This window comes from Pipra filicauda, unplaced genomic scaffold, assembly GCF_003945595.2.
Source record: "Pipra filicauda isolate LSUMZ 115617 unplaced genomic scaffold, ASM394559v2 scaffold5_size6683894_pilon, whole genome shotgun sequence".
NCBI classification, from domain to species: domain Eukaryota; kingdom Metazoa; phylum Chordata; class Aves; order Passeriformes; family Pipridae; genus Pipra; species Pipra filicauda.
In genome coordinates this window covers 6102181-6678896 of record NW_024104754.1, presented here as the reverse complement: position 1 = coordinate 6678896, position 576716 = coordinate 6102181, and the positions used below count along the sequence as shown (strand labels likewise).

The following is a 576716-nucleotide window of genomic DNA, read 5'->3' as shown; positions in this document are numbered from 1 at the left end:
AAATGGACACTGCAGACAAAATCAAACGTCACAGCTTGATTCTGAGAATCTTTTTTAAATTCAGAGAGGGCTGAGAGATAATTTGACCCAACCACATAATTGTAGCCTCAGCATTTCAGCTTCTATCTTTGTTTATCCTTAACATTTACACTCAGCAGCTTGAAAATGGACAAGGGAAATTTCTGCTGCAGGCAAAGGTGGGACTGCAGTACCCCAAAAGCTGTAGTCTAGCTAACTTGGCTGCCACCAACAGTATGCAAAGCTCAGCATGGCCTGAAAAAACCTGCCCAAGAAGATGAATAAATACAGAGAAGGCGTGCTGATCAGTCTGCCAACACAGTTCCACTGCTACCACCCCCCTGCTAAGTAGTTTTAGGCTGTTCTGTAAATAGCTGTGCAAACTCCAGTCACATTTTTCACTGCAGCACAGTTATGCCTAATGTCTACTTATCAGTAAACTGAAGTGAGGGGAGAAGTAAACTTACCTGGGATGTACAAACAGATTTCTTTCAGGCGGCAATCTATATAAGGAGGGGGGAAGAATACCTCCAGACAGTAGATATAAATGTCCATATGCTTTCTTTCCAGATTTTTAAGAATGAAAGTGGTGCTGGTATTTGAATTCTTTGTCTCACAGTAGGTGACATTACTCTTGGGGAAAACATTCTCTTCATTCAAATGGAGTGTACAGATTTCCTTCTTTTCTTTCCCTTTGAAGAGGGTCATGCTGAACTCGCTCACATTTTGGGGGTTGGGAAATGTGAAGTTGAAGTTTCCATTTTCAAATTCTACCATCACCTGGGGGTCAAGGTTGTAGAGCTGATCTGAAGACATAAAAACAATAAGTATAGTCAGTCACAGAACAATGAAAAGAATCCCTAAAGTGTTAAGAAACTCCTTTAAACAAAGCAAGTAAACCAAGTGATTGAAAATTAAGGCATGTAGGTACTCAGAAAGGCCTGGCTGTGGAAAGTAGCCCTCACAATGAGATACCATTGCATCATTCTGGTCATGTCAGACATTACTGACCAAAAAAATGAGACCTGGCTTGTTATCTACTATAAGGCTGGAGAGGTCACTGTTGGCATTAGATCAGCAACCTTGATAATATTTCTCGTTACTAAAGTTGCTAAATGATAAAGTTACTAAGGTTACTTAAAATATCAGTTACTAGATACTGTTTAAAGTCTCTCCTGGACCAAACACTATATAGACATACAATCCCTGCCTCAGACTGTCAGATTGTCCTATAGGTAAAACAAGGTGGGACAAAGATGACGATAATTATCTCTATTTTTGTTCATAATCTGTACCCCAGTGATCGTGGGATTATAGAATTTTGTGTGTTGGAAAAGACCCTTAAGATCATTGAGTCCAACCATTAATCCAGCACTGCCAAGTCCACCACTAAACCATGTTCCTGAGTGCCACATGTACGTGTCTTTTAATACCTCCAAGGATGGTGATTCCACAACTTTCCTGGGCAGCCTATTCCAACATTTGTCTGCTCTTTCAGTGAAGAAATTTTTCCTAATACCCAAGCTAAAACTCTCCTGGTGCAACTTGAGGCCTCTTCCTCTTGTCCTGACACTTTTTACTCGGGAGAAGAGATTGAATCCTACCTTGCCACAACCTCCTTTTACGTAGGTGTAGAAAGTGTTAAGCTCTCCCCTGAGCCTCCTTTTCTTCAGGATAAACAACACCAGCCACTCATTTCACCAGCTCCATTGCCATTCTCTGGATATACCACAGCACCTCAACAGCTTTCTTGCAGTGAGGGGCCTGGAACTGGACACAGCACTCGAGGTGTGGCATCCTCAGTGCTGAGGGCAGGGGGGCAATCACTGCCCTGGTCCTGCTGGCCACACTATTCCTCACACAGTCCAGGGTGCCATTGGTCTTCTCGGCCACCTGGGCACACTGCTGGCTCATGGTCAGCTGCTGTTGACCAGCACCCCCAGGTCCTTTTCCACTAGGCAGCTTTCCAGACACTCTGCCCCAGCCTGTAGCTCCACACGGGATTGTTGTGACTGAAGTGCAGGACCCTGCACTTGGCCTCATCGAACCTCATACACCTGGCCTCAGCAGTCTGTCCAGATCCCACTGCAGAGCTTTCCTACCCTCCCACCTAACACTTCCACCTAACGGGATGTTTTCTGCAAACTTATTGAGGGTGCACTTGATCCCCTTGTCTGGGTCATTGATAAAGATACTAAACAGAACTGCCCCCAAAAATGAGCGCTGGGGAACACCACTTGTGACTGGCTGCCAGTCACTACCACTCTCTGGGCTCAGCCATCTGGACAGTTTGATGATATAGCTGAACATTTAAAATGGGATGTGAACCCAAAACTCCTACGTAACTTCCTTAACCACAAGACCCAACTTTGTTGAGTAGATAGTGATTTGAAGCACATCATAAAGTTTCAACCTAATTACTTAGGTGGCTATAGCACCTTTATCACTAACATAATGGAAAAAGTAGAAGACAGAGGTCACTGTGTGCATGCACCCGCATGCAATCCAGAAATCACACCTGACCTTCCTAAGACCTGCCTGAAAATCTCTCAGATGTTGTGCAACTCTCACTGGGCAAATTTCTTGGAGAAGCAAAAGAAAGTAAACTGACCAAGAACCTCACAGTTTGACTCTGTAAAGTCATCAACCAATAGCATGGGAAACTCCTTCGAATAAAAATATGTTAAAGTGTGCTGTAAAAAAATGACAGTTTTTTTCTTCAAGGACAGTATTTTTTGATCTAAAAAGGCATTTAAAACCATAAACCAAATTAGGCAAATGTGTCTTACCTATATTTTTGCATGGGTTTGATGAGCAGCTCTCAACTCCTGAAAAATACAAAATTGTTTCCTGTTTAAAATTCAAGAAGGGAGATGCAAGAACAAGGGCTGAGCCATGCAACGTTAAGATGCTGAAGCAAGTTTTTAATTTGTATCATTAGCCTGTCTGATCCTTTCTGTGCTACACTATAAACTTATATGATGTGATAAAACAATGAAATATAAAAAGCAAAGTAGAAAGAAAATGCTTAAGGCAAGAATTTATATTTATCATACATATAGCATTTACAGATTCTGTTTTAAGAATCTGCAAAGTAGTAGGTGTACTTCATAAACAGAAACTGAGACAGAAGTAAAATTTTTTTGCAAAATACCGAGGAAATCTGGCCCACGTAATATAGCATCCTTTTGATTTCTCATGAATCTGAGTCTGCAATGAACCACTATTACACTTTGTTTCCAGACCAAAGTGCTCATTTCCATCAGTGTTTATTCTGTTTCCCCCACTGCTCAGCTCTGCATCAAAGTATCTTATGGCACATCCAGAATGAATATGTAGTTGATGTTCCAACATGTACAGCAAGAAAACCTTCAAGCAATGCATATGGTTTTATTCCTTTCTCAATAGCAACTTTTTTCTTCATTGTTCATAGATATCCTTCATTACAGGACGCAGCCACATTTTTAATGTGTTCTGGATTGGTTCTTCAAGCTGCAGCCTCCATCACCACCCACTATGGCAATACTATGAAATGGTTTGTATGTCAGTACTGGCAACAATAGCCCAGTCTGATAGTGATTCATTTGGAATTTTTCTTTTTGCAGTGTCCTAAAATTAAACGTAAAGCCAGGTATACAGACAAATAGAAAAACTGTGCTTTTCCTGTTGTCTGGGAGCCTGTGTAAGTTCTTCAGAGGCTGCTTAGATAGAAATACACTCTACATCAGCATTTTATGATGCTAAGGAATTATGGGGCAAATACTTAAAGACTTTGATAATATTCTTCTTGTTACTGCTCCAGGGTAGTCTAGATCCACACAGAGCAGGTCCCCAGCTGGTGCCAGGCAGTGCACTGATTACAAAGTATGAATAATCATTTTCCCAAGGCACCTGTTATCTTGGTCATCTGGCCTGTATATGCACAGGAACAGAGGATTATTCTCTTTTGGGTACCTTTCTATGATCTCAACTCTTTCTGGAAAGAGGCAATCTTTTAGTGTCCATGCTTTTTCCTTCTTTGAATCCTTGCCCCGCAATTACTGCCACTGACAAGGGTATTTCCATGAGTGGTACTAGTCTGAAAAATTTTTAGTGTGACACATAAGCTAATGGACTTCTGGAAGACACTTTGCAATGCTCAGTTGGAAAGCTATAGAAACTTTATCCCTTTGTGATTGATTTACCATCTTCCTGGCTACCACATCCTTCTTGGTTTACTGTGCACAATCAGCGCCCTTATCTAATTCAGCGACAGTTCTAATATCTGTACTCTGCTCAGGACTGTTACTTAGGGGTATGATAACAGACAAGGTATTTGGCATCTTGGACCACTGGTGTGAAGATAGGCAGCCAAAACACACAACTCGCCAACCCACAGTGAAACAGAGCTCTAGAACCACTGAATGCACAGACAAAGTGAAAGCCCTTAAAATGTTACATAGTGTGAAAGGCTGAAAGCAAAGGTCAAATAAAGAAACAGTTCCTGATGACTCTCACGTTGCATGATGAAAAAAACCCTTGCTGCTATGAGAAGAGTATTTGAAATAAAGGTCTTTAAAAATGCTCTGTAGTTTGGTAACATATACCTTTCAAATTTGGCCAAAGAGCAGAGAAATTATTTAGGGAGGGGAAATAAAGAACAAGTGTGTTGGTACAGCAGAATTAGGGAACATGATGAATGCTTAAGCTACTCTGATACTTCTGAGAAGCACTCGCCTGTAGCTGAGACCTTTACATTTGTCCCTGGCCATCTGAGAGGAGAGGCAGATGCTGACTCTGTCGGGGCAGCCACAGAGCCAAGTGGTGCCATATTCCCTCTGCGTCCCAGAGGAGCACAGCACTACCCTACTCTGAGCACTAAAGCAACAAATTTGAATTTGTCTTCTCTGTTTGTCTCTGAGAATAGTTCAATTAGGCTGTTAGCTAATGAAATTGCCCTTTCATATGGGGTAGTTTAAAATGTTTGTCAGAGATCATGGTTTTAATCCTTGTTTTAAATGGAAAAGGGCAGAGAGAGGTCATTAAGCATTTAGTTCATGTGACCTCGTGTCAAGCTGAAAGATTGTTTTGTATCCTCTCAGACCCAGAAGCCTAAACTGCCTATTTTCAAGAAAGACTCAGTAATGTATTTCTCTGAATGAGCATTTTGATAAATGTGATGCAATTAATATTCCTTTGAAACAAGTGCCCAAAGAGAAGAGTGTGCTTAGCATAGGACAAAGGCAGCACATTTTGAAATTAGATTAACAGTGCCTAAGCTTAAAACACAAAATTGGCTACATGGATGACCACAACTGGTGAGATCTGACATAAATTTTCAACTCACTGCATCAGCTCCCAGTGTGAATGCACTCACTGGATACTAAAAGGTGGCTCCTTCCCCCTCCCTGTGCCTGATTGCTGTTGTCCTGTGCCCAGTTGTGCCAGTTCATTCCTAGGTAATCCTATGGACCTGTAACATTCTGTGCTTAATGGCCAGACACACTTGGGTTGTCATTTGCCAAGCTCCAGTCAGAATGAATGTACTTTTGGTAGGCTTTGAAATAGGAAACTTATGTTTAAACATCCAATAATATTGAGAGATTCACTGACTAAACCTCCCTAATACCAGCTCATAAATATGTGAATAAAAGACTACACCATGGTATTGCTGGAAACGAACAGAAGACTCTCACTGGTTCAATATGCTTAAAATCTAAACCTGCCTAGATTTGGCCATAAGGTTCCTCTTCATTATTTGTCATAGAAGAGACAATTCAATTGCCTATGAAGGTTTTGAGACAAGAGGAAACAAATTGTTCATTTGTTTCCTGGCAGTGTTACACTGTGGAGTGGCATGGAGTTGTTCCTGGCTTACCTGATGTGAAGCAGAGTCAAGACAAATATTATGGTTCAGATGTAAATCCAAGAGATGAACATGTGTATGGAAGTAACATCTTGCTATACTAAACTATGGAAAAGGATGTGCATTTGTGTATATATTTATTTACAATTATGTCCATTTCCATCTCAATTTCATCTTTACTGCAGCAGGAAATCCCTCTGCCAGAGGTTTGGGAATTTCTATGGTAGTGTGCTTGGATACTGAGGCCAATGGAAGGTGCATTCTTTTCATTTTAATGGGATTGCAATTTTGAGCTTTCTAGTTGCTCTTTGGCAGACCCAGTGCTATTTGAAAGCATCACCAATCTGTTACACATTTTGGTCCTAACAGAGGTTTAAAAACCACTTTCAGTCACTTTTCAAGGCTGAGGTTTAGAGTAGGAGCTTGGTTTTCTTGCTGTTTGTATTATTTGCCATGACTCTCAGAAAGCTAACTAGCTGACAAAAAGAAGCATAATTTCACTTGTGTATTTTTGCCTCTGAAGATGAACAAGGAGATTGCAGACCCTGCCTCTAAAACAAACCCATTTGTTTTGTTAATACTAAATGCATAATGAAACCATACAGTTTTTTAAGTTGCTATAGCTTTTACCTTTCAAGGCACTCTGAAAGATGACACTGTCAATTCAGTGTCATTAGTCATATGCCTAAAACTAACATGTTCCTATCATTCAAGAATCAAGGATAAAGAGAGGAAAGAGTGCTTCTGGGCAAAGCAAGAAATGACCAGAATTATCCTAGGAAGCCATCTATAACCTGAATTATTTTTATGATATAATTTGTGTTGAGAAACACCAAAACTCTTATCAAATGTACCACTAAACAACAGCCATTGTTGATAATATTTCAGAAACCCTTCTAAGAAATGACCATGTCGACGTGCAAAAGCTCGTGTGCAGTGTTTCAGAGTAAGGGCCTCAAGTGCTATGGAATCCCACTTACAGCTCTGTACTCCCAAATCCCATGGCTTATGTTTCTCTACAGTCACCAGAGAGGCTCCATGCTCTTACAAACTATTTCTTTATCACAGTTGGGTTATCAAATTATAATACTCACATGTGCACATATATGTCCCCTTCTGTGACCTATTTACATTGAAAAAAACCCTATCCTTGCTTGTAGGGGTTTAGGTTTGCTAAGTAGGGCTCGCAAATTGCCAAGTTAAAAAACAAACAAACAAAAAGAAACAAACCAACCAAACAAAAAACCAAACAAAACACACCAAAATCTCAGTAGTTACTCTGCTTTTACTCCCAAAAATTTGCCACAATGCTGGGCAGCACTCTCTGGAGACCTAGCTTGTTCTCTAAGTAAGAGTATCATGCTGATGTGTCTTCCATCAGGTTGAACTTTTCTTTTAACAGGAATAGTAATAACTAGTACTTTTTATGCTAAGTACAGCGTAAGATAAAAAAACTTGAGAGATACCATTTCTAATTACAGGCAGACTCTTTATCCTGTCATCTTCTCTCCCCAGTCCCCTTCCCAAATCTACTCTCCATATTTGAAGGAAGGGAGAAGGAAAGGAAAAATGTGGGTATCAGATAGAACAATTATTTGCACCCTGAAAATTACAGCCTGTTTTTGCCCACAAGGAATGGCCTTTTAGGTACCTTCGGCCATGTGTAAAAGCATGCTGGACAAGTAAACCTGCTAAATGGGCTAGGTGAGAAATATGTAACCTAATTGAAAGGACTTTTTGTTAGTAGATTTAAGAATAACTTTCAAAGGAGAAAAAGGGCAGCTCATGTCCCTTTAGTGATACTAATTACAATCCTTTCCTGTGATTTCACCCATCTTTCCATTCTATCTGAAAACTCAGTATGCTGTCCACGTATTAGTTAGCCTTAGTATCTGTATTGCCAGAGCTGAAAACTGGTTTTTATTTATATGAAAGTTTAAGTTTTGTATGAAACCTCAGAAGTACTTAAATTCTAGAGGGGGGCTTGAAACCTATCCTTTATCACTAGAATTTCAGAAGCAAGCATATTAATAGCCCTTGACATGACCTTCAAAAGAGCATATTTAGATCATGCTTAATAACTGCACACACTAAATCTCAGGTCTTCCTTATATTGCATTATACTAAATCCTTGGACAGTATATATATAAAAAATAGATTCTTCCTAATCAGGTATCATCTGTATTTCCATTCTGACCCATCAATATGTGGGTTTCAGAGATAAATGTGAGCTGTGGTATTTTACTTTGCGTAGCTGGGATAAAACACTGAAGCCTGCTAAACACTACATCCATGTTTATGGCTGGACCAGGATCAGTGCTGTCACTGTGCAGCTTCTCAAACACAGCACAGGAATGCTACGGTTCCTTTTCAGTCTGTCTGTGTTTCAAGCCTGCATCAAACCAATCTCGTCCACTCTTCCATGCCATATACATTTTTCATGCATAAAAATTCCCCGTCCAAACAACAGCAGGTTTAATATTAATAACCTGGCTTCTCTTTATTAAGCCATTCACCATCGTGCTGCTGTAAGATCTTATGCCCAGCAAGGGAAGCTGGCTGAAGCACTACAGTCCAAACAGCTAAAGGGTAATGCTGAGCAGATGAGCTAAAGAACATCAACAGTTAAAACTGGTACTTTTTAGTTTCAGAGCAAGTGCCCTGTGATGGCAGGAATTATCTTCCCACCAACTCTAGTTGAGAGCTATCTTTTTGTAGCTGTTTCCCTTGATTACCTTTATCCTCCAACCCCTTGCTATCATGCCTCATTTACTGTCTCCCATCATTGGCTTCTTTCTATTCTGTAGAGATACCTACTGCAAGGAGAATAATGCAAAATTATACTCACTGTACAGGGCTTCAAAATGAAAGCAGAGGACACAGAAAGTTACAGCAACTGACTTCATGCCTGCCTGACACAGAGGCACCATCCTTCTGTCTGCTGTGAAGATGAGGAAGAACACATGGGTAGAAAAGGAAGTGGTTTGTGGGTACTGGGGGAAATTGTAAGATAATCAGAAGGACTTTGTAATTTAACCCCTGACTACATTATAGCTATGTCAGCATTAGCTATTGCATGCACCTGTGGAGTTTAATGCTTTTTTTTTCCTATCTCATGGCTTGCTGTCACGGACAGGAAGATGAAAGATTTTCTGACATTAGTTTTGATGTTCACTTCTGCAAAGACTTATTTCTGGTTAAGTCTGTCACAACAGGGGCTACAGTCATCTACAGTACACATCTACAGATGGCCATGGTCAGCAGCCTCTTTAAATTAGCTTACAATACAACTGCCCTTACATAACTAATGGTCTTGCTCTATGTGGAAACCATTCATTAGTAGGGTAGGAGTCTCTTGTGTATCTGGTCCTGAAATTCATTGGAAGAACATGGCCAAATCGCAGAAAGATCCCTTCAGCCCTGTGACTTCCTAAAGGTTCACTCCAATGTGACTTCCAGCCTGGAGGTCAGGCTTGCTTTGCCTGAAGTGTCATGAGAAACTTCTTGCAGCTCTGTGAGAGGAGGAAACTAGACCCAGTGCCCTGGGGCCTTAGGTCAAAAGTTTCTGTCCTTCCCTCTCCCTTGCTTTTTTGCAGCACACTCTATTCCAGCCTGTTATCCATCTGTATTCCAGGAGTGTTTCAGGACCCTTTGTGACAACATGTTCTACAGTCATTTAGTCCTGGCTATTTATTCTATGTCTATAATACTAAATTTAGTGCAGATAACATGCAAGAAAGCAGCTTATAAATCACGTTTAATATATTTGATGCAGTTAGCACTTTTGATTGCACAAAATGAAAACACAAAGGACTAATAATGGTGCCTTACAGACATTCCCAGAGTTGAGTTCTTGTAATGGTCATGCAGTGGTACCAAATAACTGGTGAATAACAGGATTATGTTACAGATTCACTCCTATTTTATACTGTGTGAATAAATATTTAAATGTTGGTTTACTTCTCCTCAAGAAGTGATTTAATTTCTTTCACTGTTACTGCTGTACTAGTGTTTACATGGACACTGGTAACAAGTTTTACTTTCTTCAAATCTTTTCAAAGTCCTGCAAACCTTTGCCTTTTTTAAAATTAAAATCAGAGCTAAGCCTGAGTCAAGTCAGGATTTGATCCAAATTTTCAGCTCAGGTTTCTGGAGCCAAGCATAATTAACTTTAACTAGAGAAAGTTTCTGTGGTATGGTTTTAATTCTGAAGCTGAAAAGTAATATATGGAGGTCCAAACAATGATAAAGCTGCAAAAGATACATCTGACTCTGGAACTTTGCCTATGAAAGTGTGACCCACATTGGGATCTACTGAGGTTCCAGGTAGGATCATCTTTTCCATTCCCCACAAAACTCATGGGGAATGCTGAAAGATCAGAGCAGCCCTCTCCTTTATTGTCCCTCAAGTAAGCATAGGACATGCTGCCAGAAAGACTTGTAGTAAAAAGAGCTGCTGCTGCTGCTACAAAATTGAAGGTGGAAGAGAATCATGTGCCAAGTACCCCTATCCATATCTCTGGGAGAGCATGCTGACAACACACCAAGAACTGAGTCCCTACAAAGCCTACCACAGGCTGGGAAGGCCAATAAAGATGGAGGGGAATGTATTCCTTTGAGAAAAGCTTTAGCTAACTTTTTACGAAAACAAGCTTCAAAACAAATCAGTATTGTTGTTAGGGTTCAAAATTTTGATGTCCTTCTTAAAAATTGAAACATTTTGTTAGGAAACTAATCTTGATAGAGAAGCTTTTTTTTTTTTTAACCAATATACTTATTTTGGAGCAACTTACTCCTTCCCTCTCTCTCTGTGACTGTTTCAGTTATACCAATGCAGAGATGATTAATACACATCTATTTCACTTCTGGGGTAAGAATAGCTACTAGCATAGCTTGGTTGGCATAGGTCTTACTAGAACAATCAAAGCCAGTAAACAGTTTGTATATGTTATGTACTCTCTTTCCTATAATTATAGCCTGAAGTCTGGAATTACACCTTCTCTTTTTCTGCTTCCTGGCACTTGGGATTGCTAGAACACACTGATCCCTTTGTTTCAAAAGGGTCGAGCCTGGAGTACACTTTGGGGTACATTTGGCAGCACTCTGAAGTTTGATCTGAACAGTGATTTCAAGTGTATTTGATGATGAGCCAGCAGAGCCTGGGGCTCTCACAGTGTATATTCACAAGCGAAGAGACACAAAGTCTGCTCAGGGCCCAGCACAAGGGATGCTCACCTTCTAGTCCCCACCAACAGACTCCTCCACCGCCTTTCAGTTCTTTTGTCTTTGCCTCCCTCCTCTGTCAGCACTCACCTACTTCACAAAGACATCGTTACTGCAATTTGGAAATGTTTCCTGTAAATACTACGGTTGGTTACAGTTAACCACCTGGGACAAGCAGTCTGTTTCCACAACACGTTTCCTACAACTGCAACTGTTTTTGCTCACAAACACGTGTTTCCTTTTTCCATCTTCATTCATTTCTCTGCGTCTTGATTTTTACTCTCCCATCCACACACGCCTCTCGGAGCTGGCTTCTTTCCTCCTCTAACCTGATTGTCCCCCAGTCCCTGACTACCCTTCTCCTCAAGCAGAGGCTGCCCTTCACCACATGCAGTAAATCCTGTCTGAAATGTAGCTTTCCCTTCTCCTCAAGCCCTATTCTTTCTTCATGTCCTACCCACAACACTACTCCATAGTGATAATCTCCTTTTTTTCCTATCATCTCACTTCTGACTATTTACAACCTGGAAAAGCCTTCTGTGAATTTTTATGCCTTTAAAAATGCATTCAGTGATACACTGAGTTCCAAAGAGAAATGGGCTTGCTCACCCCTTAGTCCATACACCACAAATCTTCAGTGCTTCTGCCTTCTAGCTCCAAGTAACTTAGAAAACAACACTTCTGCAGTTTCCCTAAGGACACAGAAAAGATTTTCACTGTGTGTATGATGTATATTTTTCTTTGCTCTCTTTAATCACATAATTTTTATTTATACTTACTGTTACCACTCTAAACAATGTACATGTTAGCAGAATGATACTGCAAGGTCTGCTGTGAAACCAAGGTGCACTGAAGTGCCTTATTCCATCTCGCCAACAGTTTTCCACTTCTGCTTGCGGATGGTGAGCAGTTGCCCACAGCACTATAAAATATTCTGTCAATAGAATGTTTTGTGATTCTTTCTGCAGAGGCTTCTACAGTCTATCCACACAATTTATATTCTGTTGTCTCCTACTGCTTCTCATTCTTTGCTTCAATATCTGGCCTATATTCTCATGACTCTGGGTCATTCCCTCGGGGCTGGAGCAGAAAGCCTCTCCACTCATGTGTTTTCATTTCCTGTCCTCCTAGTTGAGGAGGGGAACAATGACTTTCACTGTGCTATTTTTAAGGTCCTGTGATGGTTTTAAATCCCACTTCCCATCTGCACCACTCCCCATTAGGTGTGTAAACAAGCTGCAGTCATTCAGTATGTAGAGATTTCAGCCTGAAATGCAGCTCATGTGCTCCCTCATTTGTTCTGATGCCTCTTTTGCTGATATATTGGTCTAATCTCTCCTGTAGGCCTGTGGGGCATGCTGTAATATTCTCTCCATCAATGTGACAGTGGAGGCTACTGGCGCTCAGCTCAGCAGCAGGGCACCTCCCTGCAGAGTAGATCTAATGAGATGGTTCCCTTTGGGGTTGCAGTGTGTGTGGCTTTGCTTCTTGGTACAAGCTCAGGTACCCTATGAATATTTATTTTTTTTTTTTATGACGCTTGAGAATATTTCATTGTCATTGACTTCCCTAAAAGATGAAAAAAATGAGGTATGTTAAGGAGTTTAGCCCAGCTCTAAGGCTTGCAAGGGTATTGACCTATAAATTCAGTCAACAGGCGCTAAGTGGCAATTCAGCCAAGTCTAAACAAGTTGCCCAGAGAGGCAGTGGAAGCCCCATCCCTGGGAACAACTGAAGAAGTTGAAGATGTCCCTAAGCATTGCAGGGGGGTTGGACTAGGTGGTGTTTAAGGGTCCCTTCCAACACAGACTGTTCTATGATTCTAAATGCCACTTCAGATCCTGGGACTAATGTCTTGGACTGGCCGACTCAAGGCAACTGAGAGCCACCTAGGAAAAAACTGTCTCCACCCGATGTCAGGAGCTGCTACACCTCTGTGCATCCAGCCCCTGTGCATCCTTCAACACAGTTACCTAACAGAGGTACTGAACCACTTCTCCAGGATATGGAGTGTAGATAAAAAAGGGCCCGATGTGCAGGAGGCCCTGAGTGTGAAGGAGGTATTTAGGAGAATGCAAGGGTTGTAGGTGGCCTGGGTTTATGGGCAGTGCTCCAGAAGGAAGAGCGTGCTTTCTGGAGCCATTGCAGTTCCCTGTGGCCAACAGGCTGCTGTGTGGGACTCTGTTACAGGGTCGCTTATATCTAGGTTTGGAAGGGAGGTCTTCCAGAATGGATAGTGAACATGTAAAACCCCAATGAAGTGCAAACCTAGGGACCCATACAGGTATTGTCTGGCACATGGCAGCAGTGCATGTGAGATACATGCTGATGAGCTGGGTGACCATGGAAGTTATTTGGCTTCTGAATGTAAATTTAACCGTCTTTTAGGTGTGACAGTGATGAATTATACACATTTGTAAAATTTTCACACCCCAACTCTTTCAAAGCTTGTAGTAGGGTGGGAACTCCTGTTATGTGGTTATCTGGTCAGCTGCCTTGAAGGAGTTAGGATAGAAAGAGCCACATTCTGCAGTGCTACTTGGGGTTTGTGGTGTGATTTTTATCTCAGCATTGTTGTGATTACTTTTTAAAGGTAAATTCTTACTACCACTGTGTTGACAAAGAGGATCTTTCTCCAGCAGAAACAGTCCCCAAAGTTATGATGCATTCTTGTAGATAAATCAAAAGTTATGCTGAAAATTGCAAGGACAGGTGAAGCAGCACAACCCTGGTTTGGACTTCCAGAAACACTGAAGTGGCTGAGGACACACACATGCTACTGTCTGTTCCCAGGTGACTTAAAGCGCTTTTAAAACTTCTGTTTCTCAAGTGTTTTCAGGCCAGGCTTCACTGTTGTTAGTGGTTAACTGAAGCAAGGCTTAGACAGCTGAGGCCTTGGTGGATTTGAAGGAGTGAAAACAATGAAATCACAAATATGTAGCTAAGTCTCCTCTGTTTTGTGTCTGTCATTCAGAATCTCACTGCCTTGGGAACAAAGGCAGTACCGAAGGCAGTGCTCCCACCTGCAAAGGTGAGATCACTCGATCGTCCCGCTCCAGGCTTGGTCCTGCCGCCCTCCTCTGATGGGTGCCAGAGCCGAGACAGCCACAGATGTGTCACCCCCGGGCTCCTGCGGCAAGGGACTGCTGAAGGGTTTGCTTCCCCTTCTGCAGGAGACGCTGCCAGGAGCTGCCCTTCACGCTGGGCGCTGTGGAACGGGGGGAGCAGCATTCCTGGGCAGTGCAGCCGCTGCCCGCAGCGCCAGCCCCGCGGCGGAAAACCCTGCGGGTCCCCGTGCCCCGCGCGAGCCCCCGACACCAGGCGGGCGCGTCTCCCGTGACCGCACGGGGGCGCTGCCGGCCCGGCTCCGGCACGGCCGGGCCCTGCGGGGAGCGCTGAGGGCGGGGGGCGTGAGCGCGGGCACACCCAGCGCGGGCAGCCCTGAGCACGGGCATACCCAGCACAGGGAGCCCTGAGCACGGGCATACCCAACACAGGGCAGCCCTGAGCACGGGCATACCCAGCGCGGGCAGCCCTGAGCACGGGCATACCCAGCACAGGGAGCCCTGAGCACGGGCATACCCAACACAGGGCAGCCCTGAGCACGGGCATACCCAGCGCGGGCAGCCCTGAGCACGGGCATACCCAGCGCGGGCAGCCCTGAGCACGGGCATACCCAGCGCAGGGAGCCCTGAGCACGGGCATACCCAGCGCGGGCAGCCCTGAGCACGGGCATACCCAGCGCAGGGAGCCCTGAGCACGGGCATACCCAGCGCAGGGCAGCCCTGAGCACGGGCATACCCAGCGCAGGGCAGCCCTGAGGGCGGGGGCCGTGAGCTCGGCCATACCCAGCGCGGGGCAGCCTTGAGCGCAGGCCGGGGAGGCCGCGCCGCGGGGCTGTGTGAGCTTCAGGAGGTGTTTCTAATGCCACACTGGGGGCTCTCGCTCGCCCTGACCCCGGCCCAGCGTAGTTCCCGGCTCGTGGTGCAGCCCTTCAGGGTGACCCCGCACGGCCCGGCGCCTGCCCTCGCGAAGGTGTGGCTGCTCCCTGCGGTTTCCTGGAATCCCACACGAGTCTCTGCAGGTGCACGTGGCTTTATGTTTAAAAGGGTGGTTCTTTTTCATCAGAAAGAAACGTAGAGAGCAGAGCAATGTTTGTGTCTCCGATGCCTGCGCTTGGAGGGACAGAGCAGGTTTCTTAGGGCTCAGGGGGTTTTGAAAGACCGTAGCCAAGAGGGAGGTTTGGTCTTCTGTGTAGGTATTTAACACTGTTCATCTGTTCTTGGTAATTTGATGAGAAAGAACAAGCTGTAAAAACAATCCTTCCAGCAGGCCAGGAAAGAGCAAGAGGTAATGGCATTTGAATAGAAGTCACGTCTCTGTGTCACTGTGTTTCGTTCTGGCTGTAGCACCCCCTCCTCAGGAGAGCGGGTGAGGATTGCTGATCCCAGACAAAGCCTGGGTTAGCTTGTTAGTAAAATTGTGATTACACATATCCAGAGCAGAGAGGCTTCAGGTTGGAAGGTATCCCTTACTGTACAATCAGTAAAAATTTTTAGTTTAATTGCACTGGGTTGAAATAGGAGCAGTTCATAGATAAGGTTAAATATATGTTTATAATCAGCACAGCTTGTGTGGCCATACAGGGTCTGGAAACATCTATCATGCAAAACGTGTTAAAGAAAGTATGTGGCACTGGCCTGCGTGTGTTAAATTGGAAAAGAGGACAAATTTCTCACTTGAAGACACACATCACATCTTCAAGAGAATAGGAGACTGGATTGTGCTTACACCTTTTTCTGGTGTTGATACCAAGTCCAGGATACAAAAGAAATGGAGAGCAAAATGAATTCTGTCGCAGCAATGGCCCTGTAAGGGAGGGGTCTTGGCACACTTCTTGCAACCAGCTTGGACGCTGTCACCACATGAAAAAGAATTTTCAGTAATAATTAGAGTGACAATGAGCAAAAAATAGAAATCAGATATCTATATTCTAGAGAGCATGTGATTGAAATGACTACTCTAAATCATTACTTTAACCACATTGATCACATTACAGATCACTATAGGATATTCTGGTGAATTGGCCTTTGTCATGTAAAGACTTCAGATTTCCTCACTGAAGTTCCCAGCCTCCATCCATGCACCTTTGTGCTCCTGGGAAACATGGCACTCAGAGCAAAAAGAACGAGCTCTGCAGCTGCCCAGCTGCAGTCTCGATTAGCTGTCCCGTGTCTCTAGTGCACTCTCAATACAGTTCAGGGTGAACGTATCCAAATCAGCTCTTACCTAGATCACAGTGTCAGCCTGAATGCAGGAAGTATCCAGTTACCTTCGGGCAAGCTCCACAGTAGCTCATACACCCCTGTGTTCAGAATAAAACCTCAGTAAGCTCTGCTCAGTCTAAACTGTTCCCAGCTACTATTAAGTTGGTCCAGGCAGATGTATATGCATTGTAAAGGAATCTGCAGTTCCCTGCTTGCCCATGACTGACTGAAAAAGAACATGCTTGGTCTCTTTGATCTCAGCTCTGTGGTTTCTGGTCATTAAAAGTGAATGTTGCTCAGGGGGCTTTTCTTGTCCTAGCCACACTGCTGCTTTGGTTTGGGTCTGTAGCCTCATGTGATCCTGACTGAACCACAGCAAAGCACACCCATACCCAGAGGAGAAGTCAGACAGCCTGCTGGAGCCTGCTGCAGCACAGTGAAGCTGGGGAAATAGAGGTGTCCATATTGTTTGTATTATATTTGTATTATAGATACTACAGAATCCTGAATTTTCTGTCTCGTCATCAGAGTCAGCTGAGTTACGAAGACAAGTCCTCAACCTGCAAATTTCTGTAGGTTATGAGAGTCTTTCAGGATAGCATCGCCCTATGTTTTTCCTCTTGTTGCATTCCTCACTAAGCACCCGCTGTTGGGTAGTTATCTGTGAGGCAAGACACTTGACCTATGATTATTTTTTTTGTTCTCATCTGGTACAGCTCTTACATTTACACTCTCATGAACTTCGATGACTGTCAGAAAAGGTGAAAGTTGCTGTTCCTCTGTTCTCCCTGTGTTGGTACTGCTGCTAAACATTAATGTTGCATTAGCATCTGGGGCTAATGATAGCACTGTTCCCGAGCCTAATTTCAGAATTGCTCAGGAATCCCCCTCTGGCTGGAAGCTGCCTTGGTTTGCTGCCAGGCCAGGAATGGAACTATGTCTCATCAGATAGCCCTGGAAAATATGGTGTGGTAAATCTCAGTTTTCTCTCAGTAGATCTGTTTACAGGTCAACTGCTTATTCTGCTGTTTCAGGTGACCACTGAAAAATCACATGCACATGTCCTATCTCTTTTTAAATCTTCTTGTTGCTTGCCCTGTTGGTTGCTCGAATTCTTTATCCTTTGTCTGCCTGCTGTACTCAGCAGAAGAGGCAAGGCATGGCCCTTGTGAAGCCATCAGCACTGAAGTTGTGCTCAGTGCATACCATAGAGGTCAGCATCACAGCTGATGCTTGTTTTTGTTAGCTGAGCTAGCCTCCCTTAGACAAAAGTGGTCCTCAGGTGCTGCTATGTAACTCTTCAGAGGTGCTGCTGGATGTGATTATTGGTTATATATATATAACTATTGGTTATCCCAGATGTTTTTTAAGACTTAGCTCTGTGCCTGATGTTAGGGGGTGTGTCTTGTGACCCAGGCATTTGTCAGCACTGTTTGTTTCGTTGGTGTTCACAGTATTGTGGTGAGGGTACATGTGCTCCTTACGCTGGCTGTCTTGCTGCACATGCAGTCAACAATATAGGGTTCTGGAGTTAGATCATTGATTCATGTTATATAGATTTAAGCATGTACCTCTGCAGGCCATTGGGGGTTTTTCCTTCCGTGCTAGGTAAGAAAAAAGGTGTAAAAATAAAATAAAAAAAAAAGTAAGCCAGTCATGCCAAGCTATTTCTCATTGGGTTGCTGTGGTTACACTGTGTTCTTAGTGACATCAGTGAAAGCTCAGTAGTGTTTGCATGATGGACTGTTTTGGTGCTTCTTTTGCTTGAAGAAAAAAAATAGTTGAAGGGGGAAAAATTAATTTGGCCATTTGCATCTTTCCTTCTAGTTACATTTTTGTAACTAGGTCATTTACACTGGTGGTTTACAGAGGAGCAAGTGGTGATTTTATTATTAGCTTTATATCGTACAGCTACATATTGTTCTAGTTGACATGGAAACATAACTAGTTTTCCGCTATGAAAAGAAACATTTAATTGTTTCCAAACTTTGAAAACTACCCCAGATATCCCCTTTGGTCTGTCTAGGCTTTTCCACTGTTTTCAAGGCTATTTGTGTTGTTTCAAGTTCTTCCATTTCTTCTGTAATACAGAACAGCTGATCATCCTTGTTTATCTGAAGTCCACAGGGTTTAAAAAAAGTGACAGGAAAAATCCATGGAAGAGAAATCTCTTGAGGTTGTGGAATAGAAAGACACCACTCTCTGAAGCTCCTGAAGTTTCATAGCATACTTTCCTTGATTTTTACGCTCTTCCCTGACATCTGCTCTTGCTCATTCTTGGTAAGTGGACAGGTGCTGCTGTGTCTTTTAGCATCATTCCTACCTTTTTTTTTCTGTCTGGTCTTGAATGATCCCTGCAGACACTGCAAAGCAGGTACTATTTTATTAGTACTCATTTCTGTTGTACTCTTTCTGATCACTGTGAATAATAATATTACCACGTGTAACATAAAGAGTTACTGCTGCTGTGTTGTTCTGTTGCAGAACCGGGTGTCTTTGGGTGTTCCCACAGCCAGCGAGGTAACAGTGAGTGCAGCAGGGCTCAGAGCCAAGGACTATGTAGTTCACCAGTTTCAAAAAGACGAGCTATGATATCTGATGCTTAAATAGCTAAACACAGTACAAAAAAGAGGCATGACTGCAGTATGTGTGTGACTTGGAAAAGGAAAAGAAAAATTAAACACAGTATTACCAGCACAATTCAAACTCCAGCTGGAGATGGATTCAAAAGGCTAATCCTTGGTAGGGGGCAGCACCTAAATTATTGATAAGAGTTACAGATGAGTTTTTCATATTGGAGATCTTTCTTGCATATGAAAGAATGATACTTATTGTTTTTGAACCTTATACAACCTGTTCCTTCTGTCATAAAAATCTACTGGGTAAAGGATGTTTAAGTATCTGAAAATTGTTGAAAGCAGTGATTCCTAGTTCTGTTGCAAGACATGGACTCATAGACTCATTACTAAATCTGCTGCTGATCCATGCTGTAGCAGGACAGTGTTGGTAATAGCATATCCTCTTCTGCAATCTCCAAGACCTTTAATGCAACAAACAAATAAATCAGTACAATGTTTGGTATTAGACTTGTAAAGTTTCAAGATAAGAATTTCTCAGTCTTTATCAGTGCAAAATTGCCACCTCTCACAGATTTTTGAGTAGGAATCAGGAAGGCCTGCCAGCCTTCAAAGTTTCCACTGAAAGTGCAGAGGGTTAGGATAGTCAGTGATCTAGGCAAGCTCCTGCCTGGTGTGGGGTTGAGCTGCAGCCATCTGTTGTCTCTCTTCCCAGCTGAGTACCACAGCCTTCAGGCAAGTGGCTCTGCCAACGAATACAAAATGCTACTTTGACCCAAAGAATGTTTTGTCAAACATGGTTTAATTGCTGCATTCATGCATGTGCACACATGTACAGAGGCTTTTTAAATAAATGAGTGTTCTCTGTAGGAACTTTCTGGACAATTCTGGTTAAGTGAAGGTGACTAATTGGATCAATTCACCCACCACTGGAAAGTGTGAGCCTTGTACTTGTACTTACCCGAGTGAACAAATTAGTCCAGGAACTAAATGAACTCTGCATACCTTGTAAAATCTCTTGATTTGAGATTTTGCTGGGGTATTCTTTTTAACCACTTTATTACAAAAGTGACGTGGTATCTCTGGTGATCACATATCATCAGTGCATCAGTTTCATGCTGAAAGAACTGAAAACAGCACTTCAGCAAAAAATGGAAATATTTTCTAGCAACAAGACAGAAACTGGCAACACTTCAATTTTCTGATAATTTATAGGTTTTATCTCAGAACAAAGTCAGGACAACATATTACTAAGTGACAGGTTTTGTTAAGAGTTTTTTATTATAATAAAGAGTGGGTTTAGGTACCATGGAAAGCCTTCAGGCATGCTCAATATAGAGCAATGCATATTTCATATGCATGTTTTTATATTACTATATTTCCTTGTATATATTTAACAGATTTAAATCCCAAGTCTACTTTCCCACACTACCTGTTTCACATGCAACAAGCTGTTTCCAGCTTCTTCTCCTCCAGTTCTGTTGCTGGGACAGCTTTCTGCAACCCCTAAACATACCACTAAACTTCATGCTGTTGTTACCATTACATGATGAGTATGTTTTTGTGACTTAAAATCATATGGCTTAAAGCCACATGAACAAGCTCTTTGTGCGAGTCTGATTAGTTAGCTACAGGTGTCAGTGCTTTTGTTCTGTATATACTGGCCTCCATTACAATTAAATTAATAAAGTAAGGAAGGGATTAAGTTAAAAGGAAGTTGGAAGGACCCAGATAGGTGCAACTGACAGTTCTGTTTGTCATAATAATTAACTTAACTTGAATCACGTAGTGGGAACTACCTATAGCATAACCAGAAAACCAAAAAGGCTGACTAGTTATTGAAAAATAATTGGATCTTCATTAGCCTCTGAAATGTCACAAATAACACAGAACACTTCTGGTTTTATTTTAAGGTGAGAAAGGAAGATCAAAAGAATAGTTTTCGCTACATTTGGCCTCAGCTGGATTTTGTGATATTAAAGGTTCGTTATCTTTTTTTCTTTGCGGGTTTGACACTCACATCCATTACTTCTGTTCTTTTGCAAAGATTATATTTATGAGAATAAATAGTTTTAAATTCACTCCTAAACTGAAAATTTGAAATTTTAACAAACTAGGAAGTTGAGACAAAAATAATTTTATGTTTGACAAAAAGGACGTTTTTGTTATAAATTTGATAAAGTTAAATTTTTAGGTTAAACACTGTTCCAAAGCAGTCCAAGTATTTAATTTAAAAATACCAACAGATTTCATTTTTTCAGAATCTTTCTATACACAACAATTTGCCAAAGTAGACATATTTACTGTGAGTGGAGGAGGATATTAAATTCAAGTCCTTCATCTATCTAGAGCAGACCTAGGCACTGAGTGTTTCATGTTCTGCATGTTGAAAAGTAAGCCAAAACCAGCCATGTTGCCACATCTAAACCGACTTTTTAGGGAAAACCATTTCCCAAGGTGCCTGAATTAGAGCTGACATTCGCGCTGTGTGCAGCCAGGCTGACTTCCTCTCACCTGCTCCAGACTCCTCCCTTTGCCACCTGACTTCCATCCAGGCGCTGTGCAGGTTGTTACCCTCCCCTGCGTGTCATCCACCAACTGAACAAGACATAGCCTGTATTGCCTTCAAACTGTTTCCCATATTTGTTGGATGAGACACGAGCAGTCAGGTCCTTAGGAGCACCCAGCACTGACAAACACATGTGCACAGTCAGCATCGCGCCTGCCCTCCTTCCAGGAACCGGAAAGCAAACTCAGAAGGTGTATTTCCAACCGAGGCATCTGAAACGGGAGAGTGAAGTGTCTTTGTCCACTCCCATGAAAGAACAACACCTTCCTTGTGATCAGTGATAGTAGAGCAATTGCTGTATTTAATGCAATATATGAAAGTCATAAAATAGGAAGTAAAAACATGAGAAACAATAATGGAAGTTAATCTGAAAATTACAGTATAAATGATTACATTAATATGAGGAATTTTTACATCAGATGTGTGCCTGTGGCTTACATATGGGAGGAGGAATAACATAAGTCTGGAACCTATTGGAGAAAATATTTTAATGATATTATATTATTGCAGAGAGATGACGAGAAAAAAGAACTTGAGATGTTTCATCTTAGTGAGAGAGTACTATAAAAAGAAGACTAGACCAATAGTCTAGTCATATAATAAAGTATGATGTAATGAATTAGTTTGGCATTGTAAGAGAAAGGAAAATATTATTAATTTGTGAAGCAGATATTCATCTTTGCTGCAGAATTAAAAGTGAGAAAGCTTTTATAAATACTACCCACACGATATAACACCTCAACAAAGCTCAGCTATGAAACCAACTTATTCTGCTGATTATTGCTGTTCTAGCCATCTTTCCTGCATGTAAAACATGAAGTCAGCCAGTTATGAAGCTGTTGAATGTTTCCAGAGTGTCACTTACCAGAAGGATTTGATAACTTACAAAGAAATGAACTGTTTTGCTTTCTGGTCTAGATTAAGCACTGCTAAGGCACCACGCTTTGTGACAGTTTCAAATGTGCATTATTTTTGGTTCTTGTTTCCCCCTCCAAGTATTTTTACAATTTTCATCCAGCTCATTTCATCTACGTTTTTAATCTGCATGATGCAAATCAATTAGACTGTAATACTGCCTAACACTTTTTGTAGCACAGGAGAAGAGAAGGCCTGTTTTTAATCACTGATTTGTTGTGTTTGTTTGGGTTCAAACAAAGTAGAAAGATGACAATTGCAAGAACTAGCAGCTCTGTCTAGCAGGTAAAAAGGCCAACTCTGAAAGCATACAAGACGAAAAGAAGTCTTATCAGAGTTTCTACAGAACTTCAAACACCTCAGCTTTCCTCACATACCAGCACATGGAGAGAGGTCTCTGGAGATCAGCTGAAGGACAGCAGGGTCCAACTTCCAAAAAGAATTTTCACAGGGAGGAAGGAGGTTGAGACATTTCTTACAGTTGATGATGCTGCAAGTGCCCAGCACTAAGTGCTGTGGAAGGTAGGACATACCAATCCCTCACACCTTCTGGTTTGTGGAGGGAAGACTTTCTAGTTTGCACAAAAGTAAGCAGTGCTTCTACTGGTCCCTTTCATCACTATTTCAAGGAAGCTACAAATCCCCAAGGAGAAACTCTAAAAGGAGGACTAAGGTGTAGTAAATTAACAACAACACATTTAATGTAGAGCAAGATTCATTTATTGCCTGTCTATACTGAACTCTAGGAGTCTTTGGGGTCTGGTTACTCAGTTTCTAGTTTGAAAGAAACACGGAATATTTGCTCAGTGTAGGTGTTTTTATTCTTATAAAACCAGTGATCCTACATTTTTCATGTCAATGGCAATCTTGGTCCAAACATTAACGTTCATTTCCTGTGGAAAACCCACATCCCAGGCACTGATCCTGTCTAGGAAGAACAGAGCACCCTGGTGCTTGTTCCAGCTTTCAACACAAGTTGCTGCATCACAGGGAAGAGCATGAATCTGGATAAATCCCACCCAGAACATAGCATAGTCCAGCCAAATGTTACCTAGTGTTTCATGTTTCCTGATTGTGTCACATTTCCCTTTACAGGAGGTGGTCATCTAAAAGTACCACCTAATGGAATCATATAATTGTGTGAAATATTCCATTTGCCTTAAAAACAAGGTCTTGCATTTTGTTTAATGAAGCAGTTCAAACAGAAGTCAGAAAAGAATGAAGAAGAAAAACCAGCAATGAAGAAACAGAGAACTTTTTGTTCAACTGTAACTTCATAACCGCTAAAAAATGTTCATTAAAATATAGAAACATGATTGTGGTTAAGACAGCTCACTATGGAAATAGAAGAAAAGCTACATTTGAAAAATTGAAAAAGAATAGTGAAATTTCAACTAGTTAATAATCTCTTACGTCATGGAGGCATCTGCCACGTCACCTCAGCTGCAGTTACTAATGATTCCCAATGAAGTTTTGTCCCTTGAACTCTTCCTTGCTCTGTCCCTCTAGTAAACAACAAAAACTTTTGAAATGGCTTCAGTGACAATTTTTACAGTGCTCCCCACCCCACCCCTGGTTTCTAAGATCTTTTATCAGTAACTGTTATTTGCTCAAACATACCACAGTTCCTCACCATTCCTTTTTTTCTATAGAATAGAAAAGTGCCCTCAAGTAAGACTGTTCTCTTATCAGTCACAAAAACATTCACAGAAAATGATAACAAAGTCATGTAAGTGCTGACTGTCTGTGTGTAGAAGTGCCCAAGTGATGCTCAGGAATCTGCAGGATCAGCAGAGTGTGGTGCTGTGTATTTCTGATTATTTTCTCATTCCCTGCAGCTCAAAAATTTCCTGAATTTCACCTCTACCCCACACCTCCCTCCCAGCCATAAACCTGCATTCAAAATATACATTAACCTTCCTGGCAGTGCAGAGGCCTCACAGCCTAGCTGTGATAGAAGTTATCTCAAAGTATCTTTCACATGATCAAGCAAACATACAGTTTGCAAATGACAACAGTAGATTGGTTTTTGTAATGCATAAATCCATCTGCTGTACACTGGCCTGCTTTGGTTTGGATTTTGTGTTACAACTCTTGGATACGTCATCTGATCCCTGTTTGTGCCTCTCCTAATGGCAAAGCTATTTAGTCATGGTCCAGATTCTTCCCACCCCAGGGAAAATTGGTGCATTTTCTGGTTCATTTTTCAGAACTCACTCCCCATCACATCCCCAGCTTTTGTCTAGTGAAAGGAAGAAGCCCGTCGTGTCTTACCTTCCAATGTACTTTGCCTCCAAATCCCCTCAGCCCCTCACACACATTCCTACACTTTAATGCAGACAAGTGCACCTGTGAATGCCCACTCGTGCAGCCAGAAACTCACCATCTCTGTTTCACAAACAGGCTGCCAGATCTCCTGACTGGGTGAAGAGAACATCAGAAGAGACTCTTCCTGAACCTCACAAGCAGTGTGGCCTCATAATTTGGCTGTCCAGGTAACATACTCAGTTATGTTTTTAAACTCTCCATTCTAATGAGCAGAGTTCTGAAACCAAATCCTTTTGCCTTTGCTTTTTCCATTCTTCCCAGAAAGTGGCACAATTTCCTCTTTATTGCATTTTCTGGGTTGTACAGTGACTTAGAGTTTGCATCTTTCTTTTTGGTACTGCTGTGATCTGACAGAACACTATAGTTGACTTGTATGGGTAAAATTTTTTGGAGTGCTGATCATGTAAAGGCGCTCTCCCAGTATCAGGGAAAAGCACAGACCTCAAGGTTCTGGAGGGCAGCACAGGACAATGGAAATTCCCTGAGGTCTGGGCTCTGCACTCATCAGAACTAGCTGCTGTATGGACCATATGGAGATAGGTATAAATGCCATCTCTGCAGGCATTTAGTCTCCACTCCTCTCTGTAGTGCCAGATATAAATTATGAGAATATCATTGTCAGTAAAATCTGAACTGAAATCTCACTTTGGTCTTCACTGTATCACTATATCTGCTGATTTGAGTGCACCTATTACCCTGCCAGAAAATTCAAAAGGGGAATCTGGCTTAGAACAAAAAATGAAAAAGCATATTTATGTAACATTTAGCTCAGGAAAGGCTGCTACCTTGTTAAGGAAAGCCAGAGAAAATGAAGCACTGCACAAGTAAAAGAAGGTATGAAAAAGTAACTACTGAGAATTAAGAGAAGTTCATAACAGCCAGATAGTTTGGGCAAAATAATTTCTAATGGGATAATTAATAAACATCATACCAAGAATTACTTAAGTGTGGGAGCAAACACAAAATATTGCTATTTCCATACGTGAGATGATCGTTTCTGCTCTGCTCTCCCATAACCTTCACTACTCAGCTATTTTAGCAACTTGATACTAATTTATGGCAGAATTCTGCTCTGGTCATTACAGGCTGAATGTCTCAAGTAAAGGCTCGTGTGCTAAGAGGAAATAGTCCAGGTAGATGCAGAAGGCCTAATTATGGTCAACCTAACTGCCAGAAATGGAGGTGAGTTGGAATGTCCACAGTGCAATGTTCTATGGTGACACAGATTCACAGCCAGCTGTGGCCAGAGGTTGTGGATGCAGGTCTAAAGCATCTCTTCACCAGGAGGGATAAACTTGAGGAATAATTTACTTGAGCTGCTTTTAGATTGCTTAAGAAAAGTGAGTTCTTGGTCCCAGTATATAGGAATTGTCAAGGAAAGGAAAAAGAAGAAACAATTGATTCCTGATTAGGAGTCAGACACATGATTCACAGGATATCTGAACTACTACTTACTAGGGTGGAAAAAATTGCCCTGTGTGGTTATTCACGCTTTGTACAGCTTGTACAAGTGGATGTGTGGATCAAATCTATTTTTCATCATGGAATCATGGAACATATTTCTCTGATCAGGCTGCACTTGATGGGCAGAAATTTGGTCATTTTGCAGTGACACCAGATGTGATCTTTGACCATTTTTTATCCCCAAAACACCAAGTAGTGAAAAATTAGGGGAAAAATCCCAGACAGATGTCTGAATACCAAAAACACCTTCAGAAAAAGGATATGTCATCAGATGCTACTTTTACTTAATGCAGTACAATTTTATATCAACAAAGAACAGTTAGAACCTGCAAACATTAGCAAACTGAGAATGGGAATATTTCTTTGCACCAGGAAGAATGGGCAAGAGGGCAAAAGGTAACTAAAAGAGCTATGAGATTTGGTGTACTGGGAGCTGCTGCCACTGCAGGAACATGGATTAAAGGGCTGTGGGGTTTGACTTCACATCTGTGTAGCCCAGAAGACGGATTCACAGCTGTGAACCAGAGACACATGCTGCCAGGTGTTTGAGTTGCAAAGCGAAATTTTGATAGCAAAGAGTCAAAGTAGTAGGTAGTAGCTGAGAATGCTGAAATAGCTTTAATCTCCAGCAGCTTTGTGTGTTGACTAGCATTTAGTGAGTGAGAGTGTCGAAGTGGTGCAAAGAAAACAGGATTTGAAACTAGGACGAGTTTTTTTGTTTAAACATGTACAGGAGATGCTGTCAAAGTCGTTACAGCTACCTTCTGCAAGTAAGTAACTTTGCTGGAAGTGAAAAAGTGATTGGCAGTGTCTCTGAGCGGCATCACAGCAGCTCTAACTAGACAAACAGAAGAACTGTCAGACTGTAATGGTGGCCAGTGAGGAGGGGAGCTGAGAACGTAAGTGTTGGCGTGAGCACACAGGCTGTTTCTCAAGGGCAAAACACAGGGTCAGAGGGGAAGGGTTCATGTTGTCTTCACTGCTTTCTAACATGTAGCCACTTCCTGTTTCTTCTGAGAACAGTGAATAAGAAATGAATTTGGGCAAAGCTTCAAGGTTTTTATTGACTGGTACATAACTAATAAACAAGATTATACACTGTCAATATTTTCATGGAAAATAGAGTCAGTTAAACACAGCAACATACATCTGCCTTTTGGATAGATGCTAATTTAGCATTTGTAAAACACAAGGCCCCAGCAGAGCTGGAACATCCTCCCAGCACAGCGTAAGAGGGTTCCTGCTGGAGCCTCTTTTCCAACCAAACTGTCAGCACTGGCTTAGATATCATCAATGTCAGCTCCAGCACGGCACTGCTGGGACACAATGCCAGTGAAGGGAGCTAAGATCAGGCTTTTAGAGCAGCAGTGTCATCAGTGCCAGCCTGTGGTGACGTCTCTGTGGAGTGCAGAGCACTAACGCCAGAAGTGGAACCAATAAATATCAATGCAGGGAAACAAGTCAACATTCCTTTGTACATTAGTGTGCTCTTCTGCCTCTGCCCCCCAGACCTGTGGGATCAGCCTTGCAATGACACACAAGCCTCTGTCATAATAGTGTTTGGATTTCAGTTGATCAGTAGGCATGGTGAAATGTGACAGTAAGATGCTCAACTGGAACAGCAATAGCTCTTAATGCTATATATATATATGTATATACATATATATATGTATATATACTACATATTGGTACAATACATCTCAAAGATTCAATGGCCTAATGTAGCCATTTTTATGTGACAGGGTTAATCTTCGAATACTAGTGCATACAATAATTATTCTCCTCCAAACCATTGACATTACAGGGAATATTCTCTCTCCTTCCCGTACACCTTTGTAATAAGACAATTAATTTTATTTCTTTAACTTAAGTGAATTAGCAGGCTCTCCATCCCAGCTAGGAAATGGTTTCTCTCCTTCCTTGTTACAGTTACCAGTGATGTGGAATGGAATCACTTTTTTCTCTAGCTTTTCAGAAGGCATTTTCACATAGACTCCAGTAGTAAGACATCGTCTTCTCTTTATCTGTAAAATATGGGAAGACAATAAAATAAACAAATGATAACGGCACAATCATTGACCAGCACATTTTAGAGAAAACTGAAGGATGTTCTGCCTTTACTGAGTAGAAGGTATTCTACACACCTTTCCCTGACGTGCCTCTTTATAGGAGATCTGTTGAGACCATTTGAGGGAGGATCAGGAGGTACAGAGGCTATTTAGATATACATATATATATATATTAAAGAGTTCTGCCATTCATTTAGCCCTCTGAAGGTACTCCTGCTTCAGTGTTGCTGCAAAACTAGGAGTGTTCACACCAAACAGCTTAATTTAGTCTCTAGGGATAAGGGCTAATTGAAAAATATGGGACAGAGGTACTGTTTGGTTTTAAGCTTTGCCATCAGGTTCATTTCTGTGAGTACTGCAGACTCCCATGGAAAGAGGCAACACAGGCTTACATTTTGCATGCCTTTGTGTAGAGATTTCTAGTTGTGAAGTTAAAAATTCTTTCAGTTACAATTCCCCACTATCCAAGGAGAAGCCTCTTTAAATTTGCTTTGCACGGAGGTGAATGGTGAGAAAAGGAAAAAATCAAATCCTGTGATTTTGTGTGAATCCATTAAGAAATCAACAGATCTCCTGTTGCCTTTGGTCCCCGAAGTGTCCAGGACTCTGACCCATTTTAAGCATCCAAATGTAAGCCAGGCTCAGTCCAGCTGATGAAAGCTGACTGCTTCCTAGTACTCTGGCAACACAAATGAGCTATAAACAAATATAAGTGGCAGCTCCAGGAAGTTCTCTTATCTTACAGTACTGTAATAGCGTTGCACTAGTAAAATGGAACATCCCAGTGCGTTTGTTCCTGGTGTTCTCCTTTCTTTCTCCTTGTCCTCATCACACAAAGGGCATTATTAGCAGAATGAGGCTGAATTGATGGCACTTACCGCTTTGCCCACAAGAACAGCTGAGATGATGATACTGTAAAGAAAAAATCCTGAGGCAGTAGCTCCTAATACCCAGAGATATATGGCAGTGTCTGGACAAGGTTCTGGATCTAAAACATAGGATATCACACAAGTCATGTCACACATGAGCCTCCTAAGGATGGCCCTATAGTCAGTAAATCAGCCTCCACTCTGTTTTTCTCTAGCATGTGCTATTCCAGGATACTACCAGGACTGACCTCTGAGTCCCTGCCCACTCAACCTCCAGTGAAAATAGGCTTTGTCTGTAGAAGAACATACATCTTACTCTGCTATTTCTGTACTTCTGTATCTAACTGTCCAGACATACATGGTGTTGTTTATGCTATCAAACATCCCTAAGTTGCTAAATAGATTGCATGACTCTGACTATGCTTGTTTTAGGTGTGTGGAGGGAGGCATGAAAGGAATAAGAGCTAATTATGATTTTCAGAGCTCAAACCAGTATTCGCCCTCACTTCTTACAAACAGAACTCTAAAGACCTTTGAGACATAATAGCAACTCCCTTAACTTGGAAGTATCACAGTACTGTAAAGCTGTGACTTACCAATGACATAGAGATGTGTCCCATTTCCCACGTTCATGAAATAGGGAGGGGGGTACATCCGCTCCATCTTGCAGACGTACAGGCCGGTGTCATTGGCCTGCAGGCCAGCGAGGGTGAGGGTCACGTTGTTTCGGCCGGGGCTGACGCGGCACTGAATGACCGCTTCCACACGGAACGTTTGGAACTCCGAGGTGTAGGTTGAAGCGCAAATTTCAGTGAACCCGTCCCCCGTCCGTTTGAGCAGCGTCACTCGAATTTCCTTTGCGTTCCCGATGTGCTTGTATTTACACACCAAGCTGGCAACTCCTTGCCTGTTGGCCAACACCATTGCTGGCTGAGTCACTTCCATTACTGTAAGGAAGTAAAGAGCATGATGGTAAGTGAGCTGTCAAGAAATGATCTGCAGTCATTTACTTGAAACCTGCACTGTAGGAAGGGAGTCCTACCACCTCCTATTATCCATGGGTACTTCCTAGAAATGCTGCTTTCAAAAAAAGGACTCCAAGGCCACAATTCACATTAGCATTGCACTTAATATTCTATCTTCTTTAAAAAGCTCAAGAAATACTTTGATTACTAAAAATTATATTATGAATCTCAGCAATTACTTGCTACTTAAATAATAGGTTGTTTGGCCCACTTACTGGAGCAATGAATGACCTGCATGCTTTGGTTTCCCTCAACAGAAATTTTTTAATATATATAAGAAAACGGAAAAAAAATAGACTTCAGATGGTAAGACTGAAAATTGAATTTTAAAATCGGGCATTTAAACCACAATTTCTGCATAGTAGAAGTAAGCATGTTCACATTTAGAAACAACCTGTATGGAACATGGAACAGAACCATTAGGGTTACAGTAAAACGGAATGGAAAACCTGTTTGCAAATTTTTGTTTCTGAACTTTTTTCTCCTTATTTTTAACCAGCTATTCCCAAGCCACAATATAGCAGCACACAGCAAAGCCTGATAAACATACTGTAAAAAAAATTATAAATCTTAAGGGGAAATTAGTGTATCGTGTACATCCCCACTGACAGTTTTCTACAACTTGTATGCTCTATCCTGCTACACAATGAGAAGGCTCTGACTTTTGCTCTAATAAGCTGTGAAGACTCAGTGTTATTTGTTCAATCTTGTTTTGTATCAGTCCATAATGGGGCAGGGCTTATCTTCTTCAATTCTGCAGTGCAAGAATTTGAGATGAAGAAGAGTAGAATTTTTCCATCCATTCAAACATCTATACCCATGTTATCAGCTGCCATAACTTCACTTGCAGGGCATGGTTTGTCAAAATCTGTCTTCCTTCTTGAGGCACTCTGAATCCTGCCCAGCGTCCCCGCAGATGGTACTGCTCTAAAGTCTGTGTGTGGTTTTCCAGATACCTTGCAGTGCCCCAAGACCTTGCTCCCATCCGGTCCTGCGTCACCTCCCTCTCCCTGTTGTACCAAATCCATCACCTGCAAAGATATGAAACTGAAAAGAGGCAGACTCCCCCAGATACCTTGCCTCCTTCATCTACCCACCTTCAGCACTGGCAGTGGCTGTGCAGAGAAAGCCCATGGTGACCAATATTGAGAGCATTCCTGTGCTGGGACAGATGCTGGAGGGGCTGAAGGTATCTGATGCCTTGAGACGTTAAGACAAACTGGAACTCTCAGGACTGGAAAAGAGATGACACCTTTCAGGATACTGAATCTTCGAAATGTTTGAACCCACACAGAGCCAGTGTGTATATATAGCTTTGATCCAAGATGCTGTACCTGAAAGTAATATGAAGCTTTGTTTTGGTTTTACGAGAAAGGAAGTAGTGGGTTTGATTAGTACGTGCACAGTTAACCTCAAACAGCACGAACAAAAACAACTATTCAGCAGATGGAAAATATATATTCAATCTGAAACTGCCATCCATTCTGCTTGAAGAATTGTGGGAGGAAAGGTAATCATCCATTAGAGCAATTCAGCCCTTTGGTGCTGCCAGCTTGCAGAATCATAGCACTTAATATTTTAGAAATAATCAGGTATTTCCTTCTAGGACAACACACAGAGAACTATACTTCTGCCTAATGTGGCACAGTGAATCACTGCAAGCTGGTTTTTTTGTGAAGGACTTTCCTCCACCCCCAATATCTTTGCTTGCTTTAATGTTAGTGCTTTTGATGTTAAAAAATTGCTGCCCCCTCCAAAATACTGACTACACTTGCAATTACTTAATTTTTTTCATATCAGCAATGTGACTTGAATCATAAGGGTTAAACCTCTTTAAGCTTTCCTGTTTCCAAGAAAAAATTATCTAGGTTTATAGCTAATGACTTCCACATCTGTACAGAATTTTCCCTACCGACAGACTTTACTGTCTAACTACCTTGACATCAACAGATGAAAAACGCTGCAGGAGCTTTGATTATTGCAATCTCTGCTTAGAGCACCTGTGTCATTTCAAATCTCAGTGAAACAGTTTTCACCCATGGGCCTTTTAGAAGTCATGTAAGGTCTGAAAATCATTTTGCTTTTTTGTATGTTAGGCTGTCATATCCATGAATCATTGCCTAAAGAATTCCATAAAAATGGTTCACTTCAGTTATACTGAAGGTCAGCACTCTTTTTTGTACACAGACTTTGAGAAGTTCTTTTAGAAGGTGCTTCATCACTTATATATGTAGATATAGTAAATTGCAAAGACCTGCTTTTGGACTGTGACCTAGAAAAACTAACAGCATTAGCTCTTGAACAGTAGCCTGCCCAATCCGAAGATCCAGGATAAGTATCTGATCTTGAAATCACATAAATACCTAATGATATAAATAAGTTTACTGCTTCCGTACTTAAGCGATGCAACAATTGTTTGTAATTACAGATTCACAGTCAGTTTAATCTCAACTAGCATTCAAAACAGAACTGATAATAAATAAAAATACAGCTATGGGAAAATGAAATGCACCCTAATAATGAGTCAGGCACATATTGTATTACTGGTTAGACAAGCTTAAATCAATTTTAATATTAAATGTAATCTTAAATAAATGCTATTGCAACATCACGTACCAGAATATCTGTGAGATTTATGACATGAAATTACCAGGTTATGACTGGCATTTTCATATCCGGAGTAGTAACTAAATTATCTGTCCTTTGTATCTTTTGGGCTTGGGTTTGGTATGCAGTTAAACAAATCATAGAATCATAGAATCGATTGGGTTGGAAAAGACCTCCGAGATCATCGAGTCCAACCCTTGGTCCAAATCCAGTCCATTTACTAGATCGTGGCACTCAGTGCCATGTCCAATCTGCGTTTAAAAATCTCCAGGGATGGTGAATCCACCACCTCTCTGGGCAGCCCATTCCAATGCCTGATTACTCTCTCAAATGATGCATTTGACCCTCGTCAACTATAATGTCACCTGATAATTGATTGAGACTCCAAATTGATGGTGTAATTAGCCATGAAACACTGGCAAAGGATTGCCAGGCAAAACTCCATGCTCGTGCCCCACATATTCACAGCATCTTATACACCAAGAGCGAGAGTGCTCTGGCACTCCTCTCTCTGGTGTTTGAGACTGCTTTGGCAAGCATTGTTTCCAGTGGCACTCATTTCGTTTCCTGGATATTTTTTCTCAGTGTGCCTTTTCAGCTCCACAAGTTTTTAATTCTTTCCTTTGTTCCTCCTTAAAAGTCCCATGTTATGATAATTGCTCTTTTAGGTAAAGCACAGTGTGTTTTCCTCTGGAGTCTGGAAGTCATGTCTGTCTTCACAGCCAGGGCAGCCTGAGGTGAGCCCAGGCTGCCCTGGGTTATCCCTTCTAATTATTAGAGATCACCTTGCTATGGTGCCCTCTATCCTTGCTAATCAGGCTTTGGATCTTGAGTTAATGTATGCAAATAGCAGATGGATGATGCAGTAAAAGCGATCTTGTTCCAAATAAGATCTCACCTTCCGTGTTCCCATCCTTCCTAGCTGTTGTAGCATGGAACAAGGTATTGGTAACTGAACGAGTTTTCCCCTAAAATAAAATCCATAAGAGTTTCTGGGGACACCTTTTCTCTCTGCTGTGCCCCTTCTCTAACTACTCTTCAGCTGATCAAGAATCTCTGGACTTCTGCTTGATCCACCTTCCCTGTGTATCACAGCCATCCTGTGTGGGCTACAGCCATAGGATCTATCTTACCTACTTACTGCACCTTCTTGTCTGTATAGTCTGGTATCTTCCTGCCCTGACTATCTTGAGAACTCTTTTTCTTTTACCTTTTTCCGTAAATGGAACTTTACACGTGGCCTAGGGCCAGAGCAAGGTAATGGGTGAAAGAAGAGCCCTACTTTTGAGATTCAGGTTATTCCTCAGGCTGTTTGAAACACCCTGTGCTTTGTGCTTGCTGTGTCCAAAAGCTCAGTGCACATACTTACACTATAGTACTCTCTGTCCTAAGGGGTGATATTAATTCCCAGATCACAGGAAACCTTTATCCTCTACATATGCTACCATAGCAAAGGGTCAGAGCACGGGAGAGGACTGAGGGCCTCGCAGAGCTAAACTGCAGAGCCTTGAAGAGAGGGATCAGCTTAGGAGTGGTTTGGGTCTCACGGCCTCTTTGAACTTAGCTGAGGGAGGGACATGCGATTTCCCCTGAACGCTGGCCGGCACTCCAGTGATTAGTCACCTTGTTAGGAGGTTAAATAACCAGGTTTCTCATGTAAGTTTCTTGCTCAATTGGGGTTAGTCTCTTGCAATCTAGTGATTTGCTTTTCTTCATTGAATGCTTGTTAGGGCAAAACTTCCTCCTGACACCCTGTCAGAATTCCCATTGTAAAATGTTATTATTCACAAAATTATTTTCAGACTTTAAAGCCTGTCTCGTGCTGCCCGTGTTTTTTTCTTCTGTGACAGGAACTTACTTGGTGAATTACTTGAGATGTAATGGAGAGAAGAGATTCTTATAATTTGCATAAGTATCTAGTTTCAGGATATTTTGTTAAACTCAAAATGTGAGATCATGTCTTATTATGTTAAACAGTTCACGTTTTTACCATGTTAGTTTGCCACAAACCTATTGGGGTTTTGAAATGCATTGTCATTTGAAAAAAATCCAGACCTCTAAGTGTCTGAAAAAATCTTTTCTACAAAACAATAGGTAAAGAGAAAAGGAAATAACACAGTGACTGGAAAAATATTGTTTCATTACCATGAAAGGACTAAAACCTGATTAGTGTAAGTAAAGGCCTAGATATGACCAAGTTTGGTGGATCAGTCTTAGTCTCTAAAGGGACCTCAATTCATATCACAAAAACACTGATTTTTAAGTCTCTCAGAAATGTTGCCTTTTTGTCAGCTTCTAACCTGGTTTTGTAGATGCTGCTCTCCAGTCCTAAGGCTGTGCCCTCAGTTCAGCCTCAGCAGAAGTGAGGACAGCAGTAGCTGAGGAATTCTCCTTTCACTGCTTCTCAGAGCACATTTCTTGTGCAGTTTTGCTGACCAGCAGATTGTCCAGAAGGATTTGAGGTGTGGGTGGATGTGTGAGCTTTTCTTTGTGCTACAATTGTTGGCATTTCTTTTTAGAATGTAGGCTTTGTTTGCCCTACTGTAAAGCTAATTATATCTAACAAACTTTCCTGATATTCAGGGCATCTATAGTTATCCAATACAGAGGGCAAATTGCCTCTCAACTGCTCATGCTACCAGTTCTAAATTAGCCTGGTAGATCTGCACTGTAGCCCTTACCCAGCTGGGTTTGCTATATGTTCTTTGTCACAGTCCATAAGTGCCCCAGCAGCAACCAGGCCCCCTGCCCATGTGACTGTATTGCCCCCACCCTGTGCCCCATCAGCTTGCAGTCAAAATGTAAGACCTGAGCTGTATGGAAAGAGATACGGAAATAAAGAGACAGGGCTGAAAAGGTCTATACACACAGACTTCCTTGCTCTTCTTCAGTTTCATGTAGAGGGTTGTGGCAAGGGAGAGATTTTAGAAGGAATTTGAATAGAGTACATTGGCAGATGTTTAAGGACCTTCCTTTACTGGAAGGAGCTTTCCAAAGCAGGGCTCCACATATCTGTTGTTCCTAACCAATCACTTGTGAGTGGACACAGAGTAAAGCAGACATGTTCACCCCGGAGTGAACACTGAAAACTGGTCTGTTTTCATGAATAAGCAAAGAACCAAAGGAACCCCCCCAAATTTAAGATGAAACAGTTAAGTAGACCCTGTGACTGGAGAAATAGTGGAGAAATGTTTTACTTCCACTTTCTTTTATTTCTTAAAGCATTGCAAAAGAAAAAAACAACAAAAGGTAGCTGTATTCTTAGAGTCCCTGGCTCTGACAGTACAGCAGTTTGCATTTCATGAGGGACACAGGAATAAATCATAAAGCTTTGCTGCAAACATGTGAGGAGTGACGTTCTAATAAAAAATGAGATGTGTAAGAAATATTTTTAAAGGGTACAGATGGAGAGCATAATTAAGAGCCTACTTCCAGTTTGCACAGAGCTAATTTAGTTTCTGATTAAAAAAAATAAAAATTATGGCATTTCAAATTTCAGATCAAAGCAGGACTCATGGAAAACCTAGAATTAATCCTTTAAAAAGCAGAAGATTCAATGAAGTTTACATAAAGGAGACAGTGCTCCAGCTCAGTAGATATACAGAGAATGCAAATATTTGAAGGACAGGAGACCTGACAAGGAAAGGCATTTTCCTAAGCTCACAGTGGGAAGTTCATCCAAGGAAAGGCACAGAGCACATTCTAAAGTACCTCTTTGAGTAATGAAGATCAGCTTTGTTTGCCAAAGTCTGGAGGCCATTTCTGAAGAGTGAATTTGAGCTGATAGAATGGGAAGGGCTGGGAAATGAAGTGAAATTAAATTAAATGAAGGAAGGAAACAGTAATATAGCAGAAGGGGGAAATCACCAGACATGCACAAAAAGAATGACAAGGGGTTCAAACTGATGGATTCACACAAACATTTTGAATGCAGAGCAGTGAGCCAACCTTTGTCAAGACCAGCAAAGAGAATGTTTCAGCAGTTGAGGTGAGTAGCGATCATGGGCTAAGGCTTCTGAAGGTATTTTGTCACATTCAACCACATCCACATTTTGTCTGATTTGCCTTTGCAGGGACTAGATCTCAGAAGCACAGCACAGGTGTGCTGTGCTTCTCTTCCCAGGGGCACACCGAGTTTGGGAACACAAGCCACAAGCCTTGGACATCTTGGGGAAACAGTTTCTGTGTGAAAATCTCAGAGGGCTTGTCATGAGATGGAGAATGAGATGAAATGAGAATACCAAAAGTGGAAAGGATGTTTGGATGACTGGGAAGAAATATGAGTGGCTGCATCAGTGATGGTTATATGTAGCTTTTCAGTGCTTTCAGATGTCACTGTTAGGCTGTGAGTGAAATATATTCCCAGACAAAACCTGCCCAGAAGCCTCTTGTGAATGAAAAAAAACATTTTATTGAAGACCAGATAATGCACCACCTGCATCCCTGTCAGTAATACTCTTTAAATTTTGCATGACAGAGCAAGGTGGTATGGAAACACAGCACTGAGGGATGGGGATCACTTCAGAATCCCTCCTTGATATAACCTCACCTCACTTTTCTGCTTCCCACACCTTCTCCTTGCCTCTTTCCCTGCAGTTTTACTTACAGAAAGCATAGAATGCACAGTGGCTATATCATAGATTGTTCATTCAGGGCTTGTCAGAGAATCTGTTCCTGGGAGTTATGTCTAAGATCTGTTGGGTTTATGCCCTGATGTAAGGAAGTTATATGCTCGATCTGTTTGCCTTTGGTCCGTGCCACCACGGGTTACTAAAAGTTTACAGTGATGTATGCAAGGATTATGAGTTTCCATTAGAATATGTATTAAATCATAGGCCAGAGGCTCTGGAAAACAATGATAAGGAATTTCTAGCAGAGGATTATAGAATAAATCCCAGACTTTGCAGGAATCTTTCTGGTTTTGAAGTGTAGCAGTTGCAAAAAAAATAGTTACCCCATAAAGCAGACCTCTCTGCAAATGGGATACTATAGCCAAGCGCTGGGTTTGTGGCTGGCATCAGGTGAGTCAGCAAAATAAAAGCAGGGCCTATACCTTCCAAAATGTCTCAGCTGCAGGATTTGTTGTTCAACCCACTCTTCACCACAGAACCTGATCTCATGTACAAAGCCTTACCCTTGCATTAGTGATAACTCAAACTTCCTTTGTCTTCCCTAGTTTACAAAGTATTTGAAACCACATTTCTAGGACTCAGCTATTCCCCTTTCCCACAGTGCCTATCAGGGCTAAGTATGAAAACAGAACCCTGAAATGTCAGAAAGGCCAATGTGCAAGGAGGGGATGAAGTTTTTCATTAGTCAAACTGACAGCTTGAAAAAGCTGACAAGGCTCTACCTCTGCTTGGAAGCTCTTACTTACTATACTTGTTTGCTGACAGATGTTAACGCTCCCTACAAGCCTTATCTTTCTCATATTCTTAAACAGTCACATCTATAGCAACTCTAAGAATATTAACTTGAATGTGTGAGTGTGACCAGTTTGCTCTCCTGGTTATTTAAGCTGAGCACTGATTAATGCCTGCTTTAAAGCCTCTGACTGCAGTGAGCATCCAACTTAAGTGCTTCTTCACAGCTCCAGCTGGCTCTTGCCACTATCATCACCTGAAAACCCAGCTAGGAAATCCTGCATTTTAAAATTCAGCTCCATCCTCCAAAAGAATTCCTAATGTTTTGGCCACAGGGATAACAGATACTAAAAAGTATGGCAGTGAGCAGTTTGGTTGGCCTACTAGGGATGAAGAGGAGAATCAAGGTTTGTAAATGTGTTTCTAGAGGGGAAAGAGATTATGAAATAAGGCTGCAAAATCAGTAAGAGGGGTTATAAAAAGAAGGACAGGCTTGTGGGTAACACATCACTTGGGGAATTTTTTCTTTTACAGATCAGTGAGATTACATCTGGTACATACAAAGAAAACAAATGTGTTGGATGGGGTCCAATAAAAAATCAAGCTCTATGCAAAATGGGAGGAAATGTTTTGAATTTTACAATTTTGATGAAATGTTGAAGGAAAAGGGGAAATTTTTCAGAAAATGCATGTACATATTTTCCTGAAACTTTTTTCAAGTTCCCAACAACAATTTTCATTTTTAAATCATTAGCTCTTTTGCAAAGAAGACCCAAGGGTGTCTTACACACTTCCAACATACAATTTTGTCTTTTTTTCTATCTATAAGCAATAATGGGTGAAATGAGAAAAATGTGAAGGGAACCTTTTACAGCAAGAGCAAGTGCTGTTACGCAAAACTTTCTTGAGAAAGTTTCACTTCCTAAGGTTTTTTGCTATGTTTGCTCATTTAAATGGCCATTGTATTAACCCACTTCTTATGATTTTCAAATGTCAGCGACTAACTTATGTCTTTTAAAAGAAGTAGTATAAAGCAGACTGCCTGGTTCTCAGTACTCTAAAGACCTAACTTCATCAACAAATTTTGCTGCCACGGCCTTGTAAGCGGTATTGCTGCAGTACTACCTGCCTGATATGTCAGCCTGTGTTGAGTTATTGCCAGGAGTCAAGATTCAGTGAAAATACATGGTATCTCTGTATCAAGGTCTTTGGGCTAGAGGTCCTGGGCAGGATTTGGTCTCTCGTCATTGCCATTCCTCCATTCCTTCAACAGCTACCAAACTACAGCACCACCCATTCCTAACTTGAAGGGACTTAATTACGAATGCTCTATAAGAGCGCTTTTGTTGTTGCTCTTTTAATACTGCATCCAGAAACAGAGTAATTTAATTTCCAAGCTATGTCATGGTAGACTGTGTGTTATGTCATAACACACTGAGCTGGCAAATGCAGGCTCTGTAGAGAGTGCAGCTATAATTTCTCTCTGTGACTTTGCAGTTACTGGTTAACTTTTAGTTAGAGTCCCTAGGCCCCTGGGGAGCTGGAGACACATGGACCTGCAGGCTCTGGAGTCTTGAGGAATCTAGATTTGCGTGATAAACTGTCGAACCTTGGAATGGGGCTTTTGTTTTTGAAATTAACTTCTGCAGCCAAAAGTTCAGGACAGGAGATAATACGTTTCAAGAGCTCGACCAGTACAATCATATGCTTTGATATCAAGAAAAAAAACCCTCAGAATTTCCAATGCAATTGTTCTCAATGTTTTTTTCAAATTAAAGTATTTGGTTTTTCTTTCAAAGCATCTTTTTTTTTCTTTTCAAAAATTTCTGTATTTTGAAATATTCAAACAATATTTAAATAGCCACTGTCAAAATCAAGCATTGAAATTTTTAGGAACAAATATCTGATTCAAAGGCTCCAAATTATTATTTGTTTTACTTCTCAGCTCACAAAAAAAAAAAATCATTTTTTTCCCTTTCGGTCTGACTGAAATGAGTCCTCTTGACTTTCCAAATTTGCCAATGAAACACAAAAAAATAATTATTCATTGAGTTCCAATGAATACCCTTCATAAAACTTCCAAATTATGCAAACTAATCACCTTCTGGGAAATAGTTAGAGATCGTTTTATAGTACAAGCTTGCAATGTGACTCAAATGCCTCTTCACTTGCACACTATAACCTTCCTCTCTCATCTGACTATTCAGACTTTTGCCTTGTCTATGGTTTTGAGCTCATTCCCCCCCACACCCCCAGTACCACCATGAATCTTCTCTAGTTTTTCCTTTGCTTACAACAAAATATTCTTTATCTTTTGAGATATCAAATGCTGCCATCCTGTAAGGCAAATGCAGCTGGGAGGACAGAAATGGTTACATGACTTGGCTCTTGAAGTTGTAAAGCTTGTTGCTACTCTGATGGTGTCAGCAGAAAGGGCGAGGAGCAACCACCTGCCCCCGTCCCAGATACAGGGACAGCAGGGATGGCAGGGATAGCAGGGATAGCAGGGATAGCAAGCCTGGCCTGCCAGCTGCTGTGGCTCAGGATCTCTAGCAGAGCAGGAGTTCTTTTTTGGCACAGTGTGGAAGGGATTCTCTTCACAGAGGTCTGCCCCTGCAGGTGAACCTCTAGGGAAAACAAACACCAAGAAACACAACAGAAATAAGACACAGAAGTTCAAACTGAGGGTCCAGAAGCAGAGGAGGGAAAGGAAGAAGCTTTGATCTCCCCCTCTACTTGCAGCCACCCCTATCTCTTCATTTCCCCCTTCTCTGTGCCCTGTGACTGCAGGCACTGCACCAGTGAGTGTGGTGGGAAGCAAAGGCTACCAGCCTCCTCCTCACCATCAACCAACGCTCTCCTGAAGTGAATCACAGTCAGTTCCTCCCCAACAGCCTCTCTGAAGCAGGACCCTGGCCTCATTCACCCACATACTACCAGACTTTTCAGCTGGTTAAAGAGGAACACACCTGCCTCTTGGTTTTAGTATTATTGCTTGCAATTTTTGCACAAGAAATGTTCTCTTTCCTGCACTTTTCACTCATGCATGGGGCCAGCGGGGCCCTAGGGTGGTGCTGTGGGTGCCCCAGGTGAGCACTGGTACTTCTCTTTGTGCTGAAATGAACAGCAGAACCGTGCATACCATGTGCATGGTAATCCATTTGCTCTGCATTTTCAGGGATTACCTACATTTTTATTTAACTTGCATTTGCTGATATGGAGATCCACTTGATTAAGTGCCGAGGGTTTCTTCAAGGCTTTTGCTCGATTCCCTGGTTTAATAGCAAATGTCATAAAGGCCACAGTTAGCTTGTACACTCCAAACTGTGTAAATGCCTAACACAGTTGTCTGCATAATTTTGGGACATTTTTTCCCCTTGATAGCTGAAAGCTTTCTACAAGAGTGTGTGTTTACAGCAACCATCATTCATTTAGCAGGAAAGGGAAGGCAGATGCCAGGGTATTTTGTGATCAAAGACGGGTCGGTTCTTTAATCCCAGTGCCACCAAGAGCTCCAGTCCTTGAAGACTGGGCAAGAGCAGTGCTTAGCTGATGGCACCTTATCTTTTAAGCTGCTTGTGTTCATTTCAAGGACATTGTGAAGCCCAGACAATCAACACGTTTTAGTGGCAAATCGTGTTTCATGTGTCTTGACTTCTGGTGAAGACATGACGAAAAGTTTATCCTTGTGCTCTTAAAGCTCCAGGCTGCAGGCACCTCTACTTTGCATTGGCAATCATCAACCTTCAAGAGGAAATTCTCCTCAGGGAGCAACACTGTTTACCAACAAACTGGGCCATCTTTGCTGTTACACTGTGGGCACTGTTGTGCTGCTTTTGAGGTGCCAAAACATTCTTCTTGTAACAGCAACCTTACACAAGGCAGCACTAAACCTTTCCCACCAAAAGAGGATTGGCTTGCAGTTAGTTCGTGCTACTGCCAAGTATCAGCTCTTATCTCTTAAGCTAAAGTAGCTGTCAACCTCCCACCTCAGCATTTCTCTCTGGTAGGCCAAAACTGCCATCTTTTAATGATTAAACTGGTGGGGTTTTACTGTATAAATTACTGTGATCCGAGTGAGAAGACATTGCACAATGTCTGAATTGTCTCATCACATAGAGAAGAACGAAGGGCCCCTGTCCTGCAAGTGTGTTTTCACTGACAGCCTGACCTCATCTAAGAGGAATTTCTACCAAAATGGGCAGGATCATTCCCTGCCCCCTATATCCCTATCCCCAGCCCCATGTCTCTCTCTTCCTTGTAGCAGCACTAGCCCTTGTGCAACTGTGCAACCTAAATCCTATCTTTGTTCCAGTTCATCCCATAGCCAAAATCATCTCAGTGCCACCACAACAGGGTGGGGTGGTGCAGCTGGAGGCCAAAGGGGCATTTTGGATGGCGATGTCTTTTCTCGATGATGCTGACTGAGATCAGGTAAAACGGATCATGAAAACATGTCCTAAAATACTAACTAGCCCAAAACACTCCCAATAGTCAAGACAGGGCTGGAGAATTCCTCAAGGCTTTTTCCTCAACCACATACATTTTGGTTTTGTTTAAATCTTTCTGAGTCTTGACCCTCCAGTAGACCATATATGGTACCTCTAACATATAGTGAAGATAACTAAATCCTAATACAGTTGAGCAGTGTCAGATCGGAGGGTAAATCGGTGAAATGAAATTTATTTGAAATTTATTTCTGCACAGTTCCTGGTGAGGCATTTGAGGTTTTCTCACCTTTGACCTCAAAGGCCTCCTAAGCAATGACTGCAGTAGCAAAATCCATGAAAATGGCACATTTGCTCTGATAGGAAAGGCTGAAGGAGGGCCTGATTTGAATGATGGCTGTGAGAAATACAACAGACATTTAATTTGGGCAGGCGACTATCTTCCAGAAACACACAGTTCACTCCAGAGTCTAACAGACACGGCAAGTGAATGTTAAGGGCTTAAAGCAGGGCTGCGCTCTCCCTCCAAAGGATAAGGCGAATCTGGGCATATTAGGAACCTCAAGAGGGAGCTCAGGGAATAGGAGTTCTGGGTGCCCAGAATTTTACTGCAGTTTTCTGTATTTATAAGGTAAATCCTGTTGGATCAGCCACAGCCATAGGAATGATGCAGATGTGAGGAACCCTGCACGTATCTGTGTGAACGGCAGATGCTGCTCTGGGTGTTTGCCATAAGGTACTTTCTTCTGGAATCAATAGCTCTGGCCTTCAGGAATACTCTGGCTGCTGCCACACTGTTCTCCAGCAGCTGTGCCTGAGTGTTGTAAGGTATTTAAACTCAAAGACCAAGTGTTAGTTACCAGCTCATGGTGTTGGCAAGAGAACAGCCAGCCCTTACCCCGGGGCAGCCAGCAGGTGCTGTCGCTGAAGGGCCCCACACATGGGGAGTGGGGATGTTCCAGTACCAGCTCCAGATAAGCAGTTTGGGTACAGTCACTCAGCTTTGCAGGGAGAGAGGTTTCCCCAGTAATTGTCACTGATTTACTAATAGACACAAGTCATACAGTCCAAAGCAAGATTTAGCTGCAGGAAAATGGTGCAAAGGGAACATTTTTGCAAGCTTTCTGAGCCAAAGTTCCTGTAACTCTGGAGGCTGGCACCCTGAGGCTTTATAAGTAACTCACAACGTTCCCCCTTCTAGGAAGAACCTAACTTTTACATTAAAGAGTGGGCCTCAAATCTTAAAAACATTGTTAGTTTTACCCCTCCTCTGCCCTAAAATACGCCCACACCTTCAAGGAGCATTTGGACAACATTCTCAGGCACATGGTATGATGCTTGCAGTTGTCCTGTGCAGGGCCAGAAGTTGGACTTCGTTGATCCTTGTGGGTCCCTTCCAACTCAGGATATTCTGTGATTCTGTGATATACATGTTTAACATTTATGGTGGGGTCATCCTCACCTTAGAGTCAGGTTTTGTAATTTTGTATCTAGTCCTTGCAAATAGGGGTGTGATTGTCATTTTAACAAGACATGACAGCTGCTGACTGCTGTAACTTGCCAGCCCCCCAAAAAAGAGGAAGAGAAAAAAGATGGGGAATCTCAGTTTAATTTTTCTATAATTCAGCATCCCTCCAAAGTACTCAAGCATAGACAACTAGGTAAAGACTCTGGTGTAAACAGATAATGAAAAAAATAACTTAAAAGGAAGTAAAAAATGAGCTGAGTATGCATTAATGTTCTTATCAGACCTCCTTGATAGATGGGCAGGGCAATATATATCCTTTGGCCTTTCCCCTTTGGCAAGTGTTGTGTGTTATCATGCAGTATATTCTTAGAAAAGCATCTGCCATACCTTTCAGAGGAATTCATTTCTCGCAAACCCTCCCCCTTTTCATTTTGAGAGCTGTGGGTTGGTACGAAGTGTCATTGTAAAATAGGTCTACCACAGCCAAATGTCACTTGACATGCTGTGTTCTCAGAACCAGCAATACTGTGCCCTCGGCACGAATGACGAAATACCGAGGGTAACTATGAAACGCATGTGAGCCAGCAGGTCTTTCCTTTTGCGTCCTCCTCAGCACCGCTGGTCTTTGCTTTCATGCTGAATGGCTGTCTAGCTGGGCCCCCCTCTCAGATGTCCTCAAGAAGGGAATGTGCTCCCTGCTTTTTCTGCTCGGCGTTGCTCACAGTCGTGCTGGGTAGACCGCAGCTGAGAGCTCGGTGCCCTTCTGCAGGTGACAGACCATTCGTACTGAGGTCCAGCCACAGAGATTCACATGGCCCCAGACAAGGCCCACAAGGCACATTGTGGCAGGTGCTGCATGAGATAGGGAAAAGGCACTATCAGTATCACGGGGGTACAGCCCAAAGCTTGAACAAATCCAGTCCTTCAAGTTCATTTTTCACTGCACAGTCACTATGCCATTCCCCAGTCAGCAGGTGAAGCATTGCAGGTATAGCATCCTGGCAGTTGTTCTGGTGGGAACCACCACACAGGAAAAAAACAGTGAAAGTCCTTTAGCCAAGTTTGTACAGAGCCCAAATCTCCTACCGGGAAATGTTTCATCATCACCACACATTGCTCAGTGCTGCTGTCTTCTTAATTTACAAGGCTATAGGAATATTACTGCATGAGAATATCAGGCAAGAAGCCCAAAGTTTATCAGTAGTTTGGGAGCTCATGAGAAATGTAGGGAATATTTCCTGCTGCTCTGGGATGGAGTCATGCTTTGTCTTGCACATGTTTAAACTAGGAAGCACAAGCTTAAACCTGGAATAGTTGACTAGATCAAGTAAAGCTTATTCCTGGGGTTTGTATTATGAGGCTTTGTTTACCAAGTGAGACAAGTGAGCACTATGAAGTGAACAGAGTAGTGAGAGCTGTGGTGAGCCTTCTGGAGCCTCCAGTTCCCTCATTTTGCTTTTCATTTGCTGAAATAATCAGCAAGCAGACCCCTGACCTCTTTCTTCCCTCCCCACATCCTCTCATGTGGGAATTGTCCAAGCCTGTCCTGGGAGACCTCTAGTACTCAGCACTGAATGTCACCACTTTCAAGAACATTCATTACTTTCGGAAATGCGTCAAATTCCTCTGGACCCTGGGGAGAGGCTGAATGGAATCTCAGCAGAAGAGGCACCTCCAAGCTCCTTTTCCCACATGCAGTTTTCCTTGGCCCAGCTCACAAACAGCCCGTGTTGAACAGAGGACTGTGGCCCCTTGCGTGCAGCAGCCCATTGCAGTAGGTAGTTTCCTAGAAGAAACACGCAGCTTTCCCACCAGTTACCTAACTTAGCCTCTTCTGCTTGCAGCAGTGCAGTCAGATGCATGCAAAGCTGAGGTGAAGCACATCCCAAAATCTGTGGGATGCTGATAGTTAGCTCCCTGTAGGCCTTTAAAGGCAGAAGGAGAATTTTGGTCTGGATGGATCAGCAGGTAGAGAAACACTGCTTCTTGAGATACCAGGAACTGCCCCCTTTCCTCTCTGCCCTCCCGTTCCCAAGTGCGTGTGGCAGAAGGGCTGTGGGTCAGCACGGGGAATGACCGGCGGGGAGGAGGGTGCGCCTGTGTGCGGGAGAGGAGGAATGCGCGGGGCTTGGCGAGTATGAGCTTCAGGGTAGCGCGTGTCTCAGCCTGCTGTCACTGAGTGAGACCACAGCACGGGAACAGGAGATGACAGCGTGAATGCAGCTTTCTGGAAATTGTGGATGCTGCTGAAGCCCAGTGCTTTTCCATCAGCACACCCACAAGTAGACCTACAGCAAACAGGAGCAATGCTGAACCCACTTGCTGGAGATCTCAGAGAAGTAAAATATGATCTCAACCACATATGAGCTTTTCTTATTTAATATCCATGACTCAGAGGCTCCTGTGCAAGAATGAAGCCTTTTTTCTTTTTTTTCAGTCCAGGGACAGCATTGATGTGCTGTACAAATACTACAGGTTTAAAGGCAGGGAAATAGTTTGCAGAATTTTTTAATATCATTTAAGTAGTTTAAAATCATTCTGCCTTGCACACTTGTATCACTTACAGTTAGTAAAGCAGCTGACTTTCCAAGTGTTGGGCACACACAATGATCTATTTAATATTATGATTGTTGCAATTTTATTCCGAAAGTAATAAAGCATAGGTGAGCGTTAAATGTCAGGATCATATTCTGTATTTCCTCATTTCCTCTTTTAATGTTAGATGCCCTTTTTAATTCTTGATTCATTTATTTCCTTCTCTTTTATTTATTTATCTCCTTCTAGCTCAAAGGCTGCCCATGTGTTCAAGGGGAAAAGCTGAATTTCTTTGCAACCAAGTAAAAATTGAAAGAGCAAATAGAGCTGTTGCTCGTGCCTTTCCCGCTGTGAGACATGATTACTTCAGGCAGCACCTCAGGCCCATTTGAGTATTGTAGCTCTTAGAAGGTGGCTGGGCTTAGATGAGCAGTGTACTCCCATCCCCCAAATCACCATGTAAGAGTTACTGTACCACTAACATGGTTTGCTGAGCAGTCATGGTACAGAGTTTTGTGAGGTCACTTGAGCTAAGTAGCTCTTTGGCAGCTGTCTGCTTCTGTGAAGCTCTGGACATTACAGAGCCTTTTAATTCTTTTCCTCCTAGCAAGCACACAAGCCTACAGGGTTTTTCTTCTTAAATTCCCTTAACTGTGTCAAAGAATAAAAAAATCTGTACATGAAGGATTTTTCTTCTAATCTGAATTTTCTGCACCAGCTTGAGCAGTCTTGTTTGGAGGACTAGCAAGCAGTTTTCTACCCACCTGTGAGGGAACACCTGAGCTTCTGCAGGGGAATTCCAGCGGTGATATCTTTCTACTCCCTGCCCAGATCACTTTTTCTTTCCAACTGATGTTTGTGGACTAGGCCAATGATATTATTCTCTTAGGATTTCTGGCAGAGTACCCAGCTCAAACAGAAGATGAACCAAACAGAAGGTAGAGTGAAGTGCAAGAGGTGGGAAATTTTTTTTCCTGGGAACTACCTAAGGCAGGCTGCTAGCCAATGCAGGTGTCTGCACCTAAGGTAGTTCTCCAGAGCCCCTTCAGTCATCTTTTTACTGATGTCAGATGAGATGAACTCTGTTTCTTTAGGCTCTGTCATTGGCCATGAATGGACTCACTGTAGTGTCAAGTATGGACCTACATAAAATGATCAAAATGACTGCAATACAGGTTATTTTAACCATGTGGTCTGCCAACTTGTAGCCATGCCATTTTTGTGAATAAACAGCTAGGAAAATGGGGAAATGGGTCTCTGCATAGTCCTGATAAGAAACAAAATCAACCTGATAGGAATAAAAGAACTGAGTTCAGAGAAGATTACAGAATCATAAAGTAGTTTGGGTTGGAAGGTACTCTAAAGGTCTCTCTAAAAGTCCCTGCAATGAGAAGGGACATCTTCAACAACAACAGGTTGCCCAGACCCTCTCCAACCTGACCTTGGATGTTTCCAGGGATGAGGCATCCTCTCTGGACAGCTCGTTCCAGTGTTTCACCACTCTTATTGTAAATAATTTCTTCGTTATATCTAGTCTAAATCTATTTAGTTTAAAACCATTGCCCCTTGTCCTATTGCATCAGGCCCTGCTAAAAAGTCTGTCCCCAGCTTTCTTATAGGCCCCCTTTAAGTACTGAGAGGGTGCAATACGGTTTCCCTGGAGCCTCCTCTTCTCCAGGCTGAACAACCTCAACTTTCTCAGCCTTTCCTCATAAGGAGAAATGTTTATCCTTCTGATCATTTTTGTGGCCCTCCTCTGGACCCTCTCCAACAGGTGCATGTCTTTCCTGTGCTGAGGATGCAGTACTCCAGGTGGAGTCCCATGTGAACAAAGTAGAGGGGCGGAATCCCCTCCCTTGACCCACTGCCCAGGCTGCTTTGGATGTAGCCCAGGACATGTTTGGCTTTCTGAGCTGTGAGTGCACTTTGCCAGCTCATGTCCAGGCTCTCATCCACCAGCATACCCAAGTCCCTCTCCCCAGGCTGCTTGCTGTCTCTTCATCCCCCAGTCTATGTTGGTAACAAGGGTTGCCCTGACCCAGGTGCAGCACCTTGTGCTTGGTCTTAAACCACATGAGATTCCCATGGACCCACTTCCCAAGCTTGTCCAGGTCCCTCTGGATGGCATCCCATCCCTCAGTGTGCCAACTGCATCGCTCAGCTTGTTGGCTTCTGCAAACTTGCTGAGGGTGCACTCAATTCCACTGTCTGTGTAACCAGTGAAGATATGTACAGGTCCCAGCACAGACCTCTGAGGGACACCATTTCTCACTGCAGTCCACCCGCTTGAGAGGTGTAGGAAAAGTAGTTTACACTGAAGACTGAGGCAATAAAAGTTGCTGAGTACCTCAGCCTTCTCCTCATCCATTGTTACTAGTTTGACAGCCCTGATTATTGGAAGCAGGTGGGCCGGGGGACAGTGTGCATTTTTTTGACCTTCATGGAGATTTGGCAACAAATCAGGGCAGAACTATTTTTAGGGCAAACTATTCGTGAATGCAAAGTTCCCATGCTATTATACTATATGACAATAGTATAATGAAATTGAGAAAAAAAGTAAATACATTATCTCCCATGAGTTTTATTAAGTGTTTGAGCTCCTTTACTGAGGACTCTTTCCCCATTTTCTTTTTTTTTTCCACATCAAATCTCTCAAATCTTCCACTAGGGTGTTACTTTATTCTGCACCAGAGGAGGGAGATACATATCCACAAACCTTCTGAGAAACACATTTACAGGAAATAAAAACCAACCAAGCAAGTCTTTCTGCCCCATTCTCTATGTGAAGAGACAGTTCACTCTCACACCTGCTAAATAGCTTAGTTCAGGATTAAATTAGAGCTAAGTACTGAAAATGCAGTGGGCTACACAGTGATCATCACATGGTCTTCAGGTGCTGGAATGCATGAGTATTATCTGAGGGAATCGTAGCCCACTGAGTGTCACACACAAATGACAATCACTGTTGTTCTAAGAAGTCCATCTTTCTAATTGCTTTGCTGGCAGATGGATCCTGCAGAGGATCTCATTTTCTCACTGCATGCTGCCTTTGTTTTTTCTCACTTTCTAATCAGATAATTCAATATGGTTTTGCAGACACATTACACATGGGTTTTTTTCTACAGCACTGGAGTTGCTCCATACCAGTGATTTAACCCTTCAGAACCTGAAAAATCTCGATAGAAAAGGAAATAGAATTTACACAGGTAAGGATTGCCATTTTAGTTTTGAGATAATGGAGCAATTTCTACTTTCTCTCCATCCTTCTTGCCATGCAAAATAAATAAAAGGTTGACAGTCAGGCCCTCCATTTAGATTCAAGCTTCAAGCTGTCTCTTGAAATACTTTTTCAGTAGGAGCATCCACAAAGTTTTTGAAAAATTGTTTGCTTTATTCACCAAGGAAAAGATAAAATAATCTGACATTTTGACTCATTCCTAGCATAAAAAGAACTCTAAGGCTTTTTAAAAAATCCATGTCCTAAAAACTTAATGGATTACTTAGGTGGCATACATAGTTCAGCCTTGTAGTGCCTGAAATGGTTTCTGTACATCTGGTGGCTCAGTAGTTCCTGATTTATTTAAACTACTTTCAGGTACTTGTCCTTGGGGAATAGAGATCTCATATGGATTTGTGATTTTGTTCCTTCAGAGTATCTGATTCCTTGAAGAAGAGCTTCTCTTTGTCCTTCTTTTCCTAGTAACAACAGAAGGTTGTTCTGAATGTGCAGCTGTTCTTTGTCTCACTCTTCACAGCGAGACTTCACCTTCTCACGATCCAGGCTGTTGCCCAGTGAGTGGATGGCTGAATTTCTTCTGAGGTTTTGAAGGAATGCTTCTTCACATTGCTGTGCTCTCTGTGCACAGGACTCTCCAAGTCACATCAAGAGGGCTCTGCTTCAGTAGAGGGCAAAAGAACCATTAGATAGCCTCTGTGTGTTCTTGTATTAGTTCTTCAAACCAGCTTATGTGCTACCATACTATTTCCCTAGGGTACAAGATTTCTGCTCTACTGTAGACTTGCCTGTTCCTACAGTTGATGTCATCAGTGAGATTCAGTATTTGCTAAAGAAATACCAGCACGTGCTGACACTGCAAAGAGGGCAACAGTGCTTTTGCTTTCATTCGGCATCATTGTAACCAATTTTCCTATCCTGTCGGTTAATATTTGCAAGTGCAGCTGGAACCTGGAGGCCAATGGGCTGTATATGACAAATTGGTTTTGATGCAAGGAAGGAACAGTTCTTTTGAAATCAAAGTCATTGGTGTTGAAATTTAAATTAACATGACCCAATTGCCAAAGCTTCCTTGATGCAGAAGGAGGTTAATTAAGCAGCAATCTCTTCTCCTGAGCAGTGTCTGCTTTGAGAGAATGAATAACAACATGAGCTGGAGTCTACACTACATAATACCATTAGGTTTATTACTCCACTTTTACAGCTTGCAGTAAAGAGGACTGTAGCAATTAATGAATGAAGTGGATATAATGCTGCAGCCAAGGTCAGGGTGAGGCATAAAATACAGAGCCCAGTTCTGCCAAAGTCACATGATGGCAGGAGTAAGCACCGTAGTTTGTCAGGATAAAGGGATCAGCTCGCCCTTTCAGTGCAAAGAAATCTCTCCCTCACGTATATTTGACAGCATCCTACGAAAACTCTCCATGAGAGCAGAGAGGAAGTTAATGAAGGTCTCAGAGCACAAAAAGAGATGATTCAACCAGTTAGCCAGAAACTGGAGACACTACCCTGCAGATAGCTGGCTGTGGCAGGCAGGTTATGTGGGTGGTTATGAAGAAAAAAGTGGCTCCAGTTCCAAATTCACACTCTTACACCAGTGTAAATCCCAAACAGTCACCCCTGACAGTTCAGTGTTGTGTAGCACAGAGATGTAGATTGCGTTCCTCTTCTCAAGCATGAGAACTGGTGCTTGAGTAAAAACAAAGCCAGCTAAGCCTGAAAGGCAGTAACAATATATATTCCTCTCTTTTCATTCCTTATACACCCAGTTTAAAAGCAAACAGCCACACATGCCAATCACACTATAATTCCTTACATTTTCTTGTATTCTATTTCCCAGGCAATGAGCTCTCACCTATTTTGCCTTTACCCTCTAAACTCTTCAGGGCACAGAATATCACTTTTCAGCTTGTACAGTATGAAAAAAATAAGTCTTTGATTATTACTGTAATATAACTGCATATCTGTGATCACAATTATTGCAATTGCATAAAATGGGAATCATAAAGATTGTTTCTCAAAGCTCCTGTTAAAGGCCATGAGATGATTGCTAGCTAATGATAGAAACACATTTCTTTTAGGGCAAGCTAGGCTATCACAAAGGCTTAATATCTTCCACTGGTGCAGCTATTTTGCTGGAAACAGGACACCATTGCCAGATGGAACATAGGTCTGTGTTTATGTTCTGATGCAAGAAGCCTCATGACTTCTGGGTCCCCCAGGATGAGGGAAGAGGGTTAGTATAATATAGTTTGCAAAAGGACCAACTGATGCATTCAAATAGCAAGTTTCTTCAGGAATTTTTTTTCATTAGAAAGGGCCACACTTCGCCAACCAGAGAACAGGGCAAGCAGCAGTCACCGAACAGCGTGGACTGTTGGTGCAAGGAGACCTTACATTGACCAGAGCTGGGGAAATAGTAACCTATGCTGGCATAACTGTAAAAGAAATGTTATATTCTCATAGAACTGAATATATGTGTAAACGTTTACCCCCTCTCAACCACATACACATGTTCCATGTGGAATAAAGCATTTTCAACATGTTCTAATGGGGAAGAGGGGGTAGGAGAGAGGGGGCAAAGGGGATGTGAGGTGGGTATAGAGCTTCCTTCTACCCTTTGAAAAACATTCATTTGTCTTCTGGCTCGTGTACGTGCGCTTGAAATGCACTCTCTTCTTCCTCCTTGTGTGCCCCTAGTACTGTGATGTTGCAAATTTGTTGCAAGTCAAGCATCAGCAATTCTCTCCCTCCGTGGAACTGCTTCAGAGCAGTGCTATGCTTGAATTCAGTGTGAGGGGATCACCTGTGGTTTCTGGGTTGTGAAATGAGAGATAACACTTAAAGAACTCTCTGTTGATATTGTTTTCTTGGCTTCCCTTTGATGTTGATGTGTAGCCACATAAATAAGTGATAAAGTGAAAAATAAGCTCTGGAAAGACCACAGCTCTGATGGCCAGATGTGTTCCAACTATATAAGAGAGGTGCCAGAAAGGAAGTGAAATGTGTGGGAGGAAGAAAAAGAAAGAACATTTTTGTGTTTCTGTCCCAGCCCCTGGGACTTTGCAGGTTTGTTTTTATAGTACTTTCTCCTCCATGGTTTTTAGTGATGACATTTGCTGTAGAAGGGATGAGGATCTGATATAACACCTTGTAAAGTTATCACTGTCATTTGTACAACAATATGAAGACCTTGACCAAGGCTTGGAGTCCCAGGTACTGTACAAAAATGTAGTCACTAGTAAAAATAGCCCAAAGAGCTTGCAGTCTCAGTAAGGAATACGCATAGGAAGTGCCAGTGAAAGCTCAGAGGCAGTGCTGACAGTGAAGCTTATCTGTGTGCTTCTCTGGGTCAGTCTAATGTAATCTCTACAGTATTCTGCTTCTGCCAAGTCTTTCTGATGAGCTTTCAGCCCAGTTGATCTTGGCCACCAAATTGTTGAGCTGTAGGGACAGCAGCTACCCGGAGCTTGAGGGCATCTGTAGGAATAGATGCAGGAATAGGTTTCAGTCTTTATTCTTGTACATGAATATGCTCGCAATCTGCTCAAGAATAAATTGCAGACTAACTTATCCTTGGTGTGCAAAGCAAGTTCCACAGTTTGCAGAGAGAATGTATGCTGTGGATGCCTTGTCAATACCCTGGCAATCTTCTTGAGGAATAGAAAATGTGAGTTAGTCTGAACCTCCTGCTCCCATCAGACTCCTCGCCTTCACTTGCCGTCTTGCTGTGTAATGAGGTATATTCCTGATCTTTCCTGAAGAGCAGTGGATCAGATGACCTTCCCAAGGCTCCAGCCTGGTGGCACAGACAAATTCTGACACAGAGCTTTGACTTTCTGCTGTCTTCAATTTGCTGTACTCCATTACTGCAGTGTACTGCCATGCCACTTTACCCCTTTACTCCCACAGCAGCCGATAGGCTGCCTCCTTTCTAAATGGACCTAAATGTTCCCCAACCCTGTCTTCTGGTAACCAAGGGTTGTCATCCTCTGTCCGTAAGTAATAGGGGACAGGTTGGGTTATGGAAAGCCTGTGAGAGGTGGGCAACTCTGTGACTACAGGAAAATAGGTGATCCCACAGCTTACAAATGATCAGCCACTAGCTCCTCTAGTTCCTGTGGAGCAGAGTCTCCCACAAGATACACATGCACACTTGGTGTGTGCAGTGGGTAGAGTTTACAAGTGGTGTGAAGAATGTCCTGGTTGTGCTTTCTGCCCTCATAACTGCTGAGCTTTGTACTTGTGCATGAGCACCCTACCTCTGCTTCTCCCTTCACTTCCTTTTTTCATTTTTCATCTCCTCAAGCAGGGACTGGCACATCACTTCCGTGTGTGTCACATGTATATTCTGTATATCTCACAAGTACCATGTCTAGCCCATCATTGTGCCAGCCCAAGTACTTTCCAGATGATACCCTAGCAGAGAAGAAACACAGAGCAGCCAGGCAGAATGAGCCAGCTGGCTTCAGCTGGGGGAGGAGGGACATTTGAGTTCAAGGCAGCATCACAATGATGATGAGTCACCCAGGTATGCACAGTACTACAGTGGTGGCTCTTCCAACACCCGCAACATCCTTCGCACTGTCTCTTGGTTTCCTGTTCCCAGCACAAAAACATTTTGCCTTTAGCAAGTAAAATCTTTTGTTTCTCTGTATTTTCCCCTATCTGGGATCCTTTAGGTTTTTGCTGTCTCTTTGCAACCTATATGTGTATATGAGATGCTAAAATTGGAGAGATTACAGTGTGAACTCAGTCCTAACCGATCCGAGAGTGCTACTCAGCTGCTAGTGCTCATGCCATTCAACAAGAGGCAGCACTGCATTGATCAGTCCCTTAGATTTCACATTTTTACTTCTGATATTTTTCTTGTTCTCTTCGATAGTCAAAACTGTGAAACATTAGTTTGCTGACCCAGATTGCAGCCCAGCATTTACATGAGGGAAGAAGACACTCCCACAGTGAGTTGCACAGATATGCAACTTCCTCACACAGCTAATGATACATCAAATGGATTCTTCCCCTCAGTAAATGGACACAAGAACTTGTTGTTTGCAAGAACAAGGAATTAATCTTTATTCACCAAACATTCATTATGGCAGCTATCAAGAAAAAGTGAGTTTAATTTTTGTGAAGAGGTCTGTTTAGTGGGTAAGGTGAATGTCATATTCTGCACCTGGGCAAGAAGGGTTAGTCAGGTCCTTGGTTTTCCTGGACTGTAGCTGGGGCATTGGAAGAGTGCAACAAGCACTCTTGATGATTAGAACAGCTAAAGCAGAGCCATAGGGAATCCACTCTCTGATCTGCAGTCAAAAAGGAATGGTCATCAGTGTTCTCACTGGGCTTAAGGATAAAAGTCTTATGAATATATCTCGAGTCCAGGGCTACAGCAAATTACAGCAAATTTGGAGATGTAGGAAAGTCTTACTTTTAAATACAGACAGTCTGAATTTAAAATTTTTCTGATACTTCTTATATTTCAGGGGCTGGTAGGCTGACCCAGACAAGTCAGCACACAGCCACATCAAACATCATTAGTCTAAAGATACCTCAGACGCAATGAGCGTACTGTGCTTGATGTGCACTCTGAGACATATGTTCACTGGGTTTTTATTTTATTTTATTTTTATATATTTACATAATGATGGGGAGAAAAGACCAAAGGTGGCATCCGTGTTTGTACGGTTGTTTGCATGTCCATACATACAGTATCCCTCAGTAGTTCCAATGTATGAGATGCCTTTGCTTTAAATCTCTTTTTTAAATAGTGATTTCTATGCAATGTATGCAGCAAGCAATGTTTAACTGTGTGCAGAGATTCATTCTGTCACAGACACAAATGTGCAAGGACAGAAGAACCACATTTTCTACATCCACATAGACACTAACACTTGTGAGTTGGTTGGCGACCCAGGACTTCCAGTTTCTGTCAGCTTCCCTCAATAGCAGCCCAAACAAACTGTTCTTCTGTAAATTGATTGCACAGCAGATAGCTTTTCATGTTGCAAATCTCCATAGTTCAGCAGATGGGAGGAAGGGGGAGGGAAATCAAACTCCTTGCCTGGGAGCCAGGCTATCTTAGTGATTTACAAATGACCTCGGTGATTGCAGTCATTCTGGGCACTTAATATTGCTCAAGTCTCTCTGTCTCCCTCTCTCTTGCATTCTCTCCCAGCATAATAAAGCTGAGGAAATCCAGGAGACTAAATTCAGTGCTGCAGATTAGTGACAGGAAGGAAACTGGATATGCATGAATTAAACAAGACCATTTGCCTTTTCTGATCTGCAGATGTTTTTCTCGAAGAAATGCAGCTTCTTTTTTTTTTTTTTTTTGCAGGTGACACCCACATGTCTCCTTCACTTACTGGCGATGATAAAAAAGGAGATAAACAACTGGAGTTCGTGCAGTTAGGCTTAATCTTTGTATGTCATCATCGCCGAGCAAAGCCACAGCAGTAGGAAAACAGAGCTGGTTTCTGCTGCTCGTTTCTAACTGACATTTTTTCACCAGGTTGCTCATGTAACCTGTGGACTCTTTGAACTTCCCTTTGTACCTACTGTCTTTCACAGTGCGTGGGTACTGCCATGCAGTACTGAGCTGCAGTACATATGTTCTTTGCCTATACCCCAGTCCTCATTTTGCCTCTCTCCCTCGGCAGTTTGAAACAGATTTCAAAACTATAACATTAATACAAAATATAAAAATTGAAAATTAAAAAAAAAAGAGTAACAACAAAGGAATGCTGATTTTAAAAACCTTTTAAAAACCTTTTTACTGTACAATTTGTAACTAATCCTATAGTACAGAAAGGAGAAAAGGAAGAAATAAGGGTATTTTTAAATCTTTTTTGTATATGTATGGTTATTTGTGCTTAAATCTCATGAAATAACCACAGAACCTTCATCCTTCCAAAAGCTACTTTTATTGAAGGAAATTCATCAGAGCTGCAGTTCAAACCAATGCATCTCTAGCTGCTGGAAAAAAACTCTGGAGTTGCTTAACTCCACTTTTTCTGCAGTCAGCCATTCAGCCATCCTTCCTTTCCAGCCAGTTTGCTTGTCCACTGCCCTTTGAATGTAATTTGTGCTTTATCCCAAGGGAGTTGACAGTGCACCCAAGTCCACACACAGGACCTAACCTGACTTTCACCATCAATGCAGTTTATTTCTCAATGATGCAGAGCAGCCTAAGCAGTAAAAAGTACTTCTTGAGGCAAGAAGGGCTAGGATGTTTTTAATAGTTGTTTCTGATAGTGGGCTAGGGAGAGGCAGAAGTCTGGGTTGTGTAGTGAATCCTGCAGCTGGTTTCTCCATTTCCATTCCCTGAGGGACTGTTCCAGAGCTTCACTGAAGTGGTTTCAGAGTGGTTTCTCATTTAACCCCTTTTGCTTCTCTCGTCCTTACTTGTGGATTGCTCCATCACAGAGCTGAACTTGAAAGAAGTGTCAACAGTGTGTGTCTGCAGCAGGGAGAGAGTTTATTCCCCTGCTGTCCAATTCTGTATCTTCATAGTCTTACATTTTTTTGTTGTTGTTAAGAAAAACATTGTCATTACTTCAACATTCTTCTGAGAGAAAGAGGTACAAGGGATAATGCTCCCAAAGGTGACATTCCACTCTGGATTTCAGCCTCTGTCCCTGAATATTAGGACCTAATGAGCTATGAAAAGACAGAAACAATTTCCTTTCTGCAGCCAGTTTTGATTTGTCTAGGGAAGCTTGAGAAGCTCAGGAAGAAATGTGAGGAACCTACTTCATCGTTTTCATGAGAAAAAAATAAATCAGCTCTTGACCACTGGTGTTTGAAGATTAAAGTAGCCCAAGGGCTGTCACAGGCAGCGAGCATAGCAGGAAAATTAGTTCGTTCTGACTCACGACAGAGTGATCTAATTTAATGGGGCACTGACAAGGCTATCGGGCATTAATTTAGCTGTTATCTAAGCCAGCCTGATTGCTGGTCGTGTCCTGCCGCAGCTCTCCACACGGGGGGCTCGAGCTGTCACTCGCAATCTGTAGCTGCAGCGTGGCCGGCTGAGCGCCTGCTCCGGCCGTGCCCGGAGCCTTCCTGAGCGGCGGGAGAGCGGGGCCGGGCCCGCTCAGCGTGTGCTCGGATTGAAGGGGAAAATGCAGCTGTAATTAAAGAGCCACTCTGGTCACACAAGGGGGCAGAAGGGAGGCTGGATAGGAAAGCTTCCTTCTGGCATTTCCTGCCTTTGATTTCTTAATTTTGCAACCTGATCTCTTGTCTTCTAAGGTATTTCAGTATGTAATTTCTTAAGCTTCTTTATTTTAGAGCAAAAGGATATTGTAAAAAGGCCATTTGATCCTCCTCCCAGATTGAAACCACTACGTTAATTTCCACGGAGCTGTATTGTTACTAATTGCTTGTTTGCGCCTTTGATTTTGCTGTTTAGGTAGTAATCTTTCCTGTCTGAAAAACTAGAGTTGTTCCAACCCATGAGAACATTTCAACCTAATCCAGAATAGTTCCCTTGAAGGAATAAAAAGTCAGTGAGGAAAAGGAATGATGTGGCCACATAGTAATGGCTAGGAAAATTGTGACATTTTAAAATTCCTCGTAATTTCAATGGTCAGCTGAATGGTCAGCTCCCCAAAACTGAAGAGCTCCTGATAAGTTTATGGGACCTGAAAATAAAGTTGCATTTAATTTTTATTTTTAAAAAGGGCCAAGGGTGGGAGGGTGGTGCAGAGGGGGGTGAAATTAGATCGTGGAGATCCAGTGAGGAAAAAAAAAAGGCAAACAAACAAACAAACAAACACCATGAATTTGAGACCATTCAACTTTCTGTTTCTTTGCAAATGGGTTTATATGAAATTGGCAGCCTCCTAATACTTTGTCAGCCAAATTGGCCACATCAGACTATCTGCATGCCCTTGAGGCTGGAATAGTAACGTACTGTAATGTGATGCTCTAACAAAAGCACCTAATTGTGAAGAACAATCCATTTGCATCAAGATAAGCAGCTAGTTTCCCTCTCATAGCCACTTAAAGACACTGACTTGGGCTACAAATTACTGCCTATTGCTGTTTTCAGCATTTCCCCATCTTTACTGGACCTTAAAAAAGCTGATGCTGTACTCATCACCCCAACCTGTTTTCTGGTTAGTATGACTGACTAACAAAATTATGTCTTGGTCTGTGATTCATCTTGAATAACATATTTTCCAGTCACCCAGCAAAAGCCTTGCTGAAAGTGGAAAGGTTTGATCTTTAGCACTGAAGCCTTTGCCTGTGTGCTCCTAAAACTCAAGCCTTTTGTACCATGTTTTTATTAGTCAAACATACCATCAGTAGCCAAAGTTGCTTCTGCTGTCAGGGCATGTCTGCAGGCATAATGACTTGGCAATAGTCGAAAGCCTGCTATGCACAGGAAATGAAATGTACGGAAATTAAATGCACTGTTGGAAGCACGTGGTGTGTGGGATTCCCACGTGGCTGTTTGGCCCAACTGGAAATCTGAAGATGATGGGAAAAATCAAAGGGATGAAAGACCTCAAATCCTTCAAACAGAAAACAAGTACCTATCCAATCACCACATGGCTTCAATCTCCTGTGGCAACTCCTTACCCCAAACTAAGAAGGAATGTGGCATACAAGACAGTCTTTGTGAAGCAAATAACTAGGCAGGCAAGGGCACATATGGAAGGCTGCACAGTGGTGTTAGAGATTAGCAAACAGGATGGGTTTCTGAACTGCTGAATCTGGCATAGAAACGAAAGGAAAAAGACGAGCAAAAAAGCAGAGAAAGAAGATGGGATATTGTTTGGCAGAGATGCAGGGTTCACGTTTAGAGCTGCAGAAGAAATAAGAGGCATTTTGAAAAAAATGTAATAGGGGAGAAGGATATTCAAACTAGAAGGAACATCTAAGACTTTTGGCTTTAGTAAACCTGACAACCCCAAGGGGGTCAAGACACTGCAAAGATAACACAGGCTACCTCCTCAGCATTTGTCTTCTAGGGGCTTAGTTCCTGGAAGCATAGAAGAGCCAGGCTGTTGTTTCGTGCTGTGCTGGAGACGTGCAGAACAGGAATCAGCATACAGGGGGCTGGAGCTGCACAACCCTTGGTTGACCCCTTGCAACATATGTTGATTGCTGTTCAGATATGATGACTGTAGATCAGATGTTCACTTGACACTGAGATCCAAAAGTGGGGGAAAGGACAATGAGAAATTAAATCACTCTTCAGCAGGATTTTATTTGCATTTGAATTAAAACCTGTGCGTAAGACAGAAAACCCTATTGATCTACTGCTGCCCTCCATGAGGGCCAGTTTCCAAGTTCAGAGCAGCAGCAGAGGGAGGTTCCTCTTTACATCATCCCATAAACAGCATATAGACCTCAAAGGCAGGGCCAGGAAGGGCCAGGGCTGTCCTGGCATGTTGCATTGCCTAAAACTAGATGGAATAAATTAGAATTGCTGTTTGTCGAATATGCTAATCCACATACCAAGAGCCAGACTCCAGCCTTAACTGGGTTGTTTCTCTGCAAACATTTTATTTTAGTCCCTTACAGTGGTGGATAAAAGGTACTTACTGGTATCCCATCTCCAACAGTCTGTAATTCATGTCCCTACAGAGCTTTAATATGACAGCAATGTCCATTTTAACCCATGGCTGTGGCTTCTCCTGTCCTGATTGTCCTCATTTTTTCATTTTGTGTTTAGGATGCTTCCCTGTATCTCCCTTTTTGGTCAGTCAAATGAATTAATACTTGTTCCAGATGCTCCAGGACTTACGTTCCAGTATCATGTCCTGGGAGCTATCAGTATGTTTTAAACACGGAAAGTAGAAAAATGTTAGGGGAAGGAAAGCAAATTATACCAACATTTGCTTTAGAAAGTAATACTTTCCTCTGACTATCCTCAGGCCTAGTACATTTATTCAGGATTTAATTAACCGTATCTATTTAATAATTTTAAAAGGAGATTGCAAAAAGTATGATAAAACTCTAAGGAATATAGGTATAATGAAATAGATACATCTGTATCTAAAAATATATGTATGCAGTTTACACAAGGAATGTTTATCCTGTTTTGTGCTTTTGATACACTTTTGCCATCTCACCTTATATTTGCACTGTGAATTTTCACAGCGCGTTGTAATTGGAGCACTCGTTAATGTTGCGTCACACAATGACAACACTGGAGCACGGCAAGGCAGTGCCCCACCCTGACAGGGGACTGTGCTCAGCCTGCTGCTCTCCGGTGGGAGCGGCTGGATGCCCCTGCACAGGATCATTCATATCTCCCTCCAAGTGAGGAGGGAGGTGACAAGGCATTAGCGTCCCCCAGTCAGTGCCAGCAAGGAGGACCAGGCTGGGACTGTGCAGGGACTGCCATGTGTCCACCTGGCTCCCTCCCCTCTGCCCCCTGCACGAGTTCCTCGCTGCCTCAGCTGCAGTACAAAGGTGCAGTGAGGGGCTTTTCAGGAAGAGAGTAAAATCTGTATGTGGAAAAATGTCGGCCTTTGGGTGTTTGTGCATGTGATGAGGGGAAAGGAGAAGAAATAAATAATACTTTGTTTTAAATTTCTTCAGCCCAATCATAAGCCTTTGGGTTTGCTGAACTGAGCCAGAGCAAGGCTTTCAAGGCCTGCTGGGTCCATGACTGCACTCCCATGCCAAACTCACAGCACTGCCTCGTGGATCTCTTGGGCCCCCCTTACCATTGCCATCGGGGGCTCTGCGCCCGGAGCTGGGGCCCCACCTGTCCCTGGCCGGGGGGACAGCAGGCACCTCACCACTGCTCAGAGGTGGCACAGCACCCTCCAGGAACATGGTTCATGACGATATGACTCAGAATGAAAGGTTTGGGGCCCGGTCAGCAAGCTCAAATAAAACTTGCAATTTGGAAGAGCCAAAATTTTTTCTTTGATTAAGACATCAAAGCAGATTGTTGCCATACTTCCACATCTCTACTTTTATTCTGTCCCCTCAAAGAGAGAAAGAATCTTCTTGTCCCAATTTGGAGGAAATTAAATGTTGTACAATCCCAATTTTATTTCAATGTGGGAATATGGACTTTTTTCTTTTAATTTTTTATTCAGTAGTCTCTACAAAATAAACCTTGTCTCCTCAGTATGAAAAGGGATTTTATGCCAAGATAACCCTAATTACAACTTTGGATGTCCTGTTATTGTAAATGTGCTAAATTGAAAGAATTAATCAGGTGTTGCTGAAGACTTTGTCCTACTCCAGCATGGAGCAGTCCTGAAAAACATCTTTAGATAGAAATGTAACCTCCAGTTAACACAAAGTGTACAGAGCACACCCTGGGCACTTGCAGGTCCAATTCACAATACTGGGAATGAAGAACCCTCTCACATCCCAAAAATTGGGTGCTTATGGGAAAAAAAATTCAAATGATCTTTAGTTTCTCATAAGCAGACCCAGAGTTTTGAAAGAGCTTTGGTACAACCTGGGTGCCAGCAGATGTGCATAAATTTTCAGGAGCACTCAGCAGAACACCTTTTGGATAGAAACAAAAATTCAAAAATGAAAGTAAAAATCTTCTCAAAATCTGACCTCTGTGTCTTCTAATGCTTCATGTATGACTTTCTGTTCTTTTACTGTAGGCAAACAAAACCGAATTGGAGTTCTTCATGTCAAAGACAGATCGTTCTTCCTCTCCTGCTTGTCTTGATTTTGTGTTCAGGTTGATTGCTTTCTCACTCTGTGAAGTTGGTTGGTCATGACTGCAGATGGCCTTATGAACGTTTACAAAGCGTCCAACCTAAGGACTCGCATGTCGGAGGTTTACTAGTTTTGTGTCAGCTTGATTTGTCCTGGTGGATCATTTGTGCCGTAGTCTAATAGCTTGGATGCCTTCTGACTGACCTTTCCCTCTTTCTTTTAAGCATGTGTTTTGAACTTCGAATTATGTTCTGGTCTTGTAGAGAAGAAAATATTTTTTTTTATATTTTGCTGGGTTTAACAGCAACAAGGGTTTCTGAGGATTAGACACACAGGAAAGGAGATTTAGGGTTACATCTAAGGCAGCAGTTATGGGAAAAGAACAGAAGTTCTGCTTCTCCCAACAGCTGAGCAAGACCACGGGTGTCAGGAAGAGACCAGCTCTGAGGTCTGATGCCATCATCTTACCCACTGACAACCTTCAACACAAGTTGGGCCTCATTTTCAGCCATCATGGAGAACGATTCTTTTTTTACTTCCCCCCGCCCCACTTTTTATGTTTGTTTGTTGGATTGTTTTTTTCTTTTAGTATATTATATCAAAGTTTAGCCAATATTTGCTATTGTGTAGGTGTCCATGATCAATAGCAACAAACATAATGAGAAAATGAGAGGCTATCCTTCCATGTCCAAGAGCAGGTGACTGCCTAGAAGCGCACAAGGCTACTGTGGGTCAGCTGGTGGGTCTTACGGCTGCCAGGACCGATAGGCAGTGTAGTCTCGTGTTGGGGCATAGGATGGGTAACCCTTGTTCTTCTGGTATGGTGGGTGCCGGGGAGTCATGTTCATGTAGTCACTCTGATGGTACATATTCCTTCTGGATTTTTGCTGTAGGAGAAGGGTGAAGAGAATCATGAAAACTCTCATTTTAACTGCTGATGGTTCTGGCCTTAGGCCCTCCTTCAAGGAAGCAGGCATATTTATAAGGCAGCTTCAGGTTTAAATATATTTACGAAAGAATTAGAATATGTGTTCTCATAAAAGAATCTGTGGAATTTGCCCAACCTGAATGTAAGTCTCCATCTTATCTGCTGAGAGATTTACAGTGTAGTTCTCCAGGTAAAGGAATGCTACAAACCAAGGATACAAACTGATGCCTCTAACCATCACTTCTCATCTGTGGAATGATTCAGCAGAAATAATACAATCTGAGCTGTGAAGGCTGTCCTCATTTATTAGGAGGAAAAAAGAAATTAGCTTAACTCAAACATAATAAGAGCAGGAAAAATCAGCTCAGACTATGTGTACCATGGTTTGCCTACCATTTACACCAGTAACACACAATGCATATGTTGTTCCGAACTTTCCTTCAAAGGGCAAGAGAATCAGAGCTGATGTCAATCATTTATGTCTCCCTATCTGGGCCTCAAAAATCTCATTTCCACCATTGAATTCCTGCTTATAATGCCCCCGTGAGACATGGGAAGCATCAGCTCTTTGAGAAATAAGAGTACCAGAAAACAGGTGAAATAATTTGCTTAAAATCACAGAGGATGTTTGTGGCTACAGCAGCACTTCAGCCTCTGACTGCTGCAGGCTGTGCACAAGGCTGGTGTTTTTTACATAGCTTATGGCTTTATTGATCAGGGGTAGGTAAAGTGCTTGCATGCTTTTTCCTTAATACTGATCATACCTTCTTTTGCAATCTCCTTGTTACTGAAATTTCCTTCCAATGTACAGAAATAGTTGCATATGCTGCGGTATACATGTGATACTGTGGAATTGGAGGAGGTTTGCATTAGAAAATCTGATGGCTGAGTTATGTTGTACTTGCAGAGTGGGGCAGTTACTATGAAATATGGTAAGCTTTTTATATTAATGTTATATATATGCAAAGTGTTGAATGTAAGTTACATACTGCTTAAGCCATGTAATGCAGCCAATGCATATAAAGCATTAGATAGAAAAGCTTTATCTATGTGTGTTCATCTCCACAATACACATTACCTCACCTAAGAGGTAATTTTGCTTAGGAGAAAGGCATTTTGCTAGTATGAGTGAATGTTGGCCTGTTACAGGACCAAGGACTGCTACTCTTGGAGAAAGCGGTTTTCCTTCAGGGAAGGCAGAACTGTACAAAAACAGACAAATCTTTAGCTGCTTTCAGGAGCTCAAGTGATCAGGCTTAACATGTCTGTCGATTATCACATTTAGGACCTGTTTTTTTCACAATTCATAATGTCTTTTAGGCAGCTGTGTTTACATTCAGCAACACTCTAAATACATCCACAATCAGAGTATATGTTATCCAAAGAATACGACCAGCAGTAATAACAGCAAGTAAAAACTGATGCAGCAAACAACACACATGGCAATGCAGCCTTGTCACTCTTGCTGGGGGCAGACATGTTCGTAGCTAAGTGTGTAGCCATTAGGTACCAGCACAGAGAAAATGGTTCAGATGGAAATGATGGATTTGAAGCTATACTATCTCATCAGGCACAGCCACAGTAGCACAGCACTGTAACACCAGCAGCTGTTCACTCTAATCCTCTCTGCTCTCCTTGGAATCAGCCTCTACAATAGGGCACAAAGAAGGACCACTTAACCTGCCTTTGCGTTTTCCTACGGCAATGCCCCCTTTGATTGTTTTCCGTTAGAAATAGCCATAGATTGAGAACATGTATTTTTGTGAAGCACTTAACAGATCTCAAGCTTCAGCTAGCAATGACAGTGGCTTTCTGTATATGTGCAACATTCAACCGGTGAGGGACTCTGTACCCTTTATACAGGCTACCTCATAATGTTTGAAAATCGCTATTCAACAAAATAGAGGGGCAAGTCAGAGTGCAAGGAATAGAGTTCTCTACGTTCAAGTCTTTCTCACATGGAGTACTCCGTTGGCTCTGGAGATCACAGTCCTAAGGCTTGTCAAGGAAGATGTCCTGCTGCTGCCTCTGCACCATGCGTCACTCTCTCTTTACTCCAGCAGGCAGAACTGGACGTGACTTGGGCCAGCCAAGTCTCCAGAGAGATTAGAAAGCAAAAATAATGAGCCATAAGGCTGTCTCAGCTTTCTTAGCAATAATGTACGGACAAGGGTACTGAGATCCAGGTGCTCCTATTCCCTTATGCTCAAGCTGCCAGAAATACTGGTTACTCAAGAGAATTTCTGGATAGGCACAAGTCACCAGTGCAGATGGTCTTGGGTCAACTGAGAGCTGTTTCATTGTGGGTGAGCTCCTGTCACTGTAGTCTCAAAGGATTTTGCCAGAAATGCTTGTAGTTCTACACTTCCCTGACAGGGACAACTGGCAGAGGGTAGCGACAATGTCCCAGTATTTCTGGTGTGCAGGGCACTGCCAACACTATGGCATTACTGTTTGCTTTAGGACTCAATGGCAGAGGCCTGACTGCCCCCCTGGAGTGCAGCTGGTGTTTCAGCTCTTTGGGGGTACATGTGGTAGTGTGGGTGTATATACATAGCTGGAGTGAAGAAACACTGTCATCCTGAACTGAAGGGCTATCAGTGAGTTCGGGGTAAACCTGGCAAGTGTAGCCTGAGAAATGAACTAGGGACAAAGAGCATATATAGAGCAAAGGGAAACAGAGTTTCTTACCCAGTAGTTAATAAAAACTGCAGTTATTAGCATGCTGTAGAAAGCAAGAACTCCAGTCACTGTTGCCATAATCCACAAAGGAATTGCAGACAGAGGCTCTTGTGTTCGGATGGGTGTCTCTTTAAGGAGGAAAGAGCAAAGGACACTTTAGGTACATGAAAACAAAACCATCAATCTCTTCTTATTTACTCATTGTTCCAATGTGTCATTTTTATTAATTATCATTTTAAGATGTCTTCTTCGGGACATCAGGAGCAGGAATGTAACTTTACTAGGCAATCCAACTTTTTTTTTTAAGGGAACATACTGCCTCAAGCCATTATATAGGGAGTGTGTCTAGGGAGGATACTGGCCTTCAGAGCTTACCTTGCACATGAATGACGGTCCCATTGCTCTTCTCATTGTAGACATATGGGGGTGGATACATGACCTCAATTTTGCAGAAGTAGATGTCAGTTTGGCTGGCACTCATATTCCAAAGATTGAAGATGACTTTGTCTTTATCATGAGCCCCCTGGCAGTTGAATTGTTTATTTGAAGTACTGCTACTTTTGCTTGTGTTCCATGAAATAAAGCAAACTTCAATTGCACTGTCCGTTCCTTTGTGCAGTGAAGCTCGAAATTCCTTCCCTGTTCCATTGTATGTGTAGTTGCAAATTAGAGTTGCAGTCTTGTTATCTACCTTGAGCAAAGGACTCTGAGCCACTAAAATCTTGTTTTCTGGAAGGGAGGGGAGAAAAGTGAGAAAAGCACTTGTTTATGAAATACAGCATGAGACTTCAGAACCACACATCCTCCCGAGCAACTCTTCTCCATACCTCCTCTCCCCTGCTGACACTCCCTACTAGGGAGTACGTAACCAACAATCTGCAGAAGAAGCTTCTCACAGGAGCTGTTGTTGCAGCAATCCACCTCTATACAAATAATTACATAGTCACTAGGGGAGACTGTGCGGTCAAGAGTGTTTTTCTGCAGTCAGAACACTAGCACAGGGAGTGGCCCATGCGATTAAGATTTAACATCAGGGCTCAGAAGGCTGGTCTGCATCTGTGTGCATGTGTGTATATAGAAGGCCACCTAAGTCTAGCCTTTACTTAGCAAGCGGTTTCCCAGGGTACATTATGGAGTGAAAATACTATGAATTGAATGCTTAGTTTAGCAGTCAGATAAGAGATTATTTATACATTTGCTTTTTAATTCAAGGTCTCCTGAAGAGTTTGGAGGGAGATTTGTAGAACCATTTCAAGGGTTTGGACCTTGAGCAATAAACACTAAAAGCATGAACTGCTATCATTTTAATGTAAAGTAAGTAATTTCTCTAGCTGGCAGCTGTAGTAGATTCTTAATTTCTCTAAGGACTCAGGAGCTGACTGATTTGACACTGCATTGGCACTTAGCACTTGAATGGCCTGCAAAAAAACATGTCACATGAAAGTATAATTCAATTTGAATTGACCAGACTGATACATAAACAGGAAATGTTTTCTGACATGTAGACCTCTGTGCTACCATCTGCCAAACAATGAAACACTGCAAGGACTATGCAGGAAGAAAACTTCTTCCAAGAAAAGTCATCTCATACAAATGACGCCCTACTTTTCAAAATATGACCCCTAAGAAATATGAGGGGAGTTTTGGCTTTTAAGCTAGGGACTTGCCAGCCCTTTTGTGTGTGTGTATGACTGTGTAAATATTCATGCAAGCTCAGTTCATAAGAGGTCTGGATAGTCTTTTGTAGATCCCTGAGAATCGCTGTGGCTGTGAGAATGACAATTGTGCCTCTTGCCCTCAACATGTGCTGCAAACCTATGTTCTTTCTACTTAATCCATGTGGTGAGACTTCGAAAGGGCTAGTAGTGGAAATGAAGTAGGAACGAGGCCAGATCCAGAATGCCCAGAAAATTAGCATTTCACTGTATTTAACAATGTTTAGGATCAAAAGACTACATTTAGTGTGTTCACACCTGCACAAGAATATGGAGTACCCCAGCCTCTTGAGCAGGATGCTCCTTTGGGATAAATGTGGTCCAGGGAGTGAACACAAAGATTTGTGAGATGGACAAGACTAGTGATAGGGTGTGGGCAGTAGAAACAACCCATTGGTAGCAGGTTCTCCAGTTACCAGCAGAACCCACGAAACTGCTGAAGTTGTTAATTTTCTCGTTGGAAGTCTCATTTACTAGCCCTTGCTTCTAATGAGAGCAGGAAGATGTGAGACAGGGAGTGCTCTGCTGCCTCAGCTTTAGCAAAGAAATATTGTGGTCCATCCTCTGTGTGTCTCTTTGTTCCATATCGTTAGCGTGGAGGGTGGAGGGCAGCTCATCACAGCTCTGAAATCCCATGTTTGCAGGGAATCCAAACACTGTGAAATTTTGGATGAAGGATGAGCATTTCCAGGCTTTCCAGCAGAAAGAGACATGGACCTTGGAATCCTGGGACTGAGTGGCAAAGAGAGAACAGACAAGTCAAGTTTTTAAGCGAGGTGGTGCCTGTGGTGAATTTTCATCTAAATGAAGACATTTCAGCAAAACATTTCAGTTTCATCGAATCAGCATTTTCCGACAAAAGCTCTCACATAGGCTTATAAGGCATTCTAGTGAGGGGTGAGGTTTGGATTCCACCTCTTTAGACAAGCTATTTGATCATGTTTTTGTTGGCCAGAAAATTGAAACTTTGGCCTAAGTGGCAATTTGCAAGTCTGTGGTAGAATTGCTTTACCTTTAGCACAGCAGAATTCTACACATCTCACTTGAGACAGAGTTATTCTTCTGATTTGTGCTGTAGTAGTTGCCCACCACTAAAACCCTGATTGTCACAGGGACCGAATACACCTTCAGAAGAGACCTCTTCTGTCTCACAGTTGACAACCAAAATAGGCGTCCCAGAACAGACCCCTGCAGAAGCATTACACTTCAGAGAAGTGCTCACCTGTTTTCACTGCAAGTACTTACAGAAAATGAATGGATATTTATTGCTCAGCCTGATTGGATTTTCACTATGGCCAGAGGAAGGTCAAAGAACACTGAAAATCTTATCACTGAGGGACTACATTCAGGTGTTATTTAGACTCATCTGCAGACCCCTGTGACTTAACCCCACCTTTTGCTGTTGTCAGCTCATCTGGATTCCTGACATTTAGTACCTCACTTCATGCCTTGAGCTCTACTATTTAACTACAGCTTTGGACTATTTATGTCCCTGCCATGATATTGTGCTAATTGACAACCAGTCTCTTTTGATACACCAGCCTAAAAGGAGAAGTTCCTTCAATTTATTTCCACCTCTTGGATTTATAGTCTGGTCTGTTTGCCCTGGCTTGCAGGCTGGGTGTGATAACCCAGCCCCATGCTGCTGATGCTGGGATGCAGGCTGGCTGAGCAGTGGGAAAAAGTCATTGGTGGATCATTAATGAAGAATGCTCCTACATGATTTAAGCTAAGCAACCAAATCCATTTTCACAAAATGGATTCTACTAGCTCCAATCTAAGTTGAGGGAGATATTTTTGGTTTCATTTATAGGAACTAATTAGCACCGCATGAATTGATTGGGTTTCAATGCCAATAGGGGCAAAGCAAGCTTACCCCACCAGTGTGTTAGGCAAGCCCTGCTGTCATCATCCTCCTCTGCACTTGGGGTTTTTTTTGGATCGAAGAAAGTCAATCATGCTGAAATGTGTATTAGTTTCATGGGGAAAACAGAGTAACGCCAAACATCCCTCTCTTCACTTGTGATCTGAATAGGATTTGACTACATTCTTAGTAGGATCGGGACCATTCTGAGAAAACATGGGCTAAGACTGCTTTTGCCTTCACAGAGCCAGTTTTTCTTATAAGTGTCACTTTGGGTTTGTTAAAATGGTGCAACTTGGAAACATTTAGTAGGTGTTTTCATTCCTCTAAATAGGGTTATGACTGCCACTTCTAGAGCTGTGTTCAGTCATATTGTATAGTAATAAATATCTATACCTTGGCCTTACCCAGACAGAAAAATGGCAGTTATGAAAAATTATTGTTTACAGTTTCAAAAAGCCATGAAGTTTAAAAATGTAAAATCATTTAAGTCAGTGTGCACATGCTGCAAGCCTTAGGATCTTAGGATTTATATGCAATGGTGTGTAAGATGTCTGAATGTTTGTTAAAGCATTTTGATAAACTTGTCACGCTAAACATTTCTTATAATCACATGTGAGGGAGTTTTGCATAATGAAAGAAAATGCCATCCATATATAATATCTGTAAAATACTGCCTCTCTGATCATGGACCCCTGATGTAAGCAAAACTTCACTGAAGGTTTTTTTTTTCTTTCTTATTTGCCAAGAAAGTGAAGTAGAGTCAACAAAGTACAGAAAATAACTGTTCTGAGGTGTTTTATTTTTTTTTCCCAGAACTTTCCATGAATCATCATCAGCTATTTGAAAAAAAATATTCTACTAAAAATATTTAGTACTCTCCTTTCTTTCTTTTTCATGCCAGTTGACTTCAAGGAGCTATTTTCCAGTGCAAGGAATCTGAGATAAGTTGGTATTTCTGTAAGGAAAGAAACGGCCCACTTAATTCCCAGGGAGGGATAGGGAAAATCCTGAAATGAGTTTGGTTAACCCACAAACAGAATGTGATAAACAAAGCTATTCCACTTTTGCTGCTGTGGGTCCGTTCAGTTACATTTACTCTTCTTTTCTAGGTACAAGAGTCTTTCTCTTTGACTTTGGTTTGAGGCCACCCAGCTGTGTGTCTAATGTGCAGCTGGAGGGATCTGCCCATTCTGGCCATTACAGACTCGCTTTCTGCTCAACTTTCCTACTTTGCTGCCATGAGTACTGCAGGCAGCATAGTACTCCTGCTGACACTCTTGCTTTAACCAAACCCAGTGTGAGCACAGGGGTTTTTCTTGGCAGTTTGTGATTATTTTTTTTTAAACAAGAACTTGTTGATGTCATCCTAATCTCAGCTAACCTTGTCTCACCCATCTTCTGCATTTTGGTAACCTCAGTGGGTTAGAGGTTGATTTTAACCCCCAGAGACCATAAGCCAGAAGGTTATGTGGGTAGTAAGAAGATGAGGTCAATTGTGGTACACTGCAGTGGGAACCTGCTTATATTACATATTTCATAAAATACCAGACACTCGATCTAACTGCCTCTGTGACAGACCACAGCAAGGTAATTATTGAGCCAACAAAAAGAGGAGGAGGACAAACTTAGTAAACATTAGTGTTTCTGCAGAAGAAAAAGGACTAAGCTAATATTCTAAGTCCCTTTCTATGATTCAAACTCAACCTGCAGCAATTGTTGGGACATCTAACGACAAATTCTGCTGTTTTCCTCAAACCAAAATACCTTAGGCCTATAATACACTTTGTGGCTGGAGGAAGTCCTGCAGGGTTTTGATCTGCCTTAATATTTTCCAAGCACTAAGGATCACTCATCTTGATGAAAATGAAGAGAAGAGGTGGAGAAAATAGATGGGGAAGAAAGAAGGGAGCCCTGAGAAGCAAATGACCTCATGTGCTTCCCTTTAAGAAGTGGAACAGTCTTGGTGAGGCTGTCGGAGAAACTCAAGTTCTTCATGCAAAGCAAGTGTATAAAAGTCTATAGTGTCATGGCATAACCCCTGTGTCTGATAACCAAACACTGTATTTTATTTTGTTGCAATTCAAAAGAGTTGCTTAAAAGCTGTTCACACCTGTTAACCCACTGCTGATACTTTTCCCCTCCTGGAATTAGTGTCTTCTCTGACAACCCAGGGGCCTGCTGTGGAAATAATTATGATATTGCAAACACAGAATTATAAAAATGGGAAAGGACAAGGGAGGAAAAAAACTATGATTTCTGAAAGAAATGTAGATCATGGTGTCATGCAAATTATAATGCCTTCACTGAGGAAAAGAGCTATGGAAAAAATAAGGCAGAAATAAGGGAAAAGTAGATTCAATTCTCATACTAGAAAGAACAGCTTTTTAAAGATGTTCTATATGTTAAAAGTTTCATACCGGAAAACAGATTTTTATTCCTATCTATTACTTCCCTGTAAAATACAAAACACTGATATTTGGAGAAGACTCAATAACAACAGTTCTCAGGCAGAGGTTTGAAAAATTGTCTGTCTCAGGATTATCCTAGGAAAAGCCAGCATCCCTTGCCTTGCTTTGCATTTTAACGTTCTTATTGGAAAGACATGTTAGCTCTGAACATATGAACAGTGGGTATCAGCAAGACAACACCAAGAAAAATACCCTCAGCCACAACAACTGAAGAGTCAGAAAGATTCACTAAGACTCAGGATTTCAAAATCACAAATAGACATTTTTTTTTTGCTGAAGAAAGAAACTAGGTATCTAGTAAGTATCAGTAATACACTTACCAATGCAAAAATCAGAAACTTGGCAATTCCATCCTCCCATCTTTGAGCTCAGTAAGCAACTCTGCATTTGACCCTTTTATTTGCTAGTCCTGTGAGGATGTTGGGGGGCTCAGCTCTGAGCCCATCACACCAAGCCAGGTCATGAGGGGACCTGAAGCTTCACACAGGAGACTTGGAGGTGGTGGAGAGGCTGCCCCAAGAGAGGCACTGGCACCGGGTCTGCTCAGACCCGCTGCCGCCCAAGAGAAGGCACTTGTGAGAAAAACTTGTAAAGCCCAGGGGAAGGTGAAATAAACCCCCCTCTACCTACGGATGCAATTTCCAATTGGATCTAAAGAGAAGTCAAATTAAAAGAAAGCGCTTGGGTGTTATCTCAGAGGGGTACTTGTGGTGGGAGAACAATGGGTCTCTTGGTTATATCAAGTTGATCCACGTGCAGTCCTAGCAGCATGCTGTCTCTCCGCTTTCATCCAAACACGGAACAATTAGTGCAAAATTAATTCAAAGCTATACTAGACCTTCTACCCCTTGATGATCAAAGTGAGGAAAAATAGTGGAAAGGATTGAAATGTGGGGGGGTTTTGTTACCTGTTACATCAGCAGTGGGGATGAAGCAGAGCACCACGAGGATCCCCAGGAGCATGGTGGTAATGGTGGGCCCTATGCCTTGTCCCCACCCCCTGCAGGCACTGCCACGTCTCCCAGGGCCCCACGCCAACAGCCTTCCTTCCCTGTGGGGCCAGTCTGCACCCTCGGTTGCTCACACAACTTCTCTCCTCCTCCCTCTGCAGCACATGATACACTACCAGGTGAAACCACTGTAATCGCAGTGCTTGAACAGGAAGTTAATTTGTTTGATGACTTTAGTCTTTGGAAGTTGCGTCTGCAAAGCTCAGTAATGCTTAAAAGGTAGTGGAAGTCTGCCTTTCAAAATAGGGACTATCGACCCTGTATCGAGAGACGTGCTTGTGTTTGTGGCTCTGCAAGGCTGCTCCTGTTGGGGAGGAATGGACATCCCTGGAGACGCAGTGCTCTTTCTTTACCAAGAGGACATACAGACTGTTTCCATCTGGTTCCATCACCATGGTAGAAGCAAACACCAGTGGCCGGACCTGACCCTTCAGGAAGTTGTGTGCTCAGGAAGCTCCATCTTTTCTCACTCTTAGGAGCAGAAATCTTCTTCTCTTGGCCTGCTGGCTTGCTTCTGCCTGCCTTCCCAGCCCCTGGGAACACTGACGTATTTTGGCAGTAGTTTGTTCACATTCATTTTTCTGCATCTGGTTGCTGTCTGAGTGCAGAGCAAATAGTGCAAGAAACAGTGATCTGGTATACCTTCACATTTGAAAAATGTTATGAATTAGTGCAACTGTAATCCAATTAACATCTAAGTAGGGGCAGCATGCAGCAAACACACTTCTCAGTCAGTGCTTTCACAGAGGTCTTATTATGTGAAGTTTTTCTCTTCAACTTACTGGGTAAATGCTCACTCTTCTTCTTTGCCTTGCAAACTCGATGTCACCTCTTCCCTTGCAAGAGCAGGGTTGTGAGAGCCAGTTGATGTAATTTATAACTGGGAGGAGCTCAGGTTATTAACTATTTATTTTGGTCCACCAAAATAGAAATATTTAATGGTATCAATGCCTATCATTATCTGAGATTTATTTGAGAGAAAAGGGAAGGTGTACAGCAGGAAGACTTTCAAGAAAATTGGGCTGTTTTAAAAAGGGATGAAGAGCCATGCACTGTTCTTTCATTTTCCTTAGCATCTGAGGTCTTTAGGCCATGTTTTGTCAGAAATTACAAAAAGAATTTAAAAGCAGCTTTAGCTGGTATATCCATTTGCAGTCTAGGAATGTTAACAATATTCTTTTGTTTTGTAACCTGTGTAAGTTACCTGCAGTACTGGAAGTTTCAGAATTTCCTTGTACTTAAAAAATAGAGAAAAAAATCAGATCCTCTCTTTCTTAGCCCACTCTTGTGGCTTCTATATAAATGTCCTAACACATTTTTTGAGTCACATGAGTGTACCTGCAGTTATCAATGAGATAGTCTCAGCTTAACTTGAAGTGAGAACCCTTCAACAAAGTTACAAAATTCAGTATCTTTTTGCTGAACTGTCCTGTGTCAGATATGAAAACTCAGTGTTGTCACATCTTCTGGCTCAAGTAACTCAGCTTACACGATCTGGATTCTGGCTGTCAGATCCTTTCCGTATTTGGGATATGGACTAGAAATGCACAAGGAGTACATTTTACCCTCATCACAGAATTAGCAGGATATGTCGCAGAGACAGACCTACTGCCATTAATTTCACTGGCACATGTTGGCAAAGGGGCACCATTCACATGGAAACCTGATTATGGAAACAGTTGTGTAGGAGGAGATTCTGCCCTAAGAATACCACTAAGAAAGACCATGAGGAACAGTGTGCACTCCTGAGTGAGGATCCATTTATTCCCTTCCCTCTCTTATTACTCCTCATGTGCCTCTCCCATTGTGAGGACAGACCAAGTCACTGACTGAGAACAGGGACTGGACTGGCGGAATAAAGGAGAGGGAAAAGGAGCCACTGAGCAATTATCCAGTGTGACTCTAGAGACCAAGCTGTCATGTATCATTGCTCTCTGTGAATAGAGGTACCAGTATTGCCCTTTTTAGAGCCTCTTTTTTTCAGTAGTGATTTCAGTTTTGCCTTTTTTTCCCCCCAAAATAGCTCTTGGGTCATCTGCATTTCTTGATTTTCTAGCATTTTAAAAGGGTACAAACCATCGTTGTGTTCCTGAGGGTATGTCTCCATTCCTTCTCCAAACTGCAGCTCTTTCTCTCATTTAAACAGTTCATTTCCAATTACTTAGACACTTGACTTTGTCAGCTCACATGTATGATCTTTTTCTTTTACCAAAGCTATCATGAGGGTATGGGACGAAGATATTATAGCTTTCAGCAAGCCATCTTGCACTTAGGACAAACCACATAAAAGTTTATCTAAGATAAAAAGCATGAGAAAATTCCCCTCAGTATGTCCTCACTCTTAAATTTTCATTATTCTCCTACCTCCCTAAGTATCTCTCTTTCCATATGCTGAGCATTACCCAAGGGTATTCTGCCGGAACATTAATTCAGGCACTATTGACTTCTATTCTTACCCCATTTTGCATTAAGATTTCACTCTGTTGAGCCTATATGCATGCTGGCAGACAGGATCTGCTTGCTGTCACAGCAATGGAAATCCCAACTAACATCATAATTTCAGTGGAGCTAGAGATGTGAGAGCACTGCAAGAGCTAAAAATGCAATTTGGCCATGTTTGGGGAAAAGGATGTTTCCATCCCGTCACAAAATGCCTGAAATTGCAGTCCAAGAAAAGTAAAGTAAAAATTTGTAAATGAGTTTTCAGGGTGCACAAGAATCTAGACTATTGGGCTTGGGCTTTTTACTCATTGCAGTATGTAAATAAAACAACAGTCTAGGCATTTGATCACAGCTTTTCATGCTTACTATTAGAAAAACAAGCACTGACAGGAGCTATGACTGGAGTTTCAGAGAAATCTGACATGATCTAGAATAGTTTATCAAGGATTTTCTGCATATCTTTGAAAGAATCCCAAGAAATCCCAAGCAGGCTGCCAGGTTGCCTTCATGTTAAAGAATGAGGAAGTAATGACCTGCATATCCTGAGCCAAGTGCTCAGCTGTTAGTCAAGAAAGACATTCCAGATTTGTTATGATTAAACAAGTGAATAGTTTAGAAGTTAACTTTAAAATAAATGAAGTCTTCCTTAAGTCACTGGGAGTTGTGTAGTACCATAATTGTTCCTGTTCTCAAGCAAATAAAAGTATATATGCATACTAGAAGAGCAATTGCAGCAATATATTGTCATTCACTTATTTCTGAGGACTCCAATCTAATGGGAGAACTGTAGGTCACTAAAATTCCCTGTAACTACTATAGACAATTAACTTTTAAGTCCCTGGACTATCCTGCAACTACATACTAAGGTTAAATTTAACAGTTGTCTGAGAGAACCTTCCTCTTTTTCCCCTGCCATAAAGAATCATGACACAGACCCTGAGCGAGTAGTCTCAGTGGGCGTTTTGCTTGTTCTGCATTCTGGTGTGTTGTCAACTGCTAAAGTAAATGCTCTCTTTCCTAGAACAGTAATTCTTAAAACATCTTTATTCTTCCATCACTGCTGCAAGTAATGATTTGTTTTGAATAGTGGTATGCATCCTTGGTACAGATGAAAGGTTGATGCTTTCAGATCTTTCTTACAAGGAAAGTGTGCTTTAACTAGCTGCTGTAGAACTACAGAAGTGGGGTGAGAGAAAGGGTGTAACAAATGGACATGCTATTTTTAACTAGGAGAACAATGAATGATCTGTGTTATTTACCTCCTACTGCATTCAGTAAGTTGGCCCTAAGGAGTTATATTGCATTTGTCATCTGAAACACTTCATAAAGATGCGTGTTGTTATCTTCACTTTACAGATGGGGAATGGAATCACAGAAAGGCAAGAGACATGCCCAAGGACATACCTTAGGTTAGAGTCAGAGATAAGAACCTCTACAAGTAGCCCCAGTAAGCTCTTTACCTTCCATGGTCTGATTGGTTTTCTGATGGCCTCCACTCTATAGTGTCATTTCCCTTGCATACTGATGACTTTTTGCCAATATTGTGTCTTTTCACGTTCTTCTTTCTGTGAATCCAGGTGTGGTGTCCTCATACTACAAGTACCACCATCACACTTAGAAAGGAAAATCAGTATACTCCTTCAGAGGGAGTTTTAAGTTGGTTTTCTGTAATTTTAAATGTTACAACTGATGTCTGGTACGTAGGAACCTTCCAGGGTCAGAATTTAATAAGACATGTCACAGTGGAAAGAGAGCTTTCTCTTTTGGAAAGACCTTACATTTTTGTTTCCAGGCCTCAAGACAGCGGCCGTAAATGTGTCACTAATGTAGGGCTAAGTGCTACCATCAAACGTGTATAAATTTGAGAGAGAGCTTGAGAGAAGCCTTCCCTATTTGGGGAAAGAAACATTTCCTTGACAGTCTGATTATTTTTAATGCCAATAGCTGGAAGCTGTTCATTAGTGTTTGTTGGGAAAGGGGCAGAAGTTCACACATATGTACATTCCTGGCTCTTTTCAAGTTAAAAAATCTCATCCAAGTTTCAAAGTTGTAACTGTTTCTTCTGGCTGTACCTATTCCTGGTTTGGACTGTTAAAACAAGTCTCAGAGGAGATGGATTAATGGGTAGAGGGAGAATAGCTCAAAGCTGCATGATTAACTCCATCTGTCACACCTGCCTGTAATCTGACACATAGCTGCTGTTTCATTAGAGGCCACGTGTTTAGGTAGGAACACCTGAATTAAAGCCCACAGGTGAGTGCATATATGCTAAATGTACTGTGATACAACGGTTTTCAGATTAAGGTTTAAAGAAGAATGATTTCTGTTTACTGCACTGCCTGCTCCTCTTTTCTCTTGGGTAAAGAAGGTGGAGACTCCTGCATATTACCACTGAAGATGTGGCAACAAAGCAATGTTGTCCTGCATAGGAGGGAGTTCAGAATGCCTCATTTTTTCAGAGGGAGATAATTTATTTCCCTCTCCTTTGCCCTGCTGAAGAAAAAAGATATGAATAAGCACTGCAGGAATATTACAAGCAATTTTAGATAAGAGGAAGCATGTTTCAAAGAACTTAAGGCCTAGAAATCTTAAGCAGACAAATTCTAAAGTCAGCTTTGTGAAAAAAGACAGCTTCCAGACCTGCCTGTTTACAGCTTGTCCAGACAAGTAACGTAGATCCCTAAATATCAGTAAGAAGATTTCTGACACTGTGGAGTGTCACGGGAGGTCCTGCAAGGTTTGAAGGTCTGTAGAGGGCTGCTGAGAGAGGAAGGCTTTCTGGGACTGTGCTGAATGGCAGTCCCATAAAGCAGGAGTCCAAGCCTGGGAGGTACACATCCAACATGATCTGCCTGGAGCTGGCTTCTCTGCCAGCAGTGCCAGCATTTCCTTTTGGAGGGAAATGATTGGCCAAAATTACTGCTGCCAAAAGCAGAACATGAATAGTATGGGTGATCAGAAACCATACTGAGCCCTGGGGTGAAATAAGAATGAGATCAAACTGGTGGTGTAGACACTTGAGTCACTTGGCAAATGTTGCCTCTAGTAAGGGAATGCTGTAGCTGGGGTTTTCAGGGAATTACCTGCATTCCCTTTATTAGTAGAGAACCACCTGTATAGCCTGTATTTATGGGTAAAGCCTTAGCTAGAGAAAACACTTCCACCTCCACTGGCTGCATCAGAACTAGGAGAGCCCAGGCTCAGCTCAGTATATTAGGTTTTAGAGTTGTCATGTTCAAGCTCATTTTTAAACCTTTAACTCTTTTGCTTCCTCATTGTTATATGACTTTTTTTCTTGCCCTGCATTTCATAATGATGGTAGTAGTGCTGTCAGCATGGTGCATGGATGGTAAAGCATCACACATTTGCTTTTCTTCCCATTTGCACAAACTTGGAAGGAAGCATTACTCATGTTTATGAACAATTGAAACTGGAATAGGGTGCTCCTTTGAGGAAGTGTCAGAGGGCTGCCCAGCAACCTCGCTCATACAATGGAGTGTATTCTTTGAGATTACTTCATTCTGAGTAGCCCTCACAGGAAATAATTATTTTGGTAGACACTAGTGCTCTCTAACTTGTAGGATAAGCATTTCCAAATTACTCCTTTTCCTGAAGACAGTGGCTTCTTTACGCCTAGGCAAACCTAGCTTATGTCCAAATTCAACAGTTTTCTGCCTGAGAAGTGCCCTATTCTTAGAATGTGGTGTTGCCAACACCAGCCCACAGAGTTGTTTTCTGCCAAAATACTATGAGAAACAGACTTTTCATTGTATTTCTGCTACTTCAAAAAAGTACTGAGTCATAGCACACTGGAAATGTTTGTGCAGGGCTGCATAGGAAAGCACCATAAATACATTAGAAAGAGTCTTAAATATTTCTACATAGGAACTAAGGAGCAAAATTTCTGGTTCTTAACTGCAAAAAGTGCCTACAGCAAGAGGAAGCCCTTTTCAAATCACAGTAGGAAGCATCGGCTTACTCATTGGACATGCATGTGAATTCTGATAAGTGCTTATTAATTTTGTAATGGATTCTTTTCTTAGAAAATAAATCCTGATTTTATTCAACATGTCAGCATTCCCCTAAACTATTCCTTAAACAGGAAATTGGAAATATTCATTTTGTTGTTTACAAAGACCTTGCTGGGTTGAGAGGATAGAAAGGTTTAAAGGATAGAAAGGTTGTTGGTTTAAAGAGGAGGAGGAGAAGGGTGAGAAAAAATTCATGTGGCAGTTTATTAGAAATCACATCCACACAAGAAGCAGAAAAAATTTCCATACTTTATTTCAGATGTGTCCACTCTGTCTACTGGTGCAAGACACAGAGCCCATTAGGGAGGCCCCTGGGTGCTGAACGTTTAGGTGTCTCTCCTAATGTATCTTGTGACTTAGGACCGAGTATTAGTCCCTCAGCCATGGCAGGGGCGTGTAACGGCACGGGCTCATCCCTCCCCACAGGAGCAAGAGTCACACACAGCCTGTTTGTGCCAATGGGCATTGGCTGTCCTCTGGCTGGAGTACCCCAGGGCTGAAGGGCTCATGGCAGACACCACAACTGCACATTGGCTGCGTTGCTCTTGCAAGCTAAACCTTAAACCAGAGACCATCCCAAAACTGACCAACAACCAAACACCATGTGCCAGAAGTACCTAGGAAAGTTACATCTGAGCCCATAAGCAACTATTAGGATTAGAAAGCTGGGTTTCACGTGGCTCGTATGCATATGTATTCCTTTCTAATAAAACCAGAATAGCCTCATCTTTTCCTATACACAAAGTTTGACCCTGAAGAGGTCCTGCTACATATTGCTTATTGCAGCTGTTGGATAATCTTTCAGATGATATTAAAGTCCAATCAAATTTTAATATCTCACTAAGCTTTGGAGGTTATTAAAAGCAATGTAAAACCTCTGGTTTTGCTGATTTCAGGACAGTAAGAGTTTATAAAAATTGAAGTACATTTTTGTAGCCAACTCTATTAAGGTTTTATGATAAAATTAGAGTTCATGATTAAATTTCTGAGGTTTTAGTTTTATGCCTCAGAAACCTGAAGTTTTCTGGTGTTATTTTTCTATGGCTTCAGCAGATTATTCTATTAACCCTAATTCTACATTCTACTTGCACGTGCTTTTTTTTAAGAAATATTCTCACAAGCCTCCAAAGTGCCCTTGTGGCATATATAAAAAAAATCATTAATTCAGTCTTCCTTTCATAACTGGAAGTAATTTTGTAAATGTTTTTTACAAAACAAATTATTCTATATAACATTTTGCCTTTTCAGCCAAATTTCCCTTAGTTAGTATTACTCAAATTTCCATGATTACTCAAATTCATGCATGATTACCCATGCATGTGGGTTTTGTATTGTATATAATATCTTTGGAGGTTTTTACAGAGCAGCCCTGCAGGATAATGTACAAATTAGTAAGTAGCAGAGCTTTTGGAACTAGAAGAAAGCAATTCATTACTGTTCTCATGATTGCATCTCACTCCTAGTTCCCAAGGGTCACGTTTATTTAAGCTGTTAGTTTAACAATTTATTTGTAACTCCTAAATATTTTGTAAACAATTTTTAATACAGATTAATATTAATCATTATTATCTGTTCAGTAGCTGATATACTTCCATCCTTATTCTCCTATTTTAAAAGTTTTAGTTACTCTGTCAGAAAGGATGGCACGTGAATTAGGCAACCAACCACATATCCTTTGGTGTAAAAAATAATTTGGGTATTTTCAGAGACATTGGGCTTCAAACAGCTCATCAGTTGAAACATATTATTGTAATCTGTTTGGCAAATATTTACAATTAATCCTACAAACACAGGAGTCAGGATTATGTGATGGTCAAGCCACAAATAGGAAAAAATGGACTAAATTAAATTAATCGCTTATTACCATAAACAATTCATCCAGCTTCAGGTCTGGGAAAATTGCACTGCATTAATAAAGCTAGTAGGAATAGATTACTCTTTTTCTGAATGCATAGAGGGGATTAACAGTGTGAGGACAGTAAACCTTTATAAAGAAGGTAAATATCTTGGATTGTGTCAGGGAAACTACTGGGAAAAGCCCAATCTCCAGTAATATTGTAGTGATGGGAAGGAGGAGGAGTGCTTAGCTCCTAATCTGACCTTTATTGGAGTAAAAGAGCAACCTTCCTCTTCAGTCTTTCCACTTGACTGTTTTGTGAAGAGGTTTAACTGACATCATCACTTTGATATTTCAGCATTTGCTCTTGGCTCTTCCTTTCATCCCTGGGGATAGGTTTTACTGGTTTTCATTTGTTCATTAGCTGAAAATAATGCACTGAACTTAAGCTGATATCAGAGCACTAGAGCCAACCTTGGTTCTGGGCAGGCAGAAGCCTACGAAAGCGTGGAGAGCCAGAGACAGCACAGGAGCTCTTGCATTCTCGCTGCAGCCTGGCTGTGAACACTGGCAGGAAGTGTGAAGAGCACACTCCATACACAAGTCAGGCTTGAACAGGCAGTCTAAGGTGGAGTGTATTGTTCAGCTGATTACAGCTGAAGTGGTGAAGTATTGCTTTAAGTTTAAGACAGCAGTGTAGACTGTAACGCAGAAGGAACAACCCCACAGTCAAGATCCAGGTTGCAGTCGTGTTAGGAATGCCTGGTTGTTATTGTCCTGTCCACTGAAGAAGTGCAGTGACCAGGGGCTGAGCAGCTGGGAGAGAGCAGCTCAGCCGGGCCCCGGGTGCTGTAACACTGGAGTTCCAGAACACCCGGCTCAGCTCTTGCAAACAGCGTGGGCCTCTGCTAACCTGCACAGTGGAAGACCTCCTCTGTTGCTGAGTAGCATTTGAGTTCATTGCATCTTGCTGAGAATAATATAATTCTCATGGACTTAGGGAGTTATAGGCTCTCACACCAAAATCCATAGCTCTATCGTGCACGCTCCTCGGCCACTACCTGCCTGCACTGCAGTGTATTTCTTTGTCCAGGCTTTCACCTACAGTGTATATACAGGAACAATAGCCCATTTTGGCCTGACAGCAAAGTCACCTATGTATATTTCCTTGCCTAAAAACATTCCAGTTTGTCTGAATATGAATATATTAATGTAGAAAACACTGCATGACATTTGCTGCTTTTTAAAAAAGGTCAGCTTTTGGACATGATTCAACCAGACTGAAATCCTGGCCCCAGAAAAATCAATGGGATTTTTGCCATGGTTTTAATTGGGCTAAGATTTCATACCCACTTATTTTTTGACCTATTGTGTTAAACTGGTAAGCTTGGACTGTGGACCATGTCAGAAGACTGTCTTCCCATACTTTGACATTTTGGTTTCTGCTATATTACATCCTGGCCAGAAATATTCTACAGATTTTATGCTTTTTTGTTGGGTTGTTTTTTGGCTTGTAATAACTAGCTAGTCCTGACGGAACATGAAAATAAGACAAGAAATGTGTGTGTTCTTCAGGTAAATATACAAATTTTAACTTTGTGTCCCCCCTCCCTAATGTTTGCAGGTACTCAGGTTTTGTGTGAGAGATAGAAGCTGCACGCTGTGGTATTCTTATGTGGTTATATCACATTTTAGGAAGGATGTAGATTAGCTTGTTGATTTGTTATTCGGTTTTGGTTGTTCCGTCAGCATTTCATTGTTCGAGTAAGACAGATATGGGCTGAATTTTGAAGACTGTCGGACATATCATCTCACATGTTGTTGATAGAGAAACCAGCTGAAAGGCTGGAGATCAGTTTCTAATCCAAACAGTTCAGAACTTGAAAATGGTGCTAAGTTTGGCTCTTGAAACCATAAGGCCTAAAGCCTTCTAAATGTGCCCTCTCACCACAGAGCACATGTACAAGTTTTCTCTAGTTTGTCATCTAAATTTTCAAAACCATCCTTGCTATTAGGTATCAGATGTGTTTAAATGGGATACAATTTCAGGAAGATACAGTTGTGCTACCTTGTGGGCAGTTGGCATTAGTGATTTATACTTGGGTAAATACACTTTATTGGGTGTAGCTAAAAACCCATGGAGACAGTGGTATGCCCCCCTGCAAGACCAATTGTGTTTGAAGGTGACATAGTCACCTGTCTCTGTAGCATTTGTGAAAACCCTGATGACATGAGGCTGTTTTCTGTGGTGGGAACCAGAAGCATAAGAAACTTCAGCAGCTGTAGATGCTGCCGGTTTTTGAAAATTTTCACCAATCTTTCTCTGCACCTTGCATCAGATACCATGCACAGATAAGAATGCTTGAGAGTCATCTGCACATTAGTGCTGTCTGATATCTCTACGTGCTGAAGAAAGAGGAGGCCTAGAGCTCTTCTTGCTGTGCAGTTAAAATGCTGACCTTGTGATCAGAATAATAAAAACATAGTCAAAGTCTTATTTTCAGAGGAGCTAAGTGCTTCCAGCTTCCATGGCCTTCTTTTGGAAATTGAAAGAGAAGGAAGACAACAAAATAAAGAGTATAGACCTCAAGAACACATCTTGTAAAATGTTCAGAGATTTGGTTGGGAAGATCCTGCTCTGGGCAGATGTAAGGGAAAGGCTGCTAAGAAAGAGAAGACAGTATTAAGAAAGTGGAGGATTACTGAAGATGAGTATACAAGCATGGTACTGGCATATAGGATTGAAACACAAAAGCAAGAATGAAATGAAGTAACATGAACAACTTGCATAAAGACTAGTAAGAAACACTTCTGCAGGTAAACTCAGAGTAAAAGAAATCCCAGGGAAATGGCTCGTTACTGAACAGAAAGGGAAAATGTTACTCAGAAAACCATGTGCTGTTTTTGACCCAGAGGCTTCAGGAACCAGCTGCAGGTGGGTAACCACAACAACAGACACCATGGCAAAGCAGTATGATCTGCACCTAGGATAAGAGGAGAAGGGGCTGCAAAGGGCATAAAGAAGCCAACTATATTCAGTTTAACTGGTCTTGAGGAATTATAGCCCAGAATACTTGGAGAATTACCTGATGTAATTTCAGAATCATTTATGGTTCTCTCAAGAAAGGTGAGGTATCAAAGAAGGGAAGAGGGCAAATATAATATTTCTTTTTCTCTCTTTTTAAAGAAGAGTCTGAGCATTATAGAGCTCAGCTTATTTCAGTTCCTAAAAAAATACTGGAAAAATTAGTCAAGCCATTATTCATAAGTACTGAGAGGAAAAAATCATGGCTCTCTGAAGAACAAGCTGTGTCAAACCACCTAATTTCATCATTTGATGAGGTAATTCTTACCACACTGACAGGAAGAAGCAGTAAATGCCATATATCTTGATTTTCATAGGCTTTTGGCAGAGCTTTATGTAAGCAAGAAAGAGAAATATGGTGAGATGAAAAGTGAGTCTCACACTGGTTGGCAACAAGGCTGAGTAGTTACAGAAAATTTGCTGTCAAAATAGAAGGATAAACTGAGCTCCTTAATTCTGAGTTCCACAGGAGTCTGGTCTGGCCCAGCACTGTTCATTATTTTCATTAATGACTTGGATGATGAATAGAGTCTGCTTTTCAAACCTCCACACAGCCCTGAGTGTGAGGGACTGCAGGCGTGTTGGGGGATAGGATTTGGATGGTAGAAACTGAACAAGCTGTAGAACTGGTCTTACACAAAACAAGTAAAGTACAAGCTTCACCAGCCATGCAGGAACAGTCTGCAGCACAAATGCACAGTGAGGAACAGCAGGTGAGATAACAGCTCTGCACTGGAAAAGAAAAGGTTTGTGAGGATCAGCATCAGTAGTGCCCTTAGCTAGAGCAGTGTTTGGGGCACTGTGCAGCCAGAAAGCTGTCCCCAGCTGGAAGGAGATGAGAGGAGTGCAGTAAAATCAGTCAGAAGTCTGGAAAGGATTGAAGGGGGTGTGTTGACTCAGAGAAGAGGAGACTGGGGAGAGAATACCAGTCGTTGAAAACATGAAGGTTTGCTGCAAAGAGGAAGGAAATCACATGTCCTTCAGATCTGTCATAGGCAAGGCAAGTACTGATGGGATTGCACTGCAGCAAGACAGACTGCAGCATTAGGAAGAACCCTCTAAAGGCAAGAGTACCCTGGCAGAGCAGCAGACTGACCACAGGTTTCCATCCCTAGTGCTGGAGGCTTTTAATGGTGGTTAACTGGAGTGGTTTGTACAAGTCCTGTTGTACAGGTCCTGTTTCGAATCATGATCACCTCATACTCCTTTTTCTTTAGCCATTAGTACGCATATAACACATCACAGTGAGCAGGCACGGCACTTGTAAAGCCTTGTGAATCTTTTGTAGGTGAGGTCTGTTCACCTTATTGCAAGATCATAAATGTCGGGAGAATATTTGCACACAGCATCTTGTCACCCACGGAACAAATGACCTGGTTTTCTTTGAAAGACTTCACGTGGAAGGAGGATCCTTGACTGACAGGTAAAATGAACATATTACATATCATATCACATGTAGTTTTGAGCATCATACCAGTTGTTCACTACCTTGTCGAACCCATTGAACTTATATTAAGGACTGTTTTGGAATTTTTTATTCAAGAACAATCTATCCAGGGAAGGAAACCCTGCTAAAATATGTGGTCAGGTTTATGGTGGCCCTTCAATGAAATTCTTCACACTTTACACTTTTACCACCAAAACATGTGTTAATGTTCTCATGAGTTACTGGTATTTGGAAAATTATTACATATTATTATAAATCAAATGGCAAGGGGCAGACATCAAAAGGGCAAGCTCGCTAGCCAAACATTGCTTGTTCACAGACACTCATGGCTCACGCATCTAGAAGTTTCTTTTATGGGAAGAAGCTTTATTTGAAGATTTCCTGTACTCCTGGGCTTCAGTTTACATAAAATCCAACAAAACAGCTGTTGTTGTGGTATTTTTGTGTTATTCCTGCTTGCAGTCTCAGCTGAGACTGGGATGTGTACATAATTACACAAGAATGGGAGCACACAGATGCAAGGCATCTGACACTATCACATTCAGCCAAGTCACCCAGGAGAAAAGGTTGGCCAATGGCCTCACAGTCACCGTGGGATCACAGAATGTCCCTTATGTACAGAACTTTTTTCCTGGAAAGGGAAGCACTATTTGAAGCAATATGTCTTATTGTATGTAGTGCTTATTCAGAACAAAAAATGCCCAACCCAACCCAAGAGGCAGTCTTAATCTCTCACATAACCTGTGATAGGAAGCTTTAGGAATAGAAGCAAGAAGAGACTTACCAAAGCCAGACAACTTAGATATTTATGATTTAGTGACCTAGCAGGGTTTACTCTGCTTTTTCCTGCCCCCAGTGGTTTCCTAAATGAATTCCTAAAGATGTAGCATCTTCAATTTACAGCTCTGTGGTCCCTGCTTCTTTCGCAGCTGCTACTATCTTTCAGAAGAACCTGATGTTTTCCAGACCATGGGCCTGGAAACCTTCTGAGAGGTTCTCTGGGAAGTTGCCCATGATTGTGTGGTCACATGACACACAAGGCACTGCAGTTGCCATCTACAATATAATATGCATCCTCTTCTTGGTGCATAGAGAACACCACTCTCTCTGGTCTCCTCCATTTACCTCTGTTTTCTAATTCCCTTCTACCTTTCTGCACTGTACTGGACTGTGCACTGTAGGACACTTTTTTCCAGCCACTCTTCCATCTCTCTCTTCCTTCATGGATGTTTATTTGCCTCATACCCTTTCCTCTAGACTTTGCAGAGGCCTTAGAAAACGGATGCATCTCTACCAGTTTCTGTGGTTTCTTTTGCAAAGGACAGCCTGTCCCCAAGTCCAGCCAGATCCTTGCAGATGTTTATTCAAACTGCCAAACTCCTAGAGGTTTGCCCACTTAATATTTAGCTAGTGTGCTGGAGCTGTTTGCAGAATGCCATGGTAACTGCTGTGTCATTTCCTGGTAAGGAACAGTCTGAGGAGCTGGACTTGAAAGTCTCAGTGGTCCTCACTCTCTCTCTTCTTCCATTTTTCACAGCCCTTCGGGCAAGGATGTTTCTGTGTCAAGAACTGGCCAGTCCAGAGGAACACAATCTGTGCCAGGTCACCTGGACATAATTGCAATACAAGTAATAGGACATGTCAAGATAAGCATAGGTAGCAGATGTATTTTAGTTATTCTGCAATTTCTGGAAGCTATATAGAAACAATATTGCCCTACAGCAATGCCAAGGAAGATTTTTCTCAGTGACTAACGTGATGAAAATGATTCCTAAATCTGCAAGGCATAAATAAAATATAATTCACTGGCTTTTATCTACAAAGTTAATTAATCAAATGTCTTTTAAAAGAGTGGGATTGTGCTACTGAGGTGAAAAATAAAAATCCCACAGGAAATGAACCCTGTTCTTCCTGCCTTCCTCTGCACCAAACAACAGCAATAACTTTACCAGAGGAATGAATGCTTGTCAGAGTGCAGAGGAGATCTTCAGGGTACTATTTTCTACCAGTTTTGTTTTAGATACAGCGTGACCTTTTCTCACTATTTGAGTACACTGCTGTGTCACGCTACAATATCACCAGTCTCATGGTGCAAGAACACCTTTTAACACCTTAGTAGTTTGAGTCACAGCACCACAACAGCAAAGAACATATCCTTTAGTGCTGTGAACATGTACCATTCTTCATATGTCTTTAGTGTATTGCTTATTGTCAGTTCAGGTTTGTTTCACCATAGTGCATTTTGAAGCCACTGAATTTTATCTGTAAGACAGAGACAAATATACACTGCTTAGAAAACCTGCCCTGTACTCTATTTCTCGTAATTAAAAACAGATAACTTATGACATACAGCTTGTTTCAGGTTTGCAATGAGTTTTGTACAAAGATTCAACCCCATGTTTATTTTATCTGGACAGATGATTTCTCTGTACAAAATTACCACTATCAGTTTCCTGTAACATCTCATTAGTAAATCCAGTGATTCTTTTTGCCATTAGACTGCAAGGGATCCTAGCTTAGAGGTTCACCTGCTCTCAGGACTGTAATGAGCATCAAGCTTGAAGGTATGAATGATTTTGAGCAGCAAAAAGGCACTATTTTCTAATCTGTATCCCACAGAATAAGCACCACTTGAGTACAGTCCTCAAATCATGCAGTGTAGGATGGGGCTTTGGAAATGGATAGAATCTCAGAAGTCACTGTTCAGTTTCAGGAGTCAAGTTTTTATTTTATTTGCTGCTACCCGATGTATCTGAGTGTGCATTTTCTCTTTAATATAAAATACCCTCAACTGCCTGTCTGCCTCACACAGATTACTTCTGATTGGAAAATGAATCTAACCCATTCCACAGCAAATCCCTAGACACTGTGTTCTTGTACAACTGGAAAACCCCAATGAAGCAATATAAACTTTGTAATAATAACAAGTAACGACCATGGCTTAATGAAGGGTGGCAATCCTGCTCTGGGGAGATATTTAGTGGATGTGGTTGTTCTGGTAGCTTGATCTTGTGCTAATTCTCTTCCCTTCATGTTTGTTCATCCCTATCCTGTTGTATAGATAAAGCCAGGAACTGCTTCAGTGTGGGGAAGAAGGCCAGCATCCAGATATGCTTGGACTGGACTCCTGTGCCAGCCTGGCCTCAGGTCTCCTTTCTTTTGGGATGAGACAAAAAGTAGGTCTTTACCCCTGTATCAAGAAATTAGCTTTTTTTCTGCATATCTCTGAGCTGGAGCACTGCTTTTGAAGTATTGGTGTCCTGTTTAATTTGATATTTCAATTGCTGAGTGCAATAGGCTGCTCACTAAGGGAGCTGAACAATTGAAAGGAATCTCTTACATGTTTTTTAAAGTACCACCATAAAACAGTGAGGCTAGAAATCAAGACCCAGAACACACATGCACTCGGACTAATAGGCCTAAATACCAGAGCTGGAAAACAGAACAAAACTGAAAAAAAGCAATTGGTCTCTCCTTTTCCTCTTCATTTTAACTTACTGTTACTTGTCCTCCCCCAAGAGTAATCATTTAGGGGAGGCAAATGTTTTCTGTCTCTCCTTGCTTTTGAGACTAGTGCCTTCCAACCAAATTAACAGTACTGGAGATGCAGCTGTCTTGGAATTCAAAGATATCTCAGTAAAGAGCACATACCAGCCTCTGTGAAGGGCCTTGTTTCAGACCAAAAGTAAATAGCCAGTGTCACACAAATCTGCATAGTGATCAAATGCTGGAAAACATAACTGGATTTTTTTTTCCTTAGTCATAAAAGGTTAGACTTGTCTAAAATTGCCTTCTTTGTATGATGTTTTAAGGTGGTGAATTGAACCCGGAAGACAGATTTTACGCATTAACCAATGAAAACACAAGCAACTTTTCATTTTAGAAATCTTTCTTGAGAGTAGCCTTTCCTGCTTAATACTGAAGAATTACACTTCAGAAGTAGGTGATCTTTGCTGCCATGCCTCCATTCAAACACGATAATAATCAACAATCTTTCCAGGCTTATTTATTATTTCTTTTGTTATAATGTAATACCTTTTATAAACCTTGCAGAAGTTTTTACTACAGATTTAAAAAGCTCATCCTTTGCTCCTGCATTCTCCTTGTAGCATCATCTTTATTAGAGTGCAAAACACGCATATTTATTTATTTGTCTTGTAAATATCTGATTTATTGACCTAAGAAAGGTCCAGGTCAACAAACATTCACTAACTGTACCCTCCCAGCTCCATTTCCTGAAATCTTTCCCAGCTGGGAACAAGAATGAACTTATGGAGTTCTACTCCAGCAGCACACCAAGGAAGAAAACAAATTTACCATTTATACTACACTTACTATGTATTGCCTCAGGTAATTAATTATCTTTTCCTGTCTATGCATATACTATTTTAGATATATACTTGAAAATCTAAGGCAGGCATCATTCAGATCTTTGACTTGTTGATGCTGCGTAGATTTCAACTTCTTGAATATTTAAGGAAAGAAGGATGGCTTCGTGGTTAAAGTACAAGTCTAGGAGTCAAGAGGTCTGGATTCTATTTCTGTGCTATGCCACAGGCTTCCTGTACACCCTTGAACCACTCACATGACCCCTTTCCTTTTTTATACCCATCTTTATACCCATTTTTTCCCCCTCAACTAAATGGAAAATAATCATTTCTTCATACATGCTGCTGCTGTAAGGCTTAATTCATGTTTCTCTGAAACTATTTCAGGTTCCTCAGAAGAAAACCACTTCAGAAATAGAACCTCATCACAGATTTAATATTGTTTGAGCTGTCTGGCTTAAATGTAACCTCACCCAAAGGGGATGGTATTTGTAAATGTCATCCTTAAAATGAAAAATCTGTTCTCTTTTTTCTGCACCTCCATGCTTTCTCCATTTCCCTTCTTTCTCTTCCAACAAGCTGCAGCATGGTTAAAATACCTCCTCATCCCCAGGGGTACTCAGCTGATCACAACCTGGATATGGGGTTTGTTTTACATGGAGGTGTGCATGCACTTAGTTGCGACGTTGTTTTCTCTGTCTCTGAGCAGGCAAACAACTGCAGAAAGAATAGAGCATATCTATATTTGATTTAAACAAGCACTTGGAACAAGCTGAGCATTTCAGGGAAATGATTGGTCTTTAGTTTCGTTTAAAACAAAGGGATTCCTGGACTCCAAGCTTTCTGTGGACTCAGGGCTCTGACCCTCTAACTCTAGAGGGTTTCTGAAGGTGCAGAAATGAGCTACTATGCTGCTGTTGGACATGAGTGTTTCAGTTAACGAATGATTACTGAATATTCCATTACTGAAACAGCATAATACAAAATTTAGAATGTTTCCATGTGTAGAGGAGAAGAGAGTGCTTTGTGGGAGCTGCATGTGTTGTCTACATCTGATAAACTAACCAGCAGCTTTTATTATTGCTATAACTGTTTAGTTAGTGTCATCTTTGTGCCAAGGCCAGCTCAGTCAAAGTGTGACCCTGCCCAAAGGCTCTGTCAGTTTTAAGGCTGGGAAAGGATTGCAGATCTGCATGAGTTGTGAAATCCAGACCCTGATTCCGAGTGTGGTGGCTTGTGTGTACTGCATGTCCCAAAGGCAGAGCTGTGTCACCCTCACAGCAACTGCTCGGGCTGACCTTATGGAGTAAAGGCTGATGGTGAGCAGGGTGATGCAAAAATAGCATCAGGAGTGTGTGGGAGAGGAAGGCCTTTGCACCCAAACACAAAGCACCCTGATTGCTCTGGACCACTTGAGTAGCCCAGAGGACTCATAACAGTGATGCACTGGTGAAGTCACTATATAGTTGCTCACTTGTTCCCCTGAAAGCCCCATTGTGCATGGCTCAGGAAGCGGATCCTTGCATTTCATCTGCACATATACAGCACTCAGTGCTTTAAAAAGGCAGTCGATTCCCTGAGCTGTGTGAGATAATCACTGACTTTCAAATTTGTAAGATCCTTCTGTTAAATAACAGAATGACTATTGAGCCTCTCAGTGTATTTGGGGGGGGGGATAATTGTTGTAATTCTTTGTCAAAGATTGCGTTTCAAGCATAATAAGCATAAAGAAGAGGTAGAAGTTTGTCGTGTGAAGAAGAGAGTAGGAGCAAGGTCCTACCAGTAGATGTAAACGCTGGTGCTAAAAAAGACTTGACAGTTGTTTGAAAGACCTGGAGGAGCCTTCATCGGGAATGAGAAAAGAAAAACAGAGGAGCAAGCTTCGAAACATTGAGAGGAATTTGGAGCTTGCTGCAAAAAGGAGAGGAAACAGGAGGGAGGGGAAGGAGGAAGCCAGGATTAAGAGAGGACACAAACTTACGGGGAGGTGCCAGGGTGTGACAAGTTCAGGGTCCCATATTCCCATGCATTTGGTGCCAAGTATCAGCTATCAATGGTTTATGTGGGGGGAGGCCAGTTATCAGATGAAGAACCTTTGCTTACTGCCCACTCTCTCCTTTTCTCTGGAGGTGTTCAGGCACTCACATTATGCATGCTGTGGATAAAGCTGCCAGAGCTGCAGCCCTCTAACCATGCAGAGTTTTCAGGAGACACAGGGCTCCTTTATCAGTAACTTTAAGAAGTTGCATTGATCAGTCGATAATTTATTAAAAGGCAAAAGGGGTAAATTTATGGTATTTGGCCTGCCATAAATTGTCTCATACCAAACATTTTCATTTTCCAGCCAGCGTTCTCCTGAGGGTTAAAACATACAGCTCTCAAAATTACAGACTTGGAAGAGCCTGGGAAAGCAGTGATATCGCAAAAACTATGTTCTCCTCCTACACCTTCAGTACATTCTCCTCATTGCCACAAACTGTCCCCAGGAACACTTGATCTGAATTAACTACAAGCTCTGCAATATTTTAAAGATCTCTCTAGGCTGTTTCCTGCCCTCCCCATGCTCCCTCGCTTGGGCAGATATCCCAGTGTAGGTCCATGGGAGTTTTGCTTGAGACATCTGTTCAGATTTCTTTTTCTTCTTTCTTTTTATCAGCCAGTATTTTACTCCTTTCCTCTTACTCCTTTTTATTCTCCCCTTGCTCCTTAGTGCCAAGTGAGGAGAGGAAATGACTAGATTATACAAAGAGAAGAGACAAAGAAACCTGTCAGAAAGGAACAGTAAGGGCTAGGAATAATGGGAAAGACTGGAAACCGGTAAAAATTCATTTCCTAATACCTCCCAGCAATGCTGGACGCAGATGGTTTGGTGCAGACAGTTTGAGTTTGTCTATCCAATTTTTGTCCCAAAAAACACAACCCTTTTGCTTGTAAATGTAATTACCAGGCCAAAACTAGCTTAATTAAGTGTGATGGAAAAGGCAATCTGTTGACTGGGCACCTGCCCCTTGCATTATTTCAGGTCTAGGAAGGTTTGGTCTTAAAGCAACACTAGGCAGGAATTAGATTTCTGTAAGTCTGAGGTACCTCTTTAGTGTCCTCCCAGAAGGCCTTTGTATATCACTGACTCACTGCATCAGCTGAGTGGGGTAAATAGTCACTCAAAAAGAAGTGGCAGACAAAATAAAAATACAGTTAATTCTTCTCGATGATTTGAACCACCCAGAAAAACTTGCTTTCCTTTCCTCATCAGAAGAGACATGTTGCAGCTCTTCTGCCAGAAAGCAGATGAAAGCCAGAGATGTAGTTATGCTTATTTCTTTTTTCTGTGTTGAGTTACATGTCTTTGTGTAGACATGAAAGTGGATGTGCACAATTTTTTTCTCATTTAAACGTATCTAGCAGCCACTTGGTTTTATTTTCCAAGATGGATCTAGTTTTATTTCCTCTTTCAATTTCAACATGAAAAATTCCAAACTAGCTTCTCATGGCAAGTATTCTACTTCATGTTTGTCCTGGGGAGTAAGTGTTGCTTAAATATTTTAGGGATTCTATTGCTTCACTTAGGAATTTCTGTCTCCATGACAACCCTTCTGTGCTTTGTAATACCTTTGGTGAACACAGTGGAACTGACTATTATTTATTTCAAACTATGTTACATTTAGCAGTGGAGGCACAGAAGGAAATTGAATAAAAAGCAAAATACCAAAAGAGCTAATTCACACCATTTTCTTTACAAGGAATGTTCAAAATGACCACATCATCTACTGTATTGGAAGCCCAGTAATGTTAAAAATGCCTAATTTCTGTCTCAAAAAATTCTGTTCTTGTTCTTATCTCTCCGCTGTGTCCTGATACAGACATGCTGCAGAGTCTGGCCTTTAGTGTTGTCCCCACCATCATTATTCTGTGAAAGAAAGTTAACTTCCTATTGGAAGTGCTTCACAAGCGTTATATAATATTTTTTTTCCCAGGCATCCAAACCAACTGCTCCCACACTACAAAAAACCAGAAGTCTGTTTCTGCCTGGGATGATGGATCTACAACATCATGGAAGGTGTGGCAGGGTCACACAGTTCTTGTGAATCTCAAAAAAGATACCATACTTCCATCATTTGGAAACTTTCAGTTCTCTGATTTCTAGCTGTGTTGGCATTCTAATAATAAGATACCACTTAAAGCAATTTGGCTAGATTTTTTTCCACTCCATTCTTAGGCACATTTTTACCTTTCTTTTTCTTCCTGATGCTGTCCTGTATCCACCTCAATTTTCTGGTTTATAACTGCTTCATATGTGGAGTGGTTCACCTGCATATCTGCCAGATGTCAGACTTCTGACAGTTGCACTTTGCATAAGCTCTTTGTGAATAAAGCTCTTGTGAGTAGTGGCCTGACTTCTGGATGCACCTGGAGATGCATCAAAAGAAGGCCTTATTTTCATGCACTGTTAAATGCCGGGGCGGTTTTAAATCAGACCACACAAGAGGGCTTAAAGTTGACCATGCCATGACAAGGGATTTGCTGTGTAGTGTCTTAGTGCTTTTACACCTTTGAAGAGCAGCAATAATGGGCAAAGACTCTGTTGCTGACCTGCTGCTGTATCATACTGGAACCTTCTCAGAGAAATTAGGAGCCAGGAACTACATGTAGTCGAGCCATTTTGATGAGATATCCATATATTGTTTGATATTAAAAGTATCATCTATCTGAGAAATCTTTCCCTTTTTTTCCCCCTCTATTTTGAAAACGAAGGCACATTTGAAGCTTAAAACTTCATGCTGAGTCCAAAAAACAGAAACACTGTACATGTGGATGTTTTCTGTTGTCTAAGCCACCATGCATTATTCTTAATGTATAATGTTGTTTCATAAAACCCACTAAGATGGAGCCCCAGAAGTCTCTCATGCTCTTCTGAGTCCTCCTATCTTGATTCTAAAGCCACTCAGCTCTGTCTTCCCTTATTCATCAAGCACTGTAGTGCTCTGTCATGAGAAAACTACTACGATTTATAGTATTAATGACTCCAGGTGGTGCTACCTTGAATATAAAAGCAATCTAATTAGGCCACCTTCTGGCTGAATCTGCTTTAGTTTTTGACTCCAGAGAGACAAGGAAGACAAGTGAGCATGTGTATACACTACTGACTAAAAGAGCAGACGTTGCTGAACACATCCTTTTAGGTTCCACTGCCTCCTTTCTCTTTTGTTTTCGTTGTTTCCTTGTTGTGCTTGAAGCACCTATTGAAAATCTTGATGTAATATGATACAGCACTTAGGGCAAGCAGGATGATTATAAATGGCTCCTGTCTCACTTCTGGATTCAACAGATGTTACTACATGAGATTTGGTTCTCCCTGATTCTATAATTTGATTTTAATGGCTAGATACCATTGGAGCATGCAAGTCCTACAGACAATAGTGTCCTTTTACATTCAGAAACATCTGTTAGCTAACTGCTCTCGGAGAGCTTGAACTCTAAATGAGCAGATTTGTGTTTGAACACCAGCATTTATAACCTGGCAGACAGCATTCTCAGGAGAAACAAAGTCTAATATGTCTTTTCTCGTTTGGTAGAGCTCTTTTCATTTCCCTGTCCTTCATGTTTCTCTTTGTATCATCCACTACTTTAAGAGATATGAAGTTTGAGTGCCTTTTCTAAGGGCTTAATGCAGCCTGAGGACCAAATGCGCAATTCAAATAATGGTGCTTTGCTGTTCCCTTGAAGCACGGGACAGAACTGGCGCCACTCAGAGTAGTATTTTGGGCTGTCACTAGTCGATCAAAGACCTTGGACTGGATCTGCCAGTGCTAATGCTTTTAGGATGGATGACTCCTTTACTTTAGAAGGAATTTCCAGTAACCGAGGGCAACACATAACATCTTTGAAATTTCTGTATTTGCATAGTGAACTCTCCATGGTAGTGCATTTCAAGGCCCCTCCGGGGAAGAAACAGGTTACAGAGCTCATTGGCACATCCCTCCTTTTCCTTTTCTAATTTGTGCTTCTTCCAGTTTGGTCTTGTTTCTGTAGATGTTATAGCTTTCCATAGCATGCAGCTTTGGGAACAAGCCTGAACTCAAACCCAGTGAACAAAGGCAGTTTACTCATAGCCATAGGCTATAAGGAAGAAGTTTTAGAGATGCCTGAGTTCTTTGGGGTTGGAACCACAGCACTGCTTTGGCAGTTGTGTATATTTTATACCCTAAGTGCTGCACAATAAGTGGTCTTTATAAAACAGCATATCACATGTACTGTTAATGCCTGCAGATTAAAACAGCTGCCAGGCAGCAAAAATGTTGCATGGAGAAAAATCAGGCAGACACTCAAATCTGAAGCTTGAATTAATTCCCTATTTGGGAGCTGCGAATCTTAAGGGAACTTCAAACAAAAAATCTTACAGGGATTTGGAAATTAAAATCACAGTGATTCTTCTCAACCTGTGTTTTGCTTTGAGGGCAGCTGCTTTTATTCTAGACTTGAGGAAAACTTGCCTGATTTTCCAATTATATTGGTCTAATAAAAGTCATTACTTCTCCTTAAAAACACTGCCTCATGTAATATGTAGTTAGGTCATAACAAAGCCACTACCACGTGTGCTTGGAACATAGCCATTTAACACTTTGTTCTTTGTATTCAGAGTATCTCACTGAGAAACAGCAGCAGTTACAGCTTTCCAGGGAAGTTAGCAAATACTGGGAAGGATCATTTGCTTCTGATAAACCAGCCAGATGCCCACTTACTTTTCAAGTAATTCACTGCACTCATTTGCCAGATTTCAAGCCTATTTAGGGTATTTATAAAGAGAATAATTTGACTTACTAGCTTTATAAATTATCTATTTAACCATTAGTTAATGTAATTACACTGACTGAAATTTATGTTCCAAAGAGAAGTATATGTTCCCTGGAGCTAATTCTGAAAAACATATGTAAAAGTTTGCACAAAGATCCAACAAATTTAACTTCTCTGTCATCATACTCAGAATCATTTCTTAGTATCACCTGCCCTCTGTATTGACAAAAAAAATATTGCTTCTCACTGGGCAATATATAGGTACATTTGGCAAACAAAATACACTACAAGCTCTACAAAGTATAAAACACAAAAAAAAACCCAAAACAAACAAACAAAAAGTTAGTTCTCCAGAAGAACTAACCTCTTTGCAAAACTTCATTTCCATTTATGTCACATATGAGTGTGTTGCCATTATACATTGTTTTGCCTCTGATTCTCACTGTCACATAGGCAGTTCCCACAGTATCAATATTCAGTGTTTCTCCCTTGCTTCTCAACATGTTAAATCGATCTGCTCCTACTCACCTTCCTGAGGCAGAAGTCATTTCATCTGTGGCTGACATACATTTCCCAGATAACATTTTAATGTAGACTCACTGGTCATGACTTTCATAAACTTGATTTACTGCTTGGTTTATTGACCTCACTTTGCAAAGCTTTGCCTCCCTTCATAACAGCTGTGAATACATTGCCATAAGAGGAGTTTGCCTTCTGTACACCAGCAATTTGCCTTTTCATGTTCTGAAATCTCCAGGGAAACCCTGGGGGTGTTAATCTTTAATTCTTGGGAGCCTACCTCATACTTAAGACATTGGGCATCTTAATAAAAATGTAACTAAGGAAATAATTTAGGATAAGTGAGCGATGTTCACTAAACCACCAAGAATACAAATTATGTTTTCCAAGTAAATTGTTTCTTGAGAGTAATATCCTTGGTCTCCAAATGAGTAGGGATTTAAAGTAGACAAGAGTATATTTGGGGACATACAGGGCATGCGTGATGCCACCTTTGACTAGTTTGCTTATGCCAATCTGAACCTTCGTATTCTCCCATGTCAGTAGGTTTCTATTCCACATGCCCATTGGAATAAAGAGGTACTGAAATTCCTGTGCTGAACAGCCACTCAAGAGCTCATTGAATATATACACACATATATATATTTGTAAGCTCCCACTGTATATGTGGAAATAGCAGTAGGAGTCTACTGTATATGCAGGAAAATAGAGAGCTGGCAGCTAGGGAATGAAGGGAAACGGGATTGCAAGGGGCAGGAGGAAATGACTAAGAACTGTAGCAGAGGTGAGATCACAGGAGTACACAAGCTGAGCAGTAGAAGCACAGAAAGGCAAATCAAAGGTATAGAGGATGTGGGAAGATAAGGAGAAGTCCACAGGATATACAGAAGTAGAAGGCAGAGAAAATTCTTGTAGCTTAAATAGCTTTTATTTTTGAAAAGCACTTCTGCTTGTTGAAAGTTTTAGGAAAAGGAAGCCAAGGTAAAGCTGCAAAAATGCATAGACAGAGGGAAAAAGTGGGCTGGAAATCATCTCTTGTAATGCCAGTAGACAGTGGAACTAAGTAGCTTCTGTTTAAAAAAGAAAGATAAGACTGGATATCAGGGGCAAATTTCACATCCAGTGGTGTCCCTGGTAAGATCTCCTTTTCTGGAGAAAGGCCATGATTTGGTCCTAGATGACCAAACAAAACAAGGAATCAAACCGAGGAAAGTTCCAGACATGGGTGTTATTGATTTGGAATCAGTATGAAGAAGCTTGCAAACAAAGGTTTAGTGCCAGACACCGTGGAAGAGAGGTTGAGTGTCAGGGGCAGAGCGAGGGGGAGACACCACCGAGGCAGCAGCTTCACAAACTGCAGTTTCCTGCCTACTGCTCACTCCATTCACCAGCAGACTGAGAAGCCCTTTAGCAGAAGTTCCCAAACTTCTTTTCTGTTGCTTCTTTATCAGCATTTTGATAAGCTGGCTTATTGGCACTCCTGACCTGAGGAGTGTTTCCGTGAAGTGCCTCTTTCCATGTAACTAAAAGTTACAGCCTTCCCCTGCTGTGGAATTAGCAGATGGACTTTCAAAGCCCAGTTAAAAGAAATATCTTGGAAGCATAGGAGGCCACTTCTTATCCAAGCCCTTATCCCAGCCCTACTGTTCTGTCGCATGTGCTTAGCTGGACTACTCATGCAAAGCACAACGTCTCTTAGTTTGGTTTGCAGGGTAATACATTCTAAGGTGATAATATTTAACTGGGTCGTGGCAAAAGGTTTGTGGTTGAAAAAAAAATCTTCAATTATTCATATTCTATCAGGGAAGAAAAAGCCATATAATATTGGATTATGCATATTTAATCATCAAGTTGTACAAGTGAGCTATTAAACTGCATACAATTCATGCAATTCTTTGTTTTATAGACTAGTTTTACAAAGCATTTTGTGTTCCTGCTGAACATAAACAGCCTCTCATATCTCCACCTACTACACCAAGTATTCTCCTGATTAATTCATGAAGTGTATAAAATTCAAAAGGAACCAGGGAGAAGAAGTATGTTTTTAAGCCCTCTCCTAGCTTTGACAGAACAAACTACCTGCGTTCAAGTCAAGAAAGCAGATTCCTCAATCCTATTCCTTCGACACAGTGTGCATTGTTCTTTCATTAACATCACGTCTGGTCCTTGTCTCTGCAGCACACAGTAGTTCTGCAGCTACACAGGGGCCGTGGTGGTGGCTCTCAGAGGTTATCATCATCTAGGCTAATGCTAGAAATGGAGGAAGTATCAGGACAAAATCACCCTCACTTGAACCTTCATGCACAACTAGGTGAAATCCCAAACCTCTGCTCTTCCCAGCTGGCACCCAGTGGTCCCAGCTGGGACACTGATACCCCTCAGTACTCTGGTTCCCAAGAACCAGCCCAGGCATTGTGCTGAGGCAAGTTCTGTAGGAACTCTCATGGCCGCTACTACAGTCACCTACAGCCACACCATGGCAGAGGGGAAGGACATTCAGTGAGGACACTGATAGTTTCCCTCCTAGGCAGGTGGGTAGAGTGCCACAGCAGACTGAGCTTCCTGAGTGCTCATTGCTCTGTCCTCTCTGGGGCTTTTGCCTCAGAGTCCCTCCACCTTGGAGCGTGTTGGATGGCTGTAAGTTAATGCCCAGGCACAGAAAATAGTCCTGAGACTTCAAGGATGGGAAGGCAGAAACTGAAAACTTCCCTGGGAGAAAGGATAGCTGCTTCACAACCACTTTATGACTAAATATAATATCATCTCAAATAGGTGTTCTCTTATCCATGGATGTTCTCCAGGGCCCAGAGCAAGGGATGCTCCATATGTAGTGCATTGTTTTTACAAAACAAATTAGCACTGGCTGAGCCTGGCGACCACAGGAATTCAACAGCCAGAACAGTAATCCCAGTATTTCTGAACAACCCACTGAAGGGAAGTACCAGCAGAAATGAGGGGAAAGCCCACTCTCCTGAGGCTTTGCAGGCTCCAAATTGCTGGCTGTCTCACAAAAGGCTGAGTATTGCACTCAGCCAAACAAACGCTCCTTGAAATTTCACTGCTTATGGGGCAGCTCTCAGAAAACCTCTGTCTGAAGAAGAAGATGGAAAAACAGTCCCAAAAAGAGTTTTTGTGTGTACCTCATCCTGTATGTCTGTTTTTCTGATAGGCTGTATAGTGCAACAGCAGGGCATCAAGGTAAACAGTATTGCTTTGGAAAGTGCCTGGGCAACAATGTTGGGATGTCTATACTGCCTGTAGTCTGGCACGAATGAGAAGGAGACAAGGAAAGGTTGGTTCAAGCTGTTGTACCCTCACCTACACACTGATTTCTGTAATCAACTAGGTATCTATGCTCTTGCACTAATGATTAGCTGGGCTTACTGAATGTTTTCAGAGCTCAGTTCAAAGCAGATGTCATTCTGCTTAATCAAGGAGGCATTTAAAAAGAAATCACATGATGGTATTATTGATATTGTTATCCTTTGCCCCCAGAGGCTCCAGGTGCTCTCGATTCTCACTGGAGTGCTAAATAATCAATTCTTTCAGAAAAAAAACAAACCTGACAAATAAAGGTTAAGTATGTTCGACTCATCATTTTTGGCAATGTCCCTTTAACCCAGGTGTCAGCTGAAGAGGTTCTTGCCACTGTTTCTTCTGTTACTCTCTTAAAATCCCACTAGATACCATAGCAACAGCTGGATCACATGCTCCTCAGTGTGCTGTCTGTAAGCAGATGTGAACAATGCTGGCTAATAAAGTCTCAGCAAGTGTTGGACAGGAAAAGGACTGAATTCAGCCTCTACATTTTTTTTAATAACTCTCAGAAAGGCTTTCCGTCATTTCTTATGACACAGGTAAATCCAGATCTGGATGAAAACCAGATTCAAGTTACTTCCTCGCTTAATAAAAAGACCATCAAGGTGGCCAGTATTTTACAGCCATTTTTTCCCCATCCTATGTAAGGAATTCATGGAAGTCTGAGGCTGAAATACATTTCCATATTCAAATATGTTTGCAGTGCCTGGATAAATACTATGTCTGCTTTGTTAATGGGTTAGTCCTGCTACTAAATTAATTACATTTTTGATATTTTTTTAATCTTCATCCAAAGAGGGAAATCAGAACTATTCATATATCAATTAATGATCCATATTCAATTATGCTCTAATTATTTTCTGTACATGTGACATTTCAAGTAACACAGGTCAGTTTTTTAAATCACAGAGTAAAGCTTCTCACATGTCAAATGAACATTTAATAATGCCATCGCTTAGTGGAAGTGTTCATAATCCTTTTCCTGTACTAATGCGGAAAATCTATGTACAGCCTTATTTATGTTCATATTTAGGCAAGCAAAAAATGATAATTCTCTCCTTTAATCTGATTTCTGCTTCCAACTATCTCCCATAAATTCTTCCCATATAGCACCAAACCATATGCAGTCTCAGCTGTGTCATACTCCCTAGGTTCAAAACCAAATTGCAATGCACAGAGTCTGTAGCTATGTCAGACATTGTGTAATCGATCTGTACTTTAATTATGGGTTCTTACAAGGACAAATAAATCATACCTCCTTGCAGCATGATGGAAGGGCTAAAATCCAGAACAGGGGAAGAGAATATTAAATTTATTTTGTTATACAACTAGATTGAGGTTTAGTAAGAAATCAATGCTAATACTTCTAATGAAAATCTAGAGTAGATTCTGTGATTTATAAAATTTAAAGTGTCTCTGAAATTGTAGGTGCCTGTGGAGTTCTTAGGCTAATACTTGTTTATAGTGTCTGCATCAATTTAGTTGCAAAAACTGAAGGGGTCTAATTATTTTCCTTCTGTTTTACAAAGTCGCTTTTCATTACATACCATCAAGTTAGAAATCCAGGGAGGAAATCTTAAGCAGTAATGTCTGATGATGATTTTAGCTCTCTTTTGTATATGAAGACTAATGAAAATGTGTGTGTATGTGCCTTACAGAGGGTCAGCTTCTGCCATCCCCTTGCAGGTGATGTAGGAAATTTTGCTGATTACTGGATGTGTTCAGCGGTAAGGTCAGAATAAGGGAAACAGTCTCCAGTCAGGTAAAATGACATCCCCTGCTCCAAAGCCTGAGATCATCACACAGCACACTGCCTGACAGGCACCTGCATGCATGGCTTCCATGGGTCTGGAACAGGCTCTGAGTCTGTAAAAAGGCACTGGTGCTTAAGCAGGGTGGGCATGAAGGGTGGAAGGAACACGGGATATTAATAGCATCATAATGTTTACTTGGTTGGGCAGATGAAGATTTAGATGGGATTGTATCTGGCATTCACAGGGGCTGTGTCTGAGCCTCTCCCACATGTGTCCCTGGGAGAACATAAATGGGGGCATAAATGGAAAGGACCTTCTTAACAGGCAAAGAGGATAAACCGAAGTCAGAGAGTATCCTCATGCTCAGAGCAGCTCAGGTGTACTGCCAGTCTCCTCCTGAACTGCCTGATACTGCCATAGGCTGCCGTGCAGCTCCTTACAGCAAGCAGTCTGGAGGGTGATCCACAATGCCAGGTGGGCTAAGGGTGTTTGTCCTGCTGCTGGGAGGAGATGCAAGTGTTTGGTCCCCAGACTGTTGGTTCAGCATTTCTCACAGGAACAGCAGAGGAAGTTGGAACAGGGACGGTGCTCTATGAAAAACTAGAGCAGTTCAGGCTAGGAAGATGGGCTGTTTCATACAAGCTGGAGCAGCTGTTAGCCCCTGCCCTGCCACCAGGGACTGGTCTTCCCTGCCAAATCACCCAGCTCCAGGGAGGACGCAGGCGCAGGCCTGTAAATTGATCCTGCACTTAAATGATTACAGGCTCTTCACCTTCAGCCCAACTGCAGCTGACTTGAGGAAAAGCAAGTCCAGAAATCTAGTTCTGTCTGTCTAAGGGTTGCTGAATAACTGGGCTAGTTAAACCAGGCTAAATAAGAAATTAACAGGCATTGCCCTGGGGATGGTCTTATAAGCCATGAGTGAAGGAAATAGGCAAGTAATCATCAGCAAGTTCTAGGAGGATGAATTGCATGCAGATAGATTTAAACTCAGGAATAAGAATCGTGTTTATAAATGGAAGCAATTTACTTTATTGTTCTATCTATAGTCATTTACACAAGCATTTTTGCTCAAAACTCCTAGACAGACCATGTTTGTTATGTTTGTGGAAGGACAAAATCATTCTTAAAGCATAGCCATAATCGCAAAGAGATTGTTTCATCTCGGATCTGTTTACTGACCTTTCACCACCATAAAATGCTTTTTTACTGCAGTCTGTGGCAAGAGAAATTCCCGAGAATTGTAATGTGTGCAATTTACAGAGGGTCAGCATCGTAGCTTGTATAAATCAGGGTGGCTACAGCTTGCAGATATAGCTGCTTACATCAACTGAGTGTCTGGCCCCAAGAATGTAAAATAAGATCTGCTCTGCAGAATGAGACCACTGTTACTGAGGACCCCATGACTAGCCTTTGTATGGTGAGAAAATGCATAGTTAATAGGATTTTGCTATTAGTGAATTTGATCTGATACTTATTTTATTCCAGAGCAGCCTGGCAAATCCAAGACTGTTAAGAGCATTTCTCACCTATTGCGAACATTGTCCTAAGCACACTGTTACACCCCAGAGATCAGGAGCTCCGGGCACAGGAGCCTACGAGCAGCTGGGCTGCAGGCAGTGTCACAGGGTGGCCCTGGGCAGCCTCACTCCGTCAAGGGTGCCCTGGAGTTGAGGCTGCCACTTCAGCTCTGGCACCATCACACTCCTCACAAATGTGAAATGCAAACCAGAAAAAACAAGATGCACCTCTTCATTTCTTGACAAGTACTTAAAATAGAAATACTCTGACCTATTTTTTTTAGCGCTACTCCTGTCTTGATGTTCCCGTGTAGAAAAAATCCGTGTGTCACTCTTTGCAGCAGCTTCTCAAAGACTTAGGGCTGGATTCAGCTGGGCAGCCCTGTACTGGGGAATAGCCACCCAGCCGCACTGAAAGCAGGGGTTATTTGACAATGGCTCAGAGCAACCCTTTTCAAGCCTTGAAGAGCATAACAACTCAAATAATAGTCACTGCTTGCTTTGCTCTTTTCATGCTCTCTCCTAGCTTGGCACTGTAAGAATAAAAAGCCTCTTTCAGAAGATAATGCACACTCTGTGTTGCTCACCCTTCGTGTAGTTTACAGGAGTTAAGGACACCAGTAAGGTCCAAGAATAACAGGCATTTTTGCTGCATTCAAAGATACCTTGGCAAAGTCTTCCGATAGATTAGAAGAAAAAGTAAACAATTTTAATGCAATCCCTGGGCACCATCACCCACGTCTGTCTTAGAATGTCAATGAAGCCAATCTTGAAGAGGGCTTTGCTTGTACAGTGGCTGGTGCCTCTGTGCCTCAGGTCAACAGAACAAAGGAAACCCCATGGGGGCAAATGCCCAAGGGTCAGTGCTTAGCTGGCAAGAGCCTGTCCCAGGAGCACCCTCGATGCTGGCTGTGTGTGGGCAGAGCTCTCTCCTCATGTAACGGCCTGAGGACTGGACACAGCATCCAGCAGAGCATCTCTCATGTTTTATGGAGACTCTGTTCTTGCTTCCCACCAGCTGCTGCATTCCCTCACACACAGTGCTTTCCTTGTTTCTCTGAAGCAAGGACAAGCCTTTCCTCTCACTAGTGTTGGGAAATCCATAGGCCAACACTGTAACACTCGTCATTACAAAATGGAAGCTTTTCTCCTGACTGAACTTCTTTACCTCTCTCTCATCTTAGAGATAGAAAGAAAACTCTCTTTTCCCAATACCTTATCTGATGATGTGACAACCTGGACTATCATCACAGGGCAGATGTTTTCTGCAGCAGCTGGGGAAAAATAATTAGTACAGCAGAGCAATCCTGCATTGTCTGTTCCTCAGCAACAGAGGCCTTAGGCTTTGGTTGCCTGAGCAGCAACATGAAAAAGTGGTGTAGTCTGAGGGATCTATTACACTAACCTGAATTTAGCTTGCAGCACAGTTTTATCATTCAGCTGATTGAGAACACCCATCTTTGACCTCACTTGCTTCTCAGTTAATGCCTTCTGCTTCTCCTTGGTACCAGCATGGGTAAAACAGAAGCCTTCTGGAGGGGAAAACAGAGATTCTTCATCTGCTGTGCAAACTGTAGTAGCGGGACTCAGGGGGCAGCTCCTTCACAGAATGGAATGGATTTTATTTTGATTTTCTTGGGCTACAGCTGCTGCTGAGCAAACTTTTCTCTCCTTCTCTTGTTTGCATAGCAGATTGCAAACTTTTCAGGCTGCTTCAAGTAGCAATCTGGTTGAACATGAAATCCTTGCCACCAAGTGGTCTGTCATTTGGCAGATGAATAGCATAATTGCTAAAGTTTTAAAAGGAATAATAAATCTTCCACCCTCTGTGTCTTACTGAGCTATCCTGAGTCTGTGGAGCTCACAGCTGTTTTTCAGGAGGGAGACAGATTTATGTAGAGAACTAACGTGCATGTAAATCTCTTCTCCATACATGCTGCCTCTGTCTGTGTTGAATCTTGGCCTTCGTATGAACTGTTATAATACCGAAAATTTTTTAGCACTGACTGAAGTGACTGCCCACTGTGAAGCCAGTCCTCTGTTGGGTCTCTCTGAATTGGGAAAGGAATAAAAACTAATTCAGAGATAGCATGACAATCAATAACAGATTCATACTGATCAGATTCGGGGACATTCATACTGAAAGTCTGCAGACTGTTACTCTCTCTTCATATCTCCTATTACATACAATGACAGAAGAGGACTTCTGTATCTGTGTGGGATCTTCCAGAGGTCCTTGTAAATCTACCAGACTCTCATCACTTATTTGAATATTGCCCCTTCTCTTGAGAAGCAGCATAAACCTGACATTGTTGTAAAGACTTATTTCTACCCCGTAGAGAAATTCCACTACATGTGATACAGAAGCTGCTCCAGGTTTACACACAGTTTCAAGATTCTAGAACAGATTGTAAGTGCCATGAGAAGCAACTTCATGATAGAGCACAGCTCTAGTAAAAAAAGGAATTACTGAGCCATAATATAAGGGTATAAATACAGAGACTGAGGCAAACTGTCTGAATCTGGTGGTTACTTTCAGCCTGAATCTGGTCCTGTATGGTATCACCCTGTCCATGAGGTTTGCCTTGGAGGGGCTGCCACTCCCTGCTTCTGTAAAAGCAGAGAGGGGAAGGACTGGATCTGTCTCCTACTGCCCATCAGCGTCCAGCTTCTCAAATCAGGGGCTGCTGGCACTGCAGCAGAGCTCATGAGTGGATGAAACAGGATGCACCTGGAAGCATGTGCATCTTCCAGGAAGACCATGGAAATCTAGGACTCAGTGACTTTAGTTTTGGGTGTCTGGGAAGGATGGCAAAAGATGAGATTTGTAGTGCAGTGTGGCTTCAATTTCTCCAGCCATGCAGAAGGTGTCCATTCATAGGACAGCACCATTCCTCTCTCATGAGTGCCGATTCAGGCGGTGAAATTTCTTCCAGTACAAAAGGACCTGTTGTCTATTTACTTTTTCCCAGGGAGTTTCCTTCTGTGCTGAATGAATCCAGATGCAGTGCTCACTCAGACTGATACCTTGAATGTAAGCTTCATTTCATTTTCAAGAAAGCCATCACTATAGGCAGCCTATTTTCCAGTATCAGCACATCCCAAGAATGGCAAATGCTTGCAGCTGGCTCACCAGTCTCTGGCACTGCCAAGTCAGAAACTATGCCCAACTCTAAATACACTGCAAATTACTCTGGACCTGAGGCCACACAGTATTCACTGTTTCAAATACCAAAGCAAGAAAGCAACTCCACCCTTCAAAAACAGTTTAGCCTGCTATGATGTGCATACTGAAAAGTGTCCTTTGGCATTGGCATGCTCATTTCAACATGGCAAGGCAAAGAAGCTGGCAACTAAAATTAAGATGTGTAGGGTACAGAGGAGTCCTGCTCTGCTTCTTTCTTCCTATTGGACCAAAAAAAGAGAGGGAGATGACTTTTGTCTTTTTTGTTTGTTTGTTTGCTTGTTTTGGTTTTTTTTGTTATCACAGAATTACATAGAAAAAACTAATCCCTTTCATTTAGCAAATCCATTTTGTTTCTTGGAGGGTTAAATCCTGTTGCCTCAAACAAGTGAGTAATCCAATTGGCTTCAATGTGTCAACTCCCAAAAGGCAAACAGGATTTGACTCCCTCCAGTATGTAGTACACAGAATGTAGATTTTTTTGAATGAGCTATTTGAAATGCCAGATCCTCTGTGTGCTAGCCTGGGTGCTGCCCATGATAACTCTGTCAGCCAGGTTTTCTTGTGTTGAAGGTTTAAATGGCTTCCTATGGCTCTAAATTTAAAAAACAGCCTCTAATTAGAAATCATAAATTTGACCATGTTGGTTTTGTAAGATGGAGAGAAGAGGGAGGAGAAGAAAGCAGTCTCTGAAAGCAGTAGTTAGGACTAATTTACTGGATGTTTTAATTTCTTGAGAACTACATAATATCCTAGGATTCTTGCAAAACTGTAAGCTCTGTATCTCTAACATGAGAGACCAAGAGTGATTGAGCCATATTGCATAAGCTTTCCTAGTTTGCTGACACCAGGGGCTTTCTCAGCTCCTCGCTGACTGAATTTCTACGTACTTACTAAGCCCTTTCACAAGAAAGCAGACATTTGAGCTTGCATTTGTCTCACATTTGCTACTGACAGCGCAGGCTGTTTTCAGAGTAACCTGAATTTCTTTTCTTTGACACCTCCAGTGTGAAAGAAGTGTTAACAAAAGACAATTAGACACCTCCCAGCACCCACCTGCAATGCCTGCACCACTACAGGAGTGAGCTCCCTTGACAAAAATATTCACACTGGCAGGAGACCAGATCAAGAAGGTAGTCAACAGTCCATATGCATGAAACCCATCCAAGGAAAATAGCTTCAGTGATATAACTACGAGAGCTGAAAAAATGTGGAAAATCACCCATTGGCTACTTAAAAACAGTCAGCTGTGTAGAGGCACTGAGTCCAAACAGCAAGAAAAAGGAGAGAAAATCGCAACAAGTACTGTGCCAAACACATTTTATGTTGATTTTACTATGCCAAAAGACTGACTTAGTGCCATCAGACAGAACTTATATGCTCTAAGATCCTCTTTACTTGCCCTGATTGGTCAAATTGCTGTCTCTCACTGACCCATATCCCTTAACAGGTAGCAGAGCTCAGGCAACTTGAATTTTTAGAAGAATATTTGCAGTCTCTCTCTCTTTTTCTTTTTTTTTTTTTTATGTTGTTAAAATAAAGCCTACAGAAGGAGAGGGGGAGAAGAGAAAGTTGTTATATAAGGAGTGAGGATAGGGAGTTCTGATTAGGCTTGTACTCTGGGCTGCAAAATAAATAATCAAAGAAAATGAGGATGTTAGTGCTTACACCAGGACGGAATACAGCTCAAGGTTTTGTTTCCTGGGCACTTCTTCCCTGATGATAGAGACAGTGTCATGGGGCTCATCTGCTCTATGGTAATCAATCTATATAACCCCGCTGCGTGCTGTACATCTCACTGGGAGGGAGGGGGCTGCAAACCGGCTTTGTCATTTTTAACACGTGCTGTTCATTACTAAATTCGAGCATCGTGTTTTAAAGAAAAGTCTTAGGATGGGCCTCAAACCAAAATGCTGGATGTGAATACCTCCTGTCTGCTTTACAAAGTTTGATTTAGGATCACTTTGGAGCAAGGGACTCTGTATTCCAGTGCTCTGCCCAGGCCATGAGGCTGACAGCAACTCTAGCCCTATGGCAGGAGGAGGGCACTGTGGCCAGTCTTGTATCCTGCCCTTGGCAGATTGAAATGCTGGAAATTTAGGGCAAGTTTGCAGGCTGTGCTGGTCTCTCCAGAGAAATTTCACAGGCAGAACCATGCAATCCATGATTATTTGAAGAAAACTGTTGCACACCTTCTTAAATTACTTCCACATACTTTGATTTCAGTAATGAACGTCTTTATTTTGGTAAATATGAAACAGACTCCCAAGCCTTCAAAGAGCAAATATCATTGGAAAAGAAGACGGAAGTCATCCATGAGCTAATTTGCTCTTTTGCCCAACTAAAATGAGCCTATTTTCCTAAGATTTTTTTTCCTCTGGTCTAGTCAAATGTCCTAATTAATAGATCCCAGTAGAAAAAAACCCACAATATTAAAATAATCCAAATCTCATGGTATGATCTGAAGTGCTTTCCAGTTCCACTGTGTGAAATTTGCCTCCCAACAGCATGTGGAAGCCCTAAGAGCTTGGCTCCTGCAGGAGCTATGTCAGCATAGAGGTGGACTGGGAAAGGTGAAGCTGTACAAAGCTGTACAGACCTTATCCATGTGAGTCTCCCAGATTTTGGGGGGCTCTGTGTCACATGGAGGACATTTCCAAACCACCTTCTGGGAAATTACTGCCTCAAATCTTGTTCATTGGAACTAGGTATTCCAAATCCCCTACTTATCCCTACAAATCTTTTTCTTTAATCTTATAAAAACATTTAAAATTTTTGTCTTAAAGGCCATAAGAGACAAAACTCAACTGCCTTCTTCTGAAATCCTGGTGATGTAAAGTGGAGTGAGATACCAGGCTGAGGGTGAGGGGAAGGGTCAAGGCAGGAGATTTACAGTTACAACCAAGATTACTTTAAGGTTAAAAACTGCTTTGAGAACTTGCAGTGTAACATAGGAAGAGTGAAACAGGGTCGTAACCGCAAACCCAGCTAGTCAACCAGACTGCGCTTAGAGAGATTTCAATTCAGTAGAAAACTATTGATTTCTTTTCTGTGAAAGACAAATGTTTCTGTAAAAACTTCTCTCTTTTCAATAAATACAAGTCTAGATGTGTGGGTTTCTTCCAATGTCAACTATCAGTATGTGCTATAAACACATACAAGAACAAATACAGTTAGAGGAACAAAAAGCAATCTTTTTTCTGGGAGATACTATGAATTCAGCCTAGATGTCTGAGCACATTTGATGGCCAGTGGTGCTGCTGAATTCATAATCCTTCCCAGATAACTCTTTGAAGAAAGAAAGCTTAACCCCATTTGACCTATGCTTACTCAGGGTGTTTCTTCCACTTCAGCAGCTTGAGCCACATACAAAGGGCCTTGTTTTTGCAATGATTTTGATAGATTTTCAGGGAAACAAATGTGCCTGATACTGAGAGAGGGCTGATGTGGTTTGTGCCTCTGGAAGCCGACTTGCAGTTCGTTAACCCTAGTTGCAGCTGTTGAAATCTGTTGTGCCAAAATAATGAAATGCAGCCCTGATTTCCTTTCTTCTGGGTCAGGTCTTGACAGCGAGTGACGTTCTCAGCTCTGAGAGCAGCTGGGGTCACTGGCTCTCAGAGAATTAGGCTCTCTGTCTCCTATGAAAAGTCTTTGGTCTGTTGTGGTTGTTGCTTTGATTTTCTAGTGATGTGCATTTTTATACATGTCTGTAAAAACAAACACAGTTTACCCTACTGCCACAAAGATCCCTTGCGATCCTTTGTCAACAATGTCAAGCCAATGTTACACTCAAGCCCAGGAATGACTCATTTTTTACAACTGTGGTCTTCTGAGAACATTACAAAGGCTACAGCGGAATGGTTTAATTCAGAAGTATTTCCTGCATCACCATCAGTGGCTTATTTTTCCTGGGTCTCCATTTCCTCTGCTTTTCCAATAGTTTGGGTGTTCCATATTTAGCCAGTTCACTGAAGCACATGTGGGTAACTGAACTAAGTACTTATACAAAAGCTTTTTGCCTTGAATTTCTGCCTTCATAGTAGAACCCCCTGTAATTTTACTGTCTTGTTACTCCCACTCATCCCTGCTGAATACAGCTGTATAAGATTTTAGCAGTGCACATTGCATTTTTAATTTACTGTGTGCCTCTCCCTCAAACGAGAAGCAGATGACATCTGCTGCCAGGGTGACTCAGCATGAGAAGAACTGCAATCGCAACTACCAGCCTGTGCTAAATAACCCGACCCATTTACACTTCGAAAGTCAGTCAAATCTAAATGCCAGGTACTAGATTAGGGTGCAGGTGGGTGGGGATTGGAATGAGCCTGGGAGAGGTGAGGGAAGGGACAGACGGTGTCCTTGAACTACATGGGCAAGCACCCGTAGAGGGACTGATGTGGCGATGGTGCCTGGACCCCTACCCTGCCTCCTGGACAGGGGGTGTGCTGATTTGTAGCCCACCCAAACAAAAATAGCAGGCAAAGGTATTACTGCAGTTGAAGGGGGAGAGAGAGAGATATGCAGGAGCAGACCAGGAGAGCCTGTATGAACCTGCCTTCTGCTGCAGGAAGTATAAGAGAAGGTAAAATGACTGGTTTCACAGGTGGCTCAGACAGTATGGCCTGAGGGCAGGAGAAGCTCACAGAAAGCAGTTGCTTCCTTTATCGCCAGAAGTATTTTGAGAGGGAGAAGAGAGGGCACAATCCTGCACAGGCTTTGGCATATGAACAAAAGACGTTAGGTAGCCAGCAGTTAATCCAGTGAAAAGGTGCTTCCCTGCCTTTTAACAATGGGGCTTCATTTCCAAATGGACAAAATCTTTGAAGGGATAAGAAATTAACAATCTCATGGGTCTTGGTCTGCCTGATCAGGTGTAATTTTCCAGTAGTGCTTATCAGTGTCCAGGCTTGTTTTTCATAGGAATCTAATGTTTTTACAAGGTCAGGATTGGTGGCTAAGCCTCAAAAGGACCCGTATGTGTGAAGATGTCATTGATTTTAACAATCCAGTGGAAGGCGCTGATTGTTTAGAAGGCTGTTACAGGGGAGTTAGTGCTGCTTTTTTTGTGTATATGACAACATTGTCATATACTTGTCATATTTTCCTTCAGAGTAGAAAGAGCTTTCCATGGATCTCTAAGCTAAGCCTCTCTCTGCAAAAGATTATTCAGAGATGTGGAAACTAAAGCAAGAAATGATTCAGTGGTTTTCCCAAGTTCTCAGAATGATCTGGAACCTATTTCGTGTCTCTGGTGGAAGATGGCAGGTTTTGTGGCTGAACCTAGTGCAGGAGTTCTTTACCCTTTCTGTGACCTAGATGTTATGTTACAGCTATGTATTTCCATGTCCCCATCTTTCTGTTTAAAGCAATCAGGATGAGTTCTAAATTTACAGTGATGGTGTTTGGAAGAATTAATGGCTGAGGTGAAATGCCCAGGAGCTCCTGCAGGAGTAAAAGCATAAAGAATTTTCAAGTTCTGTTCTTCAGTCAAAAGGCACTTTGTCCTGTAGTAATGTGAATCCAGTTTCAGGGGTCTCTTTTTTTAGGAGCAAAGGATTCTAGATTACTTTCCCCTGAGATCATTTGCGGAGCTCTCTGCAAGTCCTCGTGGCTTTGACTGTACAGCATTCAATGTGTGAGTGAGAAGATGTGGAGGCAGCTGGCATTCATTCCAGAAATACATGGGCACTGGACTTAGCCAGGGCCACGCCTGGGAATGTCTCAGCTCTTCCGCTGCAGGGATGCAAAAACACAGACGGTTTCTTCCTTAGAACTTGTTAGTTCAATCTGGCAAACTCACCTAACTTTCTTCTTGGAAAACAGTTTTGTGCTTTAAAGGTCCTTGCCTTTCAAAGGTGTCTGAGTCTTTGTGCAGACTCAGTCAGAGAATGCTCTGGAAAAGGTGGGCTCTTGGCCACGATGTACGTGACAAAAAGACAGCCACAAAGAGAGTTTTAATTTCAAAATGCCACATCGCATGCATTATGAAATGATATAAAAAGCTACAGCTGCTCTGCTAATAATTCTCTACATGCTTTAAAATGAAACACTTTATGAACTTGCTGTCTTTCTAAGACATCCTTTATCGCAATCTCTGAGCAGCCTCAAGCTAGCTACATTATCATATCAATAAACCAAGTGTCCATCTCGCTGTCTCTTCCATACAGACAGCCTTTATGAACACTAGCAGCCCCTCTGAAGTCAACTAAGCCACTTGCATGCATAATTATGTTTGCAGTAAAATTTCAAGGGTTAGTCCCCACTTTCATTTTGTTTGATTATGTTCCATGGACGATATGCATTCAGCCATTTCCCAGTCCTTATCTGTCAAGCATCCACCGCTCTAGTTACATGGGAAGAAATAAAGAAAAGAGCAAACTACAACATGAGGGTACTTCAAAGGCAGGGAACAGTGCTATCTGCAGAGAAACACATACACACAGCCTGCTGCCCATAAGGAGCAGGATGAAAAGACTAAAGCAGCACAGAGGGAAAAAATAACACAGAGAAGACCAGCTGTGTCTTGAGGCATGGTTTCAGTTGTCATGTCTACTGTAGTATAGATGATGCACCTTATTTTCATTAGGATGAAGCGAAGCTGAGCTGCCAGACAGTGCCTTTAGATCCTGAGTGCACTCTCCAAACACAACACAAATGCAGAATAACAGTTTTACTTGAATGGTGCAGCCATTCAAAGTGTACGGTGTGAGTACCCTGTGGTTTCATTGCCTGCTCTGATGCAGCTCTAATGTCTGAGCCCGTGTCATCAGGGACTGGAAGGGATGACTGAGGACAAGAAGTGTGTCGGAGCTCTAAGGTGCCCATCGGATCATTGAAACTTGAGATCTTTAAAGAAGAGCAGAGTAAAAATACAAAGTGTGTTAATTCAGTCGTATACCACAAAAACACTGTGCGAGCTCTATTGTAAGTGATCAATACTTAATGTCACAGTCAGCGCTTCATGGTTTCAGAAATATCATCTTAAAGGTACAAAGCACTCAAAGGATTAAAAATAATCTTTACATATCCTGCTAAGATAAATGGGTGATGTTTGCTGTGGGTTGATCCTGTTCTGTTACTCTCAGGGTGTAACACACAATATAGTGCTCAATAGTCTTATACTTCAAAAACCATCTTCTCCTCCACGAAAACAGGAATAATTCTCATTTGAAATGAGCAACCCCATTACCCTTTTAAGGTGGGAAAAAAAAGGAGTCATGCCACACATTCCTTTTTCTTCAAATAACAACTTCTTGTATTTATCTCTTAAGAAGTTGTTCTGCTGGGCAATAAACTGTACATCAGCACTGGAAGGCCAGTCATTAGGCACACATGAACTGATCACATTAACACATAATTAGCACATAATTTTCTGGAAAACCCATGTGGCTTCAATCATATCATTGCCAACAACAACACATCATATCATCCAAAAAGAGCAGGTCAAGCCCTGACCTTTTTCTAGCGTACATGTTCTGATAATAATAGATATTATTTTTTGCTAGAAATAGATTTATGGTGTAATTTATGACTCGGCTTATTCTTTTTTTTCTTCTGAAGAGTGAGTGTTCTCTTTGATGATCTCGGTGGTGATGTCTGCTATCTTGCTGCTGTGGCCGACAGTAACATAACAAAGCCAACTAGATCACCAGTTCAGTCTTACAACTGAGTAAGAGTCTGGCATTTTACCAGCTCAAACAGTGCTGCACTGGCTGCAGGGCCCAGGAAAAAAATGCAAATATTTCAGCTGTGTAGACGGCTATACAAATAGCAGGGCAGACAAGGCAGCCTCATCTGGGAAGACAAAAGACGTGTGTGATGACCTCCTTCCTTGAAGTTAAACAAGTAAAATCTTATCCTGGGTCATTGTTGCAAGTTCCTCTCCCCTGTGAACGTGCACAAAGGGCAATGCACTATATTTGCAACTTGGCAGCATGACAGGAGCCCAGAGAGGATGTTCTGTGGTCAGGTCTCACTGCTCCCTGTCTGTGTGCCTGCTGTGTGTGTGTGTGGTCAAGGTGCCTGAGGCTGACTGAGGACACAAGACAGGAAACGCCAATTCAAGCTGCCACGTTTTCTTCCAGTTTGTCCCGGCTCCTCCGCCAGCATCTTTGGTGCTGACATTCCATGTTGCCATTCCACCGCTTGCTCTATCTCCCTGTGGTGCCCTGCTTTTCTTGCACTCTGTTTTTTCTTGAGGGAGCACTGAACTTTGTCAGGAAAAGTGGAAGCTGCCTCCTCTCTGCTGAATGTTCAGCATCTTGGTCATTCTCCCTTTTTGGCACAATAGACTTGGATGTTGGGGTGTGACAGAGGTTTCTTTGCCCATTTCTGTCTATCAAGTCTGGCACAATGAGCAGTCTGAGCTGAGATATTTTTGGCTGATGGTGTCCCAACATGCAATGCATGGCGCAATTTACTTGGCTTTGCTTCTTTCCACAGAAATTAACCAAATCCATGTGATGCTTCTGGCCTCTCAGGAAGCTATACTCTGCATTAATCTCTCATTTTGGGAGACAGCCTGTGTGACTGACAAGATTAATCTTAGCCACAGATAACACTTCCTGTCTTTAAATAGTTTCAGTAGATAAATAACTTCTATAATGAAACACTATCCCACAGTGGGTTTTGGTCTAAGCCAGGAACTTTTGAGTTTTAATTCTGGCTTTCAGACAAAATCTCTTTGTGGATAAAAGTAAGTAAAAGCCTGGTTTTGTTTTGGTTTGTTTTTTGTTGTTGTTGTTTTTTTTTTCACAGAGAAGGTGTACCCTCAGCTTTTTTCACACTCCTCAAGAGTTCCAGCTCTTCAGCACCTACAAATGCATCCCTGCTTCTCTTGCCACTTCTTTTCCTATAACATAGTCATAGAATTTTCCCTACAGTTGTATTGAAAGGATAAATTACTCAATGTCAGAGAGATTTCTGAAGATGCAGGTCATGGCTTGAGGCAGATTCAGTCATGCACAGTGCTCAGAGGTTGCTCTGGGGAGCCTGCATTGTCATCATGGTCCCCACCAGTACTCAGTCTTTACCTGGAAAATTTACCCAGCAGATCTCCTTCTTGAATCTGGGTCACACAGACATTCACTACTGCTCACAGGTAAGATCTGGTCCAAAGCCCATTAAAATCAGCAAGAGTTTTTCCTAAGTTGGAGTCAGGGCTTTGCAGGATACATGAACACCAGCCTTCCCCACCTCTGGATAGCATAGTGATGATCTAACACACAGCTGCCTTCTGAGAACCTCTTTACACAACTGGGTAAGTGTTGGCCTCTAGAACACAAAAGACTTTACCATGGGCACTATCCAAATGATATTTAAAAAATAGTGTTCAGACTCCTGCAATCTCTCTGCAGTACTTGCTACTTAAGTCCTTTTTCAAACCACACAAATAGAGCACGCATTGTAGGGATTTTCCTGCATTTCCTTCCAACAGTCAAATCAGGGCGAGGGAGCTGTGACCACCACGTCTTGGGGCTGGGGCAGAAATAACTGGAAACAGCAAATGCTGTGTGTAGGAATCTCATGCTTGCCAGGACATTTCAAAATAAGGACTGCAATGAGATAAATTCTTTGTAAGAACTTGAATTTGTCTAAGGGATCTTTTCTTTCTACCATGCAAAATAAATGGGCTACATGCTGGAAGTTCATACTAAAGATAGCTGTGCAGATGCAAGAGCATTACTGAGACTCTAGAAAAGCTGTGACTGCAGTTTTAACTTGAAATTATCTACAGATGACAACCTCCACATCCCCATGGCCGTGCTCCTGCTGCTGCTAGGCCCTGAGCTGGCTACACAGCACTGCAGAGACTTGCTCGTGATTTTGCTGGTACCTACAGTATCATATTAAACACAGGACAAAGTATTAAGCAAAAATTGGGTTTCTGCATCCATAAAGGCTGGCAGCTGTGAGCAGAGCTGTGTGTGAGCTCTGATCAGTGTTTGAAGTAATAACCCATTACTCTTCCCTAATGGTGAGAGAAGTGGTGACTGGCAAAGGAGTGTTGTGGCCACTAGCACTGTCTTTTAATGCACCATGTGAGAAACACAAAGATGAAAACAGGTTCCACCCTGTGGCATAATGATTTTTCCTGGTGCAAATGCAGACACAAGGATCTCAAGGACTTAAGGGAAGTGATCCTTGATCTTTTTTCAGAGAAAAGTGGGAAATCAGAACCAGGACTTTCCCTCTGTTCTCTCAAGAGGAGCCAGTCACTGTAGTAAATGGCCATACCTGTTGCTAAGAAATACTGTCATACTTTGTCATGACTCCTGTTTAGCTCACCTGTTTAGCCTCCCAGGCCAAGCAGTGAGAAGCAAATAAAGTTTCTGTTTCATGGATTAGACATAGGGAAAGTCTTTTACCTGTATTTACTATTGGCTAGGCATTTACTGGAAAAGGACTTGAGCAATGTGACTGAATGACTATGCCAGTTCAGTTCTACCTGTGAGCAGCTGTTAGAGGTGCTTTCCCCCACACCTTCAGCCTTCCCTCACTTGGAAGTCCAGACAACAGGTCTTCAGGGCACTGGGGCTCCAGGCACCCATCTCTTCTCAGAGGACAATGGTACCTCTGCCCAGGATGGAAACCACACAGCTAATTTTTCTGTCTTTTTGTTTTGTTTTAATCCAAATAGACCAGATAGCAAAATCTTCATTTTGTTAACAATTGCATTCAAATTGAATGAAAATGCTGACTGTTTGGGCTAGTGTGCATGAAGAACATTATTGTCAGAAGGGTTTCCAAGCAGAGTTCTCAAACCAAGTTTCTCTGCTAGTAGTCTAGGCTACAGCTAAGGTATCTCAGTATGTGGGTAATGTTTTTGGAGGCAGTGGGAGGTCAGCACAGGAATCATTTATCTTAGTTAACTGTAACCTATATCATTAGATCGGACATCCTACTTAAAAACAGGCTTTAGATACTCTCAGTTAATATTTTAACCTTAGTCGATGAAATTTAAGCTCCAAATGTCATATTTAAACTCCTAAATATAAATGGCCTGATTTTCCAGGGTGTCAAGAGCATGCAATGCCTATTGATTTCAGTGAGAAATGTGTGTGCCTGTCAACCATTTTGGAAAACCAGGCCATTGTGTTTAGTCATTGATTCATAGATTCTTAACTCTAAGCAGCCAGGTTTGAGACCTTTTCTAGCTTCATGTAGTTCTGCTTCAGATTTAGTAGAAACTCACTTCCATGAAGTGGAATCCTTAAGTACCCTTGGCTTACTTCCTTCCAGCCCTATCTTGCATGCTGTGTTAAGTATTCATTTAAGGCTGATTTTGAAGAAGCAAACAACAAAACCACATAAATTTAAAATATTATATATTTTTTAAATGTAGAATAAATAATTTCATAAACATTTTAAAAAAAATGTTCCTTACAGAGAGTGACCTCATTTTTATACAACAATTACTACTGAGACAGAGGGGAATTTGTCCTGCAAAACTGTTCTCTTTAGTACAGATGACACATTTCAGTGGGAAAGGCAAACTTAAATACATAGCAAAGCTGAATACAAACACTGGGTTCCAGCCACATTTGGACTGTATCACAAACTAAATAACAGTAGAAAATTAAAAATGAGCACTGTTTCTCCTCTCTAGTCTAGATTTATTGCACTCAGCCTACATGATGCTTGATCAGAAAGGAACAAGAATGCATGCAGCAGGAGACTATGTGCCAAGTCTGTGCTAGATTGAATGTACCAACTGTTCAAACACAGTCCTACTGGAGGGACAACTAATACAAAGCAAAACAAATATGCTTTAACCCATATAGCTTACACTAGCTCAACATTAAATACAGTGACCAAAATACTTACCTCCTTGGACACTCACTTATACTTTAGAGCTATAAACGCTGCCAAAATTTCCTTTCTCTGATTGATACTCATATAATGGCACAGGCTTTTAGTGGACTTAATCTCAGACTTTCAGAGAGAATTAGCAGCATGTGCTGCTTGCATACATCTCCTTGCCATCTGTGGATCCTTTAGGTTCAAAGGAGGCAGCAAATATATCAACACTTAGGGAACCATTTGGATCTTGAAATCTTAAAGTGAGAAGCATTTATAGGAAGTTGCAAATAGTCTGAACCTTCACACCGTGGTTGATGCAGATTAAGATGTCCAAAAAACAGGTCAACAGAAACATGAAATTAATTAGACATACCTTTCAGAGAGCAAGGGTAAGATAGGGAGGGAGCAGGTGGGGTTAGGGAAATTTTGGAGACCTAAGGATGCAGCAGAGGGAGAATTGTCCGTTTTGAAAGATGGAGGCCATTTGTTTCCAAGGGATAGGTCTGAGCTTCAATAGGTTCAATACATAAACTGTTCTGCACACAACTTCCTGACCAGCAGTAATTCAGGCTCTGGGTACACTGTTGTGTGTAAGAGAACTTATACTTCTTCCCTCAGTATGCCCCAGGGTTCTTGTGAGTCCCCTGTCACATACTGACAGGTGGAACTGCACAGGAGCAGTCAGGTGATCAGGGAGTAGGTAACAGCAGTCCTACTGTCAGCTGCTTAACTTGTGCAGTACCAGGTTACTCAGGGAAGTCTAGAACTACAGTGATGTGGGCTTGGCATGCTGAGAATCTGGTTGCAATTTGACACTTGTATTTAGTGGCAGGGTTTCTATTTAGCTAGCTAAAATTGTTTACAATGGTGTAAGAATAGCTCAGAACAGATCATACGCCCACTTTTCTGACTTTCCAGACACAACCATAATGTTTTAAACACAGGTGTTGGGCTCAGTCTCCCATCTTTGACAATGTACACAACAAACCCCATGACATAGTCATGGCTGGATCCTAAGTAAACCTGTACAATAAACATGACCAGGCAAACAAAAGACAAGGACCATATGGGGTGCTGCTGGGGCTGATTTCTTGTTGATTGTAAAACAAAAACCAAAGTGAGCACCACTCATAAACTATTTAAAGGAGATACAGCTGCAGTCAGCCCCAGCCTGGTGCAGCTGCACTGCCCCTAGTCACCACCATTTTTTGGCTGTGGTAGAGGAGAGTTTCTCAGGAAGCAGCCAGTGCATTAAGAGCCTTGCCACATCCAGTGCACTATGAACCCTGCCACATCCTCCTGCAGCTGCAAAGAGCCTGGCACTCCCCTGATGCTCAAGGTCCCATTTCTGGCTAAGACTGGAGCACAGCCCATCACTTTGAATGTTCTCCGATGCGTTTTGCAAGTCACCAGGAGTAATTCCCTGAAAGAACAGACTTCTTTTGTACCATTTATTGTTTGTACTGCTGCAGAACTCAGGCTCCTGTCCAAAAATTTTGTCCTGGTGGAGAAAGATGGATGGGCTACTTGTCTGTAGCTGCTGACACAGCCCTGTGTGGTAACTGTCACTCTGTCCAGGTACCTCAACAGCTGAGGGTCTCCAGGCTGGCCACTTTAACCAGACCTGCTGTTCCCTGTGTCCAAGGGCACCAGGTGTGCTGCGTGCACACTGGCTGCTAGGGCAGCCAGTCTGTCATACAGCTGAAGCAGCCTGGATCCGTGGGATTTGCTGCCTGCTGCCCGAGTCAGAATTGGCACCACAGGCAGCAGTATAGGTGTGGTAAACCAGGTCCTACCTCTGCTCTCGGTGCTCTTTATTCACACATATGTGACAGGGAACATATGTTTTACTAAAGAGCTGACATGAGTTTTGACACAATACAAAAAGTGGAAGAATATCCTGTAGAGGAAACAGGAAAGGAAAGACAAGAATAGCAAAAATAAAAACAAACAGTTGCACACATAGATTTTGTGAACTGTAAGCACTGCCAGATTGCTACTTCGGACATTTGTGTTCTTACCGGTTGCTTTGGTGCTGTTATCAGTTTTACAGATGTCAAAATGGAGCGCATATGAACGAGGTTTGTAAGGGACCATGCAGTGGCTTCATATATTTGTCCAGAGAGTTTATTTGAGGCCACAAAGGAGAAGATAGCTAGTAGTTATAGAGGGCAACTGATCACTAGAAGAGGAAGAGATGGTTCGACTTCAATGAGCTTTAAAAGGATTTGAAACTTATGTGAAGAGTGAGTACTGGGCTGGGCAAATTGCTTAACACGAACGGACTTCTGGGAGGATCTGGAAGACGACGCAGGACAACGGAATAACCCAGTATATGCACAGGCTGAGAAAGAGAAGTGCTGTTAAGGTGGTTCAAAGGTGACTGAAAGAACTCACTGAGATTGCTAAACATGACTGGCTACACTAACTAAATGCAAAAGCATTGAGTTGCTGGGGGACAATTGGCTCTATCCTTTGAAGCTATTTTCACACCCTGATATCTAGTTTGTTACTGGTTGGTATATACAATAGATGTTGCAAGGTTTTTTGCAGCTGTTTCTAGCTTAGTTGTCAGGTAAATAATCAGGAAAGTCATGGGTTTTAAATCTAATTTCACAAATAACTTTTAAAAATAAATGTATAGATTTTTTCTGATTTAAAATCTGTCAATTTAATGTAGGCTTATGAGCTTTCCAGTCACATTTATAAAAAGGCATGTAATAAGAAGGCAGCATCCAGTTATAACTGTAGTATGATTTACAGAAAACATACCTGAGACAATATGATAACAGCTCAAAAGAATCCACTAGGTTGGTTCTCTCTTTCTCTACATGTACAGTACAAATGAAAAATGAGTTTCAAGATTCAAACAGAAGACGAAGTACCTTTCACCAAGACAGTATAATTTTGCAGGATTTCCCTCATAACCAGTACCAACCTGTGAAACTTTATGCCTATCAGTTCCTTCCTCAGAAAGCTTGTCCACACAGACCCAGAAATAATCCTCTAATGAGCAATATAAGTGTGGTAGAGTAAGATGGAGGGGGATTTTATTTTCAGCTTTCTTAACACCATATGTTCACTTAATCCCACTCTTCTTTTAGTTAAAGGTAATCCCTGAGTACTTGAGAACAAATTACATGCAAACATACATTATGTGTATGGGTGCATCTGCATATAACACTGCACATGTGTCTAAGACTAACAGAAATAACAGTGATAACCAAGGCAGTTGAATTTTCCTATATGGATGCTCCCACATCGTCTATCTCAAAAGTACATATTAAGATTAAAGAAGGAAATTTTCTCTGAAAGAATTACTATTGAGTATTGCTTGGATTTTAGCTCATCAAATCTTGAATAAAAATCTTCAGAGTTATTTTGAAGTGCCATTTAACCTTTCCTACCTCTTCACTAAATTTAATCAAAAAATCATCACAGCTCTTTCTGATAAGTCCAGTAACGTCATACAGACCACACTAAACATGCCAAAATGTTTATTTTCCACTTTTCACTTCAAAATGGGAGTTTTAAAATAAATTGTAAAAATTTCAAAGTAAAATAAAAATTTCAGCATAAAAATGCTGAAAATTACTGTTCAAAAATCTACTGTCCAGTTATCTACAGTTGTTCAAAAAAAGAATCTGAAACTTCCCACAACTATTTTCAGTCGCTCACTGGAAGAACAACTGCACCAGTTCAAACTACTTCTTTTAAAAAATGTGAAAAGTCCAGCCAATGTCATTTTGCAGTCAAGACAGAAATTCCAGGAAATCCTAATGTATGATTTACAAGATACATGTCAAATATTTCACATATGCACGAAAATGACAGGAAGAAAATAGTTCTGCTCTGTAAACATTAGGTACAGTTAAATAACACAGAACTGGAGAAAGCTGTACTTTCTAGCTGGTCTTGCAACTTGATTAGTGCCAGCTGGCTCCTGAAATGAAAAAAAGAGTCCACTTGAGCAGGTCACTTTCCAGAATGAGATCTGAGGACAAGACGTGGCTGCAGATACTTGGGAAAGAACCGTTAATAGTAACTGGAAGAACAAACTCAGTACCATCACTGAGTATACCAGAGATGTGTCTATCCTGCTGCTCCAGAAACTGTGACATTGCTGCAGTACATACACACAAAGCTCTCCCCTGCAATTATGGCCAGTGAATATATGGGTTTGACTGAATTTCCCTCTGTAAAAAAAAAAAAGGGAATAAATGCAATCTTTTTGATTTTCACAGTGCAGCAGCAGAAGATCCAAAATTCAGTTCTCTCTCAGGCAGCAACATGACTGATAACTCTATTTTTTTGCATACTGATAAAATCTCCTACACTTTAAGAATTATTAAATCATATCTAGCAGGTAATTATTCTATAATGAGCATTAACTGCATCTAAGATGTTTGGTCTGGAAGGACCTTTCAACATCTTCAATATTTACATTGAAATTCTCTTTTTCTAACTCAGTAACAAAAGACTTCAGAAGTGATGTGAGATGAAAGAACATTTTCAGTGTAAAATGAGAATGTTGTCATAGAGGAAGTGAAAATAGGTTAAAAGCAATCTGAAAGGTAAATGACTAGTTGTTGCTTCTTCTATGCCTTACTCTGTAATGTTAACATAAATAACATGAAATCCAAAGACCTTCTGAGAAGTGTTTTCCAGCTTGACCCAGAGAAATGCCTAAGGCTGGCCCCTGGATTGTCCTGAGGCTCTTCCAGTTTGGTATCAGGCACAGCCTTTATACCTAAAGACTCAGTGAGGTCATATCAAGAAGGCCATTGTAAAAAGAGAAGAACTTTTCAGGACAAATTTCAGTCACAAAGTAGAGGTACCAAGTAGAATCCAACCCAACTTCTTTTCCAACTCCGCTCTGCCACTCACCTCCTGCAGTATTTCAAACATATTGTGGAATTGATTTTTTTATGTAAAACAATGGTTCTCAAGACTGCAAAACTGGTAGACTTCTGTCATTTCCCTGTGACGTTCATAACCAAACCTCTGCCATTTCATTGTAGCAAATGGTATCTTTTAATGGTTTTGGAGTGCTGTGTGATGTTTGCTCCTATGCTTAAAATTCTAGTGTTGTTTGATTTAATGTGTGGAAAAGAATCACTGCGTATTTTAAGTGAATTATGTACCAGAACATCATAATTTTTATGAATGAGTGACCTCATAATTTTCAGAGACATCACTCGAAGAAATCAAAGATAAAGGCTGTATTTATTTGCAGAGTTGTTTGCAAAATTGTTGCCATAGCTTTGGCCTCTTTTTTAGATCACACTAAAACCCTGCGGTGACTTCTCCAGAAACTGATGTCCTCCACATTAGCATTTATTTACATTTGTTTACCTTGCTGTTGTTGGCACCTCATTCCGGTTCGTGTCACCTTTTTTTTCCCTATGTTAATGGCCATTTTTCAATTCACCTTCAGCACTGAGATTTCATTTCTTGGTTTTAAAGGTATGATCACATGAGAAGTGTTGGTTTCTCCTGTCTTCAAGAAGATGATGAAAAACCTTGCTTTATGAATGGCCAGTGCAACTGCTGTGATTGGGACCCACAGTGACATTATTTTCCCTCATAATCATATTAAGTCAGACGTAGGAAAAAGAAGGGCAGCTGGAGAGTATTAATAGATCTTGGGGGTGTTATAGATCTTAAGGCCTGTAACTGTGCTGCAGAAAATCACTAATTTATTTGCCTTTCAGTAAGAATCTCTAGAAATAGAAGCGTTTTATGTTATTTTTTTCCTAAAGAAATAAAAATACATACATGCTAATTGCACTTCGGAGAAGGAAAATTAATAAAGACAACTGCGCCATTCCCCATTAGTGGAAATGCCTGCAGTTAACCTGCCTCGAGCACTTTCAATATCACTGAATCCCTTGGGTGGGATTTTCCAAAGTGCCAGCATTAGCTCAGCCCTGCTCCCATTAAAATCAATTACTGACTTCAGCCTGGGAGGGGAGTCCAGAGAGTCCCTGTGGTGCCCTGTGTGTTGGAAGATCCTAATCTTTGTGTGTGCTCTTCCTTCCCTATTTTTACGTGCATGGCTGCACAGGTGCTCAGATACATTCGTGAGGGCCAGGATTTTCCTCAGAGGACCTAAAAAGGAGCCAGGAAATCAGCTGTGCGGAACAAAGAGTAATGGAGGGTAATACAGATCATGGAGGCAAGGGGAGCCTCACATAAGATGAAGCTTCATCAAGTGCCTAGTGAAGTCAGCTAACTGCAGCCTCTATGCCCCAATTCATAGAGCAAAACCTCCCAGAATACGTTTTCAATACTACTGCACACAGTATATTTTCTGTCTGTGGAATCCAATTGTCATGGGCAGTCACCAAGGCAAAGAGTTTAGTAAAATTAAAAAAGGATTTAAGAAGCTTTGTGAGCAAAGACAACATTTGCAGCTGTATGCACTAGATTACAACAATGCAGGGGACAAACAAGCTTCCTGCTTCAGCAGCATAAGCCGAATGCTTTGAGGGTCAAGAAAAAGTGGTTTTTTGGCATATGTTAGCCATGCTGATTTATTGAGATGTGTGATGGGATGGTTTAAGTCTTCACTAAAAGGAGTGATAATGATAATGAATGCTATAGGTAGATTACTTGCTAGTCCGTAGTGCTGGCACTTCCACAAAAAGGGTATCAGTAATAATTTTGTAATGAAGTCTCCTCCCAAGCAAGGGACTGATTTGGCACTGATGAGAGCAGAATTCAGATCTTAGCTATGAATAAGGTTTCCTTTCTGACTCTGGGGGTGGCTTATTCTCTCATCACCTGAGAAATGGGAAGACAATGAATGCTTCTCTATTTCTTAGAGGTGGAATGAAGAGAAGGTGCATAAAGAAGAGAGTGTGCATATTTTATCCACAGCCTTTATGTGTTTTTAATTCAAAGCTGTCATCCCACTGTAATTCAGGAATACTTTAGCTGGAATTAACCAAGATTTTTCTGATTTACACTGATTAAATGAGTTCAGAAAATGGTGTTTTCACTCCACCATTCGTGGTGCTCCTCTGCACTTGTTCCTACACACAAATAGTAGCAGTCTTCCATAAGAACAATAGCCCTGGGAAAACTTAGTGGCCCTAACCCAGAACATGAGCAGTTTCTGCGATGGATTATGGATCATGCTGGCTGGCTTGAAACCCCAGGAGCTCCTGTCCAAGTCTGCATTCCTATTACGGGCTACTGTTGTCATTACAGCACTTGCTGCAAGGTCAGGTTCCCCTTCAAGACATTCTTGTTTATGAACAGTAGATAAGATCTGAGAAAAGACATTTTGAATGTATAGGCTGGATGAGCTGAATTATTTATGTTAATGGCTATGGGTGCTATACCTGTTGCTAAGAAATACTGTAATACTTTGTTGTGACCCCCATTTGGAAATGCCATTATAGTGAGCTGAGCAGCAATAGATATAGTATAGGCTGAGCAAGCTATTGATGAGCAGAAAAGGGTTTTTAACGATTTTGTACCTTGAACACTGTAGTTGGCAAAAAAATTGATAAAGAAGCAGGTGAAAAGAGTCAGACTGCTCTGTTAGAGCTTGCAGGGGTCACAGGCACTCCAGGTTCCATCAAACTATGATGGGATAGCTGCATATATAGAGAGATGTACCTATATATGCACATATATGTAGTTTTGATTGATAGGTCTTCATCAAAATACGAAATTTCCACTGCACAAGTAATTGAGCTTTCTTAGGTCTAACAAAGCAATCAAAATGGGAGGTTTGTTTTGTCTTTTTTTAATTTTGAACTCTCATATTTCCAGCCTTTGCCTGGTGTGTCCTTTATGGAAATTGGCACAAATGTCTAATGATCTATATAACCTTTGTTTGTTTATGTTTTCTTATTCAGAATTATTTAAATACAAAAAATAAAACATTTGAGGTATTCAAAATTAAGCTCTGCTGCCAGCAGTGCCTAGCTATACTTAAAATTGAGATTCATAGACAGTATTTAGGGAGACGGTAGGGCCATGGAACTATTGCCTTGATTAAAAACAATGATTCATTTTATCCTTTCTTATTTGGATGCAGATATACATTTAAACCGACCTTTTAACCTACTCAGAAGGCTGCACTATTTTTATTAATTCATTAGCTATTAATTTTATTGGTAGATGTATGACTAAATCCCCTGTACTACTTTGAAAACCTTACACAATGTCTGCTGCAGGTATGTACTATTTCCCTGGCCTGGGGGATGATTTTACATTAGTAACTTATGTATATAATTGGATCGTGGTTCTGTAGGATGCACACAGATCCAGTCTGGTCCTCAAGCTTAAAATGGTCTGACTCTGACTTCTCCCCTACATTAAATTAACTGTGTTGACTATTGTCTGCTCAGACTCAGCAACTTAGCAAGTTCGATATAAAGGAACAACATTTCTAGATGCCCAAAGCAGAGTTTGCCTTAGTTAGCTGCAGCGTCTTCTTCCTTTTGATAGAATTTTGTAGTCGAGGGTAAGAAGCTTTGCACACTTCATGGCAGTGCAGTTCCTGAGCTGCAGTGGTGCAGAACGTGACTTGGCAGTGCTTCTGTGCTGGGTTAGACGTAGCTGGAGCTGCCACAGAGCTACAGAAGGAACTTGGCCATGGCACACCCAAGTTGCTCCTTGTATTGCCCGTACACTCACTGTGATTTCTCCGTTCATCTTGAGTCTGCTTCTCAGGAGGTGTTGTCATTCTAATCCCTTCAGGGTCATGGAGGATCAGTAGGAAAGCATGGTGGGATTAATACAACCTGGAGACATGGCCTAAACCTGCTGATAACATCAGATTCGTAGTCACTGCCAGCTCACTCTCACTGCTGATATGCAGCAAGTGCAGAACAGCACTGAAAATTGAAGTGCTTATCACTTTTATTAAATAATGTGAGTCCAGACATTTTTTAATTGTGCACCACTTGCACAAATTATGAAGCAATGTATCAATAATAGTCTACTATTTGGAATAGTTGGATTAAAAATATTTTATTTGCAACTCCATAAGGGTACTGTTGTTTCTTAGTGATTAATGCATGTATTTTTAGTCCGCATTGAGAATTTATATACTTCTGCATCTGAAACTTTGATCTCAGCTTCTCTGGGGAGTTGTTAATTGGCAACATTTCATTACGTTGCCCAGAATCTGGAAGTGATTACGTGCTAAGGTGAATATATATATAGCAAAGACTTTTTGCTAAATATGTTAGAATTATACATGTGAACTTTGTCTTTAAAATTACTTAATTGTATGTACACATGAAAATCCTATTTTAAAAGCTTCCTCTTCATGTTGCTGGTGACCTAGCATGTAACCTCGTCAGTAAATTAGTATTTACACAAATACAACTAGCGTCACTTTGCATAATTGTTCTCATTTATGGAAAACGCTGTGCTTTAGCCGACTGAAGTTTTCTCCCTGTCAGATGCTGACAGATAAAACCTGATGCAAACAAACATGCCTGTGTTCTGTCACGACACAGCAGCGGTTCCAGCACAGGGGGAGGCACGTTCCCGGCGGGAGGCAGCGTGGATGGCACCTCTCCTGCGCTGGAGCTTGGAGCCCCAGCAGCCCACGCAATGAACTGTATTTAAGCGAATCTCCTCTCCTATAGCATTACTTGCAGTAGCGAGCAATGCGTTTTATTCCATTTTGTGAACAATTTAAAGAATGGCGATCTCGGCCCTGAAGCTGTGGTAGGATGAGAAACAGGGGCCAACTCCCGGCCGGGGCACAGCGGGGACAAGGCGGCGCGGTCCGGGGCTGGCCCGGGGACAACGGGACACACCACCGAGGATTTCGGCAGGATTCCCAGGATTTGGTAACTGGCTGCCTACAGAAACCCTCGGTGATCGGAATGGGGAGCGTCACCCGGCGCCTGTAGCTGCGGACGGAACCGCAGCCGCAACTGCCCGGGGCGCGGCCACCGCCCGCCGAGAGCGCGCTGGCCGCCGCCCGGTGCGGGCGGACCCGGGCATCGGCACCGGGGGATCGGCTCCCCAGGGATCGGCTCCCCAGGGATCGGCTCCCCAGGGATCGGCCCCACAGGGATCGGCCCCACAGGGATCGGCCCCACAGGGATCGGCCCCACAGGGGCCGGCACCGCGCCCTCCGCCCCCCGCGCGCCCGCCGGTCCCGCGCGCCCCTCGCCCTCGCGGCGCTGCCCCCCCCGCTGGCGGCGGTCCCGGCGGGGCGGGGCGAGGCGCGGCCCGCGCGCCGGAAGTGAGCGGCGGGGGGGCCCGGGCGGCGGCGCTGGGGCGGCAGCGGCGCGCGGGGGGCGGTGTCTCCCTCCGCTGCCGGGCAGGGACGCGCCTCGGCCACCGGGCGGAGGCGGCTCCGCGCTCGGCGGAAACAAGGAGCGGGAAAGGAAGGGAGCGGCGGCGGGAACCGGTATCGGCGGCCACCATTAGCGGCCGCGGGACGAGCAGCTACAGCAGCAGCAGGCGCCGCCGCTGCCGCCGCGGGAGTCTGCGGGCGGAGCGGAGCCGGGTGCCGCCGCCGCCGGCAGCGAGCGGGAGCGAGCCCGCCGCCTCGCCCCTCTGTTCTGCGGGGCGGTGCCGCTGCCCGCCGGGGGCTGCCCCGGAGCCGGGGCGAGGTGAGTGGCGGAGCCGCATTCGCGTCGGTCTTGTCTGGGAGAGCGGGCGGTGGCGGAGCCGGCGGTGGCAGAGCCGGCGAGCGGCGTTTCCTGCCGGGGCACCGCCGGGGCTGGGCGAGAGCACCGGCGCGAAGGGGCTCATTTACCGTCCCGCCGCTGTGCCCGGCACCCCTGCACGCCCCAGCGTGGTTTTTTTTCCAGAGAGGCTCCGCTGTGCTGGTGGTGACTGGTGGAGCTTTGTGTGCCCTCGCGTTTTCCCCGGGAGAGGCATGGCTCGGGAGAGGCTGGGGAGCCAGCCGGGGATGCGCGAGGGATGTAGTGTGTGGCATGCAGACAATGTCAGCCTGGGTGAGTCTCCACCCTGTGGAGCCGCAGGCAGCGGGTCCCCGCACAGGCACCGCCGAGCCGAGCGCTCCCACCGCGGAACAAAACGCGCAAATCCTCGATCCTGGTGCGAGAAGGAAACAATTTGTTTGGACTGCTCGTTACAACGTTTTGTTTTTATCACAAAAACCCGACCACGGAAACATCAAAGCTGAAGTCTTTTGAGCGCTTTAGCCGCACGGCTTGCTGAGGGCAGGCTGGTTTGTGAGGAGCCTCCCAAGCAAGGCTGGTTTCTGCATTGGGTTTCATGAAGGTGGGAGAGTGGGATATTATTTTTTCTTCATGGGGAAAATCACTGATGGTGGGAGGGAAAGGAGGAGTGTCTGTATACGTGAGTGTCACATGACCTTGTAAAATTCATACAGCTATACTTATTTTTCTCCTGCATTAATGCCGATCGTCTTAAGAAGCCAATGACTTACCTGTTCATTTCAGAAGGTTTTATTTCTTCTGGATTTTTTTGTCTTGTGAGGCAGAAAATAGTCACCTGTGTGGACACTGTCTGTGTGTTTTATCATGCATTTTATAATTTTTACTAGTATTTTAAGGGTTTTTATGTTTTTAGTGGGTTATAGGTGTTCAGAAGGGAACAAACAGCGGTATGTGTAACATAATTTCTTTTTTACTGGAAGAGTACAGATACACTTCATCTTGCACAAGTATAGTGTTTCATATGGCTAATACCTTTATATTGCCATTCACGTGGTAGATGAATGTTTTGTGAGACTGTAGAATCACACCCCCTCCATTTTGAACAAATTGCCTCTTTTTTATCTCTTCCCCCTCACTTCACTGTTCTCCAGACATCAGCTTGTAAAACACCTTTGAGCAGAAAAAATAATTTATGTTTACTGATGAACAAATTTAGATGTTTACTGAAATAGTTTGTCTAAACCAGCAAATTTTCCAATTTTATTGTCTTAAATCAGCTTTTCTCTGCTGAGAAGTTTCCTATTAAAATAGAGGAACAGAAAAATTACTTGCTAAATCATCTTGAAGAACAAAAGTATAGGTCATAATCTAAGGAATACTTTACATATAAGTTGTATAAAGATCTAGACACATCCGTATTTAATACGCTGATATCCTCCTTGGATGGATGTGGTGGATAGTGGAACATGGACTGTTTTTCTGCACCTAAGTTAGTATGTGGTTTTTCATATCACTGGGTGATGCTCATATGACCTTACAGAAATCCGTGTTACAGAAGCTTTTTGCTTTTATAGAACAAGAAGGTAAGTGGCACTCGGGAATTTATTTATTGCCCTCCTACAGATCTCATTTTCAGATAGATATTTTCCTAAAATGGCTTCATTTTTAAACTCATATGACCTGCAATGAAGTGTCCATCTACCACTGCTTCTCTGACTCAGCATGTGGTGACAGAGAAAAGTATTGCTAGGAGATAAACCACAGTTCAAGAAAGCAGTATAGTGTACCAGCTGTTAGTCTCTTGAAAGAATATAAAAAATAATGAAAAAAGGGACACTGACAAATTTTATATCATCTTCAATCTGCCTTCCTTGCATAGTGTCTTGAGACAGGTTTGAATTTAAAATAGTTTTTTTACAGGGGAGCAGTGCATTGACACAAACTGTTTTGAACATCCTGTGTGTTACAGCCTGTTCCTTTCTTAGGACGGGAAGCCATGGTGCAGGGAACACCTGTTGGTTTAAAGGAGTGTATGAGATTGCTGGGATACCTTTTGTAGGCAATGGTTGATGATTGATTTTAAGAGGCTTTATTTTTCAAAAATAAAATGACTTCTCGTAGTTATTTCAGTTGTTGTCTTCTTAGCTCTTCCAGTAGGAAGGAACAGTTTGCTCCCGAAAGAAAAGCTCCTAGTAGAGCTTGGTTTTTTCCAGGGATACATGGGTAGGCTTCATCTTGATGTGAATTCATTTGTTACACTTTTCTAAGAGCAGGCATCATTAGCCCAGAAAAGGTAGTTAATTCATTCTATGTGATCATAGTCTTAATGTCTGAACTTGGTTATAGACTCCTGGTAAAATTGCTCCCTCAAACTAAAACTGTCGAAATTATACTTCATTTTCTGAAATCCAGTTGGTCATTGCAAAAGAAAAAATGTTTTCAGAAATGTCCAAAAGACTTAATTACTAACCTTACTGAAATTGTAATTGACAAATTTCCATCACCTGCTTGTAAAATTGGGTTTCAAAGACTGTATCACTGAATAGTGTTAGAAGGGCAAATGAATATCTATCAAGCATTGATGATGAAATAGTCCTGTCTCAAGTTCTTATTCTGACATTACCTTTGCAATTAAATCCCTTCAATATGTGTAATAAAATTGTCTCCTAAGTGCAACATTAAAAGTTGAGTGAGTTACTGCATACTGTGAAAACTGCTACCTTAACAGCATAGAATTCATAACGCAGTTTTTTGCGTGGAATTTCATTCTTCTTGAAACTTGTAGATGATGCTAAGACAGTTTTGCCCAACTACTGCTTCAATCAGTGATGAAAAAACCCTAGTGCTTTTTTGATGTCTGTGGATTTCCTTTAAGTAGTTCCATTGATTATTAAGGTGAAATATCTCTGTCTCAAATACTGATTTGATTGGTATTGGAAAAGTACACTGAAACTGTGTTTGACAGATTTTTCTCTCGGTCAAGGGGCTTGTAGATTTGTAGTGGTACTCTTATGTTTAACTATAAAGTTGCTGAATTGATCCTTGTGATACACCATTAGTGAAAAGGCGTCTCTTCATGATGAGGTGTCACTTATAGACTTTGACTTGCTAGAGAAGACGGCATTAGCAAAACAAATACACAGGTTCTTTGAAAGAAGTTGTGCCACATGTTGTTTGTACACAGTCATTAATCTCTGTACAGATGCGTTTGCTCTGCCTGGAATAGCCTCAAGTCCCTGCTTGCATCTCTGACAGTGCTGCCCCAGTCTCAAGAAGTGTATGTTCCGCTCTGTTGTCCGTTTTTTTTCTTGTAGGTCCCTTAATGAGGTGGTATTAGTTAGAGCAGAAGAGAAGCAGTTGAGATCGGAGACAACTTTTTTCCCCTTTTTTCTTACGTAGCTTTAGGGATCACTGAACTATTGTGGATTGAAAATACTCAGAAAGAGAAGAGACTGGTGAGATTAAATCCATGGAAGTTCTGTGATCCAGTTTGCAGCATAATCCACAGCATCCAAATTGGTGAAATCGAAGGGGTGATGAGTGGGGAGCTGCTGAGAGAAGAGAAGCTACATCCTTATATACATCTTCCTAGATCATGATTATATAGTTTTGCAAAATTAAAGGTTCTTTTACTTTTGGGATGTAAAAGGCATTTTTAAAAACAAAGACAAACTCCCTTCCAGGTTGCTGTTTGCATCTTATGAGTAGTAAAAGGCATCTCTCCAGAGTTTCAGAATCTGTTGTAGGAAATACTTTGCCCCGTGATCTTGCAAATAATTTTATTTTTGTATCTAGATGACTAATGTTATCTATACTTATTCAGACAAACTGCTTTGCAAAACTGGGTTGGGTTCTAGCTCAGTATTGAAAAAAGTAAGTTTTCAGCATGTTTTCAATCATGTCATGAATGGGACTGATTTTTGCAGCTTAATGATGATCTTCTGAAGGTGAGATTGGCATGGGAGGCTTATTAGTTTTGCAGAAATACTGATCTTGAATACTAATTTCCTTAATTTTAATCCCATGGGGTTTTTTCCACTTTGTATCTGAGCTCATTACTTGTTACTCTTTCATGGTTTAGAACAAGAAACATTGTATTAGGTGGGAAGAGAAGTACTCTCTAACAAATGTGAAGCCATTTCATTATGGCTATAACAGTGTTCCCTCAGGTTTTCTTACATATTGTTAACTGGGAATACAAAAAGATCTGAAGTTCTTAAATTTGTGTTAGCTCTCAGACTTTGTCTACAAGAACAAGGTGCCCTATGTGCAGTGCAATATCTTCCCTAGCTTCCTTTAGAAACAAGGACAGTGTTCACAGCCCTGGGAGGTTTCTCACAATTGTTCTATGAGAGGTACATTACTTATGGATTGTGTCTGGACTTAAAATAAAGCCTCAGTCTTTGGTATTGCACTGTTGGCTATTTCTAGGCAGTTTCTTGCTTGTGTATGATTGTTTTTGATTTCATCCTGACTTGCCTAGTTCATGCCTAGTATAGTGATGAGGCATCTTGCATAGGATTTTTGATTCTGTGCCAGAAGCCAAGCATTCCAAGCTATCTTTATTTATAGAATCATAGAATCGTTTAGGTTGGAAAAGACCTCTAATATCGTAGAGTCCAACTGTTAACCTTCCACTGCCAAGTCCATCACTAAACCATGCTTGAGTTTATTTTGTATATATAAAGGTCGCTGGAATAAAATAGTATCTAGTTGTAAGAAAAATACACGCAAAACCCAAGCACACATACCAAACATTTACTTGGTTTTTTCTTTAGTAATTTTGCTTCCTGCTCTTCTCTTAGATAGATCTGTGATCTTGTTGCTCCATTTAAAATTGAGTTAATCATTGTTGGAATCTGTTTTAATATACCATTGCAAGTTTGGACTTCCCAGGTGTCTGTAATCATTCTTCGTCACAGGTGACTAAAGACTTACCACAAATGTGGTTTATAGTGCATTTAAAAGCAATATTCTTACTGTGAAAAAACTGCTTAGGTTGTTCTGAGACTATAAAGAAAAATACCTTACAGACCTCTGTTCTCCAAGGAAGTTGTCACTTCTGTCTTTAATGCATGACTTAAGGGAATGACTGTTTACTTGGGCGTGTAGTTCTGAGTGTAGTTTTGATAGAAGGATGGGTGATTGCGTGCTGTTCCTGGAAAAGCATGCTGCAAGTTTGTCGTGTGCATCAGTGCCCAGCATTTCTAGTAGGCTGGATTTTAGTTAGCAGTAGTTGTGTCTGAGAGCTCAAGAGAAGCACTTGTATCTATTAAATAGTGACATTTTATTTAGGGGTGAAGGGGGGAAGCCAGTAGTTTTTGGTCTCTAGTAACTTTGCAAGGTGGCAGTGCTGGCTAAAACTTGGACTGTCTCTGAGCATGTCACAGGTCAGGAGAACAACTCTACCTGAAGCTGCATAAGAGAAGATAACTTTGTCTTTCACCTCTACTCAGTTATGTCTGTTAATAAGTAACTTAGTGATATCTTATGATCAGTTCTGTGAAACTGAAAGGCTGTTTGTCAGATTGATGTGAGTGCCAACACTAAATTCCTGCCCAGGGTAGAAGGAAAGAATTAATTTCATGAAGAAATGTTCAGTTGTACTGGATTAGAGACCTTAGAGATTCTTTCTAAGAAGCACAGCAGAAGTGAGGAGTCTCATTTTCAGCAATTTTATGGAAGGAGAAGGAGAGTTCCATAGAAAAGTGTGAATGTTGCCTTCCCTTCTGGGAAGAGCGGCAGAGCGGAAAATGGAAGCAATGGGGAAGTGAATGAAATTTTCAGGAGGAACCACATATTCACGTCACAGTTGTTAAAGTGAAACATACTGTGTCTTTAGGAAGAATGCTCTGTGTTAACTACTGTGCAGTTGATAGTACAGCATAGAGCTTAACCTTTTGTGCTTGGTGTCCTCAGAGACTTTCTCATTAAAAATAGAAGGGGAAGAAAAAAAAACCCAAACCTGCACTCTAAGTCCTTGGGATTAGCTTGAATGAAACTTTGCATTTTGATATTGTTTACCTCTATTTAGCTTGAAAGTGTGCAAAACTTCAGAAGGTTCTCAAAAGCAACAACAAGTTGAAAAAAAAAAAGCCCTTGGGATTAGTTATTGCTACTTGGTAATGAAAAATCTTGAATTATCTTTTATCAACTGGAATGGAATATTCCTGGAATGACGAGTGTGCGTTGTGGGGTTGAAAGTCCAAGCACAGAGTAAACAAAGTATTTTCAGACTATGCACTTTCAACGTCAGTAGTGTTTCATTTGTGAAATGTGATGACTTGGTTGTCTTTCTTTTTGCAAAGAGTCGTCAATCTTCATTCTGCTGAAGGACCAGGTAGTTACTATATTTACAGGTATCATGTAGGAAGCTAGCTTGGCTAGACTGTGAGGCCCAGAAGTTTAGGGAATGATTTTATGTGTCTTTTTTTCCCTAGATCCTTTAAAGTACATTAGGTTTGTGTGACCTTTAAATTTAAAATGCACACAGTGTAAGAAAAAAACATTGTCACTTGACACAAATTACTTTGATTTAATGTACAGGTTATCTGCTGTCAGTGTCATGAAGAGTTTAAATTGAACTGCTGTTGCTTTAGGGCATAAAGACTGATCTGAGTGCAGTACATAAGGCACGTTATGGCATTATCTTTCACTTTTTAAATTATTCCTTATTGTTTAGTACTTCTGATGATTGTTTTCCACTAATTCTTGTGAAGTGCATACTTTCTTATTTTGAAGATGGCAGCACAAGTTGTTATGGTCTGTATAATGTGACCATGGGCCAACCTCATGTCTTTTTACACTGTAAAGTAAAAGATGCATTAACTAGTAATAAAATAGGACTATGTCTGTAGAACAGGAGAGTGTGTTTTAAAGCAATGCCTTCCTAAATATTTATCTGTTTTCTTCGTTTTGTAGTGTTTACTATAACCCCTTCTGAGCTTGAATTTCACCTCCATTTTTTTTTTTCCAATCTTGAAAGTACACTGTCTTCCTTTAGTTTAAAATGTACATCACTTGAAACTCGGAAGTCAGAACTTTTTAGTTTTATGTATTTATGCTCATGATTAACTTTCTTAGGTACGATTAGTCTGGCATATTCTTTGATACAACTCTTGACAGGCTGTGAGCTTTTGAGAACAACATTTCTGTACACCTGATCTGATGAAACATGATAAAGTGTTACAAGATATTGATGTGTCTTGTGTAATACATTGTTCTAGTTGAAGCTGCCTAAATCTTTTTTTTTTTTTTCTGCTTTAGAATGAGTTGAAAGGCAAGATAAAGGGCCAGTTGTTCTTTTATGAAAATGTAAAAGTCACAGCTGACCTTATGTTGTCTGCATTCTTTTTGCCTTCCAGTGTGGATTTAAATATTTGGATTTACAACTGCGCATGCTTTTACTGTGTTATGATGTGCCGTAAGAATTGAGAAGGCATAGCCTACTGATAAATTCAGCAGCTGCTGCTTCATTCCTAAAATGATTTTTGCTGGATTGCTGTCGTTGAAATGTTGGTATTTTAGCATGATTCAGGCAGTATGGTTGACAGGAATAGTGAACTAACATATATTCTTTCTTGGTTTTGCAATATGTCTAAATATCTTGTTTTGTATCTGGATACATCATAAATCCTTACCCTTTATCATGTCTGTTCATTCCAAGACACTCAGAGTGAAGTATCAAACTTTTTGGAGTATAGTGACAGCCACTGTTCAAAACAGTGGTTTATAGGATATGAATTTGTTTGGGTTTTTTAGTAGAATTTGGAATATCTAGATGGCTAAAATGTTATATTATTAGTTCACTTCTTGAAAAGAAAATTTAAAATTTCACTTGACATGGCTCATTGTGGATAGCTATAGTGCTGTGAGGGAGTCATCTATTAAACTGCAGAACACAACTTCATGGGGTAATTGAAGGTCCAGTGAAAAAAGCCCTTAGTTTACTAAATATTTCTTTCCTAATTTCTGAAGTTCTGCTTGCATCTATGATGTGATGAGCAACATTTCACTGGGGAGGGCTGCAGCAATCTGGTCCTGTGTGCATCAGGAATCGTGTAGTTGTATGGAACTAGTTTGAACATATGGTTTGAGGCTTGTATTTCAACAATAGTGAATAGTGGTGATCTTACTATCATTAGGTGTGCATGCAGTAGCCTGGTATTCAATGGAATACAGATAGATAACTGTGTAGTTTTCATATTTTTATTGCCATTACACTGCCAATATATCTTATAGATCATATTTAGAAAATATGTTTGTAACTAACTCTGATCTTTTGCTTTCCAAAGATGAGCAAAATAAGCACTGAAACAATATCCATGGCTCTGCATTCTGTAAAAAATTGATTTGTGCCCTCTCTGTATATTGCTGAGCTTTTATAGTGTCTTGAGGAATAAGACATTACTTTAAAAGAGGAATTTAGGTCTGCCACAGAGGAAGCATTATATTATGGATTAAATGCTGTCCTTGTCATCATTGAAACACACTTTTTCTGCCGTCTTGTTACATTCATAGATTTTTTTTCTTCATACAGTGTTCCAGTTCTCTATTTGAGTTGCAGAAAATGAGTACTTTTGAAAGTTGTATGTGTAGCTCTCTTGTCCTCTTTTTGGGAATTAGTCTTGGAATGTTTTCTTCTGAAATGCTTCTTGATTTGAAACTGGATAGGTAGAAAAATCTTTTTTCTGTGCTCAGCTCCTTCCTGTACTTGGGTTTATGTTGTGTGTGTGCTCTTAGATTCTGTTGTCTAGAATTGTTCCACAAGGAGATATTATGTCCATTGGGAACTGGACAGAATATTGTTCTTGGTGTTCCCTATCTCAAAATGCACACGGTGGGAGGTTGGATAATATTATTAGCTGTGCTAGTCCTGTGCTTCGTGCATATTCTCCTCAGATGGCATAAATTCTTAGATGATGCAGAAGAACTGAAAAAGAGGCTGAGAGCTTGCTGTCTGTGACTTGATTAAATTTTTAAAAACAGTTTTTAAAACTGTCATGAATAGTAGAGCTGGAAAGAGCTGCTGATAGAATTGACCTTACTAATTAGCACAAAGGCTGTGAATGATTGCACAGATGATATTGCTCTTTTAATTGTTTTCTTCTGAGAGAAGGTTGTGACATCAGATGACAGCTTGAGAGCAGGAATAAACAAGGTCTTAGGATGCATTATGTTAGGTTTTTTACAGGTATTGCTTCGTGAATGATGCTGTGGGGCACAGTCTGGCTTGTGATTGAGCTGTTTCATTTCCAGATCTGATAAGTGGTTGCACTGAAAGGAAAGAGACGGTGCCTTTGAAACAGTGCTAACAGCCAGGCTTGGATTCCTGGTAGGAATTCTCCGGGATATTGCCATGGGACCATAGCCAGTCAGTTCCCTTAATAAGCATGAAGGTCCACTGGCAGCTCTGACAGAGCAGCTGCAACTGATGTTACAGCATGCTAACACTGCTGATTGTTCCAGCTACTGGCCATTACATAATGAGTTTGGGCTAGTTTCTTCACTAAAATTTCCACAGGCACATTTATGACCAGTCTTTCAAAGAGTGGTTATTGCTCTAACTTTGCACTGATTACAGTTTTGTCAGGCTTTTGCTGCACTGCTGTGTAATCAGACAGTATCAGAATGTGAGGTTAACATTGTAGAACACTGTTGAACAATAAAAGGAGAGCAAAACAGCATGACCCATATCTTCGGCTTTCTCTAAGTTCAGTAAGACAGAATTGTTTTTAAGACTTCCTTCAATATTTGGGAAAATTGCCCAGATAATTGCTTCCTTATTTATTCTATTTATATGTATCATCCTTCAAAGTGTGCTGCAGGATTTGTTATATGCAAAACAGCATTTGCAGCTGACTACCAAAACCAACTGTATGAAAACAGAAGTTGCTTCAGCTTCACCAGCACAGTTGAAAACCTATCTTGTGTATGAGTAGTTTAATTAAAAAAAAAACAAAAACAAAAAACCAACCCTAAGATCTAACTATGTTCCATGTGGAAATGTTCTAAAGACTAATAACATTGGTAATACTGCTTGCCTCTTCACTAGTGCTTTTTATGAGCAAGTGTGCAAAAAGTATACTGGTGTAAATAAAAGTTTTTTTCCTTTCTAACTTTCTGAACTCTTTAATGCATTTGCAGCTAGAAGGTGACAGCAGTGAGTATGAGTGCTAGGAATACATTCTTGATCCCTGTGACCAGTGGTGTTTAGCACTGCAACAACAGCAGTGTGTGGAAATCTTTCCCAAGTTTCTTCCAGTGATTTTTGGCCACGTTTTTGTTTTTCATACAGAAGGTGGACTTTTCTCATCTGCTTCCCTTTACTTGCAAAGGGGTGGAGAGACTTGTGGTTGAGATTTTTAGGTGATTGTGAGGTTTTTGGTTTTTTTTAAGAAAAAACTCTTGAGGTTTTCCTTCCAGTCTTTGACTTGTAAAATTAATTTTTAAATGGTATACTGTCTTTTACCTGTGTGTAATGTTGTCCAGACCCAAATACACTAATATTTCTTGACTTTTTAACACTGTCTTTCTTCTTTCTGCTGTCACTTCCCCTTGCAAAAGAGAGACCTAATTTGCTTTAGATGAATCAGAAGACTTATATAGAGAAACTTGGATTTTCTGACTTTGCATATACAAATTGCTTGTGTTGTTTGCTGTGCCCTGCAGATAGTTTAGTCTTAACTTTTTCTTATGCTGGGAAGGAGAGGGCTGCAGGCTCCCTTCAGTACTTAACTACGAGAGGGAGTGATGCTGTGTTTGTACTTATGTAGGAGGTTTGAATCAAGGAATCTCCAGTACCATAATGAAGAGATTGCAGTTAGTCACTTCAGCAGTTGTAAAGGCTGTTGCAGGACTTGGTAATGGAAAAATTCTAGTTTATGAAATTTAATTTTATTCATAATAAAATTTTGTAAAATTTTTAAACTGCTTTGTTGGTATCTTTCGTGTGATGCTTACACAGCATGAACTGAACTTGTGGATGATTTCTGTGTTTAGACATAACATTGTTAGCTATCTTTTGTTTGTTGGTTTTTACTTATATCCTGCAGTTATTTTGGATGCAACATCTAAAATATTTTGCATAGTGGTGTCAACAAGCACAGGGGATTTTTCTAAGCTTTTCCTTTTCGCTCTATTAAAAGTTTGGGTTGTCCTTGATCTGATTTAAGTCTGATTTTTATCTCACTCTAACCTGCAAAATCAGTTTGGCAATTAATGTCTCGATCTTCCATTCTATAAAAAATAAGGCTACATGCACTAGAAATGCTCAGGGATTCTTGAGCCTAGATGTCTAACTGAGACATTGGTGGATGCTTTTATGAAATGGCTCATGTTCATTTGACCTAAAAAACTGTTGCTTTGAGTTATGTCAAATCCTTTCAGCCACCGAGTCACAAATAATATTCAGTCTCTTTTTTCCTAATACATCCATGTGCTATGAAAATTCTGATGTCTTCTCTGTTTCAGGGTGGACACTATTATGGCCCTTTATTACTTTATCTTAAAAGCCCAAAGTTAATGTCCCTCATTTATGCTAAAAACAACCAACCTGTCTTTTATCAGGCTGTGGTATGTAAAACCATTTTTCTCATTAAAAATTTACATCTGAAGGCTAATGTAGTGCAATCTCTGTCACATTGCTAGGACTATTCCTGAAAAGCGTTGATGGAAGTGTTCCTGGATGCTTAGAATCAAAAAGCACTGATCATGTTTTACTGAACTTAGACTACCTGTTTTAAAATTAGACTTCATTGTTTTTTGGCTTTATTGATGTGTCGTGCCAGTTGAAGACCTGAAGTTCCACCTTGCCCTAGTTTCCCAGCTTTTAAGAAGATCCTTATCTGTCAGGAACCAAACGGTTTTCTTACAGTGTTATGTCTGCTTTTACTATTGAGTAGAAGGAGAGAGGGGATTAATGTCATGGGATACCTTGGCAAAAGAGCTTCATTTTTAGCTGCGGGATTGTGTTCTCTACCCACCTCTCTTGCCCATGCTTTAGAGTTAGTAAGAGAACTGCTTGCTGTGTTGTAAATGGATGGTGAGATGCCCTGACCTGTGTGAATGCACTTTAACACGCTGCCTGTGAAGGAAAAGGAGAAAGAAAAAGATGTGGTGATTTATTGGTAGGAGCTGTAATACCTCATTTTTATGATGGAAAGATATCTCCAATTCTGAAGGGTGAAGATGGATGAGTCCATCACCTGTAGAGATTTCAGGACCTCCAGAGAAGCAGTTCCATTTCATTCCAGTGTTCCCCTCCTGCTGAAGGAAGCAGATGTGTGGCACTATCAAATGCAATATTCTGTTACAGTCTGGACTTGGACCCTGGCATAAATAATTCATAAATAAGGAATTTAATTTTATGTTTTATTAGCTATAAGCTACCTTTACTGCAGAGATGTGTTGGGTTGCAGAGAGAATGTGCAGAAAGCTCCTTGTGGAATTTATAACTCTGCAAAAACAGTTTTCTTTTTTGGCTTGTAAACCTGTTCTGATTTGTTACAAGCTGGCCCTTTAGAGTATGCTAGGCTGTAGCTCCTATCAGCAAAACTTTAAAAATCCCTTGGAAAGATAATGGGAAGAAGTTGCCAGCAAGACTTAGACCTGAATGGCGTTTAAAGGTCTGAAGGAAGATAAAAAACGATAAAAGCCGTGAAATAATTTTTTTAAGCTTCATTGTAAATCCTTCCATGGTGATGCTGCTTTAATTTGATTCAGCTTGAGATAGAGATCTAAGACTCAAGCATAAAAATATTTTCCACAAAAAATGAAACTAAAAAAAATCTTCAGCCGGTTCACGCCTCACTGTTAGCAATCCAAGGAAATGAGACTGTAGGCTAATGGAACGTGCCACAAACTTCTGCATCTGCAGAAACTTTTTCACAGTGCAGTAGACAAACACAACTTGGAAATTATTTTCATTTTAAATGTTGAAACGGTAAGGAATTAAGAGATTCATTGTAACGAGGCTTTTAAACTGGTCACAGTCACCTATATTTTAAATAGCTACTTTTGCTGCTTTGTGCTTCATTTTGTCTGCAGCAAATTAATGCAGATCAGTTCTTTCTTGCCAACCCTTGTCCTTAACAAGATGTGAATGTGGTCCAAATAATTAGCATTTCTAGTGTCACAAATGACATTTCTTATACAGTGTGGTCAACTCAGCTGCTTTAGCAGGAAAAATAGTCATTGTGGTACACATTATACTTTCAGTGTTGTGTTCTGTAGTTTATTCATCTGGCTCAGTCCTTAGAGAGGTCTTTATACCAAAGAAGATATGTTTCAGGAAACAAAAATAATTGTTCTTTTTTTCAGAAAAAGCTTTACTCAGAGGCTTGCCAAATTTTTACACAGCTGTTAAGATGATATAATGCTTTTTTTGGTTTGACTAAGGTTGCAAATATGAACTTCCTTCCTCCTGCATTTATAATTATTCTAGCAGTGTGCAGAATTTATTATAAATCTCTTCCAAATTTCCGCAGAGGGAGAGTATCTGTGAAATGCTTACAGACTTCAACATGCAGTTTATATTTGCTTATGAAATGGGTGACCTAATTTTCTGTGAGTTACATACAACCTCTTCCCCTAGTCCTGCCAAAAGAATGTACGTCTAGAATGAGAGTTTGTCTTGGTTTCATATGGTAGGAAAATCATGGGTTGTGAGAACTCTTGACCAGAATACCCTTAGTCCTGGGAGGAGTTCACCGTGGTTAAGTTGCAACAGAGCACGCTTGGTCAGACTTCAGAAATGGGCTCAGAGTGGACAGTAGGTTCTGTTCTGTTTGTATATGTCAGGTATTCCTGTATTTGTTGGGAGCTGTATTTCCTGCTGCTTTCCAAATTATGCTGAAGGAAATGACAGCACTGGCGATCAGCCTTGTGGACACAGGCTGGAGTATTTTGGAAAGGAACTGAGCAGCAATACTGTAAACTGAGGTTATAATTTGCCTTGGGAAGGGCATGGCTCTTTGAGCATGATGCAAACGCAGTTTGGAATATGGAATTAAGCTCGTTTTTAGCCCTGATTTTCCAACTAAATTTTAATGCTTAGAAATTGTATCTTTTTTTCATACAAAGACATGAATTTTTATGTTCTGTAGAAAAAACTATGATTGTGTTAATAATAACATAGAACATCCATAAAAGTTTTGTGTTTTTTAGACAATATTGTAGTATCAATATGTCTGTAAAAGGTGTTCTTACATTTTGTTGTTTTTTGATGTTTAAACAATATCTTGGTAGTGTCATTAGATTTGTATCAGGGGAAGGTGAAGGAATTAAAATATCTGGCTAGTTAAGAAAAATAATCTATAAATTAGTCTTCTAAAGATTGAGCCCTGGTGGCTTCTGGTATTAAGCTGTGATGGCAAAAAAAACCAGGAACATTTGTTTCTTGATGAACAGTTACTTACTGGAAGTTCTCTAAAATTTGTGTTGGACTCTCAGTGATATAACAAATAATAATAAATGCAGTATATAAGTTTCATGATGCTCTTTAGACCCAGGTGGTTTCAACAGCAACAAGCTGTTTGTGCAGAATGCTATTCCTGCAGCCACAGCCAGGAGTATAGTTGGCTGGTACCCTTGTTTGGGTACTGAGATCTGTACAATTCTTATAACCAAAAATTTCCAAGACATCATTTGTGTTAGGGAAACCTTAAGAGTGTCCTAGAGAGATATGTCTGTGTTGAACAAGGACAATGGGAAGTGGTCATTCTCTAGAAAACAGAATACGGGGTCCTTTTCCATCCTTTTCCATAAGAGAAAAATAATTACAAACACTGAAAAAATGAACATTTGGTGTAGTTGCAATCAGGGTTCCATTTAAAAACTTAGAACTAAGGTATTCAGGGATGTACAGCAGAGTTCTTGTGAATACTTTTGTCACCAAGTAAAGGTGTAGCAGAACAGATTTTGAAAGTGTCACTCCAAAGGAATTCTGCAGTCTTGACTCTGGCAATGTGGTGAAAAGATGAAAAAATTTGCCTGAGTTACTCCAGACTTAGCTTGGCACTGTTACTTTCTGGTCATTACATGGAATTTTGTGAGCCCTTATTATTCCTTGCTTGGAATTATGAGTGATTTTTTTTTTAATTTTTTTTTTTTTTTTTTTAGGTATTAAGTTATGTCCCAGTATTCTTGTGAAAGAAGTTGAATTTGGGTGTTTCTGAAAGTATTATGGTATGACATCAACCATTCATGCTCTTCTGCACAAACTCCCACCCCCCTACCCAAAGAGAAAGTGCAAAACACAGATGTAGTTTTATTAGCATGTAAGGGTTTCTGAAGTGCATGCTGTAGTCTGGAAGGCTGTAAATAATGTAGGAGGAAGGTGCTCTGTTGCCTGAAGCTGGTCCCCCCGTTTCTCTGTCCCATGGCTTGCACCAGTCAGGGGCTCAGCTGTGTGCTGGTGGTGCTGGCAATTGTGCATTCTCATCTGAATGAAGCTGTGTGCAAACTTTAGACCAAATGTGAACTTGTGTGTCATGACTTAATTTTTGTTTGAAGGCAGCAGAGTATTTCTTACACCAACAGGAAAGGCAGCCTATATCAACTAGCTAATGTATGGTTCAGAAAAATTGAAGTGACTTGAACTTCATGGAATTGGTAGTAAACTGCACAGTTGCAGCTGTACCCAATGAAACATTCATGGACTAAAGCATTAAATGCTTGTAATAAAAAGTACAAGCTTTGAATATGCTTGTAGATACAGTAATTTATTAAGTCTTGTTATTTTACTCATTTGGTAAAAAAGTGATCTGGTTTTAACACAAATGCAAATTCAGCAAAATTATAACTGTTTTTCAATGTCATACATATGTGTTTGCATATGCTCTACAGTAGGTAGCATTTGAAAATATCTCTGAGCTAATGGGAAGGGTGGCATTTTCTGTTTCTTGTTGAACTTAAGAACGTAAGCAAAATGCTTGAATCTTTTACAGCACATTCAGAGCTAGAAATGGAGTCACAGGTTACAGTGTGCCTGTCACAGGTAAAGTTGCTGCTGCCCAAAAGGGGAAGTCTCACTTGTTTCTTTCTCCATCCCATCTCCCAGCTCTCTGGTGTGAACTCAAAAGAGTGTGTTGGCTCTAATATTTGTCCAGTCACAGGGTAATCTACTTCTGCTTGCTAACTCAGCAGAAAGGCTGCTTTGCTGTTTGGAGTGTTGAGTGAATTTTGTGATGGTTTAGAAGGTTGACAAGGCTCAGTTGTGTTCTGGAGCAAAGTGCTAATGGATGGAGGGTTGGGGACTTCTTCCATTTCATGACAGCAATGAGGTATTACGCTGGCTCAAGCATTAATGTCTAAGTTGTTATTTTAAACTGTGGCATTGGGAGCTTAAAAAAAAAAAGACATCAGGAAAGCTTGTAGAGACATTTTTCCAAAAACTCCTTTGAAAAGAACAGTTGACCCTGGAATAGAGAGAAAGATTAGTTTACATACCATAAAATTTTAGTGCTTCTGAGTGAGTCGTCTCAGTGTTTTTTAAATGCAAAGGAAACCTCCATCTGAAATGTGTTGTGGTTTTTTTAATACCCTGCAGCACTTAAATGCCAATAACAATAAGAAATTGACTACATTTCTCAAATGTTTTGCTAAAAATAAATGTGTGTGGATTTACCCAGGTGATAATAGCTGTAGGTGTGTTTGATGAATGCGCTGACCACGCAGACCGTGCAGGTAGGAGGTGGGCTGCCCCTTTGCCAGTGCCATGTTTCTGAGAATAGGTCAAGGGGAAGGATTTGGTGTTGGAAGTACCATAACATTTTGGTGCTCAGCTTCTTCCTCTGAACAGGCAGTATATTTATCCCAGGAGAGGATAGGAAGGAAGAAGGAGGAAGCGTGTGCTGCAGCCCCTCCTTTCCTATGTGACTGGGACTGTTGGGTGTGCACAGCCCAGTGTGTGCTTCTAGGTGAATTTGTTTCTGAAGGGGCAAGCACAAATGATCACCACCTTCAACATGTCACACAACCTGCTCCCAGCTTTGCTTTTCATGGGAAACTTGAATGTGATCTGTGGGAATTATTTTGAAAGTTATTCCCCTGTCTATCTTGAGAAATAGGCAGGCTGTGTTCACCTCTGACTTTTTACTAAGTAGCATGTTCCAAATAAATCCACTGTGATGGAGGAGAGCCTCTGTGGCTGTCAGAGTGGCAGTCAAAGAGTAGCTGCTATCAAAAGAAATAATCCTGCCTTTTGCTGCTGAGGATTCTGTGGGAAGGTGCTCTGCGCTAAAGCCCATGAGCCATCCTGTAGAGATCCATTCTTAATTTCTTCAAGGCTGCCAGGACTCTTGATGTTTACAATTCAGTTGTGATAGGAGGGTGTCTGTCCCCAGATTGATTAATTCCACAGAGTATCTGATTCTTGTCCCTGCTGTGTTTCTCAGCATGGAAATGAGGCTAGTGTATAGCATTTTTCAGTCAGTGTGACTCTTGCTAAGTAGTCCTGATGTTTAAAGAAGCTCATTCATTTTTCTTGTATTTAAAAAAAAGCTGCATGGAAAATAAGTACCGTGTTAATTTAAGATGGCTTTATCTTAATCTGATGTAAAAAGCATTACTATTAAAAACTTTTTTGTAAACTTTAAAGTTATTTGTCAGCCTTTGCTATTCATTTTTATTTTCATCTAAATCTGCCTTACCTTTATCACAGCATCAAATTTGGATGAAAGACAAGAATAATTGAATACTGAGTGACAGAATTTCCAAGCCTATTTGTAAGCAAAATGTAAAGTGAAACATAATGCACAGCATATATGTGACTGTCTGTATAGTAACTGCTCTCACCCACCTGCTTAGGGTTATCCATCACTGAATTAAAAATCTCATTTGTTTAAAAGTTTGGGGGAAGATAATTTCTGGAGGAAAAATTTGAAACTTACATTCATAGTTGCAATAGCAAAACACTGTATTGTCTTTAGTTTTGTATGCAAGAAAAGTTCCATTTGTGCAGCTACCAAGTGTGGTGGCAGTAGACTTAACAGTAGTTGTTTATGTGACTCAGTTGCTGAGCCGCTTAGACAAGGCCTCTGCAGCTTAGGATCTGAACAGCATTTCTTAGGAATGCTAGCCTAATCCCATGAATTTAAATACTTCTGTTTAAAGTCCTCCTTTAACAAGACCCAGCTGTCAGCCCCATCTTCCATGGTTGTTCTACTGTATAGAAATTTCATGTTCGCTTCCTCAGTGGCATAACTTACACTTTCTTTTTTCCTTTTTGCTATGGAAGCTGATTTCCTTACTTTTTCAGGACTGTGTGCTTTAAAACATTGATTCTGTTTTAAATATTTACATTTGGTCTTACTCTCGAGGCAATTAAATTCTAGATAAAGTCCTTTGGTATGCATCAGTTGGTGTTAACTGGCTTTTGGACTTCCCTAACCTTTGACATAGCAAAACTTGGTGGTTTTTTTATGTTGAGACTGCTTTCTTGCTGTAAGTGCTTTTTTTCCCATGGTGTAGTATCCAAAACTAGTGTTTTTCCCCCCATCCTTCCTCACTCTCTGCTGCCAAGATTTATTTAGAAACCAAAGTAATGCAGCTTTTCAGTATGAACATACATCTTTAGAGCACATCTTGAGTATACAAAATTAATTTAAAAAAAATTTTAATTAGTTTCAGGAGGCTTATAAACTGGAGATTAAGGTCAGTGCTCAGTAGGCAATGTGTAGATTCCTGTTAGCAGTCTGTGACAAATTTCATAGCTTTATACCTCCAATTGCTGATACTGATTTGAGTTATTATGTGGACTTCTTTGTTTAAGACCATTAAACCACCCTTCCAGAGAAGAGGTGTTGAATTGACAGTAGAAGCAAAATACCAAGTGAAGAAAGCATTAAAAAGAAAAAAATACAGCGAGAAGTATTGTCAGTTTTCTCTGTTGTTTTTTTGAGGTGTGGTTGGTGGTTTGGTTTTTTGGGGGTTGGGATTTTTTGGTGGTTTTTTTTGTTTGTTTTGTTTTGTTTATTTTATTTTTTGGTAGGGGATTTTTGTATTTTAGAAACTTGATAGAGAATTTTTCAGTGACATTCTACTAAAATGGCAAATAAGAATTAAGTTGTATTCTCAGCCTTTATCAGTGATGAGCATATCTTTCTGGATCTGCTCAAGACTTTCTCCTCTTCAGCAATTTGTACAGGCTTTACTAGAGAATAGTGGTGATGAATTTGTTAGACTTTGCATCCAGCACAACCAGGTGTCTCTCAGAAGTTGCCCTGTGGATTGAGTTCACTTCTGGAACAACTTCTCTTACTTTTTGAGGAGAAAAAGAGAAGAGGGGTTGAGCAAGTGTAGGACTTGCTTGAAGTGATTTTTATTATTTTTTCCTCACCTGCTGGAGTTCTCAAAATACAACTTGGATTCTTACAGTATCAACAAGGAAAACAGTGAATTGCAGTTTACACAGCAGGAAGTTGGCTTTCTGTCTTGTTATTGCATGTGAGGTTCATGGGGATCTGAAGTTGTGCTTAATCACCTGCAAGACCCAAGGGAAGATGCTGATAAAGTACTCTCTTGGAGCTGTGATTCTCCTGCAGTTTTGAGATTCATAAACCTGTTTTTCCACCCCTATATCCACATAGTGCAGAACTTGTCTGTACTTTCTCCTTTTCATGCTACATAGTTGCTCCCAAACTTCACTGTGTGTCAAGGACCCCTTCAACCTACGTGCCTCACATCACTGCCTAGTGAGCAGTGTTGCTTTACTGCCAAGCAATCCCCTCCCTTTTCCTTTCATAGAAAACTGCCCCGTTCATGCTAACTTCCAGTCTTGACTGCTAGGACTCGTCTCTGTCCAGAGCCCCACATCAGTCTTGCTTCTGGATTCACAGGGCTCTCTGGAGCCCTGCTCTTTCTGCTCTGCTCTCTTGAGACAGCCCTTCAAAGCCTCCCACAACACAGCTTTTCCATGGAAAAACCTCTCCTTACATACTATTCCTTTCTTCTCTGTTAATGCCATGGTGCAGTACTGTGCATCCCTTTCCCCCCCTTCACCTGCCTCTCCCACTCAATAGAGACACATCCTTTTGTGCAGAGGTTGGTGATGAAGCAAAAGGTGATTCTTACAGTTTGCAATGAAGTCAGAGGATGAAAGTTGACTGCCAATTGTAATACTTAATCTGGTCTCACTAGTGGCTTGGAATATAGAATATAAAATTAATTGAACCAGGTAGTCTGTTGTTTAGATATCTTTATTTTTTGTTTAAGGCAGTGTTGTTCTTTTACTCAGTTTGTTAGAAGTGGGTTTAAAGTAAATCAGGTGTCTTCTAAATCAAATATACTTTTTCCTTCTAAGATAATGTTCCAACCAAAAGATTATTTTGCTATTCATTCTCTAAACATTTTTTTCCATGTAGTGTCTCTTAAAATAATGCTATTTTGTAATGGCTAGCTATAAACAACAGAATGTGTAGATTCATAAATGCTAAGAATGAAACACCTATGTACTTTAGATGTATCAAACATTCATTTGTGGGGTTTCTGAAAAATACAGTTGTGGGGTCTGATTTTTTTTTTCTGTTTTTTCTGGAGAAGGTACTTCTAGCTATAGTGAAATGCAGCTCTTCACAGTGTTATCTTAATTCTTACCAGGAATCCTACATCCACTTCCAGCCTACTGCAGCTGTGGTTAGTGTAAAGAATATATACCCTGATACAAAAGTTCATAGAAGCAACCTGTGAAGAACGTTGGTTATTTATCATAGCTGAAGCATTACTTGTCCAGTTTTTGAGCTGTAGTTCATAGGGTGTCACCAGGTCCTTGTTGAAAGGGATTTGGCAACTGCTTCTGAGTGTAGAGTACCCCCATCATACAGACTGCCAGCCTCTGCTGTGCTATCTTAAGTGAGCATTGGCATAATGATTATTTTTAACCTTTGAGAGAGTCCGTTGAGCAAAAATTAGTTTTTAACTATACCAAAGCATAGAGTAGCTCAGAGTCTTATGAGGAAATACTCTCACCTGCATTGTAATTTGACCTGTGATCTAAGTGATTTAGATCATTCATTTATACCATCTTCTGTAAGCACTGTTAAGATGTCCAGCTTTTACAGCTAGTTGACAGTTACTTGCTTTATTTTGCTTTCTTATAGTTGAAAGACAGCCTAGTGTATGTGTAAAAATTAGGGAGTTTTGAGTATTTATTCCTGGTGGAAAAACACCCTGTACAGGCATAATAGACTGGTCTATAAAAGGATGTGATTTTTATAGTGATTGGTTGGCTAGTGCTTCTTCTCAAGTGCAGGGTGAGCCTGGAAGTGCTGTTGTTAGCCTGGTGATAGTTATTATTGGTCCACAGCTACAATAATATTTAAATATTAGCTGGAATCTTTGCATAAGGCAAAATATTATAGCAAAATTCATAATTAATCTGCTGATGGAGAAGAGAGACTACATAATCTTTCCTGGAATGGGTGAAATTGCAAGAGGCTAGTAAGCTCATAAAAATCAATTTATACTGTGCCTTCTAGTGCTTTTGTGGATTGGAGATCCCCAGGGCAGTATGGTAGATAAGTTCCTTTTGGAGCTATCTTTCAGGGCGTGGCCAGAATGGCATCAGTGTACAGCACCTGTGTACAGGCTCATCCCACCTACCTCTGGCTTATTAAATTAGTGCTTATTTTAGTGTTGGTAGTGAAGTGGTTTCCTTTAAATGCAGCTGGTTTTGAGTGTTTTTCACTGTCCATTAGGTTTAACTATGGCTATATATGAAGCCATTCTTTCCTGCTTTCTCTCTTCTCACATATTGCATGCCTGCAGCCCCTTCATGCACTTTCTCGCATGTTGGTTCAGTCTCCTGCTGATCCTGAATTGAGAAGTTTCCCATTCACCAAGTTTCCTTACCAATTGCACTGGCATAGAAGTGCCTCTTGTTGCATTGTTTGCAAATAGAATGGTTAATGCAACCTGCATTTTGAACAGCAAGGACAGGGATGGAACTCTATACTGCCCGAGAGGGAAGAAATTAGATCTGTATCATAAAAAGATGTTTTGCTCACATCTCAATTGAATCCTTCTTTTGAAGGCTGTTGTGTGGCCCTCCCACAGAATAAGACAGTCTTCATTTTCTTCTGCGTTATTGCTTGGTTTTGATTTTTTTTTTCCTTCTATAATAATTCAGTCAACATTGACAGCTACAGAAGAAAGAGAGGGCCAAATAAGATATAGCAGAATTAGGTGCCATTCTATTTGAAAAATGCGTTAGACCTTTTGAATCATCATTTAGACTGTTGCTAGTAATATGTCTGAAAATGTCTTCATTGCAAAATAAAATCATTTAGCTGGTTATGTAAAATGCAACACGTGTTTCTGTCCTTTTTTAGTCAGCTTTTATGTTCTGTTGTTACATGCAGAATGTTGCTGAAGGTACAGTTATGGATGTAGCACTTTTCCTTGTTCTGTATTCCCAAACCATGAGCATTTTGCTTTATATTCTTTTTCTTGGTCCTTACTAAGAAAATGGAGATCTTGCTTCCTTCATTCTTTCTACATATCTGGTGCAGTTTTGCATACAAAGATGTTCAAGGCTTGCATTTTTCCTTCAATCATTAAGTCCTTGAGAATCTTCAGTAAAAGTTCAGGCATTCAAGTTCTTCATTTCCTTTTCTAGAGGTTTTATATAAGCTTTAGTGAAGCTTCAGACTGGCTGATTGGTATGTGTGTCTACCATGTCATTAGGAGATGTGCACTTCTGGATCTCCTATCCACGTTCTTTGTGTCCTGTGGGGACAAAAGGATTGCCTTTAGTGTTATCATAGGGACTCCTTCCATCAACCTTCAAGCTGGGGCAGTTTAATGGCCTCCAGTGGATAGGAAAGGTAATCTGGTGGACATAGGGGAAGGATTCTTCTGAAAGAAGAACTCAGGGCTTAGCAGAACTTGTGAGGCATTTGTGGTTCTTCCGTGGGTAAGAAAGGGACGCTTTTTAACAATCATGTACTTCAGCAAAATTTGCCATTGACCTAAAAACCTCCAAGACATATTGACCTGATTGTGTATTTATGCCCTCTTCAGATACTGTTGTGAGCATTTTCAAAGTGTGTGTTGTCTGGAGTCAAGCATACACAACCCCCTTAGAGCTTTGAATTTGTACGTTCTCAACTTGTGTAATAAAGCTTAACTTGAGTATGAAAGCTTTTATGGACTTCTGGCTGCCTTTTGTCAAGGTTGCAGATGCTCCAAGATATTTGTATTTTATTTATAATAAAAATGCATCCTTTGTCTACTTGTCACTAATATTTTAAAAATATTATTTATGTAAAAAACAGTTATTTACAGATACACACTTCTTGAAGTTACTAAGTTACTTCTTAGTTCTTGAAGAGCTAAGTAACTTAGTTCTGCTTCTCCTTCTGCATCAACTTGTTTATGTTTGTTATTCTTTTTTTGGACATCATTCCAAAGCTAAAACTGAGTGCAAAGAGATGCTGCAATAGTGTTTGTGTTATTATAACCACATAATGAAGATTCTGGAAAATTGGAGCTAATGTAGTTTCTAAGTGCATATCTACCTACTGGAGACAGACTGTACAATGAAAAATCTTTAGTCTTAGCTGGTAAGACTGAGATGTTGACTCCTGCAACTAATGAATGTCATTGTTTTACAGAACACTTATATTTTATCCTCTGTTCAAAAAATATTTTAACTAAAGCAACTTTTGTTTTTATGAACTAAGTACTTTTTTATAGCTGTCTTCAGGTTGTCTTCATAGAGAGTGTTCAGTGAGACATAAGGATGCTCTTTCTATGGGAATTAATTTACTGTCCACTTGGGCACTCTGGCTGGAATCTTGGTTCAGGAAATGGGATACAATTATTGATAAAGCCCCTTCTTTTCAAGGGAGCATCTGTTTGGCTAGATATGAGTCAGGCACTGAAATATATTGGAGGGAATAAAGGTTTTACTGTGTGCCTTCTCAACAGTGCAAATTTCAAATAGAGTTAGATTCTTCTGTAGACATTTTGGTAATTTTGGTGCATCCTTTTTCTCACAGGAAACAACATTTTATAACTGTATTTCAATATACAAGGAGACACCCTTTGGAGACTAATTTAAAATTTCAGGCTGTAATTTTGGAAAGCTAGAGTCAATATAAATAGTAATAATAGTACAAAGTACAAATAGTACAGCTTAAAACCAGAAACCAACCCTATGGAATACAGGGCATTCTGCTTGATGCACTTTGCATGTTACATCTCTCTTAAAGCTTTCAAACAAAGAAGGGTGGATGGGTAGGTGTTTTGTGGGTGGTTTTGCTGTGGCACATCAGAATCGTTTCCCATTGTTAGAAATCAAGATGATGAAGTAAACATTCTGGTATCTTCAGGTTGTTTATTTCAGGAAATTGTGGGTGCTCGTGTCAACTAAAGTTAGAGGGGGAGTGTATAATTTCTGATTAAATACAAAGGAAGCTGCAGAGGATATGAATATGGAGAATAATATTTTTTTGATTTCTTCATGGTGCTAGCCAAGAAGAACTTTATACTTTCATATTTGTATTGTCTGTGAATAACACTGTGTTGTCAGATCCCTGTTTAACACAGTCTGCTTCGTTCTAAAGATCTGGTGCTGAATCTGTGGAAGACTAGGGAGCAACTGTGGGATGTTTGACTTTCCTGGTTAGAATCTCCAGGGGTGGTTGTTGAACAGCCTCTTAGAACCTGACGGGGATAACAGTGCTCTCATGAACAGCACCAAGTTTAAAAAACCTGTATTTACTGTATACAGCATTGATGTATTTTGGGGGATTCCAGAAGCAGTGAGACAACTTGCTTTGATGTTACCATCTGATAACTGATTAAGACTTTTTTCTTCTTCCAGTTGCTTTTTCAAACAATCATTTCATTAGCAGTTGCTAAAATGTAAGTTATGTGTTCCCTTGTATTGCAATAAATATTTATATTACAAACTTACAAACAATGGAAAGAAAAATATTTTTATGAGCTTAGTGAAAAGGTTGTTGTTTGACTGGACTTAAAATACAGCTACAGGCAAAAGCAAGTTCTTGTACAGGCATGTGCTTAATTTTAAGAGTGGAGTTAGAAATGCTGTGTATGTTTTTGACTGAATAACTGTTACTTTCAGCAGCCGTTAGTTGATCTTTTAATAAAACTCTGGCCTGTCTGCAATTCAAAACATGCATATTCAGACACGAATGTTTCTTTTCTGTGGTTTCAAAGATGCATTCTTGCATCTTGCACAGATCGGTGGGTAAGGGAGGGAATATTGTGGGCTGTCCAGTTTTGCATCTCTCAACTAAACCTGAAAATAAGACCATACAGTGAGGATGCCTGGGTTTCATACTTGCTGGATTTCTGCAGTCTAGACCAGCTGCCTGATATAAAGTAAAAGTCTTAAAAAAAAACCCAAATATGCGCAAACTGCACGTTGCTTTTAAAACTCTTTCAGTGTATTCTGGAATTGTTTTCCTTCTCCCACTTGCTCTGAATAAGTTTTGTGCGTTTCATGGTCTGCTCTTGACTTCCTCTGTTTGAAGAACAGTATTTATTGCTAAAGTAGAATGCCTTATTTCAGTTTGGAAGAACAACTTAAAGAACCCATGTGTGTAAATATTTGTTCCTTTTTTTGCCAGCCCTATTCCCAAGTTGCTACTAATTAGTTTATTTTAAAAAATAAGTATGAAATTAAATAAAAACAATTTTCCAGAGCAATGCTGAGTCCCTTACTTCCTTAATAGTTAGAATGCAGTTGAGGTGGACAGGACAGATCAATTGAATTGTGACAGATAATGCACTGATATAAGGAAAACATCCTTCATGAGTTGGGGAGTAAGGGAGAGAAGGGCTGGAAACAGAGAGTAGACTTGAATCCAATCTAGTGACCCAGTACTGAGATGCATTAGTAATAATGAATGCTTCACACACCGTAAATGTATCTCCAGTCTATTGATGTGTGACTATTTTTTCCTGGGTCTTACATTGCTGTCCAGGATCTCAAGAGGTCACCCACAGTATTTCAGTGTATTGGTTATAAAAGGTCTCTTTGCTTTTAATGAAGTGTGTTTTCACCTTGTTTTGTGACTACAAGTCTGGAAAACTATTGCCTGAAGCATGGTTAAAAAAAAAAACAAACTCAAAGTTGGCTCAAAATAGTATATTGAAGCAGGCTTTCACTTGACATAAGATTTTTTGATTTGGGACATTTTGAATTTGAATTTTTTGGCTGACAGATTTGTATCAGTTTTTGAATTTGAGAGGCATTGGAATGTTTGTGTGCTGCAGGAGCCTTGGGATGTATTACCTATGCTATTTGAAGCTCAAAGAAAACAAATGCTCTTTTGTTCAGCTTTTCATCTAGATTACTCTTAATGTAAACTGGGTTATAGAACATTGGATAATGCACAAAGAGTTTCCCATAACTTTCTAATCCCCCTCCAAATATCTTTTTCTGGAGTAGTTACTTTCAGAATACTTTATACTTATTAAGAAGAAAGATGGACATACTAAAGCAAATGATCTGCACTGTGTCACTGGCTTAGTGTGCTGCTTATTAAATTCAAAGGAGAAATGCTGGTGCCAGTTATACCATAAGACTCTTATTTTTAATGAAAAATGCACTAGAATTGACTGGTCCCTGTCATGTGGACAGAGTAGTAATATGAAACAAATAATGTATGTGCTCAAACTACCTTTCATTATTTACCGTGACTTTAATAAAATGTATAGAAACATGGAATATGGATGCAGGCTTTGGCTGTCATTTTTATGAAAGCATTTCAATTTTTTTTTCTGTTTAAGAAACCTTTTTCTTTAAGCAGTCAGGTGAATAAAAATTAGACAAGAAAAACTGCTAGAATCTTACTCTTGAAATTATGTGTGCACACTGTGCCTAGGTGCTTGTACAGTATATTACTGCAGTGTTCTGTCACATACAACTTCTTAAATGGATACTGTCACAATGACACAGGAGCGACCACAAACGAGGGAACTTTGATTTCCAGATGAGGTGCAGACAGAGTATGTTTCCCAACCCAGAATATACAATGCAGTTCCTTTTGGTTCCTGAGGTTAGCTTTTAAAATGCAGAAAACCGGTTACTTCTTGAGATGGTGTTTTGAACATTTGTGTGTTGTCTGCTGCGTCCTTATAACAGCTTTGTAACAAATTCCATAATTGTTTTTAGGAAGCAAATCCTTAGTTCAGGAATAAACATGAGCTTGTAGAAGCTTGTATTTAAATAATAAGAAAAGTTGGGGGTGAAAACATCAGTTGCCTGAAAGATGGTATGTTTTCATTTTAGGGTTTTATGCTGTCAGTTGTTTTTGAACACACTAAAGCATCTCTAGTTCAAAATTCTAATTACAACGCTTCTGCAATTGTAGTGAATAGACACATTCTTGTAGCTGACCCTTTAAGCACATTGGTGTTGCCAGTTGGACACAGAATTCTATTATTTCTCTTATGATCTTTCCATAATTAATTACTTGTGGTATAGACAAATCCTGCAGTTTGATTCTTTTATATCTGGGTTTTTTTCAGTGCAGAGTGTTTTTATTAGGAGATATTGTTAATGTAGTAAAGATTTCTGCTGTCTTGAACTGGGTTGATTTGAGGTAGGAACTACTGTCTTAACGTGCAAGTGTGCAGAATGGGGTCTCGGCGAGTAAAGTTTTGATTATAACTTAACTCTGTCCCAAAGCTGTTGCTTTCTGATGACAGCTGTTTCTTAGTTTCAGAGTTCTGCAGTGGTTTGAAATGAAAATGTCAAAATGGTCTATGTGAAGCATTGTTCTTGGGCTTTCCATCTTTCCTCATGTTTTTTAACATGACATGATCTAATGATTGTCCTAGTGTACTAAAAGCTACAATGGCTTCTATAAGAATCAGCTTGAAAGAGTAAATTTTTCTTTTTTTTCTCCCAGAATTATTGGTGAGGGGTTTTTTTACAGTGTAATTTAACATTGTAGGTTATGATTAAATGTTGCAATGGGTAACTTCTAATGAAAGCCTTAACAGTTTTTCATAAATAAAATAGACTATACTGTGCTTCATGCATTTAAATGTGAACAAACCTAATGAACTGTTTTGGAAACTTGATAGCTGACTTACAGTGATTGTGAGTCTGCCTGTTTAAATAGCATTTCAAACAGATAATACAGACTGTCACAGTGTGTAGCTGATAACAAAATAGTGCATAGACCACACTTCAGTGCAGAAGGCCTTACTTGCATACGGAAGACCGTGCTGTATTGGTACTGTATTTTATCTGGGTATCCCATAATGATGCTGCTCATTTTCATTATGTTCTACTCTGACAAACACTTGAACTGAATAGGAGGTGAAGTGTTGAAAAATAACTTGAATCCTAAAGTTCCTTTGGCACTTGATCTGGTATGAGCTAAGCAGAAACAAAAGCTACTTAAACTTTGCTACCCTGCAAATGCTTTAGGAATGTGAGTGGCTTACTTTAGGGTATCACGTTAGAACAATTACCCCTTTTCCATTTTGTACATCTGATTTAGTTCTAAATTACTCCTTTAACAAAATAGCCCAACACAACAAAACACACACAGCCTCCCACTCCTTATACTTATGCCATTTTTCTTTCTTGTTATAAAGAAAGATGTTGTATCCTTAGAAAGGCATGATAACTCCCAGTTAGGTATGATGTGCTAAAGTATGGTGTGTGGTTACTGTGATCAACAGCAGTGAGAAAGAAAATGGTTGTAAAAGGAAAATTTGAAGTTTTTAATTGAAATGTGTACTCTTTTATAAGTTGTTAATGTTTTGAGTGCTTATGTCAAAAATTCAGATGCTGTTTTCTGAGCATTTTGTCTCTGCCTTGATTTGTTGAATTAATTCTTTAATTAATGTCCTTTGGGATATCTTCTGTTAGTGGAATTGTGCTAAGACAAATTCCTTTTACAGAACTAGCAAGTTAATATTAGCTATTTCTTAAGTGAGACACTATCCTCTGTGTGCCTTTTGCAAGTGAATGTTGACAGGCTCATAGGAAATGCAGCTGACGTTAGGAAGCTTGGGTGGGGACTACAAGGAGCTGGCAAATACTACAGGGTTTAGTGCCAGACATGCTGACACAACAGTACTTCACTGGTAGAAGTTTTCTTTAGGCTGCTGATTCTGTCTTCAGAGTAACTGGAATTAAAGCAGTGTCTCTGATGCTAAGTTAAAATAGCTAAAGCAGCAGTTTATGGGAAATTGAGAATGCTTTCCACATCTCAGATCCTCACAAATATTAGTAAAAAGAGCAAGCTCCTCTCTTAATGAAAGCATGAGTTATGAACTGTGCCATAGAATGAATCCACTGCAAAAAAAGTCTCATCTAACTGTAGATCATCAAAAACAGCTCAAGGAAGGAAAGGCTAGCAGTGTAAAGTATCCATAAATACTGAGCTCTGACTGTTTTATATCATAGTTTCCATTTATTTGATTTGCCAATTCATTGCCATATTTTGTAAGGCACCCTTTAATAACTTCCTTTAGCTTTCAAATAAAAATCCTTTATTTTAAGTGTATATAGACACTGGAAAATACTGTGTTGTCAAATGATGCAGTCTTGGTGGAAGGATGCAGCTCTATTACATAAGTATATTGGGTTTGTGTTTTTTTATAATTTCAACTTCACTCTTAGATGTTAGGAGGAGCTTCCTTCCATTTCTTAGAGTGCAGAACTCAAAGCAAGTGTTGGAAGAAAGGAGCTTCAGATGGTGAATTTAATTTGTTCAGCATTGGCACAGTGCAGTGTGCCATGACAAGTCAGCTTTAATATTATTACCCCTTTGAAGGTAGGCAGCTGCATTGTGCTCTGCCACTAAAGTAGAATCTCAGTAGTGGACTGAAGCAGCTTTGCCTGCAGCAACTGGATGGCAGTATCTTGCATCCATGGGAGGCATTGGCTTTTGCTGACCTCAGAATTATGGATCTCCTCTAAAGTGTCCTGTTCCCTGACAGTTTTGTCAAGAGAAAGTGAAAAGCAATATATAAATATAAGGAAAGGCTGTTTTTAAATCATGGAGGTATTTTTGCATGAACAAGTGTCATATAAAGTGAAAAATAGATTGAAGAGTTTTTTTCTCAGAGATCACCTATATCTTCTTTCATAACATTCCTTATCAGTTCAACTCTGCAACACTGTGATGTCTTTCAGGCTAAGATTTATCTTTTCCTGAAGATTAGCATTTAGAAAGTTTGTTTTTAAGTCTATGAAATTTAAACTGGTGTTTTCAGAAAGCTGTGTAGCAAACAACTATGTAGCCCATGACTTTGACAAGTTGGAGGACTGGGTAATCACCTTCCACATAAAGTTCAACAAGGGAAAGTGCCAGAATCTGCACCTGGGCTGGGGCAACTCCAGATGTACGTACAGACTGGGGAATGAGATGCTGGAAAGCAGAGCTGTGGAAAGGGACCTGGGGGTCCTGCTTGATGGCAGGTTGAATATGGGCCAGCAGTGCCCTGGCAGCCAGGAGGGACAACTGTGTCCTGGGGGGCATCAGGCAAAGCATCACCAGCCGGTCGAGGGAGGGGACTGTCCTGCTCAGCTCTGCACTGGGGCTGCCTCACCTTGAATATTGTGGCAATTTTGGGCACCACAATATAAGAAAGATATTAAGCCATTAGAGAATGTCCAAAGGAGGGCAACAAAGATGGGGAAGGGCCTTGAGGGGAAGCCAATGAGTAGTGACTGAGGTCACTGGGTCTGTTCAGCCTGGAGCAGAGGAGACTGAGGGGAGACCTCATTGCAGTTACAACTTCCTTGCGAGGGGAAGAGGAGGGACAGGCACTCAGAGACTGTCACTGGTCTCTTCTCTGTGGTGCCCAGTGACAGGACCCAAGGGAATGGTCTGAAGTTGTGTCAGGGGAGGTTTAGTTTGGATATTAGGAAAAGGTTCTTCCCCCAGAGGGTGGTTGGGCACTGGAACAGGTTCCCCAGGGAAGTGGTCACAGCACCAAGCCTGACAGAGCTCAAGAAGCCTTTGGACTATACTTTCAGGCACATGGCGTGACTCTTGGGGATCCTGTGCAGGGCCAGGAGTTGGACTCGATGATCCTTGTGGGTCCCTTCCAACTCAGCATATTCTGTGATTCTTTGACTTGACTAAATCAAGGTGTACAACTCACCATTCATTTTTTGTGTTGCTCTTGGTGGTGATCTGTTCTCAACTGTCTCTGGACATTCTATAGCACATCTCCAGGATTTACTCTTTTGTGCTGCCTGATAGCTCCCAAATTGTTACCTAGTTCATTGCGCTGCCCACTGCCCCCCTGCCCCAAGGATGTTCTGAACCAGATCCTGGCTTTATTGGTGTGTATGTACCCAGAAAGGCACATGTGTCTTAGCTCCATAAAAGGAGGACATGTTTGGAGAAAAGAATAGAGGCTTGCTTAACAAAAGGTTAATTTTCTTTGGGGTAATAAGAGTTAAACTTTGGAGAACATTAAGTCTTTATCTTGGTTACAGCTTTGTTGAATGAAGGAGGATCTGATAAATGTTACAGTGACTCTTTGCTTCCAGGGAGGAGTTTCTTTGTTGAATAAAAATTGTGCAGTATCACTGAACTGATCTGGTCAGTGTCCAAGATTTAAACTGTCTCAGGGGATGTATTGCTGACATTCTCTGTGGCCTGTTTAGGTATTTCTGTTTACGGATGTGTAGAGTGATCTATTTGCAGTGCAGTGAGACTGCACTTCCTGTGGGTTGAATGGTGTTGCTTAACTGTGGTCAGCTGAATTCCTTGGACGAGAGTTGGATTTTTGTAATGTAATGTCAATATATTTTGCCAACAATAGCTGGCAGTGAATGCACATGCAAGGCTAGCTTGAAATAATTTCTGATGGTGTATTAAATATTATGAACTCTGTTCTTAATATTTTTCTGCATAGTTCTGACAAAAGCGAGCTGCAAAAATGGCTTTGTAATTATCCATTGCAACTTTCATACTAAGTCGTCACTAGTGAGCAGGATAACAAACTGTGAATCTATGCAGTTTTTAGAAAGGTAATGGACAGACGTGCTTTGACTTCAGGATACTTTTTCAGAAGCATAGTAGCTGACACCAGTTTTCTTAGACACTGATAAGAAAATTTGAGTGTCAAACTTTTTTTTTTTTTTCAGATGGAGCAATTGTCAGATGAAGAGCTTGACCATGGTGCAGAAGAAGATAGTGATAAGGAAGACCAGGATCTGGACAAGATGTTTGGGGCCTGGCTGGGTGAACTGGACAAACTCACACAGGTGAGGGATATTTCAAACATCTTACTGAAGTATTATGATTCTTTTCATTTGGGTGCTACCAGCTCAGCACTGCTGCTTGCAGCGAGGTAAACTTTAGCCTGTGACCAGTTCAGTACTCTTTAAAAGTTTGTAAATTGGCTTCTTTTCCCCATCTCAAGGTTGTTAAATTTATTTTTCACAACCTTCTAGTTTGGCCTTTCCCAAAGGGTAATATTCCTATGGAATTGGTATTTTGTGCTTGTGTATATAAAGAAGCATGGACTTTAGCTGACTTAGGCTGTGTCTCCAAACGTGGTTTGACGTTGTCCAGCTGTGACAGCATTTATTTGTTGCACCTGAACAGCAATAAGGAACAGGAAATTGTGAACATTGCTACTCATGACATGGTAAAGTGACCTGATACACCCTAGAGGACTCATCATTGTTCCAGAGTACTCTTCCTGCATCAGAGAAGCAGCTGATAGGACATCATCTTTTGGCACTTCCAGCTTTCCAGTGCTTTTCCTTTCCTTCACAAGCAGCTCTTGCATTTTGCCTGGTGTGCCTGTCCTGGGATGATATGCCATTTCTCTGTGACTGCTTGCAGGGGTTTTTCAGCTCTGTGAGCTGGCCCTCCTGAATAGCATATTTAATCTTCTCCTTGTTTATCGTGTGGAATTAAGCAAAGGTATGGTAACTGAAGTTTCATTAAGCTAGAGAAGAGGCAGTTTTTCTCATCTTCATCTTACCCAAAGACTGAAGGAAAATTGAGCTATTGATGACAGAATTTCAGATTCAGGCTCATCTCTGAATCTGGTTAAATTTCTGCCTGCAGGTTCTAAATGTATATAGCATATAGGGGAAAGTAATTTTTTTTCTGAACTTGTACATGCAGGGCAATCTTGGTTTTTGAAATGAATGAAAGAGTATGACATAAATCTGTATATATTAATTCTTGCTGTGTTTTTAACTTTGTATGAAGGATTTTTAGTGGTAAGTGAAAACCATTTTGAAGGTTTGGGCTTTGTAAATCACTTTGAGGATCTTCACAGAACAGCACAGCGGGTAATTGGTCTTAAACCTCTTATTCTCTGCCCTGTTTTTTCATGTCTAGCAGCCTAGAAATATAAGCATATTTTATTTGGGGGTTATAGCTACACTGTTGATGTGCAGATTTCAGGGTCATGTCTCAGTTTTTTGCTGGTCCATGCAAAGTTTTTAAAACCAACTAATGGGTAGTTAACAGGAGACCCACGTTATTTGTTTCTCACCTTCATATTGCTCTTCAACACAGTCTGCAACATAGCCTGACAGTTGCCCTTCTATCTTTTGCAACTATTGAGAAATGACATTTCCCCCAAAACTTTGACCTCATTTTGTTTTGTATAAGCAAGTTCATGGAGTTAGTTGTGTCTCAGTTAGTTTATTTGGAAAATGATCAGGTCTTGATGCAGCCCTAATGAAGTCCCAATAAAGAGGGGTGATTAGAGTTAATGAGATCTAAAGTGCATTCTCCTGTAGTCTCAGCATTTGTTGCTGTTTATCAGCTGGACTTCCAAGAGCAGTAGGAGATCCTGAGATCCTTGAACTTTAACTTCCTTTTTAGATTTCATAAATGTTTACTTTAAGGGGATTTAAAGTAAGACCCAGATTCCTCTCCAGATGTAAGTGCTTTTTTTTTAAAGATTTGAAATTGTTAAAATACCCATGAGATCACTGGAATTCACTTTGCCCTCTTTAACTGTTGGTCTAACAAAAGCATTGTAAGATGAAGTCACAAATCTGCAGTGTGTGTGAGCCGTTTGGCACAGTGGATTAACATTTATACTGCTTAAGTTGTCCTGCTCTATGGTACAGGTTAAATGAAGGAAATCTTACCTTGCTTCTCATGATTATTCAGAACTAAGCTTTTTGGTGCTGTTTCAGTTTTCAGCAGTTCTCCAAAATGCTGTTTTAGCAATGTAATGTATTATGGAGAATGTGCTTCAGGTAACAGTGAGAGAATATCACATGTATTTTCAAGGAGGTGAAATAACTTTGTTATTATTAAGGTCGGTAAAACACATTTTAGATATTTTTAACCAGGATAGATTTGCTTTACAGGACATCTTTTGTAACAATCTGTGGATTCAGTCTGAAGGAATGAGCCCTTACTTGCCTCTTCTGTCTCCAGGGTTATAGATAGATTTTTCCTTCCCCCACCCCCCCTCCACTATTCTGTCTGGGACAACACATAAGCTTCATCAGAGATGAGATTCTTGCCATCTGATGGAAGACAAGACTTCATCACTGTCTTCTCATTAAGTGATGATTGACTTCCTAATTGATTTTGGGAGCTGGGGGAGGGGATTAAGTTTGGACCAGGCTGAGGAAAGAAGGGAATTCAGTGAGAATAAATATTAGGAGAAAAAATAGTGCATTTCATTTTTTAACAAAGGCTTGAGTAAAGATATAGAAAATGAAAATAAAAAGCTTAGGTGAGAAACTTTTATTCTGTTGGAGCTAGAAGATGCTTTTCCTTCAGACAAGCATATCTTCAGAAAATCTTTATCAGTACAAGCACTACTTCATTTCAGACATTCTGCGGGCCTGTTGAGCTTCAGTGATGGCAAGAGCTGGATTCCCCATGTAACACTTGCCACTCCAGGGGCAGCAGCTGCTGGCCCTGTCATGTACCTCTTGGGTCAGCAGCTGGGTCACAGTGCCCTACTGCCTGCTACTTACACAAATCCCAGTATTTATTATAACATTATATATTGTACCCACGTTAGCCTTCATAACAAAACAATTCAAGATTAGAAATAAAAAAGTGTCTCTTTTTTTAACCTATACTAGTTTTTCTAAAAAAAAAGTGTCCTACATAAACTGACTAGGGATTGCTTTCACAATTTAACATTGTTCACAGGAAAGGCTCATTGAAAAAAATGTCTGAATTTAGCCAATTTAAAATCCCTTTTAATAAAATAGAATTCTTCATTGAATGTTTTTATGTGCTTATGCCATGAGTATGCTCATAAGCTAATGATGCATATCTTAGGGTATCACAGGCTGAATGTGTTTAGATCCTTGCCCAGTTTGCTGCAGAGAATTTGTTACAGCTAAGCCAGCTGCCTGTGTTTCAAAATGAGCTAGTATGTAACACCACTTAAAAAAACATGTGGAATATGCTTCCTTCCTTTGATTCAGCAAAAACCAGAATGTGTTTAACGCCTTTTCTTTATTGCATATCTGAAGCTAAATCTCTGTTGTATGACAATGTATGTTTTCAGTCTAAAACCTGAAAAGGAGGGTTGGGTTTTTTTATGTGCCAGGAGATTTTGAAAAATTTCTCTTGGAGAAAATGAATTCATCTTAAAGATTTGCTTGTCCGATTCCGTGTCAAACTTTATTTTGCCCTTTTTTTGATCTTTTTCAGAGTTTGGATACAGACAAGCCTGTGGCACCGGTGAAGAGATCACCTCTCCGTCAGGAAACCAATCTTGCCAACTTCTCATATCGCTTCTCCATGTACAATTTGAATGGTTTGTTGAATTATTTACCCCTCAAATATTAGTTTAAGAAAAAAAACCTTATTCCAGCTACAAATGAAAACAGGTTAAAATATAAGAGCATTTGAGTACACATCTAACTGAAGTGAGAACATATTTGCTGAAGGCATTACTTTCTGATGCCAGAATTTTGAGTATACTGAAACAGTATATATTTTATAGCACCTAGTATCTGAGAACTTCAGTCTAGAATTTGTACAGAAAAGCATGTTCTGGGGTCTGGTCTCATGGAAGAATGAATTAATGTGTATCTGTTAACCAGGAAGAAAGAGCATCTTGCTTTATGGAACAGGGTACAGGAATATAGGTACAGAATGCTTTCACATTAAACAAAAATTGTATTTTTCCTTGTCTTAAAATAGCTTCTCCTGGTTGTAATACAGAAAACCTTAATTTAAAAGCTTGAATATATATATATAGTTTTTGTTTGTTTGTTTGTTTTTAAAGCAGTTGCATTGCTTTTGCAATTTAGAAAATGTTTAGCAAAACACCTGCACTTTTTTGAAAGGCTGAGGCGTGATGCTCTGCAGATGTATTTTTAAATCGGTTCACAGGAAAGCAGTTTTAACTTCTCAGGCGTAATCTGCACACTCATAGATTTCTTTTGCTGGCAAATGTGTTTAACCTAAATTGTGTGAAAGGTGCACTGGTCAAGAGTAGTAGTGCAAATGAACTTCTGCTTAACAGTGAACAGAGATCTTGCAATACAGATGGGAAAAGAAAATGCTGCTTCCTTTACTCCCTTACCCGAACTGTTGGATTTGATAACATAAAGTGAAGAGTTGCAAATGAAATCTCTGCACATACTGACAACTGCTGTTTGTTGCAGAAGCCCTGAATCAGGGGGAGACTGTGGATCTGGATGCCCTCATGGCTGATCTCTGTTCCATAGAACAGGAGCTCAGCAGCATCGGGTCTCATTCGGCAAACAATGCTGCAGTGAAACGTCCTGCCACAGAACCCAAAACTCAGAAACCACCTGCTAGTCGACCTTCTACTAAGCACAGCAGCATGAAAGGATTATCCCCCTCCTCTGGTAAGGTGACTAAACCATCACATGCCAACGTGTCTTTGGATGACATCACCGCACAGCTAGAGAAGGCCTCTTTGAGCATGGATGAGGCAGCCCAACAGTCCATTGCAGAAGACCCCAAACCAGCAGTTACTGCTCAGCACAGGAGGACAGCATCTGCTGGCACAGTGAGTGATGCTGAGGTGCGCTCCATCAGTAACTCCTCCCGCTCCAGCATGACCTCTGCAGCTTCCAGCATGGACTCCTTGGATATCGATAAGGTGACGAGACCTCAGGAACTGGACTTGACGTCACAGGGGCAGCCAATCACTGAGGTAGAGTGTCACTAATTCAAGATTTTTGTTTGGTTTGGGTTTTTTTCTTCATACTTAGACACCCCACCCCACCCCCCATGGTAAAACTCCTAGCTAAACATCTGCAGCACAGTGGGGTTGATTAAAGACTAAGATTGCTAATTGCATGGGCTGCACTTGCTCTAGCTGATGCTTTCTCTGGTTTTGGTTCTGTCTGCAAGGCAGCTCTTCTTTTAAAGAATGTGGTTTGGTTTGGGTTTTTTTAAGAGCTTTCCGCATTTCTTGTTCCTCCTAAGCCAACCATGCATTTTAATTTTTTTTGGTAGTTAATATTTTTAATCTAAGTAAGTCTCATATATTGCTTTTAATTTAAATCTGAGGAGTGCACATCTGTGGAAAAAAGAAAGTACAATTGAAAAAGTGCATTCCTGTTCCAGTACAGTTAATACCTCAAACACATGGAGCAATTTATGAATGCCTCTCTGGAGCTATACTATACCAATAATTTGCTGCTACTTAATATTCTTGTTTAATGTGTGACAGGGAGACCTCTTTGAAAAAATGCACGAAACAACTGGGCTGCAATACAACAATAGCAGATGTTAATTTGGGATTTTGGTGCCTTGACGTTGCTTAATGAGCGAGGCCACTTCAGTAAAAAAAGCCAGATTGGTGAACATTGAAAGTGCTGATTACTTGTAAGAGGAAATGGGAAAAATGTTATGGTGAATTTTGAAAACCTAAACTAGAAACTATCTTGTAGAAATATTCTCTGAAACAGAAATCTGACCTGTTCAAATGTCAGCTGTACTAATATGCATGTTCCCTTTGACAAGAGAAAACTGGAACAAGCTGAGTTTATTCTAATCAATAATTAACACTAATTTGAATGAGCAGTGCTGAAAGCATGGTTCTACACATCTGCAGCAAAAGTTCATCTGGTGTAGAATGAATGATGCAGGGTGTAGAGTGAATGATGCAGGCTTATCAGTCTAATGATCAGCTCATCAAGGTCACACTTCAGTTTAAATCTTTATTTGAAATGGTGAGAAATTAGTGAATGATGGTTTAGTTTAACTTCCTTTTTGTATAAAAAATTGGTGTTTTTACTGGAAATTTTTTGTATTGAGTGAATTAAAACATAGATAGAAATGTGTCCTTTGCGCTTTGGAACGTTAAAATGCAAACCTTTGCATTATTACTGTAGGCCTAAGTGTTCAAGCCAGCTTGTGACAGTCATTGATTATATTGCTTGTTTGTCAATCATTTTCTTTCTGTGCTATGACAAGGCTTATTTTTGGGGTTTTTTTGCATCTCTCGCTGTTATTCATGGTTATATGTATCTTTTTATTATGTAAAAGTTAGGCAATCTTGCATTTTTGTCTCTTCTCAGGCTAAAAAGATGATTTATGTGAATTAGTCACTCTAACTTGCATAGCCCAAGAAAAACATGAACATTGCATTTCTTAATTTTTAAAAATGCAAGGTGTTTTCTGCAATTGATTTTGCAGGTCTCCTAGATTCTCTCTTTTACTTCAGGAGTGATAGGCCAATTCTTTCTGTCTTGAATAATCAAGAAACCACCTGCTTCACTTAAGTAACTTGTTGCTGAATTAAGGGACAGAGACCAAGAAGTGCCTTTGTCTTCCCAGGAAGGTAATCTATATCTCTCCAAGTGTTGCAGTTGCTTTCTCAGTTGCTTTCTGAACTCCTTCTTGGCCACTGACTGCAAGGCTCAAAATCATCCCCAAAAGCTCTTCTCAAGGACTGTGAGCACTGCCTTTGTAAACCCAGTGATTGCTTCTCATATAAGAATGTGGCTATTGTTTCTCTTCCCAGATAAGTTGATAAGAATGATTCCTTTGAAGAGGGTAACCAGAAATGCTGGTAATTTGAGAGCCAGATTCTTCTCCTCTCTTTAGAGCAGAAACCTCTGCACTCATTAACTGTGCTGCTTTGTTTTTGCTCTGTCTTTTCTTTTGAATTTCGGTAGCCTGAGGAAGGTGTTCAACTCTGAGACATTTTCCCCAGGTTTACAGAATTGGTGTTCACTATTAAAACTGTTGCGTGATGGGATGGGACGTTTTACTTGAGAAGTAGCTTTCTTTTCTCATCACTGCTGAATGGAAAAGGGGAAATTAGTTTTTTGAGATTGGGACAGGTTCTGTGATAGTATTTTTTGAATGAAATCCACCTTTTAAATGGATTCTTTGGAAGAATCATTAGGTATCAACAAAGCTTTTATTTCCTTTTTCATTCGTTTAGTGCCCGAAAACTAGTTTAAGGGTTTGCTAATCCTCATGGCTAGGTCGTAAACCAAAACACCTTTTACTGATAGGGTTGAATTGTACCTTCCCACCTACACAGTTGACTCAGTGGTGCTGTTTCTAGTAGAGAACATCCCTCTGAGGAAATAGCCTTTGAAGAAGACCTAGTGCCCATGTAGGGAAAAATCCAAACAGTTTTTATGCAGAAAGTGGGAGAGGCTATTTCTTCATGGCCATGGCAGACCTGTTTTGAGATTTGTTATTCTAACATAGTGCTTCGAGTTAGCTCTTTTGCCTGTCTTCCTTGAGACTGCCTGTAGTTGAGCTGACCTTTAAAATTTCTCTTTACTGCTGTGGCTCTTATCAAAGAGGGCAGTGTCTTGGCAGCTCTGCCCTTTTGACCGATCCCTTCTGTCCTCTCCAGGCAGTATAGGTACTTTAAAAAGTCATCCTTCCTTCTGCAACTTGATGTTATGCTCTTCCTAAGTAAAACAGAAGACAGTTTTGATGGGAGGAAATACTTGTTTGAAAAAGGAAATTAAGCTTTGCAGTTATTAACTTCAGTATTTTATCTTAAAAAATAATTCTGCTCTGTATTTGAGAGCTCTCTGACCTGGAAATGCAGGTAAGTCCAGTAAAAGAACTGCCATGCACTGACCTGTGAAAGGTATGTGTGGTCTAGTATATTTTCTGACTGATAATAGTGATCAGTGTTATGAAAAAGGCTGCATTCCACAACCACCAGAAATGGAGGATATAAATTCCCTTTTCTCTCATCCTTCCTTCCTCAAAGTTCTTGCCTACACTGTCTCATCTCCTCCATTGTCCCAGCTTTGGCACTTACTGGTCCTTAACATAGAAAACTTACTGCTTCTATTCTGGGACTCATTCTGTGTTATTTAGGTGAATTGGGGAGGCTCAGAGGAGTCTGATCAGGGCTGTAGCCAAGTGCTGGAGGCTGGAAGGGAGAGCAGGAATACACATATTGGTGGTATTGGATTATTCAGCATGATGATAGATGATAACTTTCAGTAGTTCTATTGACCAGGACCATCCTTGTTCTCCTTCTAAATTTGTATTTATGCCAGTTTTGGAGGAGTTGAAATTCTGGAATTTCCTGGGTTGTCTAAAATTGTGGGTTTATTAGTTGTCATCATGATTTATTTTCTTTCTTTAGTAACAATTCTTAACACTATCTCTTGAGACACTGTGAACATTAATGTCTTCAAAGACTATTGCTCTCAAGATCTTGTCTTGATGGTACTGTTTTCTGACTGCACTTACTTAGTTCTTGTCCTAAGCCCCCCTTAAGCATTGTTGAATAAGAAGAAAAGTTCTTTCTATCCCACCCTAAACCCCATAATTTTTTGTTAAATTGAAATTTGTCTTTGACAAAATGATTTCCCAGATCCTTGCTTGAACGGTATTCTTTCTTAAATTGGTAGGTTGCATTTAATTTTTATGTTTTTAGTTGTGTAATGAGTGGCATACACTCACAAGCTTTGTTTCTGTATGTGGGATACTTTACTTGAATGTAGACTGAATAAATGAAGTAGTAGCATGAGTTAAAAGTAGGGGAAGTGATGACTGTATGACTAACTTGTCCCTTCCACCCACATTATCTTTTTCCTTCTTCCTTTGGCCCCTCTGCCAGCAAGGAGTTGTCTCTGTTTTCAGTGAGCTGTGCTAGAGCAATAGGAGAAGCAAGCAGTGGGGAGAGAATAGAGAAATGTGTTGATGATGCTCATGGAGCTGTTTGTGTCTGACGGGTGAAAGGGTCCATTCATGGACGGTCATTGTTCCTGTCCTGCACATACTCAGTGAAGAGGTTGCAGATAAGTTTGAAGTCTGCCATCTGGTCTGGCACAGCACAGCACCCCCCCCGCCCTCCCAACTCGATGGAGTTCTTTATGTCTGTAACCCAGTTTGCACAGCTGAGAGATTCTGGCTTACATATGAAGATAATGCAAAATGTAGCAGTCAGTAACACTGCATGATTTTTTTTTAATTGTATTTTATTTTTTAGCTTTTGCATCAAGCCTAAACCTACAATGAATTTAAGTAAAAGAGGTGAAAATCATGACAAGAGCCTGACTACCAGTGCATTACAGCTACAAGTTCTTTGCTTCACTTGACAGAGACAGCAGCAGTATAGAGTAAACATTAATGTTTCTTTCGGGGGGAAAAAAGGGAGGTTTGGAGGCATGACAGTTAGTAGGGATTGTCATGTAAGCTCAGCACACACAGATAAATCTGTACTAGCTAATAGCTCCTGTGGGATAAAATGGAGAACTTGAGAGGGGCACAAGGAGAAGCAGAGTCTGTGTTTCATGGCAATTTTGCCATGGTTCTTGTATGAACTTGTTGACACTTCACTTGCCTACACAGTGGCATAACACGAAAACTTTGGTACCCATTTAAAATTACTGAGGGCCATGTTTTATGTGGGGTTGGTAAATGTTACGTTGTATGAAAGTGCAGTTGACTGCTAATGTATGCAGAGAAATCAACTGATAGTATGATCTTTGGTAGGCAATGGTGTCTTCAAATAGAGTTGGATTGCTGAACCTCACCTATTATTTGTAGGTGATTTAAAGAACAGTTGTGGTCTATTTTAGCTCTTGAAGGAATAGAGCTCTTGTGTTTTGGGAGCTTAATGTTCGAGTAGTTTTCCTTATGGTCCATGTTTTGCATGGTTAGCAGATGTGAATAATGTTAGACTTCCATTTGTGAGAGTAGTCACAGACAGGCAACAAACAAGGCATGACAGAGGTTTGTTTTGTGTTTCTTCTAAAGAAAAAATTATTTAAAAAAAAAAAAATTCATTTAATTTTCTGCCAGTTGTGTTATGTCCTTAGTTTTGTACACAAAGAGTATTCTGGAGCATTTCCACTTAGCGTTTTCCTAAGCTGAAAATAGTCAATGGAAAGACTTAATTTGAAACACAATTAGAGCATCTTTTCCTCTTTCTTTTTTTCCAATTATTAGTCACAAAGTGTTCTTTAATAAGTCAACGGTAAAGAAAAGTTGTGCATATTTATCATCCCGCAGCATTACTTTGGCTTCCAATTTTCTTGGCATAAGAAGTGTGAGCCCTCCAGTTTTCAAATGTTCTTGAAATACATGTAAAATTACTCCTCACTTGCCAGATTTTTTGAGGCATTCAAAGCATTCTCTGAGATAAACATACAATTTCATGAAATATAAACAATATTTATGTTTTTTGGTAATCAAATGTGCTTGGCTATTTGTGCTCATCACATAATGCACTAGAACCCAAAGATTGCTAATTCACTCTTCCCAGTGCCTGCAAAACTAGCACCTTATCCTTTTTTTTCACATTACACACATGGAATCTGCAGAGCAAATTATAGGAAGGGATAATTTAAATTTTTTCTTAAGAATTTTCAATTGGAATCCAAAGGAGGCATTCTAAAAGTTTTGTCTACTGCACATACTTGGACTGGTATGTTTTAAAATTTGGGGTATATAGGTTTAAAATACGTGAAAGGGAAACAGACTTTAAACATTATCCATTTATTGGTAAATCTTGATTCTCCAATCAGTGCATCTGACTTATTTTATAGCTATGAATTTAAAATTTATACTGTAACTTTTTTCCACATAGGAGGTGACTAATTGAAGTGTAGCAGGAACCATAAAACATGTAAGAGTAATTTTATCTTCTGACATTGCCTGTCAGCTTTGCCTCACACTGATGAATAAGTTTAAAAGTTCCCTCCCTGAAAGAACAGGAAAATGGAGAGTTAATACATGTTCTTTTTTACACTGCTGGGTGGCAAAGCTGGCGTCAACTCAAAAATCACAGTTATGGTATACTTTGTTACCCTAAGTATGAACACCAAAGGCATTGTCTCTGCCTAAATATACTGTTCTTTCTGGTTATTCTGTGATGTTGGAGTCTTCTGTGGACAAGCAACTAAATGACTCACTCTGCTGTCCCAAGTGCTGTGTAAATAAGCACATTTTAAAATGAGTCTCTGCTTTTGTGCCTGTTCCAGAGCACTTTAGAAAAATACTTGTGTTTGGGAAAGGATTTCTTGAGGAAAAAATTGGATCATTAACACAGACAAGCTAGGAAAATCATTCTTTAGAGGTTCTGTGTCTATCCAGGTTCATCTGCAAGAGAAAAAATACCATGGATCAATGACCAATTAAATCTAGGCAACATTCCTCTTGGACTAAGCCACTAGACCTCAGTGGAGAAATCAGAAGTCTTGCCTTAAGATGTTACCAAATTTTGTCAAAAGCGTGCTGCAGGGATGTAGTATGCATTGGTTGCAGTTGCCAGTGAAGATATCACTACAAGTTGTGATTAATTAATGGAGCTTTTTAAGCAGCCAATTTTTGTAGATGCACCAGTCTGCTTAAACCCAAGACAATTTTTTTTTTTTTTTTTGCAACATTTGATTAGATTAGGGATGTGAAATACAACATCTGTAGGAAACTAGCAACAGATTACTTGTTTGTCCTTACTTCAGGTTGCCAAAAATCAAATTTGGAACAGATGACAAAAATTAAGAACACAGCTGCCAATTGTGGAACATTAAACTCTTAAGAGGAGAAAAGAATTTATGCTGTTGTCTTCAGTTGCATATATTCCTAACCTATAGGATGAAAACAAGAGTTCGTGACATTTGTAAAGAAGTTCAAACCCCCCAAAATAAGACTTCATGTTCTGAAAAAATAACTGAGAACTGGCCTTTTAGCTGTGTCAAGTTTGAGCATGCTGGTTAGTGTTTAATCTGTTAGAGTATGGTAAAAGTTGTCTGCAAATAGAAAGACAAGCCTTCATTTTTAGTTGACCAAATTTACAGCTTTGATTAGTTTCCTAGGCTGGACACTTACTAGTCTCATTTTTGTAAAAGTTGAATAGCATTTTAGACCAGCCAAATCAGTGCCTTGCTTTATGAATGCAGGTGTGGGGTTTTTTTCATGTGACTTATCTGCTTTTAAACAAAAAGATAGATTTGTGACTTAGCTCCCAAATCTTTTATAGTGGTTGATCTTTGGATGACTTGATGTCTACAGTCATTTTTGGGGAAATTTATGGTGTAGAAATCAACAGGCATATAATGAAATGTTATTTAATACAGTTGCCTCAGTATAAAAGGCAGCAGATTCAGTCAAAACCAATCGAACCAATTAAACCTACATGTACTCTTATTTCTTAGCTTTCTTAGCTTCTCTGATATTTTGTTTTCTGTGGTACAGATAGAGCCCTTTTCAGGATGAAGTGTCTGATATTCTTGAACTAATGCAGTTAGGAATTAATTAATCATAGTATACTAAGTTTGAGGGGGTTTTTTTCCCCTTCCTTCTTTAGGTCTTCCACTTAATGTATCTTTTTTTAGACAGATCAGACAAACACTTTATGTGAAATTATACTCTATAGTATTTTTTTCCTGTTTTTTGTTTGTTTGTTTGTTTGTTTGTTTTAATTTTGGGAGAATTCCATGCTTGAAACCTCCTCCCTGCAGAGAAACTTTATTTGGGATTTCATGTTTGGTTTAGATCCATGCAATTGATGAATTGGGCAGTCTTTCCCCATCTTGTTTGTGCAGCTGCCTGGTCATTTGGAGGAGCTTTCCCTGAAAAATAATCCTTCTGAATTAGTTGTTCATTGATCTTTTGGACCACGTGGTCAAAATGACTGCTGTCCACACAGGAGATGTGAAAACACATGGTTGTGGGAGCAACAGGGCTGCGTCTTTCTTGTGGCAGTTTAGTCTTAAATTTCTAAAAAGCAATAGTGAAACCAAGCTTGAACTGAAGTGTTCAGCAGCTTTTACAATCCTTTCTGTCCTGCTCCACCTTAAGTAGCTTGTGTTCAGCAGGGAGCGTCACAACCTGACCTGAGAGGTGCATGAACTACGGAGGAACTCGTCTCATGCACACAGTGCAGCAGTTTGTTGATCAAGATGTTCGCAGACATATTACTGAAATTGCAGTGACCTTCAGGAGGTTTAGTCTGTAGCTGTCACAACTGACATGAAGTTATAAACATTCCTAGTATTTAATAAATACTTGCTGTAAATCAACATTTGAAAATTTTTTTTTTGGTCCAGTTGCCTGCAGTGAAATGGAGTTGCGTGAGTTCTAGGAGGGAGGGTTGGCCACTCCTGAGCTCAGAATGATTGCACCAGGTTCTCCCCTCCCTTGTCTGGCTGCAGTATCTGCAGCAGGCAGGCATTGCAGTTGAAAGAAGGCAGCTATACTCTCCCTACTCTCCCCCACGGACCCAAGCACTCTTGATCTTGGCTGATCTTTGGTTCAAGGTTAGTAGTGTACAGTCCAATTGAAGGGCTGGGCAGTGCTCTCTGAGAGGATGCACCCTTGAGGTTTTTTTAATTGTGATGCTCCAGACTTCATTGAGACTTTATAGACTACAATTTTAATTCTAAAGGCTTAGGCTCAGACAAATTTAGGTCTCTTCCTGTGGGACAGCACAAAGCAGGTCTTTGATGATGCCCCTGCCAATAAGCTATTTCATGGTCAGACTTAGAGAGGTCTTGAAAAACATCTGTATTTTAAATGACACACACCTTCCTTTCTTTACTTTGGAATACTTGTCTAATGTAAATGACTAGTAATCATCCTGTAATGGTAAGCCATTTTGGAAAATTGCTGTCTTAGTGATATAGCTTTTTTATAAGCAACTCTAGGATGACCCTGCTTGAGCTGGAGGTTGGACCAGATGACCCACTGTGGTCCCTTCCAACTTTACCCATGGTGATTCTGTGAAAACACATCTTGGATGTGGAGGTGTCTGGCAGCTCTGTTATCTAATGCTGCTGCTTCAGTTTCTAAGTGTCTGTTTTCCTTTTCTTAGGTTTTGATAAGAACAAACTGTTATCCCTTTTGCAACAATTTTTTTTTCAAATATCCAATGTAAACCTCCTCTGGTGCAACTTGAGTCCCTTTCATCTTCTCCTATCTCTTTTTACTACTTGTGAGAAGAGACTGTCACCCACCTGTTAACCACGTTCTTCTAGGTAATTGTAGAGAGTAATAAGGTCTCTGAGCTGCTTTTTCGCTGCTTTTTCCTTTGCAAAGGAAAGCGGAAAATGGGTATTTTCAGTTAGATATTTATCATATTGTGTGCATATGAATACATTCCATATGAATATATGATATCAAAGTGTTTGCAAAGAAAAATTTGAGTTCTTTTCCATCTTTGTCCTCCTTTGGGTCAAAATTACAAAAATTATGTTTAAACTTTAATTTTTGAGTTCTGTTTTGAAAATAGTGGATTCTAATTCTTTAAGGTGGAGTCTAAAGAATTCAACATAGAGATGAAGTTGAAATGGGAGCTATAGGAGTTATCTTTTCAGCAAAACTTTTGCAAGCATGTAGCTCTCTGTTGGATGCTGACTTTTGCAAGCATATAACTTTCTATTGGATGCTGTTTACTGAGTTTCCCCAATTTTTAGTTTGTTTTTAGGGACAGAGGATGCTTTTAAAAAAGATTTTTATAACGTTTCTCAACTGTCACATTGAATCCAGAATAGTGGCACAAGAGTGCCACCAGCTGGTTTAATTAAACGTGTGGGTTAATGTTAAACTCTTATTAAAGAGTTTTGCAAGAAACATGGCAAGATAATTACATGCACAAGTCCTCAGTGTGTTTGTTATTCTGTTGTACATACCTTGAGTGAATGGCTTTGGACCTACAGATAATATGTAACATGAAAGGAGGTTTTCTATTTAAGATATTTAAGGCATTAGAACAATAAGGTAAAATATCTGAGAAGATTGCCAGGTCATGCACTTTCCACCCAGATTTTGATCATTATTTGTAAATTGCCAGTGTAAAGAACATACTTGATACCTTTCAGATTGTACTGTGCTGTTTTTAAATTCTGTATGCATGTATTCTCAGCCGTTACCTTAAAATTAGAGGAATTAGATACAACTTGGTCTCTTGCCAATGAGACTGAATCTTTCTAAACTAGTCCTGCTTATTTCTGTACTAAGTGATGATCAGGTGTGTAACAAGAAAATGAATCAGTTCAATATGAACATTCTGGTCAATATTTTGCAAAACTGTGCAAGTAGAGATGAAGAAAGGAGGCCATGTAAACTATAGTGCGTTACCTGTGAACCTGCTGCTGTGACAGGATGGGCTATGCAGCCTTTATGCTTCAGAACCTGGCTAGACAGCTCAGTTTATCACCTCTTCTAAAAGGATCTGCTTAAAATCCACCCTTCAGTTACTGACTGTAAAAAATAAATATGATATGCTTGGTAATTCAGTGATAGTTTAGAAATCATTTCAGTTTTGATTTCTTTGAAACTGACTTTTGGCTGAAGACCTCAGAACCTCAAGAATTAAAACAACCCACTGAATATTTCATAGTAGAACCGACAAGGATAGTAGGTGAGAAAACCTTGAGGTTTTGGCCATGTAGAGCATTACTTGTCATTTAGTTGAGTGCAATGAATTATATTCTGGAAATCTGAAAGGTATTTTCATTTTCCTGCTAGCCCATCTGTTCTATCATGTTTAGCAAACATGTTTTATAGATGAAGGGTTGGTGATGGGTATAAAAGTATTGTGTTGAGTTTTCTGAAATCAGTGAAATGCAGTTTTCAACAGCTGGTCCGTGAACATCTGATATTTAGATCGGAAGATAATGGATGCTACATTCCTGTCTCCAAAGAAAGGATGTAGGAAATCTTTGAAGTCCAAAACCTAATTTGGAACCAGACTATAGTCCATATTTTTATAAACATCAAGGCTAGCTGTCTTTGCTGAATGAACTGCACATGAAAACTACTAATTTTTTTGTCTTAACAGCATCTAGAACTTTTCAGTGTTAATGTTAATTTTACTCAAACCTAGTTTTCTTCGTTGTGATTATCCATAGCAGCTTAAGTTTCCTATGGAAACAGTAGGCTTACTTGTATGCTTTTTGTTACTTCTGATATTTTGATCATCATACCCCAATTTTTTAATGTAAAATTGTGTCTGCACTAAGTGCTTTTGTGCACAGCTGTTTTGTCATCCCTTGAGGAAGGTATATATTTAATTTTTTAGAAAGTTAATTTTCCGATCAGCATATCTTTTTTAGCGTTTTGAGGGTTTTTTATTATTAAACATCTATAGTTTTCAGTGTGATTCGGAATAATTGCTGCTAGGAGTTAGGGTATGACTCAGTTCAAAACAGTCATCATTGCAATGTCTGCTTCTACTTCTTGCATAAAATGATTTTCCTGTTTCTGATAGTTTTCTTTCATTATTTTTCTATATCCAGGTCTTTTAACTGGATTGAGTTCCGGCAACTTATTTCAAAGTCTGTCCTGTATTATGAGGAAGGACTAAAACAGAAGTGAATAACTTTCTTGGTATTGTGTTAAAGTTGTCCCCAAAGGAAGTGTTTTCAACACAAAAAGAAGTTGCAAGTCTATTTGATACCTGATGGTAGGCTTCATGTTTGGTTCTTTTAGGGCCCAAAGAGCCTTCCGAGGATTCTATAAACAAACTTGCTGAGTTTCAGTGTCCAGCATGGCTGGGCAGTGTTCTGGCCTGTGTGGGCTTCCTGGGGGAAAGTCTTGGAGCACAGTTTATATCGACAGATTCGATTATGTGACAAGAGGAAACATTTCAAGTTGCCTCTTAAGAGTCCTCTAAAAGCCCTATCACTTCTTCCTTCCTGGGTGTCCACTGGGCTATGGTATTTTGAGTTCTGCCTGAGTAATGGTGGTGTTAGACTAACCGGGAATCCTGAGTGGAGTCTGGCTCCCTATTCAGCATTTAAAATATCAGTGTATTAAGTGTTGGCTTTAAAATTCTTTTACTGACAGAGTAGTTTTATAGACCCCCTTTTCATAGAAAAGTTTAAGATATGCTAAGTGAACTTTTTTCCTACGTATAATGGAAGTAACTTTGGGAAGCTTTTTCATTGGTACTGCATTTGCATTAATAATTTTATACAGAAACTTATAACAAGGTATGGCTGTTACTGATGGCTGGATATTGAGAACACTATCCTATACATAAAAAATACAGCTTTACAAGAAACCTTACAGTAGAAGTATAGCTAGCTTTGGACTGTGCATATTTTATATACTGTTTGAGTTTGCCTGCTTATTGAAGTGTGACCTAGAAATATGTGATCTTCCAAAGAATTTGGTAAATCAGGCATCAGGTCTCTGACTTGGTGTTATTCATGTTGAATTAGCTGTGCTGAGTATTTTGATGGATGCAGCAAATTAAATAGTCTTCCAACACTTACAATCTGACTTCTTTCTCTGTGACTTCTTGCTTAGTATAAAGGACTGCACGATTTTGTTTTCTCTGGAGCTGTTGTCAAGCTTTAACACTTTCACTATGTTTCAAACTACTTTTGCCTTCCAAAGATATTTCATTCTGGTCATGTGACAATTTAAAAAAATATTTTTAAACTGAAAACACCCCTTATGAGAAATGGTGGCCTTGTACTGGGGAAGCAGTCAGCTTACTGCAGCAGGATAGAAAAAATCATGGCATTGTGGGACACGTGCTAGTTGGTGTAATTGGAATTGGTTTTATATCCTAAATGAATCTAAGGTGATACACTTCATTGCCAGAGCTTGAGTTCTCGTTGTGATGGGAGCAGGTGGAAGAAGAGATGCTTTTCATGATAGAAGACCAGAAACGTCTACCTAGGATTAATTAATGTTTTGATTTTGTTTTCCTGGATTTCATTGCTGATATTTTTAGTCTGGGAAAGTACTTGGGGCACGAAAGTAGGTTAGTTTACTTGGAAAGATCAGGCATTTAAATTGTCAGAGCTTTGATACGTATTTGAACTCCAGAAATAGAGAGGAAGAGTGGACTATTTAGATCCTCTGTGTGGTCTACTGTGACTGTACTATGTAGAAAAAAATCCCAAAATATTTATCTTCCCCTGAACAATGGAATAATCTAGCAGCCTGTATTAAAGAACAGCACTTGTTTACCTAAAAGCTTGGTGTTTGAGCTGAAGTCTTTCTTTGAAATAGATTAAATGCTTTAAAACTGGATTGTGAAAGTAACATACTGTTCTAAAATGAAAAATAATGTTTTTCTTTATCTAATGGTTTGTGCAGGTCAAATATTTTAAAAATATTATATACACATAGTTATTGCTTAGCCAAGCTATAATTTCTAGAACTTCGGCTTTTCTGTTGATTTGCTGCTTTTGCTCATTCTAACTTTTGGGTATGTGCAGAACTGCAGAATGTATTACACATAAGGAAGGAGCCATGCACAGAAGGTGTCTGGGAAAGAGGGCAGTTGCCTTCCTGTTTCTAGGCATGTTATCTCTTCACCTCAAATTCAGAGAGGTACTTGTCATCATACTGTTGTTCCACATTTTACTGACCAACCCCTCTTTCCAATAAAATACCATCATTCTTGATTTCTAGAATAGCTCTCCTGTGGTTATCTGTTTCCATATTTTGCTGCAGGGCTGGAAAGCAGTATGAACAAAATTTCCAGTGCCTCTTAAGTTGTAAGAAATATATGGCATTCCCGTTTCTGGATAGAACAGAAGCTCCTTAGTGGAGAAAATTTCCACTGTACTTAAATGCAAGATGGCAGCAGCTGAAATGACCAGTGATGGGAATAAGGTTAATCAACCTGCCTTGAGCTTCCCTGTAGGAGAAATATTCTCCAGCAAATAGTGTTTTCTTTAAGGAGAGATTCAGTCTCCTCTCTCAATTCTGATGCTATTGTTGACTAACAGGCAAGTGCCTAAACCCATTTGTAATGTTCCTTCTATTGCAGTGCTTCATTCACCAAGAAAAACAATCCATATTAATCTGAGTCCATGATGCTTCTCAAGAACTCTTATCAAGAAACTCTTTAAAAGAATTTCCTTAAACTTGTCATTGGGTTTTTATGTATACTTTTGGGTTTTGAATTGAGCCAACCAGTTTATTCTGCAAGTTCTGTAGCAATACTTTATAAGGAGACCATTCTAAACTGACTTTGTGTGAAGTTAGAGCTGTGTAGGAAAGGATACAATTCAAGTATGACTGTAAACAGTGCCTGAGACCTTTTAATTATACCAGGTCCTACAAACCTCAGCAGTGTGTGCTTGAGCTGGGAAGCACTGCTGTGCTCCTAAAACATAGGATGTAGGTACAGACAGTAATTAACGTGCAGGCAGAAAAATCTTTATTCAGTGTGTAGCATAACCTGTGTCTGTATGAGTGGCTAAGTACCAGGTGAAGCTTGGATCACTTCAGATGCTGTGTATACTGTTTTCTGAGCTGTAACTCTTAAAAGCCTCCTTGAGATCCTTAATTGCTCGTCCCAGCATGTGGAAGTCACATCAAGTAAACTCCCACTGCAGGAACTACATTCCCCAAACTATTTGCTTTGCATGAAGTTGTAGACATGGGCTCTTCATTTTTTTCAGGAGACCATACCTTGTTGTGGCACTGAAGAAGAGATGGGGATTCTCTATTGCTAATTTCTAAACAAAAGGATAGTAGGCACGTATAGTTGTCATGCCCTGTTCTGTGTAGCATTGGACTAACTGAAACAAGGCTGAGACAATTGCAGCCACACAGGACAAAACTTGCAGTACAGTGGTGGAACACAGGAGATGTACTTAATGCTCTTTTGTTAAGTGCCCCTTAGCAGACTTGTGACTGTGTGGCTCTGCAATCACTGCATGATGATGGTTTTGTTGTCTGTAGCAGATGCTGGAGAAGATAATTGCTCTGGTACCTGTCATTGACTGATTTTTGCCTTTCTCTGCTGGTTGCTTCCCCTCTGCTGATTTTGTTCCCCTTTTTAAACAGATGAAAATATACTTTATGCTAGTTTATCTTCCAAGAGAAATGTGGGGATTTGTAATTTTATAATTCAGACTTTACAAGGGAAGAGAGACGTAAGCCCTTCAAAAACAAGGACATTGATTGTAAGTCAGCTTGATGTTATTATGGTAACATCTTTCTTCTTTAGCAATGAAGCAGCAACCAGTGTAGAAAGCATAAAACCATTTCCTTGTCTCTAGGATGATCAGTTTTTAGTGGCTTTATGTTTGTGTAGTTAAAGTAGAATGTTCAGTTTTAGAAGACTGGACAGGATTTTGAAAAGCATTGTAAGTGCATGTTTTCTTACTTTCATAGTTCTAAGTGTCTTTAAAAATAAGTTTTCTCTTGCAGAAAAGAAACCAGTTGCAGGTAAGCAAAAGTTTTCTTAATTCTATTGTGTGATATTTTGTACAAAGGAAGATTAAAATAGCGTCCTCTATTAGCACAACTCCTTTTACACCAGTGTGTTAAGCTCATAGTATTTGGGAATGTTCATGTTTTTATGGGAGGGAAATAAAGTGATGATGTAGGGTTTTTTTTCTATTAAACTCTGCTTTATCTTCTGTAATCAAGACACTATAAAATTACTATACTGACTTCCTTTGATTTATGTTCTTTCTCTTTCTTTCTGCACAAGCACTCCTATTTGGACAGGGAAACCTCCCTCCTTCTGAGAAACATTGCAGGAAAGCCTTCTCATTTGCTGACCAAGGTGATGCTTCTTGTTTCCACCTGTATGTCACTATTTCTATGTAGAAAGAATGCTTTTGGTGTGTGCTATGCTTCTCCCACCCCTGCCTGCCCTTTCCGGAAACTTGTGCATTTGCTTACATGATTTTCCTTATTATCCAAGGTGCTTTTAACGGCTGAATTTTATTGTTTGTTTCTGCAGATTTATCAAAGTGTTCAAGTTCCTGACAAATATTTAATAGCCATGTCAGCAGGTAAAATGCCTTAGCTGAAAAGGAAGTGTACTGAGCTAAAAGTTCTTTTGTTCCTATTGCCATTCACTAGTTGAAAAAAGAAAAAAGATCATAACTGTGGAAAATATGTGGGACTGTTCAGTACTTTTAAAAGGCATAAGTAGCCTTAAAATAGGTTCACTTGCTGTATCAAAGATAAACTGTAGTAAGTAATGGGATTTCTTTTTATAACATTTTGAATGTTGTCTTAATATAATGTGGGGAGGATATCCTAGTAAAACAGTGGTCTAATGAGCCAGGTATGTATGAACTCTGATTATAAATTCATTTTCTTCACAGGAAAGAGGTCAGTAATGTACTAAGAGAGCACAAATTGTTCTTAAGTCTAAGAGTTATATCTTCAATATGTATTTCCTTCTGAAACTAGAATAGGAGGGATGAAGCAAGCTATAAATCTCCTTGATGAAAAGACAAGCTTGGATGAAGAACAAACATACAGCTTTGTGTAGTTCAGAGAACTTTGAATATTCAGTGGCTGAGGTGTCAGATGTCTCTCGTACTACTACCTACTGCAAACTGTTCCTTGGGTTGTTTTTGTAAAATAGACACACTAGTGGAGAAACCTCAGGCAAGCCTGAAGTAACAAAATGTGTCTTGGGGACTTCAAAACAATAAGAATAATGCTGGGTATAAGTAGTCTGTATTTAGCAATAAAAGTTTAGAATTAGTTTACTGCTTTTTCTTAAATACCTTAATATTCTTCTCAAAGTGCTCAGCATCTATTTTGACAACAAATTTTCAGTCTGTCTTCTAGAGGAGTACAAACAGCCAAAACCAAGTAATCTTCTGCTCTTGTGATTGTTTTGCTTAAAATTTAAGTCCATACCTCCTTCTCCCCCCGCAATAGCTCCTTACCCTGCTGTGCACCCCACTGTACCCCCAACAAAGCAAACAGCCACCAAACCAGAAACCTTGACTCATTACAGATAGATTAACAACAGCTGTGGCACAAATAGAAACCAGAAGTTTCTCTTTCATCTCCATGTGTTTTCAGATCCTCCCTTCTGATTGTTTGTATGTGGGGTGAGTGTTGGTTACCATATGGAACTTCAGTTTAAAAAGTGCATAAAATTATCCTGTTATGTCATATGACCATGGACTAGCTCGTATCAGTGATTCTGATAGACTCCTGAAGTTAAATGTTTGTGTTTATAAATCTTTATGTTGGCTAATTAAACTTTGTAGCCTTTTGATTCAGATGCTTTTGGTAAGCTTGCTGATTTTCTGAGGATAATGTTGTTCAGCTTGGGACTGTCAGTACAGTGGTGCCCTCTACTTCTGACTACTGAGCACACAGGTCTGGTGTGGATACTTACTGGTTCTCTTCTGACCTCCTGCAAACAAATTTCTTTAGTAAAATGATGAAATGGAAATCCACTTAGCGGCTTAGATCTCTTCACCACATTAGATAAACCCTGTATAAGTGAAGCAGGCCCAAGAAATGGGGCATTTCCTTGTAGCAAGGTGTTAGATAAGTTAACTGTAGGATCATGTTGCAGCTCTATGCTGGTGTTCCTGGTGTGTCAACTATTTCTTATTATCTTACTGTTTCTGGTATTCTTTCCTTTCTTTGGTATGTCTACCTCTTATATTGAGACTAGAGACACTCTGGGGGAACAACAGTACCATTTTTGTCCTCTGGTAATATAACTAATTGTAGAAATTCTAGTCATGCACTAGGTTCCCTTTGCACTACAATCATGCACACACACAGTTCCTGACACAGTGTAGGGCAGATCTCAGCACGGAAAATGATGTATTAGTTTAATGATTCATATGTGTATGCCAGCATCTGGAGGTAAAGGAATCATGTAACACCTTTTCGTCCCAAATATTTGGTACATCATTCTTCTTTTCATGTTGATCTGAAAGACAAATATTCTTCTTATGAATGTTGATTCCACTGGTTTGTAAATTTTTGGTTACTGCACACTAATTTCTTCAGACTTTCGATTAAATAAGTTGTGATGTTGGCTTCATGCATCTTAGATCAATCTGATTCAGATGTTGTGTTCATTCTTGAATGAAGCATCTGTTTGAGATTTTTTTTTTAATGCAGTTTAAAAATACAGCAATTCATTTCTAATCTGCAAAGGATGTAAGCACAGTCTGAAAACTCCAGCCTCCCACAGCCAGTTTTTGAGGAAGCTGTGACGGCCACATCTAGAAACCTGAAAAAATTATATAGATGGTAGTAGCAGGATTTTGCACAGTGTTGAAGTTAAATAATGAAATTTTTCTTCAACAAGCTATTGTGTACTAACCTACTGTGATCATTGTGATGTTCCTGTGTAGTTTTAATATCACCTTTTTCTTTTTTAGTATTATAATGATATTATATATTCTATCAATATAATAAAACGTAATTTATGTATTATTTGTAATAAGCTTGTGGTTACATTGTTAGACAATCAGCCTGTGTTCTGAAATGTTTCTGCCCTGTTCCGAGTATCGGGTGAGCTTTTTGTCCAGCTAAAACTTGCCAGTCAGTTGTAGTGTCTCATCTGTTATGATGTCGTCTTCTTTCCACTCTCAAACTTCCTTACTGTGATTTCAAAGGCCTGTTCTTCAATCTGGTTTGTTTGGTTTTTTCCCTCCCCTTTCTTGCTTTTGCCTGGTCCCAAATCCCAGTACCTTTTGTTCTATAACTCTTTGCCGCAGTGAGGAGCCTGGCCTAGAGCCGTTACAAGACAGGGTCTATTCAGGGGCAAGCAGGCTGATAATGTGGTGCAGGTTGCTTCAAGGGATAAAGAGCCAGTGAAACTCCGTTGGATTTTTTCTTCATTGCTACTAGCTTTGTCAAATCTAGTTTGAGTAGTCTTTCAGGGAGACAGCAGAATGCATGTCTCAATTGATTAATATTTTATCTGCCATCCCTTGAAGCATACCTTCTAAAGGACACAAAGTCCAATTTGAGGCATTAACCAAAACTAATGCACCTGAGAGGTCAATACTGGGTCCAGTACTTTTCAACATCTTCCTTAGGGATGTGGATGGTGGGGCCTTCTTTGTGCCAGTAGACTGTGGGGAAGATCTCTTCTGTGGGAACTTGTGACAAGGGCCAGTGTGACTTTGAAATGCATTAAAATGTAACTACTGCTTTCCAGTTTCCATTCAGAAGCCACCTCTGTGTTTGAGTTAGGCTTCTAATAGCAAAGAGTTTGTGAATGGTGCACAGAAGTAGAACAAAGGAAAAATATGGCACTACCCCAGTGTAGTGTCACTGTGATATTTAAGACCTTCCCAGGTGAATAATTCTCAGACATAACCCTCAAAACAATACTACTGCTTCAGATCCCTTTCCATGTTTAGTAACATAATGCAATATGGTGACAATGTCAGGAATATTCCAGAGTATTAATTTGGGAAGGAAGAAGGAAGAAATGTGCAATGAGTCTATGTTAGGGAGGATGAACTCCTCACTGGAAAAAATGACTGATGGACACTCACATCTAGTGAGCTTTGAAAGAGTCATGTCTTGCTTCCCTTTCTGCTTTACCCAGATATAGGTTATTCCAAGTTATTTTGAGAATGACCAAGAACTACTACTGTAAACACAAGTTCACTGTTTATAAATGGACTATGCTGCTATTGCCACAAAATGGTTTTTAGAGTAGGAGTGTTCTGCTTGTCCTAATGAGTTTATCAAGAAGACCTGCTCTTTATATTCACACATTTGGTTTTTCCCTTCTAGTGCCGATCACATACACACTTGTTCTAGTGTTCTTTTTAATAATAGATGAAAGCAACCAACAGAAAACACTTCATTAATGTGATTAATATTCAGATTGATATACACTAAACATGGGCCTAATAGAGATGTCTTGAAGTTTGGGGCCATTAGGTACAAATGGAGATGTCAATATGGTGTTTTCTGGCAGCAGAAACCTCTGTTTCAGTAAAAGCTCTTTAAGAAGGACAGTCCTTGCAAGACATGCAATTGCCTTTCTACCCGAGGCTAGACTGTAGCTGGGAAGATAAACAGTGGATACCTGCTTTTAGTCCTTCAGAAGTCAATGCTACTTATGTATTTAGGTATCTTCTTATCTGCATGCAGAGAAGGAATTCAGGCAAAAAAATCAAATATTAATGAAAGAAGAAATTTCTTCTATGCATCTTGTGATTTGTGTTTCTGCCCTGCTAAATTCAGTGAGATGTACACTTTCTTACCTAGCTCTTATTGTTTAATTACTGGATTTCCTAAGGACTGTAATCTTTTTTTAGTGGTTCCACCCCCCCTTTTTTTCCCCATTCTTTCTGTGATCTCTGTAAAAGGATTCAGTTAATGACCCTTTAAAAATGTAACATGAAGCAGAAAATAAAGTCCCAGCCTAGAAATGTGAGGCACAAAGTCATTTCAGCAAGGTCAGCTTTGTCATTGCATGCATCTTCCATATTTAATGCTAAAACAGAGGTGAAATTTCTGATAACTGCATATTCAACTGGAAACTGGGGCAGGAAATTGTGATCGTCATATTAAGGAAATCTTTATTTTTTGTGTGTGTTATTCTTTATGATATTGCACTGTAGGCTAAAATTATCAAAAACAGTTCTGGTATAAAAATGCAAAGAAAAAGGTCATTCATTTAAGACCATCGTGTTGCAGAGATGTGCATTTTCCATTTTAGTTCAGAATGTTAGAATATTTTGGATTAACAAATTCTCAGTGTAACTATGTTGCCATGTATTCTTTACATCAGGTGTGATGTTGTCCATAACCAAAAGTATTCTTGGCTCAAGGCTTTAAAATGCAAGTGTAGCAATACTCCCAAAGCAGTCCTGTTAAAGTGAGGGATTTATGTTGCAATTTGACCGCTACTATGTGTAGCAGTGATGTGTACTGCTACTGAAAGAGCAGCAGTAGTTTCCTGCCAGAGGTGGAAACGCCGCTGCTTTATGTTTTGTGTTTCTCTGCAGTGTGTGTGTGTATCTCCTTTGATTTCCAAAGCATGTCCATGACTGTAAAGGTGGTCTTGCCAAGGAGTGGATTCTGCTGAATCTTTCTGCTCTGTCAGTTTTTGTCCAGATCAGCTCTGTGACCCAACTGTCTGTGTGGCCACAGCAGCACTGTGAATGCTGTCACTGAGCACTGATGCTGTGAGAGGGAGGCAGGGCAGTGGCCACATCAGGATTTACTGGTATGGACCACCTGTGGTACCCCCTGAAGGGGCTGCTGTTTACCTGTATTTTCATGACCCTTCAGCAACTCGTATCACTGTTGCTGGTGTTTACTAGCAAAGGGGAAATAAATGCCCAAGTTCAGTGTGGTTGGACTGTATGTCCTGGCCGTATTACTTTGTGGTGTTGAATAGTTTAAGTTGCAGTCGGGTATTTTTGTCATCTGTCACCTTTGTCCCCGTGCAGTGAAAAGGGTTGTTAGCTCAGAACAAGCTGATGGATGGCTCGTGCTTTTTCCTGCTAAGAACTTGTCTTGGTTTCATGTACATGGGAGGAGAGAGCCTGTGTTTGTGTCTAAGTGCAGTTTTGGGCTGGCTTTGATGTGGAGGGGACTGTTTTCTTGGGCCATTAGGAGACAAATAGAAGAAATTGTTGTGAGTTTTGATGTGAATCCTGCAGTTATTCAATTATTTTATGAAATCATTTATTTTGTTGTTGGTTTGGTGGTTTTCTTTTTTTAATTTAAACTGACTTTATATTAGAGTTTAACAAAGTATAAGAAATCCTGATCTCTAGACCCACATAATATTGAGTAGGAAATGAAAAGTTATTGGTAGGCATTAAAATAGTAAATCCTCAAAGTCTTTCTTGATCTACATATTTATTTTTAAAAGCATTTTAGGGAATGATGGATTATAAACTTAGAGATCACCAAAGATATTTTAGCTGTGTTGGCACAGGTATCTGGGAGGCTGCCAGGTGATTCCTTGTTGCTTGCCCTTGTGTTGCTGCCTGTGCACAGTGGTGCAAAGTGCTCCTGTGGGGTTTGCTGTCAGCAGTTGCATCTGCACAGGTGTGCAGTGAAATGGGCTGGAAAATTGGGCTGCTTGACTTTAACAAAGAGCAAAACTGAATGTGCTGTCAACTTTTTTAAGGCAGTAGAGGTCTATGGTTAGGTTAATGAGAAGCTTTTTTAAATATGAATGAGTTTCTCCAAATGTATGATGAAATGAAGTCTTTTGGTTTTGCTGATTTCATAATGTACAGGTGCATGGCATCACTTCTTAAAGACTTTAAAGACTTAAGTCTTTAAAGCCTTACTTTTTAGTAATAATTTATTTGTACAGAAGGAAATGGCTAGTGTTAAGGAATAAGAAGAAAAATGATTCTTGGTATCATGGCACTGTTTGTTTTTCATAGAATGCTAATCTGATTTAACCTTTCTAAGCTGTATGACACCATTGTTATTGTGAATAAAAAGCTGAGGTTCCCTGTAGATTAATAGAAGCTGTGTGCCTTGAAAATTCAGTTCCCAGATAATGTTTCAGGCTCACATTATTTCTGCTTGTGTCAACTTACTGGTTTATTTTATTGAAAAGAACTACGTTTCTCTCAAGGCAGCATACTGTCCTGCCTAGCTGATGTTTTTTCCCTGCTGCATAGGATGGTCATAGGATGTGAAGGACCAAAAACTACTGAGTAAGACTGCAGTAAATAACAAGAGAATGTTCTTGAGCAGTTGATAAGAATATTAGTAGCTCATTGAGAAGTACAAAACTTAAACATTGTGGATTTCAGAATAGCTAAATCTTGACTTTTACAAGAAAAGCAACCATCTAAACACATGGCAAAGAAACCACGGATTACATTTGTACAAGAAAGCAATGGAGAACTAAATGTCTATGAATGTTGATGGACTGTGCTGCTTTGGATCTGAGAAAAATTTAAATTTTTCTTTCTTAAAGAGATTGAATAGTTTTGGAGGAGGTTTACTTATTTCATATATTTGTTTGTTGTGCTAGAATTTAAGATTGTGAAAGCCTGAAACCTGCATATGTCATTTTCAGAACAGTGGTCGCTTGTTTAGCTGCATGTTTCAAATGCAATTTCAACAGAAATATCTGTAATCTCAAACTGAAAAATTTATGTTGCTAGTCTTAAAATATACAGTTTTCTTTAGCATCAGCAGATAGATTCGTTACCTGAATTTTCACTGCACTTCCAGTTGTAACAAAAATAGATCATTTAGAAGAGCAAAAGGATACCTGTTTGCTTTTTGTGTCTTAAAATACTTAAAGGAAGGAGAAATGTGGCTTGGATTTAGTAAAGATAAAGGGAGCGTTGAAGCTTCTTACTGCAAATGGATTTACTGGTTTAAAGTCTTTCAAACTAATGTATGTAGTATGGGATCCTATTTATAGGATTTGTTTTCTTACTTTCTGTGTGCTGTTAAATTCTGATACTTCTCAGTGTGCTCTTTATGTTCTATGTCAGTCAACCAAAAATCTATTGGGTGTACTCCATTGTACACTCTTGTTGAATGTGTCTTGTCCAACCCTATGACTGTAAATATATGATTTGCTAAAATATTTGGTAGCAATGCACAAGGTATTTACAATGTGGAAGAACAGAGACATGCCAAATGTCTATACAAAATATGTACCTCCAGTAAGTTCTAATGGCAATTGTATTTCTAAATGTTAGATAATAATACTTCTTGTCTTAAAAAATAATAGTCTTTGTTGTCACTAAGAAATAGTTGAGGATTTGTAGGTGAGCAAATCAGCATTTCAGTTCATGTTTTAAAGCATGGTAACCTCAAAATTAAATCCACTGCAACCAGACTGAAGTTTGCATTAACTGGAATTGTGTGTGTTGTGTCCCCCTAGGAGGAACAGGCTGCTAAACTCAAAGCTGAGAAGATTAGGGTTGCATTAGAGAAGATTAAAGAAGCACAAGTGAAAAAGGTAAGTTAGTTATATTGATTTATAAGATCGTTATTTTATTCTTTTTCACTTGGTAAATGGAGGAAATTCACTTCTCATTTGTGTCTATTACCCTTAAGTTGCCCTAAATAAAACCACTGTGGTGTTCTATTCTAGAGTGGTAATGTGGTTTCTGATCTAGACTGCACCTAATCAAGAAAATCCTAGCATATGGAATAACATTACGTTTTTCTTAAGGAATAGCTTATTTTGCAGCTAGTGCACATTGAGAAGACTTTGCCAGCTTCAACCCAGAAGTGAAATGAAGGTCCAGCCTCCTGAGATCGTCCTTGCATATTCTGCAGTCACACGTTTAAAATTGCACCTGTTTTCTTTGCAAACCCCTTCCCATTAGGCATAGCAGGATTTGCCAGTGATAAATGGAAAACAAGTATTCCAAACTAAAAACAGGGATTACCAAGTGGAGAAAGTCTACTGACATTACTTGATGTAGTCTCAAAAAATATAGAGTTCCCTTAACATTTAGCATTCTTATTTTGCAATTGGATTTTTTCAGTAGCTTAAAATGCCTTTTACATTAAATGATTATAGATGAAAAACTAAAAACTGCTCTGGCTGGAGGATGGAAATTAAAAAGCCAACCAGTGTATTACAACCAGTAGATTTTATCTTTTCCATCTGAACAAGATGTAAAAATGGAAGCATAATGATTGACAAAAAGAATCTATTGTCTTAAGTTTTTTGATTGGTTAAAAAAATGGTTGGATTTTTGTTTCTGGACAATGACCTCTTTAAAATGCCTATGAAAAGCCATTGTGTTTTAAAAGCAGATTTTTTTTCACACTACTGCTCCATATTCGCCAGAAAAATAACATTTGATACAGGTATATTGTTTACATAATCATCATTTTTAGAAAATATGGACAAAGGAGGCAGAAAGCTTGAACTGCAAATCTGAAAAATTCTGGTTCTTAGTAAGCTTGTGCAGAACTCTTTTGTTCCACCTACACATGCGAGAAAAATTGTCTCAAAGGCACTTTATTAATCAGAACAGGACACTTTGCCAGGAGGGATTTTTTTTTTCCTTCGTAACACACAACTAAAGCATGTTGTCACTGTATTGGAAAGACTTTTATGTTTACTCTCTTCTACTGAAGGAGAACAGTATCTTGTTGAGTGTCTGTGATACAAATATCAAACCATCATTTACGACTTCTCCCATTTTGAGGAAATGTTTTGACTGAACTTAATATTTTATGCTAATTGTAAGAAAATCTTAGAAGAATAAACAAGATCTAATAAACAACCATATTTTTATGTGAAATGTGGTAAATTAATCCTTTTTGTTTTCCTAATTTTCTACTTAATAGTTGGTGATCAGAGTCCATATGTCTGATGACAGCTCAAAAACAATGATGGTGGATGAGAGGCAGACAGTGAGACAAGTATTAGACAATCTGATGGACAAATCACACTGTGGCTACAGTTTAGACTGGTCATTGGTGGAAACCATCTCTGAATTGCAAATGGGTAAGTAATAATTACAAGTATTTATAATTCTTACCTGTTAATGCAACAGTTGTCTATATCCTCAGAGTTATTTAAACACTTGGCTTCATAATGTTCAGCATCCCGTTCGTTAATGTAGTAAGTGCTAATTCATTTAATGAAGCTCATGACTGACTTTGTTTCAGAATGATCTGGAAATTATTTCTTCTTTCATTTAAAAAGCATGGCTAAATTCTTTGGTGTGATATAGTAATTTTACTAATGTCTAGTCACCAAGCCTCTTGGTTTTGATGATTTCTTCACCGAAGAAACAGTTAAGGGATAAAATACTTACCGTTCATCTTCCTCTTTGTAAATAGTGTTTTAAACTGATAGCTCTTATTGCAAACAGCTGTCTATGATTTTTTCCTGTTAAATATTTGAATGCAACAAGCAATATTCCCCTAAGAACAGCTAAAGCTCCTTTACACTGCATTGCACATACCACAATGTAAGTTGTTCATTTAGCCAAAGGATACAGCGTCCGAATGGAAAAAAAGGGGAATGGATAAGGTGCACCTTACCCATTGACTTTGATAAAAGAAAATGAAAATTAATGTTTCCTCTCTCTTTTGGTGAAACCTTCTCTATATCAGGTAGTGTAGCATGTTAACATTGCTTATTGTTAGGGGGAAAAAAAGGGTTGTTGTGGGGCGAATCTTCTACCTATCCAATGAAGGCTCAAAAACTTAAAATTTTAATAAACTGTTTTCTTGTAATGACAGTTGATATGTTTTGAAAGCTATCCACTTTCACTAATGAGGCTGCAGGGAGATGTGAGTTTTTGTATCACAGTGCTCTGAAGCTTTTTTTTTTTGTTGTTCTGTTAGGTGATGACTTTTTTACTTTCTTGGAAGACAGTATTGCTGTGTTGTTGATAGAGCTTGAATTATTTTGTGGGAGAAAATCATATTCTGCTTTCAGGTGCAGTTGAAAGGTCAAGCAAGTCCCAAATGATTCTGAAAAATTTAATTTGCTGAAATGCCACTGTATGGCCTATGTGAAGAGGGAACAAATTGCAGAAAGCTAGCTTCTACTTCAGTGTCTTTGAAAGGAGGAAAAACTTGGTCTAGTGGTTTCCTGAAGATGTCTCCTTCCTTATTTATTTTAGAATGAGAAATTTTAGCTATTTCTCTACCATTTCAGTAAATTTTCCTCTTTTTCCTTAATCTCTTTTGCCTCTTTTCAGTATTCTGAAGTGCTAGTACTAGTGTACTAGTGATAAACTATTTCAACAGAGAGTCAAAGTTCAGAGTTCTCAGGAGCCATTGGTAATACATCATTTATTCATCAAGAGAGATTGTAAGAAGTAGACAGTGTCAGTTTTCAGACCTCTTTACAAAACCCCTACTAACCATGGGTATTCCACATTTCATAGGCATTTTGTTTTCCCTCTGATCATTGCCCATTACTTTTTTGATACTTAGATAGTGATTGGGGATGCTGTAACAATTTTTATGCTGAAAAAGCTGCCTAATACATTCCTCCAGGGCTTGTGTAGACCAGAGTACATATAAATGTGATAACCTTCTTATTTTTGCTCATAAACTTTGGAATATCATCATTGGAGTCTGCAGTGTTCGTGTGGGACGGTAGACTTTGTCAGATTAAAAAAACAAAAACACTTTTTATGTTGCTGGAACTCTAAGCCTGAAGGTACAGAAGTCAGTGTTGAATGACTGTATGTGTAAAATTAACCCAGGCATGTCTGAAAGATGACTAAGTTCTTCTAGTTTCTTAGCATAAACTTCTTTCCATTGTAATAGACCTGGAACTCTGTTTTCTCTGCATGTATGCCTTGTCTCCTAGATATGGCTAGAGATTAATTTATCACAAAATGCAACATAATCAAATGTATTTGCTCTCTTGTTATTGCTGCAGAAAGGATCTTTGAAGATCATGAAAATTTAGTTGAAAATCTTCTGAACTGGACAAGAGATAGTCAAAACAAACTAATGTTCGTGGAACGTATAGAGAAATACGCACTTTTCAAGAATCCACAGGTAAGCCTGTGGTTCATGTTGAATGTGTGTGTGACTGATTGCAGCTTCTAACTTTTTTGGTAGCATTCTTTTCCATTCTTTTTATGTGTTAAAATGCCAGGCAACTTTACACTTTGGCACTGTGTACACCCACAGTGCTGTTGGCACAAAATCAAGTCCTTAGCGGATAACTGAGCTGAAGCAATCTGTTTGCAAATGTGTTTGTGGGTAGTTTTAATGGAGATGAAGGCAGGCAGTTTCATGGGATTTACACTCATACTTAGTGCTGCTCAAATATGTAATTATGCCAGAAAGGTGTTGACAGATATTGCTAATAGTAGTGGTTCTCCACTGTGCGTTCTTACATTGCTGGCAAGAAGGGGAAGACAAAAATCTAAGAGAATAGCTTCTCCATGGTCACATGGCAAATGAAGAGAAGAGAGCATGTGTCCCTGTGGAAGCTGGGACCTGGTACTCACCTGTGTTTCCTGTTCCTTGGCTAGGAAACTAAAGACCCCACTTCTCTCTCAGATGACTTCAAAGACTTCTCTCAAGTGATTTGTTATCTGGAAGCAGTTCAGCATTGTAAGGGAGTGGAGAAAAAGAAACAGCAAAGCAGAAAGTTGTTCTTTGAAGAATTTAAATTGAAAAGAACCGGATATCATATCACTTGATCTCCCTCTTAACTCCTAGCTAATGTGTTCCCTTTTGGGGTTATAGGTTATTTTTATATCTGTATGGCATCTGTGTGCTAATTTCTTAGATTTAAACTGGATATCAGTTTTGTAAGCTCATCCTTTGGGACAGCAACAGAGTACTTGATTTTACTTTTTCTTCAGCAGGAACTGAAAACCACGTCTTATTCAAGTGCTTTGCACTGAAGCAGCAAAATTCTACGTCCTTTTTAAAAGTTTGTGGTTGATACATTTGCTGTCAGTACATATGGTAGGCACTGTCAACAAGGAGATACTGGCGTAAACCAAACATTTCTGCTTGGTTTAAAATATTGAACTGGCTCAACTTTATGAATATTTGGGGGTTTTCCAGTATTAGAGCTAGGGGTTAAGAAGATTATGTTTTCCATTGCCCTAATCTTTTCCAAACCGAGTAAGAGTACAAAACTTATTTAGTAAGATATGGTACCTGTGCATACTTAGATTCCCTTTAAGAAGATGAGGAGTATTTTATTTGGTAATTCTTTGTGAAAAATAAATATTTTTATTCAGCAAAACTGTCAGGGCAAGATGGAACAAAGTACATTGCTTCTGTGTGTGCTTCTTTGAATGTAGAAATAATGGCAGTATGTAACAAGTTTAAAGATCTCTGGGGTTTTCTATATTTTTATTGTGGGATTTTTCAAGTTCATAGTATTTTTATTTTTGGATGCATTGTAACAGACAGCTGTTTGATTCATGGAAAGTCAGGACAATGTCGTTGTGAGGCTGTCAAGAGTATGGACTGATTGATAGTTCTGGTAAAGGTGATTATAAGTTAGAGCAATGTATTATTTAGCAGTCTGACAGAAAGTTTCAGTTAAACTACAAAGTTTTGTTTAGTTCACATGTTGTTCTTACTTAATAGCTGGGTTTTTTTCTTACTACTACAGAAAGGAGAACAAGAAATATCATTTGGCTTGATTTCAGAATGCCTATAGAAATACTAAGCTTTGTTTTGTTACAGAACTATCTTCTGGGGAAGAAAGAAACCTCTGAGATGGCAGACAGAAATAAAGAGGTGCTGCTAGAGGTAGGCATGCCAAACCAAAAAGGACATACTGGTCATTTTGGAGCTTGAAGCTAAACTCCAGAAGGTTGTGGTGATTGGAATTGATGGACGGAGCTGAATGTAATTGTGGAAGACTGTGAATGGAATGTGTTATATTTGAGATAAATGGCTGGTTTTGTGTTCACTGTTTCAGATGCAATCAGTTAATATAAAGTTTCTATATTTAGTTTAGTATCCAAAATACCATACACAGTGATAATCAAAATGAGGTTGCCTGTAACTAGGGCTAAAACCTGTTGACATTTGTTGAACTGTCACCTGGGGTTTTTGACCTCTGGTGGTAGAGATTTTTTTTTTTATAGTATTTTCCAAATTCTTATTTTCTACAGAATTCTATAGCTCTGGTTTTAGTGACTGGTCTAAGTTAATATTTTAAATTTTGTTAGTAAACAAAGTAGTTAAGAATTGTTTCAATTACATTTAAAATAAAAACCAAATATTGAATTTTTAAAAATGAGTGACAGAAAAGTAATTATATCAAACATATTAAGCAGTTTGCAGAACCATGGACATGGAGCAAATAAAGCAAACAGAAAGCATGGCCTTCATAAGCTGAAAACTGAATGTTTTTGTGACATGGCTGAAGTGCCATAGGTTCCACTTGATTTCCAGAATAATGGTTATGATAGTCACACAAAAGTAAATATTTTGAGTATTTAATTTTGGATTAAACTTAATACAGTTTAACTTATCAGTAGCATACGCGTGTTCTTAGTATATTGTTAATACAGATTTTAATAAGGGTTTGTGTGTATACTAGAGATCAAAAAGATGCTTGAAGTCATGACATGCAGAGTTGCAATTCTACCTTATTCTTTCTATCTTCTAGGTTTATTCACAAGTCTCTGTGCTGCATATTAATCTGGAGTGTATTTAAAGCATTTTTTTTCTCTGTTAGCTCTTTATAAATAGAACCTTGACAGAAGTTCTAGTGTTGATGGCAGTTAGTAGCAGCAAAGTACTCCTGGAATGAATTATAGCTGTAGCTGATGGATGTGCAATTAGGTTTTGTGGATGCTTACACATATGAGGCTGTATCTGTAGGGTCACCTCATGACCTTAAAGCCAGTAAAGCCATTGGGGGCTCTATTACTGATCTGCAGTGGTTAGAAAATCTTTTCAGTAGCTGCTAATGATTTTTTTTTGTCATTGTTGCAATGAGCCAATGCTAAGGTGCTAAACACCTTATTACTTCTATGATTAGTCTGTAATTCATACCACTGTGTGAAAAAAAAGAGCTATGCCTGTTATGTGCTCATTCCTTAGATAAAGGATTTCAGTCATCAAAAACAAACCAATGCACACTCTATGTTCTATCTGTTTCCCAAACCACTGTGTTTATCGGCAGGAATGTTTCTGTGGAAGTTCTGTAACTGTGCCAGAGATTGAGGGAGTTCTGTGGCTGAAAGAGGACGGTAAGAAGTCTTGGAAAAAACGTTACTTTCTTCTTCGGGCTTCTGGAATCTACTATGTCCCTAAAGGGAAGGCAAAGGTATGCTATTTTAAAGCAATTTCCCTGAATTGTTTGTTGCTGGTAACTAGTGCATATGAGACTTTAAATTTTGACTTAGCTGTGCCTTTCCTAGTGCCACATCCTTAATTAAAAAAGCTAACTTTATCATAGAAATATGGTGTAAATTACTGTGGCAGCACTTGTTGTGAAGGATATAACCCCAAATTTAAAAATACAAGAAGATAAGTGTCTGCTTTTTGATGAGTTTAGGGTTAGGTGATCAGAAGTACTTGAGGAAAAATTTTTGGTGGACCTAAGAAGCTATCTTTTTCTCAAGCATAAATCAAATGGAGGACCAAATGGCACTGCAGCTGCCAATTGTGGAGTATCAGACCAAATCCACAATCAGTCTGAATAATTTCATTGGGTTTAGTTAATTCATATAAATGGGATTCTTCTTGGACCAATTGGTGCTATGTTTTTTGAAACTGATAATTACAATACCATTTCTTCAGTGTCACTGCTGTTCTGTGTATTGATAATGAGAAGTAAATAGAAAGCTGCTACAAATATATCACATCTTCAGGGTTGAACTACTGTGAGTTCAAGTTGTCCATGAATTCATCAATCTCGACAGCATCAACTGATTCTCGGGACAGGAAGTCCACCTCCCACACAGCTGGCAATGAAGAGGAAATCTCTGTCAGTGCATCAACTCCCTTTAGAGTTGAATACATGCCAGATGTTCTTTCCACAGTCTTTTGCTGTGTTAAAACAATCTGTATGCAAGTGGCCTGTTGAAATTCTGTGCCCTACAATCACTGCCAAACATCTTTAGAATTCTACTCACAGTCACACTGGAATTTGGACAACTCGATTATTACTGAGATTAAATGTAACCAACAGCTCTTAACTTCCTGGTCCACCAATCATATTTACTTTCTTCTGATACCTACTCTGACTGCACATTAGTAACCCAGTGTAAAATGTCAAAAGGCAAAATGCGGACAAAACCCAAAAAATAGACTGAATTTGAAAAAGGATGTGCTGGTTAAAAATGAAGGTCTGATGCAAGAGTTTATGCGTGGCTGTATCTCCTTCTTGTATTGGTGTTTTCTAATCAGATGGAAACTAATATTTGACCTTAGCTAGACCTTTTATTAGTATTGGATCTTAACATTAGGCTGATTTTGTCAATGTGTGTGGATTTCTTCTAAAGATATTTTGTAAATGACTATTTTTGTTTTTCATAGGTCTCAAGGGATCTTGTGTGCTTTCTACAGCTGGACCATGTCAGTGTTTACTATGGACAGGACTATCGGAACAAATACAAAGCACCCACAGACTACTGTTTAGTACTAAAGGTAACACTGCAGCAACGTGGTGTACCTTCAATACACTTTTACTTCTTCTGAATGCTTTTCATTTTATTCTCCTCTAGTTCTTGTAAACAACATGAACAGTTAGTGAACAGTTGTCACCTGTCCTCTGTGCTCCTTGTGACTTTGTAAATGTTTTCATATTGCTCTGAACTGTTTTATTTCCAGACTAATGAGCACCAGTCTTATTTAACTGTTCATCGTACTCTAAAACATACACTGAACTCTTCTTTTCCATTTGGCAACCCTATACCTTACAACAGTTTAGGTTCAGTGAGATAATATCCTTGAAATGCTAACTCTGGGGAGTTGCCATCTTCTCAGAGTGTAGGTCCAGAGCTGGGCAGAAATTTATATTAGATTCAAGTCTACCCTTGTTGCCCAATCTGGGGGAAAGGGGATGCTGTAAAGGAAGAAGCTTCTGAGTGTAAAGGACAGGTAGAAAGAAGAAGTATTAAAAACTGTTATAAAACTGGTGACCTGATCTTAAACTATGAGAATAATAACTTGAGTACGTCAGGGTTAATTGCATTGACACATCTCCCGGTTTCTCTTGACTCCCACGCAGTGCTCAGAATGGTGTCAGTTCCTGCAAGATAACTGGGTACAAAGCTATTTTAAAACACTGTGTTCACAGCAAGTAAAGTGTCATCATGGATTTGAAAATGGTGCCAGTAGCAAGAGATGGTTATAGTTGCACTTTTCCCCTCCCTGATGTGTAGCTCATGCGGTGGTGTAGATGTCAGTACATTAGACTGGTTAATATATCTGGAGTGTGTAGCTGTCCACTGCCTGAAAAAGGATTTCATCTTCAAATAGACAGGGCAACATGCATTTGAGCCCACTCTATGGTAGACACTGAATATTAAATATGGGACATGATATTCATGGAGAAAGCACACAGCTGAAACTAGAAGTATTTTCTTATAGGTCATTGATGCAGTTAATTGAATGCAGCCAAAAATGTCAGTGTTTGTAACTATTTATAAATTGCTTGAAGTCAATTGATTTCTTCTGCTTACCTGTCACTTTCTGTCCATATCATTTGGACTGGTTGATAGTGAATTATTTTTTCAGACTTGTTGACCTCACAGAGTAAAACAGACTTAAGTAGATTTTTTTTTTTAAAAAAAGTATTGCCATTCTGAGCATAAAATTTGATGGTAACATTTTCATGTCTTCATTAATATGTCGAAATTGTCCCTTAAAGTAAATTAATGGGGTAGTTGGATAACTTACACAAAGTGAAGCTGTATTTTCAGTGTGGAACTGATGAATCACCAAATTATTAAGCAGGATTGAGTTCTGCCTTCCTCAATTATTATAATGTTACATCAATGTTTTATATTAGTATCAATGTATAAAAATCACACACATTTTTTTTACTAGAAATACAGGTTTGTGCTGCAAAGATTCACTACACTGGGCAGTATCTCCCAAAACATGAACACGGACATGTTTGGGGAGAGGTGAATGGCAAATACAAACTGAAGATCCAATTCTCACTGAGGTCCAGACTGGATTTGTCTTTGTGTTCACTTCCTTTGTTTATATCAAAACTTACTCTGCTCAAGCCAGGTGCTGTGCTTATATTGTTAAATATAGCATTTGTGTGCTAGTATTTGATAATAACTCTTTGGTCCTAAATGACAGATTTTTGAGAGATTCTCTTATTTCTATACAACCAAATTTTTAAACAAGTCCAGGAAGAAGGTGTTTTGTTAGCAAAGTAATTGTGCTTATATAGACTCATTACACAACCTGTATGTGAAGGAGGCTAGAAGTGAAAAATGAAAGCGATTATCTAATAGCATAAGGAGGTCTGTTATATATATTCTATTTATGGAGATAAACATGTTCTGTTCATACTGAAATAATTGTGTTGAGAGACAACAGGATAAAATACTCTGAAAAGAGACGAAAAGTCCTCTGATATGTTTCTGAGAGTCTTCAGTAAAATGTAAATACCTACAATCATCTAGCAAAACTGTGTCACTGAACTGTAAGCTAACAGAGGAAATGATAAGAACCTGAGTATTAAGAGTTGCCCCAACAGCTGAGAGACATGTAACTTCTACAGCATGGACAGGAAGCAACTGAATAATCAATCCACCCAGAATGATTTGCAGTGTCTGACTTCTGAAAAATATGCATTTGTTTCTTGACTTCTGAATTTATAAATACAGCATGTTTTCTTTTTTATACATGCATGTGGGAGCAGCAAGTGTTTTAGATGATAGCCCTGTATCAGTACAGCAGGAACCTGGAAGGCTCTACAAACTGAAAATGGAATTATGCTTAACAGCATGTCATTTAGGGAGTGTTTGTTTCCTTCTAGGTTTTTTTTTTTTGATGTGACAAAAAGGTGAAATGTTAGTTGTCTCCCTCAGGCAGTGGGTTAGTTCAGAGGTACAGAAGGCTGGTGGTAGGTAGACAGTACTAAAGCCCTAAAATAATGGAAGACTTACCCTTTCTTAGTGTTTCAAACCTGAAATCGGTGCACACTGGACACACTGCCAATCCCTGTGTGAAGCAATCCTCACTGAAATTCACCTCCTGAGATAGTCTGAAACATTTTTAACTGGGTTCAAATGCAGACTTCTGTTGAAGAGCTTCCAACATTGTTTGTCTGTATAGACCTCAACAGCTTTCCTTGCATTCCTAGCTATTAAAGTATTGATGAGTGTTAACAATTTTCCTGCAGCACCCTCAGATCCAGAAGAAATCCCAGTATATCAAGTATCTTTGCTGCGATGATGTAAGAACTCTACACCAGTGGATCAATGGCATCCGCATTGCTAAGGTAACCTCTAGGCAGTCGTGCACTTTGTCATCAGTTGTCATCACCTGTTTAAAACTATTTACAGTTACTTAGCAAAATACATGTTAAATCTAACTTCCCTCTGTTTGACTATTCTGAACATGAACTGTACAGTCTTCTTACGTATTTCATTCCCTAGCAAAAATTATTAGGCTTTGTTGTTATAATAATTCAGCAATTGGGCCCTTTCTTCTTGTTTCTGCTGCACCCCTGTCACATGGCAAAGTTCTAACTGCCATGCATCCTGGATAGATTTTAGCCAGCTCCCTTACAGATTTTAGAAAACAGAGTTGTTTTCTAAGGTCCCCAGCTTGGCTTAGTTTATTCACTGGACCATTTCTTGCTTGATGCTATCTCTTCCAGCATAAATAAACTGTTTTTCTTTCTCTCAACAATTCACTAATTAAAAAACCCTAAAATATTGCCTGAGCTCCTTTAACAGAGAGCCTGTTGTTGCTTTCTGGAAGCAAAAAAGTGTGAAATAGAGAAGCCAGAGGTGGAGCTCAACAGTCTGAAAAGGGTACACAGACTATATACAGTTGTTAAATTTGTTTGTCGTTTTGCTTAGTATGGGAAGCAACTATACATGAACTATCAGGAAGCACTGAAGAGAACAGAATCGGCATATGACTGGACTTCCTTGTCTAGCTCCAGTATCAAGTCAGGTTCCAGCTCATCTAGTCTGCCAGGTAATAATGTGATCTATCTCCTAATACAAAGATTTTAATTACCTTTTCTATCATCTGCTGTCTGGACACTTCAAAAGAGAGACCACTGCAGGAAATGGACTGTTTCTCCGAAGTCTTTTATGCTGTGTTTAGTCTAAACCACTGACTTTATGTTTAACATAAAAACACGTAAATAGTTCTATTGTTATATTACTTGCAGTGGTGTATGTATTTGAAACACATAGTACTTTCTTGTTCACCTCCAAAGAAGAGTATTCTGATACTGAGAAGAGGAAATATAATTTTGAATTCCCAATTCCTCTATGTTTCATCTATTGGAAAAATCAAATTTGTGTTATAATGATGCATAGAATGGGCATCTGTAGCTTTTAAGCTGCTTTTGTTGACTGAAATATTTGAGATTGGAAAATGAGAGATAGTCCCTCTCCAAAGGCAAAAATCCAAACAGTTTCTTTAGAGACAAGCTTTAAAAATACTGTTTCTGTACCTGTCTGCAGTAATGTGCTCCTGTTTACCTCTCAGCAGCACTGGGACTGACTTTTTGGAGGACATAACAGTTTAAAAATTGATGAATGGTTTATATAGTGTCATTTCACTGTTCAGAGGTGACTGATGCTTTGCCAGGTTGTTCTGAACCCTCAGGGGCTGGATTAATTATTGACAATGTGCGGTAGAGTGTGAGAGTGTTTTGTCCACTGCAGACACAGGTCAGGAAGTAATGCTACTGAATTGGACAGGTTCAGAAAGTAGGCTGTGAGAATGAGATGAGCAAGTTCAGCCTGACTGGGAAGGCATCTTTTTGGCTGTGTGGTGTAGCTTGCCAGGTGTAGCAGTAAGTTCTTGGTTATTGACAATTTCTCCATCCAAGTTGGGTGTTCTTCTGTTCAAGTGTCTTTTGTAGGGAGCTGAGCCACAGCCGTCAGCCATGAGTGCTCTGCCAGAGCTGCATTCCAACCTGTGCCTAGATGCTCTTTTTTTCCTAGGACAGTTTAGGATTACACAGAAAGCAGGTACCAGGCTGAATAAAATGGTCTGGCAGTGGCTGCTGTCTTTTCAAGATATCCTGTGGGCCCAGAGCATCATCAGTGTTGGGTAGTTGCAGGAAGCCCATCATTTCTTCTCTTCTGCTGAGGAATGGGTTGTTGGAAGCAGTCTCGTGCCTTGGCTAGTGTAATTTGCCTGTCCTTGGCCTGTGTCCAGTGTTTGTTTCTAAGGTTGTGCTGGGGAGGAATGCTGGAGAGAGCAGGCTGCATGCACTGCATAAAATATGGCTTTTCCTGAAGTGCAGGAGCTGCTGGGTGTTTCAGAACCCATACAACTGCAGTGTGTTTTTACTTTGGAGTGTATCTGCCATGCTGCCATCTTTGTGTAGCTTCAGGTTTGATTGATACCAGGGATCTATTGCACTGTTTTATTTTCCAGACAGTAGTGGCTTAAATGTGAGCTAGAGTGTATGCAGTAGTTACTGGGAGCAATGTCCTTTGGTGGACATTGTTTAACAACAGTGACCAATAAGTGTCACACAGACTTGCATTATAAGCATGCTGACTTTACTCTTATATTCAGAAACATATGCTAATTGTTTCTTAATTTTTTTTTTTTTTCTGAACAGAATCTCAATCAAATCATTCTAATCAGTCTGACAGTGGAGTTTCTGACACCCAGCCAGCTGGACATGTCCGTTCCCAAAGTATTGTCAGCTCCATGTTCTCCGAGGCCTGGAAACGAGGCACTCAACTGGAGGAATCCAGCAAGGTAACAAGAAGACTTTAGTTTGAGAACCAGCACTGAACCAGTTGTACGACACAGAGTGATATACCTCTTCCACCTCTGTCCTGAGTGCATTTCTTCTCTTTTTTATCTTACATTATTGATTTACACTTCTATATAATTGTTTTTTCAGGATTGTTTTTTCAGGGAATTCAGCCTTGGAACTTTCTGTTCTTGCTCTTATTTGTGTGCACAGAAGCCCTCTGTTCTTTGAAGGCATGATACAGCCCTTCTCATAGAGTCGTATTAACTAATGTTGAATGAAGGCAAAATAAAATGATAAGCTGTTAACAAGTTGAATGAAATTCTTTCACTACGATATTTCTCCAGTTAGGTAGCCACATCTCCCCATTGTAAAGATGCGAATAACTGAGGCCTGAAGGCAGATATATCTGTTTTGAAGTACTTCAGTCGTACTTTTCACTCAAACCTTTTACTCAAAAGTTTTGTTAACTTAGGTGGAAATGGAAACAGTAACCTCAGACACAGTCAAAACAAAAGTACTGACGTTGACAGCAGCTGTGAACTTGGTATCTACTCTTGCTGGTAAAGAGTTACAAAAGATTTTAACTCACCGAGCCTGGGGCTCAGGTCTGTTGGGCTTTGGTTAGTTTTCTGTTCTTGTGGTAGTTGACTGGCGTACTTCCTGGGGAAGATTTCCAAACACGGCAAAAGTTCCACTTAAGTTGGTTTGTTGTCAGGTTCAAAGGAATCTCCAGGTTTGAGAACAGCCTTGATGTCATTAACTGTAGTAGCTACACGAGGAATTACATTGGCAGGACACTGAGAAGCTGTCTTCTGTCAAGTCTGAACCTTCCCCAGACCCCAGGTTCAAGCTAGAGAAGCAAGCTTTTTAAAACTAAAACTAAATCCATGCGTCACTACACCTGGCACTGGTGCTTCAGATAAAAAACTAAAACTAAGATAAAACATCACATTTTGAGATAAGAAAGCACGTGTGACAATGTGAAAGCTGACATGGCTAAATTCTTTGGGGTTCATAACTTTTCTGCAGTGCCTGCTGGCTTGGAAATTGTCTGATTCTAATAGTACTCAGTCCAGGAATGTAGCTTGCTAAATTGTGATCCAAGTTTTTCTACTGCATGAGTGCAACACCTGGTGTATGTCCCTCAGCAGATGGCTTGTGCATGGGTACAGGGTGCATCCTTTCTGCAGGAGTGGGATAGATGCACAAGATGAGGTACTTGCTAGCAGGTATCCGACAGAGGTGAGAGTACTGCTGTGAGAATGGTAATGTTCCTGTTTCCTCGAGTTTTGGGTTCAGTGTAAAAATCCTGCTGCTACGCTCAGTGAGCCTTTGGGCAAAAGTTTGAAGTTTATCACCATGGGGTCACTGTTGCTCTTATTAAGTCTGTAGTGCTGCTGGTAATCACTCATTTAAATAATCCCCAAGAATTTTTATGTTGTTTGATAAAAGCCATTTTAAAATTAAAATGTTCATAATACTTCCTCTTGAGGGCCATCCATGTATCAAGATTTCATTAATTCAAATTCCTTTTTGTGCACAAATCCAAGAAAGGGTATATTTCATTACCTCATGCATAACACAGGTAAATGGATCGCCCTAAAACTTCCAAAGAATCCAAATGAAATGAACCATGTAAAGGTATCATTTGAAACCATGTTAAAAAAATTCTGAGTGAATTGGTGACAAATCTACCTTCAGTGAAACTACAGTACAGGTTTGGCTCAGGGAACTTACATAACTAATAATTCAGATTGGCAGTGGAAAATGTTAGGCTGTGTGGCAAGAAAGGAAACAACTGTGTTGAAAGAATTGTAATTTACATGGGACATGCTGGTTTAGGGAGATAAGTCTCCGAACAGTTATTTCAGAGGCAGTGCTTTGGTGACCCATTAAGACGTTCATGTGGGCAGGTTGCTGCAAGTGCCAGGACGTGTCCAGCATGTCCTTCCCCTTCTGCAGCAGCTCTCTCCCACCTTGTCACCCTTGGCTCATCCCCCTCGGCAGGCAGGGCAGAACACAGCATGCTTTGGCTCAGCAGGGATGTGATGTTGATGCTGGATCTCCAGCCAGGTTGTTGCACCGGTTGGCTAGTGGCTAACAGGTTAATAATGGGTGAGTTCTGCCTGCTTTTCCCTCATTTACCAGTTGCCAGTAACTTCACAACAATTTATTGAAGCTGAAAACATACTAAGATTTCTGGGAGTTTGTCATATTTGACCTAAATTTGCTAACCAGTCCAAAGGCAATTAGCATGGGAAAAGAGATGGCAAACAGTTCAGTTGCGAAGGTTTGTTTTCTTAGGAAAAAAATAGCTAAAAAACCCCACAGTTGATACTTCAGAAATAGATACTATTGTTTTTATAGCATTTTTGAGAATTCCAGATAGTCATGAAGATGCATGTTACAAATATGAAATTGCTAGTATGTAATAAGTAATTTCTCAAGATACACAGAAGGATGTCACATAGTTGTAAGGACAAAAAAAGCACAATTATCTCTTTCAAGGTTCTTCTGTAAACAAAGTATGACTAAATATGTTTCTGGATGTGGAAATTTTATTTGATTCTGTGGAGATGGGAGGGGCTTCCCCTTCTCAGATGCACAATAGTCTTTTCCCTGTTGTGAGTGTTTAATTTGCTCACTGTGAAAATAACTGCCTTCAATGGGTATGAGGAAAACTCCCTCTTTCAAATATATCTAAGATTTAAAAAAAAATGTTTCACAAAGTGCAGATAATCCATCCACTTCATATTTTGAAAGATTGCTCTTTGCCCAAAGCATACTTTATTCATCTGTTCACATTGTTCACAGTTGGGCAGTGAAGATCATTATGCCTTAGTTTGTTTGTTAGATTTTAAACACATTATTTCAAATGGGATGCTACAACAAGCATCGAAATTCATGGTCACTGTGTCTGCTTTAAGGGACAAATTGAAGATTCTCCAAGGTCTTGCCATTCAGGGATAGTTATTCTGTTATGCCTTCTTCTCCCTCTCTGTCTGTTTTATTGCACTTTTACTTTTCCTATTGCCTTTTGCTGTCTCAGGTGTCAAAAGTGAAGCTCAGCACAACTAAAGGCAGCACACCCATGGTGCCTTATACAGGGCACAATTCAGGTCAGGTAGTGCTACTTGAAAATCCATTAACCTGAGTGATTGGGAGAATGGTAATTTACAGACTAACACCTGCAAAACATCAAGATTTCTCTCCTGTTTTGTAATGTGAACACCTTGATTTAGTTCCAGAACTGTTAATACTCTTGCCTTCCAGACCTACTGTGACAGGTAGAGGCACACCTCATGTTTGTGGTAAAATCACTGTTTGTTGTTTCTGACTCTAATCCTTTTGGTGGAGTTCTGCACATACAGACACTCTGTGCACCTGTGTTTAGAACAAAGTGATTTGCAAACCTGCTCTTGCAGTGAAAATGAGCATAGTTGGGCTAACTTATTGCAAGGTATCCGCTAATAAGGCAGAGGTACCCAGCGCGGTCAGTTGCCATGGTGGCATCGTATTTCTAATGCATGTTTCTGTGCTGTGCACTGTGCAATTCACACCTGGGCTTGTAGCCAAACCACTTCGTATTAGGAGGATGTTTATAAACCTGAGTAATGCAATTATTGTTTGGTAGGCTTACAGATTTAGAGAAACAGCTTAACTTGAGCAAAACCCTATGAGTAGACTAAAATATTGCCTGCTGCTTTCCCATTGCTCCTTCCCTTAGTCAGCTTTTCCCTGTCTTTCCTTAATTTTTCTGCTTATTGTGATAGTTGCATGTATAACTTTTCTTTCCCAACCTAACTTTCTTTTGCAGATATCTAAACATTTCCTTCCGGGAAAATTTTCCTAGGAAACCTCAGTTTTCCCTCTTTTTCCTTATTTTTTTTTCCTCACTAATCTTGGATACCAGAGCATGTGGAGGAAAAGGATCTCAATAGTATTCCTCTGTAGAGCTTGCTCTCAATATGTTTTAGAGCAGTTCAGGATTTCTGCATTTTTTAACACTGAACAGTGTAAGGCCTGAGCTACCCCATGTAAAGATCTGACAGATGCTCTGGGAGGCCGTGTGTGGTCTAATGCCAGTCGTGATGAGCTGAGTTGTCCACAGAGTCTCTTGCTCTGCCTGATGTCCTCTGTCATGGCCTGTGGTGCTCTGGAGGGGACTCAGTTTGGGTCATTATACTTGCCCAAAGGAGGCCAGTGGGTACCACTGCCTGCCCCACAGAAGTAACAAGGCTGGCATATTTTCTCCCTGGCAGTCAGCATAGCTTGGAATAGACCTGGCTCCACCTATTCTTGCCGACTCTCCCCCCTGACCTGGCCCATCAGATTGCATGGTCCTGGCTTGTCAGGTGTATGGAATTGTCTCTTGCTCCGTTGTTTTGCTAATACTTCTTGCATGCTGTAATCTGCCACTTAATTTTTAATGACAGGCACATTTAGACCTTGACTTTGTAACCTCTTTGTCTCCTTCCCTCTCTCCCTCCTTCCCTTCCTCCCTCTCTCTTCTCTTTCTCCCTTTCCACTTTCACTAAAAATCCCTTCCCCATAGGCCCGAATGGAGCCTGTAGGTCGGCCCTTTGTGTCTGTCACAGCTCCTGTGTCCCCACAGACGAAGGTGGTGACCCCCTACACAGCATCCCAGCCATCCCCTCCGCTGCCCCCCCCTCCTCCCCCGCCCCCTCCTCCCCCTCCGCCGCCCCCCCCGCCGCCCCCGCCCCTGCCCAGCCAGGCCGCCCCGTCTGGGGGCTCCCCCGCCACCATGTTCGTCAAGTACAGCACCATCACCCGGCTGCAGAACGCCGCCCAGCACGGCGGGCCTTTTGCCAAAGCTGCCGCTGCACAGCCGGGCCCCCCGCCCCCCCCGCCCTCGGCAAAGCCTCAGATCCTGGTGCCCCCCAACGGGGTCATGCCACCCCCTCCGCCTCCGCCGCCGCCCCCCACGCCGGGCTCGGCCATGGCGCAGCTGAAGCCAGCACCCTGTGCCCCCTCAGTGCCACAGTTCACACCGCCACCGCCGCCCCCCAAGATCCATCAGGTTCAGCCAAATATAAGCCAGGCCACTGTTGCCTCCTCGTTGCCACCACCACCTCCACCTGTGCCTGCCCCTCCACCTCCCCAGGCGCCCCCAAAGCCTGTCATGGCAGCTCTGCCCCCTCAGCCCAGCGGGAAGGCAGCCTCGCCAGGGGTCACACATGTCACCCCCCCTGTGACAGCTCCCTTGCCCCTTGCAATAAAGAAACAACCAAGTGTCACTTCTCCCCAGGTGCCTCCTCTGCCTCCAGCCCCTCCTGGCCCCACTCCCCCTGCAACGTTCCCAAAGCAGCAGAGTTTCTCTGTGAAGCCTCCTCCATCCCCTCAGTCCCCAGTGCCATCAGTGGTGAAGCAGATAGTTAGCCAGTTCCCACCTCCTCCCACCCCCCCTGCCACTGAGCCCCAGCCTCTGAAACCCCTTCCACTGAGTGTGGCTCCACAGTCCCCTCCAGCAGTGAAGGCAAAGCCCAAATGGCAGCCTGCTCCTGCTGCTGCTCCCTCACCAGATTTCCCCCCTCCTCCACCAGAGAGCAGTTTAGTGTTTCCTCCTCCACCTCCTTCCCCAGCTTCCTCTGCAGGTTCTCCCCCCCCTGACAAATCAGGGTCTCCAGTCAAAAAGGCCGGCAAGACATCAAGCCCTGGAGGGAAGAAACCGCCTCCGACACCTCAGCGCAACTCCAGCATCAAGTCCACAAGCTCCACTGAGTACCATGAGTCCAAGAGGCCTTCAGTGGACCGCCTTGTCAGCAAATTTGCACACCCACCAGAGCCGTCAGGGTCTCCTTCCAAGGAGTCATCGCCTCCTCCAGCCCCCCCAAAGCCAGGAAAGCTCCACCTTTCTGGGGTGAGCCTGCCCATTGTCCTTCCACAAGGTGGGATCCCAGCCAAGGCTTCTGCTCCGAGTATATCTGGAAAGGAACCTGTGGTTGAATTCCCTTCACCACCGTCTGATTCAGACTTCCCACCACCACCACCTGAAATAGATCTTCCTCCCCCACCAGTAGAAATCCCATCTGTGTTTTCGGGCAGCACCTCCCCAAAAGTCGCTGTTGTAAATCCCCAGCCTCAGGCGTGGTCAAAACCATCTGTGAAAAAAGCCCCACCACCCACACGCCCCAAGCGGAACGACAGCACCCGACTGACGCAGGCGGAGGTCGCAGAGCCACCAGGGCCAGCTGGCCCTCAAGTGCCCACTTCACCCAAGTCCAGCCTTAGCGTTCAGCCAGGATTCCTGGCAGACCTCAACCGGACGCTGCAGCGGAAATCCATCACCCGGCACGGCTCCCTCTCCTCCGCGCGGATGTCGAGGGCAGAGCCCACCGCCACCATGGACGACATGGCCCTGCCTCCGCCCCCGCCGGAGCTGCTGGCTGACCAGCAGAAGACGAGCAGCTTTGGGGGCAGTCATATATCTGGCTATGCAACGTTACGGAGGGGGCCGCCCCCAGCACCTCCCAAAAGGGATCAGAACACCAAGCTGTCACGGGACTGGTAGTCAGTCCCGAGGGGCCGCTGCTCTCCATGACTTGTGGGCTGCTCTGTGATCAGCCAGCCTGTGATCTTGCGCACTTGGAGAGAATGTGGGGATGTGGATGATAGCCCCATCAAAAGAGGTGATCTCAAACTGCAGCTAAGGCTAAATGTAAAGACATTCCCCTCTCATGGCTAGGCTAAAAAAGTTGAGGGGTTGGGGGTGTTGATATTTTATTGGAAAAAGTGAGTAGAGAGGTATCGGCTTCATCCTTTCAATTTCTTTTACCCTTCTTATGGATTGGACCAAAACCCCATTTTCGTTCTTTTTCTGCATTTAGGGGCGGGGGAGGGAGATAATTTTTTTGTAGTGTCTGTCCACGTGAGACATGTTTGTGCATGTATTATAAGTGTAGGTATATAATATATTGTGATATATTTCGTCGCAATTATAGAAGATAACCAGAATGTTTTTGTAGAACCGTATTTATTGTTTCAGTCAGTATATTACCTGGAATCGGACTCTAACTGGTCAAATCTTACCACAAAGATGGAGATGTAGGGGGCACTTTAAAGAAAGGAAGAAAAAAACCAAACCCATGAACTTCTCAGCAGTTTGTGGTGGGTAAATGGTGCAGAGCCAGGGGTGTTCTGCTAGTAACTGTACATGGTCCATTGATTGAAAAGTACAGATTCAACATACCAAAACATTCTGGTCATAATACTACTGAAAGTGAGTATGCTCTGAGGAAAAAAGTAGATTTTATATATAGTGGGCTGGAGCCTCCCCCTCCTCCCAAATAGTTTAAAAATATACACTGCTACAAATTCTTTCAAAGTTATTTGTCCATGCAGTTAAGTAGGATAAATATATGTTATTCCAAAACAGTATGCATTCTAACTGATGGTAGGCTCGATCATTTGTTTCTATGGCTCAAGATGAATGAATATATTTGTGTTAACCCCTTCTGAAAGCTGCCAGGACTCCTGCAGTCGAAAATCCTGCCAACCCACAAGGCTGACCCACGCCGATCCATCTCTTATCCGTGTAGTTCTTTCCTTGAATGAACAGGTAGGTTTCTGTGGAAAGGGTTCTGTTCTCACACAAGCATACACAGCATACAGTCTCACCTGCTCTGTGCCTGAGAAAATGTACTATCTTTACAAAAACAGGTGTCTGGAAATATGTAAAGAAAGTATTGTTTATAATTCATTAGAAATTGTCAGGAAACTTTCCCTTCTAGAAAGAAAGAAGGGAGTGGCAAGTTCAGGCCAAGCAGAGTAGAAATTCTCTTTTCTTTGACCCGCCAGAGACTGTGACCAGTGCATAACCTGTTAATTACAAAGTTGCACTTCTAGCAGTGAAGGAAGAAGACTGGAAAAAAAACAACCTTAAGAGGCAATAACATTTGCTAATAATTTAATTTAAGGGCCTATATCAGTAGAAAATACTATTGATTTGCTTTGTTTTTTTGTGAGTCATCTCTTTACAGTCAATCACCAGATCAAGTACTACAGTCCTTTTTCTTGTACTTCAGCAGCTTGATTGTACAGTCTTACCCAAGTCTGAATGACTTTGTGATAAAGTAGTGTAGGTAGTGTAAGTGGTCTTCTATATCATGCATGTTCATTACAGGGTGGTGGTATGCAGCCTTTTGTAAAACAACTGAAATACTTGGACTGTACCTACCCCAGCTTCCCTCATCACCACGGGGATACTGTCAATAGGCTCACAGGGCAAATCATTTCACTGTTTGCTTACCTTTTATCCAAAGCAAACTTTAAATGCTTTCCTTTCCCCAAAGAACGAAACAAAGGCAGCGGCTTGTCCTGACAGTATCCTCACATGTGTAAAAACTATATAAACTAAACTCTCATTAGAGTAATTGAGGATGATAGATTTAAGAAATATTGTGACAGTGTCCCCCATTCCTTTTTTTTATAAAGTTTTTTTTAAAAATCCAAATAATAAAATAAATGTATTTGTCAATATTTTATGAATAGGAAAAAAAGTTTTGCTAATTAGAGGGGGTAAATGACACATCTATAACTATATAGTTTTAAATAGGTGCATCATGAAAAGAGAAAAATTAGTGGTGCTGTCTCTGCTGACCTGTTTCATATGATTTTTTAAAAATCTATTTCAGCACCTCTGGAAATTGTTTTAATATTTCAGACTAGTTTTTTTGAGCAATAAGAGTATATACCATTGTGTGCATTTTTAAAGCACTGCTATGGAAAGGCACTTTTTTGTATCTTTCAAATTGTTCACCAAGTTTTGTTTCTACTATTTTTGTGCTTACAAGTGTCCTTAAAAGCATTTGCATTGTTTATTTTAAGCATGCTCAGTGTAGCTGGTGAGTAACTTCACAGGAAGGTTGTTAAGCTATACTGCAATTCATGGGTGCTGTAATTTTCAACATTGGTCCTCTTGCTGCTTTGTACTGTATGCAGCTCCTGGGGCTCAGACACACCAGTGGAGCAAAAGGCACGGGCACAGTCACAACTCCTCAGCTGTTACCATGACGGGTAAGTGGGCACGTTCTGCTCCCTGGCAGGATGCATCCGGGCTGATGCAGCATGTGCTCCCAGGTGAGAGCCAGGCAGGGGATTCTGCTTGCCCCATGTGCTTTTCTTTTCCCAGGACAGCTCCACTGGTGTGTGTCAGTCCCAGCCCTCTTACGTTCGTTCATTCAGTGCGGGTACCTCTGTGCTTTGGACTCAGCACAGCAATGTTTTGAGTGCAATTTCTTCAGAGACATTTGAGCCTTGTTCTCATTTTCCTGTGCCCACGTTCATTTTCCCAGTATCCTTCCCTAGGCAATGAATCCATGCTTACTACTGCAGGCTGCAAACAGCTTGCTGGAAGACAGACGTTTAACTCTTTAGTTTGCCACAAAAAGAATGAATGTTAGCAAAGGTGGCACCCGTATTCCTTCTTGTTACAGTTTACTTCCTAAGTCAGTAGTGATCCAGAAATACAGTGAGTGGCTGCAGCTTCCCTTCTCTCAGCTAAACACTGAAATTTGGCTACAATGTGGTTCAGACAACCTGGCTGTCTTTTGAGCTTAGGAGACACACTGCCCCTCCCATTGTAATTTAGTTTTCCGGTGTGTTTATTTACTGCTTTCATGAAAGTAAATAGTTATGCCTTATTTGCAAGGAAGTTATTTTCCCCTGTGTGCACTGGCCTCGTAATTGCACCTATTTATTTAAATCAGAAAATTAAGGGGCTGGATTGCAGACACACAGGAAGATGCTTCCTGCTACAAACACGGGCAGTAATCCTTCCAGCACTATTAAAATGAGCGTGTGAAAGCTAAATTTTCATACTTCAGACACAAAGAGAGCTGGTGCTTTGATCTCAAAATACTGAAGAGTGTAAGGCTACTTAAAACCCCAGTTGTGTTACAAGAGGGAAGTACATGGCCTGTGACACTTAAGGTGGGTGTCAGGGAAACCCCACTGCTGCAGGGGCAGCTGAAGGCATACAGCTGCTTTTGTAATCTGTTCCAGATTAGGTCTTCATTTTCTCTCTCATGCAGCAGTAGACATCCACCTCTGAGCAGCAGGGTCCCTCCTGTTCAGCCAGGTTTCTCCATGACTGCAGCACAGGTGTAGAAAGCAAGGAGCTGGGCTTCTCAGACACTTTTGTCATAAGTCAGATGTTGGGAAGTTGCTTTGAAAGGGAAAACTAGGCTCTTTGATCAGCACTAATCTTAGAGGAGAAATTATTTTTAAAAACAAACACAGGTTCTGAACAAATCATGGTAACATGCTGGAGGTAGCTATGCTGGGGATTCTGATTAGTATTTTAAAACCTGTGGCTGGGAGAGGAGGTTCCTGCTTCCCCCTGCACAGTGCTTTCTTCCTGTGGCAAACCTCCACTGACTGCTCTGACTTGGTGTGTGACCTCAAAGCCAAAGAGCTCCTCTCCTGAACTTACTCTGCAGTTGCTTGCAGGGCAACAGTGACTGACTAACACATCAGGGAAACAAAGTGAAACTACCCTGGATCACTTTGGTTTCAGGTCTGATGGGAGAGGAAGCAGTTTTTTCAACAAGTGCATTTTCACATTTACTGTTCTGGGCTTACACATTTAAAGGTTTTCTAATTCCTTCTTTCTGTGCCCTTAGGGAACTGGATAAATCAAACAAGCTCAGAGATAATGTGTGGCCAGTTTTCCTCTGATTTAAAATCCTTTTTTCCACAGTTTAAGGAACCAAAAGTGCCATTTCAACAGCAGAAGGGCAAAAGAGAAATTTTCTGCTTTTTACGGAATAAGGCATAGAACCAAATTGTTTTGCTTCAGTGGTACCACTGCAGGTAAATTTGTCTCTTATTCAAAATAAGATGATAAGTGAGTCTTAGTATGATTGTTACTTCAACTAATGTCATGTTAAAATCAGTTGCACTCCAGGAAAGCAGTATAAACTCCTGGCAGAAGGTAGTGAGGATACAGCCAGAACATATGAGTTTGGTTGTTTCCCTTTTTGCATTGATAAGGTGTAGATTATGTACTCAAACAGTGTACTCCTCATTTGGAGGTGAGAGTCTTAATTCTTTGGCACCCATTTGTGGCTCCTGGTGTTTAGTTTTGCATTCCCTCACACAATCGGGGCAGACTCCAAACCAGAGAGATTTAACACTACAAGGGATAATTTTCTTTTGGATGTTTTTGTAACATGCTGAGGTTTTAAGCTTTATTTTGGAATTATAAGTTTGTCTTAAATTCAGCAATTTTCCTTTCTGAATTCTTTCCTTCCTTCAATTAAAAAGTTCCCACAAAGACTAACCAAACCAGGGGTCTGTTGCAGGGGGCAGCACTCACTAACACTGTGATCCACTGAGTCACAGGATTGGTGTAGTTTTGAAAAGTTTAAGACACTAAACTGCAAATGAGATGAAAATGTGTGTGCGTCCCACACCGTGTAAGTTACAGTAACTGCCACTAACACGGGGAAAATGGTGACTTGGGTTAATGATTATTTGGTTCTGCAAGGCACTCGGGGGGAAGGACTCAAGGAGCTCTGTTCAGCAGATGTGTGTATCTTTGCTGACAGGAGTTAGAGAAGTTGGAAGACCAGGAGGAACAGGAACTAGCGCTGGATGCACAATCCCCCACGGCAGGGACTTAAGTGAGATAAATGAGTGAGAAGGAACTTGAGTGACAGATTTTGGACCCTACCCCTCCTTATTTAAATGCTTAAAGGCAACTTGTCTTTTAGGCAACTTGTCTTTTAGGAGACTTAGGGAACAGTTGATTCAGTTCCAACAGTGGAAAATAATTTCCTCCCAGCTTTCCCAAGATGCCAAAGATGCATTCAGAGCTAAATTCCAGGTACGCACCAGCCTCGAGAGGCCCAGTTGCCAGGAGCTGATGTGCTGCTGATCTGCTGCATGTGTCTGGCAAGAGAACAGGGTGCCACTGTTAGATGTGGTGCATCCATTGCCTTTAACCAACACTGGAAACTGGGTACACACCTGCAAGGGGCGGGGGCAAAGGACAGTTTAGCAATCCAACCTGTGCCCACAGTGCCCTGCTGCTGATTTGGTGCAGCTTATACTTCTAAAAGGAAAACTAAATGCTTTGTCACAAGTTGTAATTGGAAATTTTAGGCCTCCTAGTGGACTGCAGTGGACCAGGACTTAACTGGAGCAGCAGTTTGTTTTATGGCTTACTGTAATTGTTACCAGCCACTGGGAATATTCTGTATAATACTGGAGACGCAAGTGTAAGAAAAAGTGTCACTGCAATGATGATTTGTCTGTGCAGCAAACTTGTGCTGAGTGCTGTAAATACATTCATGTTTACTGCTTTAAAAAGAAAATTGCACATTTTATCTTTTAATGGGATTGCCTCCCCTCTTCTTCCCTTTCCAAAAAGAAAAATCAAAGCTCTTTTAGACTGATAGTTTCAGGTTGGGGGGAGCTTTGCCATATTATAAATATATATAAATATATGTATAAATATACTTTTTTAAGCATGAGAGAGGACAAAAGAAATACTACATTATAGAATACCCAATATAGATCATTATACAATGGAATATGCACAATTCAATAAAGATGTAGTTAAATTTAATAACCTGTTTTAATCCTCTGTCTTGCAATTTTCCTTTTTCATTTCAAACCCCTCCATATTCTCAGGTCATCCGTCAGTGGTTCCCTTCTGTAGGGGTTCAGGTATCTGATGGCCTACAGGTTACTACTGATATGCTCACTCTAAATAAAATCACTTTTTATTCCTTTGCACAGTTCTTTTCAGGGGGTCAGAGCCGGCTGTACCAGTAACATGGTGCACACCAATTACAGGTCTAAAGAGGACCCTGTGTGAAGGCTTACCTTTTCCATCTGCCTCCTTCCTCAGGCTCCCAGAGTCCTGTCCAGCTCTGCTCACACGGGAACAGCTGCTGGCTGGTAAGTGTTGCTGTGAACCCTCTCTGGGGCCACCGCAGGGAATGTGGCTCTGTTCCCTCCCCCATGATTTGCTCCCAGGCTGGCCCTGAGAGCAGCAAAGAGGTGAGATGTTATGTTAGCAACTACCAGAAAAGGAGCAGTCATACAGAGGTGGAGAGAGGAGCTGCTGAAGGCAGCAGGCTCTATGCCAAGGATCATAGTTTTCCTGGGGGAAGTGCAGTGCTCAGAGATCCTCGGGGATCCTCCTGCACACATAAGCCACTATCCCTGTCCCTAGTGTGTTGAAAAGTCTGTAGACAAAGACAAGGAATGTGACACAGCTGTGGCACGCTCACAGAACACATGGGGTGTGCTTTGTTCCTTTTATTTAGGGCTTGTAACAAGAGGGTTTAGTACACAGCAACAGTTAATTCCAAGTACAATTAAAAAAATTTAAAAATTGGGTTTTGCACTCACTGGAAGGTGGTTCAAATGGCACACACAATAAAATGTTACTGGTGGCATACAGCTCCCCAGAGTCCTATGGGCTTGGTCATTTACAGTGGGCTCTGCACTCATCCACTGCATCAGCAGTACCAAAAGCAAAAGCACAGCGTGATACTCCTCTGACTGCAAACCAAAGGGGGTATCTGCTTTCAGAAAAAAGTGCATGGACAAAATCCATGTTAGACACTGACATCTCCAGAGAATTCATAGAAACTGTTTGTCCATGCAAGTTGCAAAAGACATTTTTTTCAAATGTGAAAAGAAGCACTTGTTCTTTACCAAAAAATCTCAGACATATCAGCACTTTACCAAGGCGCTGTAATGGAAATGAATTTGTACACAGCTCTTCCTATTAGTCAGTAGTGGTAGGATTCTTCTGAGGTGTTATGAGAAACTGGAACAAACGTACTGCACACATTTCAGCAGGGTCACCATATCTGTTCAGCAGGTTGCTGGCTGTAGGCTGACCTCTGGCCATCAGGCTGCTGCTGCCTTCACTGTTTCCTAACACATCTTGCTTATAAGCACAGGTGCTAATAAAATTAGTATATTTAGAGTACCAAAGAAACAAACTCTTCCTGCATGGGTAGGAGATTGAACAAAACACATGGGTGGGGATTTTTTTGGATGACAGCAGCAGAACACCGTGGTCTGTGAATTACTCTTTCTTATAGCAGTTGTCAAACCTTGGCTGCACCAAGCTTTCAGCAACCTCCCCAAGGACATGAGGTGGAGGTCCCACTATTCTTGAAGTTTTAAAATCAGAAGTAGATCAATGGGATTGTTACTACACACTGACTTCAGCTACAGGGGGCGAAAAAACCCCAAACCACACATTGTTCCATTCTGGTACTGTTCTGACCTCTGTGTAATAATGTTGCAGCACCAAATACTGGGAGATGCCAAAAGATGGGGAAGGTGAATAGACCTGTAAGCACAGCAGATTCTTGTAAGTGGCACCTTATAAGCTGTAGCCCATCATCTACCTAATGCTCAGTTTCCACCACCATCTTCTCTTGAGATTAATGTTGTAAATACTTGCCTTAGTGAATGCAACAGGGCTGTAGGTTTTCCACTGCCACAGTTGCCAACGTGGGAACTGAAGTCTCTACATGGTGTTGGTAATGCTGCCTAAACTGCTGCAGTGCTTTTTCAGTGACTCTCTATACTGTGAATATAAGTACTGCTCCTAGCAAAGCCACAGCACCATGGTCTCTTCACTAGCATCCTCTAGCAGCTTCCAAAAAGTTGGCCTGCAGAGCATACAGACACTGCCTGTTTTACAAAATGTCCTGTCCCAACTCCAAGGAGGAGAAGCCCTGTAAATGCTCCCAGTTTACTAACCCACATAAAGTTCTATCCTTACCAGAAAGGAAAACATGAGTTTTGCTTTATGCCTGGAGCCCACAGACATAATAAAAAAGCAAGCTCATTTCCAGCAGCGTTTTTGCTAAGAAGTCGTAGAAGTTGCTAGTGCTGAGCTCTTCCTAAGTCACCATCAAGCACAGGTGGGAGACACCACAGAAGCACAAAAATGTCAGTGCACAACCTTCTTCCACCTCTAGGCAACAACACGCACACACACAGCAGGCAGGCAGCCCACCCTCTGCCAGAAAAGGTTCATCAGTCCTGCTGCTGCGTGGCTTTCTTCTCATGATCAACTGAAACACCCTGGATAAAAGTGGCTCTTCTCAGAAGCTGAATCACTGCCAATGTCAACTTTGGCTGTCACCAAAAACCTTCAGCAGCAAAGAAAGAAAATGCCCAGCAGCTGTGAAAGGAGAACAAATTGCTCTAGCAAGAACTAGCTGGGTGTGAGCCTTTCTGGCACCCATGGGTAAGCCACCCCAGCCACAGACCACAGGACCTGTAGGTCAGATCAGCAGCAATCTCCAGCCACTTTCAGGAACAACTAACTCAACTAACTGCAAGGACAAGCTGAATTCCAGGAACATGATCAGCCTCCTGGTAACACACACCAAACTGTCATCTACCTTGGGGCCATGCCACATCTCTTGTCCTCTAGTGAGAGCAGTAGCTCTTCAGTGCAGCAGTATCTGCCTGTGTCTCACCAGTGAGACCAGCAAGTGTTTAGGCATCGCTTCAGCTCTCTGGTGCCTACTTGAGCCAGTGTGCATGGACATGCTCTCTGGATGCTCAAGCATAAAATTGGCTGCTTGCCTCTCCTGCCCTTCTCAGCCCTCTGCTCTAACCAGTGAGAGAGGAAAAAAAAAAAAGCAAGATGAGGGGGAAAAAAAATGGGTGAGACACATGCAACCTCAGCCATCTCTCTTAGGCTGGAAAGAAGGCACCAAAATTAACCTGCTTCGGCACTAGATGTGGACAGACTCAGTCAGACTTCCCCTCATGCAGGCACATTTTGGAGAGGCAGCTGTAATTAACAGCTTTGTCCCTGGGGCCAAGAGGAAGGAAGAAACCTCTAATACAGCAAACCAAGGCAAAATACACCCCTAGAGAATGCTGAACAATTTCTGTGCACAATGAAAACAGCTGGCTGGGCTAAGGCAGTTCTCACAAAGGGAGAAACATATTCATTTTGGCCATACAGCACTCTTTGGGCTATGCTGTAGCATCTCTTTCCCCCACCTCTCATGCCTACACAATCCTGCTTCAACAGCCTGTGATGCTGAACACTTTCAGGTGTGGCAGCAGAACGCAGCAGTGAAGAGATGCTGTGCACCTATTTAAAATACTGAGGTGTTTCTCCCCCACCCTAACCCCAATTGCAAGCCCCTTTTAAGTTAAACCTGTAAATTAAAAAGGGGTGGGGGAGAGAAGATTTTGGACAAGAAGTACAGGGGACAAAACTGGAAACACAACCCTCACAGACTTTACTAGCGTGCAATCTATGTAACATCAATATACAAAGCCTGTTTACCTTGGCCTGGTCTATGACCATTATATCACATCATCCCCAAAGAAGCCACAGAATTAAAATCTGTACAAAATAAAAATATGCATAAAACTCAACAAATTTCTTTACATTAGTACTGCATAAGAAAGCATAAAACCAGCAGTTGGTGAACCAGAAATTCCATCCACAGCAGTTCTTGCAGGATAAACAATTCCACATGCTATCAGCAGGGACCAAACTAACCCCTGGCCCATCAGACCAAAACCAGTTCTTCAAGGAATGTCACACATTCCACTTTCACAGTTCTGCAGCCTCATCTTCTGTGCTGGGCTCTGGCAAGTGCTCACTCAGTAACTCACTGAGCTGCCCTAACGATGCATTTGAGCATTGTGGGCTCAGTCCTTGCCATAAACATACCCAAGGCAAGAGAAGCCAGGAAAGCTCTGACAGACCTGGAAAACACAGCCACGCTGTGTTAATGCTGCTGTTCAATTACTCTGGCTGCAAGCACCGCCCAGTGCCTCCCTGTGCCAAAAGTGTGGACACTAGAAACAGTCATTCCAGTGACTACACAACCAGTGGTTCTGGGCTTGCTGCAAGAGAAATGATGGGCTGAGGGAACTGAACATGGCTGCTTCTCCCAGTCTTGCTGAAAGACAAGTTTTCACAAGGAAAAAGGCATAAGGGTATCTGTTCTGGCAAACACACCCAAACAATAATGTTGTTAGCTTCCAGAAAGAAGACAACAGTGCTTAGGCTACATGTGGATTGAGCAGGGGAGAAAGTAACCTCTATCTGCACACCAGTTTCTTCAAAGTTGTCCCTCCTGCAGACTTCAACCAAACTAGTTTCTTGCCTGCTGTCACCTTGCACAAGCTCACAGCAGGTGATCACATTCCTCCGTGTCCTGCAAACACACCTCACCTGTCTTTTTTCTCATTCTTCTCCCTTGAGCAGCTATGATACCTCCCTGCCCAGGTTTGCACCAAACCTGCACCTCCATCCTGGTATTGCACCAATTACCAAGCAAGGGACTGGTATTACCTATCTGTTGCCAATACCATCACAAACCCAGCTCTGGTGGCGCTCTCTTGTGCACTGCTCTGCTTTACACACAGGGCTCTCCAAGACAGGTAATTGTCTTGCAGCATTGTCTCACCTTGGAGAGGCTACTGTTGGTACCAGCTGGAACTTGGCCAGGTGACAGTCAAAAGTCGCCCAGGAAGATGCCCTGGCCCAGGAGGCTCTCACAACACAGGATCAGCTCAATTTGCAGGCTAACAAGACTCAACAGGAAATTTAATCAGTTAATGCATGATATTTACCCAAAGGTAACACTTAGACCTTCCCTTAGGCAGACAGTACAGCCATCACTTACAGTGACCTGCTGTGTACAATCACAGAGCAGAATTTTTAACTGAGACTAGATTAAAAAGCCAAGTATTATCACAAGGGGCTACAGAGCCTTCAAATTGGTATTACTCCACCCCAAGCCACCAGTACATCTCAAAATATCTATTATAATAAACAATGGAGAGGGTTAGGGGAAGAGCTAGAACTACTGCTAGTTACTGCTTGGATTTCCATGGGAAACCAGTACACACAACAGCCCTTTTTACTTCCACTGAAGAGATTTTGGCAACAGACATGAAGACGACAATTGCCGTTTGTCCTGCCTCTGCACAGGGCTCTCACAGTACATATGCAAATCTAGTCATCAAATACAAAATAGCCAACTTACAATACCTGATTGGATTTTTAAGATTATATTGTGCATAAGACTAAAGTTGGGGGCAAGTTTCTCTAGTGCAAGCAGGCATGAGTAGATTTGAACCTTGGACCACACCCCCTAGAGGTTATTCTCAGACCCCAGGAGGACCTGTAAACTTTGTTTCACCTTCACCCTCAACGGCATCTGTGAGTTCTGTTTGAACTGGCAGCAACCATGGCAAGGAGCTCGCTGTGGAGAGGAGCACATTTACATCAGTGCAGAACACAAAACAAATATGTGGCATTCAAAAGATGAGGAAATGGGGGTGGGGGTCCTCTGGGCTGCAGCCATCTTAATTGTCTGAACTGAAAGGTGAGTGAATGAAAGCCAGCTCTGTGTGCCCCTGCGTCAGCCTACATGTGCAGAGCAGCTGCAGAAGTGTTTACGCTAAAGATTTATCCAGCTATCTGGAAGTCAGTTACAGAAACGTCTCTGTGCAGAAATCCCAGTGTTTGCTAGCACACGACTGTTCTTCCAGCTGCACAGGAGTGTAGAGTAGAAACAGGAGGGATGTCCACTGGCCAGTAACCTTCACCACAAGCATCCAGGACATCCCCAGTGCCAGGCATTGCTGCCAGTGGTAGTACCATGGGGGCACACAGGATTCCTGAGACAGATCCCAAGGCCTGTCAGAAGAAGTCAGAATTCGAGTGAAGTATCAGCTACTCAACAAGTTTGTTACATCTGAATGGGTCAGCTTAATTCAGAGTCAGATGGCTCAGGATAGCCTCTGCTGGCCCGCTGGAAGAGCCATTTGTTCGAAGAACTCAAATCACTATTGTTTTATAATGAGGGGGAAAAAAGGAAAAAAAAAAAAACAAACCAAACCCAAAGAGTGGTTGTTACAATTATCCTTCATTCAGTTATACGGGATAGGGCCCCAGCAGCTGGTGGAGATCTGGGAAGCCCTGACAGCTCCTGCAGTAGGAGATGCAGCGTTCTGTCCTCTAGTCTTCACTCCGAGTAATGCATGATCGACTCCACGTAGTTCCCTGGGAAGAGCCCCGTCACTCCATTCATGACCCCCTCATACCAGCCATCATCATTTTTCTTGATGACGTAAATGATGGCACCTTCCTGAAATGAGAGCTCATCTTCTTTGTCCTTGGTGTAGTCATAGATCGCCACCACTAGGAAAGAACAGATCATGACTGTTAGGAGAGGTACAGGGAGGAGGAGGGAAATCAAATCACCCTACCTCATCCAGGCAATCTCAGAGAGCTCCACTGCCCCCCCAGTATGGGTGCAGAATCACCTGCTGAGAGGGACAGTTTCTTCCAAAGCCTTTTGTAAGAGCTCATGCTTTGAAGCACACGAGCCTTTAATTCTTCTATTCTTACTGTTTCCAGACCCACCAGAGGAAGTTTACAACTTCCTCTGATGTATGAAAAACTTTTTGTGTGGAATGATACAAGGAGGTGAATGTAACTCCCCATGGCTGTGACCACTCAGACTTACTCCAAGATTCATGTATTAGATATATGTGCTAAAACAGATCTCAGCACAACTAAGACCTGGAAAACATGGAAGAAGGAGTATAGCAGATCACAGTAAGAATGAGCTAAGGCTGATGTCCCAAACTTCCATCTACTTTAGCTACTTCCACATTTAGATCTCTAAAATGCATGCATGCAGTCTCAATGGCCAGCAGCCACTCCCAGAGTATACAGCACCACGGTGGGTGAATCCTGTTAGGAGCAACCAAGAAGGTGGAAACCAAATGTACACATACTATATCAGGACATTTTCTTACAGCTGCAAAATATCTTATTGAAGGCACAGAAGTTGTTAGGAAAGTCAAATAAATTGGACAAAGCACTGGCAAATATTAAATAAAACATTGTCCTGATATGGCAGAAAATAGACATCAACTTGATACATTTTTCTGTTCTCAGTCCTATCATTATGTGTTCCATACAGAAAATGAGCTAAGCCAGACTCTAAGTACTTTAACAAATAGCATCAATCACTGCTTTGAGCACTTGGCAATGAAACATACAGTGCTGCCATTGAAAAAAAAAAATAGATGTTGGACAGGGATCCTAAAATCTGATACTGGGGATAGACAGGAAGATACTCTATAAACTAAAGCAAGGATTAAAAATTAACAGCATGTGTTCATAAGCACACTATCCAAGAGTCCTACTAAGTCATCGTTCTTTCCAAAAGAAAAGAGGTCATTTCCTTCTGAGGGAGAAAAGGAATCAACTCAAATATTTACTAGGGAAACCTGAGATTATACAAATCAATTCTGATGGAGAATCAGAGTATGAACAGAGATTTTTTTTTATATATATTATTTGACTAGAGCATATTTAAAAAACATATGTTGTTGGCTCTACACTCATGCCAGTAGTTGTTAAGTAACTCATCCTAATTACTTTTAGACCTATAATTCTGAGCAAAGAAAACACAAATGAAGAAATGAGTAAATTTTTAGCTTGAAAAACAGAAGTTGCTGTATGAACATGTACTCTGTTCAATTATAGCCCTTCAAAATTCCTTTTCAACTGTTAATTTTAAAATGTCTTCCTAGAGTCACTGTGCTATTTTTCTTCATTCTTTTGATAATAATAATCCAAGGATCATGGTAACTTCCAATTCCTTTCTTTCTCACATTTGAGTATACTCTAGTCCCTTCTAATACTGAATGGATTCATTATTTCATGCTCACAAGAAGGAAACTCTTCCTTAAGTTTGTGAAGAAAATTTGCCTCTTGTCAAGCCTCTTATAACATTACATCACCATTGCTTCCTCCAGCATGTTATTTTTGTACTGGCAACATTCCTCTCTCTAAAAGGCTGTTTAATCCTTCTGTCTGTAGTCCCACCAGTTCAAGCTGTGAGCTTGTCACATGCCATGAGTTACCTGGAGTCCAGGCCAGTATTGCAAAAAAAGGCTTCAGATGAGACAGGAAGCAGCAACAGTGACTCAGGAGGTGGCATCCTTCCCTGTGAGCCTGAGCCAGAGCCTCTTCTCGTTTCTATCTGAACACGTTTCAACGCAGTTATGAAAAACAGAATTACTCATTTAAGTTGATATTCTTCCAATCAGTGATCTTTGGTTCTCCAATGATTACACAGAATTTGGCTGAACTCTGTTGCATCAAACTGACCACAAACATAGGCCAGGCTGGTTACCCAACTGAAATCTGGCAGCTGTGACCACACATTTTCTCTATGTGGTATGAGAGCAAATTTCCTTCTGGATACCCATTTCCATTCATCTGATTTGCAAAGTCAGAAGATTTTCTTACCTTTTCATGCCACACATCCAGACACAGAGCTCAATGGAAAACTGCAGTGCGTGTCCGCGGACACTGCAGGTTGGCTGTTGCTATTATAGTCACGTGGTGGTGTCCTCAAGTTCAACATCCCCAGTAACTATATCCTACCTAAGAATTTCTCCATCAAAATGGATCTGCTATTCGCTTCCTTCTCAGCTGTAAGCTAGAGCATATCTTAATGTTAAAGGTACCTCCCCACACTGCTTGACTCCTTTACAGAACAGGGTCATACTGAATCCCATTTCAATATGCAGCAACCTCCTGTATTTGACACCTCCTTGGTGTCCCAGCTTCTATGGCAAAGGTCATCTACCCTAATCCTGTTCGAGGTGCTTTCATGTGAACTTAAATAAGAGAACAGTCATATCAAAAGAACAAGTACGAATCCTAGGAATTGCTACTCTACCTGCTGGGGGTAAATATGTTGGAACAGTCACTTACTTCCATCCATTTGGTCTGCTTTGAATCATGTGGCACAGAATACTATTTAAGGAGTTGCAACAGGATAAATTATTTTGCAGAAGATAAAGCATTATAATTCCCAGCAGGATAAGCATATGCATTCTTTGAGTATAAAAGTCCTCTTTCAGCATGGGGCTTTTCATTAACTTTAAAGCTTCAAAGCTTGCTACAAAAAAACTCACAGCCAAGCACTTCTGTCCGAACTTCAGCAAAGCAGTCAAATCTCCAGTTTTTGCATGGGTGTCTGCACCAATACGAGACAATGTTCGGCTTCCTATACTTTTTCTCTCTACAAAAAAAATGTTCTGACTAAAAGCCTGAGTTTCTCCAGTTTATCTTTAAAGACTCCCCTATACAGTTTTGCTATCCTATATGCTTTTCCTTGTAAATATCAAACTAAAGTGCCTGGACTGCCTCCTGAGAGGTAACAGATCTGTGCACATGTGCACCTATATAAACTATTATAGTTCACAAGCTCATAGAAGTCACACAGAAAAGTGTAACAGAACAATATGCTATCATTCAAATGTCATTATTTCTTCAAATAGAAAGATGTTTTCCCAGACCATGTGTACACACACACACACACACACACATCCCTTGCATTAGTATGAGAAACTATAAACAGGCATTGCACACACCAGGATCCTCTTTTTTCTCTTTTGCTCCCAGCTGAAATGCCACTGGAGATGTGCTGAGGGCCAGGTGGCAGAAATAACAGAAACCTAACAAAGATAGTGATACAAATGTAGAATTTGGCTAAAGAGTATCTTATGCCTGGAAAAACACAGGAAAAAACCTTGAGACTTACTCTCCTATCAAATAGTAATATGCTTCCAATCTTCATCCAGTCCAAAATACATCATCCACAATGCAACTGAGCAGATACTGTCCATTCTCAGAACTGCCTGATAAGGAGGAGTTCATTAAGTAATGTAGCACATCCAGTACTTGCTGAAATGACCTGTACTGGTCCCAACCTGAAAAAGATTTGCCATCTTCCTCCAAAAAAAGAAATCCAACATCAGGAACCCCACTGCACTCCAAAACCTGATTTTCTGAAGCCAGGTAACTAATATCAATAATCAGGAATACCCTCCAAACTGCACAGCAAAAAGAGTCCTATGACTATGAGATAGCATTTTTCCCTCATACTCCCTCATGGAAAAAGCTTCCCCGACCACAATAAACTGTCCCCGACCACAATAAACTGAAACAACTTTTAATCAAAGAACCTGTGTGCATCAACAGAATAACAGTAACACTTTCTGCCAATCAGGGGTGTGGAGAGGTCAGTAGATAAAGCAAGTCATGTAAACACCCTGCAAGTCAGCCACTTTGTCTGACATAGCCTTAACTTATCAGCAAAGCCTGGGTACTCCTTGCATGAAACACACAAGCTAGATGGGGTTGGGGAGTAACAAAAAGACTCCCACATATTCCTCCATCTCCCTCAGGAATAGTAGCATCTTCTTCAACCTAGAGTTGGCAGAAAGTGCCTCTTCTATCTCTCTTCCACCCTCCCCTCATGTCCTGCACTGGGTTTATCTTTGTGGCATTCTTGACTTCCCCCCACCCAATGCAGCGTGAATGGGTCTAACAGTCAGGTGAGATGCCTGGTTGCTTTGTGACATTAGATTTTATATCATCCTTTAGTAAGAAGCACCACGATCCTATTTCAGAGGAGAACACACACCAGGCAGTAGATCTTTTCATACTCAAGTGTCCCACCTACCTACTCAGGGTTTTTTCCCTGTAGGCTTACTCCACCATGTTTCCACACGCCTGCTTCAGAAGGGGAAGACACTGAGATGCAGCCATGCAGCAGAGCCTGTTAGTCAGTCCCTCACAGATGCAGCGTTTCCTAGCTTAGCACAGCCCTACACTGATGCAGCACTGCAGCTTCCAGAGCCCCAAACACAATCACAGCACTGATTGATTCACTTTTGACCTCATATGAGTATGATTATCAGGATTAAGTGAAAGGTGGGTTATAGAGGAAGTAAAAAAAATATGTAGTTAGCCTGCTAGTCATCACCTTCCCTTTGGGGAAAAGGGTAAGAGAGTCAGACTTGGAGGAGTAGCTTAACTTTCATTCTTTTAAGTTGCCATTTGGAGGAGCACCTCTACCACAATACCAAATACTGGCTATGAAGGAGTCTAGGCAGACTCCATGTCCAAAAGCAGTGTGACGGGAGCTCATAAAAAACATTGTTACAAACACAACCCTACTGTCTCTGCTAGCTCTAAACCTACCCTTTTCTAAGTATGTCCTTGGTGCCCAAGGAGGATCCTCCTCAGCATACGGATCACTGTACTCCACCACGGCTGCTTCCTCCTCTTCATAATCCTCTGGAGGTGGAGGTGGAGGTGGAGACTCATCAAACACTGCCTCATCCACAGGCGGTGGTGGGGGAGGAGTATCTGAAACTGAAAATAAGCAATAATACAACCATGAAAATGTCTCTATAACCATGGTAGTGGGTTGAAGTAATACTCCCTATCCCAACTAGTTGCACTGGGACCAACAGTTACAACTTGTGGAAAATACACTAGAGACAATAAAATTCAGAGAAGGAAGGATGAGGTACCTCCAACAAAATTACTTCCTTTTCCCACCCTTCACAATTTCAGAGAAACTTGCAGAGGCAGTAGAGAAGGCAGAATTCTGGCTATATACAGTCAAATCTTTCATCAACTCAATGCAAAAGCCACATCCAGTAATAAAACATAGCACAATGGAGCAGCAAACTTACTGTTTTCTTGAACTCTGGCCACAAATCCCATTAGTGGTAACTGTGGAGTTACCTGTAGGATGGAGGGGGGAGGAGGAGCAAGGGATGCTGCCACAGAAATTAAAAAGAGAGGCATTCAGTTAGAAACACAACAAAGCAGCAAACAGGAAAGTAGACATTATCACCAATCAGACAGTGTAGCAGGCTGCCAAGAAGCTGAGATAAAGAGACTGACATTCAAAGAAAAATGGCTCCGGTGCTTTAAGCATATTCCTAATCCTTTCTTCAAGGCTATTTCTCTATTTTTAAAATTTCCAACCCAGATCTTTTTCATAACATTAAGAATCCATGCTGAAATATTTTTCTGACTTGACTGTGAGATTCCCTTAAGTTGAAATTTATTCCTAGAGAATATAGCACTTTATGAACAGACCTAACTGACAAATTTATCAAGAGGACTCTTTCCCTATAATCCTCCCCCTTTCAGACCTAATTGATATTTATAGAGGTGACTAACAGCATCCACAAATCCCTAGTAATGAAAATGAATATAGCTCTTTTTTCCCCCAAAACGTAGGCCAAAAAAATCCCATCAAATAAGGCAGTTATTTTAGACAAAACAGAAAAAGATGCCTTTTGAGAACTGTGACTATCTGAAAGACAACACTTCTGATCTTATTGGTTGAACAGAGCACACCGTGCTGCTGCCAAACCACAGGGCCTATTCCAGATGTGCTGCCTCATTTCCTTCCCACCTGACTTCACAGACCACTGCACTGAACTCTGAACAGCCCTTTTAGTAGTACCAGAAGAGTTGTCTTTGTACAATATATGTGAATTCACAATTAAAGAAGATACTCTCAGCCAGCTGCACATGTTGTAACACTGAACTGTGGTTTAAGCCCAGAATACAAGTTTCAGTTATCTAGTTTAAAAAATCAGCTAACTAGTTTTATCTTGGTTTAATATCACTTTGAGTAATGCAGTAATATTCTTTAAGCAAGCTGCGAGATTATTTTTGAGAAAGCACACCTCAGGAAAAGCACAAATAAATAATTTTCTTGTTAGTATGTGGCATACAAAAAACATTTAATCATGTCCAGAAGGATGAAGGGAAAAAGGCCTACACTTCATGTACCACTACATTTACTTAGCTTGCAGACAGAACTAAATAAATTTCAGACTAATTCTAGAGCTGGTAAGAAAATTGCCAGGTATGATCTAGTATTTTTCAGAATTAACTCACATCATCATAGCAAGAGAAAAGAACTCCACGGCATTTACAAGTCACGTCTCAAAATTTCTTCTGTTTGCTTGTTCCAGTCATCACTGCCTGAAACTTTGAATTTCTTCTGCCACTCACACTGACATTCCTTTCACAGCCACACACCATAAACAATAAAAAGCAACAGCAACCATCCTTTTTTGTTGCAAAAATATCCTTGTATCTCCATACAATGCAAGTTCCATTATCTCACCATCTAATTGATATCTCTTGAGAAAAACTGAAATACATTTCTGATTACAGTTTCTTTGACTTGAATGACATGACCTCTGAGAGTATTTACTTTTTCAAGTGTAACCACAGTACCTGGGAAAAGATTTGGTCTTGCATTTTTTCAAAGCAAGAAAAGGGAACTTGAATTTGAAGTCCTACTGAGAAGCAGTGATATTCATGAATTCTGCATTCTTGTGCAACTATGAAGTCCCTGGTTTTTTAATTATATACGCTATAAAAATGTTCCATTTCAGAATGGTTTCTCTATTCAACATCATATGGATTCACAAAATTCGTATCTATCGTAGGAGATTAGCTTCAGTTTCTCTGGTCCCTTCAGTGTACCTTGGTTGTGAACTATATATATTTCTTTGAAAGAAATAACGAGGCTATCCATGGAGAAAAATAAATCACTCTAGACAAGCACTCCAAGCAAGCACAAAAAAATCCCTTCATTTACTTTGGGTTGTATAGTTTAATCAAAATTGTGATGCTAACACTGGCTGATATCATTCCTTGTTTACCTTAACCCTTTGGTTTGTACTTCAGTCTGTGCATTGTGCAGGGACTATCATATTATATTTTATTAATAATGATCTTGTTTATACAGTGCATCAGAATAACTTTAATGTACCTCTGCTGTCTCAAAATATGAGCTAAATACCAGCTTAAATGTTGCCTCCCACCATCCTTCCATAGTGACTGATCGCCAATAGATTCACTACACAGTTGCTGTAAATCAGTTCAGAAATGCTCACGAGCACCTGCCACCACGCTGCTTCAGCCTGGTAAGGATTCAGCTGTACAAAGAGGGTGTAGTGCCCACCACCACCTCAGTAGTTGCCCGGTTTCCCCCACAGGGTTTTTAGCCTGTGCTGAGCTCTACACTGCTTAGATACTGGTATCTAAGGTTGCAAAATTAAAACACTTGTTAGGTGGTATGGCTGGCAGCAGTGGCTTTGGGATAGACATATGCTGAGATTATTTAGGGTCTGCATTTCTTAATATTTTCTTTTCAGTTGCTAAGAAGGTCTAACCATGAAGTAGAAAAATTATATTATCTTAGAAGTGGCATTCAAAAGAACATGGCAATAGAAGTATCTTTCATCCTCACCACAAGTGAATAAACAAACATGACTATGCCAACATACTAAAAAATGGCACTGGAAATAACAGTACTGTGTTACTGCCAAACAGCCTACAAAGAACAAGAAGCCATAGCTGGCACACTCTTACGTCTGTTGTAAGGTCTCTTTTTCACCTCTTATGTTTCTATTTTCTCCTTCTCTTCAGGAATGCTGAGAAGCAGTTGTGGTCTCTGTCCTGTTACTAACTAATCTCGCTCCTTACAGACACAACAGTGCCTCTGTTCTTAGGGTCTTCATCAATTATGCATGCTTGAGCATCCTCTCCTTTCAAGGTACACTCAAAAAAAAACTTGGTTTAGTGTAACTGCAAAGCAAACAAATTCTGTATTCTGCTAGGTATATTTTAAAAAGTCTCTTACTAAAACTGCTTATTTATATTGTATTAGATATGCCAGTATAATTGAAGTATTTTGTTTGTGATTTACAGTTCAAGTGACTAATCACCATAATCATTATCTTCTTTCTGGGTACACAGACTGAATTGTGGTTATGTAACTTATTTAAAGTCTATTTGGCATCTTCTGTGATTACCTATTAACAATGCCATGGCAGCTTGCAGAGAATTATCCCTTTGCTAAAGCAGAAATGCACAGCAGTTGTCAAAAACTCTCTGGATATACTCAAAATCCTCTTTATTGCAAAGGTAATTCTGAAAGGTTTCTTTTATTGCTATTACTCTTTCCTTCTTGCCTATTCACCCCTTCAGCCTTCAATATGCACATAATGTGCTTTAAAAATACCACATATTTCAGGTAACTGGGCTACAATTTAGTCATATAACCCCTTCCACTCCCCCATCCCCAGCAGGACCATCCACTTCCTTCTCAAGTTCAGCACACATATCTCTCTGCAGAGTAGCTCACAAACAGTAATATTTGAAACCGATCAAATCTCTTAACTGCAGATTGTAGCATGTGACCTAATTCCAAGTTCAGTGCTCAACTTTAAAAAAAAAATCCAACAAACACCCCCCCCCCTCAAAACTCATCATCACAACCACAACAAAACACTAACACACTGCAGTACTTGCAAGTCAACATTCAATCTTGCTGCATCTTTCTGTAGCTTTGTCAAAAGAGAAACTCTTCCTTACTCTGGTATCAAAACCTTCATGTCTCATCAGAAGCATGGGACAAAGGACTCCTCAGATAAAAGGCTGCTATGTTATGCTGACACACAGGACATGCCACTCGCTGTTAATATCTCATCTTGCTCTGTAAGGCAGGTTGCCCATTAAAATAACATCCCCTGGGGGGTTAGAAGATGACACAGTTCCCTCTCATCCCACACCAAACACCACTGATGTCTCTAAAGTGTCTAATGCTTACCCTTGTATAACAAGTGCAATTTCTTGAACTGTCCATTAACCAGAAGAAAAAAGCACACAAGATAAAGAGTGATTAATGAAGAATCAGCAAACTCAAATACCCATCCCACACCAAAGCAGGTCCATGGTGTAGTCAAGGACTAAAGCTTGTCTAATAGGGACTGTGACATCAAAAGTAAATTATTTGGCAACAAAGCCAGTATTGTTTTAAGCTGTTTGCCGTAATGGAAGCTGAACACTCTGCACTTGCACTGCAGCTTTGGCACGGCTACCACTGCAACACACTGGAAGTGCAAGATCTGCAATGGAGACAGAACATAAAATTTCAGAGACCTGAAGGTCATTCCATTCGCCACTGCTGAATTCAACAGAGCAGACAAACTTTCTTACCTGGGTTCTGGTTATAAAAAGGTCCTCCGTTCATCTGGTTCTGAAGGCTTGTCTGGGATGTGATGGAAGGAGGACGCCGATATGGCAAAGAGCCCCCTATTGTCGGGGGGGTGTGTCGAGATGCTGGCCTGTTCATGCTGTAGAACTGAACTGGGTGACCTAGGTTAGAAAGGGAAATGTATTAGCAAAGAGAAGAATGATACCTGTCCTTTTTATATCTGCATTCAAGTTTCAAAGGCTTGGAAAGGTTTCTGGTTTTTTTTTCTTTTAAGACAGCCTGCATCCTAGAAGGATGCTGCCAGACTGGCAGGACACTGGATGTCTCAACAGCAACACGTTCAGCTCTCCCAACTGCCTGTCCTCAGCACTGCTTACGAAAGCCAGTATGAAAATACAAAGGTGTCTAAGCCACAAAGCTTCAGAATGGAAAAAAATTATTCCCAGTTATCTATTTTAAATAATGGATTACAATAACTTCTTGCAAATTCAGTTATTTATAAACCTGCAAAAAAATAACACTTCAGAGTCCTGCAATTAAGGAACATACATGTAAAAAATAACTGTATGCCATTTCCAGGATTCATGGCTACTTTCTAGAACTAAAAAACACAATACTACTTATCTTAGTGCTGTTTGGAAGATATGCAGAGGATCGTCTTGGGGAGAAGAGAATGTTAGAAACGGCTTAAAGGATGGAATAAATGAAGTCATACTCAAAAGCCCTCTTTCAGGGAGCTGTCAATTAAAACAACTCCTTTAAAACTTATTCTCTGTTTTCATTACTTCTTGTATTGAAGTCATTAATCCTGAATCTAAACAAGCAATAAATGAAGCAACCTATTTTCTGTGCTCACATAAAGTTCTCTAGATTTTATACTGTATGTAAGCTGGATTTATTATACCCATAGGGGTTATTACCCCCCACAAACTATTCTGTCTCCACCATTTGTCTAGAAGTAAATTTCAGAGTTTGCAAGAAAACAAGGGATGGTCACTGTGGTTGAGGAGAGAATCAAACAGGGAAACAAGACAAAGGAATGTGCAATTTTTAAAAAACCTGCATTGTTCTCCACTATGTTTTTATTGCTTTGCAAAACTTTACACTACATCAGTAAATAAAAATGCAAGTTTTATTTGCTTGCTCTGTTATTTGCTTCTAAGAGCAAATGCATGAACTAGAGGTTCACATTCCTCCTGTTTTGTATAGATAAGTATATTTTTAAAAATGCACTTTTTACAGATGAGGAACAGCTAATAAAGAATCCACCTAGTACATGGGTTTTTTCACATTTTTCCTGATGCATCTCTCCAATGTGTCTGTCCCTCTGTTCCTTAATGCACTGGTAGAAATTGGTGGTGACTGGAGAGAAGGGAGGAAATTAAAAACAGGGATAAGAGGTTTTCAAGGATCAAAAACTACAACCTCATAAATGGTGAATTATCCAGTTTCTTCAAATATTTTATTTCAGAGAAGCCATACAAGCAATCTCACTAATAGCACAGGGAAACAAAAGATGTTAAAAATAGCAAGTAACCTGAAATTTCTTTCATGGAATTGTGAATGTGAGTTTACAGTCATTAAAATATTAACTTCTGCTTGATTTTGACTTGTTAAAAATACAGATACAACATGGCTTAAGAACTGGGATACTGACAGTGCATCAAAAATGGAAAATTGATTGAGGTCCCATATGCCACAGCTCATCTTCTAAACATAAAAGTAGTTTAGATATCAGCATCATCTTCTGATACCAAAATCTTTAGAAACACTTCAGGAAGTTCTAGTCACAGTTATGGATTCTAGTGTGTTTTCTAATTTTATATGAGCCACAGCCCCTTAAACTAAGTGCAATTACAAGAATATTTCTGGAACCTGGTGCAATTCTTACTAAAAGATATGAACACTAATAAACACACAAACCAATTCACACCCTTGTGAGCAGCCTCCGCTACAGTGAAAAGTAACACAGCATGCAGGTAGCTACATGTGAATTTGGCTGTCTAAAGGAGATCTTTACAATGCAGGTGTACCTCCTCATCAAAAGCTGATACAGGACAGTGGTGTGGGTGGTAACTACTACACACTGCAACTTCAGCATGAGAAAATGAAAACTGCAGCACTAAAAAAAGGAAGTTGCAATATAGACACAAAGTACCACATAGTAAAACAAAATGCTTTGATATTATTCTGCATAATAAAAACTTGTATTTTACCTAATACTGAACACAAAAAACCTGCCCTTTTTATCAGTTCATTGAGGGGAGACTTGTCATTTGAAAGCATTGAAGAGATCAGTCATAAAAATTATACTTTGCTAGATGCACTTTTTATTTATACCATTAATGAAAGAGAATAATCTGAGCCAGAACTATCAGTGCTGCTTCCCTTCGAACATCATTATTCTATGAGGTTCTCAGTATGCAAACAGAAATTACAACTTAATAAATAATTATAGAACTGTAAAAATAGTCAAATTACAAAATTAAATGATTGCTGTTTATAAAACTAGCACACCTTCAATTGTCTACTATAACCTTACTATAACCTTATTGTTGGGTAGTAGCAGATATTTTCTAGTTATAATTAAATTTTTAAAGAAATTATTAATCACTGCTGCTGAAGTAACTTTGCAAAGCTTTGGATCATGATCACATCTGGGTTCATCTGCCAGCAGCTGAAGCAGACACTCACCTGTAGAGGGTGTGGAAGAAACAGCGGGGGGAGTTGGAGAGGTGAAGCCATCAGCAAGGGGCTGAGCTCCTGCAGCAGCAGCAGCATCTGGGGCAGCAGAGGAAGGGGCAGGAGCAGGAGGAGTGGGGGCAGGAGCAGAGGTAGCAGGAAGGGGAGAAGTGCCAGCTGAGCCAGCAGGGGCTAAGTGAAGAGAGGAGGAAGAGGTGGAGTTAATAAGGAGATATGTTAGCAAGGATTAGAGAAAGCCTTTGACTATTCAGTGTTAGCTATTTATTAGCTGCATAGTATTTTAGAATGCATGAGATGAGAGAACAATGGAGCTGTTAAAGAAAGGCTCATTCCTATGTAGATGGTAAATGAGGGTCAAGCAAATCCCCTTTCCAGATCTGAAGGGAACAACTCGGAACTTTTCATTGAAAGCCATTACTTTTGAAAGATGTCTTTACATTTTGTTATTTATGCTTCAGTCAGTAGCATGGCTGACTTTAGCTTTTTGTATGAATTAGAAAATATAAAGAGGAAAGCAAAAAATTTCCATTTCTTTGTTTCAGAAGCATCATGTACTTCAGATCACGCTGCAAGCCAACTATACACTCCACTGAAAAGGTTGAGCAAAGGAAAAAGAAACACTAATAACACTTCCTATTTCTGGAAAGACTGAGGCCATAAAACTGAACAAGTGTCTCTTTGTGACAACTCAGGCTTGCATTAACGTACTAAAGATTTACTCTGTGCCTGCCTCTCATTTAATCTAATTTTCTAAAAATATGCTTCTATGTATCTGCATAAACAGCCAATGAAAAAACATTTATTTGCTTAAAAGGACAATGGAGAAGTTTCCCTCAGCCCACTGAAAAAGGTGCTGTGTCCTACCTTGTCACATGCAGGCAGTCAGGCAAAAAATTCTGACAAACAAATTAATACATAAAAGGAGCATAACAGCACATCAGACACTCTCAGAGAAGATACTACTTGATTCAAACTCATACTATCAATAGCAATGAACTCAGACTTTCCTTGGAGTTTAGGAAAATGTAAATGCTCAAGGTTACTGCTGAGCCAGAAAGAGGGACAGCAAGTTTCCATTTACCTGGATAGACACTAGGAGGAGATGGTGTGGGAACAGCAATGGGAACACCTACACTTCCACTTCCACTGTTCTCTCGACTGCTGCTCCGACTACTTGGGTGGCTTCCTCCACTACTCCCACTGCTGCTGTAAGAAACCAAAATCACCAGGGTATGAATATGCTGCTGTGCATGCTGAAATCTAAGATCCCTCATATAGCACCTTACTAAATCAGAGAAATAACAGGGAACACGAGAAAAGAAACAAGGATGATATAAATCTATATAAAGCTGGATTTTCGTAAAACTCTTCACTTTGACTACAACACAACAGGTTTTTCATTTAGTCTTAGTGAACTTGCCCAAAAATGAAACACTTCCGTAACCTTGTTCAAAGCACATCATTCCAGGATTGTTAAATCCCTATGGAGCAAATACAGACCTTCTTCCTATAACTTTAAAACATGTAGACTGCTTAGACTGTGATTCATATGCTTTCATATGAGAAATTGTAAGATAATAAAGGAAAATTCACATTTCTTATACTTTAGAATCCATCTATTTAGCCATTCTCAAGTACTTACAATGTTTAAAAAGTAAAGATTTCCAGGGAAGTATTTAAACCTATCACATCAGGAAACTTATTATCCTAGAGAAAAAGCTAGTCTTCTAGCAGAACCTTTGATAATACAGTTCAGCTTTATTCTGTGTTTGAAATTATCAATATCCTCAAAATACTATGCTACAATTTCAGCTACTCAACCTATAAGCATCAAAGACTGTTCAAAAATGTCACGTACAAGCATACGGTGCAGCCCTTCAACATGCAGAAGACAAGATGTGTACAAAACCTTTCCCCAGTTTTGTAAGCATTTAGTAAAATAGTATCACGATCTACCTCCTTGAAAGACTTCACAATCTTAGTAATTCATTAAGTATTGTAACCGATAGCACTAAAATTAAGGGGAATATGGGGATTAAGTGAACAACCGTAACATAATTCACTATTCTGGTTTTATTAGCCCCCATTCTCATCGTGCCGAATTACATCCCCAGTACACACGATGAATGAGGAAGCTTCACTGCAGAGGTAGGCGCAGATGGACTGGACATTGAGCAGAGCATTTCTGTCCCCGTGGGTACCTGTAGGTGCGGTTCCTCTGGTTGACGGAGGCCGTCCTGACGGGGCTCTGCTGGGAGGGCGCCATGTTGCGCGTGGGGCTCGGCACGTAGTCGTTGGGCACCACCGGGGGCCGAACCGGCTCCAGCGTGCGGTACGGGGAGTGCCGCCTGCACACGGGAAGCACGGCGTGGAAACGGGTTAAGTAACACAGACAAAACCTAAGATGGGTCGTTCTTTAAAAGACAGCTACATACTGATCACTAATGTGAGCTAAAGGCCAAAGTCAAGTTCATAGACTTAACAGGAAAGTACTTTCATCACACTCAGCATAACTAATTAATGAACATGTACTCATTTTTCAGTTGTTTAGCACCACCTGCCAAAGCCACACAGTTAATGACATTTTATTCTAAAGCACGTAGTTGTAAGTGTTCTGCAGTGAGAAAAAGGTTCCTGTTGGGAAAGGCTGACGATGCCCACTGTCTTCTGGCAGAAGCACACAAACATAAAAGACACAATCAGTATAAGAGGATGCAAATCTAACACCTCTTGATCTTTGTGAATAGTTAAAATAAAACCAAAAAACCTTCACACTACAGAAAAAGAAAGAATCTTCCCTCTTTTCCCTTTTGTTCACCAAAGCCATTTACCCATTCGGTAACTGCACTTACCCAATAGTTCCTTTTCCTGACATGGGTGGACTTGGTGGCTTCTGGGTGGGCGGTGTTGTACGAGGAAGCCCACCCATCTTCATGTTCTGTGTGCTGACCTGCAGGAAAGAACGGGGAGAAAAACGGCCTTCACTAAGCTCAGGTTCTGGGGCAGAGACACTGAGATGCCTTTAGCAATTAACTCTAAGTAGGGGAAGGTTTAAACAAACAAAAAAAATTGAGAGGCCATGCGTTTTATATGCAATTTCCACTCTGCTAGAAGTCAAGAGTTGCGCTCAAAGGACTCTTTATTACATAGGGTTTTTAAAAATTGTATACACAAAAAAGTGAATTTGCCTTCAGGCTATCACAATCACTGACAATAGAGACACTGTGCCTAACTTGGCTGAACCTCCCAGTCATCTCTTGAGATAAAGGCAGTTATTTCACATTGCACTACTGAATGGTAAATTTGCAAAAATATTTTTGAATACTGTTTAAAAATACTAAAGCTTATCTAATAGGCCACAATCTAATGTGATTTATACAGAAAAGTGTACAGAAGTCAAAGTAATCCATTAATGTTTTAATGCTTTCACAGCATATAAAATTTTTTACAGATGATAATATTTACTGTCAATATTAATTATGTGCATGTAAACATACAGAGAAAGCCATATTGAGAAAAATACAAAGATGCACTTTTTTCTCCCCACACCAAATGTGTAGCAATTTAATCTCTAAGAATTTATAAATAAATGGAGTAAAATATTTAGCAGTGACGTAAATGTAGTTTGTCCACTTCCCTTCTTTCAGGTTAAAATACTAATGAAGTAAATTTAAATTTTGCATAAAAATAATTAACTTCTTTCAAAAACTCATTTGCATTCCTGACTGATCAATCTAGGAATCATAAACAATTGTTACCACAATGTAGGCATTTGGCTTCTCTGTAGCCTGCCAGCCAAGCATAACTCTCTCAATGCACGTATCCTTACAGGAATCAGTACATGATCTGCTCACAGAACAGCCTGGATTCATGAATGCTTATTGCTTAGACACAGAGATATTCAACACACCTAAACAAGTATGCTTACATCCCTTTTTCTGTTCTTCCTGTCATGCTCTATTTCACAGTGTTCCTTCCTTCCAAAACGTAAGCTTTGGCTACTGCCCCCACCTCCCATATGAAAATGAAACAGTGATCAAGGCATTCGGAGTATTTGCAAACATCGTTAAAGGCAAACTACTCCTTTAAAATTTGACTAGAACAACTCACTTAAAACCTTGGCAATGTTTAGATTTGCGAATTGATAAATATTGACAACAGTGTAAAGAGTAAAACATTCAGTATTCTAATCCACTGAAACTTGATTTTCTGGCTCTAAATAATCCCAGTGCTATCGCATTTTCAATCTGCTGGGAGGAAAAGAAAACCAAGTATCGGAAGGGGGTACTTTTGACTGATTCAAAAACAGATGCTTGAATTAGCTGTGCAAGAGTACTCTGTAATGTCAATTTAAGACAAAATTATTTTGCGCAACATTATAAAGTCCTTTAAGCCAACTCTAAGCAACAAGAAATCTAAAGTTAATTCAAGTGAGGGATGAGGTAAGCACTGATCTACAACTACTTGAAGGGAAAAGAGAAAGTGTAAAATGAAGTGTATTTTATTCTATACACGGAACATTTAAGAAATAGCAAAATCTGAATTTTTTTTAAAGTTGCAGCACCCCCTGTATTTCCTCTTTCATTAAACATGCCTATTTAGCCCACCTACCTATTTGAGTTGTCAAAAAAAACCACAAACAGACAAAATACACCTTAATTAAATGCTCACTGAACTGTCAGTTGCTATATTTCAAACAGCCCACTCAGCCTCTGGTTTTTAGACAACAAACAGACCAATCTGTGTGCCCCTGAATAGTCCATTTAGGTGTTTTAACTGGCTACACTATTGTTTTGCACCAGATGATGTAACCATTTTACAGTTTATATAAATCTAAAGCTTATGTTAACTTTACAGTTAATATAAAATTCCATATATTTAACCACAAAGTATCTTATTATTTCATATACAATCATTGTAAAACCAAAAATGAACTTTTAAGCTTCCAGTGGGCTACAGCTACCTGAAAAGAAAGGACAGTTGAGGTGAAAGATGCCATAACATCAGACCATATATAGTAAAAAGTGTAGGCAATACTTGCCTGACTAACACAGAGCTCCAGTGACCGCTAGATAGTTCATTAACACTGCAAATAAACATATCCTTGATCCAGGATGGGAAAAAAACCTTTGTAAAATGTGTCCAAACAAAAAGCAATCCCTTTTTAGCCCAGAAACTTAGTCACAAAGAAGTCATCCCCAAAAAAGACTACACTGAAAGATGGGGAAACGCACTGACAGTAAGCTTAGTTGCAGGGTCTTTTCAGGGTATTGAAAGCAAGATGTTCAAAGAGCAAGTAATTAAAATTGACAGGGTTGTCTTCAAATCTGACAGGACTGATGGCTTTAAGACAAGCTGCTCCAAGTTAAACAACCCTGTGCAAGTAACTTCCCCTTTGACTTACTGCCAAATAATCACAGAAGAGAAATTAAAAATATAAAATTATTTCAATGGTTCTGATCAAAATAGACAGATCTGTGGAAATAAAAGTATTCAAGATGTTAAAAGAAAATCTAAAGCTATACAAGTTGCAACTTTAGCTGAGATACAAATATTGGAACATTTCCAACTGTCTCCTATGACAACTTCTACTTAGGGGGGGAAGAAGGAAGCCATTAATGCCCCTTTTCTTTCAAACTTTATTGCCTTTTCTATTTTGCACATATGGTTGTAAATATAGTTTCCATACACAAATCCTCATCCACACACATCCCTCTTACAAACTTCTAAAATCCGAAGCAACCATCAGAACTCAAGGTCACATTTGCACTTGCTGTCAAGCTCCAAAAATCTGTTTTCTGGAGTAAGTTGGTATTTGCCAGAAGTTGCAGTGTTTCTGACATCATTTCCCCTGGTTCTGCACAGCTGGAACTACCCAGATGCAGCTGATTTAATGAGAGGGTGAAAGCAGAGGAATGCATCCATCTCTTGGTGGTTTGTTCGACTGCAGGACCCCACAGATCTGGGGTTGGTTTCTAGATTAAAGCTTGCAAATTATTTTAGGAAAATGCATGGCTAAACAGAGCCTGCAACCAGAAACACAGAGGATCATCTCTGCCTTTGCTCATAAATGCCAAAACAGTTAACCACTGTGCTGAAACCAGAAAAAAAAAAAGAGAGGCAGCGATGGTTTGGGCACAAAGCTCAGGAAAAACCAAAGCTTACTGATGTGAAAGCAGGAAGACAACCCTGTGAGCAGACAAGTAGGGCACAGGATCTGTGCAGAATGCATGAAGGGATTTTTCCAATTCTTTTTTTTTTTTTGCCTCTTCCCACAGAAGAAAAAAAAAAGGTAAAAAAATATTACCAACTGAAGTTACATGGTGGAACACCAAATAAATCTAGTGAGATCTTGGTTAAGCTTTTTTTTTACTGGATACCTTGCAGAAGGTTTTTATGCATGAATTAGGAAGCACTTGCACTACAGAAAAAAATGTCTTCTACCAAAGCTGTAACTTTGTCAGTACTGGAGCTGGAATTGGAAGTTTTGCTGAGGAAGAAACTGCAGAAACTACTTAAAAACCAGATCTTTGGTAAGTGACACATTGTGGAGGATGCTCTGAGATCCAGCTCCACAGTAACAGCCATAAAACAAACTGTAAAGAAATGTATCCCTATGGACCATTCTGTTTCAAAAGGGTACAACAGTATTTCATCCAATATTTTCTATACTGAGCTACAGTGCCGGTTCTAGAAAGGTACCATCTCATTACTTTAAGACACAATGCAGCACTGATTACAGCCCCTAGGAAAAACTATCATTTAAAGTTTAATTTTTTTAATAATTGTGTTCGTCCAATTTCTATTTTTGGCATCTAGTTTTTCATAGATTCCAGTGATTAAATCACCATCCTGCAGTCCAACATACGACTGAGTTTCCTTCATAGTTACATTTTTATAAACATTTAACATACTGAGTTTCTTTAGCACTCCACCGTGTAAGAAATTTTTAGTGAAATAAACTGGTTAAAACTGATAAATCCTGCAAGTTCATTCAATTTAATTCTTGGGAATATTTTCACAAGCAAAAAAAATCACTGAACAAGAAGTGCAGAAATACACAGCTGGTCAGATATAACAGCTGGTCAACAGACTGCAAAAACTATTTGCATCGAAGCCCTGTATTTATGCAGCTGTGAGGCACTTACCTGCAACAAAGCTTTCAATCCACATTTTTACTCTTCTGAAGAACATCTCATAGTCAGTTCAATTACCAAAACCAAGTTTCTTGGTTGGTTGAGGTTTTTTTTCCAAAGATCCTGAATATCAGATATTCCACAGAATCAAACCTCAGGAGGAGCTGCTTTCTAAAGCTGGACTCAGCCAGAAATTTTAAAGTGGTGCTTTACTGTCACATTGTACTTTTTAGAACTTTCAGAATGTTAAAAGAATAATCTTTTGCCCAAAATCTAGTAAGAAAAAGTGTCCCATCAGTGATGTTTCATGGATTGTATTCAAAAACTTCAAGCAGCTACTCAATCTTCTTGAGCAATTTTATGCCCAATTTCAGGAAAAATGAAAACTATCTTCCCATGCCTTGCTTCATCTTGTTAATGCTACAGAGACAATGAACAGATTTTTTGCCCATCATCTACTATATCAAATTCCCTTTCAGGCTGTGCTCAGCCACTCAAATACTTACTGTGCATATCTATATGCTTTTCAGCTGATTACCAGTTTATATGGAAGTGAAGTGTACAAATTTCAGCCCTGTTTTGGCAAATGACCACAAGTAGAAGCTTCAGCAAGTGAGTTTACTTGCTTTACCCCCTATGAAAAGTAACTGAAGAATCAAGTCTGGTAAATACTAAAAGTCTTAAAGAATGTCATTTTCAATTGATTTGATGATAGGAGATGCTACAGATACTCCTCTGACTTGTAATTGGAATTTTCTTCAAAATCTGTTAAAAATTTAAATTTAAGTTACCCAGACACAAGCATAGTTAGCCCTGCTACAGTCAGTTTAACATTGCAGCTGTTAGCTAAGACTAAGGTTTTTCTGCAGTCATAAAAAATAAAAGCAGGCTAAATTCTTCATATTTAATCACTATAAGTGAGGTAAAAAACCCATTCACACAGAACTGGGGTTACTTTTAGTTTTCTCCTTTCAGCCTGAGGCATAGTGACTATAGTGAGAGAAAGAACAATTTGGGTCCACAGAGAGATGCTGTGCTGCTTTTGCCTTTTTTTCTTTTTTTTCTTTTAAACCCTCAGGTTTTGGCAATGAGAAGTTGATTGACATATTGTGATTTCTCAAATCAAATTTCTAATCAGGTTCACCCTAGTAAAAATAGAGAAATATTTTAACTGGTGTTATGATGAAAAATGTTATTTCCATTCCAAACCTATAAATAGAAAAAATTATTTTCTCTGAAAAGCTGAAGAGACTCTTATCACCACTGCAGATGATGCACAGATATGGCAGTTCACACATATATGACAATTATACAATTTTAAAACTTTTTTTAGAATAGTCATTACTTGTTTATAATTGTAACTACAGAGAGCAACAAAGAAAACTGAGTTTGCAAATTGTTTTTTTAAGAACACTGAGAAAACGATCATCCAATATGAACTGTGTCCAGAAGACATACTCAGCATTAGAAGTATACATTTTGTGCAGACAGAAAGTAAAAGCCAGGGAGGAGATATATTTTGCCATCCTCAAATTCAAAGCATTTATATATTATGTGAGTTGAAATACTGTATGCCTCACAAGTAAAAATAAATTTCAAATGACATATAAGAATTCTCTCATTTATTAAAAGTTTTCCATTGTTATCAGATATGCTACATACACTTAACACCTGACTAAAAGTACCATTTGGCCAATCTCACAGGGACATCATGGGGATAAATACAGAAATACCCGGTTTTACAGGCAGTCTTCTCAGGAATTTGTAGGATTTTTTTAGTTTTTTCCAGTCACAGAAAATACTAAAAAATATTTCACATCAACTTGGAACTTCCTTTAATTCATACACTTGTACTACATATTAGCATTCTATGTTCTAAAACAGTTCCCTCTTTAAAACTGTCACAGCTGCTACTAAAAAACTTTCATTCCCACTTTCCCCAAACCCGTTGCGCTTCAGGAGGAGGATGATATCCTAGTACTCGATAAAGGCTATAACCCATCTATTAACTAATGTGCTATGAATTCCACCAGAATATCATATAATTTCACTTAACTGCTTGCCTAATTGATTTGATGCTTTTTATTGCTGCTTCTGCAGCCACTAAGACTACTAACACTTAAACCTCTAAGATCCTTGAGAATCTGACATACTTCAGTCTGAGTTCTTTGATTCATTTAATATTCAACTAAAGAAATCACTTAGCTTGTTGTTTAAGGGTTCTTAAATATTTTACACAATTAACTGATTTGTGCATGTTTCCACATATGAGTGCCTCTCAGTATGTAAATAGTGCTAGCAGTTTCTGAAAAAATTAAGAATACTGCAACTTTAAAAAATAATATACAGATTTGAATTTGTTACACACCTTTGGAGCCCATTATCTGAGCAATCTCACACTGAAACATTAATCCCAATCAAACCATAACTTACACCGTATATAGGATAAAAAGAATATTACACAGGGGGAGGCTCATACTCAGCTGCTATCTGTTCTCTGTACCTTTTTGTCTAGACAAGGCTAGCACACCATCCCTCCTTTGTAAATGATCTGGTAGATATGCTGAAGGCAGTCGATATTTTGCCACAAAGCTTTTAAAATTAACTGTGTTAGCTTCCTTTCATAAACACATCAATTTATATCACAAAATGCTTATCTGCAATGAAATCACTCAACAGAAATTCTACACAGAAGAGAGAGCGGGTGTTGTTTTAAACAATCAGTAATATTCATGTTAATCATCTCCCCGTGTGTAATAATCTCAGAAGAAGAAGAATGGAAATCCAGCCCTGGGGTTTCTTACCTTAAATCTAAGCAACCACTTAATGCATAAATGGAGCAAATAAAAGAGGTAAGGAAAAAAAGCATTGAAAGGTTAGTTGGAACTTCAGGATATGAAGAGAAAGGAAAAAGAAAGAAAAAAGTTAAGCATTCAGCATTAACAAAATAATGTATCAGTAGATCATAGAAAGAGTGGTTAAAGCAGAATGTCATGAACAAAAGATCTTCAAGCTGAAACTTTTAATATACATTGACCACAAAGCCTTAGATTAATACTTTGAAATTAATGTTCAAATGCTTGTACACTGTTTATTCAAGTTCTTACAGTGCTAACAAAAAGGCAGCTTCTTTCAAATGGATCAAGAGATCTAGATGGATTAACTTCAGAGATTAATTTATTTGAGCTGTCAAAGAATAGCCTTATCAATGAGCCTGAGCTCACTTGAATTGTTTACATGCATTAGCACATATACAACTAGCTGAAACAAGCCTCTAAAATATTAAGCTAATATATGTTCCTTCCGAGACAAAGCTGTCAGTTAACTCGATGCCACGAGGTTTCTCTTGAACAAAGATCAAGAGCAAATCATTACATCTCGTAAGAAGTACAGCACTCTGTATGGATATTGCACCATATATCCACATTTCCTAAAGCATAAATTAAGAGTTTAACCAACAATAAAATCTTATTTTAAAGCCTAAGTGCTTGCTTTTTGACACTGAGCCCTGCATCTTACTGGCAAAATACCATATATCTGCTTTCCCCATAATTTCTTTTAAAACTACAAGTCTTTCTATTTGAATGATCTGTTTTCAGCTCAGTTAATCTAAATGTATCATTATGTTTCTTACACTTTCTATAACAACATTAAGCATTCAGAATCGCAATAGTAGAGCATCCAGAGTAGCTAATCTGTTTCAAAAAGAGACCCTACTGTATTAAAAAAGAAACATAATCTGATTTACTAGAAAATCTGTCTTTGAGTTTAAAGTTCCATGGATCAATGCATTAACCAATATGGTCTGTGCTGCCCAGAACTATGCTGGAAAAGCAGGTTCCCCTGTAGTGGCCAGAGTGGTCACTTACATGGGAAGGTCCACGAGCAGGGACCTCGGCACCATTCCGGACAGTTACAATGCCCCAGTACGCACCACTCCAAATGGATCACTTCTTTTTTCATCCTCTTGACTAAAGAACTCTTTGGAAGGAAGAACAGACTGGAAGGCTTTGTAACTCATGAAACATTTGAAAAAAACCTGAAAGCAAGTCTCCTTCATACAAAAGGTTCTTTAGATTTTTGCAGCATTGTAGCTTCAGGGAGGGAAGATGAGGAGGGACTGCTGGGATGATACAGAGGCACTTGAATTCTCTCTCACACCTATTAAGAAACCATACTATAGAGTACCCTCTCCTGAATACGGTATCCACTGCTGCTTTGAACTTCTGAATGGAAGGAATAAGATGCTCAAGTGCCTATACTAATTCTCTCAGCATGGCATCTTGAATTTCTTGGCCAAGGATCCTCCCTTTTTCTCCTGTATTATTCTCTGTTCAGTTTGCCATCTTTCTCAGGGGTTGCAATGAATACCTGCTGCATTAGCATTCTGACTCCTGAAAATACATAATTCTGGGTCTAAGGACTAGAGGGGAAGCCCTACAGCAGAAAAAGAACAAAGAATGCAGACCGAGGCACTCTGATGTTAACTGGAACTTTAATGCTATTTATGCAACAACTCCATCTGAATGCTCATTTGAAGGGAAAAGTATCTCATCTCAAACAATAAATAGCTATAAATAGGTGAATTTAAAGTTTCTACCTCTTTTCCTTTTTTTCTCTCTGTTCTACAGCCAAGAGATCTAGTCAACTAATCTGCAGTTACTCAAGCAGAACAAAACCAACAGGTTCATAAGCAGAACTGGTCACTTTTTCCCCATCAGCAGAGAGTTGTTCTTTCTTCTGTCCTAAACACAGGATTAACCTGATTGGAACACATCTATGATATTAAGAATAGCATGATTTCAAGTTCTCTGCTTATTGTTTCACAAGTACACAGTACTTCTTCATTTTCTAGATAAATACAGTGCATTGTAGACATAATTTGTAAGATGTTTCAAGTATATCACAAGCATAACAAATGCATGTAAACACACATTTGAGTCATCATCCATTTGATGAACTATGTTCCTTCAGAAGAACGTAATTCATTGCATCACAGTAAGTATGACTCTGGCTACACTGAGGTAAGTGGGATATCAATTATAATGATTTAGAGCCAGTGCTAAATAAGATCGTGCTGCAGAGCAATTAAAAACTATTCTTTAATGAGTTCTAAAATTATCTCCTTAAAGCAAAAAGTGATTATTAAAATATTAGCAACAGCAATCCTACAGGTTAATATGCTCCATCCATAACCAGAAGGAGTTCTGCTGACCTGCATAAATTCAAAATTTGTAAGAATTGGTAGCACATTTTAACACAAGAGCGATAATAATTTCCTGATCAAACTGTAGTTATTAATGTTGGATTTTTTTTGTTTGGTTTGGTTTTCCAAATCAAGCTTAGTCACTTGTCTTTTTTAAATCTGTTTAGAAGTTGACTCTTTGGGTAAGAAATGGGGGTAAGGAGACTTTCTGTTAACAAACAGGACGTTGAGAAGACCTTACCTAAAATTGCTCAGGGAAGATATTTAAATCAAACTGCTAAGAATTTGAATTTTAAGACTTAGGCTAAACAACCTACTGTCATTTAAATGGCTGTTCAAGCAAACAATCAAAATAGAACAACACAGATAACCTAATGCAGTTAGGAGTCGGGCAAAAGAAATTCTGGTGTACTTTGACCGGAACAAGCATCTTACCTTACTGCTACTTAGCAGGTTTACAGATTTGTTAGTTTGTCATGTAAAAATGACCCCACTTTGTGCTATTTACCTTTCATTTCCTGGAACTTTAACACTGTCAGTGTTCTCATTTCCGTATTTGTTTTCCTGGCAGCACAAGTTAACAATGAGCTCACACCTGCTAAGACTGTGTTTACATTCAGGATGTGCTTTTAAAAATGCATATCTAATCTTACACATGATATTACTGCTGCTGTGTACATTGATCTAACAGCCACCAGTTGTGTCTCAGTCTGATCTCTGCCCTGAAATTCCTTCTTTTTTCCTACTCTTAAAAGGGAGAACCAGCTGGCTTCGAACTTGGCAGTCATATTCCCATCCTGAAACCCCATGTGGCACAAAAGTTGTAGAGAGCTCACTTTAACAAAGCACATCACTGGCTTTGTGTATAACTGACTCTGACAGAAAGAAGAAAAGGGAGCACATAATACCTCTCATGCAAACCCTTTCTTTGGGTGAGCTTTAAAGTAAAACGGTGGCAATTACAGCTGGATGGTATTTTGTCCTGCTGATTCAGGCACTAAAGTGACAGTCATTAGCCTTTCAGTCCCCAGGTATATCCCTGGCAACTTACTCAAACAATAACAGCAGCATCACAAGTTGGTATTCAGAAACATTTTAAAAGGTGAGACTCACAGTCCCAAGTGTCCTCAGAAATAAGATTCAGTGGGTTTGTAAGGTTAAGAAACAGTGGGGCAACAGAAGGGGAAGGGGTAACCTGAAATTGGACAGGACTCCTCTTATGTTTATAGACACACTGTCCAGGCAAGGAAAAACTGGTATAATATCATTAAAAGCATCAGATTATTCTGAAAATATACAAAGACAATGTATTTGCAGTTTGGCTGTTTTAACAATATCACCTACCTTCACTCCATGTCCAATATCATCTAGAATTGTATAATCAATAGGTTTCCTGATGTAGCGAACTGGTCGCTCCAAGTTAGCTGGTGCAATGATTTTGTGAGTTCTTGAGGTGTTTTTGTTTGTAGTCAAGATACCAATTTCTCTTCTAGCAACTTTCTCTTTGTGAATGTCCACCGTCTACAAAAGACGCAGTGTATTTACTAACAGTGGTATGCATTGGAATACAGAGTCAGTAGTAAAAAAAATTAAATCAGTTCTAATGTTTTGAAGATCTCTGCACTGTGCTAAACATACACTACATACACTTGATTACATCACCTTTCTCCCATTTACTGTTGAATTTGACACCTCTAAAGCCACACTAGTAGGTTCTTTGGGTTTTCTGTTACCCTCTGTATTCTTCACGGTTTCACGAAATTCCTTCTCCTTTCCATTCTTAGTAGTTCGCAACAATTTACTAACACCATTTTATAAGATTCTTTCACTTATCCTTTTTTATTTTACAATTGCTCTCTAAGTTTGTCTTTGAAATAGGCTCCAGCTAGATGAAGTGTAAGGATAACTTCCCAAACCTTAATTTTATGACCTGAAAAGCAAACCACAAGCAGGTTTTCTTACACTGTAGAAGTTTGCTGAACTAGGACTGGTAATCATGATAGAATAAAGTTTCACTCAGACAAATTGAAAGAAAAGTATTTTAAACATTACAAGTCACTCATCACGAAGCAATGATTAGATTTTAGAAGGTGCTGCATACTAATTTATCCAAAATAAAGCCAGAGATTTAAGCCCAGTGCCTTCACTTCGAATGCCCAAGGTCAACACTGAAAATCTTTCCCTTTACATACCACAGTACCACAGGAGAATCTTTGGTATAAGACAAAGCTTTGCTGAAAACCTATTGCCTAAAAACATGTATTTATATCTTATTAGGTAACAAGGCTAGGAAAATGTCACCAAAAGGCCTATCTTCCCCTTCCAGGAAAATACTCTCTCTCAAATCATGCTGCGTGGAGTTGCTTGCCTCATTTAAAACCAAAATAATTCCCTGTTCACAGAACAGCTTTCCTTATAGGAAATTTGCCAGAACTGTGAACAAACTATTTTAGCTAGAGGATAAAAAGCAAAAGTAAGAAAAAGTCCAGAATAACTAGCATTAGGATTTCTAAATGCTCATAGGATCTCTTGTTACCACTTCAGCGATGATGAATGGCACCAGAAACACTTTTCACAGTTTGGAGACAGGCTCTGCAGTAACTGAGGAATGGGTACAAATGAGAACTCATTTTCATAACACACATTTTTTTCCATTTTATTTTTCTGTGGACAAGGATTGGGCAGTGGTGTTGGTTACGCTATTTTACCCTTTTGTGCTACTGATAACAAGACAAACAAAATGGAACCTGTGTTACCTTGTGCAATCATCACAATCTTTAAAATTACAAAAAAATTTTAAAAAATAAAAAAACACAAACAAACAAAAAAACCCCCAAACTACTTCCAAGAAGTTGTTTCTTAACATTATTTCCAGAGAAGGATTTCCACAAATACCAGGGGCATTATATGGAAGCTTACATTACAATCATCAAGATTACCTAGTATTTCCCAGCAACGTATTTTCAAGATTTTGCAACTTTGCTAAAGTTAAGTATTGAATACAACTTAGTTAGGTACATTTCTGCCACCTCTAATTCCACCTGCCTAGAACAGTAAGGTTTCCACTAAAGGTGCACAGATATTTCTTAAAATAAAGCTACAGAAAAATAAGATTATTCGAGGTCAAAATATGCTGGCAAACCTCTCTTTGGAAAGCTAGTTTGTTAAGCAATGATTTGAAATTTAATAGGGGTATTTAAACTGTCTGGGACACCCTCACAAAAACCCCCAATATACAAACTCTGCAGAAAGTCACGAATCATACAAGCTTAACAGAAACGCATATGTTTCTGCAACTACTTAGCAACTAAACCACTTTCAGTCAATTTGCCAAAGTCCTTTCCTGATATGACCAGGTCCATATACCATCCCCCAACACAATAGTGCAGATCAGATCTTCACAGCTCTTATGGTACTACTGATGGTACAAGCACCAGTGCAAACAGAGCACCTTCAACATTTTCCAGAGCACCAGAAGTGCACCACTCTGCAAGTGGGTAAGATGTACTATTTTATCTTCCATCACAAGATTTTATCCATTCTTATCTGTGCCAGACCTTTGATTTTGCAGCATAGTAGAAGGAGGTGTTCTGGAAGAGACAGTCTACAGACTTCTGACCTCATCTGCTGAGGAGTCAGAGGGCATATACTTTCTTGATAAGCTAAAGATATGTGATTGCAACAACTTGGGAGGAGAGTCTCATGTCTAATACCACTGAAGAATTCAACCTCTACTTCAGACTTCAGCTGTGATCTAGAATTGTCACTAGAGAACTGCAGAGACATGACACTGACTCTTTTATGTTCTTTGTCTCACAGCCCCCTGGTACCCTTTGCTAGAATGTTACAGAACTTCAGTTGCAACAGCAGCTGCATTTCAAATGCACTGGAACATCAAAATCCTATGGCTCTGAATCTGGTCATTCAAAAATCAGTTTATGCCTTGGATACTGCACTCAGGACCTTAATTTCAATCCACAAATCAGAAAGAAAGTAATTAGTGCAGGGTTGTTAAGATGATTTCTTACTCTCTATTTATAAAGTTGCAGCGCTAGAACTCTGCAACTTTTAATATGTTCTCTCAGTATTTTCTCATGCAATTATCTATTAGTACAATGTGAGTACAAGTATTTAGTGCACATGTTATTGTAGTGATGGTATCTTGGCACTCTGGAAGCTTGTTTCCATGACTGAAAAGTGTGTTTACTCAATAGGAGCTGCGAGTACAACCAGTTTTCTTAACGACTATGGTGATAAGTGAGACATAACTACAGTAACAAACTATGAAATGCATAAAGCCTAATTAAAACCTGAAGTTCATCCAATGGGATTTCTCTTGCATTTTGATTCAGAACATCTCTTTTAACCTGAACAGCTAGGGAATGACTAAAAGTATAAAAACTGCATTTAATTCTGGTCCATACATCTAAAATTGTATTGAAAAGCATTTTGCTGGCAGTTTTTCAAAAATTTCATTTTCTTGTTTAGAACTGCTGAAGTCATGAGATCTTAATACATCTATAAAACAGCAGAAAGGAACACTGAAGTATTCGATTAGTAGCAGAAGTAACAAAGATTAACCTGCTGCTGAAGAAAATGAAAACATTTATCCTCAACACACAGGTAATTATTACCTCCAGTAGTAGCATAAATCCCTTAAGTGAGAAAGAAGAATGCTAGCAGAAAGTTTATTCAGCAGTTTAGAAAGTTCTATTGAGAAGTTTTTGGGGTTAGAGCTGGACTAACAAAACATCTGGTTTGGAAAGGCTGTTAGGAAAAGGAGATGAGATACACAGTCCCTTCTATAACTTCAAACCCTGTTTTCTAACATGAAATTTTGGACTCCTGACAGCACTATTATGCTTTTTAAATTTTTTTTTCACATAGTTGCATTAGCTTTGGCAAAAGTTTTTAAATGACAGCTTGTTAGGGATTAGGCTCATTACTATCATCTTTTCATATGCTTTCCAAGATCCCTGCAATAAGAGAAGGGACAGCTTAAGGGGAAAAATAAGTATGAAGCACTGCATTCTTTTTCTATTAGGAATTTTCTGGCCATTTTGAAACATCATGTTTCCATACTGGATTAAATAAAAACAGTCTCAAGATCTGTAAATATTAAAACAGTAAAAGCATTAAATAATTTCTGGGATTTTCCGTAAAATTAACACTATTTACAACTTAACTTAAAAGTCACTGAATTCATGAGTTTTGAGAAATACTCTCTTCTACTGGTAAGTGAAATTTCTCAAAGTGTTAAGTTAGTACTTGTGCTAGTTTTGGCTGGGACAGAGTTCATTTTCTTCACAGTATGAGGTTATGTTTTGGATTTGTGCAGGAAAACAGTGTGAATAACACAGGGATGTTTCAGTTACAGTTGAGCAGAGGTTATTCAGAGTCAAGGCCTTTTCTGCTCCCCATCCCACCCCACCAGTGAGTAGGCTGGGGGTGCACAAGAAGCTGGGAAGGGACACAGCCAGGATAGCAGGCCCAGCTGACCCAAGGGATACCCCAAGGATGTGGTGTCAGGGTCAGCAGCACAAAGCAGGGGGAGGCCGCCGGGGGGGCTGTTGCTTGGGGACTGGCTGGGCATCGGTCAGTTGTGGTGAGCAATTGTTTTCATTTGCGTCATTTCTTCTTGGGTTTTATATCTCTCCGTTATCTTCCTTTTCACTACAATTTATTATCATTATTATCATATTTCAATTATTAAACTGTTTTTATCTCAAGTTTTCTCACTTTAACCCTTCTGATTTTCTATCCATAGCCTGGCAGGAGGGAGTGAGTGAGCAGCCATGTGGTGCTTAGTTGGCAGCTGGGGTCAAACTACAACAGCACTTTGAAAGTCTGAACTGCAGTGAAATTTCAGAAATAAAAGTCTCCAGAAGCCCTCATTTCTTCCTCTTCTCAAAACATTCTAAGTTAAATTTATTAATTTATTGTCGGTCTGTTAGTCTGGGCTTTTAAAATTCAGTTTAAAAAAAATCTTAGAAGAAAAACGTTGCTTAAATATAGTGTTGCTGGACTTTTATTTTTTTATTAATCTTATTTGATGCAATTCAAACTAATTGCAAATTACCTTGAAAACTAGATTATTACTTTAAAATTAGTAACTGCCTAATTTTGACATGTTGGAAATGTGACATTAATTGTCTCAAGTCAAGTTGTATGCAATTTACACACAAAGAAAGAGATCATAATGTTACAAAAATGCTGAAAAGCTACTTGCTCCATAAACAGCTAATATATACTGTGTAAAATTAGCCTCACATTGCTATTTTTGAAAGTTTCACTATTCTTCTACCTTGTAAGAATAAGACAACTGAAAAAGGTTACAAGCCTTTACTGACTTATCAATGGAAAGTCCAAGTGAACTTTCCTACATTGACCAAGCAGCTCACACACATTGCTCCAGCCCAGCTCAGCAACACATGCTGACTGCAGAGAAGTCCAAGTCCGTAGTCTGTTCAATACCTGTTCTCACAGCCAGTACCATGGGAGTCAAATTGTGTAAGGTGGATGTAGCAGATTTCTCCACCACGCAGTGCCATTGGAGATAACTCATCACTACCACTCATCTTTGTGACAACATGCTTGTTTATATAATTAGAAGAGGTTTTAAAATTACCTTGCTAATTAGATTCTGTAACTAAACCTGAAAACATTTCTCAATATACAAATATTAAAATCTGAAAATCTGCCAGATTAATTTAAAGAATTTGGACATTAGCAACATTTCACAGTGTCTGCTAACTTAAAAGCTGTAACATAATTTTTTAAACAAGTATAAATATTTATACATATGATCTGTACTTAGGATTTAAATTCTTAGTCAAATACAAAACACTGCATATCATCTACTTCTAGACAAGGTTCAAGGCAGCAAATAAGAACAGATTCATCAGCTTTCAGACCAAACCAAAGTAATTAGGGAGGCCCTGTAGAGAGACCTCGACAAATTAGAGGACTGGGCAGTCACCAACCATATGAAGTTCAACAAGGAGAAGTGCCAGATTCTGCACCTGAGATGGGGCAAACCTGGATGTACAGACAGATTGGGGAATGAGAGGCTGGAAAGCAGTGCCAGGGAAAGGCACCTGGGGGTCCTGGTTGATGGCAGGTTGAATCTGGCAACCAGGAGGGCCAATCGTGTCCTGGGAGGCATCAGCCAGCTGACAGAGAGGATTGTCCTGGTCTGCTCTGCGCTGGGACGGCCTCACCTTGAATATCGTGGCAGTTTTGGGCACCGCAATATAAGAAAGATATTAAGCTGTTAGACAGTGTCCAAAGGAGGGCAACAGAGATGGGGAAAGGCCTTGAGGGGAAGCCGTATAAGGAGCGGCGGAGGTCATTTTGTCTGCTCAGCCTGGAGAAGAGGAGACTGAGGGGAGACTTCATTGCAGTTACAACTTCCTTGTGAGGGGAAGAGAGGAGCAGGCACTGATCTCTTCTCTGGGGAGACCAGGGACAGGACCCAAGGCAGTGGTCTGCAATTGCATCAGGGGAGGTTTAGGTCAGGTATTAGGAAAAGGTTCTTCCCCCAGAGGGTGGCTGGGCACTGGAACAGGTTCCCCAGGGCAGTGGTCACAGCACCAAACTTGACAGATGTCAAGTGTGGCACATGGTGTGACTCTTGGGGATGGTTACTGTGCAGGGCCAGGAGTTTGAACTCAATGATCCTTGTGGGTCCCTTTCAACTCAACATATTCTCCGACTCTGTGAATTGTAATTTTTAAACCAATAGGATTTAATCACTTGCATAAAAATAGTTTCAATAGTAATAATTTCCTTATTCAGGATCTATATATAATCTGAAAACTCACAAATGATTATCAGCTTCCTTTTCAGCTCTTTGATTATGTTGGCATTTGAAGTGATATAAATTGGCATTATATCAATGAACAGAGAATCAGAATATTTTATCTTATCAAGCTGATCATGCCTCTTCTGGTTTGAGCTACACTTGAAAAAAAAACCAAGCACTTTTTCTTACTAAGCGTCAAATTATTTTGCTCTCTTCTTTGGAGAATATGTGGAATTCCAAATCAGAATTAAAAGCAGGATTATACACTGAGATATCATAATTTCCATATAGTGTTTTCTAAACTTAAATACCAAGATTTACTGACCAAAGCAATAATGCAATAATACGCTGTGGGCAGATGGTCATTACCAAATTGTTTTCTGTTCTATGTTACTGACATAATTTCAAGTCAAACTGACTGAAATCATAATTTGGCAATGAGGTATTATACCACAAGGCATTTTAAGTGGTATTAGAAAAAGTCCACTAAACTTTGCACCCAATATAAAAAAGACCAAGGAAGTCTTCTGCAGGTTCGGCTAATTTCAGGAGAAGTGTAATAAAATTTCTTCAAAATAAATAATTTATTTACACAGACATTGTGCAAAAAATTTATTAATTTTTAAAAGAAAAATAACTATTGAAATGACAACAGATAACAATCATGTACAACACTGGTATCATAGGATGAAGTCATTTCTGAACACATTAATTCAACTTGATTAAGTTACTTGGATCAACACACTTCATGTATGTAATATCCAAAATTCAAATACTGTCTGCTCCTCTGACATAATTTCTTCCATGAAGATTTGGGGAGGATCCAAGATGATGCAGGCTCAAAAAACATAAAATACCAAAAAAAAACCAAACTAAATTTTCAATTTTATAGCAATATTTAAAAAACAAACAAACAAAAAAACCACCACAGTTTTTTTTCAGTTGTTCAAGCACAACGTATGAAATCTGGCAGATACATCTTCATTAGGTGTTGGGTACTGCCTAATTTAGTGCTCCATTTTATATAACTAGCCATTTTTGTATAAATGTCAGAGACAATCTAACCTGGCATTTCAATCTGCATAAATATCAGCTTCTCAGGAGGAAAAAACTTAAAATACTATGGCTCTTTCCACAAAAGCTATTTTACAGATCCTGTGTGACAAAATGGATTTTCCACATTTATAAAAATGCAAAATTCAGTGAACTTGGGATATTTTTATTCGTATACTGTCTTTTGCATCAGGCTCTCAAACAGTTGAAATACGTGTCAGCTGGCACTTGACTGTGAAGAAGCACACACACACACACACACACACACACACACACACACACACACACAGAGTATATATATATATATATAGCACATAGACATACACAGAGTAATTAGTGACATTTTCTGGGGGGAAAAGTTGATTTACTTGTCCATGGATTAAGAAGAAGAGAAGAAATCACACTTTGCAGCTTATTTTTATGTGGTTACATGAGACAACTGAGGCAATCTAATAGCATACTACTAACAAAAGGAAAAATCCTCCCCACCCATTTGTACCTGCTCTGGAATCTGATCCAGTCAGAGCCAATCCAGCCCATTAAGCCAGCATAAAATTATTCACTTCTTTCGCTGTTTCAAACCTGTACTAGCTTAGCAACCCTTTCAGCACCAGCAAGTCAACAGATCAATTCCATCTACTTATCTCCTACCTTGCATGCCTCCTACTTTCTAAAGTTTTTCTATACGCCACAATATCCTTTATCGATTTATACTGCCACAAGGAGATCAAGAAACCCTTAGCAGCCAAAACGTATTGGTCAACTAAGACACAAAATATTCAGTAAACAGGAAGTGCTGTTAATTTCTCTTCTAATCCATCACTGGCTGATAAACATCCACTTCATCATTCATTCTCAGCCCATCCTGGGGGTCAAAATTCTATCATCAATGTGGTAATGGAACATGGGTTCCTAGTTAGAGTAGCTTAGTTTATTGTGGCTCAGGAAAACTCCAAACAGTGGCAGGAGTTCTGCAGCCATAAACAATTAATTTATGAAATATTAATTTTGCCTTTTGTCCATGTCACCGCAAAGTATATTTTATTAAGAAAAGCTAGGAGCAAACTATTTTTGTCATCTATGCTTTTGTCATTAGATGCCAGTATTACAGCAACAGGAAAAGTAAAAAGATGACAAATAACTGTTTTCCGCCATCCATTTCATATTTTTTAACATAATAATCTGATTTTACCATTAGCGATTTTTCTGTGCTTTTCACTTACGCAGAATGGCTCCCTCTCCAAACAATAAACTAGCTAAGAATACATTTAAGCTGTTATCCTACGTAAAATGCTCATACTAACACTCATATAAAACCACATAATGAGACCCAATCCCAGAACGAATATGAGAAAAAATGCATCCTTCTGTTTTAAATGAAACTATTTTTCTCATTCACAAAACGTCAGAGTTTTACTTGGTATGTAATGTCAAAGGCAAAGAGAAAAAAAATTAGGAAAAAAGTCTCACTTGTGAAATATGGTTGATTGAAGATTCCATGCGTCGGAGTTGGGATGCCTGGATATCCAGCATTTGGAGAACATTGTTGGCCAAAGTGTTGATCAGATAGGCTACGCTTGCTAATGACTGGGTTGTGTAGGCTTTGGTTTCTTCCAGGGCTCGCTGCTTATCTGCTGACTAAAAGCAGAAAGAAAAGGTTTATTTAGTATAAAGTCTCTCATGCAAAGGTTCTTGGAGTGAACTCCTTTTGCCTGTTGTTACAGACAAAAAAACTATATAAGCCGAACTAATTCTAAATAAAAGTTACTATTTTTCCTCCTTTCTATTCATTCCACAAAAGATACTAACTTTGTATTTTAAGAGTTTCTATGCTTTATGAAAAGAATTAAGCTCATTTTCTCTTGAAGTCCAACTTTTCTTTTTGAATTTTAGCAATTAACTTGAAAAGCACTCTGAGGCACTTATCAGTTATTTCTCCTAGACTTTAAACTACTTAGAACTGTTTAGTTTTTCTAAACTTGGTATTTCAATTAGAAGTACCTACCAGCCTGAAAGGATCTACCAAATACCATATTCCTCACCTCTCCCAATTATTTAGACCCCATTCTTGTCACAAATGGTCGTTCACAGTGAAAGAACTGTAATTATTCCCTGTAGATGGCAGCCAAATAAATTGAGAGCAATCATTTTTTTAAATTAAGAAGTCCATGTATTTTTTAAACATGTTTTGTGCTTTTTCCCATTGTCAATACTTTTTCTAGTACGATCCATTTTTCTAGCAGTAGAGCACCTAAAAGTATTTATGCTATCAATCCCCAAGATACCTATTAGAAGTTTAAAAACATACGTACATTTCAAACAACATTAAAAATAATAAGAATCTAATTGTTAGATTTCTGTGTTTCTCCTTGAATAACAGTTAATATCACTAAGATCTAAGTCAGTACAAAGAATACAGATGAGAGCACTAGCAAAACATACAACTAAGATGCTAAGAAACTTTCCAGTATCCAAGGCTTTGGTATACACTGGATTTCAGTCTTAGGTGATCTTCAGCCACTTCACAGGTTGATGGTTTTGTTTCTAAAGCAACAATTGACAAATGTTCTCTATTCTTATCTGCCATTATAATACTGTATTTCATTATTTCCTTTGCTTTATATATTATCTACATAGGTTGGGTATCAAGATTCAAGAAAGAAAAGGGAATATAAAGTTATTTCATATGTTTCAGCACAAGTTGAATCTACCATCAATTTTTATTATATGTACCTCAGGAAACACAGAAACTAAGTGCATCTGTATTTCAGGAAAATAATTCTTACAGTCAAAGATGTTTCCCAAGACCTTGTAACGAGACCCTTATAAGAAGATTGCTAGCTTTCAAGAAAAAAACCCAATTCCACACATGTAAAAACAGGCACAGGACTTCAATTAAATGTTCACATGAAAGATATTCAATACTTTTTCTTTCCTGGCAACCTCCTGTGTCCACAAACAACAATGGTAACTTAGTTGGCCTGTTAGCAGGCTACACTGGTACCAGTTCCTCATCTGCCAGGAAGGAGGATAGCAGCAGTTGCTGTTCATCCATGTAAGAGCTCCCACGATAGGGCAAGAGGGAAGGAATGCTGTTGAAGGTAAATATTCTTGCCTGGCTGTTTGTTTCTCATGCCAGCAGAAGACAGAAAACAACAGAGAAGGAAATGAAAATTTTAGGAGACAGCTTTATCTGAGCACAGTATGATGATATTCTCCAACAGAGCACACTTGTAAAACTGCCTTATATTCAGCTATACCAAAGTTAGATAAATGCTATCTCCACATCCCATTTAAGAACTCATGACTTTTAGCCATCTGAATAGTATGTTTTGTACATAAAAGAGCTCCAAATTCAGAGGCTCCCAAATGAAGGAAGAGAGAGCTCTTTACCTTTACTCTCACACTGATGGCTTATAAACGTACTCTTTCTTCCCCTCTCCCTACCCACACTCTCAGCTCAGCCTGCACATCTCTGCAGCAGGCACACCTACCACCTCACACTTCACAGTCATTCAAAACATTTCTCAATGGCAATAAGAAAAATAACCAGAAGCTCCTCAGTTTTGCTCTGCAGCTGCTGACAATCTATTTATAGAAGCAGAAACTGCTGATTTCCATTAGCACACTGTACATCCAGAACAGCTGAGTATAAGCCAGGATACACCATATTTTTCATTAATAGCCAAAGTGTTTGAGAACAAAAGGTAAACAGCCTATAATTTTAGATATTATGAGCCTCTGATATGGCTTTTCTGCTTAAAGAAGCACAAATACGAATATATGTTCAGAGCTAGTCCTTCCACTGATGCAATCTAACAGCTAAACTGAAGTCACCCCCAGTTCAAACCAACAAGGAACTGGCTTCTCAATGTTCAAACACATTACAGATTTCATAAAACAACAATCCTATAAACTCATGTGGAACTGCTATGAGCACAAACTCCTGTTTGATTGAGAGGTCCAGTTTGTGTATTTGGCTGATAACAACTGTGATTTGCTCTCCATTTCTTTATGTAGAGCCCAAAACTCTCTGAGACAAACTCCAGTCACGTTTGGCACAGCAAAACTGAAGTTTGAACTTTCTTCCTGTATACTGAAAGATGAAGAATGTGTTGAAATTTCATATTAAAATGATTATTTGAATCTATTACTGTCAAGCCATTTCACAACAACAAAAATTAGTTAATTACAGCATTTTAAAACAATTATGTTTACCCTGAAAACCTTGAACAGGTGAAAACTTGAATGACTCACAGCAACTAGGAAAAAGTCTGGAATACTTACAGAAAAATCTAAAGTTCCCCCGTGGAGATGTAACAATAAATATTAGTTAAAATTTAACTTGAAATGCTAAGTTGTGTTTAGTATCATACTATACATATGATAGTATCTTATCATATGCTGCTATGTAACAAGATCCCATTTACACTCCCCACAGACACCAAACTATATTGCTTACAACCGTTGCCATGCTCACTGATCCTGAATATGTAAGTTTGAAAATAAAGGCATTTCTGCAAATAAGATAATGGTTTCAAGTGATCAATAAACAAAATTCAAACATAACCCGCAGCAGTCTAAGATCTGATACTCTGATCTTCATAACATCAAAATACCAGCCAATATGCTTCATAAGTAACTGCAAGGTAGACAAAGTTATTTCAGTTTCCACACCCACCAAAATTCTCCAGTGAAAACTGGCCAATATCAATTGGCCCTACTCAAACTGGTAAGACTCTCCACAGTAGTTTCAGTAATCTATGTGTGGAATACTGAAAACAAGAGAAAACAAGAGAAATGTGTTCTGGCCACGTTCACTGTAACAAAAAGAAGAGTTGCTACTGTGAATAAGTAAGGGTATGAACTAGAGACCTTGAAGCCCTTCAGTTCTCAGAAACATTGTGTTCAGCATGACCAAGCACTAGTAGCAAGTATCCCTCCATTGAGTATCCCTCCATTTTACTTTTTCAGCATCTTCAGCACCTGCACACATAAAATGCCCACTAAAAAAATGGGCTCACAATATCTATTCACACACCACTCTCAGGGAAGCAACACTTTCAAGTGTTAGATCAGTTTGATCTGTACTTTTTAAATGGATATTAAATTTAAGAAAGCAAAACTATTGTTTGACAAACAACTCTTCTGCAACACTGCCAACACAGACAACATCTCATTCCTAGACCTAATGTATCCATCCACTGTGACAGTACTGTATTTGTAGGGCTGCATGGTGGATTGAGTGCGTAACCTACTTCATAAATAACTTCAGAAACAAATGGTTATTTTAAACTCCAGTCAATTCCATTATCTTCCCTGCCATGCAAACTTGTAAGTGCTTGCTCTAGTAAAACTAAGTAGATGCCACAAAGGAAGAGCAAATCACCTTACTGAATTATGGTTTGAGCAATTAATCATGATATAATGGAGGCTCAGGTTCTACTTTAAGTATCAGTACCTGTCAAAGCAGAGGTCCCCAATGCCAACTGCATGCTCCCTTCGCTGTAGTGAATTAAGACCAGGAGGCAAGTCCCAAAAGAAAATTATCTGAATAAACCAGATAAATAATAAACCAAATAAACCAAATTATAAAGTTTCCCCTCATCCAAACCACTGCACGGTCACAGAAACACAAGGAAGTATACAATCAAGAATAAAGAAGGAAGAACTAATCAGAGTTGTTTGGCTTGTTAGAAAACGAACAAGTGTTAGAAAGCAGACATCACTGCAGTTTTGCCAGCCTTCCACTACCTATAATTTTTTTTTCACCAGGACTATACACAGTGCCTCATTATGTTCCCCTTAATATTTTTCCATTAACTGTTCCATCTCCACCTCTTATACTTGCAGCTTTGACTTCTCAGTGTTAACATACTTGAGTATCACAGCTGGATCATCTTCAATGCCTTAAAAAGAAATGTTCTTATCATGTCTTTTGTGCCCAGGTTACAGAATTTCCATGCTCCAGCTTAGCACTTATTCTGTTTATCATTTTTCTCCACACAATGCACACATCAAGTGGTCCATGCTGAGTCACAAGGCAGCATCCTTTTCTCCTGCTCTCAGCAGTAAGAGCACCATTTTAACTCACCACAGAGAGCTCATCTGATGCTCCTGCCAGCCCCATATGGAGTGAGGATGGTGTCAGCTACTACTGGGACATGCTACCTCTGCTGCAGCAGGAAGTGGTACCCCATGCACCCAGACACAGCAGCAGCCACTGCTCTCCCCTGCTCTCCCATGGAGAGTGTTATCTATTTGTGGAACCACCCAGTACTGAAACAGTTGGTTTGCCTCCACCAGAAAACAAAACAAATGATTAATTAGATGGAAATATTTCACAGGATAAATCCAGTCTGAGAGCTACAGCATACAGTGTAGTTACAGCTAGAGTGACTACTCTATACAAAGCTGGAGCTTTTAGATAACAGGAGAAGATCAAAGTTATTCAAGTCAGCTACAAATGCACAGATTTCACATTCAGTCAGAAAAGGCATGTGTTACATTCACAGGGCAACACTGTGTGCTTACTTTCAGACACTGGAGAATTGTCAACAGTTTCTACTTCCACATGACAGTCCAACAGTGGACACTAAGCCTAACACAGGTCAGGAATAATCACAAATGCTGACCTGAAAACATTTCTCATTTTTTATTAGACTGTATAAACCAAACTGCTAGCATTAGAAAGGATGTGGAATTCAACCTGCACTAAGATGACTACTTTTCATGTCAGGATGCAGAGCCTAGGCATCACTCTTTCTTCCCACTCTGGAAGTTCTGTTTACACTGCACAATTACATCACCAGATTTCAATAAGAAATGGTCTGGACTGCTGCCTATATAAGATATTTTTTCAGTTTAGGAATTAAATGTCTCAATGTTTATTCTCCTGCCTAGGGAAACACAATCATTTGTATTTATATAAGCAATAAAAAAACAAATTACAAAGAAGAAAAAACTACTGTACAGAAAGTGTGGGGCAGATGAGAGAATAAAACCTGCAGTAAGGTATCCAAAATGTCAAAATAATTTGGTTATATGATCGGCAAAAGGAAATCTTATATGGATACGGGGCATAAAAGGCAAGGCTAGAAAGAAACAAAGAATTTAAGGCATTCTGCCACCCCAAAGAGGGATCAGCCAAATCATAGTGATAAGGTCTGTTATACTACTATTAAGAACTTGAATACTTTTGTATAGAAAAACAGCTACTAATGGATAGAGAAATTTTTCAAGGAAACAAATGATGGGAGGTAACATGAGCCCTACATTAAGATTTACAGAACATCAACCCAACTAGATGAAATAAGAAATGCTACCAATGCTATCAAATTAGAAGAAAAAGAAAGACTTCAAAGACAGCAACATGTTAAAAAAGAAAAATAAGTTTCTTATGAATTGGAAAGAGCTAATAAAGAGAGGTCTGAAAGGAATGAATGAGAGCAAGCACTAAAAGCTGCTGGCTCTTTAGTCGGTTATTGTAACTAGGTTTTTCTCTGCTCTAGTTCTAAAAAAAAAAAAAAAAAAAAAAAAACAAACAAAAAAAACCAAACAAACAAACAAAAAAAAAAACCAAACTTACACAACAAATTCTATTAGATGAACCAAAAAGTCTGGACTGAGTTGAGAAAAAAACCTGTGTTTCTTATTACAGAAGATTAACACAAGTTGTTGCCTTTAATATCAATATGACACCAGCAAAAATTCTTCCAAGACTAAATTAAACATTACATATCAAAGGGGAGAAAAAAAATAGAGTTTTTCATTCCTGAGGCTACTATCATTCACATCTGTTCAAAAAAGGAGTTCTGAATGGAAAAAATCTCAATTTACACTCAAATCGACTCGTCAGCGTACAACGCATTTATGCAGTAATATTTAGGTATCGAAGTGGAAGCTGAGTTTAAACAGTTTGACACTAGACTGAATACACAAAAAGGCGTGTCCAGAATATATTAATCACTTTCCCAAGATATACAGCATCTCTTGCTATTGTTCAAAACAGTACTGTTTAGTGAAACAAAACTCATATTCAACATATGCGATGAAAAAGTAATAATAAAATTTAAAAAGTGAGACAGAAGATGAGTTTCATTTAATGAATATAACAGTTGGGGTTTTTGATTACTTTTAACACAAACCCAAGCCATCATTTGTCTGAAGACCAGCTAGCAAACCCCCTAAGGTTTCTGCTGAGGTTGCATCAGCTTCAAGAAGCCCCAAGAACAAAAGCTGCACACTACAGAGTTCAACAAGCTTGCATTATTCAGTACAAAATGTGCCCAACTGTGATACTGACAAAGCACACTTCAGTTTTCCTGTGAAAAATAGATGGAGCTCTTATATCATCCTTTTTCATTTTAATTGTTGCTGAATTCCTTGAAGTTACTGGAAGCCTCATACATAATTAAATATTTTACACACTTTTATTCAACTGCACAGATGGCATTTGCTCAGCCCATTCAAGTGTTTTCTGAGGTCCTTTCGTGAACTACAAAAAATGATTGAGAATAAAACCAATTAATCCAATAATTATGTCAAAATCATGCCAAAGAGTTACATAACTGTCAGTGAAAAAAACAACAGTTTTCTGTTTTAACGAACTCGCTCATTAAATACTTACTTGCTAAAGAATATCCCTTACTCCTCTTTCACTACCAGAACTGCTCATTCCCAGCATGAAAAACACGTACCATCCAATTCATAAACAGCTGGTCTATAATGCAGGTGAGACAAGCATGAAAAAGCAGAAGCAACCACTGACAGAAAGAAATGAGCTCTCCCAGGGCTCCTGAAAAAAAAATAAGTGCCATAGAGCTCTAAGGCACTTATTCTATTCTATAGCACCAGAAAAACCCAACATTTCCCTCTCGGATGTGCAGAACAACCCATGTATTCCCATTGAACACTGGGAAACTCAGTCTACCTGTTTTTTAGTATAAGCAAAGCTGCACAGTACTTTTTTGTTCTCTGACAACTGTAATAGGATAAGTTCTACACTATTCATTTCCACGTGTTAACATTTTTCTCTACATAATTGGTTATTCACATAATTATTGCTGCTATCATTATTCTAGGAAGAGGGAAGGTTAGTTTGATCACTTAATCACTCTACTCAAATGTATACACATTTATTTTAAAATTAAGGGGAGTTGGTAGCCATTAGCCATTTACATGTACTCTGCACCCTGAACACTAGGAATTAATCAAATATTAAGTAACATAAGCAAATAGTTTGGACACAAATGGAAAACACTGCTTCACACATACCCTGCCACAAACCCACTGGTAAGTTCTCTGTCAGCTTTCTATTATTCTCCATTCAAAAGAATACACAAGCAGCAACACACACCGAGACCACGAAACTGGGGAAGCAACAAGAGTAACAGGACTGGTAATTTGGCATACAACTTAGTGGAAATGGTAGATCTAGACTTTGGAGACAGAATATTTTTACTTCACAATATTTTTAGCATGACCTTATCTGAACACCCAACTATGATTAAAGTAACCTGACTGAATACTCTTTGCCCCATCTCTGAAGAATGGAGCACAGCATATTAAGTCTCCTAGGGACAATAACGAGCTACTCTCAGGAGTGACAATATACAATGCAAGAATCAGCACTCAATGAAACTTGAGTTGAGGGTGGACCATCCAGGCAGACAGAGGTTGCAGTCAGGCACCTAAACCATCCCACCTTATAAACATCTGTCAAACTGAAAAGTGCTTTCTCCACAATTGCATCCGAAGTCTCTACTCAACATCTACATGAAAGCAATTAACCTGCTGTTCACACAAAGTGCATGTAAAATTTAAACACCTTTAAATGTGAAGTTACTAAAGTAAACTCTTCTGAATACAACTGAAAAGAAATGAGATTAGGACTATTGTCACAGCACTGTGAATTCTATATATCCGAAATCTAATAAAAAATGTCACCTTTTGACAAGAGATCACAGTAATATAAGCACAGCAATCAACAAAGCTGTATAAGGAACACTGCCAAACATAATCATTACAGAAGATACTGGTCTTAGAATTAAAAATGCATCAAAAAGTATTCACTAGATTTTATAATTCAACAACATTCAAAGAGCAAGTAATAAATGTGATATTTCAAAAAAGAAAAGTAATTTCCAAATGCAAGGTTATTCACTTATATGATATATAAGTGTATATAATCTTATTACAGTGCTATAAATAGTATTATTCCCTTTTTAGTTAAATTATAATTTAGCTTAATTTATCTGCATGCTAATAGCAAGCACACCAGGTAAGGAATATACTCTTAGTATTCATACTTTAATAAAGCCCTTGATATCAGGTTATTCTGTTTTTCCAGATTATTAAAAACCTGTAATGATGCACTAAATGTCACTAGAATTTCTTGATTGCAAATGTGACTTCCTAATTTTTAGGCCATCTGAAACTCAGTATCAATAATCCACTGCAGTCTGTATCAGGTCATTTGCATTAAGTTGCAGCCTTTTGGTTCACTGCAGCAGATTTATTTAATGTTTTCAGTTCTGTGCTGGGCCTCAAAATGTAGGTTTGATTAACAGCTAGGAAGGCTCCCTTTCAATTAAATATACATGGAACCTAACCTCTTAAATGGAAAAGCAACTTTTAAAAATCCATACTCATTCAGGGTTGCCAGTGAGGGCAAAACTAACTCACTGGTTTGAAATCTATGACAAGAATATCAGTCTACTCCACCCAAGAGAGAAACATAACAAATGATAGCTGAGGACAAGCACAGCTTCCCTGACATCTAATCACTTGCACCACTGTTTTCATGCTGCTTGCATCACTGCAACAAATGTGTCACCTGTTTTCCTTAACCATCGCCAGGATCAAACTCAGTATTGATTTCCATACACTTACAAGCACAGCTGACCAGTTTTTACATGCAAGTGTCCTGCTCTCACCAAAACTGGCAAGTTCCTGTTCCTTCAAAGTAGAGCCCAAGTCCTGTTTATGCAAAAATAATAAGGCATGCTGCATTCAGACAAACCTACCAGACAAGGTTATAAAAATGTTTGTTTATAACATCAATAACAAGTTTAAAGTGATATATCACAAGAAGTATCACCAGAACAGCATACTAGCATCCAAATGCATTTATACAGTTAACACGTTGTATTAATAGTTACTCATCACTGCTGTACGGCATCAGACGTAGCTCTTACTCGAGAAGGCTTCTCTCACTGCTGCTTCCTATTCCCCTTGTGCATTTAAGATCCCCTTCTCATTCTGTTAAACAATGCAGGTTTCACCTTACTCTGGTAGCTCTTCTGCAATAACACAGCTGAGAGAAGTGGATTGTTTTCTAGTTCCTACATCAACATCATTAGAGTTCCAAACACAAGGCCAATTTTGGTTTTAATACCAGTACAAAATCAGCATATTTGTAGCCATAAGAGGCTAGGACAATACGAATGCACTGAATTAAGAATCTCAGAAACAGCAAAGTTTTGCAGGTTTAACTCTACTATCTCAGGTATCTGCTGTTCCACAATTCCTTACTCACCAAGGATGCTTTAGTGTGCAGACGTTTCACTGAGTGTACAAGTCAAAATTGTTGATTAACTCAATTCAACTCAAATTTAATTTTACAGCTACTTGATAAAAATAAAGCAAGTCATAGCATTTGCAAAAATTACTTTTCAGATGCAAAGTAGCTTTCAGAAGTAAGAACAAACAACAATCGTATAGTAATTACATTCTGCTGTACAAAAAACTGCTATTTCCACAAACTGTTTTGTCCTTAGCAATATGAGATGAACAGACTTTTATCTCTCTAAATCTCACAAAATCTATCATTTCTAAGAAAGGATATCTATTTCAGCTTCCCAAAATATTATGCAGTCACAGGGGTTTATGTAACATCTGAGTTATTTCCCAACTTTGCCAGTTTCTTCCTTCCACTATAAATTCCCAATTCATTACATAGCAATGACTGAGGTCAACTAATGGTTTCCATTTAGAATCACAGGCAAAGTGATCTGTGGCAGTAGAAGCAGATTCTGCTTCCAAGTGTCCACTGCCAGACATCACAAGCTCATAGCAAGAAAAGCTAAGTAGGACACACAGCCATATCCTCACCATCACTGTTTATAACCTCATATCCTACTGTAATCAGTCAGATGACACATGTAATTGCCAGTGTATATACACCCTATGCAGCAAATAGTTCCCAAAAGAGAGACAGGCACGTGTGGAGAGAACACCCACATCAGTTACCACAGCAACCCTGAGCTGTGCTGCACAGTCCCATTTCCCTAGGCACTGAAAGCAGTAAGGTAGCCCAAGGAACACGAGCTGCTGGAAAGCCTTTCCTGTGTGTCCGCAACAAATATAGTCCTGTTATCCTCCGAATTCTTCCCACATTGTCAAGCCAACTAACACGAGTCTTTCAATTGCTATTCACCGTCTCTACTTCCTCACACGAGCAAGCCCCAAAATTTTATCATGTTATTTTACTTTAAATTAACTACCTTTGATAACTGTGGCTAAAAAAAAGCTTTAGAGAAATAAACAGGCATAGCTATCAGGTAACAGAAGTATGCATTTCAAAGACAGTAGAGAGAGGAGAGGGCTTAAACTAACTGGCGGCAGGAATTTGCATAATCACTCTCCATTTTCTAGGAAATAAGGACATTTGGATTACAGAAATTCCTTCACAGTGATCAGTTAACCCTAAATAGAAATTATTCTTACTTTTCAAAGCTGCTGCCAAAAGGAACATACTGAAAGGACATACTGAAAGGAACAAACTGTCTCCAGATACATGCCCGCAATCTGACAGAAAAAACAAAAAAAATATTTTATTTCATATGAAAAAGTAGAGATCAAAATAAGGAACCTTCATACAACAGCTGCAATATACTATACTCCTCTAGGAGGCAAAAGAACCACTGGCAGCATATCCCAAAACCTAGAGATTTACGCTCAAATTAGCAGAGCCTGTGAGAGCTGCAGTGGCAGTTGATAAGCTCTACAGTACAGAACTAAAAATTCAGAAGGGGTTTTCCTGCATTTCTCCACAAAAAGTTGCCCAATCTCTCTCTCTTTCTTTTTTGCTTTTACACAAACAGACAGGACAGCTTTCCTTGCCTTATGTAGAACCATCCACCGGCCAAAGCCCCCAGCCCCTCCAATGCTACACCATGGCACATGCCAGAGTCCTATCACCTAAAATGCACGTTTGCATTCCATTACACAACCAGACACTAACATAGTCTTGTCTGACTCTGAAAAATCACAACTCACAGGCCTTTTTCCTTGCCCTCATTGGAAAAGCTTGTCAGAAAAGAGGGCAGAAGCAGGCAGCAGGTCAATTTGTTCTTGATATCTATGTTCATCCTGCTGAAAGCTGATCTCTGTTCTAAAACCCATCTGCTGGCGGTGGCAGTAACGCTCAATAATACCCAACCATTACTGAACCCAGGATGAAGACTAACTAAACAAACTATCATGATCAACAAAGAAAGTGAAAGAAAGCTAGTAGAAGTTCACTCTGAAATCTGAAAATCAAAACCAGTGCCTTCTCATTTGACAGATGTATTCCCTATATGCCTTGAGAGCAGCATCTGCTCGCTTTCTGGCAAAGAATGTTTTCACAACCTTTTACTCCTGTTACCATAGCACTGGACAAAACATTGTATTGGAAAAGTGAGAATGGGATTCTGGCCTCTTATGTAGAGACTGTTAGCCAACCCTAGATCTCTGTTCTGCACTCCTTGAGCAACTAGAGAACATTTTAGAAATATAAAAGTCAGGTCCTCAAGAGGAGTCTCAACCTAATTCCCAGTCTAATTCTAGACTGCTGGAAATAAGGTTTTTTTCAGAACCCTTCATGTTCATGTTTGTAGTAGAGTTGTCAACACATAAAAAACCAGAAGGTTCACGAGGCTCTTCGTTTTAACTAGACTCAAACTTTGCTATGCTGCTACAATTTAAGAATCTCAGAAAATAAGCTGAAAAATCAACCCTTTTCTGCAGGCACTGTAACTAGTAGTTATTCTTTTTCCCAGTTTAACAAGCAGTTTTGGTCCATTTACTTCAAAATTAGAAGTAAACCTTCTGTCAATTGCTATGTAGCTCAAGAACAGCAAGCCAAGTTGCTATATTCAACCTGCAGCATGTAACTTAACAATACAGCATCAAGTATTCTGTAATTATTTCCAGCAAGATCTGTATTTTACACACACATTTTCCTAAGCATGACCTACACTCACACTAAGTGCTGTGCTTCTTACCAAGAAAGACTATCCATGCAAGTGGTAACTTAACTTTTTAAAGCAAAACAAGGCCATTTTACGTGCATAAAAGGATGTGCATTTAATTTCCCATATTAAGTGCACTGCAACTGTAACACAGTCATCTCCACACAATTTAAACACTACTTCTTTTTACTTGCAAATTACCAAGTTATTTCTTTAAGAATTAACAAGTATCACACTGAGGTATAAAGAACAGTATGCTTGATAACCAAATCCAACTTTGGCAAGTTTTTCTCCAAATACAATAATTTTCACATTCCTAGACTGTATTTGTGCTGGAGGTCACTGAGCCATTTTGGAATTTCTCTTTAACAATATGAAGAGTTTTCTGTCTGGTAAAGAAAAACCCAGAACTTGAAACACAAACTGCCAGCAATAAAGGGCTTCTCGCTGAACTACAACGGCCCATTGTTCAGAACAGCAATCAGGATGAGCTTGAAGAGACTGTATTTTTCTGAAAATTCCTTCAGAACAATATCAGAATTTCATACAGTGAATGTTTACAACTGCTGTCTTAAAGCAAAGCACTGACATTGCCTGATAGCCAAAATAATGAAACTGAACCTCCCAGCAGAAGCTCTGTACACGGTTGTTTTCACTCTTCCACACAAAGAAAGTAGATTATGTACCAAATACCTTCTTTGAATCAAAAGACAGGAGGTTAATAAACTTAAATGAACATGACTAACCCCCAGGAGAATAACTGCAATATCAAACAAGAGTCTCTATGTCTAAAAAGTTAAGGTTCCTTTGATCTAACATTTAAATGTCAGTTGAAGACAACACTTAACTCCAACTGGTGCAAAAAACACACAAAATTACATCTTTAGACTCTTTGAAAAACACAACCTCAGCAATATCTCAGCCAATATACAGGAGACAAATCTCTGTGCAGGACCTTACAGAAGCAGCAGCCAAGGATACAGTTCTATCAGCATACCTTCAAAGAATCAAGTTATTTGGGATCCAACAGAAGACAGAGCTCTATAAACTTGGAAGCAATTCTAAAATGAAAAATAAGCACCAGATACAATGGCACAAGAAGTTCTACAAAGTCTGTCCCGAAAAAGTTGGTTATCACAAAAGCTGAAATGGTGCTTCAGAGAAGGACAGATGAATGAATCAGACAGGGCTGCTGAAAGCAGTACAGAGCATCTGCAACGTCCCAAAATTAACAGTTGCCCATCTTTGCACATGCATTAACGATGCTCCAGACCTCAGCTTTCCCTAAAGAACTTTCTGAACCACAAAAGCACCTGCAGGGACTATTTTAATATTATTTCACCAAAACACACACATATTTTTTCATGTGTCTATTTGTCTAATGTGAACCACATTTTCACCAGGCCCTTCTGGATTTGTTCAGATACTGATTTCTGCTCTTACTGGTGCTGTTCTGCCCAAGACCTTTATAAATATCCCTTAGTCTGTCCTATATCGACCATGATGCATTTTTTTAAAAGCGAGGAAACACCTTTTTTTTTTCTCTCCCATACTTACAGAATTTTTTAATAAGTAATTCCAATATTTATAGAATGGTAAGAATTCAAATTGGAAAGACAAGACACCATCTGTCACAGATATCTTGGCAGAAGCTAAAAATGTACTGCTATTTTTCCCCTATGACAGCCACATCCTGAGTAGCCCAGTAAAATTTAAGCTCAGAACTTTCATGAAGTAAATTAATCCATTATTATCCTCACCTAACAAAATTCCCTTTTCAGATGCAACAGTCTTAAAAGTCAATTTTCACAAACAATTTTCAAAGAAAAGTCATATACAGACTACAATTGTCTCAAATAGGGAAAACTCTTCCTGCTATACAATCTAAATTAGGTGACAAATATTTCAGGAAAAGAGTAACCATAGTCCTGCAGTTCAGAATCATCATACTGTTCCCCATCTAGGCCAAATTCCATCATCTCCAACTATAAGCAGCAACTGGTAACTCTCACAGTGTCAAGAGGTCTCAGCCACAGAACACATCACTAGGGCTGCACATGTTACATCAGTGGTGAAGGCAGCCTGCCCCACCAGCACACTTGCAGCCACACACACACCTGTAAGCACTACAGTGCAATGGAGTGGCTACTCACATCATCCTTAGATAATGTGTTACATCAAACTCACAGAAATCACGGATTATAGGATAAAAACTGGAAGTGACACTGCAAACTTGTGAAAGCAAGCACGACTCCTCTCACAGCAGTTCTGTGCTGTTACAGGGTATGAAGAATCACCATGACTGTGTTTACATTCACCATAATTATGACACAGAATGAGAATCTCAAACTTCACTTATTCACCCAGTTTCAATGTTCTTGTTCTGACAATTCTGAGCTCTTCATTGTCACAACAATAGAAACATTAGAGAAGTGCAACAAAAATAAGACTTCAAATGCTAAATGATTTTTCTATGTCACAAAAGGTTCTCTTGCCTTGCTTTTTTTTTTAATATGAATTCATTTTTCAAGTTGTCTTAACAGATTGTTACAACTGGATATTCAGCAAGTTGCATACCATCAGAAAAAAAAAGGGCTTTCTCTATACCTTCATGAATTAAAAGTGCTGCACAAACGAGCTTTTCATTTGACAAGACATGTTTAAGTAATATCACCTCTCTACCCATCTATTCATGGCAATAAATAAAACTATCCTGGAAAGGAGAGTTTCACAACATAAAACAGAGGTTTTAAGACAGAGAGGCACTGAGAAGGCAGGAATTTTCAAGCTGCTTTTCAGACAAGCAATTCTCTCCTTTAAGAAGAATGATCTGCCAACTGCATGACCTCTAATCCTCCACCTTCCTACACACAGGCAGTGGGCTTCTTTTGCAACACTCACCATCTTCCCATCATTTCACTCAACAGTGTGTCCCTACAACTCAGGAAATACCACTTATTTTCCCCCCTACATTTAGCCAAAGAACATGCAAACAGTTCTCAAAGGTCTATGTTCAGAGCCTTAAGAGCATGTGAAATCCAGACCAAAAGGTTCTGGGAAATAAACTCCTTCCACTGTTTGTACACAAAGTCCTGAATTTTAAAGTATGAGATGCAGAGATGACGTTATAGAAGAGCTGTGTTATTAAAACCAACAGAATTAGGTATAAGAAGCTCAAGCTGTGATTTGGTTTGTGCAGAGGCACCTATCTATTCAGAGCACACACAAAAAAATGCAGTTTGACAAACTAACACAATATATCCAAACAAAAAAACCCTGAATAATCCTTGCATTTCAATCTCCTCAGCTTAACATCTCCATCTCCAAAATAAGCTAAGTAGCAAAAATAATTTTCAGAATTTTGGCCTTTCAGAGCTGCCCTTGGAGTTCATTTACTATGGGGTAATGCCAAGAGGCCTGAAAACTAAGGTCAAATCAGTTCACCACAGTAAGACTATCATTTCTCTCCATTAGAAAAGAAAAAAAAAAAAAAGGCATTTTTGGGCTCCTTTATGAAAGGGGGAATTGCAGTCATACCCATAAAGTTATTTTGCAGTAGACTCCCAAACCAAACTTCAGATCTAAAACTGGGGCTTTATCTCTGGAACAGCTTTCTCAAATGATAAAACATATCACACTGCTTATGGAAAAAGAGAGGTCCAAAGAAACTCCTACTGCTGCCTGTATCATTATACAACCTCAAGGGTGGCACAGGAAATGGAAGAAAATGTTGGTTGGCTTAGTGGGTTTTTTAATATAATTAATTTAGTAATAATTTCCTTAAGTATGTTTTTAATTTTTAAGATATCGTGTCACACTGAAAACCTGATTTGAGATTATACACTGAATATTAAAAAAATGAGCATGTGGCAAATAAATCTCTCCTTCTTCTCTGGGTCCTTAACACAAGATACAACTGAAAGAAGACTAGAAAATTTCATGGAAGGTGAAATGCAAGGAATATATTACCCTTTGTTCATCATAAGAAAACAAGGTAAACTCCCCTTTATAGTACTTTTCAGTACGAGTGGATTTTTGGCACCGTATTTCCCATGTATTCATGTAATGAAAAAAATCTTCTTTTATATATGTATAAATGGTTAAATAAATTATAACTCTGCATTAATTATCTATCTGTTGATCAAATGAGACAAATCATAAGAGCCTGTCTTGCATAATGCATACAACTTATAAACTTTACCTAAATAAGGGGTCTTAATACGCTACAAACATTTGTATCAGGCTCATCACAGTGAAGAGTTCTGTTTTCAAGGACCTGCATTTGGTGCACAGATGACCATAAAAACGAGAAAAACAAAAATTAAATGCTTACCCCTCCCTCTTTCCCCAGTCATCAAAACTCAATTTGCCCTACTGCATTTGTATTACATATTTAATTATTGACTATAATAAATGTAAAGATTGCATACATATTTAGGAAATATAAGACTGAAATTTTAAGCAGATCATAAAATGGTAATGATTTACAATAATTCTATTAACTCATCCCATCAAGTGATTATAGAAGTGTTCTCAATTTGGAGATGATTTAAATTAATTATTATCACCACCAGACAACTATAATAGCAATTCAGAGTCTATTGGTAACTTTCTACCTTCTCTTATCCGAACTGATTAATTATATAGATGCACATACAGTCAGAAATAATTTCCTCTTTCTTTCAGGAAAGGACTGCTCTTATGCCAATGGACTCAGAACTTGATAAAAAAGGCTGTAAAACCAACATCCTCACTAGTTTAGGCTGACTGTACACTACTGTGATCCAGAGCTTCTGCATGCTCAATCATCCTGCCCCTTCAGAGACAAAGTCACTTCATGGGCATCACATCCCTAAGGACACAAACACGAGTAAGCCTAAATCTTAGAAGGTAATTTCTGAGATCACTAACACATGAACAAAGTGAGAAAACTGAGAAGTATATCAGAAAACATTGCACACTGCTTTATCATAAATAATAAATAAATGTAATGTCACAGTTTTATGCTTCTCTACAACTCCATTCACTCCCAGTTCTCTAGTTATTAGTCATGGTGGAAAAATCCCAATAATTTCACTATCACCATTTCAGCACTCACATATATACTCCATCATATAAAAATCTTTAGCCCTCTTTCCCACAAATTAAATTTATCTAGATCTTACTTAATTGACATGAGTAACTTGACATTTAATTCTCTCTCCTTGGAAGGCCAAACCAACACCAATTTGTGCAGAAAGCATTTCAAAGGAGACAAGATATATGGTATTCAGGATACAGAAAATACGGTATTAAATAGAAGCAATATCCCAATAATCCAGTGAAATTAATTACAGTGGACAATACAAAATACTACATGTAACAGACATAAAACTCCAACATGGGAGAAATGCAAGGCAAAAACATACGAAAGAAAAAGATAAAACTGCTTATATTCTCGTTATTTATTTTAAATTTCTAGCCTTTTCAGAATACCATTAAACCCTTAGCTGTGAGCCTTAGCTCATAGCAATAATTCCATAGATTATATTAAGTAGCATTACCTCTCAAACTAAATTTAGTATCCCTGTGCTTTACCCAGAAAAGTGGCAAACCAGTGTACATAGTTCATACTTTTCACAACATTATTTGCATAATCTTATAATTCAATTTCTCTGTCCACAATAACAACCCCTCTTTGGGCATTTTTCAATCTCTCTGAAGCCTGTCATCCACCTCAGCCTCCTCTTCTGCTGTTAGCGGTGAAGGGGAGAAGAGGTTGGCTTTTGTTTTTACTATTTCTCTTTTTTTCATACATTTATAGTGAAAATTACTGTGAGCTTTCCATAATGGCAGGATATCTTTAGTATTCCATTAAATAAGATGAGGTTTTCTACTTTTGGCTAAACATTTTTGGTTTGCCCCACACACACACACCCCCTCCAGACGGAAAAATATATGCTGACTGATTCAAGATAGCCATTTAATTTGGGATATTTAACATTTTTACACTCTCCATAAGTGGCAGCAGATCTCTGTTTTTTACACAATAAAAAACAGATAAGACAACAAATGCTGCACTCGGAAGCAAACACTCTGCCTCACATATAAAGCTATATAAAGTTGCCACCTAGCTAAAAAATTGAGTGAATTACAGATGTTGCAACACCCAATGCTGCTCAAATTTACAGTTTAAAAGGACACACTTGGAAAATAACTGAGAATGTGCACTGTATATTCAGTAAACACATAATATTTAATGATTATTATTAAAGCAAATCAAGACAAATCAGTGTGCTTTGAATTCATACTAGACTACTCACTAATAAATGGCTTTGTATGTCTTGTTCGTTAGACAGACTAAAATTTTCTGTATGAAAAGAGATCAGACTCAAGAATATTATTCCAGCTATGTTTGTATATTCCTGTCTGGCAAAACCAGCAGCATCAAAAACAGACTTTGATTTTTTCATAAGACAGACGAGCACTAATTCCCCTTTCAAAAGTCATGTATTACCTAAAAGTTATCAGTCATGACCCTTCATGTTTAATAAGTGTCAGCCCCTACTGCTCTCAGTTTTCACCAGGACAGCACAAACACACCTGACATTTTCACTACTGACCTTCAGGCCCAAAGAGCAGCACTGCTGCTGCTGCAAAGAAGCTTGAAATAACCAAGTTTGACACCTGTTACCTTGATGGACTTCTCACTTACTTTAAAATAGTCAATCTAAAAGTTAACTGCTCTCAGCAGGGATGGTCCCACTGCTTCCATACTTCATTCCCTCCTCCTCCCTTACTTCACACTCCCACCAACCCTAAGCAAAGCAATGATGCTGCTCTTGTCCTAGTTAGTTTTCTGCTGGTTTAGCTAACTGAATGAGCCCGGCCCAGGGATACAGTTTAAAACCCAAAGCAGAAAGATCTTATATCGGCTCAGCAATCTTGTCCCTAAACAGCAAAGCCTAACACATGCAGCTTTTGAGAGGCACTGCTTTAATTTCTAACCACCTGACATTCCAAAGGTTTCTAGGTGGGTAGCAGGAATAATTTACACACTTAGCAACTTTAAATGCAAGTTTTCAAATCTAAAAAAGGCAGCCTTCTTCAGGATGGTTCAGCAGGCAGCCCATTCAATCTCAACTCTTCAACACTGCCCCATTTAAAACTGAACAGAATTAAAATACTTTTGGTAACAATGGCATGCTGGTTGCAATGAGCATCTTCAAACAAAAGAATTTCAGGCTTCCCTAAAATCTGTTAATAGTATCAGCAGGAAGAACAATAGCCATCGTCTTATCTTCTATGAGTCTAGTTTTAAAAACCTGATCTGTAGTATAAATCACCTTTGACAAAACAGCAGCCAGCTCAAAAAACAGACAAAAGACCCTGAAGTTATCACCAAGAATTTATGCAGACTTCATATATATAATAGCAATAAATTCACAACAAAGTTACAAAATGCCCTAATAAAAACCCTTGCATTTACCTAGAAGAGTTTTTAATTTTAAGAAAAAAATACCAAATTTATGAGTTGGCACAAAACTAGCTACGGCTCTGTGTATAATCAACACACACAGGCTACAAAAATCCCAGACCAAGTAGTATTTGTTCCTCATCCTGCATTTCACTGAGCATAAAACAACTTCACTACCATAAGACTAAGCCAATAATACGGCAAGCACCTATATTTCAAACTGAAATACCATTAAGAATAGATATTACAATGACATCTACTGGGAAATAAGCTACAGGAAAATGGAATAGCATGTACAGAATCTACATTTCAGAGCACACCACTATAAATTTGACAGAGCAACTTACTCATTGCACCTGGGAAACAGAAAATTCAGATTTCTCACTGAAACAGGCACAACTCATTTGCAAGAACATATTGGTCCATTCACTTCAAGAAAGAATTGCCAGCCTAACCTGTGAGAACCCTGAGAATAGGAAATGTTCCTAAATTCAGCGTACTGTGACTACATGCTTCATCTACTGACATGGAGTTTGGCTTCATAAAGTAGCCCAATAACTAAAATTCCAGGTACAGCTATCCAACAAAATTTACAGAACTTAGATTACTAAGCAAGAGGTCAATTTCAGGTGTGTAATTAAGTGTGAAAACACAGTATTCAAAAAAAAAAAAGGGCCAGCAGACTCTAGACGTAGACACTACTGAAAATTTGCTGCAAACATGATACTTAAATCAATGTTTTCGTCAAGAAAATATTCTGCTGAATATAACAGAGTAAGATTTCACTTGCTTAAAGCACTGACTGGAGAAGCTCTTGCTTTACAAGGGGCACCACTTCCTGCCTTAAAACCTACAGCATTAAGCCACAAAGATTAATGACTGTAAATGCAAGTAAAACATAAGCAAAGGAAAATAAATGTTAGAGAGCTGATTAACTGTAGGATACAGAAGCTTGCTACTCTGCATTACAATTCTTGATCAATACAATTCAATAACTACAATTTGAAAATTAACTAGAGAAGGGAACAACTAGAATGCCACTTGCAACTAACATTTAGTGTTTCAACATTTACTTTATATTAGCAATACCTGCATACTTACAAATTTTATTTTCACACCTATACATACAGTATTACCATCAGCAACTTCCACTAATAAAATGGCTCATGCTTTTCCCATATCCACTCACTAGAGAATCAATCCTGCCCTTCCTGAACTCCAGGTTGAACTTCTGGCACTATTTGAATGCATTAAATTAGCTTTCCTGGCAAAACACAGTGTGGTTAATGAAAAGGAAAAGTAGACTGGTTGAGTGATAAATCCTTCACCAACTTTGCCAGCGTCATTGTCTTAAAAGGAAATTCTATATCTAGCTTATCCTCACTAAACTTGCCAAACCTAACAACAAGTCACCGTGAACCTTCAGAATCAGAATAGAGACACACAATTACAATTTATGCAATCATTTTAATATAGTTACACTCCAACAGACATATATTGTGACTGAACTACTACCATGGAATTTACTTTCAGAAAACTAGATCAAAGACATAAAACCAACATACTTTAACTACTTTTTTCAAATTTTGTAAAAAATATTGAAAACAAACTTGGTTTCCCTTCAGAAAATTTTTCTTTTTATATACCCTGACAATGCATGGGAGACTATCTATCTCCAAGCAACAGTATCTGACAACCTTTCTTTAAATTATCAGGTCCTTAAAGCTTAGACACTTGGAGATACAGTAAATAAAACAGAAGGAGGAAAAGAACCAAAAATTATCATTAGTATTATTACTGGTTCCTTACAATAGCACCAGAGTCCACCATCCAACTACTTCTCCCTTTTACCTTAGTGGAGAAAAGAGGACTGTGAAAACACTTGCAGGCAGAGGTGAGACTGCAGAGAGCAGCAAGACTTTCACTTAGCCAGCTACTTCAAATTTGCAGAACACATCACTTCTCGAAATCAAAAGAACAGTGGCTGCATACAGTCTTAGGAATCGCTAAGCTGTCTCCTCTTAATTATTGGAATTTAGTGATGATGACAAACACAAGTGAACATTAACCCAAACTGAGTGCATTGAAGTAATATCCCCTCAGGCACACCTTCTGAGTTTACATGGCAAGGTTTTGGTAGCGGGGTGGTTGCAGGAGTAGCCTCTGTGAGGTGAGATCAGGAGCTGCCCCCATGTCAGACAGACAGAGCCAGTTCAAAGCCAGCTCCAACACAGACCCACTGCTGGCCAAAGCTGAGCCAGTCAGCGACGCTGGTGGTGAACGGGTAAAAAACACTGTGAAGCAGCTGTGACAGAGGAGTGAGAAAAATGTGAGAGAAACAACCCTAACAGACACCAAGGTCAGAGAAGGAGGAGGAGGTGTTTCCACACACTGGAGCAGAGACTCCCTTGCAGCCCATGGAGAAGGCCATGGTGACACAAGTTGCCCCTCTGCAGCCCATAGAGGACCACGGAGGTGCAGAGATCCACCTGCAGCCCATGCCAGGGCAGGTGGACATGCTCTGAAAGAAGCTGCAGCCTATGCACAGCCCACATCAGAGCAAGCTTCTGGCAGGACCTGTGGTCTGTGGAGAGAAGTCCAGGCAGGAGCAGGTTTTTGGGCTGTGGGGACCCATGCTGGAGCAGTCTGTTCCTGCAGGACTGTTGGGAAGAACCCATGCTGGAGCGGTTCTTGAAAAACTGCAGCCCACGGTAAGGATCTGCTCTGGACCACCCGAAGGACTGTATCCCATGGGAGGGACCCCACATTGCAGCAGGGGGGAAGACTGTGAGAAGGAAAGAGCAGCAGAGATAAAGTGTTGTGAACTACAGAATCCCTTATTACCTGTCCCCCTGCACCACTCAGGAGGAGGAGGTGAAATGAAGGAGTGAAGTTGAACCTGGGAAGAGGGGAGGGCTGGGGGAAGGTGGTTTTAGTTTTGTTTCTCAGTGTCCTGCTTTTTACTTTCTAATTGGCAGTGAATGAAATTAATACATCCCAAGTCAAATCTGGTTTGCCCATGACAGTAATTTGTGAGTGACCTCCCTGTCCTTATCTCAACCCATGAGCTTTCTTTCATCTTACTTTCTCCTGTTGTTTTCATGAGGACTGAGAGAACAGCTTGATGGGTAATCTGACAGTCAAGGTTAACCCAACACTGCATACTATTTCAAATTTAAAATAATGTGATTTTTATGAAGTCCTACCATAGCCTGATGGACCAGACATATCCATGTATTAATTCCTTGCACTTAGGAGTAAGATACTACAGCATATTGTCCATGCATTCATTACCACTGTTTTACTGGCTTGACAGTTTTTTTTTTAAAGAGTTTCATCTTGTCAGCATCTTTCTGAACTTTTGGACTAATATCCACTGGAGCTAATCAATACCCACTTTCATGTCTGCAGAACAAGTGTTCCATCACTGCTAAGATTAATCAACCCTTCACTAAAGCCGGATTATAAAATAAACAAGTTTAAGGAACAGAAAAGGTGAAAACAACTTTCCTCCGATACTCACACTTCGGGTAATTAAATAAATTTTACAAATCTAACTCAGTTGCCTTTGTTAGGTGATACATATTCTCAGTAAAGAGAACAGAGATCATTCTTAAACTTGTTTATAAACCATAATACCTGCAATCCCCTATATACTTACACAAGTTATATACTGGTACCAGTCATTACAAGCAACTCCACAGAAATTTCCCATTACTAAAGCTGTAACCACTAAATTGCCATTTGTAAAGGATCACCATTCTTGTAATTTAAAACTAATATGCTAATAGATGCCTCATTCTCTTGTCCAACCTACTGGAAGATGCTTTCAAATCTACAGCTACTTGGCTTTGCTTATAAGATCTAAGTAAAATCAACAGGTATGTGGAAAACAACTATGAAACTCATTGATCTGCGGGCTCCAGGAAAATTACTGAGAAAAGGTAGTTTTCACCTTTATGTCTATTTAAATAAAGCTATCTGCAGGAATGAAAGCAGGTCATTTCTAGTAATAAGTAAATGGATTATTCTTATTATTAAGAACAGAAATAAAAATCACCTTCCTACCCTTCCCCTCACAGACACCAAAAGAATGTTTTCTGTATATAAAATGCAATACAGTCAAGGCAACCTGAAGACTGTGAAGAGAGGAAAATTAGAAGCACCCTCTTCCTTTTCAGTCTCTAGAGCTGACAAATAAAGCATAATAATCTTGAAAAACTAAGAAATACAGACCCTTTTAGAAGAATCTGGACAACACAGCACACAAAATTGCTATGTTCCTTCTGAAAGCTGGGCAGGGCACAGAGGCTTGGCATTTTGCTCAGTTCTGCAAGCTAACTGTGGTGGCGGGACCTCCCCACACCTCAAATTTGCTCTTGCTAGATGCTTACTGGCTGAAATGCCTCCACCTGTTAATTTTTTCTGCCTCTTTCAACAAAGAGTTACAGACACAAGCATTCAGTTACTCTAGAAAGCTCCATGCAACGCACAAAATGAAAAGCTTGTTTTTTAAAAGAGTGATGATAATGAGAAACAAACAAAAGATTATTCCAGAGTAGACTTATACAGGACAAGCTCAAAGAAACTGAATGGGTCAAGACAGTGTTGGAATTTATATTAGTATAGCAGTAACATAACGTGCAAATCACATAATTGTATGGTCTTGTTACTTATACTACCGTAAGTAGAAATTTTCTTTACAATACCCCTGAACAAAATGAAGCAGGAATATGAAAATTTTGTAAACACAGCACACTGTCCAGTATAACTATTCTCTGTTTTCTATGAAAGCCTACATAAATCAATGTAGACTGCAAATATTAAGTACATCAGATAATCAAATTCTACAGAATTACTCTGTTGCACAGTTTACACTGAGACTGAACTTGGTAACAGAGGACAGCACTAGTACTTAAAGCATTGAATAGACAGTATAAAATTTAACGTGTGATTGACTTTGTGTCAGATACCACACAAAATCCTCCTAAATAAAAATGTGCACCTTCCCTTTCTCTCTAAGAAGCAGTATGACATAGAAATAACTGTAGGATTTCTCCAAGCTATTAGAAATAAGGCCTTCTCAGCAAGAAAAGTTATCTCATTTCTGTAATAAGACACACAGATGAAAGTGAGCCATTTATGCTTCAAACTGAATTATTTTTATCACCACAATCACAGAAAATAATTAAATTAATTGCTGTAATATGTAAGTTGATATCATACTTTATTTTTTTATTCTATTGATTTATTTTCTTATTTGAGTAGTGTCTCTTGAAAAATACATCACCTTACTCGGTAACTCATTGGCTGGAGGGCTGGGAGAATGACTTGACCAGTGGGAAATTTTAAAACAAAGAACCATTGGTGAAGAAAAACAAATGAAAAAACTTTTTTTGCCCAAACAGGAGCCTTTTGTCTTTTATTGCTGCAGGTCTATGTATCTCCATACAATTTTAAGCTGATGTGTTCTGATATACTACTGTATCACAGGCTCAAGGGAAGGATAACAATTTATGTAACATTCCCTGTTGCTAAAGTAATTGAGCTAAGTATCAATCATAATTTAGATAAACACTGACAAAATTTTTAAGAACAGATTTTTTAATTCATAAGCAGAAGTCAAATGAGTTGCAATTGCCACAACTGTACTACTATGAACTAGCAATTTTCATATGCATGAGATTACACGTTCCATTATTTTGAAGCTGCAAGGATGTTGCTGGGCGGAGGTGAAGAGAAAAAACACATTCACCTTAGCACTGAACTTCAAATTCTCTGTTACACTGACCTATGCTTCCAATGACTTTTGCAACAGTTTTTGTACTTGACAATAAAACCCCAGAGCAGTAAATGGCACAGAAAGGCAGCGGCTTGTCTACTGACAAATACAGGTCTTCAATGTCCCTCCTGCCACAGTGCCTGCCACCCTGCCGATCAACTTCAGCTCTCAGTCACGTCCTGAGCCTCCCCTAGGAGATCTCAAATATATCCACAACAAAATCTTCTGTCAACAACGAAACACTACAGGACTACAGAAGAATTAGTTCGTCTTCGCTACCTGACTTTCTGGACAATTATTCTTCCACATATTTCAGAGCAGTCACAAACCCATCTTCCCCACAAAATTCAAGACTACTGCTCTGAACGTCATTTGTCATTAATTGGACATATTAACTTCAGCATAATAAATGTCATTAGAAGCAAAATCACAAGTATCCAACTAATCAACAGCTATATCCATTTATCTATTCTTCCCTTGTAGAGAAGAAAAAATCAGCTTTGTATACAGATCTGGTACAGCGTTTACGTAGCTCTGGCACCGTGAAGGTAGGGTGGGCTTGCTGACAGATTTGTTACTGGGACACTCACATCACTAAATCCAGAATCCCCTCACACTGGACCTCTTCTCTACAATAAACCCACTTTACGATGTCCCAGAGAACTCCAAAGGCCAGAGCTTATCGCCTGGCTATGTTCTCCATTCCTCACTTGTTTAAAAATTTAAACATGTTCATGCTGTGACCCACACTGCACCTCACGGTCAACGTTCACAACACAATTTCATTCCTTAATTCTCACTTCCCCCTTAAAGCTCTGTTTGTCATGATCCTTGGATAAATTGCCAACAGTTGGGATATTGCTGTGTGGTGGTCAGAATCCATCAGGCTGACCAAGAGTGCCTCATTCTTTTCCTTCATTCACCATCTGTCTGCATCTGTCTCCTATCATTTCATACTGTCCTTATGGACTGTGTGCTGTCTGGGGCAGTAACCATTTTTTTCATTCTCTATTTGTACAAAACAGCATGGAGTCCTCTTCTGCAGTTTCATTAAAACATTAAAAGTGGAGCTGTTCAACAGAGATTTTGAACTTTGGTGTATACAAAGAACACAAAAAAAGGTCAAAGGAAAAAAAAAATCCAAACTACATGCTTTTCTTCCTCTCCGGTTCTGCCTTCCAATACGCCTCTCCCTTATTCCAGAAAAATCAGTTACACAGTTTTAAAAAAAGCATAAATTCAAACACATGTATTTCAGGTTATAACTGTAAGAAAATATTTCAACATATGTCTCAAAAAACCTAAGTCACACTAATTCAACATAGGAAAAGTTATTACATAATAAAATACATCTATATAATTTCACTGTAATTGACATGTTTTGTAAATGACCCAAAATGTGCAAAGTCTTCTCTCTAAAGGACAGCCGGTCATTCAGCAATTCAAAAGAAACAGTGAGAGCTTTTTTATAGGGACATTTTAAGTATTCTCTGCCACTGGTTAAACAGTCTCCCCCATTTTCACTGACAGAATAGTGTCATCACAGACCTCATCCCTCGCTGCCCTCTGGAAACCCATAAGAACTCTCCACTTCGAGTACTGAATGCAAAAATAATACTGGGACCCTCTGTAATTCTCTCAACATTGACACCACAAATCCACATCGCCCCCTCTGCCTTTCTCTCCTGCACACTCAGACCCATCTTAAGGTGTCTTTTTGTGTTTGTTTGAGGACAAAGTCTTTCATTTGGCCCTACCACCACTACCAAAGCAAATTGCCAATATTTTGCTTTTCTTTCCACTAAAAAGAGAAAGGAAAAAAGCAAAGTCCTAACACCAACCTGGTTTCAGAGCAGCCACCGCAAAAACCACACACTGCGGTAGCAACTTGTACTCGATCTCTTTCTCCCTAATTCTGTACCATCTCTTACTACATCATGGTTTCATCCTGCACCTACCGCTTGGTAGTTGCCCTTCCCATGGAATTCCACAGCCCTGCTCGGGAAGGGAAATACGAACCGACAGGCACATCCCTATTAAAACATATGTCATTGTGCCCTAAATTAACCGTATTTGCAGGAGTCAGCTATCCCTCGGTTTATCACCACAGCGCCGGCAGCAAAGGAGCGCGGAACGTGGGGAAGCGAACGAAAAGGAGCGACAGAGGCACAATCTGGAACGAACATTCACTCCCAAAAAGTGGAAGGCATTCAGTTTAGGAATCAATCACACATTCAAACGCCTCGTCACGCCGGGGCAGCTCACGCCGGAGGTGAACCAGCCTTCCTCCCCCTCCCCAGGCTGCAGCAGCCGGAGCTGCCGCCCTGCCGCCGCCGCGGGGCCGGAGCAGCCCCGGGAGGGGGCTCGGGAGGGGCTCCCGGAGCGGCTCCCGCGGGAGCGGCGGGGCGCGCGCGCACCTGGATGTAGTTGGTCTCGCAGTACTCGGCCACCCGCTCCAGGTTCGTGTAGCTGTCGAACAGGGCCCGGCGCCCCCCCGGGATCTCCTCCTCCAGCAGCATCTGTAGCTCCGCCATCTTCACATCCTCTCACCCGGTCGGTCTGTCCGTCGGTCGGTCGGTCCGCCCGCCCCCGGCCCCCTGCCCGCCCCGCGCGCTCCCCCGCCGCGCGCTGCCCCCGCCCCGCGCGCTGCCCCCGCCGCCCGGGCCGGGCCTCGCGCCGCGCGCACGCAGCGCGCGCCAGACCCCCACCGCGGCGGGGGCGGGGCGCGGCCGCACGGCGCCTCCCGCGCATGCGCCGCCCCGCGCGGCCCCCCGCGCGCGCCCACTTCCGTCCCGGCGGCGCGCGGGGGGCGACATCCGGGAGGAGCGGGGCTGGGGCGGGAGAGGAGGGCGGTCGGTGGAGCCGCCGTCCCGGTCGGGTCCGTTCCCCTCCGGCACCTGAGCTTCGGCCACCGCACCGCGCCGGTACTCCGAGTCGTAATAAATATTTACGCATCTTTTCTCTTTAGAGAGTCTTGGCTGTTTTAATCACTTTGACTCGATTTCCCCAACGGCAGGTCGCTGGCAGCGCCCCTCCCAGAGCACGGGGCTGCCGCCGCCTCTGCTGGTACCCCGGGAGCTTGGAGCACCACGGGAGCCGGAGTCAGACCCTCGCGCCTCTGTGCAGCTACTGCTGTAGGGGGTGAGAGGAAGGGTAAAGTCTCAGCTGCCAAGCAGCTTTTCAGCTCTAACAGAGAAAAGCACATAGTGAAGGGTCAGCAGAAACAGAGCAAGAACAGTCTCGTGGCTGCAGCACAGCACTGAAGCCATGAGCTGAGAGGTCTGTTCGGTCAGTTCCTGGCTTTAATACTGACTGACTTTATATCCCAGGGAAGTCACTCTACAATTGTGATGAAAATGCCCACCCTTCGAGGAACGTGCAAGGCTTTCCCACTTAATTCTTCCACCTGAGCAGAAAAAATAGCCTTTTCCCCACCCTCCCAAAAAGCGCCCTCTCAGCAGAAGTGTCCCAGCTTTCTCCAGGGAGCTCACTTGCCTCTTTGAAATGAATTGCAGCTGTGATTACTCACCTCATGTTCCCATGAGGCTCCACAAAGCTCTGGCTGCCTCTGTAGTGCAGCCCTGGGTTATATGCCGTCCCTTACACAGTGACACAACAGCCCGACGCTTTTCCAGCCTTCACGTTACAGACACTTCTATGGTAGTCAACCAGAGAAGATCCAGCACTGCAGGACCTGTGCATCAACTTCGTACTAGAGGAACACTTGTTCTCTTGCCTTGAGAGCTGTTGCAAAGGCATCCAGCTAGATATGCCTGGTCTGCTGACTTTAGAATTGCAGATTGCAAACACCTAGCGGGGTCATCCAACAACCTGGTAGTCTTCGGGGCCAGTCCTTGGAAGTTTCTTCCCTTAAAAAAAAATGAGATAGAAATCCCTGCCCTGAGGGATATTTCTTTTAGTTTGCTTAGTTCACCCATATGAAGGATGAGTCAGGCACAGTGATCATCATACTGCTGAAAAAAAATTCATATGCAAAGCATTTTTCTCCCATTTTAAAACGTGGACTAAAATTCAAAACTTCAAGTACTTGACTTTTCTACAGGCAGTTAAAGAGCCAAGAGCAATTCATATTTTACAGCTGCAGTAGTCTTAATCTCACAGAAAGGCTTAAGAATCCCACAACACCCTGCCAGAGACCTCCTGCCATGATGTGTATGGGGAGGAGAGAGGTGACTGCACGTGAGCACCCACACTGTCCCCCAGCACCCGCACCAGTGCAGGGCTGTGCCAGTATGGAGTCAGGCCACCTGCAGCTCCCCTCAACAGAGTCTGGCACTCTCTGCCCTAAAACCACAAGGTTTGAAGAAGTGAGTGTCATGAAACCTCGTTCTTGGTGCCCTTTACCCCCAGAGTTTATAAACCATGAGTTACACATCCAAAAATACAGTTTTGGGGTAGTTAAAGAATAAATCATGGTTGTCAGCAGCCCTGTTGATTGTTAGTGCACCTTTTGAGAGAGCTGATCTGAGTCTTTGTTGCAATGGCTCCGGGAAGGAAAGCCAGCCAAATCAACTCAAGAAGGACTGCTGTACAGTGTGGAGCTCCAAGCCTTGTCCCACACCTCCAAGAATCATCCATGGCCAGGTCTCCACCTCACCCTAGGGTCTGCAGCTGATGATAACTCTTTCGCAGTTTGGTAATGGGCCCCATGCTCCCTCCTCTACAGTAGCTTCAGCTTGGACTCTGCTCATGTCACACCTGCTGCTGCTGCATCTCCAGAAGTTGCTCATGCCCACACTCTCAGGACTCTTTGTGTTTGTGCCAGGCTGGAGCCAGGCTGAGGCTTTCCTTCTCTCCTCATTCATTTGCTTCTCAGGTGTGAAGTCAAGCTGTCATTTGGCAGCTTCCCAGTAAACCGGCATGATCTTTCTCTTAGCAAAAAGGAGAAAATTGTCAAGATGTGAAGAGGAAGGTTCTCCAAAGATGCTGTTAGGAGTTTTAACTTGGGATTAGCAGCACCAGACTGCATGGAGGGGGAATTGTTAATTGTGTCATCTTCCCTCTGTACTTTTGGGTGCCGCCAGGGCCTGCTTTCAGTGGAAACCTGTGAGAGCCCATCTGCTCTCAGATCTGCACTCAGTGCCAGCAAACCTCCTTACAGGCAGCTCCCACCTGTGGGTCAGACATCTCTTGACCTCTCAATGGCTTGCTTGTGGTTTTTAGGCTGTAAAAAAAAGCATTATCTGAAATACATGCACACAGCTGTTCACCAGAGTAGCTGGACTAACCTGTCTGCATAATCAGGTGCTTGTTATCACAGCATGTTTACACTTTAATAGGGTAATAATTTATGGATTTAAATTTAAATATGAAGAGCCTTCCTGTCAGAATAATGGCCATCATATAATCCTCTGTATACATACCAAAAATAATTAGAAATAGTGTTTAAATTAGACCAATTGAATCCAACCACTACTTCCCTAAATTTACATAAATGACTTCCCATCTGTCAAGTGATGTGCTAAACTATTTTTTTATATTCTCTCAGCCCTAATTTATTACACACTTTAACTTTTCTAACTTTTCCCCAATCCTTTTGTGCAAGATTTTCCCTTAGATCAGTATCTTTAAGACTGAGAAGCAAACGTCACCTAAAGGGGCCGTTCAAACAGTCACCAGAAAATAGAAAGGCAAGCAGTCTAGAGAGTTTATATTGGAGGCCAAGATCCAAAAGCACAGTGAGACCACTATTCTTCCAAGTTCTCTTTCATGCATTAGGTTTTTACCTCTGCCCATCACCCAAGGGAGTTCCCTACTCACAACAGTTTGCACAGACGAACCGACCCTTTGGTCTTGTGCACTCTTCCAGCTGGGAACTCTGCGTGGGTGTCCTATATACAGTTTGAATCACCAATTCTTTATTAGAGAAAAGTAATAATGGGGTAGTTCAAAGGCCACCTATTTTTTGCACCACACTAAGAAATCACAGCCAAAAGTAAATCTTCCATTTACTTTGCTCTATGGAGAACTGGACAGCACAGTCACCACATCGGGTGGTGTGAGTAAACATCCTCTTTAGACAAATGACCAGGTCAGATCTCAGACAGATCTTCCTGTAGGTTTTCAGTTCACGTGTTTATATAACTCTGCTCTAGTTTTATAACCATTTTTCCTTTAACTTTTTTTTCCCCACATTTTGTAAACAGTAGAAACAAAAGAAAAAATCCCTGTGCTGCTCCATCACATGGAGCTGAGCAGATTTGCTGCTGTATAAAGGACAAAGGACTCTGACACCAAAGTTCTGGTCATGTGTACTGACCATATATATAGGCCCTTGAGCTGAAAGGTAACATTTAGTGGGGAGAGGGAAGGAAATAGTCTGTAACTAAAGTATGTATCTTCACTGCCTCAACAGAGACCCAGTCATGCTCACTTCACAGTGTCTGCATCTGCCTCTGCCTGGATGGCCAGCCTTTGCCAGTCTCATGATCCAAAGCACCTGAAGCAAATAGAAGTTTATTTAACTCCCACAGCTGTTCCAGAATGCCAGGGGTGGCCTCCCAGCACAGGATGCATCTGTCCAATGCCCACAACAAATGGTGTCAGGATCCAGAGGCATCTTATACACTCAACCTCCAGTGCTCACTGTAAACCAGATTGAAAAACTCACACAGCCTGAAGCTGCACATTCTCCTCCTGCTTCCTCAGGCATTCAGCAATTTGCTGGGCAATCAAGATTGTAACCACAGATAACCTCTCTCCTTAGGAGAAACTGCAGCTGAGTAGAGGGCTTGCTGCACAAAGGTAGAAGAGATGACCCACAGAGTAGTTCCCATCTCATGGAAGTGTTTGCCCTAACATTGTTATTTCAGCAATGCACATATTTTCATTCTGCATGGTTGACATCTGATACCTCACAGCACCTCCAGAGAGAGTCAGGATATGTTTGCAGAGTTTCAGAGTGTCTGTTCGAGGGAATGTCTCATTCTAAGTCCCAATATTTTTTCTAGGAATTCAAGTTTTCTGTTGAACTTTACTTCAACACAGCACTGTGTGAAAAGAACAGAGCCAGTACAAGGGGAAGAACTTTCCCAGGAAGGAAGAGGTCAAGCTAAATAGGAAAAATAATGATCTCTTTCTAACATTTCAGACTTAAAAAGAAAACAGGCAACAAATGGCCTCAAAGAGAAACCAGCACAAAGCGTAGTTGCTCATCAGTTTCCCTCCAAGGGTTCAAACGACAAGCACTCAAGGAGCAGAGGAAGAAAGAACCAACCACTCTAATTTGTTTTTCTTTCCTGCTGGTATTCTTTCTCTAAGATGCTAACCCAGGTCAATTGTCAGTTATTTTCCACCCTGTCCTGACCCTGTGGCATCTCCCCAGGTAAGATCTGATATAGCTGCTGAGCCCCTAAAGGGTAGATAGAGGAGTTAATGCTCCAGTACAGCACATGTGAAAATTCATCCTTTCTGAACTATTGATTCTTGCTCACTACAGACTGGAGTAGATGTTACCGACCTACTGATGCTTTTTTCACATTTGCAAGTTTGATCTGCAGCAGCTGCAACAGGTAGAACCGTTCTCTGAGGTCTTCGTTTCTCCCTGTATGTAATAAAGTTCAGATTTTTAGGTACTCATATAACTCCGGGAACTCACTCCCTGGAGCTTTTCTAATCCTGCTTTTCTAATCCTACCATGTGGTAATCATGCTTTTACCACATAAACCACTTTTAAAAAATTTTATGACCTTGCATATTCTTAGGAGCCACCAAACCAATGTGAGTTTTTTTCTGGAACTAGCATAACTCCCTTGCATAGGAAGTATAATAAATTACATCTGTGAAGTCATCCTTCCTCCTTCCATCACGCATCACGGTCACCCTTTCATGAGACTGTGAAGGCAGTTCCTCCTTGCACATCATCTGTTCACTGTCACAGTCTGCATCTCCCTCCTTCTAACTGCTCTGTCCTCCTGCTTGGTGAACACATGGGAGCATTTCTCTCACTCACAGCTATTTTTGACAGTACAGTAACAACACAAATCTCAATGATGCAGTACTGCCTAACAGGAGATGGAAGTCGATGGCTCCCTGTTGGTGCAGCAGTTTCACCCACCTCAACCTGAATCCAGTATGACAGAAATATTTATGCAGAGAAGGCAGCCAGGCCTCCCCGCACTGTCTCCTCTGAGAAGGAGCTTAAAGGCCTTATTTATTGCAAAGGCAAAGACATCTCTGAATCATACAAGTGAGCTTTTAGCAGGAAAGAATTAGAGCCTAAGATGTACCCATCCTACTATAAACTAGTCGGTCACAATCTCTGCACCCTGGAGTATAAGACAGGACCCAAATGATCAACTGTCACATGTCAGCACACAAGGTTTGATCTCTCATACAGGTAATAAGGACTTTTTTTCCACCTTCATCTCTTTAGAACTGGGCTTTCCAGGGAACACAATGGAGCACTCACACCCCTGAATTCAAATGGAGCAGGGTAACCTATTTTGCAGATGCCAGCCTTAGCTAACAAGCTTCTGATGGGTTGGGACTGAGCCGGGTGTGCAGCTGGGCTGTACAGCAGTTTGAGATACTGGTTCCAAGAGCCCCCATCAGACTACTGCTTCCCCAGCTGGGAATGGCATTGCTGTGGGAAACATCCCTAGGGTGAGGGCAGAGGGAATGGCTGGAAGGCCACAAGTTGGTCACTCTTCACCTGATGGAGTCTGGGGATAAATAAAGCAGGGTTCTGCTGATCAAAGTAGTCATACAAGTCTGTGCAGATCCCTGGCCTCACACAGAGATTTATTTGAATCAGGAACACCAAGGCAATTCATCCTCTCTTAACAGCCTCATTCCCTGCTCTGTGTGCTCACTACTCATGGGGCCCAGCTACGCAATAGTTCTCTCCTTCCCTCTCTGCGCTTTCCTGCAGCATGTAGTCGCTAAATATAATTTGACAGCTTACTTTCTCTGATCCAGAGCCTCAACATCCATGCACTGCTTCTCTGTGCCAGAAGCTCTATTTTACAAGTCAAGCCATAGTCTCCCTGCAGCTCATTCTGCATGAAAAATGAGCATATCCTCATGTCCTCTCTCTTTCTATATCCAGCACTGTTGTTGGAATGGGCTCACACAGCCATTTGTAAGGAAATCTAGCAGCCTCAGAGCCACACAACCAAGAGTTAACTGCTCTGGTTGTTTTGCAAATGCCAGTTAGCCCTTAGCTCTAATCAGCTGGTCCACTTACACTAGTTCCAGTTTTGGCTTAATTCTAAGTCTCTTTGAAGTCATCATACATGTAATTTCATTTTGTAAGGGAGCTCTTACATCCAAGTGGTACCTTACTACTCTTCAGTACCTTTCTGCCTCACCAACTTCAAAATGTGCCATATTCCTCTAATGTGCACTCACTGAAATGTCATTGAAACCTGCTTTCTAGATGTATTACCTGACCTATTGCACACCAAACTCAAGGCACCATTATTAATTCCAGAAAAATCTGATCCTTGTCAGTATATGTGACACCTCCAAACAAAGGGGTTATTTAGCTACTGGTTAGTTCCACTCCTTGATTCAAGAATCCAGAGCTCATTAGAGTACTGAGTGTTGTTTAGGTACATACATCACTAGGATAAAGAGATTTTTTCAGGGCACAGGCTGGCTATCATCCCTAATATGTAGGAAGAGGAGCAGAAGAGCAAACATGTACAGCTGGTGTGCTTTTGCTTCTCTGTTGCCAGTCTGATTTCTCAAGCTGTTCTTATACAAAGGAAAAAGCAGAACAGAGAAATCCTAATCTTAAAAAAATGGCTGGGAGCTCAGTGAATTCAGCAGCTCTTCGGATAAAATACCCGCAGTAGCCTTCCCCCTGGCTGCCTCCTCAGGAACCAGCAGTATTTCTCACAGCTTTCCATTAACTACTTTTATTATCTGAACGTCTGCCCACATGAGTAATTGAGTGAGTCACATCAGTAAAAGACTTGTGGAGTTTTATGAGGAGGCTGTACTGTAAAATTTTTTTAAATCACAGTTTAATTTACAGAATGAGGATTTTGAGCTGTGGTGACAATTTCAAGACCAATGCTGCAGTAGTGGGAGAAAGAAACACAGAGGTGATAAGGATTTCCTGTTCTTGAGGATAATTGAAAAAATGTGATTGCTCAGCTCAGTTTACCACACTAGAACAGTACAGCTATAAAATATATAAAGGCTAACGCAGGATGTATGTTTGCAGTGGTTTTATCTCTACTATGTAAAAGTCTCCATCAAGATTCCTCCAGCAGAAAAGATTTTGCGGTGAACTACGGTGTATATACCTAGTTATCACTGCTGGGATATGAAACCAGAGGCCTGACCCAGCAAACCTTCTATATAATTTCCTTTTTTTTTGCATTATGGCAACACTAGATGTACAAAGACATCTAGGCATTTAAATAGTCAAGTAGGTGCTTAATGAGGTATTCAAAATCCCAACACCTAAACAGCTTCAAAAATTTCGTTTCCAACAACTGAAAGCCACAACTAAAATTTCAGCGCAGCTGTGCCAGGCCAATATATTGAACAGTCAGCGGTATTCAATGCAATCATACAGCATAAATAATAGTCACAGTCATGCAAAGGTTTGCAGGCCCAGGCCCATGCCTGAGGTTAATTTAGAGCATTCTGTTAACAAGCAATCAATTTGCTTCTTCCTTTTAGGAGAACGGTATCATCAAATCAAGGCACAGTCTCTGTCAAATTTAGTATGAATTCTGCACAGCAGAAGAACTAAGTACTTCAAACACCCTCTCTGTTCTCAAATATCTTGCTTACCAATGAATGTGGGGCATTGGTCTAGTTGGTTTCCCGTCATATGTGATGGTGTATTCTTGCAGGCATCCCTGTCAGCTCCCATTAACTCACACAGCTCACTCCTCTCCTCTTAAGGCACCTTTCTCCCATTCAGACTTCTGGAAGGGCTTGAAAAAGCAGGAGAACCCCCTCATAAAGCCAGGACATGTTCAGGAACAAATCTGCCACACCTTTATCCCCAAGTAGGACAGTTGCAGGTGGTAGACAAGTTGCCAGAAGGCAGGTCTTTTTGGCCTGGACACTGCATTTGTGAAAGCTTAGAGCTGTGTAAGAACACTCGTACATGGTGCAACAAGGCAGTTCTTCCGCTCCCCTGCACAGCAGCAATCCCATCAGTGCTGTCTAACGCCCACGGAGTCCTGAGCCCTGACGCTGTGCCTGGCTGGCTCACATGCATCCACGGATGGAGTAAGAGTCAGCTTCTGGATACTGGATACTGTGCTGCACTTGTGTTATTTAGGTATGGCAGTTTTCCTGCATCTCCAGTTCAGCCGTAAGGAGCTAGAGCATGAGAGTGCAGCACAAAGTACCACAGTGCTCTTAAAGGAAGAGACAGAATAAACATGATATACATAATCAATAACTAAAATCTAACAAGTCCTACATGAGCAAGTCAGTTGCTTTTTAGTCCAAGCCAGAGTATGCATTTTCACGTTAGTGCTAACGTCAGGGCATCATATTATTCCCAGAATTAGAAATGATGTATCTGACAACAGTGAATCTTTATAGAGGATCCAACAGTAACATAAGAAGTGCAGCTTTTTTCCACGCTGCTGGTAGGTTCTATCGATGAAGATGTAGGGAAGTTGACAAGTCATCTTAGCTAGATCTGAGCCTTGCTTCTTCTGTATGAAACAATACTACTAGGTGCCAATTTCCATGCTTTTGACAGTATGAATTATGCTTTTTTAGACACCCTTATTTGCTTCCCGTCCCTCACCCCAAAGGATAAATAGCAAAATATGACTGTTTTTCTCTTACTATTCCAATGTATTTTTGTTCCGTTCCTGGATTCATGGCCCAGGGAAATTTGGTCAGCAAAAGAGCCTTAATGGGTGAATTGCCCCCTTCTCTTTTATATGTGACTATTCATTCTTTCTCAGCCTCCCCTCCCCAGGGCTTCTGAATACAAAGTACTTGTAGAAATCATTTAGTCTATTGCTGAAACACAAGCCCTGAGCCAGCAGGTACACAGGACTGCTGGATCATCTCATTCCATCAGTTAAATTAAAAATCTGAATCCAGTTGATGGTGGGGTTCAGCAAGCTCTCATTTAGAGAGGATACCCAGGGCCTTCTGCTGTAAAGCTTTGAAGGGGAAGATGATCACTTTACCCTTGCTGCAGTGTCTGAGTCACCACTGAGTTGGAAGCAACTGTTTAAAAAAAAAAAAATAGCCTTTTTTAGTGAGACTACAAAGTTGGCAGCCAAGCAGGCACACAGCATTGGATGTCTCACTGCCAGGCTTGTGACAGAGCTGACCTGCCTGGATGCCAGCAGAGAGGTGGTAGCAGAGCGTGCCAGTGCCCGGGAGTTGTTCAGCAATGCAGAGACTGGAGCAGAGAAGCTTCAGAGAGGTTCAGAGGTGGCCCCAACCCCATATCAAGAGCAAATATTTCCTGCATAGCAGTGTCACTGCAGCATCACTTGTCCACCTACAGGGATGTTTCGCTGTCATTGAAGTAACTGGGACACACACCAGGGACACATTTTAGCTGGCTTCTCTGCTTTTTCAGTTCTCATCCTCCACTCTTTGGCCAAGGCAAAAGGTCTCAGCTACCTCATTACTACTACTATCACTTATCTGTACATCAATTATAATTAAGACTTCATGCCAAGTTACACTAGTTTTAATGTGAAATCCTGCAAGATTTGTCCTTGTGACTTTTAACTGGTCTAGCCTTGATTTATTTAAACTACTTTTCCCATTAAAGAGATGATCAAGTGCTTGCGCCAAAAGATGTTGGTGCAGATATAGAACTATGACTGATGCTTTATGCCTCCTGGAAGCAAGGCTTTCTTTACAGAAGCATTAACATCATAGCAATCACACATACTTCATTTAGCTTGGGTTCAGGTTCCTCTGTAAAACAAACTGGAATGACCTGAAAAGCAGGGGAAAAAATTCTTCCTACTCCAGCCCTCCCCCAAATCTTTTTGTGGAAAACATAACAGTGTTTTCAATGCTAAAATTCACACAGATTTAAAAATACTTATCTTCAAGGAATGTTGCCATGGAAACCCTTATCTTGTCTCCTTCTCCACCCTCCATATGTGAAGAACACTTTCTTCATCTTTTTTTCTTTCATGTGGTAGTTCCTCTTCTCTGCTACCACCAAAACCCTGGCATTGAATCCTAAGAGATGTCAAACAGGCCTTTTGTCTACTTGAAAAGTGATTGCTAAAATCCACTCCTGAGTTGAACTACAGAGAGGTGTCAAGATGGGATCATACCCTCAGGCTCCAGAAAACGATGCCTGGAATATTTTCCAGCAATTCTTGTTTTGCACAAGTGGAAAGAAGCAGCAAGAGCTGCCATTGTAATTAAAACAGTTTCACTTCTCGGTGGCATAACCCACAAGTGATGATGATTTTCCTTCTCAGTACAAGTCTTTTTCCACCTTCCTTGCCACTTTTGACAAAAGGGGTTGGGAGGCGGGTGAGGTCCTGTATGTTCAAAGTGCTTTCCTGAAGGTAGTACTGCTCTACCCCATTCTTTTTGCCCCAAAGCTACAAAAGGATCTGAGCACAAAAAGGAAGTCAATAAGCTACAGGCTTCACTGTGCTGATCAAGATATGTCTGTATGCAATGGTCAGTGTCAGGGAGCCCCTTCCATAGAATTAGCAGAAACTTTGGGCAGGTCACACATGGCACTGTACAGGTATCTCCCGCTGTCAGTGGGGAACATGTACAAAGAAGTAGTGAGAAAGCAATGTTGCTGACCTGTGAGTTAAAGCAGCACCAAAATGTTCACCAGCAAACTATGCAGGTGAGAGACAGTGTTTTCCCAATTTGGATTGCCAGCAGCCTCAGGTTCACATAATTGCACAGCTAATGGGGGAGCTGGCACGAGAGCTGCCCAAGGTATTTTAAATCAGCAAGCATCCACTCTGCCCAATAACCAACATTTACTTTTGCAGCAAGTAGGACAGAAGTTGCCAAGACCATCCTTCCCATTTAATGATGGAAAATAAAACATGCAGCCTGCAAACCTGTGCTGCATGCCACAGCCATTACCAGCAAGTTCTTAAACTGCTGGGAACAGAAGAATATTAATAATGTACAATAGTGCCTCTCTATGTAGCCCAGGTTAATTAAAATGTAGAGGTAACACCATTCATGGATATTTGGGAGGCAGTGGGAGGATAGCTCAGTAAGCTGTCTGCTCTGCTCAGAGCTGTGTTGACTGTCTCACCAGATGCCACCAATACAAGGGGCAAAAGTAAAAGGCTGTGCCAGCCATAAACAGCCCATTAGGGATGGCCTGACTGCTCCCACCACCTGCACTGGCTGCCTGCTGCTGAGGGCAGCAGGTTGCACAGGCACAGGGATATATTCAGCATCTTACTTCTGTGAGTTTGCAGCTCTCTGTAGAAACCTGTTCTACGGTAAGAGTCCAAGGAATGAAATGACAGCTTTTCTGTATGCTTTTCAAAACCACCTGTTGAATTTGTGAAGCAGCTTGCTGGTGTAGAGCAGGAATATGAAGCATAAAAAGAAATTATTCCCTGTCTTAGAGAAGCAATCCCTCCCCCTTGGCTTTCTTCCTAGACCAAGGCATTTTTTCCCACAGGTTGCAATGCTTGCCCACATGTCAATGTTACAATCAGAAGGGATCTCTGGGCTTTAGATGTGTCCTTAGTGCATGGGTCTGAGCAGCAGGACTGACAAAACCCTGTTCTTTACTGACTGGACTCCTGAGACTGGCTATCTGCTACAGTGCAGGCGCTGACTCAGGCTTTTCCCCAGGCCAGCATCTAACAATGCTTCGGCTTTGACTGCAATCTTGTGACACATCTAGCATAGACTCCCTATGTCCAGACACCTTTCTCTTTTTTTTTTTCCCCACAAAATTTGCAGGAACACAACAGTGTTGACATTTCATACTCTGATCTCTGTCAAATGCAGCTGATTTGGCCCAAGGCTCAGAAGTTACTTCTTGTGAGAAGAGAACGGAGAAAATGGCCAAACATAAGCGGGAAGGGGGAACACTCTATGAACACAAGTCTTCCTTAGGAAGCCAGGCCAAACAAGAACCAGCTGATAGCACATGCTGGACAAGGGGTGAGGGCAGAAATTGGAGAAAACTGGTATTTCAATCTTCAAATCAAAATAGATTAAAACTTCATGAGAAAGCTCCAATCCATGAACGTTCTCATACAAAAAAAGAAGGTTTGCTGCACAAGGGTCCACAGCTGGGCTAAAATCTTTGTAGTTAAGCTGTTTGAAATGGCTGACACACATAGAGTGAAGAACAGAAACTTACAGACTGCAGCAAACAATGTGGCTGTGACCTCAGTGTCCCAGCAGTGCATAACAAACGCTTGAGAGCACCTCACCCGCCTCCTTTCCCTCCATGCTCAACACATTTCCTTAACTGATGAGTCAGGGTGCTTTTTTGACAGTTTTGAGCAAACACAAACTGATCACTGGCTTTCTCCAGCACACTGGGCCACATTCTTCTCCTGTATCAGTCATGGACTCCTGTAGCATGCTTGATCACTGGCCCAGATAGACTCTGTGGGTGGAGGCTGATGGAAAATTCATAACAAATTATATGGAATCACTCCCATTTCTGATTCCTGTAACTGGGGAAGGGTTGTTGCGAGGCAGTTGGCTTGAACAGCTCCAGCAAGGCAGAGAAATGCTGTAACAGAAGTCTGGACAATTACATTTGGGAAGCTTTTCTAGTGTCCAAAAGCTTCACTCCTATGACACAGCTAAAAGAAAGCAGATTTCTGCCACACAATTATATTCCTTGTCCAGTTCCTAGCAGGGACAATGTTATCCTACCATATTTTCCCAAGAAGGCAATACCTTGACCTCTGTTTTACCTCCTCTGCACACCAAGGATGATTTAAACTAAAATCCTTTATCATGCTGATTTCTCCAGGTGGTTTAGGAAACATCTGCAACCTTCAAGAAAAATAGGCCTGTTTGCATAAGCAGTGAAGCAAAGCCTAACACGAATTGCTATCTGGGGACATGACCAACCTTGAGTTAAGTGGAGGTCAGATTAGCAAGAGCTTTCTTGCAGTTCATTATAAAAATCAATGCAAGAGAGGCACAAGCTGAACTGCACAACCCTCCTTTTTCTGCCCAGCATCTCTGTGTCACCTCTCCCCTAATAGAAGCTACACTGAGGGGGATCTGAATCTCTACAGCTCGACCAAAAGCAGAGCTGACAAGTTAAACCCAAGAGCAGAATTTTCTTTGTCTTGTGCCCACAGAGGCTGGCATCAGATGTTAACTCCATAAGAGCTGACAGGACTGCATTCAGGCTGGCACTCGGCAGCAATACAGGAGCAAGAACATTTTTACAAGACCAGCAGATTTCCTGGTGATCCTGTGTAAGCAAGAAAAGGGAGAAACACGACCTGAAAAGGAAGTCAGATGGCAATTAATCCAATGTGATGATGGAGGAAGAGGTTCCTGCTTCACAGCCTTTTCAGTGGCACTCTGAAAAATCTTTCAGGAGCTGTCCTGTGATGGACAAAAGAAAAAGAAAGAAGTAGGGAAAAGCATGTGAACATGCAGCACTTGATGCTGCTTTGGCTGGCACCCATTTTGGAGGAGGAAAAAGATTCTTTGAAAGGCTTTTAAGTTATTAAGTACAACATTAATCTAGAGCTCTATAAAATCAGCACTCTGCTTTTCCAGCATTTGTATGATCAATCTCAGGCTGACCCAGTGCTGAATGAACTGAAAGCATCTGTCAACTTCTGATGTAGATTATATTAGACACTGCCCTCAGAACTTTCAGGATAGAGAATCCCTTTCTCAGGGCTTTGTTCTATGGTTTTATTTAATTTCATTATATTATTACTGATACTTCTGTTTTCTCAGGGGCCAAATCAATTTTATTCCTCTTGGTTTACTAGCATTTCTCAGTCATTCTTTCTCTTGCAACCCCACAGCATGCCAAGATTATACAGCAAGAGAACTGGTGCAATTCCCACCCCACTTTATTTCTCTCTTTCTCTCTCACACTCACACATACTTCTCACAAGATGTATCTGCTCTTCTTGACAGTTATAGATATAGCTCAAGGGAAGGAAAGACACTTTGAATAAAAATACCTATATATAGAGAAAGGCTTTGTCCTTGTGTCTCCAAGATCTTATCTAGTTAGGATCCATGAAGAAGCATTCCACTGGATAACAGAGGCACTCTTATCCAGCTCTGGTTGCTATTGGAAAGGGGCTGGTCTTTGACTAGCTGATACCCAATAGTTCATACATATATCACTGAAAGGTTTTGTTGCTTCCTCTGCAATGATTTGGCCAGAAATCCAAAAGCAAATGTAAAAAAGGCATACAGATTAAATCTACTTTAATATGACTACTGGTTGAGTTAGAAAAAGTACCCAAGATAGGCATGTGCTTAAGAATGTGGAAGGTAAAAAAAACTGGATGTAAAATTCCTTGGCTGAGTCAACATGGTGCCAGCACGATTCTCCTTAAGACCCTTGCTCAGAACTTCACTATTGGCACTTTCAAACCCTTCTTTTGTTTCCTCTTAGCTTCTCTTGGACACCGTTATCCAGGCTTCCTCCTTTGGTGAGGTTACCAGTTCATATTTTGTCTCCATGACTTGTCCTTTCACTGGGTGGAGATACAGTTTCCTTACCAGCACACTCAGCAGGACTGTAGTCACTAGATAGGCAAACCTGAGGGAAGAATCAGGAGAAAAGAATAAAAACCTTGCTATGATGTAAATGTGTCAAAGGACAACAGCTAGCTTGGACAGGTTGTCCCAGCAGTACCAGGAAGATGCTGAAAGCACCTCCTCTCCTGTTCTGCCAGAGAGACTCACAAAGACCCCCTTTCCTATGCTCACCTCAGCTCCGGGCACTCCTGGCTTCCTGAAAAACCCAACAAGGACAGGTTTTTCATGGCTGATTCCTCATTGAATCTCTCTGGGTCAAACCTATGAAAAACAAAATACACTAAGGCTTTCTGTTCAGGCACAGCACCCTTTTCCCATAAACATGGGCACACACTCGAGTAAGAAACTGGCAACAAAATACAGAATCTCACTAATTTGCTCTCTCTAAATTGTGCTGCGTAATTCCACACAAACATATGAAGCCAATTGTGCATCCACTCCATTAATGTTCCCAGCTGGTCAGCTGTGTCCCATCTTGGTCAAAATGCTGACAAACTCAGTTAGTGTGAGACAGGGCTGGAACTAACGTGCATTACCCCTCAGCAGTGGGTATTTAGCTTGAGTACACAGCTGAGCTAATGCCGCTACCTGCCCTCTATTCCCCTCCAGGGCACACGCAATCTCATTTGCCTCCCTCCCTCTGTCCCTCCGAGTCCCTTCCTTTTTCACTTCCAAAAATATTTCCCTTTTCTCCTTGCCTCTCACACTTCTCTTCAAGCAGCTGGTGTGTGTATGTGTATGTGCTGGGGGAGGGAAGACGGTGACTCATTCAAGTGAGAAAAATGGTTTCCAGCTTTAGGATGGTAGAAGCTGTAAGAAAACTATTATCCAGGGCTGGCATGAGTTAAAACAAGGGAGACTAACAAAATATAATTCAATTTAAATGTTACAAAAAAAACACCTCCAAACAGAAAATTTGATGGATGGATGGATAGATGGATGGATGGAAGACAGTTCTTTCCCTTTCTGCTAAACCTTTCTGCTTAATTCTTCAAGCCTTTATTTCCCTGCCTAAACATCCAAGCTCTGCTTCTAACAAGGTGAAAGGGCATGTGGGTGCTGACCCTCAGGAAAAGCAGCATCAAACTTACATTCCTCCTGAAGTGGCAAATTACAGATATAATAGGAGAGAAAATGGAGCTGCCTAGCAAATAAATACGGAGGGCAAACAGCTATGCACAGTGTTTCTGTACAGTAGATAGGTGAAAGCATCACACAGAGCTGATCTCCTGTCTCTGTCACAGAAATACACATCTACTTCAGGCTCAACCCCAGTCTTCCTGGAATAAACACAATGTTTATAGCAGTCCTCACTGTCTCTCCCACGAGGCCTCAGCAAACCTAAACACTGTCGTGTCCTATCCTAGCAGGGAATGCCTGCCAAGGTGCTTGTAGAGTGGTGCATCAGTGCCTGAGCCTTTTCTAAGAGGTATACTCACAGCACCAGACAAGTGCTGTTCTAAAGGCTCTATTCCTTCTCCTAAATCTCGGCTGTCTTTTCTCTCTGTCTAGAATAACTGACCCACATTTTTTCCCAGCCCAAGTGAAGTAAGTCAGATACACGTTAATATTTGCCACCTGGAGGCCACAGGAAGCTACAGCAATTTTTTTCTTTAACCTCCAAAACACTGGCCTGGATCCTGTTCTGTTTTCACAGACAGAAATAATGAGGCAGCATTTTCCTTCCCCCTGAAAAAACAAAAATTTCAGACTGACATTTCCTCTCTTGTATCATTGTTTCATGATGACAAGCAGTGATTCCAAAGCCATTCAAGTCACTGTTTCACAGAAAACCTTAAACAGAATTTACCAGCATTTTCCAGGGAAGCTCTTTGTGTGTGCACAAAAAAAGTTTTTATTAAACTCTAATGCACACACACACACAGGCAGACTGGAGCATGGGAGGATCATGGCTTTAATTGCTCCGAAAGCATATCCATGGAGAAAACCAAACCAAAACCTTAATAAACTGATTTTCTTACACTGCCTTTCATCTCCAAAATCTGCTTAAGGCAGGCCCTGCAGCCTAAAAGGCTGTGCTTTAAGATCTAATTTAAAAAAGGAAAGGAATTAGTTGCAATAAGTTGATTCTACATACTTGTATGGTGATGGCCAAGATGAACTATCCTGCAGCATCACACCAAGAGCATAAAGCACAAGTGTCTGCAAAGAAAATTATGACATTTATGTCAAAGCAGAAAGAAATGCACAATTAAAGACACCTCTGGACAGCTCTGCTGGATGATGATTACTTTGTAGACTACTCATATTTAGGTGGATTAAAAAGACAATTATGCTATATTCATCTACAGATTTCCATAATCCATGCCCAGATGTTAGGATTTTAACTTCTAAGAATCATGCTGTGACTGTTAGTGGTTACAGAGGGTCTGACCCCATTTCTCTGCTCTTGCTAGTGTGTATGTATGGGCTACTTTATTCTCTGCAATGGAAGGTGATATGATGAGTGATATGATCAGGCCTTAAACAATGTTCTTTCATGCACAACTGAGCCTATAAGCCCCTTCAAAAGATTACTCATCTCTGATAGACCCAGAACTGGAAGCAAATCTGCTCAGCAAGAGAACATGAATTCCCAGAGCCTCTCCTGCAGAGGAACTGCAGGCAAACTTTGAGCTAAACTGTACTTTCAGATAACAGAACAGCTACTCAGGTTGAACAGTTTCAGAAGAAACGGTCTTCCAGCCTCACCCCTAGTCGGGAAAAAGAGGAAACAGCAAACTCCCCCTACAGGAAAGGAGTGGCCTAGTGCTCCCAGCAGGGCCCTACCTCTTTGGGGATAGTGTGTTGGTCCACTCTGCCCTCCAGCTCCTGCAGCTGTGCAGCAATGGGAGTCAGCTTTGCTGTTCGCACTGTCTCACACAGGACTTGCCGACAGTACCTGCAACCAGTAACACTTGGTTAGTTTAACCCTCCCAGAGAGAAGCTTGTCCACATCCTTGTGGCAGCAAGGAGAGCTGAGTCACCTACTGTATTTTTTTCTGGCAAGGAGTCCCAGCTTTGCAAGAAGCACTAAATCTCATTAACAGCTTTTACGGAAGGTTATCGAAATCTCTCTTCTTTCAGATTTTAAACCAAACTAAAACTGCTAAAAAGCACAGACACACCAGCCCTTTTCCTGGTTCTCTCACCCATATAAGAAGCAGCAAGAAACCCACACATTTGATACTCCCTAACACTAGTCCAAAACCAAAATGCACCCAATTAAACCAACAGATGCACAAAAAATAAAGGCATGCTGTTGACTAGTCATCATCCAGTGGTCCTTTGAAAAGAAGATTAGTCCATGTTTTCTTTCTAAATATGTCGAACATGAATCTAACCAGGAAAATGACTGATTACTTCTACTTTTGGAAAACTAGGACAGAAACCAAACAAGACAGTTAAGCAAACAAATTTTGGCCTGGCAGCCAGGGCTTTCCTCTACCAATGAACCTAAAGGGCTTTCAAAAGACACCCTGAAATGAGCACCTTGGTCCCCATGTCTGGAGTCCTACAGCAGATTCTCTCTGTGTTGCAAGTCATCCTTTGGTTTGATCGCTTCCAGAAAAAAAAAGGGAGTAGCTTTTGGATGCCTTCTCCTGGCCCAGTGTAGGCTAGGCATCAGGTTCCATGTGAAACCCCTGTCCCACACCACATGACATAGCCTTCCTCTGCAGTTCCTTCTACAGGACTCACCTGAGCTGCTCAATTTTCTCAAGTGTAATTGGTCCCTTCCCCAGAATGCGGTCCACTTCCTTGTAGAGATTCTGCTGGACATCTTCTGAGGTTGTCAGGAAATAGACTGCCCAGGTACACACTGGGGAAGAAATCAAGACAAGACTGGACCCAGAATATTCAATCCTTTACAACCTGCATTCAGTTTTCTTACTTCCTGTATTTTCAACGTTACTTTCTGACCTAAAAAAGGGTGACCTCTGTTCACAGCAGGCTGTGCTGATTCTGTATTCAGTGGTAGGAACAGAGCTGAACTCCTGTGTAGTAAGAGACCCTGCAAGCTAAAATTCTCTTTCTGATGCTGTGAGGAGCTTAGGGAGCTGTGCAGGAGACTAAGTCATTCAGTCCCTCAGCTCTGGCAAAGGAACCATACAGATCAACAAGCCCTGGGGAATCAGGGTTATTAGACCAACCATGGAAATGAATTGGCACAGACAATGCCCGGGGCTCCTGACAAGGAACTCTCTGCAGCAGGTTGGTCAGCACTTGTCTCCACTACATCTCTTTTATGAAGTACTCAAGATATCTTCAACAGCAGAGTGAAAAAGAAACCTTGCATAAGAAATAAGTGTGTAGGATGTAAAGCTACAAAGAAATGTTTCTAGCACTCAAAAATGTCTGTCTGTGAGAACTATCTGGAATCCATGTGTATTCAAGCCCCTTAAAATGCAGTCTTCCTGGAGTACTTGCAGAGGATATTCCCTGAGGAAGAGTATTATCATAGTTGCCTAATTTATTTTACATTGTTTCACACCTAGATGCACCTCAGAGGTTTTCTTTGGAGTCCCAGCCCCACTGGCTGAGATACAGGGCCAGATAACCATCCCCTTATCATAAGACATTTTACACAGCTTCAGCTAGTATTTTTATTTGTATTTTTTTGCCACAGTCTTTGCACAAATCCCAGATTACTCCTTTGAATGTCCTCCATACATGAAACATACCTGTCCTCCAGAAATTCAAAGTGGCCAGGCAGATTCCAACATTCTACTATAATTTCTTTCCCATGTGCCAGAACCTATTTTACAACATGATCTTTGTGGGTTATACATTTTGATGCTTTTTCATCAAATGTAGCATCAGTTATCTGGGGTTAAGAGTGCAAGCAAAAAGCAATGGGAAGAAATTCCAAGGTTCACCAAAAGACTGGGAAGGCTGTCAAACACAGCTTGGTTTCAATTCAGTAGCTGTGAGGCTGTGTCAAGAGTCTGATGTAAAAATTAGCTTCTCCTATATGTTTGTAGTTCAGGAGAAAGAAAATGATGAATACAACTTTTTATTAGCCTAGGATAAGTCTCATGTCATCACACAGAGTTTTAGGCATCCAAGTGTAAGGATGGGAAGTTACCTACAATCTGTACTTACAGTTAGCAGTGATTATGCATCCTGCCAGGGTGAAAATCATTGTATCTTCCAGAATCTAGGAAATAAAATCTACTTCAGAGACTGAAGTTTGTAAGACTGTAAAGATAAAAAAGAAGTGGCACATTCTCCACTCAAGCACATGAAATCCCTTTAGTGCAAAGAGCAGGATATAAATCTAGAAGACATGGACTGAACTCTCTGTAGAAATTCCACTGGAATTGCACGTGAGACACGCTTAATATTAACATATTTCTGGTTTATAAAAATAGCTATGAAGCAGTGGTAAGGAAAGCTACCAAAGTCTAATGCAATTAAACATTGTAGGAGTGGAAAAAAGAACTAGAAATCCTGCTTTAGTAAAGAATCTGAGCCAAGATGCAATAACTTACACTAATCAAAGGCTACAATGTAATGAGTTGCCCATCTATCAAAACTCCATTACTGTGTAATGATATAACAGCTGCACAGACCTGCTGGTCACTCAGGCTCCCTTGCAGCAAGATGTCTACAAAGACATGCTTGTTGAATGATCTGCCTCGGCGCTCTTTTGTAACTTTCCTTAAGACGGATTCCATCTCCACCAGAGCTTTGGAACAAAAAAGAAATGTTTATTTTAAAATCTGGTCATACTGGTGCTGCAGAGAAGCAAATCCGTCTCCTCAAGCAGATTTTCAGACCAGCTGTCCCTGCTGGGCTCAGTTACAGAAGCAGCCTCTGTTACATGTTACTGTCAATCTGAAAGGCAGCATCTCCAATTTAGTTGAAAATGTAGAAATCAAATAGCACAGGTTGCCTGTAAAAAGCCATCCTTACAGGTATAACCAAGATGTGCACTCTATGAGCTGAAATCACTTAAGGGGAAGTCAAATCACAATGTTTAACCATCAGAGAATATGTTTAATCAGCCTCCATGAAAACATGTATGAGCCACATAACACTGGTTACCTGACCTGGAGGGCTATAATTACTACAGTACCACAGCACCTCCAGCCACTGATGGTGCCCCTTTTGCCAGAGGTTCTACAGGCATGGAGCAAGAGGATGGCTCTGTGCTAAAGAGTCTGCATAGGCAGAGAGAGGAGGGTGGGGAAAATGTGGGAGGGTTTTGGCACAACAAGTCCACACATCTGAAGTTGTCTGAGTGCCCAACTCCTGGTAACTATTGTGAGAACCAAGGGGAGTTAGGGACCTAGATGCCATTGGCTGCCTGATTTAAATGACCTACTGAAGACTATCCAAGAACAAGGAAACACTGAGTCTGGAGGATTTACAAGCAAATCCTTAGTTCCAGATCGAAGCTACTTTTGTTTAACATCTTATCAATCAATACTGAAAGGGTTTAATTATTAAGATCAAAAAAAGACAGGACAACCAAAAAATAAAATTACTTACTATAAAATATATGAGAAACAAAAGTACTGCCATAACAGACCTGAAAATCATGTTACCTTGTAAGAGCACATCAGAGGCTATCCCATGGAAAGTATCCCTCAAAGCAGCACCTCTGTACTTGTGTCCTCCAGCCTGTGAGTGACTGTCTGGCAGCGCATTCCCCAAAAGGTGCATCATATGGATGCCCACACAGGCCAAATCAAGTGGCTCCATCTCTCTCCACCTAGCACAGTTGCTTGCCTCCAAGAGAGGTCAAAAGTTGACACTAGGGAACAGAATAGGAAGGGAGCAAGCATACCCTGATACTTCACCTCTATCACTCTTCAGACTGGATAGACCCTAGAATTAGGCCTGGAACTAGAGTTCTAGTCCTACAAACTTCTCAAGTAATGGCAGGCTTGTCGCTCAACTCCAAAACAATGATCTTATGTGAGAGTAAGTACAACACATCTGGTAGCTTATGGCATGATGACCAATTCTGAAGAAAAGGCAAGACAGCTGGGCAAATTAAGTGCTTTCATAGACTAGCTAATTCCTAAGTATTAATCAGAGTGGGAGGAAAACTGTGATTTTGAGAGGAACCTACCATCTTCGTAGTGCTTCTTCCTAGTCATGTTTTTGTCAAGAGACCCATCCAAGAAACCTTTCCCAATCTCTGACCAGATCTGAAATGAGAGAGAGAACAGTACCATCACTCACCACAGGCTGACACTGCTGGGACTCTTCTATTCTTCCCTACTCAGGAAAATGAAAACACCAAATAAAATTGACTTCCCGTGAACAAGGAACTGGTCTTCTCTTTAGGACACCACGTCCCATTTCAGATACTACGTCTATTATAGCTGAACTTAAGTGGAAATGAAACAACTGTAATTACAGCTGTAGGGGAAAAAGGCATGGGAATCTTAAACGGGAGATGGAACTGTTTCTTTCCTGCCCTACCACCAGCAGATTTAACATCCTCATATGTGGGTACAGCTTGAGATCTCCTCAGATTTTGTCTTCTCCACGATGTCAGAGAGCCTTCAGAAGATCTTCAAAAATAAGTTCCACTGGCACTCCAAAGAGAGTTTAACTGACTTAGGTACCAAAGATCTCCCAACTGCCTTTGGATCCAGGTTCCTGATACTCATGGATCCTTTAGAAACAATTCCAACACTTCCAATCTTTCTAACTATTTTAGCTTGGGACAATTGAGGCAGAGCCCTCAAGCTCTTACCTTAAAGTCTCAGCAGTAGCTTGTACTAAACTGCACACACACACAAGCTCTGTGCTCTTAGTTTGGAAAAATATAATAGGAAATTTCCTGGCTCTTCATGACACTTACTGCATCATGGTGCCTGCGGAATCGGATGACTTCCCGGTCGTCTTCAAAGCTGCTGCCCATAGCTGTCTGCGTGACAGACTTCATGGCAAAGCCCAGCATGTGCTGGCAGAGTGGCACATGTTGTGACTCGGGAAGGGAGAGCCATTTGGCTAGCAGCTCTTCTGACAGCTTGAGAGGGAATGAACAATTAGTTAGAAGTAAGATCAGCAGTCTATTTACCAAACACCCCCTGGAGACATTCCCACCGTAAGGCAGCTCTGAAGGCAGACCACACTTTCACGGCTATGGCATGAAGCTACACTCTTTCCAGGCTTTTTTTCCCTTGTTAACCTAAACAGTAACATTTTAGCCTCAAATCTTCTGCCTCTTTCAAGGTTTTCTCCCAACAAGGCAGCCTTATCCTCCTCTCTTTTTCCATCTGTCACAAAAGAAACCTTAAACCCTTTAACACTAATAGCTCCAGATTGGGAAAACACATCATGTTCTGGATGCTGGACTAAATCAACAGAACAGTTCTTCACCTGCTTGTGGTCCCAATAGCTGGTTCCTTGCTCCTCCCTCCTGTCCTGGGAAATATATCTAGAATCAGGGTGCTGCAATATCTTTAACTGCATCTGGTATCTTGGCATAAAAAGGAACCAAGCTCAGCCCTTCCCCCTGGCCCATTGGAGCTAAGAGAAACCAAATATTCACACCATGCTTGAACAGGTAGGGGCTGTTTGCTGTCTCAGATGCTTATAGTTCCACCACTAATTGAAATGCAGGTCCTTTATCCTAGTGATCATCCTCATTAAACTTTCCCCCGTGAGACACACAGGGCTTCTCTGCTGTACAAAGGCAGTTATGCACCTTCTGGATGAGAGCAATGTTACTTTGCAAGGACTTGGTCACACCGTTTTCATACAGCTTTCTCCTCATGTGGCTCTCTCCTGTATCCCCATTCAGGCTGGACTGGTATCTCAAGAGGGACTTCAGCATTGTCTCAAAGGGATCCACTGAAAGCAAATAGAGGAAACACCATTCAAAAGTCACACTACACAGGGCTGATGAAAACAGCAACCTCTTTAATTGGGTGCTGCTACTTCTGGGCAGTGAGCAAGGCACAGCTCCTTCCCCTAGGAACACTCTCTTTGGGGTGTCAAGCTTCTCTTGCTCAGTGTGGGCTGGGACCTCATAAGGTCTCTTTTCTGGGGCAGGGTGCCATCCTGTGATCAGCTCTCCCAGCAGAGCTTGCCTGCTGGCTCTACTAAGTAACTCTTTAAGTAACAATGCCTTCAGAGCTTCTAGAATCCCAGTTTGCCAGTTCCCAGGTGGTTGTGCCATTGCCTTGGTGACAGGATTGAGTATAGCATGGTCCTTCCCCTTCTCCAGCCTGACCTGCAGCCCCTTTAGCACATTACCCCTTCACATCTGGTGTGCCCTCCTGCCGTGATCAAGGCTGTGCACTCAGGATATATCAGCTCACATGAGAGATGTAGCCAGAGGCTGCTCTCTGCACTCCTTCCATTGCTTCACAGCCCCAGAAAAACTTATTTGATACTCTACTCTTCCTCCATGATTTCTCTCACATGCACCAAGTTCCCTGCTGATGAGCTCTTCCCAAACCAGCAGCTGCCTCTCTGTCAGGGCTGCCTCCAGCAGAGAAGCTCTGAAGCTCTTACAGAAAACAGTACCCCAGTAAGCTATAGAATGCTTTCTACTGCTAATTGCCTTCTTTCCATCTTCCTTCCACACAGACACTTGCAACAGTGTACAAACTAGACAAAACCACATAACTTCCATATCCATGACTCACTTCAGTTAGATTTTTAGCTTCGAATTTCACCACTAGGGACTTCTATTTAATATATTTGCTAAAGTGGTGCAAAAAAGCATGGCATATGTTTTTCCCTTTCTGTAAACCTTTCAGTGGGTCTTGCAGAACTGGCAGAATCTTTAAGGAACTATTTGGAAGCAGCAATCAGGGTTTTCAAGAGGGATATTGTCACTGTTTATCACAGTCTTATTTCTCCCAGATGGAGAGTGAAACCTCTGAGGCATCAGAAAACATCAAGGCTGGGCTAGACACATATGACTCTCCCAGCTGTGGATGTATCTAGGATTCCCTGCAGAGATCATTATGCCACTGGACAAACATACAAGAGACAATTCCACCTGCAGAGGACTTACTACCTAATGGCATAAAAGCAGCTAACAAGGCCAGAGGCATGAATATGGTAATCTTTCCTAAATGTTTTTCTCTCACATCTTTTCCCTTCCAATGTTTTTAAGCTCTGGATCTCACCCTCTTTCCCACTTAGAATTACAAGGAGTATGAGCATGTGTCTTTTGGCACAGCAGATGGTACCTGTGGCTCTCCACGTGGAGCAGGCTGTTATGTGACTCTAGCTGCTGCTGACAATTCCTCCTCCAAGGTACTTTGTCATGGACTGGCTGCTGCTATTCATGCCATAGTTCCCTGCCGACTGGCCTTGGCAGAGCTTGGCACAACGCTGGGTAGCCAGAAAGACAGATGGCAGGTGGTAAAGCCCACACAGCAAATCCAGAAAGCAGAGGCATCTAGAGAGGCTGGAGGATGCTTAACACCAACACCTGCTGGAACTGCAAAGTTTTCCTGGTGCATATGAGAGCAAGCTGCTGGATCAGCCACAGGCTCCGTTTTTTCCTCCCCTTGTCCTTAGTCCAAACTGGCAGTCCCACACAAGTGATACACTCACTGCTGTGCTCTCAGGGCTGCAGCACCCAGGTTGCCCTCTGCTGAGGGCTGGCTCTGCACCATTTGGGAAATGGCCATTTCTCCACAGCTGCGGGAGGCCAGTGACTCCACAAGGCACAAACTGTCTCTGGAGAGAGCTCTGTTCTGCCAGCACTTTCACAGACTTCTTCCTTTCTCCTTGTCTTGAAAATATCTCCAGGGTTACATTTTCAGTCCTCTGAGTGAAACATATAAAAATTTTGATTGATCCATTCATTTACAAGGAAGTCTTCTCCCTCATCCCAAGAACCTCAGAGTGCTGTCCTGGATGCCACTGCAAGTACTGAGAAAAGATCTAACTGGATAGTCAAGCCAGATGCCAAGCAGAACTGGACATCAGAGATGGAAAGGATCTTTGAAACTACACAATACAAATGGTTCCAGAACAGCAGTGAAGCTGTTCTGCTCAGACAGGTCAGGACCCATAGTTCCATCTCCAGCATTCAATGTGCTTCAGGTTCATTGTCCCCACTCAAAATGGAACATCAACTCATGGGAGTTTTTCAAGTGGGTGTCTGAACGTACTGCTCCTGGCAATCCTGCATTAGTCCACCCTCTTCACATCCACATTCTTTGCAGGCCTGGACTCCTTCCCCAGAGCCACTCAAGGGAATCACCAGTATCAGCAGCAAAGTTTTACTTCCTTTGAATTCTCCTTGCAAATTAATCACAACAAGTTTTAAGAGGCCATGAAAATATACCAATTTCAAACACTGTTTTAAGCATAAGGAAAAAGTCTCCTGGTATTGGAAATATTAATAACTATGAATGCAATTAGTCCAACTTCAAGGCTCTGATCTGAGATGCACCTCTCTCTCTTTCTGTCTCCAAGAAGTTTGGCCATACCTGTGACACACACATGAGTTGAGAAGAACCTTTGTATGATACTTGGGAGCCAAACCCTACACCTCAACCTTGGAAACCAACAGGCAGGCATCTATGAAAAGCAGCTCTGGCCTCAGGCACCCCAGCAGACTGAGGAAGTCAGATGGCAAGGTGTTCAAGTGGGGCTGAAGAGTCAGAAGTTGGATATAATGCAGTCCACTGTGGGCTGCTTCCTGTCCCACAGCACTGTGTGCATAGAAGAGACACAGGCAAGACCACATCTCCAACAAAACTGCAAGCTGCCCAGAGCCAGTTCATGGCTTAGAGCAACCACAACCCCTATTCTCACTCCATAAGAAATGGTACAGGAAGGGTTTTGCTACAGCTACTCAGCTATGTTTGTTTATACCTCAACACTTCAGGAAATACAACCAGTAAAAGTCATCGCCTCTAAAAAAATTTGAGCACTTCTGACAAGCACCCATGCTAAAAGGAAAGTACTGATACAACTAATATCTCTGCTTTTTCAGGTCTGAGATCATGAGAACCCTCCTTCTCAAGCCTGCTGCTGCTGTCTTTATGAGGATCCCCCCATAAGCTCTTCCTTCTGCCAGGCTGAACACACTTTCCCTGGCTTCTGCACAACTGGCTTCCCACTTCTCTGATAACACTGGCAGCCTTCGTTTGCACTTGTTTTATTCAACATCATGCCAGAGTACAGAGGTTAGAGCCACACACAGGATTCCAGGTCTGGCTCATGTTCATCTTGTGCAACAGTCTAGATGTTTTCCTCTCTTTACAGAAAATACATGACTCAATGTACCCTTTCTTTTTTCATCCATGGCCGTGTGATGACTGAATTGAGGGCAATTCATGCACCCTGCTTTTTCCCCTCCTCTTCCTGTTCCCGCTACCCCAGCTCTCAGGGATAACCATCTCACTCTCCTTCCCTGTGGTGACAGAGGGTTCCAGCATAATGCCATCAGGACAAGATGCTAATGTTAAGTGGGAGTACGTAACCTCCCCAACACAGTATTTCATTTTGCCAAGACAATCCACCCTTCCTTCCTCTTTCATCTCTCTTATGCCATTATGATGACCCACACAGTGTCCAAGCAAATTCTGAACTGAAACCTTAACAAAAACACAGTTCTATCACTTTCCTTGTCTATAATTCTAATTATACAACATGCATCCTATTCATCCTCATGCTTAAAAATACATGTTTAGTCCTTGGCATAGCAGGATGTAGTGACCCAGTCTGTAGTGGCCTGGGTCACTTAATTTCCTGCATGTACGTCCAGGTACTGTATTTATCTTTCTCTGGTATTCAAATACTCCCAAATTCAGAACACTTCTGAGAACTTGCCTGCTCAGGGGCCTGTCACCACTTCTCTGAGCTTTGAGAAAGTGACTGTCTGCTCAATTTCCCCCAAACACACTTGAGAACATCTAGATCTTTCAGGGTGGTTTTCCACCTTCTGGAGTGTCATCGTTATCCACTGTGTCTTGCTGATTCTCATTAACTCCCACTCCTTTCCCAGATTGTAACCATATTTTTTTTGAGTCTGTCATGTAACTGTACATGAAGCTTACCCATCATGACCCTAGCATAAAGTTATCTGAGATATCTGCCTGTGCCTGAAGACAGCCTATAGGATCAGGTCAGAGGTGTGCACCCAGCACCTCATTCAACCTCGTAAGATAAAAACCACAAAAGCAAGGGATTAAACCCAAACATCAACTGAGTTAACTCACTGACTGTGATCACCTTAGGAAGCAAAATGCCCACCTAAGAGACTTACACCATATTTTAAAATACCTTCCCAGGACTAAGATGATCAACTCAGCTACCAGCACCACCAACAACTTGAAAGACTGGAAGATCATTAAAGGTTTTCAGCACAAAATTCTACACACCAAAGAAAAACAAAAGTTAAAGAACTTCTTCAAATAGCAGTTTAAAAAGCCTCTATGCTGAACTATACAAGGCAGTTATCATAAACTAGCCTAGTTGTTTTCAGACTTAATTTAGCAAAATTTCCCCTCTTAAACCATATTTCAAATTGCCTTTAAAATGTATGCCAAGTGGCTACTTGCTCTCTCAAGTGACTAATGAGCATGATGCTTTCCATAAACATTTGCCTGTAGAGAGACGGTAAAAGACAAGAGTGCACTGATTTCTTGATGGCCCTTGGACAGCAGTAACTCTTCGTCACTGATATACAAGTCCAGCAAGCAGGAGCAAAGCCATACTTGAACCACCATGTCAACTGCTAACACAGTCTCATTTTCTTTCGACTTAGAATGAAACCCCAACTGCCTTTGACATAGGATGCCCAGCAAGGCCGGAACAAATGGACTCAAAGACAATGCAAAGGGCACTTACACAACCGGTTGGGGTTAATATGTTGTTTCAGGAGATCAATGGAGCCGAGGCTGACGACAAGACGCCTTCCAAACCAGAAAGAGACCAGTGGGCCATATTTCTCATGAAGGTTCACCAGAAACTCATGTAAACTCCTGCTGGCAATGATATCTGGCAGATTGCCATCCCTGAGGAACATAGAGGATATCTGGTTATGAACAGCATCCTCTGCCAATGCTGAACTTGATCAATGTGGAGATGGAAGTGACTTACTTTTCATCCGTTGGAGCCAGCCCAGGGATACCTGATGCTTGCCTAGATGCCTAGAGTAAACGAAATGCATCAGTCTATGGGAAACTTCAGATTTTATACAAGCCCCACAGCTTTTCAGCAGGAGAGATGGATTTTCCACACACACACTGCTGCACTACTTACAAACATTAAACAAAAGCTGGATATGCTATATCTGCAGGCTTCAGACCTGCTAAGCCGATAAACTGCAAGCGTGTGCGTGGTCCCACTGGCTAAACCAGGATTATTCATCTGTTTAGATGAAAGATGTCTGTGTAAAGATTTAAACGGTCAGGTTTGCAGTGTGGGATCTTACACACAGATTTTGCCCTGCAGACCTGCAAAACTGCACGGTGAGCAGACGACGCCTTTGGTAAGCGGATTCACTCCAGGGGCACGGAAAGCAGGAGGAGTGCCGCGGGGTGCGGTGCCGCGGGAACGCCCCGCACGGCAGGGAACGCTCCCGATGGCCCTGCCACGTCCCCGCCTGGGCCCGGGCCGCGGAGTACGGGCAGAGGGCACCGCCCGAGCCCGGGGCCGTGGGATGGAGATGTGGCGGGCACCGTGGGATGGGGCCGGGGCCTGCTCGGCCGCTCGCTCCCCGCCCGCTGCACCGGGGGCCGGGCCGTGCGCCCCCCACCCCGCCGCCGGCAGCATTACCGGGTACAGGTAGAGCACGGCGCCCACCAGGATGAGCAGGAAAGTGACGGCGAAGATGGCGAAGTCCAGCATGGCCGGGCCGAGGCGGCGGCAGCGGTAGCGCCTCGGCTCCACCCCGGCGCCGCCGGCGGGGCAGGAAGGGGCGGACCGGGCTGGGCCGGGCAGGGCAGGGAGCACGGCTCGGCTCGGCAGGGGCGGCATGGGGGGCCCGCGGCGCCTGCTGCTGGTGTCTAACTCCACCCTGCACGGAGGGGGTACCTGGGCCACTGCCAGCAGCACATCCAGAGCTTCCTCGGGCAGTAAGCGCTGTGGGGGCTGCGGGAGCCCTCCCGGCCCCAGCCCCCGCCGCGCCGACCGCTCTCTCCCCTCTTTCCTGCCAGGAAGGTGAAGCGGGTGCTGTTCATTCCCTACGCCCTGCACGACCGCGACGCCTACGCCCGGACCGCCAGGGAGAAGTTTGAGAGCCTGGGTGGGTAAGGCCGGCCCGGCTGCCCGCGGCTCCCGCAGCCCCGGCCGTGTGCGGGGATGGGGCGCTGGGACCCCGGGCCGGCAGCGCTGCAGGGTCGGTAGCGCTGCAGGGTCGGTGCTGCCCGGCCCGAACGGGCGCAGCGCTGCAGAGGGGCCTGGCTCGGCTGCTGCGTTACAGTGGGTCAGCAATGGAAGTGAGAGCAGCAGGAGCCGTCTCCAGACTTCTGCCTAGAAGTAGATGCTTTAGAGGCCTCCAGAAGAAATCCTGCTGCAACACCTCTACCCACTTCAGGGAGGAAGATTTTATTCCTAAATACTAAGTTTAATCACATGAGGGAACATTTCTTCCCGTATGTGCTCAAGGTGTGCAACCACTGGTATGAAGACCATTTCTATAAAGAACTTGCACCAGCCAGATAGTTCCTCAATGAACAGCAAGATAGCTTTGCTTGGAGCAAAGATCTTTGCAGAGCAGCCTACAGCAACACCTCCACCCAATATCTATCACTGTTGAGGGTAACTTTGGACCTGTTAGTGTAGTAATAATCAGTACTCGCCTCCCTGGGCAGCAGACTTTGCTCTTTGATTTGCAAAAAGATTGCTGCTCTCAAATGTCCGTGTTCTTCTGGCTCTCCTGATGCTTCCTGTACTCAGTGAACCCCAGCAAGGCAAATCTGTGAAAGCCATTTCAACAGAAACCACACTCAGATTAGATATTTGCACAAGTAATGATAGACCAATGACAGCACATCCTATCAGACTTCAGCACAGCCAAGTTCAAGACTGACAGCTTTTTCCTTATTTTTTAGTTACCTGGTAACATTGTGCCTCAGCCTGCACCTGCTGAGTGAAATGCTCTGCTCTTAGACACTGAACACATATATCCACAAAACAAACATTTCCTTTGGTATAGCTGGATGCAGAAGCCCTGGAGTAATGTAGGACACACACTCTGTTTTATGTTATAGAGTTCTCAGAAATTTCCCTGGTTATCTGGCAAAAAATTTGGCTCAGGGTGGGGGGCAGGGGGTGGGCAGAGAGAGATTGAACATACCACATTCTTCCACCAGACTGAAGTGGCAAAGGCAGATACTTTTTCATTTAAGGTTATGGGCTGGACAGCATTCACGAATCTTGTGACCCAGTAGAAGCTGTAAGGAAATCTGAAGCAATCTTTATTGGTAAGTTTTACTTCTCACTTCCCATTGATGGTTTATGTAGGGCACTTGAATAGTCCTGCTCAGAACTGGCACTATAGACCAACAATTAAAAAGTTGGGCCTAGAAATCATTAGAAACTACAGAAAACAGTACTTTAATTGGGAGACTGAAGACCCTAAATTTAGTGGTAGGCAGGGAAGTAGGAGAGATTTATTAATGGATCTTCCATAAGTTTCAAGTTATTAATTTGAACAGTACTTCAGTGTAAAAACATGATCATCACAGCTGTATCATCACTTTATCAAGCCTAAGAAGATCTAGTCCAAATACCATGCTCCTGGTATTAGAACAGTCAAACAGCCAGTGTCAGTCTTACAAGAAGGACTCAGGGTATGAGCCCATGGCCTGCCCAATGACTGTTCTTGCAAAGATTCTGGTTTTACTGCTGCTCAAAGCAGGATAGTACCATGAATAGAGCAGAGAACTCATTGAGCCTGCCAAGTTCGTAAAGGCTTTAATTAAAACTGGTGGTGAAAGCATGTTAAATAAGCTGGACTTTCTTTCTGCAGGAGGTGGGAACACATTCCGTCTCCTGAAAGCTCTTTATGACAACAGTCTGATACACGAGATCAGGAAAAGAGTTCTTGAGGTAAAACTACAGGACTCTGGTCAAGTCTAAATGGCAGGATTTCATGCATAAGCTTTTGTTTAGACAAATCTAAATTGATTCTACATCTTTGTTTCTAATATACTTCAAATGTTGAGCAATCTCAGGCAATCTGATGAACTGAAAACTGTGGCCATATAAACCTGCCATTAAGTCATTGAAATGACTAAGGTCAGCAGTCTGTCTTTCTACAACAGTTTCCTAGATGTGGGACTGCAAGACCTTGAGATGTACAATGCTGTGAACCTTAGAAATAAGTCTCTCAACTTGAAATGAAGAGAGTCAAATGAATCAATGAAGAACAGTGCAGGACTTAGTCTATGTCCAGAAACCCTGTTTTTCAGTTTGAGATGTCCACTTTGTGTCTTTTTGACAGATGTGTTCACATTACAGCTTGTCTGCTAATAAACTAGTGATAAAGTTGGATCCATACATGCCTTTTAGGCAGTGTTCTGTTCATGTTGAAAATTACATAATTACTTTGCATATCTCCTTGGAATTGAGAGGTGTGAGTGCCACTGAGCCCTTCTGCTCAGCAGCCCAGTTCCGGCTTGTGAATCTTGTAAGGCACAGTAAAGATACACCATCTCTGGAGGAGAACAGAAGATAGGTGTTGCACTAGCAATGTGGAGCTGCAAATGACTTTAGACAGATTTATGTAAGCCCAGTAAGGCCAGCTGCCAAGAAGAAAGGTTAGCTAGGCTTGTCTTAATATATAGAAATTTAATGTCTGTTGTGGGCAGAAAATCCATAAAATGTTCAAATACCAGTGAAATCTGGATAATTATTTGGTTATATTAACACCAGCTCTCTCAAGATAGCTTATTTTTACTAATGTTTATTACCTGTGAACTTGCATGCTTGAATGGCATTCTTCCATGTACAGCTCAGTATTCAGTACTAATACCTAAACAATGCTAAACTGGTCATGCTACTTGTAAGCTGATGCTGTGATAACATTATATTAACTTCAGATGGACTACTCTCTTCAGAAACTAGTTAAAAGCTAGTTCAGGTAATTCCTGTAACTGCAACGTAGACAAGTCTCACCTCTCTTAATAGCGAAGTCCAGGATAAGCACTGACAACCTTCTAAGTTCTCTCTTGTGATGGGGTCACAGAGCTGTGAGTGCAGGACGTGCAGCAGCTAATTCTCTGACACTGACAAGCTATTGTTCGCCTCAGAACCCGAATCTTATTCTTCTGCTTGTCACCTGTAAAGTTAGCAGTGAGATGAGCTAGAAGAACTAAGTCTGATCTGATTGCTGAGTCTGAGACTGACAGAAGATGCTATAAAATGCAGTTCCTAGTTGTGATACAGCATACTGATCATTGCTTTTGTCTTTCAGGATGGGATTCCTTACATGGGATCCAGTGCAGGAACTAACGTTGCTACCATCAGCATCAACACCACCAATGACATGCCAATTGTTTATCCACCTTCCCTGCAGGCCCTAGGTTTAGTTCCTTTTAATATTAATCCCCACTACCTGGACCCAGATGTGAAAAGCACTCACATGGGTGTAAGTAATGCATGCCAGAGCTAACACAGTAACCAGGGTGCAGAGGTGTAACCACAGTGTGCATTTGTGAGGCCTTACAAAGCTACAGAATGTCAAACATCTGCACCCTAGAGAAACTGGAAATGCCAGTGAGGCAGTAACACTTCATTCTAAACTTTTCTTTGCGTGGGAAGAGGAGTTGGCAACAGTATTACTGAAGTGGAATGAAGTATTTTTCACAAACAGAAGCTTTGCAACGCCTGAAATACTGTTGCTTGAGACCTGGCACGGAATGGGGGAATTAAAAAAAAAAAGAAAAAGATAAACCTAAAATGTTAAGATGCAATGCACTGTGATTTTGGAGGGTCTGAAGAAAAACCATCAGAACAGGGAGATCCTGAGATTGCATACAGTCTATGGTGTAAGAAAATACCTAGGCACTGGTGTCCTTGCAGGGAGCACACCCTCTAATGTCCAGTACTGAGCAGGCACATGCACTAATATAGCTGAAAGAAAAACACTTAAGCCATCAAGCACAAAGAGATGTGTATGGAGGAGCTGCTTCTTGAATAGCATGTCAGCTACTTCCCTGGAGAACAGTTTTTGTGGTGCATCTTTTAACAACCCAAATACATTCCTCCTTGTAATCAAAATGTCATGGTTAGAGGAAGTATTAAGAATTTGGGAACTATGTAGAGATGGTGGACATGGGTGTGCTTCTAGAGTTTAGCTGAAGTTGTAGGTATTCATTGAATCAGCCGGTATTAGATAAGCAGGCAGTCTTCTCCCTATAAATAACTTTTGCTATTTCTCTAAGAGGAGGCTGGAAGCTCTGTGCTGTACCAAGTCCCTGCTGTGTTCCTGTGTTTCCTTACCCATAAATCCTTCTGGTTTGATTTCTTTAACTACTGTTGCTCAGTTCAGCACCAAACCTCAGGAAACATGGTAGAAGGAAAATTCTTCAGTGTAATACCTACTTGAAGACAAGCAAATATTTAATATCACTGGAAATCCATGGTTCACTACCCTCTTTCATGAAAATGGCTCCTCAGGCATTTGCTTCCACCACTTTCCTCAGTGTACGCAGAGACAGTAGTAAAAAACCAAAAAACAAAGAAACAAACAAAAAGGATGAATTGAGTGGAAATAAGTTTTAAGGCATTTCTGGTTTGAGATTGTGTGAGTTCTGTTTGATCAGCCTGCAGTAAATTGCCACTAGAGATGAAAGGTAAAATACACAGCTGTTAGAATCAATCTGCCACTCCATTCTGCTTGAGGGATAGAGTGCCTGCTTTGTTTAATGTTATGAAATTGCTTGGTGTCACGCTACTTGGATAACTCCAAGTCCTACCTTATGGCCTGGGAAACTAAATCTATGCTCATTATTGCAGGAAACAAGAGAGGAAAGAATCCGCCAATACCATGAAGAACCAAACACCCCTCCAGTACTGGTGAGTAGTAGTTCTCAGTCAGGAAGCTCATGGCTGTAGCATGATAAACATTTTAAATGCATTCATGCCAGCTTTCAGTGTGGGTTCCCCTGCCTGACAAGCCTTCCAGAACGGTGGCATGGAAGGTTAATTATATTCTTGCTAAGAGCTTCAACCTTGGATTTTGCTTGCTTGCAGAAAATGGGTTAGAGCAAATTAAATGCATACTCCATGTTATGTTGCTAAACACTATATTTCAGGCAGCTCTGATCTTCCCAGTCACTGGCCACTAGTCATATATTGCACACTGGGGTGGTGTGCATGCAGATGGTACAATACATATACAATATCTTTTTGCAGATCTCTAATCTCCAATACAGTTTCTGAATTTGCACATTCAGTAGAATATATGTCATTTCATTATGTCTGTCTAGGGAACTGGGACCTCTGTGTTTCCTGTCCCTGTGCTTGATCTTGGGAGTAAAACGTCTGTGTTTTAACAAACCCAGCTGGCTGTTGCTTGGCCCAAACTGGATCTAAGAATGGTGGGGTAGTAGAAGTAACTGTGGGGAAAAAACGCACTTTCCTCTTCTCCTTAATGGTTCCTCCTTTAAAAGTGAAAACTGAAATAAACAAGAAAATCAGCTTCTAAAACAAGATTACTCACTAAATTTTGTCTTTGCATCTTTGTTAGGTAAGCGAGAAAGTCTAGTCTGTAGTCATGGTGAGATGCACTAAGACTGGCCTGCTTGTGACAAGCATTCTACCCTGTCAAATAGCTCGAAAATCATGTTAAATGTTTCCACCTACATTAGGGCTTGCGGGAAGGTGCGATGCTGCTAGTGGAAGGAGACAAAGCCACGCTGCAAGGATTGACAGGAGCACGTCTGTTTTTGAGGTAAATGCTTCATTTGAATTGTTATCATCCTTCAGATAGAAAGGAAGAGAAGCTTTTGTTAGATTCCTGGTACATGCTGCCTGTCCCCCACATCAGAAATTACTTAATCCCTCGGTTCCATTTTTCTTTGGGGAAAACATGAGTAGTTTTATGCTCCAAAGGAGCAGACAGTATGACAGCACTCTAAAGGAAGTCTAACTTACACAGTTAAGTGCTGTGGCATTGCATCCATTGATGCTTATGCTTCCAAGTTCTAGTTACCCTTCACAGAAAGAGCCCCAGTAGTCAGCTCTGTTACTGAAAGCCAGGGGAACGCCAGTTTGGTCCTAATGCATGGAACTCCAGAACAAGGAAACCCATGTCTTTATTCATATGAACATTAGTAATGTTCAAATCTAATATGTATGTGCTATGATGTGGGCAAGGAAGGGAGTCAAAACTCTGCTTGTTAAGAATAAGGGTGCCTGGTTCCATCCCTAGTAACAGATGGAAGCACAGTAGTCCCAGCTCCTGTTAAAGCTCACAGCATGGTTTGTCTTGTTTAAGGGGTAAGAAACCAACTGAACATGAGCCTGGAACAGATTTCAGTTTCCTCCTGACTGACAGTAATCCCCCGAATCTGTAGCCTTCCATTTCCTGCAGCACAAATTACTACATGGAGAAGACAATGAGGAAGAAGGAAAGAGATGCTTTTAAGTCCCAGGGTGGGTGAGGAACCTCATCTCTATTTATAAATATGTATAGTGGGCTTTTTTCCTCACCCTGATTCATGTCCTGGACATCTCCTTCCCAGCAAAAAGACATTTTTTATTGCAATACTTGAGTAATCAGAGCTATTTGAAGTCTGAAAGGGTCTGTACATTCATGTATCCAGTTTGATTCCTTCCCCACCGAAAAAAAAAGGTAGTTTAACACAAGACAGGACAGCGAGTCAGCTGTTCCTGCTGCATAGATTTACCTGCTAAATGAAAGAACTGTTCCTTCAGTGTACTTCCACACTTCATTTCATTTTTGTGCTATTAATAAATGGAGAAGTTATGCATTCAATTACTTTTATTTGCTTCAGACTCATGTTAAATATATACAATGCTAATTATGTACAAAAGTGTGCATGTTAAAAATTGTCAGGTTACAAACTTGCAAATCCTAGAAAAGTGCAAAATTTTAAAACATCTTCCACCATGCTGTACAGGAAAAAAATCCATCATTAGCCAATATACACACTCTCAAAACAAAGTAAGACATACAGTATACACTTAAAGCACCCAGAGGGAAAAAGATATTGCACAGAAGACTGACAGCAAGTTCATTACAGTGCCTGAAGGCTCATTTTTGAAAGTGGCTATTTCCAACACTCCTCAGACCTAACATTAACTCTTTAGAAAGGCATTTTTTGGCATTTAAAAATCCATTTGTAATCACATAATTGCACAGTCTGTAAGAATTATCAGAAGATATGGTTAACTGTTGCTGTAAGGCCTTTGCTTCCACTCCCTCATTAGCTTTAGTAAAAATTCATCAGGCAAACTGAGTAGCATCACAGTTTCCATCAAAACGCTGACCAAAGGGAGGTAAGTCTTACACATAGCATTTCTCTGAGCTTATATCAAGCTGCTCCTGCATAGTAAAGGTTTGAATCAGAATACTTATTGCAAGTTTTCCTTGAATTCTTTTTTCCCCTCATGGCTTTCTTTAAGCGACAGCTCACAGCTGCGCATGACTAAAGCAGTACTGTCAGGTGCAAGACTTAAATTTATTTTAAAAAGTTATTTCAAGGCAAAAAATATGGCTCCCTTGAGAGGAAAATACTGACTAGATAGGAAGCTAAATAAACAAGTGGCCTCAGGTTCAGTTAGATCTGTGATGTACATGGCTGGAAGTTTTATATTCCAATCTCAAAACATCTTAGCAGCTTTAAACCATAATCTACACTGATAATCATGCTTCTGGGACAGAAGATGCGTTATGAAATTGTGTCTGTGCTGAGTATAATCACAGACAAAGTCTGGACATACCTGCCAAATTTTCCAAGTCAAAACTAGGCATAACACACAACTGAAGGAACCCTATTGAAAAGAATTGAAACACGTATTTTATCTGAGCCATGTAGGTAAATGGTAACTGAAAGAAAGACATACCAGTCTTCTTCCACAGATACACAGCAAAAAGGTGAATTAAAACAAAACAAAGGGCAGTTCCTCACATATGGGGTGGGGTGTTCAAGACTGCAGTAAGGTCGATGGCACTCGACTGAAACTGCAGAGCATGTTATGGTGCCACTCAGAGGCATTTCTGCATTTAGGCATCTAATGACTACAGTAGTGAAGAAGGGGACAATAGCATTTTATCAATTTTTAAATGTTTTTCTTTAATTGCAATAGCTTTTTAGAAAACCCTTGCTTCCTTCAAAAGTATGTGTTAACAAGGGCAATTAGTAATAAGATTGGCTCCTTGGGATGGAGGGAAAGACATATTCCAAACGCTTCAGTTGACTCTAACATTGGCATCCAATGAGCCCACATACATGTGATTCCACAAAAACTTACTCTCCCCCAAAGGAGACTACTAACAAGTGTCACGTTTACAACTGAAACTGAAATAGCTTTTAAGCCAAAAAGCATAAAAAGACCTAGAAGCACATTCTTGAATTTCCACCCAATTAAATATAACCCTATGTAGTGCTTTCATATAACAGCATTAGATCAGGCCTTAGGTTCACATTAGGATATGCATTTATATGTGTGTGCTTCTTCTTTTTTTAACTCTTTGAAAGGAAAAAAAGGAAAATATTCACAGCACGTAGGCTCAGCATTATCCTAGCCAGCAAGGTGCCTTTAGCAGTGGAAGACAGGAATGCTTTCAGGTGATACAGAGCACATACCTACACAGACTCTCAATGTAGGAGCAGAAGGATGTCGACGTTTCTACACCCCTTCTAGCTCTAAAGCTCTCTACCATTCCATAATCTGTATATAGATACATGTTTTCAGCTAAATACATGTACACAGTAAAAGCTTTGTGCAGCATTTGGTTCCATGACTTATATTTTCTAAGGATTTTGTTAATTAAGATTGGGAAGGACTTGCAGAGGAAACAGGGAGGAGGGAGACATGATTTAGGGAAGTGAGGTATACAGCTCCCATTGACTAAGGCAAGAGTTAAAAGACCTACCTAATATTGTGCATTACAGATAAAAATAAATTTATCATTCCTGCAGGACTGTCTTAAAGCAGAACAATGTTACTAGTCCCATATAGAATTTTTCCAGTGCAGAAACTTAGTTCTTTGCTTTCATTTAAAGGACAAAGAAATATAGCTTTCAAGAGGATCCTTATAAAACAGTCAATTGACTAGGCTATTTAAAGCCTGTGAAGACTGATAAACCTGTTTTGTGATAATATGCATGATCTAAGATATACCAGAGGGGGAAAAAAGCCTCTTTATATCACTGTTGCAGATTAGCAAAATAATTGTAATGTGGGTATAGGTTAATTTGGGTTTTTTGGGGGGAAGTTGTGAGGTTGTGGGTGTTTTGTTTGTTTTGTTGCTTTGGGGTTTTTTCTTTTTTTTTTCCCTTTCTCTTTAAATCCAACAGGCTTCCTAAAACCTAATTTCCATAATGTGTATTAACCATCAGGAGAAATGCAGTTAGTTTAACACTGAGATTATTATTTAGTGCTGGTAAGGTACATGGATGATAGAAGACGTGGTTTCTAGATATCCTATGAGCAAGTAATAGATAACAAGTACATTGATATAGAAAAACTTGCATAAGTCAAATGCTAAGTTGAAGAGCAAGCACTTCACTTTCTGTATGCTTGTATAGTACAAAATCAGCAAAGACTAGATGGGATTCTTCACTATATATAAAAAGACAACTAAAAATACTATCATGAATTATAAGTAAATTGATAAAGAGAAATTTAGCAAACATTTTACTTGAAATAAAGGAGAGATGTCTTCTAAATATCCTTTGGTATCCAAGCTCAAAACTGTGCTATGGAGAAGTTACTCAATACTGCTAACTACTTGATCTCATTTATGTACAGGTGTGAAAAGCGTGTCAGTTTTCAGTTTCTTTTAGATATATATATTTACACTCCTACTTACTCATCTTCAAAGGTAAGCACATCTTAAACGTTGATAAATAATTCGAGTTTCTCCAAAAATTAAAAACAGTATCACCAAGAAGATGGTGACAAATGTAGTGCTATGAAACAAATGTCACTTAAGACTTTTTTATTCTAAATTCTTAATTGGAATTCTCATCTCACAGCTGTACTTTTAACAGATAAATCTTTGTTCAAAACCAAAGAATAATCTTATTTCACCAATACTATATGACAAACAAAATGGGATCCTAAGCTTTATTGACTTGAAGAAATGGAAGAACTATGGAAGTCAGTTCACTAATTCACAGTGCACTGCATAACAGACTGCAAATCAACCGACCTAAACAACTGATCAGAACAATTATTTTCTATTTTTAAAAAATTATTTTCTACTTTTTATACAAATAAGTTAAAACCAAAAGAAACAACATGCCAGCTAATGCTCACACTTACGACTTTTATCTTTTACTTAAAGCTGGTTTTAGATAAAGGCAAAGTGCAAACCTTCAAACCTATGGAGGTCTCTCCAGAAGGCCTCTGGCAAGGACACCAAGTGTGTGATGGTGTATACCTCCCATCCCTCAAGGACCAGAGAAAAGATCAAAAGGCAATGGATGTTGCCACTCTTCCTAGAGCATAAAGCAGCTCAGAGCTCATCTGTCCCCCTCCTCATGCTGCAGCTGCTTTGTGCTGAACACAAACTAGCCTCAAGTTTGAGAGCCCAAGAACTGTCCACATTTAAACCTGTCCCATGTATTTGTGAAGATCACCCAATGCTTGTGATGCATTGATATGATGGTATTGAAATGTCAAAGGTCTTCATCATAAACTATTTCCTCCCCAATTATTGCAACATATTTTACTTAAACTGACACACTGTATTCAGTATTCTTTAATATTAAACTACTAAAAATGTCAATTCAACTATTGTATAAACATACCTAACCCACAGTAGGATGTTTTCAAACCCTTATGCAAACCTCTCTAAGCAAGTGCCAAAAAGAAAACTTCGCTCTCACCAAACACTAGGAAAGACCCATCTCCTCCATTTTTCCACTTTATTCTGCTAGCCCAAAACATCATCATTTCCTGACCCCTTCCCCTGCAAATAAACACTTGGCCTCATATATGCATTTAAACACAACATATATGCATACTTACAAAAACCATCATCTCAATGTCCCAACTCAGTTTTTCAATTTCCCATAACACAGAAAAATCTCACATTCTGAGCTGAAATTCCTCTAAACTACTCTCTAAAGAGCTCCCCTGCAATCCCTTCTTCATGAAATTATAATGGACAAACATACTTCACGTTCTCATGTACAAACTTTATACTTCCAGAGTATCCTCAGTATTCTTACTGGATAGGTAACTGATTAAAAATAGTATTTTTCAGTTCTCTATAGCTTATTTGAAAATATGGGATGTGGTTGTAAATTTTTTTTTTTACATACATGGAGTATGAAAAGAAACCACACCGCTCTACTTTTGGAAATTTAATCCTCTCTTGGCAAGTGACTCGGGAAAATAATTCTTACTTCCTCCTAACTTTCCAGACAATCCAGTCTGTCACAGTGATAGTTAGAATACTGCAACTATGCATAGACCCACTTGTTCACTAGTCTGATTTATTATTTCATTTACAAAAGTTAAGAAAAAGCAACACAACTTTCTTTACACAGTACACTAATCAGTCATTAAGAGGGATTTTTTTTCCAGTAAAGAAATTGAGGAGGAGAAATCAGTTTTAATGAGACTAATCGAAATTGTAAAGATTATCCTTTAGCAGGGTAAGGAGGTATTACTATTTCTACAAAGTTAATAAATATTGTGCTTAAAGTTAATGAAATGAGATTATACATTATGCAGTTCCTCAGGTAGTTAAACAACTCCCCAGCCACAGGGAATATCTGATAACATTTACAAGAGATACAACACACATCCATTTCAATAAATAAATAAAAAATAACAAGAAAAGTGATGGTAGAGGGAAGGAAGGGGTAGCCAAAAGGGAACATGCTATCTAACAATCACTTATAGTTCAGCCTTGTATCTATACTCCCCTTATCCCATGGTATTTTCTCTTTTAATAGACATACATACATGAATATACATATATATACACATACACACATATATACACATACACACACCTTCACACGCTGATCCAAAAATTCATATTTTTCCCTCAGCACCAGGCTTTTCCAACAGTATGGGGTTTATCATTTAAATCAGTAACATTATAAAAATGTCAGAATGATAGGAAAATGCACACCCTTCTATTATCATATATTGGTAAACCAAGAAAAAAAAACAAACAAACCAGTAATGCCTTCTCCAAAACATAGCATGCAATTGGATACAGCACGTGTAAGGATCTAGTATTTTCTTTTACTAGGTCTTAAATGCATCTTCAAAACGTTCATCTGTTTTTCCCTGCTTGTTTTTACAGAAAAAAATATGGCTAACAACTGGTTTGGTGAACACCAAATCAAGAAACAAACAGGTGCTATTTTTAATTAAATTGCGCTGCAATGTTGCATAATGATTCTGCAGTGGAAATTTATCTTCTATTTGCAGGAGTTGCCTTACTAATGAAGCAGATTGATCTTTGACCAATATAAGATAATGATTCTTCCTCTGTATTTCTACAAGATATTAAATATACCATGGGATTTCTTGGTGTGTGTCTTAGTCTACTTGACAATATAAATAATTTTCAGCAGCAAGTATTTCCTACCTCCTTCAGCTCCTTCACCACCTTCAACTCCTTTTAAGTTATTCATGTCTGTACTTTAAACAATCTCTGATAATCAAGTAGTGCAACACAGATGTTCCTTGCAGAACAGCCTAAAACTGGAACTGCACAAAAGAAGACAGCAATAGCCATTTACATGAACAAATTGCAATAAAATGTTCGCTGGGCTAGAAAACATATCGAGAAGGTCATAACTGTCAGCTATCCCAATTCTGAATCCAACCATTGCAACTGCCAGAATTTTAATTTATTGGGGAATAACAATGCTGTCAAAGCAAAGCCAAATACCTTCTTTGTGATCAAGGAGCATCTGGCCCTATTCAGCTTTAAATCAAATGCTACTTATCTTAAATTCAATTAGTAAGCTTGAGTTTGGAAACCTGTGGGTTTTTTGGTTTTGGGGTTTTTTTCCCCTCCCAAAACACAGTTTTAGCAGCTGTTGAGAGAGGGATACTGCTGTGACCAAGTCAACACAGTTAGGGAAAATATGCAAGCAAGCTAACTTGCATGAGTACAGATGCTTACTACTATACCTCCAACATAGGTTCTTTGTCAATAGACTTAAGAATCAAGCCCCTGATTGCATATTTATACATTTAAAGTGACAAAAAGATTAAATAAGTTTCTGGAATCCGTGAGAGAAGGTAGAAGCAGCAATCACTTGGAATCTTGAGTGTTATATTCAGTCTCTCCTGATGAAATCTGGCTGAGCCGTTTGCTTGATCCCCACAGCTTTCGGGAAAGCTGACCTGAGCGCATCTGTTTAAAAGTAATTCAGAGAAACAAAAGGAGGGGGAAGGGATAAGGTGGATAAATTAAAAAGGAATTCAGACACTGATTCTGGTGAAATGCAGACACTACAATGTACTGCATAAACAAAACTATATCAACAAAAATTATTTGAAAACAAACCAGAAGTAACACTTAGGGATGATTCTTGGGACTGACAAAAAACAACACACAAAACACTAACCACAGTCTTCTCTGATTTTGAACAGCTAAAGGGATATTGCCAAGTAATGTACACTTATATGCTTAACCTACTTCAAATAGCCTAGAAACAGTGTTTAGATTGCTATTTTGATAGGAAGGGAAAAAAGAAGTGGATGTCAAGCAAGAATGAATCAAATGAGAAGAAAGGGCATTTTATTTTAGAGATTTCAAATAGTGCTAGAAGTGAAAAAGAAAAGATAACCAAGATGCAAGACAGTGATAGCAGAATGAAGGAAAAAGAGAAAGGTTATCTCCTGGTGTCAAATTTAGTCTTCCAAAGATCCTGTGTGAAGTGTTCAGAGTAAAATTTAAACCAGAAGTAAGTCATACTGAGTACTCCATAAGTTAAGACAGATAACAAGCAACCAGAGGCCATATTAAATCCAGCATCTGGTAGGTCTGCAATCTGACAACAATTTTTAAGAAACTGTTTTACTGCCAAAGTACAAGGTTGATGATTGGCCAGTAGTGATCAGCCTGGCAGCTGATTAGGTTATGAAATTCCTTGCAGTTCAGTAAACAAGATGCATGCCTTAACAACACAAGTTCAGGAACAGTTCCCCCCAGTTACTACTACAAATTTAACAAGCTTAAGAACTGTATCATTACAGCAGCAGTGTTCTAGAAAAGGCACAGTGCTGACCAGGATTAACACTAACAGGTTATAATTGCCCAGACTTCTGCAACATCCAAACCAGCTAAGTAATTGTTAAAAACACAAAAACATTTATTATACTTCATACTAGATACTGCCAATGTAGAAACACTAAAGGCCAATCTTAATACCAAGCAGCATTTCCCTTTATGCACATTAGAGAAGGTCACTCCTGTGGATCCAATCCTCTGTCCTAAGGATCAGTATCACCACTGAAAGCCAGAACTACAACACTGTCTTCTGTATACAGATAAATTCTAGTAATTAATTCCTTCCAAACTAAAAATAAATCATTCAACAAATAAACACCCCACATACATACACTTTTCAAATATATTGATTGATGCCATTATAGAAAACTAGAAAATCTGGGACATAATGTTGTTCCTTATATGTTTGTGCTTAAAAAAAAAAATCTATTTACATGGATATTAACTTGAAGATCATCTGAAATATAAACAGAAAATCCTGAAAAAAGAATCATTGGAAAGCCTCTACAGTCATAAAAGGAGACCAGTCTTTGAAACAACACTTTCTGCATAGTTAGAAAAATAGATATGATTAAGAACCGAAAATAAGAAAACAAAAAGCCTTCAGTCTAATGATACATACAAATTTCAGCCTACAAAAGATCTTTCTCTGGAATAGGAAGCTTAGAAATGACAGTGACTTTAAAACTGCTGTTACAAACATATGTTTAACCACATCATAATCAGCTCTTTGTCAATTCTACAGTAGAATAAAAGCTGTTCAACTGGAAGTCAGTGAAAACCAACCCCACCGCATCTGCTGCAAGCAAGATCAGACTACCACTGTGTGAAGCCTATTTCCAGTCTTAAACTATGTATCTCCTAGCTAAAACATACTGAAATACTGACAAGTAAGTTCTCTTTTATCACATTTAAAATATAAAATTAAATTAAGACACTTTTCTGGCATGTATTAAAGGTCATGCAAAAGTGATAATCACATTTTCAAATAAATACATTGCAGCACAACAGAGATCCAGTTATAAAGAGAAGCAGGTTTAAGCTAACTCAAGTACTTTGAAAGTCATGACAAGAAGTACTTAAAGCAAAACCTATGTTTTGCACATGAAAAACTGGGCATATCTATTTGACAGATGGATGCTCTGTATTTGATATTGCATATGCAGTACCAACAAGTTTATATTCACCATATGGAGCACTGAGCATACTGAGAACCTACAGAAGTGATTCTCTGTGCATTGCAATTAGAGACTTTAAACAGAAAGATGTAATATTTTTTCCCCCCCAATGTCAGTCAATGCATATTAAAAGATATCTGACAGAAACCATAAAAATAAACAAGTGGCTTGCTCTCTTTTTTTCCAACTTTCTTCAGGGAAATTATTTCATCAAGAAGTGGCTGACAACACTATCCCGTTCAGAAAAGATTAGCTATTATGACTTTGCTTATTCAGATGTGAGTGATAAAGTCTGGAAGTTAGTCCAGCTGCGCTTCCCATCTGCGATCCCTATATACCTCTGATTCTTAATGAGAACTTTCAGTAGAGCAGTCTCAACAGTTATTTGTTTCCCACTGAAAACTGAAACTTGCTCTTAAATTTACCCTGCCATAGAGGAGACCTCTTGCTCAACTGGAAAGCAGAAATAAGTGAACTTCCCACTGTTCGGTAGAAAAAGTTCTTGATGGTAGGTTTTACCTCTGCTGGCTTGCCAACACCAACGATAATCAACTTGCCATCCTCCAAGCCAACAAGGATGTGGCTGTACTCTTTGGTGACAGAAATGCAGTGAATTGGCAGTCGCATGGCTAAGGGGGAGATGCTCAGACTCAGGCTGAAATGAACCAAAAAAACCACAGAGAAAGTACATCATGTATTTGTTTGCACATAATGCAAAGAATCACATTGCAGTTGAAATGGCTGTCCACAGGATGCACTATAAAACACGCTTTCTCAAGGATCCAGTTTGCAATTTCCATTATTGTAAACTCCTACAGAACAATGTAAACATATCCCAGAACAGAGCTTCAATAACAAGTAAAGGCATTGATGGGTAAGCCAGTAAGCTAAGACATTTTCACTGAAATATAGTAACATTAGTACCACAGCTGCCTAAGTGACAAAGATCACTCCCATTCTAAGGAACAATGGAGCTCTACAGAGAGTAGCAGTAAGTGGAGCTTAAAACTCAGTGCAGAGCAACACGAGACTTGATCCTGCAGTTGCTGAGCTCCCCGTCAGTAATCAGAGGAAAATTACAGTTTGCAAATGTCAGACACAGCTCCTCCTGAATTCTGTCAGTTCTAGGTGTCTAATTGGGATAAATGTCTGGGAAGAAAGAGGTCAGTTACAACCTCTTATTTTATTTTTCTCCCTGTCTTAGTTCTCCCCAAAAAGTTTTTTCAGGAACACAGGAATTGCCTATAGCACCAAGCAAAGTCCATATTATACAGCCATTTTTCAGTAAGGCCTTATATTTGTACTATTGGTACCTCAATAATAAACTACTGATGGTGGTACATTACCTGTAGAGATCCCGTATGGAAAGAAATCCCTGTAAGCTGCCCATCACGATATACTCGCCAGTCACACACATATCTGACACTTCCTCCTTCAGAGTCTCAGAACCCAGATATTTTCCATTGACAGAATAGAGATGTAATGCATTCTTATCCTGAATAGATCAAAAATAAGTATGTCACAGAGGACTGACAGGATAAAGAGTGTAGCATCTGTATCCTCAACTCACTAACAGGAGCAAACCCACAGATAATGTTGAAAACAGTCTCCTTGTTGAATGATACAAGAGTAGCGATTCTACACTCAATAAGTATGGATGCAAGGTCCTGTAAGGAAATTTTTGAAGTTACCTCTTTCTGTAACATTGTAACATCTTACCTATCCATTTAATTAATTCCAAATCTCCAGGAAACATCATGGATTTAATAGACAGGTCCCTATTTTATAAGGATTTTTCTTAAGGAAGAAGAAAGGAAGACAGCACTCATCTTCAGCCTTGCTACCACCCTCCTCCCCCCCTTCCCCTCCCAAAATGAAAAGCAGAAGGAAACAAGTATATTTCTAGAGTGCTAGATCTAAAATCATTTTCTGGACAAGGCAACAAATTCTTGATGGATTAAAGACACTAAACTACCAAAAGTGTCTTAAATTCTTCCAGCCTGACAATACCTTAGGTCTCTTCTCTCCCCATCTTCCCAATGTAGCTAGTATGCCTAGGTAAAATAAATTTGTCTACCAATAAATTTCCTATGCTCCTAGAAATCACAACTTGATTCCTTATTAAAGCAACTACACAGCTCCTCAACAGGCAGAATAAGCTACCAGTGAAACTTAGAGCTATGTCTCCAATCTGAAACTAAGAAACTGTAGTCACTGAGCATCTTGCACACAGAACTTATTGCTCCCCTTATAAGCCCCTGTTTCTGTGCACAGTGGAACTTGTTTCCCCTAGTTTTCCAGTTCAAAGCAGCTTTCCCAGGAATATTTGTTAGCCTATGCTTAAGCATCTTCCTTGCATGTGTTTTGGAGATCTTCATGAAACTCACAGGAGTACAATATGCCTGTGATTTATCTTGTAATCAAATTTCATTGAAATTGGCTAGAAAAATTCAAAAAATATGGAAACAGACACTGCATGCTCAAAAGGCCTTTCCCTTAGGAAATAAGTTAGGTATATTTATGATTAAAGTCTTCAGTGACAGAAACAGAGGTATTCCATGAACCTAAGTACCTTAAGAGTAGTCTTTCCTTCTACGCTGGTGTGGACAACTATATGTCCTTCCCAGGACACAGCCAGATTGGGAACAGTCAGCAGGAGAGAACTCTCACAAGGTGGTCGCAAAGTCCTCACGTACTGACCTTTCCGAATAGTGCGGACAATAACGGTGCCATCCTGCAGCAACCAAAGCGAGGCAAACTGTTACTCAGCAGGTAAGTTACCACAACACTTATACAGAGAGGATACAGGGAATACTTTGAAAGCACTCAAATCCTTAATGGGAGATAAGGACAAAGAAGCCTTCCCCTCAAGACCATGCACTATAGGCATATGAAAAAACCAAATGCAAGCAGGGCAAGAGGGGGAGGGCAGGCAGCAAATAAGCCATTTCATATGTCACATTTACGAGTAGGCATTATGTGCAGTACAAAGTCAGAGTTGAGCAGCCTGCCAGCGTAGTAGAGTAAGGCAGACTATAAGCAAGCTGCACAGGGTTAACAGAGCAGGGAAGAAACTGCCCCGGAATCATCGCTATGAGAAGCTTAAAATCTCGAAGTCCACACTTATTAAAGCTCATCTGTGCAGAGTAACAGCACATAATAGGTGAGGCCCATGCTGTGCACAGCAGTTTGAGACAGCCCGATGTAAGCAGGCAGCAAAGGAGATGGCACATATCTTCTCACTGTGCAAGGCTGAAGAAAAAAATTGTGCAATAGTGACATTTTTTGTATTTTTCTTAATCAACTTCAGGTGTGCTCTATGGTTTGAGTAGAGAAGAGGCAAAAAAGGGAAGAGTAGGAAGATACTTACCCTGGATCCTGACACTGCCATATCAAGTTCAGTGCTGATGCCAACACTCGAAACTTCATCAGTATGCCCATAAAGGATCTGAAATGGCTTAGGTGCCAGGCCTACAGGCACTCCTCCCTGAGAGTAACAAAAAGTGCAATGACACATTCTCTTGCAGCTGAGGACAAACAAAAAATGAATTTCTGGTATCTTCAGTTGTGAGAGGGGTGTATTTGACGTAGGCCAAAACCACAGGTATAACTCACCCATTCCAATTTTAATTTACTGCCTTTTATGTCAGCAGCCCTATTCACTGAAATCATTTGAATGAACAAACATGCAGTTACTCTGTGTGTATGTATGTGTGTGTGTGTGTGTGTGTGTGTGTGTGTTACTTAGCTGTCTTGTCTCTATCCCTTCAAGTGTCCAGGAGTGCAAGGGCCACAGTGAGCAGTCCTAACAGGCCTTGTTCACCCCCCCATCCACACATTTATTCTTTGCCTGTGTATCTGGGCTTGTCCAGTTCTTATAGTTTACCCTGGAATCAAGCACTATCTCCACAGCTAAGCTTAAAGAAGCTGAAGGCTATTTTGCTTAAAATAACAGCAATCCTTTCGTTTTCTAAGGAAAAGTAAGGAAATAATCCTTCTCAGTGACTACCAGTAGTGTGATATGCAAAGGAAATCTTGCAATGATGTTCATTAAGAATAGTAATTTTCCCACATAACTGCAGGGTATCACAACTTTGCTTACAGGGAGTGTACTGCCAGCACACACAGACATTCTCAAACCAATTCTAAGGCAAGACCTGTACTTAGAGAGAAGGTACAGTAAACAGTTCTGCAGAGAACTATTTGTTCTCATTTCTCTGATAAAAATTTGACTGCAAACCAAGTCCTGAAAGCCTGAAGTATGCAGGAATACAGAACAAGTGTCAAAATACAGGGCTGGGAAAGGTGACAGTGCAGAGAAGACAATTAGAATGGAGCTGCCACTTTGTAAAGACCAAGATAAAACTCTCACAAGAAGAATTTATAATACAGAAAACATCATTCTTATATCTATTAAACAAAAAATACATTCAGATCTTAAGAAAAAGTAATTCTAAACAAAGATAATCTCCAGAGGATGACTGTTGAACTTACACTGAAAAGACAAACTAAAAATTTTCCAACATTTATCCCCTCTTGAGACAAAAATACTGGTATGAGCTCTAAGGTCTCATTTTTTTTTTGACCCTGCACTGTTACTACAATTGAAAGAACTGTGAATACTCCCACCATAAAGACAGCTTCCACAAAAACACATGCAGTTATGCACCACTCTGCTGCTTTAATGTGCTGACTTCAGTTCAATGATAAGAACAACATGACCTGACCAAAACATGACAGCTCCCCTGTGGCAGTTAATTCTACTTGTATATCTGGAATGTAGCAATCAGAAATGAATATTTTAAATGCGTAACAATGGAAATGGCTTCACATTTTTAGTGTAAGCACACACCTGGATCACACAACCACCTTCACTGTGTGAAAGCACAAGACCAATATTAAAGAATTCTCAAATGACAGTGTAAATGCAGGTAACAGACTAGCTCCTATTGTAGACATCAATACTCTCCACAGAGAAAAAGCAGTGCTAAAACACAACTACTGGAGTGAACAACTGCCTAGAAATGTAACATTCCTATTTTCCTACCATGAAAATAATCTATGAAATCTTTAAAAGAGCTTCTAAAGTAGTGTACTTCACGTGGATAGTTTTTCACACAGAGAAGACAATGGGAGTAAAATTATTAAGCTAATCAATTTTAGTGGACTATCTTCCTTGCAAACCTGAAGGGAAATCAACAAAACATCATAGCAAAACAGAGAAGGACAAAAATACATTCAGAAACTGCTTCTCAGAGTACACCTAAGTAACATACCTGCTGAACTATTTGCCATATCATACAGGTAGTATCTCTGGAGCCTGAAATTAAATGAATTCCACAGTAGTCTATTGCCAAGCAGGTCACAATATCTAGATAAAGGAAAGAAAACAGAAAGCTATCACATTGGTATTTAAGACTAATTTCCCACAGGCTGACAATGTGGATACAATTTGGCAATAACATATCCTGATTTGCATCAGCATGAAATCCTCCACTGTAATAAGGGCTGATGAGACTCTTTGAAACAATGAAGTCATGGTGCAGCCAAGTGTACCAACCTGACCTATTCAGCCTTGCTACCTAAAAACAGCAGGCAAGCCTTATTTTGAAACTACATTAAATCACCACTCCAGCGACTAAAAAGCCATGTTCAAGTATTTATGTATAATCATGGTTTAAGCATTCTTTCATTCCTATGCTGCCATTGCTTTATAACTGCTATGCTTGTTTGCCCAAGCCTATAATTCCTTCCAAGACCACCAAATAACAAGGTACACACATAAACCCTTTTTATTTCATAATACAAAGGGTTACTAACCCATGTGCCTGATGTGCTGTCCGATCAGCTTGCCTTTCGTAAGAGATGTCACCCTGATGCTGTTGTCCCAGTGTCCTCCACTGAAGAGCAGCTTTGCATCATGGGACACTGCAAACAGCTTTGAGGTGATCTCCAGCCCTGGTGCAAAAGGACCACTCATGTTGCGTTGGGTTCTGTAGGCAAATGATGGGCAGTTAAGAGTAACCTTAGTTCAAATCTATGTATTTTGCTTCCTCTATCCTTAAAAATCCGTTACAAACTCCATCTATAAAGGAGGCTATACCTATGACAAAACTCTCACTGCCATCAGCAGAGCAGAAGCGAGATTTTACATTAGATATTTTCAGTCTTTTATGCAATTTGATAACTCATGTCCTTACTCAGTACTGTAACAAAGAGAAAAAGGAATATTCTAAAACCAAAAACCCCAAACCACCAGATATTCTGTAAGAAAGTATGAAGATTGCCCATCTTGGATTTCAAGATGAGTTTTTATGATTGATAATTAGAAAAAAATTGGAAGTAGCTCTAAGAAGAACGAAGCTTGAAATGACACATAACTCTTTAGTAGAATGCCGTTACAGACTAGGTGTAGTATTACTGAATATCAGAAGATGAACTCCTAGGTGAAAACTCAGACAATGGAAACAGAACAATCCATTGATTGTTGAACAATTGCTGTATTCTGTTAGTTTAGATGTATTCATCTGCACCCCTCCTCATAATTTGCTTACTTGGGATTTGTCACTGTGGTATCTCTGATGAATGTAAAATAGTTGGAGATATTTTTATCATAAGGTAGCCAACCATGAGTTCCAATAATGCAGTTCAGACTTGCTGTTACCTAAAAAAGTTTGATTAAAAAAAAAAAGGTGAAACTGAGAGGTATATTTTCTGATTGCCTTCATGGTAATAGAGCTTGCATAAAATCCAGTAGAGGCTTCTTGAAAATTTACCACAAAGGAAAAACCACATGTAACTCTCCCCCAACAAACAAACAAGTAAAAACTCCAGCTCAGATGAGTTAATCCACATGTGGTACATAGTACCAAGCTAGAATAGTGTATGTTCTAGATAGGTCAGAGAAGCTGGGGTGGAGGGACAGGCAGGAGACAAAAATGAAAAATCTCAGCTGACCAACCCCTCTCAAACATTTAATTACAATCCAGTCATTTAATTTAAGCTGCTGCTTCTTCTCTTCTTTGAATATTAATCATTAGCAGTTAACACATTAACAGAGGAAGTTTTAAAAACATTATACTACAGTTCCATTTCTGAGGAAGTAACAAAAGAATCTAAATATGTAAGGTATTTTCATCAGATATTTATAAAAAACACAATCATAATTTTAGATGTGTCCAAATTCCAAATAACATGCATGTACCACATTAAGCCAGGACAATAATTTTGACCTACAAAATAGGAATATTGGAAAAGAATATTCTTTCCTGCAAAACATAACGTTATTGCACTGGGACCAATATCTAGGCCACAGATGTAAATACAAAAACACTGTCCTCGTTATTTGGTCATCTGCCATAGTACCAGGACCTGTATTAGTGCAAAAGTTAGTTTAAGCAACAGTGCAGGTCTTTGGAGTGTGTATGCAACACATGGTATATTTTATATACGGGTTGGAAAGCAATGATAAAGACACCATTAATAACACAATCCTGTAATTTTAAATCTGGGCTGCATTGCACTAGGAAATTGGTTGCTACATGGAAGTGAATCAAGTGGGCAACTTACAATATGCCTTGCTACAACTTACAGTCATGTCTCATCAGCTCTTAAATGCCATTCAAGAAATCAGCCTCGCTTCTCCTTTGGAAGATAAATGTTTAACTTATAGCTGACATTCATTATAGGTTAAAGGAATACATCTGAACAGGAACAATTAAGTGTTTCTCTACACACTGTATGAAAAAAACCAAAGAAACATCCATCTGACTGTCTGCAGTATAATAACAGTATTGACACATGCAACTCACCAAGATCTCTGGGCTTCCCTGAGAAATAAAGGAACGTGACTGATTCCTGGGAACAACAGCTTTGACAATGGGCACACCATCACTAATTCCCTAAAGAAAAAAAAAAGACATGCTTTGCTTTTGATCTGATTATATCCAAGAGCAAAAGGACAACTCTAGAACTGTGTAGAGTCAGATCCAAAGCCTCTGGATTCAGTGTCAGACCTGTACAGTACTCTAAGACACCGGTACACACACACTGAGTAGGTATGTAGGTATGCTTTGTCCCAAACACTGGAAATGAAACCCTGGCTCTGCCTCAAATCAGTGAGTTTAGCTACCAAGTTCAGTGAGTCCTCCGACACCACCAGTGACGTCCTGAGCTTTCTTGGTGTGGTGACTAATTTAATATTTAAACAACACCCACACAAGCATCCAGGAGATACATATTTATGGGATTCAACCTCTATGAAGCTAACTAAAAAGACAGAGCTCATTTTATACACATTGCATTGTAAAATATTTTCTTTAAATAGGAAGCAAGTTTATTTTCATCTAGGTTGTGACCTTTTGTTTTGAGTACATCAGAAGTTTCAACTAGACTTTAAATAACTTCAAGTAACACATCTACCTCTATGAAGAATGACTTCAGTTCAGTGAGGTGTTGGAAGAGATTCAGAGTAGAGGTATCACTTTTAGTTAGTCTTTGCACTACCTCTTCTGCTGACAGCCTTTGTGGATGGGGCTCCTAGGAAGCAATATTTGAAGGAGTAACAAATTAGACTAATTTATTAATTTGTTCAATACACGAGATACTCAGAATCTTAATGGAAAAACAGTCTTTTATGTACCTAATTTCCCTTTTTTAAGTAAATTTATTTTGAAAATGGGTTATTTACAAATGTTAATGTAACACAGACTTAACATTCCTAAAATTACAAGTAATTATCTTACAAAGCATTATTTTTTCAGAAGTCCTTTGTAACTCAGTTGTATTTCAACCACAAAGGTCTAGTTGAGTGGGAACAAAAAAGCATTACCTTCAACAGCTGACAGGGAGTTTGCCCAAAATTGTTTATCATCCCTTCTAAAGCTTTCCTTTCTTTTTCATCTGTTAAAGCATCCAAATCCACAGCCCCTGTATCACAACCAGAATGATAAAGAGTAGAAAGATGGAAAAAACCCACAATCCAAACAACTTATTGATAACCAATATGGTCAACTAATGTTGCAAAACTTAGTTTATTTGCAGCATTATCATCCTTTACCCCAGGAAAGCCCCCAAACAATGCATCCATTTAAAATATAAGCATATCCGTAAGCAAAAGAATTCCAGCCTTTTTTCTTACAAATGAATTTAATATACTTCAGGCAAGAAACAAATAGCACAGAAAACCCACCCAAGATTTAACTTCGAAATTAACAGATAAACATTTGTCTTCAATATTAGTTCTTTATAAGGAACTTGCCTTAACTCCTAAACCACAAGAAACCTCTTCCCGTCAATGCTTTTAAGCAAGCAAATAAGAAACTAACAAAAAACCCCAATAAGTTTCAGAAAGAAAAGACAAGCAACTGTAACAGCCCTCCTTTAAAAAAAACTGTACCGGTTATTTGATGGTAAATTACAAGTTATGCTGCCATATTTCATCTATAAATCTGTTGCCTTACCATATGCTACTGCATGGTAGGTTCACAAATCAAGTGTTTTCTGTCTAATACTGAAAACTCACAGGTCTGATGACAATGACAAGAGAGCATACTGCTTTGTACCTTCATAAGTACAATAATAGAACACATTAAGTGCCTCCACTGCAGCTGGGCCCCTCTGCTTGTAGCCAAAAATCAAATCTATCCATTCATGAAGATGAGCAGAAACATACTCAGATTCCTAGAAGGAAAAGATGCTCTTGTAAGAATAAGAGAAGTACTGCTCCCATCTTGAAGTATTTACTGTTTTCTGTGGAGGAGATTTAACTACTAAACTAAGAGTATTCACACATTAGGTACTCAGTATAGGGCAGAAACATTCATGTGTTATGGGCAGTAAGTGCCAGGTAAGAGGGAAAATTAATACAGTCATGCAGCAGATCTGGAATATTGAGATGCAGCTATGCAAGGGAAGGCAACCTGTTAGCTTCCCAATACCATACTCAATAATCTTTAAATAGCAAGGGAAGTCTAATCACCTAAAATCACCTCTTTCTGCATTTTATCTCCTAGGGCAGCAAATGCCCAAATGATTAGTGTCTAAAATGCCCAAAAGACTAAATGCTCTTTTGAGGATTTTATCAACATACACAATGCTTTTAATGGGATGTTATAATGATACTTTTAATGTCGAATGAGACCACAAGATTAGTTGGAATGTCATGCTAGTAATTTTACATTTAAGCCACAGTAACAATGTGCAAATGTACTTTCTTTACAATTATGGCACACGAAACATCATCTTACCAAAGCCTTCCGGTGTTTATAAATGAAGTCTTCTGGAGAGTGGGCCCATTTGGGCAGAACAACATCATTTACCATCTCTTTTGATATTTGAAGCTGGCCTAAGTTAAAACCTAGTGAGTAATTCAGAGAATTTTAAGAGTTACTACAAAATACTTCAAATATCTTGATTTCTCAATACAGATTAAAACTCGTTCTTTTCTCAATGTAAGGGAAGAACATTGAAAAATTCTTAATGTAAATCTCCAATAACCCTACCACTGACACAAGAGGTTAAGTTCTGCTCTGAATGTTTAAAATTTCAAATGATATAGGATAACAACAATCCAAAGCATCTAAACGATTCTGAAACTGAAGTCCCACCCATAAAAGTAGCACTAATCTTTTACACACTCATCTGTAAACATTTGCTTTTGCTTTACTAGGATTAAGAGCCCAAAATATTTCAATGAGGTTATTCATAAGAAGAAAGTTACTTATAGGTTTATATGATTGTAAAATCAAGGTTTTCAGGAAGTCTTAAATCCCACCAGCTACCATTGAAATAACTCTAAATACTCAAATTACTTGAAAGTGGGACTTGGGTGTTTCCAATTTTTCTAATTTAGAACTCTAGTAGATTGTACCTAGCAGACTAAAGTAGCAGCAGCACAAAGAGACAAATCCATTTTTAAACATAAGTAGAGAAACAATTCTCTATACAGTAAGTGTGAATTAAAAATGGCTAGGAGTCTCATGTCAGAATGCAGGATGTTGTCTTTTCAATTAGCATTCTGTATGAGTGAAACAGCCTTTTTTTTTTTCCCCCTGCCTCTTCTTCTGATGGCTCTGGAATCGGCTGACATAATATTGCACTGGAATATAAAAGTAACAAGCAGAAAATATGCTGGTTGCCTAGAACAAATAAAAGACCTCAAATGTTTGAAGATGTCCATACTCTATCACCCAATGAACCCAGTAAAAAGAATACTAATTAATCTCTATTAACTTTTGCTGACTACTTAATCAATATTAACTATTACTAAATTTTTCAAACATCCAAATAAGAATCCCTGATACTTTACATCAGGTAAACAACACTATTCTTAACCATCCTTAAGCCCATGTTCTGAATTTTAAACATTTAGGCTACTGCTTAACACAACTGGTGTCTTCACTAAACAGTTTGAACCCAGAATGATGATTACTATCTACAATCACACAATAAAGTCTAAATAAGAAGTGTTCCATAGCATTCACAAATGGTTGTAACAATTCTTTTCTGAAGAATCCAATAATAGGTTTCTGTGAGAATATTCTGAGCAGTCAGTTTACCATTTTGATTCTCCAAGAACTCTGGAAAGTAGAAGAACTCTGGAATAAGTTCCTTGACATCATTGGGGTTGTCCATGAGTGCCTGCCAGGTAGCAGGAATAGAGTGAAACTGCCTGTCAGCACAGTCAAATCTGTGGATAAGAAAACTCAGGTTAGACTTAGGTCATTCCCTCTGTAAAATGACAAGGAAGAAATAGAAAGGTGCTGCTCATTTGCCCACAGCATACCTGCCACTTTGAAGTTGGATATGAAGTGTTGTGAAAGGTTCTACCCGAATGAGGTAATGCATGACACCAGCAGCATTTGAGTAATGTGTCCCATAGTGAAATTTGTCGATCATCCCAAGAGGATCCTCAAAATTCTCATATCTAACAAAAGAAATCTTTATAAATACAACTGAGCACTTCAGCTGATTTACATATGGGTTATACTTATTACAGGCAAAGATTCAAAAGAAACAATCGCAGCAATCTGTAACAGAAAAATACATTGGATTCTGTGAAACATGACAATCCTGAATCTTACTTAGAAAGTCCCTAAGCAAAAGGTTGCTAAATTATAAAAATGTTCACCGGAAGAAGCCTTTGCATACCTGTTATATTCTTCCCTAGGCATTTGCTATCAGCTGTCAGAAACTAGAAAAAGGGCAAACAGGACTGATTCAGCATGACTTTATACAACAGACCACAAAACCTCACATCACTAAGCTGAACATTTACTATTGAAGGTACTTGTGACAATTTCCTGAAAGATTTTAGAAATGTGTGTGTCAATGTGTCAGGACGCAGAAGAGAGATTTATTTAACACTCATGCCCATTTCCTTTTCCACTCACAAACTCACTCTACCATGCCACCATCTGGCTGATATATTCCTCAGCATCACAAGGCTAGTAAGAGAAATTATAGTTAATCATACTGCTAAAGAATCAATTATCATTACAGTCAGGATAGAGCCTAATAATTCAAAGAAAATTCTCCATGTTCCAAGTTTTCAGAAGATTTTGGAAGATACCTGACTGCAATCTGGTATGATACCACACTCAGAACCCACCCTAGCAAAAAAGGAAAGATCACTACACTACACTGGTGTAAGTACCTGTTATTCCTACCCACACAGGACTTACCAAAAGTCATCAAGACACATTTTATTTTAAAGACAATAATGTATGCTTGAAAAAAAGAGTAGTTTTCAACTTGCTGGGCCATTAAATTTTTTCTACAGCCTTTCAGTTTTTCATCTCCACATCTGAGAAACAATTGAAAATTTATAACAGTAAGTTTTGTCCTTTCACTGCCACATAACTCAGTGCCATATAAGATAATCTGAATGCAGCAGGAACAACAAATCAACCACCTTTGCAAATGCATCCGTGATGCTATAAAACCAGCTTTAAAAATTTTACTGCAGTAACAGTGAATGTGTTAATTAGCCTGCAGGCTCAGAAAAGACAGAGAAATATAACTGAGTCTTCAAATACGTACTTGTCTTTCACAGTCTTAGCATTCTTTTCATTTACCACACCTATGGGTTTGGACAGATCTCTAAAGACTGCAGGATTATTCAGGTCCAGTTCTTCTGAAGTGTAATCTCGTAAAATCCAGGGAAACTACCAAAAAAAAAATCAAGATCAAATTCAGATTAAAACTACAAGTTTCAAATCAGAAAAAAAAATACATAGTTTTGGCAAAAATTTAAAAATTAACTTTTTAAATTACCACAGGATATTGAGCAAGGTCATTGTAAGTTCGTCCTGCCATCGTGTTCAGCTGAATAAGGTAGTCAAAGTTGGATATTTCTCTATTCACCCATTTCTGAAAAAGACAAAATGGAATTCATTATATCAAAGATACCACTAATGCCAATTACATGCCCTGTCAGTATCTATCTGCAAGAGGATAATACTGGCAAGTGAAAGGCACAAGATCACAAAAATGGTATGGAAGTCCAGATTCAATTTCTCATAATAAAGTTTATTTTCCCTGTGATTCAGTGATTGTGCTACCTATATTTCATTGAAAGCAGGTCTCTGATTGATGACAATACTGTTTTCAATGAAGGGCAGCAGACAACTAGGAGTCTCAGAATAAAAAAGGAAATGAAAACCAGAAATGAAAGAAACAAAAAGAAGGCAGGTGAACAAGTACTGAGAAAAAGGGGAATAGAACTGTGAAATCCATTAGAATTCTAAGGTCAAAATTTATTTATAAATTGTTCTCCCATTGGTTAATGGTACAGGAATTTGCAATCTAAGCAAAGGTCCTTGCACCCTTGCTCCATTATTATATTTTAAACCAAGGAACACACATAGCTGCGTTCAGAAGGGCTCAATATTTGTCTGTAGTGGAGATGGAGACATTTCATTAGACACGATATTTTTTCTACTTAAATATATAACATGATAGCTTTTATCATTAGGAAAACAAATAAAACCCAAAGTATTTCCAATACTTTAATGTTATTTGTAAAGCTTCCTCCCTCAGAGAATGCAATAATTGTGGCATAAAGAGATGGAAGATAAAAATACATTTACCACATCAAAAAATTTATCCATGTTTATGGTAATACAGGCATTTTGACATTTTCCTTTTTTATCAATTCTCACTTAATCTTCATGTGGGTTTTGTTGAAAGCTCCATCGTGAAAAGGTAGCAGGGAAAACTATTTGCACATCTGGTGAAAGAAGTTCCAAAATGTGCACTCAAGATCATAGACTAAAAACAGAAGCAAGTCTGCTACGTTTTCCATTCATGTTGGAATGCCCATCAATCACACCAACAGAGCCTGACTCTGTGGATTTACCTGACTAAACACACAACACAACAATTCTAAAAAGATGCATGTGGAAGTTCAGGGGCCAGATAGAGGGTACAAAAGTTGGCAGTTGACATCTAAACACTGAGGGACTCCAAAAAGCAGAGGAATGCCGTAGACAATTTATGCTGAAGTCTCGCACCTGCATCAATCCCGAAGCTTTAAAAAGTTCCTGTGGAGATCTGGTCCCAGAAATATTTGGAGAACGCAGTGACAATATTCGACTGTATACTTTATTTCGTACCTGTTAGAAAACAGCATTAATAAAAAGAATATTCTAGAGATTGAAGCTAACAATTGAGTAACTTATCTGCTAATTAAAATGTGAAATAATCAGGACACAGCTACACTTTCAAACACTTTGACCTCTTGCTACCTACAATGTTTGGACATGCATGGATGTGACATGCTTCACACCAAAACCAAACCACACAACATTTTATAAGAGCTACTCAAATTGACCTACTAGTATATAACTGACCCTAAGTTCTGATATTTGTCTTAGTCCCCCACGCAAAGGATCACTGACATTGCCTAAAGAGGAAAAAAATCCTTCACTAATCCTAAACCATGGAATATAGAAACAGCAAGAATTTAAAATATTGTGCTAAAACAGAAGGTCTCCTTTGTTTTGTAATTAGTTTGCTCAATATTAATAAAAGGTGGGCTTCAAGACATTTAGATTACCACTGATGTAATTTTAGTTCAATAATTGTTCTGTATGATAACAAGAGAGAAAGGAAAAAGAACAATCTTGTTTCATCCATCTTTTCACAACTAATCCAGTTTCTAGATGCCAGACTGAGGTTTTCACAGACTGCAGTCTGGTTTTTCATAATGGCTATATCCAGCAAACCTTTTGCTACTAGTCTTACAGTATTATGAAAGACACCAGACTCAAATTAAATAAAATCAGTGAACTTAAACTTGATCCTTGTGTTAATTACATAAATCCAGGACATTCAGGAAACCCATACCTCCTTATTGAAGTTGAGGAAGTAGTTGGTTTGATCTGTAAGGAAGATCTCCAAAGCCGACCTCCTCAGGTTGTACCGACGCAAATGTATCTCTCGAATTTGAGAAAGGTGCCATTTGAAATCAAAACCTACCCCTAGGAAGAACACTTCTATTATTGACTTGGAATATATATAAAAACCTTTTCATATAGACATAGGGCAGTACCACTTCCAATCATCCCAGAGTTATTCCTAGAAAAGGCAAATTTTATATCTGGCTTGATTAACTATTTTTCTAGGAAAAGACTAACTTCAGCTGTTGTTGTGCTGAAAGAAAGGAAGCAAGAAATATCTGATGGAGTGTAGAATTTGTTTCTGCTTTCTGATTAAAAACATGTTATAAATGTGTTCTGTTGACAAATACATTTTGTTGACAAAAGGTATGAACCAAACACCTTTGCTTTCTTAAACAGGCTCAAATAGAAGCTTTTACATTCAAATTTCCCCAAAGGCTGACATTTTGATATACTGTTTAGGAAAATTTTACTATTATTGGTCAAACATTTCACTTCACTGTTTTCACACTCAACTGTGTCTAATATATATACATATATATTATGTTCTATATTCTATGTGTATATTCTATTAAATTTCACTAGATTAATACAGATGATTAATGCTTATGTACTGCTACTTTTTAATCAATGCATGAGTGAAACATTATTTGTCAAGGAGAACAGAGAGGTGTCCTTTATGGAGAAAATGAGAGGTAATGACTATTTCTTATTGAGTAATTTTTTAAAATAAAATTAAAAATAAATTAAAAAATTTACAGAAGCAAATTTTTTTAAAGAAATACTAGGAATAGTGAATCACTTTAAGAGTTCAGCAAGTACTGTTCCAGATTCTTGATTCTGAAGGGATTAGCCAGCTCCTGACCATCAAGTGTAATATTAAAGTACAGAAAATCTTGTCTCTACAATTAGTTCGACACTCATTCTCTAAAAAGATCAGACTCAGCCTACTAAAAGCAGAATGCTGAACTGCACTGAAAAGGAGATATTGATCATGCTCACCTTCCTCTTTTTCAATGCTACCATCAAAGAAATAGATATGCTGTGTAGTGATCTCCAGCCTGCCAGGTATCACATCAATTACTGTAATGAGTTCACAGTCTTCAGACAATATTAGCTTTTCTTTCTGACTTTCCTCGTCCTTGTCATCCCTGCAAAAATACCAGGAAGTATTACAGGGTTGTACGGAGTATACAGTTGTTTAGGTATTTGGTAAGAGTACAGTTCAGAAAAGAAGCAAACTTGAATGGCATTAAAAGTACAACATAAATGATTAGATAAAGCTACTTTCATCAGCAGTCTTGGGTGCTTCAGACCAGACCACAAACATTTCATGGCATTACTCTTCAGGTTTAATATTTCAGCCTCAGGTACAATGGACTTAAATGTCTTTGAAGTATGAAAATGTCAGGCTGCATTTCCCTTTTTAGTTGCTAGGTGCTTAAATTCTCTGGCCCAGAGCACAGCTGAGTTCTAGTTCATGTGTCTAAAGCTATTTCCCGAGTTATTTTGCTACAGTCTATAGCAAGCATTTTATAAACTTTAAAGTACAAGAAGATGCATCAGTATCACTGAAAGAGCCACATCTCTACTGGACTTCAACAGCACAGACACACAGAGATGCATGCACAACATCACATGTCCAGATACCGAAAAAAAGTATTTGCTATCCTCCCTCCAGCCCCCCTTTCCTCCCTACTCCTTTTTTCTTACAGTTACACAAGTGACATGAAGGAGGCACAGCAGGCCTTCTCCCTGGAGTACTCAAATTCAAGGTACTCTCTAGCAGATTACTGCCAACCGAGCAAACTTTCACACTATGCAACTGATGATACAGTGAATGGCCACAGCAACTATGGACAAGAGTCAGTTCAAGTCTGGTCCATGTCCTTATAGGGCAGATTGCCTCTTGAGAATTACAGCCAATCTACACAGAAAAGCCTCAGCAATTCTGGAGCTTCAGCCTCAGACCAACCGTGAGCAGTAAATCAGCGATGGATCCTCACAAACCTATGCTCTGCCTTCTTTTCCCTGAGGCTTTTCATGTCCTATTGTTGACAATGATAAATCCAACAGAAACTTTTCTGCTGATCAAAACTGCCCTGGATTGGATTGTTAAGGCCAGACAAAGAAAGAGGGAAGCTCTGTATACTAATCAATTCCCAAACTTCTTTCTTGATACTTATCCCTACCACAGAAACAAATTTCAACCATTCTATTCTGCTCTACTTACAAATTGGAACTGGCTGCTGTGTCTTCATCTGGTAGTTCAAGAACATCATCTTCCAAGTCACTCACTTTGACCTGCTTCACCACCTCCAGAAGCAGAGACTCACTAGAGGGCTGTGTCTGGTGCACACCTATCATAAATAGACATTACAGCTCAGAACATTTTTTGCTACAATACTTTTGGAAATTTAAACTACTAAGTGTGTCTTCTATGGTTGAATGCTGGTTTTAACCAAGTAAGAAGCAACTAGACTTCTTAAATATTTTTGGGGTTATGCAGAACACTAAAAATAGTCCTTGAACTACACTGAAATACATATTGACCTGTAACAGTAGAAAGGGAAGACAAACACCTAAGAAAAATTTAATATGAATTCTGATGGGGACATTTCCAAGAAAATATATTAGAATGTTCTTTCAGACACTGCTAAAGCATGCAGATTTAATGGAAATAACACTGCATTTATTTTTTGCTTATATGGGCTTACAAGAGCGTTGGTTTTTTTTGTTTTGTTTGAGCCTTGATATCCAATGCACCCAACTTCAGAGTTACACCACTTTGGCATATTTCTGAAACAGCTTCAAATCCACACATTTTAATCATAAACACTGAAAGGTTTTGAACAAATGCTGCCTGCTTACTCTGGTCTGATTGCTTCTTTTTCTAAAAAAAATAATCTTATGCAAGAAAGCTTTGTGACTGCTTATTTTAAAACAAAGGAGTTATTTTCTTTTGTTATTGCATAATAAAAACATACTTCAATGAAAAAGGAGAAACTAATTCTAATCAGTAGGAACATGCTGTTTCAGGTCAAAACAGCACTATTATATTATAGGTATTACTAAAGATGAAATATAGAAAAATCAAGACTTAAGTATCTAGCATAAACTTCTTGTTAAATATGAAGAGGAAAGTGTGTATCTTTCTTTGGTAAAGACAAAGGAAATAGCAAATACAACTTTACCTAAATTATCTCTCAGGTCACTAGCATCCTGATGAGAGTTGAAGTTGTAATTCTGCACTAGTTTTAGTCTCATACGTGAAAAGTTTTCCACGTTTGAAAGTTTCCAGTGAATAGGACGCTGTTTCCTAGGAAAACAAGAATATTCATAAAAACAGTTTAAAGAAAGCAAAGACTTAAATGAATGAACTGATTACAAAAGAACATATTTAGAAGAATACTGGTCATCCACTTCAACACTGTAAAACATATAAAATTAAAATGCAGTTTATTGCTTTTATTTTGTATTGCAGCTCCAATCATCAATCTTTACTTTGCAAACAGCATTTATTTTCACAGATTCAACAAAGTTTGAAGAGGTGTTCAAGATCATCTAGTCCAACCATCAACCTGTCACCACCATAATCACCCCTAAACTATATCCCCAACTGCCACATCCAGATGCCTCTTCAACACTTTCAGAGTAAAGTGTGACATTGGTGAGTCATCATGGTGACTTCACCACTTCCCTGGGCAATGTCTAACCACTCTTTCAGTGAAAAATCTTTTTCTAATATCTAATCTGACCCTTCCCTGACACAACTTGCAGCCATTTTCTCTTGTCCTGGCACTTGAGACACAGTAGAAGAGGTCGATCCACACCTCAACTACAACCTCCTTTCAGGGAGTTCTAGAGAGCATTGAGGTCCCCCCTGAGCCTCCTCTTCTCCAGGCTAAACACGCTCAGCTCACTCAGCTGCTCCTCATAAGACATGTTTTCTAGACCATTCATCAACATCATTGCTTTTCTTTGGACCACATTGCAGCATCTCAATGTCCTTTTTGAAGTAAGGGGCCCAGAACTGGACACAGCACCGAAGGTGTCACCTCACCAGTGCCGAGTACAGGGGGACAATCATTTCCCTAGTCCTGCTGGCCACTCTATTGCTGATACAGGCCAGGATGCCGCTGACCTTGGCCACCTGGGCACACTGCTGGCTCATGTTCAGTCAACTGTCGACCAGCATCTCCAAGTCCCTTTTTGCTGAGCAGCTCTCAAGCCACTCTTGCCCCAGGCCTGTGGTGCTGCCTGGGGTTGTTGTGACCCAAGGGCAGGACCTGGCACCTCGCCCTGTTGAACCTCATGCAGTTGTCCTCAGCTCATTGATCCAGCCTACCCAGAGCTCTTCGCAGAGACTTCCTGTCCTCCAGCAGATCGACATTCCCACTTAACTTGGTGTCATCTGCGACCTCACCGAGGGAGCAGTCAATCCCTTTGTCCAAATCATTGATAAAGATGTTAAACAGGACCAGCCCCGTTTAACAGTATTTTCTACTGAAATACACCAAATTGCTTACACTTTCAGCTAATGACAAAAAAAACCCAAAACATCTTTATCCAGAACTTGCCCAAAATCTAAGACATGCAAAATGTACTCTTAAATTGAAATTACTTTCATGCATAAAAAACTCAAAAGTTTTCATTTGCCACTTGGCAAGAAAATCTAGTATCCAGGTAACCAGGTCAGCATAACACTTCAGACTTTGCATTTTGATAATTAAATGCAGAAAACATTATAAAAGATCCATTCAGTATTCACATCTCAAGAGGGGTTATCACACTCAATTTGACCTGGTTCTAACTATGTGAAACAGTCATGTGAGTAAATTCCTTGTAAGCATCACATACAGTTTAAGAACTTCACTCTTACCTTTCAGACCAAGGACCACGTTCAGAGAACAAGTAAAGCTGGGCTGCTCTCCACTGCCTCAGAGTAGCTGTGTGGTGACTACTAAGTTGCTTTAGCATACTGTTGTACCGCAGATTTTCCTGTCGAGCCTTTCTGCTGAATGGTTCCACAAAGTGCTCCTGAAAGACCATTAAAAATAAATCTAGCACTGAAGTAACTCTGACCTTTGAAAACACAGGTTCGTGATTTCAAAGAAATCTCATAAAATAAGAAGAAACAAAAGAAGTTTAGCAGTAAAAAATTCTGAAATTTTAAATTAATGCTTAGGAGAGAAATTTTAAAAAGCTTAGTACTAGAAGAAATAGTGCTAGACTTTGATTTAAAGATGTGAAGAAAGCATTATCAATGCTGAATCCATATGAAAGTAATTTTCATTGTCAGAAAAGTGGTCAGTACCGGAAATCCTACTATAATAGATAGGATTTTTCTTTAAATTCTAATATTCTAGGATGTGACTCACATTGTATTTTTCCTTTATCTAGTTGAATAAAATAGACTTATTACAAGCTCCTTTATTAAGAAAAAAAAAGGGAAAACAAGAGAAATCTAACTTTACTATAATATTTCCTGTAATTACCAGTTAATTCTAATGCTGAAACTGAGTCTGGACCTTATATGAAAAGGTCAGATTAGAAGCAATTTTTCCACACATTAAATAGGAACTGTTCACTGTTTTAAATGTTTTAATTGCATTGAAATAGGGCTTAGGGGGGAAAAAAAAAAAATCAAAAAACTGACAGCTCATAATGGAGAACAGGTTTTAGAAATTCAAAACACAAATCAAAGTAAAAGAAGATGCACTGTATAGCAGAGCATAATTCTAGGTTGCTGTACTATGAGAAAGGGCTACTGCACTGAAATAACCTTGCTTAACAGATAAGACTCTTAAATAGAGAGCAGAATTAAAAAGCATATCCTAGAAGTGTATATAGTCACACTTCCCACAATATCTTAAAACAATTAACCTGTTCACTGTCACTTGAATTGGATCATCCTGGAATTCATTTTATCCATCTTTTAGAAGTCAACTCTTGAGACAGTTCTAAGAGAACTAACTTCTAAGAGAACCTTGCACTAACTCAAAACCTTACCTGAAATTTAAGCTTACTTTCTCCTCTTTCCCGGTCTCGCTTGTGCATGTTCACCATAAATGCTTCATAACAAACTTTCCAATAAAGTGCCATCTGTTCATTATCATGTCTGAATGAGTTCTCTTCATACTGCTTCATATTTGGAATAATCTGGTTCCACCAAAGCAAAACAAAAAGCACACCACGATTTCTGAATTGGTTCCTCTGCTTTCGTGGCTAAAAAGAGGGGGAAAATGATAAAAAAAGAATCTGCTACTTACATATTTGTCAATATAAACTTGCCACTCATCAGAGCTGCAGTATTCTTGAAAGTCTTCAAAGAAAGAAGGGCTGCCATTGGTAGGAGGCAATGAAGGAAGATGCAGGTTCATGAAAAGAAGTTCATAAATCTTGGATACCAATGTCCGAACAAGGGGAATCAAAAATGAGTAAGTTTCTGTCTTCTCTTCAATTGATCTACTCAAAATGCCTTCCAGCTTCCCCAAGAGGTAGCATGCTTCAGGCTGGCTCTCAATTACTTTAGTCTGCAGGAGGGTGTTTAGTTTGGCTGCTGCCATAGCACAGACCTACAAAAACAAACAGCAAAAAGTGAATGCAATCCTCAAAATAGCAATTTTCAATACCTATCTTTTTACTGCCACTAGTGCCTACATAGTTCCAACTTCAAACAGCTTGCCCTCTACTTCTTTGTCATGCTTCAGAGGTGCACAATGACAGGACTGTAAACTTTCAAATGGTAAGAAACAGTAAAATATCTTCCCTATAGAAGGATAAAGGACTGCTGCCAATCTCCCCACTGGTACGAGCAGCTCTCCCCACAACAGTTACATCGAACATGCCCTTAAAACTCAGTACTACTTGCAGGAATTTGGAACAAACCTGTAAGTTATCTTGTGCAATGAATCCAAGGAGCAACTGGACTTGGACCTGTGAAAGCCTAATCGATTCTAGGCCAGCAGAGTACCAGACTGACAGGCTATCCATGAGAGTTACTAGTTCTTCCAAGAGCTATTGCAAAAACAGAAGATTTGTATAAAATTAAAATAAATAAAATAAATTGTAATAAAATAAACAATAACTCCAGTTGGAGACACAGTAATTTCAAAGACCTGAAGAAAAGCCTGTGTTCCCACTTCTAACTTAACCAAACCCAGAAAATGATCATAGAACACTGCAGTTAAACCAGTAATTTCAAGAAATTGCTGACTACAAAATTCCATCTAGCTCAGTATCTTAACTCAAGTATCTCCCCTGAATAAAGCCCAAATCAGCATATAGTATGTATGCTTACTGTTTTTCCTATAATTTAATTCCAGTAAATGACATTCCCTTAGAAAAGTTATAGACTCCACTCTAGGAGGCACACTTTCTGTCAGAATTTGGACACCAGGAGTGATACAAACCTTGGGAAAGGAAGTTATTCACAAGACAAATGGCAGATTTCACTATCCAGGCATGTTTGCTTAAAACTAATGCACGCTGATACATTCTCTAATAAATTACTCAAATGTAAAATCATTCTGACTGAAAGCTATCCTGCTTAGGATATTAGGTGCTTTAAATTCTCTCCAGGGACAGTGGAAAATAATTTATGAAAGTACTGTAATTTTCAATTCAGAGTTGGCAAGAAGCACAACTGTCATTACTCCAAAGTTCAGATCTCATTTCTAATGAGGTTTCACAACAGAAGGCAAAGCTTTTACCAAGAAGAGACTTTTTTAAAATGAGCAATTTGAAGCTTTAAGATTAAGCTATGCGTACTCATAAGCAGGCATTTTGGTGAACAGTTTAGGAATTACTCTGTTGATGACTAACATTATACCTTTTTTTTCCCCCACAAAAAAGTAGCATTAAAAAGCATTTTTGTGAGGATTTATCATGATATAATGACACTTTCCACATAGCATCTCTCCCCTTTTGCATAGAAAAATGGAAAAGCAATGACAACTCAGACTGGAGAGGAAGCAAGACCAGTGCCAGAAACTACATAAATGCTGAGACAAATTATGGGTGTTGAAACTTCAATATAGGTCAAACCCTAGAACTGACATTTCTCAGCCTGTAGCTGACAGCAGAGTTTTGGCTGGTCTTTTATTCAGGATACATGATGAGCATGGTGCAAAATGTGCTTAGGCTACAACTGATGTTATTTCATTAGCTTCTACATTTTCCAAGTATTTCTCCAGTCTGCGAGACCTGAATTTTCAGTAAAGAGTACCACTTACAGGCCTATTTAATTTGAAAAGTTAAGCATATTCCCCGTGGTAAGCATTCACACTCTTACTCATTATGGGGTACTCTCCTCCATTCCATGATAAATCTTTACTCTGTAATATCTATGATTTAAAAACATATGACTAGAAGGGATGACAGTATCCAAGCTGGTAACTTTTTCCTTGCTATTTCAGCCTATATATGGTACACCCATTATTCAGTTACTGTACCTTTTCTGTCCATAAACTTGAATTAATTAGTCCTTCTGCCTGCAGGAAATCTTGTACAATTAGCAAGAGCTTGAAGGCATTTTCAGCATGTGTAGGGAGAGCTTTTGAATCTCTGTTATCAGTGACTGACCATTCTAACATCTTCTCCAGCAAGCTGCAAAGAAAACAAAATCCAAAAGTAAGTATTACATGTTCTAAGTGGCTTTTAAAAAATCCAATTAAGTATTTAATTGAATCTCTTAGTCTGCAGTGACATAACTGCCACCTTCTTGATAAGCCAATGAGGTAAAAGAGATTGAGAGGCTCATGAAAACAGCGATACAGTTTTAAAACCTTATGGCCACACGAAACTACTAAATAGGTAGTGGAATACACTTCTGACAGTATGTGAAGAGAGAGCAAAGAAAAGTACATCTTGTTAGGAAACACCCACCCCTTCCCAGCTTCACTCATGTCCCTTCGTCTGTTTACCCTTAAAAGGGATGGACAGTACACTCACCTGAGTTTTATTTCATCAGAAGGTCGCAGCAACTCATTAGACATCCCCAGTTTGGTCAGTGCAGAGAACACCTGTCCTCTCTCGATCCAAGCATCATCATCAGATTTTTCAACACCTTTCCACATTATACACAGTAAGATGTCTGTAAGTAACTGTATCAGTTCATTATCACTCCCCTACAAAAGAAGAGAAATATTTAAAGCCCTTGTAGTGTAGAAAACCTTCAAAACGTTTCTTGCTCCTCACAGTCCCTGTGTTTGCACGTTTAAACATTTTTTAAAACTCTGTAGTCTAAAGTCTAATTGCTAAATTTGTGAAAACACAAATATAAAAGACTGTGGCTTGCTCGTATGTTGTAACACATACTGCCTTTAGCAACCCTTGATTTTTTCCCAGCAAGTCTGCCCCATGCCTCCTCTGGAAGATAAAGGATGTTTAAATATAAAAGGCAGGGAGGCAGTTTGCAGTTTTTTGTTTGTAGTTTCTTGTGTTTGGGGCAGAGGGTGTTGGTTTTATTTTTTGTTTAACATCAAAGCTATCCTAACCAGACAATCAAAAAAGACACATCACAAAAGGAAGTATCCCTACTCACTATAAAAGAGCCATATCATTCACTTTTCTGTTGGAAGATGAGAGAGTCCAAAAAAAAAAAAAGGGATAATAATTATTCATCAGAGAGATTAAAAGAATAAAGAGAAATTGCCAACAGTTAGAGAAATTAGCCACATAGGGAGGAATTACTTACTCCTTGGTTTTCAAATAAAGAAAGATCAGCTGTGAAGCCCACATCATTCATAACACCCAACTCTTTGTCAGGCTGCCCAGAGAACGGTTTTGTGCTCTCTGTAGGTGATGGTGTGCTGGGCTGGCTATCTGTCATCTGGTTGCCAACATCAGCCAGTTCATAAGAGTCAACACTGGAGAGATCTAAACTCAAATGTGAAGGATTACTGTGCCACAATTCTTCTCGGTCCTCTGAACTAAAAGACATCTCTGCTGTGGATGCATCTTCCAGTGGCATAACAGAGAAATGAGCAGGGACATCCAGGGATTTGTTGTCTTCTAAACTCCACTGATCAAACAGACCATTAACAAAACTGCTGGCTTTTTCTCCCTCTGTCTTATAAGGCGGATGTTTCTGAAGCTCTTCAGCAGGAGGCTTTTTTTCCTCTTCCCTGAAGAAATCAGTCCTGTTCTCTTTAAAGCCAGTTCGGACCTCTGAGTTTTCTTTCTGGAATAGTCTAACCAAAGTGTCCTGCCAGCCCAGCTGCTGAGAAATCTGTTGTGCTGCATCCACTTGGGTGTGCAAAAGGTGCAAAATCTAAGGATAGAAGACATCACATATCTACACATTAATTTTAGCTTGTAACTGCATTCATCTAGCTTTTCAATTACATATGTTATAATCTTACAACTTCTTTTAAAACCTTGTAACAATTGGTTAATAATAATCAAACAAGCCACAAAATATTTTTTTTCTCATTTTTTGGAAAAAAAAAGAAAAAAAATTCTCAGGAATAAGGGAGAAAAGAAGCTATCAAAGCATATTGCTAAGTCCTCATGTTTGTCCTGCAACAATTCTTGCAAAAGGCAGTTATCACAATAAATAATCCTATTCAGCCACTAGTCTACAAAAAGATAAAACTCTGAAATAGTATATATGCTTGATTATTAAATAGACACAATTAAGAAAACCACAGTATTAATATCTTACTGATAGTATACATTATAGTTTCACTTTTTTCATTTTGCAAAACCTTAATAGACAATACAGTGCCTCACAGCTACATTCAATACTACTAATTCCAGTGATACAAGCCAGAGAGAGCTCAGTTTAGGAAAAAGTCACTGCTTCTTCTCCATCTCTCTTCCCTGCATCTACAACTACTTTTTTGATCCGTAGTATGTTCCATCAAAATAACATACTAAGAACATAAACAAAACTTTGATCATGGTGTTAAGCATCCTTTGAGAAAACTCAGTAATTCAAGGAGCCTACTACCTCAAACCTGGAGCAAATACAAGCTATTTGCAAATCATGATAGAGGCATCGTTTTTTGTTTTGGTCTTTAAAAGGACTTGAATGTAAAAAATTCAACAGAAAGTGACAGATGGGCTTAGTTTTTAACATGAATCATCGCTAAAGAAAACAGTAGCAACAAATACCACCGTGTTTTAAAGAAATAATTTAGCTATCACACTGTGCAGTTTATGGGCTTAAAGGAAAATATTCCAGTTCTAAAGAAGACAACTAACCTTTCTACAGATAACCACTCTCACGTTTATATCTGATCTATGAGCCAGATGCACTACAGCTATAAGATCTTTATAATTCACAGTAGGATCTGTAGGAGAGAAAGAAAAAAATAACATAAGCAATATCACACAAGAGAATGTAACAGTTAAATATTAAAAACTGCCTTTCAAGTCATGTCTAGATCCATGGACAGTAAAAGGAACAAACTTCAAGAAAACAAGAAAACATTAGCTGGGACTAACGGGAACTTTGAGTAGAACAGCTCTGGTTTTCCTGAACAAAAAACAGGTATGTTTGCCTCTAAGCAGCAAGAGCATACTGATGTTAGACATAACACTTGCCAACTACCTGCGTAAAGAACTTGGTTAAGAAGGTTTTTAATAAGGGAAACAGGAACTGGTGATTCATTCAGAAGAAGCCCCAGTCCAGAGTATCCCACTTCTCTGAGTCTCATACGGTGCTTACTACGTTCATAAACTTTGGTACATTTCAGCATCTCTTCCACAATCTGCGAGAAAAAATAGACACAAATGCAAAATAAACACAAAGAAACAGCCAGACCTCTTAAAGTTGTGTATGGTACAATATGCTGGTCCACAGCTTTTAAAGTTTTATTTTGAAGGCTAACTCAAACAACATGGACTCTTATTTTTTTAATAGATCTCAGTACTTTACTTCAAGAGAATGCTAATTCCTTTGTGACAATACCATCTAGCTAACATAAGAGATAAGAAAAAAAACTTAACTTGGATGATTAGTACCTTTTTAATTATATCCATTTCTGCAGTCAGACCATTGAAAAATACAAATTTATGTTCAACTGATTAATTTAAGAACGTATCATTCAATTCATTACCTTGAACACAAGCTCTCTAAGCCTGTCAGAGTATCTTTGATGCAATAACAGAGCATAAAGAATGTCAGCGTTCCCTGGTTCAAAAAGCAATAAAAAAAGCTGGTCTGGAGTTGGACTGGAATGAAGTAGGCTGAAGAGAACATCCAAAATTCCACAGAGCTACAAAATGAAGACAACTAAATTAATCCACAGTTCATTCAGACTTCATGCTCTGTCTTAGGAAAATTTTCTTGGCTTTTAAGTTTAACCTTTTGCTGGTTAATAAAATGGAAATTTTGTTGCTCAATATTACTGCATTTGTACAATTTTTAATACATTTTATCTCTATATAGAACACCTTATCAAACAGTAAGTAGAGCTATAAAGCAAGTTCAAGAGCTTTTGATGTCTACAAAATAGAAACTACATTACAACTGATCAGGTAAAGTTCAATTCATTTGGTTTTGTAAACTAGATAATTTTTCTAATGGCATATCCTACCTCAGCTATATCTAAACAGAACCATACGTCAATTAACACTTAGCTTGTGGTCTTTATCTTCTTTGTTCCCCGTTTTTTTAAACACACAAGACAAGATTTCTAAATACCAAGAAGTAAAACCAAAACATGTACAGTTTAAACTCTTAATTTATGCCATGTTGGATACCTGCTCCTCATCACTGGTGGCAGCTATGTATCCTACAATGCTCTGTATTTCTTCATGTGTTCCACCTTTGCTCAGGAAATATTTGATCAGTCCATACAGGGATGTCCGTATTGTTCTCAGGTCATCGGGAGCCAAATCACTGTCTTTACAACCACTCCTGTGCACCAACAGACCAGAAAGGCAATCTCAGGAAGTTCTTCATGACTCATTTATAGCAATTTTAATGAGCTAGTTTTGTAATTTTTCATCTACCCCGGCATCATGCACGAGTTTTCAAATTTTACTGAAGTCAAGCAACTGAATAAGCAGATCAGACTTAGCAAGCCCATAAAAGCCCTGAAATGTAGACTTGTACTGATTTGTACATAGGTCAGGATTTCAGGTTCCCCCCTTCTCCCCCTCTAAAGGAAAAAGCAGAGTCTCTAGTCAATCTTCCTCAAGGACATAACTATATTCATAAGCAGAAATATATCATGAATACTGAAAGCTAAAATTTAAAATTCCTAAAGAAGTCCTACTTCAAATTCTACAAGTATATAAAAGGACTTAAAATGAGAAACACCCTTCCTTTTTATAATGGCAACAATCTACGAATTAATTTGCATTGTTGAAAACAAGTTCTACAGTTTTGTAATTTTAATGACTCTTACAAGTGCTTTTAGTGTCACTGACATAAATTTTATATAATCTTAACACAAAAATTCAAGCCAAGGAAAAGTAGGAAATCAAATGGGGAAAAAATTTAATGCAATTTTGTAAATTAAATCAACTACTAAAAGCCAACTTTCAGTTTTATTTATTAATTCTTACTAGGATGATGGGGAAAAAAATAACAGCCACATACAATAAATGAGGAGGAGTCAGAACTAGTAAACCACATACCCATAATAAATCCTGAGTGTGTCTAGAAGAAACTGCACACCATACTTCTTTCTGAAGAGTCTTCTACTGTCTTTGATGATTGTAGAAAGATATTGTATATGTCCTACAATATAAAGTTTTCTTTTAGAACCTAGATAAAGATTTGTGTCAAGTGAAGAATACTGTGCCTTCACACAGTTGCTCAAGTCCAAGAGCTCACCAATTCTGAAGGGGAAGTCACCACTGTTCCATATACTGAAGTCAAAAAGTAAGTGTTGATACATCTGTTGCAAAAGCTGCATGTTCTTTTCTACTGAGACTTGTTCTATCAACAACTGTACAGCCATCAGTACATTCACATCCATTAAGATGCTTGGCACCTTGCAAAATAACAACAGGTGTTAAGCACTTAAAACATTGAATGTCCTAATAAGATTTTGTTTAAAAAAAATAAAGTTTATCTTCTACAGCAACATCTGCTTCCATTAAAACAATACAAGAAACAAAATTAGTCTAGTTTGAATAACCGTAAAATGGAGTACCTACATCAAAAAAAGCAGAAGATGCTAAAAAGACAAAACACTGGATTTCACTTTGCAGATCAAGACCAACTTTTTTGTTTCAGAAACACAAGAAAGAAGAGCATTTGCTAAGGAACCTCTGAAGACCTTCATATCCTGGCTATGTTTCAAAGCAACCAGGACTTCATCCATGACAGTCATTACTAAAGGATGTTTCAAGTTCTCACCTTCTGTAACAAGGCACCTAGGGTGGCAACTCCATGGGAGTGAATGAGATTTTCTTGATTAACATGATGTCTCTGAATAAAGTGTTTTATCATCAAGATGAAAGTTGCAACTATGTTCTTCTCCAGACGTGCTTCTGCAAAACAGAACAATGGTAGCAGAAGTCTTATGGTTTATCATTGGATCACCGCATAAAAGTAGAGGGGAAACAGTAAAATCAAGTGTTTGTATTCCTCACTATTTCCTGAACTTCTCAACTCCTTTCATTCCATGCCTCTCCAGAACAAACTGATCCCAGTACTCATTTCAGTGGCTTCACCCATGGCTGCAGGTTACAAACTTCTTTGTTACAATCTTCTACATATGCTGAAGTTATTTTCCCTCTGTAGTTGCAAACTGACACTTTCTAGCCATGGTATGCAAAAAAAAAAAAAATCTATTTTTTTTACTTCACCATATCATATTTGAAACAGCAGCAACAACAACAACAAAAAGCTATTTTCCCTTGCAAGGTCTGATATTGCCCTGGTTTCTGTTAAGGTCAAAGTTAAGTTTCAATATTAGCAAAGTTAAAAAAAATCTATTCTTAAGGCTTCCTTTCAATTTCTTTTAATTTTAATACTAAAATTGCACTGTGTCAAATGGAAGAGATAGGAGCCTGAACATTTTACTAAGAAAAAAAAATTGGCTAAAGGCTAAACAGTACTGTTCTGATGCTGCTGTGTGACCCAGCACTTAAGTTGTAGGAAAGCTTCTTCTATCAATATTAGTAGGTTTTACATCACACATAACTTCTCAAAATAATCAGAACAGAAATTAAAAAACTGCATACTTTTCATGATTTACTATTACATTGCTGTAAAAGAAAAAGAACGCTATTAAATACAGCTATACTTGAAATATATTATATTATTTTTACATAGTGCTGAATTCCTGGTACTCAGTATCCATGTCAGATATCTAGGAACAGAAAGAGCCTTTTTAGCTTCATATAGATCTGGAAAATCCAGCACATAATAAACAGCCTTCCGTCATTCACAAAAAGACTTCTAAAATCAAGCTTAAAAATTATTTCAGTTCAACTGCACTTTCCTACCTGATGCCTTTGTGGATGAGAACACCACCCAGTCTCCCTCTACGGGAGTTACTAGTTCTGGAGGTAAAGTTTCCCCCTCAGATTTCTCAGGCATCTGTCCACCCAGAAAGCTGATCTGCTCCAGCAATGGAAACAGCACATTTATTCCACCAATACAGTTGATCATATCCTAAATCAAGAGAAAAGGGAGAAAACCCATCACCATAAATGAAATCTCCTAAACTACATAGCAAAAATTTACTCCAAATACAGGAAGCCTAACATAATCACACATCAATCCGAATGTCTCACAGGTTAACAACAGAGTTGCCCAGGTTTTAGCCATCACAATTACATATGAGCCTTCCTGTCAGTTCTTGTTTTGAAAGTGTATTTTTACATTTCCTTCCTCCTCTCCCCATATAAACATGGGAAACTGAAGGATACAAATCTCAGAAAGAATCTTCTGCTAAATATATTTGAAAAACAGAAAAAATATATTTTCTGATTTCTAAGTTACTTGCAGTAAGCAGTAAGAAAAGCCTGTAAGATTATACACATCTGCTTTAATCATATTCCTGCAAGATTTCAACTTCAAGCAGTTAAAAAATAATAAAATTTAATTTTGTTTTTTTAAAATAACTTTACACATATGTCAATTCTAAGTCTCTCCTTAAAATTCAAGTCTCCTAAGACCCCTTTTTCCCCCTCCTCCTCACAAGCAGGGATGGCACAAGACTGTGCCTGGAGGTGTTTAAGCAAAGAGTGGACGTGGCACTTTGTGCCATGATCTAGTTGACGTGGTGGTGTTTGGTCATAGGTTGGAGTTGATCTCAGATTTTTTTTCCAACCTAATTGATTCTGTGATTCGAACAATGTTTCTTGTGGTAAGGTGTAACACATTCAAATCACAAGATCTCTAGAAGTGATTCACCACCACTTCAAATCAATTCAAAATGCAGGTCTCAGCAAGCTAGTCAGAGACGCCTACTCATTTAGTCCCAGCTTAGTCCTATGAAAACTACTGCAGAGTAAAATTTAACAGCCAAAAAAACCCCAACATCCTCTATGCCAGTTTAGTAACATGGGAGGGATATCACTCTCCCTTCCCAGTCAGAAATGTTGGAGACAAGTGGAAAAAATCACCCCTTTCCTCCTCATTGTTGTCTGCTTTTTCAGTTGTAACTCTACTCCATGTGTCTTTATTATGCCCTTTCTCCAGTCCATATTTATTAAGGTGAGGTTAAACAAATTGAAAAGTGAAATTAAGATGATGTTTTTAAATCTGCAAAATTTATCTCATGGATGAAGATTTCTGTGTTTGTTGTGCAAAACAAAAGGCACCACAGACCTGCGAATTTTGGAAAAAGAAATCAAAGTTGGAAAACAGAAATCTGCCTGAACCACAGGACAGCGGTAGCTGTAGCTCCTTCTAGGCTGTACCTATCTCCTCATGAGCTCCTGTGGTTTTTCCTCTCTAGTCCACCTCAAGATGGTGCAAAACCCCATCATGTTTGTTAATGAATGATTCCGCTAAGACTTGTTCTCACAATATGCTTTTCCATAAAGCTGGAGATATAAACACTTCTCATCCCTCCTTTCTCCCACTACTGGGTAAAGAGGACAAATTGCAGTATTTTCAAACTACTCATATCATAGCAAAATTAACTACCAAGTGTCTGAATTTTCTTAACATTAGTGTCCATAAGTGATTGTGGAGACATGCACTGTGCATATGCATAGGGTTGTTCTAAGAATATTTCCTTATTACTTAGTTTTCTAGTACAATTGATTGTTCAATGTAAAAAAAAAAAAAACAGCTCATATTTATTTGTTTGTAAATTATTCCTCAAGATAAAAAAATGTAGTATTCTACTGACAAGTCACAAGTGTTAACTTAACCCTACTAATCTTAATCTCATTCAGAGTTTAAGATTACAAGAAAAAAAAATCACAAAATTCCCTAGAGATGACAAAATGCTTTCAGTACACTACATGCATTGAACATGATTATGAAGACTACTCAGCTATCACAAAACATCTTCATACACTGTGACAGTAAAAACAGTGGCCCTTGTAATTTCTCAATAAATGCAATGTAAATGCAATACTACTCCAGCTACAGCATTATCTCGTTAATTCTCATTATAAAAACATGCTGTATCTGCTAAATATAATTTGCATTATGCTAATAATTTCCAGCATTCCAAAAATTAGGTGAATGCACACAACCACTGGCTTGTTTACATCAGGTTCTGCTTCTTCAGAATGCATTTACCTTGATGTCCCAGTTCACTACTTTGTTTCCAGTTAGTCTTCCATGTAAAAGGTTTGCAGACAGATCAAGACAAATTGGGCTTCTGCAGGCCTGTTAAACAAACAAAGCAGTTATGGTATCTTATAGGAAACAAGTTACAGATCCTTGAACACATGACATTTCAGAGTGATGGTTAATGTGTTTCAGGAAGTTAGTGCCAATGTGCTGATATTAAAGTATTTAAACAATGCGAAATCCTTAGAACATCATATATGTCATCTGAGACTTGACATTCAATGCTGTACAAGATAATTCTGTCTTTTTGCCAAACATGGACAAAACCTACTATGTCTGCAGAAGATTACAGTTTAAGAAAGCTCTCACAGCTCCTTATCTTGCCATAATAACCACAGTGTAAAGATGACACACTCATCTGTTCTATGAAACAGCAATAGCAAAACAAAGACCATCTAGAATATATTCCAGAAGTAATCCACACTGTGAAATCAAAGAGAAGTTATGTACTGTTTCATACCTTTGGTGTATAATGAAGCAACACCTTACTGGGGAGATCTGCTACTTCAGCCTCTTGAGACTTCCATGGAGTTAAACAGTTTGGACCTATAACAAATTATATATACACAATTATATATTTATAACACATATATTCAAGAGTCCACTGGATATTAATGTTGCTCTTTACAAATTTTATACTGCTACAATTTGTTGCAACAACAAATAGGACAGTCTGAACCATATCTATTTGAGACATGCTTTGAAGGAGTCTCTATGACTTAAATAATTTATTTCATAGGGTCTGCTTAAAAAGAATTACATTCTTCATGAAAAGCTAAACTACACAATGAAAAACGGGGGTTTATACATTCAAACAGCTCTAATGTTTATTTTTACAATTATCTATCTCATATTTGTCACTAATCTCTGTCATCAAGCCCAGATGCCCAAAAATGAGTAACCCTCAAGATTGTTTTGTTTATCAATACAAAATATTTCCTCGATATGATACAAATGTTTTAATGTTAATCTCTAACAACCTCAAGTCATTATGGAACTTAATACCTTAACACTTTGAACTGTATGACATAACTTTCAGTGTAATTTTTTTTTTTAAATGACCACTTAACAATTAATTCTTATGGAAAAATCCTCAAGCATAAATCACTTTAAAGTGGCCTATCATAGCAAGTGCAATACTTTAAAGAAGTCTCAACTGTAAATTTACATGTAGGCAAACAGCAGCAAAAATACAAACAGCAGTGAAAATACTACCTAACATTCTGATTTTGGCAGGTCTGTACATATGATAAATAGATGAGCTTATGTAAATATAACATTTTTAAATCAAGCTTCATACAATACTTATCATTAAATTTTAAGTTTATTTTTTATAAGGCTTCTGGACTGTAAATTCTTCATTATGTGTCTGTATAGAGCAAAGCTCAATGGGGTCTTGTTCATAACTCATTCCTTTTATTCCACTAAGCCACTACAACCACCACTTACCTGCTAAATATAATGCTTTCACCTGAGAAGGTTGCAGTGCTTCATGGAAGATGATAACAGATCCAAGTTGGCCCTCCAAAGATGTTGGACACCCCCATTCACTGTCCTGAGTCCCTGCTGAGATCATCTTGGTGATGAGCTCTGGTTTTCCAAGCACCCCACCCCAACTTCCTGTAGAGAGAATGCCCCCAAGTGATGTCCGATGGGGCATAACTGGGGAGGAAAAAGGCGGATCTGGGATCTGAGATGGAGGAGGAGTCGTTGTTCTTTGACCAGCTGAACCAATGCAGCAAGAAGTAAAAGACTGGAGAGTCACACATGGAAGAAAGAAAATGAAACACATACTGTAAATCTACACTCTAAATCTGAAGACTATATCTAGCAATACTGAACTAAATAAATTAAACCAAGAGCAACAAGTTCTGGCAAGCCCCGAAAAACGTTAGGCAAAAAAAAGAAAAAGAGCATCCACTTTTCACAACAGCAGAGAATGCCCTTTCTCCAAGTAAGAGTAATTTGATTACTCCAACTGTTGTGTGACCTCTGGCAGGAGCACAGACAGAAAGGACGGTGCTCCAGATATCCTCATAAACACTCCTTTTCTGGATTATATTCCAAAATACTAGCCCAGTATATCTGTTACTGTACATTTCTCCTATCAGTTATTCCACTAAAATAGATGCTCTCATGGTAAGCTTAATTGCCTCACTTTTAGTTACCTTGATGTTTACAGCGCTTATTCTACAGATAGGCCAAAATCCAGAGTTTTATCTTCCAAGGAAAACTACATTTACTCTCATTTTTAAGTTTTATACTGATTTTACTATGACAGCATCCAATTTAGCTGTTTGCTCAATATACCCAACAAATATCAAATTAGAACTTACAAAAGAGGGAAGAATGTTCAGTGTTGTAGCCCAGTTTAAAATAAATTTGTTCCACAAAAAGAATGAACAATGCTTACAAAGGAAACCAAACATGACACACACTCATTCTGAGGGTTAGTGTACTTTTTGGCTAAATGTGTGCGCATTCAAAATAGTTGGATTAACTGCACATAAACTGCTTATCCAGTTAGCAAAGCAGGTATAAGACTAGTATATAGTTAAGGAAACATTAAAAAAATGCAATTAAAAAAAGTTACCACGTAAAACAACAGGGAATATTCCTTATTGAGTGCTGTTACATCAATCCTACTGGCAGAGCTCTGATTTTTTATAACTTAACCATAATGTCAATATGCTCAGGTAATTATTTTGAGGAAAACCTCACAATTTAATCGAGGTCATCTAGTGAGGTTTTTTGGTTTGTTTTTAAACTGAGATGACTAAACAAGCGTTACTTACATTAGTTACACTCCAAAACAATAGTCTGGACCGTGTCCAAAGTTGAACAGAAGCTTATCAGCAATAGGCTAAGATATTAAACTCTTACACAATTTCCAAATTAAAAATGGCACCTATATTTTCATTAATCTGTGAGAGCTCATCCCAACAGGGGTATGACTCAGAAGGGAACTTACTTCATTCATAGCAGGGAATCGAAGTGGGGCAGAGACCTTCTGCTGTCCATTGACGTAGATATACACAAGGCTCTGACCAAAGGGCCTCTTTCCAGGCACATGAACAATAGTTATGTTGTGCTGGTTAAGCAATATAAAATAATTAAGTCATTATTAAAAACAGTGAAATGACTATATGGAACTATTTAACTTCATCTCTACTAGGTTGGGGAGGAAACCACTTAAGAAAATAAATCCAAAGCATGAACTAGAAGATAGGACCACCTATTGGCTCCTTCCATTTAAAAGTAGCAAACAAGTTTACACGTAAGGGAAGAGTGAGTTTTTTGAAGGGAAGAGAGATACAGTTCTTCCATAATAATGTACATCAGACTTTAAGTATGGGAATAGAAAAGGGTAAGGGAGAAACACAGCAGGACAGTTTATATATTCACATAGCACCAGTCACCTATGCTTGTTATAATTTAATATAAAAAAACCTCTAATGCTGTAACCAGCTTAATAACAAAAAATGCCTAGTAACACAAGCATAAGTTAAGCTCCATCAACGACTCATCTACATGAAAATTACTTTCATTATTTGAAATTAAATCTGTTCTTATGCAATGAATTATTGAGATATATATTTGTAAAATAACCAAAAAATAGAACTTGGACTTCGAAGCTAACAGTACTATCCTAAACACAGTGTTATTTCTATCAAATCTTACCCAGAGAGAGTCAAAAAAACAATGGTCAGGCAGCATCACTGTTGCATATTCCCTCTTTGTGCAAACTGCAACCACCAATACCCCAGAGCATGTAATAAAGGCTTCAAACCCCATACCACTTCCTGTAAAAAAGCTACAGAAAGAGAACAAAACAGACAATCAGAACTTGCTTCATCAAAACTACCACCTAACAGTACTTTCATTAAGGAGAGAATCAACTTAAGTCATTTGTTGTTGGTCCAATATTTACTATGTGACTAGCTGTTACTCTTGTTATGAAAAAAAAAAACCAAACAGAAGACATGCTGTTTACTGCTGAATGTTAGTAGCCAGAAAGTTAAATTATATCAAGAACCATTCATGTCAACAGCCACTATTTAAGCACTATGAAGTTGTCCTTTTCATTGTGCTCTTATACAAAAAATAGAGTTCATTGGGGTGGGGTTTTTGTGGGGTTGGTTTTTGTTTTTTAATGTTGTTTTGTTTAAGCAGTGAACCTTAACACAATTTGGAGTTATGGATATTGAACTGTAGACAATAAAACATTATAACAGAGAAAGTACACGTTTATTTCTTTAACATAACCTGGCTCTGGTGACAGATGAAACCGCTCCCTTTCACAGACTAAGTGTTATCTATTGCACTCTATGCAGATAAGCAGAAGCACCACATGCCACAGGGCACCATATGCCATGGGGAACAGATGACCTAGATTTGTGCTGCTGAAGTAATTATAGTAACTGTACCTATAGAGCTGCTTCCTCTTGCCACTTTTGCTGGTTGTGCTGGGGTCCACCCGGTCCTGGTCAAGGCAGAGCCACGCGTTGAATGAAAAGGCAGAGCCCGGCCACCGATGGATTGCTGGCACAGCGATCCCGGCCATGCTGTGGTGCAAGTTGAAGTACTGCAAGGCACTGGCCATGCCCTGCTTCCGGGCCATCGCCAGGATGGCTCGCATCACTGGAACCACGTAAGGGTGAGCTCCTCTGGGCTCCTCAGTCCTCAGGAGCCGTATCAGTTGAAGCAGTTCTTCTGAGCCCATTGACTGGCTCCCCAAAGAGCCCAGAAGGGCAATCAGGTTCTCTGCACAAGTACAGTGGAGGGCGGAGTGGGAGTTGAGTGTCTCAATGATCCGGATGACCATGTTTGCATTGACACATGTGGCACGACTCTGTCTGTTAATACAGCAGATTCGCCTCAACCAATTTGAGATGAAAATCTGCAGCTCGTGTGATTCGAGTTCTGGAAGCCACTGGATGAGCAGCAATAAGGGCTGAACGTTACTAATGCCTAGTATCCCAACAGCCATGTGGTCACCTTCAACAGCCTGAGAAACAGCAGAGAACTCAGATGTGAAATAACAATAAAATAGAGCTAGAAGTAATTTTGAAGGACGTAAACGTTTTTGCTTTCAAAGCAAGGACATCTCACCATATTCATGAGTTCTTCCAGCAATTCCCGTGAGGGTTGACCCAGTGATTTTAGTACCTCATATATGTGTGCATAGCCAATCCTCTCCTTGAAGACTTCCTGAGGATAAAAATCCCAGTCTCACTAACAAATAAAATGGACAAAAATTGCTCGCCTACCGCAGCAGGTTCTAATTTAACAAAATATTAGACACATAATAACTAGAATGCTATAAAAATGTTGTACAGGTTAGAAATCTCTTTTTGATAACATATCCATTGTACTGTCTCTAGAATGCTACAGATGAGCAGCACACAGATAAACAAATAAAAGTAATTACCTATACAAAAATATAATTGCTTCAGTATAATACAAATGTTAAAACTATCACAAAGAACTAATAGCTTTGTTTTTTAGTGCGAACTATAGCATGAAATGTTTACATTAAGAATTAGAAGTATTCAAATATTAATCTTTCAGTCAAAGATTCTCCTAGACCAGTTGATTAAAAACCACCCATCCTAAACACTTTAAAAAATTAGAAAAGTGTTCCAAGGAAGTTCTTCTGAAAACTAATTGATTTTTACATCAAGAGAAAAATATTAAATCAGCCAGTGAAGTTCAAGATGTAGCATCCATTTATATTTATAGTTTAATTAATAAACAGTCAACACATCATATGGAATGGATACTCTTCTCCTGGCTGTATTCCGCACTGAAATTAATTTTATTTTTTTAAAAAGAATAAATCTGTCATCAGAAGTGAGGTGGTTGCTTAGGTAACTATGGAAAGAAAAAAGAAAAATGTATGTTGCAGCAGAAGTACAACTGAAAACTCTGTTGACCCTTTGTGAATCCCAGCAGTTCTCATCTCCAACACATAATTTTTCAGGCTTTCCAGAGTCAGTGGAGAAATAAGCACCCTGAATAAGGCTCTGGAGGAGCATAACTGACCCTGCTGTTTTTCCCTCAGGCTGTACTGCAACTAGCAATAAAATCAGATGACTCCCACTCTTCCTTTAGACCATACTGTGCAGCCACATCCTTTTCCCTGTGCCAAGACCAGGGAATCATTTAACCAAGGCTAGAATCTAATGAACTCAGCAATCCAGGAATAAATACACTACTTTTCCATGGGCTTAGCTTCCAGTCAGAATCACAAACTAACCACAACCTATCCATTTATCAAACCACAAGAGTAACTACCAAGGAAGGGCAGGGGAATGGCAAGACCACCATTTGGACAGTAGTACTGTCCTAGGTTAGTTTAAAACCATGATAAAACTACAACACAAACTCCTGCTTGAAAATTCCTGCAAATACCCACTAAGTCTATCCCACGTAGTCATGGGACAAGTAACAATGTACTTCCTTTACAAAGTTCCAACTGCTATTATACTCTGATCTTCCAGTTTTGAAAGAAAGATGACTCAGTGTTCAGCCACTAGACACATATAAAGGGATAAGGAATTCTAATCAGCTATCTGTCATGAATGTGTGACCACAATCTGCTCATCTTCATTAGGAAGATCCATCAAGATACCGTGATAAAAACACTAAGTGGAAAAAAGATCAAGAAGCCTACTGCAAATAGACCTCTGCATATATACTGTTACCTTTGCAGCTGGAGACTTGTGCATTACTGCTGTGAGGGCTTGAATGGTTGATACTGCCAAGGAGTCCAGGTGTCCCTGAAACACCTGAAAGTAGCAGGTACAGAAGTCATAAACAAATGTCCAAAGACGGTTGAGCTCCAAAATGTGTACTGTGCCCTCCTGCCAGGAGGGAAACCAAGAGTTTGGCAACATGCTTCAAAAATCATCTCCCCACCAGTCAAGATTTCATAACCCCACAGCCTACAACGAATTACACCACGGTAGACAACTATCCACATACTTCAAGAGGAGAGAAGCATTCACAACACACGCTGCACTTCAAATATTCTAAAGGACAAACAAGTTTTCCTCATGCGCCTAATGGACAACCTCAAGAGGGAGGGAGGAAAACAATCAGGAAATCTCTTGCAGTATGTGTGTGTGTGCTGCTGGACAATCAGGCACCTGCAGTTCATATAAAGTGTCTTCTTTTCCATCCAAGGCCCTACACACCAATGCAGCACACAAACACACAAATTATAAGAGATAAGTCACACAGGCAGAGTTAGGTGGCTACCTCACCCCTAGTCTCACTGCACTGATCAACACCTCTCTCTCCAATTTAAGCAATCCTTTGAGTTTTTTTTCTGTAATTCTTGTCTATATTGATATTTCTATGGTGGTTTTAAGAACAAAAATGTTGGAGCACTATTTTGCATCCATCCGTAAGCCTAATTAGCAACACTGTACAAACAAATGTACTGTTTTCATCATCTCTGGAATATTATATGCATCTCAGACATATTTTGAAAATCAAATGTCAAGAATTAGAAGACCACGTTAGATGTGAAGAAACATTTAGATGTGGTTAGAGCGTTGTGCTGTGTCCAAAAAAGTCAAAGCTATTAGTTAAAAATCACAATTTGTAGATTACCATCCCTTGTATTTAGCATTTCTTTACAGTTTTAATCAGAACAAATAATTCTACTATAAAATTAATACTACAATTTGCATTTGAAACTTTCCATAATATTTGGAAAAAGTAAAACAACAGGCTATTCCTACCTCCCTGATTCAGCCTGTCCATTGTTTTGTGAACATCTGTTCTTGATGACAAGCAAAGAATCAGGACACCAAACACAACCATTGAGATTCACAAACAAGGCCCCAGAATCCAAAACACCACAGTGCTGAGACAAAGAAGCAAAAAAGAAGAAAACGAGGGGAAAAAAAATCACCACCAGGTTGAGAGAATTTATTTGGATTCCATTCATGTACTTCACCTTTTCCTTAAAAGAAGCATAACTGAGGCCCAGTCTATTGCAAATATCTGCAGTTTGAAGTAGATGAATAAAACATAGATTGAATTCAATCTGTTATTCAGAAAAATCATTTTCTGAGAGACAGGAAATACTGATGTGTGCAACAACACAAGTTCAGCTTGCTGCAGAAGGCTTAAGTAGGATGGTTAAGGTGAAGCACAGGAATCAATTTTCCTGTGATTGTGGCTTGACTTTGATTGAAGCAAAATACAGTTTAGGTAGGTACCTGGTCCTCATTCATTTCTGTCAGTAATTTGTTGGTAAGGTCTTTCTCACTCTTGTCTGCGACTTTATTGTTAGCATTTAAAAACAGCTGTTAGAAACAGAGACAAGAATAATGGAAATAATTGCACATTAAACAGTTACCTGCAGCCAAACCCGTGGAGGCTGCCTTGGGTTTGTATTTCACATCCCCAAAAAAAAAAAGAAAAAAGGAAAAAAAAAAAGAAAGTGTTCTCACACTGGTGAGATGCAATCCTCCATTATTATTAGTCTTCTCTTAATTCTTAATACTGAAGATTACACTGTATTTTTTTCTAAAGAGTAATTACTTTTTTACCTCAAAAAAAAAAAAAGAAAATATATAATTGCTGAGACAAAGAAAAAGATCTATCTGGAATTTTTATTGGTCTCCAGCTTAGCATCTCTAATTTCATTTACAACATGCAAGATGACAGGAGGTTCTCAAAAATTTGCTTGTAAGAAATAAAGACAACAGTGGGGCATTAGCAAAGAAATGGATACAGATGTTTCACCACCTTCTACTTATGTTTCATCCTAGGTGAAGGCTGAAGATACCTAGACAGAATAATTTAATCTTCCAACAGCACAGTAGCAGAATTTCTGGGGTACACAGTCTTTAGATCAGGAAGAAAGGCAAAATATCTGACATCATCCTAAGAATCAGGAAGGTGGTAAATAGCTTTAAATCAAACATAAATCTATACTGCATCTTTAGCAAAGGAACTGCTCTGTTTTTAGTAGCTGGATTCCTAGTCGGCTCCTGAATTTGTAAATTTAAAGCTCACCCAAATTCATAATTGATTGCAGTCAACTTGCGTGCAAAGTTTAGCTGTAACCTAATCAGGACTTAAATTTACCTCCTTCTAAGTTTCAACCGCGCTGTTAAAAAAATCCCTGACCAAAACGTTTCAAAAGTCCCTTAAAAAAAAAAAAGGGAAACAACACTTTCTTTTAGTGTTTCTTAGTGGTAAAAAACTAAGCATTTGTCTTTCCCCATCCCACACAAACACACATTTTGTGCCATTATCTGCTAGGCAGTCTCTCTGAAGAATAACAACCTGAGAAATCAACTTCCATAAATTAGGGCAAAACAAAGGACAACACTTAAGATATTGCTTTGACTTACATAGGTGTGAAAGCACATGGTTAGAAACACAAGTCACTTTGAAAGGTACATCACAGTCAAGAGCACTTAACAGTGCAGAATAACTATAATATGCCTTAGAGGGCTCTAACGTTAACAACTAAGAATAAGAACATTAAACAGAAGCAAAAGCAGACATAAAAAAAAAATACATCGAATTTTTCATGAGTTACTTAATTTCTCTTAATATATATTGTGAAAAGGAAAAATATTACAATGTCCATATGGCTTTAATCCTTCCATTTAAAAAGCTGTTCAAAATTATTTTTTTAACCAGGTATACTGCTAGAGGTTGTTAAACTCTCTCTCTGAGAGAGTTTAATAGACAAGAAAAGATTCAGCACTGACAAACCACTTTGTTAAATGACTCTCAGAACAGAATAAGCACCTTCTGATACCTCTAAATTACAGTCCATCTCTTTGGATATCACAGGCGAAAAACAACACTCAGAATTAAGATACGGTATATTTGAAAACACAAATATACTGTAACACCTGCCCTATCTCTATCCTCTCCCTACTTCTCATCCTTGGGGGTATTTTGACCTTGAAAGGTTAAAAAAAGTGTACAATGTAGCAAACTTGAAGTACTGATACCCAATCACTCCCAGTGATATGTGAGACAGTATCACAGGAAAAAACTTTAAAAGGGCGTATCTTCTGACACATCTACAGGCAGAATAAAAATAAAAAGAGCAAGCTGCCAAAATAGAGTAGCTGTTCCTGCTTTCTTAAATTCCACCACTTATTTATGAGAGCAGGAACACAGCTGGACTCTCCATGAACAGACAAACTGTTGATGACTTCAGAAGAAACTAAAAGGGAAGTTTCTTGAAGGTTCTTACAGAGTACAAGGTTAGTACAAAAATAGGCAGAGATTCCCAAACAGAGGAGGAGAATGGAAAGGTCAAACAATGTATTTTCAGGAGAAGATAATAAAATTACAAACACTACTCAAAACAGTGCAAGTCAATTGGCATTCTGCCACTGAATATAATTACAATTAAGACATAATCCAAACACATTTATTTTTAATGTATCACTGTACTGAAATATGTTCTAATCCAAAATCTAAATGGATTAAGAAACAAATTGCATACTGTAGCTAGCATTAAATTATCTAGCATCAAAAGAGCTCAAAACAGCTCTGTCACCCACATATCACAAAAAAAGAAAAAAATATTCCAGAGAGTTATATCATATCTATGTTCTTTTACGCAAGGAAAAATAAAATCTACAAAGCAATCAGTGAAAGACATTAGTTTGCCAATTACGACCATCTGGCATTGAGACAAAAACACTAAATCCTATGTAGAAAAAGAACAATCAAAGAACATTTTTAACAGCTTGGATCTCATGTTTTATGTCAGCTACACACAGGACTCATATTTTGAAACACTTACAATGGCACACTAGCAAGATTTTTTTAATGGAAAAATATGCCTCTGAAATTAGAGTTCAGACCTCCATCTGGCAGCAGTTGTGACTTCCTAGCAAGCCAGTGACCGAATATAAAAGAAACAAACAAATGAAAAAAAAAACCCTCGCAGCATAAACCAAAACAAAAAGGCAAAGGGGATTGTTACCAGTAACTATCGTAACAGATTTTAGAGACTGAATGGGGTCTGTAAAGGTATTTTGCTCAGGACCCAAAATAACCATTCACTGCTTTAATCACAAGACAGACAAGAAACATCTCTACTTCATTAGCAATAAAAAACAGATTTTAGAGCAACTTGGATCTTTGAGATCTTTCATGGCATTAGTGGCTCTAACCCATCCAAAGTTTCACTTTCAGTGTGCAGACACTTTAAAATTGCTTCTATTTCATAAGGAAGACGAAAATATAATTAATATACTTGCAATATTACAAGACAGGTTCTGTTAAACATACTCCGATAAGGGAAAACGTACCTTGCAGTTCTGCAACAGTCGAATGAGATGCTCAAAGCAGTTACTGTTAAGGAAAATTGCCTGCAGAACAGGCCTATCTGTGCAGTCTAACATGGCTGTGATGGTATCTATAAAATTAAAACAGAACTGGCATCAAAGACAAAACACTTGCCAAATCCATCAAGCATTTTTTTCTGCACATTACATAATAAACATAGGGAAAAAAATATACAACAACCACTATGCTCTGCGTTCTTTGATCAAGAATGACATGTTTTAAGCACAGATCACTAGGCCTAGAGCTGAACATTTTGATGCTGTAAAAATTGCCACATAACCTACTATATCTGGAGAAAAATTCAGCTAATGAATATCTTTGATTGTTTTGGAGCTCTGTTTGAAGTCACTGCCAGTTTTGAACACATGAGCAGCATCACTTTTTTTTAAAGCACATGAAGACTTGCTTTACTCTGCATTCTACAGCAGCCTTATACTGTAGTATTCATCACAGCCTCAGTACTATTCTTTAGTATTTGAGGAAGTATGGAAAAACAACTACTTTTATTTCCCATTCTGAACATCAAAGTGGAAAAAACAAATCCCTGAATTCTTATCCAAAAATTTAAACCCAATTGTTTCAGACTATTACTTCTGGCCAATGTTTAGAACAATGCCATTTGAAAAGTAAACTATCACAAAACAGCCACCACATGGGTATTTAATTACAGAGCAGTCTTATTCTGCCATTACTAAAGTGCTGACGAGTGTCAGTTGTTGCCTAGCAACATTTTTCTTTTTTCATGGATACTGGCAGTCTACAAACCTTGACACTGGTTAAATGGTAGCAATATGATATCACTTCTTCTGGGGGTTTTCTTGGGGTGTTTTTGTTTGTTTCGGTTTGTTTTTTGATAGTAAATGATTAAACTAGAATATATGTAAAGCAACATCAAAGAAGAAATGTTAGAAAATTTTCAATTGCTTAGCCAAGTGAACATTTTTTGGTAGAACATTCAGTGATATTACTATCATGGCCCAATCATTACTTGCTATAGAGTTATTGTCAAGAAATATTTCAAGGAACTGGACAATTGGGTACTCACTCAGCATTTGGATCTGTAGTGCTATGAATCTGCTCTCCCACTGCCTGCATCGCCTCGCATTAGGTAAAGCGGAATGGTCTGAATTAAGCAACTTGAAATAGTTCTCCAATATTGTACTTGTCTCCACTTGACGCTGGTCAGAACTGCTGGTTAGAAGGATATGGACAACTTCTGTCAGGCACTTCAGAGTCAGCTCTGCCTTCCTGCTCACTTCCTCAGGGTTTCTGTCATCCCAGTTGTCACAGTCTGCTAAAACACGCATCAAGACTTCCATGGTGGCAGGAGATACTGCTTGAAGAGCATTCCTCTGAAACCCATCAGGTAAAAATAATAATAAATGAATTTAAAAAAAAATTAAACCTCTTCAAACCAGCAGTGTCTACCCAAATTATCTGAATCATGAAACATTCATTATTATGTCTATTAATGCCCTGTAGTTTTTAAATGAACGTGAAACATTCTAATTGGATTATGTTGATGGCTACAGATGAAATGCATCCCAACTTGTTCACTTAAATAGGCTTTCTCTTTCAAAGAGAATGCTTATATGGAAAAGGAAATATAATTTAAAACATGTTACAAAATTCATATAAAGTAGCCTCAATAAACTGCTAATTCTAGGTAAACTTTAAATTGAATTTTCATTTCAGATAAAGAGATTCATGATACTTTAGAATTAGCAATAAGAACATAATAATTAGCGAATATTTGTCTGGGCCCTTAGTGCACTCTTCTCACCTTTCTTCCTGGAGGCCTGACTGCGTAGGCTCAGGGGCACCTTAAATCTAGGACAGGAGCCCAGGCTTGTAGAGACCTTTGAGAAGCCCTGTCAGGGACTTCTTGCCCTCTCTAAGGAACTGCATTCAAGCTTTGGCTCTCAACCTTTTACCTGCCTGAGCTACACTGCAGCCATGTCCGTGCCTGGCCATGTACTGTTGAATCTGACCCAGAGACTTGACTGCCCAGCTTGACCTTAGACTGCCTCATGACTTTGGACGGGGCTGGCAACCACTGGCCTCTTGACTGACTCCAGTTACCATCACTAGACTAAATCCTTACTTTGACATGCTGACCAGACTTCCTGGCTTGATATTAGATTTCATCACTACAGACTTGTCTAGTGGTCTGGGCTGGCTGACCCTGGTTACAACCACCAGACCTTGTTCAGGTATAGTGAGACTGCGCCTTTTGCCAGTTAGGCCAACTGCCTCTGCCTGTCTGGCCTTCCTGCTCAGTCTCAGCTTGCCTTCCCTAATGGAGCAGTGCCTGGCTTTGTGGCTCCCTGATAACATTTAAAACACTCTTTCTTCAGGATCATAAGTAGTAACATCTGCTTGTGACCAGAGTACGCAGGATATTACAGAAGTCAACTGAGAAAGTGGATGTGGCTTTGATGATGATGAATACTCTCTTTTCTTCATATTCTTTCAAAGATTTTAAATCGCTTCCAAGGTATAAGGGCCCCATGCCTCTTACTGAAACAGTTTACTTTCAACCTTGGAAGTAAGAGAGATCAACTTCGTGTGTTGCTACAAAACTTTCATCTTCGCAGGTGGAAATTCCTAATCTAGTTACCCACTTTAAATACTACAGTAAGTTCATATGAACGTGTAGTTATTATAAAAGGCAAACTTCTACTGTTATTTGAAAGCAAGACTCAGCTTTTAGCATTTAGCTATTATTGCACAGAATGATCCCAAAATTCATAAGGTAGAAACAATTCATAGTCAACAGTAAATTCTTCTTATTTATGGGTTATGGGGTGTTTAAAAGCCTTAAGCAAGGAACAGACGTTTGGAGGCTTCAGCAGCTGAAAAGGGTTTAGAACATCCTTACCTGACCACCAGCCACAATAGCTCCAAAGAGATGCAGCAGGCAACATTTCAGGCTTTCCTTGAGATGTTCACTTTCTTGAAAGCATTCTGATTGGAGTAAATTAAAAGAAGAAGAATTTCTTACTCTGGTCACATAAATTTTACCAAAATTTTCCTCTCAAAAAAACCCACCAACAAATGAAATCAAAAAAACCCTGCCTATATTCTCTGTCATCATACAAATTAAAAAAAAAAATAAAATCAACTACATAATCTCCACTTTCTTTTATGTAAGTTAGACACAAACACATCAATTCCAGCATTATCAAAGTAACATAACATGACCACATTTATCAGGAATTCTCAGGGCCAGACCTTCAGCTTGCATAAAACATTCAATGAAGGCTGACAGAACTATAGACACAACAGCCGTTGGTCTTGATTTATAATGTAAAATAAGCTCATCTTGTCCTTACTAATGGGAAATAGAAAGATGTGTTAACACACAACCAGTTATCAAGCATGACAAAGGTGAGAGCAATTTTGGCATGGAAAGTCTGATGCCATATACAGTGCAGGCAGCTCAAAAAAAAACAGTCCCTGAGTTTGCTCCCTTAAAGTCAAACTTCCCAGCAAATCCCATGCAGGTCTGTAACCTTTCTAGCAGTAATGTCTTTACAGGCAGTTATCCTGCATCTCTTCTCATGCCATATCTGATATAAATTAGTTACAATCAGCCTCAGGAACTCTTCTTAGCAATATATATAACCTGGATATTTTTGAAAAAGCAATAAAACTACACTCAAAGTAGCTGTAACAAACTACAATGGATTATTTTTTGGAATTAACTATTGTAAAACTTCCAATAACTTTGTAAAATAAAACTGATAATTACCTGGGTTTGTAAAAACTGAGATTTTAAAGAAACATTATAAACTGAAAATGAGATTTTTATATGCATTAAAATAATAATATGACTTTTAAGACAAGTACTAGTTATTGGCAAGTAAGATTTCTGACTACATACTGAAGGTATAAGCCTGTTTTAAAAGAAAATTGCAGAGCTAGTTTTTAAATCTGTTCTTCAAACTAAACAAAGCTTAGACGATCACATTGTTAGGGTGTTAGTACCACCACTCCCTTAACTTATAGCCTCTGAATCTTTTGGAGAACCTCAGACAAATATAAAAGAGCAGTACCTAGCAGACTGTGAATAAATCATTAGGCTGGGTAGACGAAAAACCTTCAAATTAGTCCTGTCATGGCAGAATGTCTAAAGCACATGCTCGGCAAATTCTGTCTTTTCTGTCAGTTGGCCAACAAGCAGATGAGCATTTGTCTGCTAATCAGCACAACTTTAGCTCAGTCACATTCTATAATATTTAAGAGATTTAGGAGGAACCACAGTGCACTGTACCGAATGGAGAGAACCTGCAGATGACACTCCTCAGTAGCAGTCTTTAGAGTGGGTTTCCAGTGCTCTCGCACATAGATAATGGCATTTTAGTGCCATCAGCAATTTGGTCTTTTTGGCAACTATCCTATTTTATGCACACAGTGATTGAATCTCAAGGAACAGGAGCTGTGACTCAAACCTGGAAAAATCAAATTCATAAACGCTACCACTCTAGGAATAGAATCTCCCTTTTTTATTTTCAATTAAAAACAGATAGCTGCAAAAAGGGCTGATTTCACTCCTTCACTTCCCATCTCTCAATATTGTTCCTGCTGCTTCAATTCTGTTGGCACTATCACTTCAGTATGCTAAACCAGCAAACTAGCTCGGCATCCCACCTTCCTGAGATTTAAGTACAGAATATGGACATGTAAGTCCTTCTTTTCCACACAAACAATCTATAATGGTAAGAACACATGAATCCCAAAGCAGCCATCATGATATTTAATGACTTAACCAGAGAGAAAACAGAGGAGTTTCCCAAACTGAAGCCCAAGGAGCATTTGCTAGTTGAATGGCACAGAGCTCCATTCTTTCTGGCTGTTAAATCATATTAAAGAGACAAAAATGCAGGAACACTTTTCTAAGATTGTTTTTCCATAAGAGTTATCAGCACAGTTGCTACAGGAACCTTATGTGCGCTATTATTTTCACTAATAAACGGAAAAGTTGGCAATTCACAGAACCAACCCTATTAAACCATGTTGGGCACTGAAATAAAGTCTGGGAAAAAAAAGAAAAAGGCTTTCAAAGATGAGAGGGGGAATGGCAAGATAGTGACACTGAGCAAAAAAAAAGCAAACAAAGTAACCCACTTCACTCAGCCTCAGAAAGTGAGGGGCTTTTACACTGTCAGGTATTCTTTGGAGAAAGTTACTTAGGATCACTAAGTTCAGTCCTCTAAAGATGACTATTTTAAAGAGGCTGTTAGTGATACTTACGGTAAAAGAAAGGGACAAACTCGACAGTGAGGGAAGCTGGTTTATACTTCTGTCTGCTCCTTTCAACTGTACTAAGGAAATGTCTGCAATTACATTAAAAAACATACACCAAAGAAATTAGATATGATACTTTGTTTATGACATACTTTTTAATTTATTACTCATAATAGTAAATTATAATAGGATTTATAGTAGAAAACTGCCAAAAATCGGGAGTTATCTTTTGCCTACAGGATAACAAAGCATAGTGAAGTAGTATTTCACCCTGAAAACATGAATCACAGCTAATTCTGTATTCACTGTTCTGTTTCACCTAGAAATGGCTTAATATTTTACAAAATGGTTTGGGTTTTTTTAAAAAATAAAGAAGCCAGCAATCTCTTATTTATTCCATGCTTATTCCATGCTTATTGTAACTAAGCCATCAGCTAGACTGCAAAATGTTTTAACCATGCAATTTGAAATGGGCACAAAACATTATTATGGATTCCCTAGGTGAGAGGGAATCATCAAATTAAAGGGTTATAATTCTATTGATACATTTATAAACTTATTTTCAAAGATGCAACATATCTATACTATGAGCTTCAATAACTTCTTTTGCCCTAATTCAATCAGGTCTGCACACTACTTTCCTCTTGGTTTCTTTGTTCCACCCATTTAGAAAAATGGGCCAGTTGTTAAAAGGAGAAAGCAACAACAGGACCTTTGTGATGGTCTGTTACAACCAAACACCACTCAGTATACCCTCAAATTTAATTTTCTTTTAACTTTTAACTTCTAGACTGCCAGTGAATATATTATAATTTTAAAAAGTTATTTAAACCCTATCCAATTTCAGAAAGCATAACACTTCTCTGTGGTGTGATTCTATTGATTCATGGTTAAAGTTATAAACCACAGTGTTTACAATCCTGTCCTAGTCCAAGCATACCCTGCAATTCGTTGCCTCCAGTTTCGATATGGATCGTAGAGACTTTCACAAAAAGCCAATGCATGTCTCACAAATTCTTCTATGGGGGTCTGATCTGCCACTTCTTTTTCTTTAGTTTTGCTTTTTAACTGAAAAAAAAGAGAGCTGCAGTCAGAAAATTTCTAGACATTGAAAATTAATCTCAATCACCTCCAGAGCAGTTCAGACCCACAAACTGTTCTCCACAGAACACTATTGTTGAAAAAGTAGATCAGATAAGCAGGAACAGGAAGTATCAGAGGGCAAAAATAACTGATGGGAATTGTTAACCACGTACCTGTTGAATGTATAACGTAGTCATGGTGATAACATGGTTAATGTATGAGCACATCCCAATCTCCTCCACATTAGCCAAATTCCTATGAATACAACATAAAAGCCACAGAATTGTACACAGTGTACTATTTGAAGCTAGTTCAAACAATGTTTGATTATAGACAGAATGCTAAAACATACAAAAGTATACTAGCATTTAAAAAATACTCTCCAAAAGACTGCATGTACTTAAGTGTTTACTTCTGTCACAGTAACAAAGCTCACAAGTTTTCATCTAACAGGAAGAAAGGCTCAAGTCACTCTGCTGTAGGCCAATTCTTTTTGGAATTTGGGGTTTCAGAGGTTAAGCAGATTCCCAGGACACTCTAAATAGAAAGCTCAGAAATGGCATCTGATAAAAGACAATAACTTCCACTTCTCCCACATTACTAGTGCATACACTTTCTAAAACTTTAGCAAACATATACCTAGAAACATTTATTCACTTTAAATTCTCCCGAGGAAAACAAACACCTAATAAATTATTTTAGAACATAAATAAAGCAACAACAAAGAATTTCTCAGTCTTGAGGACAAGTCACAAAGATCAGATACCAAAGTGATGTTGTAAGGAGAACTATTCAGCAAGTAAGGCTGACAATAGTTTAATTCAAAAACACATTATCACCAGGTACTCAGCTTATACTTAAAATCCCAGGATACTCAAACACTGCCATACACAGCTCTCTGTATGTTTCAGAGGTAAGGAGAACTAAAGGACTCAAAAATGCTGCCTCAAATACTTCTGAGAAAAGGGGGTTCCCTATTATATTTTATTCCCTTCCTCTCTCAATGCACTTCACAATAGAAGACGGAAGAAATAGTGAGGAATAGATCTGTAAAAGCAGTTTATTCATTGCTTCAGTGCAGAAGTTTCAGAAGGAAATCAGCTGCATTAATAGTGTAATAGAAGTTTCATAAGCTGTTTCTGGAATGCTAAGCATGTTAAAAATGTGAAACAGTTCTTCCTGTACAATTCTCTCAACTTATTTCATATCTCACACTTGTTAGAGTGTATTTTTTCTTTTAAAAGTATTTATTATACCAATACCTCATATCTTGAATTCCCATAGATTTATCTTCTGTAATTACAGAGAATCTAGCACCTAAAGGCCTTCTATTCCCTTTCTCATAGCAAATATTATTGCTAAGATTATTGCATTGTATCCTTCTCTCTTTTATTCCCTCTTCCTTTAATTTGAAGATTGTGAGAAGTGGTATTTCTCTGTTTCTACTGGAAGACATCAAATCACATTGTATGTGTCATTAGAATCTATATTTATAGGCTGTGTCAAGATTTCTTAAACAAAACAATAGCATTGCTGAGGTAACAATCAGAACAAATACCTGCAAAGGATGATAAAGAATTTCACAAGTAGAAGTGACAGAGCCTGCTGCTGCTCTTCTAGGCCATCTGACATTTTCTGGACACACTGTAGCAGCTGGAGCCTGAGGACCTGAAGAATGTTATCAGGAAGCAGTGATATTCCTGGTGGAATGTCATCCACTCTAATGAGAAAACACAGACACAAAATTGTTAATACAAATGACACAGTAGGAATCAATTTTCACGTACTCATGTAGTGTTCCAGCAAAGTTCCACAGGAAAGGGCACCAAACTGACAGTCCACAAACAGTTTCTAATGAACCACAAGAAAATGTCTGGTGGCAATACACCAGCTTGAGCTTCCTTTACCCCAGCAATGAACTGCATTTAAAAAAGTGTTGAATTCCATAAGTGGATTCCTAAATGCTCCTCCATGCAATGAGCTGCCTTAATTGCCACGAAGAAATTGCATGATCTTCAGCAGGTAAACAGGTAGCCTGGGAAATCCCTAAGTATGGAAAAGGATAGCCACAATGGAATGCAACAACATAACACATTTGGGGGAAGATTTTCACCTGTCTACTGAAGACTAAAAGTGTCCAAATAAATGAGGTGTCAATTATTACATAGTTATTGAAGCCCAGTTAGTATTCACCCACAGTGAACCTCACGTCTTTCTTACATAACTTTCAAAAAGCTGTACAAAATTATCTTGCCTATTGTTTTTTGGCTGAACTAAACCATTTTTAGAAATACATCAGTGAGAACCAAAACATGAAGAAAAGAATGGGGAAAAAACCCCATGAATACACCAACAATCCAGGAACAACCATACGGAAACGCATTTTTGCAACAGTATAGAAACATACGGATCTGTTAGAACATTCTTTGGGATGAAGACTGTTTATCTGCTGTAGTACATGCAAAAAAGAGTTAGCTTTTGGCAGCAGCTTCTGACACATCTTCTATGAACTCTACACAAGAAAAGTAAGACAAAAGCAAGAGCTTTACAGCTTACAAAAGCCTTCAACATGGGCAAAGCCAGGGGAAACATAACCACAAAAATTCATCTAGCACAAAAACTCACTAATATGATAGTTGCATACACAGATCTGTGCAAGAAAAAGCATCAAAAAGTGTGGAGAAATGCAGTGACTGACACTATACACTGTGATAGCTATTATTTGAGGCAAATGGGGTACAATACATTGTTCAGCTTCTAATATCAAAAAGGCAGCCTACATAGAAGGGAAAAATGGAGACCTAATTTAGTAAAACATCTAGACAGGTGTAAGTGACAGCAAGCTCTTCTATCCTAGAAAACAAGTGTTACCTGTACCTATACAGAGGACCACATACTGTTCATTTCCTTGCCACTTCACATAGTTGTGCAATATGCTTTTCAGATCCTGGGATTCAGAACCTCAAGGGAGTCAAAAATTGTGGCACAAATTTTATAGTGCCTATAGGCTCTAAACTGATAGAGACACTAACCACAAAACTGATTTCAGATTTTGATTACGTCCTCTCAGTATTAGGAAGGCCATAGTTTTTGACAGCTGAAATCATATATCCCAAAGTTATTTCCCTAAAATGGCCAACAAGTCTTTTTCAGTAAGATCATAAAATGCTTTACAAGATAGCAAACAGCATACCCTTCATGCCTCATATCCCAAAGAATGTTTTCTCTGCAGTAGCTGCCTGTCTGTGCTATTGCACAACCCATGAGAATTTAGTGCCTCATGTGAGATCAGCATAAGAAATCCTAATTGAGATTACTCAAATTGAATACTATAGAGTATGTTAAATAAATAGTAATAATCAAACTTTTTTTTCACCCCAGAGCAAATTACTACTATACCTCCAGGAAAATCTAAAAGTTACATTTGTTGACATGTAGTACCAATTCTCCCCAACAAGACTGGCTGTTTAAACTAAGTATTCCAAAAAAAAAAAGAAAGAAAAAAAAGAAATTTCGAAGATCATATCTTAACTGACATTCTTATTTGACTGCTGGTACCCTGCCTCAAAAAAAGAGAAAGAACTTTACACATTTGGGTTCTTTCTATTTACAATTTCCTTCCTTACATTAACAGGGTTATGCAGCAATACAAACTGCTATCTCAGGTGTCTGAAAGGAAGTTAAATTATCCCTAAATTGTATGCACCTATTACACCTCTAACTCACACACTGGGACCACTCCCTCACCAGCAGTAAGCACTTGGGAAAAAAGTGCTGTAGAAAATCAGTCTTTACTTTTCAACAATCAGGAAACCACGTAATCAGCATTCCTATCATGATTCCTGCATCATTTTTATGAAGTCTGTAAGTTAACAAAATATGGTTTCTATAGTATTTTGCATGAGCTTCCTGTAAGCTCCTTTGCTCAAGATCATGTAAACCAAAAGCAGAAAAAGAATATGACAACACTCTGGATGCCTTTGCTATTTCTAAAAGTATTAAACCAAGTGACAATTCCTCTTTTTCAATGAGGAGAAAAAAATCTTCCCACCAGCTGGTAAAGGGTTTATCCTTTACATGATAAATACGTATGACATGAATACGTGTTTTTAGGGAAAGAACAGACAGTGCACTGGTCTTTTGTGCTCAATGCTCAAAGTTGTCAGCATAGCTATATTCACCTTCTCAGCAAAATCATTAATAACACTATCAAGGAGCCATTTCACTTAAAAATATAGATAAAAGATACAGGTAGACCTGTAGCTGTATAAGCCTATAAGCTGCATAATTGTATAAGCTCTACTTATACAGGCAAATGATACCACTGGATACACTCATCCATTATATTTAGAGGTTTTCTAATTCTGCTCTGCATAGCATCTTTCAGATTTCCAAAGCAGATCTTTGGGAATTATATATTCTAATGTATAGAAGAAATACTTTTATGAGTTATATCAGCAAGTAACAGTGTCAATTAAGAGTCCTTCTTTCAGGAAAAAAAATCCTAAAACCAAACCTCTAATAGAATCTTTACATTTTTGAAGTGGTATTTTCATAGATGCTAAAAAACCCTTCATGTTTTAAATTGACACAAAACTTTATGCCTGTCATCCAAAAGGTTAGTTTTGTCCAGCAATCTGTACAAGCTTTCTTCTCTCCACACAGTTTCTCATTATTTCCTGGCATTAGCCCTTCAGTACACAAAGTCTTGCAGGCATGTAGCTGTAAAACATACCAAGATTTATAGAAGGAAAAAAAAAAAAAAGGAAAGGAGAAAAAGTATTGGTTCAGTCACTTTCTCATTTTAGCTGGCATCATATATTTTTTCAAGACCAAAAGACAGAATTAGTTGTCTAATAAGCAATCAAGTTAAAAAAAAAAAAAAAAAAAAAAGAGTCCACAGGGTCTGATAGCCCCACAAGTCACTGGAAATCAGCATTTGGTGGTTTCACACTGACCTACTTTTCTTTTTAATGGGCCCAGTATTATCAATTTCACAATGTGAATGCCTGCAATACAAACTGACAAACCTCAGAAAGATGCCATTTTCCACATGCCTAATTATATCACAAATGTAAATAGGGCAGAAACTGTAATTATTTGTTCATTCTAATATCTGCTCTCAGTGTATTATTTTTAATCCAGCCATAAAAGCACAGGAATGATTTGCCTTCACCACTATGTTGTTTTGATGCTTTTCCATTACATCTGTTCCACAAATGAGTCTAAATCCACATGGTTCTATTCTTTCAGACTAAATCACTAATCCTGTCATTAACCTCAGAAAAATACATTATTTTTACACTCACTAAGTCATCATTTATCACAATGAAGGTGCTACTATTGTTCTCAACAACTAAGCTTCATGTTTGTTATGCTGCTGAAAAAACCCAACCCAAGACCCGTGAACACATAAACTAAAAACCACTTAAACTACAAAGAAACTGAAAAGCACCCATAGTCGAAGTACCAAGACATTCTTCTCTTCCCCCTTCATATTTTAATATTAAAAAGCATAAAGATAACCTGTGTTAAAGGATAAACTCTTTTCCTCAACTAAACACTCTAAGATGCATTTTTGACACTGCAAAGAAAACATATCTTTTGAAAGAGCACACAATTAATTTGAAGGTCTTGCTTATTGGTAATTGCATTACATATTTTGTATTCATATAGGCATGATGAGGAAAATTTTAATACAAAGGGCTGAGAAGCCCAAGTTTTATCCGCCAAGATCCAGTTGCAGCATTCTTCATTTCCTTGTAACAGTAGAAGCTATCACTTACACTTCAAACAGGATCTGATCCAAAGCCCATTAAAGAATTTCCATTGATTTCAACAGGGCTTGGACTGCAGCCATCATGCAGGGAGCACCATTCTTTGCTTTCAAACATCAGTAGTGGTATCAGCTATAATACTGACACCAGTGCTCATGAATTCTGATTCCCATAACCTTTGTTTTTTCTTTAAACCCCTAGTTCATCCAAGCATCTCAAAAGCAAGAGAAAACATCCAGTGCTTAAGTTTCTATTCCTCATTTGCAAAGTTAGACATGAAAACACAATCATGATAACACAGCATACAAATTTAAAATATTAAATATAAAACTCTGAAATTAGACTTCAATAGCATCTCATGATTATATGTGAGAACTTTTGGTCAGCAACATGAGTGAAGTCAGCAATACTCTTACCCTAAACTGAAGTCTTCATGGATGCAAAGAAATCACTTTAAAGTCTATAACTGGTGCATATTTTAAAAGGTTTCCAGCTAAGATAAGCAAATCTTTCATTAAGCATTTAATCTCATCGTTAATCTTAAAGCAAACCCTGAAATAAAATTACAAAACTCTTTACTTACATCTTGATTCTCTTCAGTCACTGATGATGCAGATAACAAGCACTAATACTATTTCATATGCAACATTTAATGAATGCTTATTCAAAAAAATGAACCAGGAATAATGATTATATTTCTACAAACAAGAACACGGCATACTCATGCCAGCTCCCAAGACAATGCAAATACCAGTATTTGCCTAGTTTCATCATTCCTAACCCAACTTGACCTTCAGATGAATGGTAGTGCCACCTGACAACTAAAAATCTTTCTTTTCTTTAAAGGCAGTATTGCCCCTGAACAAGACTGGGCTCTCAGCCAGGTCTGTTTCAGATACCAAGGACAGATGAACATGTAATTCTACATACCTAGTTGGCAGCTTCTCAAAGTCCACATCCAGAAACTGTTCATAGCTAGAAACAAAACTATCCAACCAGAGCTTCAGGTAGTCTGGATCTTTCTGTAAGGAAGAAGAGAACATTAGGCAATATTGCACTCAAGGTCATCCATCAACAACTCAGTAGTACTACCTGGAATGAAGAGCTTGTATTTAATGCATTTCAACTGGGAGAAAGGAAGGAATACACATTTTGTAGAACTAAAATAAAAAATGACCACCTGTATCCTTTGAAATTTTCAGCCACATGGTGCTGATCTGACATTCTTGCTCTATTAAATAGTTTATGTGTCTCCTCTTCCTGGTACCAGGGTCAACCAAAGCATTTTAGCTTCTCCCCTCACCAACAATCTTCACTTGCTCTCCAAAGTAATCCATACCAGCTTTACAAACTCACTACTATGTGTTCTAGTCTTGATACCGTAGATATTAGTAGACAACTCTCCTTATGGCTCATAAAATTAAATAAGAACTTGAACAGCAATCTTAATCAAGAAATAAATTGTTTTTCGCTTCATTCATAGGTCAATATGGCAGCTAGCAGCAGATTAGAGACAGATGGTGTTCGAAAAGACAATGCAGAACCGGTGACTTGTATACCAGATATCTATAAAACAGATCGTTTAAATTTAAATTCCTTTCTAGTTGTTCCTAGTAGAGCACATAGACTCTGGGACCAGCAGTCCCTGGCACAGTTTCCAGCCCTAAGGAGGGAGGACAGATAGACCACAACAAACCATACAGGAAAATTCTGTCAATATGCATTTGAGGTAGACTCCCTTTAAAAGTCAAGCTGCTTAATTTTCAAAAATAAGCTGCCAGACCGTAGCTAACATATTCCTCCACAAGGACTGTACATGCATGCAGGCCCACATTCTATATCACAAATCATTTTCAGAAAAGCTTTAAAGTATTTGCCAAAAGTATTGATGATTATTTGTAAATCTACTCCATAATTAATAAAATTTTGCAAGAGTTGAAAACCTTTTTATCCATCCTTCTCTTTTCCCTTTTCTGTATCATCTCCCTTTTGCTTATTACCTTTATATTACCACAGATGTTCTCAAATAACAGATTATTTCCCTGCAGAGTTAAGACCAAAGAGTGAATAACTCTCAGACACACAATATTTCGGGGCAATGTCAATGCAAAAGAAAGACTCAGCAAGAAAGAGTGACACAGAGTCCTGTCTGCAAAATAACTGAAAGAACCCTCTAGTGGAATTAAAACAAAACAAATAATAATTAAAAAAAACAAAACAAAACAAAACAAAACAAAAAAAAACTAAAGCAAAACAGAAAACAAAACAACCTCAGAATAAAATAAACATGCAAATCCAGAATCTGAAAGCTTTTCTCAGAGCACCTTTCCACAGCAAGTACAGGAGTTATAAAGCATGGGAACCCCCTTCCCACTCTAGACTTTACCCTTCTCTGTGCCCCAAAAGACCACCATAACTCAAACAAGAAGTGGCAGAAACACCCAGACACAATTTACTTCAGAATCGTTATTAATGTCTATGAAATATGTTCGGATATTGTGACAACAGGTGCCAAATAAAACCCTCAGCTAGATACAGCTCGTTTGATTATTTGCTTCCACTGCCTTTACCGCATTTTCTTGTTCATTTCTCCTAATTGTCTTATTTCCCCTTCTTCACTTAATTCCTAACCTCTCCTTCCTTCATAATCTTTCTTCTCCTCATCTCTGCTTTTATTCACATTTCAATGATTTAAGTAATCACTCCCTTTCTTTTTCTGCTAAAAATTTGTCAAAAAAGCCTTATGTCCTGGAAGTGTAATGTAGCCTTGTTCTCATGTTTAAAATGCACTGAACCACCAAATGGTTAAGCTATCTTAAACACACCTATTAATTGTCCTCAACGTGAAATTGCAAAACACAGAATGAAGGAAGCTGCTGGGGTAAAGAATAATTTCAAGGTTTCCAAGATACTGCATTAAGATACAGAGGATGTCAGATTATCACAAGCAGGTGACCACAGAATACATATCTCTGAGGTTCAGAGATCAAACACAGCAAGAAAGCTGTGAAATACAAGCCACAGGAAAGCTATTTCACAGGACCATAAAGACAAGGAAAACCAGGATACAATTTTAGTAATTACAATATAGCTCAGGCTACAAAGGACAAGGCAATAGCAATCATGGGGAAGTAACAAACAGAAACATTGCCATGTGTTTGTAGCCGTGCCTCTAATGCTAATACCCATGTCTGTGCAAAAACTCAACTTATTTGACTTTCTTCCTATGGAATGAGTAGCTTTGGTTTTGCTTGGCATGAGCAACTTCTTGAAATACAACATGAAATACTAAATCGATTCTATTCATATTCCCACATTAAAATTGTTTGTTGACACAGCTGAGGCTCATTGCTAATTGCTGACGGTAAACTTGTGTAAGAAAACTTTGTTTTTCTTGGTCAGGTACCATGAAGGAAGATGTGCAAATAACATCATTATCTGACTTAAAATTGCTTTAACAAAAAGTTAAGGATGAGAAAAGGGAAAGGGTAGGGCAAACCACAAAATTAGATTCAATGCCTGCTTGCTCCTTTTTACTGGTACAGCCTAAATCACAGAATATGCCAAGTTGGAAGGGACCCACAAGGGTCATGAGTCCAAATTGGTTTCAAGCTTCCTTATCTATAAACTACAATGCCTTTGCAAGGCTATCAGTGCAGACTAGGAATAGGAGAACATTGGCAGGAAAAACATGCAAGAAAAAGCAATTACACAGATGACAAAAGTAAGCGTCACACGTTATAAAAAGGTCCAAAGTTTTTGCCTATCTGTAGTGGACATATTGCTTAATTCACTTTGCCACTAACAGTCCTCCCAGTTCTGGTAAAAATCAAGAGCTGCTGCACTGTTTGATCATTCCCTGCAGGCACTATTTAAGCCAACTCCCATCTACTTCAATCCCCTACCAGCCAATTAATTATGCAATATTCCAAGTTATTAAAATAATCAGTTTTGATATCAAAATACCAGGTAACACTACTGGCCTATGTCGGTAGAAAACAGCTTAGGCAATAGTTGGCTCTCTGAGTCAAATCTAGAGATTTCCATCCAAGCAATAGCACTAACTCAACATCACTTGGAGAGAAAATTTTTTAAAAATCACAAAGGCAATAAAGTAAACAGTATAACTTAGCAACATAAGAAACACCAAGAAATAAGTGTCCATTATAAGCCAGCTAATAGAAGCATGCCACCTTTCCAGAAACGAAGAAAAATGAAGACTTATGATCGAGGAGTACATCATTCCAGGAAAAAGTGACCCAATATTTAAAAGTTTGGCTACAATTAAGATACGTGATTTGAAAAATGTTAGAAAACAGCTTTCAAACTTTTAATCTGGCCCAAATTTTCCTTTTTCTTTATTAGCAGCAATCAGCTAAGATCCCATACACCAGTCACCTGTTGAAAGCTGCAAGAAAGCTAAATTTTACTAAAGCAGATTTAAGAAAGAAAACTGAAAATGGCAAATGTTATCCTTGGCAAAGTACACAAAAATGTCCAATCCTAAAACACTGCTAAATACATACAACCTTTCCTAAGACCTGCTTATGTGCGTCAAATGCATCTTATATTTTCCCAAACCAGAAGTATGGTGGCTTAGGAGAAAAACAGTCATTTTACAGTGGTTTAAAATTCTAATTTTGTAATAAAACCAAACAGTAATAGCGTGTATCAGCTGTTGCCTTGCACCATGATTCTATGTAAAATGCAATTATCCTATCCAGCATCTTTAGGTTGAACTGAATTATTTTTGAGGTCAGCTGCTGCCATTTAATCTGGAGTTTAAATTCAGTGGATTTTAGACTGTGTTCCTGTTAAGTTCTCTTTCCACCCACCTTTTCAACTATCCTTTATTTTCTCATGACAGAAGTGGTAAACCACATGAACAGCAGAACGCAAACTTACCTAACTCTAGCACGAATACCATTGTGTTCTTCAATGCCAGAACAACTTTCCAAGCCAGTACATGTTGCAATACGACAAATAGCTGTGGTATCACGTGACAGAAGACTGCACCCCATGGGTATGGCAATCCTTCAGATCTGTGCTGCTACTGAGGGTAACAAATGACTGAACTGCAACCCCAGCTCCAATGGATTCACTGCAAATGGTTAGCTACTCCATTATATCTCAGTCCTCCTAAGGAAGTAGTGTATCTTAGCCACACCAGAGTAAACACTCAGAATCCTTACTACCAGTAGAAGCAGCAAAACCTGTGGAGTATATTTCTTATTCCCCACTTTGATAATTACTCTTTTGTTATCATTCTGCAGACAGCTAGCTGGAGGCTGTATGTCAGACAATAGCTCTACATTGTTTTCTGTGGTGCTGGTTGAAGATGCACCACACTTCTAAAGCACAACTTACAAAGCAATGTATGTTTTGATAATACACCACAAGGCTGAACTGTGATAAACCCATTTGAGACTGGTATTCGTTCCCAGCCCCACCACACACACTCTGCAGACATGCCCTATGAGATCACCAAGAAATCAAGAAGGAAATTTTTGATCTGTACAACAGCAGTAAAAGCAGAAAGCAGCTGTGTATGGTAATAAAATACCTTTCACCCATCACAACTTTCCAACTACTAAAAGAAGATGTTTATCTCTGAAACCTTGAAGCTTTCTAAGCCACAAGCCTAAGCTTTATTTACCTGAAACTTACCTAGCTTTTGTGCAAGACAAATTTCTGTAACTTATCTGAATAATAATTCATATATAGAAACTGCATGCCTTGAAACTTCTGGAAGATAATTTCTCCATGGCTTGAAATCCAAGAAACTCAAGTTAGCCACTTCTCTTCACAGTAATAAATGGAAACAACTAGAGTTTCAACAAAGCTATCTTAAGGGTGTTATTGTGAGAGAAGTGCAAATCTAAGAATAATAAAAAAAAAAAAAAAATCACAAAAAAAAAACCAAAATAAAGAATCGAAGAGTAAAAAAAAAAAATAAAAAGTTCTTTAGTTGATTGCCACAAGTTTGCAGAGCCTAAGCTTGGGCTTCTGAGTTCAACATATTATAATAAAGGCCTGTGACAGCCATTCAAACCTGCAGTAATAAAAAAAAGTATTTTATGCCCATTAAATCAAATGTAGCTCAGAACACACAAAAGTGAAAATACTTCCTTGTTCCTTCCCTTCCTTAAATACCTCTGGTTTTCTTTAAAAAGAAAAACAAACATAAAAAAAAAACACCCAAGCCAGCAAAATGACACATCACCCTTCAGGCCTCCTTCTTTTTTTAAGATACTCTCGGCACAGTAATAATTGTTACAGTTCTCAACACTTTAGAAAGAAAGACTGCCAGGCCTGAGCAGCGTAGTGTTTCTAACAGGTACTGAAAATAACCTCAAAACACACTCAAAACCATAACACACTAAACCTGCCTCCCACAAAACATCCAGAAGAGTGTTGTTCCTTTTTTTTTTGTTGTTTCTCAACAGAGTGCAATGTTAGAAAGAACAAAACACTTGCCAGGTAAACACAGTGTACAGGTCTACAGTATGCACAGCAATACTGGGACTAAACAGTGCCAAACAATTAGCAAGTTCCCATGGAGTCCAAGATTTTAACACTTGCAATATAGATGTATAAACTCTAGCAAGGCATTCCTTAGACTTGGCAAACTAGCAAACAAGCTCTCAATGCTAACACAAACTTCAGCATTTAACAACACTGAAACAAAGCCAATAGCAGAGATGGATCTACTCTGAAGCCCTTCTGACAGACAGGACATTTTCCAAGGCAATGAAGTGAAAAGAAACTATAACCAAAATCTACACTAATTTGGGACAGGTTCTTGTCTTTGATATACTAGATTATCTAGATTATATATATATATATACTAGATTATCTAGAAACTACAATAGCTTTCTCTAGTCTTTATGAAGACTCATTAAATGAACAGCAAAAATCCAGTCCTATTTTGTTGTCAGTAATCATTTTGCCTATCAAGAAGGTCACGAGAAATGTTTGCTCCAGTATAACATTTTTTAAATTCATTAGCAAGCTAAGTAGTATTGAAGTCTTAGAGCTTACTCTAAATTAAATGAGAACATTTAACAGAAAACTGAAAGTCTTCAGCCCTCTGCCTATGGAATATTGGCACATTTATTCAAGGTTTCAAATCAACACTATTTATGTATTTATATAAAGTGTTGGTTTTAGATTTAGCAGTAACTTTCATTTCTACTAAGGCTTTAGGCAAAGAGACACAACTGGAAGGGCAAAACTCAGTCCAATTTTATAGCTGTGTTCAGGAAGTATTAGTTGCTAAAAACAAAAGCTGGATCCACCCGAGGCTATTTGCAGTGTCACATTCCATGCTCTAAAGGCAAAAATTCCCTGCAGGGCAGTTTAGAGTCAAACAAACCCGACTTGTTTGACAAGACAGTTGTTTGAAGTCGTTAAATTTAACATGCAGGCATCAAACAGCCAGCCCGGCCTGACTCCTGTGAGGAGCAGTCAATCAACCTTCAAAGTGGATTTCAGCTTAGAAGCACAACCATAAAATCTCACTGGCACTGGTATTATCGTAACTAATCCCCCATCCCCAAGCATTTTATTTAAAATAAGAACAATCCCTTGGTGTCAAGGCTGAACTAGACCTACAAAACGTAATGTTAGAAAATTAAACATGAAACACTGCCTTTGGATCATTGGTGAGTTTACCACTCTTAAAATTAACTGAAGTAGTCTTCATAATGCAGAATTGCAGAACATTTCTCAACACTGTTTGAAATAAACTATCCATTGGGGACTTAGGTGTTTTGTTCTAAGGGAGCTTTTTCTCTTTGTGTTTTCAGAGATAAAAGGCTACACTTCCAGCATGAGAACTCCTAACAGCCTTTACTCTGAAATATGTTAAAGTGCTTATACTTTTTTGGACCTTTCATATCTGTAAAATGCCAAAATAAAACATGAAAAGCTTTGTTACAGCAGCAACACTACAGTTAGAACTAGTAAAAGACTTCAAGGTAAACCATTTTAAACTGGCTAAATTGCCTTGATAAATTCAATCAATCAGTTCTAATTATCAAGGGAATCACTTTTGGGCACAACTTTTCATTTTAATCAAAACACTGATTTTTGAACCAGCTGATCCAAAGGAAGCAAAGCTCCTGGCAAGTAATTATAAACCTCCTTTTTCAAAATTCACACAAGCATTCTGTTCCATTTCCGGAATTGAAAGAAAAAAGGGATGGGGTGGTTTTATAAATGGAAATTGCAGTGAATCGTGATAGAAACAATTATTTGGGGACAAGTTAAAAAAAAAATCTGTTTAGCATAGAGATTTATACCAAAATAAAACCTATGGCTGCCAATCATGATAAAATTTAGTTCACAAACATTAAGTAAAATTCATTTCTTCTCTTTTCAAAACAAACAAAAAATATTTATAATCTTCCACTATTGCCTTAAGTTAAAGAGAGTCATCTGAGCACTGCTACTCATTTTCCTTTTTACGTCAGATCTCCAACAAAACTGGAAAAACAAAATGAAAGAATTTTCTTATTAAAATGGAAGTAAAGCTTCTATTTTTCTTTCTCTTGCCTTTTTGTTGTTATTGTTGTTTTTGTTACGGTTTTTGAACGACAACACAATTACAGCCTTGTAGCTTGGAACTGGCACGTGACTGATGCCATCCATGGGATGAATCTAGTTAAGCTGAACTCAGACTTCAATGTCTTTACATTGCACTGGACTAAAGTACCACTAGGCAAGTTCCATGCACAAGCTGGCATACGCTATTTCAGCCTTCGGAGTCCACTACACAGGGCACTTATCAGGAATTTACCATACTATGACATATTACATTCAATTAACATTGACTTTTCCCAAAGTTGACACAGTGAACCAACTGGAAGCTGTATTTTAAGCCTAAGGAAACAAAAAGCATCCTAAATAACTCAAAGGCAACTAAAATAACATGATGTCAAAAACCTATAGTGTCAAGATTAGCCTAAATTTAATGAAAATTCAAATTATAAATTAGGAAAGGTTTAGACTTCAACTCTTAATAGCTTTGAAACTCCAAGTTATGCCATTGTTTTACATAAGAAAAAGGCTGAGTTTTAGCCACCACACACATAAAGTCAGCTTCTGCTTCAAGTGTTTAACTTTAAGTGAGAGAGACAATACAATTTTAATTCTGACAGAAAGGAAGCAGGATGGTGCTTCAACAGTAAAACACCAGCCTGCTATTTCACTATATCAACAGCTAAATATTGCCATGTCTTGTAGCACGTAAAGACTGAGAATTTGTGTACAGCTTATCAAAAAAAGGTCTGTATTTGTTTCAAAGTGCCATGTGATTACTTCACACCAAATTTAACTAAAACAAGTTTTTATATCTTTAGCTATGGATTTAAATGTTTAGTTTTGTCTTCTCAGTCTTATCAGGCCTTACATTAACATTGTACTGCAGTTAACTACATTAACTATGCACTGAAGGTATCATGGCTGGGCTTCGCAAACGAAGATTTGGGAAGGGCTCTACCCACACTTGCTACAAGCGTGCTGGTGGCTAAAAAGGTCAGTACGAGATAGACAAGTCTGGTTGCAAAAGGCAGTGGAAAGACTCCTTAGGTGGTGTCGACAGGACACGATTCTTTCTGTGTTGTCTTTTCTCCTTGAGAGTGATCCTGCGGGTGTTCTCAAAGGCATCAGCAGCGTTATAGATGGTGTGTCTCCAGATCTCCCGATTTGAGGCCAGAGTAGACCAGTTATGGTGATCAATATGGCCAAGGCTGAGATGTTGTTTCAGGGAGTCCTTGTATCTCCTCTTTGGGGCTCCTCTCTTGCAGTAGCCTGTGGCAAGTTCACCATAAAGCAAGATCTTAGGGAGGCGGTGGTCCTTCATCCTGGAGACGTGCCCTGCCCATCGCAGCTGTGTTCTCAGCAACATGGCCTCAATACTTGTGACTGCTGCTTGTTCTAGAACAGATGTATTGGTCACATAGTCTGACCAGTGGATGTTTAGGATTGTGCAGAGGCAGCACTGATGGAAGCGTTCTAAGAGTCGCAGGTGGCGGCGGTAGATGACCCATGATTTGGATCCATATAAGAGAGTAGACAGCACAATGGCTCTGTAAACACTGATCTTTGTACTTTTCTTCAGGTGTTTTACCAAACTCTTTTATGGAGTTTTCCAAAAGCTCTATATGCCTTTGCTAACCTGTTGTCTATCTCTCCATCTATCTTACTGCCCGAGGAGATGATGCTACCAAATCAGTCCAGCGCTGAAGGTATACACTGAAGGTATATAATTTAAACCCCCCAAATCTACTTTTCAGAAGCACGCTTAAGAAAATCCTCAAAAACTATGGCATAGCAGAACATGCGTTACTTGTGCAACTGCTGTTTGCCATCCACTGCATTTCTGCTGCTTTGGTTTTTAAACGATTAGCACAAGCAAATAATGAGATCAGATTCCTGCAAATAACACCCTTGTTCTCTATATCCTGCTTTATTCCCAAGAGCTTTACCCACCCACTACTGTGAATGCTGCATGGTCCTGTGGAGAAAAAATTTTATGTAGTCACATCTGAACCATTGGACCCCTTGCCATTTTTGAGACTTCTTTTTGTAATTTGGGTTATTAGACACAGTAAATACTAAAGGAGCATCCTTCTCATCATTTTCTTTCCCAAATTTCAAGTTTGCCCTTTAAAACATATGAACACTACAGATCTAACAAAAATTGTTACTTAATATAAAAAAACAGGAACATCAAAGAAAACCTTTTTCCTCCTTGCTTTTCAGTACATGATAAACCATTTAGCCTACAGTTCCCATGAGGCTCCAGTCATTTATCAGGAAAACTGTTCATTCCAGTTAATCCTAAATTCAGTCAAAGCACAGGTAAACAAATACCAGGTTTTATATAATTGAGTGCATTAGCCAAACATTTGACAGACTTGGGAGGGCAACTCATGAGCAGCCTGCAACTACCACAACCACCTTCTACAAAACTTGTGAGGATTACATCACTGGAAACTCTGGGCTAACGCCCAACATATACTGTCGGTGAACATTTCTATCACTTCCACAGAAACCAAGCATTTTCTCATTTTGCATGATGCTTTATGAATCAGTTTCAGTAACTTTGAAAACTCTGTTCAGTTCCTAAATTCTATTTCCACATTGTAAGTGAAATTTGGCAGTAAACCAGCTGAAGGTATATTTTCCTAAAATTATTATTAATGTTAAAAGAATAATCTTGCTATCTTATTCAAGAAGTCAAACTCAAACTACTTCATTTTCACTTGGCTTTTTATAGACTTTTCTGGCATTTGCCAAATTCTACTTTCCAGTGTGAGTGCTACTTTTTCAACCTCAGCCTTCACTTCTTTAACACTTTTTAAACATCTTACGGGATACACCTGTAGGTTCTTAGACAGATTCTGGTGAATGGTAACTGGCAATAAAAAGACTACAATTCTCCCAACATTAATAATTAAAAGCAAACTAATTCACCGTTTTCATTCGGACTTCGGAAATACATCTTCAAAAATTTGTCTTCATCCCTATCTGCTCCTCCCTGCCCCCCACCCCTTTCAGTCTAAAAGCTGGAATTACTAGGACTGGTTATTTAAATAAAAGTGTATTTTCTATGTTAAATTGCTATCTTTATATAATTAAAGGTTTGCCATTTGATTTGATTTGGTGCTCTCTTTGTGTTATGCAAGAGTAGTATTTAACTTTTTTTTTTTGAGGTTTTGTTTGTGCCTCCCTCAGATATCCTTCAAATAAAGCATTCAAAAGCCTTTAAAGCCTTTGGAATTTAGCATCTTAAATATCTTCTCTGTTTTAAGATATGCTCTGCATTTACATATTAGTATAATTAGCCATTCCTAAAGTTAAATTTAATTCCTAGTTTTACATAGCCATAGTTAGCAGTGTTACTCAGTGGTCAAACAACTATTTAATGCCACTTATTTCCACTGCTTACTATAGGCAAATGCAATCCTCAATCATAAATTAGACAAACAGATTATCGTAAATGCTTTGAACATCAGAGAATGCATCAACATACAAATATTTCACCAGCATAGAAATCTCACAGCTAATGTTTAGATTTGCAGGTGCCTGGAAAAGCCTTATTGAGATGTCAAACTTAACACAGTGTTTATGAGGAGAATAATCAAGTATAGCTTTCATTTCTCAGTGTTTCCTGTTGCATCACCCATCGTCCTTCACAGCAGCCTCCCCATTTAGTAGAAGATCAAGTAGAAAAGCTAGGCCTGAACAAATTGCTTTTAAGGAAAAAAAGATGCTTATCTGGACTGCTGAGATGTGCATGTTTTGTTTTTTTCCCTACTTACATATATATCCTTCAGCAAGAAAAGTTCAGTAATTAGGGAAGCTCTTCTCTCTTCTATAGCAGCTGTTTAACCTTTCTGAAGCCTGTGAATATTTTAACAGTATCTATTGACAGCATTTGGATTCAGGCATTAAGCTACAATGCTGTTCCATGGGCAGCTGGCAAGCCTTTCTGCCATTTCCGTAATCAGCACAAACATGCTGCATCTTTGAGTCAATTCTGCAATATTCTTTTATCAGGACACATGCCATCCCCAGATCTGCCAAACTATTCAAGGTCAAAGTGCCATAACTCAGATACCACACAACAGCCCAGAGTTTGTTAAATTCACTCTTATATTAGACCATCAACACACAGACCCAGAAGGCTGTGTTTCTAGCTTTGTGATAAATCATTCCATTTAAGAGACACTTGATTCTTTTGTGTCAGTAAAAGCTTGATCTGAAAAACATTCAGAAATGGATGTTTCTCACCAATTCCGTAAAGCACTAATCCACAAACCCATAGACATGAGGGAATTCTAACCTCATGCTGGACACCAGTAAAGCCCTAAATCTGACAAGAAAAGCGTGGAGGAACCACAGACTCTTCTTCACATAGAAGCAGCAGCTACTTCTAGATATGTATTGCCAAATATATTACAGAATTATAAACAAAAATAATTTCTTCATAGCTTGTAAAATGTTATGGCTTTCTTACTTCTATGTCTGCTTAGGTTTATCTGCTGCCTCATTTCAACCTGAAGTCTGCATCCTCTGTGTCAGAGTACCTCTTCTGTGTCTGAACAATTACCAGCACAAGGTCACCCAGGTCCATAATTAAGGAAGGAAACAGCTACTCAAGAGACTACTGTCTCATATATTCATGTCAATTATTTATATGAAAAGTTCTATATTTGTAAATGTCAGAATTATATTAGTTCTTGGACTAGGAGACATCTCTTTAAATAGCAGACAGTAAATTCAGAATTGAAGACCGACTGTTCTTGTTTATCTATATCTACCCTTAGTTCAGCCTCGCATAAATAAAGACAGAACACTGATAATTTCACCAAGACAGGGCCACAAGTGACTTGTGACATGATCTTCTACAAGTAACAGTCCCTAAGAATGCAGAGATTTATTTAAAATTTATCTACAGAAAAGGTATCTTACACAGCAACTGTTTAATAAAACTTCACTCACCAGTTTTAGCAGAGGTTTGAATTTCCATGACAGTGACTTACAAAAAACTTTTACTGACCATTTGGTTTGCTCAAGCATTCATCCAGCTGTAAACTGAATACTTCTTTATATACTATAACAAAGGCAATACATAGCGATGGGATGGGCAACAATGCCAAATCAGCAATTGCACAAGGAAGACAAGGGCAAGCCAAGTCCAGATGAGATCATATTTGGGATGCAAAGGTCAGTGTTTCACACAGTGCTTACAGTTTAACTCCAAAGATTATAGCCTTGTTGAATTACATGCATCTCACCACAACTAAGCATAATGTTGCTAAACCCACATTTCTTTGAGAAACAACTGCAACACCACTTGGGTGAACAAATCCAGTTCAATTGTACTACATCATGCAGCCCTACAATAGTCATATCTAAAGTCACATCTGATCTGATAACAAACTTTTTTAGTTTATTTACAAATACTCTCCAATTTTATACAGGGACAGAGTTTAAAAATCTCTTATAACACCTTTAACATAAACTGATGAACCACCCCTTGTAATTTCATTATAGTCTTCCCAAAGTTATACATTTGCTGTCACTTGCTGAACATAACATTAAATGCCCCAAATTCTTCATGTAGCTAAGTGAGGGATTCAGTTGAACTGCAAAATATTTTCTGGCAGGCAATACCTTGTAAAACAGTAGTGAAGGGACAGTGACGATAGAGCGGGATGCTTTTTGTCAGTAACAGCCTGCTAGTTGGTCAACTTAGCAAGACCATAACACCACAGAGAATACTAGTCCTTTCTTACTCCCAGTCAACCTTTTTCACTAGCAAGATTGCCCTCTTTTTATGTTAGTTTTGGCCCAGCACAAGGTGGCTGATGCTAATGGAAGTCCGCCAAAGGAACACATAAATTTATAAATCAAGGTCAAATTTATCTCAGTTCTATGTACTATGTTAGGATTAAGACACAGTAACAGGAAAACAATTTAAATTATTCTCTTTCAAAGACTCTTCACTTAGGGCATAGAGTAAACATTAATTTAAATGACCTGCCTACTCCTCAAAAAGAAAATGAAAGTTTAACTCAAGCCAATTAAATGTTTATATGTTAAAGATTCAGCTTCTAAGTATTTACATTACAATGGTCTTCCAAAGGTAGAGACAGCCCTGTGATGACAGCAAAGCACTGCTGGCACCCCACAGTGGGCAGCAATTCACTCACCACAGTGGCCTGCACCTAACAGAAATCATGGTTTCGCCCAAGACCACTTAATTTCTCATTCAAGTCTCCTTCTTATTCCTATACAGCAGCCTATAAGGATCCCAGATGGGGAAAAACATAACTCAAAGTAAAGGACTTCAACCACTTCAGGACATTTTTAGGCTAATGCATATAGCCATTTATTGTTTGGTTTTTTCTATCCAGCTTTTGATCTAATACTGAAAAAATGTTCTCCTGTAGAAAAGTACCACATTTATTTCTGTGCTACAATATTAAATTAGAAGATATTTATAACATATAGATATCCTCGCTATGCCAGAGAGAAAACTATAACATTTATCTCAATACAATAAATTCTGTAAAAACAAATAAGAGATACAGCACAAGGTAAGAAAGCACATTTAAGATGACAGCTTATGCACAAGTCAGCTGCTCTTTACACAGCCAGGGATGTGACTGTCTCAGCTCTCTGCACTAGCAAAGAGCAGAACATTACGATTAGATTTATGACTGCTAACACAGAGTCCTGACTGTACCAATGACACTAAGGTTGAATGTTCCTTCTTTGAAATGGGAAGCACAGGCTACAAGCTGGCTGGAGAACAGACTCAGAGGTTTCCTTTCAAACCATTATATCATCACACGAAAAGACAGCGTTTAAATGAAATCAGGGCTATACTGAACACGAGAGTGTAAGAGAAAGCTCACAACCATTGCAATACAATGAAAACTTAAGATCTGATGTGCATATGGCAGCTAAATGCCCGCATTTATGCTTTTGAAACCCCTTCTGAAGGCAATTGGGATTTTTTCTTTGATAGATGAAAAAATCTCAATATGAAAGGGTATCTGGCTACTTTCTGAATAAAATGAAAAACACTAGAAATCCTGATATGCTTTATGTTTAAGAGTCTGAAATACCTACCAGGTATTTTGTTTTGTTTTTTTTTTAACACATAGTTAAAATCTTACAGATAAGACAGAGGTTGGATCTCTTTAATTTGAATCTGCAGTAATAGTTACTTCAGAGGATTGTAAAACAGAAATATATTTTCTATGCTGATATATAATTAATATCTATTAAAAGCTTAATCAACCAATATTACAATAGCAATATTACAATAGTAATATTATTACAGCCATAATAGTCTAAGGCAAAACTGGTGGATTACCTCAGTCACATCAACGTGAAAAAGTCAGAGACGTGTGAAAGCAAGTCCTTTCCTGAGACTGTTTCAATTAACCTAATAGAGCTCTTCTCCTGCTGTACACTTACACTAGGTAAAGCATTTTCAGATATCTGCTCTACATGTACCTAAATAAGAAGTGTTCCATGCTCTTCTGTAGGTTATTGAAGGCTTTGAACTGACAATCGACTGGAGAAAATTTTTCTTAAGTGACTTCTATAGAAATGACCTGTGCTATTTATTCTATTCAATTTTGTTAAAATACATACATTTCAACACTTGGCTGAGAAGACAGTAGTTTACATCCATTTCAATATTTAAGTGAATAACAGCGTTGTATATTAAGAGATCACTGAACAGAAAAAAACCCCCAGCAACCACTAAAACCATTTGAAACTGAAAATTACCAAAAAAAAAAACCACACCAGGAAGTTGGAAAGTTTTCTCTTTGCATAAAGTTTAACATCAACATTAAAATAAACCAAATTGAAACAAACAAACAAAAAAAAAAACAACCAAAAAAAACCCCAAACCAACAAAAGACTCAAGGCAAGAAGAGCTCGGACTGTGAACAATACAATGTGATGATATAACCCCAGTGACTTAATTCTAAACTTAACTAAATTTAATGAAGTTTTAAACTGCTTCCATGAAATATCAGAAGCATCATAAATCAAGTGTGGGTACTACTTCCATCTTACACAGTAGACTGTAGTCTGTAGCTTTTAGGGGAACAAAAGCAGGAAAAAATCCAAAACCAAATCCCAGCCTTAGATTAGAAACTGCCAGATGAAAAACAATTGAATACCAACTAAAAACAATCTCTTGCAGCCACTCAAACATTATCTCGAAAAGAAAGAAAAAACAGAAAAATTAAACCACCTCGTACATGGTGTCTTCCAAAGATGCTTCTGCAGAGACCTTTGTTACATGCTGCTGTCTGCTCAAATATCCAATTGCTCAACTGCACAGGAGGCAATGAAAATAGAGAAATGCCTTCCTGATGTTACTTTGCACAAAAGTAAGTGTTGCAACTGGCATCTAATGCTGCCAGAGATGTCAAGTGATCACAAAGAACAAGAGTCATGACCCAGGATAGATGGCAAGATGGTAACACAGCATTATCCAGCACTTTAAAGCTGTTAAAAGCCTTGTGCCCTACGACAGGGTGCTATATTTAACAGACTATCATGAGGCACCCAATTATCAGAAGACAAATAGGACTATTTATTAGCAACAGTTTGAAGCATCACAAAGCAGGAGCTTGGATTTCACTGTTTCTTTAGTTAACAAGGCTGCAAAAGCTAAAGTCACATAGGTGAGATTTGTGGCACAATAAATTCCCACTTTACTCTATTGTAACTCTCCAGCAGTTTCTCTAGTTTGAAGAAATGGCCTAGCTTTCTTTCCCAGGATGCCACTGACAACAAAATCATGACAGTGCAACATATAAGACATGGTATTACACTTCACTGGGCCGTCCCAAGTACAAAGAGACTTTTCCCTAAACCACTACATCCTGTCACTGGTAGTTATTTATTGCTGCATCTTCCCATGGTGCAAGATGCCCTGAGGAGAACAAAGCATAACATACAGATGTTACCAAAACATGACTAAACAAACTCTTTGCATTAAGGCTTCACATCATTTTGCATCCCAAGACCTAGCTTCTTCAGCTGCTCTTAACTTCACCAAGCTTAATGCAATACTCTTATGCTGCATGCCTGCCTCAAGCAGAATAAGGTATCATTTTAACCTGAAACAGGAGAGAGAGAGAGAGAGAGAGAGAGAGAGAGAGAGAGAGAGAGAGAGAGAGAGAGAGAAGGGAAAAACCAGTTTTGTGCCTAGTGCTTTTTGAAAAAATGAAGACTCCTTTTTCAGAAACACTCCAGTTGCCTTCATATTTTGAAGACAAGCTATTTTATTTTTAAAATATGTTTTGCTATTTAGGAATAAGTCCTTATCAACATACGAATCCACCTAATTATGCCCACATTGTGTGGGTTTGGAAGAAAAAAAGGCCAAAAAAAGTCACTGATGGCTAATAAGGAGACTGCATATATGAAAAGATGATTTTTTTTTTTAATAGACCATCTTCCATCACCTGAGATCGGACTAGACTGGATGAATCATTCCCATAAAGAAACTGAACATCCTCTAAGTAATCTAAACCACACATTTTAACCAGCAAACTTGCTGCTAGCATGCAAACAACATGGAGATGGAAAGCATACAATGAATGAAAGGTCCCAGCCAAGGGGGAGAAGGTTCAAGACAGACAAAAGAACTGTATAAAGAATAAGGGAGGAAAGAGCCAAAGAACAGCTGAGCAAAGAAATTCAGAGCTTGGCTCATCTCAGCAGCCTTAGTATCTCCCAAAGCTGAGTAAAGCCTGGATTCTTGGGAGTCTGTTCCAAGTGTCTGTATTCCTCTCACATAGATGAACTCACTGGCAAAACATCCATCTCCTCCAGTGCTACTCCAATTCTTAATGCCAGTATCATTATTACATTGGTTTAAAACGTGAAGGTCTACACAAATATGTTTCAGTCCAATGGATCACCCACACAAGGAGCAATAAGAACTGATACCATGCTGTTCTGTTTGCACTAGTTTTATTTTTAACTACATATGGAGCATTAAGGTTGCAAACTCATACAAAAATTAGGAAAAGCTACAATTAAGACTGCTTTGTGCACTTGTGTAAACATGGTCTGTACTTAACATCTCACATTTTACGCTCTTGAGATGGGCATTCTCTAGAAATGAACTGGGAAGAACAAGAGAAGGATTGTTATACCCTTAATCTCCTACTGACTTGGAGATTTAAAGAAACTGAGATACAAATGAGACTGCAAAAAGACAAAACAAAACCAGGAAATAAGGCCACCAAAAGCTACTCTTGCCACTGAGCTCCTATATGACAGTAGACCAGCCCTTTCCTCTATCTTTACAGCTACTTTTTGTATGTTTCTTATTTTACAGTTATCTATGCAGATAATCTGCAATCCAATTTGTGTATACACTCAGCATACCCAGCGGCAATTAGGACATGTGCTTTAAATACGTGAATTGCTTTACACTATAAAATGCAAATGGAGACAGGACTGCATTTTAATAACATTCCTGCCAGGTGAAGGAAATCCATTACTAATGGAATACTTAGATGTTATGGCAATAACTGGCAAAGGCAGACTCTGGAGCAACTTAATAAATCTGCTCTTAGGGAAGGCTTTTGCTAATAAAGTTTAAATGAAACTGGAACTGATCAGAATACAGAAAGCATAAAGCTAAATACTAGAAAACAGTGAAATGAATACAGTACGTCTTGATGAGCTACAAAGAATTATGTGAATGTATGCATTCACATAGTTAAAATATATTGCTACAGTAACTGCTTAAACTGAGCCATGAACACTGTGCAATTTATACCTCAGACCAAAAAAAGGCCAACCTGAACAGCAAATCACAAGATGAGGTTGTAAATAGCCTGTGAAGTGCAGTTAAATCCTTACAGCAGCTAGCCAAGTCTATGCAACTTCTAAGAAAAAAAATGTGCTAAGAAGATGTTACAGATACATTTTTAAGTACTCGACTTCCAAACAAAAGAGGATGAAAACATACAAACAACCCTCCCACTCCCCCCAATATTTACCTTACTGCAGTAAAGCATCCAAAGCTCATACAGCCTCTCTCGGGATGCCATTCCTTCCTTTCCTCTTTCCGTCGATACCAGCTACTTTAGTTCAAGATCCTACCATGCTCAGTTCCCAGGTGCTCTTTCCGCAGTTTTGCTTTATTATTAGTTATATCATAACCTGAGAAGAAGTCAAGGGTGAAAACAACAGGGTCTCAGTCTCTCCTTTTCGAGTAGATAACGAAGCACAACACAGGCAACTGCAGATAAATGTCAAGCATGTCCGTTCTTCGCCAGCGCCACTTCGGTTTTAATCTCTGAAAGTGAAAACATACCCTTCAGGCCTTTGGTGAAGGGAGGAAAAAACAAATCCGCACTCAAAGCCCGCAGACAGCGGCGGGAATGGGGCGGCGGCAGGTCACAGCGCTTTCCTCTCCGGCACTATCACCCCAGGACAGAGAGCTCCGGCTTTCACTGTTCCTGGCGCTTTCTCGTCTTTGCGGAGAGGCAGCGGGGAGGAACCGCAGGGCTGCCGAGCGGGGCCGCGGGCAGAGGCAGCGGGTACGGCCGCTCCCGGCCCCGGCCCGGCAGTGACAGCGCCGCCGCCGCCCTTCTGCCGCCGCCCCCGGGCTCCGCGGCCGCCCCGCACCCCGGCGGGCCCCGCAGAGCAGCGGCTGCCCCGGCACAGCCGCCGGCCGCGGCCCTTCCCGGCCCCCGCGCTGCCTTGTCGCCCGCTCCCGGCCGGGACCGACAGCCCCGCGCCGCCACCTACCGCGCCCCCGGCCTCCCGCAGCTACCCCCGCGGTACCGCGGCCTCTCCCGCAGCCTCCCCGGGCCGCGGCGGGTGGCGGCCGGGCAGGAGGGGCCGAGCCTCGCCACATCGCCCGCCCCGCCCCGCCCGCGCTCCCGAACACGCCCCGGGCCGCCACCGAGGGGCGGGGAGGCCGCGAGCGCCATGTTGGCTGCGGGCGGGGCAGCGCCCGGCCGGGGCGGGGAGCGGAGCCCCACGGCCCAGAGCCGGATTCGGCCGCGGCCCGCGGCGCCTCGCCCGGGGAGCGGGCGGTCCCTGCCGGGCGGGGCGCCCCTCTGCCACACCGCGAGTGTGCCCGTAAAAGAATCGGCATTCGCAGTCCTTGCGGGACAGAGCACCTCAGGAAAGGCGCCGTACTGCTTTGCTTCACAAGGGGGGACTTCATTAATGTGTATAAATATCTTAAGGGGCGGGGCCAAGAGGACGGAGCCAGGCTCTGCTCGGTGGTGCCAAGCGCAGGAGGCAATAGGCACAAACTGATGCACAGGAAGTTCCACCCGAGGAAGAACTTCTTTACTGTGCGGGTGACCGAGCACTGGAACAGATTGCCCAGAGGCGCTGTGGGGTCTCCCTCGCTGGAGATAATCAAGAACCGCGTGAATGCAATCCTGTGCCATGGACAACCCTGCTTGTGCAGGGAAGTGGGACCAGATCTCCCACTGCGATCCCTTCCAACCTGACCCATTCTGTGATTCTAATGAAGGTTACCAGCCCATACAGGTGTTTTACACGTGCTCCAAAGCAGCCCGCCAGCATAGCCTCCAGGGCGTGGATATATCCATGCATCCAATCTGCTACCGCTGTAAAGCAGCCCCCTACCTCGTATGCAGAGCTTGCACAGGACTAAGGAAAGATTTTTAAAATAAGTTAGATTTCCAGCTTATTCATCAAGTGTGGCCCTGCCCAAGCACACTGGCACACACTAATCCTGCCAAGGTACTGCACTCCAGAGAAGGACTCTCCTCCTGCTCATTCAATAACAAGATCATTTTACTGTGACATGCAGAGGAGTGGACTTTCCCTCCGTGTCCATCTGTGCCCTTAGAAAGCGAGGCTGGAAATTACTGTTGTGTCAGATTCCAAAGCAGGGAGGAGGAGATTTAATGAGACCTGGACCATCTCCCTAGTTTGCTGGGAGAATCACAGTCCTGCAACCTCTGGCCACAGCCCTGGTCTTTCTGTCACTGGGTCGTCTCCTCACCTGGGTGAGTCTCGTACAGTTCCATGTCATAAAGCATTCATTGCCATTCATTGCACAGTTGATTACTTTGCAGGGGACTTTTACAGCATTGCAATTATTTCATGCAAGGTTTGGAAATCCTTTGCAAAGAACTTGTCTGTGCAACATGATTATATTGTCTGCTGCAAAAATTTTCTAGGGATGGATAAGTATCACCAATAACCCAAAGACAGTCTGAGATATGGTCCTACAATAGGCCTTTGCATATTTGTCTTGTTTTTAAAAAATCAATGAAGTTTCCCTGGAAAAATTTAAGAGCTAATCTGTGCTCAATGTTATATCACATGGATCAGCAGTGTGGGAGTGGGAGAAGTATCTTTTACTGCAATATCTAAACATAGTTCCTAGCACAGTTGGAGGGACACTGACAAAAATGAGATGGTAAAATTATTTTTAGTCGTGTGATACATGTGCTCTGGTACTTGCTGCTAGCCACAATATTCTCCTGCCTTAAGGCTGTAACATAATTTTTTCCATCAAGAAAAAAATAAGAGTTCAGAGTCTAGCTCTGTCCCCAGGGCAGGATCTGCTAGGCTTAAACCACCCTAGACTCCTCTGGTGAACAGCATCCAGGAAAAAGAGAGCGCCTGCCTCCTCCCTGACCATCTTATCTCAGGACTTGAGTTACTACTGGGAGTTCCTCCCTAAGAGCCAACCTGCATCACCTTGGAAGCAAATGCAAACCGTTATTATTTGCCCCTTCCACAGTAATGTGGCAAAAAGAAGCTTTTTGTAGCATGTCTTTTATCAAATCTTTTTACAGCCTTTTCTAGACTAAATAACAGCCTATTTCAAATTTCTCTTACAACTTGCTCCCTTTGAAGAAGTCAGGCCCAAGCAAACCCACGTACAAACACCGATCCTCCCTTCAGATATTGCTCTGCTTTTTTACATTGCTGATTCTTGCAAGTGACAGCAGCTGCTCCTACCCACATAAGTCCTGCAGCAGGCTTCAATGAAGCAACACAAAAACGTCCATTGATAGAAATGGGAGACTCCTCCCTTGTGAAATGCTGCCGCCCCCATAATTAGTGTGCTCCCGGGCTATAAAGCAGCCATTTTTCCCTCTGCTGGAGTTGTAGTGAAGCAGTTATTTTAGTGAGCCTAGGCAATCAGTGCTGCCTGTGTTATTGCCTTATATAGGTGCTCTAGATGGAAAGTAAAGCATTTGTGTTTTGCAGCAGGACAGTCTGTTCCACAGGTGTCATACAGAGTGGGTGGTCTCCTGGTCTGACCTTCTAGAGGTTTTCCCAAGCCAGATAGTTCACTGTAAGGTTGTTAAGGTGGCTTTGGATGTCTGCATCACTGGGTGTAGGTCAAGTTTAGACTCTCCCTGTCTGTACAGACATTCAGTATTCACTATGAGTTCTTTTCTCACACAGAAATATGAGCAATAATGAGAGATGTCAGTGGAAAAAGATGGGTTACAGCTTTGTCTCTGCAGGTGTAGTGTAATTGTAGGTGAGTTTTTATATCTGTATACTTACCTTCATGGAGACTTGGCTAAGGATATGGAAATCAAAGAATGGAGGAAGATGTAAAGAGAAGCATTGCCAGCTAGGTATGGGTACTTTAAAATGTGACCGTATATGGATAAGTTCGGCTGGGAAAGTTAATTGCTAGACTTTTCATCAACTTCTCTTCCATAATTATGTATTAATTGTTTCATGGACCTTAAACTGTCAGGTAGACAGTGTTCATTTGTATTTCCTTGTTCCTTAGCTGCTGTCTTGTGGTCTGTTTACAACAGTGGTTATTTCTCATCCTTTGTTTATTATTAGTGGGTTTTTAATTTCTCTCGTCAGTAGCTGTGTATTAGTAACTCAGTCACCTTACTAGGGACTGAACTTGCCAGTCAGCAAGTTCTGGTAACAGAATGGGTGTAAAGAAGGGTGTGATAAGGAGAAAGCATGAATTTTGGGTTAAGGAAAGGTTTAACAAAGGAATGGACTGCATTGGATTGCAACTTTGAGTCCGGGAACCTCTGAAGTGGCAGGAAAACCCACATACCTTTTAGTACTGCTTTTATTAAACTATACCTATTTTCTGTAGAAGCAAACAAAAAAGACAAAAAAAAATCTGTATTTTACTTTTAAATATTCTCAAACCTTTTGTTTGGCCCTAAGGCTTCTACTGAGACCCTGCCCCAGACCAACATAAATGATCCTGAGATAAGGCAAAGCTTTCAGCTGAGGTTTTTCTTGATGTCTTAGAGCTAATGCTTTGTCTACCAACAATGAAGACCCAAAATAGAAATGGACTTGGAAATTAGCTTAGAAATGAACCTACCCCTCAATTCTTCCATCTTTCTTTACAAACAGACCCCTGCACGAGGCAAGGATTAATCTTTACAGTCTAAGTAAACAAATGGTCTTGTGGCTGTGTGTAAAGCTTCCATTATCAAAATACCTTGTGCTGTATGTAAGGAATTAGAGTTTTGTGGGTGCTAGTTTCTAGACATTCAAGCCAAATTAACTTGAGACTGGATTTGGTGTGGCTATTGGAAAGGGGCAAGCTGGCCCTTGCAAGATACCAGGGTCTCTGTGATGGTGTTTTGCTGAGGGTAGCACAGAATCAGCTGCCTTGAGTTTCTCTGGCTACGATTGCCAGATGAGTGTGCAATTCTGTTAGCTAAATCAGCAAACTCAGTGTTTAATTTTCCTTCTGTCACTATATTCATATTGTACCTCAGGTAGTTCAGGGCTTGTTAATTGTTTGTAAAATTTGAAAATGGAAAGGAATTTGTTTGCCCCTTGACATATAAACTGATATCTAGGGATTGTAGTTGTTTCTTTCAAAAGTGTTGGAGACCGGCCACAGCTAAAGCTGGGAGGTGATGGTTTGGCTAATAGCATTAAGTCCCTCTGGCCCCTGGCTGCCCTGCTTTCATGTATGTAGGGTTAAACCATTCTCCAGACTTAAATTCATGAAGGAATTAACCCCAGGGTAGCCTGGGACTGTGGTGAGTGCTTTTGTCCTTCTCTGTCCTTTCAGCTTGTTTTCAGCTTGTTTCCACAGGGGGCCTTCAATATAATGACTCCTGTTGTAAAAGGCCCAGGCAGTGACTTGATCTCTTCTGCTCCCTTTTTTGTAGCATGAGCTCCCTTATCACAAGCCTTAAGTTTGCAGCTGTGCTGGGAATGTTCTTGTGTAGGGTACCTCTTAAAGACTCTTTCGTGCTAAATATCTAGAATGTGTTTATATGCTTTGATCTGCCTAGGTTCTTAAAAGCTCTAATAGCCAGCAAAAATTCATGGGTAGGAGTTCAGTCTTGGAACTGCCCCCTCCTCTGCTGTCATTTAGGTTAGCTATGCAAGAGCTAGAATGTGTAGACTTATGCTATAGCTGTCTTTCATTTGAAGATGCCTGAAGACACCAGTTTTTACTGCTTAAGATTGCATCATAAAAGTGTTCTCCTTCCTTCTGAAGGAGAACTTCCTTCTGAAAAAAAAGTAATCCATCCTTTACAGTCTTACTGCCAGTGATCAGTGAAATTACCATACTTGTACTTCAAATCGTTCTGCGTTAGTTAAGAAGTTGTTTAATGAATTATTTCATTATGTTGCAGTGCTCAGCAATCTGGATCTGCAGCATGATTCCTGAAAGCAATCCCTGTGTCAGGAAAAAAAAACCAAACCTACAAAACATCATAGCAGCAACCAAGGATGTGTAGGGGTTAGCATTCTCTGGTGATCTGTCTGAACTTAATTTCTTCTCAGCTGACAAGGTAAGGTTGTCCCAAGAATGCCTGCTGTAGCAACCTGGGGCCTAACTTCTCTTGGTTTGGGGAAGAATGCAAATGAAGGGAAGTAACTAAGGGGAAATGGTCTTAGGAAAGCTCCAACTGCTGCTAGAGGTGGAATTCTTGTAAAATACTAGCACCACAGCTTCCCAGGAGTTAGGTGTTGGCTGCAGCACACTGCCTGCTTCTGAGTGGGATGTGAAACCAAAGGTGTGCCCTTGTGAATACTCCAGGGACTTGGCTAGCCTAACTCCTGAGCACAGAAAGGGTACAGAGATCAATCTGAATGATGGCTAGTCTTGTAAAACTTGAAACGGAATTTTAAAGATTCTGCAGTGTTATGTAAACAGTGTGCTAGGGAGTATGTGAGGAACTTGTGGGGGCCCACTTGCACACTGAACTGGTTATAGAACCTTTAACATAATGAGTCTCTCTTTTGGTGCCTAACCCCAGACGCCCAGAGAAAGCTGCTACTTCTCTGTGCTGTGGAAGGTCAACATGAGTTCATGTCTACAAATGGTGTGAGGTCCTGGCTAAACAAAAGAGCATAGTGTAGGCCTTGAGCTGGAAATGGGAGTAATTCAGTCTTGTGCAGAAATCTGGACTTAATGCCAAACGGCACCAGGAACTATTGGGCACCAGGACTGTTTTTTTGTTTTGGTTTGTGTTTTTTTATCATGAAGTGAATAAGAAGCTGAAAGATTTATTTTGATATCTGTAGCATTAGAAATAGTCTTTGTCAGAAATAATTCTTATTAATAAACTTGGTAAATACCGTAAATGCTTTGCTCTGTCTTAAGTCATCTAGTGTCACAGCTGGAGACTTGGTATGCAGTATTTCCATGATGATACTGTTGCTGTGAACTTGCCAGTCTACTCACAGCAGAAACACTACTGTGAAGGCCATTGCTTTTATGGGCCATTTCAAGATGAAAGGTACATCCTGAAATCAATTCAAGCATGGAGTTAGTCCATGGACTCAGTTACAACTGGAGTTCTGGATTTTCATTATCATAAATGAAGAATGTATTTAATTTTTTCCTCTAAGGTCTGAAAGAATATTTTTTTACAAAGATGCTATTTTTAAACATATGCTTAGTAAAGTGCTGGTTAGAAAATATCCACTGCTGGTTCGAGGGATTCAACTTCGGCAGTCATGGCACCCCATCTGGTGAATCACCTGTATTCGCCAGGCCTCAGGATGTACTGCTGTCTTGGAAGTGTGGCTGTTCATATAAAACACAGCTTCCTTTAAGTATGTTATGAAACTGGATGTCCCTGGAGTGAAAGTCCTATAGGAGAGATGAGCAGTTATCTGTGAACTTCAACATCCTGCCTCTGAAGTCATTCCTCAGAGATATGTAGCTGCTGTGCTTCTGGGCATGCACAGGCAAATCCAAACGTGGATAACAGGAGATCAAGTGGCACTTCTAGGTGACTGCAGCTTGCTAGATGTGATACAGATTCAACATAAGAGTGAATAGCCACTAGTATGTGTGGAAAAGTCAGTTAAGCAGGAATAAATCCACCTGGGTCCTAATTTAAAGTAGTGGTGCTGTGAGTCCTTTCTGCTCCAGTGAGAGCAGAACTGCACTTGCTAGGGCAGGAAGCAGAAGAGGAGTCCAGCCAAGTTCACCACACTTAAACTCTACATGCAGGTAAGAAATAAACTCAGTGATGTATCTGGATTGCCACAGCAGTTGTGTGCCCTCAGTCTTCCTAGATGTTGATGCAGTAACCGGATAAGGTTCTGGCTGAGACAGGGGAGCTGTTTCTGATCATGTTTTTCTTGCACAGTGGTAAGTGGGCAGGTTTTTTTTTTCTTTTCATTTACTAAGATGATAAACTGTTTCAAAACTGTCTCTGACTTATACCTAGCACAGCAAAGATTTGCTACAGAAAAATACTTTCTGCTTTTGCATCAATGCCAATGCAGTTTTTGCAGGTGCTCAAGTGCAGTTGGATAGGCACAAGAGTATTGCTGCTACTGTGTGATATCCAACACCTTAGTTAAAAAAAACCAAAACCAAAACCAACAAACCACAATCAAACCCAACAACACTTCAGTATCTTCATTTGTGGCATCGAATTTTCTGGACACTTCTTAATCTAGAAAGCATGCAGAAATGTGTCCTAATTTTAGGCTTTTTTCTACACCTATATTAATTCTCAGTTTCTTTGCTCCTTCTCAGATACTTCCCATCAGTCTCCCAAGTCAAATTCCCTTCAGTCCATCTTGTTCCCATCCTCCTTATGTGTGACTTCTTTCACTCTACAGCTTGTGAGGACACAAGAGTGCACGAGCTTTCAGCACTTGGACACAGAACTAGTCTTAGCTAAGTGAAGCCCTGAACTGCATGTCAGTGAAAAAATAGCTGCATTATCCTATGCAGATGGAATGTATCTGGAAACTTGCTGTGGTGGTCTATGTAGCTCCTACTGGACAGGGAAACTGAGTTGTACATAAAGCTTACAATACTCAAGAACTTAATTTTTCATGAACATTGGAGGAACATATTCCAGCATCAAAGCTATTCCTGGGCCAAATCTCAAATCTTTAGTCTTTTGTTTGAGTATTGAAATACTTCACATCTTGGCAACCTCTCCCCTCTGAGTAAAATCCCTCCAGAGAATGAGTCTAGAAAGGAAAAGCTCAGATCTATTCTGCGCTGAAGTATTCAGAAAAAAAAATCTATTATGAGACAAATATGCCTTTGTTTTTGGCTCAAACACATGGTGGTGTCTCTACAATGGGATGTGTCAGGTTGCCTCTGCAGTAGTCTAGTCACCAACTTTGCCTGTAATGAAGTAAGAGCAGTGACTGGGGCATGAGAGATGTGGTTTGGTTTTCGTCTCAATACTAAATGTCCTTTTATAGCCACAGTGGCTTTATAAGACTGGTGAAGTGCTTTTATATATAAATATGAAATAGTACACATACTATTAAAATAAAAGTTAATACAATTAATGCACTGTGAGTCTTGTATGGTGATTTCATGAAGCTACAAATCCTCAGGGACAAATCTTTAGCTATCCTGTTTTTACACAGCTCTAGTTGTGCTTCTGATGGGTGTTGTAAATGGTATCACTCCTGTCAGTCTCTCTCCTGGAGGTGCTTCCTCAGGAAATTTCCTCAGCCAGGAAATTGTAGCCTGTAACACTGAAAGCAGACTGAAGGAAGACTGTGAATGTGAGTCTAGCAGTTTCTTCTGAATACCTGTATGCTTTCTTCGGATCAAAATTAACTTCTTCCTGATGGTTAATGCTAAGCAAATTGAATTCACTTACAGGAGCAACTTCTATGTGCAGGCCTGTGCTTACATTTCTCAAAGATCTTTGATGGGCTCAGAAGTGTTACACTTTTTTTTGTTCTTCTGTGATTGTGATTGTGCTTGCTTTGTTCTGTCTTGATCATGCATGTGGAGCCAGCTTGTCTTTTGAATCCCACATGGTCCTTCATAGTTTAATACTGTGGACACTGGAACTTGAGAGACCAGAGTAGGGGCAGCGATACGTGAATTCCTTATTGTAGCTACGAACGCAGAGCAGCCATCACGGGCCAGATGGGCAGTCCAGGCAGTCAAGAAACTTGGCAGCAACTGCAACCATGAGTTGGCACTGAGGGAAGGGTAGATATGAAGCAAATATATGTGATATTTCCTTCAAACTTCAAGTCCCCAGGCCTTTTTAGCTCAAGAGGTTTTCTGATCAGGAGGTTTCTTCTCTCTGGTTAATAACTCTCAGTGGATTTGTCTTCCTAGAACCCATCCAGCTTCTTCTTGAAGCCTGTAGACTTTCACGTCCCAGGACCCTATGCCACAGATGAACTGTGCAATGCAGGAAGGGCTGTCGTTGATCTTAAACTCTGGAGCTAAAATATCTTTTTAGACAAATGGTGTCCATGGTCTGAGAAGTCTGGTTATTTACATCTGTTCCAACTGTTCTCAACCAGTATGCTGTTATGACAGCTACTTTTACATGCAGATTGACTGCTTTTGCACCTCAGAAAAACTTGAGCACAGGAGTAGTCTGAAAATAGCAGTGTTTGTGTAGAGAAACATAGCCTGCATGCCAGCAACTGTAGTGCCTGCTACCAACAATAAAGCAAGCTGCAGGAAGCTAGAAGACTTGTTAGTGAAAACTTGGATAGTATCTGTGAATTCCCCATGTTTCTCTCCTCTAGCACCATTGTTCTTAATGTCTGCTTGAGATTCTCTGAGCATTTGCAAACAAAAGCAAGAACAGCCCCTCAGTGGTCCTCGAAAACTAGGAATTGCCATCATTTCTGTCTCAGGTGGAGACATTTTGAGAGGTTTAGCCACCCCCAAACGCTAGGATGCAGCAGAGTCTAGAATCCAGACATCCTACCTATAGCCTTGATCTCTGAATAGTTATTTTTGTTCATTCTTGCCTTTGACCACAGGAATGCCAGCATGTAATCTGCACACCATTGCATAGCCATAGTTCTCAATTGCACTAATTGGTATTTTGTTGCAGTATGTAGGCATGTGTTAATTTCTGTCTGGGCAACTGGTCTGTTCTTTCTTTTATTCCTGCTGAAGACAAATGAAATATTTTGGTTCCCTGTTGTAAGCAAACAAGTAGATACTGCACCTGAATTGCTGTGTTCTTTTGCAAACCTGGGTTAGCACACTAACCTGAGGATGCTAACACACATATTGCTTACACTCTGCAGTTCCTATAAATGCACAATATTAGGAATTTGTGAGCAAGAGGAAACATGCTTTTTCACACCTCTGTCCTGAGAGCTGAGTTGTTCATGTTCCATTTCCCTCTGGCTAAAGCATGGTGTTCTTATGTACACCAAACCTCTGCAGCAGCTGGACAGCCCACTTCATGCAGTAAAGGACAGGCGAGAGGGTAGAGATAGTGTCCCACGTACAAAAGAAAGGATGAGAAGGTCAAAGAATAGTTCTATTTTCCTCTCCAGTGTTGTCAGGGAAAGGCTGGAGAGGATCACTAACTGGCTATAACTGATGGGTCATGTGAGCTTGAAATAATGGCTAAATGAGGTCTCTGACATTAGCAAGCAGAGATGTGAGTTTTAAGCAGTCTACCTCACTGCTTTAAAAGTTGCTTGGTTCTATTCAAGGACTCCATTATCAGAATGTTTACTTGGCAAAACAAAATCAAAGCCTACCATTTAAAGCCCAGATGAAATGATTTAAAGTGAACATATACTAGATAAGATTGCAGAAAGTCGTAGTAGTTCTGTGATCTCTGCACTGCTTTTTCTTTCCAAAAGTCTCCAGAACCTTGGTGAAGAACAGTAGTATATTTGCCTGGAAGAGGTATGTTAAGATGTGAGATCCCTTATGTGTATTTTGTTATATTTTATTATGGCTCTTATTCATAACTGCACAGGGTGCCTGCTGGCACAGGATTTGGTGATGAATAGTAGGCATATACATAATCACTTGAATGATAATTAAATCTGCGATAGACGTTTTCAAGCACAAGATGTTGTCCTGTTTCTAATCCACACTGGTATGCTTATTTAATTCTTTTTGCCTGCAGAGTAGCCTGGCAATTGAGGGATTTGGCTCAATCTCCTATTGCAACAGATCAGTGCAGCTCTGAAGTTAGTAGAAGCAGGGTGATTGACATCAGCTAAATATCTAGTTCATGAAGTCACAGGTTCACTAAAACATGCTATATATAAAGGTGGTGTGATTTAAGGATCTAGAATAATTAACTTTTGAGGAATCATCTGGAGTAAGACTAGAAAGCTTTGCTAGATTGGTGGTAGCATTGGTGGAGCAGCTTGTTTGCATGAAGAATTTGATGTCAAATACAATGTTCACCTTGTTGTGAATTCCTCTGCACACCTCTGTCCTTTTCTTCCTCAGTCAGTAATTTACTGGATATAACTATTAATGGGATTTATTATTCTGTTCCACAGTACATGATAATTTAAATAACTGTTAAAGGTCCAACTGCATATTATTATCTCTGGTAAGTATAAAGCTGGAATCTAAATCAAAGTTTGTAAAACTAGAGAAAACTTAGATGAAAGAATCAGACCTTTCCCAACACCTCCTCCAGGGTTAGCAATATACAGTTAGACCTTTAACAGTTATTTAACTTATCATGTACCATGGAACAGCTGGCTAACTGTGAATATTTTTTAAAAGTATCCCCCCTCTCCCCTTAAAATGTGAAAGAAATAGTATTTCCCTTGGGACTGTGAAACTTGAATTTGTCTGTAGTACTGAAGAAAGATTTGTTTGAACCAGAATTTTGGAATGCATTCACTATTTACTGAGTATGTGAGCAATAACTGAGTGCAAGTCAGCCGGCCTCTGCAAAGAGAGTTTTTGGCATTTACTGCACTGCAATCAAGGGTACCTCTGTATTCCCTAGGTTTCAGTAAATACTGTCTGCCCTGAAGTTATGCATTTCGTACAACACCCAAGAGCCACCTAAGACACTGAAGGAGGAGATCTCAAGGAGATGGATATAGCCTGGGACAAATATCAGTGAGCTGATTTAACATGTTCTGGTGTCACTGAATCATAAGATAGTGTGGACATAAGCAAGTTGCATACATCAGCCCACAGCAAAAGTTTACGCCAGCTGGCCCTGCTGGCCCTTCCCTAGGTGATGTGAAGATATTCTCTACCTAGGAATAGTGACACAACCTTTTTTTGCATCTTCAAGTTATGAAAAGGCCCTGGAAATAGCACTGATTAAACAGATTATTTCCTTCGTGTCCAATGAAACTTTGCATTGCCTTACTGAACTTTTCCTGACTCTCGAGTTGCTTGAAGAGACTGTAACTGTATTCTTAAAGGATAAACTGTACCCAGTTTCTTAAACTGTGATCCTCTGCCAAGCAGAACTCACTTGTAGCGTTACATGGCAAGACCCGATGGAGTTGCAGAGACTGAACCACTTCTGGAAGTCAGAATTGCCTCCCTTTTCAAAAAGTACTGATGTCCTGAGTAACTGAGGCTCTTGTAAATTATCCAGCTGCCTTTTTTCACCTGGATGGAATTGCTTTCTTTCACAGAGGGCTGCAGGTCAAGGTGGTCACTGCTACATTCATAGCAGTGGCCCCAGAAGCTCTTCTCTTCATAAAGAAAATGATCTGCAATATAAACATTTGCAAAGACATGCTGGTGTCTGTGTCAGAGCAGGGTACTGACATACTGGGGTTTCCATTTATCTCTCCCATTTCTGATGGTTTGCTGAGATGAAAGTTGAGAGCTGTGTGCAGACACAGACATTGTGGTTGCTTTTGTACACCATAGTCCTAATGCAGTATCTGCAAAGAGTAACACAGAGGAGACTATTCTAACCTGTGGAGAGATCTCATGTTTTGTCTTTTTTGTAGTTATGGCATTTATTACATTTACCATGGGAGACTTATTTTTTCTGGGGTTTGGGCTGCATTTGCTGATGCTGTGTGCAAGTGAATTATCGTGTAACTGTGGGGTAGACTACACTTTCAACTGCTATCAGCTGTTGCATGTGGTGCACCTGACCCAATGTGGGATAGGTACAAGCATATATATAAGTGTGTAAGAATGGTTCTTTACAGAACATCCTTTGCCTGAAAGCTATTGGACTCACCAGACCTGAGCAGTTTCTGGTGTGGGTCTGTTCCTGTCCTTCTCCACCCCCTGTTGGTTACCACTTGCCTAAGTTTGTCCCAATCTTTGCTTTTTTGAGAGCAGGTGAATTTTGCTTCAGTTTCAATACTTTGTCACATGCCTTATCCTGGAGACAGGAAAAGTTTCATTCTCATGTGGTGTTGTTACCCCTTGCCTGCTAATCCCTTGTACTTTGTACAGATTTTAACATAGGCATGTTAGGAGGAAATAGCAATTAAAACTTTCAGCCTCTTCCTGGTGTGTGATTAACTGCTGCATTAATCCTGAGGACTATAAATATTGAAATCAAATGGTTCTTACTAGATGTTTGTCACTTATCTGAATTACTGGCTAACATTGTAAATCAGTTTGGGTCAGTTGGTTCAGTTTTTTCTCTTTGAAAGCCTGTCTAAAAATTCAAAGGGAGGAAATGGCGTTAAACTCAAGTTGTTCTCTATCTGGAACCCAGAAGAATTGTTGTTTAAGGCTGAAGCAGAGTGCTTTAATACTAAAGGACAGCTAGTAGGTTACAGAAAACTGTATTTCTCTGTTTTGGAACTTTTCATCTGTTTTCTTCTTGTTTGGTGAGGGAACAAACCTTAACTTGTTCTCTTCTGATTATCATTTTCTTGCACCTAAATCTTAGACTCTTAAAAACCAAACTGCTTCATGTAATATGCAAAGCTGGTTATACAAATGTCTTATATCAGCAATAGGTGAGGCTTCAGATCAAAACAGTACTGCACTCCAAAACCAGATTTACAATCTTATGTATTTGGGGGAACTCATTCAAGCATATGAAGAACTTGTCAACATGATTCATCAGGAACTTGGCATGCAGCTAAACACCTTTGTAGATCTAATTTATTTAAAGAGCTCTGTTTTCAACTACATGGTCTCCACCTCCAGTGGAACAAATGAGTGTTTGAGGCTGTAAGGAGGGAGGGCAGGGTAAAGTTTGGGAGACTTAGTGGAGCGCAGCTCCATTTACACGATTTCAGGTCAAAGAAATGGGCTTTCAGTGCTGAGCAAGAAAGGAAAGAGAAAGAGAAGGGTGTATTCTGGGGAAATGGATGGGGGGGATATCAAACCTCCACCTTCACAGCCTTCCATCACAAACCACTTAACTGATATTGTTTTTAACTGTATCCATATTAAATGACAGGAGCTAATGTGCACTCACCATTTCCAAACAGGTTAGATACCCTCCTGTCCTGTTTAGTATATTCAACCCTGTTCTCCCAGACTTTCTGTGTTACCTCAGACCACGTGCCTTCATTCTGCTGGATTTCCTTGTCATAATGTTTGGTTGACTGTTGTATTTGACTTTATGTATTGCTGGTACTACTGTAAGTACACTGTTCAGGGCTTGATATTTGTCTGCTGGCAAATCCCCATGAAAGGCCATGAAGTCTAGGCCTTGATGCCTTTGGGAACCACATCATACACTTTCTTCACTTAAATGGACTATGTGTTTAGCACTGCAGTGGAAATACCTGTGTGCAAGTACCTGGCAGATCACTTCCATAACAGCAGGTGACCTGGTGACAGAGCAGGATTTGGCACTTGGTGTTCCCTCTGACTCTGCTTTGCTGCAAACAAACTCTCTTTTGGAGCCAGCCTGAGCTAGTTTCTTTTTTAAGCACCTCTAACCATTCTTAAATCTTTCAACCATGACTCCCCTCGTGAGGCCAGCATCTTTTACAGTGTTTTACAGGGATGGAATATATCTGATTTTCTCATAGATTCCACTCTTTTATTTGCTGTTGCTCCTGGCTGCCTCTTAAGGATAAACAGTCCTGTGCACTTGACTTTCCAACCTGACAAACTAATGCTTTTAAAAAGAGATTGGTTATATTTTTGTCCTACAGCTAAACCAATCTGTTGGAAAAAACAGATATTTTGCCATTCCACAATGGATGCTAGATGTTTCCACGTGACATTTTGGCTAGGAAAAAGCTCTTCACCATAATGAGTGAGAATTTTCAGGACTAGCTAGAGAATCAGTAGTGACGTGTCTGAAGTCAGGATTACTGTAGCAGAAATAAGGGGGAAATTTGGGCTTGCTTGCATGGGCAGTGCTCTAGTAAGTCTGGAGTCTAAAGACTCTGACTCACTAATTCGTGTGGAGCAGTTGAAGAAGTTAGCATCTCTGGTCTGGCAGACAGTATGTCTGTGCCTCAGCTGCTGTGCTGTTCACAGTCAAGAGTGTTAGAGTGAAACCATCTGATTTCAGTGTCATAAACTGGGCTATGAATTGCAACACCAAGCTGCCACCATGAGTACTGCTGCTGAAGTTGACCTCTGGGGTACAATAGGCAGCTCTTAAATTGCCAAAGGAAAAGTGGATAATGCCCTGTTGAGTTCCCCACTTGCCTCAGTACTGTGATTTCAGGTATTTCGAAAGAGCAGACCAGGAATGGCCTCTTACTTTTCTCACTGTGGACAGTATTGCAGTGCAATGGTAGGCACTAATTATATGCATGTGACAACTGGTGCTAACTGTGCACATGTGATCAGAAGTCTCTTCTGGTCCTGTAGAACAAATTCATGACTCTGCATTGCATCTGAGCTCTGAACTATGTCCATCGCTTTCTGCGTAGCTGAGAAAAGAGTTTGAAGTTGTCCTGACTAATTGGTCGGTTGCAGCAAGACCTTGATTATTCAGGAGACAATATAGCTCAGGAAAGGAGGAATTTTCAGTCAAGGTGGCAATCAATCCCACAGTGCCCACATCTACAAGCACCTTTCAGCTCCCTAATTCTGGCTGTCTGAACATGTGAGCAGCAAACCTTCTGATCCTCTGGGCTTGAGTTCTGTGTGTAGACAATCAGATACCAGCCAGCCAACAGAAGAGGGAGTAGCGAAGGGGCAGGGACTTGCACTCTGAAAATAAAACACTGTTTTTCTGCTTATTAGCATAGTAAGATTTCTACTGCTTATTCCTCTTAACTCCACCAGTCTCACCTATAAAACCAGGAAGTATTATTCGAAGAAAAGTGAAGGCCATGGCAGTACTCCATAGCAAAGACAGCACTGGAATAACAAGGCTAATCACCTATTTGTTAAAGTCTTACTGTTTATTTTATTACAGGTCAGTGAACAAAAAACAGTCATGAGATGTTAATCTCTCTGTCTAGCTGTTTAATCTGAACCACCCCCTTACCATTGTTCTCTCATGTGCTCAGCAGCAATATCCCCTCCTCCCCTCTTGTAGTGACCTCATTTCAAAGGACAATTTCTCTCTGTTTTGGCTTTCCAGGGGTCAGACTGGTGCTGTTTGAATTGGGAGGAAATTTGCTCAGGTCCTGTCACTGGCCTACTGTTCTATGGAATTTGTTTGCAAGAACAGAAGCCTCTGCTCAGAAGCTGATGGATGCTCTGAGCTCCAGGAAAAAGCAAGTGCTGAATATGACAGGGTAGACCTATCTCAGCAGTGAACACAGACAATAGAGGAGAGGTAGGAACTATTAGATAGGATTGGATAGTGTGTTCCAGCAGTCTCCCTTCCTGCAGAGTGAACTAACCAGGCCAAAACAGCTGATGCTGCAGAAATTCTTAAAGAGTTCCTGTGTAATATAGAAGGTGATGTTGCTGTTTACCTCAGGTCCCCTCTGGCCCTCTCACCTGACTCCTTAAGGCCTAGAATTGGGGCTCACATGGCTTGAAAGGAAAGTGTGGGGATGCGTGGTACGGCTAAGAAGCCCCATCTATATCAGCACAAAGAGTCACTGGTTAATCTGTAATTTCTAAATGTAGCCCTGTAGTCAGGGCTTTCCCCAGGGACAAACCAGAATTGAAAGGACAGGTGATTTTAACAGGAAATTTGTGATATATTAAAAAAACAAAACACTGTGAACCCGGTAAGCTGAAAGCAAGCTTTGAGTCCATGAGGACGTCTAAAAGACCCTTTAATCCCTGATTAAATTTAACCATTCCCAGGCTTTCTTGTGTAGTGCTGTCTTTTGGCATCTCCATAAATAGGCTCAGTGACTCAGAGCCAGCAGAAAGGAGAAAAGGAGAAAAATGTTTTTGCTTCACAAATGTTTATTGGTTTTTCCTTTAGCAGATACTTTGTGTTAGAGTACAGGACCATCTCCAAGAGATGGGTTAATGCAGCTGTACAATATGTGACCCCACTTTGGATAACTGTTTATCCCCTGGCTACAAGTATCTGGGAATCTTCATTTTTATATGTAAAGAGCCCTAATGAAGTCTCTCTACCCTGCAATTAATGTTAAACACACCTCTCAGCAGGAAATACTTCAATCCCACTGAGCCCTGAAATTTCTATGGAATTAGGTAGAAGGAGTCTAATACAAACACTCCATATTGTGTGCTCAAGCTTCGTGACAGAGGAAGAGAGGGATGTGGAAGGAGAACCACATCCAGCTTATATTCCAAGGTAGAGTCAGTACAAGGATGAAAGTTGACAGCTCATCTAGGAAATGGGGAGTGTTCTTTGGCAACACAGCATGGACATAACAGAGGCAAATCATCAGAGACCTACAAATGGGGATTGGAAGACAGACTTCAGTGCCACACTGGCACTGCAGGGAGAGGCTTTTTGATCCCTTTGCTAAAATAAGAAAGCAGGATGGTTAGAGGGGAGAGCTGAAGAAATTGTGATCATCCTGAGAGGCAAAACCCACATGTCACGTGCAGGGACGCTCATTCCTGCCCAACACTGGATCATGTGTGGGAGTTGCAAAGCACTGTGGAAAAGGGGAAGTATGTATTCTCTGCCCCTGAAGTGCTGCATCCTCTCTTTGCCTCTGTAAAAGTAGCATGGTGCATTGAGAATCAGTAGGGAAGCACTGGGAAAATGTAAGCTCCCAACACACTGGCAGGGGAGCAGGAGAGAATTGGCTAAGGGAAGAGGAGTGAATGTCTTGGATGTAAGATATGATGGGTGGGAAGGAAGGAAGGAATGACTGCTAAGATTTAAAAACAAACAAACAAAAAAAACAATCAACCAAAACAGAAGTTGCAAATGTATTACCAAAGCTAAGATAGAAGACATCAGTTAGCTCACCTACAACTAAGTGAGGTACGTGAAGTTTAGGTTTTTTGTTATGTCTTTGCTTCCTTTGCATTCCTCACTTTTGAATCTGTTCCAGGCTTCCTTGGAGAGATTCCTTGTTTTGCTTCTGTAGCTCCCTGCAGGATGCAAATGTTAATAAGCGCAAGCACAGCAGGCGGGGCTGAATCCATTGGGAGAGATGGGGACTGCATGGCAGATCAGCTTCCCTCCTGCTGTGTGATATGTGATGCATGTTGAACTCAGGGCTGTGGGGGAGCACCCTTACTCTAGTTCATCAAATCCAGCCCTGCTGCTGGAATGTTTTCTTAGCTCTGCTGCTCAGTGGAGCTGCGGCAAACAACAGGCTTTAGCAAATCAAGGTCAAATAGAAAGGCAGAACCTAAGTCATGAACATGCTGGGCTAATCTGACATTACTGGGTTCTTTATGGAGTTAGGTTTTTGTTAATTTTTATAACAATAGGTTTGGTTTTTTTAAACCTAAATGTGAATATGTTTTTCAGGGATATTAACCAGGAGGGTGCTTTCCATGTATATATTGAATATTACTGGAGTTGACTTTCCAGCTCACGAGTGACACCTCCTGTTAATAGCTTGCAGTCCAATTTAGAATTGACATTATTTTATAAACTAGTGCTGCTATGAAACATCTCATGCTAAAGAGAACTGAAAAGGGCAGACTCTTTTGTGGGCTTTGTGGGCTCCAAGTGGCCTGAAGTGCCACTCTGTGACATCCAGTGATAGTGTTGCAAACACTATTTTACTGGCTTGTGTGAATTCTTCAGACCTACTTTGTCAATGTGTTGCTTTCCTCTGGTCAGTGGGTCTAGTTGCTTGTGGTCCTTTTTAGCTCTCCTTGCTGAACAAGGTCCTTGCTTTTGATGTGCTGTTGCTGTCTGGTACTTGATGCCTTGGGAGAGAGAAAGAGCCTCGTATCATCTTGGGCTTACAGAATGCCACCAGGCTTGTTTACAGACCTACTGCATGGGCTCACTTGCAGTCATCTCATGATTGGAGGTAAGGGGTTCCAGCTTCAAATTCTCTAATGCTCCTGCAGTTATTCTCATTTGTGCTGCACTTGGAGAAGAAACAGGCAAGTTGTAGGTGGCTCTTGCTGGCCAGTAGCATAACTGACCTTTGCAAAAGTTCTAGTATTAGTCCAAGCTTAAGAACAAACAAGTGATGGACAGACATGAAGGCTGATTCTACTAGAAACATGTAATCATATTTTTTACCTCAACCTGAGCAAAATGCACCTTTTGCAATTGTCATGAACCTCAGGAGCCTGAGCTAGATGCCATTTCTAGGCTACAATGAGAAAACACCTGTACCTCCCCCCATGCCCCAACAACAGAAGACGCACAGACCGAGGCTTTCACTGTCCTTTCCATGTGCAGCTGTTGGAGCTCAGCAGGCTGTAACTTGGTGGCTCTGCTGGGCCTGGTGCTGCTCTGTGTTCCCCTGCCCTGGCCTTGTAGGAGTTGGGGTGAAATGTACTCACTTTGCTTCCAGGCATACTCTGCAGCTTCAGGGGCAGTCAGCATGGCAAATGGATGCAGGGAGAACCTGAAAGGTTGAATCCAGTGGTCCTGAAAAGACAACAATTCATAAATAAGTGTACCTGCAGAAACTATGTGCTAAGACAATGGACATACTCTTCTGGTCAGCAGAAACTAAGGTAACTGCTTCAGCAGTCCTGATGGATGAGCACCATTTATAACCTCCATCCTAAATGTCACTAGGATGTGGCTTAGGCTCCCTAAGTACCTATATATCTTGGTAAGGCTAGTGCTTGATTTCCAAGGAGATTCAAGCCAAAGCTTCAAAAGTGATGAGGGGTAACAGGAATCTCCACCATTTTACTTCAGTGGGAAATACCCACAGAAACTGAATTTTCAGATGGCTGTATTCCATCTCTTTGAGTCCAGGACTCTTAAGGAAGCATAAGTTGAGCTCCAAGAGTTACTGTTAGTTTAAAACAGTAGGTTTAACCTCTTAAATGAATCAAGGCTTTGCAAAATAAAGTATCCTTAGCTTCCCAGCTCAGCAAAGCATTTTTGTTCCTTTCTCATAGGTTGGGAATGATCTTAAGCCCATGAATAAAATGAAGCAGTGGTGTTGGCTGAAACAGGAACTGGAAATCCTGATAACAATGGCTTATCTTCCTCTTTAGAAAATTTTTTAACTTTGCTACCTTGTGACCATTAAGGAAGTGTCTCTGAGTCCATGAGGAACAGGATCTAGGCAAGTGCACAGTAACATGAGATGTCTTTCTTTGTCTCTGCTTGCATAACATCAGAATATAAATCAAAGCTAAAAATACCACTAATAACCTCCCCTCCTCCCAAAGAAAAAAACCACCAAAACTCAAAAAAAACTCAAACACCCCACCATGGGAAACAGCATGAGTAGCTGGAAACCTTTCAAGAAAATATCACTCCTCTGCAATGTATGGTGAGCACTCAAAATAGAGATTTCTAAAAATATCCTGGGTTGGAAGTTCCTAGAGAAAAGTATTCCTGTCCATAAGAAGCAAGACAGTGAAAATATACAGTGTAATATTCACAGCAAAAGGAGGGACAGCTGATCCACCCTCTTGTCCCAGGAGCAGAGAATAAGATCCCTCCTTCTAAATAACATATTGTGAAATGCCCTTACGTGGCATCTAGTGACATATCTAGTGCTTGACATGGAAGAATTAAACTAAGAGAGGTTACAGTCAAGGCTGTTCTCTGCTTGTAACTGTGAGCTGGTGTAGCTCTGCCCTTTCTGGACAGCGGGTGGCAGTCTGTCATTGATACTACAGCTAAGCATGACTGAGGTAAAAAAAAAATAAAGTGCACTGTGAATTACACGTGAATCATCTGTTATAGTCTGACTGCAAGTCCACATCAACTTTTAATGGTTGCTTGGGAAACATCAATAAAGTCTGTGTTACTGAAAAGAAAATCTATATATTCCAGTACAAATGCTTTTTCATTATGGACCTGGGTCATATGGAATACTTTCCTGTGACTTGAGTCATAAATTAAAGATTGTAATACCTTTCCTGGTTTTTAAAGGGCAATTATATGACTAAAGATACATTGCTAGAGAAAGTTGCTCTGAACACATGCCAGGCTGTGTCTCAGAATTGCATAGCCTCTTCCCCTACTCCACACTAGTGGTAATAAGAGCACACTGGCGGGAATGCTCCTCTGTAAAGCATTATCACAAAGGTGCAGGTGTTACATCTTAGTGTGGATGTGAGTAACTGGGCTGCCCTTTTCTTGCCTCTCCCTGGCACACTGTAAGATAGAGAAGGAGGTGGTGAATAATTCAGCTTTTTGCTGTGTCCTAAGAGAGGGCTGGAGCTTGTTTGCTGTTACTAATGGGGCAAAAGGGGCAAATGACTTCAGTTTAAAATGTAGCTTTTTTTTTGAAAGGCACAGATATTATAGGATCACTTCCTTTACAGATGCTGAAAAAACCCCCAATCACTCACATTTGCAGACCTCTGCCAGTGTGTTGCTGAGGGCCTCATGCTGTAAATCTCAAAGATCTCTTCTACAGGAATGCTGTTCTGTGAGCAGTAAAAGGTAAAAAAACAGGTAAAAGAGAGATTCAGCTTTCAGCAGTAGTATTCTTTCAAGTAAATGAATTAAATCCAGCTCATATCCCCTTCCTTTGATCTCTGAAACAGCTTTCACATGAACTTCTGGTATTGTTTCATACTGCTGGTACAAATCTATTGAGATCTTGTCCTGAAACTTGCTTGCCATTTTGCGCTTGGGTGAAACAAGTTAAGTAACATATCCACATCTACTGAAACCGACTACTTTGTTTTCTAAGACTGCACAAAACTTAATGGCTACTTGTTACAAATGGAATGGAATTGCAATATTTGCACTGTCTGTATACTGTGCTTTTGATGAACAAAGGCATCTGGGGTACAGGGAGTTTTCTATTCTATTCTATTCTATTCTATATGCCATAGAATAAAAGATACTGCCATCTTTCTTGTGCTCTTACCATTAATATTCCAGCGTATGAAGATAATATCATAGCTTCTCTCTCAGTTCGGTTGGGATATGTGTATTTGTTGCGAGCTGCAAAGCTCCTGTATGGTGTTTTGAACAAGAAGATTATTATTCTGGTGTTATAAATGCAAAAAGTAGTCCTGGGGCCGATTCACTGCTGCTTTTACCTCATTTTCAGACTGGTGTAACCCACCGCAACAGCAGGACCTCAGCTTTTCAATACTCACATTTTCTCTCTTGTCAGTGCAATCGGAGCATCCAAGTCACTAAGCCACAGTAAAGCAACACTGAGGGCTAAGTTGTAATGGACCTGGAAAGACAGAAGAATCTTATTTGTTTTGTTTGACTGGAATTGCTTGACTGAGGGAAGACAGAAAGACCAGGGTAATGCAGGGAAACCTGAGCTGTGCCCAATATTGCCTCAACTAACTGGGTACCTCACTTGTTGTAAGACACTTGATGAGGTTTCAGAGGTTTAAAATGCATCCAGGAAGACTTTCTGTTTTGTTATGCACCAACAGACTTGGCTTGTGAAGAATAATCTTTGGTTAGTTGACTTAACTTTATCAAATGTCTTCTCTGAATAGCTTTTTCTTGGTAAAAAAATCAACAAAATCTTGAATTATCTTGGATACATTATACCCAGGTGCTATTCACAGCCAGTTTAGGTACTCATTTCAGTAATGGGCTGCTATTTATCATTGTAGGGATAGGTTATTTAGCTGTACCAAATAGCCATCCTTCAGAATTCTCAGGAGCCCCGCAGTTAAAGAGGATAGGAAGTAGGAATTCTGGTGATTACCATGTCATCTAGAAAGGTGGGTGGCCTTTGTCCTCTTGGATCAAATTCTTCTTCTCGTAGTCTGATGCCAATGTAATCTCCCCTTAAAGCAAGGAAATAACTCTAAATTACAGCTGGTTCTAAGCAAACCAGTGCATAGGAAATGTAATAGAGGACTTTAAAGATACTGCAAGACCAAGGCTAAATTCACTGTGATTCGGGGCTAGGAATCTGCTGCAGGATTTCTCACAGATAGTTCCCAAGTAGGAAAGCTGTTAGTTTTTTGCATCTCTGCTAATCTTAGCTTCCTTCAAACCACACTGCTTTCTTCCTCAAAGGCTCCAAAATAGGAAGAAGAAATATGAAACCATTATTTAAAGTCTGGGGACTCACAGAAGAATTTCACTGTACAGAGAATGAAAGAGATCCTTCACTGGTGCTTGTTCTTCTCGTTCAAAGGAGGCCTGATTCTGCAGTCTTTCCTCAGATGAAATACTACAGATCCATGCCAGCATTCCTAGAGAAGATGGGCACAGGAGTTGTGTGGAGTAGAGAGGACACTGCTTACATCCCCGAGGAGTTGTCTGCTGGGCAATCCTGCATTGAAGAGCATGAGACACTGCGGCATGAACTAGGAGACCCCTTACAGACAGCAGCTGCCCTGGATGCATTGCAGGGGGGGAATTCTGCACCTCTCTGGTTGCTCCACTGAGCAAGTTCTGGGCTGTGATGATTCTATTGTCCCATGTGCAGTCAGGGCTTACACTGCAGACTGCATGCAAGAAATTGTCAAAAGAAGTCTGTTTACACTTTCCAGCAAGAGAAGACTGAGGTTTGAGAGTTGTCATCCACCTAGTCATACAACTCTTTGCAATGAAAACAAGCCAATCTCTAGTGCAGTGAAAGCAGTTGTGGGCAGTTATTACTTACAGAAGATTTTCAATCTTTTTCTTCAGGTGTTTTCTTTCCATATTCTAGTTGTCATTGTAGCATAAGCTCAATGGGATCTAGGAGAGAACCAAGTGTCTCTGCCAGTGAACAAATCTCAAAAACAGATAAAGAGAACGTGACACTTGGGAGACCCCCTACAAAAATCTAGCCAAAATAATTTCCAAGGTAGGATTAAAATAGAAACTGACAAAAATTTAGTCAAGAAAGAAGACAACATGAACAGTACTGAGAGTGATGGTAAAGAGTTTGGTAATGGGAAATGGGCAGAATGAACCCATTTAGAATAAGCATCAGTCTTGTGCATCAGCTTGCAGGCTGCCTGCATCCCCAACGTAGTGATGTATATCTCTCATATAATGCAAGCTATTGACCTGCTGCCGCTTACAGGTTTCTTAGCACAAGGCTTGCTCTCCCCACTGTGTGTCTGTTAACCAGATCTATGCGGTAGAAACAGGGAAGAGGACAGGCTGCAAGATGAACTAACAGCAAAGAGATAAGCCAGCACCTGGCCCACCAATATATTGTAACATGCACGTGGAGCACGTGCTCCACTCCTTTGCTCCATAATATACAAACTCTCTGTTGCTGAATATTGTCCCCCTATTCTACCTCTCATACATGTACACAAGAAATCATGCACTACCTGTGTCAGCTTTTGCAATAGGCCTCAGGATCTGGGTTTGGAGCCTCTCTGACTTCAGGTATTTATGAGGACGATTTCCCTCTTGATGTTGTTGTTCCTTTCTTGCCTCTGTCTTCCTTTGTGTGCCAGGGAAATTAGGCTATGGCTTCATGCAGGACTGCTGCTTAGAAACAATGTTGCGTAGAAACAATGCTGCTGACCTGAGAGTAACTGAAAGAAAAAAACCCCAAACAACACACCGAAACCATCACAAAGAAGAGGTTAAACCTGCACCTTCAGCTTGGGTTATCAGTTTCAAGCTAGATGATCCTTTGATGAGCATTGAGTTACACTGCTGAGTGGCTAGTTGGAAACATAAAAGACTCGCTAACAAGGGAGGCAGAAACTATTCACCAGGTTTCCTAACAGATCTAATTCCTTGTAAAAGAACATACCAGCTTCTACTGTTTCAGCATTTCACCAAATGGAATGGTGAAAGACTAGACCTGATACCTGCCAAGAGCCCATCTACAGTTCCATTTCCAGCGTTTATGGCATATAGCAAGGATGCTGCTACTTGTTCTTTCATCTATGTTATGTTTTTGCTTACAGTATTGAGAGAAATTCTAACAGTCAGAAAATCCCAACATGATGTTCTAAGCCCCACTGTTGTCCTTCCAATGGAGGCAGGACACATTTTGCACGGGATTGCTGATGGTAGCCAATGTATCACGATGACTAGCAAGTCAGTGAGAAGCTATTGGATTTTGTAGATTAGGAAAGTTTGCAGGCTGTAGCTCTGAATGGAATGAGCCATCCCTCTTCTTGGAAATGTAATTTTTCTGTTATTAACTGACTTCCTAGTAAAAAATAGGAATGATTTTATGAGAATGATCATAATGTTGCCCCTCTTTGTGACGGCCCAAGAAAACATAAAAGGAAATGTATTATCATGAGACATAGATGTTTTCCAGGAAGATGTCTACTTGGTATTTGTAGAATTTGTGTTATGCTTTCTATTCGTTATTTCATTTTCCATTCTCATTTATTCTATGGCAGAAGGACCACCAAGCTTAGCACTTCCCACCTTTCATTCCAAGCTAGGTTTGATTTCTGAGGGCATTCACCTGGCAGGCATCGTGGCAATCGTGTCTCCAGTAGAGCTGCTGCTTCTTGCTCTGAGAAACAGAGATCTACTTCTTGCCAGGTGTAACTTTCCACCAGTTACACTTACACAGGACTTATCTGCTGGTGTGGCCAGATGAGAGGGAAAAGTGACCTTCACAAAGTAAACATAGTCATGCCAGGGCTGACCTCAAGTCCTACTAACCCAGCCCCTCTCCTGTTATGTAGCGAGGGTTGATACCCTGATGAAGAAAGGGACTTTCCTGAAATGAGTCTGGTCCCTAGCCCTCAGATGAACTGACTCCTGCCATTTCCCCAAATGCAAGAAATGCTTCTGCATCACTGCAAGGCAGGGGAAGCCACTGTGTTTGTCCTCTTCCCAGGTAAAGATAAAATAGCAGCCACTAGTGGATGCCTGGGGAAGAGATGGAGGAAATGTGCTGGCAGGCATCAAACTTTCTCAGTGTATTTCTCTGTTCTCCAGTTCAGGACCTTCTTCAGCAAAAAGTGTTGCATTGGTTGTCAATAGCCCTTGCTTGTTTTTAACTTTCACAAACTTGTCCAATCGCTTTTTGAGTAAGTAAAATTGAAATTTTGAGTAATTGACATCTGCAATATTTCCTGGCAAAGATTTCCACTATTTAAATAGAGAGTCTCTGGTTTTAAAATACCAACTGTTAATTTAATTTGCTGACCAGTTTAGGCCTTGACATGCTCAATGATCTCAGCTCCAGCGGGACATTAAAAAAGTTTGGAGAGAAGGATGTACTACTGATAGTGGACACAAAGAATGCAGAATTTATGAGCCACAAGGACATTTGGCAGAACTCCCAAGATAAGGAAGAACCTAACAAAGCCAATTCATCAACTGTGCTGAAATCAGCCCCAACTAGGTAAAAGATAATTCTGGCAGGGGCACATTGTGACCATTGACTCATGAAACCCACCAAGTCAAAAGAAGAGTATATGGACTAATTAGCATAAGAAGTGAGGGAATCATTCAACTAATAAAAGATAGAATACTGATGAATAAGAGAACTATGGAACTTGTAGCCAATGAACATTAATGCCTTTGTTTACTAAAACGTATAAATAGTGAAAAGTTTTGATAGTCATAGTGCTGGCTTTGTGGATTTGACCCCCAGCATTCCTTTCTGCGCAGAAATGTAAATAAATCAAATACCTTGACTCTATGTGGGGACCAGCCAATAGCACACGGGTTAAAGGAACCCGTTTGGGGACAATAGGTAGACACGTTTTCATCGGCCTTATTCTCTTGGCACCTCTGCTATAAATTGCATCTCCACTCTAAATCATTGTTTTTCAAATTATTTGGCTGCTTTTTCCTTATGTGTCATTTCCTTAAAATATTTAACGTCATCACACCAGCATATATAATGTCAGCTTCTTGAGGGCATATTCAAGGGTGTCTGGAAAACAGTGCATTAACTTGTGCTGAAGTGAAAATTACATAAGAAAAAAAATCATTTTAATAGACAGTAAAACGTGACTGTCAGGTGAAAGCTGCAACCCAAGCTCTGTACACGAACCAACCCTCATTTTTGGGTGAAATTCGCCCTTCAGAACAACCCCCGGGCTTTTCTGAGGCATTCCAGGAGCGGTGTAGCTCCGTGGGGCCGGGGCAGGTGGCGGTAGCAGCGCCTCAAAGTTCGGGGCTTCCAGCCCGAAGGGCAGCGGGGCCGCTGCGGCCGGGAAGGCGCGTTTCGGGGTCCGCCTTCGCCGTGAGGGCGGACAGAGCAGCCCCGGCGGGCCAAGGACGCCCCTCCCGCCGCCACCTCGCGGGGCGGGGCGAGGGGCGGGCTGCCCGCCGGCCCGCTCGCTTTCAAAAGTCGCTCGGCAGTCAGGGCTTCCTCTTCCTTCTTGCGCCCTCCCTTCCGGCCCCGTCCGCGGCGAGAGGCAGCCGCCCCGTCCGCAGGTGAGCCGGGGGTCCGTGCGGGGGGCGGCGGGGCTGTGCCCAGAGCTGCTCGGGCCGTGAGGGGCCGCGGGGCCGCTGCTCGGGGGTAGTACGAGTCTTGGCCGCCAAGGACTTGCTGGCGGGGAATACGGGTGCTAACCCTGCTTGGTGTCACTCTACAGCGATGGCGTCTTTGAAGGCCGCCGACACGTCCTTCTTCAGCCTGAGCGACGTAAGAGAGAGGATGCGGGAGAAGAAAAAGGGTGCCTTGAGGACTGCGAAGTTGAATGCCTCGCTTGTATCCAAAATCAAAACGAAAATCATTAGTGAGTGTATTTTGCGTTGCAGCGCGTGCAGGGGCTGGCAGCTACATCAGCTTGGAACTGTGCCTTTGGCCGTGGCGGTGGGCGGCAGTCTTGGCAGCTTCTCTGCCCGAGGGGTTTCTACTGAATTCAGTGCCCTGCAAATGAGTGTTAAGTGTCACTCAAGGTGTCCAAGGGTGTCTGAAGTATCTGTGACTGGCAGGTTTAACACAGAACCTCTGGAACAGCAGCTTGGGGCGTCAAAGGCTGCTCAGCAGCATCTCAGACGACATCAGACATCTGTGTTTGGGAAACTGAGTCCTCAGGGTCCAAATAGCAAAAACAAGAGGTGTGGAAAGTATTTTAGTGTATATGCAATCCTGTGCAGAAGCTAGCCCAACTGTGACTTGTTTTTATGGGGGAAATAATGCAAAGATAGCACATGAGATAATTTGGACTACCTTGAAAAAATTAGATATTTCTATTACTCTTATTTAATGGTTTTGAAATTGGGAAACATGGCTCTAAATCTGCTCAAGGACAACTAGAGGAAAATAGGTTTTTCTCCCACTTTTTGGATAGAGATGAGGACTCAGGTGGCATATTCAAAGCCAGAAGCATATCTTTTCAAACTCAGCACCTGAACCATGCTATCATGCATTAAGAATTGAAGCAGTAGCTTGCCACCTGAGCATGACCAACTGAGGATGAAGAGGGTGTCTGAAGTGTTGCAGGTTATTATGGAAATTTTGTTCCTGCTCTTCTCTGGAGACTTCTATTGCTGGAAGGAATTATACTGCTGTTTTTGTGTGTGGGCTGTTGAGTTGTAGAGATCCAAATCTAAGGAAAGCTATTCTGGAAAGAGAAGAAGAAGTATGATGAGGGAAGAGGCATGGATGAAACCTTGGATGCTGATTCTGTGTGATATCTCTCTATCTCTTACAGACAACTCTTCTACTATTAAAGTCTCCCTGAAGCACAACAATAAAGCATTGGCTCTGGCCCTCAATGCAGAGAAAGCCAATGCACAGCGGCTCACCCGGGAGAAGACCATCTTACAGAAGGAGGTGGAGCAGTGCCACTTCCAGAACGCTGTGCTGCGGCACAGGCTCTCCTTCCAGGTATGGCACTAGCAACGTGGCTGGCATGGGGAGGTGTGGTAGGCAAGGCATGCAGCACTAGCATCTCAACCTTGGGAGGAGTGACCTGTTGCTGATTGTCCAAATTCTCAGCATATGAAAAATGTCACCATTCATTTGCTTTTTTTTTTTTTCACAAGCTGTGTTCTCCCCAGTTCCTTGCTCTAGCTACCAATATCCTTGTTGGAATAGATGTTTTAATTTAATGTCTTTATGGTTTCTCTCTCTTTTATTACCTCAACAGAATCATATCTTGAAAGAATTTGAAAATCTTCTGGCTGCAGTTAAGATGGCCCGGCTGTCTGAGGTAAACCATGGGAAACATGAGCACACCGCTCTGGGAAGGGGGCTTTGTTTGTCTCTGTTTTTTGCTTTGTGTTGCCTGCTCACTGCAGTGTTGGATGCTTAAGCTGTTTTTATTTGCTTGCTTGAATTATACCGGCTGCATCCTTGTTTTTAGCTTGATGTTAAGGATTTCTGCAGTAATTTATTTGTTGGAAGGGCTACAGTTTTAAACTGCTTTCCTCTAGGTCGTTGGCTGTATTGGCCGGTAGGCTCTTCTGCTCTGACACGTTATGACTTCTTTTCAATTTATTTTTTAAAGTTTTGCCATGGCAACTTGGGATAGGGAATAGGACATTTTCCCTATGTCCTGTCTCATGGGTGGATGGGGAAAATATTCCTGCTTCCTAGTCTCATATTATCTGAACTGGTTTAACTTCATCCTTAATCTTGTGGAGACAGAATCTAGTTATTTCATAATTTTTTATTTCATAATTTATGCAATTTTAAATGGGAGTGGGTCACTGGCAGCATTTTACATTCTTTCCAGAGTGAAACTGAGCTTCTGCTGTTTCTGTGCATGAGGCTGCACTAAGGATTGTAACAACTTTAACCCATTCTTCTATTTCTCTTCCTTCCAGTTTCATACAAATTCTGCATCCTTTTCCAGTGGCCAGAAGAGCAGCATGACTGAAGATTGCTGGGCTGATGATATTGCAGATGGTCATCTTCTGAGGTGGGCCTTAAAATGATATCAGCAAGCTTGTCCTGAATTTCTAGATGCTAAACTTCATGTGTTTTATGTGTGTGCCCAGTTGCCAGTTTTATGTGAGATATCTTCTCTGAACCTCCACTGCTTGATGTTTTCCTTTACTCTGTGTCTTTCTGCTGCCACTCCTTGTCTTGTTTGTCCTAATGCCAAGTCTGTGCAAAAGGTGGTCCTGCCTTTTTTATTTGAGAGTGCATTACTTTTGGGTAGTTTTCCCCCTGTAGCTGGTGAGCACTGCAAGATTTCCTTGAATGAGTGAATGCCATAGCTGGCCACTTTGTTTGTTACATATATATGCTTAATAGTCACCTGCTTGTATGATGTAAACTTGTATTCTGGAAAAATGATCAGAGCAGGGTCTCTTAAAATGTATCTGAAGTTCTGTTTCTCCTCTGTTTAGTCTCCCTTCAGAGCACAGGGGAGTCCTTGGGGTTGCCCACACGTGTAACACCAGGCAGCTGCGTTGGTGTTCCACAGCAAGGTGAATGTGTGATCACAACCTGTGTGCTGAAAGGCCTTTACTTCCTTGTTCCTTCAGTGTATTTTTCTCCTACTTCTGTGTCCACAGCAGTGTGATTTCCTTATGTGTTGTGCTTGCCCAAAAGTGGGAAATCTCTCCTGCTTGGGCAGTGTGTGTTCTTCAGCACTTGGAGACTTGAGAAATATATTTTGTCAACTGATGGAGGTGAAAACTGTAGCTACTCTGCTGGATTCTGGGGCTGTCATATACATGGAACATGCTCCATTGCTGTTATTCCTTCTCACCAGGGCTACAGGGATACCAATGAGGGTGCGCATTTCCAAGCTGTGTGATGCAGGACAGCAAGGTGACAGCTCCACAGCAGTACAAACATCCTCAGGAGAACTTCAGAGACCTGCTTCTAATGAGCCCCTGAAAATCGTGCCTGTTGCCTCCAAAGACACTTTGCCACCACAGCATGCTGAGGAACCTCAATCCCACCAGGAAGAGAATGGGAAGAATGTCACCGAAACAAAGGAAACGCAGGAGGCTTTTCATGACTCTTGCATCTTTGGAGGTAAATTTGCATCTTTTGCTGTTCTTCTGGTATGGCTTTGTGTATCTGTGCTCAGAAATGCATGAGTGCAGTGCCAGAGTTCCAGTTAGCTCCTAACCATGACTCCAATAGCTAGTAGGAACTGCATGCTTCCCGGTGCTGTTATTGCTGTAGTTACTCGTATCCCAGAATGGGATGTGTTGCTGTGGATATTTGGCATGTTTGCGATAGTTCAAGATTGCAAATCAGGCTTTTTGAGCAGTAAGCACTGAGCTTACATAAGATTTTCAGAAATGTCTGAAGGTGCAGAATCTGACTAGATGCACAACTTTTCCTTGTGGATTTGCCATATAAGTAATAACTCTTATATGGATCATGAGTGTTCCTAAATATTATCGCAGATTACGGGATTTTGCTTTGGAATGTCTTTTTGTTCAGAGGGGGAGCCAGATGAGCAATTCTGTTACACAGAAAGTTTGGGGAGTCTCTGTAGAGACAAAATCATGTTTTTCTATGCTCTGGATTTGTGGCAGTGTGTGGGGCAAGGCTTTTCGTGGTATTGGGAAAGCTGGCATTTGCCTGCCGCATTTCTCCATCTTAGGAATGAATTTTGTCTTTCCAACAGAGGTCTTGTGCACTACCAACCAAAATCCCAACAGTTTCCCAGCGCTTGCCTGGGAAAGTCATCGTCTTTCGTATGAGGCTGATGAGATGGCAAAACATTTCCTTGATCGTCTCTCACAAGGGCACGTTACTCAGAGGAGAAAGCGTTCCACCCTATTTGCTACAAGCACTCCATCTTCTGGTGTGGGTATCTTCCCGCGAGTCAGTTCCACTCAGGCTGCTTTGTGTAGTGTCGCAAAGGACAGCAGCAGCTCCAGCAACAACAACACACAGCAACAGCTGAAATCACCCAGCTCCCTGGCTTCACCTACGCAAACCAGTGTTATTTCTGATAGAAAATCTGTGGGTAAAGAGACTTTCTGTGATCAGCCACAGGCTAAAGAAACTGAGTGTGGTGTTGAAACGGACTCCACCTATAGCCAAGTCCCTGCGTTTGTTCCTATAAAGGTTAAAAGCAAAGGTAGTTGTAAAACTGGTGAGAAAATGACTGTTAAAAGAGCAAGCACAGGAAAAAAGAAAACAAACGCAACTAAAAACAGTGCAGAAAGTAGTCCTGATATATCTCAAAGTGGAGAGTGTGCTCAAAATGCAAAGAAACTTCTTCAGCCCGAAGTTGCAACACGCTCTACTGAGTCTGAAGTTTGTGAGGTGGGGCAAAAGGCCTATGTGGGGGCTTTTGACAGCAAGAACAGAGACTGTAGTGTGGAGCACCGTTCCCACTCTCCTGATAGGATCCGAGATCTTGAAAGTACATTTGTGGTGAATCCAGCACAGCTGCCCAGTCTTGAAGGTGGTGACTTAATGCAACAGGTTAAGAAGGGACCTATCTTTGAGATCCAAAATATGGAGAGTTTATTAAAAAGCCCAGTTCATACTTTTTCAAGTCATGAAATTCCCTCAGATGATTCCAGGCCACAAAATTCACTTTTCTTCAGGAAAGAGACCTCAAGTGCCTGTGCTTTGCAGGAGGACTCAAGTGTAAACAGAAAGAGCATCAGACAGCAAACCAACAGAAAAACTAGAGTAATTAGGCAAAGAGTTGATTCTGATGAGGAGTATCTGCCAAAGAGTGTGAAGATACAAAAGGCCAAAGCTGAAGAACATCCTAAAAGAAGCCAGACAAGGAGGAAAACTGTCAGGTTAAGCAATTGTGATCAGAGAAACGAAGTTGATGTTTTTGGGCCCTGTACAGATGTTCAAGGAGTAGATGAGGAGAGCACAAAGGATTTGCCTGGTAATGTTAAACGTAACAGGAAAACTTACATTGTTCACCCTTTGGATCTTGCAGGAAACTTGGGTTGCGTCCAGACAGAACTTGATGGGGGTGAAAATGTACCTCCCAGGTCAGTTCCTGGTATCAAACCTAGCAAAATCCCCAGAGCTGCTAAGAACTATCAAAAGAGCAGTAAGAACCAGACAAGAGGCCTTCAAGAAGAAAGGCAAGCTAATGTTGACAACAACATGAGTGATTTGAAAAAAAAAGCCTGTTGCAAACCCAAGCCTCAGAGAAACAACTCTAGACCTCCAGAGTCTGATACCCTGGCCAGACAAAGTGATGGTGCCGATGTTCTCACTGGAAGTTCAACAGAACTTGCACCCAAGCAAACTGTCCCTACGGGGAAGTTTTCCTTCATTACAGATCTGCTGTCTGAGCCAGATGGCTTCCTGGAGGAGCAGATACCTGAGATATCACTTACAAATACTCTTATGGACCTTCCTAACAATCTTGAATCCTCCTCTATGACCAGTTGTGCAGCTTTGCCTGTCAGCTACAGGCTTACTGAAGTACCAGTTTCCAAGAGCTTGAGTGCTGAGGGCAACAGAATGCCAGAAAAATCCCCTGTTTGGCTGAAAAGCTCCCTAATATTTAAGGAGAAGACTGCAGAGGAAATACCTGGGGAAACAAGTTCTCAGTCAAGTTCTCAGAGCTCATCTTCACAGGAACCTGGTAGGTGGTAGGCTGGGGAGGGCTCCTGTGTTTGGAGATGAGAGGAAAAGAATCCATGCAGCAAATGGTTATATTTTATTTCTTTTCTTTTTTCAGAGTTAAAGATCAGTCTCCAGTCTGATCATTTATGCTTCCACTGGTGCTGACCAGTCATTTCTGTGGCTGCATTTGCTTCTAGTTTATCAGCATTCCTATGAGAATTGCTGGCCATTTTTTCCACTTGTGGATATTGGGAAAGACTAGCAGCATGTGCTGCAAGTCTTGTTTTACCACTGTTGTTATCTGCAGAGCATGTGTATTAATTTAGAAAATCAACTACTCAAGCAGTTGAAAAGTCTAATTTGATGCTGACCCTGCTTACTGGAGTCAGCATTATTGGGCACAGAATATGAAGAAGATGGCAAATTTTTGGTCCAGAGTGGTTAGTGCTGCAAGGTTTCAGATTTCATACCTCTAGGTGAGATCTTCACTGGAAATTAATCAGGAGCTAACTTAATTTTTTTTTTTTTTAAGAATTTGGAGGGTGTATCCCTTGGCTGGTAATACAGTAGTTAAGCTGATCCTTTTGAGGAGTTTGCTATTAGTGGATGCTCAGTAAAGAGAGTAATTTCATGGGGTTTTTCTTTCTGTAGCTGTTGACAAACAGGCCTGTTACAACTAGAGTGGGCTGTACTTTGTAGAGAGGGAGTAAGTTTGTTCTCCTGCCCTCCTTTTTTCTGACTTCACTTTGAAAGCTGCAGTGAACATTGGCGTGGTCGTCTTGCTAGAAGTTGGTAAGTTGCTGGTAGGTTGTTTGTGTGCCATAAGCTTGCTCTCTCCTCCAGGCTGTAAGCTCCTGGGCATTACAACTATCAAATATATTTTTTGTATCATTTTTCTACTACACCAGGGCCCATGATACTAGCAGTATTCATCATCATGGCTAGGCTTCGCGAACGAAGATTTAGGAAGGCTCTATCGACATTTGTTACAATTAGTATTAGTAATCTGTATTTTTTCACTGAGGAACCTAATTTGATTTATAAGCTGACTTTTGAGGAGCAGGTCTGGTATTTTTGGATTAAAATGGTCTCCTGAGTTTAGAGGGAATGTGATTTGGATTCAGGTTTGTGCAGTGTTCAGAGAAATGTGGTAATGCAGTCCTTTCTATTTGGCAGCTGTTATTTTTTAGGATATCTGGAAATTATTTGGAATCACTTTGATCAACTCATGTGAATGTCTCCCTTTGCAGAGATCAGACCACTGCAGGACTTGAACAATACCGGGATTCTGTCCTGCTCCATCTCAGAAGAAGTATCAGGGCGCTCATCCAGGCGGAGACGGAAACCAGCCTGCTATAAAGAACCAAACCTCAACAGGTTGGGCTTTAAACTATTCCTTCCAATGACTGCTCCCATGCTGCAACACTTGCTCTGCTCTCATGTGTTCACCCTCCAGGGCTGGATCCTCTGTTGCTTTGTTTAAGTTCCTCTTACTCTTTGTGTCCTGTGGTCCTTCTACCACAGTGTGGTTATGCCAAAATTCTGCATCATCACGGGATGGATGTGTAGGCTTCTGGTAACAAGCTACCAAAGATGTTATTTCCCTTGTTGAATGGGCATCTGTGGTACTCCAGTGCTAATGAGGCAGGAGCATGAGGATAAAGTACAGAGTAGATAGAGATGGCTCAGCAAAAGCCTTGGTTTCATTTGCATTCTGCGATGGATAAAGTTTTACACACCTGAGTAGTACTTTCCTCCTGAGAGCAGGCTGTATCTATATTCACTTTTTCTAGCAGATATGAGTTCCTAAACAAATAGCTGCATCTTTTCCCTAAGAAACTGTAGATTCAGTACATCCAATGGCTATTGGACAGAATCATTTAACTCCTAAAATAATGACTTTGTTGTTATGCTACAGGGTAGTACTATGCTTTTTCCCTGAAAAGTGTCACAGTTTGAACTTTGTTTGAATAGCTGGTTATATTGGGTCAGAAGGTACCCTGTAATGGACAAGGAACAAACTGTACCACTCAATCATCTTATAGGAGAAGCACTGCAGTAAAATCAGAAACTTTGGGGACTAAAATCATACAAGTTTTCAAGGAATCCTTGATGACTCAATGTAACCCTTTTGGTTCTGCAGAAAACTGAGGCAGGGTGACCCATTTACAGACACTGCGTTCCTCTGCTCTCTTCGCTACAAAAGAAAAAAGAATCCTGTTAAAGCCAAGAGAACGACCCAGAAGATGAAAGAGGAAGAAGAATGGCTTCCTGAAGGACGTCCCAGTGCCAAGGTAGGTAAGTTTATAACAACAGGAACAAGTCAGGATGAAAATAACAGTTGAATAGGCAACCTCCAAGTTCCTAGAAGCTTCTCTGTCCAGCCGCAATTGAAGAGGCCAGAGCACAGATGGAGGTTGCTGACCAGACAGCTGAACTATTCCAACCAGTGCAGCCAAAGGACTGATTCAATGAATTGAGCTTTGCACTGCGGATTTCTTCTCTTTTGAAATCTTTGGGACTCATGGGGTGGGGAGAGTGTTGAGTGGATGTCTGTTGTAATGGTGGACACAGCCCTTACATTCTGTATGGTTAGCTGCTCACTGTCTTCTGCTTCCTTCCTGTGCTCTCCCTTAGTCCGCTATATAAAGCTTGCCACAGTGGAATATGAGCCCTGTACCCAACTGCCCTGGCTTTAGCTAGGGTAGAGTTAATTTCTTAGTAGCTCTTACAGTTTTGTGTTTGGATTCGGAATGGTAATGCTGTTAACACACTGATGTTTTGGTTTTTTGCTAAGCTGTATTTATTATAACTATATACCTAGAAGCATGGCCAATCTTGGTTCAGGAAGGGGGGCTTGACATTGGTCAGTGGGTGGTGAGCAATTGCATTATGTAACACTTGTTTGTTTCCTTTTTATTATTTTTAGTTATTATTATTAATTACCATTATTATTGTATTCTTACTTTTATTTGCAATTATTAAACTTTCTTATCTCAACATACAAGTTTTACCTCAGTTCTCTTCCCCATTTCACTGGGTGACTGGGGGAAGAAATAGGGGTTTGAGCAAGCGGCTACATGGTGCATGATTTCCATCTGGGCTTAAACTGTGACAGCAACCAACATTTAGGAATGTTTGAGCACTGGGTGAGGTACAGGACCAGACCTAAGCATGTTTTGTCTCATTTTGGGTATTGCTACAGGAAAGGTGATTGGAGAGAGGGTCCTGCAGAGGTGGGGCAGTGCTGTCCTGAGCCAACTCCCTGCTCCGCCTTGAGACTTGTGCTCAATCCCTCCCCCCAGCTCACTTCCTGGAGAAGGGCTGGTTTTGCATGTGTGAACAAAAAAGCACAGAAAATCTAGTTTACATGAGACGTGTACCAGGTTAACTATAAAAGGGAGTGGGTTGGGCCCCCATCTCTCTCCCCCCCCTCTTTTTTCTCTTTCTCCTCTTTCTTCTCTTCGTCTGAACAACCCCAGCTCTCTCAGCCTGTCTTCATAGGAGAGGTGCTCCAGCCCTCTGATCATTCTTGTGTCCCTCCTCTGGACTTGCTCCAACGGGTCTGTGGCCGCCTTAAGTTGGGAACTCCAGAGCTGGACAGAGTACTCAACTGAGTTTCAGGAAAGCCTGTACTCTTCCATTGCAGACTGAGCACCTGCTGGCCTCCAGCACTTGCTTTTTCAGGGTCTACTGCAATCTAACTCTGAAGGTTATTGATAACAAATGTTTGAGAGAGTGGTTGGGAAAGGAAAGGATCGTATTGGTTGTTAAAGGGAAGGAAATGTGCCCCCTAGGAAGCAGGAAAATTGTCTCTTCTTTCTTTGTGGCAGAGCAAGGAGAGGGATGCTCTGTTCTTCTGACCATACTTACTGCTTCTCTTTAGCACTTCAGCAACATCCAACAGTTCATGAGGATAGACTGGGTCTTGCTGTACTCTGCAGAGTCCTCCAGAAGATGGAAACTTTGTTAGTACAGAGGGAAAAGAGTGTCATCTGCAGTTGGGTAAATGCTACCACATTGCTTATACATAAGTAACAGTAGAAAGTCATTAAAACTAGCAAACAAAAAGCATAAGATTTAAAAATGCCCTCTTATTTGTTCAGCTTCCTCAAAGGTACCAAGCTGTCTCTGGTACTCTGTAACTGTGGAAGCCAGGTAGGAACAATAAATAACAGGGAATTTGTTAGAGGTCCTGTTGTAGTAGGGACCTGCCTGACTGTGTTGAACTACTGATGTCAGAAGCCAGGCAGGAATGTGGATCTCCAGCTGTTCCCAGTAATTGTTTTCATTGCCTCTGGGGATCAGAAATTGGGCTTTTTCCAGCTCTGTCTTATGTGCTTGTACTAACAACAGACTTGTAGACTGCATTCATTCCTATTAAAGGTATAGTGACAGTTCCTAGCAGTTATAGAGCTGTGCTTCAAACACATTGTAATAGGGAAAGGTCTGAGATATACTGGAACGTGAAAAACTAGACACCATTGCTAGCTCAACAAAAACCAATATTTATTACCAAAAGTTGGCCAAGAAAACGAACAAACCCAAAAGGGAGGAAGGAGGAGAGAAATAAGCCCCAGTTACCCAGCTGTTGCCCATAAAGTTATCTTACTGACCTAGCATGCCTGTAATTACCCATAGCAGAAGCTGCATCCTTGGGGAGTCAGTAAGCTCACTAACTGGCAGGCGTCCCTGCCAAAGGCAACGTTGTCCTTAGTGTAAAGTTAACTCCCTCTAAGAAAGCACTATCTGCTTTTTATACAATTAATTAAGTGGCCACAACCCCCCTAGGTGGGGCCAGCACCGCCCAGCCCGATGCCCTCAGTCCCACCTCCCGGTTATGTCAGTGCCCCTCCTCTGCACACAGGTGAGAACTTCGGAAATCCCCTCACGCACGCGCCGTATGTTTTGGGGGTCTTTCTTAATTGAGTCTGGGGCCGAGCCTTCCTCCTCCTCAATCTCTCCTTCAAGCGACCTTGGAGGATAACTAGCCAATGACAGAATACCAATTAAAACAGTTTATACAAGAAGCTCTCTTCAAGGACAACTTTCCTGTTTATCAGTGCTTGTTTTCCCATAACTTGGCAGGGAAAGAGCAAAGCTTTCACAGGTGGCAGGGCCAAACACAGACCAAAAGTATCAGCATAAATTCACCCTGGTACACACATGCCTAATGTGTTTTGCTCATTTAGTCTAACATTGGCACTTCTATCCTAATCACCACCTTTAGCTAGTGAGCTGTGCAGGGTCAGAGTTAGTTCAGGTCTAACCAGCTTCTGTTTTGCCAAGTGGTGATATATCAGTTTCTATTAGTCCCAGAATAAAATTTCAATGAAAGTGGTACCTTTTAAATTCCTGTACACTACCTGATGCCTACCACACTACAGGTCACAGCTTTACCTGGGCCAGAACAAATTAAAACTCTATTCTAAGAAGGGAGATATTATTTTGTGCTTATACCACGGTCCAGCAGTCTGTCCCAGCCTGTACTGGATTGTGCTGAAAGCTACTGGACTGTCTCTCTGAGGCAGAATTTCCCAGTATCTGCTAATCACACAAAGGAAGGAAAGACACAAAGAATGTTAGTTGGTTTTTATTTTAGTCTGAACTAAAACTATTCCTTAAAAAACCCAGAACACAAAACTGTGGATGGAATAGTTTTTCACAGTCATGATCTGATGCTGTATCACAACAGAAAGGGTAAGTAATAGCCCAGACAATTAGAAGTTTTGCACCTTTATGAATTGGGGGAGGGGAGAAGAGATAACAGTTCCTGTGCTTCACATCCAGTCAGAAGGAGCATAACTAAGTGCAAGGCCTGCATTTAGACACTGCAGCATGACTTTAATAGGATCTTAGCCTGTAAGGCTCGTTTCCAGCATTTACTAAGTGCTTCTTGAATGCTACAGTCCTGACCACAGCAATGGAACCAAATCCCTTTGTGTCAGGATACTCTGCTCCTGTTGGCACTGAAAGATAAATTGAGAGGGATTGCGACAGAGCTGGCATAGCCCTGTGAACCCACTTATACTCATGGACAGTAGTGGAGAGAGGAGGACGGTTCTGATTTGAGGTCAGTTGGACAGTAGGTCACTGCCGGTTTGACCAGAGATGTGACACAGACTGGCTTTCAGACTGAGATAAAGAAATAAGAGAAACACAGATCAAAGTCACAGAGAGAAACCTCAGGTGTGCTGTTAGGAGTCCAGACCCACGTCGAAGTTGAACAGTATCACGTTCATCTGCTTGGCAAAAGTAGGGCCTAGCGCAGCAGCTCAAGGGGTTTAAGAAAACATGATCTTTAAAAATTTTAAGTGTTATGTTCATTTTTGTCTAGTGTTTGAAATGTTACACAACAAAGCACGATAAAGTGCCACATATGCCAGCAATGATAGAAAATCCAGGTACGTGTTTGCTCCAATATGCTTAAGTTCCCACTAACTGTTGTAATTCTTTCTTTGATTTGGGGCATCTGTATTTGTTCTATTTCCTTTAAAGTGTCTGGAGGAACTGCTGCACTGACTGCGCTCCATCAAGTACCCAAAAATTTTACTTCTTTATTTGGTCCTTGACATTTTTCAGGTGGAATTTCAATTTCTCTTTCATGTAATGCTTCCCACACTGCTGCTGCTTCCTCCACCTTTTCATGGGAATCTCCTCCAATTAGAATATCATCTACATATTTGCATAGTTTCACATCTGAGGGGAGTGAGACTGTAAAAATTCAGCAAGTACATCGTGAGCAATTGTGGGTAAATGTTTTTATACCCCTGAGGGAGCCTGTTAAGAAAACCTAGAACTGGTGAGAAAATGACTGTTAAAAAAGCAAGCACAGGAAAAAAGAAAACAAGTGCAATTAAAAACAGTGCTAAAAGTAGTCCTGATATATCTCAAAGTGAAGAGTGTGCTCAAAATGCAAAGAAGCTTCTTCAGCCAAAAGTTGCAACATGCTCTACTGAGTCTGAAGTTTGTGAGGTGGGGCAAAAGGCTTGTGTGTGGGCTTTTGACAGCAAGGATAAAGACTTTAGTGTGGAGCACCATTCCCGCTGTCCTGATGGAGTCCAAGATCTTAAAAGTACATTTGTGGTAAATCCAGCACAGCTGCCCAGTCTTGAAAGTAGTGACTTAATGCAACAGGTTAAGAGATCCAAAATATGGAGAGTTTATTAAAAAGCCCAGTTCATACCTTCTCAAGTCATGATGTTCCCTCAGGTGATTCCAGGCCACAAAATTTGCTTTTCTTCAGGAAAGAGACTTCAAGTGCCTGTGCTTTGCAGGAGGACTCAAGTGTGAGCAGAAAGAGCATCAGACAGCAAACCAACAGAAAAACTAGAGTAATTAGGCAAAGAGTTGATTCTGATGAGGAGTATCTGCCAAAGAGTGTGAAAATACCAGAGGCCAAAGATGAAGAACATCCTAAAAGAAGCACAACAAAGCATGATATGGTGCCACTTACACCCTCATGTAAGTGGGAGACACCTTGCTAGGGGAGCTTGAGTAGAACCCCTGCCTTAAAGTTTGGGCAGAGAGGCCAGCTTCTGCTTCAGGTTTTCAGCGAGCTTGTCCATGAACTCAAAGGTGTTTAGGTAGTCAGAGCGTGTGACACTGGAGGGGGGGAAACAAAAAACAGGCATTAGTTGTACACTCTCAAACGACCAAAGCAGGGGAAGACTGTTCAAAGAACTCTAAGTCTTGCCTCTAAACCCAAAAGAATTCTCTCCTACTCATCAGGCTGTGTTCTTTTTTTTCTGCCAAAAGGCTCCAGAGAAGAGGGTATACAGGTGATATCTGGCAGTTATGTAGGTTTTCTTCATTTATTAGGATGAAGGTAGGATTTGACCAATGTAGCTAGACTGTCATAAAAAAACCAACTCTTAACAGTTCCTTCCTTTTTTGCCCATTCATTTGGTACAATAACAGGGACCAAGCAATCTGGACTAAGCTACTTTGGTCAGGGAGTGTCTCGTGTTCTGTTTGTACAGCACTGAGTACAGTGAGTCCTGTTCTGAGGCAGACTCCTGTTCTTCACCATACTAAAATAACATTCGAGCAAGTGCTGTTCAGAACCACTACGTAAAACAGCCTCCTTCAAGCACAGCTGGTTATTTCATACACTTACTTAGGTAGGCCTTTGATACAGGCAGCAAGGTCCTTTGTCATGAAGCCAGACTCGATGGTCTCAATGCAGACTTCTTCCAGGGCAGCTGCAAAGTTCTTGAGGCTAGTGTTGTTGTCCAGCTTAGCTCTGTGAGCAAGTCCTCTTGTCCAGGCGAAGATGGAGGCTGAGAGAGAACACTGGGTTATTCTATCCTTCTAGAACTCCCTGGAAATCGTTCTAAATCATCATGTGAAACAATAATTGGATTTTTTATATCAAAAAAACTGAAAACAGAGGAAAAATATAGAAAATCTGGTATGGGAAAGAGAACACTTATCTTCATCTAGGTATTCTTTGCCTTTTGTTTAGCTCTAAAAAAGAACAGACCCCAGAAAGTACTCACTGCCTCCAGTAATCTCTTCACACGTCATTTTATCTTTCTTTCTGACTTGGGTAGGAACAAAGTCTGACATGTGGTAGGACTCTGTGGTTACACAGAACATTAACTTTCTGACAGAAGGGTGCAGTCTTCTTCCTCTTACTATATTACAGTCTGGTCTCTATGCAATTTTAAAGGATTCTTTCCCTTATGTCCCGTTCTAAGTGCATTGACACTTTAAGTGTGTAGTTAAAGTCTGGGGTGTGGCTGGGTCTTTTGGAGCATCAGAAAGATGAGTAAAATAAAAAACAACCAGTCTAAACCTTAAGGCCCTTATGGCTATAAATCGCTTGCTGAAGAGTGAATGCGTGTCTCAAAGTCTAGGTTAGGTCTGGTTTATTCCTCACACTCACTCCATTCCAGCCTGATTTTGCTCCAGTCTCTGTAGAGGCCCAGAGGAGTTCACTATAGTGATGGACTGTGGTGGTGCATTCCCCTGCCCACCCCCTCAGGCCACACTGTGATCCAAGAAATGCTCATTAGGCCTTGGCCTTAATGAACCATGCCTGGACTAAGCCCCTCTCAAGCTTATCAGAAACACTGTCTGTGGTGTATGTCTCAAACACCAATAACCAATGTCCATAGACCCAACCAAGGACTGTTGATATAACATGCTGTGAGAAAGAACAAGAGTTGACTGGAGAAGGGGGGGGCAGGTGGATATAGGGCAGCACTTTTCTGTGAGAGAAACCACAACACAGTACAGCACAAGTGCAAGAATGAGTGGCAGGAAGTAGGCATGGTAGGATTGAGACCAAAGACCTCCCTCTCTTTTCTCCTCTTCTTTAATTCTCTCTTTTCCTTTCTTTCTTTCATTCATCTTTCCCTCTTTAATTTCTCTCTTCTCTTTCATCCTATCCCTTGATCCAAAACCTACAGCTGTGTCCTTATATAGTATGTCAGGGACTAACATACCAATTTCCATGTCAAGTGTGTAATTCACTAATAAAACTTTATGATTGTTTGTGGACACTCTGACTTTTGTTGTTCCTTTCCACCAATGAGCACTTATGAATGTTAGATGCTTCCTTCCCATTAAGGGTGGGTCATCACAGTCACCACTGAAGAAAAATGCATTATGAACTGCAATATTGCAGTTTCAGTGGTGCAATTCTCTGCAGAAAGGATGCAGATGTTCTCACTCTAAGCTTATTCTTTCATGTGTAGAGATCACTGAAGGGCAGTGAAAGGCAGCTCACCAATGGGGTTAGTGGAGGTTTCTTGGCCTTTCTGGTGCATGCGGTAGTGACGAGTAACTGTGCCGTGAGCAGCTTCTGCTTCAACAGTCTTGCCATCGGGGCAGATCAGCACACTGGTCATCATTCCCAGAGAACCATAGCCTACAGAATGATACAAGTTTAAAAAGTTCAGTGTCTCCTTTGGACAGCTCCATTAAATTCCCCTTAACCCCCCCATTCTACAGTCCCCCTACATACTCCCAGCCTTGATGTGAGTATCCCTGAACAGCAAGTGCCACTGCAACTAACTGGCTAATCATAACAGCTCATCTGATCAGGAAGTGCTGCTGAACCATGAGATAGAGATATACAGACATTCTGCACCATTTCAAGAAAATCAGTGTTCTTACCTAATTTGCTGGACAGATTTTTACCAAAAAGTACAGTAAAAGAAAAAGAATCATAAATAAGCAATGTTGGGCTGCTTATCTTCCCCACAGGGAAATAGGAAACAAAACTCCTTATCAAGAGCATTTGCTTTAGTGAAAGGAACAGGAGCTAGTGAAACTGGACATTCACATCACTTCTAACTCTGTAGATTTCAGAGATGTGCATCTCTGAAAGCTTCTTTGTTTAGTAGTCCAACACATATCCTTGTTCTATGGGAGGCAGTTTAGTGGCATTACTTTAGAAAGAGCATATCACATAAAGCCACACATCTTGTCCTGTAGGATTCTGCATTTGTTTTGGTACCAGGCAGCTTGCTTATGTAGGATGCTGATCAAGCACTACAAGTCTATAAAGTTAAGTGGATCAATCTCTCTCTTTACACCTGACAGATTTTCTTAGTTATTGGTAGAGCACCTGCCAGTACACTCATCACCAGTCAGCAACAGTGTCCCAGCTGTCTGGATACCGTCCATTAGAATAGGAAGCCTATCACTGATGTTGGTAGGAACTTCCCTCCTGAAAATAAATACACAGTCTACATTCAATAGATTTTCTTGTAAAAGTGAAATCAGAAAACTGACAGCCTGATATCTCCATGACTAGCCACAGGCTTGAAATGTAAGTTCTGAGACCCAAGACCACCTCCTGGGCCACAATAGAAGATGTGAGGGAAGGTCCCAAGAGACTGCCACTGAGCCTACTTCAGTGGAGCACAGGAAGCATCTCATACCTTGTGCAACAGAGTCAGACTGCACATCCCCATCATAGTTCTTGCAGGCCCAGACAAAGCCTCCTTCAGATTTCAGGGCCTGAGCAACCATGTCATCAATGAGCCTATGCTCATACCATATCTTTTTGGCTTCAAACTTGGACTTATATTCTCTGGAAAACAGAAGACAGAACACCTTGCCATATAAACAGGGATTGCACAATTTGTGCATAGAGAGGTGCACAGAGATAAGTAAAAAAAAAAACTAAAGTAAGTTTGCATTTTCTTTACTCTTTTTTCCCTTGTCTGCTTTGCTAAGCTACTGCAAGGCTGCTTCAGGACCACAGAGGCACCTACAGAGAATCTGACTCTCTAATGGAAGGGATGAACACCACAGCCATAGTTAGCAGAGCTTTAAAAATTGAGTACTGTGCCTTGCAGGACAAGGGAGACCATGACAGAGAAGGCATCCCCTCCCTCCCGAAGTGCTGCTGAATGTCTTAAAATGCAACTCACAAGGCTGGAGGGGATGCTCCTGCTGCAGACTTATACAGTAGAGGGTACACAACTAGTTACCTGTCATAGATATCTTGGAAGATGTCTTTAAAGCGACCATCATATTTCTTCAGAATGGTGTTCTTGGTGCTCATGTAGAGGGGCCAGCCTTTAGACAGTGCCATTTGGAAGGAACTGTGGGCAAAATCCTTGATAGACTGGTCAAGATTGTACATTCCCATGGCTACACCACCACAGCCTGTAAGTGAAGGAAGAACAGATAGGAATCAACTAGATTTAGTTTTGATTAAGAACTTGACATTCTCCCCTAGAATACTCTGGCTGGCAGGCAGGCTGGTGCTATCCCCAGATGTCTTGATCTAGTTCTCAATTTAAAGGCTGATTCTTCCAAGAGAAGATTCTCTTTGCACTATCAGCTCAAAGCTCCAGCAGTCCTGTGACACATGGATAGGAAGGTGGTTTTGTTTTACAGCTAAGTACATCTTAATACTGTGATCTAATCCCCGTAAGAAGTTTCTTCCTACTCCTAAGCAGCCTAAGCAGCAAAACTGTGACAGAAGTGAGTGTGCTTGAACTCCTGCTAGCCATCTAACTAATACAGTATTTTTCTATGAAAGCAGCAGGCAGCAGTTTGGAGCAGGGGATCTCAGTCAAAGCCAGAAACGGATTTGCTCTCATCTTAAATGCTTTGACTGCAGAACTAACTCCAGCAGTCAAAGACTGCTTTGCCAAGCTCAGGTAAACAAGCTGCCACATGCATTCCTGCATCTTTTCAGCACGTGTCTGGCCTACCATGCAGCTTTGTTTCACCTGCTCAGGCTCACTTCCAGCAAGTTGTGGGAAGAATGTGCCAGTCATGTGGGTGCTTGGGCAAGTCCTGAGAAGGCTCTGAAGAACTATCAACACTCACATGACTTGGATTGTTAATGCAGATGTGTTAGAAGCATGAATGGAAGTGCCTTGAACTTGCAGCCCAGCTCACCTGGGAGAAAGCAGTATTCAGATCACGGAAGAGGCTGATTTTGGGTGAGAGAAGGGTCTAGAGCTTCATGAAAAAGCTTTGCCACCTTCAGAGCACAGCTCTGTGTTTCTAGTGAAAAGCAGATACTGTGCACTTAATTTTAAGCAACTCACTACCACCACCCCTGTAGTTTTTGTACAGTGCCTGTATCAGGGACCTTTGCTCTGGAAACACACATTTTTTTTTTTTTAATACCCTCTCCTAATATTCACTTGTCCTTACCTCCAGATGCTTATTACTACATGAACATACATGCAGAATGAAGAGGGGAAGCTAGATGAGGTTTATCTGCTTGCCAAGATAGCAAGGTCATTTAAAGTTGATATTGGCAGAGAATGAAATTCCTGTTGTTACCAATGAAAATACATGTTGTCCCCGTGCCTCTTCTAGTGAGTCAAGGATGGAATAGGGTCTGATCAGCTACAGAGACTGTGTCCTCTGGAGCCATGTTTTCATGGTTGCTAGATGACAGCTATCAAGTTTTATTCAAATAGTTATTTCCATATAGGTAAAAAATATTCCTCATTGCAATCATACAATCATACTGCCTACTAAAATCTCTTGATTCAGTGTCAATGTTGCACATATTAGCATAGCAATAAGACAAGCTTCCCTTATACATTGTGGAAATATGGTGGCACAACAGTTATCTGTGGGGAGGGCAGTTCCCCAGAGCAACAGAAGCAATCTGCCATCTTTGCACTTCCTTGCTTTCTGCTTGCTGATGCAAAGCAGAGCAGCAATTCAGACTGGCAGCTGGATGGCCAGACATCTCCAGTACAAGCTCACCAGTTACCTAGCAAATGAAAACAAATTAGGACTGGCAGTTAAGCAGGTGAACTCCAAATAAAAGGCTGTGCAACAAGAGACAGTAGACATTTAGGCTCTTACAAGGAAGAATGCCAGAGAAATCAAATATTACAAAACAGCGTCATATGTCAGTCTTTTTATCTGTTTGCCAAACAAATTGCACACAAACCAGGATTCTGTGGACGTAAGTTTTTGGAGCTAAAACCCAAACATAAGTAACCCAACACTCAAACATAAGTCACCATGGCTACAAATACTGAACTCTTTGATCGCTGATAGACAAGAGAGAGAATTTGTGTGATGTTTTCCTGAACCCTGCCCCTGGGGAAAACAGCCTGAGTTCTGGCAGCATGTGTGTAATTGTTTCCATGCAACAAAGCCCAGCAATGTCAGGACTCCTCCTGAGCCTAGGAACCTGTATATAACCAGCACAGTCATATAGACAGGAGGGACACCAAAACATTTGGGACTGTAGCTTTTAAAACACTTAGAACCTACTCGGTCAGGAGCATCCTTGTCAAATCTCCTTCCCACCTTGCAGGCTAAGTGTTAGTTCTCATTTTTATGGAGAGGAAAAAAAAAAAAAAAAGACTGCTTCATAAAGAAGGGCAAAAACTGTGAAGGTAGATAGAGACCAGTAAGACAAACTAAACCCAGAAAGAATTATACCCGAATTGTTCTTAAATATATCTCCCCTTTGGTCAAGCCATGTTTACACAGCAAGTTTCCCTCTGATCAGAGAGAAAAACATAGATGCTGCTACCAGAGTTATCATACAAAGAGCATGACAGGTGGCCAGTCTAGTATGATTGTGTGTTTGATATGCCTCTTTGGTCCCAAGAAGATTTCAAGTAACTTTCAGTACTTGAGAGATAAATGAAGGTGGTGTAAACTTTCTCCCCCGCTCTACCTCAAAGTCATATTTTACCATCAAATAGCTCTGACTGACAATTCAAGGTTGAATTAAACCCAAAATCAGTTTTAATCACTACTTAGAGAAAATACCTACTTTCAAAGTTATGGACCAGATATGTGACTGGTTTGCCTCCATCTGTGGGAGTGTAGGTCATCTCTACTTTTCCAGGCCCAGGAACCACAAAATCAGTTGCTCTGTACTGTTAAAAAAAAAAAAAGAAAACTGCCATGATGATTTTATCTATCAGAAAGAGAGAAACATAAAAGACAACCTTCCTTTGGGAGGGCAGGGTGCAGAAAAGCAGTTGTATTAAAAAAAACATTAAGTAGACTCTTTATTCAGCCATGTGGTCATTGGATTATTATACTAAGGGATTAGAAAGACAAGTAGACTCATAGAATTATTTAGGTTGGAAAAGACTCTTAAGATCAAGTCCAACAGTTAACCTAGCACTGCCACGTGCCCCACTAAACCATGTCCCTAAGTAGTCAAGAGTCTGCCAGTTTCAGGAGGCATCCTCCCCTTTAAGGGAAAAAGCTCACAAATTCTTGGGTCCCATCAATGGGCAGAGGATGTACTTTTGCAGATGCACTGATGTTTTGAAGTGCAAAGACTGTTGTGTGGTTGGTGAGTAGAATGGCTCCTTCCTCTCTCCCTGCCTCAAAAACAACCACTCATATCACAACTACTGATCTCATAAATAAGGGGGACTCATACATCATACAAGATGACATCTGAAACCTGTAGTACAAGTTCTTTGAATTCCATACATGGATACACATTTTGGTCCTCTGAGATACACAGAATCAGAAGAGCAAACATGTATTTCAAGTTTTTAAATATCTCCTTTTCCCAGTTGTCCTGAACAGTACTATTTGAAATTTGTTATCCTTTTTTCCATGTTGTTTCCCTCCTATCAAGGGAACATGTTCCCTGAGCTGTTCTGAAGTTAAGGAAGTGTCTCATATGTCCTTTATAAGTTCTTATATCATCCCTTTCACTTTAATCTCATCCTTTGGCAGAGTTTCAATCCTTCCCCTTTAATCCACTGTTTCCTATTATTATTTTGACCTTCTCAGTTATTCAGTACTGTTAAGGATGTTTAATCCCATTCTTTTCTAGTGTCAAGGTTTTTCAATTATTTTCCTCTTTATTTATTTATTACTTTACCTTCCCATCCCAGGTAATTTTGTGACTTGTGGGTTTACTCATCCATTTAAGCACTTGACTCTTTTAGAAGATTTTTCTTTTGTCATGCTTGGCTGTTTTACAGCATATCATTACCTATGGAGAACAGTATGATTGATTCTTGTCCTCTAGCCTACCCAAAGGGCACATCACTGAGTGCCATGCTAGGGCTTTCCATGGCTTTGTACTACCTCTGGCAGGAGAGCTCTGATAAAGGCTGTTTTCCTACTTCTGTACCACATTCCAATGTACTCACTATGGATACCAACTCTGCAGGAGTGCTGTGCAAGTTAAGCAGCAGATCCCAGTTAAAAAAATATAAAAAACCCAAACCCACATCCCTATACAGAAGGTAATTTTGCTCACTTCTAAAAATCACTCTCTTGGATTCATTTTTGCTGTGAGCGACATCTGACACCAGAAAGTCCTGAGAAGTAAGAAGATGGGCAGTGTAAAGGATATTTTCTCACAACATTGTTGTGTAGGGAATAGGGTTCTGCAGAGATGAACAATAATTCAGAGGAGTTATCTACCCTGTGTCTAAGTACATATCTATCCAATCCAATCCAGGCCTCTGAATGCTGTTTATACAGTGACACTATCTAAGGAAGAGAGGCACAAACCAGGCTCTCCCACACTTTGCCAGGTGCAGTACTAACGAAGTGCTAGCAAATACCTGCTCCCAGGTGGAGTGCAAGGGACAGAGCAGGAGCACAGGGATGTCTAAGTCTGTAGGTCTATAGAGTCAAGACTAAGGCTGGTAAGATAAAAAGAGAGGTAAGCACTGAAGTGACTCACTTGATCCCCATAGGCGTGACGGCCAATGACAATGGGTTTCACCCATCCTGACACCAGCCGGGGAATGTTCTTGCAGATAATGGCCTCCCTGAAAACTGTGCCTCCCAGGATGTTTCTGATTGTCCCATTGGGAGACTTCCACATCTGCTTCAACTTGAACTCCTCCACTCTCTTCTCATCAGGAGTGATGGTTGCACACTTGATGCCAACATTGTATTTCTTTATGGCTTCAGCAGCTTCCATGGTTACTTTATCATTTGTAGCATCACGATGCTCAATGCCCAAGTCATAGCTGTAACAAACCCACAAAGATGGTCAGAACTGCCCAGGACATTTATGTCCAACAGGATAGAAATCAGACCTCATACGTGCTTATGAGTGTAGTTCCAGCATTCTGTCATAACTGAAGTTGTCCCTCTTCCAGTTCAAATGCTGCTGGACTGGAAGAAAACATGGACTTATACAGTGACACTTCTGCTGCTGGTAGAGAAGGTTAGAGAAAGGAGAGTTTCAGTTTACAGATGAAGTTCTCTGCCAGCATGGCACAGTGTCTCCTCTGGCCTTCCCTTTTGAGCTTTCTGCAATGGCAGCTTTCAGTCTAGGAATCTAACAGTACGGAGCAGCACAATCCCCAGATGAATATGGGCCTTTGTTTCAAACCTCTTGTGCTGAGGGTTCTGGGTTATTTCATGTACTGAGCACATGAAGCTACAATTGGCTTAAAAGCTGCTTTGACAATGGACCCACAATCCTACTCTGGCAGAAAAATGGCCAATATTCCCCTCAAGCAGTCAGAGAAAGCACATTTCCCTTACTCACTGTTTTAATAGCTTTGGGAAAACAATGGGTGCCCAGCATGGGACAGCCCTGAAAACGGCCAGCTGTACATAAATGTAGCCCTTGTGCTGCCTCAGCCAGGGGTTTGCTTTCCCTCCTCCCACCCCTCTTTGAAAAGGGATGCTCTCCAGACTGTGGGCATGTATTATGCTGCTGGTTTCTGTTTGCCTGGTTCTCAACACCAGCAAGCAGAAAGCCTGATGTAGGTGGTATACAAATGACTCCAGTAGCAGGGGAAGAGGTCAGACTTGTGGGTTTAATTATGGTAGATACCATAGAAGGTATGTCTGTCCATGTGGCTAGGAGAAATGTAGCTGGATGCTTCTCTAATAGTTATAGCCTGGTGGCTAGAAAGGGAAGAGAATATTTGACCTTCTTGGCGAGATGCTGTAGATAGCATGCTGTTTTGGCAGTACCAGCTGCTAGTATTTGTTTTTTCCAGAAGCGAGTGCAGAAGCACAGCACGGGCTCAGGAATAATTGCAACAATTACCTCACTGTCAACAGCAGAGGTCAAGCTTACAGGCATCAGGGCAGAGTCTATGCCCTACAAGCACCCTTTTGTCCTCTGGGCAGACCTTCAAACAGGTATGGCAAGCAGCCATAAGCCTGCTCAGGGTCCACAGGCCAGGCTGGAAGTCATGGAGTGCCTGAAACACCCCATGTTTCTAACTGTTTAGGCTGCAGGGAGTCACATAGACTGCCCAGGTGCTGGGAAGCCAAGGTACAGGAGATAAAATACAGGTGCTGGGAAGCCAAGGTACAGGAGATAAAATACAGGCCATGTCTGTGAGAGACCTTCTTAGAGATACAGTACAGGAAAAAAACTAACAATTAAGCATTCACTGCTTACTGCTGTGAGGAACCCCAGAGGGGCCGCTCTCAGCACCATCAGCCTAATGACACATGCAAATTGCAGTACAAAGTAGCCATGTGTCACAAAGAGCCATTACCTGTGCAAATCCAGATCTACATAAGGAAAAATCAGCTTTTCTTTAATCAGTTCCCAGATGACCCGTGTCATTTCATCTCCTTGCATCTCCACAACAGAGCCTCCATGGATTTTTTTAGACATCTTGAGCTGCAATAGACATAAAAAAGCTCAGCCTAAGTCAAAAACTACCAATTCCTGCATTTTAACAACACAGCTAGGAGAGGCACCAACATAGCATACAAGTTCTCTCCCAACGTCTTGAAGACAACCACAGTTTGTGCCTAGTTTCATGCTAACTGGTATTTTTCTTAGAGCCCCAGGTCCTAGAAGATCTGTGAGGATAAAAAGGTTAATATCTGAGAATTAAGGGCATGTGCTTTAGTTATGGTTGTACAAAAGAATTCAAAAGCATGAACAAATTTCCCCCCCAATTTCCACATAAATAAATGAGCTTTTTTTATTTTAGATTTCACAAGTTCTAGTCCAGTTCCCTGTTTCTCCACCTTTTTCTGAAAAACAGGAGTTAACAGACATGATTACAATGACACCTCATATTGCTGGCACTATGAGGATTAATATATTGTCAGCTTCTTTATTAGCTTCCTCCTCCAGGAAGGAAGGAAACAGGTAGAAAAATCCCAAGGCTAAACATCAAGAGTACTTTCTAGTGGCAAGCTTTATTTCTACTGTTAAAATAAATACTGGACAGATTTGTTTTGCTGTAGGGAACAGAGGTTTCCCAAGATACTTGTGAACAAAGCCTCAAACAAATAAACTTGAACTCTGCTCTACTATTTGCACTTTGTTCTTTGTCCAAAAACCCACCAGCCACTGAACTGCTCTAACACAGTTCCCTGCTCTCCAACAGCCACAGTTTCTCTGTTCTCAGCTCTGATTATGCAAGAGCAATGACTTGGCAAGCTCCCCCTTCCAAGATAGTCCTGTTCTTGTGTGCAGCTGTTGGGACACTACAGTGAGATACCAAGCCCTTGTGCCTTAGGTTGCAGTTTCACAGATACGGAGGGCCATGAATGATTTGACCCAGAATGAAGGGCCCTACTGTCCACTGAATCTGTTCATCTAGACAAAGTTATTCAGAGGTGTGAAGTTTGCAGTGCAAGTGCCCCAAGTTACAAGCATGTGGGGAGATTACTTCTAGGTTCAAATTTTCCCTTTTCTTTTATTTTTTTTTTAAATTAAACCAACTTGTGCTGTACTTCCAAAATCCAACCCATTATACATTTTCAGTCTGGCAAGAGAATAAACTTTCTAAGCTAGCTATGTTCAGAGGATCAAGCTTTTCCAAATCTCTTAAGGAGTGAAAATCTAAAAAGAAAAAAAAAATGTAAATGAGGTTGTGGTACTGAGACTCAATTTACTATAAGCGCATAAATTTGAAAGATAAACTACATCAGGCATTTCTATCCCAAAGACAATATCTTGGCTTATATTAGGCCTCTCTAGTCCTCGTGGAAAACTTGAGTTTCATATGACCACACTCTGCCTGAACTCCATTTATTTATGCAAGTATTTTGGGCCCAATTTTAAATTGTTACTACCTAAATAAGGACTGTATCACACTCCATGGCCTAGGCACAGAATTGCTGCTCAGGAGACTTCAATTTTACTTTTGGCATTTAGTCTGAGAAATAGTCTGATTCATTTAAGTAAAAATGTAGACAGGCACCAACCCACCATCACTTGTTTTGTGGTTTGGTTCTACTTAACTGAGGCAAATCAGAGTATGTCAGTCATAGCAATAGGTTTTGCAAAGCTGGCTTCAGAAGCATATGATGCTGCTGTCACACGGAGAGCACAAAGGCAGTTGACACACCTCCACTGAGATACATCTGCACTGATACGTGGAAACAGCAGCTTCTTCAACGTCTCTGACAGCATCCAACACTTTTATCTGATCATGGCCCTGGTACTTTTCCCCTCCTCAGACAGCAACGTCCCCAGTTTCTCCATGAACAGGGGCAGTAGCATCCCTCTCCTGCACACCAGAGCCAACATGCCAAGAGGCGCTCTAGAGAGCACACATTCCTTGGAGTTCAGCTCTGTCACTCTTCCCATTTGATTTTATACTGAACCAGCAAGTTCCTTCTCCTACAGCAACCCTCCTTTAAATATGCTTAACCCCGGCAAGTAGCCAAGGCAGCTTTAAGGAAACTGTGCATTTCCAAATACTCCTTGGTCCTAAAGAAGGGCTCAGGGCCTACAGTCAATAATTCACTATTGCAACAAGTCCTTGACTGCGGCTTACAGACGCTCCGCTCGGAGGAGGTTTCGCTCGCTGTCACCAACACAGATCTCGCTTGTTTCTCGGCCGCACCGCCCCTTCCCCGCCCGCAACCCGGCCCAGCTCTGCCAAGGCGATCTCCCGGCACAGCGGGATGTGCCCTCCGGGCTGAGGCTGCGATCCCGGCCCCGGCCCCGCCCGGGCACGGCTGTGAGGGGACACGCGAGGGGCTCCGTGCCCGGCCCGCGCTGGGGACACCACGGACTGCCCGGAGAGCCAGGGACATCGGGAGGAGACACGCAGCCCGGGCCGGGCCGGGAGCCGATCCCGGGGTGCAGCACCCGCAGCTCCCGGGGCACCTCCAGCGACACTCGAGGCGGGCGGGGCGCGGCCTCGGGGGTCCCGCCCGGACCGCCTGAAAGAAGCCCTTAAACACACACACAAACCCGCCCCTCGAGGCCCCACTGCGGGGCGGGGGAAGGACAAAGGGTGGGGTGCGGCCGCGGGGCCCTGCGGCGGTGCGGATCCCCGTTACCTGCGGCGGTGGCAGTGCCGTTCCCAAGCCCGTTCCGTTCCCAGCGCGGGGCGATCGCGATGCGGGTCCGGACCGTGCGCGGGGCTCTTTATGCGGCCCCGCCCCGCCCCTGCCCTGCGGCGCCCCCTGGCGGCCACACCCGGCCCGGCCCCTCCCCTTGACGGGGCGCGCGCCCGCCAGGGGGCGCTATGTTGGCTCAGGCCCGCCCGGGCCCCGCTCGCAGGTGCCCTCGCGCCAGGGGCCCGCGGCAGCACGGACCGCGCCGCCGCCGTTCCGGGCCGCGCCCGTTCCGCGCTCTCCCGCCGCCCGGGCAGTTCCGCAGCCCCGGGCCGCGCGTGCCCACAGCCGTATCCACCCCGCGGCCCCGCAGCAGCCGCACCGCTCGCCCTGAGGGGCCGCGGCGGGGAGCGGGACCGGGCGGGAATCCCGGGGAGAGGGTGGAATAGAACGGAATATTAAAGATACATATAATATGTTATAATTTCCCGGGGGTCACGCGAGCTCCCCCCGCTTCCAGCGGCTCCCGAGGCGGGGCGGGGGGCGGAGCCCGGGGCCGGGCCGCGGGCGGAGCGCGCGAGGCTTCGATTGGCGATGCCTGTACGGGTGCGGCGTGGTCGGCGGGCGATTGGTCGGGGCTGGCGGCGTTGCCGGGGCCGGGCGGGGCCGGGCGTTGAGGGAAGAGCGGCGGTGCCGCCCCAGCCCGTGCCCCGCTCCAGCACCAGGACTGACACCGGCGCCGGGACCGGCACTGACACCGGCACCGGATCGACACCAGCACCGGCACCAGACCCGCGGGCAGCAGGTGAGCGCAGCCCGCCGAGGGCCGCGCGGTGCCGCCCGGGCCAGCAGCGGTGGTTCCCCTGCTGCGCGAGCCCTTTCCGGGCTCCCGGCCCGGCCCCGGTGGCGGCTGCCGGCGGCGCTCCGGGGATCGCTTCCTGCCGCTCCCTCCCCGTCCCGTGGCAGGTGACCCCGCGTGTGCCATCCCCGGCGGAGGGCAGGGGTGTGCCCCTCGCAGGGGGGAGCGGGGCAGCCGGGCGGAGGTCGGGAGGGAAGCGCGTGTGTCGCGCAGCTCTGTGAGAATTGCGGGAGTTCAGCTGGTGCACCCGGGGTGTATTATCCGGGTGCCCGGGAGTGGCGTCCGTGTCACAAGAAGGGGCCGGACCCTTCCGGCACCGGGCGGTTGTGGTCAGTTTTATGGGACCCGGGATGTCGCGGATCTGGTCTGGATGTAGCAGCTGGAGGTGTGTGGAGGCTCACAGCCGTGCTTGCGCTCTGTGTTGTATCGGTGATGACCCGGTGACTGCTGAAGCTGCAGCCTCAGGCGGGTTTAGATGCATTCCCCATAACTGTTGGTGAGGTGATGTACTCTGGTTTTCTGCCTGTTGACCAGTATGTGCACCTTGCTTTCTGATTTCCCTTAATACACAAATAAGTGACTGTTTCCCTGTTTCTTGCGGTGGGGTGGAGCGTTTTCCATTTAGTGGGAGAACTAAAGCACTTTAAGAAACGTTGATGCACTCCGCAGCTACTGTGTTGTGTAGCACAGAAGATCCAGGTGTTTATGGAGCTGGTGCCAAGTACAGTGCTCTTCTTTTCAATGTGTTTTAATTAGACTAGTACTGTTGTCACAGAAGCAATTACTGTGTGTTTTTTGCCCCTTGAAACTGGAGTTTATTTTTCTGTAATCACATATATATATGTTACATGCAAGTTCAGAGACTTGTTATTTTTGTCTTGCCAGGCTATAGTCAGTTGCTGAAATATGAACATAGTTTCCTATAAAACTTCTGATTGGCTTCGTAATGGCACTTTTAATGTGGTAGTGTGAGCACAACCCTGTTGTGTGTTCAACATTTAAAAAGTCAGCTATTAGTTGCCTTAAGATTGAAGAAACAATTCCAAATTTACCTGAAGATGTGCTCTTGAAGGAAAATTTTCCATCAGCCCTGGTGTTTAAGCACGTTCAGATCACCTGTTTGAATAATATTGCTGGAATGAACAACAAAACGTACCCTGCCTTACAGGGGACAGGAATGCAGAAGCATTCCAGACTAAGCCTTACATAAAGAACCTGACCAAAGTTTCTCTTGAAACTTAGTGAATGATGCCTCTCCATTTTCTTTCCTAAGGATATGTGAATAGCAGGAGAAACTCTGGGATAAAGGTGCTTGCTATGTTGCAGAGCAACAAGCAGAAGTCCTCTGAGAAATCATATGAATGACTTGCAGATACTGTCTTTTGTGCATTCTTTGTAGGAGTGGTCAAACCTTGCCACATGAGCCATATGCAACTTGTTAGCACTTCCAGTGTCAGTTGCTAACCACGTGGATTTTCTCTGGACTGCATAGATGCTTTTTTCTTTGGTGTGGCTTCTTAGAACTTGGAAGAAACTATTCTAGTCAGTAAAATATGCCTGTTGGTTCCAGGGAACAGTTGTGGAAACTGGAAATTGGTCTTTCATGAAGGAGTGTGTATCAGCTGCTAAGCGGGAGGTTGTCTTGTACAGTGTTTTGGTCCTTGGCACAGGTAGAAGTCAACCAATCACTCACAGATTCCATCAGCTCCCCGTGTTCCTGTTAGGTCAAACATTTCACTCAGTCTTGCTTAAACAAAATGAAGGTAGTCAGCACCTTAGCCTAGCAGGCTAAGTGAGGCGTTGTGAAAGAAACTGGGTGTCTGTTGAGGAAGAATATGGGCTGTGGGAAAATATGGCTCTTGGCTGTAACAAAGCTTTGGTACACAGTAAATAGGCTTTATAAGTACGGCTTCCCCTCATACAGAAAGTGGTTCGGATTTTTTGTTTGTTTTTCCTTTAATAGAACTCCTGAAAAGAAGGTAGTTTGGAGGTGGTAGATTTGACAACAAATAAACCACAGTCTGGGTTGCTTCCCCGGTAACCTGCACAACAGTCGGTATTGTAATGTGGAGGGGAAAGAAGCAGTTTACCACTGAGCTTAATCTTTTAGTCCTGCTTTTGTTTGTAGTTCATTCTGTTTCTCATTCTGAAGTTAAGCTGGCCAAACAACAGGTCTTTCTTGTGCTTGCTCAGGCATGCCTGTCTTCAATTTTACTGTTACAAGGGCTGTAGAAGTCACAACATTAAGAGAAGAGCTGTCAAAGTTAAAACTTTGTTGTGATATGTGTGCAGAGTCTCCTTTTGGAAGCTTCAAGTTCCCATAAAACCGCAACTGGAGTGTGTTGCCAGTGTAGAGGCTGTTCACTGCTCTGAATGTTTAACTGGGTGCTCTGAATTGCTCTCCGCAGAGATGGTGATCTCTTGTCAGTGACTGGGCAGGGGACATGGGCTCCTAACTCTGGCACTCGATCTGTGCTAATAGCAGATGTCTGTGTTGCTGAACTCTTTCCAGGGCACGTGAAATGGCTGCAGATGACAAACGGTCTCCGACACTGGACTCTACCGGTGATCTACCTCATTCTCCCAGCAGTCCATCTCATCTCACTCACTTCAAACCACTGACTCCTGACCAGGATGAGCCTCCTTTTAAATCAGCCTACAGTTCTTTTGTAAATCTCTTCCGTTTCAGCAAAGGTGAGGGCTGGGGGACTGTGTGTGTGTGAGCTGTGTGTGCCCTCTGCTGCCACATAAACTTGTAAAAACACCTCTGAATATAAGAGTGTAATGTCAGATGGCTGATGGTGAGTAGTTCTTTTTCGAGAAATGTTGGATTTTGATTTTACGTGACATAGTAGAGCTTTGCTATGGGAGAAGATAGCTGGCATCTTGCAGCTAGAAATCTGTGTCTGCCCATGAAAGTCAAGACAAGCCAGTTAGCAGATAGCATTGTATAGATTCTTAGCTTGACATCAGAATTCCCTTTGCTTATGTGAGGTTTTCTTGGGCTGCAAGGAGTAACTCTCTGCCAGCCTGTATGAGCAAAATGCTTGCTTGTCCTTCCAATGCAAGTTCTTGTCCCACTTGCTCCGTCCCTCACCTTCCTGTGCATCTTCTCCCTTCAGTTGGGTGACATCTGAGCTGCAATAAAGCAATGTATTTACAGGAAGTCCACACTTAATTTCCATGGCTTAGATGTTCCCCATTAAGAGGTCTGAAATATTGTGACAGTTTCATATATCAAAAAGTACTAATTAATTTTGGCCTTTGTGCTGTATGTATCACGAAATATGTTCTCAGTAGGCAAGCTCTAAAAGAACTTCATGAGTTTCTTATTTGTTTCAAAGGAATATCCTGCAAAGAGTGGTGATTGAACGCACCTTGATTTTGTACAAAGTCTGCATACCTCTACTGGAGATGGCGGACTGGTCAGCTGCTTTTGTTTAGTCTGTTCGTTATCCAGCTCTGCTAAGCTGCAGTGTTTGGGCTAGGGGAAAAGGGCCAGGATAGCTTTTTGCATAAGCAGACTGATCTGTTTAGACTCTTCTTGTGCAGAATGAAAAATAATTATCTGCTATGACTGCTATTAGTTTGCATAGTAGAGTAGCACCTGTCATTGCTAATTTATTGAAAGGAAGATAAGATGTGGTCAATATTGGCTTCACTTGTTTGTTTCTGACAAATGTAGCTGGAGTCAGCAAAGTCTTGTGTTGACAGAATGGGAAAACAACCTTGAAACAACACATGAAATGGACACATTACTAGAATCAATGAGAACCTGGCTATGCTTGATCTGCTGATGGAAATTAAAGGCTGCGGTAACTTTAGTGTCACCTCAGTACTGGCTACTAACATAACTGAAAAACTCTTTTCAGGGCAGAAGCTGATAATCAAGTGTAGCTATTCCATAAAGCAAGAATAATTAATGTTTGCCAGTTTTGTTTTTTAGACACTTTTCACATTAGGGATATTTCTGAAATAGCCTGACAGACAAGTTCTAAATACCTTCCTGTTTCCATGATTTCTATGGTACTTTTAAAATTGAAAATTTATGTGTTTTGTGATGCTTAATCATGATCCAGATCTCAGTCTATTTGTGAGACTTTTTTTACCTTTAGTGTTGCATGCACTACTGGTTTTCTTTATCATGTCTGAACAGTTGTTTTCTTGCTTCTTGTCAACTCTAGATGATGGCAGGCTTTCATCCCCAGCAGAGAGAGCAGAGGCAGGACAGAGTGATCCACAAGCATTGAGTGGTGGCTGGTCCAGTCCTCAGCATCCCACCAGGGCTCAGTCTCTGAGATCACCGATTCCTTACAAAAAACAACTGACTGGTGAACTGCAAAGAAGATCTTCTGCGACTCTGGGTAATTTCAGCTCTTTGTGCTATAAGGCCGTGTTGTAGTAGCCAGTCTGGGATGCTTCAGGGTGAGGTGAAAGGAGGTGAGCAAAGGTTCATTGACTGTCCAGTTTTATAACAGAATTTATTATAAGGGTATGCTGCTTCTGTTAGTGAGGTTGCACTTTAACCTCAGAAACGTGTTCCCCCCACCCTTCTTGGTGTTCCAGCAAGACAACCTGTTGTTGGGGCTCTGCTCTTTCAATTGTAAAACAGTCTGGAACAGAAGACTACCAAAACTCATCCAACATTTTAAAGTCACTGAACCTTGATCCTGAAAATTTCTGCTTTGTCTTGAGAGATTACAGTTTTTTAACATCCACATGCTACCTCTGACTTTAGTGCTCAGTCTGAATGGATTCAATGTTTCTGTCTTCAAGGGAGTTATAAATGCAGGTTTTTGCTTGTAGCTGTTTTGAGGAGAATAGGAAGTTGTGCTTAAGTATTTTTTTTCAGTTCTACCTAACCTTGGAACTATTGCCAGATGCCATACTGAATCTTTTAGCTGGAATGGGAATTGAATGTAATTTTAAAGGTGCAGATGTGAATTGGCTTTATGAAGATCGGGAAGAGCTAGGAAGGAGATTTCAGGGGTCCTTTTTGAGATCTGCCTGGTTCCTGTCAGCTCTTTGTGATAGCCTTGAGGAAACTGCTGAGCTGGGTAACTGTCCTGTGCAAGACAGTATTTCCAAGAGTATGGTGCCTAGTGCAGACAAATCAGATCTTAAATGTTGTTAATGTGTATGGGATTTTTAGAAAGATGTCTAGTCTTGGTAACCAGGCAAAAGTCCAGTAGAGATAGCTAACATTTTCATCTAAGTCACTTGCATGCTTAGTTGAACACATTTATCATCTTCCTTTTTCCCTTCTAGTACTCTTTGTTCTATTTAGTTGTGCCTGTCCCAGCAAACCAATTAAGATTTGGGCTTTTTTTAAAGATCTTTCTGGAATGTGCCAAGTACAGCCATGTGCTCTTGGCCAATCTACTTTATTTTTAATTACCTCATGTAGATCACTTGGAAACTGCCTGGGGATTAGAGGTTAGAAACCTTCAGGTGAGGTATGTTGTTTGGTATTCAGAAGGCAGAGATAATCTTGCTGGTTGACTTCTGCTGGGATTAGGCAGCCAGGGAAATAAGACTTAGTTTAATGTGTAGGGAAGGAACTGTTGCTGTATTATTCCAAATCCTTTTCAGGACCTTCATTCATGTCCCTGGATTTGAATTGCAAGTATGCTTAGAAAAATGTCATGATGAATCAGCCTGGAAAGAAGTAATGTTAGACCAAGCAGGAATTGCTGGATTTTTGAAGAGATTTCTGTGAAGTTGTGCGCTGAGTGGCCTGACTCCCTGTTGAGTATTTTCCCCCAAATAACCTTGGTAACAAACATGAACTCTATGTAATGCAAGTAGAAGCATACTGGATTGGTGAGGAGGTTTTGGGGGAGTTTTTAGGCCATCTCACTTTATTTGAAGAGGGAAAGAATTCTTGCATTGCCTTTCTCCAAATTCAGACTTAGTTTTCTTTTTTGAAGCAAACTTAAGATAATTTTTTTCCTTCATTTGCCTTAAAAGGCGCTGAATAATCAGATCTTTGAGGATTTCTGAACACTGAGCAGAGGAGAATTTTACTTCTGCTATTGCCGCTGATGCTGGGCTGCACAAATAATCTTAGAAATTATTCTTATATCTAAATAATGAAAAGTAGGAAAATAAGTGATGTGATTTACATAAACACCTAGGTTGGTAGGTTGGTTCACCCACTCAGTTCAGTGACAGTGAGGTGTCTAATCTAGTTGAGTTTTCTTGTGGTCTTGTATCTGCAGGCCTGTAAATGTCTCTCAAGGCTTTGCCATTACCCAGATACTTTGTAACATCAGCAGGTGTAGGCAAAAAAATGTGTAAGTACTTCACAAAGGTCTCCAGCCTACTTGATCTTAAATAATATGTCAAGCAAACTGAAAGGAATAAATAAATAAAAGGCTGCTGCTGGTGCCTCTAAACAGTGATGGAATGAAATTGCTCCTGAAGATTCTGACTCTCACCCCTCATCTGTCCATTAGCTTGCCCTGTATGTGCAGCAGATACTCTAATTGCTCAGGGACCATGCTGGCTGACAACTGCAAGTACAGAACAACATGGAGGGGTGGTTGCTTTTGTAGGAAACCACCTAGTATCAAATATGTAGAGTTTCAACTGCTTCCCTTCAGGACTGCTTACGCAAAAACATTATAATAGCACCTTGCTGGCTTTTGTGAAAATAGGAGAAGCTGTGGGTGCCTGGCTTGTGTCAGAGATGCTCTGAGGATTGTATGGCTGAAGAACCAGTGCTGAGACTCTGCAATGGCTTCTGTGGCCTCTCTCTTGGATAATCTCTTGCATCCTTGTATACTGGAGTAGGGTACTGCAGAGCAGATGTCACTTCTACAGTACCAGAGGGCTCAGCTGGTTGTGTTGGACTGCATGTGTCTGTGCTGTCAGATGAGGAATTTCAAGGTGCTGGATTGAACCAAAATAGTCTGAGAATGAGACTGTTGTCACCGAGATAATGTCACAATAGTAGGGAACTGTAAAGGAGCTTAGTAGGAGTAAGGGATGGCCAGTGATCACATGGTAGGGGAAGAAGGCCTGAGGAAAGCATATGGTGGTTACTGGGAATCATGTAGAGCATTAATTATTACCAGAGCATCTTTTCTAATGAAAAAAGATTTTGGAACATGAAAATGCATGTTGTAAAATGAAGTTAAGGCCAGCTTCCATACTTTTCATATAAGTACTTTGCATGCAAGTGACTTGAGGAAGATGTGATATTTGAACTGTGGTAGTGAACTTGAATAGGAAATTATATGCTTTGGCAGCAAATGACTAGAAAACCAATTCATGTTGATTTGTTTTAGCAGAACTGTGGCATCCCTGGCAAGGGTATTTTTTTATTGTTGAAACTATGAAGCTCTCTGTACCTCTTGGGTTAGGGTATGGTCATGTAGTTAAGTTGCAACAAAGAAGTTCTTGTGGTGTTTTTGCCTTATCATTCACTGTAAAAATGATTGCTAAAGTACTATATAGTCATGAAAGAAACTCTGTAAAAACATATTTCCGTGATTCAGAAGATGTATAGGTTTTACCAAGATCAGCAGCTATGAATACATAGAGGAAGAATGAGGGCTACTGTTGAAATAGGAGAACTTTTTTTTTTAGTAGCTGTAGGAGTTAACTTTTAGCTTAAGAATGATAAATAGGTTAGAAATAAGTCAATTTGGAAATCTGTATGGAGTCCCTTTGGTATATTGAGATTATGTTCAGTGAACATATAGATGGGAAGGGAATGGATAGAAGAAACACAGTTGCTGCATAAACTGGTATTCCTGAAAAGATGTGTTCCACAGTCATGTTGGTGTGTTATACTTAAGGGCTGAGATGCAGCAATGACAAATAAAAGTTTGTGGAGCTGATCTGATTGTCATAACAGATTAAATAACACTTAATTCAAGTTTACTTTTATTTTAAAACCTGATTTGTTGTGTGTGGCTTGAATTGTGGGTGATGGGGTGTGGGGTTTTTAGGGGTTTTTTTGGGTGGTGTGGATTTTTGTGTGGGGGTTTGGTTTTTTATTTCTTTTAGTAGCATATACTGAGTTTGCTATCTCAGAAGCATCAAAAACGCTTACCACTACTTAGATGTATAAGTGTAGGCAACCCTCTTGGACCACACCAAAAGAAGATATGAAATCTCTTAAGATGTGCAATTGATGGCAGTTGGGATGATGATGTGGGCAAAGCAAGAAAAGTGCTCTTACAGTTTGTGTTTGTGGAAGGGAAAACACGGGTTTTGCAGATTTAATGGTGAAATGAGGAAATAATGTTTGCAATGCTGAGAACGTATACATCTGTAAATCATGTGTGCATTAGCTGAGAAAATGACTGTGGTATTTCTAATAGTGATGAGGAGTGAGAGTTAACCTAACATTGATACATCTGCATTCTCTTGTAAGGATGTTGTTTTAGACGCAGTGCATCCTATATTGCAGGAATGATAACTTCTGTTCTTGCTATATGATGTGTTTTGCCCCAGAAAGGGAGAAATCCCATGATTGAGAAGGAAAAGAGCCAACTGAATTTTAATCTGAGAATCAGTCAGCTTCTCTAGTATAAACAGGTTAGCCATGTGCTGCTACTGCTGATGGCATGTTTTTTTTCTCATGTAGATGATAAATCCCTTTTGACGTTGTTTTATGTAACAGAGAAAAGGGCATTTAGCTAACTAGAACCAGTGTGACATTTCCTCATAGCTGTGTATGTTTGTATTTTGGGAGTCATCTGCCTGACAAGATTTGTAGCTAGTTAGGCAGGAGATCTGATAATAATTCTTAGATTTGGAAGCAGCATTCCTGGAAAGGAGATACTCTTGAATTCAGAGGAATATCCAGGAAGTAAATGCAACATAGATCTTGTGATAGAAGTAAGGAGGAACCAGAGGTTTCTATGGTATTATCAATGTTTTCTTGAAACATGAAAGACCCTTTAATCACCCTGAAATACTCACCTTGGTATTGCCCAAAAGTCTATTTGTTTTATTTTTTTAAAAAATAAATTCCAGGTGTCTGGCCACAGAAATGTGTTTAAGCATCCTAGAATCGCTTAAAAAAAAAATCTCTTGTTGTACATAGTAACTATACGTGGGCTGATTAGCTAAAAATATATACTAAAAACCTGAAGAGGAGGCATGGACTCCCACGGTTTTAGTCACATTACAAGTGAGGGTTTTGGTCTCTTGCACACAAAGCAATAGCCTGGTTGTTACTGCACTGCAACAGTTAACAGGCTTGTGCCAGAGCTGTCAGCATTCCCGCTGACATCAGTGCTATCTGAGGCAGTAAACAGAAAGCAGCCATGACTGTTCTTCCTGTGCTGGGGCAAGCTAAATAAAACGCTAGTCAGATGGAGAGCAACGAGGCTGGTAAGAAACTTTAAACTCTTCAGAAAGTTGTTGATGTAGAAAAGGGACTCTGAAAATGTTTAAATATTTAGGTAAATAGAGAACTGTGTTTTCAAATCTTTCTGGAGGGAAGGATCCTATTTGTAAGTCATACAGCAACGCTTCAAAGTAGTCAAGTGTTTTATAGGAAAGAAATTAGCTGCATTACCTTTTTATTCAGGAGTCACTTTGCTATAGTTAATCAAGAATGACTGTGCAAGTTCTCAACAACTTGGCTTTTTTTCTTAGGAAAAAAACCAAACCAAACCAAAGAAAAAACCTTAAATATGTGAACTTCTGGGTGCATTTTATTCAGAGCGACTGTTTTTAATAGAAAATGAGCAATTGAGTCCTGGCATTGACTGTAGTAATTTATAAATAAATTTAGGTTGAGGCGTTGACTTATACCACTCCTAGAATGAATGTGAATATTGTTGCAATTCTTTTTTAAGTATTAATATCCTAGAGGGCATTTTTAAAATGAGAATTCAGTGTTTTGTAAAAGACTGCTACAAGCTTCCTATTGTAGGTTGAAAATCACTTCTTTAAAAGATGTTTTTGTTCTCAGAGAACTTGGGTGGCTTCTTGTAAACACAGAGGATGGTATTTAAAATGTCAGTCAAAGCAAACTATCTGGCATCAGAATCTTCTTTTGGGGGAAGAGAGTGCAAAGGCAAGAAGTGATACACACTGTAACTTTAGAAAATGTAATATATGTAATGTAATACATGTAATGTAATATATAAGTGGACATTTTTCCTTCTAATGGGATTTTGTGTTGTGATGTGGATATTGGTGTATCATGAAAGAAATAAGTACTACTCTCTCTTCCCTTTCAGACAATCGAAGGAAAGTAGAACCACCTCTTGGAGGTCATGATCCTCGAACAGCAGTTCAGTTAAGAAGCCTCAGCACTGTTTTAAAACGCCTCAAAGAAATCATGGAGGGGAAGAGCCAGGTAATTCTTTTGAACGATTTGTAGGCCAAACAATCTAAAAAAATTGTCTGTTTTCTGGGCTTCTCTGACCTTTGTTTTTAGATACATCATGATAGGGGTTTTTTGTTTGTTTGTTTGTTTGTTTGTTGTTGGTTTTTGGTTTTTTTTTGATATTTGAAGGATGAGTGAATAAACTCAAAAAGCATTGTGTGAACGCAGGGGAAACAATTTCAGTTTTTGCTGACTCTTGACTTGTCAAACATCTGTCATATTGTGGGGGTGAATCATTGCAGTTACCAGGCTTCTTGTGCACGGACCAGATGCTGTCTTTAGACTCCTTCCAGCTTAGGTTGGAAGTATTACCTGATGGTTTTCTCCCTAGAAGGCTAACCATGGGCAGGTGAAACACATTGACTGCCACAAATAGTAATGAGAATTCTGGTAATTAATTAAATCTTCTACTTACTATGGTAATGATTGGTCAGCAGTATTTGCTTGAAAGGCTTGTCTTGTTAATCAGTTTCGATTTAGCTAGAGAAGGATCTGGTGGTTGCTACTGACTTCCTGATTTCACCTCCATCTGCTGAGTTGGACCATACCTTTAATAGGAGGATCTAGTTGAGAAAAGAAGCCACAACTATTTATAAGTGATGGTATAAATAGCTGTGTCTGTGGGCAAGACATGAACAGGCAAAAGTACATTTAATTAAACTGACTGAGGAGAAAAAAGGCTTTTGGCTTGATTGCTTTTGCAGTAGACTTTGAGTAAACTCACTTAGCTTCCAGTGCTATTCTACTTGTAAGAATAAGTTTGCTTTGGTAGAAAGGGCAATATTTTTGAGGGTGAAGCAGAAGTCCTTCATTACAGTAAGTGGGGCATTGAGTGTGACACCTGCTAATAATTCAATTTGAAGGCCTTAGAGATTTTCAGACATCTCTGAATGCATTGGAGAAGTGCTGAAACAGACACGATGCAGCAGTAAATGAATATGACCAGATGTTTATCTGGAAGTGGCATGTTAGTTGTCAGCATGCTGACTTCTGGACTAAAAGTAATGCATCAGTGCCTTTAACTGCAGCCATGTCTTGCTTGAGTCACTCCATGCAAAAGTTTCCTGCTGCTGTGGTCTTGGTCTTTCTCTACAGGAGACCACTCTACTGTTGTAGAAAGCTTTCTCAAATTCTGGAAGATGCTTTTCTAATGAGTATCTGCTGTTAATGGGGGTCAGAATCCTGTTCTGAACCCTTCCTTGTAGGCTGTTCTTGTCATGAGCATTGGCTCTGACTTGGAAGGCAGAGAACTGGAAGGTGTCACCAGCAGTGGCTGAGTTTTTAGTCATGTCCAAACGGGGCAGAGGCACTGCTGCTCGGAACAGTGAGTCTTTCTGTCGTAGAGTCAGAGACTTGGCTTATCATGCAGAGCTGCAGCAAAACCTGTTATTGGCATCCCCTGCAGCTTTGCAGCAAGTCCTTGACAAAACTCTTCATTGCAACTTTCCCCATTTTAAAAATTTCTAGATTCTCCAAAACACTAGACTGCCTCGAGCAGTCTTCCACCTCTTTCTGTATGAGTTTTCTTGGGTGAGGACAGCATGGAAGTATTGTCTTGTTGATCATAACTGTTTTGGTCTCAAAATTGGTCTAGCAGCTATGTCAAACTTTACTTTATGAACATCCAAAAATAAACCCCAATTCAGGGTATGGGGTTTTTTTGATTATGTGAAAATCAGAGCACAGATCACTTTTCTTCTGTTTGGTTACTGTCTTCTCTGGTTGTTTTGAGAAAATACTTGCAGCAGTTTCTCTTCCTAAGAAAAAACCTGGAGTATTCAGTCCCTCTGAAAAGGCTTTTTGCCAGAACTGAACTCTTGCAAAGAGTGTTTCACAGTCAGGCCTGTCATGTGACCATTAGCAGTTGTTTCCATCCATGGTAGTTGCAGCTGATGTGCTCAGAATCATAATTGAGAGATTTGTCTTGCTCTATAGCTTCAACACCAAATTGAAGTTTTTTGAAAAGAAAACAAGACAAAAATTCCTGTGGCTGCACCAGTGCTGTAAATCAATATATGTTGTTGTCTGCTGAATGTGAATTCTGTAGTTGTCTTCTCACAGGAGTTATCTGGAGTTTTGAAACAACATCAGTTTGGGACACAGGCTTTTACAACAGTTTACTGGCGTGTTGAAGAATTTTTTACATGTATCTATAATACTTCTAAAATATTAGCTGTTGAAATTATCTTTGTGCACTGATAATTCCTGATAACTTGATTTACCTGTATATAACAACTTCAAGTTAATGTATGGTGGGGTTTTTACTTTTTTAATAATTTTTTTTTTCTTTTCTTTTTTAACTGTACTAGGTGAGGGTCTTTCATGTGCTAGGGTCAAATGAGAGGGAAGAGCAATCAGTATTTGTTTGTTTGTTTGTTTCTTTTTGACCTTCATCTGCAGCTCATGATAGTTTTTATCTGCTTTGCTTCCATCTTGGATCAGGGAGGCCAAGTCTTACTAAATTTACTCTCAGAGTTCAGAGCTCTCAGCCTTCTGGCTCCCTATAAAACCACATGAAAAATCCTTTCTGTGTATGTCTGTGCTTATATGCAAGAGTGTGTACACACACACACGCATGTATATGAATATATGAGCACAGTCCACACAGCAGTCATGAAACTAAACATGCTTTTTTTATTTACAAAAAAAGGCTTTTATCTGCTGTCTTCTTTTGTAGGACAGTGACTTGAAGCAGTACTGGATGCCTGACAGCCAGTGCAAAGAATGTTATGACTGCAGTGAGAAATTCACCACCTTCCGGCGAAGGCACCACTGTCGACTTTGTGGGCAGATCTTCTGTAGTCGATGCTGCAATCAGGAAATCCCTGGAAAATTCATGGGCTACACAGGTAGGGTTTATCTGCTGAGGAGCAGAACAGTCTCTCTGTGATGAGTTCTGTTTGGGCTACTGTATTTTAAATCCTGGCATCTGCTAGAAAATGCTGTACAGGTCTGTAGTGGGCTTAAAAATGAGCAAAAAGAACCACAGGACCTGATTCTACCAATTTCTTTATGGACAATGGTGGATTATGCCATGCCTGCTTATTTTTATCACACTACATCCATCATGACAAAACAAATATGATCACTATTTAACAAGGTTATGCACTACAAAAAGTGTGCTCAAGGAAAAGCTGCTCTTAGTAACAGTAGTTTTAAAATGTAATGATCTACATGTTCTAATTGAGGGTGAGAGAGACTCTTTCCAATGCCAATTACCATATTCTAATGGAGGTGATGTTTTCCAGACACACCAGCTGGTATGTCATATCTGACTGGCTATTGTGGTACCATCATTTCAGTGTGCACATGTGCTCTCTCTCTCTCTCCCTGCCCCCACAACCTGTCTCTCTCTTGCTGGTCCTCTGTTACACGTCACTGGCCTTGGAAAAATTCCCCGAGTTCGTAATTATCTGAGGTTTTGCCCTTTAAGGGAATATGAGAATTAGACTTAAACTTGCAAAGAGGTTTTGAAACAGAAAATCCTTCTGTTTTCAGCACTATACACCTCTGATCCTGTAGGAACAGAGTGCTGTTTGTTCCTGTTCACTTACACTGTCTGGTTCCCCTTTCCACAGGGGATCTCCGAGCCTGCACCTACTGCCGTAAAATAGCCTTAAGCTATGCACACTCCACAGACAGTAACTCCATCGGAGAAGACTTAAATGCTTTGTCAGATTCTGCCTGTTCTGTATCAGTGCTGGATCCTGGGGAGCCGCGCACGCCCGTTGGGAGCCGTAAAGCCAGCCGCAACATCTTCCTGGAGGAGGATCTAACCTGGCAAAGGTAAAGTGAATGGCTGTATGCTGAGCTCCAGAATCTTAACTCTGTTTTCGGGCTGACAGCTACCTAGATAAAACCTGGTGGTTTCCACTTAGGAAATTTAGAAGTGTATCTCCTGTAAAAAGAACCTAATCCTATGCTTGCTTCCAATATTCTTTTCAAGTTGAAATGTGGAAACTTTTGTAGTGGAGTTTTAAGTTATTTACAGTTCTTCCTTCTACCTATTGAATCAGTGATTCTATGCTAGTGACAGAGCAGACTTTTATCTTCAGAGTTTAAAAAGATGGAGCCAGAATCATTCCTTCCAACCACCAATGTGTTGAGAGGCAAGTTGATGTAATATTGATGCTTTACCTGTTTAGGTTTTGAATTGGGCAGGAGAATATAAGGAATGCTATCTGTGTAAATAAGAGAAAAATACTGGAAGGGACCACCTGTTTCAAATGAAGTGGGATCAAAAGGACAGCTATAAAGGTTCTCTGATCTCCTTTCAAAGTATATTTACTCCTATTGTTCTCAAATGAAGGGATCTTTATATTTGGAATGTGAGTAAAAGAACACTGTACTTCTCAAGCAGCATGCAAGTTTCTGAGGACCTTGATTTAATTTAATGTATGGGGAGGAAGAAATAATTGGATGTGGTATTTGTGCTCATTTCTCTAAAACCAGAAGAAAAGGAAGATGTGAAACGACTGAAGAGGTCTCAAGTCAGAACCTTTAACTGAGAGGTAGTGTTAGTGACATGTGCCTCTCAGCAGATCTCTTCTGATAGTATTAAAAGAAAAAACCTCAAACCCAACTGTCTTCAGAAAGTGCCCTGACTCTGGCTTTGCATATAACTTTTCAGAGTATGGTGCTCCTGTGTGGAAGCACTTGAATAATCAGCTTTAGATCTACATACAGGAAAGTACTTCTGATTTTATGTTATGATCATTTAAAGCAGTAACGTAACAACACTTGGGATAAATACTACTAGATTTTGAACTGGGGAATAAATGTGTGTTCTCTTCAAAATAACTAAGGTACTGTTAGTTTTGTCTTCTGATATGTTGTTAGTATCTTTATTATGGCAGTTCAGCGGCTTGTAGACATGAACATGTAAAGAAGGTATTTATATCTTTATTTTAGCACTTGGAAAATACTGCCTATTATTGAAAGGCTGATAACTTTCTATAATAGAGCACTTTGTCTTGTTGGGAGACGCTGAGTGAATGTGGGCTGCTTTTGTGTGTGACAGGAAAAGAGACTGAGATTATGTGGTTTATTGTTGCTTAGGAGGATTAACATTTTCTTCAATGCTTGTTGCTCTTAAAGTGTACAACTTTGCAGTAGGCTACAGGGCTTTTCTTAAGTACTGTGTTTGGTAGTTCTTGATTGACCTTAAGAGGTTTAAACTCAAAATATTGAGTTTAAATGGTACCACAATTGAAACCGGTGACTCACAACTTCACAACAGAGCAGTGGTTTTTGTTCTAATGTGGGGCTTCTTCTTGAGAAGTAGTTTGTTTCAGAAGAAAACTTAAGAGTTGAGTCTCTTCCCAAAATAATGTACATTTGAGATAAGGCTCTTGCTTCTCCTGCTGTCATGCTGCAAAGCAGGGAGAAAAGCATTTAGGTGGGGTGAGGCTGCATTTACTTGTCAGACGTTGCTCTACTCTTTGAGCAATTGGAACATAGAGTTCCTGCTTTAACTAACTTGAAGGGCCATATCCTTTAAAAGTGAAGGAGTGGTGTACTCTGGGTAAGTACAGCTACTCGGGCAAAGTTGTATTGCTTACAGTTTCTCATGAAGAGCATTTATCACACTAGAGCACAGCCAGTATGGCTGTATCGGTTGGCATGTGGTGACTTATGTCTGGTATGGTTTTGCCAACAGGATTGATGGTGTATGAACATCTGCTGTCCTTCTTCTTGGCGTAGAAGTAAACGGAGGGCAAAGGTGGTAGTGATCAGGTTAAACAATTACAGAAGGTTGTCAGGCTATCTTGGTAAAAGCTGTCTAGCAATAGCTATACGCAGCATTGCATGGATTGCAAAGGTGATGTGCTGGGGAGGTGGGGGCAATGTCTCTACCTCCAAAGCATGAATAGCAGCCTATAAGGAAGGAGAATGTGTAAGAAAGGGATATAGGAGAAGCAAGTGGGAAGGCAGGATAATAAAAGAAATGGGAAGGGGCTGTATTGTCTAAGACTTGAATTTGAAAAGAGGAGACTTGAGCACTGTCTTCCAAATATCATTGGCCTACAGATAGGAAAGATTTCCCTATTCCCTTATTGATTTAACAGTCATGAGTGTGAGTGAGAGGTAACACAACAATTAATTGTACTTTAATTATAGCTGTTCTGACACTTCTGTATGTCACAAATCTCTCAAACATCTCTATCATTCTCCTTTCCATGCAGTTTGATTCACCCAGACTCTGCAAGTACTACGTTGTCTGCACGCCTTGGCTCTGTCCAGGAGGATGCAGGGAAGTCACCAGCTAGAAACAGGTAAACTAATAATTTCTGTTCTGGATGCACTCCTAGCACATTGTTTGCTGTAAGGCCTGTAGTTTTGGGCTTGTTTTTACTGTGTGCTGTTACACGTCTAAAATGGGACATGCCACTACCCATATGTAGTAGTGAGGAAAGACCATTTGTGTACATATTCATATTAATAAATGTACTGCTTTTGAAGAATCTGTCATTTGCTGCTGAGTTGGTCAAACAGAAGTGGTGATGAAGAAAGGTACAATTCTGAGGAAGTTGAAGAAATGGGAGTAACACGTACTCGGTAAAGGCAGGTAAAGACTGAGGTCATGGAGGAGCAGAGGTGTAGGTATTTTTTATTTGTTTGTATTGTATGCATCTCCATCTGCTCTTCCATTAAGGATAATCTTATTTAAGTTACCAGGTTTCCTTGGGCTAAAATCCCTTCATAGATCTTTATGCAAGAGTGCTGGAATGAACTTTAAATTGTTCATGAGAGCTTTAGTATAAGTTGAGTGCTTGAGCTTAATCCCATTAAATAGGCTGGTATTAGAAGAACAAGCTCCCACTTCACAGTGTTTCTGCTGTGGTACTGGTTACATACTTCTCTTATGGTTAAAGTGAGGAAATAAAGGTAAGGCAAGGATGCCTTACAGAGCAAAGATAACCCAGATTTCAAAATTGGAATCAGGAGACATTCAGAGATTTCTTTGCATTGGTGTAACAGGAGTGCAGAATGTTTAGCAATTTGGAGGGATCTGGCAGGACCAGCGAAGACTAGGGAACTCAGCTGAGAAGGATGCCGGGTGTGCCTTTTGGAGAAAGGCATGAAAGGATAAAAGCGTGGAGCTTTTATCTTCTGTGTGATGAGGATGATTAGGAGGAGATGCCTGCACACTAACTGTACAGCTGAGAGCCAAAGAGCTTGCCTGGAGGAGTAAAATACTGGTGAATAAGCTAGTACCAAAAATCAATTCTGGGCAAACGTGGCAGGAGTTAAAAGTTAACAGTCCAGAGTTAAAAGTTCAATGATAAATATTTGCAGTGATGGCAAGAAATGTCTGAAACCTTGAGGGTGGTCTCGTGCTTCCTCTTTGAATTGATTTTGTTTATTTTGAAAGGCCTTTGTGGTTGTTCACACATGCAGTAGTAGGAGGGTTCTGAGCTCGAGGTGGCAAGCCAAAATTCCGCATTCTAGTTACATTTTAACTTTCTGGCTATTCAAGGCCTCACCATAGTACTCACCTGGCGGTACACATGTAATGACGAAGTGTAAGGTATCTGTTAAAATTCTGAACCTGTGGAAACAAAGCTATTGGCTTTGGGCTAAGCGATGTTAGCTTTTAGATCTTCTCAAAGCAGCTGTAGCCATTTCTTTGAGAAAAGCTTGATTATGCCTCTTTCTAGATGAGGTGAAGCAAAAAAGATGCAGGTTGAGTGCATTTATATGCAGGTGGCAGAAGTTACATATTTCTATTTGTTTTCCCTGTGAGCAGAGGATGTGTTGTTTGTTCTCAGTCCTGTTATTTATAATGGGAAAAACCCCAGCAGAACAGTCAGATGTTGCAAGCAGAGGGATTCAAACTGCTCCTTTGCAGGTCCTTCTAAAGGATAGGTATTTTCATTGCAAGATCTCACCCTCTGTTTTAAAAAAGGATACACGTGGGACTTTATTGTATATAATTGTTGATGATAAAGACACAGATACGAAATCTGGCTGTTCTAACTCTTGCGTAATGCCCAAATAAAAAATCCCTGCTGCTTTTACAGGTAGGTGCCACAGCTAAACCAGCTCTTGCAAAACAACTGGGAGGAGTGCTTAATGGTGGACTTCCATGTCAGTCTCATTTTCCACATAAGATTACTTTCTGTTAAGCTACATAAATCTGCCAGTTCTGACTTTGAGATCATTTGAATAGTACAGAGTTTTAGCCTGTCTTGAATGCCTGACAATGACACAAAGCTTTTGCTTATCACCCCTAGGTATATATGGATGTAGGGCCAACATAGTTTCCATTGATTCTGCATATAACTTAAAAGGACCTAACTAAACCCCTTTATCCTCAAGAAACAGAGAAGAAGAAATCAGTGATTTTGAGACTGTTGTACCTTCAGTGCTAGTTCCTTGAAGAACAAAAGCTGAAATAGGGTGGCACTGCTATTTCATGTCTGGGGTCAGCCACATCATCCATTGAGAATTCTTGGGAATAACTGTAGTGTCTGTTAGCCAGTTAGCAAGCTCGATGAAATTATCTGGGTTTCGTTCCAAAGACTAGAGGCTGACAACAGCTCTCATCACTGAGACTGCTGCAAGCCTCTTGAGTTAGTTCAGCATTGGCATTTTGAGCTTCCCTGTTGCTGTAAGCAGAAGTGTTTTCCATCCTCGCTCCTTAGAGTGGTATTAGCACTAATAGCTTACACTGCATGCTTTTTTCTACTCTGTCATGAGAAGTTGCACTCTGGTTTTTCAGTCTCAGTCTAGTTGTGTGTTAGTGGAGCAGAGGGTATCTGGAACTTGTATTTGCATTTGTAACTTCACAACAATTATTGCAAAATGGTGTGTTTGTACTGGAGTGCATAGCCAAGATTTCCTGACAGCTGGGCTGAGATAAGGGTGCACCATATCACAGTACAAGGAAGGCTGCCAGTGACCTCCAGCTTCAGAAGACGGTTTAGCCATTCTGGGGAACAAGTGCTCAAACTTTCAGACTCTGCAAGATTTTAGTCATATATTTAAGAGTGGAGGACAAGGAATTTTAAGTGGATCAGGGAGAGGGGGAAATCTCAGTGCTCTGTTACAGAGATCCTGATGTTAGCTGCCCATGCTGACATCTGTCTTGCCTCCAAACTGCTGGAGCTTCTAATTACACAACATTGCATTCCTTCCTCAGTCTATTCAAATACAGACATATGAATTGGTGTGCCTAAACTTAGTTCTAACTGCTTCATACAAAGAGCTTTACAGAAGTTTATATTTAACTTAAAAGTTCCAAAGCAATACACTTGCTTCCTAGGGATTCTGTCTTCTGCTTTGACAAGGAAGGAAGCATTAAGCAGTGAGTCTGTACTGACCAGGGTAAATGATGTCACAGGCTTGAGTTTGTTTTTAGCATGCTATAAGATAAAGGCCTGCTCTGGTGAAGCCCCCCACAATAACACACTTCAATTCTTCTGTCTCCCGCTACAGGTCAGCCAGCATCACTAACCTGTCACTGGATCGGTCGGGCTCACCCATGGTGCCTGCCTATGAGACATCGGTCAGCCCCCAGGCCAGTCGCACTCATATGAAGGCAGAGACCAGCGAGGATGAGCGGAAAATCCTTCTGGTATCTTTCAGGCTTCTTTTTGCCTTGATTTGTGAAGGCAATGAAGTTTGCCTTTTTTGTGTCATGCAGTAGGAGTGTTTTGCTGCCTTTGGGGACTCTTCTCTAAGCACTCTTATCTGAACCTCTCCTCCAAGTGGAGCAGGGATGGAGAATATTGATGTTGCTTTGGACGTTACTGTCTTCCTGAAACAAATCATAGTTTCATGTGGTGTTTGCATGAAGATCTGCACAGTTTTAGTCTTGATAAGTGTGTTATGCAGTGTGGAGTTAGTGTATGATGGCTCCTTGTGGATTAAACCTGTCAGGGTTGCAGCTGTAATGCAATGATCTGATTTTGTGTTTCTCCAACTTGAGATTATCCCTTTCATAGGCCATGTAATCAGAAACTTCAAATGCCTACTTTGAAATAGTTGCACCGTCATGAATGAATTAAAGCTGTTACAGCTTATTGGGCCAAAAGATAACTTGGCCCCTCCCTTTGTTTTCAGAATAAGTAAAACATTTTGTAGAAGGTTGTAATGATGCACTTTTTCTAAGAGAAATCAACGTGCAATAGTGTTCTGTGTAATTCTGTTATTCCTTCCCCGCAGAGGCAGTGTTGCAGTTACTGTACAACTTCCAGTAAAAAACAGGGTTTCTTTTCTTTGAGGGAAGGGAAGTGTTTTTAGTAAAGGAGGCAAAGATGTTGCAGAGGAGGGAAGGCAGTGTTTTTTTCACATATTAAAAGATTAAAGATCGTTCCCCATTGCCAGTTTAAAATCAGGAAGACTAGTTCTGTGTTGTTAGGTTCTTCCTGCTGTCAGCAGAATGCATACAAGTATTCCTGAGGGTGCAGGAAGAGTAACTCTTGTTTAGTTGCAAAACTCCTTTCCAAGTTGCTCTGTAAATGGATAACCACGTGAGGGAGAGACATGTTTAAGGCACATCTTTATACCACCCTACTTCATGCATATATGTTGATGCAGGCACAAGGAAATTTAAACTGCTATGAATGCAACTTGAACCAAGACGTTCGATTCCCAATGCACTTCAGCTTCACTTTATTTAATTTTTTGTCTGTTTTCTTCCTTGGGGGAGAAGAGGACTGGTAGTATCACTTCTGTTCATGTAAGAGCAGAAGACACAGTGTCAGTTAATGTAGGATTTTCTATGCATTCCCTCTGTTTGTTTAATGCCTTTAGCATGTGGAGTTGACCCTATATCAGCAGTTAATTTAAAGCTTAACCTAGTCCATTCAGAAGACTAATGAACTTTGTTCATGAAATAAAGGTGGGAGAAGTTGTCCGTACAGTGGCGTAAGCACATACTTCTGTGAACTAGAGGTCAAAATCCTTAGGTTAAAAGGATTTGCTGTGTTCTGCCACGTTGTCCAGTTTACTGTATTCACAAGTACAAGGCAGCTGAACTGTGAAGTCTCCAGTTGCATCAAATGGTGTTATCCTATCATGTGTTCTGTTACTGATCCATTTGACTCTGTACCTGGTACGGAAGGGGAGCTACTGACATTGGTTTTAGGATAATGCCCAGGACACTCACTGCTGGAACTAAAAGCAGAAAGCCAGTCCAGTAACAAAAGTGGAGCAAAACACTTGTATCTCAGAGCACTCTTGGGGAAGTGCAACAATGTGGGTCTGGCAGTTAATTGTCAAGCTGCAACCAGTTAAAATTTAATTAAAGCTTTTTTTTCCGTTACACAAAAACAGAACAAATGAGGCATTTGAGAAAGTGAGTTGCAGTGTCTCTTCTCCACCCCTTGAGGTGCTGTGCTGCTTTCTCAAAGTAATCCCAGATCCCCAGTTTCCCTCTGCAACAACAGATTGTGCTGTGCCAAGCCAGGGCACGTATGGGAAGGTAAAAGGGGCCAGGTGCAGAGAGGCAGCTCAGTTTGGATGAAGCACAGCCTGCACAAAAGTTGGTGCTCATGTTTAACAGGCCTAGAAATAAGTCTGAGGTACAGGCTGAAGTGTTCCAAGTGGTGAGGGGAAGAGATTCACAGATTCAAAAATGGTTGAGTTGGGAGGAATACAAACCTTCTTTTCTTAGTGACCAAAGCTAACAGTGTCTGAAAAAGGCTTTATACTGGACAATACAAAAATGGATCCTCAGTAAGAAATGCTATCCTAGAACTTGAACATAGCAGTATGCATTGCTGTGTCAAGTACTTGCTTTATATCTGAGCTTGATATTGGACTAGTATGCTTCACAGTGGCTGGGTTGAGCACAGATAACATAGAAAAATCCCTCTTCCAAAGGATGAGTTTTCATTGTCCTCTGTTTGCTCATACCACCTGACAGCAGTAGTGAGGACGTAAGTATCTTACAGGCAGTACAAAATGTTCCCACATCAAAAATCCCTTAACTCTGAAGTTGCCTGCTTTGTTTTTACATTATTCTCAACTGGATATAAATGGAAGGATATTAGGAGGTGATCTCATATCTGTTTGCTGTTTGTCCTTGCACCTTTGCATAGGTTGTGCAGAATGGCTTAGATTCTGTGCCTATTTGTGGAGGGCTTTTGATCTAGAAGCTGATCCGAAGGCCCAGGTTGATGCCTTTGAAACCAATGCTAAGATTAGACTCATAAGTAACTTGCACATCTCCCTTTCCAGGACTCAGTCCAGCTGAAAGATCTGTGGAAGAAAATCTGCCATCATAACAGTGGGATGGAGTTTCAAGATCATCGCTACTGGTTGCGGACACATCCCAACTGCATTGTGGGAAAAGAGCTGGTCAACTGGCTCATCAGAAATGGGCACATAAGCACAAGGTAAACTTGATGCTTTAGTACAGCAGGTGTCTTCTGTCTGTGTGAGAGCAGGTTGTGAGTTTGAGCTGGTACAGGGTACCTTAGACTGCAGAGACAGACTCCTTTGCAGGGAGATGAGAAAGAAAATTAAAATCTCTTCTTTACTGCCTACTGGAGTAGGCAGTATTCTGACTCCATAGGGCCCAAAACAACAGGGGACAGGGGGCTGTCTTGTTTGGAAACCAGTATGGGAGATAGCTTGTGGGACAACTATCACTCACTTTGAGAACAGTGAGTGTATTACAAAGATTGTCCAAAATGTTCACTGATACTCCAAAGAGCAAGTCTGCCTTTGGGATCAGAGATCACTAATAGTGTTTGATAGCTAAATTTTTGGTGAAGCTGGCAGACTCTTAACCGTATAAGTGAATATAAAGAATCTGGTGTATTTAACTGTGTGAGAACAGCATAAAAGTGAGATGGTTCTTAAGTGTAGAGCAACAGTCCTCCCTCAGAGATGCTCAGTATACATAACTCAAGTTAACAATACTAGAGGAGCACAAACAATGTGTCCTAATCATCTGTTGGACACCTCAGCTGAGTTCAGAGTACTGGCAATCTCTTTATCTGGCTCCATGCTTGAACTAGTACACTGTGCTGCCTCACCATAATATTTTAAATAATGTCTGTTTAAACATGGCAATGGGATACTGAAGAATCAAATACTGCTAGCAAATGACTCTTTCTTTTAGTAGTGGGCTTGTACCATAAATCATATGTGTTTAGAACTAGACTTAGAAAACCATTTCTATTCTTATACTTCCAGGGTCCAAGCCATTGCAATAGGACAGGCCTTGGTTGATGGCCGCTGGCTAGAATGTGTCAGTCATCATGATCAGCTCTTCAGAGATGAATATGCTCTCTACAGACCATTACAGGTAAAAGGAGTAGGAAAGCTGAAAGCTATGCTTCTTGCTGGGTTTGGCTGCTGACTAGGATCTTTTCCAATCCTGTTCTCAACAGCTGTGCTATGTTTTCTAAATCAGCTCTCCTGTACAGAAAAGGTCCAGGCCTTTTTCCTTAGTGGGTTGAAGCCTGAGGAAGTTTCATTTTCCCAGAAAGCTTTGTAAAAGCTTGCCCCTAACTAGCAAGTGCTTCCCTGTCTGTAACTATTTGTAAGGGACTAATGTTATTATATGTTTAAAGCCAGTTCTTGTTCTTGTCAGCTGAAAGCATTGTCTGATTTCCTTTCTCCTGGACAAGAGTTAGGAGAAATCGTGTTGTTGACTAAGTTGATGTTGCACTCACTGAACCCAAGGGATGATAGTGAGGACTTCCTCTTGAGGTTCCTGGAGGCATCAGGATGGCTGATGGAAATTACTTACATACTCTCAGGTCCTCTGACACTCTCGCCAGGCTTGGCTTTGACACAGTAGCCCCAGCTAGAGCCTGACTTGTGATTGAAACTCTTAGGGCTACTTTGGTATTACTGGAATTGCTCCAGTAACTTAGGATTAGACTCCCTTAAAAGCTGCATGTGTTGGTTTCTGGGCAAAGGATGTGGCTGTCACCCACCTTGGCTAGGGATAGCAGGCATTCAAAACTGCTTAGCGGTGACAGAAAATGTGCAGTAGAATGAACTTGTTATTTAGTGCTGCTTAGTCACAACTTCTGTAGAAGTGGGGACTAGGCAGAAACTAAGTATGTGGGAAGTGTAAAGAAATAGTTGTTTCCTGTCATAGAGCGTTCCTACTTCATACCAAGGGGGATGACTATGACTAACTTGGCTCAGCCCACTGAGAGTATCCTCTGATTTTTAAAATGTCTGACCTGCATTTGTAGCAGGCTGCTTAATATTTCAGCAGAGCTACACTTTAACAGCTTTTTTCCCTTCCTTGTATTCTAGAGCACTGAGTTCTCGGAAACCCCATCTCCAGACAGTGACTCTGTGAACTCTGTAGAGGGTCACTCTGAGCCATCCTGGTTCAAAGACATCAAGTTTGATGACAGTGACACAGAGCAGATTGCTGATGAAGGAGAAGATAACTTAGCCAGTGAGTTTCACCTGAATCTTGTTCTCCCTCTGCCTTCTCCCCTGTTGTCCCCAGTCCCTCAGGACTTAGTAGTTTAACTGTCTTGCTTTATGTGTTTGTGTTTCTCTGTGTGCGCATGGGGCTGTAAGGATCTCAGCAAACTACAACCTGGCTAGTCTTTCTGATTCTTACAATGGATACAGTATTTTGTGTTTAGTGGAACTGGTAAAGCTTCATACTTCTAATGAAGGAGAAGCATGTAAATTGCTGCCTTCTGTTTCTCAGGCAGACTTCTTGATTTGGGCCCTACAGTAGTGCAGTAAAGAATGTCCAAAATGCCAGCATGCCCACATGAAGATAAGATTAGAACTATGAAAATACTGTATTCCTGTAGTATTGCACACTGGTCTTTATGTATTAAAGGCAATTTCTCTCCTCTCTGGTACCCTCGTAACACCCATTTGAACCCTTCTCCTCCCTGTATCTTCCCCCTTACCTGACACTAAAAGACTCCGCCAGCCCTAGCAAGCGCACTTCAGTCAGCAGCTTCCAGTCCACAATGGACAGTGATTCGGCCGCCTCCATCAGCCTGAACGTGGAGCTGGACAACGTGAACTTCCATATCAAGAAGCACTCCAAGTACCCACATGTGCCCCCTCACCCTGCCGACCAAAAAGGTACGAGGTAGTCACCAGCTGGAGTTGCACATGATGGAGAGCTGGGCCCTAGTATTACTGACCTGTTTGGACACTGCTTACGTAGCTGTCTTACAGAGGGGAAAATACAATATTTAACTGGCACTTGCTTGCAGTTTTGATATGTTCACCTCTGAGGACATTTAGTAGACCCGTTGAAACACCTTCTCTGCAGAGTGTGTAACTTCCCCTGTGACTTTCTCTTTGCAGTTGAAATAAAGTCTCTTGCCCATACATAATAGGGCAGATCACGTATATATTCTGGCTAACTGGGGTGGAAAAATAATCCACACATAAAACAGTTTGATAGGTGTCTCTACAGTTTGAGATGGAACTGAAAAAAGCAAGCAAAGAATAAAGCTCCAAACAACAAAAGAACAAAATTAACTTGGAAGAGTTCTGTGCTGACTTATAATTGCACCTTAATAAGCTTACATTTTACAGAATTGTCTTACTGATGAGCAGTAAGACCCAACTTAATCCATATACATAATATTTGTTTAAAAGAGATCATCCACTTAAATGAAGTAGAAAGAAATCAAATACTTGGTCTTGAAGACTTCTTTTGAAAGGCTTTTCCCCTAAATAAGTGCTAAATTGAAAGACTCTGTAGGCAAAATCCTTATTGAAAAAATAATGTGCCTGCCTGTTGATAATTGCATTCTTTAAACAGGACAAGGGCTGTCTGAAACCAGGGCTTGCCACTGGCTTGGGTCTAGTATATTCTGGTTGCTTTACATGCTGGGTAGCAATTGATGTCTTTGTGCTGCTTCCTTACCTAAGGTTACATCAGCTTTGTAGACTTCTGTCTTTGGCTGCTTCTAAGGAGTTTCTTATTTTTAATAATTGTCTCACCCCACCCCTTCAGTATTTCCAACTTTAAAAGATGATCCAGCATTAAATAATTTGTACTCCTAATTAATTCATTCTTCTATAAAGTCTTAACAGATCTTTTGTGTTGTTCTGGATCAGAATGGAAGACCTGCCTTACGCTTGCATACAGATTATGTATTCTGAAACTGAAATGGTCGCTGAAGAGAGTGAGGGAGAAGTGGTCACAGCTGACTTTCAGAGTATGTTAGACATGGGGGACAGAATGAGGCAAATTAGAGGGGGCATTTATTGGCGCCTATTGTGATCACCTTATGTTATTTGCTAAAAATATATCTAGAAGGAAGAAAATCTAACTGCTTTCCTCGCCACTCCCTCCCAAAGAGAGAAGCAGAACAGGTTCAAAAGTTTGAGTTGATGTCAGATGACTTAGCGGGGATGGATTGTCAGCACTACTGACGCCACCTTGTTATTGGTTCCTTTCAACCTGTTTCCAGCTCATGCCCTATTCAAATGAAAAGCTAATGCATCTACAGGGAAGGAAACTGTGGAGAGGGTTAATAAATCAGTGAATTCCTTTTAGGAAGGAGGGATGCTGGATTAAGTGAGCTTGAAACAGGCTCAGGTGTGCTGCAGTATCTTATGAATTTACAGCTGTAGCAGGTTTATCTTTATCAGTGTGTGATGGCAGTAAAGTAGGCAGTACTCAGTTTAGGTCTGGCAAGTGTTAGAGGACTTGTAGGGTATTAATCCTTGTTTCAGACATATCTCAGTCTTTATCTCTGTATACAAAAAGCAGTACATGATGAAGGGGAAACGTAAGAGAGCCTTTCTCTCTCAGAAACTGTTGACCAAATCAAGGCTGCTCATAGCCAGAACTGAAGCTCTTGTGAGAAAGATTTGGATGATGGAGAGCTCAGAGAAGATCAGCAGAAAAGGCAAGTGGTGAGGCAACTAAAAGGAGAAAGACTTCTGCTTTTGAATTATGTGTGTTGGCAGCACTCTGCTAGATTTGGTGAATCTCTGCTGGTGTTTGTTATCTGTTCCTGAAACGTGGTCTCTTGACCAGGTTATTCTGTAGGAATATAATTTGTTAGTAGGAAACTGGTAACAATTGCTTCTGAGAGAATGGATTTCCCTGGAGGGGATAATATCAGTAATATTCCCAGAACAGGGATAGGGTGGAGTTGTCATGGAAATGCACTGTGAAGAGGTAGATATTATCCTACAATTTTTTGAAAAATCTATATCCTCTGCAAATATAGAGGACTTAGTGTACTTTTTTTTTTTGGTAATAATTCCTGGCATGGTAATCTCTAGAGAAAAGACTTAACGAGGGAGCAACAAGTTTAAATGAATGACAGTATATTGAACAGCAAGAAACACTTCCTGGCAATAGGCAGACTGAAACTTTGCAGGTACTTAAGTGGGACAAAACCTTACAGTGCATTCTGTAGTGCATACAGTAGTGAAATACATGACTTCTAAAACTTTGTTCTGGAAATACTAAAGTGAGAGACTTTATATAAAAAAAATAATATTAAGACTTTCACCTTTTTTTTATGATTATCCTGGCTATATTGAACGAAAGATGCCATCTAGGATATTAGAGTATCACAATGGTTAGACAGCCAAAACTGGATAGTTAAACATCTATGTAAATGGCCTGTGGTTATTTTAAGAACAGAGTGCTGTAGTTACTTGGTGACATGGTGTGTTTGCCGCTGTCAGGGCCAGTAACTACCCTGTGGCTGTTATGGACACATATATTTGGCTTGATTGTGTTGGCATTGTCTCTTGTCCTTAGACTGGGTGACAGTGACTTGATTTTTTTTTAAATAATGAAGTGAAACTGAAGATCACACCATCCTTTTGAGACTTGTAATTCCCTCACAACTGTGTAAATTACAGTCACTGGGGCAAGGACAGACAATAGAGAACATCAAGTGCTAGAAGTGCAGGTCATCTTTGATGTAAGAGGTTAGTGGGTTTCTTCGAATGATTAAGGGATATGCAATGTCCAACAGTCACAGAGTTCAGCTGCTTTGAAGCAAGGGCGGGTGATGTATCCACCAGCTGTGTTTTAAAACACAGTGGTTTGTATATAGTCTAATGGCAGAACTTACTGTGGTGTTATAGGCTGACTAATGTCTGGTGTGTTTCCTTGAAATTTGAGTGACTCCAAGTTAGCTGAGTATAGTGACTTATTTATAGTATCATCTGCCTAAAGACAAAAGTACTTTATAGTATGTATCAGAATGGAAAACAAAGTAAGATTGTTTTCTGCATTTAAACTGGGGTAAGAGATTAAGTGAGAAATTTTAAATGTGGGGTTTAGTTGCTGTTTTTAAAGAGATACACTTAACAATATGAGAAACTTCGTGTTCTAAATGTCTTTTCAGCCAGATATCCTTGACCCTGGTAGCAGGTATTTTGGGTGGTTTGTTTTTGATGCCTGCATCTAGTTAGGAGGGGGAAAGAGAACTTGAGTAACCATATACAGTTCCTTATCACCATTGCTTGCCAAGTCTTAGTATGCTGTTGCCAGGAGCCCTTTTAGTTCTTCTTTTGAGAACGTGCCTAAGTTTTCAGGCTACAAAATTTGCTACAGGAACATCCCCCATCCCCCTTCCCCATTTTATGGAGCATGATGCAAGTAGGGGTGATGTGAGGTAAGAAATGTGCATGTTAGCCTCTCTAACCATCTCAAACTCACACCTACAAGTGTGTTATCTGTCCGGTCTAAGAAGAGGTGTGGTATCTCACCTTGTCAGAACTTCCCTGGGGCCCAATCGGAAGTAGTCATAGGAGCTGAAGCTGCATTGGAGAGAGTAGTAGAATGGCTTGGGTTGGATGGGACCTTAAAGATCACCTAGTAATCTAAAATCTAAATTATTAGAAATCTGGAAGTGTTCCTGGTTTGGAGGTACAACCTCTCTCTTTGTCCAGAGCATAACTAAGGTTAGGTTTCAGCTGGGGATAACTCCTGCTTTGGCTGTGCCAGCCAGGGATATGTGCCAGACCTAACTGGAGCGTGTTTACAGTAAGAGCTGCCACCCTGAGGCTGTTGCAAGGAGGAGAGGGATGGAGGTCCTACTATATATATTCTCCTATATAGGTAGAGCATGACATGACTTTCTCTAGGTAGTCAGTGGGGCTGTGGGTGAATGAATGCTGAGAGTGAGCCAGCTTTTGTTAAGCGGTAGCTTATTGCAGTGCTGAACTCTTAAACTAAGCAAGAGATTGAAGGATTCTGCAAATAACCAGCAAGCTGCAAGGGAGGCTTGTAACTTCTCTTTGGTACATCGATCCTCTATCAAGTATCTATTTGCAAACAAGCTCAGACTTTTAAAATGGTGGCATGTAAGGGGCCTCCTGAGTGCTGCTCCTCAGAGCCTTGTGATTGCTTATGTCTTGTTGGCTTTCTGTTGCTTTCTGTTGGTGGCTGAAAGCAGCCTGGCTTTGCCTTCTGTTTGTGGCAGTAGATCTGGACCTGATGGAAGGGTGATAAAGGGTTAACTTTGAACTCCAGGTGATCATGCTATATAAGAAATTGGGCTACTGCTCTTTTTTTTCCCACTGTAGAATCCCTTTTCGTATAAGTGAGGAGCCAACTAAAGGCACAGCAAGATAACGGCCTCTGGAGAAAGAAAGCATTTTGTAGCCAGTTGTCATGAAAAATCAAGATCTAGCAAACTAAACAAGATTAATAGATGGAGCTTCATCCTATTTCCCATACATAAAGGGATATATCTCTTGCTCTGCTTTGTTGCTGGGAGTCCACCTCTGTCAGCACAGATTCCTCAAAACACTTTGAACTGTTCTAGATCTTAGACTTTTAGCTCTTGAAGAGCAGACTGTCTTTTGTTTCCTTTCCTGTATAAGATGAATCTTGTGTCTGGTCTCTCCTTCAGTTTGAAATGGTTCAGTGGAGTGGGAGACCAAAATGGTTTCTGTATTTTTAGACCAGAGTGAGGAGGCTGTTCCCATGGTGTCTGCTCACATTTTAACTCATTTGTGTTCAGGTCTAGAAAAGGACAGTCTAGGAAAAGCGGACTCAACTCCTAGTCCAGTTTTTGCTCGTGTCTACTTTGTTTGTTTTGTTTCTTCACATTAATAAGTACTATTTTCTTTTCATTTAGAATTTTTTGATAAAACAAGAATGAGAGGAAATTCTTATCTTAACCACTCATCAAGCTGTTGCTAAGTTGGTGACTAAAGTCTTAGATGAGTAATGCTGCTGCTTCTGATGTGGGCGTGTACATTGCAATTATATGGACACACCAGTGTAACCTGTCTCTTTTTTTTCTTTGTCTCCGCCTATCTCCCTCTTCTCTCTTCTTTCAGAATACTTGAATCCCGAAAACGGAGGGCAGCAGATGTTCTCTATAAGTGATGCTTTTATAAAAGGTAAGGAAAAACTTCAAATCTTGCAAATGTGCATTTTTTTAATATAATGATGTAAACTCTTTAATACTCCTTTAATAGTGCATTGACCCTTTCAAAATATATACTTGACGGTAAATCTGAACTTATCTGTGGCAAAACTCATGTATAAATTGTGTTCTGACTTTTGAATGCACTTTAAAGCTTAAATTTCTTTTGCTTCTCTGATTTCTTCATTTAAAAGGACTCAAAGAAAAGCTCTTACTTTTTTTAAGAATAAGTGTAAGTGGCAAGTCTGTTCACAATTTCTCCACCAAGAAACTTATATAACCAATTTTTAATTTTCTGTGCAAGCAAATGAAGATGTGATATGATTAATTGCACTGCTTCTACAGAGTGGTTTAAAGCTTCATCGCTTAAATCTTTCTGGGTTTCCTGTCATCACCACCATCACCACTATTACTTCTGAAATGGAAGGCCATTACATTCAGTTGTGAGTTTTAAAACCCTTGTGCCTTCCAATATCATGACCAGATGCACCTGTGGCCTTTTTTTTCTTCCAGTTAATGCTATTGATTTTGGTGAGCTTGTAAGAGGAGGAAGTAAGGGGGAAATAAGGAGAAAACACCATTTCAGTCTGTGCTGCCTGAAAAATGAAGCCTTTGATTAAACTGATGCTTAGTTTTTAACTGAGCTTTTGCAGGAGAAAGGGAGAAATCAATGTAACTTCTGTTAATCTTCTACACAGCTAATTTTGTGTGTGGAGCATCTGGAATAAGTTAATCGTTGTTAAGAGTCTTTCTTTTTTTCAATATCCCTTCTCAGATTACTGTTGTCTAAGGATTTTGCTTAAAACTCTGAGGAGTTTTAAGCTTGAACTCTGAAGGCTTACATACTTGCTTGATGAAAATTTATACACTACTAGCGTAAAAGACTTAAAATATAGTCAGATGTTATAAGAATGTGGAAGTTTATAACTTCCCTTTATAATATCATAATACCTGTGAGGGAAATAACCTAGTAACTCTTTCAAAGCACAGAGAACTGTGCTGAAATAACCTCTAATTTTGGTAATGCAAAACAGAGAGCCATTCCAAGGAGTTACTACACAATATAGTGATTGAAAGTGGCAGGCCTTCTCAAACCGAGGACTGTCTTATACTGTTGAAACATACTTTCTGTTTCCAAAATGGCTGTAGTATGTGCTGACATTTAGGATTTTAAAAGTTGTATTCAGTGGATACAGACTTCATTTGCATACTGTTAATTGTAGCAGATCATATACCTGTGTGTATGATTGTTAGGTGGAGGCAGATGAGAAGATGTGCTGAAATGTTTCAAAACGCTTGTGCCGCTTTTTTGACAGAAGGTCTTTGAGAATTCAGTAGAACAGTGCTGTTCCAGAAGAGAAAACCGTCTGCTGTTTGCTGGCAGTACAACAATTCTGGTAGCTCACTTTTCCATTGTACACTTAGCACTCTTATACTGTTTGCAGCATCGTGTTGCTACCTTAAACTCAGTGTTTGAAGAGGCTTAGACTTATGTCATAGTAAATTCTTTCCTTTTCAACATAGCCTTTCAGAAAGACACAGGTATTCAGCTGTGACCTTCTGTTAACAGGATTTGTTTGTCTCTTGCAGAGTCATTATTCAACAGAAGGGTGGAGGAGAAATCCAAAGAACTCTTTTTCACGCCCCTAGGCTGGCACCACAGCAATCTGGATCTGCTGAGAGAAGAAAATGGGGAGAAACAAGCCATGGAAAGACTGCTGTAAGAAACACATAGAAAAAGGAATTTGTGTATCTTGAGTGAAAATTCCTGAAGCCCCTCTATTCCATCAGCATCTACAGTGGACGATACAAGGAACTAATTTGCATTAAGAAAACAGCTTTTTTACATTATATTTTGAATGAGGTTTTTTCCTTGTGATTTTTATATACTGAAGTACCAGGCCAGAGTTGACTGTAGAACATTCTAGGCAGCTGTTCTTTCAGAGGACTTCCTGTATTGTAAATGTTAAGAAATTTGCTTCTGAAATATGACTTCAGCTAGTCGCTGCACTGTGTTTTTTTTCAGGAGAAATCATTTTATTTTGCCTTTTTTGCAGGTCTGCTAATCACAACCACATGATGGCACTGCTTCAGCAGCTGCTATACAATGAGTCCCTGTCACTGTCCTGGAGGGATATCATTGTACCTGTGGTCTGCCAGGTAGTTCAAACAGTACGGCCTGATGTCAAGAACAGAGATGATGACATGGATATCCGCCAGTTTGTCCACATCAAAAAAGTAAGTTTCAAGCAGTGGATGTAGGGAAATAAAAGAGTGCAGCTGTTGGCAGCACCCCTTGTTTGAAGAGAATAGTCCCCTTCCCCTGCCCCCAGCATATTCACTGGTGTGTAATTGGCCAACATGGCCTTTTGGTAAGGTGGGGTTCTAGAAAAAGTTGTACAGAGGGAACTTTGCATGCTGTGCAAGGGGCTTTAATGCCCTGGAGCTGACCTCTTCTTTCAGGCTGTAGGCTCCAGAAGGTGGCAAAGAGTAGCACTTTTGTAGTGACTTGGTTCATTTTTTTGGTTCCTGCTTGTTTTGTGCTTGAATTTGGAGATGTACCAAATGCTGGATAAGTAGCTTGCAGAACTCAGTATAGCAGTCTGTTGCCCTATAACTATCCATTAGGGAGGATTCAACTTCTCCCATGCCAAGTACAACGACTTTCTTCAAGAGGAAAGCTTAATTGTTATGGAATGGTGCATCCAGTTCTGCCAGATGGCCCAGTGTTGACATTGTTGAACTGTAAGGCTGGAGTTCTGGCATGCAAAGTTTATTCTGAGAGTCTGATGTGAAACTAACGTTGAAGGAACTAGTGTGACTGCTAATTGAAGATTTGGGCTTATTTTTCTTTGACCAAATTCACTACAGCAGGACTCTTTTGCTTGAAAGCTATGTAAGATATGAGGAGAACCTTATAATTCTGGTGGTGGCTCTGTGGCATCTCTTCAGGCAGCATCACTAGTTCCTGCTTCTCCTGAAACTCCAGTTCAAAGAGCAGTTGTTCAGAGCTGAAAGCTCTTCATAGCTGTCTGCTGTTTTCACATGCTTGTATTACAGTGTCAAATGTCCTCTAAAACATATTATTCAGAAACCTGTGTCATGTCGTTTATTACTCCTGTGTGCCTGTGACTGTAGGCGCACCAGTCAACTGTTTGATGTATTCAAATAGTAGGCAGAGGTTTGTTTGGTTTTCTCTCTTCTCTTTTTTTTTTTTTTCTCCCTTTCCCTACAATTTATTTTTATTAATAGAAATGGCATGTGCAAAGATATATGCTCCCCATGGCCTATCGAAATTAGATTCCCTTATCATGCTCCGGAGTATACCTGATTGAACAAATAAACATCTCTTGGGAGGGGTGTAAAAATCCTAGAACTTAGTACTTGTTTTCATGTTGTCTTTAGTTTGTTAGGCTTTAAAGGAAAAGAGTTGTGTGTCCAGCATGACTGTATCTGATCTTTCATCTGATAACTGAGGGTGTAGCTGAAGCTTGCACGTCACCTACAATACGTGTTTTCTATATTAGGTTTACTGCACTAGGAGATGTGGGAGTGTATGACAGTTCTGAAAATGTTCTTTGTTTTGTTAGATCCCTGGTGGAAAGAAATTTGACTCCATGGTGGTGAATGGGTTTGTTTGCACTAAGAATGTTGCACACAAAAAGGTAATGCAGCTTGATTAATCAAGTGCTTACAGTAATGCATGCTGTGGAAACAAGTGTGCTGAGGCTTGATTTTTGTGTTGTGAAGCTTCTCTCACCACTCAGGAGGTTTGCAAGCTTTCTCTGGTTTGAGACCCCAGACAAGACTGGCTCTTAGAGCATTTCTTTTCCAAGCTGTTTTTTTTTTTCTAGCCCAGAGATTCTAGGGGGGAAACTTTCCTCATACATGCATAGGAAAACAGCCTTTCCATCCCTACCATCACATAAGGCATCTAATGACTACCTCAGCAGTGGCTGAAAACGTCTAGCATTGCCTGCTTACTAGACAGTGGCTGTGAATTTCCAACAACTGAATGTAACAACTTCATAAGGAGGAAGAATATATAGTTGGGTCTGCAGGGTGGGGATAGCTGAGACACTTTTAAGGGAGGGTGAGGACTAGTCGTGGGAAGTCTGTCTCTTGTGTGCTTTTTCCTCTCCTCTCCATGTGTTTGTATTTTTAACTATTTTTGTGTCTTTCTTAGATGAACTCTTGCTTAAAAAATCCCAAAATTCTTCTGCTGAAGTGCTCCATTGAGTATCTCTATCGAGAAGAAACAAAGTTTACCTGTATAGAGCCTATAGTACTTCAGGTGAGAATATGCTTTTGTTTTTGGTTAAAAAGCAAAAAAAATCATGATCAGTGCATTTTTTTCAGCACGTAAGATGGAGCAGAGTGAGTGAGATTGAACAGAAAATAGAAAACTTTCCTCTTTTAGTAAGCTAGCTGAGATAACTGCTGCAGTAAATACCATACAAACTTGTAGTCTTGTATTGAGGGTTTTTGTCTTCAAATTATGTGTGCTGAGAGCATATGTGTGTGAGCTTTTGATCCTCACAATGCAGCATTTTACAGGACTTATTTTGTTTTTAATGATACCTTCTGAGCCTTCTTTTACAGTGTTAGAGCTAGATGAGATTTAGGTGTGTGAAGAAATATTTGAAAAGTTCGTGTAGGTTAGGGTTAGGTCACACCCATGTTATTTCTTGTCAGGCTTAAAAAAAATGGAACAAAACCCAACCTAATGAAGTGATGAACTAGAAAATGTCACTTTGGAACAGGTGCCCTGCCCCAGTGAGCAGGGACGTGCCTCAAATATGCAAACACTGAAATATATAGACCTTTTATTTAACACACTCCATTCTTGTCTGAAAATTGGTCCTCAGGTGTTTGCCAGGATACCTATAACAAGGGTATTTAGTGTTTAGAGTTTTTGTTCTGAGGAGCTGCCAAACTGCTTTTGTGGTATCTTTATATTGCACAGAACTTTTAAAACCTGACAATTGAGAATACCTAGCTTGGGAAGCTGTGTCCTCCCTCTAGCAGTGTAGACCTTTAGTTCTGATGCATTGCAGCCTGATTTCTCTTTCTGTGTGTAGTAATGTAAGTTTGTGTGGGAGTAGTGAGATGAAGCCACAAGACGAGCATGGATAGCATTGGGATGGGACTCCAGAAGCACTATCCCTAAGTACAGATTTAGGGGCTGAGGATGTGTGTACAGACTTGTAGAGGCATAGACCACTGTCATACTTTTCCTGAATGTAAGTATCTCTGAGTGCCAGCACTCAGCATTAGCATGTATCAGAAGGTGGAGAACATAATACTGCAAAGTGCTTTGGTTTATGATGCTCTAGTTCTAGTACCTTTTGAACATGAAGCTTTTTTTATGTGTGAGGATGTAAGGTGCATATATATATGTTTGGATTCTGTTGCAAGTCCCTCACTTCACACTGTTGTTGGACTATATTCTTATGTGCAATTCATGCTTATAACAAATTATTGATAAACGAGGTGTTGTGCTGTGGGAGCATGGAACTGTGCACAACGGGCAACTGATGGTGCTTTCTGGATAGCCATTTTCCCTGTTGTATGGAAAAGGCCAGTATGTAAGTGAAGGGGAAAGTAATATTAAGCATTAAAGCGTTTTGTTTTTTTTCTGATGGGTTTGCAATGGTTAACTGCCATACTTTGGTCCTGTCTGCAGGAAAGGGAGTTCTTGAAGAACTACGTTCAGCGGATAGTTGATGTCAGGCCTAATTTGGTCCTTGTTGAGAAGACTGTGTCCAGAATTGCCCAGGACATGCTCTTGGAGCATGGTATCACTCTGGTCATCAATGTCAAGCCGGTGAGCATTCCCAGTCAGAGTTAGACTGGGCCTTGTAATAGATCTCTAATGTCTTTTTGTAGCAAACTCTCTGAAGAAAGTAAAGAGTTGTATTATTTTCTCCTCTAACCAAATCTAGGCACTTTCTTAATAGTACTTCTCTTCCAAGAAGGCAAGACAGGCAAACCTAGAGAGTAGCTTTTCCTCAGCTCTTCGTAGCTACTCTGCTGTGTCCTTGTTTGATAGGACCTTATACCCTGGTTCATTTCTAGTTAACTTTGACACGTGTTTGTAGCAAATCACGTCTGGGTCCTTAGTGACTGTGAGAGAGCCTCTGTCCCTGTGAGGCAGGGTACAGACAGCCATACAGAGAGTAGCTGTGGGAGTTGGCTGAGCTCCTGGCATAGTCAGCATTATTCTGACTGTACCTCCTGGAAGTACATGGATCTATTCAAACAGAAAAGTTTGAGGAAGGGCACAATCTTACCACTCACCAGAAATATTTATCCAACTGTCTTTCTAAGATTCTTGTATGTTGTGTATGCATGTTTGTGAGATTGGGTTTAACTCAGAATTTGCATCTCTGTGAGAGATTTTCTGGATCACATTGGTGGTTTTTGGTTTATTTTTTAAGATTAGGAGTCCTCTTTGCATTGTAGATTCTTATTGTTCTTTCTGTTTTTATAGCAAGTGTTAGACCGTGTAAGTCGAATGACCCAGGGAGACTTAGTGATGTCAATGGATCAACTGTTGACCAAACCACGTTTGGGAACCTGTCATAAGTTTTATATGCAAGTTTTTCAGTTGCCTAATGGTGAGTAAAGCTTGATGTGTCTTCGCTTATGTGTGTGAAAGGATAAATGCTTTGCTCCTTTTAAATAGCTCTGAACTATTGGGTTCCTTGTGTGATTGATTATTGTCCTACTCATTTTTCGTCTGTTACCTCTTGGAACTACAGTGAACAGGCTGTGAACAGAATAGAATGATCTTACTAAGATGAAACAAGATTTTTGTATAGATTATATAGATTATCTATATTATATATAGATATAGATTTTAATCAGACTAATTTCTTTCTCCCTGTCATGGTTTGAGCTCCCCAAAAATCCAATTTCCAAGCTTCCCCACAATTTGCTTGAGTGTGAGAGGGTTTTCAGACATAACAGAACTACTAGCATGAGAAAATTATATCAAAATTTATTACTAACACAATAAATACTATAATACATTTATATACAACAATTCTAACTATCCTATGGTAAAGCAAAATAGATCAAATCCCTCCTTTCCCTCCAATAAACGTTCAGAAGGAAAGAAGAAAAGGTCTTTTCCACTTTCAGGGCAGCAGTGTCTCTCCTCTTCAAGGCAGCAGTTGTAGCTAGATTTGTCATAGCTGGAAAATATCTCTCTCTCTCTCTCTCCATTACAACACAGGGATTTTTTCACCCCTCTCGGCCCTTCAGCTCCAACCGAAGGTCTCTCTCGTGGGCTGCAAAGCAGGGACAAAACTCGCCTTACCGTGGTCATATCACGGGGTGCAAGGCATCCCATGAAAGTCCCTTCCTCGAGGGGTGAAGTTCCCTCGAGTCAGAATGGTTTAGGGCTCTCAGTTCAGTTTTTTGCCCCAAGCGTTCTAACAGAGCTCCTTTGCGCCGTCTCAGCTGCCAACATGGCAGGGGGGAGGGGGAAGGCCACTTCTCCCGCATTCCGTCGTGGTCCAGCTCACAGGACATCTCCGAGTTCTCAGCTCCTCTCTCTTTCTCTAGCTGCATTTCGGGACTCCCTAAAAGCTTGGAAGCCCACCCCTCCTCTTCAGGAGGACTGTTGGTTTTGGGAAGGTAATCTAGTCTTACCCAAAACAGCCTCTGCTGAGTTTTCTCTGCTCTGTTGCCAGCTCTTCCTCCTTGCAGGACATCTCTGCATCTCTCAGCCTGGCTATGTGCCATGTTGCTGGTTGCTGGCTATCTTCTTGGCTTTCAGCCACAGCTCTCCACTCAGCGCTGCCTCTGCTGCCGCTTTTCTGTCTTCTGCTGCCCACTCACAGTGGAGAAACTCCCCCAGCCTTTGGCCATGGCACCCAATCCAGTTTTAATGCTGTTCCAGGTTTCTGCAGCCCCAGCTGGGGGCCTTGGCCCCCCAGTGGGGCTCACTGGCCCCCACTCAAACACATGGCATCTCAAACCATGGTTGCCTCTCTTCCAACTATGTCATCCAGTCTCCTTTTCTGGTCTGTTGTAATATGTTAATTTCACAGGGGCAAATTGTAGCTTCTGATTGGCTCTACACCAAGAACACACCCCCCGGGGTTAACCACTTTCCAACTCCAGGGGAACCCCCTTTTTAACCCTGGACACTCCCAAACTGTTTTTTCTCTTCCCATGATGCGGTAGTTTGTCTGTTCCAACCTCCTGTTCAAAACAGGAAGGAGTAATGCAGCATCAGATTTCTAAGGCTTTTGTAAGCCAACTGTTGAAAATATTGCAGAATGAAGATGTCGTAGCCTGTCTGGGCAGTATCCTCACTGTAAAGAATTTTTCTGCACTGAAATAGAGAATCACAGAACAGCCTGTGTTGGAAGGGACTTCAAAAGATTATCCGGTCCAACCTTAATGTACCCAATCAAAACTTGCCTTGGTGCAATTTGTGCATGTTACCCCTTGTCCAGTCATTGTGCATCTTTGAGAAATGAAGTTCCTTTTTCTCTGTAACCCCCACAAGGCAGTGGAAGTCTGCCAAGGAAGAAGGAAGAAATGCTGCTTGACAGGTTACCAGTGGTGCCGGCACACATAAATGCTGTAGATGCATATCTTTGTGGAGGTGCAGTCTTTGTGTCTCTTCATAGAATCATAGAAAGGTTTGGGTTGAAAGGGACCTTAAAAATAATTTCATTTTAACCCCTCTGCCATGGACAGGTACAGCTTCCACTAGACCAAGTTGCTCCAAGCTCCATCCAATCTGTCCTTGAACACTTCCCTTTCCAGTTCACTGTTACTCCTTCCAGCCTTTAAATTGCCCTCAAAATGTCATAGGCTTTTTGTCTTGTAAGGATGAGCAAATGTGCCTGGGATAATAGTGGTTCTTTTGCTTCACTGCTGCAGGGTCTCCAGTGATCTTAGAATATGCTGTTTAGGCCAGCGTGTTCCATATGACCTTCACTTAGACTTTATGGTAACTTTTTTACAAAACAGGAGAAGTTTTTATGGCAAATGCTTGTTTGCTTGCAAAAATAAGTTAGTACAGTAACCTCAGTTTTTGTAGCTACCGATGTTACTTGCTCTTAGTCTCTGTTACAATCTCTTCAAGTGTGTGAGATACCTAAGAGCAGGTAAACTGTATCTTAACTCCTATGTCTTGCTTTTCTACTAGATCAGACAAAACCCCTGATGTTCTTTGAAGGGTGTCCTCAGCACCTGGGTTGTACTATCAAGTTGTGTGGTGCTGCAGAGTATGAGCTGGCTCGTGTGAAGGAGATCCTGATCTTCATGGTCTGTGTGGCTTATCATTCCCAGCTGGAAATCTCATTTCTTATGGATGAGTTTGCCATGCCCCCTACTCTCACCAAAAACGCCTCCTTTCACTCCCTTATTGAAGAGCCAGGAGATGAAAATGAACAACAGAACCTCTTCAATGGTGAGGATTTCAGCACAGCAGTCAAAGACATTGAACTGTCCTCTGAAAAGTTGCCTGTAATCTCTGAGTCAGTGTCCTCTGATGAGGTCAGCTTGCTTGAACCAAGAGGTTTATTTGAGAGAGGTGACCAAGAGAACAATCAACTGGAAACAGTGTCCTCAAAACAGCAAGAGCATCACAAAGTGGAGTCACCATTTGCAGTCTTCAACTCTGTACCTCTTGCAATACCTGAAACATCCCTGCTGCCCCTCCATGGCATGGACCAGCACTTGGTCACTCTGGATAGCCAGGCATTAGAGCCTCTTCAACAGACAGATGATTTGCAGGAGTCCAAGGGTCAGATGAGAGTCTTCAGAGACCCTCTCCAGGATGATACTGGTTTATATGTCGCGGAAGAGGTGACTTCATCTGAGGATCGTCTCAAGACTTACTCTGCAGCATTTAAACAGGAGTTGAAAGATGTCATTCTCTGTATTTCTCCAGTACTGACATTTCGTGAACCTTTTCTTTTGACTGAAAAAGGCATGAGATGTCCTGCCCGGGAATACTTTCCTGAGCAAGTTTATTGGTCTCCTCTCCTCAATAAGGAATACAAGGAGTTGGAGAGCAGAAGGAAGAGGCAATTATTGCGAGATCTCTCTGGACTGCAAGGAAGGAATGGGAGTATCCAAGCCAAGGCTATCCAAATCTTACCTTCTCACGAGTTGGTTAATACTAGAATAGCAGAACATCTACGTGACAGCCAGAGCTTAGCCAGAATGCTGGCTGACTATCGGGCCAGAGGAGGGAGGATACTGCAGAAAAGCACAGATCCCTTTGCCCAAACTAAAGATGTGTCTAGTGTCCCTACTGGAAAAACTGGGTGCAGAATTGAAGAGGAGGAGAAGGGACTGGCTCAGAGTGAATCCTCATGGTCTCATAAGGTAAGATGGAGGTATGCTGCTGAAAACCCAAGCTACATCAGTTTCTCATGGTATATAGAAGGTGTAGTGTCTCATATTAAACCAGAGGGTTGGTTTTTTTGGATCTTTTTGTTTGGTTGTGGGGGTTTTTGTTTTGTGTTCTTGACTGGGACATAACTGGATTTTAGATTGAAGTGCTTTGCAATCATTCAGAACAAGAGACTGCAAAATTTCTGAGAAATGCACAAAGTCAGCCCAGAATCAGTGTATTACACTACCTGATTGACTTGGCTGTACCTAAATGATTTCTGAAAATGAGTCCATGAAGAGGGAGCAAATGTTAAGAAGTTTCTTAAACTGAACTTTCTTGCTCCTTGTCTTTGGTGATTTGTACAAGTGTAAGATTTTCATTTTCAGAGGGCCTAATGTCATGGAAACATCAGTAGGTTGTAATTACATTAAAGTAATTGATTGATTGTAAAAGTTTGGGTGATCTGAAGAAAAGTGAGAATCTCATAATGGGGGGAGGAATGTTCTTTGAAATTTCAAAGCATGGGAGTATGTGCTTGCAATCAATATTGAAAGTTTTGGTAAACTACCATGAAAGTAACTGACTTGTATCTGAGGAAAAGGACCTTGGTGTTTTATTGAATTATAAAAAAATCTGTGAATAAGAGTAGCAGAACTGAGCTGTTGTAGTAGCCAAACATTTTGGTCCTGGAGCCAATTGGCCCCCATATTCATGAGCAAAAGTCACTTTTTAATTGACACTTAAATCTGTGTAGCTTCACAGGCCATAAACTGTAAGACTAGCCCTTGCTCTAGATCAGACTGGTTGATGCTGTTTTAAATGTATTCAATGATCAAAGAAAAGTATTTGGTGACTTCATAGTTCTGTAGGGTGTGGAAGGGAAAACAGCTCCATCCCAGCAGCAGCACAGTAAATCTCTTGACAGAGAACAGAAAACTGGAATCGTTCTATAGCCTGAATGAGTAATTGAGGTATAATGTATTGGCAGAGTTTGAATCCAAGGTGTCGTAAACCATACAGTGATGTGGAGACTTGGGATGTTTGTCATGGAGCTTTTGTTGTTTTCTGTTCCTCTTGGCTTCATTTCCACAGAAACACATGCATGTGCTCTGGTTTCATTATGCATATTAGTTATGTTGTTCTAAAAATGACACTTAGCAATTATACATAGTACAAGTTTACCTGAAACTTGGAAATAATAACACATTGATCTGTACAAAAGGAGCAAGCAGAGTCTTTAAATAAAACTACTAGAATAGAATTTTGTCAACAGAAGTTGTGTGTGAATGGAGGTGTCTGTAACCAGTGAATGAGTTGATTTCTCTTTATTAGGTGGATTGCCTGAGTCCGGTAAACCATCAGAGGCTCTGTGTTCTCTTCAGCAGCTCTTCTGCTCAGTCCAGCAATGCTCCAAGTGCCTGTGTTAGCCCCTGGTATGAAAACTACTCTCTACAGCTTATACTGTTGCTATCCCTTTTTTTCTGAAGTCAAGGTCAGTGCCTACCTCATAGCAATATTTCTTTGAGGATTCCTTGGTAGGCTGTACCCATCCTGTAACAGGAACTTTTGCCGAAAGGATTTTGCTTTGCCTGGTCAAGTGACTCCTCAGCAGTATTGCATGGCCTCTGTAATCCTGAGGCATGAGTGAGAAAGCCCAGCCTGAAATCAAGTGCTTTAGTTGGTCTTTCACTGCAGGGTAGTGCCTGTGTGTGTAGGGCAGCACTGCATGCAGTCTTGTGGGGAAGAGTCTTAGTGTAAATCAACACACAACAATGTCCAAAAATGAACCTTGTGAGAATCTCTGAGTACTTATAGATTGTATTATCCAAGACTTGGATAATTATAGTCATCAGTATTAAGAGGTTTATTTCCATCCTAGGGAGCTGTAATTTGTTAATCGTATGCAACTTATGACACATTTTTATCTCTACTAAACAGGACAGGTCTTGGTGTTTAATCATTTAGATCAGGGGAAAGTAAAGAGAAGGCCCTCTTACAGGGAAAGGTCTAGAGTTCCTTTAAAAGCTTAGAAATGAGCCAGAGAAGATGGTGATAAGTTCACCAAACAGCAACAATAAGAGGAAGTAAATTAGTGATGTTAGAGGTATCTGAATTGTGACACTTTACGCTGATACACATTTTTAATGGCTTGGTCACCTCAGGCTCTGAGGAAACAAAAGTTGCTATTAAATATTCTAGAAGAATAAGGGTTTCTTATTTTTTTTTTCATATTCTGGATGTACCCTTTTTGTAGCTATTTAAGTGTTAGTGTTTGAAGCTTCAAGCTACCTAGACTTCTGTGCCTAGATGTTTTTGAACATGATCTTCAAAAGTGCAGTTGGCTTGTATTAGACTTTTAAATGTCAAGTTTAAAGTTGTTCTAGTAGGACTCTGATCTCTTTATTAGCAAACCTGACAGCAGGGATCTAGGAAAAAAGTCTTATAAGGTATACAGAGCTGTAAACAAGCCAGCAGTGCATTTAGATCTGTGCACCTGAAGGCCACTGCACACCTAACAGTGGCAATATTGAGTCTCTAAAGCTGGTTTTTTTCTCTGCTTTAGGATTGTGACCATGGAGTTCTATGGGAAAAATGACCTAACTCTAGGGATTTTTCTGGAGCGCTACTGTTTCAGGTGAGGAGGAACTTATTCTAAATGTTATTCTAAACAAAACAATAGCTTTCGATAGCTCTGTGAAGTTGACCTGCCACCCTCTATCACTTAGGAGAATAGCATGCAAGTTTGCAGAGCTGGTTGTGTCCTAGTAAAGCTTACCACTTAAATCTGTTGTTCCCTTTGCTTTACTATCATACTATAGTGAAACAGGGACTGGATTTAAGAATTCATTTAATCATGCTCACTCCTTAAAAGCAAATACATCCATTGCTTTCCTACTTTGGCCCTGTCTTTCTTATTTCCTTTATGAGCAAGTGGAACAGAATATGAAACAAGATTTCTGAGTTCATGAAGACAAATGCGTTCACTTAGCACTTTTTTGTAGCAATTAGGGCTCTAAGAACCTAGTTAAGAGTCTGAATGTGCCACATCTTTGTCCTCAGTAGCATGTGCTTTGGTACACTGCCAAAGTGGTCTTTTAATTTAGTGCCAAGCACTTCCATAGGTGCTTTGATCTTTATTTTGTGGATTATATATAATGTGCCTTTAGAAAGTGATTCACTGCTTTTGGGACCTATACAGCCATTGCTGACAATGGAACTTCCTTACATGCTTCATTTCTAAATGAGTACAGTTCACTTGGCAGAATTAACCTTCACTAAAAGTTTAGGAAACTTTTTTTACAGTGAAGGTAAATAATAGCATGATATTAAAAAGCTTGTTAGTTAGATCTGTTGAATCAGTTCTTCAGCAGTGCCTAGTTATGATCATTCATAAGTGTTTCTATTTCTCTATAAGGCCTTCCTACCAGTGCCCCAGCATGTTCTGTGAAACACCAATGGTGCACCACATCCGTCGCTTTGTTCACGGGCAAGGCTGTGTGCAAATTGTGTTAAAGGAGCTGGACTCCCCAGTCCCTGGGTACCAGCACACCATTCTTACTTACTCCTGGTGCAGACTGTGCAAACAGGTAAGGATGTGGGCTTAAGAATCATTGCTATTCCAGTTTAGTATTCTTGTGACTGGCTTCGTATGAAAAGGCAGCATTTTTGAGAAGGTGCTCATCTCTGGAGCTATGGCTAAACCAGCAGAAAACCTGTTTATGGTACAGGTATTCTCATCTTACCTACAAATTCCTCTAGTAGAAATGGGGCTCTTGAGGGTGAAGCATCTTGTGTGAGGCAGTCTGGTTAGAAAGTGTCAAAACTGGCTCTGAGAGGATAGATTTAAATGGAAAAAATGGAGTTGCCCCTTAAGAGATGAAGAGTATGGTCCCTTCCTTGCAGTGAATCAGTATGAGCATCAAAAGAATGTATGTGTGGGGAAGGGCAGACTCCAAGAGCTACTGGGTTAGTAATTGGCTAAAGCCACCTGGCATTCTTTGATCTGCTATGGACTGAACAGCCTGTATTGCATCACCATGACGTCTAGAATTCCCTTAGCCGTCATTAGAAAGTAACATTTTCATTAGAGGGGTGCTAAATTACTTTAAAGAAAGCCCACAAGATAGTAAGATTGTGTATTATCTGAAACTTCTTCTGTAATTTAGCTAAGAAAACATTGCTAACTGCGTCACTAGCTAAACATTAAGAGCCTTCAAAGAGACGAGACTAAAAGTTAATGAAAAAGATTCACACAGTGCCTGAGACGTAAAACATCTCAATTACCCATGTGGATGATTCAATTCACCTGCTTATGCTGACTTAAACATGGGTGTTGGATTTAAAGATACCTGGAGGAAGTTAACGTAATTGCTGACGGCAGGCCCTGCACTGCTGTGTATACACCTGCTCTATAACCTTTTATTTCTGTGTGTTCATGTAAACGCTAAGATGTTTGTGGCTGTGTGTCTACTCTAAGCTTGCAAGCACTGCTGAAGTTGAAATGCACAGCAAAACAATACCAATGCATTTGTAGCTGAAGAATCATGGAGGAAAAAGTATATGATGTAACCATTGCTTCTGCCTGGGTTGCTGGAAATTGTTATAAGCTTCCATCAGGGATATGTTTGGACTCCCCCAACTTAGCACCTGTCATCATCAGCTAGCAGTTGTTGTTTATCAGATTTGTTTTAACTGTGTGTTGGCCTTAGCTTTGTATAAATGCTGTCTTTGTTGTTTAGTATGTTTCAGGGTCATGGGCATTTCTGGTACTAAAAATACTAGGTTGCTGTCTAGATTAGCCTGTCCTTAGTCTTGTTTGGAGGATGAAATCGAGACACTTGGCTTTCAATTTTTCAGGTGACACCGGTTGTTCCTCTTTCCAATGACTCTTGGTCCATGTCTTTTGCAAAATATCTTGAGCTGAGGTTCTATGGGTACCAGTACACGCGAAGGGCCAATGCAGAGCCTTGTGGTCATTCCATTCATCATGACTATCACCAGTATTTTTCCTATAATCAGATGGTGGCATCTTTCAGGTGAGTTCCACTGCTAAAAACTTCCTTCTCTCTCTAGTACTATATGAAGCATATAGCCCTACTAAGGATTCATCAGTTCTGTTCTTCATTGTGAGTACAGCATGGGATAGCATAACTGCGCTATAACCACAAGTGCAGGATTGTTTGCTGGCTTGCAGAGGGCATTGTGGTGCCATCACTGTCCTACATGTGGTGAGCAACGTTCTAAGAATGGATGGTTCCAGTTCATGATACATAAGAGAAACACTTTTCTCTATGTAATTCCAAAAGCTTTCAGAATTTTGTTTTTCCAATATGATCTGTGGTTTTACCTTCTACCTAGAAGATACATGAACAGGGTGTTATCACTATTAGAAGTAGAAAAGCCCTGGACACATTGACAATGCCCTTTTTCATATAAAGGCCTCAAACCTCAATATGGTGTAGAACTGGTACTGTATGGTGTGAGTCTTGTTAATAGCTGTTGTATTGCCTTCTCAGCTACTCTCCAATCCGGCTGCTTGAAGTGTGTGTCCCACTCCCCAAGATATATATCAAACGGCAGGCTCCATTAAAAGTTAATATTTTGCAGGATCTCAAGGATTTCTCACAAAAGTAAGCTTTTTTTTAATGTCTTCCTCATCTTATTTGTATTTTGTACTTTTATTAGCAGAACACATAACTGTTTTTGCTAGTATGATGAGGTTTGCTAAATATTTATTCATTATATGATAGAAAAGTAATGGTTTAAAACATGTGTATATATTTCTAAGAGAGAGTGTTATTGAAATTTTTTTTATTACTTTTACCTGCTCTGTCTGTACTAATCACTCACATTTTTGTCTAGTGGCAATTCAGCTTAAACATAGCCAGTAGAAACTAAGATTCTTTTGTTCTCCATTCCTGAATATTGCACTGATAGCTGAGTGATATAGCATGTTTCTGAATGATGCTGCCAGGTAGCCACTGAAAGGTTGACCGTCAGCCAGTGTCTGAAACGTCACCTTTTCTTATGAAATGCCTTCTCAAGCACAACTAAAGTATTTTTAATTCCTCCTTCTAATGCTAAAAATGAAACAGAGAAGGAGGTGGTCCTAGAAGACTAATCTGAAAACTGCAGATAATACTTTGTGCCCTTACCCTAACATTGCTGTATAGAGCATCTGACTGAGTTTAAATTATGTCTTCATCCCCAAAACCTGCAAATACATTGCTCATATCTGTTGTCCAAATAGAACTGTCTTCATTATATTGGTCATGGAGCAACTAAACTCTCTGGTGTATAAAAGTAATTGCCTTTGTTAGCTATCGAATATGATGATAGCAGGCAGACTGGTACCTTCTTGTAGTGTAAGGTAAACTACCATAAGCCTAGACATCTTCTGTATATAGGAACAAAAAGGTGGAAGACAGGCCTGATAAAAACTGTGTTAAATCCAGCCTGACTAATGTTCTGCCTGGTCACAGCATTCCTGGATAGCTGATGTCTCTGTGACCACCTGACTTCAAAACCTGTGGAGCTTTGTTTAGAGCTCAGATAGAGGTACTTATTTTTTCTGAGTCTGCTGGTGGAGATTCTTCCTAGTCACAGGTGACACAACAGTTCCCCTTTGTTAGTAATGCATTTGTGACATGCATTACATCTCTGACAACTTCCACTGTTAAGAATAAATTGTGAAGACAAATATCAGTTGTGTGTAAATTTTAGGTTTCTGCTGTTACTAATTAAGTTTTTCCAACTTCCTCTCTAAATTCAGTGGGACAGCCTACTGTGCAGGAAGGCTGTCATGTGTTGTGTTTTGTATTCTCAAATGCTAACCTTAAACATGTTCAGACTTTATTATTAGAGAATGTTGAAGATGCTACAAGTAGTCACAGCTTAACTCTTTGCATCCCTGTTGACAGAGTGTCACAAGTGTATCTTGCTGTTGATGATCGCCTTGCTTCTCTGAAAACGGATACTTTCAGCAAAACGAGGGAAGAGAAGATGGAAGACCTCTTTGCCCAAAAGGAGGTAATAGACTATTTTCACATCAGCAGACTATAGGCTGAAAAATGTGGGTGGGAGCCACTCAGGTTTTGTGTCATCTCAGGTGACAGAACGCTGACAGTTTTTCTTCTGACAGATGGAAGAAGGGGAGTTTCGAAACTGGACTGAGAAAATGCAAGCAAGGCTGCTTTCATCATCATTAGACACACCTCAACAGCTGCAATCTGTTTTTGAGTCTCTGATAGCTAAAAAGCAAGGACTTTGTGAGATGCTACAAGCCTGGAATAATAGGTAAGAGGACACATGTTGGAATTGTGAGCAACACTGATACTGTGTTGGTTATAGGAGTGAAGAGGTTTTGCTGTACTGTCTTTCCCTATAGCACAGTTGCTCTTTATAGCTTGTGCTGAATGTCCTCTACTGATTAAGACCACGGAGCTGGTTGATTGAAACAGAAATCATTTGAGGCCCATATAATACTAGAACACAACTTGCATCTGGAGGAAAAAGTGTCATTTAAATAAATGTGGAAAAGATATGAAGAGGGGAGCATGGGAGACCAGTTGATTGGGTGAAATTATCTCAGAGGTGAAGAAAATGTGCTGTCTTTGGCCATTTGAAACATTGCTTTGGCACATGTTAACAGCAGTCTGAGTTTACAGTAAAGACTTGTGAAATCATGCTGGCTGTATTCTGGTATGGAGAAACTTCATAACTTGTGTCAATTAGAAATAGTACCAGTAAACTATCTTTTGATTAATTTTTCTTTGGTACAATGTTTTATGTGGGTTGTTGTGTTTGGTGGGTTTTGTTGTTGTTGTTTGTTTGTTTGTTTTTAATTTTATTTTTTTTAATTTAAGATTGCAGGATCTCTTCCAGCAAGAGAAAGGGAGAAAACGTCCATCGGTACCTCCCAGCCCTGGAAGACTGAGGCAAGGTGAAGAAAGCAAGGTATGAGTAGCAGGCTAGAAGCCTCTTAAACATTTTTTTTCCTGTGGCAACACAATAGTCTTAAGACTGGCTTTGGTTCACTTTAATAATTAGTAAACTGGTTTTACTGCATCCTGTAGTTTTCAGCTGTAAAAGCTTCAATTGCATGTTAGTATAGGTATCTTTTCCTGAAGATGTGAACTAAGAGCCATATTGTATAGAAGAAGACTTAAGTATGAATAGGAGTTGATGATCTTCTGTGATGTTTGCGTAGTGCTGATATGAACACTACCAGCAGAGAGCTGCAGTCACTGTCATGTGTATGCCTAGATAGGAATTGGGTCATCTGAATAGACCCTACGTTACTGCCCATCAGGTGTATCCCTTGTGAAAAAGAAAAGACAAAAAATATTGAGAAGCAGAGGAAATGATATAGGAAGGATTGATAATCAAAGCGGGATCACCCCTGCTTTGTGATGTGCCATGTGGGAATTGACTGAGGTCCAAATGATTTTGGACTGCTGCCTCAATAGCTCTGTCCAAGTGTACAGTTGCCAGCATGCTGAACATTCACCCTGTGGGGAGCTGGTACTCTGAGGAAAATGTCTGGGCTGCAAGGCAGTCCAGAGTATAACCATCATGCAGGGAGGCTGAACTCCCAATAGTTCTGTCATTAGCAAGGTGCACTAAAAAACCCCATGAGACCCTGGATTTGCTCTGCTGCATGGATACACGTCCTTTCCACTTAACACATTTGTGTTAAGCTGCTAAAATAAACTAACCCTTGATCTAGCAGGAAGTAGGTTCATATAGAGGGACAGTGTAGTGTTTAAAGCAGCATGCACAGATGATAGCCATCATAAGTATCTTGTGAACCTGGGTTGCTGTTGCTTTGTTTTTCTCCTGTGCTAACAGATACAGTGACAATTCAGAGGCTGAGAAGTGGGTGGGAGTGCTCTCTTGTGGTTCATCTGTTTTTGCAAGTGTTCCACAGAGGAGCGGATACAGCTGTAAAGAGCTTGGCATCAACATTGGTATTTTGTTATTCTGCCTAGATCAGTAGCATGGATGCTTCCCCACGCAATGCTTCTCCAGCACTGCAAAATGGAGAGAAAGGTCTGTTACTTACGTTTCATAAGCTACCAAAAGAAGCTTGCTGTAACCCTTTCCCTGACATAACAAGGGAACTTGCGTCAAATTTGATAATTGGGAGGAACAGCGAATCTCCATTGTGTCAGATTTGCTCTTTCTAATAGTAAGATAGAAATCAGCTATCTGCTGGTAATATGAAGCTGAATTACTAATGATACTAAATTGGCCACCAAGGGTTTTCTTTTGAACTTGAGTTGAAAAATTTTCAGAGGCTTTGTAAATAACTGAATAACTACAGGGAATTTGGGAAATACCTCTCACCTCTTCTGTGTTATGGATGCTGAGACCTCTGACCTGTGAGGCATACTGAGAGTTTGTGGGAAGTGAAGGTAGTAGTTATAAGAGTATACAGTTTTTGGAGGTTATGTACTACATGGATTAGCTTGCCCCGTCCTTTGCTCTGTGTGGCCCTACCTGCTTTCTAAGTAAAAACTTTTTGAAAGTAGATGCTGGTGGTAGCTTGGGCTGGGAACAAGCAATATCGCTTCTGACAGGTATGTAAAATGCTTTCTCATGTCTTTAACTCTCAGAGGATCGTTTCCTGACTACGTTATCAAGTCAGAGCTCCACAGGCTCCTCCCATCTGCAGCTGCCCACTTCCCCAGAGGTCGTATCGGAGCATATGGCTGGTGCCAACACACTGTCTGAACAGGATACAACAAGCAGCTCAGAAGGTACAGTTCAGTTGTGGTCTTGTATTCTTTCTCTTGCTTCTCTGTGGCAAGTGTAGAAGAAGGAAACAGCAAATCTGGTAACTCTCTGGTCTGTTGCCATCCTTCTCAAGTTTGATATTGTGATATAGATTTAACTTATGTCTGTTCCAGATGTGTTTGATGGACACTCATTGGGATCTACAGACAGCCAAGTGAAGGAGAAGTCTACTATGAAAGCTATTTTGGCTAACTTTTTGCCTGGAAACAACTATAACCCCATTCCATTTCCCTTGTAAGTACTGCATAATATATATAATGTACAAAATTAGCAGCCTGGTCAAATTGCGGACAGAGCTGTGCATGCTTTCTTTGCTCAGTATATAATTTAAGTAATTAATTGAGTTTGCCTCTGAATAAGCCATAGGACTTTGTCAAGCTAGGATGTTTTCTGTGTCCCTTCTAAGTCTTTATGGGTTACTCACCTTTCTTATTAATGATGTGCCCTCATGTAAATACATTATCAGTTTCTTCTTGACCTAGCAGGGTTGTCTCCTCAGAACTCTAGTGGGAGACAAATGGGTGGGGGAAAAGGGGAGAAAGGTGCCTTCTAACTTCGTTGCTGCGGGGAGGGAGTGGAAATGTCCTTCCTTAGCAAAGACTTACTAAAGCTACATGCCTGCCTCTTGTTTTTGCTTCCAGACCTCTTCCAAGGGTTGGACTCAAATTGGCATTTTCTGGGTGTAGGTCAGGTTCAATGGCTACTGCATGTGCCCTCAAGTCCCCCTCTCATGTGAAGATGGGCAGGCTGGAAAGTCTTTCAGCTACTTGGTCTGCGTGCTTTGTAGTGTTTCTCGTTTGACATGAGCCTAACGTTTGGCAGCCTGGGTTTAACTTCTGAATCTTACCCCCAGAGTAGAAGCAGAGGCCTTGGGCTAATGAGGAAAAAGCTAAAGGACTGGACCCTACAGATAAGTAAAGAAAATCTTACAGGAACCCAGGAGGTCTTGGGCAATTTTCTGTGCTAAACCACTTGTTCAGAAAAGAGTCCAGGTTTGTCCCCTTCTTTCACTCTGCAGGCTATGCTGCAGGACAGTCAAACCAAATTCAGGCAGGTTTCGATGCCATTAGAAACAATGGCTGCTAAACAGATATAGACTCTTATTCTAACTTGGAGCTGGTCTTCTGATATAAGCAGCTTGCTTGAAATGCTGACTGCTCTAACACTACCATTTAGAATTAACCATATAGTTATGAATGTGTCTCTTGGGAGAAGCTGATCTGGGAAGCTTTGTTTCCATGATGAGACTTGCAGCTTTTGCCTGGGAGTGCAGTGATGAGATTTGGGTTTTGACCAAAGGTTCTTTTCTTTCCACAAACTTTTATGATCTACTAACAGTCTGTCATTTTCATTTAGTGACCCGGATAAGCACTACCTAATGTATGAGCATGAACGTGTACCTATTGCTGTCTGTGAGAAAGAACCAAGCTCCATCATAGCTTTTGCTCTCAGGTACTGGTGTGGTTTTGCTGTTCATCTGACACACTTTGTACTTTTGCAGCTTTTGTGTTCAAGGAGTATTTAAATCGTAACGGTAGGGAACATGACAATCTCTTCATTAAGCCATGTTGAGAGTTTCTGCCAGAGCTGAAGTTCTCTCCTTTTACTACTAAGATATGGAAAGTAGACTTTCCAACTTGCAACTAGATTTCGGACTGTTTTAGTTGAACTCTAGTACACAAAAATTAATTAGCTGTGTAGTGTTCCTTGTAATGAGATATTATTAGAGAAAGAAGTGCAACTAAAGTTTGCTCGGCCTCTCCAACCTGGAGGAAGTGCAACTGAGTTAGGGAACAAGAGTTGGTATTGATACTGCAGTCTGTCCCTTGCTACCTTTGGTAGCAGCTCTTGCTACTACTCAGCTCTCCAAATCAGCTGCTTCAGTAAACCTTGGGGATTGTGTGTCACAAGGGAGTAGATTTTTGAAGAAGCACATTCTTAAATTGTGGGTAGAGGAGAAACAAGGGGAGATTTTTCCTGCAGTGTTATTTAGAGCAGCTTATGTTTTAAGGAAATTAAGTTCTAATTATAAGAAAAAATGAAGCAGGGATTTTTCTACTGTGATGTATTGTTTCCTGTGGTTGTCTCTGAACTGAATTTTTGGGTTGGTGTTAGTCTTGCAGAGAACACTTAACTCTTCATTTTTGTTGGTTTTTTTCCCTTTCTTTCTTTATTTAATTTATTTTCCTTTCCCCTTCAGTTGCAAGGAGTACAGAAATGCCCTGGATGAGTTGTCCAAAGCATCTCTGAAGAACAGTTCTGAAGAAGTACTACAGCTGAACAGGTTACATGCAGTAAATATAGTACACAGAGTGAAGAGACAGTGATTGTAGTGAATAAGCCAAAACTAGACGGGGAAGAACCTTCAAAATATGCCCCTGTTAGGATCTCTGCTTTCTGATGGAATCTGACACATTCCATGTAACTAACACATACTTGTAGTACGTGAGTTTCCATTTCATATTAGGGGCTGTACTGGCTTCATCACCTAATCCCTGGACTGTGTGCATGGTAGCATTACTGGGCCTGCTTACCTTTCCTATGGTGATGGGTGGAATTGTTGCTATGGACCCTGAGTGTTTTTGTTTTTTTTTTAGGAAAGTGGAGGAGGACAACTTTGGAGAGTCCTACACCGTTACAACTTTAAACTGTGTCTTCTTCCCTTAGCAGTACTTAGTGTTAGGCATGGGGGAGAAGTAAATGTCCAGGCATAAAGGAGTAGCATCTCAGGTGGCAGTATTTTTTGGGTTCATGACTAATTTTTCTTTCTCCTTTCAGCATGTCAGACAGCAAACCAAAGAGCAGTAGCCCTGTCCGCCTGCCCGAGGCCAACATGGGTCCTTCGAATCGCGGTGCAGAACCAGAACAGCGTAAGACCGTTTTGCCAAAATCATATCCGTGATGCTTATCTCAGCTCAGACTTGAGTCCACTTAACCTGGATTCTAGATGTGAAAGTTAAATTAGAAAAAGGAAAAAGCATTCTGAATTGAAATCATAACTAGTCTTAGAGTTGACTTCATGTAAAACATTAAAGGGGTGTGTGTGTGGGTGTGTGTGTGTTTGTTTTTTGAAGTCTTTCTCTGATTCTTATGGGATCAGACTCATTTTCTTGATTTAATATTTGGACTTAGTTGCCTGTTTGGTACAATGCCCTCTTTTGGCATTGCCGTTTTTAAAAAGATGGCAATTAAAATATTTTGGAATGAAGATACGAAGTTCTTAGTATGTTAAAGACGCTCATGCTTGGTCTGTTTTCAAATGACTGCATTCTAGGGTGCTACTCAGAACACTGTATCAGCTAACCTCATGGACCTTGGTTGCCTGTAGAATACTAAATGAGTTACAGTTGAATGACATCATTCCTCCAATTAGAACAATGAATGGGGAATACTCATATGAATTATGCTTTTATTAAACTGCCCATGGAAATGCCAACACCATCTTTATTTCTTTTCACTGTAGCAAAGAAAACATCTGGTGTTCTGTCTTTCTTCCGTGGCACGGGAGGGAAGAGCCCAGACCTGTCTTCCCAGAAGAAAGAGACCTTACGTGGTGCTGACAGTGCTTACTACCAGGTTGGACAGATGGGCAAAGAGGGAGCAGAAAACCAAGGAGCAGAGGCTCAAGGTACAAAACTGCTGAGTCCATCTTCTCTCTTGGACTGCTACTCCTCCCAAACCTCATTCATATATGTAAGGCCTGGAATACACTACTCCTCATGCTTTTTCAACAGTCCAAGGTTACTCAACATGTACTGAAAATGAGTTGTTTGAACGTCAAATGTGGGTTTCTCCTAAAGACATTGCTCTGCTTTGTGATAAGGGAAATAGGATCTTTCAAATCCAAACGATAGGTACATTGAGTCTGGGTTTGAACGTCTTTGGATTGAGCTGACTGCAATTAAGCAGCCCAGTTGCTCTTTCTCACTTGCTGTTTAATTTTCATCCTTTCAGTTCATGGAAAATGAGTGAAGAGAAAGAGAAAGCTTGGACTTATGTGTCCATGAACAGCAGTGCCCTTCTAGCATATGTGTTATGTCATACAATTGTAGTTGTATTTCTAATTCCCTCTGTATTCTTGAAAAAGAAAGAAAAGATTTTTCTTGTAATGTCAGTTTACAAGTAGAATCTGATGTGGCTTTCTCAGTAATAATGATGAACAGCTCTGACAGAATGGTCCCTTTATGCCTTCAGATGACGGAGATGGAGGAGATGGACAGAAGAAACAGCTGGTGAATCCCCATGTGGAGCTCCGTGAGTAGTTGTAAATAATAACAAACTCCTTTCTTCATGCAAATGTAATGGAAATCTTGAAGTTAATAATTATTTTTTCTTTGTATTTGGCACAAAGGAAAAACAAATCAAGAAAAAAAGCAGTGCAATTTTTACTTATTGTAATTAATTTCTATTGCAAAAGTACCCTATGAACTTTTCTTTTTCAACTGATCTTTTGTCTGATTGCTATCCCATGGCATAAACTGTAGGCTTACCAAAAGGGAGTTGACTGTCCTGTGAGTTTTCCATTTAAATCCTATTCGTTGAAACTTCCAAATTACAATAAGCGTGAGAGGGATGTTTAGCACAATAATATTCTTCTAGACATCAGTTAAATTTCAAAGTGTCATCTCAGTTAGTCAGTGAGTATTGCATATTGCTGTTGAAGAAAACTGTTTTTTGCAGAGTTTTCAGATGCGAATGCCAAGTTCTACTGCCGGATTTATTATGCTGGCGAGTTTCACAAGATGCGTGAGGTGATACTGGGAAGCAGTGAAGAGGACTTCATCCGGTCCCTCTCCCACTCTATGCCCTGGCAGGCACGAGGTGGCAAGTCTGGAGCTGCATTCTATGTGACTGAAGGTAAATGCAGCTTCTTCCCCCTTTGTAATTGGATGGCATTATTTGGGAATGATGGTGGTTAGTGTGTCATTTAAAGCCTGATTACCTCTATCCAGAGGGTTGCTGACTGAAGTGGCTGCTTAAAAAGGGAAAGTTAAATAGATTGTTCTGGCGTCTTCAGTATCAAATTGTTTGTCTTTTTGTGTGTGCAGAAGAACAAAATGTAATTCTGTTTTTCAGCAGTAGCAATTAGGAAGGCCCGTTGAGCAGAAGGGTTATACTCTTTTAGGCAGGCTTTAGAAAACAAAAACTTGGGTATAATTCAAGAAAAACTGGTTACTAAAACCACAGTGTTTATTTAATATCACGTGCTATGGTTAATTTAATTTTTTTTTTAAACTGTGACTGTTTCTGGGCCCCTACTTGAAACAAGTATTGAATGAAAAGGTTTGTAGGCTGTTTCTGTTGTCTGTATAGGAAGCCCATATAGATGAGGTAGGTCAAATGTAAGCTGTCTCTTCTCCCTGATTTACTAGAAGGCTGAAATCCAGAGAGGCTAAAATTCTGAAATTCAGAATATATGAAGCAAAAAATGAGCTTCTTTAGGTAAGGATTTAAGAGAATGTAGTACTTTAATTTTTCAAACCTTTTCAGCTGTGTGACCGTCCTAAAGAAACTGCAAATAATACATCACTTATTGTATGTAACCCAATTTCCTCTGTCTGATGTTAAAACAGATGATAGATTCATCTTGAAGCAAATGCCTCGTCTGGAAGTCCAGTCATTCCTTGATTTTGCTCCACACTACTTCACTTACATCACTAATGCAGTTCAGCAGAAGGTATTAAAAAAATTCCTTTTTTTTAGGCAATGTTCTGTATTTTACAGACTAGTAACAGTTTCTATCAACCCTTTTCATTTAAATAAAAGAAAATGTCAGAGGGTATGAGATACACAAATAATTTGTTTTTGAAATATTCAATGGAAATTTTGCTAGGGCTTCTAAGCTGAAATACACAGTCAGACAGAACAGTGGTGCTTCTAGTATTTGATTGCTGATTGCCTCTACATAGGGGTTTTAACCTATGGCTTCTCTTCACCAGAAGCCCACAGCGCTCGCCAAAATCCTTGGGGTATATCGAATTGGTTACAAGAACTCTCAAAACAACACTGAAAAGAAGCTGGATCTGCTTGTTATGGAAAACCTTTTCTATGGCAGGAAAATGGCTCAGGTAAGAATGAAGCGTTTCTGTTCCCTTGCAGTGCAGTTGTGACTGGGAGCATGTGCTGTCTGTACCTAGCACTGCTCAGAGATGACAGTTCATGCCCATTTCCTTCTTATGTGCTCCTCATTAACTTGGTGCCTGTATTGGCTAGTTCAGGTAGCTGTAGTGCGGGGTTCAGTTTTTAGAAGTCTTGTTTGTCCCTGTATCTCTCATATTTGAGAGAAAGCATTACCAACCTAATTAGGAAATTATGAAACCTTTTTACAAAGCTTTCAGAAAAACTGACTGGGATTACAGACTGATTTAGAATTAGAGCCTCACTCACAGAAGTTGTGAGTTACTGTAGTGGGGGGAACTATTAATGTTTTCAACCCACTGTTCTTTCTTGCAACCACTTCAGGTGTGGGACAAGATTCTGAGTTTTCAGTCTTGCTCTTAGTCAAGGAAAAACAATCTTTGTCAGGCTGTAGAATGAAGACCTTAAAATGATTGGAGGGAAATTCTTTTCAAATAGAGATTTGGTGCTGAAAAAGAAATTCGAAAAAGTGTCACTACTTAAGTAGATAGTATCAGTTCTTTCTACCTTACCTCCCAGTGCCTGATCTCAAACAGGGGATGTTTGTGGGAGGAAGTGAAATGAGAGAATTCTAGATAGATATAAAGGATATTGTTGTGGGTTTTCTTTTTGTTTGTTTGTTGTTTAAATCATGAGGAGGGCTCAGGCACTAGAAATTAGAAACCCAGACAGACTCTCTTCCTGAAGTTAGTTAAATCTTCACTGAACAGAGCTTGAACAACCTTCTGTAACAGGGCCTGCTTCAAGCAGGACTTTGGACCGGAGACCTCCAGAGATCCTTTCCAACCTAACGATGGTCTGTCTCTTGCTTTGCCAGTGTTAACTTTGCCAGATGTTAAACAATGATTCGTGCACAACCCACCTTCCTCTTAATTGGCTTTATTTTTACCAGCATGGACTCTGTAGAAGCTGGGTGGAAAACTGAGTTTACCTAACCAATATAAAAAAATAGGACACTTTTTTTCCCTTAAATTAGACTAAATATTAATGAAATTACTTGCCTAAAACTTGTGAATTGAGGTGGCAGAGCTTTCACCTAGGCTTACATGCTACTCTCCACTCAGGAAACTAATTCTTGTAGTACTAAAATACTGTTTGTTAACTGTCTTACTCCTGCAGAGAAGGAAACAGTTGCTCTGCTGTGTTACCTTCTCAAACAGGTGTGTTGAAGTCTTTAACTCTACAGAAAAATGGAACAAAGTAGTGCTGTTCTCCGTTTGCAGGTGTTTGACCTGAAGGGCTCCCTCCGGAATAGAAATGTTAAAACTGAAACGGGCAAGGAAACTTGTGATGTAGTCCTGCTGGATGAAAACCTTCTGAAGATGGTTCGGGACAATCCTTTGTACATCCGTTCCCATTGCAAAGCTGTGCTGAGAGCTTCCATACACAGCGATTCCCAGTTCCTCTCCAGCCATCTCATCATCGACTATTCCCTGCTGGTGGGTCGTGATGATACCAACAATGAACTGGTTGTTGGGATCATTGGTAGGTTGTCTTTTGTATTTTCTTGCTTTCAGATGGTGAAACAGCTTTCTTCTGGCTTAGGTGTTTACAGTACTCTTAGAACTGTACCACCACAGAGATGTGTGTCAGGAAATCTTGTCTTCTCCCTGGTGGAATACCCCCTTATGGGTATTCAAAATAGGGACAGGAAATCCCTGTATAGACTTATTATTAGCATTTGCATTGCTAAGAGGATATACAGGAGGCCTCACAGGTAGTGAAAAAGCACTCAAGTTGGTGTTTAACCTACCTTTGACTCCAGTTGAAGCAGGGAAGTTGTATGCATACATCCAGTTGTATGCTTTTAATTAATCTTTGAACTTTAGTCATTACGGAGTCTTTTAAATTTTAACTCATGTGGAGGGGATCTAAGGAGAAACAGTATTGGTAGGATTGGAAGGTGGAAGTTAAACATCATGGGATCACTGGTGATCATGTAGTCTGACCTGGATAAATGGGTGGCAATGCAGTAATTACCTTGCTGCGTCCTCTGACTTGTGATGGAAAAGTAGAGCTTTGTCTTTAGACAGGCAAACTTGTGTTGTATAAAGGACTTGGAGACTTGTATAAAGGATGTGGAAATGATTCGTGGAAATGAATTGGTCTTGAAACCTAGCTCAGAAATGCTTCCAGATGAGATCTCAAGCCAGGAGATCTGGATTACTCTTATTCTGATAAAGCTTGAAAGCCACTTAATAACATTTCTAGTTGAGAATTAAAGTCCCAGCTACAAAGAACTGCAAGTTATTATTACTTTTGGGTTTCGTAGACTCTTGAATGTTTAGGTAAATAGGATGAGACTGTGCTCCTTCTGTACGTGTGGCTTTTTGTTGTCCTGTGTCAAGTCTTATCTGATTAAAGAGTATATTTTATATGATGTTTAAAGCTAACAGTTCCTTCACTGTTTAACAATAACTATCTGAAGGAATTTGTTGAAAACAAATATGTTCAAGAAGAGAGAACGTCTGCTGTATCAGGCTATCACAATGTTCTCTAAATGATACCCCAAGAACTTACAAAGTACTCAAGCTAAATTTGCATTGGACTGGAACTGAAAACCATTAGCTTGGTCTGCATTTGAGTCTGAGGTCAGTAGCTCTACCCATCTTAGATCCTAATGTGGTACAGGAAAGAGGCCTGTAAAAAGCTTTGAAGACTTTTTTTGTAGCCCCTGTTATGTGGGACTCTGGATCTTGGGGCATGAATTGACAGTATTTAGTGCACAAACTGATGATATCAGTCCCAAAACACCAAAGGAGTGTTTTCAAAGAGTATTCAGATAAAAGAATAAGTGTTAAGATTGCTAGGTCTGGATGAGTTCTTGTAAAGCGCAGCTTAGATACTAATAGTGGCCTTCTGTAAGTATAGAAACAGTAGATTCAAAATTGTATGATCACAGTTGTAGTCAAATATTAGGAGGTAATGATATCCAGTAATGAAAAACTGATCTTATTGCAGCTTCAGCTTTGCAGACTGTGGTGTTCATGTGCTTGTAATGACCGAGCGTGCTTTCTCTGAAAGGGGCTTGGAAACAATTTTGAAGTCATCTTCTTGCAACCTCCTCTTCCAGTCAGGGTCACTGGTGATGTTTCTGCTCTTCCCTAACATGAAGTGGAAAGGATTTGCTTTCTGTTATCAAACCTGTGGGTGGCTGCAATGATGAGAAATACTGGCTTAAATGGAGAGGTGTCCAAGCCTTGATGCTGCTGGCTGTTGCAGTAAGGCGGTGGGAGCTGTTATGGCAAAGTGGGGTTTCTGGGATAAAGGGTGAGCTAAGTGACTCTTGTAAATGAGCCCTTGATACTCTAACATGGATAAGACAGACATGCCTGGGCAGTCTGTTTTTGTAGAGATGGGAGGAGTTGATTGTGCTCTTGCTGGGCTTTGGAAATACTGTATTCACCCTACCCAAATGTAATCAATGCTACAGATAGTAAGGCAACTGGTAGGGAAAACACTGAAGCTCTGACTATGAAAGGCTACTTCTTTCTTGCCCTTTTTTGGGGAAAATAGATACATTTTAGAACAATGTTACTTGAGTTATGGCAGATAAAACATGTTTGTGTGTGGATTGTTTTTTTTTTTTTGTTGTTGAAACAGACTACATTCGCACTTTTACCTGGGACAAAAAGCTTGAAATGGTAGTAAAGTCAACTGGCATCTTGGGAGGACAAGGTAAGTCCAGAAGGAAAGTGAAACTTTTGATCATGTTTTCTTGTTACCTGGAAGCTTTCTTTAACTGTGCTAATAAATCCACAGCTTCCCCACCATGAAAATTTGTGACAGTAGCTTAAATTGTCCAGAATAGGGGAAGGAATTGTAGAATACCAGGTTGGAAGGGACCTCAAGAATCATCTGGTCCAACCTTTCTTGGAAAAAGCGCAGTGTAGACAAGATGACTAAGCACCTTATGCAGCTGAATCTTAGAAGTGTCCAGTGTTGGGGAATCCATCACTTCCCTGGGGATATTATTCCAATGGCTAACGGTTCTCATTGTGAAAAATTTATTTAATTGGAATCTGCCCAGGAATAACTCATACCCATTACACTGCATCTTCTCTGTGTGACTCCTTGTGAAAAGGAAGTCTCCATCTTCTTTGTAGCCACCCTATAAGTACTGGAACATGGTGATAAGGTCTTCTCTAAGCCTTCTTTTGGAAGGGTGAACAAACACAGCCCTTTCAGCATTTCCTCATGTGGTGGGCTTCCCAGTCCTTGTATCTCTGTGGCCCTTGTCTGGACCCTCCGACCTGTCCACGTATTGTTTTGTGTATCAGGGACCAAAACTGACCACAGTATTCCAAGTGTAGCCTGGAAGTAGCACCTTCCAGGTGAAAGATAATGCTCTGATTATGTGAGACAATGACTTCTTTACCTCTGCTGCTGATACCCTTGTTGATACAGCCCAGCTGGCTTTCCCTGCAGCAATAGCAGCACTGTTCACTCATTTTGAGTTGCTGGTCCACCAGGACCCCTAGGTCCCTTTTACAGAGCTTCTCTCCAGACAGGTAGATCCCAGCTATGCTCCTGGATTATGTTTTCCCAGGTGCAAGACTGTACACTTTTCCTTCTGTCTTGCTGCCTTCATGTTTATGCTGTCTAGTGATATAATCTCATGTGACATCTGTCTGTACTGCAGTATACTCTCTAACCCATTTCTAACTGCTCTTGACTCTTACACCTTAGGTAAGATGCCCACTGTGGTCTCTCCAGAACTGTACCGGACCAGGTTTTGTGAAGCTATGGACAAGTATTTCCTGATGGTGCCAGACCATTGGACAGGACTGGGCCTGAATTGCTAAGTTGAAGCCCATATTGGGAAACAACAAGAGGGCAGTGACATTATAGGCCACTCTCGTCCAGCGGTCTGTCCAGAGGATTGCAATTCCATGTTTACACGGACCGTGTGTGTCATGTTGGGAAGTGTGAAATCTGCTTGTTGCACTTTAATCCTCTCTTGGAGGATGATAAGCAAACCTGCCTCAGTAAGGATGTAAGATGTAAGGTACCACAGAACAGCACTGATGAGACATCCCTTTTGTCAGTAGGGAAGGTGATACTCCTTGTAAGAGTACTGAAACGAGATACTATCCAGATCCTGATGGTGTAGAAGTACATGATCTCTGTAAGTCTTGCACTGCCAAAATGGTGTTGGATATGTGCAGCTCACGTTTCTGTAGCCAGAGGCATGGTACTGCAAATGTGAAATAAACCCCCTGTGTGTGAATGGGTGAGAGAAGAATGAAGTTAATTCATGAGCTCTGCTATTGTTGCAGTGGTCTGTAGTTGACCTGTTTAGGATCCATTAATACCTTGTCCTGCCTATGTACCGTAGTTTGAATTTTTCCTGGGTTCTGTGAGCAGTATTTTTTTAAGGCACCTCCATATCTATGATGCCCTATGACTCCATCTTTTAAGTTGTATTACTGCAGTACAACTCTGTCTTTATCTGTCATAATTTCATTTTAGCTCAATCCCATAAAAATGGGTTGTCAGTCATCAGCATACTGCAAACTCGAAAACATATCCTGTCAGTCCTAAACAGTACTTTGATCTGAACGTTGCCCAAATCCCTGGAAACAGGTAACCAAAAAAATAAACCCTTTAATTTAACAAGACTTGATCAATTATAGTTATGAAGCAGAGTAACCCTTTCCTTAGTAGAAGGCTGTAAGTTGCTAGACAAAGTGAAGCATACTGCTTTAGAACAACAACTTTCTCCTTAATGCAACCATCATTCCTGGCAGATCACTTCAAAGCCATTTCAGCTCCTCTGGACTTTCAGGCAATGCATTTACCTCATTGTGAAACTTTGCCAGGAGAATGTTTTTCTTGCATTCATGACATGAATATTTTTTTTTGTCACTGAGATGAATGTAGTTGTTTTCTGTAAAAAGAAAAACCTGTACTAACAGGTGTCTTGTATGATGGATAAGATGTACAGAGATCTGTGAATCTCTATGTTATGACAATAAGCACTTCTTTCCATTTTTATTAATTTTTACCTGCTTTTGTAGGTGATGAGTTTACTTTTTAGTGTCATTATAATATAGGCCAGTAAACAAGAGGCTTTTTTATGAGTTTGAAAGGCAAGAATACTGTCCTTTGATTTCCAGTTTCTAATGGAAGGACTTTAAATGAACATGGAATCTGGGACAGGATAGCTCTTTGTGATCACTTGCTTGTTCTAACCAGTTGCCTGATAATGCCTTCTTCACTGTACTACAGATTGAAATGTGCATTTTAGTCACTCCTCCTGTGTTCAGTATTTTCTTCTGCAGCAGATGTTGGTGGCTGTTCAGGAATGACAACTAGGCAACACTGAGAAAGAAAAAGGCCACAGTGAGAATTGAGCTGTTGGCTCCAAAACCAAACAGCTCACGTCTGAGCTGCCAGAGGCAACAGTCATTTGTGTTGGAAGAAGTCTTCCCCACCCTATTGCAAAACCGTACTAGAGGATGAGCAAAGATGCTTGAAGCAGCAGAAATTCAAGTATTCTCACTTCCTCAGTAAAATGTAATAGTTGTTTCTGGGGCTGCAGTGATGCGTGCTGTAGAAAGATGACACAGAACTCCTTGCCAGAATTCCTTAAGTCCAACATAGTGCATCAGGTACAGCTGATCACTTCTGGGATACATCTTGCCTCCTTTGTTGACATGTACTCCCAGGATGCCTAGCTGTGTGTGGGGCCTTTTTTAATGAGGTCGACCAGTTCATCAGCTCAGTGCTACTCTCACTTCTATGGCCTCTACCTTCTGTCTTGGTTCATCGATGTGAAAGAACAAGCCATGCAGCCTGAATCTGTTCCAGTCTTAGTTGAAGTTTACATATTTCCTCCTCCTTCCCTTCCTAAAGTTTACAGGGAAAAAACTTGACTTTCAGCTAAGGTGACCCAACAGCAGCTAATTATGTTAGCTTCCACCTTTGTCAGTAAGTGGATTGGCTGATGGAGCACATCATGGCATCTGCACTAGGCTAATGTAGAGCTGTGACATGCTAGCCCCGTCCTGTCACTAGTAGCCCTTTACTCCTATGATGTGTGGCTCCTCTATACTGCTTGTCTTCCAGAGTCCCAAGCAGCTGGCTCTAAAGCAACTTGATCATCTGATGGTAGCTAATACTCCCCTGTACATGACAGCATGAGGCCCTCAGCACCATAGAGGTGAGAGAACCTTCCACTGTTTCTCCATATGTGTTCACAAATGTGTGAATTGTGATCTTCTTGGGCTGAAGTTACAGCAGTTGGAGAGATTTACAGGAGTGACCTTGAACTGGCATTAACAGCTGACGTTGGGCCAGGATGTGGCTGATAGACTAGTCTTGACTAGACTGAAGTAAATAGCAAACTACTGATCATGAGTAACACAGTAGCTGCAGTATCAACTGGAATTGGGACATCTTTGGGCACTATGTGACATGTAAGCATTTCTAGTTCAAATCCCAGCAGCTGAATGGGTCTCCTCAAATGTTCCCTTTTCAGAATAAGAGTTGTCCTGGCATTTCAATTGCTATAAAGTTGACTTTCTCAGGAGAGCAATGCTTCATGCAGAAGAGATCTTGGAGAGAGCTCCTTGTGAGGCTGTGTTAGGTCTGTGTCCCTGTAGAACACCTAAGGATGAACCATTTGGTCAGAGTTTATTTTTTTTACAACACAGGTTTAGTATATATGTGTGTAAGTAAATCTCAGTTTCAAACATGAAGACTGCATTTCTTCAGAGCTACACTGGCTCTTTTTCTTCTGTTGTTTTGATCTGAGGCCTTGTGACAAATGTCTAAATCTTGTCCCGGTCAGAAGCAATGACTTTGAGTCATCATGTAGACAGCAGAATGCCTTGTAGTGGCCCAGGGGTGTATTCTGTCCCCAAAAAGCACGGGGGACTCTTGCTGATAAAGGAGTTCAGCAGGGCTCAGGGGAGTAAGTTATCTGTGGACTCTCCTCTGTGAGAATGACCAAAACCAAATGAATTGCTTGCTAGCTGGTGGCCAGACTAGTCAATATTCAAAGCACTTAATGTACCATAATGTATGTATTTCTATTCTACCTTGGTTCAGCTGTATTTTATAAAATTGATGTACTAAACTATTTGAGAATAACCGCCTTGACTACCTGGAGAATCAAAATGTAATGTATATAGATACAAATAAAGTGACTAAAATACATATACTTGAGTCTATTCCATGTGTGGAGCAGTTAGGTCTCATAGCACCCCATTTTCTTGACCAGGCTGAAGCTTGCTGTGCAGAAATGCTGTGCTGCAGAGTGCCAGCCTTGCGTGCAGTGCAGACATGCCTGTCTCTGTGCCTTGCAGCTCCTCCTCTAATGGAGCAGCACCTCTGGGCAGCTCCCCAGGACAGTGGCAGTAGAATCTGCAAATAACCTTTATGCAAATCTGTCTTCTTCCCAGCTGCTTTTCACCACAGTGCTGATCCAGTTTTGTCCAGCAGATGGTGGTGTGCCTTTGCCCAATTTTTCCAAGATGCAGAACACATTCCAGGTATTTCCATAATCTTAGGTGGACTAGATAAACAAAAAAATCCAAAGAGGTCTGAAAATAAATGTCGTATCTTGATTGCTTTGTATTAACCTGGTATATAGTAACCTCTTTGCTAAGGCTAGTTCTGGGAAGGGGATTTGTTGGTTCCTAGAATATAAAACTCAGTCTAAAACGTAAGGATTTACCTGTCTTATGTGCCATAACCGCTTTTTGCCAGGTGAGTTTGAGTTCTTTTATCTGCTGCAGTATGAAATGGCATCAGAAGCTGTCCCACCGTGGGGCTGTGAGCAAGGAAAAGGTGAGATACTCAATTCAGGGGCAGTGTTGCCTTATGCTGTGTAAGTTTGAGTGGTGGGACTTGAGGGACTTCTGGCACGAAGCCAGAAGCTGCGTTGAAAAGCACAAACGCAGGGTTATCAGAACAGCATTCCTGTAACCCAAGTGGGACTTCCAGCACTTGGTAAAGGACTGCTGCTGTCTGCTGGCAATCCAGGTTTTCAGTTCTTCTAGTGCAAGGGCTGGCTATGTGTTTGCTTAAATTGTCTCACAGGACATAAAAAGTATAAGAGAAAATATGATCTTAGTGACAGCTCTGTACTGTTTTCCAGATCTCTAAATGTGCTGTGAATCTACCTCTGAAGAGGTAGAGGACAGAAGCCCCATAATAACTGAATATGTACTTCATAAAAAGTTGATTTCATAATCAAATCTTCATCTCTCACTTGTCCAAAATTTCGGAGGCATTTTGTTTAATACTTCTACGTACATTGCAATGTTTATTTATTTTTAGCCTGTTAGATTCCAGTGCTTTACTAAAGGTTCTGCAACAGAATAAGACGAAGACGTACATTGCTACAGCTGTAATTCTCCCCATGAGCCTTTTTCTCGCAGCAGTGACTGGAACAGGGGTACCTTACAGCTGCAGCTGCACAAGTGTGCTCATGCTAAAGAAGAACAAAGTGTAATAGGAGGTACTGCAAGAACATTAACTGGCACTTCTTTGCTCTATGGCTGGCCAGGTACACAGGCACTTCCTGCATGCTGTTCTAGCCTCAAGCCTGAACAGAAAAACTGAGCACTACAGCCAAAGTTCCCTTGCTGTGGCATATAATTGAAATAAATAAGTTGCTCAAGACATAATGATCCAGTGATCAAAGGTAGGATAATAAAGTAGGTGAACATAATTACTGAAAAGAGCATTGAATTATAGTTGAAGAGACAGGATGATAATATGGAGAACTTTTCTCCATTGTTTACATAGGATATTTTTCTAATATAGCCTCAGCAAAAATGAAACACATATTATCCTAGATATGGGCTCCTGTTACTGAACTAGCTGGGATCTTCTGACATAGCAAAAGTAAAGCCTATTTAAAACATATGCTATAGGGAGAAAAGTATTTTCTGGAAACAGGGCCAGGTCAGCCATATAAATTTCTAATGGCTGATCTGTAATCAATTCTGATTGAAGTGTATTCTTGCTGATATGTGTAGTACTTGACAAGGTAGAAAAAAAGAGAATAACTTTATATGACTCCACAGTAGCCTATAATATGCAGAAATTATATTTCCTTCAGGTTAGTTTGACCTGCCTTATGGAAAAACAATATTCTACTTTCTGTCAATTAAGCCCTAGAAAGCAGAACATCTTTAAGGCCCTGTTTTGCATTCCAGCTCAGTTGAATAGTAAGAATTCACCAGAACTAATGAGTTTTGACAATAACACAACCCGGCCCCTACTTAATTCAGCTCTTGAGTGTTTTTTGAAACTCTGACATTTAAGTAAGGTAGCCATTTTCTTAGAGGCTGCGTCAGCTCATTAACTCGTCGACGTGGCTTTTGTAGTCTTAGTCAAGAAATAGTCTGCAGAATACAGAGGTCATATACGTTGATTTAGGAAACATTCTTCTTTATGCTCAACTAACTGTAATTAATATCTGTTGGCAGATAGAGAAGTCTTTTAGAGCCTAGAAAGTTAGCAGTACAAGGAGCATTCTGTTCAATGTTGGGGATAAGTACTTCAACTGTTCATTATTGAAAGTGTGGTGGCTTACAGGTAGGTGGATTTAAAAATTAGTAACCAGTTCTAGCATAGAGAGAAGACCAAGGTTGAAAGCATTTGAGCTTGGAAGGTCACTGTTTTCAGATGCCAAGTTTCAGTAAATGAAATAAGTTCTTTTTGTGCATTCCTGGTGAAAACTTTAAATATTAAAACATTTTAAGTCTCTTTATAAATTGAAAAAATACATTGAAATTCCACAACTAATTAAATGTGAAGCATGCCCATGAATGGAAAAAAATCAAATTTGCCAAGTTTGATCAAAACATGATCTTTCCAACTGCCGACCGTATAAAACCAGTATGTTGCTTGAAATTTTTGCTTTATTCTATTTTTATACCTCTTAGCAGCAGTAGAAACTAAATGAGCCAAATGTCTTTTAGGAAATTTGTTGTTTTTAGGATAGAGCATGATAGCTAATCAATTCAGTGACACTTAAACAGCCATTCAAGTCCTCCTTTTAATTAAAATAGGATGCTAGAGATAAATTTAAAAGCCATTAGACTTCTGTATCTATTATTCCACCTGTTGTACAGCATACATGTATTTTGTGTTTGGTTCTGTGTTGCCCTTTTTTTTAGGGCAATTAGAAGGAAAAGGCAGCGATGAGCCTCATGGTCTGCTGTTTGTCATCTGAGAATATGCCAAGGCTGCCAGTTTACTTCATACCTCAGCAAGTCCTAAGCAACAGGGGCCCCGGGAGAGCGTTCTTACCCTGCTTTGACTCGATTGAGCCACTTTGTGTCATTCAGTCAAAACCCACAGGTCCTCACACTTGTCCATTCAGTTGAACAAGTTACACTAGAGTGGAGTGAGGAAAGGAGTGAAGAATAAGGGGTGATAAACACAATCTACAGGTAGCTACAGGGAGAAGCGAAGCAATCTTGGTTATACGGTGAGAGTGAAATTGCTATTCACCCTTGGGATTTGAGAGGGGGATTAAGGAATGGTGGAGCATTATTTAAAATTATAGCATTCACTCACGTACTGTTTCAGATTCGTCTTCACTTTGTTTATTGCTTGGATACATGAAGTTGAAGGTTTTTCTTTTAAAATATGAAATTAAATTTAAGTATCAGAACAGTTACTAACACAACTATAATTTGTTTTGAACTTTTTGGTTTTGGGGGTAGGGGAGTATATGTTAAAATATTTGTTGACCAATACAGCTTGTCATTGCATTTAGAGAAGATTTGGATTATTCTGTGTGGTTTGGTGGGGTTTTATATTTGTTTTTTAATGTGTTTTTTTAGTTCGTTGGGTTTTTCTTTATTGTAATTTGATTTCTGAAGAATGAGACGATACTGGCACCTCCATGATTCTACAGGAGAAAACTGAGGGACCTGGTTAATTCAAGATGTTCTTATTCTGTAATAGTGCTGCTCCACTGGTCTTGAATAACCAGTTTAAACCCTTGATTAGTAAAAATCAGATCATGCAAATATATGGATTTGTCCTTAGAGAAGGCTGGAGATACAGCTATGTATAAAAGCTTTTATTTATTTATTTGTATGGCTAGGAATAAAGGCAAGATTTTATTACCCCCTCCATCTTCCCCCCAGGCTGCTTACTGAAAACACAGAAAGGGCAGCTGGCAAAAAAAAAAAAAACAAACATGAAAACTTGGAAAATCTTAGAAACTTAACATCACCTACAGGTTTTTTCTGTTCTGAAGGTCATTTTCCCCCATACACATCCATTTGGGCTCGAGCTTTGAAATTTAAAACTCTGGATGCAAAGAGAATATCATGATGCAGAATTAAATCTTAAAAATGAATTTTATTGATATTTAAACTAAATCCTCTTACCCACAGTCTAAATGAATTTTGAAACCAGTTGCCAAGACAAAGTAAGTCAGGGTAGAGAATATTTTGATGTGGGCAGCAGTGTTGTCTTCTCGTAGTATTTACCTATATTGCTTCAGATGACTGACTGAGAAGGAAGTGATACAGTAACTTTTTATGAAGAACTGAAGTATGACTAAAGCCATAGCAAAACCAGAAAGTTCTGAAGTTACCGGCATCTTAGGGAGGAGACTGTTCTACTAGTCTGTTCCAGTAAGCAGTAATAAGAGAGAAACTGAGTATAAACAGGCATAAAGAAGAAACTGTACAAATGTCTGCACGAGGTTATTTTTAGAAGATTTTTAACAATAGAATCCTAGAGTATGTAACCATGACCTCATTCTCCAGCATTACAGTACAGCATGAGAACTGCAATTACAGAGACACGCAAAAACTGACCAAAACAGAATTTGTATTAAAATTGTAATTTTTGACTGTGATTGAGTTTGAAGTTTGATTTGGATGGGGGATGGTGTACTTCATTAAAAATAGATGCAATATGTTCTCTTCTTTCTCAGAATAATGTGCTGCAAACCCACAAATCAGTAGAGGCAACTCTGACCATCGGGGAAGAAACATTTCAATGTCCCAAAGTTATCTGAACCTCTTCCTTTCTTGCTGCCTTCTTTATGAAAAAAATTACTTGTAGATAACAATGTATTTACAAATTTGTAATACTCATACTAAGCTGACTAGTCATGCCAGATCTAAATATATCGAGAGCAGGGAGAGAAGTTCATCTGACAAGTTCTCAGCAGCATTTTATTGAACACATGAAACAGTTGTTTGCAGACATTTTGTCATCTTCTGTAATTTTTCTTGTCTATTGAGAAGCTATGAAAAATATTATTCTTTAGAGTGGGAATTCTATTAAAAACTAGGAGGAGATACTGCAATATACATTGTTCATTATTAAAGAAGGCACTTGCTATCCTGCTTGCCTAAAGGTTATATAAAAAACAAACAAACCACCTAAAACCATATCTCCAGAGAAAGGGACAGTGGTAATGCCAAGAGGTTAACTATGTCCACAGAATACATTCATATTTAAATATCTAAAAAGACAATAATAAAAGTTATGACCTAATGACTTAACCAGATGCTTCAGTGGCATAACTTAATCTTTGAAAGTCAATGAAACACAGAGTTTGAATTACTTTATTTTTTTCTTACTTAAAAAAAGAAAAAACACAACCCCAAAAACAAACCAAACAACTGAAGAAGCTCTTCAAAGTTCTGTTCATCCAGGCAGCACCACCAGTGCTGCAGAGTAATCCACTCAAGGGCAAAAGCAATTTAATTCAGTAAACATCCTGCTACCATTTCTTGATTTTATTTCTTAACAATTGACTAGACAATACTGCAACCCCAAAGCAGAATAATTATCAGGTACAATTGTTTGTCTTTCAAATAGACAATCCCTCATTATGTTTCTGCATTGCAGAGTGGTTTGAGTGCATATTCAGCCACAGGCTGAGTGCCACATTCAAAAAGCATTTGAAAAGAGACAGAAAAAAATATAAGGAACTAGTAAATGGGTAGGCAAAAGTAATAGAGTTCACATTGCTGGTCAACTCCGGTGTTTGGCCAGGAAGAAGGTAGCTGGTATATCAGAAGAGGGACATGCAGAAACATTGAATGCCTCCACCAAAACCAAAATGCTTTAATCTCCCCACAGTTTAACAGAATTCATACAGTCACATATGCCTGTGAACTCAAACTTGTTTTCATCTCTCCTGTCCTGTCAGGAAAGTAACCATCCTTATATTTTCCTTGTGGTGTCTTCTATATTCACAGCTTCAGAATATCTTGAATCATATCTAACTTCGGTACCACTTAGAGTTCATCCTAGTGACAAGAAAATAAACAGTGGAGTTTCTCTCAACGTACGAGTAAAAATAATTTTCTCCTGTGATTTTAAACTTTTCTGTAGTACCAATTTTTCAACTGGACAAATGTTTCTTAAATAGAATTCGGGCTACTTAATAGCTGTGTGTTAATATCTTCTGAGTTAAATGCCAACCCCAATCTTGCAATGATCAGCCTCTGTAATTTGGTGTCTGCTTACTAAATCTAGTCCAAGGGTTACACTTGAAGATACAGTGCAGCTCAGCCATCTATCTCTAACGCAGCTGTGCCACAGACATGTCCATGTCCCATAAAGTCCTGCCACAACTGATGTTGCAGCTGTTCTCTGTTACATCTGTAGACATCAAGAACTGAGTTCGAATGAATAACAGTAACCAAAAACAAGACTGGAAGTAAAATGTACCTGGTACTATTTGAAGATACAGCATTTAATACTACAGATAAAGAACCAATACTAACATCATTTTAAGCAGTTAGTCTTTACAGCAAGTGTTTTGCAAGAGGCCCCACAGTAAGTGTTCTTACCTTATTTCTAGATTTTTTTCTTTTTCCTTTATTTTGCATTGCTTCTAATTTTTCATTCAAAATGTCAGCAATACCTTTTGCATCTCTGCTGTCTATATATTCCCCAAGAACATTTTTCTTAAAAGAAAAAAAAATAGAGCATGGGTAATATATACCACAATTTTACACTGAATAGAAATCTGTGTACTTTCAGACAAAATTCAAGAGCAATGCAGGGCAGAATACAATGGCTTTGGTAGGCTGATTTATGATTCATGGATATATTTTTGTCTCTGTTTAAACAATGCTAATTGTCTTTACTGTAAGAACCACTCTTAGCTCCTAATTTTCAAAACTACACAAATTTTGTCTTGATCCTTAAAGGAACCTGAAATAGTTACAATTTGCTCACCTATTCAGCTAAGTACTTAAGGTAGACAGCTATTACCAAGTCTGCCACTTTTTTGAGACCTATAAAGCCTCTACTCTTTATTACAGAAAATTTTATTGAATTTGGTGGGTTTGTGTGGAGGGATTTCTAGAATTTCCCATAAAATATTCAGTGAAAAAACCAGTAAAGTATAATTAAGAGAATTGCCTTAACTATCAGAAATCATCGAATACTGAAATCATTGAATACTTTCTCTTTAGCATTAATAAGTTTAAAAAGCTGGCTATAATATTCTTGAAATTTAATATATTTTTAATTAATTTTTTTAGCTTAAAATACATTATTTAAGTCAGAATTACTCTTTTAATATAATCAGATTTCTCCTTAACCAAAATTATATTTCTCCTTAGCCAAAATGAAGTTGTCCACATTTCATTTAGAGAGAGACTGCCTGCTTTTGGGTAGCTGGTGATAGAATTGGTAAAGGTTGAAAAACATTTTGTCACCTAAGACCCCTGCAAAATCAAACCCTTGTCTGTTTAAGCCCACATCTTAGTTACTGTTTTACTAATTTGCCATTAAGTATTACAAAACTGATTATTACTGTTTCTCCAAAATGTATAAATAATGCACTTTAATATGTTACAGAAATATTCTCTTCAGTTTTAATGTGAAATGAAATACATCTACTAACAGTACCTGCTCAGCAACAGGTGACACTTTACCTTTGTTCCTTGGTAGGGGTAAAACTTAACAGTAGGATAGGCTCTGATATCAGCAGTTTGACAGGTCTGACCATATGCCTGACAGTCTACTTTCCCAGCTTTTACTTTTCCTTTAACGGCCTAAAAAGAAATGCTTATTAGAAACAAACTTCAAGTTTCCACTGGTGAGTGTAAGCAAATAACTGGAATAAGCCACCAATAACAGTAAACAACTAAACTGCAGCTAAAAGTAAACAAAAAACCTGTTTCTCAAATCTTTTAAATATTTCAGCATAGTTGCTTGCTTGCTTCCCAGACTGTTAACCTCGTATCAGGAGTCTCTTGTGTTCAGCAGAGCACTCCAGTTCAGGGCAAAGCACAAAAGCACATCACAGCTCCAAAGGTCACCCCATCATAAGTTGAAATCTGTCTCAAGAGAGGGTCTGTGTGTCTGAGAAGGAGGCTTATTGCAGTGCTGTAGTTTTTGGATGACTGCTGAGAAATAAAGTGCTGATAAATAACGTTTTAACCTTTACAAGTATAACAATCTGCTAATACAGTTAAAAACCTACCCTTGCAAGGATCTCAAATTCAGGAGCAAAATTTTGGCAAGGTCCACACCAAGGAGCATAAAAATCAATGACCCAGTGATCTTTCCCATTCAGAACTTTTTCTGTGAAACTCTGAGGAGTGAGGTCTACAGACACTTGTGGTAAATATCTGTGGAAAGGAGGAATAACAGTCATACATTCAAAACTTTAAACAATATCCAAATTCCATTTAAGAAAAGATCCTGAAATTAGGAATATTAGTAGTCTGGAAACCCCTACTTCACATTTTGTACTATAAGAGAATCACCTTTTTAAAAGTGGTAGACAAAATAATAATATGGTCTTCAGGAAATGGGTGGACAGCAAGAAGTATGCTATTTCTGCACATTTTAAAAAAGTAAGATAAAAGATGTAGGAACTTTAACATCTTAAATTAAGCAATACATATACCTAAGTGTTTCTAATTCTTGATTCACATAGTATTTAAATATTTATTTCTCCTAGCAAGCAAAGTATATAAGCAGCTCATGAACAAAGTTTAATGCAGTAACTTACCCCAATGCCCAGCCTCTCAGTGAATAGGAATCTCTGTGCCATCCATTGTAGCTACTGTATTAAAGAGAAAACAAAAATCCAGTTGCACAGTAGTTTGAATTATATTGGAAAAAAACCAACCTCACTCTGAAGAGTGAAGATAAACAAATAAAGAATGTAAATGCATATGTTTTAGGATATATTTCTACCTTGCTTTGAAATCTGAATGAATGAAAGTCTTGTAAATACAATTCAAAGCTACAGAATTAAGGACTAGATGATCAAGAGAAGAAAATTCTATGTCAAGGAAGCACATAACCTTTGATAGCTAGAAGTATTTAGGATTAATGATCCTTGGTAATACTCCAGATTAAACTGCAAGCTCTAAGAAACATGAGAACTAAATCAGAATATTGTAATATTTTCATGTTATGTTCATTCATTACAATAAAACAATTATACACGTATATACATTTCCCTTAATTTAACATTAGAAAAGCCAGACAAACTAGTTACTTGGACAAGGATTTAGTATTTGGACTTTCCAGGCATTGCTTAGTTTTGAAATTTCAGTCTCAGGTTAGAAAAAAAAGATTAGTTCGGGATTCATATCCACTGCTATCATTGATATCAGTGAAAGATATCATATCCACTGCTATGATCCACAACTTCTTAGCAAAGTATTTGTCAACAGTTACCTGCTCAAAATTTGATTTGATAGTTTTTGGTGATCTCTGTTTCAAGACACAAATTTCCCTATCTTTGCAGAAAATAGCTGGCTCATGATTAGAAATTTGGCACTTAACAGTCATATTCACCAACGTAATTGTTTTAAACAAGAAAAAAAATTTTTCTTTCAAGAGAAATTTTTTCTAGAAGAACTAAATAAAAGCAAGCAGTGCAATGCTGAAAGCTACTGAAGTCTGCTATTGCATACTACGATGAAGAGGCATTACAATTTACTATCTGCCAGCATTTAATAGAAGTTCCAATCTGTGAAATAATGAAGCAACACATCTGCTCTTTCAGATGGTTATCTGTCTTTAAAATATGTATGTGCTTCCTGAAATCCCTGGATTTTCAAACTGTACTGTGAAATGGAGGGACAGGCTGTTTGTGGACAGATTTTATTTCCGTTAGAATTTTTTTTGTTAATTAATAATATTTCCACACTAATGACACAGATGAATGGATGACTACATGCAATGGACAATTTTTGCAACGGTGCTAACAGATTGTTGACAGGGAGGATGAGCAGACAGCTACATCACTCTGTTCTCTAAAGATAAAGCTGCAATCAATTACGCCTAGTGGTATTTTTATATTATATGATTTAAATCGTCTACTTTAACAGGCAAATTAGGCAATTAATAAAGAACATGAAATATAAATTAAGATTCTGGTGTCACTTCAAATTACTGAAATGGCAAAATAAAATGACAGTAGTTTGAAGTAACAAAACCAATGGCATCCAGTACAGTAATATCATAACAGCCTATTTTAATAGTTATGATGATTTTAATACACAACAGTATTTGTCTTGTTCCACATCATGTAATGTTTCCCAAACGGAAGCAATGTACTTACTAATATTGATGAGCTGTGTTTGATTTTTGAGGAAAGAGTCTTATTTCAGGATATCCCCGAACACTTTCTTGGTGACAGAAAGAATAATATTTTTGACAATCCACACTGCCTACACTGATTAATCCATTTAACATCTGAAAAAGAAAGAAGAAAACCTACAATCAAATATGTAATCAATACTACTACAATTTCAGTAATTCTTCAGAATTTCAGTCTTAATCACTTAATTAGGGGAAAAAAAATCTCAACAAAACAGACCAAGATTATCACAAGGCTTTCTATTCCTTGTAAAAGGATCACTAGTACCAGAGCCAGCCACCCAGCTGCACTCCCATCATGCACGTATATTTAATATAAGCTGCATCCACATGGCTCACAAGGCACCTACCTGACCCCAAAGGTACCTACAAGTGTGATTATTTAGTAGAAGGAATACCGTGTTACTGTGTTTGCTGTCATAGCATCAGTAACCCTGACAGATCCTGGTACAGTGCAGATGTGCTATCAGTTGCACAGCTGGTCTGTGTCCTGAACACACTGTATTTGTCGCAAAGGCCCAAACTACTTGGCATGGGTGGGGAAGCTGATGATTACTGAATGTGTACTATAGAGCTACTCATGCTTAACAGACATTTCACCAGATATAAAATCCTGGCTAGAACTCTGAGTCAAATTGAGTTCTAAATGTCTCAAAGTCATGGGCTTGTTTCCAAAGCTCTATTTTTTTTCCAAAAAGTTTCTAGTTCAAATTCCTGGAAACACCTCCGGGAATGGTTGTCAGTATAGTAATATTACTTTTTCAAATAAGAGAACACTGTAATGACCTTGCAAAAGAAAAACACCCTCCCCAGTCCCAAAAATTCCATATTTGAAGTACATGTAATTCAGCTAACTGATAATCAGCTTTGAAGTGTATGGGATTTAACATTCATTTATTTTCAGGGAAGAAAACAAGATCTTGGAAAAAAAAAATCTTCCTAATATAGGAAGTAATTAAATTGGGCACGACTGAATTCCTTTAATCTGAAATTCAAGTCAGAGGTTTCACCAAGGTCTCAGTGCTTCCTTCAAAAAGCACTTCCTCAGTGCTTCCTTCCTCGTGATCATAAAGAACACTGGGAACAAAGTGGCAAATTATTTCCACCAATTCTTACCTAATTTATTATAAGTCTTTCTGTCGTATTTTGTTTTAAACAAATGCAGATCTGTTGCCTATATAAAGCACTAAGCACCAAGTAAAGCTAGTTACTCTATAAATTTTCTTAGATATTGGAAAATACACTTGTAACCCACGGGAAAAACTGGATTATAGTATCTATGTATTGAATCTTTTAAAAAAACAAATAAAAACTTTGTATTTGAAACAATATAAAACTGTTTTGTCTGCAATATAAATCTCTAGGTTTTCTCAGCTGACAGTTCTTAAGAAACCAGTTGCATCATCTCAGTAGTTCCCCAGAAGAGGAAACAAAAGCAGAAAAATATTTGAATGTCATTTACCCTGGCCATTTTTTTCCATTCTGGCATTAAAGCCTGACAAGGTCCACACCACGGAGCGTAGAAGTCCACCATCCAGATCTCCTCTCGTTTTCTTCTCTGAACTAATTCAACAAATGTCTCTGGTGTTAGGGAGACAACCGATGGATTCCTAAGATCCTAAATAAAGACAGCTTATGGACATACGCTGTGCAACAATAAGTTATCCCATATCTAGGCCCACCATGTACAAACAGACTGCACCAAATTCTGAGAATGTTCTGTGAAATTTGCTTGCTACTGTGTTAGGGAAGTCTCCACACCACTGAAAAGCACAGAAGCGTTGAAAGTCATCCCTTCAGCCTACAAATCATATGCCTGATTTGTTAAGAAAAGCTATCAAAAAATACATCCAGGCTCCAAAAGAGAGGTTTTCTGCCTTTTCTCAATAAAAAGAGGTAAAAGGGAAGAAATTCAGTTTACATGGCAAGAACGGGCATTATGAAACTTAGCCATGCTATTTAGGCTGGAATGCAGAATACCTAGGGCACACTATGGGCCTCTGAATATCAACTGTAAAAGACTAATCTCCACCTGTTTCTGCATGTGTTTCTTGCACCTGCTTTTTCTATCTGGGGAGAACGGTCTCTTCAAAGAGTGGAAAATAGCCCGTGGATATAGCAGTGAAGAGAACCTGAGTGCTGGAGCAAAGCTGGGTGCCACAACTCCAACAGCAACAATGACCAGTACCAGTGATTTGCAGTTCTGTGGGTTAAGTTAGTTCAAGGACAGCTAAAAAATGTGTAGAGCAGCAAGCAAACTGACAAAAATGTGAACCTCATCCTATGTCAAGGTGTGTATGTGAAGCATTTTCACCTTAAAAATATGAAGTGCTGTAAAATTACTTCCTCTACCCTCCCTGTGAGATGGAAATCATTACTCTTACTTTGCAGATTGGAAGAGATCTTAATTTATTTGCTAATGATCTCAAAGAAATTACTTGACAGAGTAGGGAAATGAGTCCATTAGGTGTCAAGTCCCTGACTGACAGTTGCTGGGTCACTTTTCTTGCCTGAGGTTTTTTCACCCTTTATCTTCCTAGTCTAAGTAATTAAAAAAAAAAAAAAAGAAATCTTAGAATCTTCCAACTAAAGAACATATTTTTTTGGATGAGCTGCGTACAGGACTGCAACAAGCATTATAATTCACATACCTCTATAAACTCCAAGATCTGCTCAGCAGAGTGATGTCCTTCATATTCGTGAACATCAGACTGGTTGAACACAACCGTTGTTGGATAAGCTCGAATGTTATGCTAACAAAACACACAATAAGAAATTGCAGAGAATGATTAGCTTTCTGGTACTCACCTCTAACTGTCATTGGTATTGGTGGCTCATCCATTCAGCTCATCTATTCTGTTTGTACAGTGCAACTGCTCAGACTTACACGCAGGTGGGAATCTGACACCATTAAAATCAGTACAGAGAAGATGCCAGTTGTATTCAGAGATGGCATAGTGTGTTCTCAATTTAAAAACCAGCCAGTAATTCTTTTGCTGTGCTCCACAAATACAAGAATTAATCCATGGGCCCTCTAAGCCTTAAGTTTAAAGCTATTCCCAGTCCTCAGGTGGAAATGTTTGTACTGTATGAATAATTATTTTTTACTATTGAACACAGACACCTCCATGATTTGAATTCTGATTTAGATGTGTGTGAACACATCTAAATAAAACTTGAAAAAGCTTGTCCTTTTTTGCTCATTTTCCACGTGTTTTAAGACATTAAAAAAAACTCCACAGGAATTACTAAATTCTAACACTTCTAGAGTCTTCCAGTAACACTATGAAATCAGAACAAAATGTGACCTATATTTTCTGTAGTGGTTACATAGTTTGCTCCTTTGAAAAGGATTATGATACAAATGCTGGTTCAGTTTACTACCCTTTAAGAAAGTGACATTAAAGGACAAGCATTGTCCTTCATAAGTCCTTGATAAGGACTGCCCTTATCCCTCTACCCCCAGCTAGAAGAAAATAATATTCTTTAAAAGGATTATATTTCTTTACTTTTAGTTCCTGCAGCTTACCATATTGCAAAGCCCTTCATGGACAGTACAGTCTAGTGTTCCAAATTTAAGCTGACCATAAAGATGTTTTGATGCTTTTCTCAGCTCTGGTAACAAAGCTCGACAAGGAGGACACCACTAGAAAACAAAATGCAAGTAAGTCCAATTGCTTTCCCTGCAGCTGGCTCTCAGGAGAATGTTTAAGATTAATAATATGCTGCTTTGACAACAGACTCCACTAAATACAAAGCTCAGTCTAGGAACTAGTGCTGCCAAGGAATGAGGAATTAGAATACCGTCTCATGATCCTGAAGGAGTATCCTTCTAAGATACTCCTTAGTACCTCTTTACATAGTTACAGAACAGATTTTAGAAGAAGAAAAATGTAGATATTAAATATTTACCGGTGCAAAGAAATCCACAAGCCATGGTTCCTTATCTTTTTCAGGAAAATTCTGAGGTCCCAGAGTGATGACATGGGAGTTCACACTTTCTTTGGCAAATGCAACAATGTCATATAAGATCTTCTTTCCTTCAAAGAACAATGTAGAAAGGAAATTTTATTTTTTCCTATGAGAAATATCATTAGAAAACTCTGTGAAAGCAACAGGAGTCTTTCAGTTCCCTTGTCTGATCTTTAAACATGGCTTGCTTAAATAAATTTAACAGGTACTGACTTGCTTTTTCTCAGGAAGATAAGGTTAAACTGTCCAAACCTACACAGGCAAGACATACTGTAGGTGATAGTTGATATTTAGCTAAATATTAAACTGGATAGTTACCCAATATTAGCCAAATAAATGTTTTCTCCAAGACAAAACATGTCTCGGATAAAACAAAATGACTGAATTTTGTGGCTGTGTTACTGCCTTACTATCGCTGGAATTAAAAAGTTACTATTCTAGATACACTTGACTTGGCAAAGGGATTGACACAGTAAAAACTTCAAGCAAAATAAGTAATATTGATAAATCACAGCTATTTAGGTGTAACTGAAGTTCCTGCTCACACAGCTCCAATGGGCAACGATCAAGTATCTTCATACCCTTTGTATACATAGTTGTCAGCAGAAATGAGTTTGTCTTGAACTGAGAATAAGAACTTCAGGGTGATCAAATCTTAAGTCACTGCACAATGACTTTATAAGACTTATTACTCATAATAAGTAATTTTAAACTGTTGAAGCCCTTCAACATAGCTTATAAGAAAGCTTGATCCTTTTGAGTATTACTTTGTCACAAATACTAGAGTGAGATGATTATTGGTAAATGTTCTACATGCTATCTATTTTGTAAACAGTAAACAAAACCATTCAGAAAAAAAGTGTGTACTATAGTCCAATGCACTTCTCTTACACTGTAATCTATACCATTATAGAAATGCTGTATGGATATGACCCTTTCTTGGCTTCCCTGCAGGAGTGGAAATTGCAAAAAGTATATAAGGTTTTTCCTGGCAGCAATCATTAGATGTATGGAATCATCTCTTGCCCTTAGGTAAATCTAATATCTTCTAAGTAGTAAAAAACTTTTTTTCCTTTCTTGTTCATTACAGTATTGAGGTTCTGACTTAATTCTACCAAGCTGTTTCTGATACTGCAGAGGCTGAAAAATGAGAACTTCATCTTATGTAACTGCCTTGTGCCACATTCTGGATGAATTACTGTAAACTACAGTTTTGCTTCTGGCTCCCTTCTTCTTCAGCCAGCATTTTTGAATCCTTTCAGCATTAAACAGTAATATAGTCCCAACTTTTCCTGAAAGGAAACTGCTGTGTTGAAAATGAAAGTAAGTGGTAAAAGTCTCAGTTTTCTTTTGGACAGAAGTTAACAAAGCACAGAATTAGTTCTACTGCAGCGATACATGAAAACAAATCCAAGTTTCTGAAGCTGGCTGCACTGTGTAACTAGCATGTTAAGCCTCTATGAAGGGTGTGCCTTACAGCATTCTTTGGCTATCCTACCCAAAGCAGGAGCTGTCTTGATCAGCTTCTGAGATTTGATTTGTAGGTAATTATGTAAATGATGTTGAAACAGACATCATAATAAGGACTAAATACATCTCTTGGCATCTGATAACTGCTTACCCAGGAAAAATAGAAAAAAGAAAACCAAAGGAAATTGTAAGTTTGTGCAAGGCTACATTACAGTCAGAGGAAAACCAGCAAATATTAAAGCTACAAAACTGTTCTTTGGGAAAAAGAATGCAGTTTGCCAAAGATATTGTCATCTCAAAGGGATTATGTAATGATTTAAAATTGCGAAAGTTTCCCCTACCATGATGAATTTCATAATCTCCAGTTCCTTTTCCTTTGAAGACTGCTAAACAAGGCTGATAGACATATAGTTTGTTGCAGATGGTTGGTGAAGAAAGGCAGTCAAACTTGCCAACCTGTTTAACAGACAGTGCCATTTTAATTAAAGTAGCCTAATTTATATACATTAACATATCCTGAAAGGCAGTAAGAGTTAGGAAAAAAGGTAAAAATATGGAAAAGTAGTAGCCTTTTTATAAACAACAGAGGTCTTAAGACAAACTAGGATGTTCAAGGAAAACTACTAGCACAACTATATTAGGTTGCTTGCTAATTTTTAATTTAAAGGCCACAATGGGGGAATAAAAACTTAACTCCCTTTACCCCCCCCCAATAAAATAGCAAGGAAGCAGAAAGACATCTAAAATAAATGTGACATTAGAATTCTTCTATTCAAAGCAACAATTTTTTTAAAATACATATCTTCTAGACTACTACAAGCCGTAGTCCTTTAGTATAAAGTTTGAATTTGGTTTCTTTTTAAGAAAATGTTCAACATGATCACAGGGTTTTCTGAATAATTAAAAAATATACATACATACATAAATTTGATGTTGAAGTGTTAACTTGGAATTGTTAATTGAATGGGATCTGCAGCAACATTTCCCATTAGAGAGCAGATTTAAAAGACAATCTTTCCTAATTACTTTTAAATATTCAAGCTGCATGGAAAACTTAATTGCTTGCTTTAAATAAAAAACTTTATTACAGAGCTACCATATTATACTGCATCTCTTTCACTACCAGAGGTGGCAGGTGGTAGCAACTGCTAGTAACAGTAAAAACCATACTGACTTGTTCTCAGGATGTAAATGGAATTTAACATTAAACGAGTGAGCAGTCTAACCTGAATATGTTCATCTTTAAGTAAAAATTTAAGTTTCTTAAATTCCTGTACATTTGATTCACCCTCCCCAAACTGGAAGAAAATCAGCCACCGGTGATGAGCCAGACGGTCCTTTAAACCAAGGGGAAAAAAACAAACAAGAAAAACACAAGACAAAAAAAATTAATCCCAATTATACCAACCTGTAAAATTCTTCTGTGTTTTATAAAGGCAAATGCCCAGTTATTCATCTAATCTCCATGTGACCTCCTAAATAAATTCTTTCGTGTACTCCTTCCACTAAACTTCCTTTTACTGCATCACAATCAGGAAAGAGGAAAAAATCTAAGAACAAGCTGGCTACAAGCTACCCTCTATACTTTTTGTTTTCATGTCCATTTCCTATTGTAAAGCATGCTGCTAACAAAATACATTTAAAACAAAATTCTCTACAATGTAGTTAATTTAAAAAATAACCAGAAAGTTACAGTTGCAGAGTGAGTTGCAATAGCAATTTCTGTGGTTTTTATTTTCCTATGAAATTTTCCCCCCTTACTTTCATTGTCTTGCTAAACAACAAAAATAAATGTAGACAAACAATGTTAAATAATTTTGGGTACAGAGAAAAAGAAGTAATTTTCAGTTAAATACTAGGTTCTTGTGTCAACAGGTTTTGAAAACTGTAAAAAAAACCTAAAATATATAAGCTATATATATATATGATATATTTTTATACTAATATCTAATATTATACTATTTATACTATGAAATCTTAATGTACTTTTAAAAAATTACCTCTAATGATGCTGCAGAAATAATTTCAAAGTCTGGTAAATGCTGCATTACCTCCTGATATATTTCTCTGGCATCCAAGGAGTTAAGAAACTAGGACAGAAAGTTAACTGTCTTTATTACAAGGAATTACAAGCATCAACCTGATTGTTGATGATCAGTACTAAAAGTGTCAGGGAAATTATTCTGATTTTTTCCTTTCCATCAACTGGAGCATGCAGTTAATAATATGCTATTTGACCAATTTCTTTTCCATACAAATAACTTCACAAACATCACTCTCAGAATACTGCTTTTTAGCTCATTTGCCTACAGTATTAAACTCAAAAAATTGTATTTTGTCAAGACAAGGACTAAAAGTCTGAAATTCAAATTTCACGCCAAACCCAACAGTCAAGTTTATAAAATTTCCAGTCTAGTTTTACAGCTTTCCTTAACTGCAATGCACAGATATTTAAGTTTCTGTAATTTCTAAAATTTCAGAAGTAATATGAATCAGTAAGTCAGAGCTGGTAAGTTACAAGGTTCAAAGTAGGTAGGTTATAATTTCCTCCTTTGAAAGAAATAGATAACAGTAGTGACAACAAAGGAACAACTGTGCCTCAAACAGAAATGTCTCCCATCAATTAAGAACGTTAAAACTACCATACAAATGTAGGAGGAGGTTGTAATATTAAAATAGAGCTGAGCAGTAAAATCTGTACTGACAGACACTGTAGGAGTACTTTTATCACACGTCAGATAACAAATTTTTGCTAATATTCAATCTAAACCTCCACTGGCAGAACTTGAAGACATTTCCTCTTGTCCTATGACTTTTTACTTGGCAGAAGCTATCCTTTTTACCAGGATAACTGGGTAACAGCTTTAGAAATAGCTCTTGGGCCTGTCACACAGCACACCCTACCCCTGGATTCCCACAGCTGCTCAGGGAGGCTCCTGAGGAGGTGGCTTGGCAGAGCTACAGGCTGCTGCTACTGCAGTGTACTCCTGTGCCCTCTCCCAGCACACCAGCAAACTGGAGACTACCTCCAGGATCACTGCCTGAGAAGACAGGAGGGATATAAACTCACAGCAGAGCAAACAAGCTTAGAAGAAATAAGAAAAAAATATCTTTTCAGTTGTATATAATCAGTGTGAAAATGATTTAGACATTCCTTTAACATGGTTATCACTTTATCTAAATACAGAATGAAAAACAACTCATACCAAAACACCTCCTTTCTCTTTGTTATTTATGGTGGCTCCAGGTGGAAAGTATGCAGTAGTACTAGATGAGACATCTAAATTATCACAAAGCTCACCCTGGGTGCCACAGTCCATCCAGCCTACATTAACAAGACCTTCCTGTAATTAAGAAAAAAACAACACAAACCAAAAACAAGTGCAAAACCAAAGCAAAGTATTTTTTAATTCCAGGTTCAGAAATGCTTTTGAAAATCCCAGCACAGGCAATTATATACATTTAGAAAATGGAAGAAAACCACACTGTAATTCATTAGTTATACTCATTCATATTTTATGAAATTCTTAAAAAAATTTAATGTTATTTCAATAGCTACTAAGTCAAAGTATTTTACTTCTCTAAAAGTTAATGGATGAAATCTTGGTTCCACTACACTCAGTGAGAGTTTTAGCTACAATTTGACACTTTCACTTCTGTTATTTTGTTTTAAATATAACAGGTAATGCTTTCAAAGTGAAACACTGCTTACCAACATGCCAGCTAGCTTAAGGCGTGTTTGGTAACTCAAGCAATCTGTAAAATAAAAACAATTTATTTACAAACATAAAACTTTGCCTTCTTAATGTAATAAACCTACTCCTGCTTAGAATTACCCTTTCCTCCCTCCAAATGTGACCATTTGTAAAGGCATGCTTCCTAGCTGTTCATCCAGTATTTCAGTGACTTGGAGTTGTAACACCTAGTAATGAGCACTTAATGACTGTCTATGCTAAATTAAAAAAAAAAACATGAATAATGTTCTCTTGCTTCAACATAGAATTCTCATTTTAAAAATGTTACTATTTTATTTGCTATACTGAGACTGACCTTTAAAATTTGTTAATCAGTGTTTAAAAAAATAAATCCAAGAGGTATCTACACACTGTCTTGGAATGATATTTCAATAGAAATATCCATTTTCTGTGATACAAATAATCGCCCACTATAATAAATACATCACGTGCTTTAATTACCCATTCAGACTTTGAGCAGTTACCTTTGGATGCAGATTTTTTTTGAAATAAGAAGATGCATCTCCTTAACTGAACCACAGCTGAAAAATTATTAACAAGAAGGCTGCAACTTGAAATCAAGCTATTTACAAATGTAAATCCAAGACTGCAGCTCTGGTTATTCGGTTCACAGAACAAAGGTCTCTTCATAAGGCTGAGAAATCTTTGTTTGTGAAAGGTGTAGTGCATTTACTTAGCACTACCAGCTAACCAAGGAAATGTTCTCATATACTTTATACTGATCCCAAAAAAGCCAGTGACAAACGGCTACAAAAAATAATGTGAATCTAAACTCTGCCATGAAACCAGCGGTAAGAGCCAGTTACTATGTCCAAACCTAACTTAAGTGAAATTATTCAGCTAAATTTTGAATACTGGTGGTTTAAAGGGGAGATACATCCTTTCTTCTACTCAGCTATCATGACAAGCTGGCATGTACCTATGCAATATCTGTCACTTGAGCTTCAGCTGGAAACTGAAGATAGAAGTTTTTACTACCACTTCCCTTCCTGATGGGTTACACTTGAGTGCTGCTGCTTTAATGACTCAAGGGACATTACAGAAGCACAGTAGCATAATTTTTCTATTAATGTCCCTTTTGTCAAAGTGCCTCTAAAACGGAGCTTAAATGACCCACAGTCCAAACACTGTGATCACCTAAGATGTTTTACCTTTTTTTTTGGAAGCAAAAGGTATTATGCCACTGTCAACAAAAGTACTTCTTTTTCTGTCACCTTATTTGAAAAGTATTTAATATACCTACCCCCACGTTCAGCACAGAAGGTGATCAGCCAACCAACGCCAGAAGCAAATGAAGTTTCGATAGCATTAACAAAATTTCCTAAGAGTGAAACAATTTGCATGAGTTTGTGACTAGTTAAATGTGACTAGGAAACAAGGTTTATATTAGCAAATTACATAAACTGTTTTTAAACTCAAAAATAAGACTTAGCAACAGTTAAAAGATTCAGTGATATACATAATTCTGCCATATTTGGTATTGTAAAAGTAATTTCAAGAACAGCCCCCCAAGCAAAATCCATGAACATTACCTGCCCATAACTCAGTGACTGTGCTTGTAACATACTGCATGGCAAAGTTCTTTAAGCTCTCTTTTGACCTGTCTCCATAATATTTCACTGGTTGCTATAGAAGACAAAGAGTACAGCTTATAAATTTAAGAAAAAAAGAAAATGAAAAAAAAAATCCCAAAACCTACTGCGTTTTTATAACTGTATTATAACTGCAGGACCACTCCCCCCCCATCCCCTCTAACCTCTAACTGTTCTCTCCCTCCCATATTGCAATGTTTGGAATTTAACCTTAATTTGAATTTTGTAATGTGATTTCTTTCCAAATGCAGCCACATAAGGATAATTTAGCCTTAGAAACACCAACTCCCAATGATTGTATTTCTATTTAAATAAAACTTGCTCCACTTAGCATTTAACCTCTCAAAACTTCTCGTTGTCAAAATGTACCCATCTATTCAAGTGCAATTTGTACACCAGCCCAGCACCACTACTTAACAAGCAGCTGTAAAGAGCAACATAGATAATGCAGGTAGCATGGAGGAAACCTCAGGGAAGGAATTTCCAAGTTTCTTTAGGCATATGGTCATATTCTTTAGACTCAAAACCACAGACTATGCTTTGTATTTGAAAAGTCCATTACAACACTGTAAGAGAAACTGTTCAAGGAGACTTGTTGCTTTGCTATAGCACTGCTGCTCACACTAGCTTCCTGAATCAGAAGTGAGATGTTTCACACAAAAATGACTCAGAAAAACCATTCTAAAACTATACTATCACTTATGTTATTATATATATATATTATAAATTATACATATTAATAAGTATATATTTTAAAGTTCACTTTAAAAGTTAAATTTATTAGAGGGAGTGACATATTAAAAGGAAGATCTTTATATAAATCTCTATGACTGAACAAGTATTAAAGAAATACTGTTCCAGATTTCATTTTAAAAACGCTTGAAATTTTATCACTCACCATTCCAGTTTTGAAAACATACAGACTGGGGTAGCTGTTAATCCCTTTAATTCGACAAAGCATTCTGTTATCTCCACAGTTGACAGCTCCAATGCGTATTACTCCATCCATCTCCTTAGCAAATTCTCTCCACTGGAAAAAAAAAAAAGTAAAAATAGAGGCTATTTTGCTATCAAGATATAATGAAAATCGAGCACATGTTTTACTTCTGCCATTCTGAACTGTTGTCTTTGGTTTCAGATTCAGTGTAAATATCCACTTCATTAAGTTTTATGCTACTAAAAACAATGATTTTTCAGAGTTAATTTACTTGTACATACCGTAGGTGCTAAATCATGGCAGTGGGAGCATCGAGGAGAATAAAAATTCACAAACCATAGTTCTCCTGAGTTAACAGCAGCATCTAGATGGAGAGAAGAAAATGATAGGTAAGTCATGCACATCCACAATATAGTTATATCTTGACTTACATTTTTACTATACTGTATTCCCCAAAAGCTGTACTAAGTATTTAAATGTCAGGCACAGTAACAGTAACACAGATGAGATAAAGATTGTATCTCGCACATACTGTTGTAGGCAGGTGCACAAAAGTCACATTTGAGAAGCTATCAGCACCCTGACTTTCAGCATCTGTTCTATTAATTAAGAAAAAAAGTGCTCTCCGCAGATTAATCTAGATGAAATGTGTGATAGTTCAAGTCTGGTTACAAAATACAAGTTCTAGAAGATTTTTACCCACTGAAACTTTCCATTTCCTTATATCACTTTATGTATTTAGTGGGTTCCACCTGGCAATCTTTCTATGTAGAATTTGTGTCTAATATGCAAAAATCCAATTTAAAAATCCAAGTTAATATGATTACTAGAAAAATCAGGGGAAACATAATTAAATACTCTTTCTTATGAAAGAAAACAACAGCAACAAAATATATACCCAGAGCAGTTATCAGCTTGAATTACATAGCTTTCAACCTTTCCAATTTGGACATAATTTTTATAGTGGATTTTCTAATTTGTATTTGCCTATATTAAAATAACCTCACAAAAAAGACAATGAAGCACTGTACAGGCTCTGCAAATTAATCAAAGCAAAACCAGGTTCCCAGGAAATAGCATCATGAGGGTCTGCTAACAGAAGAATTTACAAAACTAGTTCAACATGTAGATCCAGTCTGTACAAAGGAAACTGTATTCAAAATGCAGATGAAAAATCACACAAAAATCTAATATTTTTTCTCTCTAGTCTCTCTTATTTATAAACAGCTTTAATTTTAAAAGAAAAAAAAGGACAATATTCTCACTGAAAGTGTTATCTTTCCACACTTTGTTTTACTTGGCTGTATTTTTTGTATCTGGTATCCCCTTCTGGTTTTGAACCTCTTGTGCAGCCTCTTGTGCAAGGCACAAGTGACTGGATTTCGCAGAAAAAAATGACAGAAAAGTTCTATCAAGTGCATTTTCATACAAGAGAAATAGCAATGGTAAATTAGGAGAAACAAAATTTTAATTAAAATTATGTCCTTTTACAGATCTCACAAAGTATCTTTCAAACTTAATCTAAATTTTTTATCGATACTGATCTAGTTGCCAACTAGCATTTATCAGGAAGCACTGAGGGAGTTTTTTTTTTTTTGTTTTCTCACGTGAAGATGATTTTCTGAGAGGTTTTTGTATAGATATGTAATAGAAGCCTACAGATACACAGCTCAACATATAAAAATTGTTACTCTGGGTTGCCATGTTGTCAAGCAGACAGTCATTTATTTAAAACTTACCAAATTCTCCTCTATCCAATGTTATAATTTCAGGATCATCATCATAAATACCTGTTAAAAAAACCCAACAACTGCTTTTTATTTTTCCATCTCTAAAACAAAGAAACAAATAGTCATCTTATTCACAAGACAGAAAACAGAAGACACTAGATTTGAGTTGAAATACTAAGCTGGCAAAGACAGTTTTTACAAAAATGCTATATTTGTTTAGTAATATGTAACCTTAGTTTAACCTCTTGCTAACTCCTGCACTCTCATGCTACAAAAGCAACTATCAGAACAGAACAGAACAGTCCTTTTGGTATTTTAGCAGACCAACCACTGAGCAAGCAGAGAATTATAACTACCGCTGTTACGGCAAGAGCATTAGAAATAACATCAACCAGCTGTCAGATTAAAATTCGAGAAGCTTCAGCTCTCATTGGGAGGTTTATGCAATGTCCAGAAGCCTTCACATTTTCTCTCAGCCTCTGGTTATTTAAACGTTTAGATCACAAAGGTGCTTCAGCCACAAGCTTTTCCTCTGACAGAATGTATAAATGCAGTGGAATGAAGTGGACAAAATAAAAGCAAGGAAGGCAAAGCTAACCAGTCCCACCCAGGGCATCACTACAAAACACTACTACTTCAACTACACAAGAAAGGCAGCACAAAGTTACCAAAAATACTATTACACCATATTATATTATGCTACTATGGTGACAGATCTTTTACAGTACCTAACATGGTGAGATGTCATTTCACCTGAGGTATACAAGGATTAAATAGAAATAAATAATGAGAGAAATGAATTTCTACAAGTGACAAGGTACTTCTAACTATCCATTTATATCTCCTGTAATATAATATATATACTCACCCATATATATATATAAAGTATATATATAAATCTATATTTTAATATATACACAGACATATAAAATATAAAATAGGCGCTCTCCAAAAGACTGGTTAATAGACATTTGAGTATATTGTTTTTTAATCAAGCAGTGCAACTTAAAGCAGATAAAATTTCTTAAATCTGTTTATCTGAAGAACTTTCAGGATAACTTCCATATTTTTTGTGATAGCTGCAACATTGGTTTATTCAATTTCAGTTTTCACAGACATGAATTTCTTAGAGATTGGGACATACTAAATCGAACTATACCAGAAAAAATTATTGCCAAGGTGGAGTTTCCTTTCAGCTCTTTATTTGATCTCAATCAAACCATGTTCCTCAGCTTCCTGTTTTAGCTTACTTGTGTTACAGAAGCTCTGAGAACTGTTTATTGCAGCCTTTCCCTATGACTACCTAAAATTTTTTGAGACAAACATTAAATAAATTGGTTTTTTTTCATTTTCTGCTACCTCTTTACTGATCTCTAATTGTGTAACTTCATATAAAATAGGCTGGACAGTGCAAAAATCTCCTCTCAAAGTCCACTTGAAGAATACTTTATCTAAACAAAAAAGGTCCTTCTGCATTAAAAAGAATCCTGCTGAAATTTAAGTGAAAAAAAGTCTTTGCACTTTAAAAAAAATAAACGAGAAGTTAGATAACCTATAAAAAGGTAAGCAGCAGGAACAAAAGGCTAGGTAAATAGATTATTACATTTCTGAGTAGCCATTAACAGGGTAAATAAAATATTGGGTCAGCAGAGAGAAAATGACAGCTACAGAACAGACAGAAATCTGGAGAGGATACATCAGAAACACATAACAAGATCTGACATTACATTCACTGGTGACTGTTTTAAGCAAATCACAAACATACATCATAACCTACCAAAATCATAGCGATAAAAGTGCCAGCTTTCATAACGACCTCCTTGCTGCTGATCTTCAAGACCCTTCTCTCCATATTTATCATACTTCTTCCGTAGATCTTCATCTTTAAGTACTTCATATGCTCTATTTATTTTCAAAAAATTTTCATGTGCATTTGGATCATTCTATGTAAAGAAAACTATAATTAGTAATTAATTAATTAATAAACCGTGTAATGCTGAGAAAATAAACTTTGGGAATCTGACTTATATCCCTACTAATGATGTCAGCTGTGATAGAAGCAGACATTGCACAGCAATCTCCAAATAAACTACAGTAAAGTTTTCTTTTCCTGAAGACAGATGTGTTCTCGCCTTATTTCTTCATCCTCACTAAACTACCAACTGAAATACAAAGTGAACTGGAAGGAGGCTGTAACATTCTCCAGTGATCCCTCTTCTTTCAACTCTCTCTCTACAATGGAAGAAAAAAGTATTCAAGAATGAAGACTTACCATTTGCTCTATAATCTTTCCCACTCCCCCAGAATCCCCACTCATCAAGTTCAAAATCTCTGCTATAAAGACAGATTCATCCCTTCTGTCTTACAGTGTAGACAGATGCCCCCTTTTTTTATTTAAAAAACATTCTAGCTCTAGGTAGCTTTGGAATTAGAATGGTGAAAAATCTGCAGACGTATTTTGAACCCAAGTTTGGGTTCTGTGCCGGTGCAGTGTAACAGTGGTGTGCAAAATCCGCCACTCTCCCACTCTTTCAACTTCTGCTTACATGTTTCATTCACAAGACACTTTTCTTGAAGATACGTGGGAAATTAATTACCATTATGGAATTCGTCTAACAGCTTCATCTTCTATATATCATCTTTAATGTTGAAAATAACCTGTTGAAAAATCTTTAGGAGTATCTGCATACTTGGAAACTACAGAATCTGACCCAAAATGTCATTATTTTGAAGGTATCAAGGTAAGGAAAACAAAATTTGCAGTTAATAGGTCCAAGTTGGCATTTCTAACTTTGTTGACATTTGCCTTTCTCTTCAAGCTCTGTTAGAGGCCCCAACATAGACTATGAAGGCAGGCCCTGAGCTTATATGGAATACTGCTGTCTTTTAGGGCTCCATGCAGGTACAGTTGTACATATAAAGATCTAAACCCTCATATTCCTGTGAATTTCTGCTTATTTCAAGTCATTTTGAGGAAAAGGTGATGTTGTTTAGGTTTAAAAATGATTTCTTTGCATTTCAGAAATATGGTAGCACAGACTGAGCCGTTTGAGGTCCTCTCTCTCTAGTCTACAGCTCTTTATAACCTCCATCATTATGCCTTGTCAGTCCCAAAATCTCTGTTTTGTCCTATCTGATACTTAGAGACTGATGTCTCAGAAGAGGCTGTTGTTATTTGCTATTTAGATGAGACTGGATGGTAGGGAAACAGTAAGTTTCCCTAAGCTAAATGGAAAGAGAAACTCATCATTACCAACAAGGTAATACAGTACACATGTAAGTTTTCCTCTATTTACAAAAATAGAATTGAGAATTAAAGAATCTTGACTCTCTTTACTACAGCAGTTTAATACAGCCCAAATTCAACACAACTGTGAATGACAAGTCTATCCCTTTTTGTAAATTTTCTCTGCAGAAAATCTGAGTTGAACAACGTTATCAAGAGGTTACATTACTTCACAATAACAGAGAAACCTTTTAGATAACAGCGCTTTTTGTTTAAACATTAAGATCACAGAATAAATCACAGCATATTCTGAGTTGGAAGGGACCCACAAGGATCACTGAGTCCAGTTCTTAAGTGAATGGCCCATACAGAGATCAAACCCACAGCCTTGGCGTTATTAGCACCAGGCTCTAACCAACTGAGCTCCATTAACTCTACAGCTTTGACTTGATAAAGATGTAACTTACCTGATTTTTATCAGGGTGCAACTTTAATGCCAGCTTTTTGAATGCTTGTCGTATTTCTCTACTACTTGCTTCTTTGGACACTCCAAGTAAACTATAGTAGTCCTGATCAGTGCACACAAGAACTATTACACATACTAAAACCAGCAATAAAGATCTTTTGAAATATCTAATATAATCTCCTTTGGATGCTAAGAACTCCATTATGAAGCCTTTGGAAATTTTACACGTTCTGATTCGAGCAGGCTTTGGGAAGAGGCTCCAGTAAATCTGCCAATGTTCAGAGATACAGGTGTATTTACGGCAGAGCTCTTCAAAATGCTGGTTGCTCTACTTCATGTCATAACTTGCAAAAGTTACAACCTATAAGAAGAGGGGGAAAAAAAAAATCAAATAATACTTATTCAATAAATACAGGTCAGTAACGAGCCTCACTACCAGCTTGTGCAGACTGCACGTGAACACTGTTGACGGCTAATTACCTTCTTTCTGAGGACCACACAAGTGACAAACCATCTCTTCATTGTGAATGAGGTAATCACGCAAAGCTTCACTCAATTACAATAATTGCCACTCACCTGTATCACATTAAAAAAGGCGGGTTTAGCAGGGCTCACTTTTCCTTCCAACTCACCTCCAGTAGCGCGGAGGGGCATTTCTTCTGCCGGGGCCGGGTGGCTCTGAGCCCGCCGAGGGGCGGGGGCTGCTCGCCAAGGAGACAGCGGACGCCCCTCCAGAAAAAGCCGGGCGGGCGCCGGAGGTCGGAGCACTCGCGACGGGACCCGCCGACGCCGGAGGTACCGGGGCCGGGGGCGGCCGGGCCGTGCGGGAGGGAGGCACCGGGGCCGGGGCGGGAGGGAGGCACCGGGGCCGGGTCGAGGCTGCCGCCGCGCTCTGCCCTCCCCGCGGGCGCGGTGCGATGCCGAGCCAGCCCTGGGGAGCGATGCGGTGCCGACGGGGCTGCGGGAGCCGCCGGTGGGAGCGGGCCGGGCGCGGAGCAGGATGGGATGGCAGCGCGGTCCCCCCGGCGCCGGCGGAAGGGCGGCGGGATCCGGCTCCGGGCCGGAGGCGGGCGGGGCGGCTCCGGGGGTGACGTGGCCGCCGCGCCCGCTTCGGGCCGGGGGCCCGGCCCCTCCCGGTCGCTCCCTGCGGGGCGCCCCGGGCCTGAGCCCGCCCCCGGCCCGCCCCTGCCACAGCCGCGCCGCCCTCGGCGGCCGTGTCTGCTGTAGGCACAGCGTCCCCGGGGATCAGCCGCCGGTGGAGGGGGCCGGGAACAGAGAGGTGCCGGTGGTGGAGTTGAGGAGAGCTCGCCCCAGGCTCTCATCCAGTCCGTGCCCTGAGCCCAGACCGCACCCGAAGGTGCCTCACGAGTCCCTACAGCCAAGGGGCCCGTGTCCCCACGGGATTCCCCGCAGCTCGAGGAGCTGCCTCGGCCCCGGCAGGGCTGGGGTGGGGAGCGGCTCCCTCGGGCGGGCCAGGGCCTGGTGGTCTCCTCTGCGGGCCCACTTGCCTTGCCCGGCACAGGTCGACAGAGGCAGAAATGTCCGCAAACAAACAGGCCTAAGGCGCTGCCAGAGACTTCTCGGTGAGGGCAGAGGGCGGCGGACCAAGGACACGCAAAGAGTAATTGGGGATGCTGGATCCCTGCTGGAAGGCACTGTGTGCTTGGCCTCTCTGGGATCAGGCTGACAGCCCAGTCCAGACGAGGGTTATGAAGGGACTGAGCAGTGATTGGAGGTTGGGGAGGACTTCTTTTACAAGTTCAGATAGGGTTGAGAGCTATTAAGCTCTCAATAACCAGTTGTTGCTGTTTGTGGAGGCAAAACGTACATGATTTTATAACCAGGGCCCAGAAAGCAGGTTCTCAAATACATATACATTGTAAGAAGTCTTTGCAAGAATTTTTTGTTTCGAAGATAATTCTGGGTTATATTGCAATTCTTATAATCCAGAATTTTTTGCAGTTTGCCCCTCCGTCCACTTCCTTTGTTTGAAATTATGTCAAAAAGTCTTATGGTTCACTCTCTGAACTTGCTCTCATTTACATAGGTGAAACCTATCGTGAGTTCTAATTGCTTCTGCTTCAGACGGTGTTAAACTGACGTAGAAGTACATAAGGCTCATTGTTGGAAGGGAATTGATTCCTTTCGTGTTTGCTTCTTGGTCTCGGCTACCTGAATAAACATTTCCATTGTGAAATATTTGGGGGGAAAAAACCTATTCAGTCAACAAACACAAAACTGTATTCAAGTATAGTGTACCAGAGAAATTAGTTTATAATTGTCATGTTATTACAAACTTACAGAAACCAAAAAATCTGTCTAACTAATGGTGAAAAACATATGTGCTGAAACAGATTTACTTCCTACTGATTATGTGACAAAGTAGGTTAGTGGATGGTAGCTTTGTTTCTAATCTTCAATTTTCAGAATTTAAATGAGACTGCATATAGAAGGACTGAGTTTTTGTTGCAACATTTGTTTCTCTATGTGCATATTCAGTGACTTGGAGTCTTTCAGATGGGGTGGAGATATTGTCTTGCAAGTGTTAAAAGTTCATTTAGCGCATGATGATACATAAAGTCTCTCAGGGGTATTAAGAAAAGAATGCATGCTAAAACATATGAAATATGTCAGTCTGAAGTTAGTTCAGTGTAACTAACTGCCAAATGTGTCTTCCTTTTTTCCTATGCTTCACTTAGAGGAATATAAATAACTGGTAGGTAAGTGAAATCAGTTCTCTCTCTGAACTCGCAGCGAACTATGTATCGTGAAACGGGTAAAAGCTCTCCTGTTTAGCTAGAGGAATACAAGAATAGGCATTTCACTCATGATTAAAACTTTAATAGTAAGTTTAACTTAATTTAAATTAATGTTATATTTTTGAAAACAGTGCATGCCTGAAAATGTTCACTCAAATATTTGCTTTAATTCCTAGTGGTAGTGAATTCCATGAGTCATTCTGCTGTTCTTTTTGTCAGTGGCTTTGAATGCCTAATTAAAGGAGGTGGTGAGCAGATACTTTTGTACAGTCTTAAGGATTCTGATCATTTTAGCAGCTATGTATCTTAGTTTTATCATATTACTGCAATTTTTTTCAAGTTGATATTCTGATAATAATCAATAAAATGTTCAATAAAATGCTTCAGGTTTTTTTTGTTTCTTTGTTGTTGTGGGGTTTTATTGGCAACTACTGTTTTTTCTCAAATTACATGTGTTCATATCTAGATGGGAAAATAGGGTTACCTCTCTTTGTACACTGTACTGGTCGTATATAAAGAATTGTGCTGTGACACAGCTGCATTTCACCAATTAAAGAATACCTGTGAATGTTTTGGTTTTCTTCCCTGCTCATTGACGTGGGCTTGTGTCGGGTCAAGAGGAGCCAGGTGAGAGGCTTCAAAGGTTTGTGAAATTCTGAGCTGCAAAGTGCTGAACAAAAGCCTAGAAAGAACCAGGAAAAGCTGCTGTAGTTTAAAATGTGCAACGTGCCCTAAAACTGGAGCCTTTGGTTTACGTGAAGGGTGCAATGACTCGTGTCCCTAATGGCTTCAGGGGACTCACAAGTCACTTAATTCACACTTCACTTTGTGATAGCCATTTGTCATCTGCTTGCGTAAGGATTGTATTGAAGTGTCACTGAGCAGGGCCATTTGTGCACACAGTACGTTACCTTTCCTTGCCAGTTTGAATTATATGTCCCAAGAACTGAATTAAGTTCTTTTCAATCTAAGGTTGTCTTTAGTAGTCACGCAGTTAAACAAGGCCCTGGCTCAGTGATTATATTGTTGTTTTGTCTGTTTCTTCCTTCTACCATGTTTGTTTTGAATCAGCTTTAGAAAAGTCCTGACGGAAGCTTAAAATAATTGTGAAACCCTTCCTTTTGCTGGGATTACCACATGAAATTTATACTTGGTAAAGATTTTATGAAAACTTTCCTCACTGTGCTCAGTCTCTTCTTTTCATCCCTTTTTTTCTTCCAACTGTGTGATTGTGGCTCTGTAGAACTATGTAACCTGATTTTATTTTCCCCTTGGGAAATTGGGGTCAGCATACCTTTTTTTAGTTGTCTTTCTTCTGTGAAATGCTTCCTAAGCAATTTTGTTAAACCTTCTTTATCATTACCTCAAATCTTTCACACTCATCAGTAGTTGTGTCTTACAATTATGTGTCTTACTATCATAGTAGCATCCATACCTGTATCTTGTTTGGAGTTGGTTTTAAGGTTTTCATAAAGTAATTTCAACTTATTTTTCTTGTTTTGCTATCTTTGTTTTTGTGAAGGGAATGAAAAGGGAAAATCTAAAATACTGGCTTTTAAATTAGGACTATTTAAAATAAAGGAACACAGTAGAATTATGAAAAAGACATTAGTATTGTCATGAAGAAGAAATAGGAAAGAAGTGGACAATTAGATTTTTCACATGTGTTAGAAGCCAGGTTGGTAAGTTAGTAAGTTAATATATGAATATATTAATTATCTGGTTAATACAGTGCATACATAAAATTACTTTATAATTTAAATTTAGAAAGCCAATCAGAAAGAATGTCATCAAATACCATTTTATAGAATATATAAAATATTTAATTAAGCAGTAAAGCAATGTAAACCATCTGCTTCTGTTTAAATAGTCAAGATGTTAGAAAGCCATTTCTCGTAATTTAAAACATCTATGCATTTTTGATTGCTTTAAAATTAGCATTCAGCTTTCCTAAGGACTTGCTTATTTTTTTTCCTGCAGTGAAATATGCAACGATTGTTAATGAAGAGGGCTTGAACAGAAATTCTGTTCATTTTCGCACATTTTGAACTTTAGCATATCGATTTTTGTCGTTTAAGTTTTTTATTCTTGCTAGCAGTTTAAAGAAGATCAAAAGCTAAAGTAGACTGCTGCAGTTTGAAGCTTTCTGTACGATGTATGGTGGGTAATTTAGGAGGAATTGGGTCTTATTTTATTCCATTTGTCAGTGGGGCCTTTTCTGCAAACTATTTCATTGATGCTTAGTAGCTGAAAGTGTCATGGGATACAGCTGTTTCAGGCCATGGTGTCTGCAAACTAATTCCTGTTGAAGAATCCACATGAACTCATGAGAATCACATAACTCCTGTTATGTGAAGCTGTCAGGAGAAGGCATGTGAGCAGAAGGAATACGTCTCTTCAGTCATTCCCAGTGGCAGAATTCCTGACAAATGAAAGCCACCTGCCAAATCCAAATTTAACCCTAAGCATTCAAAGGAGCTCACCAGGAATTCCATAGCCTTGTTAACAGACTTTCAAAATCTCCTATAAGTGGAGTGTGGTGTGTTGAACAGGCAGACCCGTATTTGTCTGGAACTTCCAGATTTATTTAGAGATTCTCTGATGCAATTGAGAAGCTATTTGCAAGGTGCTTGTCTCACAGGCAGTTTCTGGCAGTTTCAAAAAGATGAGGAGATATAAAACGAGGTATCGCTGTGGGGGCAGAAGTTTCCTGTAACATATACCTCCCAGTCTAGGGGTTTCTTTACAGGTCTTGAACACAAAAATGTGCTTTCTGTCTGACTTGGTCTGCCACTCATTAGTCTTTTGAATTTCCTGATTATGGTGTTATAAAGTGTTTTCTCCCTTGTACATTCCAGGGACTTGTGCCTCACAGAAATCTTTATAACTGTTTTGATGCACAGTTTAATACATACAGACATTGTAATAAGAACTTTAAAGTGTTAACATCAGTGCGTTTGTAAGTCTAAATAGGATAAATTGTTTTGTACAAATGAGCTTTGAGATCCAAAATTTTATAGGATTTTCAGAGGTGATTTTGCATGTATAGGATCTTACGTGAAGAGAAGTTCAGAGATGGCTTTACTATACTCCACTAAAAGGTTAAAAATTTGGGCAGATTTGATTCCAAAACTCCTGTCTTCCTTTATTCTGTCATGGCTTAACAGTTTTTCCTAATTCAATAATAATTTAAGGATGGGTGTGACTAATTTGTACACAAGGCATCCGTAAACTTGACTGGATATTAAAAAGCTCCATATCTCCTGCAGTGAGACTTCACATAGAGGGGCATGCAAACCACAGCAGTGTAGCAGCTGATGGAGATGTCTGAGTATCCTTGAAGGAGTTTTTATTAAAGGAAACAGAAAAATAACAAAAGTGCAGCTCTTCAGAAAGTCTAAAACTAAAGCACAAATTTTGAAAAATGATGATAGATGTGTCACTTTGGAGAGAAAAGCAGTGGCAGTCTTCTATCAATGTACCGAAACAAAAAGGCAAATAAATGGAAGCTGTTCTTAATATTCACTGTATTTAGTCAATATGATGTAAGATGAGCTTGCTTCTTCTCGTTTATCATTTAAAATTCCTTTTGGGCGTTTCAGATTTTTAGCAGCCTGCTCTAGGTCTGCTGACTTCCCACCACTTTGCATGCTGCACTGGCCCCTTTTCAGCAATTCTGAGCTGTCTAGCCCTGTTTGCAAGCAAAACAAAGCATTCATAGTGCACTTCCGAGATTTCCTATATTCATAAATGATATACTATGGCCTTTAAACAGCAAATTCAATGAATTTCTTCAATGAATCTCTATGTATTCTAATGCAGATTAGGAGCAAACTGCGTGGTAGCTGGTTTGCAAACTAGAAAGACAACTGTTCTGTTGTCACTGAGAATTAAAATCATCCTCCCTTTGGACACATAGGACATTCACTTGGTTTTATTTAGTATTTTGCTATTGAGGAATAATGAAATAGATGTTTGACTGCTGTTGTTTATGGTGATGATACTGCCCCTTCCACTTTGCGAGTAGATATTTATTAATTACGGACGTGTTCTAGAACAAAGGAAACATTAAATTGCATACATTTATATTCTGTATTAACATGACTTCTACCTATATTGTAGCTGTCCTAAAGTACAATGGGGTTTTTTTTTGCATTAGGTATCATGCTTAATTTGGTTTCTGAAGGCAACCTTGTGAGAAAAAACATTCATTTCCACTGGTATGTCATATATCATTGTTTATATATCTGACTGTACAGGATGCTGCAGTTTAAGCCTATGAGATAGTACAGAGAATTTGAAACTGATTTGTTTGCATTGTTCATTTATTTACATTGTATTTATAACTTCTGATGAAAAGAAAATGTTTAAAACCCCCAATGGATAAAGGAAATATATTATTTTAAATTTCTTGTGATTCACATTTAGATATCTTTAATGAGCCTGAGGAATGATCGTCAACTAAACTGAGCTCATTAATTTAAAACTGATGTTAATCACATTATTTTTATCTGTATTCCTTTTAAAATTGTTCCCTGTGCTCCTGTTAAATTCATGATCCATAAATAGATTCCTAATTCATGTTCTGAGTCATCATACAGTTATAACTTCAATGGTGAAATTGTAATGAAGTGAAGATTTCTAATAAACACTAGCTTTTTAAAGCATCGATCAATTCAGTCAACACTTGAGATTCTTGCATAAACATATATGCTAAAGTCAAAAAACCAGTGTTCTGAATGCCCAGTCTGGTTGCTGGGCTGGATCCTGACCTGCTTTCCTTGTGTTGTGAACTGGTGTAGTTTTAGTGAACTCCTTGGGAACTGTCACTTCTTTACTAAGTGTTATTTGAATTAAGAAAAAAAAAATGCTTGTGTTTGATTTTAACTCTGTCCTTAATTTATGTTTAATGTGAAAGGTTGTAATAAAATATGTGGTTTCATATAAGCAAATTGTAAGGATATTAGTAGCACTATTATGAAAGAAATGCTATTCAAAATAAGAGGAAACTGTTCAGCACCCATGGTCTCAGTTCTGTAGGCATTTTGCATTTGTGTGCGTTTATTTAAAAAAACCCCAAACCTATGATTGCACTGAAGGGCTTTATACTTAAAAAAAAAAAAAGGATGTTTGTTTGTGTGGATGTTTGCAGAACTTAAGTCTGTACAATCAAGGTCATAGATTTAATGACTACAGAAATGCCATAAAGCATTTGCTTGATCCAAGAGTTTATGAGAATACTGTGGAAGCCAGTTACTGTGATTCATTTTTGTTATGTAAACTATCATTCACGCATTGCAAATCAATGTGCTTCAGTGCTGACTGCCTTTGGTATTTATTGTAAATATATAAGCAATTTTTAGCTGCTTGGCATTTGTTCAAAAGTGCCATATTTACTAAGAGCTTGGTGGCTGCCTTTAGAGTAAATAACGTTACAACCAGCATTCAACCACTGCTGTAGTTTAAGCTGGCTATGCTGAGACATAGCAGGTGTGGGCTTGCACTCAAGCAGCAATGGGCTGCCTGAAACAACAGCAGAGCTGGGATGTGTGCAGATCCCACTTTTGTTGGAGAAGGGCATTGCCAGTGTATGTGGCCTTGCAGTGAAACCTGGGCCCGTTGGTGTGTGGACTGGGTCTCACCATAGGCTCAGGTCCCACCTGGACCTGCTTCCCTACTCCAATTGGGGCTGCCACTGTACCAAGGATGTGAGACTGCAGACTTTGTCTGAAACGGACTGCAGCACAGAGAAGCTGCAATTCACTGCTCAGTGATGGGAGGGGGAAGTGGTAGTAGTGTTATGAGGAGTGATGGATCAGAAGGTATTGGGTTCAGTTGAAAGGGATGTTGCTTCCTAAGGAGGGAGAAAATGTGATGCTTATCTCAGATAGGATGCAGCAATTTAATGCTCAGATCCCTCTGATTTGACTCTATCCCATGCACCTTATAAATCAGAGCTCCCAGAAGTGTGCTGCCTCGGTTTGGGTTAGGAATATTAGCTGTGGCTCAGCCCCAGGCCAAACAGTCAGCTGGCCTAGCTGCAATAAGAACTTGGAGTTGCAAAGTTACCCTGTTGGAGGTAGGGTAGGGAGATGGCTGTTGTGGCTGCTGGTTTCCTAAGGAACTCAGTAGACAAGTGCTTTAGAATGATAGAAGTGTTTAGGTTGAAAAAGACTGCTAAGATCATCAAGTCCAACTGTAAATTTTTCCTAATATCTGATATAAATCTCTCATGGTGCAACTCGAGGCCATTTCCTCTTGTCCTCACTTCTTCTTGGGGGAAGAGACTGACCTCTGCCTTTCTACCACCTCCTTTGAGGTAGTGGTTGAGAGTGATAAGGCAGGTGCCCCCTGAGCCTTCTTTTCACCAGGCTGAACTATTCCAGTTGCCTCACTCAGTCCTCAGAAGACTCATGATCTAGACCCTTCACCAGCTTCATTGCCCTTCTCTGCACACATGCTTTAGAGTAACTACTTAATTTATTCATGTTTGAACTTATTTTTTATAGGATGTTTTTATAAAATTATTTTAATCATAAGACTAAATTTTACTGTGCTTTCTACTGGTATCTTGTGGGGTGCAATGTTTTCAGATTTGGGGATGAACATTGACTGAAACACTTTTACATAAAGTAAAGAGCTACCAAAAGGTGTTCACCCTGAACAAACTTAAATTTATAGTGATTAATTCCTTTGATTATTCTTCAGAACTTTACCTTCCAAGCATTCTTAAAAAAAACCAAACCCCAACTTTTACCCAGCCTGTGGGAAGCTGTAGGACCTGTGAAAGACATAAGGAAGCAAATATGAATTCAAGGCAAAGTGAGCTTTGTAGAAGGTCCTGAATTAATTTTGTGTTTGAAGACTTAGGTGATGTTGTATATTGTATTTGACAATCCTTTCCAACCCATAATAATGGATACTAGCTTGTTTTGTAATAGCTAAAACTAAAAGGAAGTCTTAACTGCATTAGTAACGAAAATCAATGTGATGCAATTACAGATGTACTTTGTGCTGAAGAACCAAGAAAGGAAAATATGATATAATGCATTTATTTCTATTTGTCTTGGTTCTTACTCACTAATATAAGGTAATCTAAAAATATGAGAAACTTTATTAGAATATGGTTAATCTCTAAGCCAGGAGTCCTGTCAGCTGACTGAGCTGTGGAATGTGCATACCAAAAGCCCAAGGGACTGCATGATCCATTCAACATATTCTTCTTTTAAGCACTGCTACTCTTTAGGAGATTGTACAGATAGTTTTCTGTGCTCAGCCAGTAAATTTAAGGAAGACTGAAATAGTTAAGGCATCAGACTCTACTCGTTGTACCTTTTCCCTGTATGGGCTGGAGTTGATGATCCTTGTGGGTTCCTTTCAACTCAAAATACTCTCTGATTATGTGTGATTCTGTGACTTTGCAGAGGATGACTATGATACAAGCCCTAGAGATGCAATGCACTTAGCACATTGCAAAGGAAAAATGTAGGTTAACTAATAATCTGCAGTGGGGAAAAAAATATTCTTAACTGTTCTAAAGAAAACTAAATAGCCCTCTTAATCAAAAGATGTGCTAGATGATTTGTTTTGTGTTAGTTTTTTTTTTTTAAAGTACAGTGTGAGACTTAGATTGAGAACTGTAGAGCAAAACAAGGGTGTGAATCCTAGCATTAGGAAGTGAGGGAAGCATTTATGATTTTTTGTATCTTTGTCAATGAGAGATTCTAATCCATGTGTTTATTTTGGTTGTAACATATGTGCAGCTCTGTTAATTATGTACATGTCAGGTTTATGAAGAAGTAATGTTCTCTTTGCTCTAGAAGAGGCTGTCACATTTACAATATAATATATTTTTCTGAAGGCAAAGTCTTGTGTTTTCTTTCCCAATGAGTGGGAAACCAAAGTATGTAGAAACACAAGGCTGGGAAGGTGCTAGATTTACACTGGGATTTTATACATTTAAAAGTTTTGGTGTTTGGTTTTTCCCCTCAGTTTGTTTCTTTTGTTTTAGCAGTTTATAGAAAATGTGATGAAGCAGTTAGCTAATTGTTGTAAAATTCTTGTATGCCTTATCCCTAGGATTCAGCACTGCTGCTTGTATTAGGTAGAAGAAGAGGTACTAAATATTTGTGTGGAGCTGCTCATGACACTGTCAGGGACTGTATTCTGAGATTCACAATGTGGTTTCCCTTTGCTTAGGGAAGAAAACTAAACCATGCCATTCTTTTTCCTCGTTCAGCCCACTCCCTCATCTCTGCTGCTTCAGCTCTGCTTCTCGGGCGTATTTGGTAGGAGAAAGAAGACAGCTCAGTCTTCTGGGTGGAAGACAAGAACGTGTCTTCCATTAGTATGGGTTATAATACAATTTTCGCTAGTTGATGGCAAAAGTTGTCCATCCACAACTTTGATGCCCTGCTCTAGTTACTGTGGAGCTCATAATCTGCTTGCACGTTCTCATGCTTGTATCAGTGGGAGAGCATCCACTGACCTGAATCAAACAAGGTCAAACTCCAGGTTGCTGTGAGTACTACTTGAATTACTGAAACAATTTAAAGAGATGTTCAAGGGGAAAGGGATATTTTTATGTATACATAAGGGATTTATTTAAAGTTTTTTTTTTTTTTAATAGAGATAGAGGATTCTGCTTCTAAGCTTACCTTCGGGTTTTTGAAGCATCTCAAAATGGATATGATGTCTTTTTTTCTTTATGCTTCAGTGCAAAATTGCATGTGTAATTACATATTTGGAACTTGTGATAGTTATGTGGAACAGCGAAATTTACTACACTTGTTAAGAATTTAGTTGATCTGTACAAATACATAAACCTATTTAACTGGGAATGTGTTGGTTTTTGTTTTGTTTTTTTTTTGCACTAACTGGATTTTTTTTTGAAAGTAACTAAGTAAGATGTTGACACATATAAATGACCTATGTAATCTTACAATTCCAGGTTTATGTCAGAGATCAGACTCTAGAGGGAGCCCATATCACAGTTTTCTGTATTGAGAGAAAAGGTTTTACAAAGATAATAGAACTATTTCTACTAATGAGTAATTTAAAGTAAAATTTCTTCTGGCTTTACTACAAAAGAAAATATCACAGGACTGTAGCACACTTATTTGCAAACATTTTTAGAAATGTCTCAATTCATAAAGTCAGTTCTACCTTGCCATTATCTGTGTTTTTTGAGTACTATGAAAAGGAGAAGAGTAGAGGAATCTTTGTTCTGGTGCTTACATAATAGAAAACAACTTATGGCAGTTCTCTTTTAAAGAACTCTCAAGACCCCGTGAGTGCAGTAACACAGAGGAAAGGTTTAAGTACGTTTGTGTTGTGGCATTCTACTTGTTCAGGAAATGTGGAGACACAAGATTTTTGAGAATCTGTTAGAATTTTACATTTGTTTGTGAATGTCTGTATATTGCATATAACTTCCTGCCACGTGTCAGTGAGCACATAATACGTAGTTCATGCAGAAATAACTTTTTTAGTCATGGTTTCTAAACAGCTGGCTGTGTGTCAGTAGACACTGGGTGAAAGACCTTGGGTAATGTTATAGCAGCTTAGGGGTCATGGCTGTAGTAACTATATAATTGCAGTCCTTGACCTGTTGCATTTTTTCCTCACTAAATAAAGAGGCTTTAGAATTTAGCAAGGTTTTTGTCCAAGATGGATTGCTTAAGGCTGCACCTGCACTGCATGACATTGTTTCCATCCTGTGTGACTGTTCTTCCAGGTGATGGTGCCCACCCAGTCTCCTCCTCCTGTTATATAGTCAAAATGCACACTCAAGTCCACAGGATGGGAAGCATTCCCAGTTTAAGTCTGGATGCAGTTGAGCTTGCCCAAAGTGAGAGTGAAAGTCTGAATGAGAGTTAAAAGCAGTCTTTAATTTCAACTGCCCAACCTTATATTCACTGTGCTGAATATCTTCATTTCAAGAAACTGGGAGATGTAATGTTTCCAAAACTTGTATTAATAGAGAAGAGTGGAGAAAAACTTGTTGTTTTTACAAAATACTGAAATACAATATTTATTAATTCTGAAGACATCTTCCATATTTCATGTAGCAATTTGCAAGGGATTCAGTACTGAAGACATTCAATATCCTAATTGCACTTTGTTTAGTCTCTAGGTTGATAAACATTGAAGCTAAATCCATCAAAATCTGTTGACAAAGGCAGTATTCACTATTAACTGCTTTTTGCTTGCATTCAGATCCCTTTGTCATGCTTCTAGCTAACAGCAAGCATTTTTTCCAACACTTCACATTAGCAGAAGATTATGTAAGTGTGTACTGCAACTTATTCACAGGGTAACTAGTATCAACATGGTATTTACAATTCAAATAGGAGCAGAGGTGTATGCAATTTATCAGGACACACTCTCTCTATCCATCTGTTACACTGTGCTCCTAAAAATGCTCTGTAACAGAAAATACTAACCCAAACATGTTTCCTCAGTGTATATACCATTTGTCACTATGCATTATACTTGTGCTTTGCTCCAGACTGTTTTTCCCAGGCTATTGTGGTTTTGCCCTTATAATCACAAAGAACTTGACTGAAGTAGCTTTGCTAAGATTAGTAGGAAACTACTCCTAATAATTAAAAATCTGAGTCGCTTGTGCAATTTTTTAAAATTAGCAGCTGTTATGGATGTTTGTGTTTTAATATATCAAAATACATTAATTGAAAGATTGTATACATGTAGTGCAAAGCTGTTATTAATATTGTTTTCATTGTTTGAGGAGTATTCAGTGTTTTTTCTAAAGCTCTCTGTCCATAGCACAGAGTGAACGCAGAACTGATTAATTTTATAGGTCTTTGTGGTGCTTAGCATGGATGTACAAAAAGGTTTGTAAATACCAACCGATTTTCACAACATGCCTCTGGAGCAAAGGGATATTTCTTTTCCCATTTTAAAGCTGGCAAATATTATATTCAGATCAATACTGAAGTGACAAGTAACTTTATGTGCATCCCTAAGGAAAAGAAAAAGCAAAAACTTCATAGCCCTCCAAAACTGAACATTAAGTCTAGATCTTCTTCTAGTTCCACCTGTACTGACAGAGCTTACTAGCACTCCTGTTTTTCTGAAGGTCTGTGACATAAGCAGGTTCTTACCCATTAGAATAAAAATAAACTGACTTAATTTAAACAGTAGGAATATAGTTCTTCTGATACAACTTCTCTTTCTTACTAAAAGAGGCCAAGGTATATCATCATGCAACAAATAGGCATCAGGTTTGGAAGATGTGACACCATATTTCAGGAAGCAGCCAGAGACAGAATGACCTGTTAAACGTTTCAGCTAACACAGCAACACCAGGAAGAGAATATAGTCCCAAGTTTGCAGGCTACTTGCAGCTTAACAAACTGTCCTGTTAGGAAATCTTTTATAACTACCCACTACTTTTCCATTAACAAAATAATTTGTATTTGCTACACAAAAGCATGTGAATCCCAGTTTGACTTTTTCAGTTCCCGGCCTTCTCAATGTTCACTTAACTGTTCTCATGAGGGATTTAGCTCTAAAAGGCACCTCGTAGGACTGTTCAAGTAGCTATTTCTGTTAGATGTGCAGCATAACAAGCTTAAATGGGAGAAAGTCTGTCTCTAAAGGACTGGCTGGAGACAACCACCTGTTTTTCAGACAACAGTTGACCTGGCTGGGATTGATATATTAAACAGTCATCAGGTGTAGGTGGAAGGCTGTACTTGCCAGATTTCAGAAATTCAAGTTCAGATGGGCCTGGAGAAGTACACAAACCCGTGGATCTCAGAAGTTTCCCAGTAGCTGGAGATGAAGATTTCTGGACACGAGTGAGAGAAAGGACCTTTAACAGAAGTAGCAACTCACAAATAGTGAGGGACAGAGGTTAAGTAGGTGTGAAAATCTTCTGAAAGCATAATTTGGAGGAAAAAAACTACTTGTTTAAACGATTGACAAGTCAATCAGTAGCAATTTACACATTTCCATTAGACTAAGCAAAGTGTATATGCTAGTCCTGCATCATACTGATGCATTTAGAAAATAACTAGTTTTCTGTAATCGCTTACATGAATAACAAGCTTGAAAGAAAATAACTGAAAATTAATTGTTGACTCTGCTACCAGTCATGTATACAATTCTATTTCAAGATAAATTTTTGATGTGCTGTTCAAACAAAATTGTCTTACATTTTTGAATTAAAGGTGATTGCTAATCTGCAGAAGTAAACATAGCAGGGTTTTTCCACTCTCTAGAAAGGGGTGGTGGTGGTGTGGTGATCTGTGTCAAGTCCCAAGCACTTGCCTACTTGTTCCATGTACTTTCCAGTCTATTCTTATGTAAAGAAGAAAACTCATAATATGGCATTTCTTTTGTATTTACAATAACTCTGAGGAATATTTTGTTTCCATTCCCTCTATTTGCTTTGTGAAATATGTGAAAGAGTGGAGCTGCAGCAGAAGTAAGAGGTCTCTTGGTAGAACCTTGTGTTATTTCCACTAGTTATCTTGACCTGATGGTGTGGAAAGAGAAATAATACACTGGTTGAAATCTGTATTTAACTGTAGCTATGGAAACATATGTGATGGATATAGCATGTCCTGTGGTCTGCACTGCCCCATGTAACTGGAAATTTATGTGGGCTTGAATTTGTTTGGATGGACTCTGATGAATTTGAGTGGGTTCTTTTTTTTTTTACTGCTGCGAGTAAACACAATTTCTCAAGAATGGACTGTGTTTAAAGAAGAGCAGATACACAGATGATGAGCTTTGGTCCAGTGTCTGTCTTATTCTAGATGATTCACAAACTAGAAACAAGATTTGGTAAAGGACTTCGTTTAATTCAAGTGATAGGGACACGTGTTTCTGCAATAAAATATCCACGGCCTGCATTTCAGAGGCTGAGTGAATATAGACTGATGCTTTCACTGTCATCATGGCCGGGCTTCACGAATGAAGATCTGGGAAAGGCTCTGTCCACATTTGTTACACGCTGGTGGCTAAAAAGGCCAATGCGAGATAGACATGTCCAATTGCAAAAGGCACAGCAGAAAGACTCCTTAGGTGGTATATTCTGCAAGGCACGATTCTTTCTGCATTGGCTTTTCTCCTCAAGAGTGGTCCTGCGTGCGTTCTCAAAGGCATCAGCAGCGTTATAGATGGTGTGTCTCCAGGCCTCCCGATTGGAGGCCAGAGTAGACCAGTTATGTCGATCAATATGACCAAGGCTGAGATGTTGTTTCAGGGAGTCCTTGTATCTTCTCTTCGGGGCTCCTCTCGTGTGGCAGTCGGTGGCAAGTTCACCATAGAGCAGGATCTTAGGGAGGCGGTGGTCCTTCATCCTGGAGACGTGTCCTGCCTGGTGCAGCTGTGTTTGCAGCAACATGGCCTCAATGCTTGTGACTGCTGCTTGCTCTAGATGTTTTCACTGTATGTCTATAATAAAAGATTAATTCCATAATAATATGCTTGTTTTAACTAATTATTTACACTACAGCAATTGTTTATTATTCTTTTGGGGGCAATGTTTTTGAGAGACTCAACTGTTTTTGTTACTGATGTCAGTGTAATTGTGAAGACATGACGAAGTACATATTATACTTGAGAGGTATGCAAAGTAAATTGCAATGAAATATGGCTCATATGAGGATTAGTTCCTATTTTGTGAGAAAGAAGAAAGCAAATACTTGCGATTTAGATCTGAGTTACATATTTGATCCATCCTAAGGAATTTACAAGTTAATTGTGCTTTTCTTTTCTCTTGATTCCTTAACCTGATGTGGCCTCTTTTACCTTTATGCAGATGCTTTTTGTACACTGTTATGCTTTACGGAACAGTACTTAATTTCTTACTGTACAAAGACAAAATTCTATGGTCTAAGCTGAATGAAAAGGGGTACCATCATGAAAACTGAAGTTACTTTAAGCTAGAGGGTGATGAATCTGTGGAGGAGATATATGACAAGGTAGGGGTTCCCATGAAGTTAGGAACTTGCAAAAATAACATTTTCTGTGACTGTCTTGAAAATTAGATTATGTCTTGTTTACTTAAAATATTTGCTTTCTTATTTAAGAAACAGAGGCCCAATCCTGCTAAACAATGATCAGCTTCTGTTTTTCTAATGACTTTTCATGCCTCATGTTGTGAGGAATACTTGGGTGAACTCTTCTGAAAGGTAGCTTCAGCTGTCTGTAAGCATGAGTTACTGTGTACTGCATAACAGTAACAGTAAGCTGAGGTAATATTATTAGCAAATACTCTGACTCTCTGGGAACATCAGTATGACTCATGGGGTCAAAAAGATTGTTGATTTTATTCCCTCATGTGGAATCTTGATTCCACTAAAGCAAGTCTCCTATTTACACAAAATTACCAAAACCTTTCAAACTTTAACGTTCTGTAATGTGTTGTGTTTTATATCCTTCATCACATGTCCCCAGTGCTAGTGCTGGCAGATGGATTCTCTGTTGTCACATGTAGGAAATATCCCATCACCACTTATGCGATCAAAATTTATAATATTTTTTTCCAAATCTTTGTTTGCTGTGTGCATTTTATGTAGTCATTTATTTGCTAGCATGTGCTTGTGGAGCACTGCAAAAATTCTGACTGATTGTCTTAGAGTCTTAGAAAAATAGATCTCTTTGCCTAGTTTGAACATTAATTGATTCACTGTTCACTTCAGGAAAGGTCATGTTAGATATGTCTGATTTTTGAAAGTCTTTCAGAATCTGCATGTACAAAGATGAGTAAGAGTTATGCCTAGCATTACTTTTGACGTAGTTTTTCCTTTATATAATTGTAATTCTATAAGATAATCAATTATTTCTGCAAATTAAACAGGAAATGGGTACCGATAAATTATATTCCAGTGCCGATTAACAGTGGTTACTTTATTAAATGTGTTATGTGTTTGTTTAGAAAAGGCAGATAGATTGTGTCACTTGCAGCATGAGCTATAGCTATTCACATCATCACAGCTAAATTGCTATTCACATCATTGTTCTATTTTTCAAAAAGCAACCATTAAAGATAAAGCCTGACCTTTCAAATATGTTGCAAGTGAGATTAATGCACTTACAGAAGTGGAGAAAGTACTTTCTTTGGAGACTGCAGCATTGTTTAGCAAGTATAGATTAATGTGATGTACGTAAGTCCAGCCTCAAACTATGGATGACTTGACTTGATCTCTTTGCATTGTTGTCATTCTAAAAATAGAATCAATCTATTAAAAATGCTGAATGAAAGGAATCTATACCCTTTTATTCATCTGTGGAATATGCTAGAGAATCCCAACTGAACTGGATATAAAAAATTGGAATATGTAGCAATGCATATACATACACATATGTGTATATACGCATTTACATATATATATGTATATAACTTTATGTATGATGCTTTTGTACTCTGCTTTTTGTAGAATCATTGATACTATTTTTCCAAAGGAGATCCTATTTTTTAGCTATAGTTTCAATTGTCACATGACTTTGAACAGATATTTCTTCCTAAATATACTTGGTGTTAATAGGCACTACAACACCGTTTACAGACCTGTGACTTGATGGTGTGCATCAAGGTTTGTTTAACAGGAGTAACCACAGTAACATGAGTGCATGTCTCTGTAGATACAGAAATCACATGGAAGTTAATGTTAACAGAGTGGTGCAGCAGAGAACAGTAAGAGTGCTTAAATTAGAAGAGAGGATTGCTGCATTAGATGCTACAGGTGACAGAAATCAGTGTTTAATTTGCTTCTTTTAGGTAAGTGCTGCAATGGTAAAGGCTATTTTATAATTTTAGAATTTTAAAAATATTTTTGTACCTGTGGAAAACAGTTGTATTTCTATCATGGATTTGTGGGCATTAACATTCCACCATTTTGTTCTTAATAGGATAAGATCAATCTGTTTAATTTTCTTGTAGAAGTTCAATTTTGTATACTATACACAGTTCTGTAACTCAGAAGAAAAAAAGGGAATAGATATCGAAAAAACATTCCACAAAAATTGCTCTTTTCAGTTAATACACAGGTTATATATAGTTTTGCAAAGCATTTTTAGGTGTGCCTTTTTGCCCCTTGGACCTGAGTGACTATAGTTATCTTTAGTGTCTTGTGTGTTGTGTAGTGAGACTACTAGAAACTGGTATTTTTATAAGTGGGAACTTCCTACAGTTAAAAACACCTTTGTACTGGGCTGGTGAGATTAAAATTATGGGAGAAACCAAGGCCACTTTTTATTATGAACCCTTGAATCAGAGTGAGCAGGGCAAAGATGTGGAGAAAACCTGTGTGTAGACTGATGGGAGAAAACAGAAAACCATGCCCTTTTTGCACTAAAGAACAAAATGCCAATAGAGTTGTATAATCTGGAAAGAATATATAAATATAGTGCTCTAGCTGCCAATTCTTTTGTCTGTTGAGTGCTGGGTGGATGCTATAATGTTGGAGATGCCACTTTCTAAAAGGAGAAACTTCCAGTTGCAAGTAAATGTCATTGTCAGAGAACGGGAGGAAATAGGGATATAGCTATCCAATAGTTTCAAGCGCACGCATTTCCTTCAAGGTGTTCCCTTTCATTGTACAGGCAGTGGCATTGCAGCAGTGCTGCACGAGTCAAGGTTGTAGAGCTCAGTAATGCCTGTATATGCCTTTTGCATTCTTTTCAAAGGCAGGATGTTCTATACCCAGACATTTCTAATAGTAGTTCTTCCTGTTTTCTTTCATGTCGAATGCTGAATATGTAACTGAACTTACATTCAAGACATAGAGAGCTGAAATGTAAGAAGTTCTGGGATCAAAATTCAGTGTTATGAATATCTATAATGGCAAGTATTGGAAGGATTTAATTAAATCCTTATGCATAGTTGAATACCTTCTGAATTTCATTTCAGTTGCAATCAAGCATCTACAAATG

The 576716-nt window shown here is 40.1% G+C and overlaps 14 protein-coding genes and 1 long non-coding RNA gene across 45 annotated transcripts in view; 5 read left to right on the top strand and 10 right to left on the bottom strand.

Moving 5' to 3' along the window:
- Positions 1–8793, bottom strand: part of LOC113993374 (inducible T-cell costimulator-like) — an 11131-nt gene extending 2338 nt beyond the window's left edge. Inside the window, exons 1-3 of the mRNA XM_027731417.2 lie at positions 8712–8793; positions 2808–2846; positions 486–824 (exon numbers count right to left, since the gene is read on the bottom strand). Coding sequence (XP_027587218.1) covers positions 486–824; positions 2808–2846; positions 8712–8793 — 460 coding nt within the window. The remainder of the gene's footprint in view (positions 1–485; positions 825–2807; positions 2847–8711) is intronic.
- A 5995-nt stretch (positions 8794–14788) lies between these two features.
- LOC120324588 lies at positions 14789–128363 on the top strand. 4 transcript variants are annotated; one of them, XR_005566011.1, is made up of 6 exons: positions 14789–15170; positions 18474–18633; positions 20843–20911; positions 24817–24908; positions 25827–25923; positions 127926–128363. It is a non-coding gene; the product is annotated as an uncharacterized LOC120324588 (long non-coding RNA). The 4 variants fall into 4 exon arrangements; XR_005566009.1 differs by lacking the exon at positions 127926–128363 and adding an exon at positions 85832–85960; XR_005566008.1 differs by lacking the exon at positions 127926–128363 and adding an exon at positions 56162–56564.
- CTLA4 (cytotoxic T-lymphocyte associated protein 4) lies at positions 27244–31450 on the bottom strand. 2 transcript variants are annotated; one of them, XM_027731414.1, is made up of 4 exons: positions 31266–31450; positions 29740–30090; positions 29153–29262; positions 27244–28229 (listed from the first exon to the last, which is right to left on the bottom strand). In XM_027731414.1, the coding sequence occupies exons 1-4, from the start codon at positions 31321–31323 to the stop codon at positions 28059–28061; spliced, it is 690 nt and encodes a 229-aa protein (XP_027587215.1). In that variant the 5' UTR covers positions 31324–31450; the 3' UTR covers positions 27244–28058. The 2 variants fall into 2 exon arrangements, with proteins under 2 accessions (XP_027587215.1, XP_027587216.1); XM_027731415.2 differs by lacking the exon at positions 29153–29262 and having other exon boundaries at positions 28107–28229; positions 31266–31323.
- On the bottom strand, positions 63112–73160 carry CD28 (CD28 molecule). The gene is made up of 4 exons (XM_027731413.2): positions 73047–73160; positions 66464–66817; positions 66098–66216; positions 63112–63365 (listed from the first exon to the last, which is right to left on the bottom strand). The coding sequence occupies exons 1-4, from the start codon at positions 73099–73101 to the stop codon at positions 63225–63227; spliced, it is 669 nt and encodes a 222-aa protein (XP_027587214.1). The 5' UTR covers positions 73102–73160; the 3' UTR covers positions 63112–63224.
- Positions 128364–128814: 451 nt separating the features above from the next.
- On the top strand, positions 128815–211321 carry RAPH1 (Ras association (RalGDS/AF-6) and pleckstrin homology domains 1). 3 transcript variants are annotated; one of them, XM_027731394.2, is made up of 15 exons: positions 128816–129031; positions 161943–162062; positions 165457–165562; positions 166419–166936; positions 182633–182707; positions 190766–190843; positions 192193–192352; positions 194252–194373; positions 196033–196098; positions 197486–197629; positions 198844–198954; positions 201674–201772; positions 202359–202479; positions 204092–204234; positions 208791–211321. In XM_027731394.2, exons 1-15 carry the CDS (start codon positions 128912–128914, stop codon positions 210765–210767), a joined length of 3960 nt encoding a protein of 1319 aa, XP_027587195.2. In that variant the 5' UTR covers positions 128816–128911; the 3' UTR covers positions 210768–211321. The 3 variants fall into 3 exon arrangements, with proteins under 3 accessions (XP_039243878.1, XP_027587195.2, XP_027587201.2); XM_027731400.2 differs by lacking the exon at positions 128816–129031 and adding an exon at positions 129498–129805; XM_039387944.1 differs by lacking the exon at positions 182633–182707 and having other exon boundaries at positions 128815–129031.
- A 6184-nt stretch (positions 211322–217505) lies between these two features.
- On the bottom strand, positions 217506–287094 carry ABI2 (abl interactor 2). 10 transcript variants are annotated; one of them, XM_027731403.2, is made up of 12 exons: positions 286934–287094; positions 258512–258679; positions 249529–249705; positions 245783–245800; positions 238695–238792; positions 238044–238190; positions 236924–237045; positions 235834–236013; positions 233142–233300; positions 228800–228886; positions 228300–228473; positions 217506–223424 (listed from the first exon to the last, which is right to left on the bottom strand). In XM_027731403.2, exons 1-12 carry the CDS (start codon positions 287048–287050, stop codon positions 223249–223251), a joined length of 1623 nt encoding a protein of 540 aa, XP_027587204.1. In that variant the 5' UTR covers positions 287051–287094; the 3' UTR covers positions 217506–223248. The 10 variants fall into 10 exon arrangements, with proteins under 10 accessions (XP_027587204.1, XP_027587203.1, XP_039243879.1 ...); XM_027731402.2 differs by having other exon boundaries at positions 236924–237048; positions 286934–287093; XM_039387945.1 differs by lacking the exon at positions 235834–236013 and having other exon boundaries at positions 286934–287093.
- A 14169-nt stretch (positions 287095–301263) lies between these two features.
- Positions 301264–317450, bottom strand: LOC113993404 (cytochrome P450 20A1). 4 transcript variants are annotated; one of them, XM_039387997.1, is made up of 13 exons: positions 317196–317450; positions 316260–316309; positions 316008–316174; positions 310888–311033; positions 310039–310206; positions 309298–309376; positions 307790–307905; positions 307320–307374; positions 305916–306036; positions 305007–305118; positions 304315–304379; positions 302388–302477; positions 301264–302217 (listed from the first exon to the last, which is right to left on the bottom strand). In XM_039387997.1, exons 4-13 carry the CDS (start codon positions 311014–311016, stop codon positions 302067–302069), a joined length of 1086 nt encoding a protein of 361 aa, XP_039243931.1. In that variant the 5' UTR covers positions 311017–311033; positions 316008–316174; positions 316260–316309; positions 317196–317450; the 3' UTR covers positions 301264–302066. The 4 variants fall into 4 exon arrangements, with proteins under 4 accessions (XP_039243931.1, XP_027587281.1, XP_027587282.1 ...); XM_027731480.2 differs by lacking the exon at positions 317196–317450 and adding an exon at positions 316938–317100; XM_027731481.2 differs by lacking the exon at positions 317196–317450 and adding an exon at positions 316965–317100.
- On the top strand, positions 316870–324108 carry LOC113993405 (alpha-aspartyl dipeptidase-like). The gene is given in 9 exon segments (XM_027731482.2): positions 316870–317185; positions 317188–317236; positions 317318–317406; positions 318512–318586; positions 319135–319214; positions 320581–320754; positions 322125–322184; positions 322979–323061; positions 323608–324108. Coding segments are annotated over 9 exon segments (738 nt in total). The 5' UTR covers positions 316870–317136; the 3' UTR covers positions 323687–324108.
- NBEAL1 (neurobeachin like 1) lies at positions 324100–409737 on the bottom strand. 5 transcript variants are annotated; one of them, XM_027731476.2, is made up of 56 exons: positions 409658–409737; positions 408904–409202; positions 390266–390357; positions 385117–385278; positions 383732–383813; positions 383416–383543; positions 382482–382564; positions 380107–380192; positions 378271–378577; positions 377189–377295; positions 374114–374200; positions 372587–372670; positions 370992–371090; positions 370307–370887; positions 369561–369693; positions 368851–368970; positions 367329–367632; positions 366340–366425; positions 365826–365915; positions 363569–363737; positions 362475–362608; positions 361947–362106; positions 361748–361850; positions 360866–361022; positions 360220–360378; positions 359712–359871; positions 359363–359451; positions 357852–358427; positions 357107–357282; positions 356608–356761; positions 355043–355171; positions 354424–354729; positions 354164–354313; positions 353034–353191; positions 351346–351470; positions 350385–350511; positions 349154–349302; positions 348099–348232; positions 347264–347365; positions 346026–346121; positions 345792–345916; positions 344536–344676; positions 344309–344439; positions 342998–343107; positions 342314–342431; positions 341581–341678; positions 341172–341288; positions 340562–340651; positions 339305–339414; positions 338571–338743; positions 338027–338121; positions 336121–336237; positions 335323–335484; positions 334097–334245; positions 333270–333405; positions 324100–330693 (listed from the first exon to the last, which is right to left on the bottom strand). In XM_027731476.2, exons 2-56 carry the CDS (start codon positions 408952–408954, stop codon positions 330592–330594), a joined length of 8169 nt encoding a protein of 2722 aa, XP_027587277.1. In that variant the 5' UTR covers positions 408955–409202; positions 409658–409737; the 3' UTR covers positions 324100–330591. The 5 variants fall into 5 exon arrangements, with proteins under 5 accessions (XP_027587277.1, XP_039243928.1, XP_027587279.1 ...); XM_039387994.1 differs by having other exon boundaries at positions 324100–333405; XM_027731478.2 differs by lacking the exon at positions 374114–374200.
- A 149-nt stretch (positions 409738–409886) lies between these two features.
- Positions 409887–447329, top strand: LOC113993416 (shugoshin 2-like). Of its 2 annotated transcripts, XM_039388010.1 has the most exons (11): positions 409887–410901; positions 414505–414663; positions 436932–437075; positions 437997–438172; positions 438435–438497; positions 439114–439208; positions 440010–440278; positions 440883–442829; positions 444061–444187; positions 444954–445104; positions 446697–447329. In XM_039388010.1, the coding sequence occupies exons 3-11, from the start codon at positions 436934–436936 to the stop codon at positions 446781–446783; spliced, it is 3057 nt and encodes a 1018-aa protein (XP_039243944.1). In that variant the 5' UTR covers positions 409887–410901; positions 414505–414663; positions 436932–436933; the 3' UTR covers positions 446784–447329. The 2 variants fall into 2 exon arrangements, with proteins under 2 accessions (XP_039243944.1, XP_027587314.2); XM_027731513.2 differs by lacking the exons at positions 409887–410901; positions 414505–414663 and adding an exon at positions 436687–436770.
- On the bottom strand, positions 415789–425304 carry LOC120324592 (gamma-crystallin B-like). Its single transcript, XM_039387979.1, is given in 5 exon segments — positions 415789–415892; positions 415895–415970; positions 421546–421619; positions 421622–421789; positions 425262–425304. Coding segments are annotated over 5 exon segments (465 nt in total).
- CUNH2orf80 (chromosome unknown C2orf80 homolog) lies at positions 426324–436589 on the bottom strand. 4 transcript variants are annotated; one of them, XM_027731530.2, is made up of 10 exons: positions 436389–436589; positions 433731–433890; positions 433067–433143; positions 432158–432239; positions 431583–431665; positions 431348–431435; positions 430821–430898; positions 428838–428925; positions 428128–428246; positions 426324–427454 (listed from the first exon to the last, which is right to left on the bottom strand). In XM_027731530.2, exons 3-10 carry the CDS (start codon positions 433105–433107, stop codon positions 427368–427370), a joined length of 666 nt encoding a protein of 221 aa, XP_027587331.2. In that variant the 5' UTR covers positions 433108–433143; positions 433731–433890; positions 436389–436589; the 3' UTR covers positions 426324–427367. The 4 variants fall into 4 exon arrangements, with proteins under 4 accessions (XP_027587331.2, XP_027587330.2, XP_027587329.2 ...); XM_027731529.2 differs by lacking the exons at positions 433731–433890; positions 436389–436589 and adding an exon at positions 432530–432653 and having other exon boundaries at positions 426324–426800; positions 427330–427454; positions 433067–433114; XM_027731528.2 differs by lacking the exons at positions 433731–433890; positions 436389–436589 and adding an exon at positions 432530–432653 and having other exon boundaries at positions 433067–433114.
- Positions 447330–448387: 1058 nt separating the features above from the next.
- On the bottom strand, positions 448388–463600 carry IDH1 (isocitrate dehydrogenase (NADP(+)) 1). Of its 2 annotated transcripts, none has more exons than XM_027731527.2 (9): positions 463481–463600; positions 460723–460850; positions 458934–459225; positions 457041–457146; positions 454261–454438; positions 453706–453857; positions 452547–452687; positions 450930–451092; positions 448388–450415 (listed from the first exon to the last, which is right to left on the bottom strand). In XM_027731527.2, the coding sequence occupies exons 2-9, from the start codon at positions 460842–460844 to the stop codon at positions 450322–450324; spliced, it is 1248 nt and encodes a 415-aa protein (XP_027587328.1). In that variant the 5' UTR covers positions 460845–460850; positions 463481–463600; the 3' UTR covers positions 448388–450321. The 2 variants fall into 2 exon arrangements, with proteins under 2 accessions (XP_027587328.1, XP_039243955.1); XM_039388021.1 differs by lacking the exon at positions 463481–463600 and adding an exon at positions 462970–463196.
- Positions 463601–463860: 260 nt separating this feature from the next.
- Positions 463861–529482, top strand: PIKFYVE (phosphoinositide kinase, FYVE-type zinc finger containing). 4 transcript variants are annotated; one of them, XM_027731511.2, is made up of 42 exons: positions 463871–464282; positions 466849–467030; positions 468521–468700; positions 474545–474663; positions 477371–477542; positions 478272–478479; positions 480879–480968; positions 484135–484273; positions 486883–487040; positions 487846–487957; positions 488926–489073; positions 489562–489729; positions 494926–494988; positions 496605–496734; positions 497072–497252; positions 498605–498679; positions 499201–499308; positions 500701–500841; positions 501508–501634; positions 504187–505373; positions 506716–506816; positions 507947–508018; positions 508799–508970; positions 510241–510419; positions 510900–511013; positions 512304–512412; positions 512525–512679; positions 513249–513339; positions 514374–514434; positions 515001–515144; positions 515295–515415; positions 516538–516633; positions 517382–517465; positions 517960–518051; positions 518645–518809; positions 519376–519435; positions 519862–520038; positions 520755–520858; positions 521121–521249; positions 522543–522804; positions 524923–524997; positions 526009–529482. In XM_027731511.2, exons 2-42 carry the CDS (start codon positions 466859–466861, stop codon positions 526122–526124), a joined length of 6357 nt encoding a protein of 2118 aa, XP_027587312.1. In that variant the 5' UTR covers positions 463871–464282; positions 466849–466858; the 3' UTR covers positions 526125–529482. The 4 variants fall into 4 exon arrangements, with proteins under 4 accessions (XP_039243953.1, XP_027587312.1, XP_027587313.1 ...); XM_027731512.2 differs by lacking the exon at positions 489562–489729; XM_039388018.1 differs by lacking the exons at positions 463871–464282; positions 466849–467030; positions 468521–468700 and adding an exon at positions 473607–473687.
- Positions 529483–533635: 4153 nt separating this feature from the next.
- Positions 533636–558131, bottom strand: DNAJC10 (DnaJ heat shock protein family (Hsp40) member C10). Its single transcript, XM_027731517.2, has 23 exons — positions 557679–558131; positions 557048–557407; positions 555132–555297; positions 553364–553414; positions 551906–551988; positions 551586–551717; positions 550628–550721; positions 550339–550416; positions 549053–549096; positions 548547–548684; positions 547341–547430; positions 546567–546677; positions 545682–545796; positions 543811–543938; positions 543428–543544; positions 542550–542651; positions 541361–541516; positions 539861–539994; positions 538295–538348; positions 537761–537908; positions 537210–537329; positions 536115–536231; positions 533636–535568 (listed from the first exon to the last, which is right to left on the bottom strand). The coding sequence occupies exons 2-23, from the start codon at positions 557246–557248 to the stop codon at positions 535557–535559; spliced, it is 2391 nt and encodes a 796-aa protein (XP_027587318.1). The 5' UTR covers positions 557249–557407; positions 557679–558131; the 3' UTR covers positions 533636–535556.
- Between the last annotated feature and the right edge of the window lie 18585 nt (positions 558132–576716).

What these genes read in the sequence shown, in the direction of transcription:
- NBEAL1 (XM_039387994.1), bottom strand. Translation starts at nt 408,954, where the DNA reads ATGGCATCCCGAGAGAGGCTGTATGAGCTTTGGATGCTTTACTGCAGT. An exon ending in GACTGTTGCAGAACTGCAAG is followed by an intron (nt 374,201 to 377,188) that starts GTACGTTTTCCC and finishes TGTTTCTAACAG; the next exon opens with CTGTTTTTAAATGCTAACAA. An exon ending in ACAGCAGCCAGTTCCAATTT is followed by an intron (nt 349,303 to 350,384) that starts GTAAGTAGAGCA and finishes GTATTTTTGCAG; the next exon opens with GGATGACAAGGACGAGGAAA.
- ABI2 (XM_027731402.2), bottom strand. Translation starts at nt 287,050, where the DNA reads ATGGCGGAGCTACAGATGCTGCTGGAGGAGGAGATCCCGGGGGGGCGC. An exon ending in CAGAGGAACCGCACCTACAG is followed by an intron (nt 237,049 to 238,043) that starts GTACCCACGGGG and finishes GGTTTCTTACAG; the next exon opens with CAGCAGTGGGAGTAGTGGAG. An exon ending in AAGGACATACTTAGAAAAGG is followed by an intron (nt 223,425 to 228,299) that starts GTAGGTTTAGAG and finishes GTTCTTTCCTAG; the next exon opens with TGGTGGCGATCTATGACTAC.
- IDH1 (XM_027731527.2), bottom strand. Translation starts at nt 460,844, where the DNA reads ATGTCTAAAAAAATCCATGGAGGCTCTGTTGTGGAGATGCAAGGAGAT. An exon ending in GTCACGCCTATGGGGATCAA is followed by an intron (nt 457,147 to 458,933) that starts GTGAGTCACTTC and finishes TTTTTTTAACAG; the next exon opens with TACAGAGCAACTGATTTTGT. An exon ending in TCTGGTCCATAACTTTGAAA is followed by an intron (nt 454,439 to 457,040) that starts GTAGGTATTTTC and finishes CTTCACTTACAG; the next exon opens with GCTGTGGTGGTGTAGCCATG.
- RAPH1 (XM_027731394.2), top strand. Translation starts at nt 128,912, where the DNA reads ATGAGAAACAGGGGCCAACTCCCGGCCGGGGCACAGCGGGGACAAGGC. An exon ending in AGGGGCAGCCAATCACTGAG is followed by an intron (nt 166,937 to 182,632) that starts GTAGAGTGTCAC and finishes TTTCTGCACAAG; the next exon opens with CACTCCTATTTGGACAGGGA. An exon ending in ACTACTGTTTAGTACTAAAG is followed by an intron (nt 198,955 to 201,673) that starts GTAACACTGCAG and finishes ATTTTCCTGCAG; the next exon opens with CACCCTCAGATCCAGAAGAA.
- PIKFYVE (XM_027731511.2), top strand. Translation starts at nt 466,859, where the DNA reads ATGGCTGCAGATGACAAACGGTCTCCGACACTGGACTCTACCGGTGAT. An exon ending in AACCCCATTCCATTTCCCTT is followed by an intron (nt 515,416 to 516,537) that starts GTAAGTACTGCA and finishes ATTTTCATTTAG; the next exon opens with TGACCCGGATAAGCACTACC. An exon ending in GAAGTACTACAGCTGAACAG is followed by an intron (nt 517,466 to 517,959) that starts GTTACATGCAGT and finishes TTCTCCTTTCAG; the next exon opens with CATGTCAGACAGCAAACCAA.
- CUNH2orf80 (XM_027731528.2), bottom strand. Translation starts at nt 432,651, where the DNA reads ATGCTGGCATGGATCTGTAGTATTTCATCTGAGGAAAGACTGCAGAAT. An exon ending in GCACTGACAAGAGAGAAAAT is followed by an intron (nt 431,436 to 431,582) that starts GTGAGTATTGAA and finishes AACACCATACAG; the next exon opens with GAGCTTTGCAGCTCGCAACA. An exon ending in CATACGCTGGAATATTAATG is followed by an intron (nt 430,899 to 431,347) that starts GTAAGAGCACAA and finishes TACTGCTCACAG; the next exon opens with AACAGCATTCCTGTAGAAGA.
- CD28 (XM_027731413.2), bottom strand. Translation starts at nt 73,101, where the DNA reads ATGCTCCTGGGGATCCTCGTGGTGCTCTGCTTCATCCCCACTGCTGAT. An exon ending in CCCCACTGCTGATGTAACAG is followed by an intron (nt 66,818 to 73,046) that starts GTAACAAAACCC and finishes CCTCCCTTCCAG; the next exon opens with AAAACAAGATTTTAGTGGCT. An exon ending in GACCGTCATTCATGTGCAAG is followed by an intron (nt 66,217 to 66,463) that starts GTAAGCTCTGAA and finishes TCCTCCTTAAAG; the next exon opens with AGACACCCATCCGAACACAA.
- LOC113993404 (XM_027731480.2), bottom strand. Translation starts at nt 317,009, where the DNA reads ATGCTGGACTTCGCCATCTTCGCCGTCACTTTCCTGCTCATCCTGGTG. An exon ending in TATTAACCCCAACCGGTTGT is followed by an intron (nt 311,034 to 316,007) that starts GTAAGTGCCCTT and finishes ATTTGCTTTCAG; the next exon opens with TGGATCCCTTTGAGACAATG. An exon ending in AACACACTATCCCCAAAGAG is followed by an intron (nt 304,380 to 305,006) that starts GTAGGGCCCTGC and finishes TTTTCTTTGCAG; the next exon opens with ACACTTGTGCTTTATGCTCT.
- DNAJC10 (XM_027731517.2), bottom strand. Translation starts at nt 557,248, where the DNA reads ATGGAGTTCTTAGCATCCAAAGGAGATTATATTAGATATTTCAAAAGA. An exon ending in TTAAGCTAGCTGGCATGTTG is followed by an intron (nt 548,685 to 549,052) that starts GTAAGCAGTGTT and finishes TCTTAATTACAG; the next exon opens with GAAGGTCTTGTTAATGTAGG. An exon ending in TTAAAGATGAACATATTCAG is followed by an intron (nt 545,797 to 546,566) that starts GTTAGACTGCTC and finishes TCTGTTAAACAG; the next exon opens with GTTGGCAAGTTTGACTGCCT.
- LOC113993416 (XM_039388010.1), top strand. Translation starts at nt 436,934, where the DNA reads ATGGCGTCTTTGAAGGCCGCCGACACGTCCTTCTTCAGCCTGAGCGAC. An exon ending in AATCAAAACGAAAATCATTA is followed by an intron (nt 437,076 to 437,996) that starts GTGAGTGTATTT and finishes TATCTCTTACAG; the next exon opens with ACAACTCTTCTACTATTAAA. An exon ending in AAGGACGTCCCAGTGCCAAG is followed by an intron (nt 445,105 to 446,696) that starts GTAGGTAAGTTT and finishes GCTTCTCTTTAG; the next exon opens with CACTTCAGCAACATCCAACA.
- CTLA4 (XM_027731414.1), bottom strand. Translation starts at nt 31,323, where the DNA reads ATGCTCTCAATATTGGTCACCATGGGCTTTCTCTGCACAGCCACTGCC. An exon ending in AGCCACTGCCAGTGCTGAAG is followed by an intron (nt 30,091 to 31,265) that starts GTGGGTAGATGA and finishes ACTTCCTTACAG; the next exon opens with TAATGGAAGTGACTCAGCCA. An exon ending in GACACATCTCTATGTCATTG is followed by an intron (nt 29,263 to 29,739) that starts GTAAGTCACAGC and finishes CCTATGTTTTAG; the next exon opens with ATCCAGAACCTTGTCCAGAC.